A 558,969-nucleotide genomic window follows, 5' to 3' on the forward strand; every position below is an offset into this window, starting at 1 on the left:
CGTGTCTGTCTTTATGCCAATACCATGCTATATTGGTTTCTATAGTTCTATGATAAATTTTGAAATCAGGTGGTGTTAATTCTCCGACTTTGTTCTTTTACAAAGGTGCTTTGACTAATCCAAGTCCTTTTCATTTCCATGTGAATTTCATAATCAGCTTGTCAATTTCTTTAGAAAATGATTGCTAGGAATTTGATTGAGATTGCACTGGAACTATAGCTGTAGAAGAATTTGGAAAGAACTGCCATGTTAAAAACACTGAATCTTATCAACACAAGCATAATATAATTCCAAATTTATGTAGGTCCTTTTTAATTTCTCTAGCAAAGTTTTTTTAATTTTTGGTATGTAGATCCTGCTCATTATTGTCAGTTTTCTACCTATATATTTAAAATTTTGGATGCAATTGTAAGTTATATTTTTAACTTCAATTTCTGAATGTTCTTTGCTAGTATGTGGAATTAGTTTTGAAATTGTATCCTGCAACCTTATTAAATATTTACTTGTTCTAGTAGCTTTTTTGTGGATTCCACCAGATTTTCTACATATACCATCATGTCATCTACAAAATAAAGACAGTTTTACTTTTTCTTTGTGGGTCTGTATGCCTTTTATTTCTTTTTCTTGCGTTATTGCACTGGCAAAATGTCCAGTATATTGTTGATTAGATGAGGTCATGGAAGACTACTGTTTTGTTCCTGATCATGAGGATAAATTAAGCTATAAATTTTGTATAGATGCTCTTTATGAGGTTGAAGAAGTTCCCTTTTATTCCTAGTTTGGTGTTTTAATCAGAAATGCATGTTGGATATTGTCCCATGATTTTTCTGCATCTATTGAAATGATAATGTGGATTTTTTTTCTTCTTTAGTTTATTTGTGGTGAATTATTTTGATTTTCAAATGTTAAACTAACCTTGATTAAATCCCACTTGGCCATGACATACTGTATTTTATGCTGTAGATTTACTTTTTTAAAATTTTGTTTAGAATTTTTGCATCTGTGTTCATGATGGGTATTGCTCTATATTTCTCTTATCTTGTAATACCGTTGTCTGATTTTGTTATCTGAGAAATGCTGGCACCATAGAATGAGTTGTAAATTGTGCCCCCACCCCCTGTTAAATTTCCTGGAAGAATTTGTATATAATTGGTATTATTTCTTTCTTAAATGTTTGGTATGTTTCACCAGTTAATCCATCTGGACCTGGAATTTGTTTCATGGGAAGGTTCCTAACTATACTTTGAATTTCTTTAATAGATATAGGCTATCCAAGATATCTTTCTTGTTGAATGAACTTGGTAGTTTGTGTCTTTTGAGGAAACTTTTTCACTTCATCTAAGTTGTTGAATTTATTGACTAAAGTTGCCCATAATATTCCTGTATTAATTTTAATATGTGTATATTTTGTATTGATCTTCCCTCTCTCACTCCTGATACTGGTAATTAATTCTCTCTCTTTCTCTCTCTCACACACACGTACACATCTCTCTGTCTTTCTGTCTCTCTCTCTTTTATGATCAGCCTAATTAGAGATTTATCAATTTTATTGATCTTCTCAAAGAACAAATTTTTGGTTTATTGATTTTTCTCTACTTTTTTCTGTTTTCTATTTCATCGATTTCTGCTCTGATTTTTATAATTTCCTTTCTTCCAGTTACTTCGAGTTTAATCTGCTCTTCTTTTTCTAGTTACTTAAGGTGGAAACTGAAGTCATGATCTTTATTCTTCTCTGACATATGCTTTTGTTGCTATGAATTCCCCCTCCATACTGCTGTAGTAACAACCCTTAAATTTACGTGTTGTGGGGCTTGTTTTCATTTTCAAATTTAGTTCAAAATACATTTATTTACCTTTTTAGTTCTTCTTTGACTTTTCAGTTATTTAGAAGTGTTATTATTTTCCAAATATTTAGGGATTTTACAAAAAACTTTCTACTTTAATTCCACTGTGGTCAGAGAATATAATTCATATGACTTGAATCTTTTTAAATTTATTGAGACTTGTTTTATGCCCCAGAATCTTATCTATCTTGGTAAATATTCAGTGTGCATTTGGAAAGATTATATATTCTCCTGTTGTTGGATGGAGCGTTCTATAAATGCCAATTAGGTCTAGTTGGTTGATAGTGTTGTTCAAGTCTGTATCCTTACTGATTTTCTGTCTGCTTGTTCTACGAATTATTGAGAGAGGGGTGTTGGAATAATTGTGTATTTGTCTATTTCTCCTTGCAGTTCTTTCAGTTTTTGCTTCATGTATTTTCAAGCTCAGTTATTAGGTGCATAAATGTTTAAGATTGTTATCTCTTCTTTATTAATGTATCATTATAAAATGACCTTCTTTATCCCTGGTATATATTTTCATCCTTTTGCTTTAACCTATTTTTGTCTTTGTATATAAGATGTTTTTCTGTAGGCAGCGTCTAGTTAGGTCTTGCTTTTTTATCTAATTCAATAACTTCTGCCTTTTCATTGTGGTGTTTAGATTTACATTTAATGTGATTATTAATATAGTTAGATCTAAGTCTACCATCTTGCTATATGTTTTCTGTTTATCCCATCTGTTCTTTGTTCCCTTTGTCTTAATTTTTGCCTTGTTTTGGATTGATTTATTATGTATAGGTCTATTTATCCCCTTTGTTGGCTTATTAGTTATAACTCTTTTGTAGTAGCTATTGTTATTTTGGTTGTTGCTTTGGGTTTATACAATAAATCCTACTTTTTTTGCAGTTTACTGTCAAATGATATTATATGACTTCACATATAGTACAAGAATCTTACAATACTATCTATACTTGCATTTCTTCCCCCTTGACCTTGGTGTTAGTGTCATAAATTTTGCATATGTTTTACATATGTTATACACGACATGCCGCATTATTATTTTTGTTCAAACTGTTGTTTAATTTTAAAGAGATTTAAATAATGAGAAAAATCCGTATAGTTACCATTTCTGATGTTCTTTGTTACTTTGCAGAGATCCATATCTGTATTATATTCCTTCTGCTTGACAATTTCCTTTAACATTTCTTGCAGGACCAGTCTGCTGATGTATATTATTTCAGCTTTTATATACCTGAAAAAGTCTTTATTTTACCTTCACTTTCAAAAGGTATTTTTTCTGGGTAAAGGATTCTAGGTCAAGCAGATTTTTTTCCTTTGAGAACTTAGAGATGGTGCTCTATTGCCTTCTTGCTTGCATTTTTTCTGATAATAAATATTATATTGCTTATCTTTGTTTTTTTTTTATATATAACTTGACTTTTTTTTCCCTCTATCTACTTTAACATTTCCTGTTTATCACTGGTTTTGAGCAATTTGGTTATTGTCTGCTGTATGTAATTCACTTCTGTTTCTTGAGCTTGGGTTTTGTTGATTTACTTTGGATCTGTGGTTTTGAAGTTTTCATCAAATTTGGACAATTTTAAGCCACTATTTTCAATTTTTTGGGGGGGGGGAAGGGCCCTGTCCATCTCCTCTCCTTCAGTTAGTCTGATTACGTGTACATTAGTCCACTAGAAGCTGTCCCAACAATCACTGCTGTTTTGTTCATGTTTTTAAATAGTTTTTTCTCTGCGTGTTTCATTTCGGATAGTTGATATTGCTACATCTTCCAATTCACTAATCTTTAATTCTTCAAGGGCTTGTCTGTCATTTATTTCATCCAGTGTACTTTTCATCTCAGACATTACAGCTTTTATTTGTAGGAGTATGATTTAAGTTTTTTTTTAATCTTCTGTCTCCACTTAACTTTTTGAATATATAGAATACAATTATAATGATTGTATATTGTCCTTGTCTGATAATTCCAACATTTGTATTAGTTCTACAATAGTTTGAATTGAGTGATTTTTCTCCTCACTGTGAATTTTATTTTCCTCCTTCTTTCCATGCCTGGTAATTTTTAATGGAATCCTAGAGATTATGAGTTTTCCTTTTTGAGTACTGGATATATTTTCATTCCTAGAAATATTTTTGAGCTGTGCTCTTGGAAGCAGTTAAATTACTTGGACACAGTTTGATCAATTGTGGTCTAGCTTTTAAAATTTATCTGGCAGCATCTAAGTCATATTTAGTCTACAACTAATTATTCCTGGTTACTGAGTCAGGATCTTTATGAGTACTTGGCCCGGGGCCTGTGAGTCATGAGGCTCACACCCCAGCTATGGAACAGCCATTATTCTCTGCCCTGTGTGAGTACCTCATCTTCTTCTGCAGGTATTTTCAGGTGGTTCTTCCCCCAACCCCAGGTAGTTTCCTCAGACTTGTGCTGATAATTACTCTGCTAGGTACTCTTGCGGGACCCTCTGCAAACCTCCAGGGCTCTCTCTGTGCATCTCTGTTCTCTCCAGTGCTCTGTCCCAAGAACTCTGGCCTTTCTGGTCTCCCTGGATGCTTAGCTCTGTCTCCTCAACTCAGAAGTCCACTGGGCTCTACTTGGGTCCCTCCTCCTGCAACCCATCCTGGGAATTTTCTCACGGTAGACAGGCAGGACAATCACAGAGCCCATCTCTTGATGAATGGGTCTCAGAGATCACTCTCCTTCGTTGTCTGACATTTAGTGTCTTGAAAACCACTGTTTCACGTAATTTGTCTGTTTGTATTTTTGTTCAGTTGGTTGCTTCTGGTGAGAGGATAAGTTCAGCTGCTATTACTCCATCTTGGTGGGAAGCAAGAGTCCTACTTTTTCTTAATTCATCTGTTTCAGTTATTCTTTCCCAAAGTCTCCAGTTGATAAGAGTATGAACTCGACTACTCTCCCCTACTCTCCTTTGCCGTATATATTTCCCTTTATTCCCTTCACAAAAGATGAATGATCGACCTACTATGATCCTCAGAATGGATAGACAATAGACACCTGTCCACGGAGCTCTGCTTCCCCAGGCCGCCCAGTACCAGGGCCTTGGCACAGAGCATGGGATAACACCATCAAGTCTAGAGTGGAGGGGGGTGGAACTGAGAGCTTTAGGAGAAGAGAGGAATATCAGCTCTTTGGTGGCCAAATTCAAGACCTTTGTGTTTTAAAATTTGTTGACCTGTGTATGACAATGGCTACAACCACGAGAACACAGTACATAATACTATAGACATTTTAACCATTAAAACTAATTGTAGATGATAGGGAAGTTAAAAAGTAAGAAGGGAAAAGATAAATATCTGATTTAGCCGTGAAACAATATTACTAATTAATACTAATCTCATCTATGCAACTTAAATACCAGTTATACTTACCTTGCAACAGAGCACCTGTGGAAATTTAAAGTGTATGTGTGCGTACTAAATTGTGTATATATTAGACTAACAAAATATATGTATAGTATTGCTATATACATATTTTAATATAACATATTTTAATATGTTATATATATTTTATAATATGTTATATATCTGTATAATTTCTTAATTTGGTTATTCATCATGCTTCTTATTCATAACTTAATAAACACTGGCAGCCACATGTCATGTTTGGGTCTCAGCTAGGCACTAGCTAATCTTCCTGAATTATAAACTGATCCTTTGTTATGGAGCAACTGATTTGGGGGGAATTTGAACACTGATATGGGGATCTAGGATATTGGTGTTCAAAGTGGAATGCCCATATTTCAGAGGCTTCACAAGGTATTGGGGTGTAAAAATAAAATATTTGAACTTATTTGTATTAAACAACTACTTTGCTTTCCTAGTATAAAACGTATGAATGAGTATAGACACCTTCACCTTTTCCAGATGTCATGCATCATGACATCAGCAGATGTCAGCGTGTCGTGTGTGGCATTCTGCAGTGAATGAGCAGTCCACAATGCAGGGGCATAAAATTGGGAACCTCACGCTTCCACTGGCCTTTAGCATTTTGCTCTGTATTGCAGTTTATGAGGGCCTCAGTAAATGGATTTGTAAATTATATTGCAATATATGTTAATATTTTGTAATGAAATGGGACATTACTGTGAAAATTGTTTGTACCACAAAGATGTCTACTTGTTTTTATAGTAAGATTTTAAGAGTTGTCAGCTTTAACGGTAAACAAAATTATTATTTTACAAAACGAGACATGTTCGAAATTTGTTACCTATAGATGAGGATAGTGACTAAAGAAGTATGGTACCAGCAGATATTTTTGGAAAAATAAATACCTTTAATCTTGCTTGAAGGTAAGGATGATTTTCTAACAATTAGTGAGAATCTCTTTAAAAAGAAATTTGTACTATGGAGAGAGCATTTTGAAAATGGGTGTTTAGGAATGTTGTTGTTGTTATGTGATTTTTTTATTTTGTTATAAATGATATTTGAAACCTATTAAAAACTCTCAGATATACCCACTTTAAAAATTTGTAAACAAAAATGCCTAAGCAATTTTAAAGACTCTCAAAATAAATCGTTTCAGTGGGATTTGAATCCATTTGTTTATATATTTAAATATATATATATATTTAACAACTTCTAGTTGGTTTATAAGAGCAACTTATGGCGTTTGGGATCAACAGAAATTTATTAGTTGAATTTCAATAAAAATCTTGGCATAACCTGTAGAAATAATTGAAAAATAAGTATTACAATTTAGTTAACAATAGTTAATATAGAAGTTACTCTCCTTCAGTTTTAGATGAATGTTTCTTTGTGAGGTATCTTTTCAACCATGACAGGTCTTAAAAGCAAGTATCAATATAAATTGAACTAAGAAATAGAGCTTGAGATTGCTCTATCATAAAGTGTTAGGCAAGATTTTAAAAAATAAGTCATATTTGAAGATAATTCTCTCACTTAAAAAACATTTTTAATACATTTCAGAAGAAAAAATATTTGCACTGTTTATAAATATAATAAGCATTTTTCAATGGCAATCAGCAGATTTAATTGGTTAGTTGGTGGTGTACTTAAGATAGATGTGAAGACATTATTCTAAACAGTATATTATACTATACAAAATTAACAAAGAGCAAGCCTGGCCTAGCCTCAGCCTGCCAAACTAGTGTACTGTTTCAAGATGCCTTTCTCCTTGACAAAGATAAAGATGGGCAAAAAAGAAACATAGGAGGCAGCCCCGTGGCATAGTGGTTAAGTTTGGTGAGCTCTGCTTCAGCGACCTGAGTTCTTGGGTTTGGATCCTGGGCACAGACCTACACCACTCGTCAGCCATGCTGTAGCGGGGACCCACATATAAAATAGAGGAAAATTGACACAGATGTTAGCTTAGGGCAAATCTCTATCAGCAACAAAAAAAAAAACCCAAAACAAAATATAAACACTTCTCCTCATCAGTGAATTGGGTTTTAAGCAGGAAAGGACATCATTATATTTGTGTTATATATATATACATATACATATATATATAATGTATATGTATAATTATACACAATACAGTTAATTCTCATTATTCATAGTTGTCATTTTTATAGCATCACCATAAACACTCAGCAAATTCTGAACCACTGCTCCTAAGGGAAATACAGGTTGAGGTTCCTGCAAACCTATGGTCACCCCATTCTCATCAACCAGTCAATACATAACCTTGGTTTTGTGTGTGTTTCTGTTTAAAGGCACCTTATTTAATGTGTATTGTCAATTCACTAACACTGAGCTCACAGCCAACAGCACCGTAACTCATGCCTGAATGAAGCTTACCTAACACGTGTATTTTCTCCAAAAGGCATATCACAACCTTCTTGCCCTTGGGGACACCAGAAGCACTGCCGCACTGTGTTTGGAGGCCATTTTAAACAGAAATCACCAACAAAAAGCACAAAAATGTGGAAAATGTGGCACTAAATAGACTGTGGAAAGGACACGTATTTCAGCATGAAGCTGAACTAAGGAGGCAGAGGTTGCCTCATTCGACCTCAGCTGGGACCATGAACTGCAAGTGACTCAAAATTTTTTGCTGCTCTGTGCATGTCCACAAATGACAGAGGAAGCACAGCGAGCATTGAATGTGAGGTTACAAGTAAACTTTAGCAAGTAAGCAAATTTATAGATATGGAACCTGCAGATATTGAGCATCAACTGTATATTCATTCCAGCAGGTTTATGGAAGATAGATTTCAGAGAGGCAACAGTGCATTTTGTCTGTTTGAAGGATGAACTAAGTAATTTTCTACTCTTTCTCTTACTGTGCTACCATCTTTTAATTTGATTTCTGAGACCCTGAAAAACATTGAGACATTGTATTTGGTGATGAGGACAGGAAGATCTGTAAGATACAGGTCCTGACACCCAGCTGCTTATGGCCCAGAGAGAGACAGATGGGTAAATAAGTTCAGTGCACTGTGAAAATGTGGACGGAAGTGTCCACCAAATAACGCCCACATTTCCTCTTCAATATTACAGAAGGCTTATCAAAAGAACTTCCAGATGGGCTAGATTTTGAAGGATGACTAAGACTTCATCAGGTAAACAGCAAGAAAAGAACAAGGTAGATAGTAAAAATAGATGTTCACAGACATGAAGATATGACACGGTTTAGTATATTTGGGAAATTATAGGACTTTGATATTGCCATAATGTAAAATGTTAGGTGGCGATGGAGGAGTCCATACCAGAAGCCTTGGTGAGAACCAAATCAAAGGGCCTTGGTTGACCATCTAAGGATTTTGGACTTTGTCCTGTACGTTCAGAGAAGGGGGAATGGAGATACATCTTTAGAAATGTGCGTTAGAGAGAAAACCCAATGGCACTGGCTGGAGTGGATTACCGCATGCAAACAGTCCCAGGGGTCTGGACTCCAGAAAAACCGGTCTTGCTGGTGTCCGGTGAAGCATGATGAAGGTCTGAGCTAAGGGACTTCAGTGACAGCAGACAGGGGGAGAGGTATTTCTAACATGGATAATGCTTAAAGCAAATAATCTGGACACCTGAGAGGGAGTATCATTCAGTTTGGATTCTCCCTTCAGTGTGTCACATTATCAGGTGCATCATTCAGTCTTTTTTTCCCCTTTTTTAAAGAAAAACAGATGTGATGGAATTTAGGGAACATTAAAAACCTGTATCTTACTTGAATCAAAGAAGAGACAGGTTAAGATTTGCTCAAGTTTCACATAGTAAGAAATGAATAAAATACAAGTTAAAAACAAGAAAAACAGTTATGGAGTGCAATAATTGTTTTCTGTGCTTTGTTTATACAAATGTTTACTTTCAGCTGGTAGATTCCAATAAAAAGCTCTATTTCTTACTTCTGTAGTAATGACTAAATGCCATCAAAAACAGGGCTTCAAGGGGTGGTTTTGGAGGGTTTTAGAATTTTCGAAACCTAAAAGTTAATTTGTCATTAGTGGTAAACTACGGAATAAGGAGTTTAAAATACCACTAAAATGGGTCAACTTAAAAATGCTTAAATTTTCTTAAAAAGCTAACCATTAATGGCAAAAATAGAGGATTGTTAAACAATAGGTTATATCATATTTGAGTTGGAAAAATGAGCTGGACCATCAGGAGAGCAGGTTTGATCTGAACCCATCCTGGAGCAATTGACTGTGATCCCAGAAATGATTGATCCCAGTTGACTGTGTCGTATGCACTATTGTCAATATGGATCCGATGCAACCGTTTAATTCACACACACACTTTCTTTGTCTGTTTCAAAGCTAGGTGTTTTCAAAATTTTTATTTATTTTTCAGCTTCCATAGTTGGAATGACAATGTATCAGGTATTATATAAAACACTTACTTCAGGTCACTTGTAGAGGGCCAGGGTATTCATGCATGGTGTGCAACCTGTCAGATGTTACTGATGAAATATTAATGTGCTCTGTTGACTTTTCCAGAACTCATGGATTTTGAGTAGATCATGTGCTCGTGGGGATCTAATCTGCATGGCACAGGCAGGAACGGAACACTACGTTACACACAAAAACCTTTGATTCCTGCACTGGTGGACTTTCCTATAGGGCTCCAGAGCAAAAAAGCTCTAGTTTACTAACAACCAGATGTGTGCCAAGGACCACCTGACTTTTCCCAGTTGTTACTGGTATTTAAGGAATTCCCTCTTCAGAAGAGGCATTACTGTAGAGTAGAAAGATTCGACCTTAGAAGGCTCAGGCTTTCCTCTGCATTTACTATACATGAGCGTGGTAGGAAGAGTAATGGCCCCCAAAGATGCCCATGTCCTAATCCCTGGCATCTGTGACTACATCACCTCGAGTGACAAAAGGGACTTTGCAGATGTGATTAAGTTAAGGATCTTGAGGTAGGGACATTATCCTGCATTATTGGGTGGGTCCAGTGTAATCACAAGGGTTCTTGTAAGACGGAGGCAGAAGGAAACAGTCAGAAGAAGATGTGGTGATGGAAGCAGAAATGAAAGTGATGTGAGGAAGGGGCCAAGAGCCAAACATGGGGAGCCTACAGAAAATGGAAAAGGCAAGGAAGTGGATTCTCCCTTGGAGTCTTTACAAGGAATGCAGCCCTGATTTGGGGGCTTGATTTTTAAAACTCTTGACCTCCAGAACTGTAAGATAATAAATTTTCATAGTTTTTAGTCACTAAGTTTGTGCTAATTTGTTATAGCAGCAGTAGGAAATGAATACAGTGGCAAGTGACTGGCTTCCTTGAGCCAGTCTCTACCAGACCCATAAGCTGGTGATGTTATCTGCCTACCCTTCCTCATTGCACTGCTTGGGGAATCAAATGACGTGTTTTATGGAAATGCACTTTGTAAACCGTAGAGCCCAACGTAAATGTAAGGGAGTTGTCTAAGTGAAGGCATGCCCAGAGGAAGAGAACAGCGTCTCTGCTCTGTGACTTGCTTAAAGCAAAGTGCTGCATGCTGAGATTGTGGATGGAGAATGGGAACCACTCTGAGCTTCGTTATATTTTCAGAAGTCGCTCTTGAATGCCTCAGTGCTGCTTGCCCCCTGACAGGTAATTTCCACAGCAGAAAGCATGTGTGTGCCTTACCTGCTCCTCGTGCAGCTGAGGAAGGACTCAACATGCATATGACTTATTCTACTGGACAGTTCCCGGGAGAAAAAGGAAATGGTGCTTTAGAGAGAGGAGAGCAGAAGGGTCAGAGAATAGAGCTAAATAAATGGGACCAAGAGATGAGCGGAGGCCAACTCTAATAACAGAAGAGGCTAACTGCCACGCACTCAGCCCTCAACATCCGTAGCTTGACATACTGAAAGTATATTCTCACTTGGGTCATACGAGTCATTGGATGGGAGCAGGGAGTTCTGCCCTAACCAGCCATGCTGGGACCTACACTCTTTCTACCCTGTGGCTCCACCATCCTCCATCGACCTGCTGAATGGAACAAGTGACCACGGCTCATGGACTGGGATATTTATGAGCCTGCTTGACTGTGCTGCACCTCACGTCTGCTACAACCATCACTCAGACTCGGTTCACGACAACACCTCACTGCAAGGGAGGCCATAAATGTAGGTTGGCTGTGTGGCTGGGAGGAAGAGGAGGACGCAGATTGGCAGTCTCTACCCCATGATCTGCTTTTAGGCACAATTTTTTCTGTAAACTCTGTTACCTTAAGAAATAGACATTTCAAAATATCTCAAATCAAAAAGGGTATTTGCTTTGCAAAGCAAAGGATGAACATTTTATGAGAAGTAGATCCACACTTCACTTTGTTATTGAGGACACTATTTGCAAAGATCTCATTGTTATGTCCTTCTCAGCCTTTCCCGAGTCTACCCATTTCTTTATAATCCAAATAAAAACCTCTGATTCTGTGAAGACTAAATGTAATGCTCCTCCATAACCAATCTCTCATTCCCCTAATCCATACTTTTTATCTTGTCCCTTTCATAAGGTCTTTTCCTTTTCTGTCTGGTTTTGTAGTTATTTCTGTACATATACACAACTTTTTAAAAATTATGAATTAAAGAAATGTACCTTATTCATCATTTAGCTCATAGTAGTTGGGCCCTTAAATATTGCATAGCGATTGAAGGGATTATGATATGTTAATGTCTCTTCTGTCCTGAGTTTCCTCATCAGTAAGACAAATAATTCAGACTAGATCACTGTTTCTCAAGCATAACTGTTCATCAGAATCACCATACACAATTTGAATAATACAGTTACATATACCATAGCCAAGATTTAGAATAGCCAAAGTGATAGCCAAAGTTAGACCTAGGCATATTTTGAAAAATTCTATAGGGGATTGTTTTATTTGGCATTTACATTGTTTATATTTATTCCTTCTTTTACTTTCAACCACCTGGTGTCCTTATGTTTAAGGCACGACTCTTGAAAGTGGCCTGTCATTAGGTTTTGTTTTCGGTCCAGTCTGATAATCTTGAACTATTAATGGTACCATTTAGTACTTTACATCTCAATGTAATTATTAGTGGGTTGCATCATCTGATTTACTATTATTTTCTAATTTTTCCACCTCTTGTATGACTTTTCTCTTAAATTTATTTGGATTTAGTATTTTATGTTAATCCTTTTTACCTCAATTAACTTGTTAATTATACTTCTACTACTCAGTCTGAAATTACAGTATGCATTCTTGAGTTATTAAAATTTAATATCCTGTTTCACCACTTCCCAAAAATTCAATGACCTTATGAATGCTTTAACTCCATCATATCCCCACTTCATGTGTTATGTAGGGAAGTAATGCATATGTAGATAAATATTTATTAAACATAATTATTTCCTTATAAATGTATTAAATCCTACCAGATATTATTTTATACAGTCCATAATCATTTAGCTTTATCCACCTGTTACAGTTTGGGTTGATCTCATTTCTTCATGCATCTCGGAGCTACAATCAGATGATTTTCCTTCTGACTAACGAATCTTTTAGTATTTTCCTTAATGCGGTTCTACTGATGACAAATTCTTTCATATTTTATTTGTCTGGAAATATCCTTTCTTTACCTTCATTTTTGACGGGTTATTTCAGGAGATTGACAATTACTTTCTTTAAGTATTTTTAATATAGAATGCCATTGTCTTCTGAATTCAGTTGTTTCTGTTGATAAGTTAGCTGTCAGTAATTGCTAGCAGTTTTTAAGAAATTTTTTTTTTGTTTGGTTTCCAGCAGCTTTACAGTGATGTGCCCAGGTGTGATTTTCTTTGTATTTATCCCATTTGGGATTCTTAGTGTTTATTGAACTTGTAGGCTTATATCTTTCATCACCTTTCGAAAATTCTGAGCCTTAAGTTTTCAAATATTTCTTTTGTTCCCCTTCTCTTTCCTCTCTTTCTAGGATTACTATTGCACATGTGGTAGAGATTTTTGCTATGCCTCATGTAATTTTTATACCCTTTTATGTATTTTCTATCATTTTATCTCTCTGTATATTAATCTTGATGTTTTTTCCTGACCTGCTTTTCAGTTCACTAATTCTCTCTTCATATTATGTAAATCCCATTGATAGAGTTCCTTATTTCAATTATAATTTTTAAATCTAAAATTTCCATTTGATTTTTTAAATAATTTTTATTTATTTTCTAAAACTAAACATATTGTTAAATTCCTTAAGCATTTTCACCATAATTCATTTAAATTTCTGTCAGATAATTTCAATGTATCTGTTTTTATTGGCTGTTATTTTTTCCTGGGTTTTAGTCAAATCTACCTTGTTGTATGCCTTATTTTATTTTGTTTGAATTACAGACATTGTTGATGAAAAACTGTAGCTATTTGTTGACATTCTATGTTCTGTTATCTTCCTGAGAAAGTATTATTCTTTTGCTTCTTTCAGGCATCTAGATTAGGGGAAATCACTTCAATCAAATCAAGAATTGAGATAAATGAAAATTATTTTAAAAATCAAGTGAAAGTGTGTGAATTTGCCAGGGAACTTTCCTTTCAGCAGGCCGTGAACTCTAATCTTATGCTCCCTATCATGCAGTATTGCCGAACTCTCCACTCAGATACTCAGACCCTCATGGTACACTTTGGTATCAACAAATGTCTCAAGCAGAAAGTGGTACTAAATATAAGTCTCGCCTCTCTGGGTTTCCTTCTGCCTGGAATCTTGACTGTACAGATCATGATCACTCTCCAATGCCTTCAAACAGATTATATAAATAGAGCCTAATCTTTCCAATTGTTATCAGCAAGAGGATTATTCTGAAACAAGATTGTATGCCATTTCCAAAAGCAGAACCACTCACTCCATCTACCCTAAGTGATTGTGTTAGACAGTTAGGTTTGAAGACTATTCACTGGGGTAGATGATTTCCATAATCTTTCCAGCATTAATATTCTAGCATTCCATAACTAATAAATATTCCATAAGGAAGGTGATAATAATAACATTTCATGTTACAGTGTACATTTATCCCATTTTTAAACCAACAACATGGTTCTAAGATTTGTTAGTTCAGAGTTAACAAGAGGGTCTGTTGAGGTTGGAAGACCTCCTCACAGCCAACAAGGACACCTCTCACACAGTCAGACAGGTGTCAGTGTCCTAGAGTATAGACACCCTGATGCTTCTTCTTTTCCCTCCTGACAAGGTGGACAGGACAAGTAGCTATTGAAAGTAGCCATTATAGTCACATGCTGATGCTTTCAAACAACAGCAAACGTAGTTTCAACAGAAAAATCGCTGGTCGTGGGTTGTTTATTTTCCTCCGCACCCCATGTGTAATATTCCAAAGGAATGTAGCTATAAATTTCAATTTCAATGTGATGCAAAGCTCTTGACATCAAAAAGTTTCTGGAATGTCCTAAAGGAAGATAAAACATTATTAATAACTACAAAATGCCAATCATTATGTGGTTAATCTTGTAGATCATTGGGAAAACATTATTAATAAATTAAATAGCAAAACATACCTAACATCAGTATAATGGTTCAGAGAACCAAAATAAAATTTTTATTACAAATCATTTTATACATGGATGACGCCCAAATCTTTTACTTTAAGTCATAACTACAATGTAACTTTGGTCTGCTTCATATTCTGAGAAATTCCCCAGCTTACATGTAACCCAGAGGGAGCAGTGTCACCCACAAATCTCTTAACTTGCCTCCCACAGCCTGGGGTTCATTGTTTTCTGGTCCACATCTTGATCTATTCAACCCTACCTCACTTTCCATATCTGATATGATCACAGAATTGTGTGATGTGGCACCAGACTGCTGATTAGCTGTTTTTAATTCTTACTTTTTTGACATTTTTAAGAACTTACCAGATATGAGTAACATTCCAAAGACTATATTATAGATTGTATGGGTGATATTCTAAACCCCAAATGGATTGATACCATAGCCCAAAGCTTCACAGACAGAAGCATGGAGAACAAACCTTGTGCATTTGCCTGATTTCATGAGGTTGAAAAGCCAAAATATTTGAGCTTTGATGGACCATGTGCAGCGATATGAGGAGGGCAGCATTCTGACACAAGGGCACATTGTTTCACTGTGTTTTCGAACGTTTAAGCATGTTCATGATTCTTAACTAGCAAATCTTTTTGGCAAAGGTATTGCCTTCATTTTCAAAGTCCAGAGAGACAAAATGATCTTCCAAGCCAGACACTGACTTTAGGACCTGAAGATAGCGGGAGTATGTGTTTCTTAGTGTGGAACTGGCAGTTCTGACTTTAAAAATTCAGGATGCCCAACCACATTAGTGTTAACAGACCGATCTGGAAGCCTTGACTTGATTCCCAGGCCAACTGCTCTCAGCTCCCCAAGGAAGAGGCCCCACTGCAGACAAACCTCCAACTCTGCCCTGATCCTGGACTGCAGCAGACATCACCTTATCTCAGGTCTCACAGCTCCCACCACAAAGGGTAACTCCTCCTTCACAATGGAGAATGGTGGAGACTCCCTCGTGAGACTCTGTCCTCTGCTAGGATCAATTCAAACGTAAGTGAGACAGAATAGAGACAAACAATGAGACAGCTGAGAAGAAAGCCTGAAAGCAGAGCCAGCCTGCTGAATCCAAATTAAGTATATGACAATCACCACCCACTGCCAGTAGCAACAGGCGCCTCTCTGCACTGTGTGCGCCCAGGAGGTTTAAGACTAACAAGTAACACTGAGTAAAGAATAAGAAAAAAGAAGCAAAGGCCATACCTGGGGTTTTGAGTCATTTTCCTAGAAACCTTCCACACGGGACTCCACTGTTCCTTACAGCTGCTGTACAAAGTATCAAGTGCAGGGTTGAATTCTAGATTATATGTTCTCTTGATAGACCCACTCCAAGTGCAACTGCATGGATCCAGTTTCCTCTGACACATATTTATAGTAGAATATAATATAATTCAGTTCACCCCTATTTTTTAGAAATTCGAAAGCTATGGGAAAATCATGGCAGAGAGCATAGTGGAATGGTATCCAAGGATAAGCCTTCTAGCTCCTAGACCAGGATGCATCCCATCATATGGACATCTCTAGGAAGAGTAGAGTTTTGCTATATATGAGTGGGACTAACTGGCTGTGACTTCCCCCTGGGCAGGGACACTGTCTGTTTTTGTCTGTCATCTCATCCGTAGGAACAGGCACAGTATCTGGTATAAAGGACTTCAGTAAATATTTAGGAAATGGATTAGCAGACTATACTGGAGGTTGTGCTGCAACGCTCTGCCATCTTTGGTGGGTGTTGAATAATTGACTTTTTTAAACCTCAGCTAATCTATGTCCTGAAGACTCGTCCTCCATGCCATCTTCTGCTTGAAAGGATGAGAAATGGGAAATGGGATTCTGGGGAAAATAATAAGTGGATGCACAAGTAATGCTCTGTTCTTTTGTATCTACGTAATCAGAGGGTCTTGATTTTTCTGTTTATTTATATGTAGCTGGTTTTACCCAGGTTTACTGATGTGGGGCACCAACCCAATCCTCCTTGCACTGAAGTAAGTGGGCACTACTCACCCCAGCCCCAGGTTCACATCAGGAGCACTTTCTCTTTGCCCAGTGGTCTCTTCCTCCAGGGAAGTGAACGTCCTCTCCCTTCTGCAGAATGTCAAGGAACCTGCTGTATAACCATAAGTACGAGCAGCTTTGGGTTAAGACTCATTTGTTTACTTAGATTAAAAAGTATATCACAGAATGACCTCACATATTCTTCATCAGGGATATGGTTCTGACATTTTCCCGGGGTCTCTAATCCCCACGAAAAGCAGATGGTATTTACCTGAAAAACTCAGATCTGACCTGCTAGTTTTGTCCTGTCCAATGACCTGGTTCTTCACAATCTGACACCAAAAAGGGATCCTAGATGCGTGTGGTTCTTAGGCTCGCTCATCCTCATCTACCTTCCATCCTGAACCACCAAAGGGAACATTCCACCAACTCCCAGGGTTTCCAAGAGTATCCCACCACATAACACAGCCTCCAGATGCCAAGGAAGATCTCACTTAAAACGTATTAGACAAATAATAATCTGGTATATACTTGCACAAAGAAGCTTCAAAACATTTGCTGTAGTAATCTGCTCTGAGATATGACAACCCTTTATCTCATTCATTCACCTGTGCACTCAGATATCATGCCCACTGAGTGCCTCCATGTGTCAGGCCCTGTGCAGATGCTAGGGAACAAGGTGGACGAATCCTGGGCTTCAGTGAACTTTCTTCCCATAAGACAAGAGAAAGAATAAATAACCAATTAAGAAAATTAAAAATTGAGGTCCTGAATAAAGGGAAATTGTGGAGCTGATACAGAGAATGAGGCGTAAGCTCTTCCCATAGAGACGGGTAACATTTAGGCAATAGGTGTTCCTGGCAGAAGAAACAGCATGTGCAAAGGCTCCAAGGCAAAAAGAGTTTGATTTGTGCACATGTGCAACGAACTGCAAAATTAGTGCATTAGATCAGGGGTTCTCCAGGGTCTGGGTTCCAAGGCCCCTCTATACTCTGCATATTCTGAGGCCTTCATGGAGATTTCATTTATGAGGGTTATATTCACCATATTAAAATTAAAACTGAGAGGGGCCGGCCTGGAGGCGTACTGGTTAATTTTGCAGGCTCCGCTGTGGCAGCCCAGGGTTTGCAGGTTCAGATCCAGGGCACCGACCAAGGCACTGCTTGTCAAGCCATCCTGTGGCAGCATCCCATACAAAGTAGAGGAAGATGGGCACAGATGTTAGCCCAGGGCCAATCTTCCTCAGCAAAAAGAGGAGGATTGGCAACAGATGTTAGCTCAAGGCTGATCTTCCTCACAAAAAAAAAAAAAATTAAAACTGAGATTTTTCTTAAAATGTATTTATTTTTAAATTACAATTTAAAAATCCATTACATATTAATATAAGTAATATAATTTATGAAAAATAACTATTTCCATAACAAAGAAAAATTATCAAAAAAGAATCACTTCACATTTAGCAAATCTCTTTAATGCCTTTCTTAACAAAACAGCTGAATTCTCATCTGTGTCTGCAGTCAACATATTGCATTAAATTGTTGGACTGAAGCATATGAACATATTCCAACCTCACAGATTATGTAGCTGGATGAGGTAAGACCTCACTAACTCCTCGAAAGGGCCTAAGGGACCCCCAGGGTTCCTTCAGCCACGCTTTGAGAATTGCTTTTGCAGAACTTTGTAAGTAACATTAGGAGTTAAGAGAGGGAAGTCGGGTCAGTTCTTATGACGCCTGGTAGGCGTGATAAGGAGTTTAGGTTTGGGAAGCCCCGAAAGCAGTAGGAAGCCATTGAAGGATCCTGAGCAGGAGAGTAGCAGGGTCCAATTTAATTTTTAGAAAGACCGTCTTGCTGCTGCGTGGAGGACAGCTTGGAGGAGGAAGGAATGGACCTGGAGAAGCCAGTTAGGGGGCTGCTGTTCTTGACTGTGCTGGTCAGCATGGTGGTAGTAACTTAAATGTATCTTCTCTCATTGTAGTTCCAGGTAGTAAACGTGTCCACTTTCAGGCGTGTGTGAAAGAATCGGCGCAGGGCTTGCACTTCCTAGGTCTTCAGTAACCAAGTGTACCAGGGAAGTTCAACGCCTGTATGTGGCAGGACAAAGTTCCTGTCTTTTAATTTTGCTTGGAGATGGATTACAAAAATTGCATCACTCAAAACTCTGACCCACCTGCATTTGGCCAGCTCATTGGCAAGATGCCAGCTTCTTCTCTCTAGTGTTCTTGAACTCCTCCTGTGCCCCATAAGCAATAAGCTAAGAAAACATGAGCATCTGCCTGCCCCACATCCCAGGAGAACAAAAGCCTGGACAGAAAGGGATGGGGGGGATACAGCAAACTTCAATGTCCTCTCATGTCTGTACCTCATCCAGGTACATGGAGGGCTTATTTTCTAGGTCATGTAAAATACATTAGAAAATATGAGGTCCCCTAAATGAATAGTTGTGGCTGAGCACTGTAACGCTCGTGCATGCCTCCGATCTGCGTGAGGGTGTGCCTGCTGATAAATAAGTTCCTGCTCCATCCAAATGTCGGCTGGTGGGATCGGCAGTGTGGATTCCACCAGCTTCCCAGGACCACACCCTCTAATCCCAGGTCCAAGGGGACCGCACTACCCAGGAGCAGAATCTTTTTTTAGAACTTGAAACAAAACAGGTCTGAGTCACGTTCTGTCATGGGGTTGTCCATGTTACAATGAAATTTCAGCAATACTGAGGAAAATGCATTTATGTTTTGTCCATAATAAATATATGTGTTTTGATGCAGGAAGGATATGTGTGTGTGCGTGTGTGTGTGTGTGTGTGTGTGTAATTCTTAGCAGTAAATAGTACATTTATTTTTAATGCATAGGCTTTATTCAAAGATGGTTAAGATTTGCAATTGTGTCAATATTCCAGTCTCTAGAGGATATTTTGAACTGAACATTTGATATTTTAATGTAGACATAGCAAAATATATATAAATATATGTTTAATATAAATATAAAATATATACATATAATATGTAGGGTGATAATTTGGGAACTTGTTTTAGAATGCTTTTAAGTTGATTGTAAAAAATAAGGAATAAAAACAAAATCCACTCAGTATCTTCAAGTTTGGGGGGATCTTTGGCGAATGTTGTTTGAAAAAAAGAAGAGTTTCAGGAGGATGAACATTGAGTGCCACGGGACTGAACAACTCCAGCCAGAGCAACTGCATTCGCATTGAACTGAGCGACGGGCGCACCATTCGCACCATTTGCCTTATTTTTAGCTGGCTCTCAGGTAGCCGGCCCTCCCTCTCTCTCAAGCTATTTTTATTCCTGAGAGCATGTCCCCTCTGCTCCCCTCGCTTGTTGCCGCCTGGTCCTTTTCACTGGGGCCAAGCTGGCTTCCTCTCTTCGCAGCCCATCAATACCGAGCTGATTCGGAGCTGAGCTGTATAATAATCAGCCTTTCAGCAGCCAGCCCCACACTCGCCTTGTAATTAAGGCCTGATGGTTGTGTGACGGCAAATGAAAGAAAATGGCTTTGTTCTCCCGTCCCCAGGCTGGATTGCCGGCTCTCGCTCTCCCCTGAATTCGACCCATTCTGCATTGTGCCCATGATTGCTGCAGCACCAGTAACTGCAGCCCTGGCGAATGACATTTCCATGAAGCGCTCTGTGCGGCTCTGGAGGGAACTGACAGAACGCATAGCTGGGGAAGCTCATCACACGTGGATTTAGGGGATGCCCAGGAGGCAGTGGGAGCCCACGACGCAGTCTCAGAGCTTCTCCTGTGACATTTGCTTTCAGAAAGGACTGTGCTGCAACCCGTTCCACCTTCTGTCTGCAGTCCAGAAAAGACCGGGTTTCGGGTTATGAAGTGCTCTTTTGGTTCATTAAGTCCAGGTCTGGGTAATAGCTTTTTAAAAAAATTCTTTACTCTCTGTTTCTCAAAAGGGTCAGAAGCAGGTAGAAAACAAATAAAAGGGACTTCTCTTCAGTCGGGAGATGATGTAGCATATTCTGTCTGTAAAGTGCATTGCTTAAAATTTGTGTGTAGCTTTAAATTGTCTTAATCAGATCCCATTACGCATAAAGTAGTAGAACTCAGTATTTAAAGGAACGCTGTAATCGTGGCCCTCTGAATTCAGAGCAGGTCAGGGCCGTAGAGATCATCCGGATGGACTTGGTATTTATACGTGAAAAGAGTCGCCACAGAGGTGAAACGTTTGTGCAAGACCGTGAAGTTCCCAAGGAGCAGAGCCAGAACCGGGACTCACGTCCTCCAGACGCTTGAGCGAGCCGGCATCGCCTGCATCGTCGCACCGTGTGGGCGGTTGTCCCTGAGCATACACCGAGTTCTCCCACACATGCATCATATCTGCTCAATTTATTCTCTGTCCCCAGTGCTGTCATCACGCAGAGACAATCAGCCCTTCATCTCCTGATGGCCACGTTTCTGTTTACACGTCACCAGGGGTGTGCTGAAGGGGGTGGTGGAAGGGACCTTGAGTGCTGGGACCCAGGTCGGACCCACTTTGTGGCTTTGGATGGTGGGTCACTTACCTGTCCTCACTTTCCATTTTTCCACCATAGAAAGAAATTTTAAGTATGTGATAGTACAAACTGGTTGGTATTTATTTTTTTTCATTTTCATACAAATTTACCCAAAATGTCTACATTTTTCATCGAGTTTTAGTACACAAATGGACTTTAAAAATAATTACATGAAAGTACACAAGAATTTTCACAGACTTGTTTATCGAAAAAGGTAGACATACCAGGATGCAGTCTAATATTACAGTTGTGACTGCATACATCCATCCTCATTTACACACCAAGAACGCAGAGATATGCAGAACAGCTTGTGAGGCAGGCCCCCTGGATCCCCACTCAGACACACCTATTTTAGGAGAAACTAGAATGTTGTTAGGAGGCACCCGTGCCCGCTCCTCAAAGCCGCTTTCTCCCACCCCCGCCTCGGGTGCCCAGCGGGTCTCCCTGGCGCCAGAGCAGTGCGCAGTGCAGTGAGTCGTTCCAGCATCCTGATCTGCCTGGGGTCAGGTTAGCTCACCTTCCGTGAAGGATGGAGTCTCTTAGGCCTGGTTACGCCCTACACGCTTCCCTATCCATCCAACGAGCTTGGTCCTGGGGTGTTTCTCCCTGTTCCCTGTGGGAATTATCGAGCTTGGTGGCTTTGCACAGCTGGTTTTTCTTTTGTTCTTCTATTGGATTCACCTATGAGTGGGTAGAAGCAAATCACTTCTCTAGCACCTGCCTTTTTTTCCCTCTCAGAGTAGTTTGTAATTATTTTAACCAAACAATCTAACCATTCAAACACAGTAGTAAGATGTCCACAGGCAGAATGGCCATCTTCGCTAACTTGTTTTGGTGGAAAGACCATTGCCGTAGGTCGGCCTTGTTTGTTTGAGTTATAGATCTTTTTTGTGTGTGTGTGAGGAAGATTGGCCCTGGGCTAACATCCATGCCCATCCTCCTCTACGTTATATGTGGGATGCCTGCCACAGCATGGCTTGATAAGCAGTGCACAAGTCCAAGCCTGGGATCTGAACCCATGAACCCCGTGCTGCCAAAGCGGAGCACGTGAACTCAACCACTACGCCACTAGGCCGGCCCCAAGTTGTAGATCTTTTTATCAGCTAATAAAGAGCGAGGTGGAGATCAGTTACACTAGCCACTGATGCTAATTTATAAAGTGGATCTTACAATAACTCAGAATTGGAATGTAAGAGTTTAATTGTTCATTGTGGAATTTTATAGCAATCTGTTTATTGTCGATTTTGATTCTGTGATGTTTACACAAATATCATGTGAAATATTAACAAACCAGGAAAGACCTGAGGATTTTCACTTACTTGGATAAAGCATGGGCAGCAGGGCCAGTGATGGGTCAGTCCACTCACCAGAATGTTATTGCACAGAGGCTGTTTGTGGCGTGTGCCCCTGATGAGTGTGATGGGAAATGAGCTGTGAACTTAATTCCAAGTAGGTTGTTGGGATCGGCCCCATTACCTGTTCATCAAAATCCGTATTTCTTTGGTGTTGTGCACGCTGTCTTGGCTTCAAAGGAGGATGAAAAACACCTACCCAGTAAGGAATGTTGGATTCAGGAAGCCTGGGGTTCATCCCTCGCATGTGTAGGTACCAATCCGATGAATATATTTGTTTGCACACAATGCAATTTATTGTGACTCATTGATTTTGGTATAGGGCTTTTAAAATACAAGGAAGTAAAATTTAAAAAATGCATAAAGTACTGAGCAACGAGTACATTTTAATTAAATAATATATATATTATATAAACTCTGTTAAACATGTCTGGATCCCCACTTACCTTTAATCCCTTTACTATTATAATTTTTTGAAGTTTATACCTTTTATAAGGAAGCATATAGAATGTAAAAATGAAATGCTTATTAGACACTGCTATGGACTGAATGTGTCCCCCAAAATTCATCTGTTGAAACCCTAACCCCCAATGTGATCGTATTTGGAGATGGAGCCTTTGGGAAGTGAAGAGGTCACGAGGGTGGATTACAGCTAAAGCGAGAGGGGCTGTATCATCACAGAAGGAGAACCGAGCTTTTCTCCCTGCATGACCTGCTGGAAGGAGGGCGTGTCCACAGCCCTGGGCCACTTCTGCACTGCGATGTGCGGGGCACAGGCAGGAATCCGGGCGTCTCGCTCTTAGAAAAGGGCTAGGCCTGGGTCTAGACACAGGAGATTGGGCAATTTAGAGTACAGGATACTTTTGTCTGGAGATTTTTTTTATTGACAAAATCATCCTATTGAAACAATCTCAAATCTTTAAAAGTTTTAAAACGTACTACTTTGGGTGACAGTGGTGTGGTAGTTAAGTTTGTGCACTCCATTTTGGCGGCCTGGGGTTCACAGGTTCGGATCCGGGGGCGCGAACCTAGCACCACTCATCGTGCCATGTCGTGGTGCCATCCCACGCACAAAGTAGAGGAAGATTGGTACAGATGTTAGCTCAGGGCCAATCGTCCTCACAAAAAAAAAAAAAAAAAAAACAGTGAAAAAACCATACTACGTTGCCACTAAGATGCGCCATTTTAAAATTTATACATTTAAAACGTGTCTTTGCATGAAAATAAACATCGGGGGGGGCCCTGAGGGACTTCTTCCCATGTTCTCTCTGGCCCTCGCTGGCAGCACCGAGTGATCCATGGCAGCCTGTGTGAGCCGTCTCCGGTTTGTGCTGCTTCTCACTCCCTGTTTCTTTTGGATCCTTACGTACAGCAACCCTGAAAACAGATCTATCACTTTGTTTATTGTTGTTAGTAATTATTTGCATAATATCAAGACATTAGGATGTGTTAGTGATTCTCCTATAGGTAGGTATTAGCAATGTTTGCCAGATTTTCAAAATGTGAACAACTATGGCCTGAGCCACATTGTTCAGATTTTCTCCCTCCCACCATCCCTCTCTCTCTCCTTCCTTATTTCCTCTTCTCTTTCTCTCTTTTTTTTTTATGTTTGTTCTGAGAATGTTTTATTGACGGTGATCTGCTTTTTTTTTTTTTTTTTTGGTTTAGTGTGGTAACTGGTTTATAACGTTGTATAAATTTCAGGTGTACATCATTATACTTCTATTTCTGCATGGATTACATCATGGTCTCATGTTAACCACCCAAATACTAATTACAACCCATCACCACACACATGTGCCTAATTATACCTTTCACCCTCCTCCCTCCCTCCTTCCTCTCTGGTAACCACCAATCCAATCTCTGTCTCTATGTGTTTGTATGTTGTTATTATCTACTACTCAATGAGTGAGGTCATACAGTATTTGACCTTCTCCCTCTGACTTATTTCCCTTTGCATAATACCCTCAATGTCCATCCATGTTGTCACAAATGGCTGGATTTCATCGTTTCTTATGGCTGAGTAGTATTCCGTTGTGTATATATACCACATCTTCTTTATCCATTCGTCCCTTGATGGGCACTTAGGTTGCTTCCAAGTCTTGGCTATTGTGAATAATGCTGCAATGAACACAGGGGTGCATGTATCTTTATGCATTGGTGTTTTCAAGTTCTTTGGATAAATACCCAGCAGTGGAATAGCTGGATCATATGGTAGTTCTATGCTTGATTTTTTGAGGAATCTCCATACAGTTTTCCATAGTGGCTGCACCAGTTTGCACTCCCACCAGCAGTGTATGAGAATTCCCTTCTCTCCACATCCTCTCCAACACATGTTGTTTCCTGTCTTGTTAATTATAGCCATTCTGACGGGCGTGAGGTGATATGTCATTGTAGTTTTGATTTGCATTTCCCTGATAATTAATGATGCTGAACATCTTTTCACGTGCCTGTTGGCCATCTGTATATCTTCTTTGGAGAAATGTCTGTTCAGGACTTTTGCCCATTTTTTAATTGGGTTGTTAGTTTTTTTGTTGTTAAGATGCATGAGTTCTTTATGTATTTTGGAGATTAACCGCTTATCAGATATATGGTTTGCAAATATCTTCTCCCAATTGTTAGGTTGTCTTTTCATTTTCTTGATGGCTTCCTTTGCTGTACAGAAGATTTTTAGTTTGATGTAGTCCCATTTGTTTATTTTTTCTATCGTTTCTCTTGCCCGGTCAGACATGGTGCTTGAAAATATGTTGCTAAGACTGATGTCGAAGAGCATACTGCCTATGTTTATTCTAGAAGTTTCATAGTTTCAGGTCTTACATTCAAGTCTTTAATCCATTTTGAGTTAATTTTTGTGTATGGTGTAAGGTAATGGTCTATTTTCATTTTTTTACATGTGGCTGTCCAGTTTTCCCAACACCATTTGTTGAAGAGACTTTCTTTTCTCCATTGTATGTTCTTGGCTCCTTTGTCGAAGATTAGCTGTCCATAGATGTGTGGGTTTATTTCTGGGCTTTCAATTCTGTTCCATTGATCTGTGTGTCTGTTTTTGTGCCAGTACCATGCTGTTTTGGGTACTATAGCTTTGTAGTATATTTTGAAATCAGGGAGTGTGATACCTCCAGCTTTGTTCTTTTTTCTCAGGATTCCTTTAGTTGTTCGGGGTCTTTTGTTGTTCCATATAGATTTAAGGATTATTTGTTCTATTTCTGTGAAAAATGTTGTTGGAACTTTGATAGGGATTTCATTGAATCTATAGATTGCTTTAGGAAGTATGGCCATCTTAATTATGTTAATTCTTCCAATCCAAGAGCATGGAATATCTTTCCATTTCTTTGTGTCTTCTTCAATTTCTTTCAGCAATGTTTTATAGTTTTCTGTGTACAGATCTTTCACCTCTTTGGTTAAGTTTATTCCTAGGTATTTTGTTCTTTTTCTTGCAATTGTAATTGGGATTGTATTCTTAATTTCTCTTTCTGCTACTTTGTTGTTAGTGTATAGAAACACAACTGGATTTTGTATGTTGATTTTGTATCCTGCAACTTTACCGTATTCATTTATTACTTCTAAAAGTTTTTTTGTGGATTCTTTAGGGTTTTCTATATATAAAATCATGTCATCTGCAAATAGTGACAGTTTCACTTCTTCCTTTCCAATTTGGATCCCTTTTATTTCTTTTTCTTGCCTGATTGCTCTGGCTAGGACTTCCAATACTATGTTAAATGGGAGTGGTGACAGTGTGCATCCTTGTCTGTTCCTATCCTCTTAGAGGGATAGCTTTCAGTTTTTCACCATTTAGGATGATATTAGCTGTGGGTTTGTCATACATGGCCTTTATTATGTTGAGGTACTTTCCTTCTATACCCATTTTATTCAGAATTTTTATCATAAATGGATGCTGTATCTTGTCAAATGCTTTCTCTGCATCTGTTGAGATGATCACGTGATTTTTATTCTTCATTTTATTAATGTGGTGTATTATATTGATTGATTTGCGAATGTTGAACCATCCCTGCATCCCTGGAATAAATCCCACCTGATCATGGTGTATAATCTTTTTAACATATTGTTGTATGCGATTTGCTACTATTTTGTTGAGGATTTTTGCATCGATGTTCATCAGTGATATTGGCCTGTAATTTTCTTTTTTTTGTGTTGTCCTTGTCTGGTTTTGGTATCAGGGTAATGTTGGCTGCATCGAATGAGTTAGAGAGCTTCCCTACCCCCCTCAATTTTTTGGAAAAGTTTGAGAAGGAAAGGTATTAAGTCTTCTTTGAATGTTTTGTAGGATTCACCAGGGAAGCCGTCTGGTCCTGGACTTTTATTTTGGGGGAGGGTTTTGATTACAGTTTCAATCTCTTTACTGGTGATTGGTCTATTCAAATTCTCTATTTCTTCTTGGTCCAGTTTTGGAAGGTTGTATGATTCTAAGAATTTATCCCTTTCTTCCAGATTGTCGAATAGTTTGGCATATAGCTTTTCATAGTATTCTCTTATAATCTTTTGTATTTCTGAGGTGTCCATTGTAATTTCTCCTCTTTCATTTCTGATTTTACTTATTTGAGCCTTCTCTCTTTTTTTTTCTTTTTTTTGGGAGGAAGATCAGCCCTGTGCTAATATCTGCCAATCCTCCTCTTTTTTTGCTGAGGAAGACTGGCCCTGGGCTAACATCCGTGCCCATCTTCCTCCACTTTATATGGGATGCTGCCACAGCATGGCTTGCCAAGCGGTACATCAGTGCACGCCCGGGATCCGAACCAGCAAACCCCGGGCCGCCGCAGCAGAGCACCTGCAACTAACCACTTGCGCCACCGGGCCGGCCCCGAGCCTTCTCTCCTTTTTTCTTGGTGAGTCTAGCTAAAGGTTGGTCAATTTAGTTTATCTTTTCAAAGAACCAGCTCTTGTTTTTATTAATTTTTTCTATTGTTTTTTTAGTCTCTATTTCATTTATTTCTGCTCTGATTTTTATTATTTCCCTTCTTCTGCTGATCTTGGGCTTTGTTTGTTCTTCTTTTTCCAGTTCCTTTAGGTGTATTGTTAGATTGTTTATTTGAGATTTTTCTTGTTTGTCGAGATAGGCCTGTATTGCTATAAACTTCCCTCTTAGAACCGCTTTTGCTGTATCCCATAAATTCTGGTATGTCATATTTTTATTTTCATTTGTCTCCAAATGTTTTTTGATTTCTCCTTTGATTTCTTTATTGACCCAATCGTTGCTCAGTAGCATTTTGTTTAATCTCCACATATTTGTGGCTTTTTGATTTTCTTCCTATAGTTGATTTCTAGTTTCATACCGTTGTGGTCAGAAAAGATGCTTGGTATTATTTCAACCTTCTTAAATTTATGGAGCCTTGTTTTGTGGCCTAATATCTGATCAATCTTGGAGAATTTTCCATGTGCATTTGAAAAGAATGTGTATTTTTTAGTTTTTGGATGGATTGTTCTGTATATATCTACTAGGTCCAACTCTTCTAGTGTGTGATTTAAGGCCAATGTTTCCTTATTGATCTTCTGTTTGGATGATCTATCCACTGGTGTAAGTGAAGTGTTAAAGTCCCCTGTTATTGTGTTACTGTCTATTTCTCTTTTTATGTTAATAATTGCTTTATATATTTAGGTGCTCCTGCATTGGGTGCATAGATATTTACAAGTGTTAGGTCCTCTTGCTGGATTGTTCCGTTGATCAGTATGTAGTGTCTGTCTTTGTCTCTTTTTATAGTTGTTGTTTTAAAGTCTATTTTGTCTGATATGAGTACTGCTACCCTAGCTTTCTTTTCATTGCCATTAGCATGCAGTATCTTTTTCCATCCCTTTACTTTCAGTTTGTGAGAGTCTTTAGGTCTGAAGTGTGTCTCTTGGATGCAGCATATATATGGGTCTTGTTTTTTTATCCAATCAGCCACCCTGTGCCTTTTAATTGGAGCATTTAGTCCATTGACATTTAAAGTAACTATTGATAAGTATGTACTTACTGCCATTTTTTAACTTTTTTCTTGGTGTTTTAGTAGTTCTTCCCTGTTCCTTTCTTCTTCTCTTGTTCTCTTCCCTGGTGGTTTGATTACTTTCTTTAGTATTATGTTTGGGTTCCTTTCCCTTAGTTTTTTGTGATTTATTATAGGTTTCTGGTTTGTGATTACCATGGGGTTCATATATAGTAACCTACGTATATAGCAGTCTATATTAAGTTGATAGTCTCTTTAATTTGACCTCTGTCTGAAAGCTCTCCTCTTTAACTCCCCTCCTCCCACATTTTACTCCCATATCTAACCTCCCACATTTTACTCCCATATCTAACCTCTGTTTTGTGCATTTGTATCCATTACCCTCTTATCATGGAAATAGATACTTTTTCCTATTTGTGGTCTTCTCTTTTCCCCTTAAACAGTCCCCTTAGCATTTCTTCTAGTACTGGTTTCTTGGTGACAAACTCCTTTAATTTTTGCTTGTCTGGGAAACTTTTTATCTCTCCTTCCAATTTGAATGATAACCTTGCTGGGTAGAGTATTCTTGGTTGTAGGTTTTTTCCTTTTAGCACATGAAATATATCATGCCACTCTCTTCTAGCCTGTAAGGTTTCTGCTGAGAAGTCAGCTGATAGCCTTATGGGGTTTCCTTTGTATGTAACTTGTCTTTCTCTTGCGGCTTTTCGGATTCTCTCTTTATCTTTAATTCTGGACATTTTAATTATGATGTGTCTTGGTGTGGGCCTCTTTGGGTTTATCTTGTTTGGTGCTCTCTGTGTTTCCCGTACCTGGATGTCTGTTTCCATCTTTAGGTTAGGGAAGTTTTCAGCAATTATTTTTTCAAATAGATTCTCTGCCCCTTTGTCTCGCTCTTCTCCTTCTGGGACACCTATAACACGGATGTTAGTGCGCTTGATGTTGTCCCAGAGGTCCCTTAGACTGTCCTCACTCTTTTTAATTCTTTTCTCTTTTACCTGTTCAGCTTGGGTAATTTCTTCTAGTCTTTCATCCAGCTCACAGATCCGTTCTTCTGGATCCTCTACTCTGCTTTTGAGTCCCTCTCATTTTTCATTTTTCATTTCCAGTATTGTATTCTCCATTTCTGATTGGTTCTTTTTATATCTTCCATTTCTTTGTTGATGTTCTCACTGAGTTCATCCATTCTCTTCCCAAGATCGATGAGCATCCTTAACACTCTTTGTTTGAACTCTCTGTCGAGTAGGTTGCTCATTTCTGTTTCGCTTAGTTCCTTTTCTGGGGTTTTGTCCTGTTCTCTTACTTGGAACGTAATCCTTTGCCTCCTCATTTTGCCTCTTTCCCTGTGCTTGTGTCTATGTATTAGGTAGGTTGGCTATGTCTCCTGCTGTTGGAGAGGTGACCTTATATAAGTGATGCCTTAGGAGGCCTGGCGGTGTGCTTCCCTCTCCTCTCCAGTTGCAAATGTTCCAGGAGTGACCCCTGTGTGGGCTACGTGTGTCCTTCTGTTGTGGCAGGGTTGTTCTTCCTGTAGGTGCCCAGGGAGGCTGAGCTATGCTCCTGGCCAGCTGTTGTAATGCTCAGCTGCTTGTAGTTGTTGTTGGCCCTTCAGTCTCTTTATCAGGTGTGGGGTGTCCCAGCACATTTGGCTGTAAGGTCTAATAGCACATTCCTGTTGCTGTATTTCTATTAAGTGAGTAGGCCCCTAGTGTGGCAGGTTATTAGGCTCAGGAGCTTACAGTTTCTATAAGCCTCTAGTCTTTAGGTCCCTCATCAACTCTCTGAGGATTGCAGCTGTGTAGGGCCGGCCTCAGGCACGGGAGCACCCAGTTGTTTCAGGCTTTGGAAGGTGGGGCCAACCCCCTATATCACTCTTTGAGAAGCACAAGTCTTCTGCAGCTGACAAGCCCCACCACCCACAGGTCCACACACACAGTCAACACAGTCCTGCACTGTGCACGCACCCTGACCTCCTGATGTTGACCCAGTATCTCCAAGGCAGGAGCCCCACACTCTCCACCACCGCCCCACATTCTCCACCCACTCCTTGCACACACCCTGCCCTACAGAGGCAGACCAAGTCACCAGGCTGTGGAGAATCCAGGCAGCTCCCTTAGCAGGCCCACAAGTTGCCCGAGGGCTTGTTGTTGGTTGGGGCTGGTCCCTAGGGTGGGCTGTCTGCCCTGCCTGAGCTGGATTAAATGGGTGCTCTAGTGGGTGGGGCACCCCCTGGGCTAGCAGGCCCCAGGGAGAACTCCAATGGCGTTTACCAGCCTCTGTGTCAGCACGCCCACACCAGGCCACAACAATGGCCGCCGCCAATGTCCGAGTCCCTGGAGAGGTCTCACTTCTCACTGAGATGCACTCAGGGCCTATCAGGTGAGTCTCTTTTCCCCAAAGGGCTGTGCACCTTTCTTTCTGCTGATTTTAGGTTGCTTTCTGGAACGGGTGAGTTTGCGCACGGGCTCTTTAAGAGCTAGTTTTAATTTCTTTGTGCACCAGCTTTTCTGGGGGTACTCCCCAATGTTTTAGTAGCAGGCAAAGTCAGATATTATGCCACTCATCTCGATTGTGCTGGGTCCACACAATGCCTACAGTGGGAGCCCTCCCCGGCTCAGGGCCCCGCTCAGCTAGGGAGGCTGCAGAATTTTGGGTTGCTCCCGGGTGGCCGTGAGGCGCTGCGGCTTGCGAAGGCAGCGTTTTTTCTCTCCAGAAGGGAGCTTCTGCCTCTTCCACCTCAATTAGGATTGTCATTTGTTGCAGGGGGTCCTCGTATCCAGTTTTCAGTTCTCTCTCAGGGGTAATTTTTCCACGAGTAGTTGTAATTGGCTGTGTCCGTGGGAGGAGGTGAGTCCAGAGTCCACCTCCGCCACTGTTTTGACTTTCCAATCCCTCTTTCTCTTTCTTCCTGCCCCAAGAATTAAAATTATTAGGCAAAGATATAACATCCATAGAAATTTTAAATTAAAATTTATCAAAAAGGAATTTTACCTTTGCACATCTCTACAGATTTTAGCTATGTTTCTGAACTATTTTTTTCTAGTATGTGTTTTGCGAGAAACTAAATCTGGAATTTTGGACTGCCATATGTTGATAAGCTTTACAAACAGCTACAACTCTGAAGAGCCTCTGTGGAAATATTGATCTGCACCTTGTCACACCAAGACCCTTCTTACCTGGTCACAACCTTACAGGGCCATCAAGTAGAGTGCAATTTCAAAAATCCAAAATATTACTCTCCTTCAAGCTTTGTGGACAGAGAGATTTTTCTTTTATATTGCTTCTAGAGCCATGAAAACCAAGCAAGCCTTATGAAACACGAGATGCCTGGAAATCCAGGGTGCTTTCTGTCCTAGTGTGGCAGGCGGGACAGACACTGCCCACCTGGACACTCCAAGGCAGATGGGGGAGGCTCAGCTCCTGGCTCCGTCTCACACAGGACCCTGGCGTCCTGCACAGATGTGTGAGCTGCCTCTCCACTGCTCACGCTCCAACCCTGCTCCTCTCTCCGGATGTGCTTCGCTCGTCTCTCCCCCTCCACTCTGTTCCCGTGACTGCTTTTCTAAAACATGAGCCTGACCTTCTCATTCCCCCTCTGAAGACCTATGGTGTTCCCTGCATCCTACAGGAGGGGATGCAGACCCCTCAGGACCTACCATCCGATCACACCCTTCTCTTCCATTGCTGTGTGCTTTTGTATCTTTCCTCCCCAGAAATTTCCTCTGTCCCTCATCTCATGATGATACGAACCACTCAAAGCTCAGCCGTCCACCCTTCCGAGAACCTCCGCAGCTCCCACGGCAAAGCTAGCCCCCTCTGTGGTGACGCCGACGCTCTGTGCACATCTCCATTGTGGCGCTTCTGACGGAATCGTGGTGGTTTGTGTATGCGCTTCTCCTTGCCTACTCCACGCGAGTCTAGCTAGTCTCTCTTTCTTGTGCTTGTTGTCTGTCTCAGTGCTGGCTGCTGTGGGCTGAGCGGGCTCTGGGACACTCTTCCGCGGTTTTGTGGTTGATAGCCAGGGATACCCAAACCACTCCTTCCCCATGACCCAAGGGGAGATTTCCATTTCAGACTGCAGCCAAGTGGAGAACAGAGCACGCCTCTCTGGGTAGCTGTGAAGTAGTGAATGTGCCACAATGCCGTGCTTTGATACATCTGGACAACGACATGCTTTTAAGTCTCCAACTCTCCCCAAATCCTATAGCCAAGTCCTTGTAATTGCTACCCTCTGGCATCTTCCTTTGTGGAAAAGAGCGAGATTGCGAATGAGGGGGAGTGAGTGTGTGTGTGTGTGTGTGTATGTGTGTGGCAGAGAGAGAGAGGGAAGTTGAGAGAGAGAAGATGGATGCTGACCCACACTAACTCAACTATCCTCCTTGCTGCATGAAAAATAAATATTTTTTGAATCAGTAGTGACTTACAGTATTAACTATCTCAGGATCATTTACACTTTACAAAGTCTTAAAAATAAAAAAAATTGATACTCAAAGGAATGGATTCCCAACATAGGGTTGGGGGGTTGGCTGGTACTAGTTTCGCTCTCTGAAATTAGGTCTCCCCCAGGCTCCTCAAATCCCACCTCACAGGCAGGCGTGTCCGAGTGTGTCTGCTCCACCTCACACATGAGGCCCCTTATTCCCCTTCTCTTGGTCACAGTCCCCAAGGCACAGTAGAGCCAGACTCTGGGATGCAGGCAATTTCACTCCAGAAGTGTGCTGCATCTAGCTTTTGGATGCCACTGGAAGGGTGCAGTTCTCTTAGTGTCCAGTGAGGAACCAGAGTTCAAATCCCAGCTCTGTAACCTCGGGCAGGTTCCCATTCTGAAAATTAGTTTCTCTCTAAAAACAGGGCTAATAATACCACATTTGCCCTGTTCTCAGGGTTGTCTTGAGGATTGAATGAAAGAATTAGCATGAAGATCCTGTCGCTTGGGAGGGCCCTTGCTGTCACTGGGGGAGCAGTGGTGGAGGATGTGTTTACACAGAGGAACCTCGTTTCTCAGTCTGCACCTTCCTGTAAGTTCCCTGTACATGAAATGGCTGTGAGTTCTGGGAGCCAGTGAGCGCTCCCCAGCCCTTGGCATTTCATCTTGGGAAGACAAAGCATTTCCACTCAGCAGTGTCTGTCAAAAATGAAGGTCGCTAAATGTGCCCTTGCCCCTCAGCATTAGAAGTTTCTAGTTGGAACGTACAGCCTTGGTTTAAGTTGAACTGATAACATATTAAAGTCACACTCCACAACCACAGACCTTGACGGACAGCAATTTGTATATATTCTAAGAGAGGGGCTTACTCCTGCCGTTCTGGTGTTTTACCCAAGGATCCCCTGCAAATTCTGTGGAGTTCAGCCAGCAATGCTGGCTGGATTCAGTCCATGGAGTTGTTGCATCTCAGAAGCAACGGGAGTGAGGAACGCTCTCAGGAGTGTGCACAGACTCCCATCCACTTATCTCCCTGCCACACGCGCTCACTCCTAAAAGAGATCCGTGCTCCATCCCTGTCTTTCCTGAGACAGCTTGTTGGTACACAACCTGCTCATCTTTTGAAAGATGATGCTATGGTCTGAATATCTGAGTCCCCCCAAAATTCATAGGTTAGACTGTAATCCCCAGTGTGATGGTGTTAAGAGGTGGGGCCGTTCGGAGGTGCCTGGGTCCTGAGGATGGAGCCCTCGTGATTGGATTAGTGCCCTTATAAAAGAGAGTCCACAGAGCTCCCTTGCTCCTTCACCATGTGAGGACATAGTGAGAAAGCTGCAACCTGGAAGAGGTTCCTCACCCGACCGTGCTGACACCCTGATCTCAGACTTCCAAGCTCCAGAACTGAGAAGTAAATTTCTGTTGTTTATAAGCCACTCAGTCTGTGGTATTTTGTTACAGCAGCTGGAAGAGAGTAAGACAAATAGCCTGTATTTTTCCAGTTGATCAGTAAATATTAGGAGTGTATAATATATGCTAAGTACTGTGCTGGAACCATGAGGAATTCACAGAAGAGTAAACAACATCTGTATTGCCAAGGAACTCACAGCTACCTAATATTACTATTATTTTTAAAATTTATTCATTTAACAAATTCTCTCTTTTCTGTCCTCTAATGATACAAAGATGAACAGATACAATCCCTGCCTTCAAGAAATTTGTCATCTTCTGTAACAGTAGCAATAATAGCAGCAGAAAAGTGAGAAAGCAACAGAGTCAGCTGGCTGTCAGGTGAGATGTAAATGTGGCCGATGTTCACGCTCCACAATCCAAGACCACTGGCTGGAGGGTGGCTGTGTCCAGCATTCAGAGGAGAGTGAGTGCCTACGAAGGGCTGGAGTGATCTGGGCAGTCTCTGAATAGATACATGGTGGGATTTGATATGAGGGTTGAAAAATCTTTGATATTTAAATAGAGAGAGAGAAAGATATGAACCAAAGGGTGAAAGGATCCTCTGTATTTGAGGGACACTGAGAAAATAACATGTCTTGAGCTAAAGGTCACATCGCAGTAGTGAGACTTAAGACTTAAGAGGTAATTTGTAACCAAGCTTTTCAAGACCTTGGAAGCCAGGCTAAGAGAACATTTTTAGTTCAAGCTCTGCCTCTTACCAGCTCTTACTCACTAAAACAATGCTCTCTGAACCTCAGTTTTCCCACCTGTAAAATGGGTGTGATTTACAAGTTTGTGGGTGAAACACTTTAAACTTTGAATTGTGGTACATGTGTCAGATGTTATAATGATAATAATAACTATATTCTTGAGGTGATTTCTTATTGAGCAGTGGTATGACCTAATAGAAGCAATAGTTTAAAGATTCTTCTCCTGGGTGGGAGGAGGGACAGGATTAGGGAGGCAGGTGGGGAAGGTGAAGTGAACTCGGCTGAGGGGTAATTAGGATCTGGACCAAGGGGTTTTCGAGGAAAGAAAGGGCGGTGAGTTGTTGTCCTGAGTCCTCTGATTGGGTTTATTTGGGCATTGCCTTTTGGAAAGCTTTGATTTCAGTAAGAGCCGCTCGTTTCAGCCCTGGGCAGAGGGTACCAGCCTGAAAGCCTTCGTGGATGAGCGTCACCACTTCTGGGGCCAAATCCTAGAGCTGCCCCAGCGGTGTGTTCACGAGGATTCTTTCCCAATATCCTAAATTCACATACAGAGGGCTCCCAGGCCAGTAGGCCTGTACGATGTGAATTGTAGAACCCAAAATACTGCTCTGTGGCTGATGCTGATCCTCACTCTCCTTATGCCACACGAAAAGTTATTCATCCGCGTGCCCTGAAGACTAAAGCGTGAGCTTAGTAATAAGATTAATGGAAATTAATCCTTAGATTACTTTAAACTAGTTTTCACATGGATGAGGAAGGAGGCTGGGAACAATGCGCCGTGCACCTTGTCCTGGACCTGCTGTTTCCCGTCCACGTAACCGGGGGCAGGCTACCCAGCTTTTCCAGACTTCAGCGTCCACGTCTGAAAATAGAAGGCAGGTCAAAGGATTGTTAACTGTACGTTGAGTTCTAATATTCAATGATGCCGAAAGCCATTCTACTTTGCTAGGTTTGCTGCTGGGGTTGTGCGTCTGGTGGTAAATTCTCACTCTCCAGGAGTGGCCATCGGCACACTGCGACCCGATACGGGAGAGGGAGCCCCGCGTGCCAACACTGCTGGTGGGCCTGCTGCCGGCTCAGCCACTGGAGGACGGACGCCGGGTGTCAGGGCAGCCCTCTCCTTCCTGACACAGTGTGGACCGGCCTTTGTTTAGTTGCCTCCGTGTTTAATTGCTTTCTGTATCATTTTGCTTAATCGGGAAGAATTTTTTTAATGAGCTAGGATGATCTAATTGGGCCTAAATGTGATTTCCTTGTAGCATCATTTATTGGTGTGTAAACAGTCAGCGGATCCCAGAACCAGTTATAAACTAAGCTGTGAAGCCAAGAATGGTTTGGGTTTTTGGAGAATTCAAGTTGTTTATAATTATTATATGACTTTGGAAGTATAAGTCTTTAACCTGAATGTATTAATCATTCTTTACGGCAATTGGTACATAATTCTTGAAAATAGTAATAGATATATGAAATTATCATCATATTTTTTTCAGTTTCTTTGTTACATAAATGTTACATGAATTTGCTTTGGCAATAAAATATTAAACAATTAGGGGCCAGCCCTGTGGCATAGTGGTTAAAGTTTGTCATGCTCTGCTTTGGCAACCCAGGTTTTCGGGTTCAGATCCCAGGCACAGACCAACAGCACTCGTCAGACATGCTGTCGTAGTGACCCACATACAAAATAGAGGAAGACTGGCACAGATGTTAGCTCAGGGCCAATCTTCCTCAATCAAAAAAAGAGGAAGATTGGCAACAGATGTTAGCTCAGGGCCAGTCTTCCTCAGCAAAAAAAATAAAATTAAACAATTAGAAGTATTTAAGACAAAAAGTGAAAGTCCCTCTTAGTCCTCAAAATCTCACTCCTTTCTCCAAAGATAATCCCTGTTATCCACTGGGTCTGGAACCCTTCCAAACATTTTTCCATGCATTTATATATGTACATGTGTGAATATAAAGTATACCTTTGGGTCATTGATTTGGGTTGTCGTACAGGAATTGGGTGAACGGCATATGCTGCTCTGTACCTGTCTTGTATCACTTTGCTTTTTGGTGACCTGGTCCTCTCCAGACATGCAGACCAGTCCTAGACTGTTTATTTAAAGCCATAATCTAACCAGTCCACTGATGATTTTCAGTTTGACCATACGCAGTACTGCATTAAACAATTTTATACATGTGTCTGTGCGCACACATGACTAAACATATTTGATGGATACCAGGAGCCAGAATTGTTATGTTAGGGTGTACACATTTTAAATTGTCATCCACTCTGCCAAATTCTGTACAATAAGCTCGTTCTTTGCTGCACAAGCCTGTGTAGAGTCCTACTCACCACCCGTCACCGCACCTTCAGGCAGGCTGCTGCCTCCAATGCCCTTTCCTCTGCGCGGAATTCCTGCTTGCTCTCCCCAAAAGCCCACAGTGGGGAATGCAGACTTTCTTTCCAGTGTTAGTTTCAAGAACCAGTGAGATGGTGGCTTTAGATACGGGTGTAAGCTTAGAAATACCTAGTAATCAGAGGATAGCTGGAGAATAGCTCATTCATATGCAGTTTTTATCTATAAAAGCTCCAAATTACAAATTGCGTTTACTGGTGTCCTTTTATGTTGTTAGTTAGCATGCTGGAAGCACTGGTCCTTGCGGACAGGTTGTGATGAAGGTCATGTTCTGAGGAGCCTTGTAGCACAGGTGATCTGCGGGAAACACTGAGGTTGCAAAGTCTGTGTGAGAGGTAGAGCTGGAGCCTCCTAATGGTCAACAGCACGTTCCAACCCTCTAAATAGTGGAAGTCATGGGGTAAATATGTAAGGGATTTGATTCAAAACATTCAATGAGGAGGTACATAAGTATTTAAAAATGAAAAGAAGGGTGGTTTTAAAATCTGCGTACATTCTTCTTTTGATTTCCTATTATTTCTTCCTAAGATAGCTTCATTAATTTACTTCTTTTATTATATATTTTCTCTTATCTATCTTATTTCTATCTTCAGAAAATGATCATTTTTCTTTTCTCTGAAAAACTGGAAGTGAACATGTTGTAAATTTCGTAGCCAACTAGAAGCTGAATTTTCCTCTCATGAGCATATTCTAAAACAAAGAATGTAAGCAAAGGAGTGGGTTTACTAAAATATATTTCATTTGGCACAAAGGGAAACATAATCCCTCTATTGAAGCAGGAAAGACTGATGGAGAACCTACTACATATAAGCAATTTATTTATCTCAACCCAGTCTCTGGGCAATGGGATCTCACATTCTATTAATAGACAAGGCAGAAAAACAAGCAGAAAGGCAGCAGGTGCATGTGCAACCATGGTGAGGGCACACTGGGCCCAGGACTGCACCCAACGCTGGCTGCGGCGGCGCACTATTCTCTTCTCACCATTATGCATCCCAGTTTGACCACTGAAGTGCACAGGAGACCTTATAAAGAGTGGTTTTCCTGTTCAGACAGTATCAAGGCATGGGTCCAGGAAAGCCAACAAACTCAGGTCAGGGTCCTTTGGATCCATTCCTAGAGGCTCAGCTGAGACTCCCATCTCTGTTCACTGAGAAGGATTTACTTCTAACTGTGCCATATGAGGAGTTGTCTGGCTCTATTGTTCAGTGTTGTAAGTCTAAGGAAGACACACTGTCAAAACACGTCCCTCATTTTTTAACCAATCTCGTGTAGAACTTAGAGAGAAAAAAAAAAGCAAGAAATATATCCGCTGGTAGATAATCTCACAGCAGTGACTCAGATTGCCAAAAAGGCACATGTATGTGTCATTTAAGGACAATTTAGCTAATCAGAAGGTCCCTTTGACAATAAAGAACCTCAGGAAAGCAGTGACTGCAGGGATGCGAGTGTCCACAGCTCAGTGTGCTGACACCTGCTGGGAAAGTCACAGGGAGCCTCCTCCTTCTGCTAGGGGGGGCCAGTGGGGAGGGCGTGAGTGGGTGAATCACACGGCAAGAGGGATGGAGCACACTGGTCCTGTTTCCGTCATCAGTGGTGTCCTGCTGTAGAAGCACTTTGGGGCAGGAACGCATTTGTAGAGCAATTCCTAGTGTCTCTTAGTGTACCCACTATGTACACAAACACAGAGAGGAGATCTGAGCAAGTTCATAGAACAGGAGGAGTGCTCTTCTTGTACAAATGGTTCACCAACCAGGAATTCACATCAAGTGCCACCACAAGGCATTGGGGACGCTAGGTATTTTGGTATTTTGGAACTAAAGGAAATATCTTACCTTTTAAGCCTCACCCTATCATTGTCAGAGAGAGAGCCATTAGAGAGGTTCAAAGACCCAAAAAATATTAACGCTGATATTGGCTAAGATGCCTCTTGCTAATCCGGGAATAATCCATAAATATGATAGTCCGTGTATTTAATAATATTTCATGGAAAGAATAGTTATATTTTTTAATCATTATATTATGATTTAAAAATCAATAATATCAAGTGTATGTATCACTGCCTTAGTAGAACCTGATGGAGACAGCGAGGTTGGATTTCAGGAAGGTAAACTAATGGAGGCTGGATGGCAGTGAATGTCCACCAAGCTCACACTGGTTGTCATCAGCTCCTTGTGTCCAGATAGGGGATGGCTGTGTGTGTTCGCTCCTCTGTCTTGCAGGGACTGTGGGTCTGCACTCTGAGCTTTAATGACCAGAGCGCAAGACTGAGGATGGAGATGTTGTTCATCCCAGATGGACACTCACTTCTGAATCTAGATGATTCGCGGGCAGTGTGTCTGAGAAGACAATGTTTGGGGGCATTTGCCTTTGTCACGTAAAAGTTAAGTTTACAATTCATACTATAAATAAAAGAACAACTAGTGTTGAGAAGAATTTCCTACATTTATATTATGCGCATGCATGTGTGAATGTGTGTGCATGCATGTGGGCATGTATGTGTGTGTGTGCATGCATGCATGTTTGTTTGCATTTTGGGGGCATTGGTAGACAGGAAAAGGCGACAAAGTATAGTTTCCCTCAAATGTTTTCCAGTATGGATGTCTATACACTGCTATAAATAAAACTGCAAATAATAATTTGTATTAAAAGCTTAATATATTTAAAAATATTACAAAATAACCTCAAACTAATGATTCTAGACTTTGACACACACTAAAAATATACTAACTCTCATCCTATTTTTCAACCTTGATTTTCAGGGTAATTTTAAAACCTTTCTAGCTCCGCGTGCATATTTCCGAATTATTCTATTTTTTATGTGTTTGTTTAGGTAAATTCTTATTAGGGAAAATAATAAAACTTATTATGGTTATATTTATAGGCTGCCTGTGTATTTCATAGGAAATTGTGTGTTATCTTATTTCAAATCCCTCTTGCTAAGCACCCTGAATATTTTCTTTATCAGGAGGTAACACACAAGAAGTGGAATACAGTGTCTTTTAGAGGATTTATGGTAATGCTGCGGAATGTGGCTGCTCATAAGCAGCATGGAGAGCCCTGAGGGTCTCTTCATTTGCCTGACACACTTCACTGCTGCCCATTAACACTTCGTCTGTTATCGCCATAGACTCAATTTAATGAGCATCTCTGAATTGGGAGGTTTGCACCAGAAACAATAGCTTCAACAACTAAGGCACGTAGCTGTCCCCACTTTCTGATATTTTAGTTTATCTTTTTTAACAAAAATAAATTCTCTCTTTGACAGTATAGTTTGAAATAATCTGGGTATTTTCTTTTCCAATTAGAACGGTCAATAGTTCCTAATACTGAGACAATATTGCAAAAATCTTGATAGAAAGTCAATACATAACTTCTAAATTTACATTAAAAAAGATAATGATTTTTGTTGTTATTTTACTAAAATAAAGTTGATTTGACTTTTAGAAACACCTTTGTCATCAACAGACTATATTTTGTTATGAACAAAATCACATTATTTCCAAGAAATAGTTACACATCAAAAATATTTCTCACTAATTAAATTGTTTCTTAATTACATCAAAGTGTTAAAGAAGGCGATAATCTTTTTTTTATTGAGGTAACATTGGTTATAACATCATATAGGTTTCAAGCGTACCATGTTATAATTGGAATCTGTGTATACCACAGCAGGCATACCATCAAAAGTGTAGTTTCCATCTGTCACCATAGAATTGACCCTCTTTACCTTTTTTGCCCTCCCCCGACCTTCCTTGAGAAGGCAGTAATCTTACAAATTAGCTGATAATTGGTCAATCTAAATATTCAGAGAACTTAGTTTTACCTTCAAACCTAGACATGTATTTAAAACTGTTAAATATCTTGGATTTCAAGGTAAATTAAACATTTAAAAGCATTTTCTACTTGTGTACAATGGCCTTTCCTATCAGTGTTGCTGAGTAAAATCATCCACATGTTTCTAAATGTGTGGCTACCTATCTTTAAATGTAACTCTCTGTTGTAAGCATGCTAACACAAAGGAGAGGATCCTGTCCCTCTCTCCTCTCTTCTGTTAGTTATGTTGCTGTTGTTTTGTCCTTTAGAAAATGAACCCGAAGGAGAATTGGTGAAATCACGTCCAGTGGGCATCTCTGAACTCTGACTGACTGAGGGAGCCAAGTCGGATGCAAACAGCAGCGGCCAGACGACTGAGTTCAGGTACCTGCCTCAACCCCACTCTGGGGACTGTGGACAAGGGTCTTCTCCTTTGTGCCCCACCCCGCTTTATGCTCCGAGTCACTTCTCTCGTGTCAGCTTCCTGGTGCTTCTGGGAAGCAGTTAAAAGTCCCGTTGTGCATCGTCTCCAAACAGACAATTCATGCTAAAAAGAGCCATTTGCAGTCAAATTAGATGATGCATATATTGTTCTTGCTACTAAAGCTATATAGGGCTGGAAAGACACGTGTATCCTTCTGGGGGCTATGAGGTATCCTCGGGATCGTCAGTGGGGAGGAAATGATACCGGGACCCTCAAATGCAAATGTTTCATTTTGTATCATTGCAAACAAAATTCGGACTTGCTGGAGAAGTAACTGGTTAGTAAGGTTTAGTCATTATGATTTGGAGGCAGGGTGGGCTTGGCACACACCAAATGGTTGCTGCCCAGGCAGCTCATGTTTTTAGGGAATCTCATAGGCTGGAGGTCAACATGACTGGAATGTGACTAAAATCTCACCTCTGCAAAGTCTCAGCTTCTGAATGTGTGCATGCAACTGACTTCAGAGGCTCTGGTATTATGGTCTCAATACCCACATTCAGGAGTCCATTTTACACATGTTACTTTGCTGGAGAAAAATAAGAAGAGTCTGGTGAAATGGTAATTTCTTAGGATGCTCAATGAAGAAAACTCCGGCATCTCTTTTAAGGTTCACTGTGCGATAGTAATTTATTTGTCTGCCGACTACCGCATTTGCCTGTCTGCTAATAGAACTACTTACTGCTACATGGAAATGGGAGGCTGGGATTGTCTTCCATATGCTGTGACCTTGTGGGTGCTGCAATCTTTAAGAGCTTTATGAACTGGTATAATAGGTCACAGTTGTTTTAATTATTTTCTCGTCTCTACCCTATTCAATTTCCCTGAAGAAACCCACCACACTCATAGGTTCAGTTTTGGGGAAGGCGTAATGTTTAATCATCATTTCCCTAGAGTTGGAAAAAAACAATTCACATAGAGTGTTAAACTCATACTTGACTTTCAAGTCAGTTAAAGTTGCTGAATTGTAGTATGTATGTTTCATACATATAGGCTATCTTGCTTTGTCTAATCTCATTGAGTTTTAGTCATAAGTTAAAGAATGTTTCATGAAATATTACATATGGGTCTACTTTATAAATGTGGATTTATCGAACTGGCATTCCAGGCATGGAGTTAAATGTTCACATTGAATGATGATTATCAACGTAGTGTACTATAAAGCATTCGAATACAAATCTTGCCATAAATTAAACAAAACAAAAAAGAATAACCTAGTTTTCAAAGAGAAATCCATGTTTACACTCGACAAACGTGGCCCTGAATAGGCTTCTCAGTTGAGGAATACCATTTGATTTTGAGAGGTCTCCATGTTCAAGGTGGGTATAACAAGTTGGAATTGTTCAAAGAAGATACAAAGACGCCCGGGTTCCAGCAGGCCCTCATCTCCTATTTCGTGCTCTTCACCACCAGCCCGTTGGTGCTCCTGCTGTGTCTGTCACCATCGCCCTGAGCAGGACCGGGTGTCCGTAGACTCTTCTGGGTGGAAGATGAGCTTGACAGGCCCCTGACAATCCCTGTGGGCCTCCAGACCAGTCAGACAATAGTGATCACAGCAAGGGCACAACCAATATTATCATGATTCATCTGCAGAGCATTTCATGGGTGTAATTTCACTCTGTCTTCACTCTGTCACGGCGTCCCTCACTTGCAGAGCTTTGGTGAAGCGCATATAGGTCAACATGAGATGGCTGCACAAAGGGTAAATGGGGCTCCCCGTTATACTCCGTGACTTCTGGATGTCTTCTAACCATTCTCTCATCCTCTAAAGATGAGTGTCTGGCCCTCAGTGAATAATCAATATGTATTTACGGTATGTATGTCATAAATACTTTAGTCTCTGGGTGATGAAATAAAATAGTAGATTGAAATAAACAGATTAGCATTCCAAAATGGGAATACTAATGTATCATAACAATAGTTTCTGAGAACGAAGTATAAATCTTCACACGATCATCTATAAAGTTAATATGTGTAAATCATCATATTGCATAGATCAGGGTGGATACATTTTTCTGTATGCGGCCAGATGGTAAGGGGCCAGGTAGGCTTTTGGGCCATGTGATCTCAGAAGCAAGTACTCAAGGCTGCCATTGTTGTAGGAAAGCAGCCACAGACACAATGTAAACAAATGGCCATGCCCGTGTGCCAATAAAACTTTATTTACAAAATCAGCATCGAGTGGATTTGGCCTTCAGGCAGTAGTTTGCCAACGTGTGGTAAATATCTTAATTAGGAGTTCCTAAATAACTGCAGTCATTTTAGGAAAATAGAAGATAACTCTTAACTCTCTTTTCAAATTTTATTACCTGGAAACTCATAAAATAGAGTCTAAAATCATTGTCCACAGGCAGGTTGCTCCACATACAAGCACTCGGCTAGTGTGTGAGCTGAGTGGTCAGGATCCAGCTGAGACAGAAGCTGCACAAAGCCTGCAAGGAGCGGGAGAGAACAGGCTGGTTATATCTGTAGAAGTCAGGGCAGAACCCAAGACACCCGTAAGATTCAAAGAGGAGAAAAGTTTCTAGTGTTTTCATGCCTATATCAATCTCCCTGCCAAGAAATACCCAAAATCATCCTGAAAATTGTGTGGGATATAAAATCAAATTACAGCCAATACCCACGGGTATTGTCCCACCTGGACACACAGGGAGTTATGTGTCAAACTCCAGTGCCAGAAGAGAAATACCCCATAGGTAGTCAGTGATGCTGGTGTTAGTAACCAGGCCACAGTGCAGGCCTGGGCGACTGGGCAGGGAGACACCACACAGTCTGGTAAAATGTGATCCGTTCAGTCTGCTTTCCCAAAACTCTGCAATCCCAGAACAAAAATATAGGGGAATAAAACACCTAACACAAAAGAGAATTTTTTTCATATTGCAATAGATTATATATCAGAAGCTTGATAAAGGGATTAATCTTGGAAAAGACTTTAATGATATCATAGATTATTTTTTAAAAGCTATTTTATGCCTATCTCAAACTTTTTATCATATTTAGGATGTGAACTAGTAGCATAAATCATTTAGTTAAAATACAGAATATTAATTGATATTTTCCACTGAAGTGATTTGCTAGAATGCATGTATCTTTAAAGCAGAACTTTGGCAATTAATACATTATTTCAGAAGAGGAGAAAATGAGTGGTAGAAGAATGGTAGAAAATAACCTACAGACGTGTGCTTCTGCCACGTTGCCCTAAGCACTTCGGAGCAGAAAGGTCCGCTAGTCCCACAGGCAGTTTAGCATCTAGCAGAAATCTGAGTAAAGAGTTGGAGGCAGCCAGACCAGGGAACAAATCCTAACTCTACTACACTGTCTGTGTAACTTTAGAGAAACTCCTTGAATCTGAGCCTCAGTTTCCACGTCAGTTACATGAGCATAATAATTTCTTCTTAACAGGGCTGCTATAAGGATTAAATAAATTTAGTCCTTGAAACATGAAGATATTTCAGCATGTTGATCAGTTGTATTGTTTTTGAAGTGGGCAGTGAATTGCCTTTAAATATCGGACAGTGGTGCCCCGACTCCCTTCCAGATTGCAACTGCCTGAGTGTTATCGTGGCCAGCTGGGTCCCCTGAGTCTCGGGCCTGGGGGTCAGCATTAGAAAGGCTTAGGGTGGATCTGGCAGCTGATTTCTTGGAAGAAGAAGCTCCTGGAAAAGGGACAGTTGCTGGCAGGCAGCAGACCCATGAACAATCCAGAAACATCACTTCTGGATTTGAGGTAAAACATACCCAGGGCCTTCCCTCTCCAGCTAAGTATTTTTTCCAAAGCTTTTCAGTTTCAACTTGGCATTCAGAGAGCTTGGGCACTCCTGACGACAGCGGCGGTGTCTTATCTGTATTCCCACCTCTTAGCACAGCGCTGGCTGTGTTGTCGGGCAGTTGATGTCAGTCCCATCAATGAATGAATGAATGATTGTGCGGTGTGAAGTCCTGGCATTATGTGTTTGCAATTTATAAGGAGCTCATGTGGAATGGCCTCTAGTAAATGGTAAGTGTGAAAAGTAGGGTACAGAACTCTCCTGATGTTTATATAACAAAGATATGGGTTTTTTTTTTACTACCTTTTTCAAAGGTAGCAGGAAGATTTACTTTTCACTTTATGCCATCATTTTCCATTTAACTTCGGCATGTGCGTGTGTTTCTACTTTAAACGAAATTCAATGCATTCACTCATACACCATCTTCAGCCTTTTCCATCAGACACCCACATCCATGGAGTCTTCTTAAACATCCACCTTGACTTTTCTGCAAAGTACCACAGTCATAAATCTACAAACACTAATGCCACTGAGTTGAGGTCACCTATTTTTTGAATGTCTCTATGTTTCTTACAGGTACAAGCAAAGGAAGGGTAGTTAACCTATATCTAAAGGAAATAAATGCCTATTTTTTAAAAATAAAATGAATTGTTGAATAAATTATTGCAAATACCATCCATACACATAAATGTATAATTTGGTGCGTTTATGTAACACATTTTTGAGTCAACTACTACATGCCAGACAACAGAGATAGAAATACAGAATTGTAGCATTCTGCCACAAAGCTGTTCGTGTTTAACCATTTCATGGCGGGGAGCACATATACCAAAAAAAAAAATTACCCACACGCTGTGAAAAGAGCTATGAAAGTAGTATGTATAAAGTAATAAAGTATAATGCAGGCAACTCAGCCTCACAAGTGGGAGAATCCAAGTGTTCCTGGAGAAGGCACGTAGGGTCCTCGAGAATTAACCCCTGCGCGGCACTCCCAGGGTACCTCCTGCTGTTCAGACAGACATGGATGTTTCGGGCATCGCCCAGCATCTGCAAGGACCAGAGGTTTGAGAGTGGCAGCAGGAGAGGGTGTGGGGTGCTGGGAGCTCAGGCTAAGTTCTGTGGACAGTGAGGGACCGTGGGCAGGTTTAAGTGGAACAGACAAGGCTGCTCTTCCCTGACAAAGACGGAGTGGAGGATGGACTGGAGGAGCTGGGCCAGAGGGGCTGTTGAAGGAAGGCAGGCAGTCTCAGCCAGGGCAGGGCTACGTGGGAGGGAGAAGGGGACGGCGGCTGTGGAGGCCGTGAAGCACGGTGTGCAGATCAACGTGAGGTGCAGACTCTGTAACACGAGGACTTGGAGCACAACCAATTGTGACGAGTGACTTGTAAAGCATTTCACAGCACAGCCTTGAAAGCAGGAAGGAGTTATATGCTCAGCCTCTCAGAGCCTCAGTGTTCTCATTGGTGAAACAGGAGATGTTTTCTGCTTCGTAGGGTTGTTGAGGATGGTCTAAAATAACGCATATAAAACATAGAGCTCAGAGGCTAGTGCACAGCTCAAGCCCCTCAAATCATACCTATTGTCATTATTATTCGTAAAGAACCAAGACGTACCCACTTCACCATAAAAGATTAAGGCAGAAGGAATCTGATTTACATCTGTGTTATGCTTTCTGCTGTTCAAATCAAAGTGCCTTCACTCACCACGCAGCTGTGTAAAAAATGAAAAAGTGCTCTATGAATTGATATAGAAAGACTTCAAGGATATTTTGTTAAAGAAAAAAGCAAGATGCAGAAGAGAAGCAGAAATATGAACACACACACATATATTTGCTTGTGTTTGCATAAATGTGTCTGGAAGGACAGACAAGAAGCTAGTAGAAATGTTTACATGTGTAGTTACTATACAGAAACAGGCAGGATTGGGGGAGTTCATTGTTTTTATTCTTTTTTTATTTATTTTTGAACCATGCAAATGTAAAGGAAGGAAGGAAAGAAGGGGAGGGGGAGGGAGAAGGAGAGAAGTGGGAGATAGGAGGAGGGACGCCCAGGATCTAAGGAAGAGAGCAGGAAAGGAGGGAGGGATAAAAAAAAGAAGGGAGAGAAATTCTCCCACCAGGTTCCTGAGGTAACGACGACGCATACTAAACACAATTACCTTTAAATAACTTTAGTTTTTCCCATAGCTCTTATAATATTTCATGCATGCCCTTCTTTCTAATATCCTCTAATTTAAAATGCGTTTTACAAAATAGAAAGTAAGAAACCATATCATTGTTTATTCACTTATTCATTATTAGAGTTATAATTTAAAGGCCAAATTTTCAAAATTATTAAAAGAAACTGTTTTCTAAAATAACATTCAGGAAATAACTATGAGATGACAGAAAATGGAAACAACAGCACCAGTCATAGAAGCAAGTCTTTGGGATGATAAAGGGAAAGTGCTCTTACATCTTAGTTATGTTTTATACAGTAAAAGAGCCACAAAGAACATGTTATGGACAATCGGGAGATGTGTATATGGACTGCATATTTTATCATGTGATGGAAACAATATGAACTCTTTTTTTGTTAAAATTACACTTAGGTTATGTAAAAGAATTTTCTTTCTCTTGGGAAGTAAATGTTGAAGGATTTAGGTGTGAGTTGCCGTAGTCTGCAACCTACTTTCAAAAGATTCAGAAAAATGCCTGAGTGTGTGTGTGGGGTGTGTGCATGTGTGTGTACACATGTGTGTGTGAGCCTGGGTGTCTGTGTGTGGTGCGTATGTGCATGTGTATCTCTGGGTATGATGTGTGTGGGAGAGTGTGTGGTGTGTGTGTGTGCATTTGTGTACGCATGTATGTTTGTGTGTGAGTCTGGGTGTCTGTGTGGTGTGTATGTGCATGTGTATCTCAGTGTATGATGTGTGTGTGGATGTGTAGGGTATGTGCATGTGTGTGTGCATGTGTGTGTGTGTGAGTCTGGGTGTCAGCGTGTGGTGTGTGTGTGCATGTGTATCTCTGTGTGTGATGTGTGTATATGTGTGGGATGTGTGCATGTGTGTGTACGCATGTGTGTGTGAGTCTGGGTGTCTGTGTGTGGTGTATGTGTGTATGTGTATCTCTGTGTGTGATGTGTGTGTGAGAGTGTGTGGTGTGTGTGTGCATGTCTGTGTGGTGTCTGTGTCTGTATAATACAGCCCATGAAAGCACAAGGTAGCCTACAGCATCCATTTTTCTTAAACATTTATTTTTTAAACCTTCATTTAAAATGTTACACACAGAGAGTAGAACTCAGAAACTCCTTTACTATTTTTTCTTTTTTTCTGTGTGTGAGGAAGATCAGCCCTGAGCTAACATCCATGCTAATCCTCCTCTTTTTGCTGAGGAAGACTGGCTCTGAGCTAACATCTATTGCCAATCCTCCTCCTTTTTATTCCCCAAAGCCCCAGTAGATAGTTGTATGTCATAATTGCACATCCTGCTAGTTACTGTATGTGGGACGCGGCCTCAGTATGGCCGGACAAGCGGTGAGTCCCTGCACGCCCGGGATCTGAACCCAGGCCACCAGTAGCGGAGCACGCGCACTTAACCGCTAAGCCACGGGGCCAGCCCACTCCTTTACTATTGAAGTAAAGATAGGCCGTCTTTGGGGTGGAACTTTCTGAGCTGGCTCCTGCTTCCCCAGGAGATCCAATGGTGCCCCTTCCGTCAGGAGGCATCGTGGAGTCGCCTGACGGGTACTGGTCACCCTCTTATCCGCAGACGAGAAAACCACCCCTTCACTGGGAGAGACTTTCCACGGCCAAAGCACTTACTCATGATGGGGCTGCCAGTGGACTTTGAGTACGAAGTTCTTTCCGCTCTGTCACACTGCGTTTACCTTTGAGTGCCTGAGTAATTAAAACAAATTTTATTATAATAGGATACTCAGTGTGATCGTTTGTCTACATGGGAACGCCATTGTAAAGGCCTGCGATCCGGGACATCCCTCCTTCTGGAAACAGCGTGTACGCTCTTCTGAAAACTTCGTCCATCTTCTATCCATAGCTCCTCTCCTTCTCTCACATACTCTGAAATACTAAGCAAAATGTCAAAGTTTTATGAAAACCGTATTTCTTTTAGTTCATTCTCACATGGAAAGCAGAAGGAGGTATTAGTCGGTCAACCCTTCTCGAGCAGCTACTGCACGTGAGGCGCTGTGCTAGGTCTTGATTATAGGAAAGCAAACCAAACAGAAGAACCGATGCTGATGCCTTATGTACCCAAAAGTCAGGAGTGGGGGGCTCGGGGAGCTGCACCCCCACAGCAGACGGGTGAGCCACACGGAGATTGGGGATGCCATGTGCTCTGTCCCACGTCGTGCAAGCCACCGTCACCCAGACGGGTGCATAAACTACCTTAGATTAGAAAAGATGAAACTCGGTGCCAGGAAGTGACAGCCGAAAGAGGGGTTTATGCAAGGATCTAAAACAGCAAAACCACAGGAAGGAAGAGATGAAATAAGCGAAGAGGAAGGGAGAACAATAGAAGATAAAAAATATGGACCTAATTCTATGAAGAAACAGACAAAACCTGTTTACCCACCTGGCCCCGAACACTCCAACAGCGTTAGTGCCTGGTTACAGTAAAGTGAAGCCATAATCCTGATCAAGAAAGGAAAACTGTGTTCACTATTCTTTGTTCAGTATCCATAAGAAAATTATGCTTACATAAAATGTATGTGTATGTCTTTAAATTATTAAACTCTGTGTTGTGTAGGGATGGTCTTGAGGTTATGTTTACTACATTAAATATGATCTCATGTCTGACAATCCGGAGGGAAAAAAATTTATGTCTCTCAATGAACAAGATAAGCAACAAGTTTGCTTTTTTCTTCTCCACACTATAAAATTTACACCTGGTCCACTGTCTTCATTACGTGCTTCCCAAGATCTCTAGACAGGTTGAGCCAGAGGATGACAGCACAGGATGTCAGAGTCATTTTGTTTGTTTGCATTGTTTTGTTTTTTACTTTTCACTACTATAAGCAGAGGATATAAATTCTATTTCAGTTATAAATCTTTACAATGCTTTGTCAGAAATTTGCAACTAATGATTTGCTCCTACAGAAAATACAAACAAGTAGAACTTGAGGAGGTAGGATAACAGCTGCATTCTTGGCAAATGTGAGGGTGGTCACGAGGTCCCCAGCCCAAGAACTTGGAAAGGTGGCAAATCAACTACCCCAAGCACTGATCAAAGCAGAACTGGGCAAAGCCACTGCGAGTGGTAGAGTGTTAGCAGTGTCTGTGAAGCTTACTGCCACCGGAATTAGTCGGGATGGACGGGCTGTTTAACAGGTGAGCTCAGAAAGAAGCTCCGGAAGCGTGACGGTAAAGTGTGTCTCCTGCTCACGCCACAGCCCGATGCAGGGTGCAGCCCCTTCATTGTGGGTGTACTGTCTGGAGTTCGTGGCCTTCCAGAAAGTAGTGGGGCCTTGAGAATCGTACAGGGTGTTTGGGGCCAGGCTAAAATGTTGTTAGGCGGAAATCAAATGCCAGATTCCAATCCTGCCTCCAGGGAAGCTGGGAAGTAGAGACCCCTCGGATGGTGAACCCAGCGGTGTGCCCGCCGCCCTCCCACGGGCAAGTTGGCAAGGCCGTAGCTGCTGTGGACCACCTGGCAATGCCAACATCCTCGTCCCACCAGCGTCCCTTATACTGGCTCATTCTACTCGCATAAATGTCATTGATACGATGGGGCTTCCGCCGCAGGTGTGCCGGCCAGGAAGGGACGTGGAGCTTGCTGACGCTGGTCTTCAGGTCTGGATGTCATTTCTGTCTTCCTTAGACACATCTAGACTGATTTTACCCTTAAACGTTGGTCTGTGAACTTGGACCTTGGCAAATATGTGTCCGTCCTCAGAGTCAACCGCTCTGACTGTGCCTACCTCTGCGACAGCAGGCGGAGACACCTGGAAACACTCTTTTCAAAGAGTGGTTCCAGAACCATCTGCATTAGGATCTCTAGGGTGATTTTTTTATATAGATTTGTGATCTCCATTCAAGTCCTATTACATCATAATTTGTAAGAACAGGGCCTGGATACCAAAATTTTAAATAAATACCCCACAATTCTTATGTACATTAATGAAAAGCTACTGCTGTAAACCACAGCCAATTCACCGGGCTGGTGAGTCCCACTTCTTCGAGGGTCCCTGGAAGCTGGCTTCCCACCTCAATCCTGCTCATAACTTAGGCCCAGTGAGCCTGTGCGGCATAATGACGTTGTGATCAACGAGGGACCACATAGACGATGGTGCTCCCATAAGATTAGTCCCGTAGAGCCTAGGGGTGTAGCAGGCTATAGCATGTAGAGTTGTGGAAGTACACTCTGTGACGTTCGCACAATGATGAAATCACCTAACAACACCTTTCCCAGAAGGTATCCCCATCATTAAGTGATGCGTGACTGTATATATATGTTTTTAATTTTATCACCTGTGACCTGGCAAATATGATTACTCACCTTTCTCTTTTTTTAAATATTTTTTTACTGTTTTTTTTTTTTTTTTGCTTTTTGTCTTTTTATTATGGAAGATTCAGGACACGCACAAGTGACCGTGAACCCCGATTATGCATCTCCGGGCTTCACGAATGGCCAAGTATTTCATCTGTACCCCACGCAGTTTTGTTTCCCCAAACATGGATGACTCTGAAGCAAATCCAAGTTAGTGTATAATGTTATTTAGAAATACTTCAGTATAAATTTCTAAAAGATAAAGGTTCTTTTTGTAAAAGCGTAGCCACCAATCAAACCTTTAAAAAAATCTTAATTATCATCAAATATCCAGGCAGGGTTCAAAGTTCCCAGACTATCTCACAAATTTATTTTTATGGTTTGTTTGTTTGGGTCAGAATCCAAAGAAGGTCCACAGTGCACCTTGTTGATCTGTGACTCGACCCCTATGTAGGTTTCCTTCCCTCTCCCCTCCCACCCTGGGATCTCCTAACCTCCTTGCTGTAAAGCTGGGTCATTGTCCTGTAGAGGGTCCCACAAGCTGGACTTTGCTGCTTTCATCCCCCTGGTGTATTTAACAGGTTCCTCTGACCCCCGTATTTCCTACCAACTGGTGGTTAAAGACCTAATCTGATTCATATTTGATTCTGTGGGTCTCGTCCTACTTCATCACAATGAGAAGGAAGCGTGTAATGTCTGGTCGTCTCCCTTTCTGTCGTGTTACAGTTGATCCATAGGTACCCGTGTTTTACCTAACAGTTGGAAAAAATGCTCGGTCAGTGATGCTCGCTACCTAAATCCTGTATTTATTCAAGTCTACACAATGATATTCTATCATTCCTTCTTCATTTATTAGCTGGAATACTTTTATGAAGAAACATTCCTTCATCAACTATTTGGCTCCTTTTCTATAAGAAAGCAAAATAAATGCTTCTTTCCCAAATAATGACATCTCTGCTCTTTCAATGAGGACTATAAATGCTAAGAAGTGAAAAGGCATTTATTAGAGCAAAAATTTGATTATGTCATGAAATTTTGGTTTGTTTGCAAAGCTTACATAGTCTCTCTTATGTACACATTAATAATGATGATGGCAAAAATAAGAACACTATTTATTGAGTCCTACAGATCATTATGTGCAGTGTGGTTGGCACATGCATTATCTCATTTAAACTTCTCAACAACCCATGAGGTTGACACTCTGATTATTCTTATCTGCAGATGAGGAATCTGGGGCATGGAGCGGGGTGGGATGCCTCTTACCCATGGTCATCCAGCTGTTAAGGGGCAGCCCTGGTTCCATCCCAGGTGGTCCAGCCTGGAGCGCAAGCCCAGTATCTGAGCACTTCAGATGCTGAATTCACTAAAGCTTACTGCATGTTTCTGAGGATGAGGATAGAAAGAAGAAAGAGCAGCACACTCCAAAAGAGACCCCAGTTATCACCAAGTCCAGTTGAAGAGTCTAGGCAGTCAAGGGCAGAGCATCAGAGTTTTTAAAGGTCATCTGATTGGTTAACTGGGCTGAAGGTTCCCAGAGGCTTTGCCCAGAACTTGCGCATGGCTTCTTTATCCTTGCAAGAGAAGATGTTAGAGCCCGCAGTGATATGCAGGGGAATGAATGCCCACTTGCTAAAGTGTCCCACTCTGGCACTTGCTGCCAGCTTGGTTGGCGGTCTCCACAGGCGTGTGGATAACGGGTGGCAGCCTGAACGCAGGCACTTTTCCTCAGCAGCAACTTCTGCGATGCTCCCAGAGCATCGGCGATCTGGTAAGGGAAGCCAGGCTTAGATCTCACGCCACACCTGTTGTGCAGATAAGGAAAGGGAGTTTCCAAAGCCTCCAGTGGAACACCTTTCACCACCATTGAATGCACACCTGTGCACCTCATTAGAACACGCACTTGCAGTGTAGATGACAGTATATTCAGCATAGACGCCTAAGAACGTAGGAGGCCTGAAGAAACCAGAACCCTGACTCTGAACCTATTTAGAGTAAGCAATCCCCAGGAGGACTCCATACAGATTACCTTCCTCTCTGTATTTTTAGTCCAGGCTGAAAACAGGTCCCTTACCATGCTGACCACCCTCCTGCCTCCCTGAGCATTTCCCCGGGTGGAGGTCCAGGCTTTGCCGGGTTCTTGGGCAGAGCACAGGGAGCTCTCCACTGCGCCAGTTCACTAGGAGGTCTATCCTTGTTAATGTGAGATGTGAGCAGATGAACTCTTCCTTTCATGGTAAAAGAAGTTCTTTCAGATGTCGAGTTAGCCCTCTTCCACTTAAAGGCTGTTTATTTTCCCGAACTCCTGTCCCAGTAAACAATAGAATGCCCCACAGGTAACTGTACAAGTGACTGGTTATGCCCCACAGGACTTCCGCACCAAACGCCCTCTGCCCCACGGCCCTTCCACGTGGCAGAGGCCCGAGTGCCACCTGCTCCATCCGCCTGTCGGCGAGACACAGGCGGTCACAGGTGCTGCCACCTGCCATCCCTCCATGTCCGTCAGTGCCTGTATATCTGGTTTCAGGTGTGCCTGTGTGCACACGTGTGTTTGTGGATCCATGTGTGCCTGTGGGGGGGGGCACACATGTGTGCCTGTGTGTGCGTGTTGTGTATGGACAGTGGGACAGAGAGGAGACTGAATAAAAAGCCTGCATGTGCTTGTAGAAATTCCAGTGTGAATCAGGGCGGTGACCCCGCCTAGCTAGAGGCTTCCACTCTCAGGCGTGCGAGTGTGAAGGAGGACGGGTGCATCGGGCACGTTTCTGATAGGCCCCCGCAGGTTTTGTGAGGAGCGGCCCCGGGGATGACAGCCTGGAACATGCAAATTACTGCTGAGGTGACTTCATGCCAAGCATGCTGTTTCACAGCTCCCTGTGAATCTGCCAAACCCTTCCTTGTAGATTTTTTTCCAGGAAACAACCGCAGGGAATCAGAAGCTTTTTTTTTTTAAATCAGTCTGGCAAGAGCCAAGGCGTATTTAAGATTGTCTCACTGATGACGCTCCAAACCCCACTGGCCATGGACGCGCTGTGATCCGGGCACGTCGCTCACTGCCCTGGCTTGCAGGACAGATGTGATGTAGGAGAAAGGGAGCTTCGGACAAGTCCCCCAAACTAAATGCAGCCGTCAGAGCTGCCGGCCCACAGAACGTAAACCTAGTCTCTACGAGGAGATCATTCAGAGAGAACAGAGAGGAAAGGGCCAGGGACTCAGACACAGAATAAGGGCCCAGGTGCACAGTCCCCTTCAGGGTTAAGTGCGTGACTCGGATCTGAAGTCTCTATGATGTTAAGACCCTGGAGAGTGCACTGTGGCTCTGTTGTTTTCTGTAGTTAAAGGCTTAGGGAAATAAAACCCAATCCATTTGTAAGAAAGGTGCCAACAGCTGTGTACAGAATCCCAAAGACTGGCCACTGTGATGACAATCTCAGCATGGAAAAATATTTCTATAGCAACAGATATTTTCTCTTAAAATTAAATGAAAGCAAAGCATCCATATCCTATAAGAAAAACGGCTAAAGTGATAAGGAGTGAGAACGGCATTTTTGCTCTCCTGGAATATTCACAAAATGAGTGTGTGTTCCTCAGCTTTCATCGCTGTCTTTCCTCATACATCCACTGCATATGTCATCTGAATTTCTCATGGGCCTCTGACTTTGTCAACCAAAAAAAAACGACGTTAAAAAATAGTGTTCTTTGTGAAAATTGTAGTGAAATGGAACCGGTAACCACTAAACATTATTAATTACAGTCCCTGCCATTTCCTCCTAAAAGTGACAGGAAACTCTTCAGAATAATAAGATAATGTTATTAAATGGTTGCTTTGCAGAAGTCTAGTCCATGCCCATATTAAGTTTGCTTAATTGCTTGGTAAAATTATGAGCTACCTGATATATTCTTGTTTAACTAATAAAGCAAAGTTATGAATAATATCAATGCTTTGTATCTATATATCCCATTTTTTCCTTTTTAAAGTGCTTTCACATACACTATATAATTTCATTATATAGTTTTAAAAGCTGAGCTAAAACCTAAAAACAAAGCTAATAATTATTCCTACAATTTTAGACAGGGCATTCACTGCTCTGCTTTATTTTTTTATTTCATAAAAAGTCTCTAAATTTCGTGTTTCTAAATGAGTGAGAAGCCACAGTTGTGTAAATGAAGCTCTTACTTCACCAGCCTTTCAGCAGGACACATATTTGCCAAACCAATTGTAACATGATCAAAATTCTGATGTGCCTAGATGGGCTTGAATGAAATTGTGGGATTTCTCCCCAAATTGATAGAAACAAATGACAAAGAAAAACAGTTCTGTTTTCACTAGAAACGTTGACAAGGTCCAGTTAGAGCATGCTTGTTTTTTCCCATCTCCCTCAAGATCTTACTGCTGCTCTCGAGTCTCAGCAGGCATTTCCCAGTCTCTTAGAACAGGTCAGGATCACCCACTCTGCCCCAGACTGGAGGAGTTCCTCTTGTGACGCCAGGCTCTCCCAGCGGCCCAGAAACACCCTACCCCCCATATCACAGACTGTAGTTGCGCAGAACGAACGTGCCTCCTCCTCCCTTCCCCAGCTTACCTAAATGAAGGACACACATAAAAAGGAGAAAACCAGCATTGTGCTCCTTTGGGAAGGGTGGATCACTTTAATGGCTCCAATGAATTGAGCACAATAAACCTCTAATCTACATTTGATTTTTAAATTAGACTTTTTTTCATACTTACTCATGAGAATTGAATAGGCCAGGTTTTACTAAGAATATGTTACATAAAAATATGTAATTCTTCATTTATTTACATGAGCTTATGTAAACTTTTGAGAGTAGATTCATCTTTCTTTGGTCGAATTTGCACAGCACAGCTCCTGTCTCAACCAGGGTGTCACAGAGGGAGGAGGGCAGGAGGTGATGGTGTCAGGAAGCAGATTTCTGTCTGCAGAGTCTGTGCTTTGTGTTGTCTTGTCATTGGAGGATCTGGGTGGCAGCTCCAACAAATTTAAGATTAATAACTCATTTCTACCCCCACTGTGAGATGCTGAGAACCATCTTGTTCTCTGACACAGTCACAGCTCCGAGAGAGAGCACAGCTGCTAGCAGACTTCTCTTCAGACTGGAATTGAAAACACAGTCGGTCACTGAAATATAGACAGGTTCCAAACAACCAAATAGATGTCCCCAAATCCATGAGCTGAAATTCATAAATGTCCTCCTGGGAAAGCTTTATAGCCTAGTTAGTCTAATTTTATTTTCTTACCACATTAACGGGTTTTATTATGCAGTTTACAAATCCACTTTGTACTAAGGAGCAGCACATTTAAAGTAATAATAATAACGTTTTAAAATGTATTTATCTGTCTTTTCTGCACCAGACACCTCTAAGCGATTTGTTGTATACTCTCATGTGATCACTAGTAAGGGTCTAGAATTGGTATCATCTTCTTTTGATGTAGGAGGAAAAAAACGAGGCTTAGAAAGATGCGGTCTGTCTATTACATGGAGAGTAACGATGGAACGAGGATTTGAACTGCAGACACCTGAAACCAACACTCATTGACAGAAGTGAGAAATGATATTGACATAAAATACAACTGTAAAAAGTTGTTATCGGAATTCAAAAAGCGAGCAGTTTGGGGCCATTGAGAGAAGACACAAATGGCTCTAGACTGCTCCTTGATGATGTCACGACTTCACTCAGTAACATGATGGACAAAATACCTGTAAGTCACCAACAGAAGGTTATATTGTGTTCAGTGCACTCTATTTGGTGAGTGAGACAGTTTAGAAATTGAAGGCAACATATTGCAGTGGAGGATCAAGGACTTTCGGGTCAGACAGACCTGGGTTCAAATCCTGACTCCAGGACAGATTGGTTTGAGCAAGTTTGACTTCATATATAATGTAGGGTGATCTGAGAATAAATGAGATGACACATACTCATCCTGGTTTAGTGTCTGACACAGTGACCATCAGTAAATGGCAGGTATTTATAGATAGAAAAATATTTTCATCTTACATTGTTTATCTTAAAGAATAGGACCTCAAAAGGACATTCATGTTACCCCAAAAACTTCTGATATCCAACAGTGACATTAAGCCACTTCCAAGAGAGAAGTCACCTTCCTCAGATACTTTAGAATATTTGGTTACTACAATGCAGATGGATTTTTTCCAATTTACCAATTATAAAAATTCAGCCCTAGACTTTTTGGAGAAAAGAAGTCTTAAGGTAAGAGTTATGAATTTGACTGTAGTATTTACTTTATTCTTTAGGTAATCAATCAATGCCTCATTAATTTCAAGTGCCAACACAGGTTATTTTTAATTTTCCTAGCTATTGAGTTAATAAATCTTAATGGATCTCAGTATTATTTAGGCAGAGCAGCTTACCCAACAGGTGGTGAATACCCAGTTTAAAACCCCAGGGATAAGAAACCTACACGTCAGAAAGGGTTTCTTCTTCCTCTACAGACTGATTAAGCATCAGTGCTCCCCGTGCAAGCACATACGTAGAAGGTGGAACATAGTTGTCAGACTGGGGCACTTATCAATCATTGATGCCTCCACTAAGCCCCTTACAAAAGTAAAACACTCCAGTCAAACAGCACTCCAGACCCTTCCATGCCACATTCCACCTTCACGGCCGGTCCCAGACCCCTCTGTTGTCTCTTCTGCTCATATCTGCCTCTCCTTCCATCTTCTCTCACCAACATTGTCCCACCAACAACCCCCACATCTTGCCACACCCCATTTATCACCACTTTTTAATACACAACCCATTTGTTTCATCTCTGTATCCTTTCATGTTGTCCCCCTTCTTCCCCCCATTTGCCATCTGATCTGTCATCTTTCAAGCCCCCCGCCCAGGTGCCAGCTCTTAGTGAGTCCACCTTGCTTTCTCACCAAAATCTCTTCAAAAACTCATCTTCATGTCCTCACTTTACATTCAGCCTTCAACCAATTGGCTTACCCACCTCTCTAACTTAAGTGGAACTCACTAATGTCACCACTTGAGTTCCGATTTGCAAATTCAATTGACATTTTTTCTTTTATCTTGATGGGCCTCCAAACTGCATCTGACATTACTGATCACATTTTAAAGAGATTTTCCACTTCCTCCCTTTCCGATGCACCCTCTGCTTTTCCCTTCTTCCTCTCTCTGCTGCAGTCTCAACCTGCTGCAGCCCAGTTCTGTGCAGGATCTCGTTAACCTCTTCCACTATCAGGTCTGAAGTACCACCTACATGCTGAGGACTCTAAGTCTGCACCCCCAGCTCTGACAGCTCCATCTAAGCTCCAGATTGTATATCTGAGAACATCTTATTTCTTTTTTTTGTGAGGAAGATCAGCCCTGAGCTAACATCCATGCTAATCCTCCTCTTTTTGCTGAGGAAGAGCGGCTCTGAGCTAACATCTATTGCCAATCCTCCTCCTTTTTTTTTTTCCCCAAAGCCCCAGTAGATAGTTGTATGTCATAGTTGCACATCCTTCTAGTTGCTGTATGTGGGACGTGGCCTCAGCATGGCCGGACAAGCAGTGCATCAGTGTGTGCCCGGGATCCGAACCCAGGCTGCCAGTAGCGGAGCGCGCACACTTAACCGCTAAGCCACGGGGCCAGCCCATAAGAACATCTTGACTTGGCTGTTGCTTGGGCACCTCAAACCCAGTGCTTGAGCGTGGCTATCACCTCTCCTCTGGAGACTCCTCCTCCTGTATGCTTTTGATTCGGGGACGTCAGCATCTTCCAGTTACACAAACTGGAATCACGGGAGCATCTCCTCCTCCTTCAATAGATCACCGTGCCCTTCTGATGTCAATTCCAAACACTTCCTCTCTCCCACCCCTCTCTATCCCTGCCATTCATACCCGGATTAGAATTTTATCATCTCTCACCTGGACCACTCCAAGGCCTCCTAACCCAGGTTCACGCTTTGTGCCCTTCAAACCCATCCTCCACACAGCTTTTATAATAATCTACTTAAAATCTGAATTTATCCATTGCACTCCCCTGCTAAAAGTCTTTCAAAGCCTTCTCGTCATCTAAGGGATTAAATTATTTAATATGGTCTGAGGTTTATGATTATCTGGCCCCATCCCACCTCTCCAGCTGCCGCTTCACACCATATGCCTGAAATATCGCGGTTCAGCTACCGGGGGACACCTCCAAAGAGCCCTGACGATGCTCGTGCGTGCCTCTGCATTTGCTGACTGCTGCTTGGAATGACATTTTTCCATTTAATCTTCTATTCCTACTTGCCTCCTTTACCATCAGGCACCTCCTTTAGGCCCCTGCCATCTCCGTGTCTGCCCCCCACCCCCACAGACTGATTTTGGTAGTCAGTTTAACTTCCACTGCACTTATTTCAAATAATATACTGCATTTCCTACAGTGTGTTTTACTTGCTTCTTTTCAATACGAGATTAAAGGCTCGTATAGGGCAAAGAACAAACTCGATTTTCAGCTTTTGCCCCTGAAGTCCACAGGACATGCTGTATAGTCAGTACCTGGTACTGGGTACTGAGTCAGTACTCAACAGCGTTGAACATACTCAGAGTATTGGCTCTGCGAGGCAGTGACTCCTTCCCTGGCTGATTTCCCTGAGTAAGCATGGATGAACCACTTATGTCCTGGCTGGCCACAGATTTTGATTTCCTCCTTTTGTCCTACTTAGGAGAGAAGATCTTTTGATTCCAATGTTTGTAAAAGCAGTGGTCTGTTTTCGCTTTGGTTTATGGCTCTGCAGAAAAATCTTACATTTTTTTAAGCCACAAGTGGTCTAGGCACCGCATTCAATGAGAAACACTGAAGCTGGCCAAGTTATCATTTCTCCCTTTGAATGTCTTCAAAGAATGAATTCTACTAAGTTGTCTTGGACGGAGTAAAGGTTTTTATTTTCAATTTACTAACTTTATGAATGTAAATGAGTATTTAATATAGCATTTTCTTCCCTCATAAACATTTATCATCCTGCCTGACATTAGCCCTTAGAGCCAGCCCTTAAAATTTCTCAAATTGTCTCCTTTCCTTCCCTCCCTCCTGCCCTCCCTCCATCCCTTCCTTCCTTCCTTTCTTCTTTCTTTTGTTCTTTCCTTCCTTCCCTCCTTTCTTCCTTCCTTCACCCCTCCTTCCTTCCCTCTCTTCCTCTCCCTTCCTTCCTTCCCTCCCTTCTTCCTTCCTTCCTTCCTCCTTCCTTCATTCCCTCCCTTCTTCCTTTCTTCCTCCTATCCTTCAGTCCCTGAAGGCACTTCCTCCACATCAGAAGCCTAGTTGTATATTTTGCATCTTTGAAGAAAAATAAGATTGAAAGTGCTAAGCCATTAGGATGAAGTACGGAATTCAAGGTGTTAGAAGAAACAGATATTTTGATATTATTAGGTTAATGCTCAAAAGAAATTAACATCATCATTATCTATGATGTGATTTCTAAGAAAAATTTCAGTTATATCAAAACTAGTGGTAGGCTGGGCTCTGTTGGAAAGAGACCAACATAACCCAGAAAGAGAAGGAGACAGCACTCTGACTTGGGCCTCCAAACTACACTTTGCAAGTTAAACATTGGCTTCTTTCTTTCCAAATCACCTAACTTACTGCAGTAGATGGACAACTAAAATCTGAATTGAATTTTCTTACTAATATTAGGAATGACTGTCTTTACTTAGTTTTAAAATATGTCAGAAAGTTAAGATGAAACGTAAATTGTCAGCACATATGAAGAGTGGGTTCACCTGTTATCTGGATGTTTCTCTACTTCCTGGAGGTACCGAATATCTGGTCCTAGAGCATGTACCCCCTCAAAGAATCCTTGCAATGTCAGCCTTCTCTCAGTTGGTTTTTAAAGGCCTCTTCCTCAAGATGACTTAGTGCCTCGCACCACTGCTCCCTCTCCCTCTCCCTTCCCTCCTCCTTAGTCTCTCTGTTCCACCCAGTGTAAAGGGAAGTAGAAGATGGCAGAGTCAGAGCACAAGGTGAGGTGAGTCAGAGAGCAAGGTAAGGTGAGAGAAAAAGCACATTCTAGGCAGATATCTTTCGGGATGTGGACTCAGATTACTATCCCTACTTTGACAACACAGAGGTGGAGTTAATGGCAGTGGACAGTTGGGTGGGGATTGGGACACAATGGTCTAGATGGGAGATGGTAACACGATAAACCCAAGCAGTGAACTCAGAGATGGAAAAGTGCAGATCGAGATTCACCTTGGAGACGTGGGTCTGCAGCGCAGTTTGGGCTCAAATCTCAGCCCCTTTACAAACAGCTATGTGGTCTTGCCCATGTCTGTAATGCGCTCTCAGAGTCTTCTGTTTCTCCTTCTGCAAATGGGGGTAACACTACGTTCTCTGTGGAACCATTGAAAGCAGGTGTGCAGTAGCTCATGTGGAGAGCCCAGCAGAGCGCCCGACGCAGAGCAAGCTGTTGAACCAGGGGCAGTTTTAATCCTCTCCCCTTCAATTTCCCAGAATTCAGTGTAAGGGAGTAGAGAGTGGCTAGGTGACTGTGTACATAGCTCTGCAGAGGAGTGAACGTGGACTGAGAATTCAAACGACATCTGAGCCACTGGGCTGACGTGCCTTTGGGCAAGTTAACCCCCTCCACTTTCCTCACAGGTGCCTCGTTTAGTTGTTGATAATCTTTACAGAGCACTTAGCACAGTGCAAGTACGTAATCAGTGTCAGCTGTCTATTATTTCCTTCACATTTGGTGCTTATATCTTTTTATATTCATTACTCTTCTCTCCTATTTTGTAAAGACACTTTCCCCTTAAATTCCCTTAGACCTTACCAGCATCTCTAGGGGTAATTTTATGTGATTTTTATATGTTGCTAAATTTGCTCCTTTCAAGAATATAATTGGGAAAAAAGAGCAAGAGAGAGAAAGGGAGGTAGGAAGGGGGAGGGAGGAAGGAAAGGAAGGAGAGAGGGAGAGAGGAAGACAAGGAGAGAGGAAGGAAGGGAAGAAGGAGGAAGGGGGAAGAAAGGAAGGAAGGACAGAGAGAAAGAAGGAGGGAGGAAGGAAGGAGGGAAGGAAGAAAGAAAGGAAGGAAAAGGGAAGGAAGGAAGGAATAAGGAAGGAAGAAGAATAAGCCTGCAAGAATAAGGAGATATTTTGTGGGACTCTGTCCCCTCTTTGTTACAACAGCCACCAGCACATATCAAATCATTGAATGAGACTGAGGCTTGTACCAGCCAGATGGAACTAACCGGATCGAGGAGGAGATAGGTTTCCCAGGCCTAACAACAAGGACAGAGTATGCTGTTCCTTGAGCACCATAGATACCACACAAAAGCATTCCAGGATGCCACACTCTGGGCACACCACAGACAGTATTTGCCTTTTGGAGATTCACACTGCATTAACTCATTACAAGTCTGAAGAAACTGTGCAGTGGAAAGACCTGTTTCACGTGGTTTCCCCAGTGTTTTCAGCCCCATCTGACTCTAGGACATCCCTGTGGAGCCTCTAACATCCCAGGCTCTGCAGAACACAGACAGGGAAACACCCCCCACTCTCTAACTGGCTCCCCCTTGGCCCTCAACTCCTCTCTGTGGTTTCATGTGGGAACTAAGGGAAACACGTCTCGTACTCAGGCCTTTCCTTTGTGCCTTTCGTAAAGAAATCATCATTAGACACTTCTGCCACTATCCTCCATATTCCAGATAATTTATTCAGGCACCAGGCGACGTGGAATTGGTGAACCCCTGGAGGATGCAAGAGGCGTGATCCCGCGTCCTCTTAAATTAGAGTTGTGCTCTCCACTCAGGTGGCTCGCACTAATTGCTCCTAACAGAATTCTCTATCTGGCTCTTAAACCTACGGGTTCAGCTGGAGTTGAAAGTCTGCAGGGTCTGTGTTTCTTTATTGAGGGGGAAAGTGAAAAGCGAAGTGTGTTAAAATTCAAAATTGGACATCCTTCTGGTGGCCAGAAGACACGGCACCAGATGGACCTGTGTCTTTAAGTGACACACAGTCTGGTGCGTGCAGCCCCAGGTGGACAGAGCTACCTGCATGTGCCCCGGCTGTCCCCGTCTGGGACACAGGCATCCTGGCTGCTCGTGCCCGTGGCTGCCGTTTCTACTCTCATAAGAGGTTGGCAGCCAGTCGGCATGCTGTCAGCCTCTGAACCACATGCTGCCCTAGTCCTCTGGGGTGTAAAGAACTCAGACTCCTCTGGAGTCATTTTAAGGCCACAAGCTGAAATTTCGATGGCAGAATAAGGTGGCTTCTGCTGGAAAGGACTTGTGCCTGAGCAGAGTGAGCTATAGGTTCACGTGACTCATTCACCCTTCAAATTCCTCAAGGACAAACCCTGCCTGGGGCACAGCTGAAATGGCTCCTGATGGAGATTACATCCTCCCGCCCCATCCTCCTTAACTCCTTCAGACATACCTGCCCGGGGGCCTGGAGCCCCCATCATCAGCATGCAGGTGCCAGCGTGCACTATTCCAGAGCCCTTCCAGGGTTTTGTTTGACACCGACGCTGGTGCAGACTTGAAAGCATCTAGGCTGAAATGGCTGTCTGATTGTGTTATTCATTATCATCAGAAGGAGGGTTTACATCAGGAACATGATTTGGTCATGGAATGCTCGTCTCCAAAATGCCTCTGTCTGAGAGATTTGCAAGGCTCTGGATCTTTTCAAGCCTGCTAACAGCTGGGGTTCAGCTGCAGCTTTGGATGGTTTCTGAATGCTAATAACTGCAGGACCCAGTTGTCACTGAGTCTTGTTGCTGAGAAATGCCATCTTGAAGCCATCGCTAGGCTGAGATGGTTTCAGATGGGAAGTTAATAGTACTCCAGATCCTTTCCTTTCTGTTCTATATAACAAATTGACTAAGAGCCTTATATTTAGTGCCGGTGGCTGTAGAGGACGTTCAAGGTGACACTGGGCACTGCCCAGAGCTTTGTTGCAGAAGCACCAGAGGAAACCACTATAAAGCGATCCCGTGTCTACTCGGTGCATATGTAGGTGGGTGTCAGCTCATTGATTAATTCAGGGAGAAGGCAGCAGGGAAATTAGGAGAAAGCACAGAAACAATGGGAAATGTTTACTGTTCAGATGCCCTTGTTAATGCTGGCTTTATTTTCTTCTTCCTGAATCCCAAGAATAGCTCCTGGACAGGTAGGGCCTGACACGGGGACAGCCCACAGTATTCGCAGACGTGCCTTGTGGCTCCAGTGGTCGTGTGTGCCTCTAGAGGGTTGAGCAGCAGGTGCAACACTGGGTTGCAGACCAGGTGACCCTCCTCATCAGTGTGCTCACACTGAGAACTGCAGAGGTGCCATCCACTCCTGTTCTCCAGGACGTCACCCTGTCAGCACCACCCCAGCTGGTGTGTGGACGGCTGGTGCGAGGGGGCATTATGTTGTCCTGATGCTAACATATCCACCACATCTGTTTCCTTGATGTTTAAAGGAAAAAGCTGCACTAATTTCTAAGCCAAATTCATACTATTTCATGAAAATTATTTGAAAAACTATAAAACAATCTCAGAATGTGCTTACGTAGTAGTACAGATAGATGTATGTGCCCCCATGTAACTGGAGCGGTGGTCACTGGAACCAGCCGTGGGCATTGCCAAGTCCTGACACAGCAGTGCCAGTAACATCTTCTGTTAACACAGGAAAATACGCTCATAAATATTGCAGGTTGTCTCCACGTGCAGGGGGATTGTACATGCCAAACAAAGAGGACAGAAATCATCTGGAAAATGCTTCATTTTTTAAAATGACCATTTTATAAAATCCTTGCATGGCATTATTTGCCTTATTTAAATGCTCCTAAGTTGCTTTAGTTTTAAGCCAAATTTATGTAATTAATGCATATTTATCAAAATCATATATTAAATTCTATGCATTTATAATATATAAAGTATTCTATTTTATATATCATATATGTAGATATTATATGTATACTTTTATATATATACTTATAATATAAATATACTTATAATATCATAAATAATATCTGTATATTTACCTAAGTATTTTTTTTAAGTCTGCCCAAAACTACCATTTCAGATCTGCGTTTCTAGCAGTATATATGTATTTTTAACTGGGAGAGAAAGCTTTCTTTCTTTCTTTTCTATATCATCTTCTACCTTTCTCATTTTAAAATTGTGCTCTAGCCTCCCTAACTTTTTCTGTTTAAATCTGGCCCTGCAGAGCCCCTTTTTTCTCACTAGGATATCGCAGTGCAGCAAGTTCAGAAACAACAGGAAGGATGCCATGAGGACAGGACTATTTTTATAACACGCCTTTTATCTACAGTGCGATTTAGGTCTCTGTTTCGAACACAAAAGGACTGGAAAGGGCTGTTCAGAAACACTCGGAGGAAAACGTGTTGCTGACTCCACTGCCCATCTTCAGTGCTGCTTCCATGGCCCGCATGGTCATTTTGGTATGTCGTTTTATTTTTACACGATTATCTCCCCAAAGACCATTTACTCAGGTTGTATACTAGCTGTGAGGCCTGGGAGACCACACCTTCCGAGTTGAGCACACATATATACTTGTTTAAGAAAGCGAGTACAGGCGTACCTCATTTTATTGTGCACTTTGCAGATATTGCATTTTTCACAGATTGGAAGTTTGTAGCAACCCTGCATTGAGCAAGTCTATTGGTGCCATTTTTCCAATAGCATTAGCTCACTTCATGTCTTTGTATCACATTTTGGTAATTCTCGCCATATTTCAAACTTTTTCATTATTATTTTACTTGTTATGGTGATCTGTGATCAGTGATCTTTGATGTCATTATTGTAATTGGTTTGGGGCGCCATGAACTACACTCATATAAAATGGTGAATTTAATGGATAAATGTTGTGTGTGTTCTGGCTCCACCGACCAGCTGTTCCCCACTCTCGCCCCCCTCTCCTGGACCTCCGTATTCTCTGAGACACAACAATGTTGAAATTAGACCACTAATAACCCAACAATGGCCTCTAAGTGTTCAAGTGGTAGGAAGAGTCTCACATCTCTCACTTTAATCAAAAGCTGGAAATGATTAAGCTTAGTGAGGAAGGCGTGTCAGAAGCCAAGACAGGCCAAAAGGTGGGCCTCTTGTGCCAAACAATTAGCCAAGTTGTGAAGGCAAAGGAAAAGTTCTTGAAGGAAATTAAAGTGCTACTCCAGTGAACACACAAATGATAAGAAAGCAAAACAGCCTTATTGCTGATATGGAGAAAGTTTCAGTGGTCTGGATAGAAGATCAAACCAGCCGCAACCTTCTCTTAAGCCAAAGCCTAATCCAGAGCAAGGCCCTAACTCGCTTCAATTCTAGGAAGGCTGAGAGAGGTGGAGAAGCTGCAGAAGACAGTCTGAAGCTAGTAGAGGTTGGTTCATGAGGTTTACAGAAAGAAACTGCCTCCATAACATAAAAGTGCACAGTGAAGCAGCAAATTATCCAGATGATCTAGCTAAGATAATTAATGAAGGTGGCTGCACTAAACAGCAGATTTTCGGTGTAGACAAAATAGCCTTATACTGGAAGAAGATGCCATTTAGGACATTCATTGCTACAGAGGAGGAGTCAATGCCTGGCTTCAAAGCTTCAAAGGACAGGCTGACTCTCTTGTTAGGGGCTAATGCAGCTGGTGACCTTAAGTTGAAGCCAATGCTCGTTTAGCATTCTGAAAATCCTAGGGCCATTAAGAATTATGCTAAATCTCCTCTGCCTGTGCTCTATAAATGGAACAACAAAGCCTGGATGATAGCGCATCTGTTTATAACATGGTTGATCGAATATTTTAAGCCCACTGTTGAGACCTACCGCTCAGAAAAAGATTCTATTCAAAATATTGCTGCTTATTGATAATGCACCCGGTCGCCCAAGAGCTCTGATGGAGATGTGCAATGAGATTAACGTTGCTTTCGTGCCTGCTAACACAACATCCATTCTACAGCCCATGGAGCAAGGAATAATTTTGACTTTCAAGTCTTGTTACTTAGGAAATACATTTTGTAAGGCTATAGCTGCCATAGATAGTGATTCCTCTGATGGATCTGGGAGGAGTAAAGGGAAAACCTTCTGAAAAGCATTCATCATTCTAGATGCCATTAAGAACATTCGTGGTTCATGGGAAGAGGTCAAAATATCAACAGTAAGAGGAATTTGGAAGAAGTTGATTCCAACACTTATGGATGACTTTGAGGGGTTCAAGTCTTCAGTGGAGAAAGTAACTGCAAATGTGGTGGAAACAGCAAAAGAACTGGAATCAGAAGTAGAGCCTGAAGATGTGGCTGAATTGCTGCAATCTCATGATGAAACTTTACCGGATGAGGAGTTGCTTCTTATGGATGAGCAAAGAAAGTGGTTTCTTGGGATGGAATCTACTTCTGGTGAAGATGCTGTGAACATTGTTGAAATGACAACAAAGGATTTAGAATATTACATAAACTTACTTGATAAACCAGCAGCATGGTTTGAGAAGATTGGCTCCAATTTTGAAAGAAGTTCTGCTGTGGGCATCTCATGCTACAGAGAAATCATTAGTTAGAGGAAGAGTCAATCAATTCAGCAAACTTCATTGTTGTCTTATTTTAAGAAATTGCCAGAGCCACCCCAACCTTCAGCAACCCAACCACCACCCTGATGAGTCAGCAGCCATCAACATTGAAGCAAGACCCTCCACCAGCAAAAAGATTATGACTTGCTGAAGGCTCAGATGATGGTTAGCATTTTAGCAATATAGTTTTTAATTAAGATATGTACATAGTTTTTGTAGACATAATGCTATTGCACACTTAATAAACTACTGTATAGTATAAATATAACTTTTATATACCCTGGGGAACCAAAAAATTTGTGTGACTCGCTTTATTGCAATATCAGCTTTATTGTGGTGGTCTGGAACCGAACCTGCAGTGTCTCCGAGGTATGCTTGTATTAAGATAACTGGTCCTCATGATCAGAGATATTTTACAAGTATAATTAGTATATTTTCTATCCAATACATTTTCTTATTTTTTCTAGAGAACATTTATAGGAATAATTATTTAATTTAAATCATGATTCATTACACTGTTCTTCAGAGTTTGCAGGGCAAGGGATTGTGGTATATCACTGAAGTTGTGAATATTTATTCTACACCTAGTTAGCTGCAACAACAAGACACTGGCTAACCAATAAAAATCAATTAAAAATTAGAATTTTTAAAGCACATTATGAATTTCCTCACTCCTTTTGTCCTTGAGAAATTATCCCATTAAATGTAAGTATATGAACTTAGGGCATTTCCAACTTCCAAGCAGGTTGAGCTCTACAAGTTCATTGGAAAGGCAGGCATTTGAAGATCACAATGAGCTTCCTTTAGAGATAGTATATAAACTGTCTTCAGATCCCCGAACTAGCCCACAAAGCTTCATTTTCCACTTTACTCCCAATGTTAATAAACCATAGTATTAGAGCTTCAGCATGACTTTTTTATTCCCTAATCTTGCTGTTCACTCATACTTCTCCAAATAATTACTGACCACGGATTTGATTATACAAGGAACAAGAAACTGATGGTAAATTGATCAATCTTCATTGCTGCACAGTACACGGTGTCCCGTCTGATGCAAGGCAGTGAACCTGTCCAGCCAGACAGACTGGCAAGCTGGCCCTTGCCCGACAAGCAGAAACTCAAGACGATAGGGCTGACAGATAAATCGGATTTGCAACTTCTCCTCCCTTGAGATGGTCTGGTCCAGTGGTAGTCAGAGGGGTGATGCTGAAAGAGATGGATGATGATGCCCCTCCCCCTGTATGCAGAGCCGGGATAAGTCCCAGAGCACTGAGGGAGGGTAAACCCGCAGATCCCTGCCTCACCATGAGCCCTGTCGCGTCCTCACCCACACTAACGCCTTCCAGGCTGCAGGTCCAGATGATAAAAATTTCAAATTGGACCAAGTCTGTTTAGGAACCTCCTCTTGTGCACACATGCTGCCCCGTCATGCTCCTTCCTGCCCCAATGCCTCACCCTCCAAAATGACTGACCTCTGACCCCCACATCATTCTTAGCGACCCAACACAGATGTTGGAGAAAAGCAATCTCTCAACCAAAGGCGGACTGGCACATGAGTGAATGGGACGCCAGACCCGCCGAGAAGACCAGAGATTCTTTTTTTTTTTTATTTTTATAATTTTATTTATTTATTTTTTCCCCCAAAACCCCAGTAGATAGTTGTATGTCATAGCTGCACGTCCTTCTAGTTGCTGTATGTGGGATGCGGCCTCAGCATGGCCGGAGAAGCAGTGAGTCTGTGCGCGCCCGGGATCCGAACCCGGGCCGCCAGCAGCGGAGCGCGAGCACTTAACCGCTAAGCCACGGGGCCGGCCCCCAGAGATTCTTAAAGACAAACTTTCATTTCCAGGAGAATCGTTAGTGATAAAATTGCGGGAACTATAACACATAACATAGGAACTCTAACCTGCACTTCCTGTGTGGGAGTCTGCCCCAGAGACGGTCCTTCTCTGTCTCCCCAGAAACTTCTGGTTTCCTTACTTCAGAATCCACAGCTTTTCTAAACGTTACAAGATTTTTGGTTTGCTCGTTTGTGTGCATCAGCTGGCAAAGCAGTGGGAATGGGGTCTCCAGAACTTGAGCTCACTGAGACTGTTTTGAGAGACATTACCACACACAAACGTAGCGCTGGCATCGTGACATCCACGGGCACGGGGCTCCCTCCCCAACGCAGCGTGAGGTCCTAACTGACCTGCTCAATCCGTCTTCTTATTTGGCATGTTAGTCTTATACATGGACTGAGGTGGTGTTTACAATAAGTGACCTGTGGTGTTACAATTAGTGACAATTGTTCAAGCAAAAGTGTTCTATTAAATTATCTGCAAAATTAATGATATGCATAAGATATGTGGCATGTTAAAATTATGAGAAAAGAGTAGTGCTGAAGGATGGTTGGAGAAGGAGCATCATGTTAATGCGTGGCACAGAACCCCAAACACCCGCTGTATCTCGCACATATGAGACGGTCAGTGACCTGGCTCTTTAGAACAGATAATTACAAGTAACAACACAGGATGAAATGTTAAATCTACGAAGAGACGCACAACATTCTGAAATAAAACTTAAATAGGCAAGAAAGAGATACAGCAATCATATCATATATTGTGTTATGCAAAGAAAGCATAAATGATATTAATTCTGAACTTCAAGAAATAAATAAAAATAATCCTTTATTTAAAGGCAAGATGTTATTTTCCTACATTGATTGGAAAGAAAACAGTGGAAATATAAAAACAGAATTTCAAAATAACAAATGAAGACATGCTTAGATATTTTTTAAGTCCCCCAAAATCAGTCACTCAATCTCCCTATCTAGGAATTCTGCAACATTTTACAGACCTTACAAGAGCAAACTGAGGTTTCTGAACTAAAGTTTCACTCAGGTTCACAGTGTACTTTCCAGCACTTGACTGAAAATCATGTTACTTGGTTCTAGTTCTCAATTTATTCAACCATCGCGGCCCACGAGACTTATGTCTATTTATAAAAATCAAACGAGATGTAAAAATCCTCAAAGAATGAGGGTTCATGATATGCCAAAGGATGTTATTAGCCCTAGAGGGCTAATAATTCTAGGGAGCTATCTCTTCTCCTGATGTTAGTGGTTTAATTTGTGTGCCTCTTCTGGTGAGCAGTTTGACAATATCTATTGACATTAAGAAAAAGAATCTCCCAGAAGAACACAAAATTTGACTTCTGAAACGTATCTACAGAGATAATGGAATACATACATAAAGTTGAAAAGGGGGTACGGTCTCCATATTGGTTTAAAAAGGTGGGGAGGGGAGCATCCTCAACATCTTACGAAACATGTTGAACCACAGTGGCTACTAGGCAGACATTAAATGTTAAAATAAGTTTAAATTTATTGACATGAAAAAATCCACAACATGATTTTGAATGTAAAGGCCAGTTATAGAGAACATATATGCATGATCTCATTTACACATAAATATGTATTTCCACACGTGTACACCCCAGTGTGTGTGTGTATGTGTGTAGAAAAGGATGAATGTAAGGATGCCATGAAAATAAGAATAGAAGTTCTCTCTTTGTGGATGAGATTTCTACTGATTTCATACCCTTCCCTCCACTTCTCTACAGTGTTTTAATATCTCACAAGAACACACATCATGTTTATAGAAAAAACAAGTAGTATTGAAATCAACATAAAGTTTTTAAGATTTTTTAAAGAAACCAGAACTTCTATAAATATATAAATTTTGGTTAATTTTTTAAAATGTATTTGATAATCTATCCCAATATGCAGTTGCCTAATTCTGAACATTCAGAAATGATATCCACAGACGTTGGTTTAAAGACGTAAATGTGGCTTGAATTAAGCAAAAGCAAATGCCCACAAAGAGGAATGATGCACAGCAGCTCCACAGCTCTTTGCATCTGGATTAAATCATCTGTTAAAAATATCTTCTCACTTCCAGACTTTTAATCTGGATTAAATTAAAATGTCTTGAGGCACATTTTTCAAATATTTTATGTAATCCAAGTTAGAGATGATATCACATTTATCAGTGATGCTCGTGAGTGTACGTCAACACTCTCTGGTTTTGAAGGCCTTATAGGATTCTCTTAGATTAGGAATTTCAGTCTGAAGATAGGCATGTGTCATAGCATATGATTAAATACTAGGGAGAAACAAAGCAGGAAATCTTCTTTCTGCTGCGAGAGATCCCTTCCTGACGTAGTTTATATGATACTTTGCACTTTACAGTTTCTTTTCATGATACAAGTTTTGACTGATCCCAGCTCCTTGTTCTGAAATGCTACCCTTAAAAACAGACCAAGCAAAACCAAAAATAAACCAACAAATCTGAGGCAATCCAAACATACTTTTCTTTCTTGAGAATATGAGTGACTTTAATCAAGAAAACATTTTTTTCCACAAAATGATAATGTCATTTGCCATTATGATGAAAGGATGAACACTTCCGTTCTGCTCAGTCTTTAGCCATAACATTAAAAATAAAAATGTCTCTTTTGTGTTAAGTACGGATCCTCCCCAGGTGTGAAGGTCCCATACATGCACGTTGTGTTGTAACTCACCTGCATTCTTCTTGGCTAAGTAGGCTGCCATTTGAGCAATGAAAGTGAAATTTCAGGGTTAAACTTAAGATTCTAGAATTCACACCTCCCCTTCCAGGTAATGGCATTCTGATGGTCAGAACCATGTGTGAGAGGAGCAGACATCTGTATCCTACTCTGCCACAGGAAGTCTTCCCAGGTCCCCACGTCCTCCTGGAGTAGCCTAGATGCTCGACTCTGGGCCCACGTCCGGACTGGTGTACCTAACACATGCAACTATGATTGTCTCCCCCTGGAATGCAAGCTCCTTGATAAGAAGGAACGTCATTGTTTTGTGTGTGCTGTTCATAGCAAAGTTCCTAGTGGACAGAATTGAGTGAGCAAACGGCCTAACTAGTAAGAACAATGTAAATCCATTGTTGCCTTGGCTGAAAAACTGCAGAAGGCTTTAAGAGATGATCCTTATTTCTAACCAGCTTCATAAGTAATATGTGACATATCAGTGATTTCTTTGGATACTAAAGAAAACCTAAACAGGAAATATTACATAGATTTACTAAAATTGAAGGTTTCATGACCAAAAATGAATAGAGAAAGAGCACGTATTGATTTTAAACCAACAAAGAAATGGGTTATGCTGACAGAGAGGGCTCTTCTGTGATTGACTTGCAGGGACCTCTAGAGGGGGCGTAGGAGAGAAACAATCTCCCACATCTACATCTCTCAGCAACTGTTACTGAGAGCTGAGAAATGCATTTGCCTGTCAAGAAGATTCTCAGCCAGGCTTTGAAGAATTTAACAGTTTCCTGGATATCAGACCTGATCTTGCTGGTGAGAAGTGCAGGAGGTTAGATTCCTCACTCTTTGGTAACACATTAACTCTTTCAAACCACAGAGGGGTCTGAACACAGGAATATGCAGTTTCTGAAGTGATTGCTAAGAGACATGAAGCAGTGAATTTGCCTTCTGAAATGAACAGGTTACTCTTCTTTGCTCAGTAGTCTCATTTTTTCCAGTAGAATCAGAGATCGGAGAGCTACAAAAAGAGCTAGCAAGGAACCTAGAGAGAACCAGGCGTGACAGAGGAACTGCTGGTTGATCGTGGAATGAAAGAGGGCTCACTCCACTTTTTCTGCCTGCCTTACCATGTTCTTCTTCTGGTTCTTTGGTAATTTGTTGATGATTGCATGCTATTGCTGCTACATTATATAATTGAGGCTCTCTCCATAGAGTAAAGGACCCAACATCCTTATCTACACATCCGTCTGTTCATCCATCCTTCCTTCCATCCATCCTTCCATCCATCCATCCACCCTTCCTTCCTTCTATCCATCTATCTATCCTTCCTTCCTTCCTTTCCTTTGTGTGTCCATTCATTCATCTATTCATTTATTCATTCATTCCTGTATTCAATCAACAAACATATTTCAGGACTTATGTCATAGCCTGGGAAAGAATGGTAAACAAGACAGGAAAGTTTCTTGCCTCTGCAAGTTAACAAATTGTTAATAAAAACAAATAACAGTAGATTACATAGACACCTGAATAAATAATTAGAATAAACTCACAAATGCTGTATCAAGGACATACAGTGCACTATGACGGTGCAGGCAGAGGGAACCCAACTTTGTCTAGTGGATCAGAGACTTGATAGGAATTATCCAGGAGCAGAGGCAATCAAGAATGGAATGTGCAAAGACTTGAAAGCAAGAAAGCTGATGGCACTTTTAAAGAAGTGCCAGAGGTTCCTCCTGGCCAGTCGGCTGCTGTGAGGGGGAAATGGGGATGACTGAGGTGGGAGAGGCCGTCCTCTGAAGTCCACGGTAAGGTGTTTGGACTTTTAACCCAGGATGAGGGAAGCTATGGATGATTTTAAGTAAGGGACAGACACGTTCATGTTTGTTGTCTGGTAATAATGTCCCAGTGTCCATCTGGGAAAGTGGATTTGAGGGAGCAGATGGGAAATCGTAAGTTCTCTGGGAGCCCTGCGGCAGCTTGGACAAGGTTTGTAGGTGGTCTTGACGGAGGGGTAACAGCGAAGATGGAGACACGATCTGGTGGCAAAGATATTTAAGGAACAATAAACATCGTGACATGGAAGCAAGGAGAGATAGATGATTCCCAGGTCTGAGCGTGACCTCCTGAAGGGATGGTGATGCAATTTACTGAACGGGGAACACAGAGGGCAGAGTCTTGGAAAAAGGTGATAAACTTGGTTTTGGTAATATTGAGTTTGCATTTTATCATTACACAAGTAACAGGAGGCTTTCAGCCATTTGGACTGAATGTCTAGACAGGCGCAAAGGAGTAAGGAGGAGAAACTATAGTTTCCAAAGAAACTTGAAATTTTTATTTTACTGCAAATCAATGAATATCATGATGTAAAATTTAAAGAAATTTTTCTTTTTTTTTTTAACTCTTAAAGCATTTGTTTTGTGTTCGTACAACTGGGGCATTTGGGTGTGTCAGTTAGCACATGAGCATAAGGGAGAATCAGGAAAAGCAGTGGGAGAAAGGAGGACACTGACCTTACAGCAGGGGCGCCGTGTGGGAGTAGGGGCCTCTTGCAGACCGTGCTGCATTCGTCTGCTTCTCTCCCTGGGTCACATTAGCACCAAGGGGCCACACAGACAACTGGAGGTGTGCTGTGATTTGCAGGTTAACTGAAAACAGTAGTCAGCTAGTAACGCCCTTTCAAAATTAAACATCCTATGTACTGAGATGTGAATGAAAGGACTTTGCTCTCACATCAGCTTCCCAAGAAAAGGTGTTTGTGCTGTGGCATATCTGTGTTCTTTGAGTTACATTGGGTTGGTTCTGGGATATTAATTTCCTTGGGATTTAACCATTTAACCAAGAGAAATGACAGAATTAATAGCATACAGGATAAGCACATTTGAAAATTATGAGGGGAGTGACTTTAATTGTTTCCATTGAATTTTTTTCCTATTTTTGCTAAATTCTCTACATTATTATGTGCCTCATCCCACATTTTCCCCTTATTTTCAAATGTTGAGTGAAGCTGGCCGTGATGAACATGGACTGTCTTTAGGAGGATCATGCTACAAATGAGCCCATTTAGGACATCACCTTACATGATGTGCCTGATCTTCTGAAACTTACAGAAGTATCTCTAGAGATCAGCACAATTTGGGCATGCTAGCTGTCATCCTGAACAGTCAGAAAGCACCATCTCCTAAGGTGTTCATTCTGTCCCCAAAAGAGACAATAGTCACAGGAGGAACAGAGGAAAATTCTTCTCTTCCTTGTTGTGACATTTCTCATAAATTAGCAATTGTCAGCAGATATGAAGATGGAAAATGGTGGCTAAGAAGAGGGGCAGGATGTTTTTAAGCACAAGGCAGTGGTTGACTTTTAAGCTGAGTTACCAAGACCTCCACTGAGTACCCAGCAGGCCACAGTGAGCATCTGCTTGCAGTGGAAGCTTTGAAAGGACTTACTTTGTAGTCCATGTGGTGGACTGAGTCTCTCGATATCACAGAGATTGGCTCCTAACAGACTCTTGGGCTCTGCAAAAAATGACAAACTATCTTCAGAGTCGCATTCCAGAATCAGAGGTTCTGTGCTTCCTGCAGAGGATGCAGTGTCTACAATAACAGTCCTCATGCAGGAAACCAGGAAGTCGGAGTGCGGGGGGCGCGGGGGGAGGCTAGACATCTGGCTTGTTAGAAGTGCCATCATTTCACGGTTAATTCTGATAATCACTGCTATTGCAAGTCCTGCCCAGTGCCCCGTTCCAGAGGGACCAGCTTGTCATGAACATCATATTCTGTCCACTCCCCACCTCAACCCCCATCGCAGACTGAAGTCCACGTTAGCCAAGCAGCTAGCCTCTCCTTCAGTCACCTCTGTATCCATAGCCCAAAGGCAGCATCACATTTATAAATCTAATCAGTAAGTAAACTCTGTGTAGATCCCTCACCAATAAAATGTCATCTTCCATTAAAAAAAAAGCAATTTTAAAGAGATAAGGTGACATCTGCACTGAAAATTATGAACATGCCTGTGTTTGCTTTTTGTAAGCTGGTAGCTACGAGCCCTAACTATTATTATGTCACAGGCTGTCGATTTCTGTGCGTCTGTGCGCTGAGCAAGTCTGCTAAATGACGTGCATACTAACATTGGTGAACCGACCTCTTCACAGCGCGTCCCCTAGCTGCCTGTGAACTGCTGTGTTGGGGGTGGCTGTGGGTCATTCCCAGCGGTTTTGCTTCCTTCGGGTTACCAAAGCTTTTCGTAGTTAGGACGAGGAGAACCCGGAACAGCTCTGCCCCAGTAATAGATGGTTCTTATTACAGACATCTCCCCTCTGCTCAGATGAGGCTATTGCAACACAAACTGCACCTCTTTCGGGTTTAACTAAAAAAATATTTAGAGTTGATACATTTTTTCCTTTAAATTTTGACTGCTTTTTAGCATTTTTAATGTTGAGATTTCTGATTGGATTCATAAACATATTTATAAAAATTGTTTTAAAGATCGTTTTCTTACCTGGATTTCTTTTTGAATTTTCAAAAACAAGATTATCATAAACCAAGCAAACAAAAGCATATATAGACAAAGCTAATATTCTCCTCATTCTGTCCAAAGGTTCAAGTTTACTTGTATCCACCCACAAGTGCATCTCGGTCGATACAAAACAGTTTTTTCTTGTAAATGATGGGATTATACTATAATGCTGCTCCCTGCAACTTCCTTTTCTTACTTACTTGTGTAGCTACCTTTCTTAATTGTGTATCCTGAACATCACTCCTGACCAAAATATGGTGGTCTATCCCACTTTTTAAAATAGTGGCACAATGTTCCATGATATATTTTAGCCTTAATTTATTCTACCATTGCTCTGCCAATAGACATTTAGGTTGACCTCAGTGTTTTGCCCCTCCAAAAGCCACTCCATAGACGTCTTTGTGTGTCTATATCTAGACATCTGTGCTTTTATTTCTGTAGGAGTGATTTCTATATATTGGGCTGTTGGGTCAATGGGAATATCATTCAAAATTTTGGTCAATGCTGTCAGATTTCTGCAAACAGTATTATAACAATCTGTTCTTCACCAGCAGCTGTGGATGTTATCAATCTTTTGAACTTTTGCCAATTTCATTGATGAAAACGTTATATTATTTTAATATGCGTTTCTCTGACTGCCTATCAGCCTGAGCATCTTTCACATATTTTTGATCATTTGTGCTTCCACTTGTGGGTTGCTATCTGTATTCTTGACCCTTTTTCCACTAGGTTTCTTTTTCTTGTCAAATTTCAGAATCTCTTCATATTTTGGGGGATACCAATTCTTTTTCTGTCATATATTGTGAATATTTTCTCTCAGTCTATCATTTGACTGCTCACTACATTTATAGTGCCTTTTACCACATAGAAATTTTTAATTTTTATGTAGCCAAATCTATTAATTTTGTGGCCTATTTATTTATGTTATTTAAGAAATTCTCTCTCATTTTAAAATAATAGTCATACAAAGCTTTCCCAATGTATTTACAGCTCTTTCAAACTTGTATATCTTTATTCAGTATGAAATTTATATTTGTGTACACTGTACCATCAGTGTGTCTTTATTTCCCCATGTGGACCGCCAACTTGGCAGACATCCTTGTTGAATGAGGCTATCTTCACTCACTAAGAGGCAATGCCATATTTATCACATATTATTAGCCATATATACTTGGAGCTGTTTCTAATCTCCTTTTTTCTTTTAGATGATCTGTTTTTCTTTTGCTTTTCTGTGCCAAACCATATTGATTTGATAACATTAGCTTTACAGTGAGTTTTAAATATCAGTAGGGCATGACCTTTACTTAACTGTTTTACAATTATCACATATTTATTTTTCCAAATTAACTTTAAAATAAATTTATCAAACACTCCGCCTCCCCAAATTAACCTATTTGGAGACTGACTAGAGACACATTAAATTGTACTTATGAATTTAGATGTCTTTCTAATCACCTCCTCTCCTCCAGGCGTGTGCTACGTCTTCCCATTCATTCCAGTCATACTCTGTGTCTGTTGATTTATGTTTCTTGCAATTTCTATGTCGATGTGGTGGCTGCTAATAAAAGAAGAGCTGGCAATTTTGGTATATTTTCTTGAACCCAACCACCTCATTGAGTTCTCTACTAACTTTTCTATTAATTAGAAGAGTATCTCCTGTTTCCTTGGTATGAAATCATTTCATCCATGAATAAAGCATCCTCTCCTTTAATATTTATGCACATAATGTTGGGCAATTAACTCACTCTATTAACTGGAGCCTCCTAAATATGGTTGACTAAAAGTGGTGGTAATACCCCTCTCTTTTTCCTGATCCTAATGCAGTGCTATTAGTATTTTACCATTTAATTTGACCTGTGCTGCTGAATTTTGGTAGCTATTTATGTATACCCTATGTTGAAAACTGCTTTGAATTTTATTTGTTGCTTTTCCATCATCTATTAAGATTTTCTTTACTTTATTGGTATAACAACTGGTGTTGATACTTTTATTTAAATAAATAGAAAAGAAATGGACATATACAGTTGAGATATATCAGACTGTGTTTTTTACACAGAATAATCCCCATTGCCACCAACATTACCCTTAACAAGTGCTTCCATGAATCATACCTGTCCTGATTCTGCAGCAACCCATAAAGTTAGGCATCATGGAGAATACTATTCCCATTTAGAAGTTAAAGCTTCAGAAGCAAAGAGATTTTACTGAAATGTCACAACTAGCTAACTGGGATGAAATCCCAGATCTGGTGTTTTTTCGGGTTTCCGTCATTGCTTCTTAATATCCAGAAGGGATAGTTTTTTTTTTTTTTAATTAAATTACTTTTATGGTACTTTTCAATTAAAAAATAATTTCATATACATTATTTAATCCAATTATCACAGCAAATCTGTTAGGTAACATTATTAATACAATTATTTTGGAAAGACTAAGGCAGGATTAGTGATTTACTTAATTTCATGAAACTAGTAAATAGAAAACTGAATGTAAACCCTGTTCTGTGACTCAGAAGTAAAAATCTTCCCATTACAGTCATGTGCCACATAATGATGCTTCAGTCAAGGAAGGACCACGTATATGACAGGGGTCCCATAAGATTAGTACCATATAGCCTAGGTGTGTAGTAGGCTGTACCATCTAGATTTGTGTAAGTACACTCTACAATGTTTGCACAATGACAGAATCGCCTAACAACACACGTCTCAGGATGTGTCCCTGTCATTAAGCAATGCATGACAGTACACTACTAAGCAAATATGGATTGTCGTGTGGATGCAGGAAAATACAACTGTGGTCTTAACCTTCTGGTCAGAAGACATACCTGTGAGCTTCTCTTCATGCTTGTGTCCATCTTATTCTTTGCTCAGTAATATATTCATTCAATGGAATACTACATAAGAAGAAAAAAAAATGAACTACCAATATTTGAACAGCATAGCTCAATCTCACAGAGATTATGTTGAAAGAAAGAAACCAGACACAAAAATGTGCACACTGTATGTTTCCATTATATAAAGTTCAAGGACAGAAAAACTAATGGATGTCAATGGAAGTCAGTATAGTGGTCACTTACTGGGAGGAGTATGAAGGAACATTCTGGAATGCTGACAATGTTCTATTTGGTTGAATGTTCTCTGGTTTGAGCTGGTGATAATATGGGCACACACATGTAAAACATCACAGAGGTGTAAACTTAATATTAGATCCCTTTATGTACTTCACTACATGGGCGTTATATCAGGCAAAAGAGCTTTAAAAAATGCATTGCTTTGTATTTAATGAAAAGCATTGCCTTCTGTGAGGGGGTTCTTTGGCTAGTTGTGAAAGATTTTCATGTGGCGTTTATGTGCATGTGTGCACACATGTGCATACCGAAGTCTAGTGCTAAAACACATATAGAACTTAAAGCAGAATTTACTCATTTGGCTAATGTTGCGTGGCAACGTAGTTCTTTAGAAATGCATCAACTCAGAGAGTTATGTGGGGTAGAGAAGCACTAGAAGTTTTCATTATGAAGAGGTATTGCTGGTCCAGAATATAAGGAAACATTATTGATATACATGGTATGGAGACAAATACGTGTGTAGGTTATAAATTCTCTGCAAGTCACAGAAAGAAAATGTAGTAGTCATAAAGAAATGTAGGTGGTCCATGCTCTGAAAAACCTCAGTGCACAAACATGAGAATTTATAAAATGCAAAAAGTAAGATTAGTCACTCAGAACACTCACCTTGCATCTCAGATGACAATGTCCAGTAGAAGGGAAGGTTGTTTCTGGAAAGAAGCTCATTCGAGTGAGAAAGCCTGCAGCAAACCTCTCCATTTCTCACTGGCTCAGTTTAGGTTACAAACCCATTTCTGTATTAATCCCTCTAATGAGAGTAACACCTGTGCTGATTTCCTTACGCTCTCCCATTCCTGACCAATTCTGTACCAAGGTGATGAGGTTATCCTGATAAACATTGTCCAATCAGGGCCCACTACTTCCTCTGGGGCCCAGACCCCATGGCTGCTAAACAGTGGGAAAGGTATCCAACATATGGGGGGTATCCAACATCTACTCAAAGGGCAATTCTAGTTACAGAAGCACTCTTTACTGTTGGAACTACAGGATTCCTTTAATTCAGGACAAACCTAGTGCAAACATTAAAATTCATTTTTTATGATAATGAGCACCATTGTTTACTGAACACAAGCATGCTATCTCTAGATCTCAAAATAACGTGCTGAAGTAGATACTGTGACCTTAGAGCAGCTTGACTAGAAAGACAAAGAAGTGCCCTTCCTCTCAGGTGAACCTGAGGGGTATATCGAGGCTGGCGGAAGATGTGGGGGGCTGGAAATGAGAAGAGAGCTTGGTCCTGCTCTTCTGACTGAATCAGAGTCAGTGCCAACAATGGGGGATAGTAGGTTCCCCCAGGTCCCAGAGTCGCAACAAGAAGTAAACAGTACACGCCATGTGAAAATGTTTTTTGATTTGTGGCGTTGTTGCTGGGACAGCTACATGACTTTGTGTGTCTGGAAAGCCGATGGAAGTGCAATCAGATTTCTGCTTTGGACTCGCTTCATATTTGAGGTTATCTAGGTTGATTTGTCATATTAATGGTCTTGAGCACTTTAGTTCTCTGCTCTTTCCTTCTGATTTCCTCTTTTAATCAGCTACAACACAAAAGTGTATGAGAAAAAAATGTCATTTTACAACACATAATTATTTCTTTTGAAAAGTAAAATATTTCTAATTACTTCCTAATTCATCTTTTTTATTAAGCTTAGATGTTTGTATAATATGTCTTCATATATGCAATAAGTATATGTTCCCATGTCTCAATGTGCATGCATTCAAGAACTATTTCTTGAGTATATTTTTTGTGCTGGGCACAACACCTAACCCCCGGGGACACCCAGATGAGCACAGTGCACACATCGCCTGTTCTGTGGAGCTTACAGTTTTGTAGAGGATATAGATTTGAATCAAATAATCATATATGCATGCTTTTCTTAAATAAAAAGAATCACAAGAAATCCTTAGTTGATTTGCTTAGAGGAGAGAACTTGGGAGATGGCGAAAGCTTTCATTTTTCATTCTGCACGTCTAAGAACTATTTAAAATTCCTAATCTTTTACATGGATTGCTTTTATTTAAAAAAATCATAGTTACTTAGGCAGGGAGATTACAGATGATTTAAAATTTTTGTATTAAAGTGTATGTTATAAATGGTATATAATACAGCTGTTTTAGACTAAATGGAACTACCACACAATATATAATTAGAAACATACTGCGTTTGGGGATGTATAGGAGAGCACAGCATGCATTGGTGGTCTGGTCTGTGGTGTTGAAAGGATCTTAGCTGAGATCTAAAAGATGAGTCAAAGTTAACCAGTTAACCTTGGGGGAGGGGGAGGGGAGGGGGAGGGGGCAGAGGAGGGGAAAGGGAAGGGGAGAGGGGACTGGAGGGGGGAGGGGGAGGGTTGAAAAGGCAGGCAGGAGCCAGGTCATTCAATTCTTTCTAAACTTACTAAGGAATTTGGGTTTTTTTGTCTCAAGAACGGTGCGGCATCGTTAAAGGCCTTAAGTAGGGTCAGGAAAGGATTTTAAAGAGCTCACCTTGGCGGTGGAGAACAAGCTGGGACGCGGATGCAGAGACACAGGACAGGAGGCCACTGCTGAGGCCCCCAGGAGCCGAGGCCTGGGGTACCACAGGCGGAGAGGGAGGCCAGGCCGGCAGAATGAGAGGGGACGTTACGGACTGTCGCTGGCACGTATGGTGGAGGAAAGGTAACTAGGACAAGACGCTGCGAAATCTCAATGTGATATTTTAGACTTCCTTTTGTGTATCTCTGACTATTACAAGTTGATTATCCAGTTAAGAGAACCTCAGCTGACTATAGGTAAAGTTGGCCTTTTAAAATTTAAATTCTGTGGAAATTCAATCACAAGGAAGGTTAGCCAATTTCTCTATTTGTTGAGCAAATGGTGGAGGCGGAAACCGCCTGCGTAGCTGGGAGACTCTGGCAGCCTGCGTGGGTCGTGGGGCTTCCAAACAGCCCTGCCTGCCCGTCAGGTACACGGCGTGACCCAGGGCATGTCTGACCGAGCTTCAGAAGACCTCAGCTGCAGTCCTGGAACCTCCACTTGTTTTCCAGAAAAGCGAGCCTGTCTACTCCTGTACCTGCATTTACAAATGGAACTTCATGTCCTTATATTCCTACCTTGAACGGTTTTGATGAAGAATCAGAGTCAGCAGATCATAAAAGCTATGAAAATCCTAAAACATTATGTAAATATAAAAGAATTTAACTGTAGTTTATTGTAGTGCTCTCCTAACCCTGCTAATTGGCTTATGTATTTGTATTTCCAAGTTGTGTGGGAGACAAACATGGCATACACAGCGTACCCATTTAGGCCGGAAGAATCTTAAGAAGCAAATGAGAAATCAAAGAGCAGGCTAGGCACCTGTGAGCTCTCACAGGGCTCTTTACAGAATCTTATTAAAGCTGTCTATATAAGTTCCTGCTGCTGCTGTAACAAATTACCACTAATTTAGTGGCTTAAACATTGCACATTTGGTATCTTGCAGTTCTGAAGGTCAGACGTCTGAAACGGGTAGGCAGGGCTGCGTTCCCTCTGGAGGCTCCAGGGGAAAATCGGTCCTGGCCTCCTCCCCCTTCTAGAGGCGCCCACATTCCTTGGCTCGGTGGCCACATCACACCGACATCTGCTTCCATTGTCACTTCTCTGTCTGACCCTCCTGTCTCCCTCTTTTCCTGACACGGTCCTTTGTGATTACATTGGGCCACTCAGTAATCCGGAATCTTTCCACCTCAAGATCCTTAATTTAATTATATCTGCAAAGTCCCTTTGGCCATTTTTTCCCCACACACCTTATTCACAGTTTCCAGAGATTAGGGCTTGATTATCTTTGCGGGTGGGGGGGCATTAGCCTGCCTACCTGCCACAGGCTCCAAAATGCATGAAACAACTCCAAACAAGTAAAATCCATTCAATCCTATGATTAAATAAAAACAGTGTAGCCCAAGGTAAACCCGAACCTCCGTGGTCCCGTCTAAGGATGGTACTAGAGTCAAAGAAGGGGTCTAGCAGCCCTGTACTTTGCTGGAATGTCTGGGAGGGAAACCCAGGGTGGGGGGCATTTCACAGAACTCTGAAAACTCTTCAGGCTTTCCCTGGCCCCTCAGCTTAATTTCCATTCTTTGCCCCGCATGACTACATCCAGACCCTCACTGTCTTCTGTCACTCTCTGCTCCTCCCCCAAAGCTGCACCAAGTTCTGTCCATGTGGCTCTGGCCCTGTCTTCTACTCCAGGGTCTCTGTCTCTCTCTCACACCCCCCGCCACCCTCCCTCCCAGTCCCGCAGTTCCGCATGAAGTCCAGGAACTCATCTGGCAAAGACAGAATCCTCAGATGATAGGGAAGGACAAAAAGTTGTGTGCAAACCCAGAATTCTCTTGGACAGGGAAGAGAAGGGGACAATCTTGAACTCTCACACATTGATAAGTTTGCCCATGTCCCAGGATTATACAACGGCCAATGTGCAAGTAATTTGCCTTTTGCTTTAAATATTCTATTTTGTTTAGAGGATTCGAGTTCTGTAAGAACTTGGACCCTGCACATGAATTACTTTGTAAAGCATAGCGTTATACAAATGTTATATATTTACTCCAACCATTACAGAGAGGAACGCGGACTTATTTTTCTATCCCTTCATTTAGAATGATGCCGGCATATCCAGACATTCAGCGATGACGGCAGCTCCAGGGCACTGAGTGTTACTGTGTCCAGGCACTGTTCCGGGCGCCGCATGAGCAATAATGCATTGAACCTTCAGACCCCTGTATGAAGGAAGTAGTATTATTATTCTCATGTTACAGATGAGTAAACTGAGGCACAGAAAGGTCAACTAAATTGTCCAGGCTGACATGTGTGGGAAGGGGGAGCACTGTGACTCAAATCTAGACAGTCTGAGGCTGGCACCCACGCTCTTATTGCCCACAAGAAATGCTCAGTGATGTCATGACAACGCGTAGCTAACTTCAGATCGTGAGATAACGTAAGTGCTATGAGCAAATCCAGATGTAACTGGTCCCACATAAAGATGCCAAAACCTGATGAGAGGAGGAGGATTGAAAGAGTAGAGTAAGATCTGACTTTTTCCTGACTAGGGGCAGCACGGACGTAGCAATGCTTGTAGGACACAGAGTTGGCCCCGTGCTCAGGGCCTCTTTCTGTTTTCATTTAGTCCCATGAGGAGGAAAGAATCTGAAAAAGGACAGAGAGATAACAAACTGCCATTTCCCCTCTGTGTGGCTGCAGGAGCCCCGTGGGGGACGAGGAGCGTGTCGGTGGTGGCACAATGCAAACTATAACCAAATTAGAACTTTGTTCTTTCATCTCTAAGTAATTTACAGGGAGAGTTGATAAAAATGACTGTTAAGCACAATTATTTTGAATGTCAAATAATTTTTAAAGAGTTAAATGACAAAATGATAAAGACTTGACAGTTAAATCAGTCGGACTTGATCGGAGGCAACACCTTGACTCCAGGAGAAAACAACTCTCCGTGAGTCCCCACGTTATGGGGCCGCCTGGTTGGCTGTGGCCATCACCGCCACCTGGTGGCCGAGGGTCTAAAACTCAAGTTAGCTTGAGAACTGACTTCAGGTGGAATCTGCCAGCGGCGTTAATGAAAGGAAAGGGCCGCGCACAGTGAGCACCCAGTGAAGGTTAGCTGTTACGAGTGCTCAGTGTTTCCTGTGAGCTGGGGGAGAGGACAGTGCACACTCACATATGTTTGTGGATGTGTGTGTGGGTGGGTGTGAGAGGCACATTCTCTTCCACAAGCAGGGAATGACTGGCATGGTGTAATCCTTTATACTTTAAAATCGCTCTATCTGAACGAGTAATATGGTTCAAATTTCCCGGATACTAGATTTTCGGCTTCTTTTGTTAAGTTCCCCAGACTGCTCGGTGTTTGTAAGGACGCTACTTCCTAGCTTCACACCTACTCTTCACCGTGTAAGCAGCCTGCCTCCAGGGAGGGACCATTGAGGTTTAAGAGAATGAGATGGAGAACATGAGCCGTATTGACTTTACAATTATTTTTAAAAATAAAAATAAATAAAGCCCTTAATGGAAAGTTTAATGTGGTGGAAAAAGGAGAAAATCAGAGAGGTGAGTACTCTTTTTTGAAACAAGCTCAGTTCCAGTCATGCCGTTAGGCACTTACAGGCTGTGTGTGATTTCGTCCTCGGAATAACCATGTGACACACGAGAGGACTGGGCTCAGACAGGCTGAGCACATTCCTGGTTGTGAGAGGTTGACTGTGCTCCTCCCTAGGCTGGGTCTGCAGGTGCACAAGGCACTTACTGTCAGCGCCGTGGTGCAGAGAGTGGAAAGCATGAGGAACAGCATCCACTCCTCAGAGGAGAAAGGCTGACTGACCTGAACGTCACCATTAACAAAATCACGTTGTGTGAGGCACACAGGCTTTCTGGAGTAAAAGCCACTGGGCGCCGCTGTGCGAGGAGCTGCATCCCGATCCCGATCTGTAATGAGCTGGGGCCGCTCCTCAGCTTTACGTTCTTTTTCTTCATCTGTAAAGATGAGATATTTTTCATCATCTCAGTTTCCTTTATTCTCATTTACACACACACATGTGCGCTCACACACATAACTACTCCTTCTCTTGGTCTGCAGGCACTGCAGCAAAATGAATGTCCTCGTAAGTTTCTAAGGTAGTCGTGAGTAAAAAGAGACTTGCAATGTAGAGTCAATACATATAAATCTTAACATATTTTAGCTTGGACATTTGAAATAATAATTTACAATTAGATTACAGAAATTGCACATATAAAAATTTACATACTCAAGTATTACTTCCAACAAGATGAAATTGTCATTAGTGTTTCCTGTCTTAATGCTAACTGATTGTAATGTTAACTGTTGTCACTAGCAATGGACAGATAAATGATGAACTGATTATAAACCCAGACTGGCCTCGACTTGGGGCTGCACTGAGTGGTGTGCCGTGCTGCTTCTGCTGCAGTGCTGAAGATGATGGTTTTCTTACGGCGTGGAAAAATGATCATTTCATCCCTGAAACAAGTTTTAGAATCTAAAGGTGTAATCCAGTGTCCTGCACTGAGATAAGTTTTTAATATTTCCATTACCCAAAAACTGAACTTTTAGTTTCCTTTAGTTGTTTAGTGGTTAATGACTCCCAAATGAGATATTTATGAGTTTTTACCTCACACCATATCTTTCACAGATTACTATTTACTTATGGTAAACATCAATTCTTAAGTGCCTATTTATGTAGGTAAAAATACTGCAATTATTATTTGTTCCTAGAAAGTTGTTCACTATTGCTAATAATTTATCTTTGGCTGTGTCAAACATCCTTTCTCTACCGTTGCAAAACGTGCACAATAATTAGAATGAGGCTGTGAGTCCGGGTTGGCGTGAGGCATCAACATAGCTGCAAACCCAACCAGTATGTAGATTTGTTATGCTCATCCTCAAATTTTTATCTTAACCACGTGGTTGAATAGGTAACCTAATAGATGTAAAGGCAAGAAAACTGGGGGCCACTCAGCGCCCTGATCTCTGCTCCCAGTTACACTCAGAGCTCGTGTCGTCCTTCTCCCACAAGGTAGCTTGTTCTGTTTACCTTCTTTTGTTTTATTATGGAAATGCCAATGTTCCAAACTCATACGACTGCTGTAGAGTATGTGTTTGAAGTTTCCTTGAGTAGTTTATCTTCGGTGGAAAGGGAGTCATAATCGATTGATGATTGCTAAGTTTAGATCATTTTTTCCTTTTATCATAGCAATTCAAGTTTCATTTGGAAAAAAAACTCAAAGAAAATGGATGGAAATATTTTACATGGACTGGTAGCACCTAGGCAGTTGTACTTGACAGATTTTGTTGTTATTTCATTGTAGTATTTACAATCTGAGGAATTTTTAAGTATTTCAAACGGCAAACCCACCATAAAACCAGATTTCTAACAGTTCTGTATTTAAATTAGGGGCTTCTTACAATTTTATGGCTACCAGATATCTGAGTAGAGTTTCTTTGGGAATTTCTAAAATCATTGATCTTTTTTTTTTTTTTTTTTGAGGAAGATCAGCCCTGAGCTAACATCCATGCTAATCCTCCTCTTTTTCCTGAGGAAGACTGGCTCTGAGCCAACATCTATTGCCAATCCTCCTCCTTTTTTTTTCACCAAAGCCCCAGTAGATAGTTGTACATCATAGCTGCACATCCTTCTAGTTGATGTATGTGGGACACGGCCTCAGCATGGCCGGAGAAGCAGTGCGTGGGTGCGCACCCGGGATCCAAACTCGCGCCGCCAGTAGCAGAGCACGCACACTTAACAGCTAAGCCGCGGGGCCGGCCCAAGAATCATTGATCTTGATAACTTTACCCAGCCTTATTTATACCTTCACAATAATATTGAAGAAATAATTAATTTTAGGTTTTATGCATCGATTATTTTGTTACCTTCAATTAGTCCTTCAATTAGGGTGTGATTATCTCAGTTATTTTATTGATTAATATATTTGAACTTATGCTTGACAATTTTTAAGCGATTCTTCACATTAAGTATCTTGAAGAAAGTGGGGAGCGTGCTGCCTGTGGACCATGTCAGCTTTCCCATTATGAGTCACTCTCCCATCTTCTTTTGTTTCCATTCTATTGCAAGGGAATGCTTTTGCATCCCATAATTTTTATCATAACTCGCATATGGGCTTGGTTTGAGATAGGTACTCAAAAATGGTTATAACTGACTGTAGATACACAGCAAAAACCTGATAATAAACAATTATGATAATCATAGTGTATGTGTCTATATGGGTACATGTGTGTATGTTTGTGTACATATACATAATATTTTGTCATTGTGTCTAGTTCATATCCCAAGCACAAGCAAAATAATGATGAGAAGCATTTGTTGATTTTCAAACTTTCCATGTTCCAGCTGTTTCTGACTCTTCTTCCATCATTTGGGAATTGTCACCATTTTCTTCCTATCACAGCAGCCTCCTCATTGTCATTTAGCTCTTAATTCCAGTGTGTTTAATATTTTCCTGCTTTTTATCCTGATGATCCTCCTCCAATCGTGATTCTCTTGTTTGGTTCAGTTAATATAATTAACTAAGAATAATTAAGGATTAAGGAAGAGTTGTATCCGAAGGGAGCACCCATAAATTGTGTTTATGTATCTTGTGGCACTAATTATGTCCTGCCTAGCACTCGAGCGAGGGACGTGTCTCCTGATAGGCCCTCTGGATATCCTGCTTCCTTGGGGGCAGCCACTTGTTCTCCGTCCGCAACACCACTTTATGCTGTAGTCCGCTGTTGTTGCAGCAAGGTGTGCGGAGCAGCCCAGGTCCCTGAGGAAAGGGAAGCACTGGGCAACATGTATGTGGGCTTCAGGGCTCATTCCTCCTCTACTTCACCAACTTCATCTGCTTTATTTTTTCATGATTTTTCATCACTGCATTTTATCAAATGTTTTTTATTTTAAAGTAATGAGACAGTCACATCTGGTTTTGTGACGATAACTGCTCTATTTCACCTGGACTAAGGGTAGAAGATATGAGTGAAGCAGTTAGGGAATTGTGGCCTGGTTCAGAGGGGAGACTCTGAGAGCTAAAATGAAGGTCCAGGCAGAGGGAATGGAAAGGATGAATAGACGTGAGGGGCATTGCAGAGGGAGAGAGTTCCAGGGATCTGTTGCTAGGTGAAAATCCACCCAAAACTTAGTGGCTTCAAACAACCATTTCCTGTTCTCTCTCCTCTCTTTGCGGGTTGACTGCTGGGTGGGTCTCACTTGTGGCTGCTCATGCTGACAAATGGCAGAAGTGGCTGAGGTCTTCTGAAGATGCCTGGTTTGATATCCCAGGTGGATCCTTTACTCACATCAGGCCCCTGGGCTGGGGAGCTGAAACAGGTGAGGGGTGACTGCACCCCCTCTCCACGGGGCGTCTCCACATCGCTATCCTGGGCCTCCTCAAGGCTTGGTGGTCTTGGGGTTTCAGACGTTTTATATGGTTTGGCTTCCCCAGGGTCAAATATTCCATGTGGACCTATATAGAGGCCGCAAGGCATCTTGTAACCTGGTGCTGGAAGTCACACAGCATCAATTCCACTGTGTTGTGCTGATCAAAAGAGAATCCCAGGACTGGCAGAGATTCAGGAGAGAGGACTGCACAAAGGTGAGCACTCCAGGAGGCAAGGCTCCTTGGGGACCCGCCTTTCATGTCTAACCACATGATTTGCAGAGTTGAATATGGAAGGTGGAAAGAGAGGTGATTGCACATGACTCCAAGGATTGCCAGCCTGAAGAATTCAAGCCATTGTTGTGGCTGGGATCTCCCAGGGATCAAGGGTAGAGAATGGAGAGGGACAAGGACATGGTTTAAGGAACTCTTATATTTGAAAACTAAGCATGAATGTCAATGAAGGGAATAAATACAGACACGTTCTTCATGAAAGTAGATGGAATCAGGAGGGTTCCATGTCATGGAAGAGTCAAGACAGCTTCAAGAGATCAAAGCAGGACAAAACATCGCCTCCCTAGACTTCAAGTCCCTTGATGGTCCCCGTCTCCCTCATATTTTTTTCCCCAGCCCCTGGCACAATGCTTTGCAAAAACAGAAGGCTTTTGATAAACGTGGGGATTGAGCAGTCTTTATAGATGAGTCAGACCTGGGGCTCATCCTGTCTTCACTGACTAGACCTAATGCATTGTCTGCTCCGCGTGTCCCTCCCTCACCTGCACATGACTGCTCTCATGCAGCATGCACTTCTGTGGTTGCACAGGTCTCACCAAGGCTTGTCTTCCCATCACCATCCCACACAGGTCTGTGAGCAACAGAGGCAAGAATAGCCTCTCACTGCTGTTGATTGATTGTATCGCTCAGGCCCTGGCACTTGGAAGACACTTAGTAAATATTTGGAAAATTAAATTGAATTGGCCTTTTCAGTATAAGTTTAAACATTTGGCAGAGGTTGCAGTCTCTGCTTTGTCACCATTCTCTAAATGAGTCCTATAGACAGTCAATACAGAGGAATGAGCGCCTTCCTCTGCCCGTTGTTCTCTTAGGGATTTTTGGAGGTGCTCAGGGGCACAGTCCCTGCCCTTAAGTGGCTGAATGTCTTGCTGTGGAGATTCTGTAAATTCACTTGTTAAGGACGGATATATTTGACACCTACTATGTGCTGTCTCTATTAGGTGCTTGGGATATATCAGGAACAAACTGGTAAAAACACTGCCCTTGTGGAATTTACATCCTGGTGGCAGTCCTCAGATAATGGCACTATCAATAACCACATTACACTGTATTTTAGAAAGGTTTCAGTGCTATGGAGAAAAATAAAGCAGATTAAGAGTGACAAAGAGTGCTGACAGGAGGAGTAGTTAAAGTTTTAAACAGGGCGGTTGGTGTGGAGCCGAGGCGAAGTTAAGCAAGCCCTGAGGAAGAGGGAGGCTGTCAAGCGCAGGCTATCTGGAGGATGTGGGCCAGGCAGAGGGAACAGGGGATCAGACCGTGAAGCCCCCGGTGTGTGTGAAGAATCCTCACAAAGAATTCTGTGAGGAGCTGTGGGGATGGGACTCTTCTACCTGGAGGAGAATGTGGATATTCTGATTTAAAAATTAAAAAAAAAAAGCAAAACATAAAGAGGGTCGGTATTCCAGGCAGGACAAAGAGGGCAAACAGCCATGTAAGTGGAAATATCATGATTTATGAACGTGATAACAGAAATCTGGAAAATCTAGACTTGAAGCAATAGCTGAGCCACGTTTCCATGGTCTTTTCTACTACTTGCATTCTTCAAGGAGATCTTGGATCTGGGCACATGTATCATTCAGTAAATCATCATCATCCATTCATTCATTCAGCAATTACTTATTTCATGCTTATCACATTCCAGAAGGGGTATATAATACTGAACTAAATGCATGACTCCTGCTTTAAAAACATTTATAATCTCCTGAGATAAATATACATTAAAAACCTAAAAAGTCAATAAATATCTAATTACTAAATGTGACAAGTGCCATGAGGGAAAGAAAGGTGTGCTGTAACAGACTTGCAGGGAGCCTATTTTAAATTGGATGATCATCAAAGGACTCTCCAAGGAGACTGCTTTTCATCTGAAACCTGAAGAATGGGGAAGAGAAAGACATGCAAAGTCTTTATTTCCCAACATAAGGCAGACTTCCAGAAAAAATGGCAGCAGTCTTCACAGTGACCTTGGGACTTATTTTCCATGGTCGAGGGAGGATGCTATAAGGAAGAACACTTTCATTGAAAGTCAGAACGTGGGTTTTCTGTTCCTGGTCTACACCAAGAAACAGTGTTTGGATTTCAAGGGACAAATATTTTCCCACTTGTCTGAGTAGAGAGTTCCTGTGAGTTGCGCTTCCCCTCCTACACTTGGATATGCCTTGTGATAGCTCTGGGTTTATTTTCCTCATCTGTATAAATGAGGCAATAATATTTTTATAAATTTTATGAAGGTTAAATAAAACATCGTCTATGAAACTACCTGACCCAGTAGCTGGCAGTTAAAACAGAACTTTGAGCAAGTTTTCAACTGACAATGGGCCAATTCCTACCAGTACACACAGCATGGAATGGGGTGGAGTGTGCTAGGCAGCACTGGGGAAGCCTGATCCCCCCACTTCACGTTTCCATGAGGGCATTTCTGCCAAGACCCTCTTCCGGGTGAAGGGCCGACTGGTGAAGTCAGGAGGCATTTGTGTGTACGCATCAGCCGCTTTCTCTCTCTCTCTGTTTTGAAGAAGTCCTCCCTCCCCCTCACCTGGACCATGCAGTGGGCTTACTGGGCAGGTGTTGCCCTGCAAGGGGGAGGCTTGTAGCTTGGGGGGCAAGTTTTAATTCCTAGAGTATTAGGAAGCTTGTTTGACTGGAATCCCAAGGCATTCTCCAGTTCTGCTTTATCAGAAATATAAATGTTTGGTCTTCATCCATCTGTTTCACTCCTCTTTTTCATTCAGTTCTAAACTGAGGAGGAGAAGACAAGACCATTACTTAATTGGTTCCCTCAATCCCCAACAGGATACAATGTCAACAGCACCATCGCCATCATCGTTGTGATCTTACTAACAGGGACAGCAGTGCAACAGTAAACGCTCACTGAGCGTGCTATACTCCAGCACTGTGTTAGGCAGTCTCCACTGGTCATCTCAGTTGTTGTTACATCAACTCAAGTAGCAAACAATAAGGGTTTTTCAGGTGACAAGACTTGAGCTCAAGGTCGCATAATCTGGAGCCAGTATTTGAACCCAGGGTCTTAAGGCTCACAAGGAAATCTCTTGTCACAGCCAACCACAACTGAGAAAAGGTTTTATGGAAAGACAGGGCTGCCCAAATGGGTTTTGATGGTCATCAAGAGTAACCGAAACCTTTCTTAGTCACGAGCTCATGCCAGGTGACAGTTCATCTCATAAAGAGTGTCCCTAGTGTGGTCCAGGGGCCATCGGCATTGGCGTTGCCTGAGTGTCAGGAGAAATGCAGAAATCAAGCCATTCCCAGAATCTGCATTTTAACAAGACCCCGGGGGTTCAGAGAACTCGACTCTGATGACTGCAGCCTGGGAAGGCGTCACCACACGGCCCCAGTCTAACACCTTACAGTACTTCTTATTGTGTGTAGTGAGCTCTTTACAGAAGGAAGTCAGTAAGTCCTGTGTTGTTTTACAAAAAAAAAAAAAAATTGTGTTAACTCTCTTTATTTGGATTTCTATTTTAGGTGAACAATTGAAGAGAGTTTTAAAAGTGTTTTAAACATGTAATATTTTCCTTTGACCAGTAAATTTTGGGCAACAGATTTAAGCACTGGTTGGTTTTTAAACTCTTTTAGCTATTTCTTGGTTTTATAAATGAGTAAATGAACATACTTTTGTTTCACTTGGAATTGTGGACATGGAAGCTTGCTCTGGGCTTTGAGAGACAGGTCTTCTGTCTTAACATGGGTACATAATATTTTGGTTTTAGGAAAAGAGGACCAGACGAACACTGAGAATATCAAATGGACTAGGGAGCACAAGGTCACAGAGGGCATTGCATTGCTTCGTCTTTCTCACGTCGTGCAGAGCTAAGATTTTTTAATTCCTTGACTTATGCATACACTATGAGAATAGCAAACAGGGAATACCCCTCTGGGATTTCCAATTCCTGCGCATGAGCGGGCGGCAGGTTCAGAGTGGAAACTGTGGCTGCTTATTTTTTGTTTATTTTCTGGTAAATCTGTTTGTATAAAACAATCACAAAGCCCCCTCTTGCACAGATGCTGTGCTGAATGTGCTGGTAGGTTTGGCAAGATCTATTCAGATCTGGGCATACGGAGTTCACTGCCCATCCACAGACCAGCCAGAATTCCCAATCCTCTGTGGACATCCCATCTTCCATCTCTCTGGTTTATTTGTCAGATTCTCTTCGACTGTGACACTCCCGCTTCTCAGGAAGCTGGCAGAAAAGTGGTGGTCCCAAGTCCACCCTCTTCAGAGAACACCTCAGAACAGGCTTTTGTTGGATGTGGAGAGATTTTCCACTGTAGCGTTTCATATGAGTGATGACAAAAGCAGGCAAATTATACTCGACCCAAAGGGAAGAACACCCAGCACAGCAGCAACCTGGGGAGAATGCATACAGACGGGGATCCATATGCAGGGCTGTCAACACTCAGGCTGACTGGCTCACTGGTTTAGCTTTATCTTCCTATCTGAACATTCAGAGATATTTATACATAAATATATAATAAAAAGAAAATATTCACACATGATCCAACTACGCTTGTAAGTTTCTACTCAGGCCTCTACTTTGTTCTAGGTGGTTGCAAAAGTGTCACTTGGTCATTTGTTCTATATCTCCATGATCATAGTAAGACTTACCATATACATTCACTACAGGCATAATTTCTCTCTATTAGAAAGATCTTTAAATTTGCCTTTATTTAAGAATTCCCTTGTTATTCCATAAGTTCTCAAAACTAATACTTGGAAATGGATGTCCACGTGGATGTCACGTGGAGATGCCAAGGAAGCAGTTGTCCACGAAAATCTGGAGCTCCGTAAGAATGTCAGGCCTTGAGATACGTGTTTTAGAGTTATGTTCCTGTAAATGGTGCTCAACACCATGATCCTTAGTAAGGTCCCTTGTGAGACAATAGAGACTGTCCTGGACTCTGGGTACTTCCCCGGGCCCCCTCTTCAGTGTTGACACCCCCATTTCCCAGCTACGAGGAATGTGGGCTGCTCAGGGCTCACAGCTATGTCCCCCACAGGGACCAGCCCTTGGCCGGGGGAAGTACCCTCAGGGTTACACCCCCTCCCGGGAGGAACCCAGACAGGACTCCAGGTGAGGCTGCGTCAGCTGTCAGAATAACCTTCCAGCAGCTGGGTGGGGACTCCTGTGTGTGGACAAACCTGGGCCATCCTTCACAGACTCTGTGGCAAACATCCCACGGCGGGTGCTAGCAGGGCCGTGCCTAACAAGCACTCTCAGTGAGCGAAGACCAGTCTTCACAATTAGGACCTTGCAATCAAAGCCTTCCTACTTAGCCGTGATTATTGTAATTATCTCTGAGGGACAGTTTTGACATCAGTGAAGTGGAATCCACAGACTTTTAGCAATTAAGCATTGACAGATCAGAGCTGCACTCCTTGCCCTTGTTCTGATCACTCCAGTGCACAGGCAGGAGCCGTCCCAATGCTGACAGGACAAAGGGGAGGAGAAGCCAAGGCTGCCACACGCCATGGTCTGAAGGATGAGTGCATTTCATAACCCAAACTCAACCACAGCCATTTGTGATGTCGTGTCCAATATCACCAGAAGTCTAGTATGTGGAGCAAATGCATTCCACAAATCTAAATAACAAAACAGGTATTCAACATCCAAAAGAAACAACAATTACTGCAAAGATTATAAAGTCAGATGGCATATCTTTTGGGATAAAGCAAAATAAAAATAATGATGATACTATGAATAAGTGAGAAGTAGTAAGAAAAAGTATGCTGAATTTGTATAGCAATCTTCACCATTTAGATCATCAGATGCCCAGCTTTAGCCAGTTTTTAAGCAATCCTGCTCTCTAATGCCTTTGCCAAGGAATGGCTTCTACTGGCTTTGACATCATTTATGTGATAGGAGAAAGTGAGGACATCTGGAGGTCTCTGTGCTGTTCCAGTGAACTCTCTGGGCAACCACGTGTGGTCCGTGGAGGGGAGGACAGTCCTGCTGAGAGGGAACCCAAGTATACAAGTCAGCAGCAACAGGTGAGGATGGGGCTTGGAGGAGGAAAGCATGAGGAGAGTGGAGTGGTGTTTTTGTTAGATGTGACCCAACATGGGGGGCGTGTTGCTGAGGTAGGAACCTGGTTGCTGAGTCCATTCCTAAGAACCCATTTAATATCTGGCAACGCTGAACTAGCTCCAAACAGCACAGGCATCGTCCCTCTGTTCTTCCTCCATGCACCTCAAACTTTGGTAGTGTCAGTGTGCCCAGGGGGTGGGTTTCCAGAGACTCTAGTAGCGCGTTAGTTTAGGAGGCCACACACATGCAAGGCTGTTCATAACACGAGGATCCTCTAATATGGTGGCTTTGTGCTTCTGCCATGTCTCCTGTTGAAATATTGTAAAACTTCGCATTTATCCACACCCTGGGCACCCCAGAATGATAAGCCAATATGCCAGTCATGTTGGTAAGAATAGATCTCATTGCTATTAGCTAATGAAGCTTTCATTCAAACACACTATTAGACATAGACTCAAGTAAGTTTGTAGACTTACTGGACATTATTCCAGAAGGAACTCAATTTCAAAGTTCTGAGAACTGTGCTTCAGATCAGATGGCTAGTGTATGGTCAGTGGCTGACGCCTTTGGGCAGAGTGTAGGCCCCCGGTCGTTGTCAGCCCTGGCCTGATTTCCCCTGTAGAATCTCTCTTCCCTTCAAACTAGCAATAAATTAAATATAGCCTTTTATTACCTCTGAAATTTTGCTCACAATCCTGTTTGGTTTTAAAATATTTTGTTATTGTAGTTTCTGCCAGTTACAATGGGGGCAGAAAATTAAGAAATGTTGAGAAGAGACCACAGATTAAAGATGTCTTTGAAAGTCCTCTATCCCATTGCTTAGGCTCAGGTCCTGCCTGTCAAGATCAACGGCTCCCAGAAGCTGTGCTGTGTTCGGATGCTCAGCTCTTCACCAGAGGTGGGCAAACTTTTTCTATAATGGGTCAAATGGTAAATATCTTAGGCTTTGCCAGTCAGATGGTCTCTGATGTAACTACTTACCTCTGCTGTTAAGGCACAACAACGCGTGTAAATTGGCACACAATGGCTGTGTGCCAATAGCACTTTATTTACCAAAGTAGGCTGTGGGCTGGATTTGACCCATAGGCCACTGTTTGCAGGACCCTGCCTGACCACACACAAGGTGGATTATGTTTGACGTCACTGGCAGGGCTTCATGGCAATTAGAGCCCCTGCCAAAACTTGCATCGTCATCTTAGACTTCATAAATTTTATTTATAATTTGTTTCCTTCTTTGCCACCACTTACTCTTCCAGAACTATTATGCTGGTGCTTCATAAGGCTTGTTTGATATAATGTAGTTCTTACCATAGCTGTGTGAGGTAGACGGAATGATCTCTGCTTTATAGATGAGCCACCTCAGGCTCTGTGATGTCAGCTAACAAAGACCAGGGCTGATCCAAGCTGAGCGGCTCCACGCCTGCTCTGTATGGCCCCACAGCCGTGCTCTCAGCCACCACGGCTGACCTCTGGGCAGTGGAAGTGTCTTCCTACTGGCTGCAGGATGTGGGTGCAGGTTTGGGGGCACATAATACACCCAACCTTGGCCGTATTGAATTTGAAATGGCTGTAAGACATCTGACACATCAAATGCTTTTAATTTTTTGTTTCGTTTTTCAAGAAACTGAAAGGGCACATGCTGAACTCTTGAACGTAGCTGTTTAAGTCATGAAGTTATGAACATGATAGGTTTCACTCGTGGAGAGAGATTTTTGTTTTGATCAGGATCTTACTTATAGAAGCTAAACTGAATACACAGTCCAGCTTAAAGAGAGAAAATGCAACCAATTACAATAAACACTTTATCTCCCTCTCTCTCCAGCATATTCTCCTGTTAAAAAACAAAACCAAACTTGAAAGGTTTCCAAAGGAGCAGGTGCACACAGTGTCCTTGCTCAGGGCTTCACACCAGCACTTTAAGTGTTTGGACTATTCTCTCAATGAGCCAGCCGCATGGAACTCCACGCTGGCACACTGCATTCCTCTGGGCCGGTCAAATATGACACAAATCAAGGGGGTGGCTCTCAATTTGACGGTGTTGAGCTTTGGTTTCAACCAAGAATTGCTTTAAAGAAATGCACAGTCCCTAGTTATCTTAATGAATCATCCTGTCCTTGACATAAAAATTCATCATACATATTTAACTTGATCTTTTTATTGAAATTCATTAAGCTGTTTGTTTTCCCTGAAATGAACCACAGAAGGCACACACAAAATTCCGTCTTTATCTCATGTTACTTCACAAGGTGATTTGTTGGGCCCTCATATCTGGCAAGAGTCTCTGAACAACATATCCCTCCAAACATTTATTCATTTTGCAAATACATAAAAGTATAAAAGTGATCCATAAGAAATTCCTGAAAGTATATCATGTCTTCTTTTTAAAAAGATTTGAAAACTCTACATGAAAATGTTGTCTAATCACTGTTAACCCAGCCCCCACTGACACAGTTTTGCTAAAAAAAGTTAGCACCTTGTCATAAGAAAAAAAAATTCCAAAACAAGCGCATAGTGAACTCAAAAAGAAAGCCATTGCTTGTATGCTGTGGGCAGAAATGAAGAGGAGAAAAAGCACGGTATTATATCTCCAAAGTTCAGGACAACATAAGAGGGAGGAACAGACGGTGTCCATCCTGGTGCAGTTGAGATCTTATTTACTACACTGTTCTCAGGGCATCGTGCAGCAGCAGCACTTCCTGTGTGGAAAGTACATCCTCCTCCTAATGGCTCTGACACCCTGGTCTGGGTCTCATGTGAGCGGATCCTAAGTGTCTGCAGAGCACAGAAGCCAGTGCCAGACAAAGCTTCAGACCGGCCACATTCCACATCAAAAGACTTATTTACTTCTGATATTGCACAGAAGTTTCTGCAAAACTAAACTATTAAATTACATTTTCTGAAAATTAATTGAGTCATTCCTGTCTTAGGTATAAAATATAATCATCAATAAATAAAAGCAGATGACATTACAGAATGTGAGAAAATAAGTAGCTAATTTTCCAATAATAAAAAGTGTTACAGCTATAATCCAATGTATTATTTTCAATAATAATTGTGATGTCTTCAATTGAAGAATTTTATAGTGGGGTTGAATGACCTGAGATTCTCCTCTGGAGCAGTAAGTTTTCTCCTTTAAGGATAACGATGTTGCTAAGGATTGAGAACACTGGGTAGGAATAAGGAGCCATATTAACTTCTCCAGGCACGTTATGGACATCTTCTCCACTACCCACCCACCGGGCATGGAGGACCCTCAAAGTCCCCATCTAGGGTCTGCCTGTACTTGAGAGAATGATGCCGAATGGAAAGAGGCCTGGGCGGGGTGTTTCTTAAGGTGCACTTAGAGGCTTTTTCGATATGACTGCAGAAGGATGAACTGAAAACTGGGCCAACCATGAAAAGCAGTAGGTATCAAATACGTAACTGAGAGTAAAGACCTTAAACATCTGTGATGTCTGCTCGGGCCCTGACGAGCCAGCTCTAGTGCTAGTGCCGCTGTTGACATGGGATCAACTGCTCCTGCAACACTCGCTTCAACTGTGTGCAGTGTCCACTCGCTTATTAAAATGCCAGTGTTTGCATTTTCCCTTCTAGTTTTTTTCTCCCTTGAGAGTTTTACTTAATTCTCATTTGAAGTTTTAACATTCTGATTCCATCCCTAATATGGCAGTTGGGTCCAGTACCTTGATATTACTCAGAATAGAGTTCTTTCTATCTTCAAAGAGTTTTGTAATTGTTAATCGAGGATCTTACGCCTCTGTGAAATATGAACAGTGCTATTGGGTTAATTTTGTTGGTTGTTAACTGACTCCTTTTTCTCTTGTTATTTCATGCATTTTGAGCTTATCAATTATTGGTCCCAGCTGCCCAGTATCTATTTTGAGGATATAATGTGGTTTTAACATAACTTGAACAGCTTAATTTGTTTTCATTTTTATAATTTTATAAAAAGTCTTACACCACATTAATGACTTTCAGGTTGTATTAGTATCAAAAATTCTAAATTCTCTCAAAACAATTCTCACAAATGCGACTGAGAGCACCTAATCGAAAAAGATTGATCAGAGGGATCCCGGCATCTGAAGTTTTGGGTCAGCTCCCACGAGAACCGAGTGGAGCTCGCCTTTGACTGAGGTGTGGGGAGACCATTTCCCGTACTCACAGCGTCTGTTATGTTGAAACTGCATGTCAGTCTATCCCTCGACTGCCCCTCTAATTCACCCAAATCTAAAGAATCCAACAGGACACCTGCATGTCAAACCAGTGTGAGATTTGCTTTTGTTTCTTCCAGAGGAGGAGGCACAGTGTCTGCAGAGCATGTGCTCCATCTCAGGAGCAGGAGAGGGAGAGGAAGGTGTGGGAGGAAGCGGATGCCCAGGAGGCAGGGGCGCATCCTGGACTTGGCCTATCTCCTTGACGTAAATGTTGGGGAATGCTTGTGCACCCACCAAACCCCCCTCCACAGCAGGGGCCATCGAAGGCTATAGTAAGGACACTAGGTGACCTATTATAGTGGTCCATTTAATCTAATATTGCAGCATCCCGTGCATCAGATGACGCCCTTGTTGTCTTGCTGGCGGATGGCCAAGCCATCACTCAGAGGCCATCCCCACCTGCTGTGGCCACACCATGACTCGAGGCTCTCTGGGCTGACTTCCATATTTGGGGGAGAGGAGGATGTGCTGCCATGGGGTGCACACACGGCTGGTTTAGAATTTCACAGCAGCCTGCTGCATACTTTGAGGACAAGCAAGGATTCAGCACTGCAGAGGGCCCCTGGCACAGGCAAGGATAAGCTCGTCTGGGCTGGTGAGAGGTGATTGATTTTTCAAATTTGGGTCCGTGTGGAGGCCATTGTGAATATATTTGTCTCATGGCTGCATTGTTGCAGTGGTGGCTGAGTTTTTTCACCCCAAACATCTAAATCCTCACATGTAAGTCACCACACGCAGAGATTTCTTTGAGAATTAAAGGGGAAATATGCAGATTTTCTCTGGCACATGTGAACGTGTGGAGGAATTTTCTAAACCTCCTCATGGGGATGGTGTCCATAGCAACAGAAGGCTCTGCTGTGAAGGAATTCTCAATTAGCACTAAATACTCGGATGCTGGGTATCATATTTCCGTTCACAGAGTATTCATTTTTACAGAGATTTTAAGGTATTTTTTACTTTATGAGATTATATGGTATTAATGTAATTTATTTTTAAACTGCTTATACTTATCACGCACAGGACTTTCACCCTGACTGACATTCAACTGGCAAGCTATCTTAGATGTGATAACGCGGTGTGGACCGAGGTCAGATGTGGGTCAGGGACAAGATCTCCTGCTGAGATGCAAGAGTCCTGGCTCTATCGTGACCCCGGACAATCGGCTTCACCTGCTGGGGCTCAGTGCTGTCGGGTGGAATTAATCAGATTTCTCTAGTGTGTTGATATGAATACGTGTATATACATTCCCAGGCTATATTGAGCGAAGAGTGCCAACAGCAAAGCAGTGTGTAGCAGACTACCATTTCTGTAATAAAAAGGAAAGAATGAGAATCTTTTTTGTTTGAATGTGCCGAGAATCTCTGGAAAGATCTATAAGAAACCAGGAAGGTTTACATATGTAGGAGGACTGAGAATTAGGCAGGTGGGAGGTTAGAAAGGAAAGAAAACTTTTCATAATAGATCCCTGTATTGTCTGGTTTTAAGCCATATAAACAAGCTACCCAAAAAAATTTAATTTAAAAAGAAAATATAGATATGTTTCATCTGCAGCTCTCAAACTAATGAGTAAATTCTAATTCTCATAACAGTTCTGAGGTGTTATTCGAGCATTTATTGATCACCGTCTATGTGCACTGCACTTTGCCAGGATCTTGCAAAAACAAGTATGATTTCTTATAAGGAAGGTCTAGGAGGCTACAACAAACATAAAAATAGCTATAAAACAAGTTCACACATGGTGGTATAAGTACGGGTCTGTAGGGATTAGATGAAATAAAATGACAGCCACTGTGGGAGATGAGGGAATCTTCTTAGCTACGTGATCCAGGAAAGGGCACACCCGCAGGATGAGGAATGTGTGCTTAATTTGTCTCGCAATCAGAAACCACTGAAGTGTTTGGAATGGAGAAACCTAATCACAGAGCCTGCTTTTCGAGAAAGGTTATGACCAATGATCCTCTCACATAAGGTAATGCAGTAATAGCTGCCATTTTTCAATTTATAGGACAGATGCAGTTCCAAGCACATTATATGAAGTATTTTAAATGCATTATCTCTTTTAATCCTTAAACAACCCTATCAGTGAATGGATGGATGGATGGATGGGAGGGTGGATGGGTGGATGGAAGGATTTAATGCCTGGGAGAACACAATTATTTTATTATTAAAATTTAATTTTACATATATTAAAAGTGGGGTTCAGAGGGGTAAGCAAGCAGCATGTGGTCACATGATTGGCACACAGCAGAGGAGGCCTGGGCCCTTGTCACCAAAGCTTCCACACCTAGCAACTAGGAAATTGCATGCTCATCTCTCACCCTGCCAATGGATGGGAGAGAACATTGACTACATATAGGTGTTGTTTTAAATTTTTGATACGGAACTCACTTTTTCTCGAGGTCTCACCAGAGACATACACGAATGTATTAAAATATCAGTGAAATTTATTCAGGAATTATTTTAAGATTATAATGATTCCATATCCAACTTGATGGAAGGGTAATAGACAATGCTGCCAGGCCTCCAGTTTGAAGGTGTGGGATCCTTGCCCCATCTGATCTAGAGACATCTGCTTACTCGGGCAGGAAGGGCTCCATGCTCCAGGTGGCCTGGATTCTGAATATTGTTTTATATTAAGTTTATGTGCTGTTGTACTTAGGTTTCTTTTCTTTATTATCAAAAGTGTGGCAAATATGTTATTAAATTCGGTCAATATTTAGTCTAGTCTTAGATTTGATGTGGAGAAACGAGGCAATATTTTATTTGTACTTCGCTGGTATGAGTTTTGAGCTGGGACTTAACTAAAGAGATTAATGAGTATGGATTGGTTGAGAAGAAGCAAGAGAGAATGCAAGGATAGAAATGGTGCCAGTGGAGATGAGATAATCAGAAACAACCATATCTGGCAGCAGAGAACTAAATCAAAAATGTGAATTCAATTGTCTCTTTTGTTTATGTGCAAGTATCATAACATTTTTTTCTAAAATTTATCTTAATTTTTATGTCGAGCTCCCATCCTGCTGGGCCCTTTCTTATTCTCAAGATTTTTATCTCAGTTCTCAGGGGTTACCTATTACTGATGTGTATGCGGCTGGGGGCGAGGCTGGATGAGAGATCCCTCTGGTCCTTGCTGTCAGCGGCTGGAACACCTGGAAATCCCTGAGCTGCCCGTCATCCATGGTCAACATCCACTGTTATTGGCCCAGGCAGGCCACCGTAGAGAATCCTTGTTTGGGGTGATTTCTCCCAGACTGGTCTCTGCAGTGAGTGCTCTCTGTTCTCCTCAACTGTTTCAGTTCAGAGACTGGAGGAGACCTTCCCCTCGCCTTCTACTATTCCATCCCTTCCCTGAGACAAAAACACGGAGAAGCCTAGTCTTCTGGGCATCACCAGCCTCCAAGGTGATGGTGAGATCAGGTCCAGATCAGGATGGAGAAGGGCTTTGGATCCTGGACCCACTCAAAGATATTTGTTTCTTATTGATCTTACGTCTTTCCAGTTTCCTCAGGCTCCAAGATCCCATATCTATGCAAATAGGCAAACCTGCCCACTCAGTATTCCTGAAAGAAAAAATGGAATAATTTGAGTAAATGAATGAAGAGTCCTAGTCTTACTGAGATTCTGTGCCAATAATAAAATTCACCACTTCAGCTGTAGGTAAGTGACTTGCAGTGGAGGTGTCCTTTGACACTAGCAGGCTGTCTGGCCATCTTCGGTTAGTTGTAGACAACGGCTATTTTCACTCTTTGTTGGGATAATTTAATCAGTGCTTAAAATGAAACAAAATGGATTTTGGTGAGTAAATATCTGCACTCCACCTGCTCACCACACTAAATAATGAGCTCTTAAGCCTAGATGTAAATAAGGGCTGTAATAACCTTCCAGTGCAGAGAGTGGTCAGAGAGGAGCGGTGGACATTTTATACAAGAAGCCTGTTTTTCTATGTACTAATTCTCCAAAGGAGATTCCATCTGGAGATTTGTTTGCCATGAACCTTTCCAAGGTTTTTTTGTATTGGTCGATGGATTCCTAATTTCTCATCATCCCTACTATTTTTTTTCTCAAAATGAGAAAAAAAAAATGGGTCCAAAATTGAAGTGTAAAATCTTCCAGCAGGACTGAAAGCAAATGTTCAGTTTTATTTTGGTGTAAGCAGAGATAATTCCCTGAGAAACAGGTCGAGTCTTTGACACACAGGGAAGGTCGTGAGAATCTGAGAAAACTAGCAAGTGTGTCAGCCAGGTAGCAACAGTACCTTAAACATGGGTGTGATCATTTCAGCCAAAGAACCATGTTGTGGGAAAAAAAGTGAACAAAGCAAGTAAGTTTTAGACCTTCAGAAAAAGCCAGGAGGCTATTCTGCATCTGCCTTTGTTTCCAGATGGCTGATGCTTTCATCGGCCCCCTAGTGGTGCTTGTGCTGAGTCCAGTGGTCCCCAGTGGCTGTGTTTGCTTTCTGCGGATCCAGAGCCTGTCTCAGCCTCTACTCCACTCCTCTCTGGAGGTGCTGGGGTGAAGTTTCCAGCAGGCTGTCCGGCTCTTGGTGCCATCACTGTGGACTCTGCATCTTTCTTTAGAAGCTACTGGTGCCACTTAATTTCACCACAGTGTGGAGGCACCAACAGAGAACGTGTACAAACCGTTGTGCTCCTGTCATGACTGTGCATCCTAACCACAACAAAGCACACTGGCAAGTCAAGGCTTGGTGTGGGGCCTTTTTGTTTTGTTTGTTTTACAAAGACCATCGTCATATGTTCACTGAGGATGTGGACAGGTCAGCTAATTCTCTTTTGAGGGAGCTGTCCTGGCTTTGTGGTGTGTTTAGCAGAGTTCCTGGCCTCTACCCTCTAGATCTCAGAAGCAGTCCACCCTCCTCCCTGCTTGTGACACCATAAATGTCTCTGGGTGCTGCCAAGTGTTCCCTGGGAGGCACAATTGCCTACTGCTCCAGGATGTGGCAAAACTCTCGGCTCAAGATGGTCAACTACAATTATTTGAACTCTGCCTTGATGGTGGGACACACATGTTAAGTCCAACATTGTCTGACTGGAGACTGGTGAACATGGGTTTAATCTCCATACCACATTCTTTTACGTTCAAACTCTTTAAAAAGGGTAAAATACTGGTATTGTTAACAAGATAATGTCTGTCTCCTGAATGATGATAATTCGTAAGGCCATGACAAAAGAAGGCTCATGGGTATCCTTAATCAGTATGTTTACTTATTAGAATATTATCTGTACCCAGTAAGCATTAGGGAGACCATGCTATTGTGAAGTCAGGACACCTGCATTCACATCCTCTGAATCTGTGCCACCGCAGGTAGGTCACATGAGTACGCAAATGTGAATTCCACTGCGTACACTCTCCGCACTTCTTCTGAACACTGTGAGGATGAGTGTCAGTTGCACAAACCCTCTGTCAGCTCTAGGGCTGTGTGCAAATAGTCATTGTGCATTTGTATTATTCTTACTAATCCCGTGCATGGTCTTGATAAGAAGACACATGAGCATGGTACCTGTCCTCAAGAAGTCTGTGGTCTAGTCGAGAAGATGAAATGTTCAAGTGAAGAGTAAGCAATAGGAGTTGAAAGATCCAAGGTGACAACAGAAAAACTCCCTCTAAACACATGAATGAGGGCCGGCAAGGCGTGTGGGAAGGACACCGTGGGCTCCAGAGGATGCAGAAGGCTCTTTATAGCCAGAGACACAGGAGGCTTGGAGGATATGTTTAAATACGACTTTCACAAACAGTTGTCCAGCCATGTGTGAGTTACTGTGCACAAAAAAGCTACCCTCCCTGACCTTTGCTTCAGAGCCTTTGCTTCCAGGCCTTCTTCCTGGGGTGCCACAGACTGTGGGTGATGGCTGGCCTCATGCCTGGTCTCCTTGAAGGGGCCCCCATTCTCAGATGCAGGCTGCGTCCTACTCGCGGCCTCCTGTGTGAATCTCACTCTGCAGCCTCAAATTTACCATGGACGGTGAAGCGCTGGGAAGCTCTGCACAAGTGGAATCTTCCTTTGGTACTGCAAGAACAACACCCTGCAACTAGCTAGTCTGCAAAGAGGAAATGTCCAATGTCAGGAATGACACCAAAATGGAAAAAAGTGAGTAGGGGAGATGAGAGAAGACACTGGCAGGTGAGCAAGAATTCTTGAGTGAGCTATGACCCAGAAGTAGTTAGCAAAGACAGAGCCCAGGTAACCCAACCTCGCTTTGGTGCATCAAAGAAGCAACAAAGGGAGAAGGAGCAGGTTGGTGGCACCAGCTGCAGACCCTCGCCACAGTGAGAATACCTACGAAATAGAAGAGGAGCTGCAGAAGGGAGGACACGAGGCTGACAGTGATGGGAAGGAGGGGACGGGAGGACTGGTGCTCACCGTGGTGCACGGGGATGAGATACGCAGCAGGACACAGCATGAAGAGCCATAACTGTGGGGAGGTGCAGACAAGAGAGAACAAGCCAAGAGGAAAGAATGAATCTGCAGCCCTTTCCGCCAGCGGGGGTGGCCATCCCCCTCGCTCAGCCTGCAAAGACGGCCCTTCATCCTGGTGCTCCTGCTCCAGTCCTTCAGGGCCCCAGGTGGTGTGGGGCAGACAGCTCTAAAAGAAGAAAGTCCCCCAAGAAAATTGACAGTGCAGACTCGTGTTCAAGAAGCGAATCAGCACCTCTGCTGAGGCCAGTGATCTCTCACTGGAGATCCTTGCCCAGCATACAGTAGGTCCTCACAAGGAAGAAATTATTGCCAACTGCGTCCATATCTGCAGTTCAGACCCATCTGTAGAAGGGAATGAAAACTGAATAGAAACTACCTCCAGCTCACGGGCAGGGCACACTTCAGTGGTCACGACCAAGACCAGTCAGCGTGCATCCTTTCTTATTTAGGATCAAGCATTTATTTTACAAATTCTTAAAATATTTTTGAAAATCCAACCTTGCCTAAGTTGTGTGAGGTTTTTGCTTTAATTAAGGGAGACCTTCAGTTTGCTCAAAAGTGATGGCTGCACGCTCGGGCACCACCGATGAACCTGCAGGTGGAGATGCTAACCCTGGAGCCTCGCCCTCCCTGTCTACGCGTGGTCCCTAACCCTTCTCCAGCGATGAGAAAATTTCCCAAAGAAAGTAGAAGGGAAGAATAATGCCACAAGAGCTTTTAAAAATGTGTACTTTAATGCTTTTGGCTTCACTTGGCATTGCAAAAGCCTATCTTCAAAAGAAAAAGGAAAAAAAAGAAAAATCTGGTATGCTCAGCACTCTAACACCCGCAAATAGGATTAAACCAGTAACGCACAAGGAACAAGCGGAGAAATAGGAAGCAGTGTGATCGAGTGATAAACTGCGAGACTCCAACTCAAGGAGCCTCAGGAAGTTACTTACAGAGTCCAGGTCACACAGGACAGTGGGGGTCGTGGGGTGATATGATTCATCCATCCGCCAGGAGTGCACTGGGGCCTGTGGAGTCCAGGACAGTTTGTCCTAAAAAGTGCTGCTTGGCTTCTTTTGAAGCGTGATACACTGACTTTGTTTTGAGAATGTTGGCGCCTGGGTGAGGTAAACAGGGGCATCTGGGAACAAGACAACATCGGGGTGGGGGCCGGAGTAGACATACATATTCATGGGTATTTGCTGAATAAAAACATTGAGAGACAGAGGGGAAAACTCTGGCTCTATAACAAATAAGAAAAGGATCTTTACAAGCCAAAGGTCAAAGAAACTCCTTAAGCCCTTTGTCTGAGATTCTATCTGCAGAGCGTGAGAAGGCAAAGGACTGGGGTCTGCAGGCTTCCTTTGGAGCCCTGGACCGTGTGGAAGGCAGGGAGCTGCTCTGATTCAGAGAAGGAGATTCAGACACCTACTAGCAGGCTGTCATGATTGTTCAATGACTGTATGTACGAAATATACGTGTTTTACAAATTGTGAAATGCCACATGAATGTACATTGAATTGATAAGACAGAGGGCAGAGGGTTATATGCAGGTGAAATGGAGTGGAGTGACAATTCTTGGCTTCTTTCTCTTATTAGATTCACTTTGCATATTTTTTCAGCCATTTTCTTTACCCTCTCACCCGTTGCCATAAATAACTACCGTGTACAAGTATAAAATTTATGCTATTGAAAATAATACAGTAATGCATCGCTTAACAACAGGGACACATCCTGAAAAATGCATATTAGGAGATTTCGTCGTTGTGTGAACATCACAGAGTGTACTTACACAAACCTAGATGGTACAGCCTACTCCACACCTAGGCTATATGGTACTAATCTTATGGGACCCCCATCATATATGTGGTCCATCGTGGACGGAAACATCGTTGTGCAGCCCATGAGTGTAATGCTTAAAATAATAAAGTTATACATTTTAATTTCCAGTCTAAATGGATATACCTTACTATGCAGATTGCTTTAAAGTTTCAGTCATTTGACTGAGTGCTCTATTGACACATATAAATGATCCTTCATGCTATACTATCTATACATTTCTAGTGCATGTGTCACTATTGTAGCATTTTGCCTTCCTAAACAATATACAGTGATGCTGGCATCCCAGGTATTTCCATTTCTCTTAATTTGAATATTTCATTATCAAGACAGAGAAGTCTTATAAGCAACCAGGACCTTAAGAAGTAAGATTATGGTGACCTATTCCTTCATTTTACTAAGAAACCTGAATGACGGCCGAAGAGAAACAATAACAATTACTTATGTAATTTTTATTTACAGAAATACTAGGTGTCAGTTTGGATTCCACTCACTTCTTTCTGGGACAAGCCCACCTGTGCAAAAGCTCAGGAAAGAAGGAAAACCCAAATACATTATAAATGAAAAAGAAAGAAATTATGAATCAGGAGACTAAGAAGTTCCGAGAGAATGGGGCAGAGCATCCTCCTGGAGCGAAGGTCCGAGTGAGGCGCCTGTGGGGCTACCGCCAGATCTCTGGGCTGGATGTTGTGTGACGCCTTGCTGCCTGGGCTCCAGTTAGTACATTGCACAGTAGGACTTTGCGGATCAAATTCCATTCCACTACCACTGACTGAGGACTCATTATGTTCCAGACACTGACTGAGGCACTATGGATATGAGTATGAATAAGATTTATTCTGTTCGGGACTTTGAGAAATGTATGGGGCTAAAACAAAGAGCATAAATAACCATAGTAAAAGGTAGACCATGACGAGCAGTCTATAAGAAGCACAGAACAGAGCCACACGAATCTATAGCAAGGAGAAACGTCACAAGTTGGAGGAGGGGATCCACATGGACTTGACATAGCAGGTGGCAGATCATAAAGATGAATAGTTCAAGATTTATGTCCCCAGCGACCAGGGGGCATTTCAAGTCACTGGAAAAACATGAGCAAACCCACAAGACAGAAAAGTCAATACCAAACTGAGAAAGTTGAGCTCAGTTCCTTAGACAGAATGGGATTCGTTTTGAGCAGTAGAGTGACATAACCTGAGCGGTTTTAAGAGGCTGAATCTGATCATGGTGGGTAGGACAAAATGAACAGGAAGGATGGTTCTCTTCCAATCGTCTAGAACTGTGGGCCTGGAGAAGGTGGAGAGATGAGAAGCTGTAGAGATAGAGGCACTGCCCAAGGTGGCTGGGCTGGGGCCTGGGTGCAAGCAGAAGCCTGCTGACCACCAAGAGGCCTGGTGACCATGCTTTGGTGGAGCTCTTCAGAGAGGGGCAGGGCAAGGAGGAGTGGGTTTGAGTGCTGCTCCCAAGGGCACATGTTTGCCGGATGAGAAACAGTATCTGCTCCTCTAGCACTTGTCCTAGGTTAGAATGTAGATTATTATTTTACTAATTATTTCCTCTCACAATTAAATCTTTGTATTCATTGTCTATTGCTGTGTAACAAATTACACCAATATTTAGTGGCTTAAGGAACGCACTCATTTATTATCTCACAGTGTCTGTGGATTTGGAATCCAGGCACGGCTTCGCTGGACCTCTGCTTCAGGGTCTCTCCCAGGCAGGAAAAGGTGTCAGAGGTGTTAGACAGAGGCCTTGGCTCCTTGCTGGTTTTCGGCTGAAGGTCAGCCTCTGTTCCTTGCCCAATGGCCCCATCAGCGCAAGCACGCAAGAGGCAGGGAGATTACCAACAAGGTGGAGTTCGTAGGGTTTTGTAGCCTAATCTGAGAAGGGACATGCCATAGCTTTTTGCCATACTCTGTTCCTTATAAGCAAGCCATTAGGTCCGGTTACACCAAGAGAAGGGCATTCCACACGCATGAACACCTGAAGGAGGGGAGCATCGGAGCCATGGCAGGATGGATGAGTATCACCTTCTTTGAGGGCAGGACTTAAATTTTTCTGTTCCTTATTAGTCCTTTCAATCTCTAACACAACACCCTGTGTACAGTAGATAGCTACATGCTAGCTTCTTTGTTGAGTGATCTGCCTTCCCCTGGACACTCTTGTTCTCCATTTTCCCACCCACCCCCCTGGCACAAATGCTAACTTTTTTTTTCTGATCGATCCTGTCCTCCTCTACAGTGTCCAATTTTTCACTCCTTTTCCTTGCTGCTGAACTCTGCAAAATGTTAGGAGTCCAGCTTCTGGTTGCAACAATTTCCTAGGAAGGCTGATTGCCTGACGGGAAAGGTGGTGGGCAGTTGCAGGTGACGGATAGAATTAGAGCCAGTCTGACGTAGTTAATTCAACAGCTTCAGACTGTGTCACGGATGAGGCCCTCTGCCCAGGCTGCCCGTGTCTGTCCCACCCAGAAAGAGGTGATGACAGAGGTATCAGATCACCACCGATCTTTGCAGTTCCCTCACACAGGGATGGACATCCTGCTGCCAACCGTATTGCATATCAGGAAATCTGGTTGGCAACACTTATCAGTCAACTAATTGCTACTCAGGGCAAAGCTAAGTGAGGATTGGCATCCATGAGCGTCACAGCCTGAAAGGTTTGAGAAAGCAGCAGCAGTTGGTATGGCAGATATTTCTTCAGAGCAGAAGTATTCCAAATGGCTTAGAGTGCATTGTGTGAAAACTCAAGAAGAACCTTCTACATTATCCCTAAAGCAATAACAGGGTCATTCTAGGGAGCAAGCTCACAGTTCTTGTGTACCATCCAGAACTCTGAATTCTCGTGATGACTCACTTTTCATGGGCTGTGCTGAGCAATCACATTCTGTCTGAGATGACTCCGTATCAGACCACAGAGCTGCATCTTGATTGGGAGGAGGAGCCAGGGCTGGCTTACAAGGTGCCAGCTGCAGCTCCCTCCTGACGCTCTTCTGCCCCAGGCAGGGATAAGGTCTTGGGCAAAGAGAAAATGGGGAGGTGAGCTACAGAGTTTGTGCTGTACAGCGTGTCTGAAAGCCACTGATTTTATTCCTAATAATGAAATGGACTTTCCTTTCCATTAGAGGAACCTCAGACATGTTGCCTTGTTTTCTGAAAGGTTAAAAAAGTCTGACCCCAATGTAAACTTGTGCTGCGTGAACAGCATTATGGTAAAATTACAGTGCATTATTTCTGGAACTCTGGCCCTTCACAAATGTGACTATGGATTTTTAAGTTCCAATAAAGCATTTTCACATGATAATCCTATTGACATAAATGTTATGATGTTATACGCTACATTTGTGGGAAAATTGTTCTTCTTCTATGATTAATTATAAAATAATTTCTGAGCTATTTTCAAAAAGAAACAAGCATTCTTGACTAATGCAGTAGAGCACTGGTCAGAATTTCTGACTTGTGGTCGTGCTTTAACAAGAAATGTGACGACTGAAAGTTATCCAAAATGTCATTGTTTGCTGATGTGAAATTTGAGAAAATGATAATACTTGTTAAATGACTCTTTAAAAAATTAACAAATGAATTTGACTTCACTCTTACGTTATGGGAGCTCTTCATAGTGTCAGACAATGCTTGGTTCAATCCAGTATTGACGCTTCCTCTGAAAGCTGGAGCAACTGAGTCAAGTCCGTGGAGCTCAGCTTCTTCATTTGGAAAACAGTCCCAGGCAAACAGTGCTTAGCGTTTTATGTAATGCTGTATTAGTTATACGTGTGTGTGTGTGTGTGTGTGTGTGAGAGAGAGAGAGAGAGGGAGGGAGGAAGAGATGATGTTGACAGTATTAGATCCTTACAACTTGCCAATCAATAGATGCCATTATCCTTTTTGATCATCATCCCTATTTTACATATCCAAGCACATGGGATATGAGAAGCATATCCAAGCATCTGGGACTAGACTTTTGGTTTCCTGAATCTTTTCCAGAGATCTTTCCAATGAAGCAGTACAGAGCTCAATAAATGTTTATAGACAGTTGAATGCCTGAGTGAATGAATGAGTAAAGGTACAAATGGCTAGCAGGAAGGGATGGAACCGTATACGTTAATTTGTTTTAAAACACGAGCCACTTGGCCCTCAGGTGCCACCATGTTGAGTCCACTGGTAGTTGTATCAACACCATCGAGGAAGGAATTTGGTCAGGCCACACTGGGTCCTGCAGAGATTTCCCCGAGGGGCAGGCGGCAGAGCAGGAGTAGGAATCAAGAACACTTCTCCACTCCTGGAGCGCTTTAGGGCCACTGGCGCATTTTAGAAACTAAAGCTGCAGATGCCACTGACAGGAAAGAGAGTCCACTTTATGCCTTGCTCTCTCTGCGGTGGAAAACCATGTTTCTTATGCGTTTATTGAGAATTATTCCACATATTATAAAATTCACCCATTAAGAGTATAACTCAATGATTTTTAGTGTATCCACAGAGCTATGCAGCTATCACCGTAATCTAATGTTAGAACTTTTTCAACTCTCCAAAAAGAAACCTGCTCAGCAGTGGCTCCTCAACCTCCTTCCCCCAGCCCTTGGTAAAAACTAATCTACTTTCTGTCTCTACGGATTTGCCTATTTTGGATATTTCGTATAAATGGATAACACATGCATATGAGTGTTTTTGTGACTGGCTTGTCTCATTTGGTATAGTTTCCAAGGTTCATCCATTGTCTAACATATATCAGAACTTCATTCCTTTTTCTGGGTGAATAGTATTCCATTGTATGCATACACCATAATTCATTTATGCCTTCATCAGCAGATGGAAATTTAAATTTTCCCCACATTTTCGCTATTACAAATAATACTTCTATGAACATACGTGTACAAGTTCTTGTGTGGATGTTTTCCTTTCTCTTGGATAGAAGTGAAATTGCTGTGTGTATGGTAATTCTATGTTTAGTATTTTTAGGAACTGCCAAGCCTTAACCAAAGTAGCTGCAATATTTTCCGTCCCCACCTTCAGTGTGTGAGGGTTCTGATTTCGTCACATCCTTGCCGTCATTTAGCATCTTCTTCTTTTAACAGTAGCCATCCTAATGGGTATGAAGTGCTATCTCATTGTGGTTTTGATTTATATTTCTGTGATTACAAGTGATGTCCAGCATCTTTTAGTGTGATTATTGGCCATTTATCTATCTCATTTGGAGCATTGTCAATTCAAATGCTGCTCTCATTTTTAAATTGGATTGTCTATTTTTCATGAAAGTATTATTTTCATATTCTGAATACAAGTCCCTTGTCTGAGGTATGATTTGCAAATATTTTTTCCCACTCTTTGTGTTGCTTTTTCACTTTCTTGATGGTGTCTTTTGTCACACAAAGGTTTTTTAATTTTGATGAAGTTCAACTTATGTATTTTTTTTTTTGCTTGTGTTTTTGGTGTTGTATTTAAGATGCTATTGCCCTAACCCAAGGTCACAGAGATTTGTTTATATGGTTTCTTCTAGGAGTTTTATAGTTTAACTCCTACATTTAGATCTGTGATCCATTTTGAGTTCATTTTTGTATATGGTATGATGTAATAGTCCAACTTCATTCTTTGGCATATGGATATCCAGGTATTCCAGCACCATTTACTGAAAAGACTATTCTTTCCCCATTAAATAGTTCTGGAACCTTTGTCAAAAATGAACTGACCATAGATGTGATGGTTTATTTCTAGATTCTCAACACTATTTCATTGATCTACGTGGCCATCCTTAAGCCGGTACCATACTGTCTTGGTTACTGCTTTCATTTTTTTATAGTAGGTTTGGAAATGAGGGAATTTGATTCCTCCAACTCTGTTCTTCCTTTTCAAGATCATCTTGCTTATTCTGGATCCTTGCATTTCCATATGAATTTTAGGATCAACCTAATAATTTCTTTTAAAAAAATACAGTTGGGGGGGCCAGCCTGGTGGCGCAAGCCGTTAAGTGCACACACTCCGCTGCGGAAGCCCGGGGTTTGCTGGTTCAGATCCCGGGCGTGCACCGATGCACCGCATGTTAAGCCATGCTGTGGCAGCATCCCATATAAAAAGTAGAGGAAGATGGGCACGGATGTTAGCCCAGGGCCAGTCTTCCTCAGCAAAAAAAAAAAAAAAAAAAGAGGAGGATTGGCATCGGATGTTAGCTCAGGGCTGGTATTCCTCACACACACAAAAAAAATACAGTTGGGGGGCCGGCCCCATGGCATAGTGGTTAAGCGCGTGCGCTCCGCTGCTGGTGGCCTGGGCTCGGATCCCAGGTGCACACCAATGCACTGCTTGTCAGGCCGTGCTATGGTGGCGTCCCATATAAAGTGGAGGAAGATGGGCATGGATGTTAGCCCAGGGTCAATTTTCGTAGCAAAAAAAGGGGAGGATTAGCATGGATGTTATCTCAGGGCTGATCTTCCTCACCAAAAAAAAAAATACAGTTGAGCTTTGATAGAGTCTGCACTGAATCTGTAGATCAATTTTGGGAGTATTGCTATCTTAACAATATTAAATCTTCTGATCCATGAACACGGGATGTCTGTCCATTTACTTAGATCTTTAATTTCTTAAGAGAATATTTTGTAGTTTTTAGTGTATATATCTTGCCCTTCTTTTGTTAAATTCTGTACACTTTGTATACCCTGCATTATGTGGCCTCTGAGTTCTTTGCTATCTTTTCCTTTAAGTTCTTGGGGTTTTTCTGTTTGTTTATTCATATGTTTGTTTTTATGCGTGGCTTCCTAGATGTCACACCTGGTCAGTAGAAATCAGTGGTCAGACAAAGACGGCTCAGATTTTCCTAAATTCATTATGTGAACATCTTCCACCGCCATTTGCCAAGGGGATCTATGTGAGAAGGCATGCCTTCAAGCTTCAGGCCTTTACCAGAGAGCCTTAACTCTCACTGCCTGCTGGTGCAGGGCCTCGAGGTCACCCAGAGACAACACCTGCTGCCTTTCCTTTCTCCCATCTTTCCTGGACACGCACACAACCTTGTACCTGCAGGCAGCCTTTTAGATCCCAGGACTATGCCTGAGCTTTCCAAAGTTTACCATTATTGTCCAGTTCTCTAAGATTTCTCTAGGATTTCCTTTTCAACTCCCAGCCAGGCTTCTGTTTGCCCCATCTGAAATCACAGCCTTAGGCGACCAGCCGAGCTGGTGCCAGCATCTACTATTGTTGGGTAATGCCCCGAAGGTAGGCCTCCCCCACCACTGTGCTCTGAGAATAGATTTCCTAGGGAACTATGAGTTCAGAAAAAATATTGACTGTGCCCTGAGGATGGTGCTTTTAATGGAACTCCAAAACCCATCAAATCTCTGTGTCTTCAATGCTGCTGGCTTTTGGCTACTGTGCCACTAAGCTGGGAGGAGGAATGGTGGGAATAGCGCCAAGTTAAAATGTCATAGATATTCACTACTTTACCAAAATTCCATGATTTCTCTTGGTTGGACAATTTTCAGTTTATTCCCTGGCTTTGGTTTAATTGCCATAGTTCTGAAATGGTTGATTTTATTGTTTTGCCAACCCATAGGGTTTTTAGTTCTCCAGGTTTTCATTATTTTTGACAATGTAATTCATAATATAGTTCCAGCTGCCATATGAATCCTATGTGATTGAATAACATAATAAATGTACTCAGCAAAGCTTTGGGCCTTCTTCTCCTATAGTTCTTACAGTTTGAATCTCACACTTTAGTACCTGACATTCCACATGGCCTTATGTTTCTCTCAAGTTGTGATAGACTTCAGTCTTTGCTATCCCTACATGATAGAACATTCCTCAAGAACCTAGTTCCCATCTTAAGATCTTCTCTCCCTTCTATAGCCTTGGATAGAGATTCTTAACCTAAGAGAATAGTGGACCCCAGGGGCTGTGAATTCACTGAAACTGTATGCACATATTTGAGTGTATCGCATGTGTGTACTATACTTTCACTCATCAGGCGAGACCATAGGGGCCGGCCCCGTGGCACAGCAGTTAAGTGCCCGCGCTCCGCTTCAGCGGTGCAGGGTTTGCAGGTTCAGGTCCCGGGCGAGCACTGACACACTGCTTGTAAAGCCATGCTGTGGTGGCGTCCCATATAAAGTGGAGGAAGATGGGCACGGATGTTAGCCCAGGGCCAGTCTTCCTCAGCAAAAAAGAGGAGGATTGGCATCGGATCTTAGCTAATGACTAGTCTTCCTCACAAAATAAAAAAAGAAAAGAAAAGAAAGAACACAAACACAAATATTAAAAAAGAGAGAGAGAGACCATAGCTTCCTCAAATTTTCAGAAGGATGAGTGACTCACGAAAGGTTAAAATCCTCTGATATAACTTCTACCTAAGAAAAACATTTTTTTATTTCTTTATATTTCCTCTGCCCCAGAGTGGTCAATAACTTTATGATCTTAAAAATAGCCTCCCACCCCGGTCTCTACTTCCTCCCTTTCTTCCTGTACACTCCTATAGGTTCTGCCACAAAATACTCCCTACACAGGACGGTGGATAAGTGTGTGGACTCTAGGGCCTAACCGGCCAGGTTTGATCTAATGTGATCATGGGAATGTTTCTGAATCTCACAGCTCCTTAGTTTATTCCTCTGTAAGGTTGGAATAACAATCATAGCTACCTCAATGACATTGTTGTCAAGGTTAAATAAGATTGTGCCTTTCACAAAATAAACTCTCAGTAAATGTTATCTCTTATTATTATATCACTTCAGTCCTCAGATCTCCAAATCCCCCTCGTAGCCTCCTGCATGAGATCAAAACTTGTCAGACTGACTCCTCACACTCTTCTTTAACTCAATGTATCTTTTCTTTTTTTTTTTCAGCTTAATTAAAAATTTTTTAATCTCCAGAGAGTTTAATTCAACAACAATGGTTGCTATTTTCTAAACATAATGGTCATTGTTAAGTTTAGCCCAACACAGAATCCTGAACACAATGTCAATTTATCCTTAAGATTGGCTGCAAAAACACCATGGTCTCATAAAGTATTATATGCCCTTACCATTCAAATGTATGGAGGTTGCCCCATAAATTTTATTAATTTTATTTTTGCTGAGACGCCCCAATTTGTATTTCTTTGAAGATGGAGTTGAATTCATAAGTATAACACTATGCTGGCTCAGATTTCTAAAAAGTGAATTGTAACTGACCAGTGTTGCTTTCTCAGTGTTTTATTTGGCAATCTGTTACCTGGTACAGCTAAAAAGTCTCATTGTAATTAATTCTGCCACAAATCAAATGGCTTTTGTGGCCTTCACTTGCTAAAAATCATCCACACAAGAGTAATTTCTGCCCTCTCCCAATTTAACCCTCTCCCCGGTGGTGCTATATTACCTCACAAACTGGCTAAAGCCTTTAGCAGGGTTCTTTTGATGTTGTATACTGTCCTAGGCTCAGTGGCTCTGAGAATTCACTGCTTTAGAGAATGAGCTGTTAAAAGGCTCTTATTAGACCAAATAAATATAAAAAATGCAGATAACTTATATGTGAAGAAAGAAACTGGAATATCTGTTTCTGATGAGTACCATTATATTGCATTCTTCCTTAAACTACACTTTTTTCAATTACAGGAAAAGTTATGCTGCAGCTGTGACTATTACCTAAACAAAGTTAGGGGTAGGTGGAGAAGAAACAAATTGCTGATATTAGTGGTAGTAAATTTCAATCTAATGATTATACTAAAACTATGAACCCTATGCTTTAACTTAGGGAAGTTTTCATTATTGAGAATTCTGCTAACTCTGTTTTTTTTTTAATTTTTTGTTGCAGAAACATTGGTTTATAACATTGTGTAAATATCAGGTGTACATCATTATACTTCTATTTCTGCGTAGATTACATCATGTTCACCACTCAAATACTAACTACCACCCATCACAACACACATGTGCCGAATTATCCCTTTCACCCTCCTCCCTCCTCCGTTCCCCTCTGGTAACCACCAATCCAATCTCTGTCTCTATGTGTTTGTTTATTGTTGTTATTATCTACTACTTAATGAAGGAAATCATATGGTATTTGACATTCTCCCTCTGACGTATTTCCCTTTGCATAATACCCTCAATGTCCATCCATGTTGTCACAAATGGCTGGATTTCATCGTTTCTTAAGGCTGAGTAGTATTCCATTGTGTATATATACCACATCTTCTTTATCCATTCGTCCCTTGATGGGCACTTAGGTTGCTTCAAAGTCTTGGCTATTGTGAATAACGCTGCAATGAACACAGGGGTGCATGTATCTTTATGCATTGGTGTTTTCAAGTTCTTTGGATAAATACCCAGCAGTGGAATAGCTGGATCATATGGTAGTTCTATCCTTGATTTTTTGAGGAATCTCCATACTGTTTTCCATAGTGGCTGCACCAGTTTGCACTCCCACCAGCAGTGTATGAGAGTTCCCTTCTCTCCACATCCTCTCCACACATGTTGTTTCCTGTCTTGTTAATTATAGCCATTCTGACGGGCATGAGGTGATATGTCATTGTAGTTTTGATTTGCATTTCCCTGATAGTTAGTGATTTTGAACACCTTTTCATGTGTCTGTTGGCCATCTGTATATCTTCTTTGGAGAAATGTCTGTTCAGGTCCTTTGCCCATTTTTTAATTGGGTTGTTAGTTTTTTTGTTGTTGAGATGCATGAGTTCTTTATATAATTTGGAGATTAAGCCCTTATCAGATGTATGGTTTGCAAATACTTCTCCCAATTGTTAGGTTGTCTTTTCGTTTTGTTGATGGTTTCCTTTGCTGTGCAGAAGCTTTTTAGTTTGATGTAGTCCCATTTGTTTATTTTTTCTATTGTTTCTCTTGCCCAATCAGACATGGTGCTTGAAAATATGTTGCTAAGACCGATGTCGAAGAGCATACTGCCTATGTTTTCTTCTAGAAGTTTCGTAGTTTCAAGTCTTACATTCAAGTCTTTAATCCATTTGGAGTTAATTTTTGTGTATGGTGTAAGGTAAGGGTCTACTTTCATTTTTTTGCATGTGGCTATCCAGTTTTCCCAACCTCATTTGTTGAAGAGACTTTCTTTTCTCCATTGTATGTTCTTGGCTCCTTTGTCAAAGATTAGCTGTCCATAGATGTGTGGGTTTATTTCTGGGCTTTCGATTCTATTCCATTGATCTGTGTGTCTGTTTTTGTGCCAGTACCATGCTGTTTTGGTTACTATAGCTTTGTAGTATATTTTGAAATCAAGGAGTGTGATACCTCCAGCTTTGTTCTTTTTTCTCAGGATTCCTTTACCTATTCGGGGTCTTTTCTTGTTCCATATAAATTTTAGGATTCTTTGTTCTATTTCTGTGAAAAATGTTGTTGGAACTTTGATAGGCATTGCATTGAATCTATAGATGGCTTTAGGAAGTATGGACATCTTAACTATGTTAATTCTTCCAATCCAAGAACATGGAATATCTTTCCATTTCTTTGTGTCTTCTTCAACTTCTTTCAGCAATGTTTTATAGTTTTCCGTGTACAGCTCTTTCACCTCTTTGGTTAAGTTTATTCCTAGGTATTTTGTTCTTTTTGTTGCAATTGTAAATGGGATTGTATTCTTAATACTCTTTCTGTTACTTCGTTGTTAGTGTATAGAAATGCAACTGATTCTTGTATGTTGATTTTGTATCCTGCAACTTTGCCATATTCGTTTATTACTTCTAAAAGTTTTCTGGTGGATTCTTTAGGGTTTTCTATATATAAAATCATGTCATCTGCAAATAGTGACAGTTTCACTTCTTCCTTTCCAATTTGGATCCCTTTTATTTCTTTCTCTTGCCTGATTGCTCTGGCTAGGACTTCCAGTACTATGTTAAATAGGAGTGGTGACAGTGGGCATCCTTGTCTGGTTCCTGTTCTCAGAGGGATAGCTTTCAGTTTTTCACCATTGAGGATGATATTAGCTGTGGGTTTCTCATATATGGCCTTTATTATGTTGAGGTGCTTTCCTTCTATACTCATTTTATTCAGAGTTTTTATCATAAATGGATGCTGTATCTTGTCAAATGCTTTCTCTGCATCTATTGAGATGATCATGTGATTTTTATTCTTCATTTTATTAATGTGGTGTATTATGTTGATTGATTTGCGAATGTTGAACCATCCCTGCACATCTGGAATAAATCCCACTTCATCATGGTGTATAATCTTTTTAATGTACTGTTGTATGCGATATGCTAGTATTTTGTTGAGGATTTTTGCATCGATGTTCATCAGTGATATTGGCCTGTAATTTTCTTTTTTTATGTTGTCCTTGTCTGGTTTTGGTATCAGGGTAATGTTGGCTTCGTAGAATGGGTTAGGGAGCTCCCCCCCCTCCTCAATGTTTTGGAAGAGTTTGAGAAGGATAGGTATTAAGTCTTCTTTGAATGTTTGGTAGAATTCACGAGGGAAGCCATCTGGTCCTGGACTTTTATTCTTGGAGAGGTGTTTGATTACTGTTTCAATCTCCTTACTGGTGATTGGTCTGTTCAAATTCTCTACTTCTTCTTGATCCAGTTTTGGAAGGTTGTATGATTCTAAGAATTTATCCATTTCTTCCAGATTGTGGAATTGGTTGACATATAGCTTTGCATAGTATTCTCTTATAATCTTTTGTATTTCTGAGGTGTCTGCTGTAATTTCCCCTCTTTCATTTCTGATTTTACTTATTTGTGCCTTCTCTCTTTTTTTCTTGGTGAGTCTAGCTAAAGGTTTGTCAATTTTGTTGGTCTTTTCAAAGAACCAGCTCTTGGTTTTATTAATTTTTACTATTTTTTTTTTGGTCTCTATTTCATTTATTTCTGCTCTGATTTTTATTATTTCTCTTCTTCTACTGATTTGGGGCTTTGTTTGTTCTTCTTTTTCCAGTTCCTTTAGGTGCATTGTTAGATTATTTATTTGAGATTTTTCTTGTTTGTTGAGATAGGCCTGTATTGCTATAAACTTCCCTCTTAGAACCGCTTTTGCTGTATCCCATAAATTCTGGCATGTCGTATTTTCATTTTCATTTGTCTCCAGGTATTTTTTGATTTCTTCTTTGATTTCTTCATTGACCCAGTCATTGTTCAGTAGCATTTTGTTTAATGTCCACGTATTTGTGGCTTTTCTGATTTTCTTCCTATAGTTGATTTCTAGTTTCATACCGTTGTGGTCAGAAAAGATGCTTTGGTATTATTTCAATCTTCTTAAATTTATGGAGACTTGTTTTGTGGCCTAATATGTGATCAGTCCTGGAGAATGTTCCACGTGTATTTGAAAAGAACATGTATTCTTTGGTTTTTGGATGGAATGCTCTGTATATATCTACTAGGTCCATCTGTTCTAGTGTGTCGTTTAAGGCCAATGTTTCCTTATTGATCTATCCGTTGGTGTAAGTGGAGTGTTAAAGTCCCCTACTATTATTGTGTTACTGTCTATTTCTGTTTTTATGTCTGTTAATAATTGCTTTATATATTTAGGTGCACCTACATTGGGTGCATAGATATTTACAAGTGTTATATCCTCTTGTTGGATTGTTCCCTTGATCATTATGTAATGCCCTTCTTTGTCTCTTTTTACAGTTTTTGTTTTAAAGTCTATTTTTTCTGATATGGTACTGCTACCCCGGCTTTCTTTTCATTGCCATTTGCGTGGAGTATCTTTTTCCATCCCTTCACTTTCAGTTTGTGAGTGTCTTTAGATCTGAAGTGTGTCTCTTGTATGCAGAATATATATGGGTCTTGTTGTTTTATCCAATCAGCCCCCCTATGCCTTTTAATTGGAGCATTTAGTCCATTGACGTTTAAAGTAGCTATTGATAAGTATGTACTTACTGCCATTTTTTAACTTTTTTTTTTCTCAGTGTTTTAGTAGTCCTTCTCTGTTCCTTTCTCCTTCTATACAGAATTGATGGTCTCTTTAGTTCGACTTCTGTCTGAAAGCTCTACTCTTTAACTCCCCTCCTCCCTCCTTTTATATTTTTGATATCATATCTAACCTCTTTTTTGTGCATTTGTATCCATTACCCTCTTATAGAAATAGATAATTTTTCCTATTTGTGGTCTTCTCTTTTTCCCCTTAAATCAGTCCCTTTAACATTTCTTGTAGCACTGGTTTCCTGGTGACAAACTCCTTTAATTTTTGCTTGTCTGGGAAATTTTTGATCTCTCCTTCCATTTTGAATAACCTTGCTGGGTAGAGTATTCTTGGCTGTAAGTTTTTTCCTTTTAGCACTTTAAATATATCATGCCACTCTCTTCTAGCCTGTAAGGTTTCTGCTGAGAAGTCAGCTGATAGCCTTATGGGGTTTCCTTTGTATGTAGCTTGTCTTTCTCTTGCGGCTTTTAGGATTCTCTCTTTATCTTTAATTCTGGACATTTTGATTATGATGTGTCTTGGTGTGGGCCTCTTTGGGTTTATCTTGTTTGGGGCTCTCTGTGCTTCCTGTACCTGGATGTCTGTTTCCTTCCTTAGGTTAGGGAAGTTTTCACCTATTATTTCTTGAAATAGATTCTCTGCCCCTTTGTCTCGCTCTTCTCCTTCCGGGACACCTATAACATGGATGTTAGTGCGCTTGATGGTGTCCCAGAGGTCCCTTAGACTGTCCTCACTCTTTTTAATTCTTTTCTCTTTTACCTGTTCAGCTTGGGTAATTTCTTCTAGTCTTTCATCCAGTTAGCAGATCCGTTCTTCTGTATCCTCTACTCTGCTTTTGAGTCCCTCTAGTGAATTTTTCATTTCCAGTATTGTATTCTTCATTTCTGATTGGTTCTTTTTTATATCTTCCATTTCTTTGTTGACATTCTCACTGAGTTCATCTATTCTTCTCCCCAGATCAGTGAGCATCCTTAACACTTTTTGTTTGAACTCTCTGTCAGGTAGGTTGCTCATTCTGTTTCACTTAGTTCCTTTTCTGGGGTTTTGTCCTCTTCCCTTACTTGGAATGTATTCCTTTGCCTCCTCATTTTGCCTCTTTCCCTGTGCTTGTGTCTACGTATTAGGTAGCTCAGCTATGTCTCCTGCTCTTGGATAGGTGACCTTATGTAAGTGATGCCTTAGGAGGCCTACAGTGTGCTTCCCTCAGTTCTCAATGTTCCAGGGGTGACCCCTATGTGGGCTATGTGTGTCCTTCTGTTATGGCCTGTTTGCTCCCTGTATGCGCCCAGGGAGGCCGAGTTATGATCCTTGCCAGCTGTTGTAATTCTGGGCTGCTTGTAGTTGTTGTGGGCCCTTCAGTCTCCTTATCAGGTGTGGGGAGCCCAGCACAGTTGGCTCCAAGTTCTAATACCACATTTGTCTTGCAGTATTTCTTTTAAGTGAGTAGGCCCCAAGCGTGGCAGGTTGTTAGGCTCAGGGCCTTACAATTGCTATAAGCCTCCAGCCTTTAAGTCTCTTGTCAGCTCTCTGAGGATTGCAGTTGTGTGGGGCTGGCCTCAGGCACGGGAGCACCCAATTGTTTCAGGCTTTGGAAGGTGGGGCAAACCCCCTATGTGGGTCTTTGAGAAGCACAAGTCTTCTGCAGCTGACAAGCCCTGCCGCCCACAGGTCCACACACACAGTCAACACAGTCCTGCCCCGTGTGCACGCCCCGACCTCCCGAAGCGGACCCAGTCTCTCCACGGCGGGAGCCCCACACACTCCACCACCGCCCCACACACTCCACCCGCTCCTTGTGCATGCCCTGCCCCACTGAAGTTGGCTCAGTTGCCAGGCTGCAGAGAATCCAGTCACCAATCTATGAAGGCCCACAAGTTGCCTGAGGGCTTGTTGTTGGGTGGGGCCAGTCTCTAGGGTGGGCTGCCTGCCCTGGCTGAGCTGGATTAAATCGGTGCTCTAGCAGGTTGGGCAGACCCTGGCCTAGCAGGCCTCAGGGAGAACTCCAATGGCATCTGTGTCAGCACGCCTACACCAGGCCACAACAATGGCTGCCGCCAATGTCCCAGTCCCTGGAGAGGTCTCACCTCTCACTGAGATGCACTCAGGGCCTATTAGGTGAGTCTCTTTTCACCAAAGCACTGTGCACCTTTCTTTCTGGTGATTTTCGGTTGCTGTCTGAAACGGGTGAGGTTGCACATGGGCCCTTTAAGAGCCGGTTTTAATTTCTTTGTGAATCAGCTTTGCTGGGGGTACTCCCCAGTGTTTTAGTAGCAGGCAAAGTCAGATATTATGCCGCTGGTCTCGATTGTGCTGGGTCCACAAAATGCCCACAGCGGGGGCGCTCCCCGGCTCAGGGCCCTGCTCCTCCAGGGAGGGCTGTGTACCTTTGGGCTGCTCCCGGGCGGCCGTGAGGCGCTGCGGATTGTGAAGGTGGCATTTTTCCTCTCCAGAAGGGAGTTTCTGCCTCTTCTACCTCAGTTAGGATTGTCCGTTGTTGCAGGAGTTCCTCTTATCCAGTTTTCAGTTCTGTCTCAGGGGTAATTTTTCCACGAGTAGTTGTAAATTGGCTGTGTCCACGGGAGGAGGTGAGTTCAGAGTCTGCCTACGCTGCTGTCTTGACTTCCTCAACGTATCTTTTCAGTCTAAACTAATTTCTGTTTTTCATCTTGACTCCAGCTCTGCTGTTTAATCTCATGATCTTGTAGGCTCACGTCTACCTCTCTACGTTTGTTTAACGTATTCCTTCCAACTGGATTGACACCAGGTTTTTCTTTTACTTCTAACCATACTCCATGAGCCTTATGGGCTTCTCCAAGCCTTAACTGAAATTTTAGGTTGATATCCTTTCTCTGGACTTATCTATTACCTAGTCTTTGCCACTCACTTTGATGAAGACGTGAGCACATCCGATGTGTGTTGCAACAAGCTCAAGCTCACAGTGGCTGTGACTTAAGGCAGCTTATCAGGCTTGGCTGGAAAACTTCAGTAGAGTCTTTGTCATTCCTATTGATTAAAACTGAATAGCTGCACTTCCAAGCAAAGAATATTTGTGTGAAGCTAAAATTAAAACATCTGGCATGTTTTTAAAAAATTCGTTATTAGCAAGGATTATTAATTGACCCAGGTTATAGAAGGTAGGAGAGATTTCTATCATGGTTCTCAGAAAAGTTTTTCAGTCACCCACAGGCTAAGTAAAATTATTAAACAATTGGTGTGTTCTGTTTATATTGCTATTAAGATTTTTCAACAGAATTCAGTTCAATAAACATTCATGGAATGGTTTCTTTTCATTAAGCCTTGTGCTTTGCTTGGAAGATATGAAGCTTCCGTATTGTCAAGACTTTAAGAATCTTTTGGGTGAGATGAGTAGTTCCAATAGAAGGTATGCACATGGTAAGTCATGTGGACAGAGCTAGGGGAGTACAGAAAGGGGCCCTGCCCTCGGCCCACAAGGAATGGGGAGAGGGCGAAAAGAAGGCTTGCCTGGAAATAGAGGGAACATTAACTAAGCTAAGTGTTGAAGGATGAGTTAGAGAAAGGGAGAAAGAGGCACATTCCAGAAGGAAGAAAAATATCAGTTGGGAACAAAGACGTACAACAATATGGAGGGGGCAGGGGCTGCACCCAGGTCAGCATCACTTGCATATACTGTCCAGGACAGGTAGTGGCTGGAGGTAGAGGCTGGAGAAGTGGCCTATGGTCACATGTGGAAAAGTTTGGATGATGAGCCAAGGAGCATGCGTAGATTGACTCATTCATTCATTCATTCATTCATTCATTTTTATAGTCAGTGCGAAGCCAGTGAAGGAGTTTAAAAGAGGAGAAACTTGATTATCGTTCTGATGGTTTTGTGGAGGAGAGCATTGAGAAGGGTAATACAGAAGGCAGGGTGAGCAATTAGGCAGCCTTTACTCATCTAGTTGAGAGAAAATGAGAGCCTGGACCAAGGCAGGAGTGGTGGGAATGGAGACGATGGAATGATTTGGAGAAATATCGGTTAGAGCAAGAGTGAAAGAGACCTGTCTATAATGTCTCATGGATTTGTCCTTTGCAGAAATCAGGACAGGAAGAGACCCTCAGTGGAAAGGACAATAGGACAAGGATTAGCCCTGGTCTGAACCTGGAGAATTTGAGGAAGCTGGGAGACATCCCAGTAGATAACTTTAGATACTTGGATTCACAATATGAAATTCTTTGAAGTACTCAGGACACACTTGAGAATTGTCAGCACATAGGTGGTAGGCAAAACACTGAGAAGTGATGCTCTTGCCAAGGGAAAATGAGAAGAAGAGTTAATGAAGACAACAAAATCTCAGAAAAGAACAGTTTTTAAGAGGCAGGTAGAAGAAGCAGAGCCCCCCAAAGACACGTAAAAGGAGAAATCACCAAGTGCTATCATGGCAGCCAGCAGAGGGCAGAGTTCAAAGAATGTGTCGTTTGGATAATTGTGCTAATCTTCCAAGGGAAGCTTGATGCTAACTTTTTTTAAGGAACATAGCAACTGATGATACGACATGGAACCCAAATGTTAAAATCTGTATTTGCAATCCTATATATCCATATTCCTGCCACAAGTCTCCACCTGGAAGTCTTAGATTTATCTCAAAATCAAACAGTACAAAACTGAAATCATCTTCCTCTCCTAAACTGCAACTCTCTGGCGTTTCTGATCCTTGTAAATCTCTACCCTCACCGCCTGTGCCCAGTGTAAGGTCGCCATTACCTCATGCCTGGGTTGCTGCAGGGGCCTCCTAATTAGTCTGCCTTCCTCTAGACTTCCCTGTCCCTATCAAGTCTTCACGTTCCAGCCAAAGAGAATTTCAAACAATGCAAATTTATTATCTAGGATTCCATACCTGAAAATCTTACACAGTCTGACTTTCATCAGGATAAAATTGAAATACCTTCCTCCCTCGCTTTTTTGGCCTATTCCAACTTACCCCTTAGGTCTCAATGCAGGTGCTGCTTTTTATGGGAAGTCTCCCCTCACCCCGCAAAACTGAGAAATCTGTCCTTCCAGTGTGAGCCCATAGCCCCTGTGCTTCCCCATATTGTCACAGTGTTTGTGGTATGGTATGGCAATGACCCATTTAGCTGTCAGCATTAGCCACTGGACGATATACTTCCTGAAGACAGTGCCAACTCTTGTTTCTGTGTTTATCCCCATGCTTGTCCTGTAACAGAGCACCCCAATATCTGGTGGATATTTGACTGAATTAGTGAATCAATGATGATTAAAATTATCCTAATCTAATTATTAATGGAGATCTGCACAGCAGTTTTATTAACCAGTAGCTCCTATTACTATATGCATTTTAAAGTAAAAGAGCTACATTTCTTTTAAAACCTTTCAGAAATTCAAATTGGCTTTCCCCAATTAGTCAGGATTTGTGGGGTTTTACTACATATTAACATTTTTATTTCCCTGGAATAAATCAGAAAGCCACTGGAGGATCAGGATTTATCTGTGCATTGCATTCTAAAGGAACACTCTTTTTTATTTTTTTAAACTTTAGCCCATATCTTCTTTACTCACTCATATTATTATTAACATCACTACTAATATTAATCATTCCTACTTATATTAGTATCATTTCATACTTTCTAAAGTGTTTTCATCACTTTTTGTCTCATTTGATCTTCAAAATAATTCATTGGGAATGCAAATAAAGTATAATTATAGACACTTACCCCACATGGATATTCAAATAGGTGTTAAATGACTTTTCCAAGGACACCAAATAAATAATCATGTAGATGAATCAACATATCTAGTGCTCATTCCATTCATGTTGTTTTTGTCTTTTTCTTAAAATGAATATTTATATCAATGATTTCTTACTTTCCAGTTAATGAATTATTTTAACTGATGTATGGGTGTGTTAATATCTTAGATTTGAGAGAAGTATTTCAGAATTTGTGCAGTGTATGGCATAGTTGATACAATAGGTATCAAGTGAATAAGTGTCCAGCGCAAATACAGGTCACAGATCTTTATCTTGCTCTCCAGGGTAAAATGAATTGGGCCAACACCAAATCCCGAAAAGAGATTGTCCAAAAAGTAAAATATTTCAACATCTAGCCAGATTTCTCTTAGAATTTCTTCAGTGTCCTTTCAAACCTTCAGGCAGTTAATCCCCAATAAGACTGTGAGCTAACTGAGGAGCAGGACTGGACTGACTCAGTTCTGAGTATCCGTACTGGGCACAGTGCCTCTGCACATGGAGGGCATCAAAAATGTGAAACGGTTAGACAGAGACGTGGGTGGGTGGGAGGGGGGTGGACAGATAGATGGATAGGTGGATGGATGGAAAGATAGACGAGTAAGTGGATGGATGGGTGGGTGGATGGATGGACAGACTGATGGGTAAATAAAAAGATAGATGGATTACCTTGAAGGGGAATAGTAACTTCCCTTTTGGGAATAGTTAAGTAAATAAGAACGATGAATTTCCTGTTAACGCCAATCTCTTTTCCAAATTAGCTTTCCTCTACTTCTCTTGAAAGATAGTAGAGACGGAACAGCAGCAAGTATGAGTAAGATGGGTTTGAAATTCGTAGAGGGGGATCATGCTCTCCCAACCACCTAGGAGAAGTGGTAATAGTTAAGTGACTGTTAACTCTCTCTCTTTCTCTCTGTCTCTCTGTCTGTCTGTCTGTCTGTCTCTCTTTCACACACACACACACACACACACACACACACATAAAAATAGGCAAGAAAAGCATAGGTATCTGCCTCCAAAACAAAAACCAATTGTAGTGTTGGACCATGAAAGGCAAATCATAATCTCTAAAATGTGATACATTTGGCCAATTTAGTAACATTTTAGGAGCATCTTCTTCCCACGTGAAAATAACATCAGGAAAGAAGACGAGAAAACAAGAGCTTTCCCAGCTAGCACCAAAGTCAAACATTGCTTCCCAAAAATCACCCACCCAGTTTTCAACATTGGCTGAGACTGAAGCTTGGACGTGTCCCAGGGGGTTCCCAGAAGAGAGTAGTTCCCTCAGAATATATTGGTGTTTTTTCTTCTGTTCAAGTTGATTAATTCCCCAGAAGCCTAGAAAACTTACCCATCCAATATATACAGATATTTTTTAAAGGCTACATATTTATTTATTGAAGTTTTTCTTACAAACTACATTTTGTTTGGGAGATGAAATACTCAGAGCTCTGGCTTTGTCCAGCAACCTCATAGACACACTCTGTCTAGGGTTTCTAGGCCAGAGAACTGATTTGAAATCACTACCTGAAATGTGTCTCAGATTAGAAACATCCTCTGGCTGAGCCATTTTTCTTGATAAATGCAATTCTTTGTCCAAATTTCCATTGTTTTTATTCACACATTCTCCTCTTGTTGTCCAATCTGGATGCAGGTCTTCCTTCCACAGAGCCTGCAGACTTTTCAGGGGAGGAAAGGTCCAAGCAGCCAACAATAACAGAGTTCCGTTATGGAGTGGCAAAGTATCAAGAAGGGTGAAGACTGAAGTATCTCATTGACTTCCAAGTCTACTGTATTTCACTCAAGAATTTCTGTATTTTTTTTAATATGTCAAACAAGAAAATAATCTTGTCTGCTCTACATTATTGTTTAGTCAAATATCTTATTAGTTGGCATTCATGTTTTTTCCAAAAATCTGCGTTCATTTTACCCAAGTAATTTCAAAGATGAAAATATAATTTTCATCTTGAGATTACTTTTGTCTGATTTTGTGTCATTAGGTGTGAAAGGAAATACAATTATCTTTCAGATATTTACCTTAAGGTAAATTGTTTGAGAATATATTTATAAAGTGAGGAATACAAAAAATCTATATTTACTGAAGGTGCAAAATGCTCACACTTCAGAATTTTAGTGAATATGAAAATATGCAGGAAAGGTTGCTTGTTCCCTTTATGTGAACTCTTTCTGGAAGCCAAGGAGTAAACTGGATTGTGCACTGATGTGAGCCTCGGGAGAGTGGATGCCCAGGTTCCCTTCTTGCCTTGGCTAACTTGCTCTGTAACTTCGGCTCAGTTCCAAAGTCTTTGATTTGCTCATCTATGCAATGAGTGCACTTGCACGAGTATACTCGTGAGACGAGCTTTTAAATGTTTTAGCCATGGGACTCTCCTTCCTAATATGGGAAGCTCTCGGTATACAACAGACAGAAGTGGGGTTCTTTGGGTTGGGCATAGGAGTCCTCACAGGATCCCACCTCACCTCCCCATTCTCTCTCTGGTGGTTTCTAAAATATCCACTCTGCACCACTGGGACATCAGTGATCACAGTGTAAAATTCACTGGACCAGGTGATTTGTAAGATCCTCTCAAGGTTTAGCAACCTCTGGTGCTCTTCTGTTGATATAAAATTAAACCTCTAGAAAGCTGTCCATTGTTATCTCTCCACACCTGGCATTGTCAGACTTGTAAAAACTTACTGTCAAGTGGTACGAGAATAGTATCTCATTGTAGGCTTACTTTACATGTCTGATGAATAATTGCTAACGATCTCTTCATATATTTATGATGTATGTGTTTACTCTTTGATGAAATGCTTCTTAATGTTTTCTGCCCAATCTCTTATTGGATTGAATACTCTTTTCTTATTTATTTTTAGTTCTTTATATATTCTTTATGCAAATCAAGAACCCATCTTCCCCCAGTTTGTAATTTGACTTTCCACTTTCTTTAAGTCATCTTTTGGTAACAAGTTCTTAATTTAATATTGTCAAATTCATCCATCTTTTCTTTTATTGTCAATGCTTTTGGTGTCTTGTTTAAGTTTTTTCTTACTGCAAGATCTAAGAATATATTCATCTATATATGCTAGGAAGAGTCTTAGGGTTTCGTTTTCATATTTAACTCCTTAATCTATCTTGAATTTACTTTGTATAAGATATAAGAATCCAACTTCATCTTTTGCCAGTAGATAACCATTTTCCTAGTTCCATTTATTAGAGAGTGTCTGCTTTTTCCTCTTTCGCATACCTTCTCTATTCCAAAGTTCCATCGTGCACCATGCATTGCCTGTTTACAAGCTCTCTATCCTATTTTATAGGCTAATTCGCTATCCGTTGTCCATACCACAGGGGCTTCATTACTGTGGCTTCAGAATAAGTCCTCAAGTCTGGTTAGCAATCTTCTCCCTGATTTTCTTCTTCTCAAGTGTCTTAGATATTCTTGACCCATTACTATTTCATATAAATATCAGTTTTCTTACAAAACCCACTTGTATTTTGGTTGAAATTGCATTACCCATTAATTTGGGGAGAACTGATATCATCACAATATTAAGTCTTCCTAATCATGATGTGGTTTATCTCTTCATTGATTTAGATCTTCTTTAACACCTCTTAATAAAATTTTATAATTTTCCCTGTAAAGGTATTGCACCTCTTTTGTTATATTTATTATATACTTTATATTTTCTCATACCAATATAAATACTTTTCTGAATGATACTCCCATAAGTGACACAGTGCGTAGGCAGCCGTCTTACTAAACTCTCGTTTGTGTCTGTCAATTCTTCTGAGGCCGATGGTGGGGGAAGCAAGAGGAGAACTCCAGTGGTTCCTTTTCTACTTCATCCTCACGCAGTTGTGAGGGCTGTCCCTCCCCCCAGATCAAACCCCCCACCCAGCTGTCTTCATTTCCTGGTGTTGTGCCCTGTAGTTCTTCTTGGAATTGGTCTTGCTGTAGAGTGAGGTCTTTCTAGTCCAGCATTGTGGTAAGAATGAGAACCAAGCCTTATTTAAATTCACAGTAAATGTAGAGAATGTTTATGTACAGAATCTTTTTAACAATACAGAAACTGAGGTTTAGAGAGGTCAAGTAAAGTGTCTACGGTCATGATACTGAATCTCTTAATCTCAAATTCATGTGCCTGATGCCCAGCAAACCAAACACTGAGACATTGGTGCTTAGAAAAGGAGAAAAATTTATTCGAATTGGCCAAAATGATTTGCTAGAATCCACCTCCTCAAGAACAGAAAGCAAAGGGGGTCTATAGAGCTCAGGGGCTTGTCAGCAGGGGCTTGAGGGAAACAAAGGGGTCGGCTCCCTATAAGCCCCTGGGCAATCTGACTTCTGGGCTTCAACAGCTGCTGAGGGCCGGCCATCCAGCCATCCAGTGATTGTAAACTCCCCGAAGGCATTCTCTTCCTTCTGCAAAAGGAGCTCACAAGTCCTCTGGAAAACAAACTCACAGAGTCACCCCTCAAGTTAAACAGGAAAAGCCCTAAATTGGTTTAATACCTACAGTAACCCTCAGGTCCTCAGTGGCTTCAACCACACAGCTGGTCAGTAGCAGAGCTTTATCAGAGTCTGTCCTGTAAGACAGAGATTCCAACAGGCCTTGCCTCTGGGATTGTGAGGCTTCTATGAATTGGTGTTTATAAAGTACTTAGAATGTACCTGGGACAGAGTAAGTGCTACGTCAATTTTTCCATTATCATCGTTACTATTCTGTGTTAATTTTGGCCACAAATACTCAGTTTAATAAGAGAAATAGGATATGGATCTAACCCTAGTACAAGGTATAATTTCGGTGTTACATTAAAAGTTTAAAAAGTGTTGTGGTATTTGAGGACTGTAGATTACTTTTTTGGGAGTTGAAAGAAGCCCTTTTGAAGAAAGCGGCAGTTGAGCTGGGCTTAATTAAATGAGTAGAATTTAAACTGGTAAATTTAGTGGAAAGTAGATGATTTACGACTAGACCAAATAATTAAGATACAAAAGAAGAAGTACTTTTATAAGTTCATCAAAAAACAGCATCACCTGCTCCAATTAGGTAAATAAATACATGATCATATTGGAATAGAATGCACAGAGAGATGCTCTGCTGTGAAGGAGTGTAAGCTCATTTTAAGAAAGGAAGATGCTTGCTGATAAGCAAGCATAGACTTTTTCTCCCATTATGGAACAGTACAGGCGACATGCAAGGTTATTGAGCCGGGTGGTGATTCGAGTGGCTGCCCTGGATGAATTGTTTACAACGTCAAGACGGTGTGATGCCGGGGATCCATTTGATGAAACAGCAGTTGCTTTGGGAAGAGCTGCCTCCTAGAGAGGATTAATGCCCCCAGCAAAGTGAGGGAGGTGACTGTGCTGTCGAGGTTTTCTAGTGCTATACATTTTAACTTTGAATATATTTGTGACTTTGTATGTAGCCCTGAATTCTGAGTATCATAATTAAGAATTTTTCTTAATCTTTTATTTGAATATTATAGCTATTACTGTCACTCGATGAGGTCTTAGAAGTACATTTTTTCTTAATTTTGATTTTATTACCATCCAACAGCCAAATATTTTAATCTAGAACCATCTCATATTTTATAATGAAAGGGAATGGGGAAAAGTTATTCAATTGAAAAAATTACTTTTCAACAAGCTTTTATGAAATATATTTATTTTACTAAAAAGGAAGTATCTGTATCTCTGTCTACATGGATCCTATTAGGTATTTTGTGTTTCCATATCTCTGTCAATGGTTTCACCTAAAAAGTTTTCAAGTTATCAAAAACCAAGGTTACATCTATTATTCAGGATTTTATAGAGTATTGTGTTGAAAAAGAGACGAAAAACCACCTTAACGATATGTTAAAGCCTCCACTCTGAACACAGACACTTTCAGTCACCCCCAGGGATGTGATAATGATGATCCCCTTGACATCCCCATGCTTCTTTCTAATAATAATCTGTTTATTATTAAAATGCATAAAAGTATTTCATGTGCTTTAACTAAAAAACTGAAATTTGAGTTTACATGCAGTCGGTCCAACTAAAACCCATGGTCCAGAAATTGGCAACCTCTGTAACTGTGATTATGCAATAAATACATATGTGGAGATTTTTATCAAAAAATGAAATAAAACTCAATTGGAGTTGATGTGAGGAAGATTATTATTATGGTAATAAATACATATGTGGAATCTATGTCCTAAAATATAAACTAAATATGAGCCAGAGGGTACAAAGTGGCTGAGTGAAGCCAAACAGGTTTTGAAAATCACCAAAAACAGAAAAAGAACCAGCCTTAAATTGTATTCTTCAAGTGTGCCGGGGCCGAGGAAGGAACTCAAGCTGGGAGCTAAGAGGTCATTCGCTCCTTCTACCTTTTCATCCCCCTTTCTGCTGATAGCTCTCTCTTTCTCCTCATTCCTGAAGGAATTTAAAGATCTACCACTCCCCAACTTCTCCCTCCAACTCTACTTTATAACAGAGCTCTGTCAACAGTGATTTACAAAGTCCCAGTACACGAAGCAGGTGGGAGCAGCAGGGTCAGGGAGGGGGGACGGGAGCACCTGATTGTGGCCTCCACTGGGGCCTTGTCCACTCAAATCCCTGAGACAGCTCCCCAAAGAGCCCTTAATTTTCCTCAGTAAATTGTGAAACACACTGGTCCTTGTCCAAATTCCTCAGTTTACAAATGAGGAAACTATGGTCTAGAGAGTTAACTTAAGCAAGCTGCCTGAGAAGACCCCTGTTTCCTGGTAGCTCTGCTAAAATTAAAATGCTTTCTCTTCCTCATAAACTCAAATTCAAATTTCAGGGAAAATATTCATTTCTTAGATGTTATTCTGCAAGTCTGTGCCATCCCTCTATCCCAGATTCCTGTTCAAAATTCACGTAGGTCTGTGACAAGTGCCTCCTTGAGGCAGACACTGTGCTAGGGACATGCCATCTGCTCTCATTAACCATCACCCAACTCCAAGAGATCAGGAGACTGGGCTCCGAGGGGCGCTGTCACCTGCCCAGGTGGTAACGCTAGCAGAGTGCAATCCTGGTCCATCTGATTCCTAAAGCCAAGCCTCAGACTCTTGCCCAAACCTTTGCCTGTCTTTAATGGACTCCCAGAAATGCAGAACTGTGAATCTGTCACTTCACATAGACATGCTTTTCCATCCAGGCCCGCGGGGGAATGTCCCATGCGGTGGCCACACACAAAGGCAACAAGCCCACCTTCAACCTCAAAATTAAATATGAGCAAGGCCAAGACTGTGAAAGTCATTGAGTCTAAGCCTGTGGCTTTCTCCAACTCCCGACATTGAGCACCATCTCTGACACATGGTGATTACTTCTAAGTACACACTAAAATAGTGCAGACAGTAGGGAATATAGAATTGTGGTTAGGAGTTTGAGCACAGGTAAGCAATTATAATATAATCAGGCAAAGATACAAATGGTATTGAGTATTAATTTCTAAGGTACAACAAAAAAGAATGCAGAAGAAAGAAGGCCAAGAGGCTTGATGAGAGTAAGGTCAATGCTTTCACTTTATTTACTGGCTATTCATTTTGCAACTGCTTAATTTTTGCCAAACTATTTTTTGTTGCATTACGTTCTAAGAAAACAAATACAAATAAACATAGTCTCTGTCCATGAGGAAGCCTAATGTTTACTCATGTCAGAGTAATATTACCTCCAGGAGGAGGGTGTAGAAGAGAAAGAAGAGGATATAACACCAAATAGGCAGAATTTGTGTTGAGACTTGGGAACGTTAGACCTGAAAGATGTGGGAAGAGGATGCTAGAAGGGAAGAAAAGTAGAACTGGAAGCAGCTGGTATGTGATGAAAAAAAGAAGCAACAAAGTGGAAATTAATGGAGAATAATCATCCAGGAAACAGACAGTTGAGATAAAAACGAGAAGATTCATTTTGCTGATTGGTTTCAGGCATAAATGCTAGTTTTTAATACACAAATCTTATTTAGAGTCAAGTCAAAATGAAGATGGGATTTTAGATGACTGTTTTTTAGGAGGAAAGAGTAAAAAAAAAAAATCTCCTGTATGGTCTCTGTCCTCCTCTCAGAATGTGGTTCTTGCATAAGAGAGATTAATAGATGTTAAATCTTTGGGTATTCAGTTAAAGATAGCAGATTGAAGCACATTAGCTTCTGCCCCCTCCTGAAATCCCACTCAGATGACAGAAGAGTAATGTTTATTTTAAAAAAATAAAAACAAAAAACAGAAAAGAGACACGGGCGACACCACTTTGAAAGCTGGAAAAGAGACACAAGTAAGAAATGACTTAGCAGAGCCGAGGAAGGTGGATGCTGACCCAGCCCTGGGAGAGAGCCAGGCATGCATGTAGAATCCCTCTCAGAGAGCTTACAGGGTCCAGGACCAGCAGAAACAGGCTCCAGGAGAGATGAGGTAAAGTTGGACTAAAAACCGAGGATTGGTTGAAAGGTAAAAGCCAGTTAGACACCCAGATACCCCCTCTTTTCAGTGGAAAACTCAAGGTTTACTCTTGAGGGGATAAAGCAGAGGGTCTCTGTTGAGGGATGATAGAAACAGTCAAGGGCTAGATGCTATGCTGAAAGCAGGGGAATTAAAGGAAGTTATATTGAGATCCCCAAGATCCTTCCCCCACCTATGTCCCACACGGATTCCCTTCAGGTGAGAGACAAAACAGTCTTCTTCTCGGTTACTGTTTATCAACTGACTTTAAAAAAAACACTTCTATAGCACTTGCTGCAGGTCAGGCACACCCCAAGGACATTACACTTTTTAAAAAACTTTTTATAAACTGCTCAGTGGTCACCACTTTACAAATGAGGAAACTGATATAGAGAACAATTCAGTAACTTGCCGAGGACACAGCTGATAAGTGGAAGGGCTGGAATCCAAATGCATGCTGTCTGGCTACAGAGCCAATTCTTAACTACTATGCTTGGCTGATGTGGGCCCCCAGGGAAAAGCCCACTCAACACACCCTACACAGCAGCCCGAGGTCTAGAAGCATCGCCCACATGAACAGGGCTTCCAAGAGACCTTCTAATGCTGCCCCAGGAAGTCTGAGCAGACAGTCAAGGATCTCCAGCTGTCTGAGAAAATCCTCTAATATGACAGAGACCAAAACAAACAAAAAAAAAGGAAAAAAGAAATTCAAACTATACAAGAAGAAAAGGAGAAACTTCCATTAACTCCTCAGAGTTGTGGGAGAAAGCTATTGCATTTACCAACCAAGAACAGAGAGAGAAGATGATTCAAATAACCAAGAGATCACTTGGAAAGTAAAAATATAGGTGTTGAAATTTAAATTTAAAAAGTCTCACTAGAAGGGTGATTAGAACAAAAAGAAAGAGAGAATGGAAAACAGGAAAGAGAAAATCAGAGGACTTGTCCAGTAGGACCGTTGTCTGCATAATAGAAGTTCCAGAAAGAGTGAACAGAAAAAATGAGGCGAAAAGAACCGCTAAAGAAAGAAGTGAAGAGAATGTGCCTGGAAGATTTACAGAGGGCCCAACATGATGGATGAAAATAGATCCGCACACCCACCCATTTTTGGGGAATCTCAGAACACTGGGAACAGAGAAAGAGTGCTAATAATTGTGGCCATGGGCATCTTAGGGGAAGGATTCATACAAAGAATCCTCAAGAGATAGAAGACAATAGAGTAAAACCTTCAAACATCTGAGGAAGAATTATTCTGAACTAGATTTTTTACTCAAACAAATATTATGGAAATAGTGAAAAAAAAAAATCTCCCAAAAACTTTCCCTTAGGAGGCTGTGGGGTGATGTCTCCACCCCAGAAAGAGGAAGACATGTGCTGTGTGTTGGATTGATATAATTTCAAATCCACTTGTTTCTGACTGAAATGAGGTTGTTTTGATCTAAGAGTGAAGTTGTTTATTGAGGGAGCTGTGTCAGGATGTTGTCATTGACACCTGTTGTCATTGATAAGCCTTCAGTAGCTCAGCTGATGATGAGCACTTTTGGGGGCTTCTCGATAAGAACATGTGGAGAAGCAGCTATGGCTGGGGAACATTTAAACTTTAAACACCCAGAGCGTGTGATGACTTATGGAGAGTGTTCGGACTGGGCAAGGTGACTCTTTGCTGATCTGACTAGCTCTCTGAAGACCATGGGACACCAGCTCCTGTGGGGTTAGGCGACTCTGAACCCGCAGTGGTGAACTATCACTGCGGCCCATGAAGAGATCGTCTTGCCCGCCAGCACGTGTGCCGTCATTCCCTAGCAGTTGCTCTAGCCACACGGGATTCTCACTTCACCTGACAGAGGGGTGTCAGCTCCTGGTTGGCTAAGCCATCCCTCTCGAGTACCGACTGGTATAAAGGTGCACCTCAAACAATGTTGGACTTTATTTCTTTCATCTCCCCTTGACCTGGAACAATAGTGTGATTAATCTGTCATTGGTTTGGAGTATGTTATTTCTTTATTGGCTTATTAAGAGATATTATCCTGTATGCTATTGGCTTGTGAAATATTATTATAAATTATAATTCCCACAGTGAACCTGTGTTAAACGAGCTCCGTTTCTAAGCATAATTTTTGCCACCCAAACAAAACATGGGCTGCAGTAAACAGGCGATGGATGACCAGCTCCCCTGGGGTGGTGGGGATGGGGGTCGTTCTGAGCTCTTCAGGAGGCCCCAGCGTGAACCAGGACAGACCAGAGCACGCAAGGGCTCTCCTGAGACTTCATGTGCAGATAGGGGCGTGGTGGAACATAGAATCCATCTGTCAACAGTGTGTTCATATTTATGACAACAAAATATTAACTGATCACCTCAGGTAATGCCCCGTATAACTACAGTGGGGGCAGAAAGTGTGTGAGATGAGTGGCGAGGTGTGCGTGTTAGAAATCATCATCCTATTCTCCCTGGTGGGAAGGAAAAAAGAAATGCTTCTGATGGGAAATGGCGCACTGGCAGAGATGCATTCCTTTGTTTAGGGACGCGGAGGTACTTACCAGAAGAAACAGCTAAAGGAGTTGAAAATCTTTCAGTCTGGGGAGCTGAAAACAGAATGGGGTGATGTTTGGGGAACACTGTTTTTCATAACAAGCCGCATACAGCTATCTGACCTTTAAGCTATGTATAACTTTGATGGGAACACATATTAAATTTTTTAAAATCTCTGCTTCCTGTTGTTCATCATGGTGGCTTATAATTGCAGCCTGCCAGACCACACATGGTCTGGAGTCGTCTGCTGAAGGCTCTCGGGTTCTGGAACTCTTCAAGAAGTGCTTCCTGGAGCCAGACATCTCGCGCCCGCTGGGTGAGCGAGAAGAGGGAGTAGCAGGAGAGCCGCCGCCTGTTTTCTCTCTGGCGTCAGAGCGCAGGAGCCTTCTTCAGCTCCCTGCCTGCCCCTGCCCTCTGGGATCCAGCACCTTTGGTGCCTGATACTCACTCCTCCCTGCTGACCGAGTGCCCCCCAATAGGTGACGAATTCCAAGGGTTCTCAAGGTTGTTGCAGGGGGTCCATGTTAACAAAGGCCTAAACACCACTGTGTCAACGTCTATATTTAAAACCGGTAGAATACATAAATTTTTTGTTACCAACAGAAGTGTTTTGAGGGGCTCCGAATGGGATTCCAGATTGCTGGCGGTTCTGGCGGTTACTGGAGGTCAAGGGCGCCCGGGCCCCGCACTCAGCTATCCCCCTTCAGCCACGTGGCTCGCGTGGCCAGTCTGCAGCGCTGAGATTAACTTAACGCAGAGCCATATACCATTTAAGCTGTACACTCAGAATGAGCCATTACTAAAAACAAGAAGCATAAGGAACACTGATAATAAAATACAAATTAGCAAGGAGCAAATTTGCCTCAAAATTATCTATACCAGGTCTGTAAGTTACATTCATATGATCAAATTTCTTGTGTTGCAGATCAGTATTTCTCTGAATTTTTTTTTTTCCTAAGGAAGATTAGCCCTGAGCTAACATCTGTTGCCAATCTTCCTCCACTTTATATCTGGGTCACTGACAAGTGGCGTAGGTCTGTGACTGGGATCCAAACCCAGGAACCTGGGCTGCTGAAGCAGAATGTGCTGAACTTAACCACTACACCACAGGGCCAGCCCCTCTGTGGTATTTTTTAAATGTTAAAAGAAAAAACAATATAGAGTGAAAGTTATGTCAAACTAGCTTTTTAACATAATGAGAATAAAGATAACCCCAGTTATATTATATATGGAGAAGTACTTAACAAATGTCAGCCTGGGATGTGCTTCTCTACCTCATCATTTGGAAATAAATTTTTAAAAGAACAAAAGAAAAGAAGAGAGAGAGGGAGAAAATAAACAAGCCTGGTTTTGTTTAGCCCCAAATGCAAAAATTTCGAAAGAAGGTCATTTATGTCTATTTTTCATGATAAGATATATAACTAAATTTCAATCTATCTCTTAATATACAGTCAGTCTAAAAACCAAATGCAAAGAAATCAATCATTCTTGAATTTCGAGACAAATATTACTTTTTATTTACTACATAACTAATCTAAAGTAAATTAAGTGGGACACACCTTGTTAAATGGGGAAAATCAAAATTGATGTTTTCTTATGTCATGAATATTAATAAAGATAAAGTTAAAATGAATTTTATAATATAATAATAATGCACTGATCTAAAACTAAGTTTTTACTTAAAATCACTTCTTTACCATATACTTTGTTAAAATGAAGAAATGATTTGGGTTCCTGAGAAAGGGAACCAAGAGCCCCAAACTGAAGACCAGCCCAGGAGTTACCCCCAAAGTATCCGTCCTCACCACCATCCATGTGCCTGGGCACTGGCTGATGGCCCTGAGACAATGGGCAGAGCCTGGTTTGCTACTTTGGTTCATCTTTGGCTCAGTCATTCAGTTTAGCAAACTCTGCTCAGCCCATGTTGCATGTCTACATGTTCTGGAGTGAGAGCCCAGCAGACTCTGCCCCCTCCCCCTCACACAGATGGCACAGTGCAGTCAGGGTGCTCACGTGGAATTCTACAATACAGCTCATGTGAGATTCTGTGAGAGGATCAAGACAAGCCCTAGCCTGAGATGGACTGCAGCCTCCAAAACTTTTTGGAAAATCATGAAAAATTCACCATATTTTCAGTGAGAATCATCAGCTTCTAAACATTCACCTAAAGAACAATATTATTTTCTGTGCACTTCGGCTGTTTTCCTTTTTTTTTTTTTGTGAGGAAGATCAGCCCTGAGCTAACATCTATTGCCAATCCTCCTCCTTTTTTTCCCCAAAGCCCCAGTAGATAGTTGTATGTTGTAGTTGCACATCCTTCTAGGTGCTGTACGTGGGACGCTGCCTCAGCATGGCTGGACAAGCGGTGGGTCGGTGCACGTCTGGGATCCGAACCCGGGCTGCCAGTAGCCGAGTGCACGCACTTAACCACTAAGCCACGGGGCCGGCCCCTCCTTTTTTTTTTTTTTAACGGAAATGATTCTGAAGGGTGAAGAGCCTAAGAAGGAAGACATTAAAAATTTCAAGAAAGAGACTTTTCAATAGAAATGTCATCAACATTCTAAGTGCTCCTGATGAGCAGCAGACTTAGGTTTATTTCTTTGTTGGTGTGAGACATCTGGTTGAGAATGTGTGTGGCATCCACAGTACACGCTTTCCACCCTGAGCGGGATCAAATGCTTCCAGCATTAAGCAGTGAGCCAGTGGCTCTAGAAGGCTCTACCCATTTACACTAATTGGAAAGTAAGACCATTGAGGTGACTTACTATGGGTGCCAATGGCATGGACGTTCTGTGCTACGTGGGACAAGATATAGTGTGCTTTTATACAAAAGCCACTGGGATAACGAAACAACTACTCAAAAGGCAGCATCGTCCCCTTTTGGCGCCCTCACTCTCACTAGCAAGCCAGGGTCCTGTGCACACACAGTCCCCCATCCGCTAAGCCAGGAAGCCTTTGTTTCTGAGCAGGGGGGTTCACACTGGTATTTGGTGACAGCACAGATCTTGGAGGGAGAGCAAGATGGCTGTGTCAATAAGATCAGGTGAATTCTTACCGCCTTTAAACACCAGGTGTGGCTCAATTGTCCGTGAGTTTATATAACCTGTGATTAAGCTTAGTTATGGTTTCAATTCGTATTCCACTTGAAGGTTGTAAATTCTGTACTTGTGTTACTTCTATACGAATTAGTACCTCCATCTCTTCATCTTTAACCACCTTATATGTTGCGAGAGTCCTGGACAGCAACATACCACGGTGAAAACAAACCCAGGCTTTGCTGACTGTGCACCTTGGACCATCTCTGAGGCTCATCTAAAAAGCAGGAGAAGGGCATGGGTCCTGTCTCCTCCACTGGGGGTTATGAACATCACAAGCAGGATATAAATATGCTATTATTTACTATTGTTGGTATTATTCTTCAGTGTAAGAAAAAGAACTTATTTAAAATAATTTTTACCTGATCAGGTTTCATTTATTTATTTATTCATTCTACATATGTTCGATGAGAATCTACTGTGTTCCAGGCACAGTTCTAGACTTTTGGGATTCAGAAATAAGTTAGATGGCACCGTCTCTGCCATAATGAAGTGTCATTTTTCAGTGGAGGAAGACAGAAAATAAATGCATAAACAAATAAAAATATGATCCATAAAGGAAAAATTGATAAATTGGACTTCATCAAAATTAAGACTTTTGCTCTACAATATGGCCTAAGACAATGAAAAGACAAGCAACAAGTTGGGAAAAATATTTGCAAACAACATATTCAACAAAGGACTAGTATCTAGAATAGATAATGAATTCTTAAAATTCAACAGTTAAAAAAAAAATCCAGTTAGAAAATGGGCAAAAGACATGGGCAGAGATTTCACCAAAGAGGATACACAGACAGCAAATGAGCACATGGAAAGATGTTCCACAGCATTGGCCATTGGGGAAACGCAGATTAAAAACCACGATGAAATACCATCACACACCTATCAGAATGACTAAAATAAAAAATAGTGACAACAAATGTCTATAGCAGCTTTATTCGTAATAGCCCAAGCCTGCAAACGACCCTGATGTCCTACAACAGGTGAACTGTTAAAAACTGTGGTCCGTCCACACCCACACCCGGGAATCCTACTCAGCAATTAGAAGAAACCAACTATTGATACGCGTGACAACATGGATGGATCTTCAGATAATTAGGCTAAGTACAAAAAGCCAGTCCCCAAAGGTTACAGACTGTATGGTTCCATTTATAGAACATTCTTATTTTTTTATTGAGGTAAAATTGACATATAACATTACATTAGTTTCAGGTATACAACATAGAGATTTGATATTTGTATATATTGCAAAATGATCACCCCAGTAAGTCTAGTTCCCATCCATTACCACACGTAGTACCACACATATGATTTTGTTTCTTGTGATGAGAATTTTTAATATCTATTCTCTTTGTTGTTGTTATGTGCCATCAAGTCGACTCAGACTCCTGGCGACCCTATGAATGAGTGATGTCCACAGTGTTCTGTCCTCAACAGCCCTGCTCAGATCCTGTGGACTCATGCCTATGGCTTCCTTTATGGAGTCAGTCCATCTCATATTTGGTCTTCCTCTCTTCCTGCTGCCTTCTACTTTTCCCAGCATTGTTGTCTTTTCCAAAGAATCCTGCCTCCTCACGATGTGCCCACAGTTGGACAGCCTCGGTTTTATCATTTTTGCTTCCAGCTGTAGTTCAGGCTTAATTTTCTCTGGGACCCACTTGTTCGTCTTTCTGGCAGTCCAGGGTATCCATAGAGCGCTCCTCCAACACCATATCTCAAGTGAATCAATTTTTTTCCTGTCAGCCTTCTTCAGTCTCCAGCTTTTGCACCCATACGCAGTAATTGGGAATACAAGGGTGTGGATAATCTTGGCCTTGGTCTCTAATGACACTTCTTACACTTGATGATCACTCCTAACTCTTTCATTGCAATGAAAGGGCTGAGGCCCTTTTGGGTCTCAGCCTTCTCTTGTTTCCTTGGCTGCAGTCTCCATTTAAATTGATGACTGAACCAAGGTAAACAAAATTTTTAACATCAGTCTTCATTGTCTACAATCAAGTTGTGTAGTCATGATTTTTGTCTTTTTGATATTCGAATGCAGTCCTGCTTTGGCTCTTTCTTCTTTCCCTTTTGTCAGAGTTGTTTCAGGTCCTTGCTGCTTTCTGCCGGTAAGTGATGTCATCTGCGTATCTTAGATTGTTGATATTTCTTCCACTAATTTTCGCTCCTCCTTCATCTGAGTCTAGGCCAGTGTTTCATATGATATGTTCTCCATACAGATTAAACAGATAGGGAGATAAAATGCACCCTTGTCTGACACGTTTGCCTACAGGAAACCGTTCTGTCTCTCCATATTCTGTCCTGATGTGGCTTCTTGTCCACAATACAGGTCACACACCGGGACAGTCAAGTGCTGAGGTACTTCCCTTTCTTTCAGAGCAGCCCACAGCTTTTCATGATCCACTCAGTCAAAGGCTTTACTGTCATCTATAAAACATAGACTAACCTTCTTCTGAAATTCTTTGGAGCACTCCAGTAGCCAATGAATAATCACAATTAGGTCTCATGTGCCTCTCCCTTTTCAAAATCCAGCTGGGACATCAGGTATTTCTTGCTCCATACAAGGTCAAAGCCTTTGTTGCAGCGCTTTGAGCATCACTTGGCTTGCCTGGGAAGTTAGAGCAGTGGGCCTGTAGTTACTGCACTCCTGGACATCTCCTTTCTTGGGGGTTGGTATGTATATTGTTTCCAGTCTGTAGGCCATTGTTTGTTTTCCATATTTATTGGCATATTCTTATTAAGATTTTGACAGATTCAGTCTCTGTGGCTTGACATAATTCTATCCATATCCCATCTACCCCTGGTAAATTATTTCTTCCCAGTACTTTCAGGGCAGATTTCAGTTCACTTCCTAGAATTACAGGTTCCTCCTCACAGGAATCTTCTTTGAAGGAATCCGCCATCCTTTTGTCTCGTCTGTGTAGATTTTCTGTGTACTGTTTCCACCTTCCGTTTATCTTCTCCTGATCAGATAGTGTGCTTCCCTATTGGTCGTTCTGCATTCCTATTCCAGGTTTAAATTTCCCTTTCATTTCTTGAGTCTTCTGGAAGAGACCTTGTTCTTCCTTTGTTATTGTTCTCTTCTGTCTCTTTACATTGGCCATCGTAGTAGTTCTCTTTATCACTAGGTGACAGTTGCTGAAAACAGCATTCAGGATTCCAGCCCTGTTTTTGTCATCTTTTACTTTTGCTTGTCCTTGCTTGTTCTTACTACTCTCTTAGCCATTTTCAAATATACGATGCAGTGTTATTGACTGTAGTCTCCATGCTGCACATTATGTCCCTAGGGCTTATTTATTTCATAACTAGAAGTCTGTACCTTTTGACCCCTTCACCCATTTCACTCAGGAACATCTGGCGACCACCAATATGTTCTCTGTATTATAGAACATTCTTGAAATGACAAAATTATAGAAATGGAAAACAGATTAGTGGTTGCAAAAAGGGAAGTGGGTGTGGTTATAAAAGGGCAACATGAGGGACCCTTGTGGTGACGGATGTTCTGTGCCTTGGGTGCAGTGGTGGCACGTGGACCTTACAAGTGATAAAACCAAATGAAATCAAGTACACACATGCACACACAAACGAGTACAAGTGAAACTGGGAAATCTGAACAAGGTCAATGCAATGAATCGATGTCAGTATCCTGGTTGTGATAATGTCCTAGAGTTTTGCAAAACAGTATTAGAGGATACTGGGTTAAAGATACATGGGATTCCCATATTATTTCGTCAAGCTGCATGTGAATCTGCAATTATCTCACAACAAACAATTTAAAACAAAGAAAAATGTGTAATGTAATTTCCTATAATGCCAATGCCATAAACAAAGCCACATATATTCTCATCTGAGTGGCGGTGGATGAGGGGCAGGCCAGTACGGCATTAGTTGAGGATAGAGTGTGGCTGAATGTCTGAAGGGGCTCCTGCATGGCTTGTTGTTATCTGTGTTTTGCAACTAGGCTACCTGCCAAACACTCCATTTAAGAGCTTGTCCTGGGAATTCCATTGTAAATTATCACAAGTAGCCTATGTGACAAAAAACTGTAAGCAACCAGAACCATGGGTGCATAATCCTTCATACTGTACCTGAATAATTGGGAAAAGGTGACATCTTATAAGATCATGTCACTAAAGGAATTCACTCATTAGTAGATTGTTCTGTGAATTCTTATATAGTATTTTGTTAAAAGAATAGTTATCTCAGTTCATTTCATTGATTTTTTAAATTCTGCTTTTATGAAGAAATTTCTACTTTATATACCGATTGTCTTAAATCAGAATATATATGTACATTTAATAAGAAGCATCAAATACCCTTCAAGGGCGTTTAGCCTATATTCCATTTGCCAGTCACTTTTTAATCTACATCTCATAAATGACTCCCAGATGAAAATACAGCTTGGAGAAGAGGTCGTATTGTATGCTAACAGTGACCCTAACTTCATCTCTTCCAGAAGTGGGGCAGGGTGTCTCATGTTTGTGAGCGTGCCCTGGCTCCTTGTGAGCTCAAGGGAACCAGGAAAGGAGCCGAGTCACCCATCACCCGCAGATGGGAGGACAGAGACAGGGGTGTTTGGAGGAGCAACCTCCATGAAAGGCTAAGACAGGGCACAGTGTTTCATGTGGGAAATGAGAAGGGCATTTTCAACTCCCTGATTTGTGAACATGTGCGTGGAGAATAGAGCACACAGCAAATAAAACCTGTCGTTTTCTCCACAAAATTCTATTTCGTAAATGCTTATCACTTTAATGAAAAACCTGTCCGTTTCCTGACTATTTTCAGACATATCTGCTGTCAAGACACTCTAGCCTACCTTCTTAGGGGTGAGCATGGTGATCTCTAGGTCTTTCTCCCTGTTACCTTCCGTGAACCTCAAGGATCTCCTAAAATGATGACAGAGCATGTGATGAATCTATAGAACATTTTAAATGCTTAAGGTGACGGAGGTGAATTTCTAGGATTACAAGAAGAGTTAGACATTGTATCAATTGATTTAATACTATTTTACTAAAGTGTGATGTTTAACAAAGTGTTGGCAATACATCAGATGGAGCGGCTTTGATCATTCACGTCCGATCCTATTCATGTATTCTCAGTCAGTTAATGGTTTTGCTTTATGTTGGTTCATTCATAAGATTTATTTAAATTTGTCTATTTGATGTTCTTCATATGCTGAGAATTAACATGCATTTCCGAACACCATCCAAACCATCCTTAGCCGATTTAGTAAGTAATATCTCAGAACATATTCAAAATAACTGTGCCCGCTCTATAAATATTAATCATAGAGGATTATGCATAAAGCCCACTTTAAACACTATATTTAGATTTTGCTTTATAGTTATAACAATAAAAGTCTTAAATTATTACTTAAGAAGTTGTATTTTGTTTTATTTCTTAATTAGCATATAACATGCTCTTGTAAAATCTTGCAGATGGAAAGGACTGCCGCTTATTTACTGTCTTTTGAATATAAAAACACGTATGACCACCTAGTGATGCCAGCAGCTATGTATATACGTAGAAGTACATTACACACGCTTCTCTAACGAGCCTCTAAAGATTTCTTACTGTCTTAATACTTTTTAGATCTAATCACAAAAATAACTCTTACGCTGAGTTTTATAAGAATATGTTTACATTTTGTGTAATTTTTACTTCACGAACAGTAATTTCATTAGTTTTCTAAAGGAATTTTTCTATAAGGAATTATTTATTGAAAACTAATTGGTTGTGTTGTTAGCTGGTCACCTTGACGTCCCTCCCTGTGGCATCTCCGTGTGTCTGTGCACTCAGCCTGGTTGTTAGTACCCGACACTCTTCAAGTGCAAACTTCCCTGATGATCACATCCCTCATGTAGGATTGTTGTTTCATTATGAATATCAACTTCATTACTCTGCCTGTTTATTTTTCTCTAGGGTGACCACATCTGGTGGAAGAGGGAAAAAAATGTAGTTATTGAACCCAACCAAGTGTTTGTATCTCTGAAATTTTCAACAACATCGGTCAAGGAAAGTTCCAGTTGGTCCCACAGACATATGGCTATCCCAGGAGCCACATAAAGGTAATGATTCTGTGTCCGACTTCAGACTTTACATGCAGACAAATGTTTTGTATGTTTACCTTAAAATTTCTTACTTTGAAAAAGTATAAAGATGGTTTTGCGAATGGAGGGTTTTTTTTTTAATTTGATAAAGAGCACAACATCTCTTAATTTTAATAAACAAACTCAGTATAAAGTCAGGATTTATAATCTATAGCTAAACAGACTCAACTAGCCTTCTATTATCCAATTACAACATTACCCAAAAAATAATTTCCTAGCTATATTAATAGGTCTCTTCATCCTTTGGCAGTTGTACAAAAGCTCCTTTGTACAAAGCTCCTTTAAAATCAGATTTCTATTTCCACTATTAGTTCTATTTAAGGACATTTTATCCTTAAGGAAATTAGGCAGGTCTTTAATTAAGGCCTCATTTGCATAGCTCACGATCCTTCAAGAGCCTTCTATTACTGTTGATAAACCTCCCTCAGTGCCACTGTGGACCTTGACAGCCATGCTCCTTGAAAACATTCAGGTTATGGCTAAGTTTCATTTTTAAAAATTTTTTTAATTGTGGTAAAAAGACAAATGACACAAAATTTATCATTTTAACCACTTTTAAGGGTACAGTTCGGTGGCATTAAGTACATTTCAAAGCTGGGCAACCATCAGCACCATCTATCTCCAGAACTTTTCCCATCTCCAAAGCTAAAGCTCTGTACCTGCTAAGCAGTCACTCTCCATCCTCCTCTTTCCCCAGCTTCCGGCAACCACCATTCCACACTTTGTCTCTGTGAATTTGACTATTCTGGATACTTCGTATGAGTGGAATCATACAGTATTTTTCCTTTTGTGCCTGGCTTATTTCACTTAGCATAATGTCATCAAAGTTCATCCATGTTGTAGCGTGTGTCAGAATTCTGTCCTTTTTAAGGCTGAATAGTAGTCCATTGTAATATATACCACATTTTGTTTATCCATTCATCCACAGATGGACATTTGTGTTGCTTCCACCTTTTGGCTATTGTGAAAAATGCCTCTATGAACATGGGTGTACAGATATCTGTTTGAGTCCCTGCTTTCAATTCTACTAGTGTATACCCAGAAGTGGAATTGCTGGGTCATATGGTATTTCTCTTTTTAATTGTTTAAGGAACCGCCATACTGTTTTCCATAGTGGCTGTACCATTCTACGTTCCCACCAACAGTGCATAAGTGTTCCAATTTCTCCCCTTCCTCCCCAACACTTGATATTTTCTGGGTTTTTTTTGTTTTATGATAGCCATCCTGATGGATGTGAGGTGGTATCTCATTGTGGTTTTGATTTGCATTTCTGTAATGATCAGTGATGTTGAACATCTTTTCACATGCTTATTGGCCATTTGTATATCCTCTTTGGTTGCCTATGCTTTTGGTATCATATTCAAGAAACTGACAAATCCAATTTCATGAAGCTTTTTCTTTATATATTCTTCTAAGAGTTTTGTAATTTTAGCTCTTATGTTTAGGTCTTTGTTTCATTTTTAGTTAATTTTTGTATATGATGTAAGCTAAGGGTCCAACTTCATTCTTTTGCATGCAGATATTCAGTTTTCCCAACATCATTTGTTGAAAAGACTGTCCTTTCCCCATTGAAAGGTCTTGGCACCCTTGTCAAATCATTTGACCATTTATGCAATGGTTTATTTCTGGGCTCTCTATTCTATTCCATTCATCTATATCTCTGTATTTATTCCGGTACCACACTGTTTTGATTATTGTACCTTTGTAGTAATTTTTGAAATCGAGAAGTATGAAACCTCCAATTTGTTCTTCTTTTTCAAGATTGTTTTGGCTATTTGGACGTCCCTTGAGATTCCATATGAATTTTAGGATGGGTCTATCTATTTATGCAAAAAACAACATTGGGATTTTGAAAGGGATTGCATTGAATCTATAGATCAAATGGCTAAGTTTCTTAATCAGACAGAAATTGAGGTTTTCATAATTTATAGTAGTAAATTTCCATATCCAATTTGAGCGTGTACCATTAACTTAGAAAATTCTTTTTTTCAGTTTGAAAAAATATTCAGATTTTATTGTTCGTTTTTTTCTGAGCCTGGTCTGGTGAACAATAAGCAATTGTATAAGAATGTTAAACATAAAGTTTTACAAAGTCTGCACTGAGGATGAAGATACAGTTTCTGTTTAATTTCTTATAACTCAGCATTTTGAAGGCTTTTATTCTCTAGCAGTAATTCCATAGTGGTAGAAAGCCACCAATGTCATGGAATGTTCCACATAATCTCTGCCATCAAAGGTATGTGTATCTGGCATTCAGGAATTCTTTGTTCATGATAAGAGACTATAAGATACAAAAACTTAGATATTGTGGGGCATCTTCCAAGATCACAGTCAATATTAACAATGTGGAGGGCACAATATATTTGAGAGTGTGATTAATCGCCTTTCTGTGTCATTTTTGATATAATGAAACCTATCAATGATTGAGCCCTACCATGTACACCAGCACAGGGCAGGCACTGACTTCCTCCCAAACTCTGTGAGTCTGAGTAATTATTCTTCCCACTTTAAAGGTCACTAAAGGAAAGATTAGAGAACTTAAGTGACTATCCTAAAATGACATCATTAATAAGTAGCCAAGACAGTACCTGACCCAGGCATAGGTGGTCTACAATGGAATAGAAGGAAATTCTGTTTAGGGATCTGGATTTAACACAAATCACTAATTCCAAGTAGCCCTCAAATTCCAATCATTAATCCAAGTCTATTTCCAAGTTGAATAAAAATATTCAGAGGTTAGCATTATAATAGAGATGTGACAAAAATTACTCAAAGAATAGGCTTTGTTCACAACTGCCCTTTTCTGTCACAAGTACCAAGGAATAAATGTGTGTTAATCATTTTTTCATCAGTTTCTCATTTTCTCAACACTGTTGAGCACTTATTTTGTGCTGGGAACTCTTCTAGCCTCTGGAGGTATCAATATGAATTAGACATGGCCATTGTCCTCAAAGAGTTCAGAAGTTGAACAAACATGAGACGTAGTAAGGACCATGAGAAGACTAGACTGCAAGGTTCTTCCTTCCGTGCAAAATCTGCACTTCGTTTCTTTCTATATTCCAGAGACAAGCATATTTCCTTGTCCCTATGAGGTGCTCAGACACCTCTCATTGAGTCAACAGAGGTCTGGGTAAGATGATTTAGGAGGACACAGAAGAGGTCTTAACTCTGATTAGAGAGGTCAGAGATGACTTTACAGGGGAGGTAACCCCAGAACTGGGTCTTGAAAGATGAGTTGGATAAATCTGGGAATGACTTACTATGTAGGAGAACAATACAAAACCCAGAGATGGGTCAAGGCACAGACATGGATGCCAGTCACTTGGCATGTACACCTCCATATTAGGACAAAGGACTTAACTCCTCATGGCTTGGGGTTGGTGTTCGTACAAAAAGTATGGTTCTGTATGATTTCTGTGGTCCCCAGGAGAGAGAATGTTATATGGTTCTATCTCATTACGCTTTCAGATGCATTGTATAGAGTGGTCCACTGTAAGGATTTGTCTACCTGCTCTCAATTCTAGAAATTGATTACAAACTGCTTTCACTCATCTGCCCACCACCCTTTCCACCTTCAGTGCACAACGTCATCGTATTCAACTGTCCGGATTCTAGTTTAGCCTCTGTGGTGCAGTTGTTTGAACGATAGATTCCCAGGATTGTTCTTTTGTTGGTCCTACTCTTTAGATTACAATTCAAAATCAGAAATGCTCCGGTGGAAGGGCCCATAGTACCAGCCACCATCGCTAAGCAGCAGCTGTTGAGTGCAGCCCAGTCCCGTGGCCTTCAACTCCCAGTCTTCCTCACCCTTTGACTCCCCACTGCCCCATGTGTCATATTTCCTGCCCACAGCAGCAGCTGCCTTTAGCTTCCCCAGTTCAGAAGGACTTTGGGGCTTGCTCATATGGGAGAAATAAAAGTGCCACAGAACAAGATTTAGATTGAGGGCATTTTTTGTCCTAGCGTGTCCCAATTAGCCGCTGTGATTGCTGAGCCATGAGCACCTGTGGCGTCTCTGCAGCTGGCACTCTAGGAAATCCAATTTCCTCTGAACTAGAGCCCAAAGAGAAAATCACACTCTGCATCCAATTTCAATGCTAAAGACTTTACTTAAAATAAAATCAATATCTGTCTCCCAAAAAACTTTATGAATTGTGTTCTGAATGGCGACTATTTTAAAGAAAATTGCATTGTGGGTCCAGAAGGAGGAATCTGCTGAAATAGCTCCAACTTTATAAATCTGTGTCCTTTGACTCTTTTAAATGAATTTATTTAAAACAGCTAACAAATACCATTAGGTTTCATCCTACCACTTCCAGTAATCATTTGTACACCTTTGGGCAAATCTCTTCAAAGTCTTACTTTCTTTTTCTGTAGAATAGGGATGGGGGCTAGATCAAATGAGGTGAATACAGGAAAATAAGGTAAACCACCAACGATGGTAATAGTGGCTATTTATTAAGTATCCACTATACCAAGCTTGTTTCTAAAAGTGCTGCTCCACATATCCCATTTAGTCCTCAAAACTATGAAGTTGGCACTGTTCTTATCCCTGTTCATTTATATTAGAGGGAACTAATGTACAGAGAAGTTAAATAATTCATCCAACATTGTACAGTTAGTAAATGGCACAGATGGGATTCAAACCTAGGTAGGTGTTTTAACTTCCCAGCCCATGTTCTTAACTCCTGGGAACTGCCTCTGCTATGTCCCCAAAACTCTATGCAGGTATCACACATCATTACTCTTGTGTCTGTTCCACATATATTTACAATGTATATTATTTGCGTGTATATGTAATGTATTGTGTACGTGTCTCTATCTGTATACACACCAAGAATTTGTAAAACTGCCAGGTTGCCACTAAATCACACTGTTTTGCCTAATGGTGCGATGCTGTTAATTCAACTTCGTAGTTCACCACTCTCATACACCCTTTTCCAGAAAACAGCCAAGTAATTGAAGCATGTTTGTCAAGATCATCCCTAACTCATGACATAATGCTTTTCAATTGTCTTCACAATGATTCACTCATGTTGCTTAAATAATTTTTATGATTTTGTTACTCTCCATTTTAACAATATTTATTAAATGTGATGTTATAAAATATTATGGATAGTAAAAAATAAATAATAGTGTTTAAGCTTTGATTTTTCTGGAATTTAGTTTAGGAAATAATAGAAATTGGCATTTTTCATGACTTGTATCAAAGTCACGGACCACCACTCTCTTGGAAAGTAAGATACAAGTTGCAAATCCCTGATTTCCTACCCTGAAACTGAAAATCACAAAATTTCTTTCCTCCCAACAGAGAACAATCACCTTCAGTCAGTGGGCGTTTTGATTGAGGCAAAGTTGGGAAGTAGGCGAGGGCACATGGGGCTGTAGATCACTTGGAGGCACTCGGATCTAGGGGCAGCCTTATGTTATAAAGGGCTTCAGACAACAGGGTCCACCTGGGGGGACAGGAGTCAGGGGGTCCCCAGAGGGGAGCTTCTCTTTGCTCTGTAGAGGGTCCTGCTGCCATGAATGGAAGTCGACCTCAAAAGCCACGTCCCATGTGCGCAGGCTTCTTGCTCAACACTGGTGACTTGGAGCTTGAGAGGTCCAGCAATGCCTTCTCACCCCACACATCCACGAAAGCTACAGGGTGACTTGGATTTTCCGCACGTGAATTTCAGAGCTCGATGCCCTTTCCTCCTATTTCCTCGTGGCGTAGGACTAGGGAACCTTCCAAATCCAAGATGGCAAGAGAGCACAGCATTTGCTGAAGCTCCGCTTTCAAATTCATGATGCCTCAGGCAGCTGTATCAGTTGCTGACCTCATCAGAGCTGTTTGCAGGCTTTGGGGGGTGGAGGGAACCAGGAGTGGAGTCTGCTGAGGTTGTCCCTGAGACCACTGGTACCAGTTGTTTGGAACATCAGACTGTGTGTCTTCAGTTTCTCAAAAAACAAAAAGCAGAACCATTTATCAAACAAGTGCTGTGTGTACAGTATTTGGTTTAGTGCTGTGGTCTGTGCCTTCCAGAAGCTTACGATCTAAGGTCTGACACGGTCCACAGTTAACTCTGGATAACCCCCCACCGCACAGCAGGCACCTTTGCAAAGTACCTGTGGAGACTAAAAACACAATTATCTGCTAAAACGCTTTGGTAAGAAATATGTGTCCTGAAGCCTTGCTGAGAGGAAATTTTGTTGTGGTGGTTTAAGCTAAATGCTGACTTTGTTTACCGTTTTCATATTCTCCCTAATAACAGTCTACATCCTTTCCTTGGTCTTCATTTTTGTTTGAAAAAAGGTTGTGCATTATCTTATTTTTATAAATCCATAATTTTTTATAGATCTACTGTTATTAGTATGTTTGGAGAAGCATATTCTGCTTAAATAACTAGTAACATCTTCCATGTAAGCTTTTTATGGTCAAACTTCTTTGTCTGCTAATGTCAACAGTTCTTTCCATGTGTAGTTAGCCAAATTTTTTTTATCATAAAAAAGTAGTGTGTTGAACTTTTAAATTTCCTTCCAAACAATGGAAATTTGTAACTTGATTCAATATCCTAAGCCTTGTACAATATATCTGCTAAAAAATACTAATATTTGGGGTGTATAATCTTTCTTCTCATTTCTAGCAGAGAATTTTCGTGTAGATACATTCCCTAGAAGGTTCAAGAACTGCCATTGGAGGCACATTTTTTCTTTCTTTTTGGGAGTAAACACAGTTACCCTCAGGTGTATCATTTCATTAGCCTTGCTGACATATTCTAATTTGACAAGGATAAAAATCATGTTAGCCCTTATCACATAGGTAGTTTTCATGAACAATTTAAATCCAGTGTAAAATTCATGGGTGGAAGTTAAGAGACATTTGCCAAAAAGTAATGAATAACATATTACAGTCTGGAAAGGGGTGTTAAATTTAAACATAGATAATATAGAAGGTAAATGAATAAATCTGCTCTAACCAAAATCACTTTCAAAAGATGGAAATTTTAGTGCACGTGTTGTTTTAGTGCTGCAAATGTACAAAACAAACAAACAAAAAACAACCCCACTAGAATATAGCAGAAACAGCTAACAGTGACTTATTAGCATATTAAATTTAACAAAAAATATTAAGCAAAAATGGACAGAGGGTATGGGAAGATATTTCAGAGAAGATACAAACAGCTTTTACATTAGAAAAGACATGCAACCTCATTAAATTCAGGTTAGAGTGACAATGTCACAGCTTTGTTTGCCTATCAGCCAGCAATAATCAAACAGGTTGAGCGTGGCAGCATTGGGGAGTGTGCGTTATAGACAATTATTAGCAATATTGGTGAAGCTTGGAAAGGATCTTCTCTTCACATTAGCGATTCCACTTCCAGATGTGTAGGAATAGTGACACACGTCAGCAACGCTGTATTTAGGAAGCAGCAGCAGGGCAGTCGTAGTGAGTGTGGCCTCTGCAGGGGCACAGCGTGACCCAAATGCTGGCTTCACCCTGACCAGCCCCACAGCCTGGGAAAAGCTATTTGATGTCTGTTTGCCTCAGTTTCCTTTCTATGTGGCAGGAACACTCACAGAATATTTACCTTAGAGTGTTGTGGTAAGGACTGGATGAATTAAATGGCATTTGTCACATAGTGAGCATTTTGGAGGAGTTAGCTATTTTTATTCCGTGCATTATAGACTTATTTGTAAGAGCAAGGATTTTGGGAACAACTTAACTATTTACCCACAGGATACTGGTTAAATAAATTATGTTGTATTCATGCAATAGAACACTGTGAATTAAGTTTTTTACAATGAGGGAGCTTATATGAACCTAGCCCCACATATATTGTGAAATGAAAAATAGCAGGGTGTCAAACCATGTGGGTAGTGCTCTCATTCGAATATTTTGAAAGCATGTTTATACACAGATGCCTGTGAGTGTATGGAACGTTTGGGGAAGGATATACCAGGTCGTCTCGGATGGAAAGAATGAGATGACGGGGGAGGAAGAGTTTCTTTTCATGGTATAACTTCTGATTCCTTAAGAATGTTGTCCTGAGTGTACAAGTATTCCTCTTTACAACTATTTGTCTTTATATTCACCAAATAGTCACGGAGAGATTCTGGCCTGCACAGCCTGTGGAGCCTACAGAGGGTCTCAAAGAGACACAAGAGGCCGTGGCCCTGGGGCAGCTGACACCCCACAGCAGGTTAGGTGTGCTCCTGAGGTTGACAAGTGGACCTGGCCGATTCGTGGGAAAGGAGTGGGTAGAGCCACATCAGCACCCCACTCCGGGAGAGGCCAGGCTCTTCAGAGAAGAAAGGTGTCCTGGAGATGCAAACAATTCAATAAATCTAAGAGAGCAGCGGAGACAGAATGTCCACAGCATGAGCAAGGGCATTGAGGCAAGGAAGCGCAGGTGCCGTCTGGAAAAGAGGCAATTTGTCTAATTTCTGGTGCATGCATGGTGCAACTGTATGAGCAGGGAACGGGAAAATGGGGACAGTTAGTTGCTGGAAACTTATTTAAAATGCTTTGTGGTGATGGATTGTAATTAGTCTTTGGGTGGTGAACATGATGTGATCTATGCAGAAATAGAGGTATAATGATGTACACCTGAAATTTATACAATGTTATAAACCAATGCTACCACAATAAAAAAGATAGACAAAAAAATATATATATATATAATGACAACAAAAGATAAATAAATAAATAAAATAAAATGCTTTGCCTGCTCTCCTATGAAAAAGCTTAAAACTACGAGGGGAGGAGCATTCCGTCCCCAAGATACTGGGTTGTTTGTTTTGTTCCTCTAACACTGTGTCCCGAGCAGGAGGGTGGCCTTGCCGCGGATCTCTGAATTATTCAGAGCACTAGCAGATCTGTGTTTTGCCCCCTGTGCTGCTCTGCGGAGCCTCCTCCCAGGGCCTCTCCCAAGGCCTGCTGCTTCAGCACTCTGAGAAGGGCCAGGCAAAATCAGTCGCAGCCAAGCAGGCTGCCTGCTAGAAGCCTGCCCCAGAAACTGTGCTGTCTGCACAGTGATGGATGAGGCTAATCTTCCCATCATTTCATGGGAGATTTACATGCATAACTCTCATTAGTGCTAATGGGAGTTTCTTGCATAAATCTTACATGCAGGAAGGTAAGAAAAAAACAGTTTTCTTTTATTCTTTATTGGTTTTCTTGCTCAAGGCTTCATTCCTCCAGTCGGGGGGCTGGCTTTGGGGTGTTACTACGCGCCTTGTGCTTAAGCTGCTGGCACTCTTCATTTACATGGAAATGGACCATAAACAGGGTTCTGAACTCACATGTTTAAACACCTCCTACTTGTGCCATCATCCTTGCAAGTACAGAGAGCCAATTAGTGCAACCGATCCAACAAATTTCCATGTGTCAGTTGTACCTGCTGTGAATGTCATTCTGTTCAGTGACAACAGGGCTTGCATCCCAAAATAGAGGCAGGGGGCAGAGGGAAGGAACACTGAGTCCTTGTTGTGAACTGAATTATTTTTAAAGTGACTGCAGATACCGATGGTTTCTAAAGTACTCGCCTGTATGTGAAGCTAGGATTGCGGTGGGGGGAGAAGGCTAGACTGGTCCCTGTCACTCAGTTGCCATGCCTTCCTTCATGTCTATTAAATGTGGGTCCATTTATAATATCCATGCGAATATTCAGAGAAGAGCTAGAGTCATTACTAAGAGGGCATCTGAAATGCCAAACATACGCTTAATTTCGCCCTACATCTACATGGGAGACTCCGGCATTTTTCAAAGCCTGTTGAACACTTTTTTGTTGTTATTTTGAATATATGCCATTTTCCCATCATATTACACCACACTCACAGCTTTGGAGTGTCTGTTGTTGGGAGTTAGGAGATGGTTGGTGGCAGGATTTGACATGATATAGACACACTATACTTGTATCTAAACATGTGCATTTATAGCTGCTGATAAAAGTTTACCACGCTAACTTCACGTCGATCTAATTCTGACGGAGAGCCATGAATGGGTGTATTGTGATGTAAAGACCTTTTCATTGTAACTTAAATTGCATAATGATTTATAGACAGATATTAACTGTAAGCGTTGTCTTACCATTGTATATGTCCATGTGTATATGAATAGCACGATAATGCATAAGAAGAACCCGTATCTGAGTGAGACATAGAATAATAGAAGAGGGCCGGCCCCGCGGCTTAGCGGTTAAGTGCGCGCGCTCTGCTACTGGCGGCCGGGGTTCGGATCCCGGGTGCGCACCTACGCACCGCTTCTCCGGCCCTGCTGAGGCCACATCCCACATACAGCAACTAGAAGGATGTGCAGCTATGACATACAACTATCTACTGGGGCTTTGGGGGGAAAAAAAAAAGAATAACAGAAGAAACATATATGAATAGAAAAAAGAGATAAAAACAATAACTTTAAAAATTTCATCTAGGAAATCAGTACTTCAGTTAATTAAGTTAACAATGGAAGAAAGGTACCTTTCTGAGCTTTTTGCTCTATTAATTCTTTTTCTAGAAAAAAATCTATTTGTTGGAATCAGTCTCTATTAATCAAAATGATAAAAATTGTATCTTTCTCTCTAATCAATCAAATTCTCCTTCGGTCAAATTTTGGCCTTGTCTGTAATAGAGATTATCTGTAAGTCGATATTCATTTCAGTCACTGTATAGATAGTTGGATATATTTGTGTGTGTCCACATTCATGCATTCATTTATTGAACATGTGTGACTGAGCAAAATGACAGGCATTGTCCTAGATGCTGGTGACCTGACAGAGAGCGGACCCTGCCCTCACTGAACTTCCCTTCCAGGAAGATGGGTGAAGAACGATGGAGAATGATGCAGGAGAGCAAGAGGAGACTCGCTGGAGAGATCTCCCTGTGTAGGGAGAGGAGCAGGGATCTGCTGCCGAGGGGAGGGACCGACTTCTAATAGGAGCAGGAACGGTCCTCTCACAGTTATTCGATGGAAGGTGACAAAACAGGGGGGGATGTCCTGGGAGCTCAGGTAGCTGTCTGCTAATTGCTTCTGTCTTCTTGATGAAATAGGAAGCAAGGTCATCCACGGAGAATGAGGAGAGGAAGAAACCGGAGTGTGGATGAGAGAGAAGGTGTGATAGTGAGGGGAGGCGGGGACAGGGGATGTCGCATTTCCAGGAGGCGTTAAAGACCCTTTTGAGGCTCACAGTCATGCCTTGAAGTCAGACCAGACTGTGTGCTTCCCCAGCCACTCTCAGCTGAGGGTTCAGTGCAAAGCAGACTGAGGATTCGGCTTTTCTCAAGAGAGTGAATTTAAATGAAAGACAGTCAAGGCAGTTTATGGAACATGCAAAGCAGTGAGCGTCATCATGATCCACCCAGTGTAAGTGTGGAGGGAGGAAGTGAGGACAGGAGGGTGCTGAGAGTCAGCGAGGAAATGGTAGGATCGATGGATTATGTGCTGGATGGGGCAGTTGTTCACAGGATTGTTGGAGTCAGGGAACCAGAGGGAGAAGCTGGAAAGATAAGAGGTGAAAGCCAGAGAGTGGGGCATTGGAGTCTGAGATAATGAGAGGTGTGGCCATGGGAGTAGACGGTGGAAACAGGAAAATGTGGTCAAGGAATCAAGAGGCCAGGGTTTTGGAAGGATGGGTGATGTGGGTATAGAAATCATCAGGGATGTTGTGGGCTGGTTTGGAGATCACAGCCACAAGCCAGGAGTGAAAATCTTCAAGGAGTGAGGAGGTGCCTGGGTTTTGCAACATCAGGAGGTCTCCCTGAGTCTTGGATGAGCTGAAATTCACGGCTGCAGGGTTTTATGGAAATGGAGGGATGGTGGTGGAGCAGCAGGGGGACGTGTGTCCCATCAGGCTGCCACATGAGGGGGCTGCCAGGGGTGCAGTGCAAGGGAGAACCTGCTTCCAGGGAAGTGGAGATGAAATGGGAAGAAAACCCTCAGAGAACACTCTGGGGGACACAGGATTTTGCAGCTGACTGGCCTTGAGGTCCAGAGGCCTCTACTGGGATGATTTCAAGAATGAAGGTGAGAAGTAGGGTCAGAATGGGGACAAATGCCAAGCGAGTGAAGCTTCCAGACCAAGCTGAGGGATGGATGACTCGAGAGCCTGGGCTCAAAATGGTCACAGACGCTTAGGGAAAAGATCACTAGCAGGTGCCGACCCCAGGTGCTGGGGGTGAGCGGCGAGTGTCGGGAGCAGAGCGGAACACTTTGCGAAGTTCCGAGGCCCTTTTTTATTTCTGCCAATGGTGATAAACAGTAAGAAAATAATAAGCAATTCCATGGGCTCCCCATTGTAATTTAGCATTAATTCTAGATCATATATTAGAACGGGCTTCCTAAGAAAATAGATGGATCAGTGTGACTAAATGAAATATATACAACATTGTGACTCTGGGCACAGAAATCATTTAATTGCTTAATAAAATGTAACTATGTCACACAGGTTATTTTAAATTTTTTGCCTTATATGTTGTTCTTCAGAGTAGATACAAAGATGCAGTGCTATCGTCTTAAAAACAAAATTTACATATAGGATTGATGTAATCGAAGATTATTTAATAAGAGAACTAGAAGGACAGAGAAGCTGCATAAAACCATTTGCTTATGAGAACTTAAATACGTTTTTCATGCAATCTCACTAGAAAGGAAGGACTTTCCTACAGTCAGAGAATCTTTGATTTCTAAGGTACCACATATGATGGTTAAAGTGAGAAGACGGTTGTTATGAAAAATTTTGGCTAGACACAGCTGCTGATGTCTCACTGTAAAACCATCTGCTTAAGCTGCAAGCTGCAGGTACTAGAAGCCCTTGCCTCCTTCCCAGAGAATCCCCAGGAACGACACCAGGGACGTCTCAGTGCACCCGTGGTGAGGGTGGAAAGGCCACAGCGGCAGTGGGTGGAAGGGGCGGTCAGCCGCTGCCCTGGCGGCTGCACTACAGGCTCCTGCTGCAGGCCGCGTGACACCCCCAGCACTCTGTCCCAGAGTCTGAGGAGCTGTGATGGTTCCTCATGTTTGGTCAAGGAAACATTTGATAAAAGACAAAGACTATCTTCGTCAAACTGAAAGTCAGTATAGCAGAATCCAATTCACAACTAATTCCGATTCAACTTGCAATGGGCTGAGCGGCAGTTCTGGAGACAGCTCTGAGCAGACCAGGGCAGAGCAGACACTGGAGTCCTCTCTGAGAGCCTGAGGGCTGGCAGGTGCGCCTGCCCTGAGGAAGGCATTTGTGTTGGATTTGCAGGTGGCCCCAGCAAAACCCAGAACTGGCACTTTCATAGTCTTCATCAACTTCCACTAATAGTAAATTTATGCCGTATAACAACTTAATTCCTACCTTTCTACAAAGCTTTAATTTAATTAAAGAGATCAAGTTACCAGCAACAAAATTATTAATGCAACAGTAATATATTTTTATATTCACCTACTATGTGAAATTTTTGGTGGATAAAATCTCAGGTAGTTGGCATTTTTAGATAAGGCTGTTTTTACAAGCAAACCTATCTTTCCAGTGCAATCAAAATTATGTTATTCTTCACCATGACTTATCCTGTTTCTCTTCCTGCCTTATTTGACTGTTCCCATTTTTTTCTCTTTCTGAGCACATCAGTTACTGTGGACATGCTGCCGTCATTAGTGATTTCATACATGCCGTAGAAATCAGCTAATCATTGAGAGGTTTGTGACCTGAAATTGATATAATGGTAGATGAAATAAAAGATATCCATACCTAATAAAAATACTTTTACTTCAAAATTACAAATAACTGCCCACAAATTACCAGCACCCCAAAATGATTCACTCTTTAGGAATTGACAAAAAATAAAATGATAAAGCATTTTTTCCCAAAAAACGATCACACGTTTCTAATTCTCTCCAAAAAAAAGGGCAAGTGACTAAAAGGATGTGTTTCAAGTCTCTTCCAGAACTTGAAAATGTGAACAACAAATTCATTTGTAAGTAATTTTCCTGCCTGAGCGCACACAGCTGCTTATCATAAATACAAAGATCACTTCTGGGGCAGGAGGACAGCCCAGAGTGTACGAAGGCAGCGCCTGCAGCAGACGGGGCTGTGCTCTGACTCATGGGAAGACAAACTGCTCACAGAACCCATGGTGTTGAAGAGGCCTCTGGACGGCTTCATTTCTGGTCCTTGCTCGTTCTAATCTGCCCATCTCATAGACCCGGGGAACATTCCAGGGAAACATTTTGTCCATGAGGACATATGGGATGGACAAGTTGCATGTACATGAATGCATTGGGCACACGTGGAAATTCCCTCTCTTTCCAGGAATCCAGAGTACATGGTCTTAAGTCCTAAGGACAGACAGGTAGCAGTGATGGATCCCTGAGCCCTGAACATAGAGCCCAGTGAGGCTGATTAAACCAGGAAACCAGGAGAAATGAAATGAGACTGAAATAGTAACACCGGCACGCGTCATCAGATGTAACCAGCTTACACTGCAGGCAGGTTCCTAAATGCAGAGGGGACGCTGCACAGAAGCTCATCTATAGCTTTGTTTCATTGACCCACACACTCACAGGCACGCATGTGCACACACGCACTCGCACACCCCTTGTGTTGTTCTTTCAGTGTGTTCTCATTGCCTGTTTCCATGTCTTGTGTCCTCATATCCATTTGTCTTTTCAGCAGCCAGGCACTGGTGATGGCCTGGGTTAGTCCTTCTCGTGCTCCTACACCTGTAGCCATCCCACAGGGATCAGCCTTCCCACCGGGATCAGCCTTCCCACCGGGATCAGCCTTCCCGGTTCTTCCTCAAACCTCATGACACTAGTCGTCCACTGCTGAGTAATTTTCACATTCACCAAGAGTAAGCAGATCGACCCAGGCATGCTGCAGGACTCAGCTCTGAGCCCAAGTGCATCTTATTCCCCAACACAGCACATCAGTTTCCTGTGGAGAGTCTTCTAAGTCTTTGATATTTCCATGGGTGGAGAACCTCAAGTTCTCTAGGTTCAAGTCATATCTATTCTCTAGTATTTTTTTGTGTTCATTCTTAATAATTCACATTTTCCCCCATTCATAAATTCAATTGTGAACTTTCCTTCAGATGGTAAGCTCTCCATTTTGTAGCAGGAAATGGAGATTCTGACTAATTGACTAATGTATTTGAGAGTTTTTCCATAGAACATATACAGGTCATATAGAGAATTTTCATAGAATAGTTATTGTGATATCTTGAGGGTCAAATGCCACAATATATGTGAGAGAGACAGTGGTGAACTATAACGTGCTCCACAATTATTACTTGTTAACATTAGGAAAGATACACTCAGTGAAACATTGTTCATTCAACAAGTATTTATTTGCTGCCCTCTATGTGCCCATTGCTGCTCTAGGTTCTGGGACTATAAGGGCGAATAAGACGCATAAAGCAAGGAGCTTGCATATTTCAGTACGGTACTGGCAGTGGTGGTGGGCAGATGACTCACCATTACACTCCTGTGTGATGGGGCCAGCGTGAAAGGTGCATCTGACACACATGGGAATGGATCTGTGTGAAGGTGGGAATAGTGATACCTGAGCATCATGCGCCAAATAAGAAGGGGTTAGTTAAGAGAAGGGGAGGAGAAAGTGCCAAGGGCCAGAGAGAGCATGTGTCTAGCAGAACCCAGGGGAGCTAGGACTGAGCATGGTTGGTGTGTCGTGGGGAAAGGGGTCTGTATGAGAGAGTGCTGGGCCTCATCTGGAATGACTAGCAGAACCCAGGGGAGCTAGGACTGAGCGTGTTCAGTGTGTCGTGGGGAAAGGGGTCTGTATGAGAGAGTGCTGGGCCTCATCTGGAACGACCCTGCAGGATGTGTCAGGGAGTTTGGATTTTGTCCTAAAGGCTCCAGGGGCCCAGTGGAAAACATTTAAGCAGATAAGTAAAGTGCTCATACTTGTGATTGATGAACACAGCATGAAAAATTGACTTGAAAAAGATGTATTTGGTGGCAGAAACAACAACTAGGATATACCACAGGAATACAGACAAATAAATATGGCGTGCTGACAAAGAGTGGCAGGCAGGATGGACAGAAATGGGCAGATGGAGAGACACGAGCGTCGGCAGTGACAGGCGATTATGGACCTGCAGGAGCGGCTGTGATGGAGAGAAGGACGAGTGGGAGGATCCAGTGCCTGGCTGGGGCCTCACATCGCATGGTGGTTCCCTTCACTGGAGTGGGAAGAGGAATAACGGGTCACTCTCGAACATGGGAGATTCCACTCAACCAAAGACACACTTACAGGTTATAGAGGTTAATCCTAGGTTAAAAAGACATCTCAAAATTCTACACATGGAGTTCAGTTGTAATAAAGCAATGAGGGACAAAAAAGGACATGCTTTCTAATAAAGTGTATGTTCCACCATTCCTGTAAGAGATGGACGTATCGTGAAATAATGCCATTTAATTCAGCAAACACTTGTTGTACTCCTGTTGTTCAGTAAGTGTTGAATGTCTGAAGGGTTTCACTAAATCTGCATGGAGTTCAGAGTTCACTAAGGTATAACCCCTACTCGAGGAGTTTATAATCTATAAGGAAAACAAGACAAACACACAGAATAATTGTTATTCAAGACAGTGTAGACTCAGTGCTGAAGGTGGGAGGAGGTGCAGAGTAATTCAGGAGTCAACCAAATCCGTATCTTTTCATCACCTGAACCCCATTGTTGCTTGTTCTGGACAAGGAAACCATCACTGTAACTGGAGGAAGAAGTACTTTCAAGTCTCATAGCAACATGGACGGTCATGGAGGCCTGGTGGCCACGCGCTGTGCTAGGTGATAGGGAGCCACAGGGGACAAGATGGTGCAGTCCCAATTACCATGGGACATATAGTCTAGTGAGGAGGCTGACAGAAAACAAACAATGGACACATGCAACCACTGCGTGTCCATTGCGTGTTCCAGTGAGCATATTGTGCAGCCAGCAGAGAGTGGGTTGAGAAGGATAAAGAGACGGCAGATCTGTTCTAAGTACGGTGATTTGGAAATGCCTCTGCAGGGAAAACAACAGTTAGGCTGAGGCGTAAAGTAAACGAGCTGGTTCTGAGAAAAGTGGAGGAGGAGAATTTCAGGCAGAGGAAGCAGCAAAGGCCCGTTTGGAGAGCCGAAAGGAGAAGCCGTTGCTGGCGCTTGGTGGACGCAGGGGCAACACAGAACAAAATGAGATCAGAGAGAGGGAGGGGCCATTTCATGTCGCTTGTAGCAGTCGTAAGGGGTTTGAGGTTTAAGTACAACGGAAAACCACAAACATATTTGTATCTTAAATTTCGTGCTTAACCAGAGTGGAGATGTGATTGTTAAGGGCTAGAAGGGCAGTTGAGAAGCCAATTAAGGTGGCTTCATTTGTCAGGTGAGAGATGATGTAGCTTGGACTAAGATAAGTGTGTTGATCAAACAAAAATGATCTAAGATATATTTTGGAGATAAAATCATAAAGATTTGTTGCTATGGGGGACCAAGAGGAAGGGAGGATTAATGGTGACTCTCCAGTGTGAGCAACTGTGGGGAGGGATTCCATTGTCTGGATAAAGAAGGCAGAGTGTGGAGAGAGGGTCGAGTGAGGAGTCCCGTCCTAGATAAAAAAGGCAGAGAAGGGAGAGAGGGTAAAGGGAGGAGTCCCGTCCTGGATAAAGAAGGCAGAGGGGGGAGAGAGACAGTAAAGTTAGGAGTCCCATCCTGGGCCTGTTCAGTGTGGGGCTGGACGTAATGTTCAGAATATGTCTAAATATCTGGATTGTGTTGATACTAGCATTGACTTCTGAGATAATTTCCCTCGGTTTTTATAGGACTTTCAGAAATCTCAGTAAGAGAACTTAATAACCATTTAATCCTTCTGTCGCACTTTTAAAATGAGAGAAATTAAATGACTCGTCCACAGTTACGAAGCCAGTTTACGAAGCGCAGGCCAGACCCAGGGCTCCTGACTCCCACCCTGTGTGTGTTCACTGCTCAGGTTCTAAAAGTGCAAGTGCGTTTATCTTTCAGAATTAAACCTACATTCTGTGGAAGCCCCTCCTTCTTATCACGATGTGGCTCTAAACCAAAATGCAAATGGGACATTCTGTGGAATGGAGGCTTCCTCAGTAGAAACTCCTGACGAGGAAACGTCCAGGCACAGTCTCAGCCACGGGTGCAGGAGCTGTTCAAACCACCGCATCCTTCAAAGCATTCTGAATCGGGGACAAAACAGCCAGCACACTGAATCATCCTCCCGGGAGGGGTTCTCTAATAGATTCCCCTATCTCTATGTCATCTCTAGTAGAATATAATGACTTAAAATCAAATTTCTTTAGCAGGGTGAAACCTAGAATTTAAAAAAATGCTAATTCCTGATGTCACCTTCAAATATCGAGAAATGAGGCTATTTTTCTCTTGATGTCAAAGTGCTTTTCAATCAGGAGCACTGTAAACAGACTGACCCAGAGGCCCCCAAGTCCAGCCCAAAGTCCTGTCTCACCGCCAAGGGATTGGAGGTCCTGCGGAGGAGAGATGTAGAGGGTCTTCCTTCTAGGACCTCCGCTGGCTACTGCACCATGTGACCGTGGAAAATCCACTTCATCTCCTGAATCCCTGCCCTTTCCGAGCAGTGTAGAAAGCGGGGATTAACTGGATCCGAGTGGACTCTTGGTCCTGCGTGCCTCCCCGGCCCTGGCTCCATGTTGTTTGCTCCTTGTTCCGTTTCAGAGGGGCCCTGAAGCTCAATGGTGTTGACCTGCCAAGTCTCTAAAATTTATGGAAAAATAAACCTTAATTTGTAAAGCAAAAGGGTTGTTTTGTTGGAAACTAGTAGACATGCTGTTTATTGGAGCTGGTGAGGAAAGGTATCCAATTTTAAAAATATTAAGTCATGCAAATATTTAAAACAAATACAAAACAGTCAAGAAATACTATGTCCTCACAATGTGAGACTCTAGAAACTAATGCTTTTATCAGAATGTAATATAAATTTTATAACTGATTTAATTTTGAAAAGTAAAAATTACTGGACCAAGCACACATAAGCACCAAATTGTACAGTCACTCTGGTTAGAAGTCAAACTAGAGACTGTCTTAAGGTCCACCAAACATAACCACATCAGTGCAGTCTGTCGTAGCTTCCATTCAAGTTATACTGTACTTTCAGGGACATTTTTTCAAATTAACTAGTTTTTATCTCAATATGCTCTAGAAGAAATTTACATCTGTCACTCCTGCATAATTTCTAAGGATATACATTCAGCTTACAAATGCATTTCTAATAATGCTAAAAGTAAAATATCTTAAATTGACTTATATTTGTTTAAAATATAGTTAGATCAATTGCTTTCTCTTATTCATTTCCATAAATCTTTAGCACCCAGAACAACAGCTGGCAAATACTAGGCATTCAATTTGTATTTATAGGATAAAAGAATACATGAATGAATGAGTGAGTGAATGAATGATAGGTAAGAATCAGATGCATTAGAGACAAAATATGAATCTGTATACTTGAAGACACGCTAAATTGTACATTAGCTAATTGTTGCTGTAACTGGCACTCTGCCAAATAGTTTGTTCTTGGAAATCCTTGTCCCACAAGGGAAGAAGTGAGTAACAAATTATGAAATATGCAAATAAACGTGGTTAAATGTTAGCTAAAACAATTAAGTCATCATGAGATTGCATGTTTATTTTTGTATAGTCTAAGGCATAAAAATACGTATTCGATCAATATATATTGACACAAACAATGTCAAATGTTGATAGTTGTCTAAATTATATGCAAACTCATTTAGCAGTTTTGAAGAAATTTGTTAGATTTCTGCACATAAGAGTAATTCCAACTCCAAATCATACCACGCATGGTATGCATACCATTTGCTATTTTAGTCAAGCTATAACACATGTGTAACACACAGTCATTAATGTGGTTTACTAGTCACTTTCATCCAGAGTAGAAATGGTTGGGGTGTATAATCACAGTTCAGTACAATAGTCAACTTTCTCTTTTCGGTACATTTAGAACAGGGTCCATTACTCTGAGTTATTGAATACCTAGAAGCATTTTTAAAAATTCTAGAATATAAGAGTTAGAGAGAAACTTAAAAAGCATCCATTCTAGTATTCCATTTAATAGATAAGAAAACTGAGGCTCAAAGAGTTGTTTAGAAAGATGCCAGTTAATCACCCTCCTCTCAGAAGGCTTCCCTGACACACACACCTCCGTTTTTCTGGTTCGGGGTCCCCTCTTCTGTGCCCCTTAAACACCAGTTAATAATGTTTGTTTTCAGTCTCTCCCATTGGACTGTAGGATCCCTGACGATTTACATGGTTTGTCCTGTGTCTCGAGTAGCTGGCCCGGGCCTGCCACACATGGGGGCTCCCAGTAAAGGCTGTGGTGTGAAAGGAAAAGGGTTTCATTAACAAACTCGAGGTTGGTAGCCATGTCTCCAAACAGTCTAATCTTTATGTTACACCATATGCCTTACAAGAGCACATTTTGTGGCCATGATACTAACTTTTTTTACCATACACAAAAATGTTTCTTCAATTAAAAGAAATTCTCTAAAGTGTAGAACTTGGATAATATCTTCCATTTCAGTGGTCCTGCCTGACCTTCCTTTTCTTTTCCTGCTCTTTGTGACCGCACAGATCTATAGCCTCCCTTTATATTTATCAGTTTCTGACCTTCAAAATGATTTGACCTGCTGGATCTATCATTTAGTCGTTTTGATTCTGCTCCATAAGTTTTAATCCCATCGCTGCTTCAGCATAGCTGCCGGTGGTCACTGCGGCATGAAGCCTATGTTCCTTCCAGGGCACCCTGTTCCTCTCAACCCAGCCCCCTCTGCAGAGTCTCGGGCTCCCTCTCCCGATGGAGCCAGTCAAGGCACCAGGCTCACCGCGGCCCAGACATACGCTCATTCATCTTCCTCTTTAAGAGCATGCTCTGTATTAACCGAGTGAGTATGGTGACACATATATAAATCAGAAGTTTGTTGGCTGAGCATTGCAATATATTGTTGAGTATATTGCATATATAGATAACCTGTTATTATGACCCAAATATGACAGAAACTCAGTTCTACAAGACAATGAGATTGGCCATGAGGAATCACCCAAGCAAAACCAACAGTGCCACTATTCTGTTCTTCAGTTCTCATGTACCATCGTCTTAGCTGCGGAGTATCGAGAGTCTTCCCTGAAGGAGCCTTCTGGGCATTGACACCATTTCTAGTCCTGACCATGTCGTGCAAGGTTGATCTCACCACCCCTGTTTCATAGCTCCGGGAGGAAGACTCAGAGGTGTCCCTTTGGTGGCCACCATCACACAGCTAACAGCGGCTCTGGGGTGGCAAGTTTGACCCCTCTGTTGGTTTTGCCACATTCAGCCAGCCTCTAGAGGTAGTTGGTGGGTCATTATAGCATATCTTTCCTATATGTTACATTATTTCTTAATTCGTAATTCTAATATATTAATATAATCAACTCAGATTTCACAGCTACCTTTGGTTATATCATCTCAACAACACTAGTTTACAGGTCAACTTATTTCATCGAAGCCACATTAGTATGTCCTCTGTGTAAATGTAAGAAGGTTGTGCTGGTTGTCATTCACCTGTACTTTTCACGGACACAATTTCTCATCTTAAATGAGTTTTTGGTAATTTTTTCACAACAATATCGAACCACCCCAACCGATACATGAGGCCAGGGTATGTGTAAACCTCTTCTAGGCTACAACAGACATCGTGTTACCTATCCACAGCATTGCTAAGCTGAACCGAGCAACCTTGCAGGTTTTAACTCTAATGGGGAGGGTCTTCTCCTCCCAGGGGCTAACAACCCACTTGGCAAAGCTCCACGTGTCCAGCCTCCCAACTTTCCCTGATTCTAAATCTCCAGGCGGAGGTGGACATCAGTTTGCCCCTCTCAGGGACCATGCCTGGTACCGGGAAGGGTGGGCTTCATTCTGAGGTGGACATCCTTGAAAGGTTTTGGGCAGGTTGGAGAGTCAGCTCCCGTGCACTCTCCTTCCACTCCCCCCCTGCAGCTCGGGCCCCTTTCCTGGAGACGCAGAGGGCAAGTTCACACGCATAACGGTGGAGATCTGCTGCTCCCCTCTCTCCCTCCCGGCTCCTTCTTCTCTTTGCTCTGCTGGTCACGACTTGACCATTCACGTTCGGTGAAACCACTTCACTGTCCCAGAGTAACCTCACAGAGTCTGATTCTGTCACTCCCGAGGTGACAGAACCACCACTGCTGGCATTGAGGGGTCGGCTAGCAGCAGCACTAGGGTGGCATTCGAGAACATTCCATCAGAGAGCACCGTGAGGGGAAGCTGTGAGCAGGGGGCAGTCAACACCACACCCTCCCCAGAGCAACAGTGGCAGCGCACTGTGTGGTGGGGGGCGGGGAGAGGTGGAGAGGTCCCTGGCACCCCCCACCCCAGCCTCAGGAGTCAAGCAAAGGCTGACATAGCCTGTTAGTGGTGGCCCAACCATGGCACCTGACCCTGGGAGAGAAGACTGACCTCCAGAACCAGCCCCAGGAAGCCAGTGGTGGCTGAGGAGCTGCTTTGTCATTAAGGCACTGAGCTCTTAGGGGTGGTGAGAAATTAACGTGTCAGGATCCTTCGGGATGGGCTCACATTATGGACAGGGCTCTCAACCCCCCTTCCAATCTGCTTCACGCTCCGTGAGCACGGGGGACTCAGGTTGGCGCTGCAGCTTTAAAGCTTTGTTAGGAGAGGACCTCGCGCTTGCTGCCTGCTTTCCTATTTTTTGCTGAAGCTCTGCCTGTCTTTATCCTAATCAGGCATGTAATCGATCGGTTTAGATTTTTGTTTTGCTTCATGTATCTTGTTCTGAGTATTGGGTTTGAATATAATTGCCATAGGTCACAGTACCTTTTTAAAAAATTTATCCAGTCTGCAGGTGTGGGAGCTGGGGTGACAGGAATGTTATATGTAAATTTATGTAAATATATGCTAATGTCCCCTTGCTGCCTGAAGGTGAGTGTGGTGGCTGTCACATTTCACAGGTTGGTCCACCAGGGAGCCCCACACTCTGCCACACGCTCAGGACGACTGGAGCATACTTATTTCCCTATTGAAAATAATCTGATAGCTTTTCTCAAAAGATCTCAAAATTCCCCTAGACTATTCCAGTCGATAAAAAAAAAAAATCACAGGGCCCGCCTGGTGGCGCAAGCGGTTAAGTGCTCACACTCCGCTGCGGCGGCCTGGGGTTCGCGGGTTCGGATCCCTGGTGCAGACTGACGCACCACTTGTCAGGCCATACTGTGGCAGGCATCCCATATAAAGTGGAGGAAGATGGGCATGGACATTAGGCCAGGCCAGTCTTCCTCAGCAAAAAGAGGAGAATTGGCATCAGATGTTAGCTCAGGGCCAATCTTCCTCCCAAAAAAAAAAAAATCACACTGGTGATCTTCCAAATTATCTATGTCTTTTTTTATAGAAATCAGTCTAGATGTTTCTTACATGTGCTGGTTTTTAGGTTGATTTCAACTCAGCAAATAGCACTAGGCACTTTTCTGTGTAAAACTCTGTGCTGGGTAAACAAAATGCAGCCCTCGCGTCCCAGGACTTTGCAGTTTGGTAAGCAGAACAGCAACATGGAATGTGGATCCCCAAACGGAGAATGTGATGCTAACTCTGTCGGTGTGGGGGAACCACCCCACGATTTTGAGCAGAAGTGAACTGTGTTCAGCTGTGCTCTGCTAAGCCCAGAGTTATTGGAAGTGCAACAGCCGACGCAGGCAACAAGTAAAAACCAAGCTGTCAGGACCCCGTGCCCCTCACTCCACTTCATCCCGGGTGTCTGAGCTTCCATCCATCTTATATGTTGGATTTTTGTGTAAGACTTAAAAAATTCCATAGTGAACAAAACCATAGTGCGCAGGATGGCGTAGACTATAGTGGAGACCGTAAAGACAGACCCAGCCTGGAGCTGCCGAGGCAGCCCAGCGCTGAGAAGGTCCTGCCCAGACTCAGGTCCTTGTAGTGGGAACAGCCAGAAGGCATAGGAAGATTTCAGAGCGAAGACGAAAAGGCTCCAAACCTTGCAACTGATTGAAACTGTGAAGGGACAAGGGAAGAGTAAAAGGTGGTTTTCTGGTCAAGGGAAGGTGACTGAGAAAGTGTTGATGGATTTGACGGAGAGTCGGAATTGGTTGGTTGGCAGGGAAAGACTCTAAGTAAGAGGCATCACTGGATGTCTGGGTGGGAAATGAGGCAGATGCTTGAAATTCGGCAGAAGATTTGATGGAAAAACAGGCTTGGAGGTAAAGCTTTATGAGTTGTTTCATTAGAGGTAAAAGTTAAATTCATGCAGTGAATGAAATTGCCAAGTGCAGAGTGGAGGCTCCTGAATAGAATCTTGGGAACTTCTTAATTTGGGGGGAGAAAGAGCATCTTGAAAATGAGGAAGTGAATCGGATCAGCCACAGGAGGAAGGAGTTTCAAGAGCAATGAAAGGACCAAGCAGGCAGATGCTGCGATGAGAAGCGCTCCTGGATTTGGTGGGTTTGGCGCCTTCTGAGAAAACAATTTTAATTAGAGCAGTGGCAGAAGGTAGAAACAATATGCTAATTTTTAGATCATAGTCAAGGTGGAAATCTCAGAATTATTTGAAATTGGCATTTTTTTGATGGAAGTATTTTAAAATCAATGTAAAATATCTTCTCCAAAGAGAGTCCAAGTTCTCCAGATATAAAGAAAGTAAGCTGGCAAAAAGTTTTATCCCAAATTTTTTATGTAATTGAGGGACTTTAAGGTTAGGCAGTTTCCAAGCAGACTGATGTAGCAAGTCATGTTTGCTCTTGTATCACTGCCTCATGTTTCTCTTCGGGGGAAGATCTCACTCAGGAAACACATTCCATGTTGACTCTAACTTTGGTGGTTGAGAGAGTGAGTTACTATGAGTCTGGACACTTCTCTCACTCAAAGACCAGATTGTCCAGGACCGGAACCTCTGAGGAGGAGGAGCTCACTTGGCTGGAGAGGAAGACTCACGAGGCAGCCTTTGCAGGTTCTTTCTCATCCAACTACTTGGTTTGAAAAAAACGAAGCACAGCCTGTGGTCAGGGCAGGAGGCCATGCCCCAGGTCTTCACCAGGCCATGGAGGAGTCAGGGGCAGGTTTCACCTCTGCCACGCCCCTCTGAGCTAGGTGCTGGGGATTTCCCTTCCACACCCTGAGGGTGCTAAGCAACCCACCCCATTGTTGGAGAGGGCTTTATACAAGTGCCAGAATTGGTGAAATACAGGAAAGATTGTCCACACGGTTTTTGAATGGAGTTCAGCCAAGCCTTGGAGCGCACACAGACCCTCGGGAATGGACAGTCCACAGGCAACACCCAGGCAGGCCTTGGTGAAATGTCCCCTCCTCTTAATGGCAGATCTGTGCACAACCGAGGTGAAGAGCTAACGGGCCTCCTTGGACACGGGCTTCACTGTCCAGCTCTCCCTGAGGGAGGCAGCTGGCGTCCAGGGGTTTGGAGCCTCCATAGAGTGCCCAGCCTCGCCCATAGGAACACCTCATCTCTGGCCTCAGCCCTGGCAGCCCTGAACTTTCCTGCAAGGGCTCTCCCTCTTCCCCTCCTCTCTCTCCCAGTGGGGTGACCCCTCGGGCAAGGTGAGAAAGAATGGTCTCACTTTCTGTTCTCTCCCTGATCCCGACCGGACCGGCTATCCCTCCTTGCCTGCTTCCTCTGTCCTTCACTCTGACCCTCAGGGGAGTGTTACAGAGGTCAGAACACCTGAATACTGACTGATGCATCTTAATTTGAGATCCCAACCATAGCAATCCCAATTTTCCTTTGGGTCATGGGGAAGGCTCAGATTGGCACACAAGAAGATGTGGAAAAGGAAAATATAAATAATGATATTCCGAGATGTTTACTATTCACACATCACTCTCCATTTTCCACACAGACAGCTGGACAGTTACTGGGGTCCCATCAGAAGGGAAAGGGGCAGTTTGAAATTTGCCTAAAATGCCTCTTAGCCTGGAAGGCTGACCTAGGGTGACAAGCCTCACGGTCAGCACATGACCGTGACCCTTGACCTTCAACTCCATCCAAATGAATGGCCCCAAAAAGAGGTTGTTGTCAGTGGCTTTGAAATAAGAGCCAAGAGTGGAGTCAGGAGGATCTCAGATGGTGGCAAGAACCTTCTTCCCAGAGCCCCAAAGAAACACTTCACCCCGCAGGCTCGATTAGGGCAGAGCCTCTGAGAGGGTAGAGGGACGAGATTCATGCATTTGCTGCGCTGCTGTGACAAAGCACTGCAGGCTGGGGGCTGAACCCACAGAGATTCATTGTCTCACGGTCTGCAGGGTGGAAGTCCACATCAGAGGTCAGGGTGTCGGCAGAGCAGTTCCTTCTGAGGCTGTGAGGGAGAATCTGCTCCAGACCTTTCTCCCAGCTTCTGGTGGTTTGCCGGCAATCTTTGGCATTCTTTGGCTTGTAGAATCATCACCCTGATCTCTGCATAATGGTCACAACGTGTCTCCCTGCCTGTGTATCTGTGTCCAAACTTCCCCTTTTTATAAGAACACTGGCAATATTGGGTTAGGGTCCACCCTATTTCATATGACCTCATCGTAACTTATTTTATCAGCAATGACCCTATTTCCAGAAAAGGTCACATTCTGAGGTCATGGGGGTTACGATTTCAACATATGAATTTCTGAGATACAATTCAATCCATAACAATTAGGTTTAGTGAAACACAACATTTACAGAAATGTTGATAGCACTCCTTTCATAGTACAGGAGGCTAATCCAACAATGATCATGAAAGCTGTTTTCTGTTCTAGATGGCGGAGAAAATTACCCAGTCCTGAGTCATGTCAGTGAACCCTAAATGTGAATGACATCGCATGCCCAACCCCTGAGTACTTGTTGTCAATTCTCAGTGGTAGTAATACTTCAAGATGAAATGTCCCTGTCACCATTTGGTCACACATGGGTGGATGATCCATCTTCTGTCACATTTGGCCAATTTGACCATGTCAGCTTGTGGGCTGAAAAATGATATTTTTGGATGGATAAATAAGGATGAATGTTGACCTTATGAATCAACGTATTGTATATTGCTCTGACCTCAGAGAAGTTCTGATTAAAAAGGGGAAAAGGAAAGATTGGAACATCTCTCAATACATGTTCTATCATCTTTTACTTAGTTGAATTTGTGTTTCTTTTTATTTAAAAACTGTTTAAAATTAATGCTATGGAACTCTGATTCTGACAAAGGAAAACTACTATCCCATAAAATAAAGGGCATTTAAATTTATATGAGAAGATATTAACCAACCGAGAGCTTAAACTAGAGTTTATCAGACGACTTGGAGGTGGGTGTCAGAGCTCACTTAGTGGGACAGGTGCTCTTAACTATTTGGAGGGTGGACAATCCCAGCTTGTACCCTGCAAAAAGCCTCCCCAACCTGGAAGGAATCCTACATGTTATCAGCAGATGTAGCTGAGAGGTTTCCATGGCGAAGTCAGGCCCTATTTAACCAATATTCTGAGGTTGTTCCATCTACAAGCCACACACTGTGCGAAAGTGCATAAGTGAAGTTGAGACATCTGCCCAGGATGTCTTCCTTGCAAACACTCAGCCCTGAAGTTTCGACCCAGTTGGTGCCTGCTTAGCCTCAGAACATTTCTGGAACTACGACTGATTTGGTGACACCTCCACTGCACAAACATGCAGTCTTGGTCATGGTAGGATCTCCGTATACTTACACTCTAATAAATGCAAAGAAGAGCCTTGTTCCTTGTCCCTCCAATGTCTGAGTATCAGCAGGGCCTCGGGGAAGTGAGGGAATACCCTGTGTCCTAAGAAGAGAGTCCCTGTCTGCTCTCACCCCCACTCTGACTTCCAGACAGAACATAGAAGACCAGGCACCGTGGGCCTGTTTAAAAACTAACTGGATCACTTGCCCCTACTTCAAACCCTTTGATACCTCCTGCCACACTCAGAATAAAATCGAGGCCCTGTTCTGTGGCACCAGAAGCCTGTGATGATCTGGCCCTGCCTATGTTCTGTCCCTCACCTGAACCTCTGTCTCTCCCTGGGCCTGTGCACTTACTGCTTCCTCGGTCTGCAGATGTCTTCTCTGCTTCTCACTCAGCCATCTGATCTTCCTTCTGGTCAGAACCCAAACATCCCCTCCTGAGAAACGCCGGCGTTCCCGGTCGTCTGAGGAAGCCCCTCCTGCGCTGTCCAAGTCCCACCGCCGCTTGCGGCTCAGGTGCTCGCGCTGAGCCCCTGCTTGTCCGTGTCCACCTGGACTTCACCTGTCCCGATCAGTGTGAGTCAGCACGAGGTGGGTGCTCACGGGGCTCGTGGAAGGAGGAATCCTCGTCTGTAAGGGCGGCTGCTCGGGGGCAGCATGCTCCCTGGAACTACGCTACCTGGGTGAGGTTCGCAGCGTGCACCCACCACAAGTGAACGGGAGCTGTCTGTGACAGGAGGATTTAGGAGAAAATCCTGGAGTGTCTTTTACCTGAGAATAGGAAAAGCCTTCTTAGATGAGGCATAAAAAGTGAAGTTATACAAGAAAAGACTGATGAGTATAACCTTATCAAAGTTTAAAACTTAGGTACAAGACAAGTTTGTAAATAAAACTAAAAGACCAGTGATAAGCTGGGAAGAAGTATTGGCTGCGTGAGTAACATGAAAAGGATGAATATCCAGAATATATATAACAATGTAATCAAAAAGATAAAAGATGCAATCAGCTGCTTCACAGAAGAGGAGACAGAAAACGGCTAAAAAAGCGATAAGTTCAGACTCAAGTAATCGGTGAGACATAAATGTGCCATCAAATAAAGTGTGATAGGACCAAGTACTGGCAGAGTGTCGGGAAGACATGGGCGCTCGTATGCGAACTGATTGTGAACTGATGAGGCCGCTTTGAAGGGCAACTTGTTGGTATCTGTTAAAATTTTAAATGTTGAGAAATAGAGGTACATGTGCATGAGGAGGAGACCCATCCAAGAATGTTGATTAAAGCGTCATTTGTTTAGTGAAAAACAGGAAACAATCTGAATTTGTATCAAGACACTTGATAGTTTCGTAAACTATATGTGGCTGTATTATGGAATAATGACCACCAATTAAAAATTTTAAAGTATAGCTCATTGCACCCACATGGAAATATTTCCAACTCTAATTGAAAAAAAAAAAGTTTGGATAAGGATATGTAAAATATAATGGCATTATGTTTAAAAATGAAGTAATTTTGTGTATTTACATATGTAATAAGGCTAACAGTATTTAGGTAAGTTGTGTGTGTGTGTGTGTGTGTGTGTGTATGCGTGTGTTTAGGTAAGCATGAAAGTCATAGCAGATGCAAGCAAAACTAATAAAAGTGTTTGCCTCCATAGAAAGAGATGGGAGGTCCAGTCAACAGGAACTCAAATGTCCTCTGTGCTGTCTGATTCTTTACACTGAGATGTACTCATGTATGATTTTAGACCAGTGGACTTGGGGTCAGAACCCCTGGGCTTGGGTACCAAGTCTGTTCTCTTGTCTGAGTGACTTTGGGCATGTTACTTGACCTTGCCTAAGTCCCCAAAATTAATTTCTTTGTGTGAGAGATGGAGATAATAAAGCTTACCTCACACAAATCAGCATGTAATATTGGATTAAATTAACTGATATTTCTAACCCAAGTCACAACCCATCCTCTCCACCAGTCTAACCAAAAAGTCAGCTGCTCCTGCCAGCACTAGTTACCACACCTGAGCCAGTGTAGACGTGTTGAAAGCAGCACCCACCCCAGGAGGTGTCCTCTCTTTGGGACTCAGACTCCTCCTATGCAAAACAAAATGCAGATTGCCTTGGGAAGCCGCATGCCTCCTTCCAGCCTCCTGTACAAACCTCAGGCTCGTCACCTGGGGAGGAGGGCGTGTTCTCTGAGTCCAACAGCAGGTGGACAGGAGAGCCCATCCACCAAGACCATGCAGTGATGCAGTCCAGGCTCTGGAAAGATCTCGTGCTCAGGCCTCGTTCCCACTGTGTGAGGGCTCGAAGGACAAATAATCATTCATTGAGTTTGCGTTGTTTTACAACATGCACGTTGAAATAAAAGGCATAAGGCAGAAAAGCGTTGGTCGGATAAGCTGCTCTGCTGGACCTAATCTGATCCGAGGTGTTCAAGTTTTCTCGTACATAAAATTAAAACTGCAGTGTATAACCCTACTTGAGTCTCTGCCCCAAAGACCTCCCATGTTGAAGTGTGACTTTCCCCTGTCCCCGCCCAGTGGTCACCACATGACTGAGACTAGTTCAGGTCTCATTTCTGTCTCCTGCCAAAATTAAGTCCTCATTAATGGGAAATTGAATAGAACAAAACAAAAATCCGCAATATTGTCATTGAATCAGCATTATTAAAGACAGTCGGTCTAGTTGATGAAGTTGGGAAGCTAGAAAGCACACATTCCAAAATCCCACCCCCATATCACAGGCACTATCAACATTTGTATTTATTTCTTGCCAATACTTGTTCATGTCCATGGTGTTTTTTGGTTATAATCATATTATACTTAAAATTTTCCAACCTAATATTTGTTTCAAAACCACATCATAAGAACTTAAAACATTGCTACAAAGTCTTCATAATCACTTGTTCCGCCTGGGGAAGAAAGGCTCACATGAACTGGGCATGGTTATGTGCTGAGTATTTTATATTCTACCTCATTTAATACATCCAACAACCCAACAGGCAGGAATTCCCACATTATAAAGGGAACCTGGGACTCAGAGCCATTGCACAACAGACCAAGGACCTGGCTGGCAGCTGATCAAGTCAGAACTCAAGTCTGTTTGGCAAAAATCAATGGTCTTCCCGTTCATGCTGGGAAGTGGGCACATTATAAATCACATAGTTTTCCATGTTGTTGGGTGTTTAGGTTGTTTTCCATTTTCCACTCTCTTGAATAACTTTTGCCAAGCTCAGAAGGTGGAGAGTGAGTGGAAGAAAGAGGACCTTCTGTGTCAGGTGCACTCGGGGTGCCCGATGGCTCTCACCTGTGCAATGAGAAGGTTCGAGTGAGTGCTCCCGAAGGGGACTCAGTGCTGAGTCCTGGGATCCTGGGAATAAAACAACAACTCACATCATTCTCACTCCTGTGATGCTGGCTCGACACCAAACCCCAGGTGACCACAGCCTCCGCTCCCGGCTGCTTGAAGGGGAAGGCAGCACAGCTGTTGGTGGGCTTTTGGACTCAATTAATAGCAAGGTTTTAATATCACCTCCTTTAAATTGTAATTTAAGTAGCTAGATGCTTTTTAATTGCCATCTGTGTAGTGAAATCCATACCAAGAAAATTAGGGTCTGCATTAATTAGAGGTAACCTGGCTTGTGTATGTCAGAATGCCACAGCTGAGCCTGACAAGACAGGGAGTCAGATGCTTTGGATGCATGTAAGGGTTGTCCTACTTGGCTTCATGTTTTCATACCATGTAAATAAATATAGATGTATATGTGTTTATATGTATGCTATATTATTATTTTGCTTTTCAAATCCAGCAGGCCAGCTTCTGTCTCTTGATTCTAAATATTATTTTTTCTTTTATTGTATTTTAAATTCTACCTTCATGTATGTTCCTCAATTCCCCGGAAAGCTGCCTCATCCATCAGCAGCTGCAGAGAGCCACATGAGAGTAGGCCTCGGATTCCCATTTATTTCTACAGAATCCTGTGTCTCTAAGGAATTGCCCCATTTGGTACCATTTAGAAAGCAAACAGTGCTACGGCGTCTGTAAGAACTGGAGAAGTAGACTGCCGTGTGCCTCCTCGTTCTAAATTCCCAACAGGCTCTGTGTTGGGGGCTTGAAAGGCAGGAGGAGGGTTTCTCTGCCATGTGTCCAGGTTCCCAGGCGAAACTTCCCTGCCAAGCCACCTGGGACGGCCACTCCCGCCCCTCTCTAGCCCCTTACTCCACCTCCATAGTTTCTTCTTAGCACCTCTCCCCCCGACACAACACACACCTGTGTATTTGTCTGTCTTCCCTGCCATGGCTGTGGGTCCCTGAGAGCAGTCATTCTCTCTGGTTAGGTCCCTGCCACGTCCCCAACACAACACCTGACACGGACACAGGTCTCAACACCTACTTGCTGAATGGATCAAGTCGCTTAATCCTTACAAGGCCTCAGCTGAACCAAAATAAATGTGAATGTTTCTTCTACGTTGACATTTCCTTAGAGGATGTGGTGCGTATCTTCCACGTTATCAGGCTCCCGTCCACTTGTTGTAAGGCTTTCTTTCATTCTGCTGTCGTCCGATTGCACTGACCCTCGCAACTACAGAGGCATGACCATAAATACACTGGGATCCCAACCGGGCTGCTTGCTGGTGTCTAACCTCATCTGGGTTACGTGTCATCTGCAGATAGGCTAAGGATGCTCCTCCTCAAGGTTGCTGAAAGGAGTGAACAGTTACAACGTAAGGAAGACCTGGCTAGGACCCAGTGCCCAGGAGATGCCACGCCTCTTAGTTGGGAAGTTCCCTCCTACCCTCCTCATTCCCTCGCTCTTTCCTCCTCTGTTTCACTGTGTGGTTTTTCCTTTCTCTAAAATGATGTTGAAGCGAGGGCAGCTATGAGCCTCCCGAGTGTGCAGAGAACACAGTTGTCATTCCATGTTTTGAGTGCTTGATACTATGTTAGCTGCTCCAATGGGAGCTTTACAGAACGGCACGGAGGTAGGTCCTGCTATGGTCCCATTTTGCAGTTGAGAAGGTGTGGGCACAGAGAGGTCAGAAGTTTCCCAGGTCACCCACCTGGCTGCCGGGAGGGTTGCTCAACTTGTCCCAGGCACGGCTCCCCGATGTTTAAAACATGGTGACAACAGCCATCCTCCAAGTGCGTGGGTTTCTCGTAGGGCCAAATGAGCAAAAGTGAAAGCTCTCCGCAAACCTCCCAGGTGCTGCACACCTTTTAGTTTTGTGTCATTGTGACCAAACCCTGAATTACGTCCCAGAGGCAGAGAGATTCTTCAGAGGCTATGTGGTGATGAGACCTTTACATCCACCCCTTTAGCAGTGCAGTGTTTTTAGGACCCTGGCGCCCTTGGTAAAATGTTTGTGGGTGTGTTCATTCCCCATCGTTCACTAGTAGTCCATGTCCTCTCCTGATTGCTAGGTGTGCAAGTGCCAGCCCACAAGATAACTTGTGTCTTAAGTTAGAATCAACAGTATCATCCAAAACGTGACTTTGATTAAAGGCTGCCCTGCTCCAAAGCATTCAACAAGCCCTTGTACATGAGGCAAAAGTCCAAATTCCCTAATTCAATGTTCAAAGCCCTTGCACCCTGACTCCCCAACGCCTCTCTCTGTGGCACATTCTCTGCTTGCTGCTTCTCCCTTGGGCTGACTACTCCTGTCACCCCTCCTCTTACACAAGATATGGTGAATCTTCTTCTTTCCCTCCATCTCCCTCTCCCGCAGCATCGCTCCCTCCCCTGAGCTCCTCCGGTTCCACTTCTCTCTCACTCGTGATGGCATTTACTGCCGTGCTCTGCTGGTTTCCCTTTGACCTAGATACATCCTATCCACATCCGTGTCTCAGCTTTGTTGAGCTCCGGGCTCTGTGTCAGCACCCACGTTACAAACAAGAATAAGAGACGGTGCCTCTCCTGGACGACTGGGGACAGATGTCCCTTCTGTGATGCTGCCAACAATGAGAGGCCTGCTCTCCCTGATATGAGAATGGGCCGAGAAGAAGGAAGGACAGGACCTCTTCATGTCGAGAGACAGCCTTCCACCCTTCCTTCAGCTCCGAGTCCAAGGTTTATCAAGCTTTGTGGTGCACTCGTCCCTTCCAAGACGATTCGCCTTCCTGGAGTTCCATCAGCTGTGAAAGTGGATTATCAGGCTTGCCCAGTGCACAGGGCTGCCGTGAGGATTAATTAAGTCACTGTTTGTAAAGAACGGACTTGGAGATCTCCCACCAAAGGTGGCTCAGAAGGACACGGGCTGATTATTAAAGTGTTAAATCCCCACTTTGTTGCTAGATAGAAGGCAGCTCAACTCTCCCCAACTGCTCGGGAGAAAAACAGGATTTCTACACATCCCGCCTCCGGGTGAAAAATGAAATAAAACCAGTTAAGATGCACTGTACTTGCTCCCAAATATGTTTACTCTTATTTAAAAAGTGCGTGAGTCTCTCTATTATTGATCTGGGCCTTCAGCAGTTAGCTGTTGTTTATTAGGCAAATTTGGTGCATAGAAGAAGGGTGCAGCATCCAACATCTCGGTCAGGTGGAGTGAGTCCCTGCGAGATCAGATACTGTGACAGTGATGCGCTTAGCAACTGCTTGTCAACAGACCGTTTACGTGGGAACAACTCCAGCTGCATGCACCTAAAACACAGAGCACCAGGGGCAGGAAAGGCCTTTGTGCAGCGGCACATGAAGAACACATTGCAGAAACCACAGCATTTCATGTGACACAATTCAATTACCCTCCTGGAGCCCACCTGGCCAGCTGGGCTCTCGCCTGTCTTGTGAGTAATGTCACTTATTTTTGAGAACTTCAGTCGCGCTAGAATGGGAGGGCAGCCTGCCTCCAAAGTGTCACAGGGTACTCCCGTGAGCTGAGATGGAGCCGTCTGGAAGCACCCTGATGGACAGCCGAAGTCACAGACAGAGCAGGACTCTGCAGAGGCAGCATGCCCTGAGTGCCCTTTGCCCCATCACACTCAGCACCCAGTGGCAGCCATGACCCCGAGGTGCCTGCCCGGCTCTGCCACAGCAAGCTGTGGGCTTGGGCACAGCATGACACTTCTCTGGGCCTCAGGGTGTCAGATCTGCTTGCCCACCGAGCAGGGCTGGCAGAGGCAGAATCCTATCTGCTGGTTGGTGCCAATCAGGTGTGCTCGCCGATGCTGGTGCTGAGAAACAGTCATCTCAGACAGGAGCAGAGGGGTTGCTAATGGGGATTCCCAAGAATCATGCGAGGGAAGTCTCACCCGAAACGCTGGACCCCAAGGGAATCTGGTCCCAGCATCAAAGCAAGAACGGGGTTTGCTCCCTGGAGGCTCAGCAGGTCTGGGCGGTTCATTGACACCTCCTGAGTGTCCCCTAAGGTGTCTTATGAATATTCTTTAACAGCTTTATTGGGATATGATTCACACGGCATGGAATTCACCCGTCTAAAGTGCACAGTTCAGCGGGTTTTAATATATTCACAGATACGTGCAATTATCACCACAGTCGATTTTAGAACATTCATCATCTCAGAAAGTAACCCCATACCTTTAGCTATCACAGCCCACCCCTACCCTACCCCTCTGGCCCCAGGCAACCACTAATCTGCCTTCTGCCTCTATAAATTTCCCCATTCTGGACATTTCATATAAATGGAATCATATAGCATCTGGTCTCTTGTGACTGGCTTCTTTCACTTCGCATAATGTTTCCAGGTTCATCCACGTTGTAGTGTGTGTCAGCGCTTCATTCCTGTTTATGGCAGAATAATATTCCATTATACAGATAGACCACATTTTATTTTTCCATTCTTCAGTTGGTGGAAATTTAAGTTGATTCTAAATTTTGGATATTATGAAGAATGTTGCTCTGAACATACTTGCTCAAGTTTTTGTGTGGACATGTTTCCATTTCTTACCTAGGAATGGGATTGCAGGTCAGACAATAACTCTTTGTTTGATCATTGAGGAACTGCCAGACTGTTTTCCGCAGTGGCTGCACCGTTTACGTCCCCCAGCAGTGCACAGGCCTCTGAGTTCTCCACATCCTCACCTATTAGCTGACTTTCTGATTCTTGCCATCCTCGTGGGTAAGAAATGGTCTCTCATTGTGGTTTTGATTTGCATTTCTCTGATGACTGATGATGTCGATTATCTTTTCATGTGCTTATTGGCCATCTTCTCTGGAGACCTGTCTATTCAGATTCTTTGCCCATTTTTAATCAGATTTTCTTTTTTATTATTGAGTTATAAGAGCTCTTTATATATTCTGGATACAAGTCCCTTATCAGATATATGATTTGTAAATATGTTCTCCCAGTCTGTGGGTTGTCTTTTTCACTTTCTTGATAGTGTATTTTTTAACACAAAAGGTTTTTTTTTTCTAATTTTGGCTAAGTCCAATTAACCATTTTTTTCTCTTGTTGCACATAATTTTTGTGCTATATCTGAGAATTCTTTGCCAAATCCAAGATGATGAAAATTTACTCTTAAGTTTTCTTCTAAGATTTTTATAGTTTTGTCTCTTACATTTCGGTCTTTGATTCAACTTGAGTTTGTTTTTGTATATGGTACAGATTCAAATTTGTTCTTTTGCATGAGGATATCCAGTTGTCTCACCACCATTTGTTGAAAAGACTATCCTCTCCCTTTTAAATGGTCTTGGCCCCCTTGTAGAAGATCATTTGACAATAGATGTACGAGTTTATTTCTGGACTCTCAATTCTGTTACGTTGATCTATATGTCTTTCCTTATGCCATGCCGTACTGTGTTGATTACTGTTGCTTTGTAGTAAGTTTTGAAATTGGGAAGTGTGATTTCTACTATGTTTTGTATGATGTTAGCTGAGGGTATATCTTCTGAATCTTAAAGGTTACAAAGCTCATAAGTAGCAGCACTAGAATTCAGTCCCTGTTTTCTATGGTGCAACATTCTTAGAAGGGGTGACTGGCCATTTTTAAGTAGTTCCAGTGATGGGGAATGTATTACTGCAGGAGCAGTCGTTAAAACATTGGGTCAGCTGCATCTTGACCTTCCCACAGGACTCCAGCAGATACGAAGCTTTGACCCAGAGTAATGCAGTTATGTGTAGAATGGGAAGACATGCCAGTGGCACATGTCAAGTATGCTTTTCATCCTAAAACACTGCCTTGAGCAGCATCAGGCCCTGGTCTAGCAACCACGTAACATTTAACCACCCACATTGCACAACTTTCTTATAACCAAGCAGAACTTCCCCCTAGAAAGCCAGCCTGTGGCCTTCCTGACTTGTAACTTCTTGGATCCCCCTAAGGAGCCCATTCTATTCTGAATGTTTTCACTTAGACTGAAGAGTCATACAGGAAAATGGTGTTTCTTGATTTCCTGCTGCCTGCACTTCTCACCTGCTGGCATCTTCCATACAGAGAAACAGCTATGGCAGTAGGACAAATAGGAGAAGTCACTCAGGAGACCTGCCAGAATGGGCACAACCTTGGCACATTCTCCATTTTATCCTATAAATACCCACCATATGAAAGGAGAGTTTTTGCACTACTTTATATAGACAAGTAAGCAGACTGTTACAATACCATGTAATAATGCACTGTCTGTCTGAAATAAGAAAGGGGACAGAAAAGAAGACATGAATGGAACTAGTGATGAAATGATGTGATAAGATTTATGATTAAAAAGACACACACGCGAGGTGCCTTAGGAGCACAGAGGAGGGGCATCTGAGCCAGCCTGGGGGTTTGGGGTACCACTTTGGCTTCTTGCAGAAGATGACAAGGGACTGAATCAAAGTGAGAGCGATGGTCCATGCAAAGGGATGTGTGTAGACAGACACAAGGTGTGCGAAGGAGAAGGAAACTGAGGTAGTTCAGCATCATGTGATGGCTCGGTAGGGGCATTGCATCAAATGCTTCAGCAGGTAGGCTGGAGCCCAGGTATGAAGGTTAGGGCATCACTCTAGGGCACTGATTTCTCTTGAAGGTGATGGAGAAACACTAAAGAATTGTCAGCAGGAAGATTTGACTGGCATTCATTTCACAAAGTTGTATCTTAGAGAGCTGTAGAGAATGGACAAATGGGAGCTGGGGCAGGGCCCAGGCAAGAAGCTCCGCGGGCATTCAGAGAAGAGACAATAAGGCCATGGGCCATGGTCACGGGCTGTGAATTAAAGCAAAAGGGGCCAGCCTGATGGTGTAGTGGCTAAGTTCACACACTCTGCTTTGGCAGCCCGGGTTCGCAGTTTCGAATCCCGGGTGCAGACCTACACTGCTCATCAAGCCATGCTGTGGCGGCATCCCACATACAAAATAGAGGAGGGTGGGCACAGATGTTAGCTCAGGGCCAATCTTCCTCACCAGAAAAAAAAAAGGAAGAAAGAAAAGAAATAGAAAGGAGAGGAAAAATGCTTGGAAAGACATTTGAGAGGTGGACTTGAATGACCCCAAAACAGCTGGATATGGGGGTAGGGGGAGTAGTGGATGTTTCTGGGCTGAGTGACGTGAATAACATTACTCCTCACAAAAAGAGGGAACATAGAAGGAGAAGGTTTTAGTGGCTATTTAGTAAGTTGCCCTTCAACCTGGTGATTTTCTAATGGTTTATCTGAAATATCTAAGTAGAAAAGTCCAAAAGGCAACTGGAACTAAGTGTGAGTCTGAGTTGATGCAGACAAGCTGGAGGCAGAGACATGAGCATTGCCATCATGCAGATGGTGCTGTGAAAGTAAATCAGACCTCATTGGAGGGCAGGGGATGAGGCACTAAGAAAGAGTACGTTCACATTTGGGGCAGTTGTAGGCTTGATTTGGGGGTGACGTGGAGGCCTAGGTAGGTTCTCAGTAATTCCCATGGCTAGCGTGGTCATGTTCAATATTTCTACTGAAAACCATTTTTATAAATATATCCTCATAGACAACATGGAACTCCAAGTTTACTCAAGAATAAATGTCTTTTTATGAAATGTTTGTTTCTGTTGTGGTTTCAATTTTCTCTATAATATTCATAATTTGTACGTGCACGCTGGATCAAGATGTCAAATGTTTCAAGTTTTTCAAAAACTTGAAAGCTACCAGACTAGTTCCATATATAAGAGATGAACCAGGCTCCCGAGCAGGGGGAACTGAAGGTTCCGGGACCCCCATTCAGGAAAGAAGAAGTGCACACCAAGAGTCTTGGGAGCACCAAGCTGGCCCCACACCACGTTCTTAGCTGACTCACTGGGTCCAAGTGGCAGTGCCCAAGAAAGGGAGCGCATGGCATCCCACATTGTTCACCAAGCTATTCTGGACTGTTTTACTGCAGGGCACCCTGTGCTTTATTTCCCGACTTACTCATCAACTGAGCAAATATGAGCACATCGTTGAATGTCTTTCCAGGTTCTGTTTGAATCTGCAAAATGAGGTTAGTAACACCCACTTCATGTAGTTGTTGTGAAGATTAGAGACACTGGGACAGTGCCTGGTAGTGATCCCACACAGATACGCCTGCCTCCCCCCTCTTCCTTCCTTCATCCATTTCTTTATCAATCAACTATTACTTTAGTGCTTGTTATGCCACACGGTGTGAGATGTTAGTGACATAGTGGTGAGACATGGTCTCTAACTTCTGGTAAAGGCAAATAATCAACAAAATAAGTGCAAATGTATCACTGTGACAAAAACTAATTTTGGTGTATAAAATAGGATTCTTAAAATTTTAAAATGCAATTGAAGAACTCAAAGATAAATTTGAGAAAATCTACCAGAAGATAGAGAAGAAAGAAAAAGAGGTGAAAAAAATATGAAAGCTAAGATCAATGGAAGATAAATTTAGAGAATCCAAATCCATTTAATAGAATTTTTTTAAAAAAAAAGCAGTAAAGAATATAAATAGGGGAAATTATCAAAGAAGGGAGAAAAAATTTCTCACCGATCAGTGGGCTTCAGGTTGTGTAGATGCACTGAGTGCTAAGCAGTAAGAATGAAGAAAAGATTCCTGCACCCAAACCCAGAAAACTCCAGAAAACCAGGAGGAACAGAAGGTGGTGAGAGCTATCTACAGAGGAAGGCTGTGCTTCTGACAGAACGGGAATCAGTCTGGCCTCAATGGTGGGTGCTACGGTGGAAGCAGTGCTTCCTCATCTTAGAGAAATGATTTACGCTTAGCATGTCATGCTGGAGACTGAAATAAGGACACTCTCGATATGCAAGATGGCCTCAGACGGAACCCTCTCTTGTAGGTCCTTATTCCGAAAAAATGCCTGCAGCTGAGTGTCAACAAAATGGAGAAGAAATCCAGGAGGGAGACTGTTACAGGATGCTAAAAATAAGCAGTTCCCCTGCCCTCAAGTCTCTTAGGGTCTAGAGGGATGAAACAGGCAGGTGGCACTCCGTGATGCCTGCTGTGGTGCCCAGGTCAGGCTATCTCTTTTCCTTTCAAGCTCTCCATGTGGACATTTGTGAAGGCAGGTTTTTCAAAAGAAAATAAACAGAAAGAAATTAGGTCTGAGACCTTGATTTCCTAAAATAAATTTCCCAGAGGGAATTTCTGCCACTGACTTTTAATGTTAAGGAAAAAAAATGCACTAGTTTCCAGGAAGAGGAATTCTGGTAGGTTCTGAATCCTGGCTGCCCCGGGGGGCTCCTAGGCCCCCGGGAAGCCTGCAGAGGAGCAGGGTGGGACCTCAGCCTGTGCCTTCCTGCCCAGTGAGGGGACATTTGGCTTTGTGCAATAAATATTCTGTTCTGAGGCACTCGAAGCCATCTTCTGATTAAATAATGGGGACACGCCGCTTTCAGACAGAGAATGTGCTCTATCGCATTATCCCTATTCTTCCATTTGTTCTTTTAAGGAGCATTGTCTAACATGGTTTCATTGTTAACAGAACACAAAACCCACGGACGAATATGCTTCAGGTTTATGTGACAACTGTGGTAAATAAGAATCTCGAATCCAATTTATGCTGAGAACGTGAGTTGAGCCATAATTAACAGTTAGCTTCTCACTTATTAATATATAATTTAATTAATTTTTAAATATTGTGAGAAATTTTGTATATGTATTTCTTGATAATACTGCTAACATTCAGTTAAATATTAGCTGCTCACAAAATGCTTCTTTTTATAACTATAGTTTTATAAAAGAATTTATTTTAAAAAGGCAAACATCTGCACGTGACACGGTATTAAAACTGAACATGATGTCACCATGTTAACATGTTTTAGTTTTAGTTTTAGTAGGTTATGTTGTATTTTTCTCAATTATTGGGGGTTTTTTTGGCAAATTTAATGCTGGCTCTGAAATATCTATTTTACACAAACATACGGTTTTATGTTTTTTTCTTTCTGTTCCTTCTTTCTATTTTTCTTTATATCCAAAATAAATTACTTTTTCCACATATTTAAGATTGCAACTGAGTTGATCCTAACTTCTCTCTGTTCTTCCTTTTATTCTTCCTTTGAATTAATGTAGCCATATCTCATTATCGTGTTTTATACCGAGTCACTCAAGTGTAGCAGAGTGCCGAAGAGTTAAGTCCTCAATAAATATTGGTTGAATTAATTAAAGGCATTCCTATCTAGAGAGCCAGAAATCTCTGCATATAGCTTTTGCTGCTGCTTACATCATCACAGTTATAAATGAGAAACTGAAACTCAGCGGTGTTATGTAGTTATGTTAATAAATTGGTACATAGTGATAATAATCTATACATGTACAACCATTTATTGAGCATTTACAGTTAGATAGATCCCTTTTGTATATTATCTAATTTAGGGATTGAAAGATTCTAGGAAATCAATGCTTATAAAAAAAGCTCAGGTCATGAGGTAATAAGCAATAGTGCTTTAACAACACAATTCTGCCTGATTTCAAATCTTGTAACCATTAAACATTTTACTTGTTGGTCAACCATTAAACATTTTACTTGTTGGTCAAGTCACTTGTATAATGTAATCCAATCAATTAGAATTAGATTTGCTCCTGCACAGGTCACTGGGGTGCTGTCTTTTCCTTCCTTCCTTCCTTCCTTCCTTCCTTCCTGCCTGCCTGCCTTCCTTCCTGCCTTCCTCCCTTCATCCCTCCCTCCCTCCCTCCCTCCTTCCTGCTCTCTTTCTTTCTTTCTTCCTTTATTTTTCCTTTTCTTTTTTTTGTCATCCAATCAACAAACCCATACTGACCAGCCAGTAGGTGCAGGCACCTAAGACACAAAGGCGAGTGAAATTGTCCCAGATCCTGAGGTGTGCACAGCACAGAGGGTTATGCCATAAGACAGATGAAGAGCTCAGAGTAAAGTTTAAGGGAAATCATTAAATCCTAAGGAGGAGGTGGGGAGACGTTCTTTCACTTTAAATGGCAAAGTTGAAAAGAAAAAAGACAAATCTGGTCTAATTCCTTTCTCTTTCTGGTAATTTATGATTTTAAATCTTCCGTGGTCTATATCCTTGTGTTCTTGGCAAGGCACACATGTTCAAACACTTGGTCACTGTCTGTGGATGAAGTCATCCCTTGGGAAAATTGGGTGTACAAGGAAAGGGTTTACAGCTCAGTTTCCAAGGGTAAACTGAAGCAGACAAAGAAAAAAGTTCTGAGGAAAATGACCCTAGTGACTCCCTTTGTTTCTTATTGAATTCAACCACCGAGTTGCCTGTTGCTCAAATGAAGAATTATGAAGAAAGATGATATAATAGTTTCTTGCTGTAAGTGTCGTGCTGGTTGTCCAGGTTAAACAGGTTAACTGAAATGTCCATTCCTGACGCATCACCTCAAAGCATCGCCAGGCTCTTAGTTCACTTGACCTGTGGAGGTGTAAAACAGCCTCGAGATTTCTAGTTCCAGTAAACCACACAAGCAAGATGCACTGAATCCTTTTGAATGAAAGAACCCCTTTGAATGAATATCCATGGAGCTTTTTAGGGGGAACTCACCCAAAGCCACAACCCGAGGGCTCATCCAGGACCACTGGGACTCAAATTCCTTGTCCCAGGTCTTAGCCCTTTAGGTTCTTCCTGGGAGTATATTTGCACAGGCCTTATTACACTGGGAGGAGTCCTAGACTTGCACACGAGAGAGTTCAGTTTCAATTATGGCTCTCCTTCAGGCTTTCTGGGTAGCTTTGAGGAAATATTTCACCTTCTCTGAGTGTCCATTTCTTTACTCATAAAATTAGCATAAAGTTTGGTTGAAGACTAACTGACATAATAGATAAGAAAATAATGTTTCATAAACTCTTCTAGCTCCACAAACTTTAAGAAGACCAGCCTAGTCCTATAGCCCCTGAAGTCCCTGGAGAAATCAAAGACTCAATGAGGGTCACATGTGAACTCTGGTTGGTAACTGCCATGCTGCCATGTAGGCTGATTCCAGCCCATATCTAGGAAGGAGAGTCTCTGTAAGGATGCCTGGAGGGATATTGGGCCATGGGAACCAGGAGTTCTAGAACCTTCTCAGATAGCACAGAATATCTCACAGGCTGCAAAGCTGACTTAGCTGGCAGGGAACAAAACTTCCCAGACAGAGCTTGTCCCAGACTGGACCACCTGAGCAAGTCCCAGGAGATACCCTTTCTCAGAGCCAAAACAGCAAGCCCCATGTCTAGGAGAATAATTCTCAAGGGGAACCATTGTCCCTGGATAGGACAGAAGACACTTGGTCCCTGGAGGAAGCTGAAGGGTCCATGCTGCCAGCTGCAAAGGGGATGCCCTCTTTTTACATTTCTTCCTAATCGGGTCATGAAATCATTAGGTGCTTTATATTGTGGTTTATATTTTGCAGATGGAGAAATCGAGGCACAGAGAAATTAAGTGACTTCGCCACAATCCCAAGCTGGGGAGGACCAGGATTAGAGCTTAGAGAGAACCCCTGACGCTGGGCGTGTGTCCTGACCACGGAGTCACGCTGCCTCCGTTCCTAGGAGAGAAGACTTCCTGCAAGGTAAAGTGTGGCCTCCCTGCCCCTGGGTTGTGTGCAGTCCACACTGAGGTGGGACAGCCCTGTCTACACAGCAAGGTTGTGTACTCTGTGCATGTGTAAAGGACTGACCAGCATGCACGTTTCCTGACGTGGGTTAGGCGTCCGGTCTGGACCACCGTTGTCGGCAAACTGCTCCCTTATACTCCCCTCCTCAGACCTTTCTGCAGCCACATCTCTTCCATCTTCCTTACGTCCTGCTCGAGGGACCTACTCCATCTTTGCCTTCTCCTCTTTTCAAATCTATCACCTCTCCCTCTCTGATCGGTGGATCGACCCTATCCTGGGATTTAAAAAAAGAAAGAGAGAGAGGTTTCCTTCAGCCCTGCTCAGGCTCTTCTCTTATCTCTGTCCTTTTGGGGCCAGTCCTGGGCAGTGCCTTCCTCGTTGCCAGTCCACTGCAGAGTCTATGGAAGTCTGGCTATTGTCCTGCCTTCCTCCTGAAACTTCTCTCTAGAAATCCACCATCAGTCTCCTGAGCACCAAGTCCAGACATTGTCAGAGGTGGAAGGGGTGTTAAGCATCATCCAGTCCCGCATCTCATCATCCAATGGATGAAACTTCCATACATTGATCCCAGCAAGACAATTTCACCTACGCTTGACCATTTCCCAGTAGGGATCAATCTAAGACCAACAAGCTGCATTCATTTCTCCCCTTTCTTTTTTTTTTTTTTTTTGTGAGGAAGATCAGCCCTGTGCTAACATCCATACCAATCCTCCTCTTTTTGCTGAGGAAGACTGTCCCTGGGCTAAGATCGTGTTCATCTTCCATCACTTTATACAGGACTCTGCCACAGCATGGCCTGACAAACGGTGCGTCAGTGAGCGCCCGGGTCCGAACCCTGGGCCACCGAAGTGGAGCACGTGCACTTAACCACTACGCCACGGCGCCGGCCCCCATTTCTCCCCTTTCAAAGCCCTGTGGTCACAATACTCCTTCCTTCCCTGCACCCCTTCTAGAATTTTCTCCTCTCTTGCCTTCCTGTTACATGCTCTTTCTTTAGGTTGTCTCCCTATCCTTTGGAGAACTCTTCTTCTATGGGTGTGTTTTATTTCAGTTCCTGCCCTCTGAAAGCTCCTTCCAATGAGGGTGTGTCTCATTTGGTGGTGTGTTTCTCCTATTGAGAAGGACATGCCAACATACAAACAGATGTGCAATAGTGACAGCCTAGTGAGGACAGCCCGGTGAAATGACAGTCTCGGGACTACTCGGGGCTGACGGAGTCACTCCGTACACTGAGGGCACTTGACCGTTTACAGAGTTCTTGCAGACGTGGTGAGCGTTCCCATCCCTCCGACCTCCACATTAAGCGTAGGGAGAACATTGTCTTTACTGTAGAGTTTGTGCAGATGCTGGAACCAGGCTCAAAAGGGAAGAGACCCAGTAAGTGGAAAATACTAAATTCCATCTTTAAAATTCCAAGCCCAGCCCTCTCGCTCTGAAATTCATATATATTTCCCACTTAATAATTTCTGAACCATTTTAATTTCTGGAAATTTTCTGTGGAATAGTGTATTTCATCTCCCCTGAACACAAATGTCATTGACAGATGACACACTCTATCTCTTGTAGACAGAAGCTTCTCTAATTTTCTGTTCTTGATTCTTTTACTATTGTCCTCACCTTAAAAAATAAGTCAAACAATTTTTTTAAAAAGCTGGATTAAGAAAATTTATAAATGGACAGTTCTATTATATTTTTCTTTGTCAAAACATATTTGAATCTTTGAATTTTATTTTATTTTATTTTATTTATTTTTGAAAAAGACTGGCCCTGAGCTAACATCTATTGCCAATCTTCCTCTTTTTTTCTCCCCAAAGCCCCAGTGCATCGTTGTATATCCTAGTTGTAGGTCCTTCTAGTTCTTCTATGTGGGACCCCACCTCCGTATGGCTTGATGAGCGGTGAGTAGGTCCACACCCAACATCCAAACTGGCGAACCCCGGGCCATGGAAGCAGAACGCGTGAACTTAACTGCTGTGCCACCAGGCCAGCCCCTGAATATTATTTTCTGTACTACTTCACCAACATTTAAATTAGGGAGAAGTTGGGGACCGGCCGCGTGGCTTAGCGGTTAAATGCGCACGCTCCGCTACTGGCGGCCCAGGTTCGGATCCCGGGCGCACACCGATGCACCGCTTCTCCGGCCATGCTGAGGCTGCGTCCCACATACAGCAACTAGAAGGATGTGCAACTATGACATACAACTACCTACTGGTGCTTTAGGGGGAAAAAAGGAGGAGGATTGGCAATAAATGTTAGCTCAGAGCCGGTCTTCCTCAGCAAAAAGAGAAGGATTAGCATGGATGTTAGCTCAGGGCCGATTTTCCTCACAAAAAAAAAAAATTAAAAAATAAAAATAAATTAGGGAGAAGTTAAGGTGGAAAATGTTGAATAGAGAACAGATGTAGTCTCAGAAGTAGACTTATAGATCTGCTCATGAATGCAGAACATTATTTACTACTCATCAAAAGCAGTCCTTTCCTCACTTTTGTGGTTTTTATAGCTATCAAAAAGATGTTTCATCTCTCTGTTTTTTTCACTTCCACCTAAGGGACAGGTCTAGCTGGGGCAGGCGTTAATTGGAGAAGGGAGCCCTCCTGGCTCATGAATACACATGACCAGGGTGCAGAACAGGCCACAGAAGTGAGGCTGGACACGTCCTCTTAGGCCGGGAGGGGCTGAGCCCAGTGAGGGCCCAGGAGGAACCAGCTCCACTGACAGGAGAGCTCAGAGCGACCAGGATGTGAGGCTCCATGAGGAATCACAACCAGGCCATGGGGCACTGGAACTCTTTCCAAATAACTGGTGGGATTACCCACAATTTTTACTTATATGTGGGAAAAATACCACCAGCAAAGTAAAAATAAGCTAAAAGAAAATACTTGCAACAGATAAGAGGGGTAAAGGGGTTAATAACTTAAGTATACAAAAAGCGATTACAAATCAATGTGAAAATTTTAAAAATAAGAAAAATAGGTAAAGGGTGTGAATAAGAATTTACAGAAGAGGAAATGCAAGAGGCTAACATATGGAAAAATGCTTACCCTCATTCTTGGTCAGGGAAAGAGAAATGTAAGCAATGATGAGGTATATTATTTCACTCAGTAAAAATAAAAGACTTGTGAGATCCATTGGTGACAAGCACTTAGAGAAATGGGCATCATCATGCCTTACTAAAAGTGCATGGATTTTTATATTTTCCAACTGTAAACTGACAATGTCTTCTGAGAAGACTGTATGATGGAAATATGTACCAAGATGTGCATGATATTTATTGCACCTTTTTAAAATAATGGACTAAAACAAATAAATGAAATAAAACAACCCACTTATCCATTAGTAGGAGAACTTACAAGGATGGCTGGATAAATTATAGGCTATGCATTCTGAGGAATGTTATGCATCCATTCAAAAAATGAGTTTAATCCATAAGCACTGACCTGGAGAGAGAGCTGTGATTTTTGGTAAGTGCAAAGTAGTAACTTACAGAAAAGTTCGTGTATAATGGAGCCTGCTTTTGTAAATAATAAACATACAAAGGGAAACTGCTCTGTTGATTCATGTTTCAGGAGTAGAGAGAACATTGGTTACCTCTGGATGAGGAAATTGGCTGGAGGAAGAGAGATTAGAGCTGCTGCTTTCTTCCCCACTGCATAGCTGATATGTACTTCATTTGATTTTTTCAACCCAGTAATGTAGAAGAAGTAAAGAAAAGAAAGGCGGGCATTGTTGCTTAGATCTGAGGTAGTCAATAGGGGCCCACTCTGGATTCTCAAGCCAGAGAGCTCCATGATGGAAATGGAATGATAACATCACAGCTGTAAATGTAGTGGATTGACAAGGAGGCAAAATAGAGAGAGGCTGGGCATGGAGAAGACTGTTGAATGACTCAGTCTTGATAGGTGAGGGTCTGAGCTGGAGCGTGCCCAGGGGGGTGGAAAGAAATGGCAACGAAAACCAGAATGTGCTAAGTAATTTGACAGAGGAGGGGAGAAACGAAGAAAGTCAAATACGATTTTAAGGTTTCAGACTGAAAGAATGATCACTTCATTTATTCAGTAAATAACCGTGAAGAAATACTGGCCTGACACTGGGGTATTACAGGATGTCTCCTCAAGATCTTATGAAACAGTGGAGGGAAACTTTCTTACCGTAATACAGAGAAACAAATGTCAAATGGAGAAATTTACAAAATGCTGAGGCAGGACAGGGGCAAGAGCAGTAAATAACGGTGAGACAGGAAGAAACAATGTGTTCCGGGGCAGGCCCTGTGCTGGGAAGAAACGCTGTGACTGTGGTGTTAACGTGAATTTGATGTGAGCTGTGATACTCTGGAAGCAGCTACAAACGAGGAATCAAGGTTTGAGGGAGAGGTGAGGGTTGTAGACACTGTCTGAGCCATCCCTGTAGAGCAGTAGAGACGCTTCCTCTGAGTGTGTGTGGACCTGGGACACAGCTCCGATGGAGCTGGGGCCTCAGGCAGACGATGGTTTCAGGGACAGGGAGCAACAGCATCAAGTGCTTTACTGAGGGTGAGAGTTGATAAGGCCTTGGGAACTTAGGAAATGGGTCACGGGTGACCTCTGAAACAGGGATTTTAGAAGTGACATCCGGCAGGGTGCAAGCTGCCTAGGAGAAGGATCACTGGTGGAGGTTGCTGTTGGAGAAGTTTCCCAGCAGAAGAAGAAGAGAGATGTGACAATTGCTGAAGGTCAGAGGGTCCAAGAGTGGAGGAGACCAGAGCCTAATGGAGAGTAGTAGAAGGCCAGGCAAGAGGAGCAGATTGAACATGCTAGAAAGAAGGGTGAGATAGGGAGCCCCCCTCTCAGGGAAGTTACCTCACAAGACTGTCAGTGCAGAGGCAGGCAGCATATGGTGATGGTTAAGCATAGGGACTTGGAACCTGGGCATGAATTCTGGCTCCAGTGTCTTTTTTAACTGGCTGACCTTGCCCAAGTCACAGGCCCTCTGTACTTCCTGGACTTTGTCCATAGGCAGAGACAGTAATCGACCAACCGTGTAGAGTGCTTCAAGGAAGAAGCCAGAGAATGCAGGGAATGCACTTGGCACAGCGCTCAGCAACAGCGAGAACCCAATCCATGGTCGTGATTTGGGGATCTGGATTCCGGACAAGGAGAAGGATGTTGAAGGGAAACTTCTTGCTGAGAGACTGGCTAGAAGGGAATATCAAATCAGAGGCATGCATCACGTAAGTGTGAGCGATTCTGTTGGCTGGCTCCACTACCCTTGTATAGGGAAGAGTGCAGGCATTTACTCAGAGGGGAGAAGAGTGGAAACGTGAGACTCCCGATGGGAAAGCCCCTAAGGAGACTATCTAGACTCTATAATAGCCTGAGGTTCATCCAGGCACCCTGATGGTTGTCCATCAGAGCTGTGTTCTCTATTCCAACATACACCTATGCAGTATGTGCAAAGGAACGCGTTGATCTTACTTCTTTGCATGACTTTATCATAGCCTGAGATGTAGCACTGGAAGCCTAGAGCTCTGGACTTGTGGGTTTATACTGAGGCATGCTTGGAAAATAGGACCAGACCCGACACTACAAACTGACTTTCCTCAGGTATGAAGAATTATCTTTTCCCAGAACTCTTTCAAAGCCATTGTCTTCTTTGATCTCCTAACACCCCTGGGATACACATGGGTACTCTTAACCACATATTTATAATTAAGAGAACTGAGACACAGAGAGGTTACATGGCTTGCCTAAGACTCTATAGCAAAGAAGACACAAAGGAAGAGTTTGACCACGGGAAGTTTAGCTCGAGGGCCCGTGTGGGTAGCCTATGCTCTACACTGCCTTCCCTAACACCCCATCGTAGTTCAGATTTTGGCACCTGGACTTGTATTACAATTTTCTGTTTGAGTGTCTGTCTTCCCTGTGATTTACCACCTGTTTAAGGGTCTCTTATTTATAAGAAACAGTGCACTACTTAGAGGATCCAGGAAACACAATAATGAATTTAAAAAGATCTTACTCTAGAAAACATTGCGTATTCTGTAAGTAGTGTATTCTGTATTCTGTAAGTAGTGTAAGTTTGTAAATAGCTGTGGTGCAGGAGAGAGGGTGAGGGTACACCACAGTGGTGCCAAGGAGTGGGCTGTGAGCTCCCCGGAGAGACTAAGTCTTCTCTAGGCGTCTCAGGGAAGGGACAGGGCAGAGGAGGAAGGGGCTGTACCAGTTTCCCTTGACCATGACATCATGCCCTCTACCTGCAAGGATCTGATTTTAGAGCCGCCCAACAGGCTGAGAATAATGATTTTTATTTCAGACCGTTACTGTCTGAAAAAGCACCAACTACAAGTCACTACGATGATTGTAGCCTATCTTTTTTGAACATTCATTCTTTACTTAGTATTTTGGAAGTGTCCCCTTCCTATGAAGGAATATTCAGTTCTAGGAAGTATTTCATTTTTTTTTCACTCCTTTTCTTTACTCTGTAGAACATCTTTCCACATTGCCAAGATGTTCCAACATGCCTTACATGTTCTGTAAGGGAACTGTGGTATTTTTATGTAGTACAACTTGGCAAATATTTATCGTGCAGCTGCCCTGTGCCAGGCACCATGCTGCAGGCTGAAGAATGCAAAGACAAACAATGCACATTCCTGTCTCGACGGCCCCACACTGGTGCTTGGGGCTGAGTCTATCCTGGTGCACTGAGAGCTCCATGCAGGGGCTCTTCTATGAGACAACCCATTTCCCCAGGCTTCCAGGACGACAGCTTCTGAGAGATGCTGAGAGAGAAGTCTAAAACCTGTTAAAAATAGTTAGTTGGATTAAGGGAGATTGTCAAGAGTCCAAGAGAAATACTCTCCACTAGAAAAGAAAGTTATGTTCCCCATTTCTCTTTCTCTCTCTCTCTCTCTCACACACACACACACACACACACGCACACACTTTAGGTTTGTAAATATAACTGAACTTTTAGCTCTAGGAGTCATTATGGAGACTACACTCTGAAGCAATGCACCATTATACTGGTTCAGATCCTCAAAAGCCAGTAAAACATTTGGTGTCATAAAAGGTAATTAAAAATACAGAGAGGACAACATCTCCCCTCATCACAGGTGATATGTTCGTCCACAACTTGGATATGACGAGTATTTCTGCTTTCCATCCCTTTAAAAGAACATCTACACCTAGAAAATTGAGATGAGAAGAAGGAACACACATCTTTTAAGCGTCTCTCACGTACCAGGCACCCTGCTAGGTTCTCCCGTAAAATCATTTCATTCCATTCTCTCCAACACCCGGTGAGAATGAATGTGGGGACTTTAACGTGAGAGAACTGAGATCCATACACATCACATTTACACCTCACACAGTTAGTAAGTGTGGAGCTGGCAGTCGCCCCGCGGGCCACCTGCCTCTGTGGTGTGCTCCTTCGCCGCCGTGCACAGGGAGACGCGCGTCCACAGAGATCAGGGGAAGGATGGCTGCTGACACAGAGGACTCGGAGAACATCAAGCCCTTCCCTCTGGAGCTGCAGGTGAGACAGATTACACTGCCTGCAAGGCCCTGAGACGTTCCGAGCCGCACGGTACCATGCCTCCACACTCCATCCACTCACCTGGGCTTGTCCCTGCCCTGCGCCCAGCACCCCAGAGATGCCGGAGATGCAGGTGGTCTGGAGGGGAGGATGGAGCCTAAACAAGCACTGTAAGACAAGATTATAATTACTTTAAAGCAAGTACAAAGTCTCTGCAAACCTATGTGGAGTAACTTTCAGGGAAATTAAAGCACAGATTACTCCAAGAAGAAGGATGGAGAGGAAATTGAAAGAAATTATTGAACATGGAGCAAAAGCACCTACGCTGGAGACACAACTTCTGCAGAAGTTGGCAGGTGCTGAACTTCTCACCTCCGCGGTCAGCGTCCCAGTCCAGCCCTCTGAATCCCACACCTTGGGAGTCCACTGTCCTCAAAGGTCCTGACTGACTGGATCCTGGGTCTTGAGAGCCAGGATGGGACTACTATTCCTATAAAATTACATAAAATCCTACAGCGTTCCTGCATTTTAGGTCTGGCTTCACCATGACTCTTCAGAGGCCCTGCAACTGAGATGTTCTGTTTTGTTTTCTTCAGACTCGAATATCCTCAAGGGTAGTGAGTTCTGGCCGGGAGCGGGCGTACCCAGGGAGACCCAGGGAGCGTATTCATGCTCCAGCCCCGTGCAGCCTTGGACAGGGCAGTCGGTGTCGTACACGAGGGACGGGACCCACGCAGGACTTCAGGCGGTAGGGCTCCACGCAGGAACACTGCCACTCTAGTCAGCTGTGGCAGAGAGAAACTGAGCACAGTGTTTCCAGATCCTCCTGCTTTTCCAGAAAAATCAGAAATTCAGATTTGGTTATAAAGCCTCCAGATTTTTGGGTGTTAGTGTGTGAAGCATGGAGAGCCTCACAGAACAGCTGGATACTGGCTCTAGGGCCATGAGACTCATGGGTGCCTCCTCCCCCGCTGGCCCTAAATTCTGATTCTTTGCATTTTCTGCCAAAACTAGCTGTCAGGATAGAGCAATGAGAAGTCATTAGAAACACACTCATATTCAGAAAATTGGATTTTTAATGCACATACAGGTTTATTTTCTTACTTTTTCACTTGGAGCCCAAAGAACAAAAACTATTTTACCAAAAAGCAGTTTAGTATTTGAAAGGCACCTGATGTGTTATTTCATCTAAAGTTTGGGAAACGGGTGCCTTCCCTGCTCAGCCGTCTTCTGCGCTTGGAAGTAAACATCATGCTGTGACTGTGAACACAACAGGTAAATATGACATAAGTTCAGCTATTGGTCTCTAACTCTGAGTGTGAACTAACACAGCTGGACAGTGGCTCCACGCTTCCCCTGGGTCCCCTGCGCCCCATCAGCTGCTGCTGGGCCCCGCCTGGCCTGGGACGTGCGCTCCACGAAGCAGACCCCACGGTAAAATGCAGCTCCCTCCTCCTGTCCCGTGCCACCTCTCCCAGAACTACTTGTCATGGGGTTTAAGTGCCTCTCCACTTACGATAGACCACACAAATTGAGAAGCAGATTTTTAGTGGGTGTAAAATTGCCAGATCACCCCTTATTTGAATAAAATCAAACCAATTATTTTGTTAAAATACCGCTGCCTGGATGGCCCTGGAGTCATCTCTGAAGCCTGTGAAATTTTGGTTTTGTTTGAAATGTTCTGTTAGGTCCCCAGCTCCAGCCTGGTTAAGAGGACCCTTCCTTGGGCAAAGGAAACCCAGGATTTCCTGAGAAGCAAATTCCCCATGGCTCCTTTTGAAGTTACAAAAGACTTCTCAGAGTTGTTAGTTCCCCTCCGGACAGGAGGTCCAATGATTGTGTGCAGCCGGAGGGCGTGCACCTTTGACACCCCATTGATAAAGCCATCCCGACCTTCCCATCACACTTGTAGAAGAGAGGCACCTTCTGGCTGCATGTGGGGTGGATATCTCTTTACAGCTCTGTATTTATATCATAAAAGTTTTTAAAATTATTAATAAATTGTAATTAATGACTAGCTGACCAAGAGAAGCATTAGTTCACTGTAATTCTTTCATTCATTCATTCACTCAGTCATTTAACCAGAATTTACAGATGCCCACTGGTGCCGGCACCTTTCTATCACAGGTCTACCTGCCTCAAAGATGGGATCCTGTTCTTTTGACAATTTTCTTTTCCTGTATTCAGAATAGTAGGGATTGAGTGAACTTCGTCATGGTTGTTCTCCTGACTCTGTAGGTCCAACGCCTGTGTCCCCCAACATACACACACACAGTCTTGGGGTGGAGAGGGGAGGCTCATCCATGGAGTGAGGGGTCAGCATGGCGCCCTCCTGTGCAGGTGTTTTAATTAGTAGCATCCCCAGGTAGCTCGCTCTCAGAGTGTAGTGTGTCAAGATGACAGACTTCCTCCCTAGGGCTCCCACTACAGGACTTTTTATTGCAAACTGTCATTGTCTCTATTGCTCTTTTCTTAGGATTTCTTGCATTATTTTTAAAGTGATAACTTCCAAACTAGGCCCAGAAGTTTATTAAGAGTTGACCGCGGCTACTTAGACGATTTACTTTGAGGGTTTCATGACAATACTTGGACAGCCACATCCCTTCAGTTCCACAATCTTGAGCCACAGGAGCAAGCGTGTGTCCTCAATTTTCTGAGACTGTTCTGATTTCAACTATCCTGTCTAGGTATGCCAAAAACTTGCCAAATGTCCTAGAAGTTCCAGTAATTTGGCTTTAAAACTCTATCTTGCAGACTATTTCTTGACCAAAGAAACAGCATAAGTATTGTTTGTCAGACCATATGTCTATAATGTTTCTTTTGAAAACACGGCCACTCTGCCCACAGCACTTAAACCACTTCCCACCTCTGTGGACAGAGCATTGTAGTGATGAGAAGGCATCTTCCAGAGTTTTCTCAAGACCAAAGCAAAATACAGGCAAACAGATTTAAATACTTGCTCTGTTTTCCTGACTCATAGCTGAACATCAGTGCTGAACCGCTGCCCTTCATAACTTCCATCTGGGAGAAACCAGCGGAGGCCCGTCGTCCACAACGGGAGTCCAAGAAGAGAATGACATTCTGAGGTCAAAATTCAACTTGCTTTCACACATAAACTCTTTTACCTTTTCAGTGCCTGATGATAAGGAGTCCATAACCAAAGAAAGGGGGGTTGCTTCCCCTCTCCAGTTCAGCTTATGGTCAGCTCTTAAAATGCCGTGTTTTTGTAATGACTTTCTAAACGTTTTGTATGCCACCTACTTAAAGTTGAATGAATACTTATTAACCAGTTCCTAAAATAATTAGCCTTCAAGGCTCCACATTCGAATGAACTTCAAATACACTAATTTCCATATTATTCTACATTTTTAAAAAAATGCTACCCGGAAAATCATCCATGAGAGAGAATTGTGCGACATTTTCCCTCTTTATTCCTGAGTCCAGAGGGAGTCAGTTCACTTCTGGGTCAGCTTGGCGAACACCTCGCTCTGTTCCGCAGCCACAGGGAGGACGTGGACAGACTTCAGCTGCATCTTCATTTTCTTTTTGCGAAGAAAATGTTGATTTTCTCATTTCTATCCCTCTTGCCTCTGTTGGCAGCAAGCGCCCTCACGGAACATGCACATATAACTCAGTTTGGGGTGAGGGCCAGGGGCAGGGTCTCTTTCCTTTGAGGATAGTTTCACTGATCACCATCCTTGCTGATAAAGAAATGCAGAGGAGGAGGCAAAGGAAAAATGAGGAGTTTTATTTGCCTAACTTTTCCTCATTTCAATCCTATGAGATTGGAGTACTAAAATTGAAAAATTATAAACCAGGATGCCATGAATTATAAACCCATTGCTCTCTTCCAACTTTGCAACCTCTTAATAATAATGTTATTCTTTCTCTTAATATAATTATTGGACAGAAATCCTAAATTTTAACGTATTTGCACTACATTAAATTCACTGAAAACAGAAAATTTTGCCATATTTTTGAAAACAATTTTTAACTGTTACAGTCCTTTTTCTAAGCTCTATTCAAGAAGGACTACAATGTGTACTTTCTGGTTCCTGCTGCTCCTTACAAGTGGATTATTTTGAGCCAAACTTCCCTGAGTCTGAATTGAGACATGGAAGCAGTTTCTCTTGTGTGAGGTTGTGCATGTAGGGCCGGGTCTTGGTTACCTAGGAGACAGTAATTCCAGGGAATAAAATCGCCCGGGAAAACATCAGCATGCAGTTTGATCTGCACACTTCATTTTGCCAGAAGCTTCTAGCTTCTCTTCATTATACCTTTCCCAGACTTTCTTACCAGTCACAACTTAGTAAATTGAACTCAGCTTCTGCCCTTGCTGCAGTCTTCTCTTCTTGATGGTGCTAATGAGCAGTGAAATGACCCAAAGTTGAGCAGCAGGAGGTGAAACATAGGGTCTGGCTAATTGACAAATGGGTACTTGCCTCCTGAATAATTGAGGAGTGACTTGTGGCGGGGAGAAGCAGTGGAGCTCGGGTGCTGTGTCAGGTCAGAGCTGTCCACCACGGAGACTGTGGTCCAAGTGTCCCTCCTGCCAGAAGGAGAGCAGGCTACCGGTGTGCAGAGACACAGGTCAGAACTCAAGGGAGGATGTCGTGGGCTTTCACAGACCTAGGACCCAAGTCAGCTCCTCCCTGGGCCTCACACTTGTGGCCTGAAGAGCTGTTCAGTATCACAAAGCAGCCTCCACTTGACTGAATTTGTGAGTTTTTGATGTAGTTGCTATTCTGTTATCTTCACTGAGGCTCAACCTCAGGAAAGTGTACACGTTATTGGGAGGAGGAAGACAGAGGGAAAATCAAAGTAATAAAATAAATCCTGATTCCAAATATAGAGTGTACATATTATAAAATAATGCACTTGCTCTCTCTTCAGTAAGTCATTCTGATAGCGTTTGTTGGTTCAAAGTAAATTTCTTAAATTCAAGACTTTTCTTTAAGTATAAACCCATTTAAAGTTCCTAAGGTAACCTATGCTTATTTTAAAAATAAACACTGGACTTAAAAATAAAATTACTGTTCACATAGTGCTCTAAGGATGATCTTTCTAAATGTAAATTACTAGAGAGGGAATCAGAGACCCGGGCAGTGACAACAGGGGTGAACTTTCTCCAGTTCCAGGGAAGATCAGAACTGAGATGTTAGAAAAACGCTACTGAACCATTCATGGCATCACCAGATGGCGTTTCAGACCCACCTGAAGAGGGAATTCAAAACACGGCTCACCCGATGCCTCTAATCACAGTCGCCAGTTGTCGGGGGAGCTGCTGGTGAAAATAAGAGCTGCTGCCTTCTGTTCAAAATGGCAGCGGGAAGGAGGAGGGGACTCCTGAAGAAGTGGAATGTGTGAAGGAGCCCGCAGGTGTTAGGTGGCCTTTGACCATGCACTTTTAGGTGTAAACATTAGAAAATGAAAACGCTCCTCAAATTTTGGACCATAGATTTCATACTTTCTGCTTTATGTGAACCTCGCTGGCTGTTTGCATATATTGAAACGTCCATGTAAAAGTAAAATTTAAATCAGTTTTGAGCTCTCCAGTTTTTGGTTTCATTAGCTGAAGGAGAAAGAAAAGGGAACCACCATCGACTCCGGGTCGACTGTTGGCTGCATGCTGTGCTGGACATTTTTTACAAATTATCCCACAGAATCCTCACGGTAAAAGTGGCTTACTTACCAGAGAGCAAAACATATCACAGAGCCCTGAAACTCAGACAGGATTCACACTGGAATAAACAGGTAGAGGACTGGCACAGAGCGGTTCAAAAACAGACCCACTTATGGTGAGAATTTAACATATAGCAAGAGGGATATTTTAGTGTGATGGGGAAAGTATTATTTATTTAATGAGTGATTAGTGGCAGAATTAACTATCCATCTGAAAGGAAATAAGGTTGTCTCCTTCTATATGCAAAAAAAATTGATCAAAAATTTAAATGTAAAAAATAAAACAATTCTTAGGATGAGCGATCAGTTAATGAGGCCATGTTTTTCAATTTAATACCCACAGAGAAAAGCTGGCCTCACTACTCTTTTGGGGACAAGTTCTCTCCTAAGCTACAGCCAGGGGTATCATGAAGGCAGGTTTACCCCTCAGATGCTGTAGGAACCTAAGTGAGCAGGGGCACCGGCTGCGAGAGTGACCACAATGCTCCTCCTAAAAGGTTTGAGAAGCCTGTGCCCTGTTGTAGGAAGCCCCCAGCAAAGCCCCGAACACAATCCCTCCTTGGGTCCCCAGAGCATACCACAGTGCCTGCAAGCCTCAGGGTCTTTGCACATCCTGTTCTCTCTGTCTGGAACATCTGCCCCTCTCTTTTTTAAAACCTGAAACCTGCAACTAACCTTTAAAACTCAGCTCAAATTTCGACTCCTCCAGGAAGCCTCTCTTTCCACTTCCCTGGGATGGGTTAGATGCAGCTCATCCATGTTCCTTTATGCTACATAGAGAACATGTCTCAACTTATTCCCCTAACACAAAGTTTTCACTCAGTTTTGAATTCCTTAAAGAATAGGATTTCATCCCATTATCCCTGTATCCTCAGTCCTATGGCAGGTGCACAGTGTGTCAGGAAATACGCTCTTGCCACAGAACATGACACAGTATTTTCTCCATCACCTTCTTGAATGTCAGTGCACACTTTTGCCTTATGTCGTATTGGCTCAATATGCTTTGCTAAAGTTTTACAGTGTTTGGAAAGCGTTTCCAGGCGGAACAGCAGTTTCAGAGCATTGATGTGTTACCCAGGGGTGCTATTGACTTTTATACTGCAAATCCACAAAATGTGCCTGCATTCAGGGATTTCATACCCTGTTTGTGTTTAAATAATAGAAAAAGAGCGGATACTCAGAAGAGGCCCAACAAGCCACTGCATCACGTTGATTCTTAAAATGTTTCTTGAGTTCATTTCTTTCTTCTCGCTTGATTCTTCCCTGGACAGTTGCGTTCCTGGAGTTGCGCCCAGACTTGCGGGGGGCTACTCTCTCGGCGCTCCCTTCTTAAATGACTACCCCTCTCCTCTTAGCTCTCCTGACCCACTTCTGCTCCCCTCCACGCTGTCACAAACTGCCGCTAAATTCATTTTTTTCCAAAATATATCTGTGAGGTATCTTCCCTCCCCGCTGCACCCCGCCATGCTCAAAATCGACACCAGCTGTACATCCACTGGGTCAATTGTGACCCTTCCCGGGTCTGTTCCGGCCTCCAGAGTGCCCTCTCCACTCTCCCAGTGACCTCACCCAGGCCCTCTCTCTGCTCCATTGGTCCCATCTTCTCAATACTCGACCGTGCTCAGGCCACCTCCTTGACCTGCCATCTTCCCCACAGATTCCCCAACTCATTCATTCACTCCTTCACTCAACAACTGCATTTCAAGTATCTATATGTGAGCTAAAATACAGGCTCTTTCTCTTCCCTCTACACCTAAACAAATAATTCTTAAGTATCACAACTTTCTCTGATAAGTCTTCCTTCAATGATCCGCCTTACAATGGCTCCTCCTTTTCTGAAATTCTTCTCATTTTACTAAATCTGGTGCAGTCTTATATCTCCAGAGATACATCTTCCTTTAAGAGACATTAAGCCCATGAAATGGCTATGCTTTTCATTATAGACATTTTTTCAACTCCTGATACCGTACTCAGAGCACAGTATTAATAAATAAATATTTGGTGGTCAATTGACATGAATGTTAAATCAGGAGCTGCCAGTGGGACGTCACGAGGCCTCAGTGTTACATCTGCTGAGCTTCGTTCCTTGCCAGTAGTTTATTTTAATGGCAGATCTGCCCTGCTCTCTTCTATAGCGAGATCCGACACAGCATCTAACTGGAGTCCACTTTACCCCATTCTGACCTTTCCTGTCATAGACTGTGGAGACAGTGAACTGTGCATAGACAGCATTTTATGGTGTCCCTGTCTTCTGCCTGGAATGCAGCTCTGGCCACATTGGACAGAGCAAAGAAATCACAGATGGGGGTTGCAAAGTTATGTGCCTATACTCGGAGGAGCTGTCATCTTTACCGCTCCTCTCTTATCAGCCCCTCTGTTGAGTTGAGTAGAATTCTCCTGCTGTGCAGTTTCCCATGTATAAATTATTCATACCTTGTGGAAATATTTGGTGCACAAATGCACTGGCACATATTCACCCATCCGGCAATGTGTTCTTTGACTTAAAGATGACATGTAGACAGGTGGCTTGGTTTCAGGGCCCTGCACCAAAACTTCTACTTGGATGATCTTGGCCAAGTCACATCTATCAAAGAGATATACAAAGATTCCTTCCCTACAAAATTGCGGTGAGGATCATACAAGGTAACATAAAAACGCTTTGTGGTCTCCAAGTGTAAGACGTGTCAGTTACATGAGTGAAGGCTCTGTGTCCCTGAAAAACACCCTAAAAGTTTAGATCAACATGGACAGCAACTGCACCCCAGGACTGGACAACCGTGAGGGCAGCCCCCTAGGTATCACGCTGTCCTCCTGCGATACCAACTCCTCTCCTCTTACTGCTTGATCAGATTAAATCTTGCAGTTACAAGGAGAACCCAGACTATTTATAGGTATTTACCTTCTTGCAAACTTAACAGCAATCTGTTATATTCTTGGTACAAAGTGCAACTCTGCGTCAACCCAGATGTGTCCTAATCAACCCTTTAAAAGAGAGTATATAGGTTGCACTCAAGCTTCACCCAAGTCTGTCCGGTTGCAGACAGCAGGGGTCCCCTGATGAAGCGTTCTCTGCAAGGTCAAGGTCTGGTTTATTATTTTTAATCACACATTTGGAGTGCCTGACGCTTCCCTCCCACGCCCCCTTGTAGAGGGCTTGCCTTCACAGAGGGAAACCAGATTAAAACACTGTCACTAAAATGCCGGCACACTGCTGGCCTTTGCACGCAGGAGAAGCACACTGACCACCTGCTAATCTATCCCCAGATGGAGGTGGACGCCGAGGAGAAGCGTCATCGCACACGGTCCAAAGGGGTTCGAGGTACGTCCGCGCCCCCCTGAGTCCCTGGAGGCCCCGCTCAGGGTCACCTTCGTCCTGCAAAAGCTGTTTGCATGGTTCATTCCGACCCCGCCTTGACACCGTCCTCTAGGGAAGGTTCTGTGGAAAAGGGGTAATTGTGATAGATGATAAATTTTTATCTATTTCCCATCTCTCTGCAGTTCCCGTGGAACCAGCCATACAAGAGCTGTTCAGGTTAGTGCTCTGCGGGTAAAACGTATCCCCATTAGCAATTTAGAAAATTCATGCCTCTTAATGAGTAGACTGTACTTTCGAGTTCATCGGCAGCTGCTCATGCCCTGCTGCACTGATGAAATTAATTCCCCTGAGACTTGCTAATAAAAAGCATCCCCTAAGTTTCCCCTCCTTTCGGTGTTTTGGTTTCTCCCTTCTGCTGTGTTGCCCTGCTCCCTCTGACGCCACAGAAGCTTTGGTCTGACCCGCCTGCAGCCTGCAGCACCTGTGTAACTGACTCTTTCCTGTTGCAGCTGTCCCACTCCTGGCTGTGACGGCAGTGGTCACGTTAGTGGCAAATATGCAAGACACAGAAGGTAATGTCTGCGTTTTTTCACAATGTGCTAACACGACTCATATAGGGACCCAAAACCAAACGATGGAAATGAGTGGGTGGTGCTCTTGAGGACAGTGAGTGTGGTACTTTCCTTTTCTCCTCTGACCTGAACTCTGCCTTTGGTCTCTTGCACGGGTTCTCAAAGCATAAGCCTTTCTAACCATCTCATGGGGCAGAATTTAAGATAATACGTAAGATGACATAAATTAGGAGCAGCCTGAAACTCATTTTCCCATGTGCATGCGGCGGCTCACTAAGAACCTCCCACTGTCCCGTTGAGAAGGCTCGTTTCTCCTTCCCCGTTTTCTCATTCTGGTGGCTGCAGGACGGTAAATCACGGAGGCTAAATTAAAGTGTGACCTTCCTGATCTTTCTGTAGGAACTGGGCTTCCAGAATTTAACAGTTTGTCCTGGGAAACAAAGTCCAAGCCTGGCACCTGGGCAGCTGCAGGGGGAGGTTACAGTGGGAGGTGAACGTCCAGGACAGATCACGCTAATGAGACTTTGGGGCTTAAATGATCATATTATTCTCGTAAATACTGGGATTTAGGTCCGTCAGAGAGACGAGTATGGAGACCATCTAGAAGATAAGGTAGCCAGGTAATTATTGCTAAAAATGGATCACAGCAGAGTGATATCACACACACCCAAGGCTGGGAGTCACGCAGAAACCAGCCCTGAGATTTACTTTTCCATAAGGATTCTCTCTTCTGTGACATTATTTCAGCTTTGCTTTCCAATGGAAGGTTTCAGTTATGATGAGTTAGAAATGCTTACAGGCTATAATAAATTTCTAGCTAATTTTTCACAAATTGGATTGCTAGGACTAAGGTCATTCAGCCTAACAAACCGTCAGGAGACGGGCCCACGCAATCAACGCTCAGAGGCTTGCAGCACCTCAGGGTGACCTTCCCGCACCGCCTTTCATTTTATTTCCTTTTCAGCTGAACGTTAATTTATGGGTGAAATCAAGCAATTATTTTGATTGTCCTTTAGTAAAATCAAGGGAAAAATTACAAATTACTCCCCAAATCCCTATGCCAGCATTTAAGGAGGCCGGGAATTTTTAATAAGCATCCGTGATGAGACGGTTATCAGACTTCTGTTCTATACCAAAGGAATGACGGGTCGTTTTTTAAGGGAATTTTGTGATTTAGACTATTAAATTTAATTAATGATATTATTATTGTTATTGTATGAGAGAGTAAATTGTTGAATATGTAATTTAAATAAGTAGTTCATTTAAAGTATTTATGTTATTTTATGAAGGAGTATATATGTAAATTCTTGATCTAAAAGTTTTCAAAAACTGCATTGTTCATATTTTCAATGGAAAACAAGTTAGTAAACCGTGAGTGAAATCTGATTTTTTTCCCTATCTGTCTCATGATTAGTCAATAGTTAAACTTCATCATTCTGTTACTAAAAGAAATGATTAAATTTGGCTAAAAAGTTTTAATTAGGTGTCAGCTGAATGCAATTTCATAACCACAGTTTTACAGTAAAAATCATGAAGTTTCCAAAGAATTATTTTAAACATTTATATTCTTACCCAAGGTGCATTCCCTCACGCTGTGGACCGAGGTGTCCAAGGTGGTGTGTGTGCACGCCTGTCTGTGAGGTCTCCTTCCCTGCTTAAAAAATGGTACTCAGACTCAGGCTGGGAAAGATTGAAGACCAGGCTCCATCCTCCTCTGAGACATGATGCTGTTGTAAGCACAGAACACCCTGAATCTTACAGGAGCCAAGTAGATGGAATTTTAGAGAGGATTCACAGAAACATCCAAATCGAAAAGTTTTTCAACAAATTTTTAAATTTAACTTAAAATGTCATGATTTTTACCAGGAGTCATGTTGTGTGTAATTATTAGAATTCCTAACATTTAAGTAGAATAGCCAATGTGACAGAGTGGAAGGAGAACTACTGCCCGCACAGAGCTTCAGGGTCTAGTTTCCCCTTCACCACGAACAGGCCAAGGGGCTTTGGACAAATTATTTCGCATTTGTGCGCTTCTGTTTCCTCAGTTTAAAAAAGAGTGAGTTTCGGACTTTGTTATGTAAAGCGATTACCATTCAAAACTTATGTCACCGGATGAGCCTCCTCTCAGTGATCTCACTGAGGAAATAAGTGAGGCTTTCTGAGTTTTGTGTTTTGATGTCCATATGTTATCAGAATTTTTAACCAAGGGATCACATTCGAACTTCTTACACTGACAAAGTGCTCTTTGTAGTAGACAAGACTCATGTAGACATTAACATCTTTTGACTGTTGTTATTTCAAATCTGTAAGATTTCAACTATATCTGGCTTTGTTTCTTTTTCTGGTTTTAAAAGATTTACTGGGGCCGGCCCAGTGGTGCAGTGGTTAAGTGCGCACACTCCGATGCTGCGGCCCGGGGTTCCCCAGTTCGGATCCCGGGCGCGCGCCGACACACCGCTTGTCAAGCCGTGCTGTGGTGGCGTCCCGTATAAAGTGGAGAAAGATGGGCATGGATGTTAGCCCAGGGCCAGTCTTCCTCGGCAAAAAAAGAGGAGGATTGGCAGATGTTAGCACAGGGCTGGTCTTCCTCACAAAAAAAAAAAAAAAAGATTTACTGCTGTAAAGGTTTCTCCCCTCCAACAGCTATTCCTGCGCATAAATACCTGTGCGCGCCCCACCGACGGGACCGTGGCCTTGACCTCTGCTGTCCATCCTGCTGGGCCCCAGGGTCCATCCCGCCTCTCCAAACACGACCAGAGTGGCAGCCTCGGTGTGGGTTTTGATGAAATTGCCCGTCCTTTTGTTCTTTTAACAATAATTTTTCCAATGAATGTATTCCTGTTAGGGCTACAATTGCATTTTATTCATATATGGCATCAGTTCATAGCCGAGTAAAAAGACATTATTTTAGTGTGTTGAAGTATCTATTTATTTGAACATGCAAAAAATAATTTGAGGCAGGTGTGGGGAATCGACAATGTAAAAAGTCCTGGGAAATTTGATACCAAGTGATAAGATGGTGCCTCCCAGTTAATCTTTATTTTTAACATAAGAACATTTCTCGAGAAATCGAATGTTAATGACAATTTCAGAGTGGTGGCCCTTGATGGCTGCACGCTGCTTCAGTGCCTTTGGCTTTCCATGGCAGCTGCTGACACCATGGCTTCTTTGTTTATTATTTTCAGTACGATAGAGGTAGGGGTGTGGGTTTGTGAGAAATCAGGAAGAGCAGACAGAAGAGAATCAACCACCAGTCATAGCTGAGAAAGGAGACAGTAATTTGAAAAGGAATTCACAACTTCAGATCTTGATTAAAACAGGGGGGTTATCATACTTATTTTATTGGATGGTCTGCCTTACTGCAAAAATTGTGTCCTTGAACCAGAGATAATCAATTCATGGGCATTTATGTGTGCTGATAGTTCATAAACAATTTGAGGAGCTGATAAACACATGTACAACTGCACAGTTAAAAGTTAAAGAGATAAATTAGGAAAAACATAAAAGAAATAGAAACAATTTTACCAGAAACCCGGGATATATCAGGGTTGCTATAGTTTTACATTTAGTTCTGAGTCTCCTGGCAGCCAAGGCAAAAACAAGAAAGATAAATGAGGGAATTCCCATTATCTGATACAAGTGTGACACCAACTCCTCAGAGAAACTTACTCTCTTGGTGCCAAAAATAAACGTGTTTGAGTTCCCATACACTGACTAGCAGGGATCCGAGCTCAGTCAACATTTCTGTGCCCCAATCCATACACCAGGGCCAGACCTCTCATGCCGCTAACCAATATAACAGACATTTATCTTTAGACATCATTAGTATCTGGACACGTGAATCTGACTTTTATTTTTCCCACCTGAGGCTTTATATTATTAGCATATAAGTGCGACAAAAACACCATGGAATTTGCAGTCAGTGCCAGAAGTAATTCTCCTATTAGAAAACAAAATACTAACTCAGTCTTTTCTGCACATAGCAAATCTGACCTCTTCCTTTTGACTCTCATTATTATATAGCTGTGCACATGGCTCAGCTACTCTGAGTGCACACGACTTTTCTTAGTGATACTTAGAGTGGCTAGAGACATGGATGTATCTCCAACATAGGGTCCAATCACAGACCTTCCTTTGCAGATGCAAAATCTAACTTCAATCATCGTAAGTGAGTTTTCCAAAGTTTAGTTTTCAGATGGCCAAGTTCAGGGAGGGGAGCTCCCTGGATCACCTCCTCCCCAGTGTGTGAACAGACTTGTGATCTGTAAGCATTTAAAACTCCATGGGTGAAAAACAAGTGCTTTCCCACCTGCCTGCAGCCATTTTTATGGTGAATGGGTGGTAAAAAAAAAAAGGAATTTTTGGAAGCCACAAACACAAAAATGTAGGAAGTTCCTGACCTGCCGGTTTATTGGCAGGAAGGCTCCCGGCAAGGCGTGAAGTACAGAGATGCAGCCCAAAGCCTGCGGCTAGTGTGAGCGACACCACATCAAGGGCGGGCGTCTGCGGCTGCCAAGCTCCTGGAACACAGACCCCGGAGCTGCAGGGACCGTCAGGGGCTGGGACTTGGGCCCTCAGCACTTTCCGGTGGCTCCCAAACCGAACACTGACATCTTAGGAAGGGTGGAAACATGGTGAAAAGAAGCCACGCCTGGCACTCTTTCTGTGTAATTGTTTTGGTATGATTCAACTACGGGACGAAGAGATGTCATTATTAATCCAGAATATTCCACGAACTGATAGTAAGATAGGAGCTAAAACGCTGAATGTCAAAGCATTTCTTCAAAAATTTGCTTTTGAACATTTGACTAAGATTGGAAATTCTAGTGCCTTATATTCACAGTTTGTTTTTTTCTCCCCATGTTGATATAAAATATTGTTTGTGTTGAAGACAAGGTGCAAATTCATGTTTCAAAAGGGGTATATCTATAGAGACTAAATTTATGGCCAATTTATTGTTGTTAAAGTTTTTTTAATTTTCCCAATACAAATTAGAAATAGGAATAATAAGAATTGATTAACATCTATTACAGATTAATATTTAACTAAGCAGAGGAGCTTGAATTTTAGCCTTCCCTGTAATAGTTATACACATACTGGAACATTGGAAATTAATTGGACTTACTTCTTTCTGAATAGTGATTTTTGTATAAGCCTGTAATGGGGGAGCGGAAAGACAGGGAGAGAGAGAAAGCCCCTAACATGAATTCATTCTTTGCCTATCTGTTTTGCGAACCCTCTTAATTTATTTCAGAAATTTAATGGATTTCGTTTACATTTACCCTTCACTGCAATTTTTTGTTTGTTGAGCATAAGGTTCTGATGAAATATTTGACCGGAAATTTAGCTTTAGATTCTTGCGCCCTCAACAAGCACCCAAAAGCTAGGTGATGGGTATTGGTATTATATTTAAATCCTCCCCAATTTAGAAAATTCAGTCAAATCAATTGATCTGGAAACTTCCAAATTAAAATCTCCAAATGGCAGTTTTTGTTTTTTATTAGAGAATTATTGGATTCTCTCTGGCCTGTTGTGCATATTCCTTATTCAGACATTTTTCCATTTCATGTACCTCTGCACCCACCGGTGTGATTGCCATGGCGGCAGCCGCGGGTGAATAATTGCCTGTCTTCGCAGGAGCTTGTCCTGGAGCTGAAGTCGAGGGCTTGCTTCCTGATGTATGCATGCCTCATTTGGATTCTGCCAACAGCCTAGGGGCTGTATTATTCATGCCTTGACAGAGAGCACTCACTAAAAGCCTTGGCACAGAGCCAGGTACTGGGAGCAAGATAGTGGAGCATGGCAACGTGCAACTGAGAGGAGCATCTATAATCCACAACAAAAAAAGGAGAAACAGAGACGAAGATGGAGAGAGGAATGGGGATCCCACACCTCCCTTTTACCCATGTCACATTGATAGAAATTTCATTTGCATTAAAATAAAATACTCTAAAATAATTGCATTTTTTTCTAACCATGCTTGAAAGTTTAACACAATTTTCCACATTTAATTGCAAAGCTGATTTTAATTAGTAAGGCCCTGCATGTGAAAAATGAAGATTCACTTGGGTGCGTGGAACACATTGCAGTGTCTGCTGAATGCTCTAATTAATGTATGGCTGCTGTACAACAGGGCACTCCGTGGGATGTTTATGAAAAATTCTGTGCACGCAACCACCCAGCCAGTCTATCTGTGCTTTACTTCATGAATCCACACAATAAATAACTCCCCCCTCATTCTTTATGAGACATCATTGTGCATGCCATCACCCCATCCATAAACTTTATGGCATGCCTGTCCTTTTTACTATTTGTCACTGATATTATAAATCAGAAGTTAGGGCACACATATTTTAACATTAATTTGATGGCTTGCACCATTGTACATGGACCAAAAATTTTGAGATCTGGGGACTTATTTATACGAAGTGGAGAATCAAAACAAGTGGGTTCCCAGACTCGTCATTGCTCTGATACCTTATTATTAATCACATGTGTGCAAACACACCACATTCAGGCAGTCTTCTTGGACTGTGGTGGCAGTTAACCTTTATTGTCACAGTAAATCCTCTATTAAAAAAAAAAGATTCCTGGCCATTATCCTAAGAAAACAATTTGCCTGCCACTTGTCTATAGTGTGTCTGCCCAACAGACAGATCTCTGGCTGTTGCCTATTTTGTTCCATATTTTACAATACAGTGTGACTGACTCAGTGCATTTAAAACAAGAAACAAAGAGCATAATACATTTCAGGGCATATTTTTGACATTTGGTAAAATTAAATATACTTTTAAATAATTCCACATTCAAATAGAAGGAATATAGGTATTTTCAGATAGGGAAATAAAAACAATCCATATGCTTAGGGAGAATCTCTGACGTCCACGGTCTGTATTGGTCAAGTCTAGATTTAGTGATGACAATCTCCATCTGATTTCTTGACTAATGATTAAAGACGTATAAACGTGGCTTTGAAACGTCAACAGAACGTGCACCAGAAATCAGTGTGTAGTACCGCTGTTGTTTGAAGTGTACCCACCGAAAGCCCGTGGTTCAGTTCTGACCACCACCGTCTGCGTTGGAATTACGGCAAATACACAGCAGCCACTTTTCAGATCTGATGTGCAGAGGGTGGGGTCCTGATGCGGCGATGAAGGATGTCAGGGGGAGTCGGCCCCGCTGTGTGATGATGAACCACACCAGCCGTGACACACCTGCAGATGGCTGGCCTTGTAACCTGAGCTGGTCCTCCACCTCGTGTGTGTGGAGTCTCTGCTGATTCTTCCTCTCAGGTCCAAAAGACGGCTGACACCCTGAGTCAGCTGGCTGTTAGATGGATCTCCAGGCTCCATCTACTGAGGGTGTGTGCTCCCCACTTATTAGAGAAGTGAGGGTGCTGGGAGAGGTGGCCAGGGACTGAGAACCCATCACACCAATTTAAGTGAGTTTAGGTGACGATGCCAGGCAGCAGCTCTAAGTGCCTGGAATCTTCACTCATGACTAACGACTCCGGAGAAACCAGCATGTTGAGCAGCATTGTGATCTAGTTCCTTAAATCTGTATTTGAGGACATTCATGCTGTTATTGTTATTATTTTTACTCACACTTTGAGAAGGTGACACTTGCTAATTCTGACTTGGGAAGTGGTTATTTCTCCTCCTTTTCCGACCTTCTGTCCTGAAGAGAAAATCATGCTTCAAATATTAGACCCCAAAATATGAGTGAAACCCCAAACTTCAGTATACTCTTCCTGCCAAAATTAGTAAAAGAGTCAGAGGAAAGAAACACTACCTTAGCTATAACGTTGCTTTAATACGATGAGATTTAGTGTTTTCACCTGAAACAGTTTCTGTGTAACTTAGCATGTTTCTAGCTGCAGTAAGTGGAAAACCCACCTCAAATGGGCTTAAACAATACGGAATTAATTGTCTCATGGAAATTGGAAGTGGAGAGGTGCGTGTTGGACTCAAGGGGCTCCTGCTCCATCGTCTAGGCACCTCCCTTGCAATCTTCTCAGCTCCCGTGTTCTTACCTTATCTTGGGAAAAGACTATAGCCATGCCTGGCTGCACAGCTGCCCCTAAACATCCAGAGGAGGCTGGAGGGGGTCATTTCTAGAAGCTCTCAGAAGAGCGAGGAGGAACTTTCTGAGAAGCCACCAACACCATCCTCAGAGCTCGAGTGCTCCAGCTGGTCGTTCCTGAGCCATCCCTGAGAAGCAAATATCATTGCCCTCATGACTGTCAGGCCATCCCTGGAGCTGGAGGCTGGGTCAGCTTCCCCTAAGTCTGGGGTTCTCAAAGTGAGGTGCCCTGACCTGGAACATCAGCATCATCTGGAACTTTCTAGAAAGGCAAATTCTTGCTGCCTCCCCCAAACCTGCTGAATCAGAAGTTGTGGGGTGGGGCCAAGCAGTCTGTGTTTTTGCTTCCCCTCAGAGGATTCTGACGCTCTACCCAAAGGAACAGACCAGTGTGCACAAAGGGCGGATACCTGATTTGACTTACGGAGTTTTCTGGAAATGGGGAAGAGGAGAATTTATTCTGGGTGGGCACTAACAAACAAAGCCAACAACGCACAGCACGTATGAATTTGAAAAACAAACATACAAGCCTAGAATGACAACCAAACCCGGCCCCAAAGACCGTTAGTGCTGGAAGCTACCTTGCAAATCTGTGCTGGTCCCTGCTCCCTCTTTCAGACCTAAGTGCGGCCCAGGAACTTCTCAGTCACTGACACACAGACTTCGGCTGACTCTGAGCCTGACCCAGTGCTCCAGCTCACAGACTGCAGCCTGCATGTGACACACAGCGGCCGCCAGCCTTGACACCACTGTTGCTGCCACCCAGCTTCACTCCAGAGGCCTTCCAGTGGCTGTGGAGGATGACTTCTAATTGGGGACAGCGTTATCTTCCACGTCACTCTGTTCACACCGTGGATTTATGAATCCGATAATCAAGGAAGTATTTAAGAGTGCCGAGGCAGCTGTCTGTCTGGGGAAGGCCTGGGCAGCCTGGTTTGGACAAGATCAGGGCTATGGACCAGGCACCTTCTCCAGGCTCAGCCCTGTTCCACGTTAGGATCCCCCAGACCCATCACGGGGCTTCAGGTCACACATGCAGGTGGGGTCCATAGGTTCTGGGCTGCTCAGAGCCGCCGGTCAGCCCCCTGCCTGTGCATGTCCCCTAGGCCAGGGCGCTGTGGTCACCTTGCCCTTTCTGCCCTGCAGCCTTGGCCTGAACAGAACCCGTGGCCAGGAGCAGACAGTCTTAACGGACCATAGCAGCTCGGCTGAAGGACACTCTGGACGTGTCCTGGAGATTGTGTGAAACCTTGTGGAGGTGTGTGTCTCCCCCACTTAGAGCGAATGGTCTGGACCCCACAAGCCTCTGTGAGACCCTATGATCCTCAGAACGGAGCGTTTCGATAAACGCACCTTCCTTTTCCTGTGAGGGGAAGGCTCAGAGCTCCACCCATTTAATTCAACAGCTTTTACAAGAGCCACTCACTGTAATTGAGCAGCCACTCTCTGGCTGTGAATACTATCTAATGCTGTATTTGACATCGCCAGAGATATGCTTCATATGCAAGTGGACGCATTTCCTAAAACTCTAGGGAGGAGAGAGTAGGGAGGAAGCCAGCATCTTGGAAGCAATTCTATTCATAAATAATGCATCATGATTCAGTGATGCTCTCAGATCACTTCGTTAGCCCCTCAGCCAATCCGATGGCTTGTTGTGCTTCTGAGTGAACGGCCTGTTCTCTCCTGAGAGCTCAGGGCAGGGAGGGAGAGTGGGCAGACAGGATAGGGGAGAGGAGTGGGCAACTGCGGGTCCATTTATCCTTTGGGAGCTGTCTGGCTATCTCCTGTGGGCAGGAGCTGAGAGCTAAGAGGGCAGGGAGGCAGAGGCAGCAACCTAGAGCTAGGGTCTCAAACCTGTGCACACTCATCACCATTCTCCTGTAGGTCGAGTGGAGTTAATTATAGAGCAGCCACTCGGCCCTGTGTCTAGGAAAGAGACTCCACCCTACAGAGGGGGGCAGAGAGGTGTGGAATGCAGACATGGGGCCACTCAGGGGAGGCAGCACCATGTTACAGTCCAGATGACCTGTCTTTCATCCTAACTCGGGTCTGGGGTGGCTGTGTTGGGCCTGCCGTATGCAGGCCCACAGTGATGGTATGGGGGCTGCCAGAAAGGGGTCTTGGCAAACTGATGTGTAAGAATGTTGCTGCCGAGGGCTCCTTCCTCCTTCCTTTTGGGAGCCCCTTCTGTGGCCCTCATAATCCCGTGTAATAACAACAGCAACAATCACAGCAGCAGTGACTCCGAGAAGCACTTTGCATTGACAAATCGTGGCCCCCTGGACTGCATCGTCAGTCTCCGTAGCCCCCCAGCTGGAGTAACGCACTTCCTAGGCCCGCAGCTGCTGTTCCACTCCACAGTGACTTCTCCTGCCAGCTCCCTACTTCCCTGCCCCAGCGAGTCCCAGAGAGTGCCAATCAGGTTAGTGCAAGGGGGCGCACAACGCTTTGAGTGACTAATGGATTGAACTTTCCCTGAGGCGAGCATGGTTTTTGTCAGAGAAGCTTCTTAAATTAACCCAAACTGAGTTCTAAGAAGTGATGGTGGAGGCAGAGGAGAGGAGATTTTGGGGGCTGGGGCTTCCCCTGGAGCGCCCTCCGCCCTGGTGTGTCCCTGCCCTGGGTCACCCGCGGGTGCCATCACAGCACTCAGTGGGGGCCACACAGCACAGGCACTGGCCTCCAGCTCAAGCGGGAAAGGGGAAAAGAAAGGCTTTTCCATGTTTGAAACGCTTCAGAACCTGAAAAGATGAAAAGGACTTTGCTTTTCAGATTCTCTTAGCTGCTTCTCCCAGGGAATTGTATTGGCAAGAGAAGCCGAGAGTAACACTGTGTGGGCCGAAGGTGACCCACGATAAAAGGCGGGGAGATGCTCGTTTCCTGAAATAAGACTAAAAACAAAGCTGTCAAAGAAATGATAATGGAAAGAGGACAGCTTCTTATAAATATCTGTCATGTTATGGTCACTGTGCTCAGCCCAGAGCAATGTGACATTTGCCCAGAACATCGGTAACCATTGCTACATTTTTTTCTTTGATTTTTAATGCATTTTTGCTACTTAAGTTACTCTCATATTATAGGTGTAAATTTGTATTTCTCTTTTTATTTTTACTTAACGTTATAAGGTGGGCCTTTCTGATATCATTAAATATTTTGATTTTAGTTTTCATGGCTAACTTCCATCCTGTGGTTGTATTGTAATTTATGCAACTCTTCTCTTATTGTTGGAAATTATTTAGGCTTTCTTTTTTTTTTTTTAATTTTCCATGTTATCAATAATGTGTGATAAGTATCTTTCCAGACAATTTTTATGACCTTTTGATACTTTCCTTGGGGTAGATTGTCATAAGGAGGAGCATTGGGTTGAAGGATATGAGGACACGTACTGTTTTAAGAGTTTCTTTCCGGGACGATCAGACCTGTTGACTTTTTCACCAGCAGAATGGAAGGTGGTTATCCTACTGCAGATAATATAAAATACAATTCTTTTTGAAATATTCCCTTCTTATTCCAAAGAGAATTTTCTTATTTGTAAAAGAATCAATTTTTAAAGGGTCGATTGGTAATATTTTTCAACAGTGCCTTTGCCGGAAAATTCTTTGTTTCTTCCCACTTTCCTCTAGCGAGGCGCCTCTGCACGTTTATTTAGAGTCTCTTTAACTCTTGGCTGCTGCTGTCAAGAACTCAACTTGACAGTGCTGGTAGAGCGAGCCAAGCGGTAGGTCAGCAAGCCCTTCTGAGGCACTGCCGAGTGACTGAGAGCTGTGCCGGGCACAGCCCTACCCTCAGTGACAGCCCTACCCTCAGTGACAGCCCTACCCTCAGTGACAGCCCTACCCTCAGTCACCGCCCTACCCTCAGTGACAGCCCTACCCTCAGTGACAGCCCTACCCTCAGTGACCGCCCTACCCTCAGTGACAGCCCTACCCTCAGTGACAGCCCTACCCTCAGTGACAGCCCTACCCTCAGTGACCGCCCTAGATGCACGTGCCGAGGAACCAAAAGGCAAATGGACGGTTCCAGCACGGCACAGGGAATGTCATCCTGGAAGCGTGGAGATGGTGCAGTGAGACCAGGAAGGAGCAAGCAGATGGAGGGGCTAGATGTCCAACCCAATGCCGAAACTCACCCAATTGTTTTATTTCAGAAATTATAATACTTGTTAGAGAGTTACATCAAGGCAAGTGTGAAATGGTCACCTGTCTCCTGGCCAAGTAGAAGATGATATGACTCTACAGATTGCTGAAAAGATGTTCTGTTGTACTAATTATTGAGTGCTCACTGCACACACAGCTCTCTGGTAGAAAGGGTGTTTAGGGACAAGGAGATATCCCTGCCCTGGAAGTACTTACGATGTAAGGTGTGCAACATGTGACAGAGATGCACACGTGCATCTAGAAGTACAGGATTGTAAGGGAGGGTAGTGTGCAGTGAGGCAGGAGGAAGGATGGTGGGAGGAGCACTGGAGACATGAGCACCCACAAGGAGTCTTCTTGAGCTGCAAAGAGGGTTTCACATGAGACCTCTGCCACATGCTCCAAAAACTAAGCCAAGGAGACCCAGGCTTGAGATGGGCAAAGATTGCTGGCAATATCATTTTTAATTTCTTTCATGCCATTATAAATGCAATGGGCACTATGCTTGTTGGCTTTAATCTGAGAAATAGCTTGGACACAAAAATTCCAAATTTGACAACATTTTGGAAAATGGAAGTTAGAAGACTTTTATTTAGTCCTCGGCTTTGGCTCTAACTAGTGGTAGGACCCAGGACCCTTACCTCACCTCCCTGTGGATGTGAAATACAGATGGACGCCAGACTCCTTCCAGGTTTGGTCTACATTCTGCATTATTCACTTGCCATATGATTCTTCACTTTCCACAAGGATCCATCATGACTTTCCTTTAAAGAGTAGCTTCTTTTTCTGCGTTTAAAACATTATGTTATCTATACAAACTTTTGTGAAGCACTTGTTTCTAAGTTGCCTTTCCATCGCTGCACTGTTTCTGCCCGTGTATAAAATTTCCTTCCCAAATAGATTGTCATCAACTCCTCAGAAGATAGAGAAACCCTCTCTCTGTGTCTCACCGTGGCATCCTTTACAGTGCTGGCTCACTGTGGCCACGCATTAAATGCTTGCCGGAAAACGTTGTCACCTATGAATAAAAGGATGATAAAAAGGGAAAATGATAGAAAAAATAGAAGAACAATTTCTCCATGCGAACAGATTGGGTTAGGTTTAGTTCTGTGTAAATTTACAATCCGTAGTAAGATAATATGTCTTTTCCTCGGAGGAAGGCTTCTTGATTCCCATCCTAATATTCACTGCCTCCACACCACACACGTGTCAGGACCTCTGCTCTACACAGAGGGGTGTGTCCTGGGAAGGAAACCTTTTCTCCTCTAGGGAACTGCAGCCTCCCTGCATCGTCACAAGTGAGATATGCTGTCCCAAGTGCCGCAGAGGATTTACGTGGAGGGGCAGGGAATCGAGAAGGAAAGGGATGGCACCTTCCTGGGCTGCTCAGTCCTCCCAGGAGGAGACTCTCCACTGGCTGCTGAGGGGTGTGCATGTGGGGAGAGCTTCGCATATGCAGTCACTCGTTCATCAGGCAGTCAAGCTATTTGCTGAGCCCCTGCAATGTGACAGTGCTGTGCTCAGGTTGCCATAGTAACAGAGGAGTCTCTGGCCCCCAGATACTTTCAGGGCCTGAGGGCAGAGGACGCACAAGAACTCTGGAGCAGCTGAGGCTGAGGAGAGACTTGACCTGTAAGTAGGCGTCAGCCCATCGGGGCAGGGTGAGGACAGTGAGGAGAGAAAGGAAAGCAGGTCCTTAGTGGACCCGTGGCAGTCCCCACAGCTGTGAGTGCAGGGGGGTGAAACACAGCGAGGAAGGGGGCCGTGGTCATAAGAGGGGTCCCCATCATGAAAGGTCCCCCCATGTTGAGAGGAGGAGATGTGGAAGCCCAAGCCTTGGGGTGGCAGCGCAGGGGGTAAGGATGTCAGCAGGACCAGTGGTCATAGAAGGCAGAGAGAGAGGAAGGAGGACACGAAAGAGGAGGAGAATGGAAGGAAGGAAGGAGGGAGGGAGGAAAGGAAAAAGGAAGGAGGGAAGGGAGGAAGGAAGGAAGAAAGGAGGGAATGAAGGAAGGGAGGAAGGGGGAGGGAAGGAGGGAGGGAAGGAAGGAAGGAGGGAGGGAGGGAGGAAGGAAGGAGGGAGGGAGGAAGGAAGGAAGAAAGGAGGGAATAAAGGAAGGGAGGAAGGGGGAGGGAGGGAGGGAGGGAAGGAAGGAAGGGGGAGGGAGGGAGGGAAGGAAGGAAGGAGGGAGGGAGGGAAGGAGGGAGGGAGGAAGGAAGGAGGAGGGAAGGAGGGAGGGAGGAAGGAAGGAGGGAGGGAGGCAGGAAGGAGGGAGGGAGGGAAGGAAGGAAGAGAGGAAGGAAGGAAGGAGGGAGGGAGGGAAGGAGGGAGGGGAGGAAGGAAGGAGGAGGGAGGGAGGGAAGGAAGGAAGAGAGGAAGGAAGGAAGGAGGGAGGGAGGGAAGGAGGGAGGGGAGGAAGGAAGGAGGAGGGAAGGAGGGAGGGAGGAAGGAAGGAGGGAGGGAGGAAGGAAGGAGGGAGGGAGGAAGGAAGGAGGGAGGGAGGAAGGAAGGAGGGAGGGAGGCAGGAAGGAGGGAGGGAAGGAAGGAAGAGAGGAAGGAAGGAAGGAGGGAGGGAGGAAAGGAGAAAGGAGGGAGGGAAGGAAGGAAGGGAGGAAATGAGGGAGAAAAGGAGGAAGGAGGGAGGGAGGGAAGGTAATGATGATGCTTTACAAAGATGACCTGTCAGCACTGTAGTCAGTGAATCAGAGGAGAGGAGAGCAATGAAAAGCTCCCCTGACCCAGGAGAATAATAGCCAGCCTGACTGAGGCGGGCGGATGCAGACAGAGGAGGAGCGACAGCAGCAGGCCTCAAAAGCTGATTGGGCGAGCATGCCAGAGAGGAGGAGTTGCTTAGATCCAGGTACTCCTGTTTTGATACCGAATTCAGTGCAAAGCCCAGGAATTGAGGGGAGTAGAGCACACTTAATGCAATTGTATGTGCCACAGCTGACATTTTCACATTCATCTCAAATCCTTTGTGGAACGAGGCGGACTCTTGATATATTTGCAGCTTGCGTGTACTCTTACACACACAGGAACATTCTATCATTCTATCATCCTCATTTTATGCGGCGACAACTGAAGCTCAGTGGGCTTGAATGCCTTGCTCAGGTCCCAGGGACAGGAATTCGTAAGCTGGCTCACAATCAGTCCTTTCCATTCCAAATCCTGTCTACTTTTCATGACACCTGCATCCCTTTTGGCCCTGTTCCCAGTTTGACATCAATCCTATTGCCTTGTAGTTCTTTCTTTCAGCAGTGGGACGTGGCACTCAGATGCAGTCCCAGGAATCTGAGATATTATGAGGGTCCTTCTTGAGTAAACTGAAGCTAAGATGCCACTGTGGCTATGGGCCTACTCCCACCACTGAGAGCAGCCCTGGGGACACACAGGTGAAGGAGTGTCAGGCGCAGCCACCTGCTTGCAGAACTACTGTTTTAAGGTTTGCAGTCTCTCCACGTATCCTGAGGTCAAATGCCCTTTTTATGGCGGATCTTTTCAATTTCTAGAAATGTAATAACCTCCGCAGCACACGGGCATTTTTCAGGAGAAGGGTGGGCAAGCGTGTCCAGGTAGACGTTTTCCAACTGGGCTGGGGCCACTTCTGCCTGCAGAACACTGCAGCTCTGCCACCATCCTCACAGCTGGCCAGAAAACTAACTGGCTAACGCTACCCAGTGCCACCTGTGCAGACCCAGCTCCGGTACCAGCAAGAGAATCCCAGCCCGTCTGCACAGTGCAGAGCTCACTGGTTTATCGCTGGTGGCTTATGTTTTCATATTCAGAGACTTCCACATCGCCACGGCAGGATGGGAAATATTGGGCTGGTGTATAGTTCTTAGCCCTGTGGTGAGAAATTGTTTCTATACGAGCATCACTTTAGGAGAAACAAAACTTCTGTGGGCTACAGGTCTTCACCCAAGGGGTGACCTCCATGGAGGTGGGGTGCCAGTGGGTCCTGGAGACTGAACCAGAGCCTGCAGACGGCACCCACCCCTCAGTGAGGCCTGGGCTTGGTCTCTGCAGTGACTGTTCTGCTCCTGAGACAAGGGAAGGGACACCAGGACTGTCGGCTGGCCCATTCTTCTCCCTGAAGACCAACAGAGAGTGGAAAGGGACAGGGGCAGGGAGTCTGAGTCCAGCTTTCTCCCAGGGGCACCGAGGTCGATTCTGGGCCTCATGGTAAGACATGTGGCCCCAGGAAGCCCGAGTGCACATCATTTTGAAGGAACATCTGTGAATGGCTCATAGGCATGCTTACTTCATTATGGGATCTAGCCTTGTAGTTTCAGACTCTGTCTTTTGGGGGGTTTTCCAGCAATAAGGTGATACGACACCTATTGACTTTTCTTGTTGTCAGTTCCCGTGTTAGCCTCTCTCAGATACCGAGAAGCGGACAGCCCCAAACAGGTCCACACTCTGTACACGGGTCCTTACTTATTTCTTTTTAATTGATAGTTTCTAATTGATGAGACTGGTCTATTTCAAAAAACATGTGAGGAACCCCATTGCAATAGGAACTGTGAAAGGAAACACCAGAGAATCCTAGAAGGAAGGGGCCTTAGCGATTAGGCAAGTTGACTGAGCCTCCCACATCCTCCCCAGTAAAAGCCTTCCATGGAAGCAGGAGGACCCCGACGTAACAGGGACCCCCGAGACACCTGGTCTTTAGTCCTGGTTCCAGAAAACACCCTTGAAGACCACTCTCATTAGCTCTTTCCTTTTGTAGATGAGGAGGCTGACACCCACAGTGATGGTGACCCACTTGAGGTCACACAGTAAGTGAAGAGTCTCCAAATCCAGCTCTTCTGGTCCCAGACCAGTGTTCTTTTCCTGAGTAAGAAGTCGGAGAATCTCTGCACTTGTGGGACTAAGGTATATCTTTCTCCTCACAGGGAGGAGGGGTAGGCAGTTCGTAAGAAAACTGATAGAAAACAAGAAAACTTCTTGGCTGTTTAGTATTATTAAACGTGGAGACAGATAACATGGTGTTAGGCTCCACACAGCAGCGTCATTTATATTCAACCAGGTACTGATTTGGAGTCTACTGACTTTATTCTGAAGCTGAGAGAGCACCCATACAATGGCTGCCTTCTCCTCCTGAGGAACCTCGGCAGGTGTCTGCACGACACGAAAGAAGCAATACTGCATTTCTTTAAAAAGAGGAAAAGTTCTGCAACTTTTACCCCTGGATCTTATCCCCAGGGCAGTGGACTAAGTCGGTTTGGCTGCATTTGCAGATGTCCCTTCGGAAGCCTGTCCTCTTTCCATGGGCGACAATGGGGAAGTGTGGGAGCTATGAGGAAGGCTCCGTGGCCTCGTTAGACAACACTATGTGGGGACCCTGCTAGAAACGGTTAGAGCCTTTTCACCAAAACATCTCATCTCATCGCTCACTGTAAATGAGCCATCTGCTCATTAAAACAAGAATAAATAAATAAAAGCCACACTGAGGACCTACTATGTGCCGGGTCTGCATTCTAAGAGTCTTTCTCCTTGTTGCCTTTCTCTTTGACCTGTGCAGGTTCAAAGGAATTCAGAGATCAGAGAAGTAAAGACCTACATCTCAGAAGTTAGTGTGAGGGAGAAAGAGCTGGCTCACACACACGCATACACACACACTGTGACCTCACACCCAACCAAGACCCCCCGTGACGTCAGATCTAAATAAATCAGTTGATTGCTGTAGTCTGCAGCACCCCGCCCCATGCCAACCACTTCTGCCATATCCCTTCTCACTGGATATTCTGGAAGGCCAGAAGCACCGTCACAACCACACTGGGTGTGTCCCCTGAGGGCATCTCCCTGCTCACAGAGACAAACCAGCTGGAGACAGACGGGACAGAGACACCATATTCAGAGAATCCGAGAGAGACCTCGAAAGGAGCACGGTGGATATTTTGAACTTGTCTTCAAAGCACCTTTCCTGTGAAATTCTACCCCACCTCCCCTGAAGCAAACAGGGAGCTTTCCATTGCTTTCTCTTAGTTATGTGTGCAAGTAGAATGGCCTGTTCAACACTAGCGTTGTCTGTCACGACAATCTAACACCTGAGTTTAGAAAAAAGAGCCAGTAGTTCTAGGGATGGTGGAGATCATAGCCTCGAATGCAGTCTGTGACGAAGCACAGCCCACACGGTGACAGGGAGCTCTGTTGAAGGCACGACCTGAGTGGTGTTGGCACAGGCAGTGGATCTTAGAGCAGGGCAGTAAACACACTAAGAAGTCTGTCATGTGCTCTCTTTGGGCAAGTATTTCTAATGGTTATTAGGAAAGTAAATAACTCAAATAAGCATAGCTGTGTCCAGCTGAGGTTTTAGCCAAACACTGGGTGGGAAGCCCTAAGGCGGATGGGTTTGCTCATAAGGTTCCACCCCAACAGGAAAGTGCAGGCACAACAGCTTGTAGCTAACCAGTGCCACCGAATTAAAACCAAGGTGACGTCATGGGGAAAACATGTTTAATCCTCTTTATAATGACCAGATTTCAAGGCTCATTATTGTAGCCTGGTGCCCATTAAACTACAGAGCAGCTTTGAAAATCTATGTGGAGTAAGAGCTTGTGTTTTGCAAGCAATAACTTACCAGAAAATGCATATTTAAGAACCTCCACAGTTTCTCTGAGAGACATATTTTGCCTGGAGTGTGTATGTGTGTGTTTGTGTGTGTGTGTATGCACATGGGTGCATCTATATATGTATATAAAATGTATTTCTATCATACATTTATATATGATCATAAAAATGATCATATTTCTTTGAATGAGGAATGTTCAAGTGGGTCTCCTCTATCCCCACGCTAAACATGTAAACATCTCAATCCTTCAACTATCAGAATTTTAAATATTTCACACTTGAAGAATTTCTTACCAACCATATAAAGACAAAGTACTGTGTCTTAGAGCATCTGAAGAAGAGGAATCTAGCATGTGTTTGAGGAAGAGTAGGAAATCTTTGGTGTTTTGTTTTTATGTATTTTCTTACATATTTGCCCCTGAGGCAAAGATGTAATTGGTAGAATCGTAAATTCTTGTATAACTTGCTTCTCAGTTCTTCCTCTCAATCTTAATTACTGGAATTCAAGGTAATAGTCCTGGTGTGACTTCGGGAGCTTGGTAGTATTACTGCGGTCTTAAGTGCCTACGGTCATACAAAGTGGGACCGTCACTTGGTAATGATGTTGTCACAGTTGCTGCCTCAAGCATTGAGTTTCTTCATCCGGACTAAATACAGACCGGATAGTCTGTGCTGCTATTATTGTTAAGTGTCACGTAGCACCTTTCTGACCAAGAGTGTTGGTGTCAACTTGTAAATATTCAGAAATATAAAGCTGAAACAGATATGCAGTTGACAGTCTAACCATGCGTGGTGCTCCTTTCCAGCAATTTCCTCTCTGGACGTGTTCCTTGAAGCTAATATAAGTAGGCTGCCCAAGAGGCCGTGAGTCCTGAGAATGCAGAGCATAGACAAGTCCCCAGTAGAAGCATTTTTTCTGGCCAATGTTCATTTCAGCTTTTATTGTGGCCTGGCAGAAGAGGTGCTCGCTTAGCAGGCAGCAAGTCCAGTCACGTCCTGGCCTCATGCATCACTTAATCTATCTGGCCTTAGTTTCTTCGTTTTCTAAGTGAACAGGTGGATGGAGTGATTTCTAAGGTTCCTCTCTCCTCGAGACTCTACTGCTCTGAGGATACTGTCTTAGTCAATAGTGTCTCCCAGCACGAGTCGCTAGCTCGTAATGAGCTAGCCGCTTTAGGAACTCCTGTTAACCATCTGAGATTTTTAGCTAAAATAGAAACAGTCTAAGCGTGTTTATACAGCGGTTTAATTACCGATCATACTGCCGAGAGGTAGAGTGGCTGTTGGGATGATTTTATCCCACACTCTCAACGTCCTAGTCCAGTAAATGGCACAGATAGTAAAGTTGTTTTGTAGAGGGAGAGGAGATAGCACACTTTTCACTGAAAGCCAGATGCTGGCAGAACCCAAGTCCCGACAGGCCCGTACCAGAAGTGTCCATAATATCAATCAATAGAAATAAATGTTGAATACCCACTCCTGGGCACAGTGGGGACTTAGAATAGTTAATTATATCGCACAGTCCCTAAAGCCAAGGAGAAACAGTTCAATTGAGTTGATGAGATGAGCACACATCAAAAATTCAAGAAAAATACAAGGTAGTTTACAAGATTGATGCTAAAGATCTAATGGCACAGAGTTCTTAAATGTAGAAGGTCCTGCATTCTAGACTGATCAGGAATGACTTTATGGAGAAGATAGAACTTGAGATGGTCTTGCAGGGTCAGTATCAGAGGGCATTTTAGGCCAGAAGAGTCATGAATGAACATAGAAGTATAGGTTGAGAATGATGGAAAATGGGTAACCACAATGAGGGATGAATGCAGGCATGGAGTAGAATCTAAAATTATATAGAAAGGATATAGCCACATTTTTAAAGTTCTTAAAAATTAAGTAGACAATGTCCAAGTTCAAGATAGGTTTGAACACACTTGTTAGCTAGTACTTCCTTGCAGACCTCATTAAAATGACAGCAAAGAGTTTGGTTCTTAAAGGCAAAAAGACAGTGGGAAAAATAATGGGAGAGGAGGGAACAGCGTCAGCATTTTGGAAGTTAGAAAACAGAGAATTGTGTATTGTCTGATCTAGCAGACTCCCTGCCCCTCAACAAAAGCTGAATTCTAGGCACCTGAAGAAAGCTGAGAGGCAGCCTGATGTTACTGTGGAACCCCCTAAAGCCCGAGAAGTGGTGGTCCCAGGTACTTCTGAAAGTGTTGGTGACCATGGATCTGAAAGCTGGAAAACTGGCTTTACATTTGCGTAGGAAGCAGAGACCCCAGTCTACCGCTCTGCTCCGTGAGCCAAAGGAACTAACCCTCTTTCTCCCTAGAGGTGTAATAAGCTTAGAGAATTGTTCCCTAGATAAAATAAAGCATAGAGCTTATCACTGGGGTCACCAGACAGTTGAGGGCAAACAGGAGGGCTTAGTGGGCATCTGTGCACTGAATGTTGAGACGCTGGATGTCTCCTACAGTGGATTTAAAGCATATTGTCTGCCAGGACTGTATCCTCAGCCGAGAGCTTGAAAGAGCCTTCTCTGGGGAATCTGACCAATACAAGAGGGAAAAAAATACTTCGTGTTGTGTTACTTGGCAAAGCAGCCTCGTCAGATCACTGTACCTGAAGCTCACAATCAACACATAGTCCTCTCCTAAATATGAGCGGACAGTCAAAGTTAAACAAGAAAAAGCCTCTAAGATGAAGACAGTAAAACAGAAGAAACAACTTGAAGAAAACAGAGATTATGCAGAGAGAAGACTTTCAAAAAAAATGCAATATTCTCAAAGAAATGGGAAGATAATTTATTTAGAAAACAATTTGGAGCTCTATGAAATTTAGAAAAAATTGAAAGTAAGAAATAAAAATTCAAGAGAATGCTTGAAAATAAAGTTGAAGAAATCTCCCAGTTAGAAGGACAACACCATGGGAAAAAATAGGAGAGAAAAGATAAGACAATGAAAAAACCAGCCCAGGAAACACAACATCCAAATAACAGTAATTCAGAACAAGAGACCAGAGAAAACAGTAAGGATAAAATAGTGTAAGAAGCAATTCAAAAAACTTCCCTGAACTGACTTTCCAGATCGACACAGCCCACTAAGTACCCAGCACTAGAGAGGAAATATCCCCCTCCAAGAGATGTCATCAAGGAACCTCAGAATCCTGAGACAAAGAGAAGATCTGAAAAGCCCCCAATGAGAAGGGACAAAAAGTTAAGTTTTCATACAAAGGATCAAAAATCATAACAGTACTGGACTTTTTGACATGATCACAGGAAACTAGAACATAAGGAGGAAAACTGTTTTAGTTCTAAGGGAAAATGCTTTGTGATTTAAAATTATACACCCATACAAACCATCAATTCAGTGCCAGTGTAGAGCAAAGACATTTCAGACATGCAAGGTAGCAGAAAATGTCCCCTTCATGCGCCCTTCCTCAGTAAGCTCCTAGAGGATGAAATCCACTCAAATGAGAGATGACAGAGGAAGAGAAACCTTGGGTCCAGAAAATGAGAAATCCAACACAGGGAGGAGGGAAGTGCTTTCCCATGAAGATGATGATGGGGATTCCACGATGGACAGGGGCCTGGGGTAGACAGTTAGAGTAGGTGAGACAACTCAGATAGAGACTCCTTTAAGGCAAGATTCATGGAAGGCCTGATGGATCTGATCTTAAGCAGAGTTTTATACACCTGGGGGAAAGTTTGGGAATCAAATAATGAAAATTACATAGAAAATTAAAAATGTATTGATACAGGGAAAATTAAAGTTATGCAGGAAAGAAAAAGTACTCCTAGTACAGTACCTGGCTCTGCCGCTCTGTAATGTTCGAATAATATCAAAAGTGAATATCGATCTAACCAAAATCACACAATAGTCAGATTGGGTATTTGGGGATACTAAAAATGCACTTGTTTACTGGGGGATGTGGGGGGTGGGGAGTGTGATGTCAAAGGTGACCCTCATCTTTCAGAGTAGGAAGTCAACAGAGAATGCCTAAAAGTAGGAAATCAAGAAGTAGTAATATATATAAGCATTTATTTAGAAAAGTAGTAGTGAAAACCAAAAGAATCAGCTTGAATTTTGACAACGATTACTTGGGGGAATGGAAATTCATGAGGGTGAGATTTGGAAGGCTTTTCAAACTGGTTGTCTCTTCAAACTATGTGCAAATAAAAACTAATTTAAAAACCAAGCAGAGGAGTGTAAATATGATTCAGTGTAGAAAATCTATTGATGAAATCTGAATAGAGGACGGACCTGATAAAAGTTGTAATTCAAGAAAACGTGTTTGACCTCAAGCAGGATGATAGCAATGGGAAGAGACTAGATTTAGAAATGTCTGCTAGGAGGAAACCAGGTGTGGGAGGTTGAGAACCTTATGAGGGTCAACAGAAGTTGGGAGTGGAAGGAACACCTGGTCAGATCTATATCCTGTAGTGCAGGCTCACAGCCTTCCTGAGATGCATGCTCACCTTCCCCATGCCTCACCACGCTTCCCCACTCCTCAACATGCCTCCCCACACCTTCCCCATGCCTCCCCACACCTCACCATGCCTTCCCCACACCTCACCACGCCTCACCACACCTTCCCCACGCCTCCCCACACCTCACCATGCCTTCCCCACACCTCACCACGCCTCACCACACCTTCCCCACGCCCCACCACACCTCACCAATCGCTTCCTTCCCTTCAGAAGGAAGTGTCAATCAGACAAACTAAATATAAAGGACGATTCCTGGTATTCTTTGTGACCAGACCCATGTCCTCGTGTTTCTGGATCTGCTGCACCTGTGGCATTTCAAGAAATGACCTGACTCAGAATAAATGGTCTTAGTGCAACAGATACTTCTGAAAGGGATTGTAATTGTGAAAGTCCTGAATATCTCCCATTTAGGGTGTGCTTTTGAGGCAAATTCAAGATTAGTGATATGTGGTTGGAATAGAGAAGTCCAACAGAATCGAAAGAAAGAAGGAAGGGAGGAAGGGAGGAAGGGAGGGAGGAAGGGAGGAAGGGAGGAAGGGAGGAAGGAAGGCAGGAAGGGAGGAAGGAAGGAAGGGAGGAAGGGAGGAAGGAAGGAAGGGAGGGAGGGAGGAAGGGAGGAAGGGAGGAAGGAAGGGAGGAAGGGAGGAGGGAGGGAGGAAGGAAGGAAGGGAGGGAGGAAGGAGGAAGGGAGGAGGGAGGAAGGAAGGAAGGAGGGAGGAAGGGAGGAAGGGAGGAAGGAAGGGAGGAAGGGAGGAAGGGAGGAAGGGAGGAAGGAGGAAGGAGGAAGGAAGGAGGGAGGAAGGAGGGAGGAAGGAGGAGGAGGAAGGCAGGAAGGAGGAGGAAGGCAGGAAGGGAGGAAGGGAGGAAGGGAGGAAGGAAGGCAGGAAGGGAGGAAGGAAGGAAGGGAGGGAGGGAGGAAGGGAGGAAGGGAGGAAGGGAGGAAGGAAGGCAGGAAGGGAGGAAGGGAGGAAGGCAGGAAGGGAGGAAGGGAGGAAGGAAGGGAAGGAGAGAGGAAGGGAGGAAGGGAGGAAGGGAGGGAGGGAGGAAGGAAGGGAAGGAGAGAGGAAGGGAGGAAGGGAGGAAGGCAGGAAGGGAGGAAGGCACGAAGGGAGGAAGGAAGGCAGGAAGGAAGGAAGGGAGGAAGGGAGGAAGGAAGGGAGGGAGGGAGGGAGGACAGGGGAGGGCAGGGAGAGAGGAAGGAAGGGAGGGAGGAAGGGAGGAAGGAAGGGAGGAAGGGAGGAAGGCAGGAAGGGAGGAAGGCAGGAAGGGAGGAAGGGAGGCAGGAAGGGAGGAAGGGAGGAAGGGAGGAAGGAAGGGAGGGAGGGAGGGAGGGAGGAAGGCAGGAAGGGAGGAAGGCAGGAAGGGAGGAAGGGAGGAAGGAAGGGAGGGAGGGAGGGAGGGAGGACAGGGGAGGGCAGGGAGAGAGGAAGGAAGGAAGGGAGGGAGGGAGGGAGAGAGAGGAAGGCAGGAAGGGAGGAAGGCAGGAAGGGAGGAAGGCAGGAAGGGAGGAAGGGAGGAAGGGAGGAAGGAAGGGAGGGAGGGAGGGAGGGAGGACGGGGGAGGGCAGGGAGAGAGGAAGGAAGGGAGCAATAGGAGAGGGGCAGGGAGGCACTGCGCTGGTGCTGGTTGCTGCTGCTGGTGGCACCCACACTCAAGGGCTGCATGAGTTGAGCCCTTTCAGCTTTAAAGGAATGGAGACACACGGGTTATTTCAGGTGAAAAGAGAAAGAGGAAGAGGATATTGTAAGGATTTCAGGAATTTTAAAAGCACACAAGAAATAATCTCAGCAGCCAAATAACCAAACCTCCTGGAAAGTGGGTTTGGGAAAACGGTGGCAGCTTACTGCATGCGCCGTGCCCAGCCTCACAGGGACCATCAGCGGGCGTGGGGGCACGGACCCGCAGCCTTCACTTGGGGAAGTATTTTCTTTGAGTGGAAATAGATTAAAGTTAGTGATTATTTTATGTTTTATTTGAATCTTTGAATTACTATTCAAGGCAATAAATATTTAATAACAGACTACACCATGTAAAGTGACTTAAAAAAAGATGATAAAGCAAGTCTCTGCCTTCCAGAAACAGATTTTTTTTAATTCTCTGAGCAGAAGGGTCAAGTAAATATTTTGAAAAATTATTCCTTGAATGTCTTAGAATGCTTAGAACATTTATGTCACATATAACTTAGAAATGTATACTTTTCAAATCAGCTAGACTCTTATTTACAGCACTCTACAGAGGATAAAAGAACAAAATTATGAAAATACGTCAATATCTAGTTAAAACTGTGAAGTGGTTTTATTAATATATATGTTGAAAGGCTCTATCGGGAAGACATTTGAAATGCTGGCTATTTAATTGAATAATTCAATGAAATAAATTACTTCTGAAGTATTTTTAAATGCTTTTATATATTCTAGAAACATATAAAAATAATCATTTAAAAATTTAGAGGTAAGAAGAGATGTCAATTGTACTTAAAATAAGAAGATGGAGAAAATAAGAAAAAGAGAACTCAGTTCTTGAAGCACCTCCCACATGCTAACCAATAGGTATTTTACATATATTGTGTTTTTTATTTGCTGCCAAAAGTCTATGAAATAGATATTACTGTGTCCATCTTACAGATGGAGAAATTGAGGCTAATGGGAATTATAGAAGTTGCCCAAAGTTAAATAGTTGTGTAACCTTGAGCAAAGTTACTTACACATACACAGTTGGTGGAGTTATTGTTTATATTGATATAGTTCTGGTGCTGTTCACAGACCTCTCCAGGCCTCTGGTGACCTGAACCTTCCTGCATCTTTGTAGACGGCTCACCCTTCCAGGGAGGTTCAGAGCCCGCCCACGGTGCGCTGTCCCAACTGGCCCTGGTCGCTCTTCTCACACCTGCTGTGGGCCCCCGAGCGCTCTGTGAGCTGTCTGGTGGCTGCATGTTTCTATGATCCCACCTTCCTCCCAGCCAGACCGGCATGGCAGGATGGGGGGCATGAACCCCCATGCCTTATGCCTCCTGCGAGCCCTCCCAGCACTCAGCCAGGCCTCAGGCCTCTGCGTCTCCTTCCCCTCTCTCCTCCCTTTCCTAAAGTCCCTCTGGTGCTAGGGGTTCTGTCCTGAGCTGCCTTCTCCTCTCACTCACTCTTTCCCTGGAAGCCAAGTCCATGTCCAACCAGAGACTGCAGTGCTGACTGCCCCAAAGCAACATTTCCAGCCCAGACCTCCCTCCTGATTCTAGCCCCTCTAGCTGTCCTCTAAACTGGGACGCCTCAAATATAGCACACCAAGTCAGCCTGATCTCTGCCCCTTCCCACCAAAAAAACCAACAAAATCTTTGAGTCCTGTGAAGTCTCCACATCATGGATATGACCTTGCTTTCCTCCAGCCCGTCCCCACATTGCAGCCACAGTATGGATCTGATCATGCTAGTAAACATTCCAGGGTTTCCCACTGCTCCTAGGATAAACACTAACCACCTTATCACTGCCATCTCCATCTCCAGGTCCACATCTTGCCATCCCACTGATGCAGTCACACTGCTCCCTCTCTCTGTCTCTCTCTCTGTCTGTCTCTCTCTCTGTCTCTCTCTCTCTGTCTCTCTCTCTGTCTCTCTCTCTGTCTGTCTCTCTCTCTCTGTCTCTCTCTCTGTCTCTCTCTCTATCTGTCTTCTGTCTCTCCTTGTCTGTCTCTCTCTCTCTGTCTGTCTGTCTCTCTCTCTATCCCTCTCTCTCTGTCTCTCTCTCTCTCCCTCTTGCTCTCCCACCCCACCCCTGCCCTATTGGTCCCTCTGTGAAACTTTCCCATCCTCTCCATTAGGGTAACTGTCTCTGGTTGTGTCCCGTGAGGTTAGGAATATGTCTCCACTACTCAGCGAAACATTTCCTGAACAAATGAATCGCTCAATCTAATCATTCAACAAATATTTTTTGAGCACCCACTTACTATATGATAGACATTAGAGAAACAAATATGTTATTATTTTAGTGGCTCCTTACAATAGCCCAATGAGAAAGCATGGTGTTTTGGGCCCTCTCCAGACCTCAGAAAGCTAAGACACGGAGAAAAGAGAGGTTTCAAGGACCTTGTTCAGTGTTTCTCAGCCGTGTGACTTTAAACAGTTACTCAAAATGGGAATAATAACTTCTATCTCATAGGGTCATCATGAGGGATTAATAATGGATTAATAATGTAAAGATTTTAGAAAACACCAGGTACATATTAAGTGCTCTGTGAGTAGTGTTGGTATCAGCCGAGCTGAGATTAGAACTCAGGACTCCAGAATCATATTCAAATATTATTTCTATTATTCCAAAACAATTATTTTAACCTTAAAAAACTGAGGCTATTCAAGCAATACAAGAAAAATATCATCCGTGAAAAAAAAGATTATAAAGAACCACTTGTAAGTCTCTGAATTGACTTTGTGAGGCCATTCTGTGCTTCATGAGCATCACCGTTGGTGGATGACGGGCCAGGAGGCAAGACCATTCTTATTCCCACCGCTTTGTCTCTTATAAGCGGCTGTAACAAGAGATTGGGGAGCAGGGCATGCTCTAACAATTGGGTTTCTCGGTTACTGAGACCCTACCCCCTGTTCGTATTAAAATTGGATAAATGAAACCTCAAGTAAAAGACCATTAAAAATAACATGGAAACCAGCCCCGAGACCATGTAATACACCATATTGCAAATATATGTGTTCACTGTGGGAACTCCATAGCAAATAATCAATTTTCTAGAGTAACCTGATGCAAAAGACTGAAGATTGTTGGGGCCAGCCCTGTGGCTTAGCAGTTAAGCGTGTGCTTTCCGCTGCTGGCGGCCCGGGATTGGATCCCAGACGCGCACTGACGCACCGCTTGTCAGGCCATGCTGTGGCGGCGTCCCATATCAAGTGGAAAAGGCGGGCACAGATATTAGCCCAGGGCCAGTCTTCCTCAGTAAAAAAGAGGAGGATCGGCATGGATGTTAGCTCAGGGCTGATCTTCCTCACCAAAAAAAAAAAACAAAAAAAAAAACTGAAGATTGTTTAAATCAAGTTAACGTCAAAAAGATTGTAAAAGCTGCAACAACTAAAAGGCATTTTGAGGAGTCCAGACGAGCATGGTGGGCCCGTAGGGTAGCGAGGCTTGGAGGAACTTGGAGCTAACCAAATGCAGTTCTTCCACCTGTCACTTTAAGTAACTTAAGCGGGGTTAAAACATATGAACTACTATGATCTTATGAGTAACCATATTTACTAATGCTTTGAAGTTTCTCTGTGTGAAAAACGTATAAAATGCGTTTGTTGTAATCTTCACGTGTCTGCTGCTAGAGGAAGGGGCGTGAGTTAGGGTGGGGTGTAAGAGAGAAAGGGTCTGTCAGTGCATTGCGGACGTTGACTTCGCATCCAGCCTCGAGGGTGTGAAGAAGCATCTGCACATGCTGCAGCGCGCCGGAAGCATCCTTCTTCATTCGGCAGATCCTTATTGAGCGCTTACTGTGTCCCGTATGGCAGCCGCTGGCCACCTGTGGCTATTGGACACTTGAAATGTGACCAGTGCAGCTGAGAAATTAATTTTTAAATTTTCTTTCATTTTAATTAAATCGCTACATATGACTGGTGGCTACTGTATTGGATACTGCAGCTCTAAAATTTAACAGTCAATTAAACAGAGGCCATTTTCTCAATCTTGTGAAGGAGAAAGACAGTAGGTCAACCCATAATCACACGAGAATGTGATAATGCTTTCATTTTTAATAAATAGAAAAACTATAGTTTGTCCATTCAATAAATATTCATTGAGCAAGCATCATACTCGAGGTTCCTTCAACCACCGTGGGAAATACTAGTGGAGGCTTGACAAGAGTACTGAAAGCAGGAAGGAGGAATGAGACAGTGACATGAATTCCAACCATAAGCTGAGCTTGGACCCTCCCTGCATGTGGGAGATGTGAGTGAAGAGCCAGACATGGCACCTGCCAACTTCATTTACCTGGGTTTCACCTTAGTGCCAGCTTCCCAGTTATTCCTAAGAATCTACCGTTTATTCCACATGGTTTCTGTCACTCTGGGGACATTCCAGAATTGTGGAATGTCACATAGAAAGACTCATATGTGTTGGTAGACACGAGCGCAAATGAATGTGGAAGTGATGGCGGCAGTGAGGCAGGCTGGCTTTCCCAGCAGGTGGATGGAGAACACCTGCCAGGTAGAGGAGCCGCACCCACTCTCGTGCAGGTGTGCAGATTCTCTACTTCCAGCTCACGGGACACCTCATCAGCAGATGTGGTGTTCACAGAATGTGGGTTGAGGAGGACCCACACTCCCCAAGTGTTCCAGAATTGCTTTCTATGCTTCGCTTTGAAATATTCCAAACTATTGGGTCTCGTAGACCAGGAGACATCTGTCGATTTGAGCAGATTTTTGAGCCATGTGCTGTTTGACACAGAGAGAATGAAATCTGTCTTGTGGGCTTGAATTCTGCTGTCACATTTAAAGTGAATAGCAGACCTGGCAGTCAATTAGAATGGCTCAAATAGAGAAGGGACAAACGGGATCTGTTTGTAGTTGGAGTGCAATTTTATTTACTGTTTACATTAACGGCCAGAAGGAAAAGCTTGAGCATCAAACCCTGTGAAGTGGCAGAAGACACTGGAAGTTTGATGCCAGCTAGTTCCAAACAGTTTTAAAAATGAAGCCAAATTGTTTACAAAATGTAGGATAGGGAAGTAAAACCAATCCAGGTGAAAATAAGACAATTTCCGTTCTCTTGCTCTAAACTCTGCAGCTTCACCATCTCAAGGTCTAAGCAAAACATGAGCCACTTTGAGATTTTGGGCAACGAAGTGTGTGAGAGAATAAAACAGGAAATCCCATCTGAGTGCTGAGTGCATCTGAAGACGCTTCCCGTTGCCATGTTGAGGTGGGGGTATTTTGAATAACATTACTGAGGAGCTTGGAGTCAACTGGTTTTACATCATTTCCTAGCAATCTGGATGAAGCTGATGGTTAAAAGTGGGCCTCCTTATCTGTTTTAGTGAATGCCCGTCGTGGAGTTTTGATGGCAGAACAGTCGCATCAAAGAATTTCTTAGTGAGCTGAGACGAGAGAGAAGAGGTAGGGGAAGGTAGCAATAGTCATTGTGACCTGCAAAATCACGGCAGACCCTGCAAGAGCAAGCATGCTTACTGTCACATCTACTAACTTATTATGTGGACAAACACAGAGTGAATGCATCAAACAAGGCCACTCAGATCCAGGACCACCTTGTGAGAAGACTGGTTGGTATGGACCTTAGATTTGACTAGTTGTCAGGTAGAAATTCAGCACAATGGGGGTGGAGAGCAAGGTGGAGTGGAACCAATCCATCAACACTATGGAATGTTTGTCTGAGATGACTGACTCAGATTCTTCCCAAAACATGTAAAAGTTCACATAAAAGAAATCTCGGATATCTGTTTATTTCACATTAGAAATACTATATAGACCAATATTTGTTTTTTCTGGTTATAATAAGTATTATTCTTGTTTTGATTCTTATATTTTTAAGCGATGATAACTTGTAAAAGGCAAATGACTGATCATCCTAGTATTTCGTAGGATAGTGGCACTGCCTGTGTGCAGCTCCTCATCTCCTGTCTCACGCGCCCTCCAGTCTGCTCTCCTCACTGCACCTTGCTGTCACCTTCCTAACGTACACATTTGATTGCATCATTGAGCACATGAAAGAACTCAAATAACTCCCTATTTCCTGCAAAAAATCTAGAAGCCCATAATTAGTCCATAGGTTGGTCTGATCCTGCCAACTCTCAACCCTTACCTCCCGCTCTCATGCACACTCCCCCCTTCACACTCTAGACTGCAGTGTTTTGTTTTTATTTTAGTTTCCTGAACCTATCATGCTCTTTCATACATTCACATCTTTGAAACCTCTCTGTTTTGCTTGGAGTGTATTGAAATAGTCTCTTTCTCTCACAGACGACATGTATCTTTCCTTCAAGGCCTGGCACCAGTGTTGCCTCTTCCTGGGGAACTCTCAGCTCCCTTCACTGGCTGCCCCTCTTTTCATGGCCTAGTGTCCTCTGTGTATTTTCATCATAGCGCTTGTCACACTCCACCCATTCATTCAACAGCCTTTTATTGAGTGCCTGTGACCCGCCAGGTCTTTGTGTACTGTGGTAAATTGTGATCATGGTTCAAACACATTCTTACTCACTTGTCTAAGTCCCCAGTTGGATCCTTGAGGTGAGGATCTGTGCGTTTCACCTCTGAATCTCCTGCACAGCACAGGGTCCAGCACAAAGGAGCCTTCCAAGATAAATATGCACTGGATGGGTGCATGACTGAATAAATATCTCACCATTCCCAGATCTAAACATAAGCTAATTAAAGTCTACAGGAACCCCTACCAAAGTAGTCGGTTAGTAATGGAGATTGTACATAGCATTTTAGACAAATGGGATATTTGCCCACCCTGTTTTTGCCTCTGTCTTTTTTCCCCTTTTTCCTTGTAGTATATACATAGAGTGTTCAGGAAGAAAAGAACTGTAATTAGCAACATAGCTTTGGAAAATTTCCCTTCCTCCAGGAATGAGTGTGAGCTCCTGCTGTAAGGGGCTTACCCACATTTGGGCTGATTTCAACATGATTTGGTAATGACTGCCAATATCGCTGAGTGTTTCTGTAATGCTGGGGGTGGGACTGATGCAAGCGAAGACAGACAACATTCTTATAAGTTTAATTGTAGAGTTTCTCTCACCAACAGGTGTTTATGGCTCGTCTTCTTTGAGTAGGTTATGGTGTCTAAAGATAGAATTTTATCCATGGAACGTGTAAATCCAAATATATCCAAAGCTTTTTCACAACGTGTATTTTTATATATCACATAAATGTATATATGTTAATAGAGCGTGCATGAACTAATTCTTCTTTTAAAAATGTGCATTACACACAGTATATATTTGGTAAGATGTTTACTAAATTTGTGTTGTCAACTGCATGATATGATGCAAGTGCTTCATAAGCCATCCTGATGAATTTTATTAAGATCTCCATGTTATTACGAGGAATGATAGTAATGAGGAACTGGAAGATCAGGCAAAATGTTAATGGTAACTAGACAAATGCAAGCTGAATTTCTTTGTACTATCATTTCGTTAAGAGATTTTGGCACGTGTGTGAGAACGGGTGTATGCTTAGATCCTGCCGGCATTTGTGCTGACGGCACGCATGCTAAACCTTAGCTCTCTTGGTCAGAACTCTCATTGCTCAGATCTTCAAAGATAGTAACACATCTTCTCTCTCTCTCTTTTTTAACAGTGTGTATGGCTGCCCCTTGGCTAAAAAAAGAAAAACACAAGATAAACAGCCCCAAGAACCTGCTCCTAAACGGAAACCGTTTGCAGTGAAAGCAGACAGCTCCTCAGTAGACGAGTGCTATGAGAGCGACGGGACTGAGGAGGACATGGACGAGAAGGAGGAGGACGACGAGGGGGAGTACTCTGAAGATGACGACGAGCAGAGGGACGAAGATGACGAGGAGGAGGAGGTGGACCGCGAGGAAGAGGAGGAGATTGAGGAGGAAGATGACGACGACGACGAAGATGGAGAGGATGTGGACGAGGAGGAGGAAGAGGAGGAGGAGGAGGAGGACGAGGAGGAAGAAGAAGAAAATGGTAATCTTTAAAATATTAGCAAAGTATCCAGTGGTGATTTGGGCCAGTGTTTCCACAAGAGTTGCCTGGTGTTAACATTCATGACACATTGACGACTACCGTATAAATAAGTCGTCCTGGTCAATGCTGAAAAGAACCACCATTTATGTGTCTTTAACTTTCATTTTAAAGAATTCCTTTAAATTATCTATTAGACACTAGATTTTATTTCAGTCGTCATTGTTCAGATTGGTCATCACAAATACTTGCTGAAATATTTATTGTGTACATGTGATTAGCTTAGCAATTTTTTTCCAGAAAGTTAAGTTAGCACATCTAGTCTTTAATTTTGCATTTTCTTGGATGCTCTACCCAAGAGATACTGCTATGAGCCAAAATAGTGGTGTTGGGATGGCTTAGCCCACATGCCTCCCCGGGAGTTGGGAGCTTTGTTGTGACCACGGCTGCATCAACTGGTGAAGTAGGTTTTGTCTGTCCATAGCCAAAGCTTTACTTTGGTGACTGTCACGTATTGGGATGAGAAGGAATACTGCTGAAATGAATTGATTAGTCGAGCCGCATCTGCTTCCATAGTCGAGAACCGTGTTTCTGCTCTGAGGCATCCAGCATTGTGCGTGAGACATAGAAGTGAAAAGCATGTTGCACAGGGTAGTGGGCGTGTTTTAGGCAATACACATAAGATGATTTTGCTTTTATATCCAGTTTTATTTTAGTGTCAGACTCAAAAATATGACTTCAAAGCTAATCTTTTCGAAAAAGTCATTTCTTCCCTAAAAAGAAGTGGCAGTTGTCTGAAGAGTCTAGTTAGATCTTCATTGGCTTCAAGTTTGCCTCAGAGAAATGCCAAAACATGTTTAAGACTGAAGGGAATGTTTTTTTTCTTATGCTTCTTCCTGGGATTCAAAGCTCCTCAAGAATCTGAATTCTGGGAGACCTAATTTCTCAGTACAAAGGAGAGTTGTTCCAGCCAGTGGAGAGAGCTCTTTTAGATCAGGCAGGTGTGAGTCGGTTGTTGCTAATCCTGTGTGGCGAGCATAAGTTAACATTCCTCTTTCAGAAGTCGTAATAGTTTGTTCCAGTAAACCTGAATTTTTTGAAATAATCCTGGACTGTTACAGTGCTTTAATGTCCTTATGAAAACAATTCACCACTTACATTCATGTAGATATACAAGCGTATCTATATATACGTGTATACACACACACACATATACATTTTATGGATTAAAATTTGGCCTCTCAAGATTATTTTTCCTGCTTTGATATTCTAGAGCATGGTGTGGAGAAAGCGTAATTAGGAATATCAGACACACACATATAAGCACCACCAGTTCTACTAAGTGGACCACGGACATAATGCCCCAGTGCCTTTAACGAGGTGATGCGGAGTTTCATGCTGAGAATGAACAGTAGCTCTGTGTAATAAAATCTGTGGAAAGTTGGGGAGTAGACAAATTTTGCAAATTATTTCTAGACACTGTATTAAATGTGTGTAGTTTTGGGTGAAATCGTTAATTGTTGAGGCTGATTAATGATTTGTAACTTAACCACGACTTATTATAAAGATGGCATAAAATATTGCTTTTCCATGTTCTCATTCTATGTTTGAAAGCAGTAGAATTAATAAGTTATGTATATTTGTATGTGTGATAGATTAGGGTAGGATTTGTAAATATGCACCATTTAACCAAGGGTCTTAACCGAATTTTAGGTTCTGCTCTCTGTTTGCTAGAGACTTTCAATTTTAGTTTACTTAGGGTCATATTTTTTTTTTTTTTGTGAGGAAGTCCATGCCAATCCTCCTCTTTTTGCTGAGGAAGACTGGCCCTGAGCTAACATCTGTGCTCATCTTCCTCCACTTTATGTGGGACGCCGCCACAGTGTGGCCTGACAAGCAGTGCATTGGTGCATGCCAGGGATTGGAACCCAGGCCACCAGCAGTGGAGCATGTGCTACACCACGGGGCTGGCCCCCTTTAGGGTCATATTTTAAATAATCTATTTTTAAAAATAAATGGGACATATTTTGTAAAAGTAGTCGGCATAATTACTTGTGGGCATAATGATAGTACCGTGAAACAAACAATTGCATAGTTATAATGTAGGCCCCAGCATTTCTAATTACCAATGACATGACCCACCTAGCAAGGTGACCAGCACTCAAGTGCTCAGCAAATTTTGTGTCTGAATCTGAGGCACACAAGGAAGCAGGTTCCGGAAAGAAAATACCCATTAAGAGGCTAAATAATCGATTGTTGGATTCCTGGTTTCAGAATTTATATTCAGCATCTGGATCCCCAGCTAAGCACCTGCTAGAATCATCTATTACATGAACTTTAAAGGAATCAACTGGAACTACTAAAGAAGGGTTCAGCCATGGGGAAATCTTATGTGATCATTAGGCTATCTCCCTCCATTATAAGACAAATATATCCGATTTACTGAATATATTTGGCTGTAAAATGTAAGCATTTACTCCCTTTCAGGTAGCCTCTGTCAACCTACAAAAACAGAAACCAGTTTAAGAGGCAAATTGTTTATTTGAGATCTGAGAATTACAATTCAGGGAGCACAGATTCAGGTAGAAACCCAAATAGTGTCCTGATTATAGGAAAGGGGCTCAGGGTGTTTATGGAAAAAGGGAGGATGAGATGAGTCATGTTAAGGAAGAGTTCACTGGTGCTAGAGGAGGTAAGGCTGGGTCTGTACTTCATAGATTGGCTTGAGATTCGGTCATCAGGCAAAAGGCTAGACTGGTACTTCATTGACTGGTTGAGATTTGGTCATCAGCTAAGTCCATTTCACCAGTGCTTACAGACAGGATATTCTTGTCCTTACTGACTTCTTGGAACATTGGTGGTTTGGTCCAGTTTGGAAGATAAAGAAAACAAGACATGCAAGGCAATTCCTCTGAAATGGCTGCTCTGGCTCTATTTTAATATGGCTCTACTCATGGCATCTTTCACACGTCTCATGCGAATTCTTAGTCTCAAGGAGTAATTTAGATAAACAATAATGGCCTGTGTGGAGCACCCTCCACCATGGTTCTGATTGCTGCAAGTTCTCTGCAGAGAGACACCAAAGCTTTCTAAGATTTCTAAGTCAAACGAAAGTACCTCTCTTAGGAAGAAATCGCTTCACAGGCCTGGTTCCTGGAGACTGTTTCACTAAGCTTCTCCGTTATAGAGAGAAGTCTCCATTGGAGGAGCCCGATGAACAGGTGTTCCAAGACTCCAAATAGCCAGTATCACATGAAGATATTCTGGTGGACTGTACTCCAGGTATTTCATAACCCCACAGGGTCAGGAATCTTCAGGTAGATTCTAGATCCAAGGAACTGCATAGCTTTGTTGATTGAGCACTCATTTTACGTGATCAAACTCCTAGCTGTGTTTAATTTAGTGAGAAAAAGCTTCGAAAGGCATATGTCTGTCAATCTCCTTCTTCTCTTCTCCCTTCTTTCCCTTTACCAAATACACTCTATTTTACCTAACTGCTAAATTTAGTGCCAACATCACTATTGACAAATGTGAGTTTCTGCCACAATAGCAATGTCTTTAACGCAAGAAACGCAGTGTGAGTGCTACAGGACATTCCACATAGTGCATGAGAGAGATGTGTGTCTGCCCCCTCCTTGAGTGGATTTAGCAGACATTGTGCATGCCTGAGAAACTGGGGGGTGTGCCTTTCTGTGTCTGGTGACCAGAGTTCTGGGTCACCATCTTGAAGTTGGCCTTGCATGTCCCTTGGTTGATACTCATGGTGACCATTATATCCCTGGGCCGTCAGCAGATTCTCTCCAAGATGGATTGTGCCTTTTTCTTAGCAAATAGAAGCACAGAAAGGGACCTAACAGAGAAGCAAAGCAGTCATAACACAGTGAGAGGAGAACATCCCGGACAGAGCCAAGAGTCTGGCTCACACATGCACGTCTGCAAGTAGTAGACGATCACCTAACATGAAGAAACCAGGGCATCATGATGGAGCCGGAAGGACAAAACTTAAGCTGACGTCAGCCTTATGAGTAGAAGTAAAGTCTCAGACTATTTCTACTAATAGGATGCCATTATTTGCTTTTCCAGTGTAGTATTTTCCACTTCCATTATAAATTGAAATATGTAGTTTATTGAGAGATTTTGTTTTAGATAAAACAGATGTATACAAACCACCAGATTAGAACAATAGGAGCCCACGGATTATGGAAAGACTCTTATTTAGAACTTGGGAATTAGATATTAATTTTAATTCCAAGGATCCTCCAGCATCGTGGTTACATATGAACCAAAACGTTACTGGTGATGTGTATTTCCAGTGGTTATATTAATGGACAGTATTGTTTGATTTTCACAGTGATTGTGTAAGGCAGGTAGAGAAGAAACTACTTCACTCTCATTAGAAACTGAGGCTCAAAAAGAGTTGATTATTCTCAATAAGTGGTGGATATATGGTCAGACTCTGTTGATGGTTTTTCTCACTATGGAGCTCATGTTCTTTTTACGACTTTCTGCTTATTTGAACAACAGGGAAGAATATCTGAGTAATTCATTTCAGATTACATTAAGTTCATGTTTAATTAATCAAAATGATATTTCTTGTCCAGTTAATCTATCATAGGCTGGTCTTTTGCATGAAGAATTTTATTTTCAAAATACATTGTAATAGTCTAAGTCTGCATTTATTAAATAAAAGTTCCCTTGTTATCCTAAAGTTAAAAAAGTTATTATTCAGGGGTCATAGATTTTTCTATTCGCAGATTTTGTACATGTTATGGTAAATATCCTTTTGGATTCTTGTGATTTGAGAAATATAGATTAAATGGTTATTTAATGCCTAGTAAGTTATGGTGTATTTTCATACTTCAGCCCACAAAAAAGAATAAATATTTAAATATTGTATGTATATATACTCACATGTGCGTGTATACAATAAGTATATATGTCCTTATGAGTACATATTGTAACTGCCCACTGACAGGAAAGAAAATTCCATGAGGAGGAACATAGCAATTTGCTTTCCAGACTAAAGAAAACTTTCATATTCACTACCACCTTTAATGCATAACTGTTTCTTAATATATTCTGTTTCTGAAATGCTTTTTATGGAATCTCAGGACTGTCTTAGATAATTCAACTTTGAAGGACAATTCACTTGACCATTAGGTTAGATTAGATAAAATGCAAAAACCTACCTTTTCTGAAGGTTTTCTGGCTTTCTTTAGCACGTTGTTCTACATATGAACAGCCAAAGAGGTGTGGTGGCATTCGTGGAAGTTCACATCTAAGGAGAATTGGGTGATTTGAGGGAAATGTGAATAATCATGTTAAGAACCTTTCGAATATAGATATGATTGCTTTAGGCAAGGCAAAGCAAACTGACTAGAGACAGGAAAAAAACACGTGCTGTAGAAGCAACAGGCACCTGTGTTAGACGGCGTAGTGCGCCTCGTCTCCATCATCTACAGAAATAGTCTGAGCTGCTGGTGGTCAGTGACTGTGACGTGCTGATCCTGTACTGTTGCCTACGCCCTCACCATGAGACGTCTGTTAGATAAGTCGAACTTCTCACAGGATGTTTTCCTTCTGCGCTAACTCAACTTTCTTGGAAGGGAATTCAAGACAAAACCCGCCCTGTATGAATTCCTCCTCAATGAAACAAAAATTTTTTAAAGATTGCAAAGTTTCCAGGACATTTTTTCTTCCCAACAGGATGATGCCCTGGTCCCCCAGTTATTAAAACATCATGAGAATTTGCAGTAGATAAGCTTGACTTTCCTAAGACGACAACAGAAGGAAGGTGAAGAGGGTCTGTGCTGTGGCCTCTGAGTTCCCCAAACTGCCTTTAGGATGTTGTTCTCATATTGATTAGCCAATTATCCTCTTACATCGTTCTCAGGGAAATGTCCCTAATGAGGGAAGCAAGTTGAAATGCAGACAGACTGTGAAAATCAGAATTAGCCGACCAGTTTTCTACTGCAGTCAGCAGAAAAAGCAATGAGTTCTGAGACCAACATAGAAACAAAAATGATGTGTTTAGTATGCAAGGTTTCAACTTGAGAGTGGCTGTGGACACAGTTGGGAGAAAGAATATGATGATTTTTTATCATCTTAAAAATTAATCTTTCCCTACATCCATGAAGGCGTTATTTTAGGAAGTTTGGTATGCAGATATATTGAAGTGTATGGCTCTATCACTTGGAAATGAGTAAACGCAGAACTAGACATTTCTAGGTATCAGTCTGTGATAAAAATTAAACTTTCTTGGGGGCCAGCCCGGTGGCACACGCTGGGTGCGCGCGCTCCTCTGCGCCGACCCGGGGTTCTCAGGTTCGGATCCTGGGAGTGCACCAACGCACTGCTTGGCAAGCCATGCTGTGGCAGCATCCCATATAAAGTGGAGGAAGATGGGCACGGATGTTGGCCCAGGGCCGGTCTTCCTCCTCAGCCAAAAAAAAAAAAAAGAGGAGGACTGGCAGATGTTAGCACAGGGCTGATCTCCTCACACAGACACACACACAGAAAAAAAAATTAAACTTTCTTCATGCGAACTATTTTGCATAATTATAAAATATAATTATATCTTATATTTCATGAATTTTCAGACACTTCAATACAAACCAGAAAACTTGCTGATTACATAATGTCACGTACATTTAAGATGCGAGCAACATGTTTAAAGTACTGGGAAAAAACTTTTTTATGTAGTAATGAGAAATAAAAGGTGTAAGAGAATAGATCTAATATGTTTTTATTCGATTTGTTTTAAGGTCCGATTGAAGGAATTACCAGCTTATTTGCTTTGTCTTGTGAATTTAATTTTTATTCCAAATGCTAGTTTATCAAAGTTGAGAATAAAGCCTGGGGACAAGTTGTGTCTTCTCACTCTGGTTGGACCACATATCTTGAGCAAGTCGCTTACTCTCACTGGACCTTAGTTGGACTTCCAACAATTAGGATGATAATACTCGCCCTTCATTCACCCTACTGTCGTGTTTCAAAGCTTCAAGAAGTGGCAGTATTTAGAAATGCTTAAGAGAGGCAAGCGATTCAGAACTATAATGCAGCAAGTGTAATTAAGAATGACTTCTGCATGGTACCACCCTCCCATGCATTTACTTAAGCTTTTCTGTAGTTGTGAACCTTAGGTCCGTGTTTATATGTAGCAAATATATTATGTGTATAAGAGCTGCATTAATTTAAGACTCAGACCATGGCGACAGCTCATTTCAAAAAATGATATGTATTTTCCATGGGCCAGTAAAAGCAGCCTGGTCCAGTAGACAGGTTTGGACTCAGACCAACGTTGAGTGGGAATCCTGGATTTGTTTCCTAGCCCTATGACCTTGAACAAAACACTAGACCTCCCTGGCTCGCATTCCTTCATCTACAAGGTAAAGGTGATAACATGTAGCCTGCAGGTGGTTATGACAACTAGAAATCACGAAGGCACCGGGCTCCAGGAGTGCGTAATACGGTGGAACTTACGGCAAGGCTGCTAGTGCTGTGTTTTCCTCAGCAGTGCTCATGTGATACGGCCACCCCTGTCTGGACATCGCAGGGTGGCCTCTGGGCTTGCGTCCTCACATGCTCTGGCACTGGCTGCGTGTCAGCCTCACTGCCCACCACTCGGCCCTTTCTGTTTTCTGTTCATCCATGTTTGTTTCTCTCTTTCACCAATGACAATGTGACTTCCGTGACTGCCGAGATGTTGTCTCTTTGGTTCATTGTTCTCCTCTGAATGGGGCTCAGTAAATAGCTGTTTCACGAATAAATAAGCAATATTCTCTTAGTGTTCCCCCAGGCCCATCGGAATCGGCCTCCATGAAACTGTGGACAAGCATGAATTTGTCTGTGATCTGATAAAGGGTTGTCGTATGCTGCCCTCTGTAAGGATTTTGCATCTTGCAGTTTGAAGAAGCTATCTGGAAATGCAGATATGCAACCCACGCAGAGAAAGGCTGAGGGAATGTTACAGCCTCGTATCTTAGGTAGACGTTTTTCTCCCTGCCTCAGCTTCCTACGTGAGATCATTCTTGTGAGATTTGTCGTTGCCGTTGAAGCAGCTGTGGCGGGTCCTCCCCGTCCTGAGCTGAGGTTTGCATCTCCAAGGCTACTCTGAGCTTAGACAACGGGTGTCTGTGGCAAGGCGGGAAAAGCCTTTGCCTGCGGCCTCATTTCAGTCGTAACAAAGCCTCTAAGACAGCGACAGGCGCCAGAGTCAGTAAACATTGTAGAAACAGATGACGTGGCGGGGAGCCTTCACGTGTTCATAAAGGGGAGACTGTGACAACACAGAGACAACACGTACGACCTGACTGGGTGTGGGGAAGCATTTGCTCCTGCTCTGCAGAGTAGATTGATTTGCAAAGACAGAAGGCAAAAGACAGCAGGAAATACAAAGGTACAGAGCAGATTCAAATCCATTAAACCAGTTCCTTGGCGGATAAGTAGGTTGAGATGTGCAATGTGCAGACATTTATGGTAATGAGATTGAAGCCCAGAAATAACCACAGAGGAAACAACACACAGTTCAGAAAAGAGGGCTGGAAATGTATTTTGGGTGATTGCATATAATACACCAAAATCGACTCCCCACTGACGAGCACCAATGATAACAAAGAAACTAGCATCTGAAGGAACACGGAAATTGAAGGCCCCGCAGGGCATGGGCGTTATTGAAGGTGAGAGAAATTCCCTAGGAGACTGTCTGTCATTCTACATCTGAGTGGTAGAGTCGTCCCGCCTGGCGTTAGTAATCTCTCGCAGTGTCAGTCTTGGTTTTCCACCCACGAATAGCTCCTCTGTCCTTGCCACTTCACAACAGCACACAGGTAAGGAAGACGAGGAGGCCGGCATGGGAGGAGGCCGTCATCACGGGCTCACCTCCACCTCTGTGAGAAAGGTGAGCATCTCTCCACTGGGAGGCTCCAGGAGAGTAAGACTGCACGGGCCGTGACAAGTCTCTCTCCTCATGTCAGCACATGCAGAGGGTGTACTGGACTGTGCCATCTGCATGCAACAGAAATAACTGTGCCCAACATAGTGTGTCAACTACGGATTCTCACATTGGTGTGCGAGTCACTCTAGTTAATTTATACATTGCAGGGGATTATTACTGCCATGGAGTATTTCTACTTTCCTTAATTTAAAAAAATTCCAGCTAATTCTAAATATTTTTTCACAATCAATAGAGAAATCATATGCCAGATATCAGTAATTCATTTTTAAACAACATTTCAGAGAGACTTCAAGTATTTTATTAGTCTGTGAAAACAAAATTCAGACCCTCTTCATCCAGACTGGTGGCAGTCAGCGCAGTCTGTGGGTGTGTGTCTGTGCCCCAGCACCTCGTGCCCCATCTACCAGCATCAGCCGTGTAGGGGATTGTGCTATTGTGGATGATGCTGCTTAAATGTGTAACTAGCACTTGAAGTTTTGGGATTGTGAAGGAATGGATATGGTAGAGAAATGCCCTGTAGTTGGGAAGAGAAAGGAAAAAGCAAGTCCAAGTAGAATCAGACCATATCTGCATCTATTGAGCAAAACGAGAAACAAATGAATTATCAGAGAGTAGATGGTCCTTGTGGGGGCCACCAGGGTGGCTTGTAGAGGCAGACTTGCTCCTCTGCCCTGAGATAGCCCTGTGCTCTTGCCATTTAAGCTAAAGAATCAGGGATGGGCTAAAGAACCCAGGCATAGGCTCTTCCGTTAGGAGACAGGTATTTAGAAAAAACTCTGAAATTTGTCCTTTAGAACTCACTGCCTCCTCAACTGAAGTTCTGTGCTCTTCCCAGGCACTCATTCGAATCAGAAGCGGGGGAGGGTTTGCTGTGAGTTGAGCCTCTCTTCCCGTTAAGACAGCCTCAACATGCTCCCCACAGCCTCCTCATCTCTCCAGCATAGGGTGTGAGGGGCAAGAGTTACCTCCCCTTGAAGCAGAGAAATGCCTTCTCAACTGGAGTCTTTGTGTTTCTTGGATAACTTGTCTTTGAGAATATACCATTTTATAATCCCCAGAATATTTACAGGTTTTGGGAAGTAGGGGAAGCATTGTGTGATGGAAAAAGACTTGGGGTGGCGTAAGATGCCCAGGGTGACAATGCAGGACCCACCACTCCCCAGGGCATGTTGATGGTGTAGGGGAGGAAGAGAATTCCTCTACCCATTCTAGGTCCTTCTGGGTGGGCTATGAATTAAATTGACATGAGACAGAATAACAGAAGAAAATCAGACAAAGCTTTATAACATGTATACATGGGAGAAACCCAGGAAAACTGGGTAACTCGCCAAAATGGCTGAGGTTGCCACCTCAAATACTATTTTTAGCTAAAGACAAAGGAGCGTGTTGGGAGTGGGGGGAGTCAGTTATGGGAGATTACCGGAAAAACAAGTAAACAAAAGTAAGTTTATTGTGCAGATTTAAGTCCTTGCCTTCCGCACTGATAAGAGTTTCTAGAGATAAGGTCATCCCCCTCTTCCTGGTACAGAAAGTGAGATTCCTTTACAACTGGAGATTTTCCTTACAGATGTAAATGTCTCTTACAAAGGGTAACTTCTACTTGGTTTTCAGAGCTTTTGCCATGTCTGCTGTTTTTAAAAAAATAACTAGCTAAAAATAATCCTTATGCCAAAGAGACACATCTTGAGGTGGCCAATTCTGATCCCCTACAACGGCAAATAGCTTGCTTAAACTCCCTGGACCTCAGTTTCTTCAGATGTGATATAAGAATTTTGACTGAATTATCTCTATAATTCTTTCCAGCACTAATATTTCTATGATCCTAAGAAAATAACAATGGCTGACTCAGGAAAATGTGGCCATCTTCCTCGTTCTCATGCTTGTAAGGGCCGTGAGCACAAATCTTTACTAGGATCATTTTAACCTCTAATAACCAGAAACCACTTTTAAACTGTGAATAGGGGTAGACACAGTCTGAAAGTTCCCCACAAAACTCAAAATAAGACAAACAACAACACTGTGAAGTAAGACGGAAATAGAAAAGGTGATAGGCCTAGAGAGGTGAGGAATCTAGAATCTTCCGGCCATATATGACAGGCACATCCCACCTCTGTTCCACTCTTACCCTCAAGATATTCCCCTTCATTCTTGTTGAACTGAGGGGGGCTTTTGATTGTGAAGGGGTCTTAGAGATTTTCTAGTTAGGCACCTCACTGTTCAGATGGTGAAAGTAAGACTTCAGGAGGGAGGGAGGGGTGCCGGGGTCCCAGGGCTAATCTCTGGAGAAGAGCCATGACTAGAACTAGCCTCTCCCTATCCCCCTCCCCACCTCCCCCTCCTCACCAGATCCTCCCCATCAGCTGGCTCCTCTCCCAGCAGAAGCTGTTGAACTGAACGCCTGGGCAGGTAGGAAACGTTTCTCCTGCCACAGAGGGAAAGATATTGCATTTGTCTCGAAGTGGGTCTGGGGTGTTTGAAGGAGGACTGAAGAGAGGGAAATGAATTCACAGGGCTCTGTCTGGTCTAGGGAGTGGGCTGCATGTGTTACAGGCAATGACAGGATCATTGTCAATGGAACAATGAGGTGGTCACAGCCTGTCCTGTGGTCCCTCTCACTCCCCTCTGGATAACCTCATCCCTGGTCATCACCTACCTTCACACCTTCCCACATACTCAATTCCCTCACACTTTCCAGGAATCTGCTGTTATGAACCCACCCTCTCTTAAATATCAGTCCAAGATTTTCCAATTTCCTAATCTCCTTTCCACAGAATGGACCTAAACTCTGTTAGTTAGGAACCTAGTAGATGAGGGGCTAACTAAGCTGACAATCCCAGCTTGACAAGTTTCAATGGCTGGTATTATAACCAAATCCTCAAATCATACAAACAATGTGCAAGATGAATGCAAAAAACAACCGCCACCTTCTGCATGGTAGACAGGTGGGACTCATATATCAACAAGGAGCTAGAGGTCCAGCTGGAACCAGTCTGGAAGGAGCCTCTGGGCTCCTTGTTGGTGAGAGCCGTGGAGGTCTTGTTGCTGTTGGATTAGAGGCGGTGCTGTGCCCAGAATCCCAGAAGGGCATTCCTGCTCTGTCACTTACCAGCAGTGTGACATGGAGAAATCATTCACGTCTCTGGGGATCTGTACTGCCATCTCTAAGAGGGAATAGTAGGTGCCCCGCACCTCTCTCATAGGGTCATTGTGGGCATGAAGTGAGGACAGACAGCCATGTGCCGGGAGACTATGTTGGCTGTTATTCTGTGCTCACTAATTTCACATACTCAACATGGGAGCATCTGTGCTGCACTATTCATGTGATATGGTATATGCAATAATTGCCACTTTTTCATCTTTCCTATAGTTACAATGGCTGTTAAAACACCATTATCTTTTTGTTAGAATCTAATATGTTATCACATTTCTGTATTTACAAGTCAAAAATGAATTTTGATATTCATTTATTTCTATAATCAAAAAAGATATACCCATCTAATGCCATGTGAAATGGTGGCCTTTCATTACTTGGAAACCCTTGGACTCTTAGACCATGTCTCCTACAACCTAGTAAAGTCTAGAGTAATTTCCAAGTAGTAGTATCTCTTCTGTTTGTTTTCCTATGTTTTTTTAAAAATCAGTTGTATATTTGCTTGCCCGTGGCCTATTTTAATGGCTAGAAAGAACAACAGGAACACAATCAGGACTAGACATTGAAGGAAACAAAAGTTGAGTCTCAGACATATTTTTTAAAGACAGAACAGTAAAAAGCCGGTGCTTGTATTTATAAAGTTATAATCCACAGAGTTCTAACCACATCAAATTCTAGCCCTGAAGATAGAGAAAAAACAACCTCCCTGACTACATTTTTTTGTTTAAGAAATTCTTCTGGTTTTCTAATTGTAACTGTTGAGCATAAATTGTCTATAACAATATGACTCAAAGGAAATAAAATTGAGACCTACAACTTTTCATACAGCTCACATAAGATTCAAAACTATGCATATAATAGCAACAAAAATTAGGTTTGTAATTGGCTGATGGAAATGTCAAAAGGGCACATGGACTTAGCCACCAAGCTGCCTCTGCTTTCTGGGCTCAATTTCCTGACCTGGAAGTAGCTGGACCAGGTCATCTCTCATTTCCCCCTTGGCGTGAAAGTTCTGTGAATTCGCCCCGACAGTGAAACCCTGGCTGGCGCCCACCAGCCAGTGACTCCTCCTCGTGTCTGTCACCGTGCAGCTCTGCTGGAGGACAGGCTTAGAGCAGAAAACTACAAAAAGAAGGCTCAGGTCCTTTGGTCTCTTTAAACCTCTATCTAAATTGCTGTGCTCTTTTATTTAAAATGTGAGCTTGTATTTTAAAATAATTTTCTGGTAAAATGCTTTATTTCATCACAAGTACATTCTCCCTATTTGATAGAACATTGATCACATGAAGAGCTAATCCGATCGACTCCTTTATTTCCTGTTGTTGGAATATTCAGTCTGTGGACAGTCGGTACCACATTGTTAATCCCTGACTGGCCGGAAAATTCTGGTCCTTTTCCCATGGCCCACTTCCACATGTGGTCCGTTTTATTATTAGCCTCAGCAAAAACATAACTAGATGGGCAAATTTCCTGAAAACACAAAACCAGAGATGGACTTCTAAAAGCTCACTGTAGGTGACTTTGAACTCTGGAGGAAGCCAACGCGTAGTAGCTATTTAGAACCTGCTTGTTGACAGGCTGACTGACTGTTCCCCTCCGTTAGCCCACAGGACTGAGAGTTGACTTTATTTCACATGTGTGTTGAAATAGTCAAATACCGGTAACTTGAGACATTCCATCAACCTACCAGGGTTTTCAGCCACTCGTGCCATTTCACCAGCCGTTTCTACATTTACTGCGAAGGTCACACAGCCTCAGACGACGCTGAACATTGGTAACCTGGAAGGAGAGCCAAGCCTTGCAGGAGGCTGTGTAGTCAAAGGCTAATACATTTCCCTTGCCTGTTCCAGATTTCTTCTACAAATAGGCTGATTTCCTCAGCATCCACTCTGTAGGCCGATGACCACGTGATGGGACTAGCCCCCACCTGCTCAGAGTGCTTTCGCTGTGTCTTTACACAGCACATCCTGGTCACACAATTCCTGTAGGAGGTCTCTGAAGGAGGCCAGGCCTAGGTCACCAGCATCATGCAACTAGTAAGCAGCAAAGGAGTGACCAGACCGGGTTATCTGACTTCTACTTTCACTTTCATTCTGAGATGAATGCAAAGCCGTGTGCAAGTCTGCTTTTGCTGTACTCACCACTACAATCCAAAGCCAGAAGGTATGTTGGAGGCGGCCCTGCTCTCCCACTTTTCAGATGGTAAAGGGACCCCTTCTCAGCTTTTTCTCAGCCTCCCTCCCCTGAGGCTGTGAGGCTGTGTGAAGAAGTGTGTCCATCTTTGTTTTAATCTCTTTTGGGGAAAGTAACTTATGAATCGAGTCGGGAGATGAATAGGTTTCTGATGATCAATAGGCAAGACATATTCCTTAACTGTGTGATGCAGAGGGGAATGTGGGGAGCTCAGAAATAACAGCAAAAGCCATTTCCTATCTGGGACAAATGAACTGAAGAGAATCCTGAGATTTAGAATGTGGAGAGTTAACTAGATCATGTTCATAACAACTCTGGTAGGAAGGAGAAGAGCTTCATAAAACGTGGAGCCTTGTCAAATTCCACATGCAGCCTTGTTGTGGTTTTACAAGGCGCAAGGACATGAAACAGGTGTTTTCTTTTCTTGTTCACCACTGTCATTAATCTCCCCCTTTTCCAAGTTCTTCAGGATGCCATGGATGCATTTCACAAGAGAAAGTTAAGAGAAAAATCATGAAAATAATAAATCTTACCCGACTGTGGTTTCTTCTTTGACTCAACTTTCAAAATGCTTCAAGATGTAGCATGTGCTTTCCTGTTTTCAAACCATAACTTATAAATTCATCTCGTGGTTGGTTCTTTGTAGGTAGAGTGGTGCTGGCTATCAAAAATCACCAGATGTTGTGTGGAGGTAATGTTCCTGGTTATCCAGAGGCTGCTTCTCTATTCACAGCCCATGAATGTAAACATCAAAGTGCATAAATTGAGAGGAGAATATTACTTTTATATTTTCAAAAATTCATTAAAACAGGATTGCCTTCAATTCTTAAAGGCTTAAGCCCTAGGCCAGTGGCATAGTGTGCATTTTAGATGAATACTTGCACAGAGTTTCTGATGGCATTCACTGGTTTGATTTTATCTCTCTTGATGCTCTTTGGAGATATGTGTGTCCTTGCGCTAAGGAAATTGCTTGATAGGAATTATCCCGAAGACTGACAACCTTTGTTTCATACAATCAGTGATGCTCTATGACTAATATATGGCAAATTTGATTTGCTGATGTTTATTAAAAGATGTGTTCAATTTTAAAAATTTGTTGGTTCTTTGTATGGGCTAGCAAGGATATTCTTTCCTGCTGTTGATATGTTGATGTCCAAACCTTTTTCACCAACAAAAGCCTTTTCTGAAGGGACAACACAAAATCCATAAAGAAAACACTGGGGGCATCCTGACTCAGCTCTTAGTCAACAGGTATTTTCTGCTAATCAATATATCTCATTTCTTCAGCTCATTAATAAACTTTAAAAACTCTTACTCTGGTTCACAGATGTGAAAATGGCATGCAGTTAACCAAATTCAATCTGAGGGCCAGGGGTGGGGCGGAATACCTTTGAGAATCCATTTATAACTATCTATATTTGCAATTTATGTGATAGCAATTATGTAGCATTATGAAGAGAAATGGCATAGCCCAAATATTCCTTTAGTGTTAAAAAGGATACATTTCAGATGAAACCTAGGGGTTTTATATAATTTTTAATGTGGTCTTTTTTTCAACAAGTTTTCCTAAATACTTTTTTGAGATTGGATGTGATGTTTATTCACGCATTATTTCTACCAGCTCACCAAAATTTCCCTAGGCTATGAGGTGGATGAATGTTAAGACGCTGTGTCAAATTACAGCTGCATTGTATGTGTTACAATCCATACTGGTTTTTATAGGCATTTGGTCACTGCATACTTTTTCCCTCCCACTCTCTCAAACCTGCTGAGATACATATATAGGAATTAAGTTCATCAGATTTAGTTCTAAACTTTTACTATGGCATTCCTGTTGCTTCACTGTGAATCACAATAAATTGTCTCTGAGGTAGAAAATTCAAAACAACTCTTAATTCAGCCCAAATACGTGCTTCTGATATTGAAGGCCCAATGTAGGCGGCGTCCCTGCGTGATTCCTCAACAACCTGAGGCTTTCTTCTGTCTTGCCTGAGCATCTCTGTGAAAACAAACAATTTAAAAGCAATTGCTAGGAGCATCTGTGTAAGAGTTGGCAACAAGTAAAGGGCATGAACTCTTAGAAAGCCTATTGATATGATGCATGTAATTATTATCCATCTGGTTGGGCTGTAAATAAAGCCAATGAAGAAAATAAGACATTCTTAAAATTTAGAAGTAATAAAAAATTAATATTTTAAAATTATATTTACAATATATACCGGTTTATTTTAAGGTTAGTTAAGGAAATTAAGAGTTTATAGCAACTATTTTAAATGGCCTCCTGTGTTTTTAGCACAATCCATTTTCCTTATGTCAACGTTGTCAGCGGAGCTGCAAGTGGGACTTGAGGTTCTATTAGGTGATGAACAGGGTTTGACTTACAGTTAACGTGCTATCCATACTGTTGCAACTAAACTTCAAGTTCTAGCCATTTTTTTTTCTTTTCTTTTCTTTTTTTGTCCTTGTTTTATTTTCTTTGCAGAAGACCATCAAATGAATTGTCACAATACTCGAATAATGCAGGATGCAGAAAAGGATGATAACAATAACGATGAGTATGACAATTACGACGAGCTGGTGGCCAAGTCCTTGTTGAATCTTGGCAAGATTGCCGAGGATGCAGCATACCGGGCCAGGACTGAGTCAGAAATGAACAGCAATACCTCCAATAGTCTGGAAGACGATAGCGACAAAAATGAAAACCTGGGTCGGAAAAGCGAGTTAAGTCTAGACTTAGACAGTGATGTCGTTAGAGAAACGGTGGACTCCCTTAAATTATTAGCACAAGGACATGGTGTGGTGCTCGCTGAAAACATGAATGACAGAAATTATGTAGACACTATGTCACAGCAAGATAATAGAAACATGAATTATGTAATGTTGGGGAAGCCCATGAACAATGGACTCATGGAAAAAATGGTGGAGGAGAGCGATGAGGAGGTGTGTCTGAGCAGTTTGGAGTGCTTGAGGAATCAGTGCTTTGACCTGGCCAGGAAACTGAGTGAGACGAACCCACAGGAGAGGAACCAACAGCAAAATATGAACATCCGCCAGCATGTCCGGCAAGAGGATGACTTCCCGGGAAGAACGCCCGACAGGAACTACTCTGACATGATGAACCTGATGAGGCTAGAGGAGCAGTTGAGTCCCAGATCGAGAACTTTCTCCAGCTGTGCAAAGGAGGATGGGTATCATGAAAGAGATGACGATACCACCTCCGTGAACTCGGACAGGTCCGAGGAAGTGTTTGACATGACCAAGGGAAACTTGACCCTTCTTGAGAAAGCCATTGCTTTGGAAACTGAAAGAGCAAAGGCCATGAGGGAGAAGATGGCAATGGAAGCTGGGAGGCGTGACAACATGAGGTCATACGAGGAGCAGTCGCCAAGACAACTCCCCGGGGAGGAGAGAAAACCTAAATCCAGTGACAGCCATGTCAAAAAGCCATACTATGGTAAAGGTAATATTTCTACCTAACGTAAGTTGCCTTGTGAAACGTGAGCTAGACTAAAAGATGTCAATTATAGTCTACAACTAAAGTATGCATCACACTAAATTATATCCCTAACGCATATTTCTTAGAGTGGATTCCAGAATTATATTTTGTGATTATGTTTCTGAAGAGCAAATAAAATATTTGTCTGAGAAATACACAAAGCAGTTCAATGTCATATTATCAGAGCAGATAACTAATATGATATTTCAATGGAAAATGCATGCCTTGGAAAGAGAAGCTTAGAGCGCAAACACGTCATGTGACAGATAATATTAGGATGAACTTGTATTCTTGTAAATGAATCACAATCTTTGTGGAGGGCAAGGGGGTATGTAACAATTAGTCAATCAGGGATGAAACACGTATTTTATAAATTGGAATGTGTAGGTGGCATCATGATTTTATACAATTATCATCAAATGACAGTTATTGATGAAACCTCCCCAACAGAAAACATCCCTGATAGAAATTGAAAAGTAATGGAATGACCAATAACATAAGACAAGGGCAGTGACTGTGCATTAATTATCTTAAGACAGGAAGTGATGGGAGCCATTTGATATGCAAGGCACGCTATGTCCGAGGCAGAGATCAATAGTAATTTCTTTAGTATATTCATTCCCCCTCGCTGATTCCATTCCATTGTGGAGCAGTTATGGTGCTTACTTTATTATAAAATACTCAAAACCATCCAATATGATAGTTTTAACCAGATTTTCATTTATGAAATATGTGGGCACACATTTGCATATATCTATATATTCAATCACATACATATGTAGTCAATGTATCTAATATGTGTATATATATTTCCAACCTGAATGATAGGCTTCATGTTTGCAGTAAAAACCATGTCCACTTTCCCTATGAGGCTGGTTATAACTTAACCTCATGTAGAACCTTGCCATTGCGGATATCTCAATTACAAGACTCTTAAAACTAAGTAAGAAGCAATTTCAAGAATGAAATTGATGATTTCTTAAATCCCTCCATATTAGTATCGAAAAAGATTTTCTGTTTTGCATGTTAATCTATTCCTTATGAATACTGAGTTTCCTCACTGCGGATCTGGTAATGAGGTCCAGGAATTTGGTTTGAAAATCAGTTGCTGTATAAACTTCAAAAGATCAGAAGAACTATTTTTTCTGTTGTGACATAGGTGTGTATTCTCCTCTCAATGTGTGCACATAACTCTCACGGTGAGTTGGGCACCACAATGACCAAATCTCAATTGGAGACGAGCCTTAGCCAGAAGCCCTTTGTCCTTGATTTGGCAAGTGTTGAGCGCTGACCGTCGTTTCGGTGATACAGGTGCAGGCTAGACTCTCGTGAGGTGCGCGTGTGAGGAAGGGGCTGCTTCTTCAAGGCAGAGGACTCCAGCTCAAGGGAGCATCGGGCGTGCTGTGAAGACTATGAAATGTGGCATACGTGTTTATAACTATAGTGCAATCTGTCAGGGATTTTTAGTTGGATATTTGAGAATCATGTAGGAACTAAATATTTTTAGGAAGCAACAGTGTCGTTTCTCATAGGATTGCTCAGTTGGACAAATACACGTTAGGCGTATTTTTCAGAATTCTGTAGAGTGGATTTCGTGCTGGAGTCTTGGCATTGAGAAATGCAGCGATCTACTGCGGAAACCTTCGGCTCATTCTGCATTGCAGATTCTTTGTTGCCTTCTTTGGTTTCTGTGGTTCCTTTACACCCAGCGGCTTTCTGTAAATTTTGACTCATTTTGTTTTGTTATTGTTGTTTTGTTTTATTTTGTTTTTTGCAAGAAATGGAATTCAAACCACTTGTTTCCCCTAAATAAATGGGGCCAAGGTTGGGAATGAACAGTAAAAACTGAGATGTGCTTTTTCCCTGAAATAGGGAAAGGGTTGGGGATTTGGACTTTCCAAATGAGTTGGAAAGCATTCATTTCTACCTCTTCCCAGTTTTTCCACATCTTCTTCCTCTGATCAAAGCTCATTTCTGTTTCTTATCAACGTGTTCCACATCGTTCCCAAGTTTCTTTTGAAGAACCAAATAAATAAAGCCAAGCAGGGACACCAAAGTAGGGTAAAGAGATTAATGCCCTCCTTATTAAAAAAAATTATGTGGTATCTTACCAATGTGGCCAATGGACAGTTCCTACAATCACATAGTGGATCAACAGTCTCTATTTTCAGCTTCTCTGTTATTTTATTAAAGATGGAGAGAACACTCTTAACAATTCTCAGTTGTACACAATCTTCTCAAAATGATTCAAATTATTAATGAGTAACCTTTCCAAAATCATAAGCTAAAGCAAAATTTATCGCGAATCTCCTCTATCTTTCTTCTTCTCAAGAATCTACTCCAAAGGGAGTAAACAAGCAGGCTAAACCTAGGGCACAATTATTTTTATAGACATTGTTGCAAGGTTTTCTGTTGACTTGTTGGTCTGTTTGCTTGGTTGTTTTGTGTTTTCTTGAATGTTTGCTTTCAGGATGAGTTGGGATTTCCAGAACTAGGAAAGCAAGGGAGGTAATGGTGAAGGCAAACAGCGTCCCACCTCCACCAGGATTCATGCATCGAGAGGAGACTATGCCCTTGTTGTCTTCCAAAAACTGAGAGTTTGAGCCACTTTGTTTTCATGTAAATCTATACTTAACTTCAGAACATTTTCAAAATCTGTGAAATAATATAATTTGTTAGGGAATTGTAAGTGTCCTGATGAAAAAGAGTCATTTAATGATTAATAATAATTTACTTTTTTGTCCTTTAAAATTCATTTATATCTAGCTTATGATTTTAAACTATATCTCTAGTTTTGATTTTAAATAATATTTTCCTTTAAAACTGTTACGGTGCACTTACTATTTTATATTTATGTTAATTAAATTGTACCAATATTATTATGAAATTACTCAAAAGGGAATAAAATGCTAGTCTTTTAGTTTGCATGTGTAAGAGAAGCTCCAATAAGATATTTAGAAATTGAAATCACAACAATACAGTTTTAGAGTTGTTTTCAGACATTAGTGTCTATAAATAATGGTAGGAAGTAGCTGACAGTTGTATCTAGATATTTCCCTCAACACCAGCACTGGTTTAGGAGATTACAGGTCCTGAAAGACATTATGTAGAATAAAATGCTAACTAAAAAAAAGAAGAAGGGGCTTTTTCTATAAACATAAAAGTGTTTCTATATTCCTGTGTGTCCCTTGTCTATTTCAAGTTCACATGAATGACTTAAGAAGAAAGTCCATAAGAGTTAAAAAAAAATTTTAAACCAAGCTTTTTCTTGATATAAAATAAATTCTTAACCAAAAGTAAAATTTATATTTTCTAGCAACCATGATTGGCCTGATTAATGAGATATCAATATAAAAATATTAAACCCCTGCAGAAATTTTAACGATAGCATTCCCTGGACCAAATCAGAGTAGTCACTATCTATTGATAATCTGTGCAACTGGTTTTCAAAAACTGGCTCAAAAATAGTGTTTCGCACACTTGTATTACTAATTGGTCTGAGCTTTATCTTAGAAATATTTTCTGGAGTTATTTTCTGCACGTGTATGAACTGTGGTCAATTCTGGACATAGAAATAATTTTATTAGCAATATCATTCATTTCTGGCATCTGACATTCAAGTTTTGACCGAATGTCTGCTCTGTTGCTCCCTTGACTGGTATTGCAGAGAGCGGGCAGGGCTGTATGAAACCATCTCCTCTTAATTTTGTGTATGCATGCACAGCATTAACGAGCCTTCCTCTGGTTCCAAGTACAGATGAAGAAATCAAAACAAATGGTTGCTTCAGCAGCTTCTGACACATTTTTGATTGCACATCACCTCTGTCAGGTGGGATCTCCCCCACTTTGGTCATCTGCTTACAGTGCCTTCTGAGAGTTCAGCTGATTTTCAGAGAAGTACTGAATTGGAATGCTAAGGAACAGTGTTGCAAGAGAATAACTTTCAACACCAGTAAAATTTTGCAGCTTATACTGTATACGATCAGAGCACTCAATACAAAAGAAATTCCGTTAAAGAGTATTTGAATGGCATTATGTTCCCTGGTTGAATTTCACACAGCGATTGCTGAAGGATCATGGTAAAGTTTTGTTCTCTGAGAAGGTCACTGTCTCATCATTATTTATGTTGATTTCTTTGAGCAACACAGCTTATCATGTAACACACGGGAAAACAATCAAGAGTTAAGGTTGGGATAGGCCTTTTTTTCTTTAGTATAGAAAGTAAAATATTTTACAGTTCATGATTATACTGTTTAAGGTCAAAAATTCACCCAAAATCAGAGTACTACCTATGTAAAAGTCTGATGCCACAGCCTGTCCCCCTGACACCTGCTTTATTTCTTTATTTATCAAGGTCTCTTCAGATTGTTAAATAATCACGTTTGTCTTCAATGGGTAAAAAATTCATTCTCTTGACACCTGTTGTCGCTTTTAGATCCCTCGAGAGCAGAAAAGAAAGAGAGCAAGTGTCCAACCCCGGGGTGCGATGGAACTGGCCACGTAACGGGGCTTTATCCGCATCACCGCAGTCTGTCCGGATGCCCGCACAAAGATAGGGTCCCTCCAGAAAGTAAGTCTGTGTTTCTCCAATCCCCTTGGGAGCACACACGCCTGTGACTCTGTTTACTTCATCCCTCTTGCCTTTGTCATTTCCATCTATGGCTCAAGTGAAACCTTATTTAACCAGCCCCTTCTTGTCCTGATGGGTAACTCACTCAGCATTCACGGGCCCATCAAGGCCTCTCCTCCAGCGTGCAGTGTTTTCTTGATATCATTCCTGCTAGATCCGCCCTAGAACAGTAGCACACCGTGCAGTATTTCTTCTCGCAGCATGGCCCCGAGCGGGCAGGCCTGGGCTCTAGCCCTTGTTTCATCTCTGACTTGCTCTGTGACCTCAGGCACATCACTCCTCTCCTTCTGTCCTCACAAAGTATAGAATGGAATTTAGATAGCCTCTAAAATTTCCTTTCAAGCACTAAACTGCTAGGAATCCCTGAGAAAAAGGACCTTGAGCTGTTTTTTCCCAATTATCTGAACTGCAATATATTTGTGAATCAATATTATATTTATATTTTATTACATTTTACTTGTAAAGTCTGTTTTATATCATAGTTGTCCCAACATTTCTACGCAATAAAATCTTAAATAAAGAGATTTAAGTCAGTGGGTTTTGATCTTATACACTCTTTTAAACTAGTTATGTTCTGAGACTATGCAATGAATCTATGAAAACAACTAAATTTCTTTAAGAACTGAAATGATGTACACCTTTTTTTGTTTATCTTTCTCTCAGCACATCAAGTGTGCCAGCTATTTAAATACCATTAGAATTGATTGCTCAGGAAAAAGGCATATTTTCAGAAATGACTCTGTGAGGTTAAGATCCTGACTTTGAGTCTGAGATGTGTTAAGGATCGCCCTCATTATCTAAGACACGGTTTCTAGTGGGGAAGAGGTCACAGTTTGGCTTGAGATACGACAAGATGACCAGTGGATTGTTTAGAGGAACTTTTAAGGATAGTTCCATTAAAACGGCTAACTTTGGAATACCTGGGAAGCAAATCTGTCAAAACAAGGAAAAGTTCATAATAGTAGTTGAAGCTTAGAAAACAGGTTTAGCTGAACATTTTCAGGTGAAATATTTTCAGGAGCTATTGTGGTTCCAGGTTTTCAAGTGGCTACTGAAAAATAGTAAACCCACGTTTCTTGTAACTGTCCGGTGAACAGACTTGGAGAGTTGTGAAAATAGACAGATTCGAGTGAGTGGCTCTTCCCCCGTGTGTTACATGAGCAGGGAGACAGCATGGTTTAACTGCCACAGCTTTCATTTCTGAACACACTCGCCATGTTGGGTGCTCAGTGTACACTCAGAAAACACTGACTCCTTTAATCCCCAGTAAGCCCTGCAGGGTGGTATCGCCCTGTTATTTACATGAGGAAAATGAGAAGCAGATGCCATCATCCTTCTCTTTCCAGGGATTGGCACAGTGCCTGGCATATTGAAGACACTCAATATTTTTTAAACTAATCTGAGCAGGTACTAACTTGTCTAGACAGATAGCTGAGCTAAGATCTAAATCCACATCTGTTGGAATCCCAAACCTGTTTCTGCTGAGACCTGGGTTTGGTATTCCAGTCTTGGCCCTAACAAGTTGTGTGACAAGGGGCATGTCACACACTCTGTACTGCATTTTCCTCATCTACAAAATGAGGCATTAGCACCGAGCACTAATGTCTTAGGAAAAAAGAGCTGCTTTATGCAATTTTTCTTTAAGGCATATGTTTTCACCTTCAAAGTAGAGTATCAGATCCTTTTCATGGCTGAGAAATCCTCCTGACTGCATATTTTCACAGAAAAAGTCTAAATGTAGCAAAAATAAGACCGTGTTCTGACAAGCTATGTGTTGTCAGTGCTTATACAAACCACAGGTCAGATCACACCTGTTCTCACCTTCACCCGTGAGGAAGTGGGAGCTCGGCTCTGACAACACTCTTACAAAGGCCTTCCAGAGCATCTGTAGAAAATCCTTTCTAAATATTTACTCATGTATAATTCTTTATAATACCATAAAAATGTAAAAAAAAATTAGACTCCACAGAGGGCATGTCTTTTTTTTTTTTTTTTTTTTTAGTTTTTTCTGGGCTAGCTCTCCTAATCATCATTTCTGTTCAGTTGAAATTAATAAAGTAGTCTGCACCCCCAGTTTGCAATACAGTGTTGAAACACAGGACACACACTGAATGAGACACAGTGCTGGGCCTCCAAGTGCTCCCAACCTAGCTGAGAAGGGGGCATGCACACAGGACAGAAAGCAACCCTCACGTGATGGTGTTTCAACAGCATGCTGTGAACACATTTCTGAGACAACAGGGATGGTGACTTCCCTGGGGACCTATAGGCTTCACTTAGGTCACATTTTAGCTGGTCCCATGTGAGAGAGAAGCTGCCATACTAGTCCACGTGAGAAATCACGGCGTGAAGGAGGCAGTGGTGGTGGGAAGGGAAAACCTGGGCCAGATTCAAGAAACATTCCAAACACAGGCTGGCAGGAGTTGAAGACCATTATAGATGATACAGAGAAGAAAGGGAGGGAGATTGAGATGACGCCAAGGACTTTTGCCCTGGTCAGTGGTAAGGAGGATGATGCCAATAATAGATGTAGTGGATTGAGAAATAGGGCCACATCTAATCAGGGAACCATGACTTGGATTTTTCCAATTTAATTGGAAGTGCTGTATGATAGTCCCAGCAGGCTGTTGGGAGGAGGGATCTGAAGAGCTGGAGAAGGTCAGATGCACAGGTGGCTATCTGGATCTGTCCTCTGAGCAGTGTTAGTAGAATCTGAGAATGAAATTGGCCAGAGAGGAGGCATAAAGCAAGAATGAACAGGAGCCAAAAATGGGAGGTTTGGAGGTCAGTGTGTAGAAAGATGAAGAGAGGCAGGTGGAGAGAAGTCAGAGGGACCAAGGAGAGGATGGTATTTCTGCAAAGGTCCCACATATGAAGGGGATGCCTGAGAAAGAAGTCCAAGGTAATCTTGGACAAAGAAGTCTAAGAGAAGGGAGAAAAGAGGTCATTGAGTCTATTGAACAAAAGCCTGCTGTTGACAACTAGGAGAAAGACGTGAGAACTAAGAATAGGAGCCATACATGCTGCAGAAGTTTAAGAAATATGCATGGGGTTGAGGAAATAGAGTGTAGACAAAGGATGTCCAAAAGATTCCATCTCAAGTGTGGGTCCCAGCTGACGATGGTTAGGAAGGATTCCTTGTCTCCACTTAGCAAGAGAGAGAGGAAAGCCCAATTTGAGATCTATACCATAGACAAGCATGGAAAGTGTTTGCTTTCTCCAGGGAAGATTTTATATTTGAAAAGTTTAGCATAAAAGGAGAGGAAAGATGTATATTAATTTGAGAGGGAAGCTGTATCACGGGAAGGGTTTGTGTGATGTTATAAAAGGATGATAGGAAAATAGTAAAGAATAAAGAATGAATGACGTAGGTAACTCAAGACCCTGATAGAAAGGGAAGATGACAGGTGAGAGAGCAGCCTGAAGAGCTCACTTGGCCGAGATAGTGGGGGGCACTCCCTCCTCTGAGACAGGAGAGCAAAGATGCAGGGAGCTGTGCCTAGACTCCCCAGAGAGGGGAAGGGAAGACCTCCTGAAAGCCCACTCCAGCCAGTTGTCAACACAGAATGAGGCGAAAGTCGACTCTCCGTTGTTTGACTGCCATTTATGGAGCATCGACCGTGTGTAAGGACGAGACAGGAGCTGTGAGAGCTGTCAAGATGAAACCAAACTGGACTTGGTTTCTAAGGAACCGACCAGGAGTGAGGAACTGAGATGTGGACTCAAGTAATAGTGACACCATGTGGAGGTAGCATGTGGATTGTAGGGAAAAGAGAGATTGTTCCAGAGAAGGAGCAGAATTATAGAAAATACAGTTTTCATGGTCTTCCGTGTTCATCTGGCATTAGGGAAACCTCACTGGCAGGGAAAGCTCCAACAGTCCCCGGGTCTCAGGTGTATGGTCAGTTGTGCTGGGGTCAGTGTTGGGGTCAATTCTCTTGACTTTCCACCAGCACTTCTCATCCCCACTAGCCTTCCCCCACAGTCCAGAGCAGTGGCGTGTTCACTGAGGACCAGGAAAGAGAGGGTATGCCGACGGTCCATCACCACCACGGGGTAAATTTAATGGCTGTCTCCTGACAGCAGCAGGGAGCTTCCTTCACCTTGAAGACCATGTCGTGATGTCTCCCACTTGTTACTTTCACAGGTGAACTGCGTAGCACTTACCATTCTAGCTCATTCCATTTGAAGAATAATAAAGTACTTAATTCCTAGATGAAAAGTCATTATTCAATTCATTTTATTTAAAAATAAGGTTTGGGGTTCTCTCTTCACCCATGACCACTACACCTTCATAATACTGTGTGTTTCCAAAGCATAGGCATGTTTTAAGAATTACTCCTCTACGTGCTGTTACATGGCTAATCAACCCTCAGTGCTTATGTATGGGAGACCTACCGGGGGCCTTTGCTTTCCTATCCCATCCGGAACAGTTCAGTTATCATGTGCTCCAACCTCCACGGCTCCCCGTCCACGCACCCTGCTTTGCATGCCAATTAGAGTAAGGTTGAGACAACCTCCTTTTTCTTCCTACCTGTGTTTCCCTGACCATGCCCATCACAAATGTTTGTAGGACTGTCTGTTGTAAACTAACACAGCCTCTGTTAAAATGATTGCATATTCTTGTATTCAGACCATTTCTATGTTTTAATGCTGGGCTGTTTTCTCTGCCTCTCCTTGTCAAGTTCTTGCCATGCATGAAAATGTTCTCAAGTGTCCTACTCCAGGCTGCACAGGGCGAGGGCATGTAAATAGCAACAGGAACTCGCACAGAAGGTAAGCAAAGTGCTCCTGCGTTCTGCGCTGCAGGGAAGGCAGTTCCCTGACAGCCATGTTCCTACAACCTCAAGAGGGAGTGCACGCCCCTGCACACACCTCCATCCTGCCCCAGGAGACAGAGGCCCTCAGGCCATGGCTTTCAGAGAATGGAGAGTGCTGTCGCATAGAGCATGGGAAAGTCAGATGCTTAAACCCCTTTTTCGCAGGTTGAATTTTTTTAGCTGTCTCACCCACTTGTCATGATGGGGTAACAGTCCCATGGAAGGTGCCGTCCTTGGGGTAATCTCTAAAGATGGAACCATGATCATTTGCAATGACTAGAAGGAATGCAGTAAAGGCTCCATTATCCCTGAGGGGTGAAGAGGAGCTGTCCTGTGAGCCTCGTACAGGACGGAATTAGAATATAGTGAGACTGTATAGTGTATGACTTAACTCTGCTGCCCCCTTGACACTCTGCTGAAAGCCCCCGTCACCAGTGTGGGCATCATCAGAATACTAGCGGATGTCCAAGAGCGCTGCTTGGGGAAGATTTGGCATGACAATGTGCCAGGCAAATAGACTTCTCCTGGAATATTGCTGTAAATAAGCATGCTCAGAATCACACTTTCAAATTCCAATTCTCTTTTTCTGTCATATTCTGACTTTTACTAAGTTTCTTATATCAGATATTTTTTTTCAGTAGTGGCAAACTGATTCTGTTAAGAATTGTCTTATAGCCTATAGTTTGAGCTTCATAAGCTCATGTAAAATTATATCTAAATGGAGGAAACTGTTATGAGTCTCACTTTAATTTTTGCTTGTCTGACTGGTAAATTTGGTTACTTGTGTCAAATTTATAATGAAACAAATCACAACCCAGTGCCTGTCAGAGATCTTGCTGGGCTTCATCTGCAGAAGGAGGAAACGATCAATTGATCGGGAAAGCTCATGCTGAGGACTCTTCGATACAGCGTTTACAGGCTCAGCTCCTTCCCCAAGTCTTGACACAATCGTATATTTTTGAGACGTTACACTACATGGAGTAAGCATCTGCACTTATGTGCAGATATACATACTGATAGACAAAGAGCAGACACCGGGATTTCATGAAAAATAAGCTCAAACAAAAGAACCAATCTGTTGTCTCTTCCATAAATATGTAGTTGCAAAAAACATTGTAGGGGACCCCCAGAGGTTCTTTTGCTTTCTCTTCCACTTCCCTTTCTCTTCCTGGGGAGGAGGCAAACAAGCTGCCCAGACACAAGCCAAAGCACCACCGTCAGCAGTGCTCGGGGGATCAGCTTAGAGCTCCATCTTCTGGTGCCAACCAGAGAGCTCTCTTTTCTTGGGCTTTTTAGAAACTCGCCCTGCCCAAGTAGTTAATTCCTCATCTCCAGAAACAGTGAACCTCCCAGAATGGAATCTGTGTCTAAAATTTTAACTAGCTCACGATCTCTTGAATGTCACAGAATTTGTCTTGCTCTCGTGGGAAAGGATCAAGTGTACTTTATACATGGCATGGCCATCAGCCATGTCTACTGGAGACCAAGAGGAAAACATGCAAGCTGCAAACATGGTTATTTCTCCCTCTCCCCATTCATCCCACCAGGAAAGCCCACGACAGGTTTGGGAACCTGTTTCACAGTCTCTTTGTGCTGACAAAGGGAAAGGAGGGGAGAGGAGGATTGGGTCAGTGTTCTGTGAAGCCAGTTGAGGAGACAATTAAATTCCCTTTCTGTAATTCTAGCCTCTCTGGATGCCCTATTGCTGCAGCAGAGAAATTGGCAAAGGCCCAAGAGAAACACCAGAGCTGTGATGTGTCCAAGTCCAACCAGGCCTCAGACCGAGTGCTAAGGTACAGAACATGGAGTGTGTCATTTCATGAGATCCATGTAGAGCCAGGCCCAGCACACCCAGGCGCTCAAGACTCTGGGTGTGGTGGATGGTCATGCTTAGTGACAGCAATGAAGGTAATGCTGGTACAGTTCAAAGATGATCCCCGTCCTGGGAGCCAAGACCTGAGCCCACCCCTCACTCCGTCCTGGGGGCTGTGTGAGGGCAGGAGGTCCCTTCGCCTCCCCGGGTTTTCATTGACCCATTGTAAGTTTTTAATGAGAGAAGTGGATGAAATTGTTTCTGGTTCTCTTTCTGGCTCTGATATTTCGTGATTCTATGAATGCCAGATGAAAAGTAAGCTTTAAAAATTAATGAGTTGCCCAAAGTAATTTTATCTTCATTTGGAAGAGAGAGCATAACACCACCCCACAGGATGGTGTTAATGTTTCTGAAAGTGTCAGGGTGGTGGGAGCACCACCGTGCATGGACAGGGAGGCTCCCGTGTGAAAGCACCAAAGCTGCTGTCCTTTGATCCTCAGCCGCCCTGAGAGGCAGGCGGGAGGAGGTGCAATTACCCCCACTTGACAAGCGAGAAGACCAGAGTGCAGAGAGGTTAAAGGATTTACCTGAAACCACTTAATCACTGAATGTTAGAATGGGAAAGACCTCAAATATCGTCTGTCTGGTTCAGCCCACTGTTTTTTTAAGTATAGCCAAGAATGATTATTGGGAGAGGCAGTGGAGGAAGAAACCCACATTTCCACAGCCCTCACATCAACTTTCATTTCTGCACGTCCCCTTCCAACCCTCCTCCATGTGACAACAGTGACGATCATCTATCTTCTGCCTTTCTGTCAACATCATACGGAAACATGCTTCCATGTCTACATAGGAATCATAATTGTCATCTTAATTGCAACATATGTTCTACTGGGAACTAGGTTGATTCCAACTTCTACTATTGAAGAGAGAGGAATAAGAACACACATACAATTTTGCTTCTGTTAAATTATTTCTTTGGGATAAATCACTTGGAAAAAATCACTAGGCAGACAATATGAATACCTCTTTGGTTTTGTTGTATATTATTTCACAGGTTTCCGAAAGGATTTTACCACAGTCATTAAACTCCCTTTTATCCCTCAATAGAAAAATTGAAATCTTTATAGAAAATGAGAAATATTTAAATAGACAAAAATAAGAAAATAAAAACCATCTATGATCCTACCATTCAGAGATAAACCCTCACTAAAGTTTGGTGTGCATTCTTCTAGATTTTTCTGTGAATGGCTGTTAACAGTCTAACACGCCCCCAATGGGCCTGTAACTCATTCATCTCACAGAAGACAGGACTGACACCAAGTAATGACAGGACTTCCCTGAGGGTCCTCCCGCAGCCCTCTGTTAGTTATTGACAGCATGAGAACTCTCCCTAAAAACCCCTCGGGCTATGTACATTTGTGAAAGGATGATTATTAACCAAAGGAGATTTTGAGGAAAGTTAGAGAGGAATTGAGGCTGAAGCCTTCTGTTAATTTCCCTTGCCTACTTTGGCCAGACCCCCAGAGAGCTAGAAAGATCCCAGGGCCTGCCCACTCCTTGAAAAGCCACCAGGGTAACGGTGCTCCATTTCCTCCGGTCAGTACAGAGCGTGCATTCCAGGGAAAAGCCCCATTGGAGCTGAGATGGACAAGATAACATCCATAATTGCAAACATCACCCTGTTCAGACACAAGCCTCCATTCTGATATGGAGCCTAAAACAAAAGCCTTTTACGTTGCTCCTGTGGCTTCATAGCCTAGGATCCCTTTCTCTGGGTGGATACAATGGAAAACCACATCAAATGACAACAAAACAGAAGACTATGGGCCAATAATTGTGCATCTACAAACAATTTTCTTTACCTATGTCTGGGTGGGTGTGTGGAGGTAGGGTGGGACAGGGCCAGCCCAGGTCGTGTGGACTTCTGGCTCTCTAAGGAGGAGCTTGAACTCCAGCTGGTGCATTGGCCTCTCCTGCAGGGCTCTTCGTGCTGTCCAGATCCCAACCACACACCTCGGGCACTGAAGTCCCAGTTATGAGCAAGGTCTGAAGGCCCTGGTCTCCGCTGGGGCACCTTTGTAATCCCCATGGTGTCTCCATGCAGAGGATGCTCATTCAGCAGGGAAAGGAAAGAGAGAGGAAAGAAGGAAAGAGAAAAATAGTTTAAACCTACAATCATTTAGCTAATTAAGATTTTAAGTCTTTAAGTAGATTGTCCAACAGGAACCTAAGACTTAAGTAAGTGCTTCCAGTCCTGTCCAAAGTTTTCATCTCCTTTGCCGCGCCCTGGCTCGCAGACCTCATCACGACATCCATCTTGTCATCAGGCCTTGCCTTCTTCCTGATGCCTCTGCTCCAGTCCTCCCTCCTTCTGAGCTGGTCCTAGTCTTTTGAAGGCTCAGGGAATATGCCTGCCCCGGCCCAAACTCTTTGGCCTTGCCTACTAGGCAAACGAACAGATTCCCAATCTGGTCCCAAGCCCCCAGATCTCCTGCTGTTCCCCAAGGATGCTCCTCACTTCCCTGCTCCTCAGCTTTCGACTTTGTAGTTTCTTTTCCTGGAATGCTTTCCCACCCCACTCTGGATCTTAACCTTAACAATTTTACCCACTCTACAAAGCCTACTTAGAACTCTACCCTCTCCATTAAAACTGAACTGAATCTCATAGCCAGAAGTGATCTCTCTTCCCCAGAATTCTCATCGCACTTGGACTCTTAAAATATTATCACATTTGACATGATCTTTGAAGGCAAGGCCAAGGGTGTTATTTATTCATTCACCCTCCCTATGGTAAAATGCCTCAAATAATAGACATTTAACTAATTGTTACATTACTTTGTCCATCTGACAAGAAGTAAATAGGCTAAATTAATGAAATCAAAAGAAATGTGTGAGAGATTTGGTCAATAAAGATGTTCACAAGAAGGAAGTCGGTGAAGGTTTAAGGAAACCCTCTGCACAGCTTTTCTGTAAGTCTAAAATTATTTCCAAAAAAAGTTTAAAAATTCTACCGATGAGATAGATAAATAGATGGACACACACATACACACACAAAACAAGATAAAATATTAATGAATGAATAATAATTGTGTGCCTCCATTTAAATATTTTATTCCAAAGTCTAGAAAAATGAATGCCTACTAGGTATAAATATTAAAAGTATATGCTAATATTTGTCAAAATACGTTATTCCATGTTCCATTTTATTGTCCAGATAGATAAATTTTTATCTAGTTTCATCTCAGTCTATGTCCCCAGGAGGATTTGTTTCATTTCCTCTTATATTTTTAAGGGAAATATTTTATTAGCTCACTTCATTGTATGTAATTCTTACTCTTTGAAACCACTGCAAAAGAAAGTGCATGGGAGTGAGAGTCTTTCCCATCCTCATATCTCATTCTTCATCAAGCTTACCAAAACTCTGAAAAAGAAAAGAAAAAAGGGAAAAAAGTTAAATATTTTTGTCCTTTTTATTGCCAAAGTTGACATTTAGGTAGATAGCTTATTTGATGCTATATAATTACAGAACACTTGGTCTTTTCTCGGGAAAATAGAATTGTGATTTTAGTGCAATGTTCAGACTCCATAATGCAGTTAAGGAACAAAATGCTCTAATATTAACATGAACCATATGTTATCCACAGCTACAAGACAGCAAGCTGTCAACTGTTTCTTGTTTGCTTCCAGGCCAATGTGCTTTGTAAAGCAGCTCGAGATCCCTCACTACGGCTACAGAAACAACGTCCCTACGACCACACCTCGCTCCAACCTGGCCAAAGAGCTGGAGAAATATTCCAAGACTTCCTTTGAATACAACAGTTACGACAGCCATACTTATGGCAAGCGGGCCATAGCTCCCAAGGTGCAAACCAGGGATATATCCCCCAAAGGATATGATGGTAGGAGGTGCACACTCTTATACATGAGAGTCACGCTTGCCGTTAATGATGTTGTTGTTGTGTATATCCGTTTCCTACAAACTGGTCGAGCATGTGGTCACTTGATGGGCACCAAAGAAAAGCAGCCCATAGCACGGGCTTGCTTGCCTAAAGCCCCAGGTTCACACAGGTATGGGTGAATAGGAGCCTGTAGGAGGGAGGGAGATGCTCTTCCCTCAGTACTTCCAAAGCAACACACTCTGGCCGCTTGCAGAATGTGGGGACAGACAACCATTGGCTCATCTACTTCATGCTGTTGCTAAGACACTGTCCTTACCTTTATAAACTTCCTTTAACAGATGGCCCCAACACAGATAAAACCGGGAGAACCAGTGGTAGCACACTGAAGTTTTTGTCTTTTTTGAGAAGCTCTGCATTTCCACAGTGTTATTCAACTTGGATGCACATTAGATTCGTCTGGGGAGATTTTAAAAATTCTGATGCCCAGGCTGTACCCAGACCAATTAAATCAGAATCCCTGGGGGTATTCCCTGTGCGGTGGCATTTTTTAAAAGTTACCAATGATTCTAATGTGCAGCCAAGGGCAGACAACTTCTGCTGATGTCACCCAGCTCTTTCCAGTGGGCTTGGACCCTGGTCTGTTCTCCGGCTGGGGAGTGGAGCCTGGGAACGCCACCCGTTGTGACATAACTTTGTTACGGGCTGTACTCATGGCTACCACGGCATCCACAATAAAGCGGAACTTATGAAACAAAACACTCCGTGCTCCACAGGAAAATGAGTTTATTTTCCCTCATGTGAATTTGAACCCACTGCCAGGGGTGTAAACTAGTCCCCATTTCATCACAGAGCTGACTTGGTAAGTAGTTGAACAATCGAGGGGAAGACTACATGTCTTTGATTTTACTTATTTATCTAACCACGTGTTCACTTTAAATTCTAGGAGATATGACTTAGTTGGCAAATTTTACCAGTTGGGATGTGAGTTGTATAAGTTTTGATGACTTAAAAGTCTTATCTTGGTGTTCTCTAGCACAGGCAAGGAGATAGGTTTTTAAAAATCTTCAAGCTCCTCTCTGAAAAAGGTATTTAGTTAAAATCACAGCACACAAAAAAATCCATTTGAATTGAATGCTTGGGGAGTTCTGAAACCTTTTTACAACTCAATATGAGTTGCTACACATCTTTCTAAGTTATGTTAGTCATTCTTTGCCTTAATAACAATTAATTTATGTAGTGAGTGAAATTTAATATTTCTTTGGTGTATCACGTATAGATTATCCTTGCGTGAATCAATTCTTAATGTATAGGAAAAAAGATGTAAATGGAAAAAAGGAAGTGGCTTAGGATATAACAGAAAATAATTATTTTCATTTCATTTATTTTGTAATAATAATTTGCCAATTTCAGATTTTGTTATAATTTCATTTATCTGATTGCAAATGAGGGAGCAAAAGAAATGGAATTTGTGTAATTAAGGATTCTGCTTATATGATGTCCAATTCATGGACATGTCACAGTGATCTGACGAGGACTTGCACTGATGTTCATTTTCACACACCTCTTCATTGCTGTTGTTCCGTGTGGTCCGATTTCCTCAGCCTCGTTGTTGTGGTCAGCCTCTGGGTAAAGTCGTGACCAGTAGAGCACGTCTTCATGGTTACAGTTGCCATTTAGCAGATTAGAAGTCAAACCAAGTTGGGTCTCTTCTCAGCTCTTCTGTTTAGGAGCTGTATAATATTGGACAAATTAATCTTGCTGTGCGTTAGTTTCCTCAAGAGCAGAGTGGTAGTAGTAGTGTGTATCCTGCTGCCTCAGAGGGCTGTTGTGAAGGTCAGTTGACAACTCTAAAGAGGTGAACAAACATATGGTAATAATTGGCATTCACTCTCACCCACCCAGAAAAAAATACCAGTTGTGAGAACCTTAGGCAGAGCCATGCTCTTCAGCTGACCCACAAGAAAACAAGAATACGTAACAAAAACTTCAATGGTAGGTCTTCAAGAAACTAAGAAAAAAGGAAAAGCAGCCTTTTACCACAGTATACTGAAAAGAAAATCGTTGACTCCATTTCTCTTCCACCGGACTCATCTGACAGATTTTTAAAACATCATGGAAAGTGCCCACTAAGGATGAGATTGGCTGGGTCAGGTTTCTCGATGGGGTGTGAGCTGAGAGGAGCCATTTCTGTGCCTGAGTATCAGGTGGTAGACACCATGGAGTGACTGCATTCTGCTTCAGGTGCACAAAGAATCAGTCATTGCTCCTAAAAAAAGACAGTGAAATGAGTCTGTTGTGGGGAAGAAGCATAATGCTTGGGAGCAAGGAGCAGCACCCTGGAGACGCTGAACAGGATAGAGAAGTGGAATCCTTCTCCCCAGGCTCTGGATATCATCCCTACATCCCACCGACTGTTATCAAGTCGATCACGATTGAGATCAAACATTGATTTAACCACCTGCATCCTTCCAGGCACTCACTGGTTGCTATTTATCTGTCTGTCTGTCTGTCTATCGATGTATCCATGCTGTCTATCCATCCATCCACCTATCCATCCATCCACCCATCTACCTATCCATTCATCTATCTATCATCTATCTATTATCTATTTATCTATCTGTCTATCTATCTATTTATCCATCCATCCATCTATGTATCCATGCTATCCATTCATCCATCCATCCATCCATACATCTATCTATTATCTATCTATCTACACTTTCCCTCTTGATAACAAGTTTCAAGGAAGAGATTGCAAATAAATAGAAGATAGTGAAACACATACTCTGCATGGTGAAGCAAGGAATCCATTCTGCCTGGAGGAAATAGCATAAGATTTACCAAAGTGGCCAATTTTAAATTTGATCATGAAGCTTGAGTAGAAATTACATGGTGGCAGGAAACCCATGGGTTAGTGGGAACTGCCAGTGGGCTGGTGTGGCTGGACTTGAGACACATGAGAGGAGGGACAGGGGATAGCTATGGAGATGGTGAGGAAATGGCTCTGCGTCATCTGCCACGCAGAGGAGTTTGGACACTCTCCTGTCACGTGCAGGAAATGATGAAGGATGGGAAGGTGGGAAAGAACAGAGGATTACCAAACGTGTGTCTTGGCCCTGCCCTCTCTCAGGTGTGCCAGGTCTGCATCTCCTCCCTCATCCCCCCAACCACTTATTTTTTATGGTGAGATGAGAATGGCCCTTACATTTTTAAATAGTTTGAAAAAACAAAAGAAGAAAAAATGTTATGTGAAATTAAAATTTCAGTGTCCATAGGTAAAGTTTTATTGGCACACAGCCACCCTCAGTCGCATGGTCCATGGCTGCTTTCAATTAACAACAGCAGAGCTGAGCAGTGTGGCAGAGACCACATGGCCCGCAGTTGCTAAGCTACTGGCAGGTCCTTTACAGAGGAAATTGCTGACCTCTGGTCTAAGACATCCCCGCCCTGTCTCTGAGCAACTTGTCACCCCCCCAGGTTTGTTTAAAACCGGTGGGTTCCCAGCCTCCAAATGGGCTCCCTCTCAGGAGCTCCCTTTTGTTACTCCCAACCCCGTATTCTCCGGAGCTTAAATCTGAGGGCCTTTGAACTCCCTCCTTTTCACTCCTCAAACACAGTGCCACTCAGATGAGCCCAACCTCCCCATCTTCTGCCCCCACCCTTGTCCAGGCCCCCTCGCCAGGTGGGTCCCACAGAACTGCCTCCTGCAGCCTGTCCCGGGCTGGCCCTCCTGCCACCTTCCAGGATTAATCCCCTGGAGCAGGGCCTCCCAGCCATCCATATCCCTGCCCTCATGCCAGTCTCTCCCCACGAGACCCGCCCTCCTCCTCTCCACCTGACCATGTGCTCTCCCGCATTCGACACCTGCTTCTAGAAGCATCTCTGAAAAATCCCCAGCCTGCATTCAGCGGCCCTCCTCGTAACTGACTTCACAATATTGCTTGTGTAGATCATGATGCCTCTGTCCTGCCCCACATGCAGCAGTGAGTCTCATCCTTGGTAATTTCACATGTCCGCTATTCCCCTGAACTGTAAGCTTCTGGTGGGTAAGAGGCCCTATCTTCAGATCCAGACCCCACAGCGTCAGTGCCAGCCAGGCAGACAGCAGCCACGCAAAAAGTACTGAGTTAGTGGGTGAGTGAGTGAGAGGGGAAAACCAGGATCTTTACTTGGATTTGATGTGTTAAATCATGTGAGTAAGCTACTGGCATTGCAGGTGGTATTTAACAGGATATTCTTACAAGAAAGCTCTTTTTTTCCATTTAGGATTCCGAGTCCATATTTCACTTTGTGTATGATAAAGTACAAACATGAGCCTACGTAAAGACTATGAGAGGCAATGCTATGAATTACGGTGTTCGGAGGTCTGAATCAAGTCAGATAGGCCTAAATTAGGGTGCCCGGTTCCACCCAGTGGGATAAATCCTCATGAGGCTTATCTTTGGACTGTATTCCTTTTTGTCCGGTTTTCAAGGACGTTTGGATTGCAAGGACACATTCATCTATTCCTGATAGGAAAATATGAATATGCAAGAAAGTAGACATTTCTATGGGAAGGAGACACACACGTTTAGTGAGACTCTCACAGGCAGAGAAGGTTAATAAAAGGTCCTGGTCAGAGGAGTTTTGTTTTGTTTTCGTTTTATTGGTCATATTTAAACACTACAAATCCCATAGGGTTTTTCTTTTTCCTGCAAGAGGAGGTGGAATACTTGAAGAGGCATTTCTCAACATGGTATAAGGTCTGGTGGGCTGATGTTGTCAAATGCATGGTGGGCTCCAGAGTCACAGCAGTTGTGTCTCATAACTTCCGATGGTACACTAGTACCAGATAGAATGCACAAATTCTTGTCTGCTGATTGACTGGAAAATGATGTGATTGAAAATAGCTTTTTTTGCCAAAAGAAAAAGAATGTGCATTTGTTGTGGTTAAAGTGCTCCCACCTGACAAAGTGGGGGCTCCGTTAGTACTGGGGAGGAGAGGGGACACCTGAGTGAGGGGCATCCGCCTTCCCAATGCCCTGCTGCTCTGCGGCATCCCTGGTGTCAGCGCAATAAGCCTGAGAAACCCTGAGAGTGGTCACAGACTGCTGACACTGATGGTTTTGCAAGCATTTTACAAACAGGCAGTGATTATGAGGATCAAAGACCTTCATTACCTGGAGAATCTGAAGTATAGAGACTCTTCATTTTGAATAAAATAAAAAATGATTAATCGCATTTAGTAAAAGGATGCATCTGAAATGAATATTGTCCTAGTTGCTTCTCCTGGATCATGTGAGCTGACAGGCCCACCAGCAAATCGTCCACAGTGCAGTCACCTGCTGATATTTTTTATGGGTCCTGGCGACAAGGCAGAATGCAGGAGAAATCTTAGGATTTAAACATTTGGCAAAGTCTATGTACTTTACCAAGTTTGCTGCAATTTGTTGCACAGACACATGTCATTCTGCTTACTTTCTGTTAGAAATTGAAATTTACTCATTTCAAAACCAAACTGTCATTTTTCTTATTTATGTGGACCACAGTTTTTTTTCCTGAACCAGTAGCTAGCCCTTACTAGGGGAAAAAAATAAACCTCATAAGTATTATTTCATTTCCCCACAATTTTTATATTCCTATTTTTATGACAAAATTGTACACGATGTAAAACCACACACTTTGGTCCTTATGGGGAGTGTCACGAGCCGTGGCTTGTGTTCCTGCCTCGGCATGGCTTACGCACCCGCTGGGCAGGTCCTAGGGCTGCCTCTCAAGGGAGGGTCTCTGTCGGGCCCCTCTGGACTGCTCCCTTAGCCCCCTGGCTCCGTGCTCAGATCTGAGACCACTGCCGTCCACGCCATGCTGTCTGCTGCTTGGATGAGGCACATTCACCGAGGAGACGGGAGGGAGGGGCACGTCACCAGACGCACCAACATGAGGTGTGGTGACTGCTCCTCATGGTCGAGCTCACTCAGATTAGCAGAATAGAAGTAACTTACCTGCAGGTCACTCCTCTGGCTCAGCGGCTTGAGTGTGTGGAATTGACCCTCTGGTCCGTGCAAGGGAACCTGGCTCCAAACGGTTACCAGCTTGTGCGCTGGCTTTGTAGCTTTTGGCAGGGACTGTGACGAGGCTGGGCCATCGACTGCTCCCCCAAGGCTGCCTGTGCTCTCAGAGCGTCGCCGCTCAGCCCGGTGGCAACAATGAACCTCGTCCTCAATGTCAGCAAAGTGCAGTCTTCAGTCCAGAGTTGAAAGTTACTGACCATGAAAGCTTGGTTCTTTTTTTCATTTGTGTCTGAATAAGGTGCTTTGGGCTGATTTCTTGGTGTTGCTCATGATGACCAACCGTATTGGCCATGAGGTTTGGTATTTAGTTCAATGTGGTTTGCTTCTTCCCATTGGGAGGAAGGCATCATAAGTCCTCCTAAGAGGGGGATGCTCAGGTCACAGACGGCTGATGACAATGTTGGAGACCACTGAGAGAGCAGCGGCAGCCTGCAGGATCCCTCCCTTCCCACGTTCAGCAAGGGAAAACTATGGTTCCCACTAGAATTATCTAGATGAGTTTCGTTCATGAGGACCAGGTGGCCTTAAGCACAGCTGGAACCCCATCCAGGCACCCCACCCAACATCAGATCCTCCCACTGTGCCTCATGCTCACGCAGGGAAGCCAGCTGACCTTTCCTTGGAAAGGAGGTTGGAGAGATGTGTGTGCTTCCTAAAAGGGGTGGCTCGCTGATGGAGGGCTTTAGGACACTGCGGAGGGAAACGTTTTGTGGAGGGATCTTCTGGCACCCTCTAGGTTGACCTTTGAGTAATTCCTCACTCCACAGGATCGTAGTGAGAAATCTGACCCCTGAGCGAATGGACATCTTGTGAATTTAATGACCCTGACAGTGATAATTGGGCCCATCCTAATAAACTATCTTTCAAACATCTTCTCATCCATGTGCTAAAGGAGATTTTTAAATAGCCCCAGAAGACAACACTTGCTCCTAAGTGCCTGTTTGGCTGTTAGTGATACTGGTTGTTCAGAAAGGAATCCCGTGAGTGAAGCTGCATGCAGGGGACATCGAGGCTATTCCTCTAAGACGGGTGGGACGGTGTGCAGCACGCACGCGGCTGTCGGCACGTCGCTGAGCAGCGCTCTGCCACGTTTGTGCTTATCTTGGGCTTGACCACGTCCACAGGGCTGTGCTGTTCTCTCCCCTCAGCCGGCACCCTTCACTACGTGGTTCTTTATTAGAATCACTTGAGGATGAGACTTTTCTTGAGGAAAAGAGTGTTTCAGTCACGTTGTCTGGTCTGCACACCCAACAGTGAGGCCCCAGTGGCCACTGAGGCCCCTCCTGGCTGGAAGGAGCAGCCAGTCTCCTGAGGGGTGGGTGGTCTGTGGGCTCCCCATCACCCAGGGAGCTGATCAGCAGTCATGACAGGGAGCCTGTCTCCTCGGGCCTTGGCCAGGCTGGTGCCTGTTCACTTCCCGACATCCTGGTGGCCGAGTCCTAACCAGGTGTGTGCCTTTAAACAGATGACGTAATGTGTCCCATGTGCAGCATGTGCCAGAGACGTAGGCATTTTCTCTTCCTGCTCATCCCCAACACTGCTTATTCAAATACGTGCAATGTTAAATGGGAAAAAAGTGCAGCCAGCCTGGTGGCGCAAGCCGTTAAGTGCATGCGCTCCACTTTGGCAGCCGGGGTTCGCAGGCCCGGATCCCGGGAGTGCACCAACGCACCACCTGTGAAGCCATGCTGTGGCGGTGTCCCACATAAAGGAGAGGAAGATGGGCACAGATGTTAGCCCAGGGCCAGTCTTCCTCAGCAAAAAGAGGATTGGCATCAGATGTAAGCTCAGGGCTGGTCTTCCTCACACACAAAAAAACAAAGATAAAGGGGAAAAAAGCCAGATGGTTTTTTTCTTTCTCTTATGAATCAGCCCGTTGGCCCCATGCCCTCTTGATGCTGTGTTACGGACAAGGGCTGGTGGGAGCGGGGCGGGGGGCAGGGTGCCGGGCTCTGCCCTTCTGCCTGCTGTTGCGCTGGGCGGCGGGGACCCGAGTCATCCCCGTCCCCCTGTCTCCCCAGCGAAGCGGTACTGCAAGAATGCCAGCCCCAGCCCCAGCAGCACCAGCAGCTACGCGCCCAGCAGCAGCAGCAACCTTAGCTGCGGCGGCGGCAGCAGCGCCAGCAGCACGTGCAGCAAGAGCAGCTTCGACTACACGCACGACATGGAGGCAGCCCACATGGCGGCCACAGCCATCCTCAACCTGTCCACGCGCTGCCGAGAGATGCCGCAGAACCTGTCCACCAAGCCGCAGGACCTCTGTGCTGCGCGGGTACGCCCACCTGGCAGGTGGCCCCACCTGGCGGGGCCGGGGGCAGCAGGGCTCAGGTGCATCCCTCCTGAGGTCACGCAGGCCGCTTAAAGACACGGCTCAGAGCAGCAGCCTGTGCCTGAGGCTGCTTCACTGTGCACAGGCCCTCTGCAAAGCCTTCATCTCACAAGGCGTCTTTCTAGTTGAAGGATTAAGGCAGCTTTTCTTAGAGCAGCCTTATTGGCAGTGGTCCGAGGAGGACTCGTGTTCTAAATCAGGAGACATCTTCAGGTCTTTCAGATTTATGTGTATAAATGGACCCTCCTCTTTAGGATCCAGAATCATTTCTGTAAACAAACAACACCACACGACCCTCATGTAGGTTCAAATGGCTGCACAGAGTATAGACAACTAAAGAAGCGATGTGCCTTGGACTGTAAACACGAGGAGGGTTGGGTAGTGCTGTTGTCAGGTAAAATGCAGGACTGTCCCTCCACAAGTGCTCCCAGTAGGTCACCCAGAATACTAGGGAACAAAGAAAGTAAAAATCCAATTTGCACATGGTCTGCTCAGTCATGCAGTTTCAGCCAGCTTTCATTAGCTCAGAAACATCATAGATGCTAAAACGTATGCAATATTTATGGCGGTTTTATCGTTATGATTTTCTTGTCAATGGCCTCATTGCTTGTGCTGAGAGCAGGAAAGCGAGCCCTTTAGGCTGCAGCGGGGAACTCAGAGAGAGAGCTGCCTCTCGAAGCCACTAGGTGGCCGGGAGACGCAGGCGGTGCCCGTGTGGCGTATTGTGCTCTCAGAGGACATGTGAGCAGGCAGACGTGGTCGGTCACCTCCTCTCCAGAAAACAAAGGGTCCGTCTCCATTACCTAAAGCTGCTCGGCCATGCACCATGAGCTCACCACCCTGACAGTAGTTGTTATAAATAATTGTAATTTGTATGAATGGAGAAAGGTCAGTAATTTTATGTTTTGCAAATGCTTTCTTTTCTATTAATATTTTTATTCCTAGATTTTGGAGAAGCGTCAGGGGCATGCAATTTCCATGGTGAGCAGGGCTGCTAAATGCAAGGCTAGCAGGGAAGAGATTCTGTGGCAAGAAAAAAAAGACAGTAACCTCTTCCAATGTTTTTCACATTATTAAAATTAAACTAACACTGAGAGAATTAAATCCAACATGATTAAGGCTAAATTAGTATGAAAGCCTGCAATCAGGAGTGCACTTTGACAAAAGGAGTTCAGGCAGAATAATACTCTGTGATTTATCAAGGTAACAGCCGAAGGATGGGATTTTCATTCCAGGCATCCTCCCTCTGCTGTTACATCCAGAGGCAGGAGCTAGGAGACATCTGAGTAGGCAGCAGCTTTCACGCCAGCTCAGAAACCAGATTTTTGCTCAAGAGAGTATAACTCTCTGGGAAAAAATGGAGGCTTGTTGGGGGTGTTTTGATTTTTCTTCTTCTGTCCTCCACATGTCCCTCCTTCTGTCCCTCCTCCTGAGAGGCAATCTCCAAAGAATTCTTGATCTGTTTCAAAGCATCATTTAAAACAAAAGCTTGCCCTGTACGTCTTTGTTTTTTCTAAGCCAGTTGACTAAATTGCAGGTTTGCTAAACGTGGAGTGGTGAGACCATGAGCCTGCATGGAGGCATTCTGAACTGTGACGGCACGTCTCCCACTCTTGAAATGGAAATTCTCTTCCTCATAAGATTTTGTATTAGAAAATAAATTCTAGTTCCTTCTCTCTCCTCCCTCCATCCCTCTAATTCTTTTATTTTCCTCCTCTCCAAGCCTTGAAGTGTTAGCATCAATGAAACTGAATGAAAATTTTTAAGTATGTATACATTTTTAAGTATATATATATATATTCTGTACACATACACACACGTGTATTTCTGATCTCTTAAGAAGTATTTGAACTGAAATAGAATTCAAATTCGGCACTTCTTTGATTTTCTTCTGGCCAAGCTTATTTCTAAAAGCATAGATGTATTGGGGAAAAAAAGAAGATAAAGATAATGATAGACAAAGGATGGATAGATGATAGAGAAGTGATAGATAAGTAAATAGAAAAGAGATGATAGATGATCGACAGATGATACAAGATTAGTAGATAGAGAGATGGAGGCACGCGTGCATCTGCCAACCAATTTCACAGCTAAGCATGGGATAGCAGAAATGGATGGAGAGACCACTTCTGCTCACCTTGGGAGCTTATGTAAATGAGATTGCAGCAAGAATTTCGTGTTTGAATTCTGTACTGCCTGAAGGCAGAGCTGCCATCTGGGGGAAGGAATCGCAGCGTCACCCTGTGTTTCTGTCCCACAGAACCCTGACATGGAAGTGGATGAGAACGGGACTCTGGACCTCAGCATGAACAAGCAGAGGCCGAGAGAGGGCTGCTGCCCCATTCTGACCCCCCTGGAGCCCATGTCCCCCCAGCAGCAGGCGGTGATGAACAGTCGGTGTTTCCAGCTGAGCGAGGGGGACTGCTGGGACTTGCCCGTAGACTACACCAAAATGAAGCCCCGGAGGATAGAGGAGGATGACCCCAAAGAGATTACTGTATGTCCTTTTCATTGATCTGCCTCTGTCGACTCAAGAGTTTAAAGTTGGGCCTCAGCTGAGAGAGAATTCCATTGGCACACACCTTAAGAGAAAAGATGTTTTCTCTTTAAATATGACCTTTAGATGACTAAGGCTTAGAATACATTTTTTGTTGACCCAGGAGAGATTTGTGACTAACATGGATTTGGCGAAACAAGCCATTGACTCTTTTAAATGATGAGTTTTGGTTTCTAACAAGTGTGTTTTGTTACAATGCTTTCTCTGAGAAAATGTGTAAACAACACACCAGTTTGTTTTTCTGGGTGACATAGTGATACAATGCAGGATTTTCCTTGCAGGTAGAGCATTATAATGAGAACTGTTAATTAGCTAGCACCTTGAAGCTCAGGACAGCACCTGCTTAGAAACTTGAAATGTTCAGACAAGTATCCTCGAGCCTGGAATAAACCATCTGAGTATAGTCACCTAACTCTATGTTGACTACAAAGTTACCAAAACACCCACATCAGGAACGTATTTTTAAAGTAGTTACAATTTTCAAATTCAGGTTATTAAAATAATTATAATATCCTTTAGGCTAAGAAAAGAAGAATAATTTGTTCTTTGTTAGACTGACTTTTTCTCCAGTGTTCAATTCTGAAAATTATGACATCTTCTTTATTCACTGAAAAAAGAAAATTCTTTTTGAATAGAATGGGGAGACCACCATCAAAGCAATAGCATCTCAGGGAAACAAGGAGAAAAAGGAAACATTAGCTGTTCGTAGGCACTGATGGGGAAGGTGTCTGTTTATAAGGCCATTGCCTCTTAAAGCCTATCATCTCTATTCTTCAAGCTGATTTAAGGATCCAGGCATTGTGAAAGAGAATAGAATCTGAGTGGCAAGCTAAATTCCAAAGCGTTTTTTCTCTCCTACAGTGTTAAATAGTTATTGCCAAATAAGGCATGGCAGTTGAATCTCCAAATTTATTTTAATTAAAATTAAGCCCTCATAAATCGCTAGAAGTATTTTCATCATATAGACTGTGACAGAAGTAAAAACCACTGTCTCATGTACTGGTGAAACACATTTGCTGAACATTGCCATCTGCAGGAATTTCTAGGTTACTGCAATTGGACCCCCTTGAAAAAGGAAATACTTGCTATTAAAAAAGAAAATGCTACAAAGGAATAATTTAAAATTACAACATTAATCTAAGCTGGTCTTCCCTTGCCTTAGGACTTAAAGTACATATGTAGAATTCTTACCAATGATTGGTAAAAACCTCACTCTAAAGTATCTTTAGGTATAGGCTTCAAGCTTTGCAGATCAGTGTTGGATAAAAGTGTCGTATTGGCAGCAGTACACCCACAGGTGTTTATTGAACGAGAAAGACCAACTTAGAAGTAGTCTTTGGTTGCCAGACCTTTATCTGTGAGTACAGCCAATGGAATATTGAATACAGCCCTGCCCACTGACAGGTTACTACAAGTTTGAAGTTTAGAGCAGTTGATGAGAAATTAAGATCCCCCATAGAAGAGAGAGAATCTTTGAACAAAGTTCAGTTTGCATTTTCAGAAGGGGCCATAAGGACCAAGATATATCATGATTTTAAGGGTGTACTTGGGAGAGGCGAGGTGGCAAGCGTAGAGGCGGCCACTTCCCCGCCGGGGGACATGTCTGTGTATTGTATCATCCTCTGTGTGGCCCTGAAGCTGTGTTTTGCCTGCAGCCAGAAGACCTGGATCCCTTCCAAGAAGCTCTGGAAGAAAGAAGGTATCCAGGGGAGGTGACCATCCCGAGCCCCAAACCCAAGTACCCCCAGTGCAAGGAGAGCAAAAAGGACTTAATAACGTAAGCATAATGGGAGGTGAAACTGTTACTCTTCTTAACTTTGCCTTTCTCTGCCTTATTCTTAAAAACCGGATCTGCATATGCCTTGCCGTTTGAGCATGCGACATTCGCAGCATATAAATGTCTCAAACTGCCAGTTCAGTAGAGTGGGAAGCCAGCCATGGACTCGCTTGTTCTTAACGATGCTCTGTGCTCTGGAGGCGTCATTTTCATTTAATCCTGTGCATTTTGCAGCTTTTCTTTAGGGTGCTTAAGTCCCCTTGCAGACATTGCAGCTAAACTGGAAACAATGAAACTTTTTTAAAAGTCTTTTTTTTAAACATACTTACTATTTTGGCTGTTTTTGTTTTTGTTTGGTGGCAGATGTCCAACACCAAGGTGTGATGGGAGTGGTCATGTGACTGGTAATTACGCCTCACATAGAAGGTGTGACTTCATTTTTCTCATGGTGGATTCTGTCTTTTCAATTTATTGTTTTCAGCTTACCTCAACAATGCTGTCAAAGTAAAAACGTTGAATTATGTGTCTACCCTTTAAGTGCTATATGTTGACCTTTAAAAGCATGCTAATTTATGTGTTGTATAATGTCTTTTATTTTGAAATAACCTACCTGAATTTGGAAAATTCTTTACAAATATTTAAACCAAAAAGCGCAAATATTCTCATCTTATGTTTTAAAAATTGTTTATTAACAGACCTCTTTTCTTAAATTTATATATAAACATATACTGAGTTAATTATACAAAAAAATTCAACATACAGCACTTGCCCCATCGCTTTTCTGCATTAAACTTTTTAATTTCAATTGTATGTTGTGTCTGTCCGGGAGGCTGCGCTGGTTAGAGGGACTACTCACCTGACTCTTCGGGCCTGTCTTACAGTCTGTCGGGCTGCCCACTGGCTGACAAAAGCATTCGGAGTATGCTGGCCACCAGCTCACAAGAACTCAAGTAAGATTTAATGAAAATCATTCTCTTTTAAAAATCTATTCACTTGGGGGTAACTAAAAGGATGTGTCATTTGAGAAGAAAAAGTGTCTTTAAGGAACCGCTTGTGCACGTCAGCGCCTCAATTTAGCACGCATGATTGGGTCCGCAGGACTCTCGTCACTTTTCCGGACAATCCGTTCTGCCTTTTCCCTCTCATTTATCTCTGGCTCTTTCGTATCATATCCTTCTGTCTTGAATTTTCTAAAGCATACGTACTTTCTCTCCAGATATGCATGCACATAGAAGGGAAGTTTTAAGAGTTACTCAAACTTTTAGGAAATGATTATAACTTAAAAAGTCAAAAATTGATTTTTTAAAAGCCAGTAGTTAATATGATTACCTAAAATATGGATATTTAAATAACACTAATGACAAAAACCCACCACCATAATAGCTAATTCCTTAAGTACACTGTGGTCATAGTTATCAATGCTCTTTAGGACAGAGACAACACAGTTCACTGGTGTGCATAGTCAGGCATTCACCAGTGCTCGGGCACCACATCTCCCTCTCCTCTATGCCTGTCATTTTTTCTATATTTTAAACATAAATCTGGTCACCTATATTATGCCACCAGTCTAAGGTTTTTCTTCTTTGTATGTGTATATATATCTAATGAACATGTTCAATTCCTAGAGAAGTTTTAGAAGAAGTTGGTGGTACTAGTCAGAGTAGACATTCAGTTGTATCTGAGGAAAGAAGGGCAGGACTTGAAAGAGAGTTCCACAGCATAATGAGAACCAAGAGACCAAAAGAGTTGTTTTTAATTGAATTACCTGGCGTGTTATAAATATCATCATGTCAAATTGCATGGCTTCCAATTTTGTTTGGAAACAACTTCATTGCCCATGTAGAGAAAATGCTGTTTCCAGACCCATTTGATTCCTTTCCAAAGACCCTGCCCCCACACCCCAATCCCATTGCCATAGACCAGGGCTATCACAGAGTGCAGGGTTCTGTTTCACACCATGTCGTTTTTTACAGGATCCCTGTCCAAGGCCCTAGTGCGATAGATCACCTGCTTATGTTCAGTGACCTCCTGAACTAGCCCTTTCATCACAAGACCCTTGGAGTTTTCTTCATGGCGTGTAAACACCTGGAGGGCATCCTCTCATTTAACAGCTTTAAAGTCTGTAGCATCATCCACTCAGTGCCTCATGGACAAATAGCTTTTAGAACCTTAAACCGGACAGAATTAGCAAGAACAACTCAACCCACTTTGTTAAGGCATCTTTCTTCATGGCTTGAAACCATATTTCCCTCCTGGTCAAAGCGTGATTAACTGCACTTGGAACTTGGCCAACACAGCAGAACATGGCAACTTTCCTTTGAATTTCTTGATGAGGAATACTTTGCAAAGTTTGGCATATCTCCAGTTCCACCAGGCCAGCTGTAAACAAGAAAACAGCCTTTGCACATCTTTTATCTAATATTGCTTCTAACTGGTTAGTGTGTCAAGAGCCCCAGAGACCAGAGTACTTTTCTGAGAGGTCTAGTTTTCATTGGTTTGCATCCCTTGACTCTGGGCTTAGAAGTTTATGTTGATCTGAAGTTCCAAGTAGACCTGCCACTTCTCCAGTTTCAGCACTTTCTTCTTCTCTTATTTCATCTTGGAAGATGGTGTGCTGGTCCTCACCATCAGCATCTTCAGGGAGAGGCAGTTTGCCCTTCCCTTCCTCCAGGACAGTGCCGGGGTGGTCTGTTCCCTCCATCCCGCCTCTTCCTGGAGGGGAGACCTTATCCTCCAGAGGGCAATGGCCTTTTCCGAATTTTGCCTGATCTAAAAGCCACACTAATTCCTAAACTTGTCTTTGCAACACGTAAATCCCATTTTGATTGACCCTTTCTGGGAAATCTAAACTTGACCAATTTTCTGAAATGGTCCATTTTTATTAATGGATCTTCAAAACTAGGAGTTTCAATTAAATGTCTACTATAAAAAGTCTAATATTTAAAAGACCAATTTTCAGTTGATGATATGTCTTTCTAAACTGAGGAAACCATAGATTATAATATTTTTTCCTTTAACCTTTTAATTGATGGTACCCCTCTATCCATTTCTTTTTTATCTGAGTCACAAAGATCTCTTAGGTGGCTTTCCCCTGCATGGGAGCATGGATTAATCCATTTAATGTTTACAACAGCTTTCTCTAGAATAATTCATGCATGTGCTCTTTCCAATAGGTTTTTCTTTACACATATTTTTAAAAGCTTTGGTCAATTCCTGTTGCAGCAGCCTTTTACCTGATTAAAGGTGAAATCACATTATTCATTGTATGATGCAGCAATCTCTACTTGTCCATAAAGACGTGTTAGAAAGTGGGTCCTAAATACTTCAAAAAATGTTCTCTATTATGCATCAGCTAAGAAGTGGAATTTTCTGGAAATGTCCCTCTTGTCACTTCTAACACTGAGTATTGACAGTTGGCCATTAACAGGACATTCTTTTTGTGTGTGTGAGGAAGATCAGCCCTGCGCTAACATCTGCCAATCCTCCTCTTTTTTTACTGGGGAAGACTGGCCCTGGGCTAACATCCGTGCCCATCTCCCTCCACTTTATGTGGGATGCTGCCACAGCATGGCTTGCCAAGCGGTGTGTCGGTGCGCACTCGGGATCCAAACCGGCAAACCCCCGGCCGCCGCAGCGAAGCGCGCACACTTAACTGCTTGCGCCACCAGGTCAGCCCCAACAGGACATTCTTGATCGTGGACAGACAACGAGTTTTGCCAGATAGACTCTGGGTCTTGGATCCTCAAACCTCTTAAACTTCCCGAGATGACAGTTTGCCCGGTTCTTATCCAGAGCAACACATGTGGGACATTCTTAAAAAGAAGTCGACAATTTTATGTCTAATTATGTACAATATGTAAACTGAAAATGTATTAAAATTTAATGTGTACATGAACATCATTCAAACTCTGCAACTGTTGCTTTCTCTCGTCTCTAGTCCATCTAATGTAGAAAACACAGTTCAGGGGCTCAGAAGTGGGGTGGGAAACAGCACCGGTAAAAAGGAAGCTTCCAGGAGGCAGACATGGGTAATGGCAGTTCAGAAAGCCCCAGGACCTGCAGACCCTTATGAGCTAGCGCTCAGTGTGTTGCGTAAATGTTGCAGGAAGCTGCCTCACTGTGCTGTGAGGACCCCCGACTGTGGCATTCACTGAGACTCAGGCCAGAAGTAAAAAAAGAGTAAAAATGTTCAAAGTAAAGTGATTTTTTGGTGAGAACTCTGCCTACCGTGAGCTGTGATTCTGAAGGGAGGTCTCTTCTTCTTAAAACGATTACCTGAAAGCAGCAACTTGAAAGCACTTGCAGATCGCATCACATCATCATCAGCCCTTTTTCTTTCTTTTCTTGTTTGTTTGAGAAACCACATCCTCCCGGCCAGGAGTTCTTTTTCCTGCTTCCAGATGTGCGATCAGTTGCAGACACAGGCATGATGTAGGTGTTTCAGCCATCTCAGTAACCAATTTAAGCCAAATCAAACTGATTTCAATCAGAGGCAATTAACTCTACAAACAGGCCCCCAGATTGGCTTCCATTTATACTTTGGTTGGCCAAATTTAGATACCTCCTTATTATTCATATCGTTATCTTATAATACCCCATTCCTGTCGTCAGTGTAACTCCTTGCAGGAAAACGAGGCGTAGAGCCCAAGTTTGTCTTTAATTCTTGATGTTCGAAGTTTGATTTAATCCTCATGGGGCTGGGGTGGGGTCCTACTTTTGGGTTCTCTGACCTTTAGAATATTCTCTTGTTTATCCGGTAGTCTCTAAGCACCTATCTGCCTTAGATGTAGAGGAATTTTAACCACATATACCATAAACCTTTTTTTTAACCTGGTTACATTTATTTTAAAATAAGCTTAAATCGAAGAATTAAAATTCTGAACTTATGCCAAGATATTACTTTTCTCTAAAGGCTACTTATTCCTAGAATTTGCTAGGGCTTATTTTCTCAGCTACAACCATAATGCAGGCGGCGGGCAGATTATCTACCAGGATCTAACAGAGCCTCACTCATCCTGCAGCTTCTATTGTCTAGGGTGCAGGAAGTTTGCCCACTTTTACTGCACACCAGGTTCTTAGAAATAATCCTCATTTCTATAATCTTTTGCTTCACGGTTTACAATAGGAAATCCACAGAACTTTGTGAATGGCAGCTGCCCTCACCTTCGGTCTGGTTTCTTTAACAAACAGCGTATTTCCTTATCAAAAGGACGCGTTAACCCCTGTGTAAATTTACCTCCTTTATGACAGGAGTTGTTGTGAGGTTCTGGCCTCTGTGTTGGAGAAGGCGGATAACACACGATCTTCCCTTCACAGACTACTCCCTCAGGCACCCTCCTTTCCGCTAGAAAACTCACTTTGTTGTGCAAGTGCTGCAGCTGCCTGGGGACGCCTGGGTGCCTGTGAGACCCTCCACACACATGAGTGTGACTCTCGTGGGTGAGAAGCAAGTGCCAGACGCCGGTTCCTCACGCCCCTACACTTGGTCTCCTGAGACTCAGTGAGCGCCACTCAGACAGCTGAGAGTTAGCCAGCGCTCAGGAGCCTTTCCCAAATCCATCATGGCACTGCTGGCGATGAAATACGTCACACTCAGAAGGCGCGTGACAGTTTACAAAGTGCCCGTGCACAGATTGTCTTCTCTGTGAGAAGAGCCTAACCCTAACCCACGTTACGGATGTGGAGACTGAGGCCGGGGTGGTGAGGTGGCTCAGTCAAGACCCGCAGACAATAGGTGGCAGTGACAAAGCCTGGAGCGAGTGTCTTTCCACACATCATGTGACCTCTTCGCAATCGGTGCACGTTAGTGTGTTGTTTGGGATGGAGACTTAGAAGTTTGTATTTAACGCTGGCTCTAACCCCAAGAACGCACGCACAAACTCCAGCGTCCTCTTTTGGAAGCTCTCCACGTTCGTTTAACCCACACGAACAGCTGCTGCTGAGTCCAGTGATGGCTGAACTCCCAGGTAGTGCTCACAATCAAGAGTAGAAAACTATTCACCGGCATTTCTCACAATCAGCTAAATGCGTTTTATCCTTGCCCTGGGAAGAACCTAGTTCCACCATCTATATTTCGACATCTGTAAAAGGTTTATCAAGTGTGCACTATGGCATTTTTTTAAAATACCCTAAGAAATACAGCTTGTTACAGATGGATTTTTATTTTATCATAATGAGTAGGGCCAATTTAAAATAAGTTCAATATAGGAAGTTAGTTGAACACAATATAGTAAAACTTCTAAAATAAGGATGTTTGAGGATGACTCCAATTACACACACACTCGTGTGCATGCACACACAGGAGTGAACATACGAACAGATAGAAATAAAGCAGAGCTACAGCACTCAGATCTTGCTTCCCCAAGTTTCTTCTTCAGGGAGGGTTGATGAGAATCACCTGTTTCTGTCTGTTTCTGGAGCTCACCGACCCTGCAGCTAGGTGTGCGCCCCCCCGCGTCCCCGGGAGGGGCCCCAAGGTGGGGAATAGAGACTGGACCCTGGATGCTGACGCAGATCCTTGCTGGCTTGTTGTAAGGCCTGTGCCTTACAACTGTGCCTCTCCCTCCTATTTCCTTCTGCTGATTGCCGGCGTTAGACTCAGACTGTTATTAAGGGAGAGTTCCAGGTGTTTGGGGTTGGGGTTATATTTTAACCACCTTTAACTAACTGTATTCACACACAAACCAACCAGAAACAGACAAAGCAGAAACCTTGAGTGTTTGATTCACTTTGTGTGGGCTCTGTGCTTTACAGAAGCACTCTGGAGTTCTCCAGCAGTATTTGAAATGCATTTAGGAGTGATTGTTTTTCATTTGGTCATGCCCCACGAGCTTCCAGGTTCTGAGGTGGATTATGGTAAAATTCACAGAGTGAGAACTCAGAGCTAGGTCATCAAAGGCAGACAGAGGTGTAGGGTATACGCAGTTTTTCATGACTAGACTCTTTGTGCAAGATAAAATGCAGAGTGTGGTCCCCAGTCAGAGGGGATATTGTGAACCCCCTGTGCCTCGGTTTCCTGTCTGTGAAATGGAGTTGCCTGGTACTGGCACAGAGCAGACGTGCCGTAAATGTTATTACTAACAATGTCAACACATGAAAGTCCCACAGCTCTTTTTAAATTGTTGGGTTCTGTGAAAACATTAAGCAAACTTCAAAGAAGGATAATATAACAGTTAATCTAACTTTTATAATAATCTGACTCTTGTAACCTAATGACTCTGTCTCCACCACCTGTTAGGACGTCCCAGAAACAAGGAGAACTTTAATTCTCTCTAAAATCTTTTGAGCCTTTAGCTTTGGAGGACTTTACTTCAAGTCCTTTCATTAAAAAAGGAAAACACCCTAGAAGAAAAGACAGTGCTGCAGTCAGACCTGTTAGAGCGTCTGGGAGATTGTTCTAGAACATGGGGTGGAGCTGTGCCCTGGTCTTTTCCTGATGTGTTCGCACAGTGTGCATGCTGTGTGTGTCCTGCCAAGCATTTTCATTACTTCATTTGTTTAGTTTTAAAACATGTAATCTGCACCCAGAGGTAAGACACAGTTTCTGCCCGCAAGGAGCTCGTGGTCGATTTTTTAAGGCAGACTAAAAAGAAAAAAGCAAAAGTCGTGTCCAGAGCACCCTGGGGCAGCACGGGAGCAGAGAGGAGACACACACGTTAAGCGGTCAGGTCAGGGAAGGTGTCTGGTCATCAGGCAGGCGTGGGCTCAGTCTGGAAGGGGGTTGGAGCTGGCCTGGCGATGGATGAGCAGGGAAAGAGTTCACACGGAGGGGAAGCAGGCCCACGGGTGTGTGGGGCAGCGTGAGCCCCTGCTTCCTGCACCTGGCAAAGGGTCAGCTGGCGAGAGCAGCAGGGCCTGGACTGGGACACATCCTGTGGGACTTGGTCCTGAGGCTGAAGCTTAGCTGTGGCCTGGATGACCCGAGCCTGGATAGCAGACCGCAGGGAGAGGAGGCTGGGAAAGCGTGTCGTTGCAAGAAAACACTTGGAGCATGAAGTACGCAATTGCGGGGTGGGGCGCAGAGCTGAGGGGCCGGGGTGAAGGGAGATTTGGAGAGTGGAGCTGGCAAGCTCGCTTTCTGCTCGGCCATTGGAGGTGAGATGCCCAGGCTCCCTTCCTGGACACCAGGGTGGACTCCCTGCAGTCACTTCAGACAAGGTAGCCCCTGGCTGGAGCCGATGGTCACAGGTTCCGTCTGAGGGGCTGACGTGTCAACAATGGCTCATCACAGGACATCGGAACAGGCGCCGCCCGCCGGGAATGTGGTTTTCAAATGGGATGTTGAGGTGGCCCGCGTGTGCTCTTGAGAACACGCCTCGGCGCCTTCTCCTGTCAAAATGAGGGATTTGCAAGACCGCTGAGAGGCCTGCCGTGAAAATCTGGTCTTCATCTTGTTCATGGAAAATGAAATTTTTAAGTTGTTCATTGATATTTCATCATCCATTTCCATCAAAACTAATTGAAACATGATGAATGTGGACAAGATTCCCAAGCCACAATCAGCTCAGTCACAAAATAACTGAAGTCTCATTTAAAGCGTGTAGATCTAGACCTTCCTCATTAGTTACTGTGGTCAAGGAACTTTCCCTCACCAAACTCCCCACCGGGGACGTCAGCAGGCTTTTTACTAAACGGAGGGTGGATTCAATTGACATTCACGTTTTATTTTACCTTCAATCTGCCGTATTTGCTGTCTTTCTGGCTAGACTACTTTGCTTTGCCCCTTCAACAATTCACACGTTAAACCTTTTAAGAAGCAGTTTGCAGTGACCGTGGTGGGCTTGAATTTAGGGAGCCCAGAGTCCTCCTTGGGAACGGAGGTTAATTTCCACCTTAATCCAACTGGCTTTGGGATTTTTATGTTTTTTATTGTGGCAAATTTAGGGAACACTTTAAATCTAGAACAACGCCATGAGAGAGATTTTTCTTCTGAAATATTTCTTAGCATTCCATTTCCCCATTTTCAAACGACGACACATTTAATACAGACATCAGAAAGTACCGAATGATCTTGCCTATTTCTAAACAAAAAATAATTTGTCGTCTAATCAAATGTAAAGTAATACATCCTCTACAAACTATTTTAAAATTATTCTTTGAATAATATTGTTTTTTAACTTCTGGATTAGTCACTTTTCTTTGTAAAACATACAGCATATTTGATGCATGTGAACAAACGGAAAAATTATTTTCCAAACAATTTTAAGTACTGTAGTTTTAAAAATATTTTAAATATATATACACATATATATTTAAGTATAATATATATTATTAATATATACACACGCACACGTGTGTATGCATGTATTTTGTTGTTGTCTGTGTCATTAGGCCAGGAATCAAAGCCAGACACGTTTCCGTTCATAAAACATGTTAAATTGTCTTTGAGTCTTCTTCATATATTACATCTAGTTAAATTTGACCTCTCCTAATTATTGGGAATTCTGGTCCCATTTTCATCTCATTCTTGGCTCCTCTGGGGTGATTCTGAGAAATGACCACCCTTCAGCTTCACGGGCAGTCCACGTTGGTGCCAGACCCACGGACCCAGAGCTGAAGGAGAAGTCAGCTTCGGTGATGGACATGTCTGGCCAGTAAGGACTAGGGTACATTGGCCTTTAATTGTAAATTCGAGGTTTTATTCCAGTAAACACTTCACTAATTTATAGTTCCCTGGAGCAAAATGAACGAAATTGGAAATAAAGTAGAAGTTCCCTTTGGGAAATTATTGACAAGGATTTTGGAGGGTATTTTTCCTAGTAGTTTCAGGAGAGAATCATTCCTTCATTGGAAAGACTCTGAAGGGGTAAAAGGGCTATTTGGTGGGCAAGGGAGGGCCAGGGAGCGGAGAAGCTCATCAGGAGCGATTCAACCTATCTCTATCTTTAACCTATCTGTATATTTTTTCCAAAACAAGCTGTGATCTTCCAATTCAAGGAAATCACAGCTCATATATTCTATTCTTTTGTTGCATTTTTACAGAAAGACGTGTGCCAGCACTAGTGAATTCTACTCAGTTGTCTATATTTTAGAAGTCTCTAGGTTCTGTAGGTGCTTAATAGTTTTCTCTATGCATAATTAAGAGATGGAGACATCCTGTCTACCTTCAAAGAGAATTCGAGAGTATTATAATAGTATAAAGAGGTAAGAAGTCCCACTCTTACCTGATTTTTTTTTAAGAAAAAACATCCAGTTCAAGTACTTTCTAATAATCAAAATGAAAATGTGATCTGGCCTCGTGAAATGAGCACCTACAGGGCTATCCAGCAGAACTTTCTGGGATCGTGGAAGTGCTCTAGACCTGCACTGTCCAGTACGGCAGCCACAAGCCACATGTGGCTACTAAGCACTTGCACGAGGCCGCTGTGGCTGAGGAACTGAGGTTTTAATTGTCTTTAATTTTATTAATTCAAATTAAATAGCCACAAGTGTCAAGTGGATACCATATTGGACAGTGCTGCACAGAACCTTAGACTTCATTTATATTGTTCTTTATATGTTTTTACCACATTCTAATAAACATTCAGAAATATTTTATTCCCAGAACTGAAAAGTTTATGATATTTTTTTAGCATCTGTCCTCAACATTTTTGTTATATTGTTAAGCCATCGACAAATAGGTTAATATTTTTATATTTACCTACTGTCCTCTTTTTTAATTTAATGCCATTTGTAGACAGATTAAAACTAAAGATGACATAAATTTCACAGTGTAACTGTTTTGAGAATAGAATGCATGCATGTTGTATGGAAACCTCGCTGTTTTGGACCACTAGGGTGGCATTCAATATAAGTGATTGGAAAGTCTCAGTTATGTTATTTTTGAAATATGTTCATCTTTATTTCTTTCAAACTTGTACAGAAATTCAAATCTGGTTAAGAAGATGTTATCAAAGAGAGATCCTCAGGCCACTTTCTTTAGTGACTAAATAAACCTGGCTTATAATTAGCATATCCATTATTAATACTTGGGGCTTTAAAGTTGTTCTCCATTAGTATCTTAAATATTTCTCTTTCAAGCTTGCTTATGCCATCAATTAGCCTACCTGTAGAGAAAAGCTTGCTACGTGGAGGTGAACTTCAGCACTTCCCTTGTCCCAATTATCGTTAGAGTCCGTATTCTGAAGATGTCATTATAATGCCCTTTTCACAATCTAGGCTTGAAATAGGTGACTTGTGTTAGCTAGTTTTCAGTCTCAGCTTTCACGCTCATTGACCTGTGACTGCGTGTCTTTGGTGCATCCCCACCCCTGCTCCATGTCCCCAGCACAGATGTATGAATGACAAATGTTTCTATAGCTTCCATTTTAACATACAAAGCAACAACAAAAATTCCCCAGCACCAGGCATCAGACGATTGAAGCAGGCACCGTCCACCAGGGCCCTCTGCCTCTGTGAGCTGGGACAAGGGCAGACTCTTCATAGAGCTAAGATCATAAGTGGACCACAGATGTGAAATGCTTTGTAAAGTGTGATGATATAATCTACATGCATATATTTATTTTATAGAACTAATAACTCACATATTCTTACCTAAGCTTTAAAAAATGACAGCAGGCAAAAGTCTTGCATAGATCACTGCGATTTGCATGTAAACCCCTGCTGTCTGGGGCCGCTGCTCTAGGCTCCAGCATACCGTGAACAGACCAAGTCCCCGTCCTCTGCTGCTTCCCGATACCCAGGGAAACAGCAGGAGCACAACCCTGTTCACCCACAGGGACATCAAGGAGGTCAGCGGAGGAGCGGCTAGGGAAAGTTCTAGAACGTGAAGCACAGGGGCAGGAGTCAAATCCCGTAAGGGCTCATAGGACCTGGCAGGACTTTGAGTTCTGTTCCAAGCAAGATGAGTTTTCAGCACAACGGTGACATCATCTGACATATTTGTACAAATCATTCCACTTGTAGACGACAGCTTGTGGGATGGCGAAAGTAGAGAGAAGGCCAGTTGGGAGGTCTTGGCGACTGTCCAGGTTGGAGATGATGCAGCAATTCAGGTCAGGAGCAATGCAGGGGAGGAGGAGTGGTCAGATTCCGGGTGTTTTGTCCGTGGAACTAACAGGATTTGCCAGAGGCATGTGATGTGGGGTGAGCGTGAGAGGGTGGGCATGAGAACCACCGGAAGGTGCCCCCAGTGCACCGGCTGCAGCGGGAGAGGTTTGAGGGAGAGACTCCGAGTGCCTGGTTGGACATGTGCCCAACGGGGTGCCCGTTAGATGCTCACGTGGGGGTGTCAAAGGTGGTGTATACATGTGGGAGTTCAGGAGAGGACTGTGTGAGCAAGTGTGGAGTTGGAGGGAGAACGGGGCTGGAAACCTAGACGTGTGGGTCGTCAGCACACAGATGGCAGTTAAAGCTGCGAGATGAGGTGACTGAGTCACCAGGAGTGAGTGTGGATGAAGGAGGACCGCCCGTTCTTGTTCACCTGAAATCTGGACCTCGGCTCAGCCTTGGGTCTCCCTCCGTTTAGCACTCAGTGGGAGGGGCCGAGGATAATCTGATTACTTTCAGGAAATGAAAATCATTACAAATTTTTGAAGTCCTGTCATAAATATTTTCCCTCAAAATGTCCAGCTCACCCTAGAGTACAGCATTTCTCCTTCAGACCGTCACAAAATCCCTATAAGAGTGAGGTAGCATAAAAGTTGTCAATTTATTAACCTTGGCAGCCAACCCAAAACCTCACCATGGGTGTGTATTTAGACAGAATGATATTTCAAAAACCAAATTGTACATCTGACTTGGGAAGGTAGTATAAATATTTGGGGACTGTTTATATATGATTCTGATGCTGTGTTTTTCTTTAACACATTATCAAAGGGGCAGGACCCAGCCGTCAAGGGTGGGCGTCTCCTTTGCACAGTTACACCCCTGGACACTCCCTGGAGCAGCTGGAGCTGGAGCTCGCTATTCCTCGGGGCTCCTGGGACAAAGCAGTTTCAGGCTCGGGCGACCCTTGGTAGAAGGCCAGGAAAGGGTTAAATGAATGTCTTTCATTGTCGCCTGTTACTGGCGATGATCTGACTATCAAACAGTGACCTGCATCCAGATTTAGGTGTGCTAGGGCAGGAAGAGGCGGTGAGGCTGGATGTAGGTTGGGGAGGATTTTCATGGGAGAAATGTCTTGGTTTTCCCTTTAACAGGAAGGATATCCACACTAGAACTACTTCACCTCGAGACTTAAAGACAGCTTAAGAGATCCTAAAATGTATATTTCTTATTTCTTAAAATAACCATTTAAAAATGTATGCGTCTTTTATGCTACAAGAGTTACGTGATGCTCTTCCCCTCGAACCCCTTGCAACGCAGGCGCCTTCCCTTGCAATGACCTTCTTGGACTCCTCTCTTTATCAAAATCCAACCTGTCTACTGAAGCCTGACCACAGAACAAGGTCAGCCCTCAACTGAGTTTCTTAATCCCCTCAAAAGGACATAACATCTCACACCCACAAACCCATGGTGCACTGGCTTTTTCTACAGCGAGCGTGTTCCGTCTGACTCTGTGGTTACTGGGTCACCTGTGCTGTGCTCTAGAACGTGGGCTCCCTGAGGGTGTGGCTCAGGGTTTCAACACTGACCTCTCCTCACAGTACCCATCAGAATGTTTTGCATATTCCTGGGAATCCAAGCCATTGAGTAAATGAGTTAATGAATGAATCAGAATAAATTTATTTGCATGACACAACCTTGTAAGGAACCCATGAATTCTGAAGGGAGAACTGTTGAAGGAAATCAGTGGGGTCGGCAGACAGGCCAGCCTTGGGCAAACGAAGCCGCTTCTCTGAGTTCCAGTCTCTCCCTTGTGAAGTGAGGGGATTGGGCGAGACTATCTGGAAAGTTTAGGTGAGTTTGAAAATTCTGTTGTTCGAGGTGGACATGAGGCTGGGATGGTGGCTGAGCTCGATGACATCACCTGTTTTCAGGGGAGAGAGTGGGACCTGCTGCAGTAATTGTGTGTGAGCGGTATCTGGCTGCAGTCCAGTCCATTGCACGTGAAGTCTGTCCTCTGACGTCCCACGGAGGTGAAAACATGGTGGCACACGCAGAATGACACGGCTCTAACCTGGTTCTGCTGCCCGGCACACGCCTCATCTCCTGAACCAGGACCGTCTGATTACTGAGCAAATAACAGAGGAAAGGCATACATTCTCAGCTAGTGGACGGAAAGTGGGGGTGGAAGCAACATCACTGTCCGACAAGAAAGCCTCACTGCCCTTCAGCTGTGCCCTGAACCCATGTGCCAGATTCACAGCCCTGTCTTCATGGCATGATGGGAGAAGCACTGATTACAACAGAGAGCCAGCGCCGAGCCAGTGTTAGCTAAGAGTCAGCAGAGTTTGAGAATCTTAACCAATTTGAACACAATTGTTAATTTTCCATACATTAGCCCATTTAGGCTTCACTAAGTAGGTAATCATATGACCCCACTTGACAGCTGAGGATCCTAAAACTTATTGGAAGGAATAACTTGGATTTTTCCATTTATATCAGCTTCCCCACATTTAAAACTCATCTCAGAAAAAAATGTACTTTACCTATTTTCAAGACTGGGCTGTTTGTGAAAAGAAGTGAGATTCAGAGCCAGTTATTCTGCGCGTGGACCTCTCAGGGAATCCAGGGGACATCCCATGGCTCCTGTCCGGCAGGCTCTACTCCCTTCCTCTCTCTCCCTTTCTTTCCCTCCACTTTACAGCTCCTGTCACTTCTTCTCTTCCCGGGAGCCCATCGAATAGATTCTAATGTCATCTTCCATCGCTTGCCTTCCCTCCCCAGCACCTGTGATATTTATCAGACTGAAGATATTAGACACTGCCGAGCCTTTCAGTTAATACCTTTCAGGCCAAATAGGTTTGAGTATATGCTCTTCTCAAAAGTTTATTGACTGCCAAGGGAGTATTGGATTTTCCATTTTGTTTGTTTGTTTTAAATTAAATGTATGATGTTTTCAGCTTAGTTCTCCTGACTTTAGCTAGGCTCATCCGTGTGCTCAGGCCTCCCTCAGAACCCACTGGAAGGCAGTGTCAGTGAGGCTGGGATGTGGGTGTGTGTGTTCTCTGCTCTTTGCCCAGCACCCAGGACTGTGCCTGGTTTCCACTCGGTGCTGAACACATCCTTAGTGAATTGAATTGAACCGTAACCTTCAGTCATTTTGATGAATTCTGGCCTTCCAAAGGGAGATCTGTTTTGGTTCAGTTGCACTTTTTTTGGTTCAGTCGCACCTTACTGTCAGAATAATCCTGCAGTGACTTGATCACGTTCTCTTTCTATATATATGTTAGAAGCTTTGGCTTCTCCCTAAGGTATTTCTGCTTTTTTTTTTTTTTTCCTTTCATATTATGACAAGAATTTTTGCCACTGAAAATGCCTGGCTCTGGCTTTTAATTCCCCAGAGATATCAAATGGAGCAAGTTTTTAGGCTAAGTAGAAATAATTTAAATTTTTGTTTATGGTTTCATTGCGAGTATTTGGAATCTACTGTTTGTTTTCTTTGAAAAGTTATTTCAAAAATCTAGTCAGAATATTTTAATTGCGTTAATAAAGACTCCTCAAAGACCTAGAAGCATTTAAAAAATCTTTGGGTTTTTAAAAATATGATGTAAGAAAGACAGTAGGCAAGCATCAAGAGTTGACCTCTTCTAACCTCTCGATGGTACCAGGCGATATCCAGAGTCCACTCTTCCAAAGGTTGAGGGAAGAGTCAGGAGCAGAGAGCCGTGCAAGTGGGCTTCCTGGCTCCAGACCCTGGCCCAGCCAACAAAGCTGGGTGATCTTAGCAGGCTTAACCTCTTCAATTCCCATCTACAAAATGGGGTGCTGCTGATACCCGCTTGATAGTTCATTATAAAAACTAAATGAGTTCGTGTCTATAAAGTGCTCAGAATAGCACCACACCCAGAATAAAGGATATAAGCATTTTTTAATGAAAGAATGAGGTCTGAGAAAGACAGAGAGACAATAACCAGCCCATGACAGCCTGGCGGGCCGGGCCAAAGGGGATTCAGCAGATACGGAGCTGATTGGATTGGGGGGCAGGAGGTCAGAAAAAAAAGACAAAGATAATCAACACCCAAAGTTTGACCCAATTCCAACAACAAATGAATGAAATAAAACTTCTTGTATTTGAAACTCCAACAACCAAGATCAAAATATTTCAAAGATAAAAGGATTCCATTTTCCTAATATGTCTTTTTCTTTCTCTTGTCTAACATGGTGCAATTTTAAAATACTTATATCAGACTTGCAAATCAGGTTTAAAATTATCAAATAAAAATGTCCATCAGCTCATCAAATTCACATCACATCTAATCCCCACTTACTGATTGCAGCCTCCTCTCCCCACTTTCTGAGTTCTGAAATGTCTTCCCAACTGGCATATTTTGATCATCCTATTCTCTGTCATTTCTTTATTTTTCAAACTACCTAGAATTCTTGCTTCAGTTCTCTTGCCTTTTTTGGATGACATGTGTTTTAAGGTGAGAACATAATAGAAATAGAGGCATTTTTTATTCCCTGTACACTGTTGTGGGTCAGAACAGTGCTGGAGATGTTGAAAAATCCTCTCTTCCTTCTCTCTCCCTTTCGTAGATCCAAGACAGAGCAGACCCCTGACTTCTGTCTGTTACACAGCAGATTAGATCCCAACTTTCCTAGTAAACTGCTATTTACACCTGCATGAGGCTGTACCAATGTCGCCTTGACTAGTTACCCGTCACACTGTATAATGTGTGGTGCTGTATTGCTTCTACAAACACCGTATCTTGTGCAAAACCCATTTTGATTCTTCTTGATTTTATGTCTCAGGCATGATCTTCAGGTCAGCTTCAGGGAGCCTTTGATGCTAACTTCCTACTCTCAGTACTGACAGTCTTGGCTTAAATCTAGAGCCCTCTTACACATAATAGTAGCATCTTGTACTTGCTGGCCCTTCAGTTCTTTCAAAACATTCTGCTCTCTTGTCACCACACAATCAATTCCCTCAATGAGCTCTAATTTACAAATTTACTTTGTACCAGGCCCAGAGATGCTGAAGGTAGACTTGACTGAGACAGGCAGCTGCCGTCAGGGCACAGGACCCGGTGGTGTGGTTGGGCCAAGTATGATGGAGGATGAGGGATGCAGGGTTTGAGGTCAGAGAACCTCAATTCAGATCCTTTACACTTTCTAGGTAAATGGTCTTTAGCAAGTCATTTAAACTTCTAAATTTCAGTTTTATTGTCTAGAAAAAGTGACGAAATGTCTGCCCCCCACCTCACAGGCCTTGTGTGGGGGTCACACGGGAACATGCTGTATCTAGTGCTCAGTTGAGACTGGTGGTGGTGGAGCAGAGGCAGTGCATCCTGATGGCAGCTCGACAGAGGAGGGCTGCTCACAGCCCTCATTCTACAGGCCAGGAAACGAAGGGGCAGAGATGCTGAGTGACTTCCCAGGAATCACAAAGCAGCTTAGCTGTCAAACCGGGCCTAGAAGCAAATCTCCTGTCTGGCTGGCCAGTGTCCCTTCCATCAGCTCTCATGCAGATGCACGATCTTAGCACACCTAGATTTGCAAATCGCTTTCAGTGGTTGGCCTTTTGGTTTAAGGAAGTTGCCTATGAATAGAGGAGGATTCAGTTTAGACACTTAAGTTGTTTGATTTTGAGTTCATCAAAATAATGTCTTTTTGGTGAGGTTTGATTACTCACTTTGGGAAACATGTTAACAGATTCCAGAAACCAAGAAGTGCTGTGGTGTTAACAAATAGACCGTCTTGTACTCAGAACTCCTCATCTGTTACTTCTATCTAATATCCATTTCCTCCCCTTTTCTTGTCCTTTTGTGAAGACTCTGATGCATTCCAAATACTGACTGTGTCCCTTTCACCAGCAAGTAGCTATAGCAGAGGGCAGGAGGGATAAAGCACTGAGGCTAGTGGAGTAGAATGACAATCTGAAAACCAGGTAATGGGCTTGAGGGACAGGTTTCCACAAACAGGAAACTAGTCCAAAATGATCCTTGTGTGCTCAGAGGGCTGTGACTCTAAAAATGAGTATTGCACTTCAATTAAAATTTCAAAGCTGCTTTTCACAAAGACAAGATTTCAACCCAATCTTCCATAACTAGAGGAGAAGATGATATTGATTAATATTTCTAGTGTTCAGTAGGCTCTGATAAATTGCATACACAAAAACACGTAAATCACATAAAATGCCCCTTTCAGAATTCCACCTAGAACAGAATGAGTCAGAGTTCACTGTGGGCTTGACCCAGCCTGGTCTTGTCTGGCGTGTGAGGCAATGTAGTACCCCAGCCCAGGGGACAAAGACTGGCTTTCATTTTCTTCCACAATGTGGGCTTTGGTCCGAAGACAACTGAAGAGACACTCAGTTACTGAGGCAGGTTTGGGATACTTCCACAAGGTTCCGCATGGGTAGAACTCCACCCCCACCCAGAGCAGAACAGCCAGGCTTCTGGTGAGGTCCTGGGGGGCGTCCCCGAGGAGCAGAGCAGCTGTCACTCTCTGCCAGAGGCAGAGGTGTCATGACCCATCCACAGCCAGGGAAGAACAGAGTTGTGGAGGGAAGAGCATGCCAGAGAAAGACCAGTCCCCACGGGGCAAGCCGACCAGAGGGCCTGGCCTGCTTCTGCTATGAGCAAGAAGGACAAAGAGCATGATGACTTCTGGGCACTCACGGCATCTTTCTGGCCAAGGAGCCAGTCTTCTCTGGACCATAAAATAATTTCAGGGAAAGACCTCAATGAAGAAAGTCATCTTATTGGAATTCCGTATTTCCATGAGCCACGGTAAGAGGTAACATCACACAATAACTGGGAAATAAAACGTGCTCCACATTTGACTTCTCACCCTGAAAGAATGTGACTCCAGAGCACATTGACCCTCCAAATGGTCAGTTTTACAAGCAAAGGATAAGTTTATTTCTTCTTAATGTATCTTACATTTAAAGAGTTTATTACGTCAACAGCTCTTTTCGTGATATCAGAAGTGAAAAAATCTTTGCAGTGTGATGAGGCAAACACAGGCTCCAAAGTCACACCAATTAGCTCCCACCTTGGTTTGGCCACTTACTAGCTGGGCAGCCTGGACTAGTTACTTGGCTTTTTTTGAACCTTGATCTTTTTATTTCTAAAACTGGGAAAATAATAGCCATCTTCCAAGTTTTAGGAGAAGACTAACGTAGAGGAGCCAGCGTTTAAATGCCTGATGCTATGCCTGGTGAGTTGCAGGTAAGCACTGTGCAGACAGACCAGAGACAGAGAGAAGTGATGGTGCTCAATGCTCACAGCCGCATCACTGTCCTGCACATCTGAGGGGCAGATGCTTTTCCCTTGTCAGTGAGGGTTTTCCTCTTTGAGCCTGTGAATGTGCGGCACATAGTTGTGTTTCTGTTACACAGGCCACACACACACACCCCTACTGTGGAGCATGTCCTAAAGTAGCACAGCCAGCTAATGAGAGGGCTGGCCACAGAGTGCCAGGTGTCATGAAGCCCAGCGCGGTGCCCTTTCCAACATGTGCCATCTTCCCTGGACCCTGTTTTTAGGATGTCATGGGCAGGGCAGTCCACACACAAGACTCCCAGGGTTCATGCTTTGTGTTTGGTAGCACATAGGAAAAGGATTATAGCAGCACACAATGCTGATCTGTCTGGGGACACAGAAATGCTGACTGAGCTTTGAATCGGTGTGACTCCAACTCTCCAGGGTGCAGCCAGGTGGATCCTGGCCGCAGGGTGGCCTCTCGGCTCTCGTGGTTCACAGAAGCCCTGAAGGCCGTGTGCATACCAGGGTTCCTGGTTCTGGTTGTGCGTTGTCATCCCAGGTGAGAGACAGGTTGAGTTGAGCCCCACACCTGCTGAAAGCCCTTCCCTGTCCTCCCCAGTTGCCTGACCCCATCCCACTCTCAGGGCAGCGCTTCCGCTCAGCTCCCTGCTGCTCAGAAGTAGGCTTTTTCAATTTTCCTGCACATTATAGAACCAGCTGCACCGTGGGGATGACTGAGGGAGGAGGTTGCCATAGCAACTCCTTCTCTCCTCCCGCATTCCCTCCTAGTGGCAGGGCCGGCCCTGTGGTGCTGCAGGGGGATGCTGTGCTGCAGGGGGTGCAGAACATCCTCGCTGCCCTGCATAAACCTCCAGAGAGCCTTCCTCCCAGGTTGGTGACACCAGCCCTGCCTTCTGGGCAGAAGGATGAGCCCCCTAGAGACCTTCCAACGCAGTTGCTAGTGAGACATGAAAATTAAACATTACTGCAAGCCTCATCCTCTAAGAGATTTCCCAATTATAAGGATTTCTTCTTTCCCTCCTTTCTGTTTCTCCTTCCTTCTTTTTTCCAGAAAATCATTCTTAGTCTGCTCTTATAGCTTACATACCAAAAATCATTTTTAAACATGATTCTTTTCCTAAGAAACACGTTTTTGGTGTTAGACAAGTGAAATTTCCATTAAAATACACTCTGGAACAGCCACATTTTAAAACGATTTGCCTAAAAATCAGATTCAAAGTTGCTTTCCATCAAATAAAGACAGATGTTAATATTTACATTTTCCACAATCAGCAACCTCCATAGCACATTTTTATTTGGAACAGTTTTCTGTACACATGTTAATGGAGACTAGCTAATGTAATGAAGGTAGTGTGTTGACAACGACCTGACTCTATACATTTCTGTAACGAGCACATCCACTTCCAATCACCAAACTGCTGCTGCAGCCAGACTCCTGCGGCGCCCTGGGCCCTGGGAGTGAGCAGGCTCACAGACAGCGCAGTGTGCAACCCAAGACCTGCTCACCGGGACAGCCGGTGACTCACCCCAGGGCCCCAGTCCCTGGTGCTCAGGGTCATTCTTTCAGCACCTGTCATTCACTGACTTCAACTTCCTACCAGTCTTCCTTTTGACAGTGCTGCCTCCTCCCGGGGAAATTGCAGTACCCTGAGGACGAGGACGCTTGTCTCAACTTGCTTCAGGAAGACCTGACATGTCCACACCAAACCTCCAGCGATGTGTGAAACAAGGGAGTATGCATTTCAGGAGCTGAGACCATTGTGACCAAGGCAGAGGGGCCTCGGGACAGTGCGCATACGCTGCGTGGCTGTCTGTGTGGCCTCTCCAAGGGCGCCGCAGTTTCTCTCCCCTCAACGCCAGCACCCCATGATCAGTTTGCCCCAGATCTGAAAGAGATGGACCTATACCTGCGCCTCCCTTTCTCTCCCTCCAGTGGCTTGTCCGTGGGACGAGGGCACCGTCCTTTCACTGCTCTTGCTCTGCCTACTGTGAACAGCCCTTCTTCTCCCACTCTTTGGACCGCCTTGTCATCTGCCGGATGTGTCTGCAGTGCCCTCTCATTCCTTACCTCTTCACAAGGTCCCTGTCCCACCACTGCCGTTCTCCCTCCTCATTTTGAGTGATCTTTCTTATATAAAAATAAACAAAGATCTCCCCATTCTGCTTCACATCTCGCTTCACTCCAGTGCCTTCCACTTGTCCCCATCTGTCTTTCTCCCCCAATCTGGGGACCCCAATCTGCCGCTCCTGGATGCTTACCCCCACTGCTCCTTCCCACAGATATTTCCTCTTACTCTTCACTCTGCGTCCGATACGATGATCCCGTGAGCCATCCTACCTGATGCACTATGGCACGCTGCCAGTTAAACCCGTTGACTCTTGAGTGACCACCGGGATTCAAGCCCAGCTTTGCCACTCCCTGGCTTGGGCACTTTGCTGAGCATCTCTGTGCCTGTTTCCTCTGTGAGATGGGATGATGGTAGCAGCATCCAGTGCACGCGGTTGTTGTGAAGAGTAGCTGAGCAGTTGGAATGTTGAGTGCTACATTAGAGGCATGCGACAATCATTGGCTCTTCCTCTGTGATTGTCTAGACCACCGAGTGCCTTGGACGGTGAGCATTCAGTAAGAGTTGCTCTGCTTATCAACCATCCGTGCAGAACTCTCGGGCATGCTCTGCCCCAGTGAAATTTAACGGGGCTCTATGCAATCACACTGCTCTGCATAATGGGGGAAAGAAGGTCAACACTCTCAGGAAATGTAGGCTCTCTGCAAGCTAGTCTATCTTTAAAAAAAGAGAGAGCTGGAATTGTGTTACTCTAGTTCTTTACTCCTAACAAGGATCCCCGGTGCTTGTGGGCATATTTGTCCTATTTTATGGATTTCAAGGCTGAGATCAGCTAAGGACGGTGTTCCACACGTGCTGAGCGGATGGTAGGGCTCCAGTTCAAGCCCAGGCCCAGCGCACCAGGAGCCTATGCTCCTTCACTGCCCGCTTTGCTCCTCTGCCTCCAAATGGGACCCTGGCAGGGTAGGAAGGGCAGCTCCCAGCGAGGGCACGGTCCACCTTGGCCTGCCTGCAGCTTCTCGAAGCAGAGCAAGTCCCTACACAAAGACACTCGTAACCTAAATTGCATGCAGCAGCCTAGCTGGTCAGCATGCTGATGCCCACACAGAAAGTATCCTCAGCCCTGCCTCCCCCATGATAGAGGCTGGTGGGGGCAGTGCCCTGGGGCCCACACAGAAAGGACAGGAAAACGTAGCTTGCCAACTCAGGCTGGAAAGAAAGCTGAGCTTAAACGGAGGGAAAGCTCACTCTCTGGGACACAGCCAAACAGCAACCCTGGCTACCGAAATCCAGCTGAGAACAAGGACGGCCATTTAAGACAGACCACAATCAAGGCCACGTGCCCACGCACTAGGGCATCTACACCAGCTCTGGGACTCTTGGCCCCTGGTTTGCTAACAGAAAACTGAAAAGCTCAACAACCACTCAGTGAACCGGCTGCCAATGTCCCAGCTGTGAGGAAGAAACCATCCACCTTCTGCATCCGTCTGGGCCACAAGACCTTGAGCCTGGGTGAGGAGTGGCACCAGTGCTGGCTCCATCGCTGCTCAGGCCTGTCCTCCAGAAGCCTGCATTTAGCGAACAAGACACACACACATACACGTACATGCACGCACGCGCGCACACGGAAGGCAGCGTCGTGCTCCATGTGCTAAGCTGGAGGTCAGGCTGCGACAGAAAGAGAAAGGGCTGGTTCTCGAGAGGGGCATGGCTGGGAAGACTCACTGGGACGTGGGAGGAGATCTGACGGACAGGTGCAGAGAGACAGCACAGCCTGGCACAGGGATACACGTGAAGTTCAGGAAGGCTGGAGTGTGCCAGGGAAAGCGAGATGACAGAGGCATGTTTGAGAGTGGAGACTCCTGTGTGGGTGAGATTGTCGCTCCAGGAAATAGAGGAGGTGGTGTGGAGGCTCGGGTCAGAATGGGCAGCCCCGAAGCAGGCCCAGGCCTGCCTCTCCTCCTGTGAGCTTTTCTCTCCACACTTTGGAGAAAGGCCCCGCCCATGAGTGTCCAATCACCTGGAGGGAGGGAGGAGCCTCCTGGAATCCCCTGAAGTAGCATCCTGGTTTCCCAGAGGGATGGACACTTGCTGCCCCTCTGGGCTACCCAGGCTGTGGACAAACCCTGAGACTTCGGCCCTGGGGCCTTCAGGTAGTCACTAGCAGGCGCCAGTCCAGCGCACCATTGTGATTCCCATGCTTCTTAGTGGTTAACCCAGCTTGTTCTCGGTCGCCCCCAGTGTCGGAGGGCTCAGCACTCCCAGGACACTTGTTCTTTCCTCTGTCAGTGCTACCATGAGAAAGCTCTTGCTGAAAGTAGGCCCCTGGGCCCTGACCAATGCTCGGAGCCAGGTGTCCCTCCTCCTCCTGGAAGCCTTCCACACGTTTTAGGGCCGTGGCTGTTCCCTGGAATCCTCTCTTCTCCAAGCTAAAATCTCAAATGCTTGATTTATTATTTCTCAAGTGACGTGGTTCAGGTCCTTTTAGCCTTGGTCACCCTTGGCATATAACTGGAATGTACAGGTTCTCTCCCTCCGAAGTTGGGCGCAGACAGGATGTTCAGGAAGCAGTCCTCTGTTCTGCTGCTGGAGTTCTACACCCGGGCCATGTGAGAGAAGCCTGAGAGTGAGCCTCAGGACCGCGGGACGGTTGTATCTTACTTCAGTCTTTCATATCCCTTTGGTTTACCACATTTTGCTTTTTGTCTTCTTTTTCGAAGCATCTCTTTCTTTTTCCATTTAGTCAATTTCTCCTAACTTGCTCTTTAAAGCGAGTCCAGGTAGAGAGGACCTGCACTTCTCCAGCAGGCGCCCAGGGGAGACTGAGCGGCATCCTTCGCTCATCTCAATGGCCAAGGAAAAAAGTGGACGTCGCCACCACGGTGTTCCCACAGCAAAACGAGCTGGCAAACAGCACATCCCACACTTAGTTCTCCAGAGCTACTGATCTTCAGTTAAGGCTTCTGATAGGGTTGTGAGCCGTTGGAGGAAAGGTCACTGTCTTTCTCTCCAAGAGGTTGGAGAGGGATGGGGCCCGAGGCCAGGCACAAGCATCATTGGGTCTCCACCACAGGACACATCTGGATGTGCTGCTGTGCACAGAGGAATAGCGTGTCGGTCCACCCTCCCGGGCTCCCACCCCCAGATCATCCCGTCATGTGAGCATCCTATGGACACAGGAGTCTCTGAGAATTACTGGGTCATTTGTAAGGCGCCCATAGCAGCTGCTCCTACACTCCACCTCTCCTATCCCTTCCTCTCATCTTCCTCCTCTCCCACCTGCCTCGCTCAGCTCTCTCCTTCCTGACTTTCCCCTGGAACACTCCAGCTGATTCTAGTCTTTTCCTCAGTGGAATATACTCTGCTGGTTCCAGAACCGGTGCATGGGGTCAACACATCCAAGCTGTGTTTGTTGTCGATGCTCTGATGCCCCCTCTGCTCTCTTGTCAGCCCTCCTCATAATCGGAGGGAAATCATGACAACCAGTGATTATTAGAAACCGCTTATGACTGTGTCCTTGGTACAGAAGTCTAAAGAAATTTTATTTCGCTTTCCTACTATCTCCTTCACTCTCCTCGTTTTATGAGACACTGAGAAGTCCTTATCAATAAATAAAAATTGCAAACAGAGGAACAAATGAACTCTTGTGTCTTTAAAAACAAATGAATCTACCTGACGTGAGGGATAGACCATACGATAGGTTCATAGGTTCATAGGTGAATATACTTCACCTATTTGGATCTGTCTCCTTGCCTGTAAGACAAGGATAGTTGATTAATTTATTTCTAAAATCTTTTGCAACACTAAGTTTCTATGGAATCGTTTATAAATTTGACAAAATAACAAGATGTGAAACAAGGGAAAAGGCAGATTCCATAGGAGGAATTCCATAGGAAGGGAGAATATGCTAGAACACCATCTTTTTTAAATGAAAGACTTAAAGAGGAGAAAATGAACTGAAAAAATATTTTAAAACCAGATGGTTATAAACAAGAGGATAGGGCAGGAGGCAGAATTAGGGACAGGAAGAGAGAAGGTTAAAAGTGTGGGAATTTCAGAGAATTCCGGGGTCACACAGGCAGCAGGGGGAGCACAGAATCTTTTTAAATTTCTCCTGTTTAGAATAAAAAACAGAGGAAAGGTCTCCATGAGACAAGACAGAGGCTTCAAAAAATAAAAGATCCACAAACATGACAAACACAGAGAAAACAGACAGGAGAACAAAAATAAAAAGAACATTAAAAGTAGGAACAAAATTTAGCCAAAAAGGAGAAATGTGTGGCTGCCCTCCCCTCTGTGGCCCTAGAATCTTCCCTTTCTTCTGTCCTGGAAGACCTGCTTCTCTTTATGCTCACTGCAGTCTACAAGCTTTAGGAAACTAAACTGCCTTTAAGTCACATAAACCTCCTTCTTCATTTAAATTAAAAGTAGTTTGAAACCATCTGTGGACAGAGAAATGGAGCTGATGTCCCTCAGTCACTGTGGCTTTTACAGCCTCAAAGTCACCAGCCATGTGGACCCACGACGGTCTGTGTCTGACCCAACAGGCAACTCTGGGCCTCAGCGTCCTCAGACTTGAAAAAGCAATGTACGAGCTGTATTGACTGCGTAGCGGCTCACTTTTCCCTGTCTGCCCTTCGGAGCTGGGGTGCGGGCTGTGCATGCATGCCTGTGAGGAGCGGTAGCCTAGCCACCGGAGTAGCCATCGTGGTTGTGGTAGATCACCCGTGTCTGTCTCAAGCGCAATCCAATTGGTTCCTGGTGTTGAGAAAACTGGCATTTCCAGCCAGCACCTCTGCAAAGAATCCCCTCCCCAACCCCACCCCACCCTAATCAGTAAACTTCAGCAATGACCCACTCATCATTCCATGTGTGCTGCTTACCACTAAAGACCAATTGGATATGGTCACAAGTGCTTTCTCGTTCTTAGAGGCAAGGCACGTCTGTGAAAACATTGCTAGTAAAGTAGAGGTGCTCACTCTTGCACGTCTCAATCCTGTTCCCATGGCCAGAAAGACATTCCCTGCAACAACATGCATATGAGCCTTAAAAACCTGTTCTCACTACATATAAACGATGGTAACTGCCTAAGAGCTCAGTTAATCAGCTGAAGGTGAGTACTTCCTTTCTGGCCCCCGTCCCCAGCATCCGAGCCCCATGAGAGGTCTCTGCATGCCAAAGTTGAAGCCCCACCTGCACCATGCGAGTCTCGGTGAATGCGGACAGGCCCCTGAGTGTGTGCGTCACCCTCGTAAGGACAGGAGGTTAGAATGGGGGTTTCTGTTGCCTTGAGTCAGCTGCACCAGTCAACTTTTGTATTTTTTTTTTTGCATGGGTCCTCCGAGTCCAATTCCAATTCTGACTCCGGCTGCCCCAGCCTCTTGTCTAGCCGCTCCACTGCTGCTGGACGTGCATGTGCTCTGGCAGCAGTTTCCCATGGACACATCCCGTTAAATGAATGGGACGTCAGGATGTGCTAGGTACGTTCGGCCGCACTGGACAGGAGCCTATTCCTGGATGTACCTGGGACGCCATTCAGCAGGCAGCGGTTCAGTGTGGCAACGAGGGGTCCGAATTAGGCTCCCACTCCCGGACGACGAGGCGGCATGATCTACACTGATGACTTACACGTTAAGATTTATAGGCTGCATGTTTGAAAAAATTAAAAATTGCATGCAGCATGAACAGTAGAGCTGCTGTGGCAGCCCCCCTCCCCCAGGTGCTCCCCAAACAGCCAAACTTGCAACTTGAGTCTCCCGTGGAAAAGGGACCCAGGAGCAAGGCCAGACCCAGCCTCAGCTCTGTTTGGGCCCAGTAATCCAGAGCCCTTATCATCCAGCATTGACAGCCAAAACCAGGGCAGCATATACCGTTCAAGGCCATCCTGGGGACCTGGGGCGGGGCGGGAGTGGGGGGAGGCGGTTCACATGGCACATGTTAGAGTCAGAGGGGATCCAAGGCTGATGGCAGGTGTGCAAGCCTCTAAACCAAAAGTTAAGCCTCTGGTAAGCACCCTGTTTATCAGTGGTTGAGGCTAAGTGCACTGCCCAGTGGACTTCACAGGATGCAGTGTGCTCGGAGAGCACAGGCGCTAACCTCACGGAACTGACCAAGCTCTTCAACCCACCCAGTCGCTGCCAAGCGTCCACCTGCTGCTCCACAACCACACAGTTCCTTGGGCATCCGTCAGCCCAGGGTTCCCAATGACCGGAACTTCAAGTCTTATCTGCATTGTGACACCCACTTTCTTAGTGACCTGAGGCCCAACCTATTCCAAAATGTTAACCTGAATCATCAGAACCAAATTTGTTTACAAACCACATTAAGGGTACTTTTAAAATTCTTTTTCATTTATTTGTTTAGTTTTTGAGGGTAATTTAAAAAGAAAAGTGCTTGGAACCAAAGAAAAAGTGTTTTTGTTTACACGTTACATGCATCAGAAAGCAAGCCTTCCACCTAAATTCTACTATCATTAACAGGTTGACCTCACATTTTGAAATGTGTAGGTTTTCATAGTACTGGAATATCCTAAACATCACATGTAAAAGCCCCTCACTCGGCTCGAAAGAGGTGAAGGAGAATGGGAGAAACTCTTCCAGGAGAGGTGGGAGTTCAGGGGCTTGGGTAGGGGGAGGCCCCCAGCCAGCCCCCTCTGCAGGCCACGGTGCAGTGTAGGTGGGATAACAAGGGTGCCAGGACTCCTGCCCCATCTCCAAGCCCCCACCACACAAAATCTGCAGTGGCGTCACAGGGCTTTAATCCCATGACATGTAGCGTGAATGTGGAATTCCTGGGCGATCTGCTGTCAGGGGAGGCGGGAAGAGGGAAGAGGTACAGCAGAGGGCCTGGCAGTGAGGGCCGAGGTTCTGGGGGCTTCCGGGAGGCTCCGCAAGTGAGAAGACAGTAAAAGGGAGCCTGGAAAGGGCCACATCCCAGAGTGGGACCCTCTGAGGTGGTGTCAGAGAGGGAGAAGCTCAGAATACGTATACTTAATATTGAACTTCAAACAAAGAGAAAATCATTCAATGTCTTACAGATTAAGAAACAATTTACAAGATTTTGTCTTTCTTTGAGTTTCAGGTAATATATTTAAGAAATTGGGCAGAAGCGATGTATGTTGCTTTTAAGTGACCTGGTTTCTTTCTGTTTTGGGAGAAAATTGCAGAAGTGTAGCATAAGAATCAATATATATCATTTTTCCATTTAAAAATATCTTTATTTTCACTCCTCTGCATTTATTTATTGTTTTCCCTGTATATGACAAAAAATCAAAATAAAGAAACGTATTTTTATAACCATATATCTTTAGGCAAAAAAAAATGTTTTTGAATTGAACTGTTTATATAAATAGGGCAAAGGCTTTTATATATGTGGCCTGAATCATTCCAATTTACAAATTCATTTTGCTGCTATAGACAAGACCTAATTTTACATTTTCATGATTTCTTTTAAAATTGAAGACATTAAGAAAAAAGAATTATATTTTTTCATATTTTGTGTTTTACTTATTAAGTTCCCTTGATAGAGTTGCCATGAAGGAAAGGAACAAAAAAGACTACTAAAGGTCTCCATGAAATTCTTCAAAGAACTCCCAGTATCAGTCTGACATTTACATTATTATTCCAAATGCTCAGTGAGTATTTTTCTGTACATTTTAGCTTCTATGCTCAGAATCAGGTGTGTTTGAAAGTCAACTGGGCTAGGTCAGCCACATGGACAATTCCAGATATAGTTCAAACAGGCCAACAGTACTTTCAGCCTTCATTTATACAATTTTTAAAAATTAGTAATTGACTCTATCGAGGTGAGAGGTCATGAGTCTCCTCACAATCTTTTTCCTATACGTGGACCTGGGGGGAGAGGGACCACATGCTTCCCTAGCTCAGCCTCGCCCCTCGGGGGTGCCCAGGTCAGACCAGCGAGGCGCGGAGAAGAACAGCTCCTGGGCCTGTGCGCTCCGAGGGCAGACCGCCCCTCAGCCTTCAGTGCAGACAGACAGTAAGAGACGCTGACCAGACTGCCTCAGGCATTGACCCACAGCATATCCAGCAAGGGAAGGTAGGCAGCACGTTCTGGTCCCTGAGAGCAAATGTCTGTGTTTGTCAAATCTGTCTTGGACTCCTCCTCAAGGAGTTTACTGACCTCCTGCTGATGGGGTTGAGGCAACATGAGTTCACCTATTTCAGCCCCTGACGTGTAGTGAAATGTAATTCAATGTGTCCATTCGTTTTACTAGAGGGCACTCCAATCATGAAGAAAATCATATTTTAAATGTCTTAGTTAATGTAACTATTTATCAAATTCTCATATTTATTTTCGAAAGAGAGAGAGGGGATGATAGAATATGGAGGAAGCACTTTAAAGATATTCTTATAAATAATTAAGCAACAATACAGCTCTAGTCAGTAGATTTAACTGTTTGCATTTCTGCTACCCTGTTTCAGGACTGTGGTTTTGTAAATGGGAGAAAACGCAGTAATAGATGACATGCTTTGCTGGAGGACAAATCGGAGGCAAACTTGAGAAGCAGGTTGGCGTGTCGTCACGTTTTTGTGACGTGTGTCAGTGCAAAATCACAGGATGTTCATGATTATGTCATTTCAGGCATAGCTGTTAAGTGCTTTTTTGATGGTGTATCTTATGACCTCTATGGAGGTGTGATCAGTGACGATTCCTCATAGGTCCAAACAGAACGTTTCTTTTGGTGGTGTATAGTTAAGAGAAAGCCAGGAGCACAGAAGGCGTTCTGGGAGGTTCAGGCTCAGAGACCTCTTTGTTGTCTTAGATCTGCAAAAGCAACAGACGCCTAGCTTGTTCCCACTTGAGAAGGGCTAGTTCCATGAAATCAGAAATCCAAAAATTCGTGAGTGGTCATGAATTTTTTTATTTAGATTTTGCCTGGATTCTGCAAATCTTAAACACTGTTTAAGACGTTTTATTATGATTTTTCCATCACCATTCTTAAATGTCTATACAAGACCAATTTTTCCAGCCAGATAACAACATGTACTACCCAAAATTAGTTTCTCTTGATGTTACTTGAATCCCAAGGCAAACGCAAGATCGCAGATAAGGAAGGGAATCAAATATTTTTGTCTCGAATACATCCGTGAGGCAGCGAGTATAGAGCCAAGATGATTTGCTCATCATTTGCTTTCTCAGAGTGTTTTCACTAACAGCACCTTCGGTGTGGAAGAGAGAAAAAACACCTAAAGCAAAGGTTTTGTTTAATGCCACTTTGCCTCCCTAAAATAGACTTGGTGCTATTGTCCATGGAAAGTGCCAGGAAGCAGGAGGACGTCCGGCTGGGTTCTTCCCCGTGGCCACTCGAGGACCTAGTGCTTAGAACCTGTGCCTCAGAGAGGGTTTCCTTGGAAACCCAGTCAATCGCTTCTGCCATTTCAACACCCAAGCTGTGTAGCACGTGCTACTGTCTGATTTTATCCACAGGGGATTTTGATTATCCCACATGGGCCTGCCTTCATGGAAAAGATGTGCTCTTAGATGGGTAAATCGATTTTACATGCCCCATTATCAAGGGTCCTGGAGCTGGCTCCATCTGAGAAGCAAAGACCCCTTTCGTTAGATAAATAATCACTTTTCATTCACCAACTTCAGAAAATTGTGTTTTTGAATGTTGAGATTTCTTTCTTAAGGCTAGGAAATTTGTGTGTAAATCTAAGAGTTTAAAAAAGCCTTCAAGTCTTAAACAGTAACATAAAAATGAATCCTAGAGCTGTTGGAAGAAAGAATAGTTGAGAAACCATCCTGGGCTGCCTTCGGTGGGCCAGAAGCACCACCTAAAGATAAATAAGCCGATTACCACCCTCGAAAAGACCAGGAGCTGCTGATTTCAGGGGGAAGCGAACAAGGAAATGCAGTGGGTACCTCCGCGCACACATTCTCCCCCTGTGCGGAGCAGGAGAACTGAGGATTCGAACTGCAGTTGGGCCTGGGCACTTCCTTCAGCATCAACTGAGTGCAAGGAGGAGAGAAGGGAAGTAAACCTCCCCAAAACAAGCACAGGGCAAGCCCTTTGAGGATCTCACCTTGTTTTCATCCTCATCACGTAGATGAGCAGGGGGCCTTAGCCCCAGAGGAAGGGGATGAATCTCAGCAGGATTAACCGCGTCCCCAGATTCACGCAGCCAGCAAGGGGCAGACCTGGGATTCGACCCCATCTGCCTGACGTGAAACCCTGAAAATAAAAACACACCTTGTAAGAAAGAAAGATCTCTTTCTGGGAATGTTTTCTTCTTTCCCAACACAGTGAAATCTCCGAAAATGAGCCAAGTCAGTGTTTTGTTTGTTTGTTTTCATGGTGATAAAGGACATTTTAAACACCTTTTTTTTTTATCATATGATACATTTGTAAACGGCTTAAACATACAAAAACTACTCCTAAAATCTTTCTCTCTCTCTTTTTTTTATAATTAGTAAGATCTGATTTTCATTTGCTTTACTGTGGTTATAATGCCTCACTTGAAATTTGAACAGAATATGCCAACCTCCTCCTGCCCCCACCAAAAAAAGACATATGAAAAAATTTCTACTCATGTTAAAATGAATAAATTTTAAATAAATTTGCACTAAGTGCTTAAATTAGGAAAAGTTTAAGGATTTTTTTTTTGAGTAAAAAGCAAGGCCAACTATATCTTATTGGCTGGTAGGGAACATTCCTGTATCTTGATACATTTTCAAACAGAAACTTGCATGAAGATTAGCTTCTTACATAGAATGATTTGTATCACTTTCAAGTTTTCTCCCTCTGGGAACATTCTGGGATTGGGGTCTATCCACATAAGGTGTCGTTTGGGAAGTCAGCTATTTACGTTCAGTCATTTAAGTCATTATTTGGAAAATAATTACTTAGCAATCGACAGAATAGTCTTGTGATCAAACTTTAAGTGTACATAACTGCTGTTACCTTAACAAAAATCAACTTAATAATCCAATTCGGGCTTGTTATTCTTGATAGATAGATGATAGATAGATAGACAGATAGATAGATGATAGGTAGGTAGGTAGGTAGGTAGATAGATAGATGATAGATAGATTGGTAGATAGATAGATAGATAGATAGATAGATAGACAGATAGATAGATGATAGGTAGGTAGGTAGGTAGATAGATAGATGATAGACAGATAGATGATAGGTAGGTAGGTAGATAGATGATAGATAGGTAGGTAGACAGATAGATAGATGATAGGTAGGTAGGTAGGTAGATAGATGATAGATTGGTAGATAGATAGATAGGTAGATAGATGATAGAAAATTGATAGATATTGTTTTAAACATCCCATTGCTCTGCCTCAAACTCCTATTTTAAAAACCCTTATTCTCTTAGGCACAGGAAGGATTTCTCTTCTCCCTTCTCATGCACTGTCTAATTCTCCCACAGCACAGGCTATAAATTAAAGTTTACCCTTTAAGATGATAAGACAAATATCAATTTTTATACCCTGAGAGCTAGAATTATGTTCCCTTTCTCAAAAGTAAAGGAGAATTAGACAATTTCTAAATACCGAAAATTGTTTACACATCCAAGTGTCCAAATACGGCATTCACACACTTGAACTTCCTCTAGAGTCATGTCTTTCCATTTCACTCCCTGGCTCTCGTCTGACCTTGAGCCAGTCCATCTCTAAGCAAGTCATTTGCTGGCCTGGTCTCAGCATCTGACATCCAGGGTGACTTTCTAAGTGGAAAACAAATTGAAATCTCTTAGAAGCAGTATCCATTTATTACATGTTTAAAATTTGTGACTTTTGTCCTTACCAGGAACACAGGTGCTCATTGAGCAGAGTGGGCACAGGCGTGATCTGTGCATTGCTCCTAGGCGGTGATATCACTTACTGCATCGATTGATCCTTGTCATTGTTTGAGAGTTGCAAATTTAATGGAAAGAAAGAAGAATTTTTCCTAACTTTTGTTCTTAATATTGACATTCCTGCTAGTACAACTGCAACTGAAGTAACTAAGTGAAGCTGTCTTTGCAGGACACCTGATTATTCTTGAGATGGCATATTTAAGAAGTCATGTGGAGGGCAATAATTACAAAACTCTTTTTTAAAAACGTTGTCTCCATTGGAGCAATGGCAGTGTGGTGGTTAAGCACCTAGATGAAGCTGCCTGGACAGGTTTAAGCAGAGGCAGCGCAGGTGCCGTGAACTAACCTGAGCATCTCAGCTGACTGGACCTGGTGGGTCAGGAGAGCTGTGCTCTACTCAAGTCAGTTAGTCACCAGGATTTTAAGGGACATCAGAGCCACCTGAGAGCTCAGCGGTGGTCTGGAGGATTGTTGCCCAGCTTCCCGCAGTTCAGGAGCAGGTGGCGGCTGCATCGGGATCGGGGGTTGACCGGTTGCCAGGCTGTGAGGAGTGAGTTGCACGGGAGCCCATTGTAGTGCTGGTGTTTGGAGTTTAGACGAAGGCTCCTCTCTCAGACCGCTGTGTGTATCTCTCCATGTGAAAATCTCGCGTCCTCTATGGACAGTGTAGCCACAAGCCTTGCTGTACCTGGGCTCCACGCGACTAGAGGGAACAAAAAGGGAAAGACACAGGAGACATTTGGGGGCAACAGAGACTCTGGAGTAAACACCTAGGGACCAAGGAAGCTCCAGAGACTGTTGAATCCTAGGCAGTTCCTCAAGTTCACAATCCTTCTGGAAAGTGTCCTTGTGCTTGGAAGGAAGAAGGCAGTCAAGGTGGTGTCTGGTGGTGGTGATTCACGGGCGCTCCCACGCACTCCGCTAGGGAGCTTCCCGCTCCATGTCGCCTCTTTCACGTGGGAGGTTAAGCATTAAAGAGAGTTTGCTTTCTGGATAAATAAGAAAGTTAATTGTTTAGGGAATTTTGTTTCTTTCAAGTGAATCACCCAGTTTGCATTTCTGATTGTAGGTGCCCCACCCCTGGCTGCGATGGCTCTGGGCACATTACTGGCAACTACGCTTCTCATCGAAGGTACGTGAAGGTGCTTGCTCTTCTCTTCATTCTTTCTTGTTTACCGTCCGTCCTCCACGGGAATATTGCAAAGGGCACGCTTCGACTCCAATGGTAAATTAAGGTCTAGAGACTCATAGACCACAAAGCGCACTGTCCTCATGGGATGTTACTTAGAAAGCTCCAGAACCACAGGCTCCTCTTTGCTACCTCATTTGTCATGCAACTGGCTCCATCTGCAAGAAACACTGGTAAAGTCACCCGGTAGCACGTCTTTCTAAATTGAAAGAGTACAGGGAAAAGAACCCTCACTGGTATACGACAGGACCCCTGAGAACAGTCATGGGGAGGCAAGCATTCCAACACCACTGAGAGTTGACCTGTTACTTCTTGAGAGTTGAGCCACAGAGCTGTGCGGTTATTATAAGCAGAGGTCAGCAGAGCTGAACACACAGACATGCTTCCCTTACAAACTCGAGGCACTGTCACTCCCAAAGAGAAGGAAGTGTCTAAAATACAGCATGGAGATTCAGTCATGTGAGATAACAAAAATTCAGTAAATATTCTACGAACGCCTATTTTATGCCAGGCCCTCCCTGTGTCAGAAGTGGATTGAAAGAACCTTATGGTGTGATGTCTACAGAAAGGTGGATCCAGACCCAGTGGACAGGAGCAAGACTTTCTTGCCATGTTCAGTTAGGATCAACAAGCCAGTGCCAAGGCGAGGACCAGAGCGTGTCTGTGTGAAGATCCACTGGAGGCGGCGTCTCCAACGACGGAAAGCAGTGCTGCATCTGGCAACTAAGCTGCGTTCTCACAAAGTGGGCAGTCCGAAAGTAGAGGAGCCCTTCTGCTTAGATGCATCCCCCACAAAAAAAGAGAGAGAGAGAGAATTGGGGCAGTTAGAGCGAGTGTCAGTATCAACAGCCAGCCCACCGCCCCCAGAGGAAGGGGGTCTGCACAGATCCAGCAGAGTGGATCGTTCGGATCTACATCACATGGCCAGCCAAGTGACAGACCCCAGTGGTCAGAGCAGGGGACGCTCACAGCTGGCGGGCATGGTTTGGGTTGGGGACAGAGCTCACACGGGGGTCGTTTCCTCACTAAGATCCCACTCCAAGTCACGTGTTTCTGCGTTCACTTTCTGACCGTTTGGGGGCACCGTTCAAACAGCACGTGTCTGAAAAGCACCAATTATGAATGCCACAAGGACAACCAAATGAAGTGATTTGTGGGAGGATTCTTCATACTCGCTTGATGAAAAGGTTTCATCCTTTAGACCAGGGCTGTCTCCTGGGCACTGTGGACATTCGGGGCTGGATCGTCCTTTGCTGTGGGGCTACCCTGTGCACTGCAGGGTGTGGAGCAGCATCCCTGGCTGCACCCATTGGTGCCAGTAACACCACCGCCCCATTTACGACAACCACAGAGGTCTCCAGACTTCACCAAACGTTCACGGGGCCACTGCCCCAGACCACAAGGTCAGGAGAAGACTTGTGATGGTCATCTGGTTTTACCAGGCATTCCAGAGCCAGCCAGGATACTCTGAACGTAGAACAAGGGCAACCACCTCCAGAAAGAATTGTCAGAGTAGGACCACTGCGTTAGAGTAAATAAAATAAAATAAAAAACTCCAGGGGCTGGCCCTATGGCCTAGTGGTTGGCACATTCCACTTTGGCGGCCTGGGTTCGGTTCCCAGGCACAGATCTACCCTACTCATCAGTGGCCATGCTGTGGCAGTGACCCACATACAAAATAGAGGAAGATTGGCACAGATGTTAGCTCAGGGTGAATCTCGCTCAGCAAAAAAAAATAAAAACTCTAGTTAAATATAAAAGGTCAAGCACATCCTACTCTACTCTTCATTTTCATTTATCTTGGAAAATAAATGTCTTAGTCCTACATGACCAGAACTTCCAGCATTTAATAATGTCTGCACAATTAAAGGGAATATTTACTAGTCATTTCATGTGCAAATGGCTATTTTTCTACAGATGTTTTTTTGGTTTGGCATCATGTAAATTTATTCGTGATTAGTTTAAACGTTTTTATTTAACTTGTATCTTAGAATGGTGGATATTAATATAGCATAAACCTGTGAGTGAAATATAATTTAAGTTTAGATTTAAGCTATGATCTATGCCTGGAGTAAATAATACAGGGTTAATGTATAGAGTTGGAAAGTGAATTTGATTTTGTTTTCAGCAAATTTGAGTACTACATACAGCTCTATGGGGGCTTAGCATATTAAAAGTAGAGTACATTGTAATATTACTTATCCTAGTAATAACTTCCCTTATGTAAAAGCGTTAATGAGGTTGAACACTTTGTTAAGCAAAAGTCTTACACTCAGTTAACAGTTCTTGTGTAAATTGGCCACTAGCAAAAGACAGAAGCAAACTTCCCCAGTCTGTTGATTCTTGATGGTCATATGTACAGGTAGGGAAACTTCTTTCAGACTTAATCTTCTGTTGTCCATTTCCCAGGAACATGAGACGATGTTACTTATATGGAAACTCTAGAGAAAACTTTACTTAGAGGGTGTTTCTTCAGACTTCTTTTTAAATTGTACCACAATTCAAGTCAGTTATATGAGTTTGTGGTGTCTTCATGCCCCTCCGTGGGCTCCAGTGAGAAGAGAAGTCAGAACAAGGACCCTCAACGCGTTAAGGGCCACAGACCTGCCTTGAGCAGCTGTGACCATCTGTGAATCTTACCCTCCCTCTCAGGCCACATGTGCACATCCATATTTTGTCTCGGTTACAGGATGTTCACTGCTCCCTAATTTAGCTGCCGCTCCCAGAACCGGCTTTCTCCTGGCACAACCCTGGGAACTTAAGAAAGTGTGCTTTCCTCTGCCGTCTGCAGAGCCACACTGAGTGTTAGGCAGTTTCCTTTCTTTATGCACCAGAGGAAACTGAGACTCTGAGAGGTTACATAGCGAGATGAAACTCAAGTTCATGCTGTCTGCCTCCAATGTCACCCTTTCTTGTGGACTCCATGCCCAAAATGGCCCTTGAAGTTCATGCAGTCAGCTCCTTGTGGGAAAGTAGGAGCCACCCAACCCACCCGAGGTGGGATCTGGGTTGTGCTGGCTTTTGTTTTGGTTTTAACGGTGGTGTGGTCTTTCAGTTTCTACATCATCTCTGAAACTTTCCTAAATTCACTTTAGTCAATAATTTTTGACTGAATATGATTCTATCAAAAAAACTCATCATCAAATGTCTTGCTCTCCCCTCTGTCCTCAGTGAAGACAGAGACCTTGTTTACCAGCCCATATAAAGGTGTTCATAAAGTTCACAGTCCTTGCCAGACTGTATCTGGGTCTCCTGGTCTTCAAAGAGCGAAAATCCATGTCTGTAGCTTTCCCTCAAAGATCCTATTTCCAGGCACCTTTATACTTTTCCCTGACCCTTCTCCAGGCTGGCTTTTTCCTGCAATTGTCAGACGTGCTGCTACAGTGACCTCTCGGCGTGGTCTGACCACACAGGATTGCCAGGAGCCCCTGGTTTTCTCTGATTAGATCATCCCACCTATAAACAGCCAGAGACACACAGGCCTGGAGTTGTTGCTCTAGCGTAGAAGTAACATCTGCAGTTTTCACAAATGATTATGCTACATGAATCTGACTCCCACTGGACACCCTCCCAGTGTTACAGAGCAGCTACAGCCCTAGGGTTCCGGAGCGTTCTCTAATAACAAAGAACAGTATCTATTGAGCACTTACTGTGGACCCAGAGCGTTACTGAACATTTTACATATACAATCTCAATATCCTATGAGAATATGACTTTTCTCCTAATTGCATGTGAAGAAACAGGGCACGAGATCCTACGTGATCCACACTTCAAGTCCTGTTTCTCCTGGGGCGTCTTCTCTTGCTCTTTTATAATAATGGGCAAAATGTGAGCCTCCAGGACGACAGGCAAAGGGTCTGACAGTATCTCTATCTGCTCCTCAGTTCCAATGTGCTTTGAGAAGTCAAAACAAGGACCTCAAAGGCCTTCCTGCTGAGAAGCGGACAAGTCCCCAGGTACTAAGGGAGGCAATGAAAAATAGGCCTGAGGAAGCTCAGACACCAACAAGGAGTGAGAAAGTCCCCCTTCCAGGGTCTTGGGTCCTAGTCACAAAATCAGGACAGGTGACTGCTCACCAGGTGACTCCTAGGACCTACTCGGCATGGCTCTGGCTTATCCCCAGGCACCAGCTCTCACACCCACTGCAGATCTCTTCAGCCAGAGGGTCAGTGCCGGGCAGTTTCTCCTTCGACTTTAAGCTTCAGCTGCGGTGACCATCCCAGCACCATTTCAGGTCTGGAGGCCACAAGGCACACTTCCCTCGACCACAGCCCATGCTAAGAGCCCAACATCTCAACTTTCTGTGAATGCTCAGCTGTCTGAGAGCTGTCCACGTTTTCCACCCCCGGGCCTTTTCCCCCACCCAGAGAAGGCAAGAATTCTAAAAGCCTTAATGATGTCTCCAAAATTTTTAAATTTTCATATAAAGATGCAGATACATAATGAGCCCCTGCATCAATGATACCCAATTGTGGAAAGTACAATTTCTGTCTAGGAAACTGTTAATCATTTAGAACATAATCGCAAATGTCAGCCCAGAATTCTAGAAACCTAGTAAATGCAGTTAATATTTATTGACCACATAATATGTGCTAGGAGCTAAAGATACAGATAGAGATACAGATGCAGATATAGTTATTAAAGCATAAAGATGATAAAGAAGGTAGGTCTTAATTCTGACCAGGGAGCGTGGGTCAGAGAAAGCCAGAGAGAGGCTGTGACCTCTGAGCTGCGTGTGGGTGGCTGGGTAAGAGTCGCTAGGAGGTCATGAGGAAGAAGGGTTTTCTAAGTGGAGGAACAGCATTAGAACAAGCCTTGTAGCAGCAGCAGCAACAACTAAAATCAATAGTTCAGTTTGGTTGGAGTTTCGGGTGTAAGCATATGGGAGTGGCTATAGATGAAACTTGTGTTGGGAGTCCTGTTATATCCATATGGGGAATTAAGAGAAACTTAATTCTCTAGGATCCAGGAAGTCACCCAAATAACAGAGAGGCAGGGCTGGCTTTCAGCACAGAGAACGCACTGTTGAGAGATGAAAGGCTTCTGAGAGTGCACTTTCAGGTTAACAGCAACATCCCCAGAAGATTGGGAGCAGCTGGATGGAAGCAGCCCTCACGCAGGGCCCATGTGAGGACAGGCTCGTCGGCAACGAAGCGGGAGGGAAGGACGGGCTGAATGTGAGGACAGAAAGGCCAAGGGCGTGCCCGAGATTCCGGTGGACAGATGGGTGACTGGTGATACCCTTATCTGAGATCAAGAAGCCCCCAGACAGCATGCGTTAATTTCCGTTTAAACGCATTAACTTTGAGATTCAGGTCAGCAGAGGAGGCAGGGCTAGAGGAGAGATGAGGGTGTGGAGTGTCCGGTGCTATTCGACTCACTGGAAGTTCAGTGGAGTGGAAAGAGAATCACACTTTTAGCAACGACAGGAGGGTCCAAACACTAAGATACTCACTCCCACCGGGAGCCCTGAGCAGACGCCCCGGGGAGGAATCGCTCCCCCCACCTCTGAGCACACGTCACCGTCTGAGGTTCTGCAGAGTGAATTTCTATGTCACTCAAACCAGAAGGAGAACACAGGCTGAGTGACTTTGCTGGATTCACATTTGGACCCTAAAGAAGGAATCACAAATAGAGACGAATGTTGGAAGGAGAGGATCTAAAATTACTGACTACTGTCCCTGCGGGCACCTTGTAGATCAAGCCAACGCCGTGGCTTCATAAAGACCGTGCATTACAGTCTCCACCCTGTCACACAGATGAGGCATCTGAGGCTCTCCACAGCTGACAAGGGGCAGAAGGGACGTTTCAATGTGCTGTTGATACCACATCTCGTGAGCTTCTCTCACCCAGGGCCACCCTGGGGAAAGGCCGCCAGATCACAGTTCTGTAGAGAAGCTCCATGCTGGCATCGGTAGTGGACAGCGGGTTTTCTTGCCCATGGTTTAAGCAGGAAACAAGAGTTTTAAGATGTTGATCAATGCTTAGTTCCATTTTTCCTGGGGTCCCCATGCTCAGCTGGTGGTGGGGACAGTTCTCTTGTTTCCATCAAGCGTGGAGATCACAAGAAGTAAGTGGGATGAAGCCACAGGCCCAAGCACTCAAATGCTGCCAGTGAGAACAGACCCCATGGTCCTGGGCTGCGGAGACATCAGTGCTGACAGGAAAGCCGGGCCACCACTGCACATGGGCTGGGATAGTGCCGCGTGCTGGCAACAGGGGCCCCAGGTAGAAGAGCAGGGCGAGGACCCAGGACGTGGGGGGGCCTTGTCAAGAGCAGCACGCCTGCTGGATGTACACGGGCTTCTCACGGGGCGGTGGGAACAGCACCCCACACGCACACACAGAGAGGACGGTGCCTCTTCTAACCCACACACCAGCTTTCCAGAACACTGGCAAAGCCGCCTGTGGAATTCCTAGCCCTACAGGAGGCATTCCAGGATTCTAGCCCAGCCCCTGTGTCAAGGTCAAGGTCTCCAGGTCAGTTACTGTCAGAGTCAGGTCTAGACCTAGGTTTGCTGTTGTTATTTGTTTTGTTTTGGTTTGTTCTCACTTATTTTCATCCCAGCCCAGGTCTCATGAGGCCCCAGAGCTGCCCCTCACTCCCAAGTCCAGGGGGCGATGAGAGGGAGAAGGTGGAGAGCAGAGCAGAGGCGAGCCGGGCTTCCCGGATGGAGTCCTGGACTTTGGCTTCTCTCCCCGACAACTGAGTTCTTTGTCCCGGGAGAGGGAGGAACAGACAGGGTCCTGGGGCAGGATGTGTAATTCCCACCATTCCTCCTTCGTCCATTCACTTACTAATTCACTCAGCACATATTTAGCTGTCACCTACTCTGTGCGAGGCCCTGGACTGGGAACTAGGGAAAGAAAGGTAGACACACACACGGCGTACACACTCCTGGAACCAACAACTTAGAGGATCGTGTGGATCGGTGAAGGGACGATCACCAGCACACCAGGGCACCGGAGAACTCGCAGAACTGGTCATCAGAACGGCCTGCAGGGCAAAGAAGCTTCTGGAAGGATGCCCACCTGAGCTGAGGTCAAGCCCATGGGAACAGGCGAGCAGACAGAGCACGATGTCAGCAGCGCTAGGGTCCCAGGGCGGGACTGGGAGCAGGCAGAAGCTGCGGAGGCCAGTGTGCCGGACACAGGGAGCAGGTCATGGACGGACACTGGAGGCAGGCCTGGCAGCGGGCAGCCTTGTATGCAGACGAAGGACAGGGCCTGACAGAGCACCCGGGTAAACAGTAGAAGTGTCAGCTCAGGCAGAGCAGGCGGCCGGTGAAAGTAAGGAATTTCCAGACCCGGGAATCACAGAAGCCAAGACGAGACACTGGCTCTGGAAGGAACCGTCTCAGGGGCTGCAGATGGTCATGCTATACAGGCTAAGAGTGTCCGCTGGCTTCGATGTCCCGGGCACCCTGGCAAGAGCAGTGTTCATGGAAGAGGGACCAGGAGCCAGACAGCAGGGGGTGCGGCGGGCTGAGGAGTCGGGGGAAAGTGCAGACTCTGCTTTCCAATTTTTACCATAAAAGGGAGGAGAGACGTGAAGGTGGCCAGAGGGAGCGGATCGAGACTGCTGTGTCTTCTCTGTTTTCAAAGGGAGACAGGCCACAAGAGCAGGGCTGGGACATGTGACAGTGCAGAGGGAGGGCCCGCGGGGCTGGGGGGCCGGCTGGGGGCCCACACTCGTCAGCCCCTCGCTGAGGCCCTGGGACGCCTCGAGACCCCTGCACCCACCCTCTGCCTGTGGGGTGCTGCTTCCCCCCAGAGGGGCCAGGCCGCTGCACCAACTTGGGAAAACGCTAAGGAAAGAGGGCAGTGATAGGGTGACGGGGAACAGCCCTCCCTCCAGGAGTCAGGCCCTCCGCCTGAGAATCAGCGTGCTTAGAAAGAAGCCAGAACTGAGAGAAAGACATACCCACGAGCTCAGGAAGACGAGGGACAGCCGCCACATCCCGCCTGGGACACAGCTGGGCATCCCGTCGGGCTCCACTTCCACGCATCCCGGGGCATCCCGGGAAATGGTCTGGCACCTGGTTCTCACCTAATTTCTGGTTCTTCAATTCTTAGCAAAGAATCCCATTTATTCTACATATCCTCATATATATATATTCAATAGCCTAACAGCCTGTGGTTAGCCTATTGTTGAATCGAAAAATACACATATATATGTTCTGGCTGGAAAATTTCCTTTAGATAAATGCGAGCCTCTATTTCCAAAAATTTCAAAGTTAAATAAAATAGGCAAGTTCAACTTCTGCTGTACCTTCTGCAGATACCCCCAAAGCCTGTGCTTCAGGTAAACAGGAACAGATCACCAGCGTATCGCTGCCTCCCATCGTGGAAGGGCTTGGGAGCTGGCTGTCGGGAAGCAGCCCCAGGAAGGAGGTCCAGGGAGGTGCATGTTCTCCCTCTCAGTGCCCCCTTTTCTGTGTGCTCGTCCATCCTCCCTCTCTCTCAACAAGACATTCCCCAGTTCGTTCCTGGCAACTCCTGCCTGCCTCCATTTCTACGGGCTGACTAGTTCCCCTGGCCCGCCCAGCCTTGGTGTCCTTGCAGGGGCTGAGGGTGCCTATGGGCTGAGAGCACACAATGGGGGACCCTCCTCTGGATGTTGTTTTCATGCCGAGAAGCACCAGCTTCTGGAAAGAATGGAGTCCAGCCCCATCCCTGGTGAAGGAAGTTTGCAGAACCAACAGTGCAGGCGTTTCTGAAATCCAGTTCTTCTTCAGCCTTTCAGGGTGCCCGAGAGCAAAGAAAAGTGGCATCCGAATAGCACAGAGCAAAGAGGACAAGGAAGACCAGGAGCCCATCAGGTACGTGGGGCACAGGAAGCAGGGCAGGGCAGCAGGTGGGGTGGGGCACACGCTCAGGGGACTCCAGGGAGCCGCCGTGCGGAGGAGCCACAGGTCTGTGTGGGCTTTAGGTGTCAGTCAACTGCAAGGTCAGACCCTTTAAACCAAAAGCCAGAGCACACCTGCTAGTGGGCCAGAAGCATCCTCTAGACTACAGGTGATGGAATGAGCGAATGTCCATCCATCTGACGTTCTGAGTAACCAAACACAGGACATTTCCCTCGACCCCAGGGTGGAAAAAGCAGTTAATTTACTGGGAAAGGCAGATACATGAGAGTATATGAAGGTATTAACCGTAACACCGAAAGTGAACATTTTGCTGACATTCTGGCTTGTGAAAATCCTTTAACTATACTCTGCCTTCCTCCAAGGCAGGACTGAGACCGATGGGTACCCAGGCGAGAACACCCCCCCCAGTTCACTCAGGTGTTTGCCCAAACCGATGCCCAGTGAGCCTGGGCCTCAGAAATCCATCACATAAACCTGGTGCTATCCTCCTGAAATTTTAATCTCACTCGATGTCTTTGGAGAAAAATTTTGATTAAAACACAACAAAATTCATTAAAATGAAAATTTGCGGTTCTGGTTGTGTCCTCGGCCCTTTGCTGTAACCCGTGGTAGGGACGTTTCAGAAGCACGTGCTGAACTTCAGCTCCAGCCAATGAGTCTTCCATTTATTCAAGAAAGTGCAGCGATGGCGCAGCGTGCGTGCGCCAACACTACCCCAGGAGCTTTGACTGAATACCATCTCTCTGGCTTAAAATCCTCTCTGGAGAGGTGTTGTATGGCCTCCAGAAAACACAGCCAAACAAATAAATGTTTTCTAGCTCCACCTCTTGAGAAGAACACAGGTTTCTAAAATAATCTTTTAAAAATAATTCTGCAATTTCCCATTGACTTTGCATTTTTCCACCATAAAAGCTGTGATTCTGTCCAAAAGTGTTGTCTTTTAAGCAGACACCTGTATCTCACTTGCTACAACAAATTAGATCTTCTTTTCCTTGTCCATCATTCCTCACAAAGTGTAGACGTTCTCTTCCAGAACAGCCTCGTCTTATCAGCGGTGGATCAAGTACTTCTGCGAGGCTGAAATGTTCCACGGCCCCCCTAGGTGGTGTCTTTAGTGAACTTTTTCTTTCTTTTCCTTCTGTTTGAGTAGAGCGATGGTTTTGTCCTTCATGTCGGGTTATTTTGACTTTGTTGTAGAGGCCCCCAGGTATACGACGGCCAGACAATAATGATGTGTGTCCCATCTGTCTGCTACCCAGATGTCCCGTTCCCGGGTGTGACGGCCAGGGCCACATAACCGGGAAGTACGCCTCCCACCGCAGCGCATCCGGGTGCCCCCTGGCCGCCAAGAGGCAGAAGGACGGGTACCTCAATGGCTCCCAGTTCTCCTGGAAGTCGGTCAAGACGGAGGGCATGTCGTGCCCCACGCCGGGCTGCGACGGGTCGGGGCATGTCAGCGGCAGTTTCCTCACGCACCGCAGGTGAGTGGCCCCTGTCTGCCTCCTGGCCCGGGCACTTCTGCTGGGAGCGGTCTGTCTCGCTGGTGTGACGTGAGCGCTCACAGCTCCTAATTCATCACCCATGGCGAGAAAGAAAAGACGGGAAACTGTGATATCAAACTAACGGCATGCTGAGGCGTGGGAAAAGAAGAAAAAACCTTAAATTTATTCTGAAAAGCACTAACTCGTTCCATCACATCTACACATCAGGACAGCGGTTTCTCAATGGATTTGATCAGGATCCACAATAAGAAACAGGTTTTCATTTTGCACACGCATATCTGTAGCTTTAGTTATTCGTTTTGACTGAATATTGCGGGCGGCCACCCTTGAGGAAAGAGGGTGGTATTTGACACAGGGGCCTCATGTTGAATGCCTGGGCCAAAGATAGATCAGGAAATTTCCAAAAGAGCCAGTCAACCCATTTATTTTTATTTGCCTAATTTAAAAAGAGATGCATGCGACTAGATTGTCTTAGAAGAAGAGGCCTGTTCTGTCTACTCACATGGCATGCGGCGGGCTCATCATAGAAGTGTTGGGATGGGTGGTGTAGACAAGTCACAGAGGTCAGTCGAGCCCTTTGGGCTTGGTGCCCCAGCTCTGTGGACACCAAGCTGGGGAGGACGCGAGGAGGAAGCTCACTGTCGCAGGTGCAGGGAAGATGCCATGCGCCTGGAGGGTTTACAGCTCCCCCTTTCCGCTTCTCTGCCGAGGTACTTGCTGCACAAACCACACACCGCATAACCTGCCTCCATCTGTAAAGCCATCCCCAACACAGAATGAACAAAAGTTGATACACGAACCACAGGAATGACGGTGTGTTCAGGAATATGTGACAATGAGCCTTAATGTTTTTTAAGAAATATATTTTTTTAATTATATGTAAAAGGAATTCCTGCTCAGGTAGGAAATCCAAAGGGAATAAACAGGCCTAAGGAAAAAAAGGATGTCCTTTCCCGGCCCTGGCCTCCCAGCTCACTTCCCGAGGCAGGCGGTCCCTGGGGCTCTGCTCAGAGAGAGCCCTTGAATAGAGACGCACACGGCCCTGCAGACGTGTCTGCGCCCAGGCACATGACTACCGCCAACCCCACCCGCACACCGTGGTTTTTTGTTCTTTATACAAATAGATCGCGATGTTTCTTAGGTATCTGCCCAGGACAAGGGCCTTTTCCCTGCACCTGTAAGTCCCCAGGCCTGGCCTGCGGTGGGCGTTGTCCTCACATGGGCAGATCTCCCAGCGCGGCTCCGAGCTGCCGTCTCCTGCCCCGCTAGTGTGTTCGCTAGCGCGCCGCCACGCGTCTCCGTTCTAGACGTGTGTGCCACCAGGAACTCTGCGACAGGCTCCCCGCCGCAGACGTCTGTGTGTTCCTGGGCAAGAGTGTCTTCAGGATTCAGGCCTAGAAGCAAAAACGCTAGTTTTTAAATTTTGACAGGCAGTGCCAAAATGCCCTCCAAAAGTTCCTGCTGTCTTAAATCTTTGGCTATCAGTACAATTTTTAAAACCCTGTCCATATGACGTGGGAATAAGGGTGTACATGCTTTGCAAATCTGACACAGAAACAAGTTCCATTTGTCTGATCAGACATAAGCACTTTAGCTTCCATAACTCTCGATCTCAGGAGACAGGCGTTTGCTGGGGAATCACTGGGTGTCCTGGGCTATGGAGCATCTGTGGAGCCCTGGGTCCCAGCCTTGGGCAGCGGGGCAGGAGGTCTCCCCTGGGACCATGCCCTGTTCCCTCCCCAAATGCCACTGGGCCCTCACCCAAGACCCCTGTCTGACACCGAGCTACAAATATCAAGGCGATCTTGTAAAGGCTACTCACAGCCTCTCTGGGTTTCTGGCCTCTTCCCTGTTTCTTTTCTCCAAAGGGCACATCACCGGGGTCTCAGGCAAGAAGAGGGCAGTTGGTCCAAATGGTTCCCTCGTCCTGACAGGCTGGACAGAATGCCAGCATGCAGGCCACATTCAGTGAGGACAGTCACAGCTGACAGACCAAGAGTCTCTCCCTCCCAGAATCCCCATCGACTCGCTCTACGGTCTGCAGACCAGTCACTCAGAGCGCTGTGGGCTTGCCCTCCCTCCTGTGGCGCCCCAGGGCTAGGCAGGCTCCCTTCCGGGGTCCCGGGCCCCTAGAGGAGCCACAGAGGTCCAGGGCGTGAGGGAATGACCGCACCCGCCCCAGGACCGCCCCACCAGCCATGCTGGGAAGGGCCTGAGGCCTTGGTCTCCGTGATTTCAACGTGACCTGGAGCTGGGAGGGCCACCACTCCAGTCTCGCGATGGAATCCCAGGTAGGGCCTACTTTCGGTTGGCAGAGCTCTGCAGAGGCTTTGATACTTTATTTCACTGGGAAAGCTAAGTCAGGACAGTCTGGCTTCTACTTTTAGTCCTCTCTGAGGAAGGAGAGGGGAATCGATGCTGTGTAGGCGAGTGTTCTGAACCCACTGGTGTCAGGTGACTAAGCCCATCTTCCGTAGGGTCTGAATATGTCTGTGCGTGAGGAAAAACAGGGCTGGGGCGCAGGGGTGAACGGAATGAGCAGGGCCATGAGCAGAGTGGACCTGCATTTTTCTCATTGTAGTCAAAAACATATACCATAAAATTTACCATCTTAACCATTCTTAAGTGTGCAGTCCAGTGGCATCAGCTACATTCACACTGTTGTGCAGCCATCACCACCATCCATCCAGAGAACTCTTCTCATCTTCCCAAACTCAAACTCTGTCCCCACTAAACACTGACTCCCCGCCCTCCCCCGCCCCCGGGAACCTCATCCGCCTTCTGTCTGCAGAAGGGATGACTTTCAGGGCCTCATGTGAGGGGAATCACACAGCATTCGTCGTCTGTGACGGCTCATTTCCCTCAGCACAGTGTCCTCAAGTCTCGTCCATGCTGTAGCCTCCGACAGGACTCCCTTCCTTTTTAAGGCTGAATAGTATCCCGTTGCATGTTGACCTGCAGTTTCTACCCGTGGAACAGGTTTTCACTTGTTTCATTGGGCAGACACGACATTGTTCCCTGAGGGTGTAAGAGCAGTGATCTGGGGCAGGAACAGCTCGGCGGGGTCTATACGGTCTCCCTTTCCTCGGCCCACCGCCCTGCCCTGCCATCCAGGGCTGACCAGCGGTTCTCCCAAACCTTCAGGCCCCGGTCAGGCACCTCAGGAAAGACATCACTGGTGCTGAGATGCAGGTTCCTGGAACGCCACGTGCTAGAAAACAAAGCGGCTTCAGAGTCAGAAGGAAGGACGAGACTGACACAGAAATTTCCTGTTTTATTTCTCTTTTTCCCCAAGTTGTGACAACCTAGTGAGATGATGAAGGATTGCCTTCTAACGGTGTCAATAAAAACAGTAGATGAAGCAGGAACTCACATCCGTGGCTCTCGGGTCCCACTGAACACGCTCACCCCACATCCTCTTCAAGGACGTCCAGAGCCCCCGTGAGCTCTGGGCCCCCACAGTCCCCGTCCGCTGTGAAGTCGCTTCCACCATTTCACAGTGAATCCTTCATACACGTGAGGTGGGGGGACTTCCTCCCAGCCTGTTTCCTCAGCAGAGCTGATGGAAAGCACATAGAAAATGTCCTATTTTATCTTTAGGATAGGCCAGGTCGTTCTAGAAAAGCAGTGTTTAAAATGAAGACTAAGTCTTTCAAAACCAGATGTTTTCTCATATAAATCAGAAAATGTTTCTATTGAGACATGCTACTGACACTCACATAATAAAAAATAATAAATTTCTTTTTTTTCTAATTATAGGCAGCACATTTTAAAAATACATGCCCTTCAGGATAAATCCATTTCTGCTATTTCTCGAATGTCTGAGGGTGACAGATTCTTCCCGCAGGGCTCGTCCCCATCACTAAGTGAAGGCCAGCTGTGAGCAGCACGCAGAGGCGGGGAGGCCCCAGCAGGGCTGAGCAGCCCGGACAGGGGGCCCTTCCAGGTGCCAAGGACCACGTCAGGCTCCCAGATGCACAGTCACATTGTTCTCGTCGCCATGAGGACGGAGCAATATTAATCATAGGAGCAGCTAAGTTGAGATTCTCAGGTCAGACACAAAAGGCCAGCCCTTCCCAAACGAGGCCAATGAGCAGAGGTGGATCAAGACGCCCAGGAGAGAGGAGCCAGGGAATTCCGCAACGACAGTTAGAAGTCGTTATAGAAAACACCGATTGTATCCCTGAGGAAGCTGCAGGACAGACGGCACAGCTCGGGGGCACACTCCTCAGGCCCTGTCCCAGCTCACACAAACCTAGGACAGGGCTCGGTACAGCTGGGGAAGCCAGCACAGCCACTGTGTGGTGCATGCAGCGCCTTCCCTTCCATTCCACAAGCATCCACGACGCACAACACCCGCCGTGGGAGGGCGAGTGAGACGCAGCCCTCAGCTTCCCCAGGCCCAGGACCTCACAGTAAAGACACATGCTTACAGGAGGACCCCGCACACAAGGCAGGTCAAATGGGATGAATGCTCAAATCAGGGACAGGATGTATGGGAAAGACAGATTTTAGACTCAGATAAATCAGACAGGGCATCTTAGGAAACTGAGACCCGTTAGGTATATTCCCAAAGAAATCTCAACCCATACCAACCCTCTGTCCCGAGTCCCTGACTGGTGGGTCAGCCCTCATTCCATGCAGCTCACAGTGATGGAGCCGCCTCCAACAGCATCCCCAATCCCCGTGTTAGGTTCTGGTTGACAGAGTTGGGTACCACAGCCTCTGCCCTTAAGAGAAGAGGGAGACTGTGGTCTAGAGGAGACTGTGGATAGAGAGGAACCAGCACGCGGCTCTAGGATGGAGCTCAGGAAGAGAGGAGGAACGTCCAGGGCAGACCCGGTTAAGCAGACAGGCTCTACCAGGAGGAAAACTTGGGCTGCGTTTTGGAGAAAGAATGCCCTTCACCACAGGGAGGAAAGTTGCACGAGGGTGCTTTGAATAAAGCACCGAGTCCATGTTTCACATGCACCATCCTGGTGGCCGTGCAGGGTTTGACGGGGCAGGGAGGCGGGGGACAGTTCTCGTGATCCACACACAGGAAGATGGTGCTGGATCTTTGACGTGGTAGAAAAGACAGAAGATTAGAGAAATGCTTAGGAGTAAAACCAGCAGGGCCTAGTGAGTGAAGGCTGGAGGAAAGAGGGTGCCAAGCCCTTGAGCAACTGCATGGGTGGTGATGCTACCAGTGAAGAATATGGGAAAAGAGGTAAATTTAGACAAAAATGGGCACATTAGCCTGTTTGGACTGCCATAACAAAATACCACAAACTGGGCGGCCCAAACAACACAAATTCATTTTCTCACAGTTTTGGAGAATGGAAGTCCAAGATCAAGGTTCCAGCAAATCTAGTAACTGGTAAGATCTGTCTTCCTGGCTCGTGGACGGCCACCTTCTCCTGTGTCCTCAAGTGGCAGAGAGAGAGAGCTCTCTGGTGTCTCTTCTCATAAGGCACCAACTCTATTGGATCAGGGTCCCACCCTCATGACCTGACTTAACCTTAATGATTTCCTTGGAGGCCCCATCTCCAAAGATAGCCACACTGGGGGTTAGGGCTTCAACGTATGAATTTGTGGGACACATTCAGTCCATAACAGTGGGAAAAGATAATTATTTCATTTTAAATATGTAGGTTTGAGGTTTTTTGAGACTTTGAAGTAGAAACGTCCATCAGGCAGCTGGAAGTCTCGAGAGAGCAATGTAAGAGTCAGCAACATCTGGGTCAAAACTGGCCCCATGGCCACCCAGGGACCAGGAACAGAGTGAGAAGAGCCGCAGGAAGGACACCTGGGCAAACACTAACGTTTAACGGACAGGTGGACCAGGGTGAGGCCGTGAGAGAGACAGATATGCGACAGGCAGTGTTTGGCTGGTGACGGGGCAGAGGCGTCTCCAAGAGGAGAAGGTGACTGCAGGACAGAATGGCAGAGAGGGCCCGGGAGAGAGAGAGTTTCAGTGATTACTGGACTCCAGATTTACGAGGGCGCAGACATCGGGAACACCACAGTCACTTCGGGGAGTGGTTAGAGGGGGCCAGGTGCCAAAAGCAGACAGAGATGGGTCAGAGGACTGCAGGAAGGTGTCCCGGAGGAGGATGTGACACCATGGAACCTTAGATGAGACGAGAGAACAGCACTCAGGGGTAACCGCAAGGGGTTGGGAGCAAGGAGGTTTTCACAGGAGGAGAGAAATTGGATACGTTACTTATCTGAAGGAAGAAACCAGGAGATAGAAGGAAACTAATGACACAGAGCGGGCACAGGACTTGATGGGGCCAGATCTTGGAGGAGGCGAGAAAACCAAGGACGAGAAGGTCCAAAAGGATGAGTGAGGATGTAAGTGAGGAAATGCTGCTCTAGAAGGCCTTCCCCCCAGGAAGCGCAGACGTCAGGTCACGGCTAAGAGTGAGCGGGCACCTCAGGCAGACGCCTCAGGGAGGGTGGCGGATGCCCATCCTCAGGAGTATGTGAAAGGAAGCCATGAGCTGAGTGATGAATAATGGGGATGTGAAGGCATTGGTGGTTGAGAGGATGAAAAGAGCAGGGTCCAGGATGGGTAGGGAAGGACAGAGAAGCTGGGACCACATCCAAATTCCTAACGTGCACCCACAGGTCTCCTCGACCCTGCCCTGCGTCTCTCCGGACCACCCCCCTTCACCCTCTCAGCTAGCCTCTCTGAGCTGCCAGGATTCCATACGCATCCTAGTATTTCATGCCTCCACCTTCGCATTACCCAGAGTTCCCTTTTCTCCAGCTGCCCATCTGCCCCGTAAATGCCCCCACATCCTTTGGAATAATGTTGCTCGATGCTACTTAGGGCTTATTGTGCACCAAGCACCTCTGCATATTAACCCTCCTAATCTTCATAACAACCCAATGAAACAGGTGCCATGATTATCCCTGCTTTAAAGATTAGAAATTGAGGCAAAGAGAAGTTAAGTAACTGCTCAAGGTCATGCAGTTTGTAAGTGACAAGGGTTCAACCCCAGGCAGCCTGATGCTCCAGCCCAGGGCCCCCCTCCCCTGTGCCTCTTCTCGACTCTGATCCTCTCTATCAACTTGATGAAACTGCCCTGACTGCTCTCTCCAGGTGGTGTGGTCCCTTCCCTTCGTGCCCATCACTGAATAACGGCAGACTCTGTCATGCTCTGTTGTAACCACCTGTTTGATGCATGGGGACCTCCTCTGAGTCCCCGCATCTCCACAGCACCTCACTCATGCCTGCAGGTGTCAGCATTTAAGAAATGCTTTTATGCATCAGTGACAACACATTTTTAAAAGGTTGATCAGAGTTGTGGTTAAAATAGGGAGAAGCTGTTTTCACTAGATGCAGATCGAAGGACCTGGGGTGTCACCAAAGACACAAATGTTTCACCAGGTGTGTGAAGGGTCCAGAGATGCGAGATTCCAGGACCACGGTCAGAGGCGTTAGGTGCACGGGCAGGGAGAGAGGAAGTCGGGGGATGCCCGGCCTGGGTCTGAACTGACTCAGGGGGCTGCAGGCTCAACTCCACCTCAATGGAAAGACCCTCAGCAGGCATGGGTCAGGGCGGGAGGACTCAGGCACATCGTGGAGCCAGCAGATACAGGAGAGCGATGCAGGCTGAGGGGAGGGAATGGGGTAGAGGGATGTCTTTAACTATTGAACCTGTTTCTTTGTTATGTAAGGATGCTGAACATACTTCTTTGCCATCACTTCAATCTTACTCCACTTCAAGTAAGATTAGGAAGATTCTCCAAAATTAAAGTCACGATTCTAACACTGAAAAATAAATAAATAATCTTAGAAGTCATATCTTCTCTCATAGGGCTTGACCAAAATAAATTTTTTTTAAAAATCACCTCCTAGACCCTCTTAAACCTTTTCCACCTGGACCATTTCCACCTGTTCTCTCCTGAGAACAGGAGAGAAAGGCTCTGCCAGCTTCAGTGTATTTTCCAAGGGTTTGTCTCCCTTCCACAGCCAGAGAGAAGACAAGAATGTGGAGGATCCACCGGGGAGATGGAGGAGAACATACCACTTCTTTCACATCCCCTGGGCAGAACCCAGTCCACAGCATCACCTAATGCAAGGGCCACTGGGAAGTGTAGTCTACCCGTGGGATGTTGGGAAATGTAGTGGGCTGTGGGCTGTGGGTTGCTGGGAAATGATGTCCACCTGTGGGATGCTGGGAAGTGTAGTCTACCTGTGGTGTGCTGGGAAATGTAGTCTGCCTGTGGAATGCTGGGAAATGAAGTCGGCCTGTGGAATGCTGGGAAATGAAGTCGGCTCACGGGATGCTGGGAAATATAGTCCACCCATGGGGTGCTGGGAAATGTAGTCTTTGTGAGTCAAAGAAGAGGAGGAAACCTTTATTCATCCTGCCTATCTGATGTTGAGCTGACATAGTTTTTACAAAAACGTGTGAAGTCAACCACAGCACCCTGAGATCTGTATGGTTCCCATTTTAGAGATGAGAAAACTAACTCAAGGAAGCCCAGTCACTTTCCTTCCCATGCCAGTAAGGAGAAAGCTGGGATTTAACCAGGGACTGTGCAGTGGGCTCCATCCATGGGCCACCTTCACCTCACTCACTCTGTATACCTGCAAGACCTAGGACAGGCTTTCACAGTGCAAGTACCCAAGAAACCGTAATTAATGAGGGCACACAACTAACTTTCTCCTAAGTTTCATTTTGGTCTCATAGGCTAGATCACTAGCTGCTCTCCAGGGTTAGATCAGGAAGCAAGGTGAGGCAGACCCCGCTCCACCCCAGCGGTCCTTGCCCCGTGGAATGCCCACTGCTCTGGCCCCACCACCACCATATCCATGCCTGCCAGTGAGTGTGGACGGTGGGGCCTTTGGCTCCCTCCCATGGCTGAGCTCCTGGCCACTCTCACCAAGACCACACACAGGTACAGACAGAGGACACTAAAGGAGCTTCAAGTTGTTCTTCACTCAAGACCTTCTCTGATGATAAATCCAAGTTCCACAACATCAAGGAATGAAAAATCGCCAGTCTGGTGACTGTGATCCAAGCTGTAGACGAGTCCTGGGCCCTTGCTGCCTCAGGAATGCTGAGGACACTCGCCTTTCCCAAGCAGACCACCTCTGCCACCTTCCTGCTCTCTCTGAGTCCCTCCTCCTGCGTCCGCTGAGGGCAGGGCAAGAGCGGGAGGGAGCTGGGAGGGCACGGCCTGGACTCCTCCAGTCTGGTGGTGATTTTCTGTTAAAGGCTGGCATATTGAAAATATCCTACTTTACATTAACACAAAAAGAATGGTCTCCTAAATTCCAGGTTTCTCTGTGATGTGCCAGAAATGAGGGAGGAGAGGGGGTCGAGGTGGCCTCACTCCAGAAGGAGTAGGTGCGCTATGAGGGGATGGAGAACATTTTCACTCACGGCCAGACCGCCCCGGGAGCTCAGGCCCCGCGTCCGCCCCGCCTCACTCCGCGAACCCCGGAGGCCCCGAGGGAGCTGCCAGCGGAGGCCGCGTCCGTCCGCCTGTCCGTCCGCCCGCCCCCTCCCTCCCACCGGCCGCCCCCCAGCCCCACCTCGCGGCGCGGGGACGCGGGCCGCCTCCCGGGCTGAAGCCCGCCAGCTGCCCCCTCGGCCTCTGCGGCCGGGAGCCCCCGCCGCCCCCACCCCGGGCTCCCGGCCCGCGGAGCTCACTCGGGGGCTCGGCAGGATTCATTCCCGGATTCTGGGACTGGGGTCCCCTGGTCTGGCTGGCTGGGTGGCTCTCGGGGGCCAGAGGCGCCTCAGCCCCTCGCTGCGTGGCAGCGATGCTCCAGGCAGCCGCGGGGTCTCCTCCGCGTGTCCAGGGCTGAGTTTCACGAGGTGTCGCCTGGTCACGAGCGGGACCGTCCGTCACAGGCACCCCTCACTCAAGGAGGGGAGCGGGGCGGGGGCGCCGGGGCCGAACCTGAGCCTCCCCCAGGCGCACCGTGGTGGCCACCGTGCTGGGGTCTTGGGAGAGGTGAAAACCTTCACACCGTCTCTGCCCGGGAAACTCAGCCTGTTAGAATTTCATAGGGAGGACCACTGCGCAAGACAAGAGTTAACCAGACGAACAAGATCATCTTATCTCCAATAAACAGGTGGAGAAACTGATCTCTTCAAACATTTCAGGTCACTCTGTGGTTTCATCTCCGTTACACACGCACGCGCACACACACAGAAAGGCTTCCAAGCTTCGTGATCAGCGTGCGGGGCTCAGACTAGACCCAAGATCTTCTCACTCCTCCAGTCGTTTCTGATCAGCACAGCCTCACCTGGATTCTACACAAATAGGAGGTTCTCAGGAGTATGGCAATTTTAAAATGTGATCCCATTGTATACACATTTTGCAAGTCTATCTATTTTCTGAGCCTGAGCTGGTTTCTGTCCTGTGCTCCTGTGTGACAAGAGCTTGGTCTGGAGGAAGCCAGCGCCTCTGCTGTCTGTTTTCACGGTGGGCGGCCCTGGAGGCTCCTAGTTCCTGTCTTGTCTGATCTGATCTCAGCCCGCAGGGCCGGCCCTTTGTTTCCCTGTGTCCAGGCCGGTGGGGGTGCCCTCTGGGTCTCCTCCAGCCCCGTGTGTTCCCAGGTGGGAGGGAGCCCGGCGACTGCTGGCACCCACAGCCCTTCCTCTTCTGCAGCTCTGGCCTCTTGCAGGATCACAATCGGATCCCTGGGTTGCGGGCCTCTCGGCTCTCTGCTCCTCCTTCTCCCTTCCCCTGTCCCTTCTCCCCCTCTCCCAGAATCTTGATCTAGTCGTGACCCTTCCTCCAAATCCACAGCGGGGGCCCCGACTTCTGTCCAACTCAGGCGGGGACTCGGCGTCCACGACACTAAACCATGAAACTCAGCCCTTTTCTCTGGTTTCAGCTCCGGCAACAGTCTCCGAAGGCAGCACATGCTTCTTGTTCAGCACAAATGGTGGTAAGATAAGTAGGAAGACCAAAAACACGTCAGCTAAGATCCTCTGACGCCCCCATGGTCCACTTCTCCCACCTCTCCCTGGGCAGCCCAGCCCCGGTACCAACCTGAGCCCCGGGGCACCTCCTGCAGCCTCTCTGTGGGAGGACTGGCCCTTCCAGGCCCTCACGAGTCGCCCAGGCCCCGTGCTGTCCGGCCCCAGAGCAGTCACACCAGGCTGACCAGCGGTGAGGTTCCGTCGGCAGGGGGCCAACTTCCTAATGTCGCCTGATTCGGTTGGTACAAGTTTACACGTGAGCAGCCGCGGAAGGCAAAGCTCCCACGCTGGACGGCGCGGGTCTGAGCTCCGAGCTGGCCGTGGGCATCCTGCAGTCCCCGCACCGGGAGCTGGGGGTCAGCGGCTGCTGGGAGCTGCCACAGGGTCGTCGCGTACACTCGGGCCGCACGTTCCCACCAGGCCCTCCTCTGGGAGCTGGACCCTGGGCGAGGTCAAGTGCAGAGCCCAGGCTGGAACCCGTCAGGGCCGAGCTGGGTGAAGTCAGGACCGGCGACCTTCCTGCCACTGCAGCTCCCCCCGCCAGGAGGCCGGGCTCCCCAGACCCCCCCTCTCCTGTGTCTTCAGGGCCACAGCGTCTCCTCGTTCGTGGTCTTTCCTCCCACGTGTCAGTGCCACTTGCGCGAACTCACGGTGAAAGCTCGTCTTCACAGAACAGTCATGTGCACGTAGTAAAAAGTGAACAGAGATCTTACAAGAAAATGGGGGAACACCTGCGCGAGGAACCACCGTGAGCACATTAGTTTCCTGAGCTGCCCTGACACTTTACCACAAACTGAGTGACTGAAACCAGCACAGATTTCTTCTCTCGCAGTTCTGGAGGCCGGGATTGGGAATCAAGACTCAGACAGGGCCGCACTCCCGCTGAAGGCTCAAGGGAGGCCCTCCCCGCCTCTTCCCACTCTGGTGGCTGGCACCCTTGGTGTCCCTTGGCTGGTGGACGCATCCCTCCGTCTCTGCCTCCATCGTCACGTGGCTTCTTCTCCTGTATTTGTACCCACATTTCCCTCTTCTAACGCAACACCACTCATTGGCTTAGGGCCACCCTGATCCAGGGAAATGGCATCTTGACCTGATTATTTCCAGACAAGCTCCTGTTCACAGGCTCTGTAAGTGAGGATGCCAACTCATCTTTTTGGGGGACACAATCAGCCCACACCAGTGATTCACACTAAATTTGGCCCTGAGCTTCCCGAGAGTCAAGCAAGAGGGGAGAGAGAAAGAGAAGCAGTTTCCTTACTGTCTGTTAGGACGAGGCTCCATTGTCAGCAGCAGGAAACCCACATTGGGGCTGCGAAGGCAGCTGTTCTTCATCACAGAAACGCTCGTGACCGTCAGGACCCGACTCCACAGCTGACACTGGCACTTCGGCCTCAGCGCCTCCTCTCGTCCTGGACTGAGAGCGGCTCTCCCTGAAGGACACCCCGCCCGGAAGCTGTGGCGTTGGTTCTGCTTCCAGCCCTGGACCAGGTGTGTTCCTGTGGCCACGCCTCGCCCAGCGGCTCCTGGGCCTCCCTCACTTGGGGTTTATCACTGAGGAAGAGGAGACGGATGTTGGGCACAGCCTGAGCCCCCTGCCGTATGGACCGACAGAAAAGAAGAGAAAAGAGCATACTTTATACAAGGTACAACATGCACTCGTCCCCTCATCCTCGGGGGACACATCCCAAGACCGCCAGTGGATGTCTGAAACCGCGGATGGTACCGACCCTGCATACACTGTGTTTTTCCTACACACATACCTGTGATAAAGTTTAATTTGTGAATTAGGCGCAGTGAGAGATGAACAACAATAGCTTCTCTTTGGTGTATCTGAGTTGGCAGCATCACTACTCTTGTGCTTTGGGGCTGCTGTTGAGTAAAATAAGGGTTCCTTGAGCACAAGCACTGCCGTGCCCAACAGCCACTCTCTACAGCGACAAGTCTGAACACACCCCGACTGGCTCTCAAATCTCAAATTACTTATTTTCCTTCCCAGTGAACAGTCCTCCCCCACCGTCTCTATAACCACGTGTCCCCGGACGTTTTTACTGGTTTAGCTATTTTCAGCTCTGATGTTCTCCTGAAGGAAGTCCCTTTTGGACGGATGTCCTGATAAACACGTCAGGCCTCCCATCTCCTTCTACAGCGTTTGCCTGGAACCCTCCCTGGAATTCCTGGTGGGCCAGTGCCAGACGTCTGGGCCGGAGGCCGAGCTGGTGCAGAGCCGGGTTAACTATTTGCTGCCCCAGCGTCCCAGAACCAAGATTCTATGGCTTTCTGAGTCCATGCTCGGGGCGATCTAGTCTTAATTCAAGAAGTTTCCACGGTGGCCCGCTGTGTCTCCATCTCAGGACTCCACTCTCACCACACTGAGACCCCCCGCCGGAGTCACTTTTCCCCAAGATCCCCAGACAGCTCAGGCCCCAGGACCCCGGTGCCCCTGCCAAGTGAGGCTGGCGAGAGCCGCCACTAGATGGCACTGCGTGCACGGGGACGCCAGCCACCCACCCGCGGGCTGGCTGGGCCTGCTGCAGGGCACTTCCAAAGCTGACCCACACTGGCGACAGGATCACGGGATCGGAATGGGGGGCCGAGCGTGGGCGTGTTTGCACAAGGCGTGTCATTCCATGGGCTGTCTTTGTCTCCTAATTTAGCCCCGGCTCTGGCTGAAGCCTCACGCTCCTGAAATGATGCTGTCGTGGCCTCTCCTAGCTGGCCGTCTCATTAACTGAAAACTAAGAAGCAGCCTAAGACCAAGTTCAGGTCTGAACCTCAGTCTGGGTCTAGGAATCTGTGTTGTACGCAGGTTTCCGGGTTGTTCTGCTGCCCAACCCGTGTGGGGACCAGCAGTCTGGTGACTCTGAGAGACACTGGCCCCTTCACTTCTTCCGGCTCTGCATTCCTGAGCCTTCCTCTTCATCCTCCTCCATGCACCGTTCCCTAGCTGAACTCTGACCCCCTTATTTTCAGGGTAGGAATTCAGGGTGGGGAGACACCCACTGTTTACGACACTCAGTCTACAAGTGTTCTTGGAACTCCTGGCCACGCCTCTGAGAACAGGCCTTGGCGATGAGGGGAAACCCGGAAAGATAACTGAGGATGGAAACTAACCCACGTCAAGGGTCGAGGCCTCAAGGGATCCTGGGACCCGAGTGGAAGGGACTCCTGACTGGCTGGGGTTGGGGGCCAGGACTCCCAAGAGTACGGGCCCTGACGGGCCCTGTTTTGTAACAAAGGAGTGAAGCAGAGTTGGGAGGACTGATGGGGGCAGAGCAGGAGAGCAAAGAGACACAGACACGGGCTGCACTGGGGCATCGGCCGGGCTGCGGGCGGGAGTCGTCCGCTGGTGCGGAGACCCGTGAGAAGACAGAGGGACCCGCCAGCACTCGGAGGCCACTAGGAAACTGGTCATGCCTTTGCACACTGCTCTGGAGCAGCTGCATTCCCCAGGAAGGGCAGGTGGCATGGCAGAGATGAGCTTTCCAGGGTTCCTTCAGGGTGGGGTGCAGGTGAGCTGGGTGGGAGCCGGGCTGAGGCCCCCAAGACCAGCTAGGGAACAATCACCGGGCACTTTGGTGATAGTGAGAAGAGGAAGGGACAGGTCTGAGGGACAAATTGGCTCAAGAAACACCCATTAGGCTGGTCACCAGGTGCACAGCGATGAGGGGGAGGCTGGCCTTGGGGCGCCAGCATCAAACCCCCTTAGGAGAACAACTCTGCTCATGGGGAGCCCCTTGGTGCCTTCCAGTCACCCACCTGCTGCACCATCGGGTCCCAAAGCCTCTGTTTCCTGGGGTTTTCTGGGGGGCTGACCTCAGGGAAGGGAGAGGACAGCGCCTGGGGCTGGTGATGCCCCTCTGGGTTGAAGTCCCCGCTGCCCCTTCCCCTGTAAATCTAGAAACACTGTTAGCACACAGTTCACCCCGGCGAAGTCCTGGGAAGAGCAACAGACGTGGTGGTCACTGAGCATCGCAGGGTGCTCCAGAACAGAACCAGACACAAACATCCCACCAAGGTCACATCAAAGACCACTTCAGTGGGAACGTGAAGAACAGTAACAATATTTGTTGTACAAGATATGTTTTCCCCAAATGACTGCTGACATCCCCATGTATTAGAAAAATCTGTCTGAAGTGTTCAGAAAGCCTCCTTATATTAATGTCACATTGAGTAGCTGTTCCTAATAACTGTTGATGCAGATAATCCATAACCAATCTATAAATCAGAATTGGGTTGAGTTGATTATGAGCCAGATCTGAGGACCATATAGCCCAAGGCCTTCCTTCCCCAAGGAAAGAAGGGCACCAAAGAAGTGGGGTGTACAGAGCGGTTATATGCCATCAAAGAGCATGTATCACACATGATTGGAATGTCCCTTTTACAATAGTCATGAGATTGCCCTGTCAGATTGGCCTGCCAGGATAGAGATTGACGGATACTGCAGGTAGCAGGTCTGCTGTCTCGAGTTGGGTGGTCACAGGATGAGTGCAGCAATCAAATCCCAGCCTAGGGAGAAATGCTTATCCTTACAGAAATGCTAAGTGGATGAAGTTGCATCCTCATCTTAAGGGCATTTGTTCTTGTCTTTGGGACATGTTAGTTGCTTAAAGCAGATATACAGTGCATGTTCAAAGGCCACGGTCAGGCCCTTTTGGAAAAACAAGGTCAGGCCGAAATAGTTTACACTGAATGGCTTCCTCATATACTCCAATATGTCCTGTTGCTTGCCATTTATTTTTCCTTTTCCCACTTTTGATCTATAATCTTTCAATAGAAAGCATTGATGATCAAAATATTGTCCCTCGGTGCCAGGGTGGCTGCTGCCTGCCCTGGGTCCATCATGTCCCTTGCTGCCAGGCTTTTATCTCATTTATTTGCCCAGTTATCCACGTTGGGGGGAATTAATCGGATATAGCGGACAAGCATAGAGGTATATATATTATCAGAGGAAGGATTTCATACATTTTAGATTAATTTTAGGTTGTTGCACACACATTGTATATGTGCTTTTCTATGACTCCTTATGTTTCAAGTACAGTAACAATGATAATAATTCAATATATGTTGAAAAGATTAGTTTTAAATGGGTTCTTAGGCATAGTACTTATCAGAGAAGGAAATTTTTCCAGAGTTATAAGATCAGTGGACCAGCTCAAGTTTCATTACTCCAGCTTACATGTCAGTCTTACAACACTGAGTAAAGAAAACTGCAATTAGTTTGAATATTATGACTAGTACAAGAATTCCAAGAAGTAATAGAAATAGGAATTGCTCTCTGGATCAAAAAAGGGAACGGGTACTGTAAGGGAGCCAACGAAACAACTCAAGACCGGGTGCAGGATCGCTTAAGGCATTCATCTGCTTTTTCATGTGCTTTAGCAGAGATGACACATGGGAAGGCTCGTCAGGTATAAACCCAGCATTTAGTTTGAATGATATATATATATGTACCACCTTGGGATGCAGTTAAAATATCTAAGGCCATAGTATTTTGAAGAACAGTCTTTTTCATTAAAGATATTTTAGTATTTAATAAGGCAATTCTTGCTTGACTGTCCTTAAGGGCTTGTGTATGTGGTATGACATCCTTTAGCCCCAAAAAGGAACAAATATAGCTAGCTGCTCAGTGGTCATACCAGTGGAACACTGAACGAACCCATCTGGCCTCAAAGGGAGGGAGATTGGCAACAGGTGTTAGTTCAGTGTGAATCCTTCCCTGCATACATGAGAAACTCAGGGTGCAGTGTTTTAGTCACCCAGGCTGTAGCCAAGGCCAGAGATTTGTTGCACATAACCATTGAGTTCCACTAGAAGCCATCCAATAAATGCCTGACCTTCGAGACAAGTCTGTTCCAAATCTATCGCTTTCGTTAAGTATGAGAGTATTTTGAAAACCTTAAATGGAACAATTATAAAATCGGTATACAGATTAAGCATAACAAAAGTTTAAATGAGGAGATATAAGGTTAGGAATACAGGCCTGCTCTGGAGTCTTGGGACAGCTGTCTACAACAGGTGCTGTCTTCTTCTCTCCTGGTTTGGAGAGATTTGTATTGGCCAGTTGAAGTCGGGTATCAGAAATAGGAAATGACACACGCTCAAGTGGAGAAACCTCTTTTTAAAACGAGAAATGTGAATCCATGAGTCTATGCCTTTTGCTTCTGTAGTGCATGAATTAGTTAAAAATACCTCGTATGGTCCTTTCCAACAGGGCTGCAAAGAGTTTTTTATTTGATGCCTCTTCTGATAAATAAATTCTCCTTAAGAAAGATCCTTAAGGTCTGGGAGCTCTCTGTCAAAAGAATCAACTACCAACCTCTTCTTCTTCTTTTTTTTAAGTGTCTCAATGAGACCTTGACAATAATTAAGATATTTTCTTTAGGCAAAGTTGGTTCATACATTTTTTTGTCTAATTGCATAGGCCATCCAGTTATTATCTCGAAAGGAGACAGCTGATGTTCACCAAAGGGTGTAGATCTAAGATTGAGGAGCACTAGCGGGAGACCTTTTGGCCATGAGAGATTAAATGCTTCTGAAAGCTTTGCCAATCAAGTTTTGATTGTGCCCTATAGTTCTTTCCATCAATCCTGAGCACTGGGGATGGTAAGCACAGTGGAAATGCTGTATTTTTGGCCAAATATTACAAACGGATTTCATTGTTTGTCAGGTGAAATGAGCTCCCTGGTCACTATGTAACTCAGTAGAAATTCCCCAAACAGGAATTATTCTCTCTAATAGTACTTTACCTACTGTTAGAGCCCTTGCTCTTCTGAAAGGAAAGGCCTCGATCCAATGTGAGAACACACAGATCATTACAAGATATATTTATATTCTTGAGATGGTGGCATTTGGACAAAGTCCAATTGCCATACCTCAAATGGTCCCTTAGGAAAGGGAAAGTGGCCTTGTGATTCATGAAGTAGTTTCCCTAGATTATGTTTCGGGCATATAACACAACGAGTATAGCTTTATGAGCCACTGTGGGAGAAAGTTTTCAAAAGTATTGCTTTCCCCACAAAATTATTTTTTCAGGTGCCCAATGGGTTAATTAGTGTATATCCTGGAGCAGTGGCAATTGTGCTCCAAGAGGTACTATGGGCTTTTCCCTTTATTGGATCTAACCATATCTGTGAGGGGGTATCAAAAATTCCCCCTTTTGACTGCCATATCTGTTTCTTTTCTTCCATGGCAATTTCTTGAGCCTGTAGAAGGAAGTCTTTTACTGGGTTAGCAGAGTTAATAGGAAGTAGCAGGCATTCTCAAGGCTGAACAGAAAATCCAGCTTGATAATGTCTTGCTTAACATTTAAGCAAGACCCATCTGTAAACCAAATTAGATAATAGAATGCAGTCGTGGTCTTTTCCTCTTGTGATGTTTGTAGCAGGGTAGCAGGGTTAAAATAGTGAATAATATTTACCTATGCAATATAACCTAAGAAGGTTTATCATTTACTTGACAATGCTTCCCATGCAATTTAGCATGCCAAACAAGCCAAATTAGTTTAGTATTTCCCTCTTAATGGAAGAGAAAATAAATTTCTTTGAGAAGTCCCAGGGCCCTTTGAAAAGTCTCAAAGAAAAAAGTCAAAAGAAAGACTTTACTTAGGATATGAATTTTGTGGAGCTTGTCAAAAATATCAAAAGCTTTTAAAACACTTGGTCAGACAAGATCAAGGGGCTGCTGATCTTGTCACAGTGAAACAATGCTTAGTTATCCGTTCAAACAAAGTGACAACAGCAACAGTCAAGGTCAAACAGCATTTAAACAGTCAAAAAAAAAAACCTTAATAGAGAGACCTCAGTCTTTTGAACATAGGAAATTACATTAACAAAACATAGATCTCTGTCTTTTAATTAACTTACTCCAAGGTAAAGAAAACCTTTTTATATAATAACCTCTATCAAGAGCAGACTAAGAGTCTAAGAAAATTATCCTTTTAAAAGAAAGAGAGATGGGCCGGCCCCATGGCTTGGCAGTTGAGTGCGTGCGCTCCACTGCTGGCGGCCTGGGTTCGGATCCCGGGTTCGCACCGACACACCACTTCTCCAGCCATGCTGAGACCGCGTTCCACATACAGCAACTAGAAGAATGTGCAACTATGACACACAACTATCTACTGGGGCTTTGGGGGAAAACAATAAATAAATAAATAAATAAATAAATAAATAAATAAATAATTATAAAAGAAAGAAAACTAAATTTTAATTTTTTGCACCAGATTACTTCTGATATTAAAACTTATTCCCTTAATTAAATTTATTTTAATCTTAGCCAATTTGACCATGTATAAAACTCGGGGTTCCTCTTCAGCAAACTTTCTATAAGTTTCTTTTACATTAGCATTTCATGGCTTGGCAAATTTATAAATACTTTTTTTTTTTTAATTTATAATTTTTATTATTTTTTTTTAATTTATTTATTTTTCCCCCAAAGCCCCAGCAGATAGTTGTATGTCATAGCTGCACATCCTTCTAGTTGCTGTATTTGGGACGCGGCCTCAGGATGGCCGGAGAAGCAGTGCGTCGGTGCGCGCCCGGGATCCGAACCTGGGCCACCAGTAGCGGAGCGCGCGCACTTAACCGCTAAGCCACAGGGCCAGCCCTATAAATACTTTTGATAATTTTTAAAAATACATTACTTCATAATACAATCTTTTAATAAAACTCAAGACATGTTTACCAATAGACCCAAAACACCTTTTAGTTTCTCTGTAATAAGCCAAAAGTAGATAAACCTATATTTAGCGATCAATGTCTAATATCTTATCTTATTTGGAAATGATCTAGATACTCAATGAATTTTTATCATTTCATTTAACCTAGCAAAACCTCAAGGTTTCATGCTGCCAAAGAGATTTTGGAAGCTATTTTAAGTACGTACACCATAACACATAATTATTGTTAAAAGTTCACCCAACATTCATCTTTTTCACGTCTATTTAGTTGCTTGTTCCCAATAATTATTTAGATTGCCTACAAGACTTCATGAGACATTAGATAAAATTAGCTGTCATTTAAGTTATTATTTTTGTTAACCAGTTTTGTAATAGAAGTAACATCACCTTATTTGACCAATAAATGTAGCAAAAAGGCTGCATGTCTGCATCATAGCCAATGCCAAAAACCAACAGACTTAAATAAGATTTTATTTACCAAAGATTATTTCATACCACGTTGTCTTGAAAAGCATTTGGGTTAGTTGCATTTAGAAATTTTTTTTTTTTTTTTTTTTGCTGAGGAAGACTGGCCCTGAGCTAACATCTGTGCCCATCTTCCTCTACTTTATATGGGACGCCGCCACAGCATGGCGTGACAAGCAATGCATTGGTCCACATCCAGGATCCGAATCCGCGAACCCTGGGCCGCCAAAGCGGAGAGCGCGCGCTTAACCGCTGCGCCACCAGGCTGGCCCCCAGAAATCATTTTTGTAAGGACTTACTTTAAGCCAATTAAACAGAGCTCTTAATTTTAGCCATACCATCCAGAGATAAAATATTACACACATATAACATACATATAGACACACATAAACAACAGACAAATGCAACAAAGATTTTATAACCTCTGTTTTAAAAATATTAGTGGTTTGTGTCTGCAAAAGCTTCTTTTCCCATTTTTTTTCTTTCAGTCTTAGGCCCCCTTTTTTTTAAGCACATGTGCAAGTCTCCAGAGCTCGGAGGGGGAGGCTAGCCATTCGGGAATTGGTCAGGCTTTTTAGAAGCTCGATTTCCCACTTTTTTTTAGTTTTACTTTGCTATAAAGTCTGAACAATTTCTAGGGACTGTGTAGTGGGTCAGAAGTGTGCTGCTTGTGAGTGTTACTCGCTAAAGAAAGGTCGTAATCACTCTCTTACGTGCCTCGGTTTTTCCCGCCCACAGCCTAATACCACCGTGGGGGCTTGGAGCACAGGTGACCAGCCCTTAGGCACTTCCCCAGATGAGCCTTTAATTAATTAATGTGAATGATAGTGGAGTTCCCTATGGGACCGCTGCACATCGTTAGGATTGCCTCTGAGGCTCCCGCTGAGGTTCTCAGTCACCTGAGAACACCTTTTGGTCGGGAGGAGCAATGTCCCTTTTCTTCAGAGCTGAACACAATCAGTCTCTCATTTCTCTATCAAGCAGTTTGTTCAGAGCTTGTAAACACAGTTCTTCCCAATTTAAAGCCAAATTTGAAAAGGTCAGCCTGCCCCATTCACTCCAACAGTTCCTCCAGTCTCCCCTGGCCTAGGACATTCCCCCTAGGCTTCTCTTTCCTAGCAATTCCCCCTAGGTTCCTCTGACGTAGGGTATGTACCAGTCCCCTCTTAAGACACCTAGTCTTAAGGCTTGAAACAGCTCAAATAAACTCTGGACCGTCGACTTAAAATAAGGAGGTCCGGGTTTCAGGAGAACTCACCAGGGTCACCTGAAGAATGCAGTTACCCAGGGGTGCTCAATGGGCCCAAATGCCGGTTCAGTGTAGATTCCAGGTTGTCTCTGGTGGGTTTCTGTGAAATCCTGCAGTGACTATACCAAGATAATCATGTAATGTATGCTACTGCTGGGTGTTGGGTGGGTGTAGATGTGGATGAAGCCCTAACGCAGCATCACTGTGCTACAGACAGGGCCCACCCAGCACTGAATATACGGGTGAAATACAGAATTATACATACGTGACATAAACATATAAATTATACACATATACAGTTTTTCATTATATCCGTATATGAAGTGCCAGGGGGACCCTGACACGAGTACAGAGGGATCCTTTGGATGGCAACTGGGGTGAGGGGTGAGGGATGAAAGGTGAGGGATGAAAGGTGAGGGGCAAGGGGTGAGGGGTGAGGCAAGTGAGACAGGGCCCAGGTTTGGACTCCATAGAAGGTGCTCAGGACGAGAACATCGTCCTCAACATGTCCACAGCAAGAAAGAAAGGAGGGGGATAGCGGTCCTGTGAACGTTGTCAGACCCCTCGGTCCATTTCCATAAGTGGGGTGCACGTGGGCCGGAAGGGACTACTGTCAGCAAAGTCAGGAGATGACGGGGGCTTGAAGCCATACGTTTAGTGACACTGGCACTAGCTTTAGAACGTTTAGGTGAGATGTTGACATTGAGGCTCTGTTTTTACGCCTGAGTTTCCTCCAGAATAACTCCGGGGAGCGGGAGGTACAAAGGAATCTGGATGCGCCGAGAGACAGTGATTGAATTTGGGTGTGAGCTCGTTATTCTGTTCCTTTTACTTTTGTTTGTTTGACTTAAGTTTTGAATTCAACCCTTGTATAAGTTTGACACTTTCCATAATAAGAAGTCTTTTTAAAGCAAGGTTGTCACTCCATAAAAATCCCAAGAAGCCCTGAAAGGCAGACAGCAAGAGGCACATCTCCCTCCCACCCCAGAACCCCAGTGGCGGGATCCCACCCCGAGGTCACCCTGCAACCTGTGTGCTCAGGTGCCGTCCACAAATGCGCGAGAATCCACAGACAGACACATCAGCCTGGTGCACGTAGCTGGCCAGGCTGTGTTCCCTGGTCGGGCGGGTTTTCCCGTTTGCAGATGGCAAGCGGCCTACTGAAGGATGCGGTGACACGCCTTGCTCCTGACCCCTTTCTCCTCAGGGCCTGGGGCTCTCTCGAGACCGTGACTAATGCTGTCCTGTCTTGTCCTCAGCTTGTCGGGGTGCCCGAGAGCCACGTCAGCCATGAAGAAGGCGAAGCTGTCGGGAGAGCAGATGCTGACCATCAGACAGCGGGCCAGCAACGGTAACCGCCCAGCCGCCCCGCCGCTCAGTCCCCGGCCTGACCGGAGCCAGGCACGGTCACAGCCGGCCTCGCAGACAGCGGAAGCAGAAACAGTTCTCGCCCTGTCTCTGATGCCAGTCCAGTGGGGGGAGCAGTCTCTCCAAAAGCTGTCCCCCGACTTCACCTCTCACCAGAACACAAGCCGAATTCAGAGGGTGCCCCCAGAATCCACGGCAGCTCCCCAGGCCCTCCTCCCGGGGCCTCCCCACAGAGGAGCAGAATGCGGGCTCCCTTGGGCCACACGCAGCAAAGACACAGCACCCCATCCCCTCTCCTCGCTCCCCTGCACTCTGGGCTCTCAGGGGCCTGATGTTCTTGAATCCTCCCACTTGCCTCCGTGCTACCCACCCACAGGGCGTCTTGTGTAGAAAGTTCTAGGGGGAGGATGAGAGGCCGCGGGACAGGCCTGCAGAGTGAGGAGAGCACACAGTCCTAAGAGACATTTCAGTCCATCACCTTGATTGGTGGATTCCATACTTGTGAATTCGCCCACTCACTAAAATCTATCTGTAACCCCAAAATCAACACTCCTGGCAGGTTCTTGGCCACTCAGGGACAGGCAGAGAGCGGAGAGAAGTTTGAGTCTCACCTGATGCACGTCCCAGCTGAGGGGAGCAAGGTCGCTCTGTCTTCTTGTTCCAGGTCCTCCTGTGAACAAGGGTCCTTTTCACCATCTGTTTAGTGCTTTTGTGTTTACAAGGTCCCCAGGCCTGGTGCTGGGTGCTGTCTAGGTTCCTTAGCAGAGGCTGTGAGTTGCCTGACGGAGAAAATATGCCATAGAGAAGCTTCATTGGGGCCTGAGTTAGGTGCTGCTGGCTGTGAGTTCATGCCAGTGGATCAACAATACACATTAAATAAGGTGTCTTTAAACGAACACACACAAAACACGCTTATGTGTTGATAGGTTGATGAAGACTTTGTGGCCAGAGGCTCACAAGGACCCATCCCTGTATTTCCCCCTGAAGCAATGGCTCCGTGTTCACTGACTCTGTCTCTGTGGTGACTTTATAGAACATACTCCCCGAGTGAGGAGGGCCAGGTGTAATCTGTAACCACTCAGCAAATGTTGCCTTTGACCAGGAGCTGGCCTCCCTGCTCAGCCCCTCGGGAGGGTTTTGTGAGCACTGGGCTTGAGCAGAGCAGGATTCACCCTGAAACAGGAGAAGCAGAGGCTCTGGGCAAGGTGCTTCCCTAACTCTGTGTTCCTCAAAGGAACTGAGCACGCCAAAACGTGAGTCACTCCTGGGCTGATGTCCCTTTGGCCATCACAGAGAGTCCCAACCTGTAAAACTGGCCCTCGGGTGGAGCCAGGCCTCCTGTCCTGGGGCTTCATCAAAGCCGGCCTCCTCCCCAGGGATCCACTGACAAGGAGACAGACCCAGAGGAGCTCCCTGCGGAGAAGTGCACGGGCCTGGGCCACAGGCCTGAGGCTTCCGCACGACATTCGGCCATTCATCTGAGGTCCTGAGGGCAGCACAAGAGACTCAGCGTGCACCTGCCTGACAAAATAATCCTTAATGTGCGGCCGTCGTTTCCTGGGAAGACAGTCAGGGTCACACTATTTCTATCTTGAAGGATTGGATACCACGGGCCCCGTGTTCTGCCTCCGCACTTCTGTCCACACAGTCAGGAGCCAGAGAAATGGAGACTAGCTAGACAGAGTTCTGCCTTCCAGAAGTTCTCAGGCCCACCCTGCAGTCCCGGTGGCCAGCATGGGGAAAGCTGTTTTGAGACAACATGATGACCAACATCACTTCTCCCTCAGTCATCGAGGGGCAGTGCTCATTGCCAGGAAGAAAACAACATTTACTGAGCTCTTGCCAAAATATTCAGCATGACATTTCAAAACAACCTTGGTGCTAAAGCAAAAATCCTTAAACACATTTTTCTGAGTTTGTATCCGTTTACGATTCACTAACGAAGGCAGTGGTAGTTAGACGGAGGGCTAGTGCAAAAAAAAAAAAAAAAAAAAAGTAAGAAAGCACATTGAGAGAGCAGATCTGCAAACCCGGGCGAGGAGCTTCTCACACACGGCTGGGCTGCCGGGGCCGAGAGCAGGAAGTTGGCCGAGCTGGCATCTCTCAGTCAAATCACCATCACCTTATCAGGGGGCGTCCGAAATTCAGAATCCTCTTTCTGTAACTACCAGACACAGCTGTTATTCAGAAAGACTAGCACCGTGTTGAAGAGGTGAAAATAAGGGTGGTCTGTGACTATTCACTGGAGGAGTCAATGCCCGGGCTGCATCCTGAGTGGGCACCCGGCACAGGGCACTGCCCCAGTCAGCCAGGGTCGCCAGGCTGGGGTCGCCATCTGCCTGTTTCTCTGCATCCGAACACAGTTTGCACGATTGTAGGCTTTAGGGCAGTAACATTTCTTCCTGCTGTAGGTTCTATTACACGCACGTCCACAGAAGAGGACCATGGGAAACCCCAGGTCACCTGGATAGTAAGCAGCAGAAGTTATCCCCAGGTCTGAGTCCCTGCTGGATCCTGGGGCCCTCGGTCCTCTTGTTTCTCACCTGTTGGGGCAGCCTCTGTGCCAGGATCAGACATTTCTTGCTAAACCCCAGAGCACACTTCTCTCAGTGCAAAGGCTGTGCTGCAGGATACAGATAACTAGCCGTCGTCTCTGTGTCTGTGTGGCTAACTCAAGGGCAAGACTATGGGAAATTTACCACTGCTCTTCAGGGGACAGAAGCGTGAATATTCCATTTCCCACTGCAGTTGTGCCGTCCTTCAAAATCAAAAGACTTGGTTTTGATATTGCCTTAGCTGTACATGTGGAAGAGACAATCTCTCTTCCTCTCTTTTCTTGAATATCGTGAGTGTGAAACCTTATCTGAGGTCACTGTTATGCCTTCATGTGTGACACATGTGTCCGGAAGCTTCCCTCCCTCGGTGCCCTTGTCTAGAGTGACAGGATCTCCGAAACCTCAAGGAGACCACCGTTAGTTTCCGTAGCTGACCCTGGTAAGGCGGTTGCTGTCTTGGGATTCCAACTTTTTCTCTCAAGCACTTATCTGAATAGGAAGGAGCTATTCTAAATGGCCTTGAAGCTCCCTTCCAGCTCTGAAATCCTTTTTGTTAAGTTTAGAGAAGAGTCTGCTCTCATCTCTTCCCCCACAAGATTATCGTTATTTTATTTATCCCACTGAATGACCTCATGTAATTAATCAGTACTCAACCCGCTCGGAGCAGCCGTGTAACGGGAACTTAAAGTTCACTGCTGGCCTGTCGGCATCTTTGCCTGGTGGTGTCTCTGTCTCTGCTTTTTTTTTTTGTTTTTGGCCAAGCCTTTAGGAGAGAAGGAAATGAGATAATTTTCTTCATCATCATAGAAGATTGGAAGCTGAGGGAAGGAGCTCTGACTTTTATGGAGCAAGGAGATGCTGCGACTTGTTCAGACCAATCCTTATCTAGGCCATGCCCTGCCTGAGAGCAAGCAGGCCCATCTGTGGAACTTAGATATGTTAGTTCTAGCTCAGCCAAGCAGTGGGGCGAGGTGCTGCTGGTGCCGCCCTAAGACACAGGCACCAACAAGCACAAGGCAGCTGGCTTTCTGGGCCCCAGTCACTGCCCTGCTGCACCCCAGCGTGAACCAAGGGGACTGGGGGTCTTTGCACCTGGGTCTGGCATGCTGTCCTCTCCAGAAGTGGGCTTCACACAGAGGCACACATGTGCTGGGCCTCTCAGGGATGTCTTGGGGGCGAGTAGACACGGATGGCTTTAAGGAAATTCGTTTCCAGACCCTCCAATTCCACATGACTCCAGAATCCAATGGACTGAGATTCTGTCTGTCATCTACCAGCTCTCTCCCCGCCCCTTGTGTCACTACCCACCTTCTCCACCTTCACAGAAGAAAGGCTGCTCCCGAGTCCTGGAGCAAGACATTTGCAGGCACCTAACAAGGGAGGGCTCACCAATGCTGGGCTCCTGAGTGTGTGCCCCAGGAGGGCAGGAGGGCAGGAGGACAGGAAGGTAGGGCTGGAGAGCTCCAGGGAGAAATATGCAGGTGCTGTGCTCTTTATTTCATCCAGGCAAAAACTCACATGTTCATCTACCCATCCATCCACCCATCTATCCATCCATCCATCCATCCATCCATCCACCCACTAATCCATCCATCTATCCATCCATCCACCCATCCACCCACTGATTCAACCATCCATCCATCCATCCATCCACCCATCCACCCATCCATCCATACACCCATCCACCCATCCACCCATCCATCCACCCATCCACCCATCCATCCATCCGTCCACCCACTGTCCATCCGTCCATCCACCCACCCATCCATCCATCCACCCATCCACCCACTGATCCATCCATCCACCCACTGTCCATCCATCCATCCATCCATCTGTCCACCCACTGTCCATCCATCCATCCATCCACCCACCCATCCACCCACCCACACATCCACCCACCCATCCATCCATCCATCCATCCATCCATCCACCCATCCATCCCTCCATCCATCCACCCACTGATCCACTCACCCATCCATCCACCCACCCATCCATCCATCACCCACCCATCCATCCACCCATCGCTCCTATAATAAAAACTAGATAGAGAAAAGTTGTCATGGGACCCTTGCTAATACTTTTATTGGGTTTAAAATGATACTGACGTCTGTCAGAAAGTTGATTTGCTCTGCATATTGGTTTGATAATGACGCCAGTAGGTTTATATAGTGGACTTTTCTCATAAATTTTATAAACTAAACATTCCAGTCCAAAGTTTTGATGGAAAGACATTGAAAGCACTCTATAGCATACAATTTTGTAGAAATATATATATTTTGGGCAACTGTTTAAACTCATAATAAAAACTTTTAGATAACGACTTTAAGACTTGGGAGGAGGAAATTGTTTTTAATTTTTTAGTTCAACAAAAATGTAAGCCCACTGCACTAGACCACATACAATATATTTCCTTTTTCTTTTTCTTTTAATTATTTGTCAACTCACATTACTGTGTCAGCTACTTTTCAGTCAAAACACAGATAAGTTTGTAGACATGAATTCTCTGCCTGTCTTTGCCGTCTCGAGCAACACTCAACATCTAACCTTTCTCTTGAGCCACCATTTAGTGAGTCTCACTGTGGGTCAGGTATCTTACATGGTTCATTTATTTCTTACAGCCGCTCTGTCGGATGGGGACCATTTTTGCAACAGAGGAATTTGAGGATTAGAGGGATTCAGAAAATTACTCATCACAAAACTCTTAAGTAGCAGGAGATGGATTTAGATTCCAGGTCTGTCCTGTTTCAAACCCCAGGGTCTAAACCCCTGACTTCTAAAACCTCTCATCAGGCGGTTCAGAAATGCCTCTAGACCTCAGGAAATCTGCCTGGTAATGTGATCTCTATCCCCTGCTTACATGTAGTTTTCCATGAAAGTCAAATAGAAAATGATCACTGTTGGACACTCTTTCATAAAAATTCAAGCCGGTAAAATGGCCCTCCCAGATTTAACACATACTCCAGAAATGCCACGTTCCTTCTCATAACTTTATCAGAATTCCTCTGAGCTTTCATCACCAGAGTCTAGCCCCAAGACAAAGTTGTTGACCTTTTGAGCTGTTTGATATGCTGCACTCTGCACTAGCTGCCATTGATGGAGCGGCTCTGACGAGCCAATTAAGCTGATCTAATTGGAGTTTTGGGGAAAGCTATTCTTTCCCACAGTTCTCTACGTTTTGCAAAGGCACAGTGTTCTTCACGTTGCTCATCTTTAAATGGGCTGTTTGCTTATAATTCCGCTTGTGCACCCTAACGGAAACGTGCCATCTTGATGTTGGGAGCAGGCAGGTGGTTAGAGCATTTTCACCTTGCTATCAAGAATTACCCAACGTTAAATATCTGGATCAAACAGCTCTGGGGTCTTCAGCGGATGGCTCCCCAAGAAGAGCTGCACGGCAGCTTCACGTGCAGATTCCAGCTCTCAGAAAATCGACCCACTGCAGCCCGGGGAATCGAGGTGTTATGAGTATTCAGGTCACTGCGGGCCTCAGCTTACACAAGAGATGTTCTCAGTGAATTTGGACTGCTTGCAATTTAAAAGAATTCAGTGACAAAGCCTTGTTAAATGATAAATTGATTCATGATTCAGTTGCTTCTCAATCCAGATTGTTAGACATTGAGTTTTCCTATCCTGAGGTATATCTGAACTTCTACTACAGAAAAAGAGCGACATTGCCACCTCCTTGATCCACACTCCTGCTTGCCAAGCATTATGTACATCATCTCAATTGATCTTAATTCCTAATTTTGAAAGATTGCCATAAAAGGCTGATCACATATAAAAAAGGGGAAAAAAATAACAGCCCATACCTGAGAAAGGGTAAACCTCATTACTGGCATCTTTCTATGATATCTTTGAATTGCTTTGGGGTGCACTTGATAAACAGGGGAACTTTGTTGTCGATGTTCTGGATCCTATGAGACACTGGCAAGGAATCCTCTCTGAGGGCTTAAGTGGCCGGTCACAGGTCATGGTCTCAAGACCACCACTTCTGGTCAGTGGTCCACACCAGGTCCCTCTGGGTGAGGCAGGAGCACACCCGAGGGAGGAGGAAAATCTCTGAAGGCACTCAGATCAGCATGTCTGTGAAGCTCCTTTAATACCTAAGGCTGATTCGTTGGAGAAATGATCCAGAAGGAAGGTACATGGGAAAAGCAATTGAACGAGTCACATGCTCTTCCTCATTGCTTTTATGAGAACAGTGTTGTGGGAGAAATGTGACTCTTTCCAGGAAGATTGCTTACTCTTTTGAATCTTTTTTTTTTTTCGTTTCACTAAAAATAGCAACTAAGACCCCACCCCGAGCACTTTCTCTTTTCTTTGTCTTTTCAATGTCTCGGTGGGGAGGAACCCATCATTGGGTCTCTGCAGTGTTTTGGGGTCGTCTCCGGTCGACTGCACCCCTCTGTCTATAGAGCCGGAGAAGGGTGTATGTACCCCACCCCAGCTCCCTTCGGAGGCCTGGGCTGCATGTGTTTTCCCTTGGGTTTGAGGAAGGCTCCCTTGTTGTGCCGTTAACCGATGGGAATGGCAACCCCATACCCTGGATTGTCAAGATAGCTGCATTTGCAAGATTTCCACTCTTCTTCCCCATAAGGACACACAGTCGTGTGAGACCAAATGGCCCAAACTAGAAAGGATCCCGATCTTTCTGATCCTGGCAGTGTAATGTTGCCAGCAACCGAACACATCAGCCAAGCCAGCCAGCTTTGACAATGCCCCTGTAAATACAGTCATTCTGCCCCTGTGCCAGAGAGGCCAGTGCTGACCCCTGCAGCCCACTCAGGCTCAGGCTGGTGGGCGGTCACCTGCCTGGCCCTTCCTCTCCCTGCACAGGACCACGGCTCAGGCCAGGACGCAGGGACTCTATCCAGCCGAGCTTCTCTATGTGGCGATTCTGTCAGCTGATATGTACTTTCTATCATTCAAAATGAGGAGTTTTTTATCAGTTAAAAGTCAGACATTCAGAGAGCCCTTTTGTGACGACTGACCTTTTGTCTATCACTGCCCCCGTCATTCTCTTCCACATCAGACGGCTTCTTTTTAGTCAACAAAGTAGACAGTCCTCAGCACTCACTGAATCAGGTTTTTGGTTACACATCTGTCAAGGTTTCCTCCCCAAAATCTAGCCTTGGTGAGGGCAGGGACTACATAGGCCTCGTCTGGGGATGTGTCCACCTGAGAGATAGAGAGAGAAAAAGAGAGGGATAGAAAGGGAGTTGGGAGGGCGAAGAAAGAGATTAAGAGAATAAGTGAAGGAGACAATTAGTACGCTAAACCAGGTAAATCCACATCCAGGACAAAGGCTCCTGTCAGAAGGTCACCCCCTGAGGCTGATTATTTATCCAGAGGAGATTCAACCTTTCAGTGCTTGGGGGCCAGCGCGAGGGTCTATGTACCCTGAGTCATTTCTTCTGGTGTAGGTGCCTCTGTTGTGGGGAAGGTGGTGGTAGGAGAGAGAAGGACACACAAATTGTGACTGTTTTTTTTAATTCAAGAGTATATTGTCAGGAAGGACGCTGGTGTCGAGCAGAATAACTACCGTGGCCTCCCGCGCTTCGTGGGAACCCCAGATGTGCGGCCTTCTGGCCAGTGTCTCCTTCCTTGTATCTCTGGGATTGCAGCTTTCTGTCAGTTTGCTGTGGCTGAACCAAGAAAGAAGGCAGATTTCTGCAAAAATTGTGATTCCATGACAGATTTTGAGGAGAGAAGGAAGGCTGGTATCTTTCAGAGTGCAAAGTGACTTTGGAATGTAAAGAATTTCTTTGGGTTGAATTCTGTGGAAGTGTGTCACTCATTGACTTGTGTTCCTGAACTATGAAATGTGAATGTTTGGGCTAAGGAATAGTTTCTCTTGATAAATAAACAATTAAGAAATGCTGTGACGAGAAAAAAGAGTATATATTTCCCAGCAAATTCAATTTGAACTATAAAAAGAACAGAGAAATCTTACCACCGCTAATGTTTTCACGCTCTTGCGGCCGTCACCACAGGTATAGAGAACGATGAAGAGATCAAACAGCTGGACGAGGAGATCAAGGAGCTGAGCGAGTCCAACTCGCAGATGGAGGCTGACATGATCAAACTCAGAACTCAGGTAACAGCCCTGAAGCCTCAGCCATAGCCGGCGCGCGTGCTGTGACCCCGGAGGAACACGCAGAGGCGTCGTTTCCTTTTCTTTGCTCTTTTTGTCCCTTTATGTTGTCACCTTTTATCTTAATTTTCTGCTGAGATCATTTCAGTGGCAAACTTTGCTGTAAGAGGTGGGCCTGGCTCACCTAGTTTTCTGTCTTGTGTTTGCTTTTTAATGACATGCCCTTTGTGGGTAGTCCCAGCAGACCCCCGTCCCTGCAGTAGACAAGCTGTTTCCTCCGGGACACTGCAGGCCCCGTGTCACTGAATCCCCACATTAAACAGAGAGCAGCCGATATCCCCAGGACTCCCGTAAGGGGTGCTGTTCCTCGGGGCTGTGAGGGCGGCCTCTGTCTGTGCAGATTCCCAGGCCCCGAGAGGTCAGCACAGACGCCCAGTGACGTGCAGCCAGCTAGCTGGAGTGGGAGGGCGGGACGGGCTTTTATTGAGCACCTGCTGGACGCCCGATCACAGGGCTGTGGTCATCTAACCCCACTCTGTGCTCACAGTGGCCCACTAGGTAAGCATCCTCATGGTTGTTTCACACACGTGGCATCTAAGCTTCAGCGAGGGCACTTCCTCAGCTAAGCCAAGACCACAGAGCCAGCCCATGGCCGGGCTGACGGTGCCCAGGGCTCCCCATGTGCCCTGCCGCCCCTCTAAGAGCTGCCCAGGTCCCAGTGCACAGCGTAGGTTCTGGGAGTGGAAGCTTGTTGCTCAGAGCAGCTCCTTTGCATTGCTGTCACAGGTAAGGCGAGGCATTTCTGTCCTGTTAGGAACGAGGCTACAGCTCCCACCATCCCTGTGGACCTGGACCGGCCCCTCCCCAGTGGGCCCCTCGACAGTGTTACTGGGATTCTCGGGAGAGGCTGAGAGGGACTTGCCCTCGTCTTGTGGGGCCAGGTAGAGGTCACAGCTCCACTCTGCCACCTGCTGACCCTCATCCATGGTGGGCACAGCCTCTCGGGGTGGGGGGCACTCAGGCTGGGTTCCCACCAGAATAACCAAAAGGGATCCCGTGGGTGCCTCCCTGTGAGGACGAAGGACGAGTGGAGGGTAGACGGTCTCTACCTGCCCACACCTGTCCTGTCCCGCTGTTTTGACACCAGCCTACTCGCAGACCGCAGCCTCGCCCTTGGTCACCAGGGTCAGCTCTTTTACCTGGCCAAAGGCTCACCCAGAACAGGCTGAAGTTTTCCTTAACATTTATCCAAACCTGTGGCTTTTCTCAGCCACTGACCTGGCCAAGGTCTGGCGGAGGCATTGGCTGTGTGGAGGACCCTCCCACGAGCCCCCTTTGCTGCAGGGAATACAGAGAACCAAGCCAGCCGCGAGGCCTTAGACTGGCAGACGAGAATACCCACCCTCCGGTTTTACCTGCTCATAAGGGTGAAAAGCCTGAAAATCCTGATTAATTCCCCTCTGAATGGCACATTTCTCTTTTTTTTTTTTTTTTGTGAGGAAGATCAGCCCTGAGCTAACATCCATGCCAATCGTCCTCTTTTTGCTGAGGAAGACCAGCTCTGAGCTAACATCTATTGAATGGCACATTTCTAACAGTGGTGAGGATTCAGAATTTCCTCATCTGCCCGGCGTGTTAAGTCCACAGCCCGCCGGGCACCCCGTTCCGCAGGACACGTCTCAAACACCAGGAAGACCCCTCCCCTCCCCCCAGCCCCTCCTCTGCGGGGAAACCCTGCCCCCAGTGTGTCCATTTACCCGTGGACGGAGAGCACTCACCCGCTGTGAATACAGCCTGGACGCGGGCGCCCAGCTCAGGGCCGAGGCGGATGAACGCCGCGCTCCCTAGACCTGAGCTCACTGGGGACCTGAGACATTCAGACCAGAAGGGCGCAGCGAGGCCTTGCCGCACTCCTCCCTGCTCAGCGATCACTTGTTCTCTGTGTCGGTCCTCACTGCCCTTTCTGGGCTTTTTTGGTGTCCCTGGTGGATGTTTGCTCCCCGCAGCATATATTTGCATCTGATGTCAAAAACGATTTTTTTTTTTTTTTGAGGAAGATCAGCCCTGAGCTAACATCCATGCTAATCCTCCTCTTTTTGCTGAGGAAGACCGGCTCTGAGCTAACATCTATTGCCAATCCTCCTCCTTTTTTTCCCTTTTTCTCTCCAAAGCCCCAGTGGATAGTTGTATGTCACAGCTGCACATCCTTCTAGGTGCTGTACATGGAGACACTGCCTCAGCGTGGCCAGACAAGCGGTGCGTTGGTGAGCGCCCGGGATCCAAATCCGGGCCGCCAGTAGCGGAGCGCGCGCACTTAACAGCTAAGCCATGGAGCCGGCCCCCAAAAACGAATTTTAAGGGTTAAAGTGTATTCTCACTGGCCTGGCTGATGAACAGCGACCTCCCAGAGGTGCTCGGGGTGGCTCCTCTACTCTGGAAAGCCAGCCCAGCGCCTTGAAAGTGACGGGGACCCACTGAGCCAGGTCCCGAGCTCTGCAGTTTTCGGGGCCAAGGGGTGGGCTGCAGGTTGAGTGACCAGCAGCCCTGAATATGGAGACGGGCAGTGGCCACACAGGCCACAAAATGCGGTAGTCAGCAGGTTAGACCTCAGGCAAAACTCGTGAGGAAACCATCTGAGCCCACAGCTGGAGGAGCGCCCTTCCTCCCTCGCCACCTGCACAGCCTAGTTAGTGTCTGGGGACAAGCGGTAGCCCTGGGAGGGCCTCTGACTTCTTATCTTTGGCCAGGGCGCAGTTAGCCTCCTGATTGTCTCAGAAAATGCCAGAGGTTGGAGGTTCTGCCTAGGCTTTCTGGTGCGTCTCACGCCCTCACTCCGCGTCCGTGCCACCAGGAAGGGGAGAGGCCCACACCGCTGTGAGTTTTGTCCCTCTGACTGGAGGAGAAGGCAAGCTCTCCTGGGGCCACTCAGCCGCCCGTGACAGCTGGGGAATGCAGCCTCGTCTGCAGAGCCCAGACCTCCGGCCAGAACAGCCGGCCAGATGGTGAAGGGGCAAAGGTCAACTGGCCTGCTCCCCAAGACAAGGTGCTGAGGATGTCAGAGCCAGGTCCCGGGCCGCGGCCCGCCCAGGCGCCTGGGGCCCCACTCTCAGAGGCCCACTCTCACCTGTCTGGTACACTAGGGGTCCACATGAGCCTTCAGGGTAAAAATAGATTCCACTGCTCCAGAAAGATCTTATGAGTGGCCAGTCTGACCCGGACCTCGTTCCACAACTTCGGGAACTGAGGAGGACGAGGTGCCGTCCCTGTGTTCCAGGTCCAGAACCTGCAAACGCAAAGTGGCAGAGTTCAATGGTCTCTCCATTCAAAACGGTCAGAACAGTGTGAAGAATTACACATATTTTTGATATCATCAAATCAGTGATTTCTTAGCTATATGTATTTCTCTTACAAATCTTATTTTTAACTTCGGCCCCAGCTAGATTTTATACACACACACCTTCCTGAAGGGGCTCCTCCCGCTGCCACAGGAACCAGATGCCCTCAGACTTTTAGACAGAGGGCGTGCTGCCCATGATGGGGCACCTTTCTCCCTCTCCCCAAGGCTGAGGACAGTGAGCAGACCGCCCAGGAGCGTGTGGCTCATGGCCGACAGGACCAGGCTGCTGGCCGCTCCCCTCTCCCCCAGTCCTGTGCTCCTGACACACAGCAGGCCTTTTCCTGGTGTGGACACCCTCCATCAGAGCCACCTGGCCTTTCAAAAGCCAGGTGTCGCTGGAACATCTGGGACCCCTGATTGCTCCAGGATGGGTTTGAAAGGGGGGTATCTGCCTCCATCCTCCTGTTGGCAGCCCCTCCCAGAGCCTGGATCAGGCCACCCTCAGAGGGGCTGGGGTGGGAGGGGGAGGTCCTCCTTCCCCGTCACCTTTCTCCCGTTTCTGTCACCTCCATGTTGTGTATCCAACTCCAGCAAGTTCCCAGGGTGTTTCCCTTTAGCTTGAACCCCTTGCCTGGGACAGAAGCCCAGGAAAAACGTGTCTTCTTACTGAAAACACTGCATGTCTCTAGATGAGATGCACTTGGGCAAGTCTTGTTACTCCTGTTTCCAGGAAAAGAACCTAAGTTACCTGACTGGTCTAGTAAAGCTGAAGCCAGTAGCTCCCCCTAGACTCCCAGTTTCTTGGCATCGTTGAGAAAGGCACCAGGCAAGGGAATCTGAGCAGGGAAACCCTGTATGAGAAACTCGGAGTTCAGTTTATGAGCTGGAGATTCAGGTAATTCAGGAGCAAAAGGTGGAGACGACTGAAGGAACTGAGGCTGAGACTTGGCGTGTATCTGGCAGTTCTCTCCACGTGTGCACACGTCCCCCCTGACACTGCCATGGGCCTGCATGCTGCTCTTGCCTGAGATTCGTGGCTCACATCTCTGTGGCCTCCAGGGAGCACAAGGCCCTTTGTCATCAGCGCTTTGACGACATTCGTCCGCACTGCATGTCTGGGTCCACTGTTGTTGTTCCTACAACCCACGCAGGTCGATCAGGACAGCTCTCCTCCCTACCTGTGTGTGAAACTGGTTGTATGAGTAAGTGCTGGTTGTCTGGTTGTAGGTGGAGGCCAGCAAGGCACCACCTAAAGCCCTTTGACCAGGGCAACAGTTAAGTTCTCCCTGGAACATTAGGGGAAGCAAGAGCAGGCCAGGAAGCCACAGCAGGCCTTCGTCTGACATAGGAGTGTAGGAATACCGTCAGGGGTGGATAAAGAGGCATCTGGCTGCCGCTGTCTGAGAAGACAGTGATGTGCCTCACAAGCGAGTTAGTATCTTAGGACTTCTGCATGGCAGAATTAGATTCAAGTCAAAAAAGAAGTGTTAGCAGCAAGTCAGTAAAACTCAAATAACTGATGTAGTCCCATCGAGCCAGTGGCGAGGACAGGACAGGAGAAGGAAACAGTCGTCATGTGACAATCTGTGCACAATGACAAGCAGAACTTTAAAGAAACTGAATAGAAGCGGACACAGCCCAGAAGGCTACCTTCCACTAGCCCATTAATCCCGCCTCAGAAAGATGAGCCGTTATAGTCCAGTTACCAAACTTTCAAGGGTGATGAATCAGAGCACAAATACCGAACACTTAAATTGACAAATTCCTAACGCTGAAGCCTTTTTACTTAAGCAAAAAGGTTCTTTCTTTGCACCGATAGACTTGTCACTCAGGGCAAGAGAGTGTGCTTCCCAAGGCTGGCCTTGTGTTACATGTTACACAAATTTGTGCATTTTAGATTACCACAATGGAGAGCAACCTGAAGACGATAGAAGAGGAGAACAAAGTAATTGAACAGCAAAATGAGTCTCTTCTTCATGAACTGGCCAACTTAAGCCAGTCTTTAATTCATAGTCTAGCTAATATCCAGCTGCCACATATGGTAAGTGACTGAGGGTGCAAGATGAGGCGTTTGGTGATCTCCACAGGGCACAGCATAAAGTAGATGTCTGTTTCTATTACTATTTTCATGTTCTTCAAACTTTGGATGTTTGTGGGTACCATCCCAAACCATAATGTTAACTGCTAGAAGCTTTGGTGGGGCTGACCCAGTGTACCCATAAGATTAAGTATGCTCTGAATAGGCCTTTTAAATATCATAAGGACAGTGGCACTATGCTGTGATACTATTTTATGCTGATGTGAATATCCTATTAAGAAAATAAAAGTTGTATATGAACTACTATTTAATATCTCGTAGGATCCAATCAATGAACAAAATTTTGATGCATACGTGACTACTTTGACGGACATGTATACAAATCAAGATCGTTATCAGAGCCCAGAAAATAAAGCCCTTCTGGAAAATATAAAGCAGGCTGTGAGAGGAATTCAGGTCTGAACAGCTGCTGTAGTGATGGAATCTTGCTTATAAAAGGATGCCTCTTGTTTTTTGCTGCTGTAATTTACCAGAAAGTGTTATATATTTATTTCTGTTTGAAACAGTGTTATGCTTACAAGACTTCATAATGATTTTATGTCTTGCTTTAAAGATAGTACCTGCAGAATAGTTTTTGAATACATTCACATTTTGTACGTTTTCATATAAGCTGACATAGTGTGATATGCCATGTAATGTTTATAGCTGCTAATGTATGCACATTTGGGGGTATATATATTTCTGAAGAGGTAAGCCGATCAAAATAAATAGAGTGTAAATTCTTTTTAATGCTTTAGTGATTAAATGTTTTAGTATTTTGGACTGAAATGGACAAAAAAAACAGCTTTGAATGATCATGCGGTGGCCCTGCAGCCACTTTTTAGACATTATCATTTTGCCTCATGTTGGAGGATTTTATGGAATTTAAGAAATACATTTTGTGTGCATATTGTTTCATAGCAAGAATTGGTTGCAAAAAATGCTTTATTTTTGAACAATGCTTGGAAATATTATGTGATTTTTTTGTTTGTTTGTTTTAGGAGGATGGTGTATGGTGGGGGCAATAAATGAGGTTTTTTGCATTCCAAGGAAATGGCATATGGATTAACTGTAAGAAATGAGATAAGTAATTTATTGTAAGACCACATCAAGCCATGGAAACTTGGCAGAAGATTCAAAGCAGCTTAAACAGCACTTTTAAATTAACTCCTGAGCATTACATGGTGTGACTGTGGGAACTTCAGCTAAGACAGGGGCTTTACAGAGGTGGACGGCGAGAAGATTTCCTTTTCCATTTTCAGTAAACTTTGGGACAACCTTCTCTTATCTTCCTGAGTTTTGTGCCCCCCTGAACTGTTATTGCAATGTGGTTTACCCAACAGAATCTGTGTGTTTTAATTTAAGCTCAAAGATAATTTAAGAGTATTTATTTCTCCTTTCCACTTTTAAAAATTATTATTGTTGTGGTTATTATTATTATTTTATATTTGGGGGATGAAAGCAAATGATTTGTACGTCTTCAAGTTACTGGACTGGATTTTCTGCAAGACTGTGGGAAAGCAGCTCAGTAAAGTGTCTCCCTCCCCCGCCACCATCTGTGGCTTGGAGTAAGCGTTGGGTTCTGTTCAGAGAACGCCTAAAATGACCTTCATGTTCTACCTTTCGTTGGAGATCGCTAACCACACAGCACTCGCATAGCCTTGTTTGGTTTGTCGTGACCTATCCTAAGAATGAATGCAATCAGATCTTAAGAGTAATGAAATCTACTTCAGCACTTTCTTGCTTTACACTAGATCGTCTTAGCCTCGTTGTACCTGGAGATTTGGTTGTTTTCTTCCAATGACTGCACTACATGTATGCATAAGACCACTTTCGATTGCCGCGTGCTCCCCGCCTGAGTAGTCCCTAGGACGACGTGTTGTGTTTTCTGATGTCAACTTGATTTACATGGAATAGCATCTCTTCCTTCCATGTCTTGATGTTATGCAGGAAGTACAAAAGTACTTTAAAATTTTGTTATGAAAAAAAAAAGATGGGTTTTGTAAAAATTAAAAAAAAATATTTTTAGCAGAACAGGACTTACAGGGTCATTGTCCCCACAGCGTGCCAGTCGATTATTTGCACTTACCTTGTCCTATATATCCGTACGGAGGTGTGCAATTCCTGGTGTCAGTAGCCTTGCGACACTGACCCTGGAAGAATTGGAGGAGGCCCTCACGGCTGACCCGATGATGTTGCTAAGGGAGATTACAGGGATCTCACAGCAAATATTCTGATACAATACTCAACCTCGGTATATATATATGTATAAATATATGTATATCCCAGCGGCACTTTATACTGCTCACTGTACAAAAGCTTACAGTTTTCCACGAGGACTTTAATAACGAGCTGGGAAAAGATTATGTAATTACCCTGGGGCTCTGCAGAGCCTTCTCTGCAGGGTGCCCTCTTTCTGTTGTGCGACTAGTTGTAGCTGCCATGCTCAGAATTGCCTTTTTGAGAGCTGAAGCAAGGTGCTTCTTGTCACCTGATGCCATGTCTGTTGTCCGTGGCCCCAGCCTCCCCGCGGGGCCCGCCGTTCGTATGGGCATATGCATTTCCCGGCCGCGTCGTGTCTGCAGCTTCCTTGCCAATATAGTAATGCTTTTAGTAGAGTAGTAGGTAGCATCAGTTTTGGATTCTTCTTGTCATCACCTATGTACAATGGAGAGGGGTTTTAAGCACAAATCTGCTGCTCATCTAACGTTGGTACATACCATCAAATCAGAAGTTGCCTGTGACTACTATATAGGGTCACAAGGTGTCACATGTAGAATGCTGACCTTTCATATGGAATTATTGTGAGTCATCAGAGTTTATTTATTATAACTTATTGTTCATATTCATTTCTAAGTTAATTTAAGTAATCATTTATGAAGACAGAATTTTGTATAAATATTTATCGTGCTCTCTGTGGAACTGAAGTTTGATTTATTTTTGTACTACACGGCATGGGTTTGTTGAGACTTTAATTTTGCTATAAATGTGTGGAATCACAAGTTACAGTGATACTTCATTTTTAAATTGTGAACTTTGTACAAATTTTGTCATGCTGGATGTTAACACATCTTACTCTCAATAAAAAAGGTGTTGCCACATCTGTCGTGCTGGGTCTCTGACAAGTCTGCGTCTTCCCTGGAGTCTGCACACGCTGTCCAGGGCCGCAGTGTCCACCAGGAGCCTTTCCCCCCAAGCCTGTCACTTTTGTTTTAAGGTTTTTAGAGGTTTAGTTCTCTACTCCAGGGCAGGTAAGAGTAAACGACTTTTTTTATTTTTATTTATTCTTTTGTGTGTGTGAGGAATATCGGCCCTGAGCTAACATCTGCCAATCCTCCCCCCCTTTTTTTTTTTCTGAGGAAGACTGGCCCTGGGCTAACATCCATGCCCATCTTCCTCCACTTTATATGGGATGCCGCCACAGCATGGCTTGACAAGCGGTGCGTCGGTGTGGCGCCCGGGATCCAAACCGGCCAACCCCAGGCTGCCGCAGCAGAGCATGCACACTTAACCGCTTGCGCCACCGGGCCGGCCCCTAAACAACTGTTTTTAAATGACGTGAGTACTTTAGTAGGCTCACTTCGTCTTCTCGTCACGTCCAAGTGCAGGTCCCTCCCCAGGACAGGGCATCCTCCTACTCGACCACAGTGCAGTCATCACACCTGATATGACGTCATCGTTATTTAATATGCCTCCATACCCAAAAGTTCCCAGTGGAACCTATAATGTCCTTCACAGGTTTCTCCCTTATCTGGCTTTGTCAAGGATCACACACTGCGTTCAGCTGTCATGTCCCTTGTCCCTTGTCCCCTTATTCCTGAGCAGGTCCTCAGCCTTCCTCTGTCTCCCAGGGCCGGATGTCTGTAAGTGTCCAGGGCGGTTGGTTTGCAGAACCTCCCTGAGTTGGCTCAGTCTGATGGCCACCGCCTGGAGCCTCTGTTTCAATGGGAGATGTCGTGTCCTTCTCAGAGTCTCACATCCGGGGCACACAAGGTCACTCACCCAGTGATTGGTGCCCTGGGTGCTTCATCATCCATGGTTACTTCCACACTGTCAGCAAGGACCACCTGTGAAACTTAAATTACCCTTCAAAGATGATTTAATGATGAATTACTCACCTTCCCATCATCTATGTTAGTGAAAGTAACCCTTTAAAATTCCAAAAATACCCTCCTATAATAGATACAATCCCTCGAAATGTAAACTTTGAGGAAGAGAACCTCATAATCTTTATTAAAGCCAAAATGTATTCCCAGTGGAGTCTTGAACTGCTCTGAGATTCACGGCCACCTGAGCCGCTCTTGCCAGTTACTGTGGTCTGGCGTTTTAAAGATTTTGTTTATTTATTTTTCCCCCCAAAGCCCCAGTAGATAGTTGTGTGTCACAGCTGCACATCCTTCTAGTTGCTGTATGTGGGACGCGGCCTCAGCATGGCCGGAGAAGCAGCGCGTCGGTGCAAGCCTGGGATCTGAACCCGGGTCGCCAGCAGTGGAGTGCGCTCACTTAACCACCAAGCCACGGGGCCGGCCCCTGGTCTGGCGTTTTATACGTGACAGCACGGTCAGCTTTATCAGCGCTGACGGAGGGGAGGGGGGACGCGTTCTGAGGATCCCATCGTGTCAGGGTCTCCAGACAGACCAGGCTCTGTCAGAGGCCTGGTCTTTAGGAACAGATAAAGGTAAGTCCGATGGTGGTGTGCCAAGAAGCTGTTGTCAGTGACTAAGTCTGTCACCTTGATTATTAAGAGCCATTTTTTCCCTTAGGAGCAATGTGGCTGAGAATTGGTATAAACATTTTGGAAAGCAGTTTAGCAATAATGTCAAAAATCTTATAAAATTCAAATTTTTGACCCAACAACTCCGGAAGTCTATTTTAGGATAGACGTGTGCTGATTGCTAAGAGCCACTCTTCACTCTGCCCAGCTATGCCTTCGGGGTCAGTGAAGGTGACCCTGGGTGGGGAGCAAACCAAGGCGGTGAGGGGTGGGTGACTGGCCTCAAGGAAGTTGATTTAATCAACAAAAAAAAGAGAAGAGAGGAGTGGGGGAAGCTGGAAAAGCAGATTAGAAAGCACATATCTCCAGGTTTAGGGCAGGAATGGGAAACGACGAGGAGCAAAGAGAAATAGTACAGGAAGCTGTGCCCTGGATCGGCTGCCCAGGGCCCTCTGTCTAAAGCGGGCCTACTGTGCACATTTTGCCCTACAAGTAACAAAATGGAAGGCTGGGATCACATTTTTCTCATCACGGACAAAGAAATGAATTTTAAAAAAATAGAAAAGCTCAGGTCTGGTGAGGATTCTAGAGGGTTTATGGGAAGAGGGCTCATGGAATACTCTGCAGTCTGTACTACCTAGCCCTCTGGGCACTGGAAGCAGAGAGGATGCAAGAACCTGGAGCAGAGAGGGCAGGAGACTAGTGCTGTGCCGGGGGAGCTGCTGCGGTGGGCCGGCCACTGATTCCATCAGGTGAGTTCACTTGGAGCCCCACCACCCCCCACCCATTACCAGGAAAGTGAGACCCTGTCCATTTCCCACTCCCTCCTCCTTAGGACATAGTTTCTCTGGGAACATTAGAAGCCCTTAGCCCCTAACATGGCTGATGTATGGTTTCTCTGAATTCCCACCAAATGCCCGCTTCCCTGCACACAGTTAGGTTGAGGCTATTTCTGCTGGAGGAAGACTCATGAGTAGTTAGGGTCCCTGTCAGCAAAACCTCTCCCTCCACTTCCTCCACTCCAGTCAATGTGGACAGAGATTGACGTGGCACCTCAACACAGCAGAGTAATGCAAGAGAGCCCAGGGTCTTAAGCAATTTAAAATATAGATTAAGGAAAAAAATCAAACTTTTATACTTTGTCTTTGTATTTCAATTGCAATAACACCCAAAAAAGCTATTGGTCACTGTACAGACTGTGAATGAAATGGAGAAACACCATAAAGATCAAATCCCACCTCATACATGCAGATAGAACAAGCTTATCTTACAACAACAAGACGGGCACAGCCAGCTCTGTGTTCTGTATATAACACAGTGGCCTATACCGAGGCCTCCAAGTTGATCCCAAGAAGACCTGACTGACTTACGGGAAAACACCAGAATATCCTCTGCTTCGGCAGATTAGAGTCATCTCTGGTCTCTACTCTCATCCCTAATTCCAAATTTTCTTCTCTTTCTTTTTTTTGTCTACATATTTTTTCTTCCTATAGTACTGTCTATATCCTTTAAGTTGTCTCAAATCATTTTTTGAGCAGGGCAAGATAAAATAAACAAGGATAGGCCTTGTAGGGAAGGAGAAAAAGCTTTTTCCTTCTACCCTCCTAGGTTCCCAACTGGGTCTCTGTAACAAAAGATCAAAAAGGGAAAAGCATGCAAATTTATTTAATATTATATGACATGGGAGCCTTCATAAGGAAATGAAGATCCAAAGAAGTGCTTAGGCCTGAACATTTTTATGCTGGGTTTGTTGAAGAGTCGACAGTCATGGAGAAATGTGATAGGACAGAGGGGGTTGATCTCAGCGTGGTCAACTGCGGAGATGTAGGAAGGCTGCTCGTTAGGTTCCCCTCAGTGCCCTGCCATCTGGGGATCAGGATGCGCCTTTCCTCTGGGCAGAGGGAGGGCACCTCTCACATGAGGTCTGTGATCTGCTTCAGGGGGAAGCCAGAGAGCCCTTCCCACACCTGCCCTTCCCCAAATCCCTCCAGCCTAAGACGTTCAATATGCCAAAGTGCTGTGTTTTGGGATAGCATGCTCTGAACCCCATGATTAAGTACAAACAAGCATAGGTGTGTGCATGTGTGTGTGAATGGCATGTAAAGAAGGGAGATCAATCAAACAGAAAAGGGAAGAGAGAAGAAGGCAGATGAGAGACTCATAAAATAAGAATTACATCTTAGAGCTTGAAAAGGGAAATAGCATTGGGTAAATCGCAGCAATCTGTAGTTTAGTAAGTATCCAAGAACTGTTGTTCTCAGGGCTCATGCTGCAACTGTGTTCTATGGCTAATCAGGCAGAATGTCACGCCAAGCTCAGCTTCTTTTCCCAAGGAAGGCGGTCAGCCTTGCCCAGCACCGCCCTGTCCTGAGCCAGACTGACCTGCACTTGCTCGTCCCGCATCTACCCTCTTCATTTCTGAGAAGAAAAAAGCTGTGTTCCTCACTGCTGCTCTCAAATATCCTGAATGGAGCAGATGCTCTAAGGTTGGAAGTCAAATAACTCAATGAAGGGATTATGCATTCGTTTTTCAAAACACTACCTGACTGCAAGCAAACTTCTCAAAAAATTGATCCTAAGTGTGTGTCAGGGTGTTATTGGCTCATTAACAAGGGACCCGGGAAAGAGACCAGAGCGCGAGCTATAACGGTTCATTCCCAGGGCTGTAAAGCATCGCGTCTTTATCAGGGGCCAGGATAAAATCTGGGAGTGCTGACCTGGCCCCTAAATCAGAAATAAGGGGCAATGGCTCCGTGGTCCCTGGGCAATGACACCCCAACCCCCCACTCCAGACCAGCCAGCTGGTCAAGAATGCAAGCAACAGTGCTCTTAGCACAGGAAGCTAACAAAAACAATGAAGCCTCTAATAAAAACTACTAGTATTATGGTTTTACTTTTTCTCATGTTTGAAACAATTTTTTCTTTCTCATGTGTGAGGCATAAACGGGAGGTATTAAACTTATTCTCTTCGTTTGATATGTGGGGACAAAAACGGTGCCCAAGACCACTTGGGGGAGCAGGTGAGAGAAGTGACACTAGCATCTGATGCATATTGGCCCCTGAGCCAGGTTGTTTACATGCTTATCTCCTTGTAGGGTCCCCCCCCCCCAGAGCAATCTCCACCCAGAAATCAGTTTCATTGAGGCTTATCTGTGGCGAGAACACGTCCTGGACAGCAGCTCATCCTAACTAGGAGAGTCGTGGAGCATCTAGGGTAGGGGAGGCCCCTCTTCCTCTCCTCGTGCTCCCAGATGGGGGAGGACTTCTGCTCCCCACCTGGAGGGGACGGCAGTGGATCTGACATGATGCTCTCTCTCTCCTCTCCTAGGAATGACCTCATTAAAGAGAGGCGCAGCTCTAGGACATTAGAATTCAAGTATAGTCACGCACCACATCATGACATTTTGGTCAACAAGGGACCGCATAGATGACGGTGGTCCCATAGATTAGTCCCAAAGAGCCTAGGTGTGTAGGAGGCTGTACTTTCTAGGTTTGTGTAAGTACACTCTATGATGTTCACACTACGATGAAATTTCCTAACGACACGTTTCTCAGAACATATCCCCATGGTTAAGTGACGCATGACTGTAGATGCATCTTACATCTCCACTTAAGACATGGCCCATCAAGAAAGGAAGATTAAGAAAAGAATGCAGCACTCCTCAAGTTTAAAGTCCTTTATAACGTAAGAGCTAGTCAGAGGTCTTTAGGAGGAATCTAAATTTCCTTAGAAGGAATTTAGTGCAGAGGTTAATGGGGGGACGAAGCAGTCTGGGTGGGGGTGCTGATGTAGGATAGGAAAAGATAGTTTCCCTCTATCCTTCTAAGTTCCTGACTAGGGCCCCTGAAACAAAAGATAGGTTAACAAGAGAAAAAGAAACAGAAGTCTATCAACATGTGTATTCATGTACACATGGAAGACACCCAGGGAAATGAGGAACTCAAACAGGGGGTTTAGAATTCAGGTTGAATACCATCTTCAGTGAAATCAAAGAGAGATGGGTGTGGGGGAGGCCAGTAATGGGAGGGGTCCAGGTTAGGTGTAACCCACAATCATTTTATGCTCAGAAGCGCTGTGCTTTGTCCCCAAGGCAGGACCAAATGGATTGGTCTCTGGAAGCAGAAGGGATGGCCTTGGGAAGAGATGTTATCAACAGAAGACATGTGAGAAGACAGATCACGTTTCCAAGGCAAGGTAGTCAGAGAAAGCCTGGCTGTTCCTGTTACAATGCAAGTGAACTAGGTTTAGCTTAGGGCTCCACGAACATAATTACACCACTGGAAGGCAGTTACTCATTCACACCTTTTAGCAGGTATCTGTCTAAAATTAGCAGTTGGTGTGATTCTTAACCGTTTTTGTTAAATTGTCTAAAAAGCAGAAGGTGGAGTGATTTTCTTAGTAAACCAAGAGAGTTATTGAGTACCAGAGACCTAGTTCAAGCCGTAGTTGCTAAAAAATAAATCCATTACCCTGATAATGGCTATTAAAATGAAACTCAATAAAAACTAATACTGGCCAGAACATGTAGCTTTACATCTTTTAAAATAGATTTACTCCTAAAAAAAATTGTAACTCATATTATAACTACTTTCAGCACAAAATTCGAGATTCATTCTTATGGAAGGAATTTGGCTGAGAGATGATAAAAATATATGAATTCAGGAAATTTGTTTAGATCATATTTAAAGGAATATGTATCATTTCCAAATTTTGATATAGCAGTCCTACATTGTACCCTCTATTAAATTCTAATGCATACAAGTTTACTTTTCTGGAAATATCTATTTCTGGAAAATGTGAGTCTCCCTTTTTAGGGATAATTGAAAACAAGGGAATAGGAAGAAAGATTACAGGTCAAGAGTTATCAAATATCAAATGAAGGCAGATGTATATTTTTGAAATTCAGCATTGGAGGTACATTTGTCTCTGGAGGAGACTGGACCTCAGTCCTCAAAGAGGGTCACTGGGTCCATGGTGGGACCTGGGCAGTAGGAATTGATCACTTGACTGGAATGCCACACACAAAAAAGGATGTCTTCATGCTGAAGCTATTAGCAAAATATTCGTAAAATGCCGTTGGTACCCTCTGTTTCTCATCATGTTATATCTATTTCATTTTAGTGACTGTTGAAAATATAAGGTCTTCCAGTCTTTCTATCTTATTTTTTCATACAATATTCTTCAAATTCATTTATTTATTTTATTTTTATGAGGAAGATCAGCCCTGAGATGACATCCGTGCTAATCCTCCGCTTTTTGCTGAGGAAGACCGGCCCTGAGCTAACATCTATTGCCAATCCTCCTCCTTTTTTTTTCTTTTTTCCCTTTTTCTCCCCAAAGCCCCAGTAGATAGTTGTATGTGAAAGTTGCACATCCTTCTAGTTGCTGTATGTGGGACGTGGCCTCAGCGTGGCCGGACAAGCGGTGCGTCGGTGCGCGCCCAGGATCCGAACCCCGGGCCGCCAGTAGCGCAGCGTAACCGCTAAGCCAGGGGGCCGGCCCCTCATATTCATTAAGTTATATTAAGGTGGTTCAGAAACACGGCCCTTGGAATAGGGCAAATCCATAAAAGGATCCATGTGATAATGCCACCATCACAACATAGAAGCTTGAGAGATGTGAAGGGTTGGAAAATCTGGCAAGTTCGCTCTTGGGCGATGGACTTGGGCATTTGGAAGACTGCCTCCATTTCCTACACTTATTTTGACTAGGGTATTACGTTTCCCATTGGAAATTATTATGGAATAAATGGTAGTGTCCCCCAAAAGTCATATGTTGTAACCCTAACCCCCAATGTGATGGTGTTAGGAGGTGGGGCCTTTGGAATTGATTAGGTCACGAGGGTGGAGCCCTCATGATGGGATCAGTGCCTGTATAATCCTCTCCCTCTCTCTCTCTCCAACATGTGAGCATACAGATGGCCAGCTGCAAACCAGGAGGCAGGTTCTCTCTAGACACTGGATCAGCCAGCGCCTCGATCTTGGACTCCCAGCTTTCAGGTCTGTGAGAAATAAATTTCTATTATTTAAGCCACCCTGTCTATGGTATTCTGTCATTGCAGCCCAAACTGACTAAGACAGAAATTTTAATGTCAAAATAAAAAATGTGAACTTTCTCCTTCTCTGCACAGTGACCATTTATCTTAGAATTTGAGGGTTGATAGTGATTTCACATACAGAATGTCTGTGAGGAAAGTACCCAAAGTTCTCGGAAGACTAGTCTTAAAACAACCACAAGTTTTTTGCAATAATAAACAATTTTCCCTTTTAATTTGACTGTAGACAGCACACAAGCTCCTTACACACAAAAATGCTCAGGTGACAAAATTTCATAACTGATTTTTAGGTTGATTTGGGGGATGGGAAGAGATTTGGCATAAGTAATAAACCAGTTGGATTTTTTTTTTCCATTGAACAGAAGTATGTTCCTGGTCACAGACACATCAAAGGCACTAAAGAGAGAGATAGATCAGCAACAAAAAGATCCAGAAAACCAGAGACTAATTTTCATAGGTGTTACCTGCTCTCTTGGAGCTACACTTGCTTGCGCCAGCTGTCAGAGTTGTCTTGATTTTCTTCCCTGAGCATCTCCATGTAAAGCTTGCTTTCCACTCTCATTTGTTTCCCTCTTTTTCTGGCACTGATGTGACCAGATTTGCCAATTACAATATAACAACCGGGTCTCCTGCTTCTCCTCTCCTGTCTTCAGTGTTGGAGCGTCTCTGCAGTTCTGTCGAGATGTTCAACTTGCCACTGCTTGGTGAGTTACATGCCACCATTTGCTAAGTTGCCAAAAATGTTTACTGGAATCCAGTGAAGTGTTGACTCAAAAATATTCTTAAACTCTTTAGGCTTATCTGATGCAAAGTATGAGAGATTCGCCCATGGTCACATTTTTAAAATTCTTTTATTCCTGCAGAACAAAGGGAGAATCCTCTTTCACTTTCCAGTCTAGAAAGTCTTCCATAAGTCTGGATTTGAAGCCTGATCTGTCTCATTTTCCGATAAACGAAATGGTTAGGTTTCTTAGCCCCCGCAAGGCTGCCTCACCTCTAATCTTTGGTCCTCCTCGAGACAGGCGTCCTCAATTCGTTATCCTTAATGCACCCCACCTTCCTGATACAAAACTATGTTCATTAGCTCTGGCAAGCTTTTCCCAAGACCTGGCTGCTTGTAGAATGAGCTTGCGAATTAGATTTAAGCTAGGATAGGCTTGGGGCCGTCCCTGTGCCGTAATGGTTAAGTGCGCACACCCCGCTGCTGGAGGCCAGGCTTCCGATCCCGGGCGCAAACCAATGCACCGCTTGTCAGGCCATGCTGTGGCGGCGTCTCTTATAAAGTAGAGGAAGATGGGCACGGATGTTAGCCCAGGGCCAGTCTTCCTCAGCAAAAAGAGGAGGATTGGCATGGATGTTAGCTCAGGGCTGATCTTCCTCACCAAAAAAAAAAAATTAGTATATGCTTGTAAGAATTTAAGAGCAGAGTGGTGAGGACCAATGGATAAGTAGGCTGAATTCTTGGCTTGAAGTGGCTAGGGTGATAAGTAGTATTGCTTTTGAGGAAAAACACTGTGAGTGAAGACCACAGGCCTATGTTCACTCATCGCTTGGCTTGGCACAATCTAAGAGAAATCTCAATTTAAGGGACTGCAGGCCAAGCCCCCAGCTGTGTTTCATTAACCCATGAACCCATCACTGGGTGCCATGCATTCATTCTGGGTGGTGTGGGAGATCAGAGCATGCCATCCCAAACATGCCTCTTTGGAATCAGGATTATTTTGACACTGGAGAAGCTCTAAAGACAGAGCATAAGTTTCCCTTTTGTAAGGGCACTTTACTGCTGAGAGAAACTTCCATACCGAGGGGGTCTCCCTCTCTGAGCAGGAAGAGGAGGATGAATCATCAGAGACTCTCACGGTTGGAGAAGGCTAGACCTAAATCTGCACCAAACCTGACCCTGTTTACATATCTGGTCACCCTGCCACCACAGCCTGCTTTCTCCGATTTCCCTGAAGGTAGTATTTAAGCCTGAATTCTAAGCCACTTCTTTGAGACTTACTCATTTCCCTGGGTGTCTCCCACATATACGTGACATATTTTGTTGTTAGTGCCCTGAGTCAATCCCAGTGGCAGATCTCTCAGCATCACAGCAACAGGCAGCCCTCACAGTATGACAACCGACAGATGGTGGTGGGGTTCCCTGACCGGAAAATGAACCCGGCCCGGGACGGTGAGAGCATTGGATCTTAACCACTAGACCACCAACGCTGGCTGTACGGAAGTACACTTGTTGATAAACTTCTGTTTTTCTCTTGTTCATCTGTCTTTTGTTACAGGGGCCCAGGCGAGAACATGGAAGGGCAGAGGGAAAATCATCTGTCCTCCCCTACAAGGGGAACAGGCTGTGTCTTGGAATCCTGAAATAATCAGGTTCAATACACACTCTGAAGGTGAGCCTAAGAACACAGTATTTATGGAGAAGCCAAAGAAATTCTTTTTTTTTTTTTTTGTGAGGAAGATCGGCCCTAAGCTAACATCTGCCAATCCTCCTCTTTTTGCTGAGGAAGACTGGCCCTGGGCTAACATCTGTGCCCATCTTCCTCCACTTTATATGGGACGTCGCCACAGCATGGCCTGACAAGCGGTGTATCGGTGTGCGCCCAGGATCCGAACCGGCGAACCCCGGGCCACTGCAGCAGACCGCGTGCACTTAACTGCTTGCGCCACCGGGCCGGCCTGCCAAAGAAATTCTACTCTATCCCTGGTTCTTTGCAGCAGACGGTGGCCCTGGAACAAGGATCCTTTGGCTCATCTACTGAGAGCTTGTTAGGATTTTTCTCAAGCAATAAGGCATGAAAGCCCACAGACGCTGGGCACCCTCTTTACATACACAAGCCTTGGTTCCACTTTCAGGCCTTTGGGGTCACCGTCAATACCTGTCCTCTATCAGGTGCTCCCCATCCACAGCTCATAAGTGCTTCCTACACTTATTCCTTCCAGAACATTCTTAAGGTGATGGAGCAGGGAGGGGTACAGTGCATTCCACCCAAAGACCAGAGTTCTACCAAGGTGCAGGTGAGAGGGAGATCAAGGCTGGATCTGCCTGGTTGGAAGTGTAAATGACCCAGCAGAGTCTCTCTGGAGTGTCTGGGGGTGCACCCCGTCTGTGCACCTTAACAGCTCTCAGCGTGAGGACAAATGCAAGTTAAAAACTAGAGGCTTAATTCCCCCTGTGGAAGATGAGGGAAGCAACTTCCCATTCCCCTTTTCTTTCAGAAAGTCTTTCTCTGTCCTTTTCAAATGTATGTAAATGTTTTTAATGGCTAAAATAAGCCTCTGCCCCTCACCAGTCAGCAGTTTCCTCAAGGCCCTGAGGGCATCTCTTTGAAAGGTGATCATCAGGGACAGGGCGTCCACCTTCTGGTTTCCTGGGAGGAGCCAGCCTTCCTGGTCACCTGACTCTAAACTACAATGGGTTGTATCCACTTGGCTCTGTAAATGCCCAGATTTCCCAACTTTGCCATCTATTAGCAGGTTTCCTGTGATGCCATCACGTCCTGGCTTAATGGTGTGGGGTAGGAAATACTGTCGCTCTATCCTCCCAGGTTCGATGGCTGGGTCTGTGAGATAAACGGACAGCAGGAAGGTTAACAGGAGAAAAGGTACACACGTTTGTTAATTTTTAACATTACCTGCACAGGGACTTCACAGGGAAAAAATGAGCGACCCAAAGTTAGTGACATTTGAGAACTTAAACACCCTCTTCCTAGGGAGGAGAGAGGATGAGGGCCTGTAGGGGAGAGTCAACAGTTTCTAAGAAGATGACAGGGCCCTTAGAACAGATGATGGATGTGACAGTTTGTGACACTTGTCAGGGGGTGGGGTCGACTTTCAGTCTCCTCTCCAGTGGACAGAGTCAATCTTCCTGGTGGGTGAAACTCCCGGGAGAGACTGATGACAACGGAGTTCCTTTTGGAGGACCTGTCCTTAGGCAAATGAAGGGGAGCAGAATATGCCGCCTGGAAATGTGCCGCTTTGGCAGATAGACGATTTTGAGCTGAAGGCAACCAACACCCAGCCCACTCAGACTTCCCAGATGACTTTTACCAGGTACTGAGTGCCAGGCGTCCGTCACCGGGTTCCGAGTGCGCGCACCCCAGGGGTCCTTCACCCGGTTGCGAGTGCGCGCACCCCAGGCGTCCTTCAGCCGGTTTCGAGTGCGCGCACCCCAGGCGTCCTTCAGCCGGTTCCGAGTGCGCGCACCCCAGGCGTCCTGCAGCCGGTTCCGAGTGCGCGCACCCCAGGCGTCCTGCAGCCGGTTCCGAGTGCGCGCACCCCAGGCGTCCTGCAGCCGGTTCCGAGTGCGCTCACCCCAGGCGTCCTGCAGCCGGTTCCGAGTGCGCGCACAGCAGGCGTCCTTCACCGGGTTCCAAGTGCGCGCACCCCAGGCGTCCTCCACCGGGTTCCGAGTGCGCGCACCCCAGGCGTCCTCCACCGGGTTCCGAGTGCGCGCACCCCAGGCGTCCTGCAGCCGGTTCCGAGTGCGCGCACCCCAGGCGTCCTGCAGCCGGTTCCGAGTGCGCGCACCCCAGGCGTCCTGCAGCGGGTTCCGAGTGCGCGCACAGCAGGCGTCCTTCACCGGGTTCCGAGTGCGCGCACCCCAGGCGTCCTCCACCGGGTACAGAGTGCCAGGCATCTTTCCCTGGCCCTGGAAGGCGGTGATGGGCTGTTGGAGTAAAGCCTCGCCTGTGCCCAGACGGCCAGCAGGTTGCGTGTGGACAAGGAACCTTATGAGGACTGAGGAGCCTGCTGAGGCCGTGGGCCCGAGTGGAACCTTGGCCCTGCAGAGGCCACGTGAGGAACTGCTTAGGGCCAAGCCCCAGACGTATTCGAACAGAATTAGGACGCTAACTCAAGTAAACAGGTGATCAAAGCCTTGAAAGGCTAAGCCATACTCACAGGTATATTAATTTTAGTCTAAAACAGCTGTAAGTGCTATACTTAGTCATCTGAATTTTTGAATTTTAAATTTAGAAAAGAGTCTTAGATAATCTAATGTGCTGCACTGTGACTTACTGACCTCAGCTTCAAGATAAGTGGGTCGCAGGAAACGGTGCTGGATGGGGTTACAACTAAACACTGGCGGATATTTATCAAAGTGAACAGCTTTAATTTTGGAAGAACTGATTCTTACCCCCTTTATCTATGAAGTTACCTTCCAGTTGGTGACAATAAAATGACACCATGAGCTTATGGCTGTGCCTTTATTCTGGAGTGGAGGGTTTCTGACAGTCCTTACAAGAGGAAGAGGACCAAACACGTACCTGTGTGCTTATCTGGAGATAGAGACGAACACCAGTGTGTGAGTCTGTGTGTCTGCATGTGCCGCTTTACATGATGACTGTCCAATGGCTTCGTCCATGACCAAATCCTGGTCACAGAGCCGAAGGCCAACACAAAGCACAGAGAAGCCTCGTATAATCGTATGTTCCTAAACACTTTCTCCAACAGAGCACGGAGTTCTGATCAGTGGAATATCGGTGTCCCAAAGAGCAAAGCACCACAAACTGGGCAGCTTAAAACAACAGAAATTTTTTCTCTCACAGTTCTGGAGGCAGACATCTGGAATCCAGGTGTGGGCAGGGCTGCGCTCCCTCTAACACTTCTAGGGGAGGACCCTTCCTGCCTCTCCCAGCTTCTGGTGCCCCAGATGTCCCTTGGCTGGTGGCTGCATCACTCTAGTCTCTGTCATTTTCACATGGCTGCCTCCCTCCGTGTGTGTCCTCACATGGTGTTCTCATCTATCTGTGTCTCCTCTTCTCATAAGGACCCCAGTCACAGTTGATCAGGGCTCCTCCCAAAGACCTCATCTTAACTTGATCACATCTGCAAAGACCCTATTTCCAAAAACGGTCACATTCATAGGTTCCAAGGTTAGGACTTCAACCTGTCTTTTCGGGAAACAGTTCAACGCAACGCAAGTGGAATGGCCATCCCTAATGTGTGTGTGGTCATCCTTTAGACTGGGGCCATAAGAGCCTGAATTTATCAATCCTGCAGCTTATCAAGCTGGAAATGGCTTGAAGTTTTGAAGGAACGCCTAATGAATGACAAGATCTAGAGTCAGGGTGAATAAAGAATTGACCCTTAAAAAAAGAATGGGCTGGACCCTGGCTGAGCCCCACATGCCCAGGCCCACTGGGGGTTGTTGGAGCAAGTAACTAGCGGCCTGCACTTGTGAAGCCACATGAAGTCAGGCTCTGGGCGTCCACGTGGTAGGTGCCCTCAGGCCCTATTAAGAACATTTATGCCTCCAGTCAGCCTTGCCCTGGCCTGGGCCCCCAAGACTCCTGCCCTCTGCAGGGCACTGCCCTGGCTCTGCTCAGGCTGTATCCTCTTCCAGGGGGAGGGTGCTGCAGGTCAAGGAACATGCCCACCTGGAGCCGATGCCTCACCATGTTCTAAGAACCCTGCAGTCTCCTTCCCAAAGCATGCCAAGCCCACCTCCAGGGCCTGTGCATGCACCCTAGGCCCAAGGGGGGCTGTTACATGTTGAGGGCAGTGTGATGAAGCCTGGTTGATGGGCTGGGAGGGAACATCCCACCATAAGCCGGGTGGAAAGAGAAGGCCCCAGCTGGAGTCTCCATTTGTGCTCTGGGCCTGACAAAAGCCAGGGGTTCCTACCCCAATAATATTGTCCCAGATCCTGCCATTGCAGCTCAGGGGCCTCAAGACCACTTTTAGGTTCAACGATTCGCTGTACTCAACAAAGCTGTTGTATTCACAGTTAAGGTTTCTTACAGTGAAAGGGCACAGATTGCATTGATAAATTGTCAACGGAAAAAGGTGCAAAGGCTGAGTCGAGGAGAGACCCCACAGGAGCTTCCAGCTCATCTCCCAGGGGAGCCTGACGTCCCCAGACTTGGGGACACCACCCGGCCTGCCCTCCTGAGAAGGCCTGTGAGACTCTGCTCACGCTTAATTTTCTGCCAAACACACCTCTAGGCCCTGCAGTGTCTCCAGACTTTGAACAGCCCTACGGGCTATGTATGAGTTCCTGTGGCTGCCGTGACAAAGTACCCCAAACTGGGTGACTCCACACAACAGAAATTTATTCTCTCTCAGTTCTGGAGGACGGAAGTTCAAGATCAAGGTGTCAATAGGGTCGTGCTCCCTCTGAAGACTCAAGAAGAGGCTACTTCCTGCCTCTTCCAGCTTCAGTGCTGCCAGCAATCTTTGGGGTTCCTTGGTTTGTAGGTGCATCACTCCACTCTCTGTCTCCGTCATCACATGGCCATTCTGTGTGCGTCTTTGTTCACATCATCTTCCCTCTTTTTATAAGGACACTAGTAGCATTGGATCAAGGTGCTGCCTGACTCCAGTACAACCTCACCCTAACTAATTACATCGCAACAATCCTATTTCCAGATAAGGTCACGTTCTCAGGTACTGGGGGGTAGGACTTCAACATGTCTTTTTGGGGGATGTGACTCAACCCATAGCAGGCTGCCAGGACCCTAATCCCACAAGAGCACCTATCCAGGGAAACTCCACCAGTTAGTGAAGATGCCAGGGTAGCCACAGCATTCGTTTAAGCTGCAGTCACCAACTAGAAATCGTTAATACTCTGGTTGCAGAAATATTTATTTAAACAAGCCATTGTTGAGATCCACAATAATTGAGTTGGGAAATTAAAATAAAATCAACCGGTACTCTGAGTCCGTGGCTCTCTAAACAGAATAACAACAGAAACAACAGAAAAGCTTGAACTTGTGACTTGTGCTGTGAGTATCAAAGTCGGAGATTTAGGCCGAGGAGGAAAGCTGGATCTTGGCAAAGATTGCTTTTTAGTTAATGTCTTTGTTTCCACCATTTTCAGTACAGTATTTCACATGGTATGTTCTCAAAATATAGCCATCAATCCACGTGGCTCCAAAGACAAAATTATCAGCAAGAAAAACAAGAAAAATTGGTTAACACACAGACCCCTTGCAGGGTCTCCACAAGGCCCTGGCCACTTTGTTTCCTAACATGGGAGTGACGGCGTGGCCCGCTGGTCTTCCTCGCCCTGCATGAGCTCGAGTCCTCGTCTCAGGGTAGTCGGGAGCTCCTGTGGGGAAGGAAGGCCAGGCTGATGGTAACGTCCTGCTAGTTGTGACCCCGCCAAAGGGAAGGACATGATTAAGTCCTAGAATAGTATTTATGTCTCTCCTACCACGGTTTTATTGCCTTGTGGTGTGGAGTGTGGTTTGGGTATGAAATCACAAAGTTTCCATATTATGAAAATTACTGTGGACCAAAGAAGGTAATGCCACTGAAGATCCTGACGGCTGCCTTTACTAGTAAGCGAGACGATTAAGTGACTCCCAGGCCGAGAGTTCAGAAATGTGGAGGTGAAGTCATTTGGCACACGAGGGCTTAGCTGAGAAGGAACATTTGATTTTCTAGAAAAGCACAGGCTGGCAGAGTGGAACACTTGTACTAATGACCCTTGTCTGCAGCGCCAACCCAATGAGACCCCTAATCATTTTTAGCCCTTGTGGCAGTCCTGGGGGATAGGATTCCCGCTTCACGAAGGAGGATTCTGAGGTTCTGAGTGCTCAGTTTGTCCGAAGTCAGGCAGTTGATAACTGTCGGAGCTGAACTGGAACCATCTCTGGTTCCAGACTCTGTGCCCCTCCAACCCAAGCACAGCTTCCCACACGGAAACCCTTCTGACAGCTGGGCAGGCCAAGTGCGCCTCCACAGCCGCAGAGCAGCGAGTGCCAGGCTCCCAGCTGGCTGGCTCCGCAGGCCTGTGCCGTGGGGCAGCCCCTGAGGTGGTGTCAGACCAGGAGGGAGGGGTCCCCCATCTCTCCCCCACCACCCTGGGCCCCTTCTGGCAGTCACCAGGCGAGAACCGTGGAGTCCTGCCTCCAGGCCGGGGCGGAGCCTTGGACGCCAGAGCTCAGACACACTGTGCTACGTGGTCAGACTCTTCTGAAGTTGCACTGAGTTTACAAAGGAGGGTCCTGGAATTTTCTCTTAAAACAAGCTCATTAGTTCTACAGCCGGGATGGCAAGCACACCCACGGCTGAGTTTCAGGCTCTGTGTTGCTGTTCTTTGGCCGCCGCGTAAATGCTGCCGGGTAACGTGTGCTGTCTGCAGTCGCTGCACAAAGGCTTGGACTTACCGCACAGGATTACAGGGCATTTTTGGCGGGACCCAACAACGATTTTGCCTGTTAGCCGAGCATGCTTCGCATGTGCGGTACACTCCTGGCTGGGAGCAAGTGTGTTTGCCAGAACAGAAGGTGGGCACTTGTTAAGTGCTGACCCACCCCTGCCTGGAGAGCTCGAGGGGGCCCTGGCAGTCCGTCCACGCTGTTTGCGGAGACTTCTGCATTTTATGGCAATAATGCGCTCTTGAGGAGAAGGGGACTTTTCCATGTTCTTCATGGCCTCGGTTTGCCTACGCTGTCCACCTTCCGCACGAAGGCAGAAGACCTCCTCCCGGGAAGAGGTCCCATGTCGTCTCGACAACCACCCCCACGACGTAGTCCCAGGAGGCCAGGAAAGCTCAGGAGTGCCAGCCTCAGTGACTTGTTATGTATGTGTTGAGGGATGATATCAGATATCTTGGATGGAGTCCGAATAAGTGTTTATTAAATCCAGAAAACACAAAATTAGTAAGAATAAAAATATCTGCTTACAGGATTCCTCAGCGAGAAGCTTTGCTCTCCCCCTGGGAGGCGCCTTTGGTATACACTCAACTCGACAAGTGTTTGTCAGAGGCCTACTCCTACTGGGGCGCCCCCCCACCCCCGTCTTACTGTGAAAGCCTCCCCAGCTGTCCCATTCTGGCGAGGATGCCGTCCTTTATTTAGTCGGGGCCTGTGGTCTCCCCTAGCTTGGGAATTGTCCCCAGGAATTCCCTTTAGCTGAGGGGTATTTTGCGTTGTGTGTATGCAGAGTACACACACATGCACACACACTTACTCTTTCCATTGGTGTCCACAAGGCAGAGACGCATCACGCCCAATTAGCCTTCAGCTCAGCATGGAATAGCTAGCCCCTCAATACATCCCCGTGACCAATAAACCAACAGTGTCTGTTTTCGCCTGAGTGGTTGGGGAGACAGTGGCTTCAGGTGCCCAAAGAGGGCAGAGGGCTCCAGGATGGAGGGGCAGGGAGAAATTCCCTGCAGTGGGGGGGACTCAGGATGTTTATAGAGAGAAGTAATCCACCGTGGTTTTGAGTTATTTGCTGTTCCCTGGTGGCTGTGGACCCATCGATTATGATCACCTGCTATCCAGGTGGCTTCTTTACAAGCCTGTTTTCCCCAGACTACGGGTTTCTCAGGGTGGGGGCCCTGCTCACTGGTGTAGTCAATGCTGAGTGAACGCAGTGCTCACTGTTCTTCTCCAGATCCGCCTCTGCCCCTCGCTGCCACCGTCCAGGGGACTGACTTCCGAATGGAGAGTCTCCAAGACCCTCCAGTGTGCTCCAGTTGCCTGGAGTTACAGGACTTGTCCCTCCCTTGCCTTCCAAGGCCTTGGAGGGGTGCGGATGCGCAGAGGGGAGTCCTCGATCCCCTGGTCCTTTCAGGTTTCCTGAGCTCACTCACCTCTGAGTGCTGCTCAGTTAACCTCTCCTCTGCTCAACCCTACGCGTGTGCACCTGAGTCCTGCTGGGACCCGACTGACACAAGGGCCATGTGCAGGAGTGAGACATGACACCCTGTCTCCTGGATTTGGGCTTCAGGCTTCCTGCAGTCACCATGAAGGCCCCAGGGCTCCAGACACTAGCGTCAGTGGGGGGACTGGGGGATGCTCAGTCTGTGCCCAGGGCCCATGGCTGGGAAGAGCATTCTCAGCTGGACGGCTCTCTTGGACATGCCTTCTGCTGCCTGACTTTGTCATCCGGGCACAGGGAAACCTTGAGATCTGAGAAATCCACTGAATGCAAGTGTGCCGTGTAACTTACGGAATTTACGTAAATACCCCAGAGGCAGAGGAGCAGGTGGTCCATCATTCTCTGACTGAGAGGGGCTTTTTAGGATTTCTCTCTTCTTCACCACATTGGAACGACTGGAAGGATGGAGAGATGATGGATGGAGAAGGGCTGATCCTCCACAGTTAGCATTAAATTCTAGAATTCCAAGTTCATGTGGCTTAACTGAGGACAGCAAGCCATTTTCAGGCCCATGGACATCTTCCCTTGCCTCCCAGGATGGAGCCCAACACCATCCTGCTATTCACCGCCGCACCCCCGCCCCGCCCTCACAACCACATCTCTTTATCATGAAGCCAGTACTAACCTGAAGCCAGTCCTAACCGAGAACTTGCTGTGAACCAGGCTCCGTTCCAGGCACCTTCCTCACTGAAGCCCTGCAACAGCCTACGAGGTAGGCAGGCCCTTTAATAGGACTCCAGGCCACAATTTCAGAGCTTAATACCCCCCGCCATGTTGTCTCTGTCCCCAGAATCTATGTCATTCCTGGGAGCTCAGAATGTGAGCTTCTCTGGAAATAGGGTTGTTGCAGATGTAATTAGTCAGGTCAGGATGAGGTCATTAGGATGGGCTCTAAGCCAATATGGTCCTTATAAGAGGAAAACACCACATGAGGACAGATACAGGGGAACGCCATGTAAGGACAGAGGCAGAGGTCACAGTGATGCGTCTACAAGCCAAGGAATGCCAGGGATTGCTGGCTGTCACCAGAAGTTGGAGATGCCTAGGACAGATGCTCCCTGTGAGGCTCAGAGGGAACCGTTCCTGCTGGCACCTTGGTCTTGGACTTCTGGCCTCCAGGCCTGGGAGAATGGGTTTCTGCTGCTCCTCGTGCCCAGTCTGTGGTGCTCTGTTGCAGCAGACCAGGAAACTGGCTCATGGAGTCACTCACCCTCTCAGCCATCTGCCCTGACCAGGCTGGCCCTCCCTTCCCGTGGACTGCACAGTGCCGAGTGGGGCGAGGGGCTGAGCAGGCAGAGGCATGCAGCAGGCACTCAGAAGGATCTGCTGGATGAGGGTGAAGGGTGCAGAGCGAGGCCTTAGCCTCAGGCACAGCCAGGTTCTGCGAGGGGCTGACTCATCGTCTGGGAATGGCCCCACGGCCTTCCAGACTCCGGGGCCCACCCAGACCCCAGGAAGCTTCCCGGGCAAGAAGGTCGTTCATTCCACCCAAATTTAGTGAAGATTACTATGCAGGCGCCTCACGCACTTTCTCGTTTAATCCTCACAATAGCCTGTGGGGAGGAGCAGCTCTCCTCATTTTACAGGTGGGGAAACTGAGGCCCAGAGAGAGACAAAGAAAGTTGCCCAGAGTTAAGGAATTGGTGAGGTTGCCTCCTAGTTCTGTCTTGTTCCAAAACCCATGTTCTTTTCTGTGTAAATCCTTGAAGAGTGTTCAGTCTAGAGGGGGAGACAGACAGGGAGACAGAGGACATCATTACACTGCAGAAAATACAGACTGTGGGCTTCGAGGGACCCTGGGGGCACTAATGACATAGACACATTCTTAGGTTAGGCCCTCAAAGCAGAGTCTGATGATTCAGGGGGGCTCTCGGGAGTGAGGGCAACTGACTGAGCAGGGGGAGAAGCTGGCCATAGGCCTGATGCCCCAGGAAGCTCTGCAGCCTGGCAGCCAGAACTGCTCACTCTCCAAGCATGGAGAGTCAGTCCAGCCCTAAGTCAGTCTGCCGTGGCTGTGGGCTGCGTCAGGGGGGCAGAGCTCCCAACGTTTCCGGGGCAAGGCTCCTGCTAGCCCTAGGCAACTCTCCAGAGAATGTCAGCAGCAACTGGGATGGGGTGCAGCAGCCCAGTACGGTCTGGGAGGGTGCCCGCCAGTGTCCACTGCACTAGGTGAAGCACAGAACTCAGAGCCTGGCACACTGTGAATGCGGAGTCAGTATTGTTTTCCTTTCTCCTCCCACGGTCCCTCCTTCCATCCTTCCCTTGATTAGCTACAAGTGCTTGGGCAAATCACTCAAATTCTCTAAGCATTGGTTTTTTCATCTGCAAAATGGGGATAATAATACCTGCTGTGTGGGATGTTGTGAGGCTCAGATCCCAAGACATCTGTGCACAGACAGTTGTGGGAGTCCTTGCTGCAGAGGCCAGTATCAACCAGGGGTGGAGATTGTTTTCTTGTGGCTCCAGGGCCACTCCTGTGCACTGCAGACCTCAGTGACAGCAATCACAGAACACTCTTCACCGAGGATCGAGGTTGAGAGAACATCTTTCACTCATTCATCTTTGCTTCTTTGTATGGAAACCTAAACAACTAAAGATTGTCAATTAGCACAATCTCACCTGAAAGGAATGTTTGCTGTAGGACAGATAACAGGATTTGGGGCAGATAACAAGATTTGGAAATTGGTCATCAGAGGGAAATGGGAATATTTCACCTGGGTCCATGGCAATAGAAAACTTCAGTGGCTTTGATCGTCCTCAAACAATTCACCCCCTGGGAGGTCAAGATCCTGGAGGTGTGAGGGTCTGTGGTCCTCTGAGATCAGAAGCAGGAAATAACGAACAAAAGATATGGGAAGCACTTTTAGCTCAAAATAAGGAAGAGCTTCATTACTCAAATGTAAATTCTTTCAGGCTAAATCACTGTCCTGGCCTCCCACTCCCACCACACTTCCTCCTCCAGTGCCTTGCAAATGGGTGTGTCAGTCAGGGGTTTTCAGAGAAACAGCACAGTAGGATGGATGGATGATGGATGGATGCATGGATGGATGGATGGATGGAAAGAAAGACAGATTGATGGAAGGAAGGAAGCATGGATGGATGGGTGGGTGGAAAGATGGGTGGGTGGAAAGACGGATGGATGGAAGGATGGATGCATGCATGCAAGGGGGGATGGATACACAGATGGATAGATGGATGTATGAATGATGAATGGATGGATAGATGGATGGATACGTAGATTTTAAGGAATTGGCTTGTGTGACCGTGGGGGCTGGCAAGCTTGAAATCTGTAGGGCAGGCCAGCAGACTGGAAACTCAAGAGAAAGTTGATGTTGTGGGTTTTTTTTTTTTTTTCTTAACAGCTCTTTTCTTTTTTTGCAGGGGAAGATTCACCCTAAGCTAACATCTGTTGCCCATCTTCCTCCTATTTCTTCCCTTTTTTCCCCCCACAAAGTCCCAGTACACAGTTGTGTACAGTTATAAATTCTTCTAGTTCTTCTATGTGAGCCACTACAACAGCAGGGCTAGTGACAAACGAGTGATGTAGTTCCACCCCGGGAACTGAACTCCGGCTGCAGAAGTGGAGCATGCCAAGAACTTAACCACTAGGCCATCAGGGCTGGCTCTTGATGCTGCAGTCTTGAGGCAGAATTTCTTCTCTGAGAAACCTTGGCATTAGCTCTTAAGGCCTTAAACTGATCGTATGAGACCCACTCATATTATGGAGGGTAATCTTAAAGTCAACTGATAGTAGATGTTAAAGAATGTTAATCTCATCTACAAGATACCTTCAGCCAACACCTAGACTAGTGTTTGATCAAATCACTGGGTGTGACGGTCGAGCCAGACGGACACATAAAATTAACATCACAGCTGGTTTAGGAGATAACTGTTGAACTCAAAAGAGGAGCTGGCAATTTGTGCTGCTCAGAGATGCCCCTGCCTCCTGGGAGTGGCAGTCGGCTGAGTGTGCAGTGAAATACAGCCATTGCCCAGTTAAACTGGAGGGGCCCAGAGATGTCTGGATAGAGACATGGCAGGGGGTCAAAGTTGTGACATATTCTCTGTCGGCTGCAGGGAGGGTGGACTGGGTGGACGCAGGAGGTAGGGTACCAAGGCAAGAGTCTCAGTGGTGGTCTAGGGGTGATGGAGGAGGGCCGGGACTCTCAGTTGTTATGAGGCAGGAGGATAGAAACAATGGAAGTTGATTGAACAACAACGAGCCACTGGAATTAACAGGATCTCATAACTCCTTAAATGAGTGAGGACTGAGGTGGGGACAACTTCCAGGTTGGAAGTTATGAGAAAGTGGTTTGGAGGATCAAGGTAGCGATTCAGAAGAAAAAATACATTTTTAGGGAGAGTAATGTTTTGGGTTTCTGACGTGATAAGTTTTAAATTTTTGTGAGACACTCAGGTGGAGACGTCTAGAAGGCACTTGGAAATGAGGGGCCAGGCCAGGAGTGTGCTGTGGGGGAGATTTGTGACGGGTTAGAATGTAGGACCCCCGGACGGCTTGTTTTGGGTCCATAGAAAGCTGTTCCATGTGGTAATAGAGATAGCAGCTTCAACAACAGACATGCAGCCTCCAGGGGGGCCAGAACCCCAGCTCAGCTGCGCCGGATGTGGACCCTCTGAAACTGTGTGAGACACAGGTGAGTGCTGACAGCACAAAGAGTTCAGTACCCGGTCACCCCACCGGGCCCATTCCAGCATGCCCTCAAGCACACCTCTGACAGAGAGCTCCTAACAGTGCCCTGAGGTCAGCTGGGCAGAAAATGGGTGGTTAACAGGCCTAGGGTCTCAGGCAGGGAGCCTCACTGCCTGGCTCAAATCCTGCTGCAGTGTGTGTGTCCATAAAGAGAGAGAGAGAGAGACACGGGGGGGAAGGGGGGTTGGAGAGAGAGAGAGAAAGAGAAGGGGGGGAGGGGGGAGAGAGAGAGAGAGGTGGAGACACAAAGACAGAGACGGACAGAGAGAGAGAGCGAGAGAGCGAGAGAGAGCGAAAGAGCGCCCGCTTGGACCCGCGCCTGGGACATAATAAGCACTCTAAAAGCGTTTTATAAAACAACAAAAAACCCATCTCACACACGTGGAAACGGCGGCTAGGCGAGGCGAAGCAACTTGGCCGAAGCCCCAGCGCCTGAGTGCAGACCTGGGGTTGAAACCCGGATCCCCATCCTTTTCTCTGCCCTCCGGGAGCCCAGCCGCGAGGATGGGGGCGCAGTGACCGGACGCCGCGGCCGGAGGTCCTCGCCCCGCCCCGGCCCCTGGGGAGGTGGGGGCGGGAAGGGAGGAGCCGCGCGCATGTGCACAGCTGGCGCCCCCCGCCCCCCGCACACAGCTGGGACCTGGGCTGCGGCTGGGCGGGCGGGTGGAGTCCGGAGCCGGCCCGGGACGCGCCGGGCCCTCCGCGGTCTGTCGGTGCGCCCGAGCGTCTGTGCGCGCCGTCGGCCATGGCCGTGCGCCCCGCGGGCCCCGCGCTCCCCTGCCTGCTGGCGCTCGTGCTGTGCTGCGGCTGGGGGGCGCTGGCCTCGGTCGTCCCGAAGCCGGGAGCCGGCTGTCCGAGCCGCTGCCTGTGCTTCCGCACCACGGTGCGCTGCATGCATCTGCTGCTGGAGGCCGTGCCTGCCGTGGCGCCGCAGACCTCCATCCTGTGAGTGCGGCGGGGGCGCGGGGGGCTGTGGCTCAGGGGTCCAGGCGGGATCTGGGGCGCAGGGGGATCAGGGACGCGGGGATCCAGGGGCATCCGGGAGCGCGACGAGGGGTCCGGGGCCGCAGGAGGGTGATGGACTAGGGGACGTAGGGGAGGATCGCGGCGTCGGGGGCGGCCAGGGGCCCGCGGGCCTTTGTCCGCCGTGGTCCGGGCGCAGAAGGCGCCTTTGTTCGGAGCTCGGAATACCCCGCTGGACCGGGAAGTGGTCGGGAGCAGCCAGGGAAAGCCCCGCTCTCCTCCGGACGGCCCTCCCCGGGCCCCCGCGAGGCCCCGATCCCTCTTGTTCGCTCCCCTTTTCTCTCCCTCCGGCCGGTTTCCTCGCCGAGCGCGGGACTCCCCCTCCTCCGCTGAGCCCGGATCTCCCTCCTCCTCCTCCCCCGCCCCCTCCTCCCTTCCTCCTCCCGCTTCCAGTCTGCCCCTCCTCCCGAAGAGCGGTACTCTCTGTCCCCGCTCTGGGGGAACCTCTGTCGCGGACCTCCACTGACCCGCGGCAGCGCCCCCCGAAGTTCCCGCACCCGCCTGGGGCGCGGAGAGCCTCCTGCCCCGGGTGTCCCCGCCCCGCGGGGCGCACGGTTCTCTCGGGTTTTCCCCGCGCCGGGAGCAAGCCTGGAGGCGAGTTTCCGGGAGGGGCCCGGTGCGGGTCTCCGAGTTCTGGGGCAGCTCGTGGTGGCCCGGGTCAGGACGGAGCCGGGGTCCCAGCGGTTTCTGCCCAGGGCTCGTCCCTCCTTTGGTCTCTAACCTGGGCGCGCCGCGATCCGGGTATGCCAAACTTCGCAGATACTTCGCGCTCAAGTTGTTACAAAGTGTCGCGCACTCGCGCCGTCCCGCAGGCCCGGAAACCCGCACCCGCCTCCGCCCAGGTCCGTCTCCAAAGGCCGAATCCCGACCCTACAGGGCCCGAAACGCCGCCAGAGTTCGCTGCAGGCCTCGAGGTGTTCCGATGCAACTTTGATTAGAAATTTTCAAAATCTGTAAAGGCAGGCATGCATTTTAGGCGCCGCCTGTAATTCAGCGTCCTACAGCTGCCCTTCTGAATGCCAAAAATAGTTTCCACTTTTCTTGGCTGAGCCAAGTTCTTTTGGCACCGCCGAAAAGCCTGCAAAAACTGTAAAATTTTGAGTGAACTATTCAGGAAGTGGGCGGTCAGTATTCTTACTTTTAAAACAAAATATATGAACAGAGACCTCTCCTAGTGGTCGCTGAGTTTTCAGAAAGCTTCCTTCAGGGTCTTTGGCGGGAGTTAGTCTCAGCTGCAAAATTGTTCCTGGGAGAGAGATAAATAGGGCTTTCCTTCCAGAGTGTCTGAGCGGCCAGCCGAGGCGGGATCCAAGAGGGCATCACTCTAAAGAAGCGGACTTGAGGCGGGCAGAGGGAGGCTTTTCTGGATACGGATAATTTAATTCTTTAGTGAGTCAGTGGATAAAACTTGGACCATAAAGCGATTTTTCACATCTGTCCAGTGTCTAATTTTGTACTATGCTTTGCCCTCAAGTCTTAATTGCTTTTTAAAAAGAACAATATTTTAAAATATGAGTGTCGTGGAGCAAAGTGGGATCCTCCAGCCTGCTGCGCATGGTTAGAGTCTCCACAAAACCCAACGGAGCATTTGTAAAATTGGGGGGGGGGAGGCGGCACAGGAAGGGAAAGTGACGTCATCCTTAAAGGATTTCCTGGAGCGTTCATCTGCATACACTTATATCTCATGCTTTCGTGGGTTTCTGTAGTTTTCAAAAAGCTTTGAAGTGACCCCGCGTGGTCTCATCCACTCTGAGGCAGGCGGAACAGATGCTGAGCTGACCACATCCCTCAGAGAAGTAAGCCGATGATGGGCGAAGTGAACACACCCGTTTTACAGCTGTGCAGACACCCGCTGTGGGAGAGGAAGGTTCCCATCCCAGCGGCTGCACACACTGGGAGGAGGGCAGAACTGAGTCCCCGTGTGACCGGTTCCAGCTGGGGGACCATTCGACGGTCACCCCTGGAGGATCAGGACTGAGGGCACAAGTGGAGGCACAGTAATGATGAGGGAGTAGGTTTTTGGAAACAAAGAAGAGACAGTGTGATGGAGTCATCCTGGGGGGAGCGGGAAATGATGGAAGAACACCTGGTGTGGGGACACCCTGTTGATGTGGTCTCTGGGGTCCAGTCTGGTGGGGTCTTGGGCAGGGTTGCATGGTAGGATGCAGTCACAAATTGCCTGAGTTACAAATTCCACTCAGGCAGAAATATTTAATTTTCCCTTTCAGCTTTTCTCCCAGGTATATGATATTTTTTCCATTTTTAAAAAATTATTTGGCAGAAATTGAGGCCATAGGAGAAATGAAGATAAATAAAGAACAGGTCCCCAAAGTTAATTGGGCCATCCAGCCACCACATCATCCCTTTGCTTTCAAGCCCTCCCAGACTGAATCAGAATCACTGGAAACTGTCTGACTTTTCTCCTGCTTGCAGTGCCCAGCAGTGTGGTCGAGCCGGGCCTGGTACTGCATTGTTTTGATCGTGGTTGGGGCTTCAGAAAGTAACGTCTGAGACCACCTTGTGATTCAGGTTTGGTTTGACCCTTGAGCTCACGCCGGCTGGGAAGTGCAAAGTGGTGTTCTCGAGCAGCCAGTGCCCTGTGTCTGGAGTCCTCGGCTCTGTCTGGTCTGGCAGGTCTGCTGCTCTGCAGCCTTTGGAAAAACCCCCTCACCAGCCAGTATAGTATTCAGTTCAGCTCATAAGTTTTTGTAGAAATGCTTGTTTAAGTTTTGAACATTATACTCTTTTCAGTGCAACAATGGAAATCTGTCACCATGATAATTAAAAGGCTAGTATTAAAAGATGAAGTGTGACATGTTTACTTTGCCCCCTTCCTGTCCTCCTCTCAGCCCCAGCGTTTTGGCCACAGGCCAGGGCAGGGGACGGGGGTGAGGGGGGCTCTGGCCTGTGGGCCCTTCCCCTCCACACCCCCTCCTCTCTGACACCTTCTCCCTGTAGCCTCCAGTGTGAGGTCCTGGGAATCAGCTCTTCATAACTGACATGTGTCTTGCAGTACAGGCCACTCCGAAGCCCCGGAGTTAACCCTGGAGTGCCGTCCATGTGACAGGAAACCCCGGCTCCGGAGGGAGTCTGGGCATGTGGCCTGGGGGGACCCGGGAAGGCAATGCTGCAGAGAGACCGTGGGCTGGCCCCAGAGCAGGCAGGGGGCTAGTGAGAGTGTCCTCCTCCAGGGCACGCTTGGTCGAGTCCTCCGCTGTAGACATTGTCCTCCTGCCAGACGGCTGTTCCCCCACTCCTCGACTTTGTGATAGCCACTCTGTGTCTGGGTCTGTGCCATGTTTCGGTTCCTGCCTCAGGGAGTACCCGGTCCAGTGGGGGTGTTGGAGAGTGAGGGCTGCGATGCAGTGATGAGAATGAGCATCCCGTGCACCCGGCTGCTTTAGGCACTGTGCACCTCTGGTGGTCTAGGTGAGTGGACGCCTGTCGTCCGGCCCATGTCCACATGGGGAGAAGGCCCCAGAGTTGCCACTTCGTGGGTCGGGTCGCCACCTTCCTGCAGGCCCCCCACGGGCCTCTCTGGGATCGTGACGCATAGGTGGAGAGTCTTCAGGCCATTTCACTGTTTCCCTTGGTCCCCTGGAGACTAGCCCCCTGAATCACAGCTTCTCTGTTCACCAGCCTCCATTGGAGCTCTCCAGCCTTGGCTGTCAGGAAAATCTAATTTCCCATTGCACAGAGATGAGGTCTCCTTGTTAAAGGTGGCTTGAGGTAGAACCGTGTTCCCCAGGCTGGATGGGGTGGGCAGCGGAGGGCAGCTGTGTGCTGGGAGGCTGGCTCTCTCTTGGCACTTTTCCCACTCTCCATCTGGCTCACAGGAAGCCCCCTCCCTCCTGACTGTGCCCTCTGGGGACACCCTCAGCTCCTGCAGAGGCCGGCCTCTCCTGGGGCAGGAGATTTACGAGGTTAGTGGATGTGAAGGCAGCATCCTGGCACCTCCGGGCTCTGCAGGGCACTCGTGCATGCCGTGCCAGGGACAGCAGGCTTTAAGTTGGAGCCTTTGGCTTACGTAAAACAGACTACTACTTTATTTTTAAATTCCCTGTTAGGGTGAAATCTTTATTGTTGTAGCTCAAATGCGTTTGAAAAGTACCATAGGAATATTTTTTAAATATTTAGGTATTGGTAATTTATCTTTCCAAAATGGTGATGGACCAAATATTTCCTCCCGCTATCAACGGCTCCTTGGGGTCCCAGGCCTATGGGGAGGCTGTCACTGAGCTCTGAGAGCACCCCGTGTGCTGTGTCCGGAGGAGGAAACTCGTCAGTGTCCTGGACAAGCTCCGAGAGAGCCTGTCTCGTGGATAGTGGATACCCCTTGGGGTGACGTGCTTGGTTATAACCACAACGTCACCATTTGAAAGCGTGAACCTGTGCTTGACAGCTGGGCCTGGAAAGCGCTCCTCCTGTTAGAAACTTCAGGTGTGGCGAAACCCCTCCCCTCCTTTGTGTTTTGGTGAGTCGAGGAAATAGTTGTAACAAGCAAGCACAGAGTCCCAGTGTCTCTACATCCAGAGGCGTCTCCAACTTCGAACGTGGCTTCACCCAGGGTCCAGATGCTGCCATCAGGGCCTGGTTTTGATGCCTCTCTTGGCTCCTTCCTCTGCTCAGTCTGTGACTCAGTTTCTCCACACAATGATGACTGACAGCCGTTGGCGTCCCTTCTGAGGGTGCTCAGTGCGGCGGAAAGAGAGGGAGTACCTCTTTCTTGGTGCACAAGCACAGGTTCTGGGAACTGTCTGAAGGGAGCGATTGCCTGTTCTCAATCACATCCCCGAGGGATGGGAGGTCTTGCCCCCAGGCCTGGGCCCGGCCTGCTCCTGGAGCGCAGGATGGAACCTGCTGTGCCCTGCCCGGCTTGGGGGCTGGAGGCAGGCGCCCTCACTGCCCAGAGGAAGAAACAGGGCGTTTTTGTTAGAAGAAGTGGATGTTGGGCAGACTAGCCAAGAACTGTCTACTGCACTGATGAAAGGTTTCACGTTAAAAATGTCAACAAAAACAATGACAGAATTCCAGTCTCCAGAGCTGATCTCTTCATCAGTTCGAAAAGTAGGTAAAAGTTGGAAGTCCACACGCACTATGCTGATTCCCACTGGCTAAGTATGGGTTTTTATCTTTTTTTTGTTTGTTTTTTGTGAGGGAGATCAGCCCTGAGCTAACATCTATGCCAATCCTCCTCTTTTTTCTCAGGAAGCTTGGCCCTGGGCTAACATCCGTGCCCATCCTCCTCCACTTTATATGGGACGCCGCCACAGCATGGCTCGGCAAGCAGTGCGTCAGTGCGTGCCCGGGATCTGAACCTGCGAACCCCGGGCCGCCACAGCAGAGCTCAAGCACTTAACCGCTTGCGCCACCGGGCCTGCCCCGTGGGTTTTTATCTTCTTGGTTGGAGATTCCAGGCTTCCTGTGCACCCCAACAAGAAGAGATGAAATAGATGCCAGTGGTGACCAGCCGGGGGCCGGCGGGGCCCCCATCAGAGCTCCGCAGTCAGAACCCAGGGCTGGGAGTCAATGCACTGCGTGGACTTGGAGAGGTCGCTGTGGGCCTCTGGTCTTCAGCACCCAGCATGTGAGGTCTCCAGTGTCCAGGTTCACTGAGCGTTATAATCCTGACAGTTTCATACGCTTTGGGGGTACACAGAAAATGTGATTTATTTAAAAATGCATTTTTTGGTGAATTCGATTTTAAAAGCGTTAAAGTTTACTGAATCTGATGCTTCAATAGTCAGTCAGGACATTTTGCATTACTGATGTCTCTCTTTTTGGGCCAGTAGCTCCCTGGGATCCGAACTGGACTGGACAGTTGTTAAGCTCTGCGTGCTGCGTATTCCATCTGACAAAACTCAGCATAGTTATGTCAGTGGGTGAGCGAAAGCTTTTCTGGTGTTTAAAGTAATATCATTGATAGCTTAAAATCTTTCTAAATTGGTAATTCCAATGATTTATAGTTTCTTTGTCTTGAAGTTAATTTTGGAAAATAGAAATCGTACTTTTCCTTCCCTGGACACGTGGTTTCTCTTCAGATGCCACAAGTCCACAAACAACATAGACAATCCTGAGAGATATCTTGGGCAATGATTACTCACATGACATAAATCGAAACTGGCAGGAAAGTTAAGTGAGAATGTGCTAGTTGTTTCATGGGTTAATTCTCTGGGTCTGCTTTCCCCAGCTTGGCTGTGAGGTCGGTTATCCTTGTCAATTTGTTGTGACAGTTTCTCTTTTCTGAACGCTGTTGCCTCTATCCCCTGTTTCTCTGCATTCTAGGGGGTAGAGACTTGGGAGACCCTGACCCCCCAAGAACTTCACCCAAAGATCTTGCCTGAAGAACAATCAGACCCTCCTCTCTGTCCCCAGGGCACTCCTTGTCCCTCTCTGGTAGGGTTTACTTCAGACTTCTTTTTTTATAGGAAAAAAGGCTTTGTTCTAGATCTGACTGCCCCCTGGATCATCAGTTCATTGAAGACAGGGGTCACGCCTGTCCGGGCTGGAGAGCTCAGGGCGGGAGGGGGAGTGTTCACAGCGGCGGCCCGCTGGCTGGTCATTCGTTCAGCGCCAGCTCAGTGGGAACGGAGCCTGTGGGATTGTCTCATCTTTTGTTCTATATCAGGTCTGAAGTAGAAGCTTAACCAGAGACTATTCCCTTATTTGACCTTTGTCCAGATGAATTTTCACTTTAAAAAAAGTCTTATTGAGACATAATTGACTTTAAGAAAAGTGCACATATTTAAAGTGTACGCTCTGGTGAATTTTGACATGTGTCTGTTCCTGTGAAACCATCACCACAATCGAGATAATGAATCTCCCTTGCCCGAGGTCCCCTCGGTCCCTGGCAGTCCTTCCCTTCGCCCTTCTGCCTCAGTGGAGAGGCCTGCCTCTGTGCTCCGGAGGGATTTCGGTCTTTGTTTTCCTTCCTGGAATGTCTTTGTCTGGCTTTGGCATTATCAGGGTAAATCTTGCCTCCCAGAATGAGTTGAGGAGCATGCTCTCCTTTTCAGTTTTTGAGAGTGTGAATAGACTTGGTTTTAGTTCTTCCCTGAACGTCTGGTAGAACTTCCCAGGGAGGCCTTCTGGGCTTGGAGTTGTCTTTGTGGGAAGGTTTTAAGCTACAATTTCAATTTCTTCCATAAATAAAGGGCTATTCGGGCTCTTTCTTTCTGAGTGCTTTGGTAGGCTGTGTCTCCCCAGGAGCCTGTCCGTGTCACATAAGTTGTTGGATTTGTCAACATCAAGCTGTTCCTCATTATCCTCTTAATATCTAGGAATCTGGAGTGAGAGTCTCTTGTTCCTGAAATTAGAAACGCCTGTCTTCTCTCTCTCTTTTTTTTCTTGATCAGTCTGCCTAGAGGTTTATCAGTTTTATTAATCTTTGCAGAAACTCCACTTAGATCCATTGATTTTTCTCTTCTGTGGTTCTGTTGATTTCTGCTTTGATCGTTGTTATTCCCTTTCTTCTACTTTGGGTTTGCTTTGCTCTCCTGGTTTGCCCACACACGTGCACTGGTCGGGCTCTGCAGATCCCTGGAGTTCTCTCCCTCTGGCTGAAGCATCCTGGCGTCCTGTCTCTCTCTGTCCTGTGAGTCCGTTGCCTCAGTCTCCCCAGATGCACAGCGTCATCTCTCCTAGGCAGCAGTGGGGCAGTTGTGTGGTCACCTCATTTGTTTTTATCTCTCAGGGGTCCTGTCCATTGTTGACCAATATACAACATCTTGAAAACAGTTGTTTTGTGTATTTTGTCAGCTTTTTGGTTGTTTCAGACAGATCAGTAAGTCTGGCACTATTATTCTATCTTGTTCAAAAGTGGAAGTCCCCACTCACTTTTTAAAAAAAACCTTTATATTCTTCTGCAAAAAGGTGTGTTAAAAAGTAAGTAGCAATTAGAGTAAAATGATGATTGAGTTCACATGCCCAAGTCAAACAGTTAAAAAAAAGTTAAAAACTATCCAACTCTGCTGTTTCCACTTGCCTTTGGAATGCCTTTGTATTAGTCAGGGTAATTGCACTTGAGCTGCTGTGATGAACTGTTGCAGGATCTTGGTGGATTAAATGGAACAGTGTGTCCGCCTGGCTCACAGGATCCAGTGCAGACGTCCTCTGTGGGGCAGCTGTTGTCGGAGGCCCTGCTTGTAGCCGGGGGTCAGCAGACCACGGCCAGTAGGCTAGCTGCCTATTTGTGGACTGAGCTGCGTGGGGACATGCCAGCCCTTCATCGGCTTTTCGCTGTGGCCGCCTTCTAACCACAAAGGCAGAGTTGGGTACTTGCGACAAGTCAAAATATTTACTACCCAAGAAAATGTTTGCTCTCTCAGTGACTCAGGGACTCAGGCTCTGTCCATCCGAGAGCTCCGCTGTCTCAGTCCCTGGCCCTCTGCTGTCACAGAAGGGGAGCAACGGAGCATGAACGTGACCAGAGGTGAGCCATCACCGCTGCTCACATTGCGTGGCTGGTGTTGGTTACATGTCCTGGTCTGGGTGCGTGTCCTTCCGTGTGTGCCCGGGAAGAAGATGTGAATTGGGAGCATCTCCTCGGTTTCTGCCCCGGCCGTGCTGCACTCCCTCTTCAGACGCCCTTCACAGGTCGTTTCCGTGTCTGTGCCTCCTCCACAGGGTGCTGCAGGTCACCCACAGGGAGCAGCTCTGCTCGCATCGCTTTCTCCATGGAGAGGTCGGCTAGATGTCCACCATGTGGTGTTCCCCATGTTTCTGTGCCTTATGGGGGATTTCACCGCCCCACCCTGCTTAGTTTTATTTAGCTCTTGCTGTTGTCTGTAGCAAAAACCATCACAGATAAACGCAGGTTAAAAACTTCTTCTCTCTCTCTTTTTTTTTTTTTTTTGTGAGGAAGACCAGCCCTGAGCTAACATCCGATGCCAGTCCTCCCCTTTTTGCCGAGGAAGATTGGCCCTGGGCTAACATCCATGCCCATCTTCCTCCACTTTATATGGGACGCCGGCACAGCATGGGTTGACAAGCAGTGCGTAGGTCCACTCCCGGAATCCGAACCAGCGAACCCTCGGGCCGCCAAAGCGGAGCGCACGCACTTAACCACTATACCACCTGGCCAGCCCCCTTCTTTTCTCTTCTAACATGAAGAATTTTGTTGTTTATTATTTGGGGATTAAAGGCAGATTGTTTATCCTCCACAGAGAGCTGCTGGATGTGATTTTTCTGGGGTAAGTGTCCAATGGTCTCACTGACTGTAACCCACAGATTGCAGCCACATTTCTTGTAAGCAAGGTACTTAAATAAAGACTTTTCTCCAAGGAATGCGACCGATTTGGGTTTGACATGATGTCAGCCGTGAATAATTACAGAAATAAAGGGTGCAGTGGTGAGGGGCTGGAAGGAGAAAAACCACGAGGAGTCCTTAATCCTCAGCTTGGATCGTTAGCTTCTGGGAACCAGGAGTCAGCTGTATTTCTGAGGTTCTTACTTAGGAGGGAAACCATACGCTCCTGCCACCTGTGTGCCAGGATGGGCTCGTCCCTCAAGCGTGCATGCGTGCCTGCCTGCCCGCCAGCCGGAGGATCACGGTCCTTCCTGTTTACTTCCTGTAATTCCAGGGGAAGTGTATGAATTTGTGAGATCTTTGGAAGTTTGCCCCTCTGCCTCCTATCTTGGGCCCCCTCAGCTGTTCATCGTCATTCACTTCCCGTAGGCTTGGAGTTTTGCTGGGTGCAGGCTGTATGAAATCAGCCGTGCCTGCTGGAGGGGCTGAGCAGCGCCCCAGAGCTGCCCTCGGAGGAGGTTGTGCAATCTGCCCTCTTACCCACGTAACTGCACCGTCCTGTTTATTTTTCTTTTACAACATATTTTAAAGATGTTTTTATGCAAGTCGTGCATGGTCATGGTAGAAAAATGTGAAAATACACATAAACACAACAAAACAAATTACACTCATTAGAGGAAACTGTTACGATGTTGGACTTGACTCTGAGATACACACGTACACAAACATTTATAGGAATGCTTATGTACACAGAAATACTGCATGTCTGTGTGTCTGTCTGTATCTTCAGCTCTATCTCCATATCTATCTGTCTACATTTATCTACCTTCTACTGATCATCTGTCATCTATTTGTGTATTTATATACCAAACTATCTATATTATCTATACATGTATTATCTGTCTGTCTATCTATCTATCTATGGATCTATCTGTCCGTCTATGGAACTATCTACATATTAGCTATCTATCTTATCTATCTATGGATCTGTCTATCTATCTATGGATCTGTCTGTCTATCTGTGGATCTATCTATCTGTCTATGGATCTATCTATCATCTATTTCCAAAAATTGGTTATGCTTTGTGTCCTGTTCTGTAGTGCATGTGGCACATTTTTAACTCTGGTGACACATTGTGACCATATGTCTGTGCAATAGAAGTCTGCACCATCATTGTTTTTTTTTTTAATAATTTTATTTATTTTTTTTTTCCCCCAAAGCCCCAGTAGATAGTTGTATGTCATAGTTGCACATCCTTCTAGTTGCTGTATGTGGGACACGGCCTCAGCATGGCCAGAGAAGCGGTACGTCGGTGCACGGCCAGGATCTGAACCCGGGCTGCCAGCAGCGGAACGCGCACACTTAACCGCTAAGCCACGGGGCCGGCCCTGCACCATCATTGTTAATAGCCACATAGTATTTAATTTGTTTGGAATTGCCAAATTTATTTAACCGAATTCTTACTATGGGTCATTTCTTTGTTTCCACTTTTCGGCTACTGTAAACAATACCTCCAAAATGCCATTGTGTGTATGTTTTTGAATATGTTAGGGCTCCTGCCTCTGCTTTTTTTTTTAATTTTTATTTATTTATTTATTTATTTATTTATTTTTGTGAGGAAGATCAGTCCTGAGCTAATATCCGTGCCAATCCTCCTCTTTTTGCTGAAGAAGACTGGCTCTGAGCTAACATCTATTGCCAATGCTCCTCCTTTTTTTTCCCCCCGAAGCCCCAGCAGATAGTTGTATGTCATAGTTGCACAGCCTTCTAGTTGCTGTATGTGGGACGCGGCCTCAGCATGGCCGGAGAAGGGGTGCGTCGGTGCGCGCCCAGGATCCGAACCCGGGCCGCCAGTAGCGGAGCGCGTGCACTCAACCGCTAAGCCACAGGGCCGGCCCTCCTGGCTCTGCTTTGCCCTCGTACACCATTGGGTAATGTTTTTTCATCCCTCGAAGGCTCGGTTTCCCCATCTGTAGGGGCATTCTGAGGAATAACAAATATATGTGAGTCTCCTGACCCAGAGCCTGGCACAGTAGATACTTTTACAATGGAAGCTATTGTTTTATTATCTCATTCTGGATTTATTGAACCATGCAAATTTAAATGTGGGGCTGTGCCAGGAGTCCAGAGGAGGGAGCACTCTCCCTCACTAAGCCCAGGAAAGTTGAGTGGGGGGAATTGGGACAGGTGTGATGGGCAACGTGTTCCTCCTGGTGGAGTGCAGGACGTGAGCCCCAGGGCGTGACTTTGGTTATTTTGTGTGCTGACTTGAATTGAAGCAGATACTAGTGATGCAGACAGGAAATACCACTGAGCAAGTTTTCAGTGCATTTTACTTAAGCAGTTTTCTCTGACAGCCCAAACTCGAATGTTTAAGAAGCATCTAATTTTCCCTTGTGAGGACAGCTCCTGCGTTGCGCCTTCTGCAGTTCTGGGACCCAGGAAATGTCCTGTAATGTGAGTTCTCTTCCCTTCTCAACCTCCTAAGAGGCATAGACCTAATGTTAATTATTTGCTAAGAATTAAGGACAGTAAAACCGGAAATTCAGAGTTACTCTAAATAAATGTAAGGCCGACATTGGTAGAGATGGGAAGATTTTGCCTTTCCAATGACTGGAACTCTTAGATTAATATTTTCTCCTTTTGTGGGGAAAAATAAGACTATTACAGCTCTCAGGCAGGAATTTCTTTACTCGGAAATGTTGTGGAAGGAGGCATGCTAGTAGACAGATGTGAGAGTGTGTTTCATCAGTGGAACGGGGCTGTGGCTTATCTGAAGTTCCTACTAAATTTATGCTTCTCTTCCTCCGCACAGCTTCCTTTAGGGAAAGAGAACTTAGACTAGGCTTGTCGCTTCCTGGAGTCACACAATATTTCTAAAAATCTATAACCAGCTGAGCAGGACTTTAACTTTTAAAAATAGCAATTAAAAGTGGATACAGTTAGTCATCATTGTTACTTATTCAGACATGTGCGATGTTTGTATCGGCATGGCAACAGGTGGCTAAATATTAATCCTGAGCATTTGTTTTCTTATGCGTGTTTTTTTTGTGTGTAATTTTCTTAGGTCAGTGTCTGTGTCACCCCTTCCATCACACGTTCACCCTTCGATCCGTAACCATCCAGCCATCCACCCGTCCATCTTTTCTTCCATCCACCCACCCGTGCATCTATTCACCCACCCAGCCTTCTACCCATCCACCCTTCAGTCCATAACCACCTATGCATCTGTCTATCCATCCACCTACTCATCCACCTGTCCATCCATCCACCCACCTATTCAGCCATACACCTTTCTTCCATCCACCCACCCATGTTTCTTTCCATCCATCCATCCATCCATCCACCCACCCACTCACCTACCCCTCCATCTAGTCATTCATTCATCCATCTGTCTGCCCACCTGTATGTCCCTCCCTTCTTCTCTCTCTCCCTCCTTCCCTCTCTCCCTCCCTCATTTCTGCCATCCTTGTTACATGTCAAGCACTGGTGGTAAGACACACAGACCCTGCTGCCGTGCGCTCACTGTCCAGGAGGGGCCAGGCTGTGATGTAGGCAGTGCACTGCTATCCTGACAGCCCTGCCCCTGCCCCTCTTTCCCTCCGATGGGTTAGGAGTGGGATTGGAAGCCTAGCTAGGGAGTTATAGAAGAGGAGATAGCTGTGGAAGGAATTCTTTCTGTAGACCCAAGCCTCTTTTTCCCTAAGATCAGAATGCATTGGCTTTAAATTCAACTTGCTTGTTGTTTTCTTTAGTCTCAGAGAAGCTTCTTCTTATTCCTGTGAGGTTTCTTAGAGTTCTGTGTCTACCAGCCTTTTTCAAGCAGTTCCTGAGAGAATGAAGCCCAATAGAAAATGACCTGAGTGGTTATTTTTCTCCATTCTTGCAAGGATCCTGCCTCGCCAACGTCTGCATGCTGGAGACGAACCAGCTCTTTCCATACAGTGGGGGCTGCGTTAGGGCTGCTCCTTTTCTCCCTGGAGTAGGCCTGTGAGACCACAACTCAGTGCAAAGGAAGAAGACTGCTCCAGCATCCCAACCATGGAGTTGTGGAGAAGGCAGGTTAGGCTGGTAACGTGGAATAACCTTAATTAAAAGGAAGAGATTCACATAGAGATTGCCAGGAGGGACTACCTTGGCTAAGGTTTGTTTTTATTCTTTTTACAGGATTCCTTTTTGTTCCCTCAGAAGCCTGTCTGATGATTCACTCAAACCATCGTTGTCGGCTTCTTTTGGGGTTTGTCTGTCCCACACCTCCTGACCTGTGATGTTTTCTGATTCATGAAATTATCTCGTTTGGAACTCTAAAAATGTTTTCTGATTCAATAATTAGCTTGAGTTGCATTTCTTGTCTTCATAAAAACTGCTTGAGTTCTGTGTGTGTAGGAAGCCCCCTACGTTAGGCGCTCTCAGAGTATGTGTAGGAAACCCTCTAGGTTAGACGCTCTCAGAGTATCTTGGGTAGAGAGTAACCATTTGTTATCAGTATTTGTTCATTCCATTTTATGATCTGTTTCCTCAGAGGAGGCAATTAAAACACAGTTAGCCTGATTTGAGGCTTTTAGAAAAGCAACAAGCAAAAATCAGCCTGTCTTGGTAGAGCCTGAAATCTGTTACTTCTTGGGCTTGGTTTGTGCTGAGGGCATGTGACCTTCTGGCTGCCGGTGGGCCACGTCGTGGATGAGTGCCCAGTGGGATAACATGATTTATCCGTTTATGTTGCTGAACTCAGAGAGCGAGCTCTGTCTCTCTGTAGGAACAACCTCCATTAGCCTGTTGAATTGTTTAAATTATAATATTTGTTGAAACAAGTAGGTTACAGCCTGGGTGTTCGCAGTGGTAAATTTTCTATGTCAACTTAGCTGGGCCACAGTACCCAGATATTTGGTCAAATGTTATTCTAGAGGTTTCTGTGAAGGTGTATTTTAGATGAGACTAACATTTAAGTCAATGGCTTTTGAGGAAAGCAGATTACTCTCCACAACCTGGGTGGGCCTCATCCAGTCAGTTGAAGGGCTTCAGAGAAAAAGACTGGGGTCTTCCAACCTGGAAGGAATTCTGTCAACAGACGCCCTTTGGACTCAGATAGCTGTTCTTTTCTGGGTCTCTAGCCGGCCAGCAGATTTTGGACCTGCCAATCCTCCACAATAAATCTCTCCTTGAAATAAATCTCTCTCTCTGTATATATATACGCACACATATGTCCTGTCAGTTCTGTTTCTGGGGAGAACGCTGACCCATGAAGTGTCAATGCTGAGTGTCAGGTGACCCTGGTCCTCCTAGTCACAGCTGCTTGGATCTGGGTGGGCACCTGACCAAGGGCAGCCAGTCCATGTGCTGGCCAGTTGCTTGTGGTCAGGCTTAGCCCAGACAGATCTCTTTGGGGAACTGGAACTAGAAAATTTTTTTTTTCTTTTTTTTTGTGAGGAAGATCAGCCCTGAGCTAACATCCATGCCAATTCTCCTCTTTTTGCTGAGGAAGACTGGCCCTGAGCTAACATCTGTGTTGATCTTCCTCCACTTTATGTGGGACGCCACCACAGCATGGCCTAACAAGCAGTTCGTCAGCGCGCAACCGGGATCCGAACTGGGGCCGCCAGCAGCGGAGCACGCGCATTTAGCTGCTACGCCACCGGCAGGCCCCTGGAACTAGAAAATATTAAGGGAATAAATATCTGGTAGTGGACGCTGAAACCAGCAGCCGTGGTGTAGAGAGGGTCCAGAGTAGCCGTAAAAGCCCCGTCAGAGGCACAGGGCTCCAAGGAAGCAGAGAGAGCAGACAGCAGGGCAGGAGGGCAGCCGGCATGTCGACACCGGGACACCTGGCGAGAGCACGGCTGGCCCAGGAGAGACTCCCGGAGAGGAGACCGTGTCCACAGCTGCCTCTGCTCCCATTCAGGACTGCAAGTTGTTGAATGGTTTATTCCTTGCCTGGAAATCATCTAGGAAATCGTCTAGAAATTGTCTAGAAACAACTTGATTACTTTACTTTAAAACATAAAAAAAGGAAAGGAAAAAACCCTATCTTTTAGTTATTTAATATGACATAATTAAGACCATTCAAGAAGATTTTAAAGCATGTTAAGGAAAAAGGAAACTAAGCCTAATTTTGCACCAATAATCCTCGGGGCGTAGAAACTTTGCCTTTCTCCTGTGCATCTGTGTACCCATGTCTGTATCACTGACTGACTTATTTTCCACAGGAGACGTTCTGTGTATACGCCTCCCCGTCCTTCCCCCACACTCGCACCGTCTGTTTAGTTTCTGTGCCTTTTCCTCCTTATGAGATCAGATTGGTGGCCGAGGAGACCTTGTTAGTGCTGTCAGCTGGTCCCTGGGTACCTCTCCCCTGCTCACCCCCAAGGGGGTGGTTTTCTGTGAACAGGATCATCAGCCTGACTCACGGAGCACCCGCTGTTAGCCCCACTTTCCAGATGAGGAACCGAGCCCCTGCTGCAAGGTTAGGAACGTGGCCCTCCAGGTGGCCAGTCGGGGTAGAGCGGGGAGCCCAGGGCCCGTTGGAGCACCGTGCCCCTCCCGGCTGCCCTTCCTTCTGGAGTGTGCATGCCTGCGTGTACCTGGTTCGCTGACCCCCTCGGACGGAGGCCCACCAGTCTGGAGGGGTGAAGGGTCTGTGTGAGGTTGCGGGCGGAGGAGTGGTTTTGGGCACGTGTAATGTGGGGAGAGAACCTCCACTGGCACAGAACCTGCCTGAATGGATCCTCCCGTGGGCACTGTCACCGAGGCAGGGACCTGTGTGGGCCAGGGTGGCCCTGTGGTCCTGCATCCTTAGGCCCGCAGCTGAGCCTTTGGAGTGAACCCGCTCCTGCCCAGGGTGACCCCTCACGTGCCCTGTGTGCTCGCCCTGCTCCTGAGGGGGTCCCCCATGGGTTTGGGGCTCCAGGGGATAGAGAGAAGGTCGCTGACTTCTGCGGGCTCAGCTTGTGTCTTGGGGCCAGAGGAGATGGGAAGGGAGGCCCAGGCTGCTCTGCTGTGGAGGAGTGGAGACCACGCCAGCTGCCCTTTGAGTTTTGGTCCTGATTCCCCCGGGCTGTAGAGCTCAGGCTGCGTACCAGGCCTGTGCTTTTGTGCAGACCGTGTGTCGTTGTGTTTTGTGGATGCACCCCTGACAAGCCACTTCATCGAGGGGCTCTGTCAGCGCTCACAGACGTTCCTGTGGGCGGTGGCGGTGCTGCGGAAAGTCAGCTGGTGGGTGCTTGGGTTAGCCAACCCCGTCACAAGGGCGAGAAGATGCCGGAGGGAGAGGGCTCGAGAGCTTACAGCCAGCCCCCGTGCTCCCCTGCCTGCACCGTTCACCATCGGTGCTGGTGTCACTTGCCCCTGCCACGAGACGATGGCCCTCATCCTCATAGGTGTGGCACGTGGTGTGCTCACCACTGTTCCCACCTGCTCTGGGCGTCGCCTCCTGGGTCCTCTCGGCCCTCTCACTCCGTCTGTTGCTGTCTCCAGTGTTGGCGGATGTCCACCCCACTTAGTTGCCCCCTGGGTGACCTGCCCCCTCTCCTCACCCTCCCCAAATCCCAGCTTTAACTTCCCTTGGGTTTGTTAGAATTAGGGACAGAAAGAGAGTGCCTTGGAAGGAGAGCCAGGGAGCTGGCCCCGGGCTCCTGTGAGGGGGTGGGGTGGGGGAGTGGGGAAGAGTAGTGGATAGGCTCTTATCTCATTGGCCCCATGAAATTCTGCGCTTGATGTTTAGTATATACTCTACCTTTATTACTTTTAAAAATATTAGGACTCAGTTTCTTTCCTGTTCATTATGCTTTAAGTCTGAGGACCATATTCTGAGGATAGAATATATTAAAAGTTACAAAAATTTGTATAGGCAAACCATTTCCTTATTTTATATATTTTTTTTGTGAGGAAGATCAGCCCTGAGCTAACATCCATGCCAATCCTCCTCTTTTTGCTGAGGAAGACTGGCCCTGGGCTAACATCTGTGCCCATCTTCCTCCGCTTCTTATAGGACACGGCCACAGCATGGCCGGACAAGCGGTGCATCGGTGCGCGCCCAGGGTCTGAACCCGGGCTGCCAGCAGTGGAGCGCCCGCACTTAACAGCTACGCCACGGAGCCGGCCCCCCATTTCCTTATGTTGATGGCCAAATGTTAAAATGTTGTTTCTCATGTCATTTATAATCTTGTCACAGTCCACTGAATGAAATTTGGTTCCATTTCAGTGAAAATTATCCTCCAGAGTAGTTTTTTTCCTCTGGGATGACGGCGTAATTTTACCACAATTAGTATGTATGGTGCAGAGTTTCATGCAAGTGAAGTGTGCCAGCAGTGTGGTCATTTAGACGTATTTAAACAAACAAACACGAAAAGATGAAGCACAGACTTGCTGCTGCTCAGATCACTGCAGCGTGTAGGACCAGCTGCTTCTCGTGATTTAAAAACAAAACAGCAGTAAATGAAAAAGTAAGATAGAGGCCCAGTGTAATGGACCAGTGTGATAGGTTAGAACAGCAGATTATACAGTGGCTTGGGCTCTGTAGTAGACTGGTAGCAGGTTAGTGTGGTAGACTAGTGGAGTAGGTTGGTGGGGGAAGAGTTTGTAGAGCAGTGTGCTGGAGGAGTACATCCCTCCGTGGGTGGATCCATACCCTAGACCAGTCTAGTAGACCATGGGCCTCGGGGCCCCAGGTCAGCCGTTCCAGACGTGTCCCAGCAGGTTTTCACTCTCTCCCATGTGACTGGGGTTGATGGTGCTTGAGGTGCGTTCCCCTCTGTGCTGTGGTTAACTTGTTCTAGCGCCCTGCTGAGAGGTGTAATGGACAGAAAATATTCTGCTCTGGTTTAGAGTGTTCATTTGATCAGTTCTGACATGTGGATACCCCATGAGATCACCCCCAAGGGAGGTGGGCCGCGAGAGCTGAGAGGACACATCAGGAGACTGGTCCTGGCCTGTTCTCGAGGCGCTCGTCGTACGACGTAATTGCTGTGGGCGTGTACAGCACTCACTCTCAGGTGGTTAAACGTTCCTGTGGCATCTGTGCCCCCACCTCCTGCTTGTTCTCAAGCTGACTTACGTGATACAGCGTTGCATTTCTCCATACTTGGTGGTTTGGTTATCACTCTGACCCTTCACAGAAAGTAGAAAGGTGTCTTAGTTAGTGTATCTGCAATGGAGAAAGTCTACGGCTTCAGACTTCTCTTAAGTTTGAAAAAATCAGAAATCAGAAATCTCATCTCAGGCAGTTTCCAATAATTCAGATTCCTAGATCAAGAAAGATCATGTTGGGGCCGACCCGGTGGCCTAGTGCTTAGGTTCATGCACTCCGCTTCAGCGGCCTGGAGTTCGTGGGTTTGGATCCCGGGGTCGGACCTATGCACTGCTCATCAAGCCATGCTGTGGTGGCGTCCCACATATAAAGTAGAGGAAGATGGGCACAGATGTTAGCTCAGGGCCAATCTTCCTCAGCTAAAAAAGAAAAGAAAGAAAGAAAGAAAGGAAGAAAGAAAGATCGTGTTGAGGTCTAATCTTTATAATCAGTTGTGTATTAAGAGTCTTGCTGGTTGGGAGACTGAAGAAAGAGTTGTGGAATTCTGGGGCTCACAAAGGACCTGAGGAGAATGGCCGGGACATCATGGAGGTGGCATCCCTGATGATGGAGCAGAGGAGTCTGTTTGCCATGTGGATGTCAGGAAAACACTGCCTTAGACTGTTGCCTCCTCGGAGGGTGTGTTCTCTCCTACAGCAAACAAAAGATAGAATTGACTTATAACATTGGGTAAGTTTGAGGTGTCAATTTTTTTTTACCAAGTTATGTTTTGTTTTAGGGAGAAGGGTTTGGACCATTTTAGGGTAGAGAACAGCTGTTCATCATACCATTGCTTAATTCAACAAATAGTAGTTGGGTTGTCATTGATTGGTGGCAAGCCTGGCTCTGGGTATCACAGGTGTGTCAGGAGGTGGTCCAGTCTTCGGAGAACATGGTGTCTAATGGAGGAGATGGGTGTTTTCACCCATAACTGGACTGTTAGAATACTCCTCAGAAGTGAGACTTCATATGGGAGGATACAGGAGAAAGGGATTTTTTTCTGTTCAGGGCAATTTGACAGGTGTTTATGGATGGGAATGTGGCTGTTTAATTTGGACTTTGAAGGATGAGTTAATTTTGATTTGTCAAGTGTGCGAGAACCATCTACTAGCTGTGGGGACTACATAATCAAAATCAGAGACATTGGAAAGCCAGGGATGCATTTGAGGTATGTCGCTGGCCATGGGGTGTTCTGGAAAGATCCTGGAAGTTAGCACGAGGAGGGCTGTTAAATTCAGTTGGAAGAGCAGAGGCTCTGCGGGAGGAAGCCTTTGAACGCTGTGAGGAAAGAAATGGTGGGTTAGCTTCAGATTGGAGGATTTACTTGCAAATAGCAAGGTGGATTGCCTGGGTGTGGGTGATAACCACTTGCTGGTGACAGTGTCAACAGCAGAAGGAATGAATGTGAGAGGCAGCTCAAGACATGGTGTTTAATTAGAGCCTGCAAGCTGTGTGTGCACACGCGTGTGTGCAGGGAAGGGACTGAGGAAGAAAGGGGTCTACTAGCCTGGAGAGTGAGAGATAAAAGTTGGTTTTATAAAAGGGCGTCTGATTTTCATCCTCAGCATTTAAAATAAAGTAACGGATGAACACATGGATAAACAGACAAACGGTATTAACCTTGAACGTTGATATTGCTGCAAAGCTGGTAATCTAGTTTTTTTCACTTAAACAAGAGAAATATATTACTTTTAACTGAATATTTGTTTTTCAATTTTAGTTTTATTTTTTATTTTATCCATAAATACTTTATCTCTAACAGATAAGAACACCTTCAAAAAATAACCACAATATTGCATCTAAAAATTAACATGTTGGGGCCGGCCCTGTGGCGTAGCAGTTAAGTGCACGCGCTCCGCTGCTGGTGACCCAGGTTCGGATCCCGGGCGTGCACCGATGGACCACTTGTCAGGCCATGCTGTGGCGGCGTCCCATATAAAGTAGAGGAAGATGGGCACAGATGTTAGCCCAGGGCCAGTCTTCTTCAGCAAAAAGAGGGGGATTGGCATGGATATTAGCTCAGGGCTGATCTTCCTCACACACACAAAAAAAAGATTAACATCTTAACATTATGGTGTGATATCCCTTCCCCAGTTCTCGTGTGTGTGCGCGCGCAGGTGTGCACATACGTGCATGTGTGGGGCCTGCAAACAGTTGGTTTTTTGTGTCAGCATTCAAAGACCATCTGCACGCGGCGTTAGGTGACTCATTACTTGGTTTTTAAAATCTGCTGTTCTCCGTATTTTATTTTATTTACTAAAAAAGGCAACAACAGGACATGTGCGTTGTAGGATTTCCCACGCTCTGGATGTGGGAGACTTCCGTGTGGAACATGAATCTCTCTGTCCCTGTATTCCTGTAGCGGGTCACGACCTCTGGAGGAGGGTCAGTTCCAGCTTCTCTTCCGGCCAGTCCGCTTTATAGGTGGTGCCCCACGCTCCAGCGCTGTGTCAGCACGCACGCGGCCTCCCGTCGTCGTCTTCTGTCATGTTCAGACTGAGGGGTCTTCGATTTCCAGCGTTGTCAGCCTGACCCCTCCCTGAGACTCCCCAGCAGGCTTCAGCAATGCTTCCGCACCCCGCTGTCATCACTGATGCCCTCGCCCGGCTCTAATTCTGTGACTCCCTCTGCAGAGAGTCTGCTATGAATAAGAACTTTCCCGCATCAACAATCTGGCTACCTGATTCTTAGCTTTTCACCCATTGAGTAAATTAGGTGAGGCTATTGTAGTAAGTTCACTTCCAGTGGGAACTGACAACCATCCAGAGGCGTCCCAGTGAAGTCTTTCTTGTTCGTGTGTAGAATCCATTGTTTCCTGGTAATATGGTTACCAGTCGGGAAAAGCCGCTGAGCCCATTGAATCAGATTGCCCGGGGCTAGAAGTGTTTGAGCTCCTCCCCTGGCGTCTGCCCGAGAACAAAGGGGCCTGGAATAGGAGCTGACAGTCTGCGCCTGTCAGAAGCCCCGCTGGCCGGCTGGGTATTAACCTGCTGTTGGGGGACGGGACTTCACAGCCACGCACCATTCTCTTTCCTGTTGCCGCCTCGGCTGGAGTGACGCATCAGGGAGCTCTCACAGGCCGTGTTCTCAGGTCATGGAATCTGGCATGGTGTGAGCGTTGTAAGGGAAGTGGCTATATTAGGATCACGTTAGTCTTCCCACCAATACATGCATCTGAGCCAAGTGACAACCGGGAATGCTGAGCGCTGCTCTGACTGTTTTCAGATCTTGCTGGGTGAGGGTCTGCCAAGAGTGTGCCCACGGAAGAAAAGGGTCTTAGGGACTCAGTGGATGGCGGAAGAGGACAGAGGCCCGGCCTGGGGACCAGGCCTATGTCCCCTCCTTGGCTGCCCCTGTTGGGCCGTGTCATTTCAGGCCCATCAGCTCACTTCTCTGCACCTTTCGACTGAGTGTGAGATGAAGGAGCACTACGTGGCGCCAGCGGGAGGGAGCCTGTCTCTTTCAGAGGGTGGGCCGCAGGCCGACCCTGCCTCCTTGGAAAGGGATGCCTCCAGACAGAGGGTGCGCCCTGCCTGCCCGTTGCCTCCGCGCTCTGATCCCTCTGTCACTAGTCAATTCCCTGCTCAGCTCATCTCATTCATGTAGTCCTCAGTGATGCTGTGAGACAGGTGACATCATCACTGTATTCTGTAGATGAGCAAACGGAGGCTCAGAGAGGTCAAGGCATTGTCCAGGGTCACACAGCCTGGAAAGTGTAGAGGAAGGATTTGAACCCCAGCCTGTCTGCTGCTTCCTCTGGGCAACATTCCCCCCACCTGCTGTAACTAGAAAGTTGACAAACCTACTCAGAGCTGTTGGAAAAAGACCCCACTTTGCCTGGAGTAAACGTGTCTGTGTGTCTACACATACATAGGTTCTTTTTGTCTCCCGTGGACAAGTCCTGAGACGTCAGGCTTTCAGCCAGCGTGAGTTGGCTCGGCAGAGAGGCGGCCCTCTGAACAGGCATGAGGCTCGCTGTGGCCTGCTCGGGTCTGAGGCCAGCGCCCAGGTGTCTGCTCTCCCGCAGCGTCTCAGCACCTGGCCAGGTCCTGTCTCCTCATCCCGGCTGCTTACACCTCAGCCTGTTGGCTTCCACAGGCCGGAGCTGGAAACCAGGCTCAGCCGGAGACCTGGTGGACCCATCGCTGAGTCCCGTGTCACAGAAAACACCCACGTCCACCATGGTGTGTGCTTCCCGTTGAAGGTGCACTCACTCAGCTGCACCTGTGTCCTGTTTTCATAACAGGAAGACGACGCGTGCAGGTCTCAGCAGACAGAAGAGCGCCTCCTTCCAGGCCCGGGATGGCGTTGGCATGGTCCTGGGGGAACGTCCGTTTGCTGTTTTCTTCGCTGTTTCTAATGAGAACAGTGTTTTCACTGACACACGTGGTTGGAGAGCGTGGACGTCGTGCTCATTCGTGCAGGCATCTTGTGTGACTCCTCGTTGGCTTAGAAGGCGAGAGACGGGCCTTTCCCTCTAATGACACCGCTGTCCTCGGTTTAACCCCTACATGGTAGGCTTTCTAGGACAGAATAAAATGGCCTTGGGAAAAGTCTGTAGTACACAGTTCTGGCCACTTTTGTGTCTGGGAACAGGAAAGATACTGATTTTGTTTTTTAAACACCCATGGAAGAAGTTTGGGCTATTTTCCCAGAGGAAACAATATGCATGGACTAATAGATTGTATTGTTCCTTTGTAAGGCAGAAGGGAAGGCTTTGCATTAATTGGTTGTGTTTGCATGTGGCCTGAAAAACAATACTCCTGAAACATCAAGCCTAGAAATAGGTTAATCTCCTAGGACAGAGTGGGCAAGACACCATGCTGGGCCAGTGCCTGGGGGCTCCCTCACTGCACCCTAGTCCGGACCCTGGGCTGAGGCCAAATGTGGCCCATGAACTATGGATTTTACATTTTTAAATGGTTGAAAAAAATCAGAAGAGGAGTAATATTTCCTGATGTCGTAATTTTCTGAATCTCGTACTTCGGTGCCGTGAGCACAGTTTCCTGGAGCAGCATGCCATGGTTCCAGCACCGTCTCTAGCTGCTCAGTACAACGACAGACTCCAGTCGATGCCACAGAGACCATGTGGGTGCAGAGCCAGGAGTCTTCCTGCCTGGCCTTGTGGGGAACGTGCTGGCTGCACCTGCTCTAGGGGGGCATGTCCCTGGAGAGGGCCCGGCAGGGCACTGTTTGGTGGTGCTGGGGAAGGAGCAGACATTCCAGAAGGTGTAGCAGACGGTCCCGCTCTGCTTGGAGGATGCAGATGCGTTCTCTGCTCTCATAGGAGCTGCTCAGCACAAGTGGCAGGGTGCTGGGTGCCCACAAGGTGATTGTTCCTACGAGGGGCTTCCCCGGGGGTCCCGGGAGGGCAGGAACGTGCTCTGGGCTGGGGTCTGGGGTTGGCCCCTCACGGGCCTCCTGGAGGGCCCCCTGAACGCAACACAGAGATTCTCAGTGAATGACTGAGGACCCAAGTGCGGACACGGGGATGAGCAGTGGGTCGTTCAAACGTGAACAGTGCCCTTGATGCTCCAGAGAAGTTTGTGAACAGAGATACAGCCACCTTCCTGGATGTTTTTTGTCTGAGGGCTGTTTCCAAAGCCACTAACTCCAGAATTACCCCAGGTTATCAGGAATGGGTGGCATTTTCCGGGTGACGGGCAGGTTTGCTCTGCTTCCGTCCCCCATCCCCCTGGGGAGCCTGCACCTTCTCTGCGGGTTTGAGCTCAGATCTGAACGCTCTAAGCTCTTTCTTCTCTTTCTAAGCTATATGAGAACTGTGGTGAAGGACTGTGTCTGGAGACTGGGCTGAGAACAGCAGCTCATCTAAGAGCCGAGGGCCCTGAACGTGGGGATACCTGGAGCCAGTAGGGTGGGGCTGGCTCATCCGTATGACCTCCGTGCTGCAGGACTCGGGGCTCTGTCTGTCAAGACAGACAGTATTTAAGTATCAATATTAAATATCGTCACTGCTCTTTTATACTTGCTAATGAAGAAAACCCGAAGACCTAAAACCAAAATAAAAACATTTATGTATCTTCTGCCTTTGAATGTGTCAACACCCTGATTTATTTCCAAAACTCAGTTTTCCTTTGAAGGAAAGTTTTCTGTCCTGTGATTTGTATGATTCTCTCAGGTTTTTTTTTTTGCTGAGGAAGATTGGCCCTGGGCTAACATCCATGCCCATCCTCCTCTACTTTACATGGGACGCCACCACAGCATAGCTTGACAAGCGGTGCGTTGGTGCTTGCCCAGGATCCGAGCCCGTGAACCCCTGGCTGCCTAAGCGGAATGCGTGCGCTTAACCGCTGTGCCACTGGGACAGCCCCTCTCAGTTTTTTTTAAAGTGTATATTGGAGAAAATAAATGGCTTTTTTTTTGCCTTCCTCTTTATTTATATACATTATTCACTATTTTCATCAACCAGAATTTTAAAGACTTCATTAGAAGATGAATTAATTCAACACCCCACCTTCGGGCGCCAAGATGGGCACAGCTGGTTGGGTGCTCAGCAGGTTTTTGGAGGAGGCGGTCGTGGGGGAGGCGATGGAGCTGGGCCCCGTAAGGCCGCGCCCTTCTTCAAGCACCGAGCTCAGAGAAACGGTTACAAGACAGAGCCCCGTGTAAAGGACCTTCAGAGCCGATTTTCAGTTCTTGGCTGCTCCGTGGTGGGAGCCGGCCGGGCAGGAAGACTCAGCCTCGAGACAGCGCCCTCGCGAGGCCCTGCCCAGGTTCTTTTAGGCGACCGTCTTTCCGTTCAGCCGGACTGGAGGAACCCCGCTTTGTGCAGATTCCAGGCCTGTGAGCCCAGAGCGGGCCCTGGTTTCATGGTGCTTAAATTCCAGAAGGGCAGAAGACAAAAAATGAAACATTTGGCAAGTTGTGTCCCAAGCACCCTTGTGCCTCTTGAGTCCCTTTGGCCTCTCTTTGGAGTCTGAGATGCTGGAGGAATGGTGGCCCCAGCGGAGAACTCGGAGCCGTGCAGTGGGAAGTGAGGTTCTCAGGGGGTCTGGAACTGCCTCATGTTAGCCTTGGTGGGCACGGGCCCAGTTTCAGTCCTCGCTCCTCCCTTGCTCATCTAGGGATCCTGTCAATTCCCCGTCTCCTCAGAGCGTTCGTGAAAGAAGTCAACTCGGTGATGCTCAGCAAAAAGCTTGTCCCCGCCTCTCCCCATCTCTCCCTGGGTGGGGAGCGCGGTTCCCACTGGGTGTTCTTTCTCCTTTTGTACCTCGAGGCTCCTTGCCCCGGAAGTGGCCCACCTGTTCAGTGGTTCCTGTGGACGTCACCTGAAGAAGCGATGCTCAAGGTTGGGTCTGCGCTCTGGTGCCTGTGTGCGGGCCACTTTGTCACTGGTCAGTAGCAAGATAAACAAAGGAGCTTTCACAGCAACGTGACCTTGCTGTGACATCCGAGAGCATTTTTACTGTATTTTACAAAAGTGCCGGTCCGTGAAGGAGTCGGGGAAAAAGCAAACCCAGCAAACAGGTCCTTTGCTGGTGGCTGGAGAAGCACTGACCTCCAGTATTCGGGCTGCTGGCCCTGCGTGTGCTCATCTACTTCGTGGTTGGCGTGGGCCCCCTCATGCAACGGTGAGAAGGGCCAGAACCGTGCTGCTCAGGTCTGATGGCTCCATTCTTGAAAGTGAAGGCAATCATTTTTGTTTTTTGCTGTGGGGAAGATCAGCCCTGAGCTAACATCCACGCCAATCCTGCTCTTTTTGCTGAGGAAGACTGGCCCTGAGCTAACATCCGTGCCCATCTTCCTCCACTTTATGTGGGACGCCACCACAGCATGGCCTGACAAGCAGTGTGTCGGTGTGAGCCCGGGATCTGAACCCGGGCCGCCAGCAGCGGAGCGCGAGCACTTAACCGCTACGCCACAGGGCCGGCCCCGGCAATCATTAATAATATTGTGCTAAGGGGTATCTCCTGGGGTCCCATGGGCAGCCGGTGTGCAGTCACCCTGGGCATTCTCGTCTTACTGCAGCCTGCCCTGTCCAGGGTCCGTGAGCCCTTTAGAGACGTCGTGTGGAGGACCCAGTGCAGCAGTCGAGCAGGGCTGCTGGCCCTGTCTGATTGGTGCAAGGGGAGGTTCCAGAGTTGTCCCTGGTCCCCTGGGGTGCCAGTGCTCACAGCCGTGCCTGGGACCCAGACTCTTGTGCTTTTCATTGTCGTATGCTGCTGTTTGTTTTGCTGACCTGCATTTTTGTTTCTACTGTTTTAAACTTCAGTAACTTGGATAAAGAGGGAGTGCGTGCCTATTACAAGGGTAGGCAACACACGGGGGAGGATTAGTGAATCCTTGTATGCAAATCAGGGTCCAGAAAGGCCTCGGGATGCTGGAAGGATGAGCCAAGATAAACAGGATGAAGTTTGTGTAACTGCTTCTATTGAGTCATGCATTAAAATTGTGCCCATGGCTTCCAGGGAGGGGCAAAGAACATCCATACAAGATCAGTCACTGAACCTCTTTTCGGGATGCCGTTTACTACACCTGTGCGCCTGATATTTATGAGGGTCTTGTGAGGAATTTTTCGTGTGTCTTAGTACCAGTAAAAGTCCCTTACTCCCCGAGGGCTGGCTAAGGACTGTTTGGGGGCTAATGAACTTTGTGGCTGCTCACATTGTTCTTGGCGTTGGCTGCTGGGCGCTTGGGGCCAGACTTGCCTCCTGCCTCTGGCATCCTCTCGCTAATCTTGTTCTTTTTCTGACCTTGTTTTCCTTTTCTCTTTTTCCCTAATTCCTTAAATGATTTCATCCATTGTTTTTTATGTATTTTTTTGGATGCTGTCTCTTAACTACTTGTGAGAGAAAGAAGATAGGGATGAAAACAAATAAAAATAAACCTGTCCTTGTGTATAAAAATCCTGTAATTTCTAGCCATAGCCCCTGTTTCTTCAAATCTGCTCAGTAAAGATTGAATTTAGTTACATTATATTTTTAAAATCAGCTGCATAAGTACCAGGTTTTGGGGGGAGATGTTGATTAAAAGCGATTCTTTTGGTCAAGTTTCACGGGCATAGGTTGAACTGGACTCCATACAGTGAAGCACGGGGTGATTGCCAGAAAGGCCTGATCAGTCACTCTGCTGTTTCCTAAGAGAACAGAGCTCAGATCAAGGGAGGTGATGCCCAGGTCTGTTTCTCTTTCCTGAAGGCTGGTGGAAGGATACGCGAGTCCTGCTCAGAGACCAAGGGTGTTATTACTCCCAGCACGGCAGCCAGCATGAGCTTCCTGTTCACATTGGTTCCCCGGGTCTCCGCGTCCTCATGAGTGTTCTAGAGGCCCGGCTGCACGGAGGAGACGAGCACTGAGCCTGGGGGAGCACCACTTTTAGGGGGAGCTGTGGGCAGACCTGCTCCTGGACTGGAGGAGACATTACCTCATCCTTCAAGGCTGCTCACTGCAAACTCCACTCTGAGGAATGGCCTGGACAGAGGGGTCAGGGCCTTGCATTCTGAGCATTGCTGGCAGGAACAGGCAGGGTGAGGGCTGACTGCCGGTCTCTCTCGATAGGCGGGGTCTGGTCCGCCTGATCTCTGTGCTGGTCAGACGTGCCTGGGAGACCACTGCCACGTGGGCACCGTATTTCATGGTGGACAAAGTGAAGTCAGCCTGTCGGGAGGGGATTGGAATGGGCTCCATATGGTTAGTCAGGTAAAGAAAAGCGTGGAAAGCATGATGTGTACACCTGCGTCAGGCTCAGATCCCCCTGGGCCACAGGACTGTCTCTTGTGCTGTCTGACTTCCCCCGGACCCCGAGCACCACTTTCTTTCTCTGAACTCCAGGCTCGGCCTCCAGGTTCCTTCCCCTTGTTGACGGCACCACCACTCAGCTCCCCGAGCCAGGAGCCTGGGCCACCCCGGTGGCTCTGTCCCTGGCTGTCATTGCTCACGGTGCCTGTCCTTAACTTTCTCTCTGCTCGTGTGCCCCCCCCGCCCCCCCACTCTGGGGTGTTCGCTCTTGTCTGGACCCTGCAATCGCTGTTTTGTCTCCAGGCTTGTGTTTTTCACCTCTTCCTCCACATCACCCCAGAGTAGTTTCTCAGACAAACACCTGCTCATGCCATCGGTCTGCTCAAAGCCGTCGTCACGTCTCCACTGTAGGAAGAAGTCGGAGCCCCTTCCGCTGGCCACCTGAGACCTAACTAGTGGCGGGGTAGAGTGCTGTGTTGGGAGCAGAGAAGAAAGAGCTAGTGGAGGGTCCGATTCTCTGCAGCGTGGCACTGGGCAGGTTTCTGTAGGTCGGGCTTGCGATGCGTCTGGGGTGTGAGGGTAACGTTTTTACAGAAGTGACCGGCATTTATTAAGCGCCAGATGTCAACTGTTGTCACCTGCGTTTATCCTTCGACCCAGCAATGCCACCTCTGCGTTCCATAACACATTAGCAAGAACATACAGAAAGCTAGTCATTGCGTACAACTTAACAACAGCACAGACTGGGGGAAACTGAGTCCCCCAGTGAGGGGCCAGTGGTGAGTGCTCATAGGGGTCCTTCGGCAGCCCTCTGGGGGAGGCAGGCACGTGCACATACCGCCTTGGGTGCGCTTTAGAATTCGCTCACGAAAACAAGCAAATTATGGGAGCATGTGCATAGCACACTGTCTTTTGTGTAAGGAAGGGAAGGAAACAAACGCACAGACATACTTGCTTGTATTTTCAGAAAGAAACCATGGAAGGATGGGTCAGAACAATCACAGGGGGCCGGAGTCTCTGAATGCATCTTGTTCAGTAGTTTTGCCTTTGGAACAATTTAAATGTTGGAGAAAATGGAAACAAAAGTTAAGGCTGGTTAGTGAGGCACCGTGCTTGGCCAAGTGGAAGCACGTGTAGCTTCCCTGAAGAGGCCCCTCTCACCCCTGTGCCTGCACTGGGCCGGGCAGGGGCCTCTCTGAATCAACTTCTTTGCCTGTGTAGCTCATGACGAGCTGCACCCTCCCTGCAGGCTGCATCCCGGGTCATGGGGAGCTGAGCCCTCCCTGCACGCTGCATCCTGACTAATGGGGGGCTGCACCCTCCCTGCAGGCTGCATCCCGAGTCATGGGGGGCCGCGCGTTCCCTGCAAGCAGCAGCTTGGTCATGGGGGGCTGTGCAGTTTGCCTCCTGCACTCAGCCCACTCACCCCCAGCTCTCCTAGAGGGACTGTCTCTGGCAGGCAGATCTAGTTTGGAGTAAACTGGAACATTCTGATTCAGAAGCAGGAGGAGTCCCCAGCCCTGGGACGTGTGTGGATGTAGTAAGTGTGGCCTGGTGGGCAGTGCCCGGGTGACATCTGGGTTATGTTATGGTGCTTGCTGTTGCATTTCCCGTAACTTTTGCTGATTTTTATTTGGTCCTTTCTAGTCCCTGTGTGTGTTATCTCATTAAATCCTCAGAACGCAGCAATGAGTAATCAAATGATGGTTGATTTTCCAAGAAATGTCATTATGGAGGCAGAGTGGGCCTCAGTGTCCCCTTCTCTCTTGAGTATCTCCTGCCCAGTCGTAGCCTGTGAGAAGACGAAGGGTCTGCAGTGAAGCAGAGGGGAGTGGTCTGCGGTGAGGGGAGGAGGGTCTGCGCTGAGGGGAGGAGGGTCTGCGGTGAGTGGAGGAGGGTCTGCGCTGAGGGGAGGAGGGTCTGCGCTGAGGGGAGGAGGGTCTGCGGTGAGTGGAGGAGGGTCTGCGCTGAGGGGAGGAGGGTCTGCGCTGAGGGGAGGAGGGTCTGCGCTGAGGGGAGGAGCGGTCTGTGGTGAGAGGGGAGGGGTCTGCCCCTTGTGCTTGGAGTAGAGGAACCACCATGGGGGAGGGAGAGAGAAGGAAGGACCCACAAGTGTCCAAGTTTCAGATAAACCTCCACTGCTGGCCTGTATCCTGGCTCTGCCTTCAAATGTGTGCGAGATTCCAGGACCCTCCAATGCTGACCCCTTAGGCCTAAATGGACTTCAGCCAGGTTTCTGTAACCGACCACCAGGCGTGTCCTGGGTGATAATTTTTTGAGATCACTAAAATCCTGGCTGTCGTGGGGTTCAGGGAGCCTTAGGAGCTGGAGCCGGGTGACACCGGGAGGCCAGAGGGACAGGAGTGGGCTGGCGTAAGGACAATCAGGGTGCGGGACAGGGACCCCCCTTCCTCAAGGGACAGCTGACGTCAGGCAAATGTGCCTTTTGGCAGTGCAGGGCCCCAACACTGTGAATCAGCTTTTCTGTGGCCGAATTCAGCCCCGAGGTGCTTTGCTGATTGTGTGGTCAAGATTTTAAACCTGTTCCAACAAGTTTGTTAAGAAATTCATTGAGGGACCGGCCCATGGCTTGGCGGTTAAGTGCGTGCGCTCCACTACTCGCAGCCCTGGTTCGGATCCCGGGCGCAGACCAACGCACCGCTTGCCTGGCCATGCTGAGGCGGCATCCCACAAACAGCAACTAGAAGGATGTGCAACTATGACATACAACTATCTACTGGGGCTTTGGGGAGAAAAAGGGAAAAAAAAAAAGGGAGGAGGATTGTCAATAGATGTTAGCTTAGGGCTTGTCTTCCTTACCAAAAAAAAAAAAAAAAAGAACCAAAAAAAGAAACTCATTAATAAAGGTGCATTTCAGAGTTCTCCTTTGCAGTTACAGAGTAAACATCCCTGAACAGATGATCTCAGTTTTGCCCAGACCGTAGGCACTGCCATTGGTGCAAAGCCTGCTGCACATTCTTCCTTTCCTGCAAGTCTGCGTGCAGTTTATAGCCAAGGCTCACTGCCCCTGTGATCATAGTCACAGGAACAAGTGGAAAAGGGTATGTGCTCCTGACACGACTTCTGGGCCTGGTCCTGGAGGGCAGGTCCAGTTACCTGAGCTAGTGTGGTGCCTGGGCGGGAGTTAACTGGGTGAGGAGTACAGAAGGGAGCCTTCTAGTGGGGGGGCAGCATGTGCCAAGGGCCCCTGCAGCAGGGACGGAGGTGGGAGTGTCGACCTGAAGCGTCGGGAGGAGAGATGGGCCCCGTGGGAAGTGTCTGTGCCCCTAATCAGGAGTCTTGTCTTTGTGTAGGAGCAGGGGGCAGTCCTGGGCTGCTGTTAGACCCAAGGGTGACGTCAGGTTTGCGGACATGGCCAGGCCTCTCGAGGGTCAGAGTGGAGGAGGCAGGCCTGGCCGAGTGTCGGTGGTGGTGGGATGGAGGAAGTGGGGGAGATGCAGGAGACAGAGGAGCCACGGTGTGACAGGTGTTTTTGGAAGAGAGAGAGGCCTGGTGATGCATTGGATTCGAGAGATGAAGGGGGCATGACGGACAATGAGGTTAAGCTCTTGGCTCTCATGACGGGATGGTTGATGGTGCCTGCATTAGCCTAGTTAAAGTCAGAAGAAAATGTGGTTTGTGGGGGAAATTGTGTATTGAAGTGTGCAGGCCATGTGTGTGCCCCGGGCGTCTCCTCTGATGTCTTCAGTTCTCTGTGCTCAGCAAACAGGGAAATTCACACCGGAGACTTGCCAGGTCATTTAAAGACGTTTTGTTTTTAAAGCAGTCGTAGTAAGATGGAGCAGAATGTGAGATGCATGGACATTTTTAACGTAAAATGCTGGGTTTCAGGAAACAATAGCCCCTGATAGGTTATTAGAGGCACTGCACTGGGTGATGAGGTGACCCCCCCACCCCCCATCAAGCAGAGCTGGGTAAGTCAGGATTCCGGCCCCCCCACTCCCCGTCCTCTGGACAGAGGAGGAAGCAGTGGGCTGGGTCACACAGCTCCTTCCATCTGCTGGGCCCCTCCATAGGGTGGTGCTCTCTGTCCCAGAGCAGAATTTAGCATTTTTAATTTTGAGTGGAAAGAAGGATGTAGCTAGATAAACTGCTAATCACCTGAGTTTAACTTTTACACGTTAGAATAGGAATAGGCTGTAGTTTCCTCTCCTCTAAGAATCCGCTAGATGAGATTTAAGTTTAAGAATTGTAACATCCACCTAAGAGTTGGGTTATTTTTATACTTTTGGGCAATTTCTTATCATTGTTGTGCTTTGAAATTATGGAATCTTCTAGTGTGAAAAAAACCAATTTAACTTTTTCTGTCGGATTTTCTGCACCATAGAACAAATGACTTTCCTTTTTCTTATAGCAAACGTGAAAAACCAGTAATTTCAGTGAGAAAAACGCACTGCATCGTCCTCCAGCACTCCAGTGAACGGGCCCACAGGAGAGGTGCTGGGCTTCCCTGTTTAGGCCTCAAGGAGACGAGGGCGCTTGGGGTTTTATTGTCTCTTCAAAGCTTCCTTGACAGCCTTCCTCACGTGGGAGGTTTTGAACTTGCTGAGTGGACAGTTAAGTGCGTCCCGCAGGTGCCGACAAGGCAGCGTACAGCAGGCATCTGCGGGGTTGTTTGGTGAGGTCCCGCTGAACCTCAGGGCTGAGCGCTCACTCTGGAAGCCTTCTCCTCTCTCCGCTCTAGGAACTCAGCTTCCCTCCACACTCCAGCCCCTCCTCTGGGTCTGCTTCCTCAGCTCTCCCCCTCTTCCTCTCTGCCCTGAAGGTTGACCTTCTTCAGAAGCTCCCTGGGGCTGCCCTGCCCTCTCCTGTCCCCTCCTCTGCACAGTCTCTGTAGAGAGCTTCCCAGGTCTGAGGCTGTAAGTGTCAGCTCTGTGCCAACAACCTGTACCTTCATCCTGAAATGCTGGGCTTTTCCTCTGAGCATCAGACCTACCTGCCTACTTGGCACCTTCCCCTGGAGGTCTCACTCGTGTCTCAGGTTGGGTGCCCTGAACTGAACTGGTGACCCTCCAGCAGCCTCCAGCCCTCCTGTCTGGGTGAATGGCTCACGCATTGGCCAGTAGTCGAAGGACGTCGCCCCTGAGTCCTTCTTTCCGTCACGGCACACAGCCAGTCCACCAGCGACCCTGGTGCCTCTTCCCCAAAACACATCGCCAGCCCCGCCATCTTCTCCAGCCACTGCCCTGGTGCAGGCCTGAGGGTCGTCTGTGTGTTTCCGTTTCACAGGTACTGGCTTAGTGCTGCTCAGTTAGCATTTGCTAAATACATAAGTGAATGAAATTATTGTCTTAATCATTGGCTGTAAAGAATTAAATGTGGCACATAAGACTGTGCATCAAAAGACATCTTAGTAGATATTAAAAGTAAATTGATGGGTTTATGTGTGCATTCCTCCTGCGTTAGAACAGCACTATCGTTAACATGAAAAACACAAGCTTTCAGTATTCTTTTAGTGTCTGAAAGGCGTGCATTGGTACAGAAAATGGAAGTCATTTAATTACAGCCAAATATTAATGAAAAACCCTAAGGTCGGGTTTTTAGAATGCTGTTTTTCAAAATCTACAACAACCATAAACCTCTGATATTCTGCACTTTCAGTAGGAATTGACGGGGGAGGTATGCTGGAGATTCAGCACTCCCAGTGGCTGGAGAGCTGGCGAAGACATTCTAGGGTGCATGCCTTTTTTTTTGTTTGTTTTTTTGTGAGGAGGACCAGCCCTGAGCTAACATCCAATGCCAATCCTCCTCTTTTTTTTTTGCTGAGGAAGACTGGCCCTGGGCTTACATCCATGCCCATCTTTCTCCACTTTATATGGGATGCCGCCACAGCATGGCTTAACAAGCCGTGCGTCCTTGCACGCTCGGGATCTGAACCGGCAAACCCCGGGCTGCTTGTGCCACCGGGCCAGCCCCTAGAGTACATGCCTTTTGAGGGGGTGTTGCATCTGTTATAATGCTAATTTTTAAAATCAATAAAGTAAACATTCTTTGCATGTTTTCTCTCTGAAGTAGAACACTTTCAGAGCCTTTAGGTTTGTATTGTGGTTGCTCTCGCCGCGGCACAGAACGCTTATCAAAGAACGACAAAATCAGTGTTCATCAGTATGTGACTTATGTAAGGAATATTCATGCTGAAATTATACAAATTAATGAGGAACATAAAAAGGAGGATAGCTCTGCAGTTAGCCTGAAGATAACTTTTTTTTAATTAATTAATTAATTAATTAATTTCCCCCAAAGCCCCAGTAGATAGTTGTATGTCATAGCTGCACATCCTTCTAGTTGCTGCATGTGGGATGCGGCCTCAGCATGGCTGGAGAAGCAGTGCGTCGGGGTGCGCCCGGGGTTCTGAACCCAGGCTGCCAGCAGCGGAGCGCGCACACTTAACCACTAAGCCACTTAACCACTAAGCCACGGGGCCGACCCCTGAAGATAACTTTTAACATTGTGATCCAAATGTGATCAGAATTCTTATGTAACATGTAAAGATGCCCAAATACTTCTAAAAAATCCAGACTAGTAATAAAAATGCATAGAGAATAATGACAATTCACCTCTGAAATGTGTTATTTGTAGAGAAATATTTGCAAGTAGAATCCTGGCTCTTGATAGTTAGAAACATAGCCCCAAAATACAAAACAGACTCGAGAAAGAAGAAAATCATAATATCACAAAGTAACTTTTGTTGAGTTTTGATGCTCTGATATGGTCAGACTTTTCAGTCTATAATCGAAATACTTTTGGTTCTCACACCAAACAGGATATACTGTGTAAGTTTGAATTGGTTGACAAATCATTCTTACATTTTTTTTATTTATTTAAAGATGAATTGAAACGTGTATCACTTTGGTAAATAGGAAAAAGTCAAGATACTCTTGTTTTAGAAGTTAGCATTATTGAAGATTATGGTTAAGATGAACTTTATAATACAGTCTAATGATTGCACCTTTTCTTCTCATAGTAACTCTTTATTTATTTTATTTTTTCCCCCCAAAGCCCCAGTGGATAGTTGTGTGTCGCAGCTGCACATCCTTCTAGTTGCTGTATGTGGGACTCGGCCTCAGGATGAACGGAGAAGTGGTGCCTCGATGCGCACCCGGGATCCGAACCCGGGCCGCCAGCATCGCAGCGCGCGCACTTAACCACCAAGCCACAGGGCCGGCCCGTCGTAGTAACTCTTGATGATTAAATTAAACGTCATGGAGCGGTCTGGACTTCGTCTGTCACTGTGAAAGGGGATCCAAAGGCACAGAGCCCTCGAGGGGATAAGATTAGCACTTGAATCTCCAATTGTTTTGTAGTTTTTTTGTTTGTTTGTTTTTTAAGATTTTATTTATTTATTTTTCCCCCAACGCCCCAGTAGATAGTTGTATGTCATAGCTGCACATCCTTCTAGTTGCTGTATGTGGGACGCGGCCTCAGCATGGCCAGAGAAGCGGTGCGTCGGTGTGCGCCTGGGATCCGAACCCCGGGCCGCCAGCAGCGGAGCGCTCGCCCTTAACCGCTAAGCCACCGGGCTGGCCCTGTTTTGTAGTTCTGAACTGGGGTTGTTCTATGGTCTGTGATGAATTGTGAGTCTGGTATTGGATATAAACCTGTACTTTGATGCTTCATCCCCAACACCTCAGTTCTTCCCAGGTTTTTGTTCTTGTTTTCTTCTGGTAGGTTTTTGGGTTCCATCAAGATTTTGCAATTATGGAAACATTAAAACGAAACGAAACGAAACAAAATCACCCTGAAACTTCTTGCCGTATAAGCTTAGAGTCTGCTAGCCTTTTTAATATAAAGTATAAATGGACCCGAGATCTGTTTTTGAGAATCTGACGTGAAAGATTCCTGTTTCCTTTGTGGCGGTTACTCCGGTCTGTCCTCTGCACTGAGAGGGCTTGTCCTGGCTTCGTGCTTCCTTGAGGAGGTCGGAAGAAGTAGCATTTTGAAGAACTCTTGAATGTGTGTGCTGTAGGGAGGGAGGCATCTGCTGAATTCCTCCAGCAGGGGTGGAAATACCTTCTTGAAGGCCTCCACTGGGAGCAGTTTGGTGCCAAGAGAAGAGCTCTGGGCTGCTTATGAGTTCATTTCTAGTTCTGCTACTTATGGAGCGGGTGACTTTAGGCAAATTAACTGATTTTTCTTAGTTTTTGAATTCTTGTTTGCCACATTTAGGGATTTCTTCCAACCTGATTCCAGTTCTCCCTCCCAAAACCAGCCATCTTTACCACGCCGTAACTTGTCCCCGCCAGCACCCCCACCATGTGTCACTTCTGTAGCCAGATAAAGTTGAAGTTGCCTGAGAAGTTCACCACAGTCTTGCCTAAAATCGTAATTTTTAGGAGCCCTTGAGTGACTTCCTGTCCTACGCTGAGATTCTCCAAGTATAGAAACTGCTGAATTCAGAGATTGTCACCTAATGCGTACTTAATATGCTCAGTGAATGAATCAGTGAGATCCTTTGGGACTCTGTAGATGACGGTCCCCATAGATGTTCACAGAGAGCTTTTTTTTTTTTTTTAAAGATTTTTATTTATTTATTTTTCCCCCGAAGCCCCAGTAGACAGCTGCATGTCGTAGTTGCACATCCATTCCAGTTGCTGTATGTGGGACACGGCCTCAGCATGGCCGGAGAAGCGGTGCGTCGGTGCTCGCCTGGGATCCGAACCCGGGCCGCCAGCAGCGGAGCGCGAGCACTTAACCGCTAAGCCACGGGGCCGGCCCCACAGAGAGCTTTTACGGTGTGTGGAGCACTTTTCACACATGTGAGCTCTTATCCCTCGGTCACTGTGTACACGGGGTATTATTACTACCACGGATTTGACGGTTCAAGCACCTGCACTTTAGGAAGGATGGGCACTGCTCCAGCTCACGCAGGAAGGGGTGCAGAGCTGTACTGGGCGTCTTCTGGGGGCTTCGCTCTTGGCTTCAGCGGAAAGTTTACAGTGGCCCTTTTGATGTCAGCTCTCACTGTTCGTGTGTGTTCAGCTTCCTGGAGTGATTACTCCACTTGTGGTTTCCCAGAGCTTTCTAGAATCTATCTCCATTCCCTTGTTATGCCGATTTCATGGAGGAATTTCCAAAAATTCATTGTTTGTTGGGAGAAGTGGTCCTGAAGGGCAGCTGGCAGATGACCAGAGGGCCTGGTCACGAGCAAGCAGGTGTAGGTAAGGGCCGCCTGGCCATGTTGCCCACCGTACCGAGTCCTGGAGCCCCCTGGCCCAGTGCAGAGGGGGCTCCACTGTGGGGGTGGGGGCAGCAGGGACAAGCTGAGGGAGTGTTTCTGAAATGCTCGTTAATTTTAAAGTTTAGGACAGTTTTTTTCCTTTTAGGATTGTTTGTGGAAGTAGTTATTGTGATTGTCAAAAGAACAATTCTCCTAGTAAAATAACTGAGCCACCTAGGTGTGTAATGTAGGTAATGAATGACCCCATGGTCGTGTTCTGTAGGGTTACATACATTGTCTGCCCAGGCATGTGTAGACAGTCATTTAAAAGTTAAAAAAGAGGGGAAGTTCAACCACACACTTGGTTTTAACTGCTTTTTAGTTGGAGAGCTCAGTTTGTTGCATTTAACATAAGCTTTATGTCAGCAGTGACACACAGGCTCAGAGTCAGAAGTGGAGGAAGCAGAGAGGGGACGAGCAGACGCCTGCTGAGTGTGTGTGCGTGTGCATGCATGCACGCATATCCACACACAGAGACAGAAGCACACACATAAATATGCGTGCAGTCACACGCGCACACATTACTGGAGAGCAGTGGTTTCAAGCTTCACCTTGCTTCTCTGGAAGGATTATTAAAATGCACATCACCAGACCCCGCCCCAGAGTCTCTCATTCTGTAGATTTGGGGCAGGACCCAGAATTTGCTTTTCTAACAAGTTCCTGGTGATGCTGCTGATGAGAGGACTTCACTGAGAAGCCAACCCTGCTTAGGAGAATCGTCACCATTACTAAATTAATAAAGCCCTCCTGATTCTCCCTACAGAGCGGGAATTAATTCAAGGAGAAAAGCAGCCCCTGCGATTTGTGGGTAGGACCTAGAATGTGGGGCTCATATTTGACATGACTGTTGGTTTCCTGACCATCTGTTGGGGTCGCACAGCCCCTTACTTTCTGCTCTTCTGTTGCCCCGGAGGATGACGGTCCCTGAGGAGCCCGCAGTTGCATGTAAACAGTGTGTGTAAACGTCTTCCCTCTTCCGATTGGATCATTTCTAATATTTGTTTTCAAGCTCACTCCCTTTTTTGTCTGGAGTATTCAATATGTTGTTAATTCCATGCAATGAGTTTTTCATTTCAGTTATTGTGTTTTTAGTTCTAGAATTTCAGTTTGGCTCTTTTTTAACTTTTTAATTTCTCTGCCAAGATTCACCTTTGTTGGAAAGGGGACCTTCTCTTTTACCCTCTCTTAGCTGGGTAAGCGTGCCATCTTTTTCTGGTTGTGTGGCTAAGAAATCGGGGAATTGATCTGACTGCTTGAATATGGATTGTGAAATATTCCCCCTTAACCTAGACCAGCGTTGTGCAGTAGAAGTCTAATATGACCACATAGGTAATTTTAAATTTTCTAGCAGTTTCATTAAAAATTAGAAAGATATAGATGAATTTTATTAAGACTTTATTTAACTCTATATACCAAATATACTCATATTTCAACATGTAATCAACATACAAGCTTATTACGTAATGATATATTTAAATTCCATTTTTCATACGAGGTCGTTGAGATCTGTTGTGCATCTTCCACCGGCCCCACATCTTGATTAGGACTGGCGACCCTGCAGGCGCTCGGAGCCAGGTGTGCGGGGCTGCTGTGTCTGGGGCACCTCCCTCTCCATCACTCCCAGAGTTTGGCAGCACCGATTTCAGACCTGGGGATAGGTTTTGCCACATCACGGAGGTTGGTTTGTAGCGCTGTCTGCAGCCTGCTCAGGTCGAATTCTAAGTTGCCAAATCCTTGGTCGTTGGTTTGCTTTCCAGTTTCCAAATTGGTTTTGCCATCGTCTCCCCTCTGTCACTTGAGTATGGATTTGTAGAGAACAGGAGCCAGAAGCCGTGTGTGTTCAAGCCACGGTCTTTACTCTGGATTCGAAACTTGATTTCTTGACTAGATAATGTCCCGATTGGTATCTGCTGTGTGTAGTGTGTGTCACGGCATTCCAGAAGGTTTTCTCTGGTGTTTGCTCCGGGCTCATCTGTTCAGATTCTCTGAAACCCCACGCTGCACGTGAGGTCAGAGAGCTTCTTCCAGTCATTTGGGTTCACGGTGCAGCCTAGCTGGCCAGAATTCTTTCCTCGTTAACTGATCCACATTTCACACGTTAGAAATCTGCATCCACTGCCCCTCCTTCAATGACCCTGATTTTCCACACCTCTCCAAGTGGAACCACTTGCAATATTCTGAATATGAATATAAATTAAATTCTCATTTGCTTAAAAACAGACGTGTCAGTGCAGGGGGAGGAGTGTTCTGGGGAGAGCATGGAGGGCACAGAAATCATCAAAGAGAGTGAACCCAGGTGAGGGCTCATGGGGGCAAGCTCTGGGCAGATAGTGACTGGCTGCCTGGGTGGGCAGAAGGGAAAATGACCTCCCCTACCCGAAAACTTAACCCAAAGCAAGGAAGCAAATGACAGAATGTACCACATTTCACTTGCTGACTCTACGCCAAACACAACTAATTTTAGTGACTCAAACAAATACTTTTTCAGAAACCTCTGATTGTACCATAAACTAGAACCAATTCTATAAATTATTTACAATTACTAAATTGTCTCAAAATAATCAGATCCCTGAAAAGATTATGAACAGTTTTAAAAGAGCTCAATAGGGGCCGGCCGGTGGCGCAGCGGTTAAGTGCACGCTGTCCGCTGCGGCGGCCTCGGGATCACAGATTTGGATCCCGGGCATGCACCGACGCACGGCTTGTCAAGCCATGCTGTGGCGGGGTCCCATATAAAGTAGAGGAAGGTGGGCCCAGATGTTAGCCCAGGGCCAATCTTCCTCAGCAAAAAGAGGAGGATTGACATCAGATGTTAGCTCAGGGCTAATTTTCCTCACAAAAAAAAAAAAAACAAGCTCAATAAATGTCATAAGAGAAACATCCATTCATGATTTGGACCAAATGTTGCCCAGGATCCCTGTATTAGTTTCCACAACAAAGCATCACACACTGGGGGCTTAAACAGAAATGTATTGTCTCTCAGTTCTAGAAGCTGGAAGTCCGAGATCAAGGGGTCAGCAGGGTTGGCCCCTTCTGAGGCTGCGAGGGAAAGTCTGTTCCAGGCGTCTCCCACAGTCTCTGGTGGTTTTCGGCAATCCTTGGCATTTCTTGGTTTTTGGCAGAATAACTCCAGACTTCACAAGGTTTCTTCTCCCTGTGTGCCTGTCCACAAATTTCTCCTTTTTCTACGCACACCAATCCTGTTGGATTAGGACCCACCCTGATGACCTCATTTAACTTGAGCACCTCTATAAAGACTTATCTCCCAATAAGGTCACATTGGGAGGCGCTGGGAGTAGGACTTCACCATGTGAATTTGGGGGACACAGTTCTACCCGTAATAATCCCTACTGGACTAGTTTAGAAGGAGTTGGACCTGTGAGTAAGGAATTTTCGTTTTTATAAGACTTTTAAAAAGAAAGTGGTCTTTCTGTTTATTTTTTCATTCACTTTCATGCTTGTTAAATTAATAGATTTTAATTCAAGTTGTGAGAGAATAAAAACAGACATCTTTGCACACCTCTGTCCCTGAACTCATGGCCCCCAGGGTCAGAGCACCACCCTCCTCTGGCCCGTGTGGCTACACCACAAGCATCCATGTGCTTCTCCTGCACTGGGCCAGCTGGCGGCTCTGTCTCTGGGTCGATTCTGTCCTGCTCCCTGGTCTCTACTGGGCTGGCTGTTCAGGTCCTCCCTCTGTCCCTGAAAAAATAAATAACTGGTCTACCAGTGCACCATTTAACTCTATTTTAAACACCTGTTTAGAAACGTTAGGTTACAATCCATACATTAGTTATCCTTATTTTCCCAATTCGCATGCTGAGGAAGCTTAGTGGTTTTGAGACATTCAGTCTAAACTTCCTCATTGAGAAAACGTGATAGGTAGGTAGCTGATGAACAACCGAATTCCAGGGCCTGAAGTTACGGGCAGGAGCTCTGATGTGTCTACACAATTGCTCGGCAGGTGGGATTCACCTCCTGAATAGATGCAGGTCGATCCTGTGTTTATTATCTGTTATGACTTACTGACATTTTCTAGTGGGTTGGCAGAAGACGGATGGATAAGTCGTTAAAGTAATTATTGTTTAAACAAATTTCTATAATGTGATATCATTGATCTGTCTTTCAGATAAATATTCATGTAATGCTAGCCTCAGCAAAGAGATTATTCATCCAGGAATAAACTTTGAGATTTAATTTCTTAAATACCTTATCACTGTTTTGAAACTGGATATTTAAAAATGACGCAGAACTAGTGACGACTGCAGATCTCTCTATAAATGCATTTCTTGTTTCTTCACAGGGACCTTCGCTTTAATAGAATCAGAGAGATCCAGCCTGGAGCGTTCAGGAGGCTGAGAAACTTGAATACGTTGTAAGTCCAAACGTTCTATTGGGAACCAGAAGAAAAAAAATAGAGAAGTCATTGCACCGTTACCTGTGGGTGCCTCTCAAATACTGTGGTCAATCCCGATTATCCACAGTCGGTGGCATGAACGAGCAAAGTAAAGGTGGAACCTGAGAAAAGCGGGTGCAGATTAGAACGGATCCCTATGGATCCTGTGCTTGGTGGCCATTCTGGTGTTGTCCCCATCTGTCTGTCTGACATGCATGAACCCCCGTCGTATGTGTGTGTGATCCAGACCATCGGCCGTGTGCTCCCCTTCTCTTCATGTGAGTGACTCAGCCCCTTGTTGGGCTGAGTTCGGTCAGCTGTGCTGGTCTCCCATGGGAGGCTTGAGGGGACGGTACTTCTCCTGAACTGGCGTGGACTCAGGAGGGGTTGGAGGGCCACCCAGTTGTGACCCAGTGTTTAGACCTCAAGACTGGACGAAGGGAACAGGCCTGACCGACTGAGTGGTTCTGCAGTAGACCCCAGCTGCTTTAGAATATACTGAGCACAGTGGGAGGCTGGTTTCTCTGGCTCTTCTACACCAGGACAAAGACTCTTGTATGCAGGGGACTATGCAGGGCAATGGGATCAGGGGCCTGGAGGGCTAGACCACCTGTGGCTCTGCACACCGGTTCCTTCCCTTTGGCTAGAGGACTTACCTTCAGTGACACATCTGGCTAGACACCCTGTGCTTCCTTGATGGCCTTCCAGTGGGGCACAGTCCTGGCTAAAGTAGAAAATCTGACAGCAGAATGAAGGCAGATATTCCTGTCTCCTATACAGATATTGTATAGGAGAGAGGAAACTATTTCTCTCTTGTATACAAAGGTGAAACAGTGTGGGGTGACATGGACATTCATTTCTTGAGAAAACTTATAATCACGAGATTAAACTCTGAAGATGCTATTTGTGTTAATTTAGCATTTAGTGAATGGCGATATTAAGGTCTGTAGCTTAATCATTTTATGACTTTCTCCAAGGCTATAGGAATGTCTTTTCATCACACAATTCAGAAGTGTTGTTGTTGCTGTTTTAATTCTTATTGAAACTTACTTTTGTAGGCTTCTCAACAATAATCAGATCAAGAGCATACCTGGGGGATCGTTTGAAGACTTGGAGAATTTAAAATATCTGTAAGTCAGTGATCATCTCTTTACCCCAAAAGCTTATGTTATCTGTATTTGGACTATTTAATCATTGAGCTAAATTTTGTACTGTTGATGAAGTATTATAAATACATCCATTTAAAGAGGTTTTTTTCAGAAGGTGAGTGAAATTTTGGCTGGGGTTTTTGAAATGAGTTATCGTCAGTATGAAGAGCTACATAAGTGATTTTTAGTGTTTAGCTACTAAGCCTTAAGTAAATCAGGTTGAATAAAATTAAAAGCCATAGCCTCTGAAAAATCGTTCTAGGACTAATAATGACACTTCTTGATATGGAAACTGCCATTATGTTCAGTTGCCAGTGTGAACAGCTGACAGATGTTTCCTGAGAGAGAAGCTTTCAGAACAGTTTTGAGTTGCCTTTGCAGCTGTGGGCAAAATGTAAGGTGTAAATTACAAATCCCTTTGGAATGTCACCAATTCCTGCTAATTTTCTCTGTTTTCCTCCAAGTGATTTCACCTCTTCGTATGTTTATGCAGTTAAGTTTTATTTTACTTTTAAAATTGATTTAATTAATGTATTGGCATTTAAAAGATCTGCTTGTTGAAGTCAGGTTTGCAGTTTAGAAGACGCCCTTCAGGAAAGTGCTGGTTTGATATCTTCACGGCACTTATTTTAAAATTGGGAAGCGTTAAGAAAAACGCTCCGATTACATTCCTGGTTCTAGACAGATTAGAAGTCTGTGTCATGTGCTTTCAGCAAATTATTCTTACTTTTGGAACTTAGATAACTTTTTAACTAGAACCATTTTAATGAGGGATTTATATCAGTGATTTTTATTGAAAATTTATGTTATATATGAACCTGAACATCTTTAAGTTATATTGATTTTTAAAACAAAGTCATATTGTCAGTATTGGTGTGTGTTTTGAAATCTAACTACAGAATTAACTTTAATTCTGTGTATTGAAATGTGTTTTCCTCAATGAAGATATATATTTGAAAGTGTTATGTATAAACATTTTTTCCATCGCTTTTGGCATAGTATGTTGATTTTTAATTCTATAAGAACATTACTAAGCTTTGTTATGCATTTTTAAAATGAGGGACAGGCCTTATATTTAGTCTTTGAGTTTTTATTTTTTTGTTTGCTTTATTATTTTTTTTAATTTTAAGTGCTGTGCAAGTTCCAGAAGAAAGCTTTTGATTTCTTGGACAGCAGATCCCGTTAACTGCCAGCCAGCAGCCATAGTGTGTGTGTGTGTGTATGTGTGTGTTTACTTTGCTTTTTATTTTATATTTTGCTTTTGGTATGAATCACCTAAGAGCAACTTAGTACTCTGCGAATATATTTAATGTGAGGGAATTTGGGATACCTTGTTTTCCACTTGAGACAATCATCTCTTTTAACTATTGTTTGTAAACCTTGTCTGCTGACCAGCTTGCTCTCAAGGCATCCGTGCTCCAGCCTTTTTCCTCTCTCCCACCCAAACATATCCCTGATGCCCACTGGCAGCGGGTACCACAGGCCCCTGGAACCGGCCGAGCAGTGGTCAGCAGTAAAGAAAGGGATGGACTGTGATGAGAAAAGTGCCGAGAAGTAGCGGGGGGGGCTGTGACGGGAAAGACCCCGGGACACCTCACCCAGCCGTTCAGGCTCCCCAGACCCCTCCTCCGATTCCCTCACACCTCAGTGGGAGAGGACATTCTGACAAGCACTGATTTAGGAGACTGTGCAATAGTATAATTTAAGTGTTTAAGAGCTCTTCTGTAGTTTATTGATTTTATCAGTCTTATATATTTGGTCAGTGCCAAAAGTATATCCTTAGAAATTGAATATTCCTTATCTGCTGGAACCTCAATTACTTCTGGTAAGGCATAAACCTTCCTCTTAGTTAATATTTCCTAATGATGAAATTAACATGAGATAGAACTCATATTCAAAGGGTCATTTCTGTGATGAGGTAGAGAATTATTTGCAATTTATTATTAGAAGATGACCAGTACCCAGTTATTCTTATGAAAACAAATTAAGTCCCAATGTCTTTATTGGCATGCATTCAGACATATTAGTTTGGCTCAGTTGCTTTGCATATTCTTTACAAGGATTCCTTTACTTTCATTTTTTTTGAATGCCTGCATAGTCATGTTCCTAGCGATGTTTGGTTTTTGTTTTGTTTTGTTTTTAAGAAATGGACACAGAAACCTCCATTCAGACTTACCTTCTATAGGAATAATAATATCAGTAATAACTCACACCTGAACAGTAGTTACCATGTGCTGGGCTATATTCTGAAGCTTTATGTATATTTATTTAGCTTCAGTCAGCCAGTCCTGGTGGTCTAGTGGTTAAGATTCGGCACTCTCACCACCGTGGCCCCGGTTCGCTTCTCAGTCAGGGAACCACACGACCTGTCTGTCGGTTGTCATACTGTGGCAGCCGTATGCTGCTGTGATGCTGAAAGCTATGCCACTGGTATTTCAAATACCAGCAGGGTGACCCATGGTGGACGGGTTTCAGCGGAGCTGACAGACTAGGAAGAAGCACCTGGCCACCCACTTCCGAAAAAATTGGCCATGAAAACCCTATGAATAGCAGCAGAGCATCGTCTGATACAGTGCTGGAAGGCGAGAGGATGGCAGAAAAGACCAGGCACGGTTCCCTCTGCTGTGCACAGTGTCACTAGGAGTCAGAATCCACTCAATGCCACTAACAACAACAGATTTAATTCCAGTGATCCTATAAGGTACTGCTGTTCTCTCCATTTCACATGGGAAGAAACGGAGGCAGAGGAAGGTTAATGTCTTATTCGAGACCACACCGTGAGTGGCAGTTCAAGGATCCCAGCCCACACACCCTGGCGAAGTAACTACTGTGCCAGGCCTCCGTTGTGGGCACTGGGCTGTGGGTTCTGGGGAAATTCTGGCTGGTCTGTGTCACAGCTCTTTGTGAGGCCATCTCAGCGAACTTGCACAGGGGAGAAGTGAGAACCACTCGGATGGATTGCAGTAATTAGAGACAGCAGAGCAGTCCTGCTAAACTGGGCCCTGAGCCCTGCGCCAAACATTGTTAGTTAAAGTGCAATAAAACGCTTCGTCCTTCTGTAAACGAAGCCTGCAGTATTACAAGCGTTGAGACAAAAAATGTTGTTTAGTTGTTGGAATACAGCTAGGTGAAAACCCTGCTGCTGAGTAACTAACGTGAAGAGAAGCTTCAGCTTAAACAAAATGTAGGAGGGGTGAGGATTTCGATTTGTCCCTTTGCCTGTATCAGTGATGGAGAAACGCCGGGGCTCATGTCTCTGCGTCTGAGTGTGGAAATCATGTGTTTACCACCACGTTCCTGAGGTTCACCAGGATCTGCTGCTGTAGAGATGTGTTAGGAGAGGCATGGTGCTGAGGACAAGTCTTGTTCCAGATAGACGGGTAGATCCAACATGCATGGTTTGTGGTTCTTGTTGGAATTTTCAAATTTTTGTGTGAAAGTCTTCATCCTTGATAAATTCGTTCAGGAGTTGGCTGACTTTTCTGTAAAGGATGGAGCTGTACATATTTGAGGTTTCACAGGCCATACAGTCTTTGTCATGACTACTCAACTCTGCCACGGAGCACAAAATGGGCTGTAGACGATACTAAAAGAGTGGATGTGGCCGCGTGCCAACAAAACTTTACTTATGGACACTGAAATTTGAATTTCGTATAATTTTTATGTCACCAAATATTATTTTTCTTTTGAAATTTTCAAACATTTTTAAAAAATGTAAAAACCATTCTTAGCTCGCAGATCATACAAAAACAGGCAGCAGGCCGGTTGTATGATTCTTCTGACATGCCCTTGTTGCTTCCGCTTTATAAGAGTGGGGTTCTGGGCAGGTGAGAGTCATTCAGGACACATGTAGTCTTTGTATTGTCTGCTTTTCAAATTGCTTCTGGATATTTTAAAACTGTATCAGTTATAGAATCTTATAATCAATGCATATCACATGTTTGCGGGGAAGGATGAGCTGTCAACAACTCGTGAGCCACACTCCAAGAATCTGTGTGTCACACAGCCGAGGTGTGACCACTCCCAGTTTGGGGATTTTCCTTTGAGAGAGGGAAGGGGAGCCCCGGTGGGAGGGACTGTACTTACGGTGTAAATGTTTCTTTTGTATTCTCATGCAATCATTAATTTTAAAACTGTCTCCATGTGTCCACATAGTTCTCCTTCTCTGAACATAGTTCTCTTCGTCTGAAGTTGTGCCTCTCGTGTGCACTAATCCCCCCATGTTTCTTGTTTCAGCTATTTGTACAAGAATGAGATCCAGTCAATTGACAGGCAAGCCTTTAAGGGACTCTCCTCCCTAGAACAACTGTAAGTGTCCCTCTCCCCACCTTTAGGGTCTCGGGTATCACCAGCCCTGTGCCTCCCGTAGGAAAAGTGGCTGTTTGCACGATGCATGTTTGCACTAAGGGGGCGTAGGGAGCATGTGCATGCGAATGGAAGAGCCGTAACTGACTGGTTATTCATCTGTCTTTGGACTCCCGTCCATCCGGTAGGAGATGTTTACTGGTTTCCACTGTGCACCGTACCCTGCGCCCCGCATTCCTGATGCAGAGAACAGTGAGGCTGAGGACTCTTGTCTCTAGGGTGCTCGCAGTTTAAAGGGGAGACAGGCTTGCAAACATATTTGAGCACGTAAAGATCTTTTGGGGAGAAGAACCCAGGGCAGTGTGGGACAAGGAGGTGGTCTTCATCATACACTGTTTCCTGTTTGTGAATCTGCACACATCCAGGTTACTTTCTTCATTTGTGATGTCATTATTTTGGAGAAAATCAACTGTTTTCCATGTGTTTCTAGTTGGTGTATGTGAGATGTTTCTTTGGCCGCATATAAAGTCCTACTTTGCTATGAAGTCAGCGTGTCCACTTTTAAGTAGAATTTTTGGTAAAAACAGTGTTTTTCTGGTTTCTTTGCTTGGCCAGCCACCTTTCAGTCAGTGAACTGAAGCAGTTCCCGAGGGGCTTCAAGTTGGCACACGATTTTACTCACATGGATAGAAAACAGCTGTTTGCTGTAACACAGAGTGACATCCTTCTGCTGCAGCTGTTGGTGTGTTTTCATGTTTTGTTGGTTGTCTGGGCACAGAAATATCTCCAGAGACCTTAAGGCAGAGCTGGAGAGAGGGCTTACCCTGAAACCAAGTGCTTTAGAAGCACACACAATGCTCATGTTTCTAAATAAGTGTTTGTTTATTCAAGCGAGAACTACTTTCCTGAGCTGATTGTGCATGGCAGGGAGTGTATTGGGAAAAAGTTGTGTCTAAGACATTGTATAATCTCTGCTTTAGAGGGAAGGAAACAGAAAGAGTTCAGATCATCACAGAAACACATGGAAAATCTGGAAAACATCCAGATGGAGAGAGAGTTTACAAGGGAACAAGTCCTTGCGTCCAACACGCTTCTAATGGAACTGGGGTGATAAGATAATCGTTGCAGACAGCTGTAAAATGCTGGCTGTGGTTTACATGCGTTGAGAAGATGAGAACCAGGTGATGCTCATCGAGCTGTATGAGGGGTGAGTCGAGTGATTTTTAGGGAAGAAAGAGGCACAGTCCAGGGAGTAACGAGGACAAGAGAGGAATGGCGCCATGGAGCACTGAGTAGGATTTTCTGACTAAACGTTTTGACGGTTGTGGGAGGGCAGCCTGAGTCAGGCTGCCTCCAGACTGCAGGGTTAGAAGGTTAGGTGTCCTGCTGCTGAGACTTCTCCTTCACTCAGGTAGCATCGCTGAAGGGCCAAAGAGACAATTAGGACTAGGTCCTACCCTCAGGGAGGGCACTGGTGGGGAGGAGATGAGCATGTCCACCACGAACTCAGGCAGATGCTGTCCCTGGCGTGTGTGCAGAGTCTACGGGTCTCTGCTAACTCCGTTCCCATCCCGTGGAGGCTCCTCCAGACCCAACCCCTGCAGACACGGGCTCTCCCAGCCAGAGGGGAGACTGGAAGGCATGACCCTTCTGGAGCCCCGTCGGGGGTTGGGGAGACAGGGAGGCCTCCGCTGTCTGCTGAGCCCCTCTGCTCTGGCGGGCATCAAAAGGTAAACTGAGGCATATAAAAATTTTAAGAGTTTATTTGAGCAAAAAGCGATTTGAATGGGGCGGCGCCAACCCACAAGTGGTTAGGAGCCTCCCTGACTGGATGGGAGAGACTTCTAGAGAGAAGTTGCGGAGACACAGAAAGGGGATCCCTGATTGTCCATGGCATACGCTGGGTTGGCTGTGTGATGGGTCGTCCTTGGGTCTGAATTTCATTACCTTGAGGCATTTCCGGGTTCAGATTTGGGCTTGTTGATGTGGGCGCCAGGGTGTTGGAGCCCCTCAGTTTAGTGGTCTCCACGTTTGATTAATTCAACTTGGGCCCCGTGGGAGGCTGTGGTCCTGTGTCAGCGCACGTGCGTGGCCAGAGTCAGGGAATGTGGCTTAGAACTGGGGCCTCACTTCCTTCCTGTCTTTGGTCCATGGTTTTCTCCACTGTTGGGTGGGTGGCTGGCACCCCCAGCTGCTGGGGGCTGCAGGTGCTCTAGGAGTCTGTGAACCCCTGACGGTCAGTTTTCCTGGCACCATATAAGGCAAGGCGCCTGCATCCCACCTGGAGGGCCTTCTTCCTGGCCAGCCTGCCCTGTGGCTGCTGTGTGTGGATTGTTAAACAGCCTCTACATGGGGACTGGCACATCTCGCTCTTCTTCCTCATTGGCTTCTCCCAGGACTCCCACCCTCCCCGCCCTGCTGAGCAAGTCCGTTCCGTGCGCCTGTGTCCCCAGTGGGCCGAGTCCCCAGGGTTGCTCCTCAGTGGCTATTGGAGCTTCTTGTTCGCTTCTTTCTCCTTTGGGCACCGTCCTGTGTCACCATCGATTGGGGATTTCCTTCTTTTCCTGCTCCCGTTCATGCCGCTCTCACAGTTTCCACTCATGGATGGAGGGCGATAGGCACAGACCTGTCCCCTTGAGGCGGCAGGAGGGCAGGTAGCAGAGAGTGACACAGCTCTGAGCTCGGCAGGGAGGCCTGAGCTCTGCAGCCTTGCAGCCCATCCGTTCCCCCACCTTCTCAGAGACTCGGGATCACTCTGTGGTCCTGGTGAGCTGGCCCAGGGCCAGATCCGCATATGGACGGGACAGGGATGCAGGCAGTTGAAGTTTGGTGACCTTGAAGTTACAGTAATTTCAAACGTTAGTGAAAGTCTCTGACTGATGGAGGGTGAGTTTTGAGAAAGCTCTCTTTGGTGTGGGTTCACAATGAGACCTGTAACCTTGGTGCTGTGACTGTCACTCCTGTGGGTCCTGCGTCTTGTGAAGAAGCTGATGTTTGAAATGTGTCGGGGTGGGTGCCTGTGTGGAGACCTCGCCTCCGATGTGTGGGCCGAGGGCTCACTCACCCTCTCAGCTAGGAGGTGACATAGAGCATTGTAGGCAACGGAAAAACCCACCAATTTTCAAAGTGAGAAAAGCAGTATTCAGGAAAATTAGAAGAAATTGGTCATGCCAAAAATGTGTAAATTATGGGAAGTAGGGAGACATCTTAAATGGAGAGAAGCGTAAGCTCCGGATGGTCTGTATAACTGAAGGACGTTGGAGGAAGTGCGCTACCCACTTAGTCCAGGGCCGTTTTTCTTTCGTGGTGTCTGTAATTGTTGCTGTAGCTGACAGTACGCTCAACGTCAAGTTAAGGTGCAAGTCGATCCCCCTCCTAAATTCCTATGTAAGTTAAAAGATTTGAATGGAGGTATTCATGTACCTGTATATGTGCCATAATTAAGATTATGTTGGTTTTTCTTCTAGAAAGGTCCATATATTTTGAAAGTGAATCAACGAGGTGGAGCAGTCGTGGTTTTTCCCTCCGGGTGTGAAGGAAAGGCCTGCATGCGTCTGACCCACAGTTATCGTCATCCAGCCAATTATTTGGAAGTCTGGGCCCAAGATAGAGTTGTGTTTAATCTTCCTATTTGATTGTTTCATTCGTTTTCCACACAATGTAGGAAATCTGGAGAGTTATCTGTTGACACTGAATTTGGAATGACTTAGAAAAGAAACTTTCAAGCAGAAAATCTAGACCTGTAAAAAGTAATTAAAGTTGTTTTTTTCTTTTTTCTTTTTTTTTTACTTCTTTAGATACCTGCACTTTAATCAGATAGAAACGTTGGACCCAGAGTCATTTCAGCATTTGCCAAAACTCGAAAGGCTGTAAGTCGACCTTCCGCCTTCACCTGCAGGGTGGAGCTCTGGGCTCTGCCCATTTGCTGTAACCGCATTCAGGCCGCTCTCTGTTCACACACCTGGAAACTGTCTCGGTGAAGAATCTCTGCTCCTTGTCTAACGAGTCAGAAGCAGGACTTCTAATTTTCTCTTTTTTGGGAATAGTGATAAAATAGAAAAAAAATTCTAGTTCTTTTCTGGACTAATAATCTTGTTCTTAGATTCATTTGTATGAAGTAAATGCAATCACTGAGAAATTTTCTTAAAAGCTGATTTATTCGACAGCATACACTCTTTTCTATGCATCTAAGAAGTATTTTAAAAAGTTGTTTTGTTGTGTTATCTCTTTCAACAGATTTTTGCATAACAACCGAATTACACATTTGGTTCCAGGAACGTTTAATCACTTAGAGTCCATGAAGAGATTGTAAGTATGGGACTTTCTGTGCTGTCTTTCCAGCAAAGCCTAATTTCTGCCTTCCTGACCCTTTCTCTTGGGTGCTGTCAAGTGTTTATCATGATCAGAATGCACATTAGCAGAGTTCCTATAGATGGGGGGGTGACGGACCCCATCAGAATGTAAACCGAGAGCCAAGGTGACTCAGGGAACGTGGCAGTAGAGTTGTCCTGTAATAGGCGGGGAAGATGTTCTTAAAAGTCAACTGTAAATTCTTCAAATTAGTTTTTAATTCTGCGGTGCTTTTTTCTAGTGGAAATAAAATCAGTCTAGAAAGAATCTGTATGCTGTATTCCATTCCTTTTATTTAGGCACACACATAGCTAAACATATTAAGTAGACTGATGTCTACACATTTTTAGGTCTCTCAAAGTAATGTTTCTTTATACTGGGTAATTTCTTATAATGGAATTAAAGCACTTTAGTAGTGATGGAGGCAGTTGTTTGACATCCTTTTTGTGTTTTCCTTCATGGTCTTGAAGCCCATTGTTTTTTAGTTTTGATCACTGAGTGTATACAATGAACTAGAAGAGAAGGAAGCAGAAAACTCAAATCAACAAGCCTAGACGCAGAGTAGTCTTTTGTTTGTTTCATCTCTTCAGTGAAATAAGACATAGACTTGCATCACTATTCGTGATTTTTTTCTTTGGGGTAAGGAAATCACCAGCCAAACTAAAAACCACATTCCAGGGGGAAGATACGATCAGTACCTCCATATTTGATTTATAAGAGAGACTAGCAAAGAAATTGCCGGAATAACCATGACCAGCTCCAGGCAGGCAGGCAGGGCTGCTGAGTCTGGAACATGCTGAGGATGGGTTTTCTCTGTTTCTGGCCCCTTTTTAGACCAAGGCCAATCCTTCAACCTCGACACCTCATTTCTGCCAATTTGCTCCCTTGACTTTGCTCAGTCTATGAACCTCTACATTTCAAGGCCCCACTGACTTGCCCTTTTCCCACCCAGATGCCACAGCAGGAATGTGGAGATGGTGGGCTTCCTTCCTTTGGCCTGCTCGGCCTTGGGAGGGCTGGCCAGGGTCACATAGCTAATCTCTCCCACCTGGTTCCCCCCCTGAGCCCCGTGGCCCGTCTTGAACTTCAGGGAGTGTCGGCGCTGCATCCCCTTCCCCTCCGAGCGGCCTCCTGGAGAGACGCGGGTGGGAGGTGTGACGTCACAGGCCCCAGTCTCCTCCGGGAGAGCTCTGGGCCTACAGGTGTGGGCACCTTCACTCGGGGATCCCGGTGAGTTCCTCCTCTGTAGGTGGAGGCCGCACCTGCCTCTGCAGGTCTCATGGTGCCATCATCACACATTTCTGTGCTCCTCCTTCCATTACAATTGCTTCCTACCTTTGTGCTTTGCTGCAGAGGCAGCCACCTTCCCTGGGGGGAGGAAACCTTGCCTGTTATGCCTGTTGAGACGTGGTGCCCGGCTCCACGGGACACCTTCCTCGGAAACTTTCAGGATGACTTCACCCTCCAAGATTTGTGCCCTGTGGGCTGGCTTTAGAATTAACCTGGCCACGAGGTGCAGCTCCACCGTCATGCTCTCCCTTGTGGCATACTTCAGGATTCAGTGAGAGGAGTGTCATCTTTTATTCGTGTTATTTGGGTTTTTTCCCGCTCTTGGGTGCTTCTTTCTATTGACGTGTGGATCTCTGCTTGGTTCCCCCTGTTGGGCAGGACTGGGCCAATGCTGTTGTCTGAAGCATCATCTCACCCATTGCCCTGAGCCCAGCTGGCCCACCACCTGTGTGCCCGTTCAGGTCTGTCTGGGCTGGATTCCCACCTGCTGATCCCGAGTCTCACTGGCTGCTGCTGCTTCTCACAGGCGACTGGACTCAAATGCGCTTCACTGCGACTGTGAAATCCTGTGGCTGGCGGATCTGCTGAAAACCTACGCCAAGTCGGGGAATGCACAGGCAGCAGCCACCTGTGAATATCCTAGACGCATCCAGGGACGGTCAGTGGCCACGATCACCCCAGAGGAGCTGGACTGTGGTGAGCGAGCCCCGGGGCCCCCAGATGGGGGGCAAGGACCCCACCAGGCACCTGGGCCTGGACCCCCGTGTTGGTGTTCCAGAAGGTGTGGGACGTGCTCTAGCCGAGTCCCAAAAATCAAGTCTTGGTGGGACCTGACAAGGACCTGCCTTTGCAAAGCCCTGCTCTGTAGTGTCTATAAGAAACTATTTGGTAATAAACTTGGGTTTTATTTTCAGGTTCCCCTGCAAAAACTAACAAAATGAAACACACTGCCACTCGCTCTCCCTCGCTCCTTTCCAAACCTCTTCATGTAAAGGCTGTTGCTGCCTGACCGCAGGACTCTTTGGTAGAGCTGGACGTCAGGGTGGGCGACTTCTGGGGCTGGGCTCAGGTGGCTGATTGGTGGTGGCAGCATTCTGCATGTTGATCTGGGTGGTGGCCACACAAAGGTCCATAGCTCAAGTTCATCCAGCTGAGTGCGTCCGTGCATTGACTGTATGTATGGATACCTTACTGAAACATCACAAGAAAAGGACAAAACACATCAGATTGTAGGGTAGAATCTTCCTTGTAAATGCCCAAAGTGTTACTCAGCTTTTTCTTTTCTTTTAATTTTAGCACTATTTTGGGGTGCTACAATTAGTTTCTCAAAAGCATTATTATTCTTTTTTAAATATTAAAAAAAAGCTCAATGAAAACTAAAGATCAATACGTTTCATAAACAGCTCCAGCAATAAGGGCACTGGCCTCGTTGACATTTGTGTCCCTTTATAAACTCCCCTTGGGAACTTGTCTTCCTGTCTTGTGTAGAGGTGACTTGTTTCAATAGTGCTGAGTGTCCGGAGGCGCCCTGGCCGCACGCCCCCATCCGGCTCACTCTGTGCCAGGACCGCTGTTGGGAGTCCTCCCCGTTCGCGGTGGGGCCGGCTGGGCTGTGTGCACCTCTTTGACAAGATGCTTTCCTTAGCATTCACTTCCTGGGACAAAGCTGGAGGCCGTGGATGATTGTGCTCCCCGCTGACCTCCGATGGCTGACCCTGCCGGGCACGCCGGGGTCATTTTCCCTGGGCCAATCTTGGGTCTCCTTCTCTTTCTGATAACGGCCTTTGGGATTCCTCATAATTCTCTTCCCGGGAGGTGAGCCATCCAGGCTGCCCTTCCTTCCTCAGCCCAGCTCTGACTTTGTCAATGGGGACCCGGCTCGGGAGGCGAAGGGCAGGAGCGCCTTGAGTGTTCCGTCCAGCACCACAGTGGCCTGGTCAGTGGCGCTGCCTCGAGGACGTGTCCCCCTGCCCCGACTGTCTCTGGAGACCCTCCGTTGCTGCCCTGCCACGCGAGGTCTCCTGGGGCCGGTGGCTTCCTTCTCCGGCTGCTTCACCACCCGGTTGGCTCTGTGTGGGGAGAGCATGTGGAGAAGCAGAGGTTTCCCGAAGTCCCTCAAATTCAACACGCAAAAGAAGAGATGGAAAGTGGGTGAAAGGGTCATTAAAGTGTGGCCAAGGATGCGCAGTGAGAGCCGGAGTTTCTAGAGCCATGGGCAGGGAGAACCGAGGAGCGGCACTGTGGGGGTCGAGGGGGCCTCCTGTCGTGGGCTGCAGGGCACACGGCACCATGAAGACGGGGGGCAACGATTCAGGATCAGGGCGAGTTTGGGCCGGCCCCGTGGCTTAGCGGTTAAGTGCGTGCGCTCCACTGCTGGTGGCCCGGGTTCAGATCCCGGGTGCACACCGACGCACCGCTTCTCCGGCCATGCTGAGGCCGTGTCCCACATACAGCAACTAGAAGAATGTGCAACCAAGACATACAACTATCTACTGGGGCTTTGGGGGGAAAAAAATAAATAATAAAAAAAAAAAGGATCAGGGCGAGTTAACCTGGGTGCACGGTGAGTTTGAGGCATCTCCTTTTGAGGACTGAGCAGTGATAATGATGCGGACCACGTTTTGTACCTGAGACGTCAGATACTGTGACGGCATGTACACACACACATACGTTTGTGTGTGGGAGTTCGCTTTTTTCTTTCTGTAATTCTCTCAGCAAATGTACCTGGTAGATAGATGAATACCTGAGGCTTTGAGAGGTCAAGTCGCTTCCTGAAGAGTTCCATAGTTAGTAAGTGAGGAGGCAGAGAATAGAATGTCACCTGCCCAGTTGTCAAGCCCAGCATCTCTCGGTTGCCGGGGGGCTTCAGAGAGGACAGTTACACGGAAGGCCTGGTGTGCAGGAGGGACACACGTCAGTCCTCGGGAGCCATCAGCACTTGGGTGGAGAGGAGAACCAGAGTGTGGAACAGCTTGCACGAGGAGGCAGGAGGAGGCAGCTCCTTTGGCCCCAGGGTTGTGGGTGAGGGGCTGTGTACACAGGAGGATGAAGGACGAGGATGAAGGGCAGCTCTACTGCCCTGCCCTGCTTGGGACAGCTTTCTGTTCTCAGCATTGCTTTAGCTAAGAAGTATTATTTTCTGTTCTTTTATTCACTAAAAACCATTATTCATGGAGTGTCCAGTCACACGGGTGTCATGCTTTCTTGAAAGGTGAGTAGCCCACTGGGGTCATTTTCTGATGCTTGTCTGAGACCACCTCAGTGCCAGCGTCCTCAGTTCTTAGAGGGCGGATCCCTGAGTATTAGACAATGCTATGTAATTCGCACTATAAGATGGTCTCAGTAGAGAAGCCTGTCTGTCATTCTTGAGGGGATGTTTGTGGTTGAGGTATGTGTTTGGACACTTGTGATGGTCTCTTGAACCTGAGGGATTTGGTTTGGTTTGGTTTACTCCATGGTTTAACCAAGAAGGTCTCTGTTTCCTTATTGGAACAGAAAGGCCCCGGATCACGTCTGAGCCCCAGGACGCAGATGTCACCTCAGGGAACACGGTGTTCTTCACCTGTAAAGCCGAAGGCAACCCCAAACCCGAGATCATCTGGCTCCGAAACAAGTAAGTTGGGTGTTGGACGGATGCCATCGGGCATCTGGTGTTGTGATTCTCACAGTCTGTCCGGTGCTTTGTCTGCTGGACGGCACCACCCCACCACCCTTCAGACCCCGCCTCGACTCTTTCTTCCTCTTCTATGGAGGAAAGAATATAAAGGAGGAAACATTGTTTCTGCATCTTCCCTGCTTTGAAATAGCAGGTGCGCCTGGGAGACAGACGTCTCTGCCGTCTCAGGCCTCCATGACCCGAGTCCCTGGGTCTCGTCACGTGAAGGGCCAGCACGCTCTCCTTGTTACCTGCAGTGGTTGGCAATAAAGGGGCAGCAGGTCGCTCCCTCCTCCTGGGTTGGGAACGGGAGGGAAACTTAGTTCTTCTCTACCCGTCCACTTTCTTTGGCCAGAGGCTGTGGGGACTGGTCAGTGGACACCTCACACCTGGAGCCTTGGGACCAGTCCTCACTGGACGGGGGTCCTCCCTGCTGGGGACAGCGTCCACAGGGAGACTCTGTCAAGTGAATACAGTGTACTTGGCTCCCGTGTGAGTTGGTTTGTCCCCTGGAACAAAGGTCCCTTCCTTCCACAAGCATTTTGGTGTGGGGAGCAGAGCATAGGTCAGACCTGTGGTCAGTCGGCTCGGTGGGGTCCTGGGGTCAGACCATGGAGGGTCATGTGCTAAGTGCGGCGCGTTGAAGCTTGCATTTTGAACTGAATCCTTGGAAAGAAATCTTCAACCTGAGACCACCTTATCATCTCTTCCTGTGTTTATTGCACGAGGACTCCGACACGCACTCATGTATGAGCAGAATGCTCGCCGTGGGTCTTGGCACTCAGCATTTCCTCCCAGAGCTTGCTGGCCATGTTTAGTCGTGATGGATCAAGGAGGACATCTCCAGAGATCGGAGCCCAGACACTGACTGAGTCATCGTCCCTTCCAGCCCTGGGCCAGACTCCCAGCGGAAACATGGCTGGCTCTTGAATCAAGCAGTGTTTGCAGAAAATCAAACGGGAGCAGTGAGCGGGGCGTTAGAGGGTTTTTAGATGCAGAAGCAGAAGACGTCTTCCTGCTTATGAAGACGAGGAGGCTGGTGCTAGGCCTGGATTTGTCGTTGTCTTGGCTGAGCTGACACTGGACTTGGTCCCAGCACTGTGCAGGGAATGTAAGATGCTGTCGCAGTCTTCAGACCTCTCGTTACCTTGAATAGCTCTGAAGGCGATGAGATTTAAGATCCAGAGTATAACCCTGGAGGAATTCTGAAATATTATGAAGTGTGCATTGAAAGGGCAGAGAAGCATAAATTTGGCTCAAGCTCATAACTACATTTTCTAAATGAACAAATTGATATTAAAAGTTAAATCGCACAGCCAGTCATGACAGAGTGAGAGCCAAAACTCCAGGCCTGATGTCTAATGTGGGGCTGTGCCCTCCACCTGCCAGAGTCTGTGGGCCAGCCCCACCTGAGAGCCAGCCCCACCTGGGAGCCAACCCCACCTGCAGGCTTGTCCCACCTGAGAGCCTGCCCCACCTGAGAACCTGCCCCAGTGTAGGCCAGGCCCACCTGGGAGCCAACCCCACCTGCAGGCCTGTCCCACCTGAGAGCCTGCCCCACCTGAGAGCCTGCCTCAGCTGCTGGCGGACACTGTTTATGGAGGGAACTGGGCTACATCAGTAAGAGTCACTTGTGGGGCCTGAGGTGACTTGCTTCCATCCAGAAAACCTTGCTAATGAGGACAAGTTTCACTTTTGGTGGTTTGGTGTAGGTAGAGGAAGGTGGGTGGGGACCAGGTTGGGGTCGCTCCCACACGACAGGGTCTGTAGTCTGGGCACTGCCTTAGGTTTCTGAGCAATGTCTGACGGGAAATGCCTTCAAACTAGGACGGTTTTGTTCTGTGGGCTTATGTAATCTTTTGCATTTAGTCACGTAAATGTTTTTACCCTGTTATCTTGAATTAATTTGTCAGAAACAAAGGAAATTTTTCCTTTGAATTTTTTCCCTCTGTGTTTATTTTTTCCCCTTTGGAATGGAGACCACTTTAAAACATTTATAGATTGAACGTGTAGATAATAAAAGTAAAGATTTAAATTAATTAGAGATGCAAATGCATAGGCACATTTCCCAGAAATGCCAATTAGGTCAGAGGCTGTTAGGAAGGAAGTGTTTCTTGGGAAGGCAAGATGGCACCATCTGCATCTCTGTGTGTGGGGTGCACTTGGATGCGGGGTCCTGGTGCCGGGACCCAGACCTTCCGCTGGGATTGGGTGTTTCTTTGTGCCTTAAGAATTTGAGCACCCAGATTTCTGTCTTTACAGTAATGAGCTGAGCATGAAGACGGATTCCCGCTTAAACTTGTTGGACGATGGAACTCTAATGATCCAGAACACACAGGAGACAGACCAGGGCATTTACCAGTGCATGGCGAAAAACGTGGCCGGAGAGGTGAAAACACAGGAAGTGACCCTCAGGTACTTCGGGTCTCCAGGTACGTGGACAGCGTCTCACACAAGGGGTCCTTCCAGAACAGTCCTTCCTCGCAGTTTGCTTCCTCTGTTTCTTGCACGGTAAATACTCTGTAAATACGAACAAATGCTGATGTCTCCAGGTGAAGCTCCAGTGGCGGGGTCAGCCCACGAGAAAATCGGGTGATTTCCGACCAGTGCCCCAGTCCATGGTCACCCCCTAATACAGGACGGGCACTCAGAGTGGACAGTTGAGGCCGGTGGTGCTGTGAGCACAGCTGTCAGAGGGAAGGCCTAGAGAGTCGTGTGCCCCTCCACCCACCCACTCCTTCCACTCACCCTCATCTGAAGGGGCTTCTGCCAGCTCTTGCTGTTTGGCAATGGGGTCTCTATTGTGCTGAGGGCTCTGGTTATTGAAAAAGAAGCCAAAAATCTGGATTTTTATGCAAAATTCCTATGTCTAAAATATTGGCACCTGGTCTAAAGAGACTGTCTGAGCCAAAGGAAGCACAGCCATGGCCTGGAAGCGGTTTGAGTCCCACCCAGTTGCAAACCCTGCTCTTGCTGACGTGTTGAATCTGCAAGCTTTGGTCAGAAGAGGGACTGGCCCGTGGAGAAGAGTTGAGTGGAGTGATCTCTCGCCCTGCTGTTGGAAATAGCACGGGCCGCTGTGGCGCCTCCCTGGGTCCATGTTCCCTCTCCGTGGGTGGGCCAGCAGAGTCCTGTTTCTTACCCAGGACACGTTGCACCTGTACCTGCCTCTGTGAAGCCTTCCCACCCACCCTCAGCGTCACACGTTAGTCATTCTGGGTCTGTGTGCCCTGGGGGTTTATATTTCAGGCCATTTTGATACCTGTTGGATGGCAGTGTAAATGGCTTGTGTGTCTTTCTTTGTTTAGATTCTTAGCTCCTTAGAAACTAGTCTGGTCTTTGTATTTCATAAGGCCAGATTTAACATGACAGGTTCTACAGATGCCCTCAAGGCAGGCTTTGACTTGCGTGTTCTTATCCCTGTGAACAGCTTCACGATCTCTCCTCCGCCATTCTGCTAGAAACGCTAATGTTAAATGTCATTTCTGTGTTTTCTATAATTGGATGTTACTTAGATATTTGATTAATAGGGCTTAAACATTAACAGACATTAGAAGATGTAAAAAAGTCTCTCCTGTCTCTTTCCTTCAGTGAATTCCTGTCTCCACTCCCATTTCCCCAAATTACTAACAGCAGTTTCTCCTTCATCCTTCTAGAAAAGTTGTCAGCATATGCAAGGCCAGTGGTTTTTCTTACCACATCTTAGAGGTCTTTCATTTCAGTACACAAGGGTCTTCTTACTCTTTCCTTTTTACAGCTGCAAAGAATTCCATCATCTAGATGTAACATAATGTATTTAACTAGTTCCTTTTTGGAGCACATTTAGATTTTTTCCAAATTTTTTGCTGTCGCAGGTCCACATCCCTATATCCAAAACCCCTTGTGCCAGATATTGTTTGAAATTCAGAAATTTGGGGAATTTTTTCAGAAGGGCCACATGGTGCATAATCCATTCACTGACTTATACATCCTATAGTCAATACATTATCATCCTCTAGCAAGTGTGTGGCTATTCACAGTAAGTGGAATCAATGAGGACTCTAAGTAGCCTCATGCCAGACAGATCAAGGTTTGTAAACAAATAAGTTACAAAAAATATTTTGTTTTTGTAGCTTTTTGGATTCCAGAATTGTAGATAAGGATGTTGGCCCAAAGAATCAACACAGCAGTAAAAAAGCCTCTTCTTTGTACATGTGTCATTCTACGTGCTTGTAAAACTATTACCTTCCTAGCCGAGTAATTTCTGGGCAAAAGGGTGGATGAATTTTAGTTTTGTTGAATGTGGCCACGTTACTCTCCAGGTGAACAGCTTACACCCCACCCAACCTGTGAGAGTTCTGTTTCCTTACAAACTCACCCACAAAACACATTAATAAGTGTCTGGATTTTTTTTTCCTACATTTAGAGTGGAAAAATAATAGTGTACTTTTAATTTGAATTTTTCCTTTTGTGAGGGAAATTGGTTATTTTTGTAAGTTCTAAATACACTTCAAAAACAATGTCTTATACCAGTAAGAACTAATAGCAAGGTTTAATATGATCGACATAGTGTATTTAGAATAAACAAAAGCAAGAATTCTCCATGGATTTCTGTCCGTGTCTAAAGAAGAAATAGGTTTTACCATCAGTCAGAGTTGCTGACTACTCTCTCGACCCTCGAGTGACCACTTTTACTGTCTGCGCATTCCTTTAAACAAGGAAAAAGACAAGAAAGTATGCAGTTAAATTGTTGTTTTACTTATTTTAGAGGTCAACAGATAGAATGAGTAGGTGAAAACAGAAAAATTCAAGCAAACAGCTCTTGCTAAACTGAAGGAGATTAATTCAGAATTTGTGTTTCGTTGTGACAGCGAGACCTGCTTTTGTAATCCAGCCACAGAACACGGAGGTGCTGGTGGGGGAGAGCGTCACCCTGGAGTGCAGCGCCACTGGCCACCCCCCCCCGAGGATCACCTGGACCAAAGGGGACCGGACGCCCGTGCCTGTGGACCCTCGAGTGAGTATCACTCCTTCTGGCGGACTTTATATACAGAACGTCGTGCAGGAGGACGGCGGGGAGTACGCCTGCTTCGCCTCCAACAGCCTCGGGAGCATCCACGCCACGGCCTTGATCATCGTCCAGGGTGAGAACCCCGTACTCGGGCGGCAGACCCCGTCTCCCCGCGCGGTGCTCCCCGCGTGCCCACGCTCGGGCCGGTCTCTGTGTGCCCAGGCTCAGGCCGGCTTTCTTCCGCCCCGGCTCCCGTTCCCACCCTGGTCCTCCTGGCCCCTCAACCGGCTTTATTGTTACCCGTCGTACTTACTACCATCTGTCATGTTTCCTGAGGCTTGGTGACAGGTTTATTTTCTGAATGGAAGCTTCAGGAGGACAGGGGCTTCATTTTTCGGCTGTGTTATCCATAGCACCCGGAGCACCTGGCGTGTCCGACATTTGTTGAGTGCATGAGTGTGTGCATGCGGGTGTGCATGTGTGTTAATCAGTAAGTCTTGCACACATCTTGGAATTTCCCTAGGAAATTCTTAGCATAGGATGCTAAGAGTATGTTATAGTTTTAAGACTTATGCTGTGCATTACCAAATTCCTTAATTGACTCTATAATGAGTTTCTTAGTTTTTAAATAAATTAAAGTGGGACAGTTGTGGGGAAGCTCTAAGACAGTACAGAAGTGCAGCATGCAGAGAAATTCATTCTTTCCCCAATCTTCTCTCTTCACCAACTCTTCCTGCCTCCAGCAGAGGCCACTTCACTCCCAGTCTGCATCCAGCCCCAGCCTTCTGCACACGGAGCAGCAGGTCACCTCGTGTTCACGTTGTTGTTGTGGTTGTTACTCTTATAAAAGCAGAATCATACTCGATATACTATCCTGTAACTTATTTTTTTCACCCAATAATAATATTAAAATAAGTCTTACTGTGCACAGTTGCACTAGATGACATTTTTTAACTCTTGGCAGTGCTAATTTGGGTTGAGGAGTGAGATGAATCTCTAAGTCAGCCCTGCTTCCACAAGTGAAATAGGACGTTGTCTGTAGCCTGTATGTTGTAGCTACAGTGTTAGTAAATGAACAGACTCTGTGCACGCTTCCTCAGCGTGGTGCCGAGCTGCCCATCATCGGGTGTTCTGCTGCTGCACATCCTCTCACTGGGAAGTGTCTCGTAGATACATCTCCTAGACGACCTGCTCACGGATCCTGCCCCAGCAGGAGGGTGTCCGGCAGAACCCTGTCGTTCTCACCTTACTATGGGTGCACCTCCCTCTGGGGAAGGAAGACAGCAGTGTTGTTTGTGCCACATCGTTACCCAAAGCTGTCTTTTAAATGTCATGTTCCCAATGTTTTTTCTTCCGGAAGCTCTTCCTCAGTTCACTGTGACCCCTCAGGACAGAACAGTTATTGAGGGTCAGACGGTTGATTTCCAGTGCGAGGCAAAGGGCTACCCGCAGCCGGTCATCGCCTGGACAAAAGGAGGTAAGACACGACCCTGTGTCCTGGCCCCGTCACCCTGCTCCCTCCCTCGGGACACAGACTCAGGAGACCAGTCTGTCTTCCCCTCATCCAGGCGAACCTCAAATTCTCTGGACGGGCCGAGCGATGGCAGAACCCAGCACGACCCAGGCGCTGGGGAGGGACAAAGGTGTCTGCGTGTCCCGGCCATGGCCATCATGGCGGGACACTCGGAGATCCGTCCTTATTGAAGGGGCTTGGGTGTGGCCTTCTGCTTTCTCAGGCCCAGCTCCTCCCAGATGGTCTCTGTGTCTTGTCCTTAATGTACACTTAATTGGCATCTTGAGTGAAATGTAACAACGTGTAGGCTAGAACTTCCTGGAAACCGGCAATGGGACATATTTTTTAAACTTCGCTGTCCCTAAATTCCCTGATTTCTTGTGTCATTTCTCCATCTGCTGTTGTTGACTGTTGGTCACTGTAATCCTCTGGGTCTGATCCCAGCCCTCTTCTCCAGCTGGTAAACCACTGGCCACATGACTGATGAAGGCACAGCCCATTCCCCTGGGGTGACAGCAACCTGGCCGGGCAGGTTGGGGTGAGGGCAGGTGGCCAGGCTGGTGGACCTCAGATTCTGTCCTGGGATAGAGACGGGTGGCCTTGAGAACCTTGAGTGATCCCCACCTTGAACCAAAAGGCAGCCCCCCCCTTCGTCCCCTGAGGGGCACTTTCCAGGATCCTGGGTGGAGACCTGCGTGGGCACCTAAGCCCTGGACCTCCCTCCTCGGCAGGAGGGCTCCGCCCCAAGAGGAACGGTTAGGACCTTCCTGGGGTCCTTTGCCTTTGGATAACTCTGGCCCCCCGTCCTCTTCCCAGCCCTGTCCTCCAACACCCAGCCTGGGACTAGCCTCTCCAGGACCCGGGTGTGAGCCGCCCGCACGCCCTGCCGTCCTGGCTCCTGTCTACCTTGCTCTTGTCTCTCTGCCCCTCACCCCCTCCCGGGGAGTTTCTTGGGGGCAGGGACCGTGCTGCTTATCCGTGAACTGGCACATCGCACAGGCGTGTAACGGCGTCTGCGGTGAAGGACCGTTTGCTGACTGGAGTCCAGGACGGGTTATTCTGGGCCCTAACTCGGGCAGAGACAAGTTTGTGCGATCCTGTCCCTTTCTCAGATGGAGTTCTGCCTGACCTCGGGTTTTCCCTCTCCTGCCTGTAGTAACGCCCCCGTGTGTCCACGCCTTTCAGGGAGCCAGCTGTCGGTGGACAGGCGGCACCTGGTCCTGTCGTCGGGAACGCTCCGGATCTCGGGCGTGGCCCTCCACGACCAGGGTCAGTATGAATGCCAGGCCGTCAACATCATCGGCTCCCAGAGGGTCCTGGCGCACCTGACGGTACAGCCCAGAGGTACGCGGCGGCGGGTCCTTCCCGGTGGGCCTCGCTGCTCTGTGCGGACGGTCGAGGGGAGGACAGGCTCTCCACCCCCACACAGTGCTGTTACTTCGCAGGGCTCGCTCCTCCTCTTTGAGTGACTGTCCCTCGTCGTCGTCTCCCCAAGGGGTTCACGTCGTAGCTCCTTAAGTCTCTCTCACGTTCCCAGCAAGAACACTTATTTATTTCTTAATGATGCTTGGACTGAACTCTGATAAGGCCGACTTCTCAAAGAAAAATCGATTGGTTTTTCCTTGGCTAGTTGCTGTCACTTTGAGGAGGGCTGTTCTTCACCGCCTTGTCTGGGAGGTTATTGAAGCAACGCTGGGTCTGATGACGTCGGCAGACCCGTGAGCAGACCCGTGACGGTGTCTCGCAGGCGTGATTCTTCTCCTGTTTGCCCTCCCAGAGTTCGCCCCCCTCTGCCTTCTGTGCTTCTCCGATGCCCCCAGACTGTTCCCTCCACCCAGAAGGACCTGGGGCAGCGCCCAGCTGAGGGCTGAGGCCTGCGGAGGGTCCCTCCTGTGAGAGCTGGGGCCAGGAAGAGGCTCCCCTCCCACGTCTGTTCTCACCGGCTTGCCTGGCTCTGGGTTTATGGGTTTGCCCTTCTGGATCCTGCCTGGGCAGGACTCTGGGTGGCCTGCTGGGTGATGGTGTGTGGAGGGTCCCTGAAAGGCTGCCCGCTGTTGGCCAGGTCCCTCACTCTCTCAAGCGTGTGTTTCTGTCCCCAACCATCAAGCAGTCTTGGGGTCCTGTACATCCCCACCCCTCTCCTGGGGTCATGGGGCCATTGGACTCGGCAGCTCTGTCCCTTTCGCTCCTTCACTCTGGGCAGACACAGCTGGGAGGGAGGCAGAGAGACGCCCAGCTGTGGCCGAGAGTTCTCAGTGCTCTGGGTCTGCCCTGACGGAGGGGAAGGGGGCCTTTGCCCTTTTGAAGCTTTTTAGTGTAAATTACGAGTTTTCCTGGGTTTTCTACGTTTGTCAGCTGGGTATCCCTTGCCTTCCAGTCACCCCGGTGTTTGCCAGCACCCCGAGCGACATGACGGTGGAGGTGGGCAGCAACGTGCAGCTCCCATGCAGCTCCCAGGGGGAGCCGGAGCCCGCCATCACCTGGAACAAGGTAAGAGCCCTGCTGCGGGAAGGTGGCAGGGCGACTGCCACCCACTCGCCTCATCTGCAGACTTTCTATAGCAGAGGAAAACATCCAGACTGTAAGCCTTGAGTGAAAACATGCTGAGGGCATCCTTTCTCATAAAAACGGAGTGAGACCAACAAACTCCAGTCTCCTTTTCACGTCCTTCTCTGTGACAAAGCCGAAGGAAACCCTCTTGTTAGATCCTCGGTCCCATAATCAGTAGAGAAGGTTGTTTTGTTGTTATTTCATTTTTCTGTATTGTTTTTATTAAGCACAATATAAAAATGTGAAACTGTGTTAAAACATTATTAAGGATTGTTTTAATATGAAAAGTGACCCCCGTGGAGACGGCTGGCCATGTGCTGTGCTCCCCTTGGAAGGAGGTATGGGCTCTGGGCCTGGGGAAGCATCGGCCTCCCCACGTTCCTCACTGCTGCCGTCTTCTCCTGCGCTCTGCCAGAACCACACGGGGCTGCCCCTGCGTGCGCCCGAGCGCTTGTTCTCGCCCCCGATGTGGCTCAGGCATCTCTGGATGCCTCTGTGCCTCAGCATAGAGCCTGTCCTATGGGGGTCCCTGTGTGCCCACCGTCCACACACACACCATGGGAAATCCCACTAGCACCGTCTGTGTCTAGATCTTCTCTGGATCTTTTGCAAGCATGTAAGAAAAGTTTACCCTGCTGAGTTGGTATTGGGCCAATCGAATGAAATGTCCTTCTCTTTCCACTTTTGGGTGGGTCTGAGCAGAGTCTCCATGGCGTTTCCATGATGAGGCCCTAACAAATGGAACCCCCCTCCCCCCTAGGAAGACAACTTCTTCATCTTGTTCCTACTGTTATTTCTATTCTGTTTTGCTGCAGGACGGGGTTCAGGTGACAGAAAGTGGGAAGTTTCACATCAGCCCCGAGGGGTTCTTGACCATCCACGATGTTGGGACCGCGGACGCAGGCCGCTATGAGTGCGTGGCCCGGAATACCATTGGGCAGGCCTCGGTCAGCATGGTGCTCAGCGTCAACGGTAAGACTTCTCACGTGAGCCTCTCCTGCACGCTCATCCCATTGCCTCTGCTCAGAGGCCCCAGAAGGAAAGCACACAGGCCCCCACTGCAAGTCCAGCCTGATTAGTTCAGGAGTTTTAGGATTATTAGAAGACAGCGCACCCCTAATTTGCAGGGGAGGACACCGGGGCCCAGAGGAGCAGAGCCGCCTGCTCAGCATTACACACCCAGTGGTGGCCGGGCCAGGCTGGCTCTCTGAGCCACTCCTTCCTGCTGCTCTGAGACCACAAGCCACTGTGGTCGGTTCGCTCAGAGGAGCTTTCCTGGCTGTTGATTTGGTGGTTGGTTTAATGGTCGTCCAAACCCATCCACACCCATTGCAATCTGGCAACGTGTAATTACAGTCACCATTTGGCAAAAGTACGGCTGCAATTATTGCTTTAAGAGAGTCTGTGCTCCTTCCTCTGCTTTCTCTCTCTTGGATGTGGCCGTGTGTATCCTGGGCTGTGTTAGGTCCTGAGAGTCTTCACTATAAATCTCCAGATAATCACGGACAATTCCCTTCCCAGGTCCAGCTGCCAGCCCTTCAGCCGTACTGACCCCGCCTCTGTGTCTGCCCTGGCACATCTCATGCAGTGTCACAGGGGAAAAACAACATTACTGTAACATGAGTTAGTTATATATGAAATTTAAGAAGTGTCTCCCACCCGGAATCCCACCCCTAAGAAATAACCACTCTTAACATTTTAGTGAATTTCCTCTAATTTTTTTTTAAGATACAGAGATAAATGTTTACGGATTATTTTTCTATGATCACTGCTTACAAAAAAACAAATTCAATATAAATCATGGGTAACGAAACATTAGAGTCCTAAAATTATGTAAAATTGTCTGCTTCGTTTGTCTAACACTTGGCATAAAATTATTAAGTTCCAAAAATAGTAAATTTGGGCTCTGTTTAAGGTACATAAAAATAGGGCTCTGCCTAGGGAAAATGCTTTCCAGCTCTTTGAACCACAAATGTGTAAATATCTCAGATACGCAGAGTGGCTGGTCAGCTCACAAACTGTGTGCCTCTGTGTGTCGGACAGTGACTTGGATTAGCAGAGTGTGGGAAGATGGCCTGCCCGGGGCTCTCTGCTCAGGGCAGACTGTCCTTCCCTCCCACAGACGCCTGAGGGTACGTGTCAGGCTCTGCCCTGGGCCCTAGGGATACTGGAGTGAGCAAGACCAACTAGACCCTCGGACTCAGTGCTGAGATGCTGGTGTGGGGAAGTGAATAAGAAACAGTAAAATGAGTAGTAAGGCTTGAATGGCGAGCGCTCTACAGAAGCAGGGGCAGGGGGAGGTAGAGGGTCCTTAGATGGGGTGTTAGGGGGAGACCGCCCTGCGTGTGTCAGTTTTGAGAGGCAGAGATTGGGATGGGAGCCACCGACCCAGGAGATGAGCAGGTGATGCCCGAGGTCAGGACCAGCCGCATGCCCCAGGGTGAGAGAGGACTGGGGGGGGAGACGGGCTGTCCCAGGGACCTTGTTAGCCGTGCTGTGGAGTTGGTTTTTATTCCAAATATGATGAGAAGCCACTGGAACGTTCTGAGCAGGGGAGTGCCATAAGCAGTCTGCTTTTCTAAAAGGTGACTTTGTTGTGGTGAAGGACTGCATGGGGTGAGGTGTGAGGGCAAGGAGAGAGGACGTGCTGGTTCTCCCCCATTCGGCTTGGGTAATTTGGGCGTCATTTACTGAGGCTTCAGAGAGCATCAAGGTAGAAGCCAGACTGGGGAAGAGACACATCAGTTGCTCTGTTGGCACACAATAAGGTTGAATGCTAGAGATGTGAGTCTGGAGCTCAGAGGAGAGTTCAGATAGACAGCCGGCTGGTTACTATGCCCTGGCTGCTCCAGCAGGCAGAGATCTGGCAGGGAAAAGACACTCTAAAATGGACCAAAACGGATGAGACAGCATCAGGAATCAAGAATGATGAATAGTCAAATTCTGTGCGCCTGTCAGTCAAAGGAAGAGAGAGAATGAGCCTGAGACTGGAAAGGAGTCCTTGTGAGGCAGGAAGGAGTAGATCCCAGTCAGTCAGGAGAGGGTGTATCCAGGCAGGAGGGAGTGTATTCAGTCAGGAGGGAGTATTCTTGGACCAAGTGAAGGAAACATTTCAATAAGGGCATTTTCAACCGTGTCAACTTCTGTAGAAAGGTTTAGTGTGAAGAAAGAAAGCACCGGTGGTCTTGTTAAGATGTATGTTGGTGACGTGGCAGGAGCCACTTCAGAAGATAAAGATAAAAGATTGGTTTGATTATTTTATTATTTTACTTAGCAAACTCTTAAGTGCTGGAAAGTATTAAGTGAAAGAGAAATGAGGGACCTAGAGACAGAGCAGTAGCTTCAGAGATTACAGGTGGAGTCTTGTGTGCATGTGTGTGTGTGTGTGTGTGCGCGCGTCTCTGTGTGTGTGTGCGTGTGTACATGTGTGTGTGCCCGCGTGCATGTTTGTGCCTGTGTGCATACGTACGCGTGTGCCGGTGTGCACAAGCACGTGTGTGTGCATGTGTGCCAGTGCCTGTGTGTGTATATGTGTAGTGTGTGTATGCATTGTGTGCACTCGTGCCTGTGTGCATGTATGTGCACGCATGTGTGTGCATGCGTTGTGTGTGCACACAGATGAAGTATAATGATAGCAGTGGAATGGCACTGACGGCAGTGACACAGATCCGTCCATGAGGGGATGGGATGATGGAGGGAACAAAGTCTTTGAAAGGGTGAGCGGGTTGAGATCCAGCCATCCATGGAGAGTTTGACCCTTGATGAGAAGACCAGCAAAACCCACCTGGGTTTAAAACGTCTTGCTCTGTGCCCAGCAGACCGGCCACTCAGGTTGGCCTGAGTTAACACCTCCCTTGTGTGTGATGCTTTGGTAAAAGAAGTTCAGTGTTTTACGTTATAACTACTTTTTCCCTCTGCTTTCATGGGATGTCACACGATTTCAAATATTAAAAGTCTGTAATTTCCATTCTGTTTGAAAACAGCTTCTAGCAGAATTTGTGTTAAGTAATTTAAGATTTGGTGTGAAAAATAGAAATAGCATTTGGAGAAAAGTATGCCTCAGGTCTGCATGATGGAGTGTCTAGACGTTACTTTATGAGTAACTTGTGTAGTATCTTTCCGGTAATGTGCGACTTCATGTTTTTCTAGTTCCTGATGTCAGTCGAAATGGAGATCCATTTGTAGCCACATCAATTGTTGAAGCAATTGCGACTGTTGACAGAGCTATAAACTCAACCCGGACACACTTGTTTGACAGGTATTGTGGAGAAGTCAGCAGAGTTCTGGCCCTCATCTCACTTAGCTTCTGGGGGGTTTGGAGAATGCGCGCAGCTCCGGTGCACAGAGTTTTGACTGTGTCATCTGATTTAAAAATAGTAAACAACGTTGGCATCCGCTTTTCTGGGGCTGAAGATGACAGAAAGTCCTTTCCCAGGAGAAGCTGAACTATGATTCACAAATAAAACATTTTTTTAAGATTTCAACATGTTCTTTTGGCTAATTCCTAAATGATTTGGCAAAAACAAAATATTTCACAAGCCATAGTGTATTTGCTCATGCTGGTAATTCCAAAGTGTTTTTTCTGCATCTTAATTGAAAAAGAATATCTGTGCTTTCTCTATTGACTTAATTAACTGTTTGTTTTTAGTGTCTTTTGGTTGTGTGTTTGTCTTGTTGCCTTCCACTGGGGATGAGTAAGGTACAGTACCTCCTGTCTGTAGAAAAGTAGCGACAGAAATAGCAAATGCAATAATTATATTTTTGGATGCGAGTGATTTTTGTCCTCAGTAACTTGTTCCTTTTTTCCGTTTTTCCTCCTGAACTCCCGTTAGCCGTCCACGTTCCCCCAACGACCTGCTGGCCTTGTTCCGGTACCCGCGGGACCCCTACACGGTAGAGCAGGCCCGCGCCGGGGAGATCTTCGAGCGGACCTTGCAGCTGATTCAGGAGCACGTGCAGCACGGCCTGATGGTCGACCTGAACGGAACAAGTCAGTACCCGTCTTTTCCTGCCTCCTCCCTCCCTCGCCCTGGGTACTGACCTCGCCTCAGCTGCTCCGCCTTCCCAGGAGAGCCTGGAACATCCCTGTCCCATGGCATCTGTGATGATGCGATCTTGCTAAGTGAGGCTGCGTAGAGCCGGGACGGTCCTGGAGTTCTCTCCTTGGGTCTAATGGGAAGCCCATAGTGATGGGAGGTGTGCTCACAGAAAACCGCACACTGGGCTGTAGGCCGTCCTTGCCCAGGGGCTGTGACCATCCAGTCCTCTGGGACGAAGAAGATTTGAGGGAAGACTTGGCATGACAGCAGCTAAATAAATGACACTATATCCACGGGATGTGACGTCATGTGGCTGTTGGAAAGGATGTCTATGGAGCGCCAGCTTCTGTAAAGCAGTTGATGAGATGAGTGGTGGCGTGGGGTGACTGACACCCTCTCCTTCTGCCCCTGGCACGTGGCACTGCCCGAAAGTGAAGGTGCCCGCCATGTCAGGAGGACAGTAGTGCTGTTAGAGATGTAGGCGACCTCCATTGCTGTGGAAAAGTGTCATTTTCAACGACGGTTGTTTATTCAGAGTTGTGGGCACACACACACACAGCCCTGGGAATGATGCCAACTGTAGCTGTCTCTGAAAAGGGGTGACTGGGTGATTAAAAATTCTCTGCTTGATGGTTTTCTGGTGATTTCTAACTTGTCTTTGATGAGCACATCTTTTCTCTTCAGCACACAAGCGTTTAAGAATTGAGCGTTAAGCAGGAATGTGAGTTGAAGGAGACACGGAGATTAGAACTATAGGGTCGTTTCTCCCCATCTTGGACTGGAGTAATTGTTCTGAGCCAGTCCTCAATCTTGCCGCGTGTGGGTCCAGTTTGTGGCTGAGCTTTGGCACCAGCGAGCCCACAGCCGTGGGTAGACCCCTCTCCTGCTTCCCCATTCTGGAGGGACGCTGGCCTCAGTGGGGCGTTGGAGGGCCCCCTCAGGACGTTTCCACTCCTCTTTATGGACAGACTTCCAGCCTCACCTGTGGGCATGCCCTGGGGAGAAATTCAGAACCGTTTCATTTTGCCCACGTGTTTGTGTTGGGTACTTTCTGCCCGTCGGGAACAGGGCTGGTGCTGGGGACACATCGGATGCCTTGGTTGTCCCTGTGGTGCCTCCCAGCCCTCCCTGGCCCTGATCTGGCATGAAGGAACGCTTTCTCTCCCATGAAAAGGACCCTCGGGGTGGCCCAGTTATTTCTCGCCACTGCTTCCTTTCTTCATTTGGCTCGTAGTTCAAATGTTTCGACACTGCTGTGGCGGCCTCAGCAGGCGGGTCGGTCGTCAACCTTCTGCAGCCACTTACAGAAGTCAAGCCCAAGTGCAACCACTCCTTGGGGGTCTGCATGCCGACTTCCTACCACACACCCTGTCAGAACCCTGGGGAGACCAGAAGGAGGAAGTAAAATCACTCACCTTCTCAGCAGAAGGGGGGACAGACTCCGGGCCGTGTTCGGGATATCTGAGGTCAAGCAGGCAGGCTGGTGTGGCTGGAGCAGGTGGAGGCAGGGGGAGGAGACGAGGTGGGGAGGTTTTGGGGTGCCAGCCAGAGGGGCCCAGGAGACGAGATGAGGACTTTGTTCTGCATGAGATGGGAGCCACAGGGGTTCTTGCAGAGAAATGACGTGAGTCAGCATGGATCAGGTTGCTGGGTGACCACACCGTGAGGGGTGAGGGCAGACGCTGGAAACCAGGCAGGCATCTGGAACGATCCGGGAGGAAGGTGACAGCACTGGGGCTGAGGAGCGTGGTGAGACGAGTAGATCCTAGGTGTGTTCTGAAGACACAGGTGGCAGAGTGGCTCGTGGCCTGGATGCAGGTGGTGAGCACCAAGTCTGGGGCTCAGGTTTTGTCCCAGCGGCCAGAAGGAAGGAGCTGACACTTAGTGGACATCGGCGTGGGAGCGGGGCTGTCTCACCGGCCAACGCACAACCAGGTGTGCACGTGAGACCACCATCTCCAGGCCTCCCCGTGTCCTTGTCACGGGTGTAACCGCTCACTGTGGAAGAAAACCACGTAAAGCTCCGACAGGACCTGCCGGGCGTTTTCCTGTCGAGAAACAGTCCTGTGGTTCATCCCTTTCTTCTTGGATACGTGCTTTTTCTCACATTCCAGTATTTTTACCTGTAGTTAGTTGTCTACATTCTGAGGTGGTTTCTATTTCTAAAGCAAACTAGAGTGAGTTAACGAGTCTGAAATGGTCAGGGCAGTTTGCAAAATTCCTGGTGAACGGCTCATGTTTGAAAAGTTATTTAGGCACTGCGTTGATCAACCCACTGGTTGTGTAGATAGGCTTGGTTTTGCAGCATTTTTTCAGGAAAATCTTAGGAGGTTCTGTTTCCTCAAAGCACAGCACATGCTTCTCATCCCTGGGCTGTTGGCTGGTGCCTGCCTCTGCCTGGACTTCGCCTGGTCCCTCTGACGGGGCCCAGCCTGGAAAACCATCCGGAGGAACCACGATGCTGCCCGCTGTGGCCGAGAGTCACTGCTACACCCATGGCCAGCGCTGTGGAGGCAGTGACGGTGCCGGCAGAGGCTGGTCTGGGAGCCCGGCAACATCTGGGAGGAGGCGTTTTCCTTCCTGGCTCTTTTGATGCTCAAGACTGAGAGTTTTCTGAGGTCTCCTAAGAGTAGCTGAGCACAGAGCCGGCCATTCCAGTCTCGCTGTTGTAGTCCTTCGGGGGCACACAGCTTTCAGGTCTCATGAGCCCGAACACTCTGGGTGGCTGGGGGAGCCCAGTGTCACGTCCCCGGCAAAGCTGTTTCCTTGTGCCGTCTGCCAGCGCTTGTATTTCTGGTTGTTTCTCCCCCAGCCTGTGACATGCTTCACCTCCAGTTCCCTGTCACATCCTTTTTTGGGTATTGTGGACACTGCCCCCTTCAAAAGGGGGCCGTCTCTTGTTTCCTTTAAGTGTAGGCAGGGTCGGTCCTGATCAGCTCTGAGATGCTTTGGAAAGAAGATGCTGGTGTGGGGGAGGGTGAGCGAGCACGTGTTGAGTGTGTGCCCCTGCATGAGTGCTCATGAGTGTGGAGCTATTTCCTGGGCCCTGGAGCACCCGGTCTAGGAGGAGCTTGGAGCAAGGAGCAACCCTGGTGTGTGAATGTTTAGGAAGAGCCTCGGGAAGACAGAGGCCTGAACGTGGCCCGTCCTGGACGTGGCGTTGTCGGCTGGACTGGAACAGGTGTCTGGAAGAGGAAGAGTGGGAGCTTCAGGGAGGAAGGTCTGTTTGGAGTGATCTGCCAGGCTGACAAGGTTGGAATGTCTTCTGTAGCTAGTGGGCAGAGACTGAGGTCTTGGGCCCGAAGGTGAGGTCATCAGACCCGTGTGGGAACAGTGGGAGGGCGAGTTCCTGGCTAGGGTTGTGGAATAGGAGTGGCGAGGAGGGCACAGTCCTTAGGAGCAGCTTAGAGGCACAGTAAACGGACGGGAAATTGGTCGGGTGTTGGGGCAACTGAACATGGACCCTCCATGGCGACCGCAGGGTTGAGTGAGATCCTGGGAGTGATCTCTGGTGAGAGGGGCTGTGTATGTAGGTCACCTTGAGTTTTACTATGTATTGCACAGCATTGTTTAAAGTGAAGCGGAAAACGTGTCGGCCTGATTCCTGGACATGGTTAGGACTTGGTACAGTGGGGAATTACCTGTATCAGAGTTGGAGCTGGTTAGTTGTGAAGGTGGCGGGCTCGGGTTGGGGGCGAGGAGAGAGCATGTTTGCTTGGCGCTGGAAGGAGGAAGGAGGTCGGCTAAGCAGTGGTGGGGGGGGTTCTAGCAGCCACAGCTGGGAGGGCCTGAGGGCCCAGCGTGGGGTCTGTGCCGTGCGTCCAGTGGAGTAAGCGCGTCTCCCGGCTCTGTTCTAGGTTACCACTACAATGACCTAGTGTCTCCGCAGTACCTGAGTCTCATCGCCAACCTCTCGGGCTGCACGGCCCACCGACGCGTGAACAACTGCTCAGACATGTGCTTCCACCAGAAGTACCGCACACACGACGGCACCTGCAACAACCTGCAGCACCCCATGTGGGGTGCCTCGCTGACCGCCTTCGAGCGCCTGCTGAAGTCCGTGTACGAGAACGGGTTCAACACCCCTCGAGGCATTAACCCCGGCCGGCTGTACCATGGGCACCCGCTCCCCATGCCCCGGCTGGTGTCCACGTCCCTCATTGGCACGGAGGCCATCACGCCCGATGAGCAGTTCACCCACATGCTCATGCAGTGGGGCCAGTTTCTGGACCACGACCTGGACTCCACAGTGGTGGCCTTGAGCCAGGCCCGCTTCTCCGACGGGCAGCACTGCAGCTCCGTGTGCAGCAATGACCCCCCTTGCTTCTCGGTGGCCATTCCCCCCAACGACCCCCGCGTGCGGAGCGGGGCGCGATGCATGTTCTTTGTGCGCTCCAGCCCCGTGTGCGGCAGCGGCATGACCTCGCTCCTCATGAACTCCGTGTACCCCCGGGAGCAGATCAACCAGCTCACCTCCTACATCGACGCATCCAACGTCTACGGGAGCACGGACCACGAGGCCCGTGCCATCAGGGACCTGGCCAGCCACCGGGGGCTCCTGCGGCAGGGCATCGTGCAGCGCTCTGGGAAGCCGCTGCTCCCCTTTGCTGCTGGGCCGCCCACAGAGTGCATGCGGGACGAGAACGAGAGCCCCATCCCATGCTTCCTGGCCGGGGACCACCGTGCCAACGAGCAGCTGGGCCTGACCAGCATGCACACGCTCTGGTTCCGGGAGCACAACCGCGTGGCCGCCGAGCTGCTCTCGCTGAACCCACACTGGGACGGCGACACCATCTACCACGAGGCCAGGAAGATCGTGGGGGCGCAGGTCCAGCACATCACCTACCAGCACTGGCTCCCCAAGGTGCTGGGCGAGGTGGGCATGAAGATGCTGGGCGAGTACCGGGGCTACGAGCCGGGCGTCAATGCCGGCATCTTCAATGCCTTCGCCACGGCCGCCTTCAGGTTCGGCCACACGCTGGTCAACCCCGTGCTCTACCGGCTGGACGAGAACTTCGAGCCCATTGTGCAGGGCCACATCCCCCTACACAAAGCCTTCTTCTCTCCCTTCCGGATCGTGAACGAGGGCGGCATCGACCCGCTCCTCCGAGGCCTGTTCGGCGTGGCAGGGAAGATGCGTGTGCCCTCCCAGCTGTTGAACACAGAGCTCACGGAGCGGCTCTTCTCCATGGCGCACACGGTGGCCCTGGACCTGGCCGCCATCAACATCCAGCGGGGCCGGGACCACGGCATCCCGCCCTACCACGACTACCGTGTGTACTGCAACCTGTCCTCCGCCCACACCTTTGAGGACCTGAAGAATGAAATCAAAAACCCCGAGATCCGGGAGAAACTGAGACGGTGAGTTGGAAGAACTCACCGTGATTTGATGTCTTATGTTTGTATGCGTCAGGTGAGCGAAGAAAGGTGGCCCGCGCGTGGGAGCTGGTGGTGGTTATTTGTCTCATTTGAGTTTTTGTTGGTGCAGCCAGGAGGTCAAATAAGAGAAGCTGATGTAGGTGGAGTCTGAGCCAGGACGGCCTGCAGCCAGGAGACCCCTTTGGTGGCTGTTTTGGTTCAAGGGGGAGGGACAGGGCCAGGGGTGCAGGTGATCACAGGCACGTGTGCAATGAGTTTCGAGCTGAGATGAGAGTCCTGGCGGGGGCCTCACGGGAGGGAGAGGGGCAGGATCTGCACGGGAAATCCTCAGGCCTGAGATTGGGTCTGTGGGGCCTCGAGGAAGAGACCCAGCTCTGTGTCAGGAGCAGGGAGCAGCAGAGCCTGGCGCCAGCAGAATGGGGCCGTGAGCCACCAGCGCCTGAGACTTTGGCTCACAGCCCACCCCGAACTCACTCAGACGCCCAGCCCAGGCCGGCGGCCACGTCCCAGACACCACGGCTGACAAGTTCGGGGCTTCTGTGCAGGCTTCTGAGCAGCAGCTTCAGTCCGTCCTGGGAGCAGATCTCACTGGCCTGCGGGGATGGAGCTGTGAGGAGGCCAGGCGACAGGCCGTCAGCCCAGAGGACAGGACTCGCACTGGGCGGGTCAGGGCCCCCAGGGGACCACTGGGGCAGCCCCTTCCCTTCACAGAGAGACAGAGACCGCAGCACTGCCCCCTCAGTCATTATGGGCCTCCATCCGATAGGGATCAGGGTCTGGTTAGGATCGGGGCTTCTCAGCCGACACCAGTCTCCTTCTTGGACCTCTGTGTTCGGATGGCTAATTAGATGTAAAGTTCTCCAAAGTGGAGAGTCTCAGCCCCTCTTGTCTCTTCTAGTGTGTCATCTGCGTGTTTCTCATTAACTTCTTTCTTCCTGTCATTTATTCCAATTTCTTTGATCCAGTCTTTCATGGAAATAATCGATCACTCATTAAGAGTTTTTCCTTAATGAACCTTCTTAGTCCTTGCACTCAAGAATTAAGTCCACAGCTCACTGTGTATTTAAGATCTATTCATTCGCATTTGAAAGAGTTGTTTTAAAAAGAAAAAAAGGCTTTCTTCTTAAGACTCACTTTGCATATTTTCTAGACTCCAGTTCACTGAAGAGTAAACTACTTACTAAGTTACTCACTTAGCACTGAAGTTAAGACCTCCTCTAATTAGGATCCAACCTCTGCCTTCCAGAGAAAAACGACTTCTACTTGTCACTTATTGCTTTATGAGTGAATGAACGCCATGTCTTCCTGAGTTTAGCGTGTTCCACTGTTTGTTTAGATAATGGTATTTGGTTGCTGGTGTGTGTAAGTGTGCTCCTCCACTGGTACAATGACTTTCTTGTCACCGTTTGCCGAATTAGGATTTATGTGAACTGTCTATGTTTTTGTGCTTGAACATCCTCCTTTCTTCTTGTCCAGACCAACATGGATCACTTTCCCAGCATTTCTCTCTTTTGCCAAACTTATTTCAAAGCAATTCAGAGGAGCCAGCACTCCGACCTGGTGCTGCTGGCGGGTTGAGGGGCCACACCTGGTGTGCTAGAGACCCCGGAAGAGGAATCCAGCATTATCCGTCACATACCGGGTCACTCGTTTCCCACGCCAGCCGTTACCGAGCACGTGGGGAAATGAGACACAGACGCAAGACTCATCCCTGTGCCAGTGCCCAGGGGAAGAGGGTCTCCTGCTCAGACTAATGAAGCACGTAGTCACATCCATTTTATTGGCACCTAACACAATCTGCTTTTTATTTCAAGGAGCACAGTGAGGGGAAGGGAATAGGACCTGGCCTGGGTGGGAGGCGCTGCAGCTGGCTGTCCCCTTCTGGGAAGAAGCTCCTTGCTTCAATCCTGTATCTCCGTCCCCAAGTGCCTGAGCAGTGTGGTCACTGAGCCAGTGCTGGTGGATCACTCCGGAGGGGAGTGGGGCAGAAAGAGAGGAGGACTCACCCCAGGACGGGCGTTTCCTTCAGGGAAAGCCCAAGGGCGCTTCTGAGAGGCCTGCCCCGGGCCCCGCTCGTCAGGGAACCACCCGCACTTGTGGGGTTCTTTCTGACTGTATTTCCATCCAAGCAGAAATTCAGTGTGAAGGTCATTGAACTTGGAGAAGATGAGCACAATTTATCCTTCTCTGAAGGCCTAAACGCTAGTTTCAACAGCATTGCACTCCTGCTTGTAGGACGTGCTGTCTTGGTCAGTGAGCGTCTCTAATCCCAGCTTCTTGCGGAGGGCGGTCTCAATGACAGAACACATTTGGAAAATCTAGTTGAACTTCGAATCGCAATTGAAATTAAGCCGTTGTGTTGTCTAGTAGACTTCTTGGGAGAATATAAGAGATTAGATAGGAGTGATTTGTAGTAGAAGTTGTCAGCTCTTTGTTTGTAAGCTTACTCTTCTAAGGAACTGGAAGGATTTGACAAAAATACTCATTCTTGAACATTTAAACATTGCTACATCTTAGTCTTTTGTACTCATTCTGCTTAGTAAATATTTTCTTTAGAGCAAATACATTTTCAATCCCAGTAGAATCCCGGTATTATTCTTTTAAAAATGTGTCTTAAGCTATATATAGTTTATTGTTCATATATATTTATGGAAAAAGTATACACTATGCTGTCAAGTGTGGTTATCTCTGAATAGTGAGAAACGGAATGGTTTTAGTTTCCTGGCTTCTCTAAACTTCTTATAGTAAGTGTGTGTGTGCGCGTGCACGCGCGCATGTGTTTATACATGTATATATGGACAGAAAGTAGGGAAAATTCTTGGAAACACAACGGATAGATGTTTTAAAGAAGGTTAGATGAATTTTCTTCGTATTTTTTTCATGTTTGCTGTGTTCTTTACCAGATTCAGCTTCGTTGAGTAAATTTAAGATTTCGCCTTGGCTTTCTGTAGGTTATATGGCTCCCCACTCAACATCGACTTGTTCCCAGCCCTCATGGTGGAGGACTTGGTCCCTGGCAGCCGCCTGGGGCCCACCCTGATGTGTCTGCTGAGCACTCAGTTCAAGCGCTTACGGGATGGGGACAGGTAAGCACAGACGCCCCGGGGAAGAGAGTCTGTTTGGGGACTCAGAGAAGAGGGGAGCCATTGGTGGTGGCTCTGTGTCCATGCTGAGAATGAGGAAAGTGTCTTCACGCCCGTGGTGTTTGTGAGCAACTCCCTGCCTGCTGAGTTTGCCTGTGACAGCAGCATTAGCGTGACCCATAACCCAGTTCAAAGAGACTGTTATGTCCCTTCACTTAAGAGTGTCTCTGTTCCTAGAAACGGACAATCCATACACTAACCCGCAGTGGGGTTTAGAGGAGTGTGAACTTCTGGCAGGATTTTAAAGTTCAGGTTTAGGGTAATGTTATGAGTTTAGTTAACATATTGGAAGGCGGTCACCATCTATTACTAAGTAATTCAGCAGGTGGCCACGGGCCATGCCAGTGTTTCTAAAAATCAGCCTGTGCTGGTCCGTCAGAGGAGCTAATTGTCTGCGATTTTTCATCCAGATTGTTTTGGTTTTGTTTTTTGAGTAGGAAATATAAGAAACGTTTGAGTCTGTTTTTAACGTGATACGTAATTGAAGCCAGTGATGTCTGTGCTGTTGGTGAAACTGAGTAGAGCAATATTTTAATCCAATTCCCTGTGGCCTTTGAATCTCTGTGTTTTCTCTGATCTTGTTCTCATTCTGGGGAACACAGGTTGTGGTATGAAAACCCGGGGGTGTTCTCCCCCGCCCAGCTGACACAGATCAAGCAGACGTCCCTGGCCAGGATACTGTGTGACAATTCAGATAACATCACGCGTGTGCAGAGGGATGTGTTCAGAGTGGCGGAGTTCCCCCACGGGTACGGCAGCTGTGACGAGATCCCCAGAGTGGACCTCCGCGTGTGGCAGGACTGCTGTGAAGGTGTGCATGTCAGGTGACCCCCTACTTCTCACGTAATGTGTTTTCCTCGTTCACTGCTAGTTTTGGTGAAAGCCTAATGCACACTAAAGCACTTACAGGTGCCATCGTAATAGTGAAAACAGGCAAAATATGCGTGTGTGAAGGATTTGTTAAATTATGGTGTATCCACACGGAGGAACACTCTGGAACCTAAAAAATACAAGTCACGATGTTGAGGAATTTGTAATGACTGGGTGTAGTATTTAGTATGATAACTAAAATACTAAGTATAAGAAGTAGAAGCCAGAACTTTAATGAGGTGTGCTCCTAGTTTTTCTTGAAAACTTAATATATGTCTAAATATGAGTACCTGAGTGGTAGCCTATATCTCTACTCACAGACAAAGGGTGGAAAAGAAACATGTTGAAGAAGCACATCAAACATCAAATTTGATTTTTAAAAATGTATGCTGTTGGGTCCCAGCCGAGTGGCATAGTGGTTAAGTTTGCATGCTCCACTTTGGCAGCCCAGGGTTCACAGGTTTGGATCCCAGGCACAGACCTGTGCACTGCTTACCAAGCCGTGCTGTGGCAGGTGTGTCCCACATATAAAGTAGAGGAAGATGGGCACAGATGTTAGCCCAGGGCCAATCTTCCTCAGCAAAAAGAGGAGGATTGGCAACAGATGTTAGGTCAGGGCTAATCTTCCTCACCAAAAAAAAAAAAAAAAAAAGTATGTTGTGTTCTAAAAGTCCACAATCTGACATACCCAGAGAAAGCTGTAGTGAAATACCCTCTGAAGAGGTGAGAAATGTCCCCAGGTGTGGGGGGGGCCTCAGCAAGGATTTGGAAGCCCCATAAAAGTGGGGAGGGGCTGCTCATCCTGTCAGCAAGGGGGAGGGTGCGGGGGCGGTTTGGGGTTTGCCCCTGCCCTCACACTGCAGCCCCTCCTCTGCATTCCAGAATCCCGCTCGTGGTCAACCTCAGTTTTCCTTTTGTGGTTGGAATGTAATTTTGGCTTTATTCACACTGTGATCAGAGACCCATGGAATATTAAAGCTGGAGGAACGTTTAGGACCCATGCTGTGTGATCTTGCTTTTCTGTGGTGAGGAAGATGGGGCCACGAGCATGCAGGGAGCCGCACAGGCCACACGGAGCCCTGGTCCCACGTCCCTCGTGCAGTGCTCTCCATGCCCTGTGTGCATGTGGACACTTGCAGTGAAGAAACTAGAGTTGTCTTTTCTTCCACCTCTGTCTTCCTGCAGAAATAGTTCTGGTCGGGCTGCTGCTCTTGTTTGTAGTTAATTTCGATTAGCTGTTATTTTCAATAGTGAGTATTGAAATCTGGGTTGATATGCTAGAGCTGTTTTTAACAGCTTCTGTGTGTGTGTGTGTGTGTGGTCTGATTTTGTGACTGCCTCCATCTGTCTGCGTGCTCTCTCCTTTCCCTCTCTGTGTGTGTATATTTATATTATATATATAGTGTGTAATATGATGTAAATATATGTATAACAAAACGTGATTTGTAATATTGTGAGAGAATCCACGTAAAAATTAAAACTGTGCTCGCCATGTACCCAATTTCTCAAAGTATTTACATTCTCATTCTTATGTCTATTAAAAACTTGTGTTGTTTTGTTTTAGCTTTTTTAAATATATGTTTTGACTGGTTTATCCAGCTCAAAGTGCTTTTCCACAAGTATGGCAGAGAATTTGATTCTTGTGTTTGCAGAAAATTGTTCTCCTTGAAAACCATTGGGAAAAGCCAATTCTTCTCAGATGAGAAAACCTCACTTTCTGACAACTTTACCAGGTTTCCTGTAGCTGCAGAGGAAGGAGCAGGGCCAAGTTTTCTGTTCTTTTGCTCAGAAAATCCAGGGTCCTTGGAGAGGCTGCCTCTTGGAGCCAGCTCTGTCCTCCGTCCTGTCGCGAGCCCGTTGCTACTGTCATCTGGACCTTGGAGAAATTTGACTCCTTGGAGCGACTGCTGACACCCTTTCTTCCAGATGCTTCTCCTCTTAAAATAGCAGGCATGGCCCCAAGCTGACAAAACCTAAAGAATGCTTTGTAAGATTTACCGGTTTTTATTTTAGCCCAAAAGCCATATCTAAAAAATAGCAGGAAAAAAAAAAAAGAATTAAGTTTTGGCAGGACCAAATGTCGATTGCTATTTACTTTTCAATTCAACTTTCATAAAAGACTCGTGAAGCACCTTCCACGAGCCGTGCCTCCTGATCGCGTCAGTGTCTCTTTCATCCAGCTATGAACCTATGCATAGGAGAAGCCGGAGGAGCGGCTGCTGGGGATCAGCCTCTGTTTCGTCTGATCAAAGTTAGGGATTTCAGCTTCTCTGTGGACGCTGCTGAGTCACGGGGAAGAAGACACGCAGACACAATTGTGAAATAATTGCAGAAATTATTGAAATATTACAAAAAACATTTCTGCACTTCACTCAGATTCATGAATTCTTAGCATTTTGCCATATATGACTCACCATTCTCTCTCTTTAAAATTTATCTATATATTTATTTTTTATAAATATATTTTTATAAATATATAAATATAGGTGTAATTGACCTATATGATACTAGTTTCAGGTGTACAACATTATGATTCGATATTGCGACATGATCACCACAAGTCTGGTTAATATCCGGATTCTCTCTCTTCTTTATATATGTGCGTGTATATATGCATATGTGTATGTGTGTATGTATAAGCAGGTGTGTATGTGTGTATGTATAAGCGTGTGCAGAAGTGTGTGTATAAGCGCGTGTATACGTGGGTATACATAAGCGTGTGTATACGTGTGTGTATATAAAATACATTTTCTCTCTAAACTAGTCGAGGAAGTTGCCGACACCATGCCACTTACCCTAAGTAATTTGCTTGAGGGTATACCTGATCAACGTTGGGTAATTTAGCATTGATGAAATATTATTGTCTAATTTCTAGGCCCTATTCAAATCTTGTCATCGGTTCCACAATGTCCTTGTATATTTCTGTGCGTCCTATTGGGGGCTTTGCCCAGGGTTCTGGATTGCTCTGGGTCTGCCTTTGTTTCGCTCCCTCGTGTAGAACCTCTCCCGTCGTGGGTTGTCAGATGTTCTCAGATTAGATCCTGGTCCTGCCTTTGAGGGGTTCTGACGCTCTATACAGCAGAGTTGTGTTCTTCTCAGGGCGTCCTTAGAAGGAGGTGATGTCACTTGTCCCATTCTTGGTGACGTTGACTAGGGTTACGTGGCTAGAATGTGATGTTCGTGTTTACCCAAAGAGGGGGGCTGTGAAGATGAGAATGTTCTCCGAGTTGGGAAGTGAAACATTTTTCCTCTCTCAAAATGAAAGGAAAGGGTTACTGCAACCCTAAAAGGCACCTGGGCTGCAAGGTTGTCAGGCTTGCTGGGACCGGTGCTGTTTCTTGAGCACAACTGGGCACCCGCCCGTGATGGGATCTCAGCTACAGTCGCTGTGTGTCCTCTGCTGGCACGGGATTATCCCAAGGTGCGCTGTGAGCCCGGTGCGTTCACACGCAAATGTGTCACCGTGGGTAGAGCATTGTGAGATGGATCCAGGTTTGAATCGGAAGCTGATTGGTTAGCTGCTGAAGGAAATCACAGAACATGCAGAGGAATTGTCCCTGGGTTTTGTCGCCTGGGCAGGGGGGCTGTAGGTCGCCATCCGGAAGACAGTAGTCATGGAAAAGCTGGACCAGACAGTGGCCGCAGCCCCTCACGGGGAGGAGAGTGAGCACAGCTATTGGCTTTAGGTTATTCTTCCTGTGTTTTTCTCTTGTGGGATTTCCAGTCCAGTGGCTGCAAGAGATTCAGAATTTGAAAAGGGCCGTATGTGGCCTCTGCTCCATCCCCGGCCAGGCCTGTCCTGGGCTCCGGCCTGGGCAGACGAGGCAGGGGCAGAAGGAGACCCCTTTGCTTTGTGGGGTGGTGTGCTGCGTCCCAGGGGCACCTCACTGCCCAGGGCACTGAGAGGAGCAGGACCGGGGCCCGGGATGCAGGGAGCGAGGGTGCGTGGTAAGGTGCTCCAGAGCGTAGCGTGACCTGGCTGGGGAAGGAGGTGACACCCCAGGCGTGAACATGCAGGGCCCGGGCCGAGCGCTCGGCCTCTGTGTGGCAGCGGGAAACCTGTGCAGGTTGAGAGAACGGGTGGTGCCATGTGTCACCTGGAGGAGGGTGTCCCGAGGGGCTGGCGGTTGTCAGAGAGGCCGGGCGAGGTCAGGAGGGCTCCAGGCACGGGGAGGACAAGGCCTGGCTCTTGGGAACAGGAGGGCAAAGCCCGAGATGGGCTCACACGTGGGGGGACGAGGTCCGTGCGGGTGGCACCACCACTGTCCCACCGTCCTCCGTGAAGCCTCACGATTTGTGTCATAGACATGCGGGAAAGACTGTTGATATTTGCCAAGAGGTGCTTCATTTCTCCTAGAGTTAGAGTCCTCAACAGCTGACAGGCCCTTTTACGCTTTCACTTAGACTGCAGGACCAGGGGACAGTTCAACGCCTTCTCCTACCATTTCCGAGGCAAGCGGTCCCTGGAATTCAGCTACGAGGAGGATGAGCCTGCCAAGAAAGCCCGACCTGGGAAGACTCTGAGGTACGGCCGTCCGTCTCCGCAGGTAGACTGTGTCCCCTGCGGGCTGGGCCACTCGGTGCGTACTGTCCTGGACGGGACACACGCACTGGGCGGATGTGGTTGACCTTGTGTGAGTGACGGGGCCGTTACTTGCTGAGGTCGTGTTTGTTTCTGCCCCTTCCTCCCCTCGTGCAGCATTGAGAAACACAGCCAGCGTCCCAGCAACACCACGTCCGCCTCCTCTGAGCACCCACAAGTTCCAGGGACGAACGACTTCAAGGACTTTGTTCTGGAAATGCAGAAGACCATCACAGACCTCAGAAAACAGGTACGGGCGGCTCCGAGCCCCGTCCTCACTGTCAGCAGCCTTTGTCTCTCCACGTGTCACACAGCCTGCATTTCTCGCTTGACTGTGAAGGTGTGCATTTCCCCTGACACCCAGGGTCCTGAGTCCTGGAGCCTGAGAAGGTCACTTTTTCTGCTTGGTTCTTTTATTTGGCTTCTCTCTGGCCGGGCCACATTGAGCTGTCCTTGGGTTTCCCATCAATCGGGGACCCTCAGCCGGGGACTGTGGGTGTGGAGAGTCTCCCAGCTGTCCCCGGGGGACCTTGGCTGGAGCTGCCGCCAAGATCACAGGCCGTGAGCAATGAAGGAGAATTCAAGCCTCAGGTCCTGTTCCGAAGCCACTTGTTTCAGGGATGAGGGTTATTAGATCACTGTTCCCAGGGAGGGGCAGGTGATGTTGAGGCAAGTCCCTCTGGATGTGGGGAAGGGCGGTAGATGCTGGAGGCTGACCTGCAGGACATCGGGTGGCTCCTGTGCTGGGCTCTTCAGGGGTGGCTGCCAGGTTTGCAAGAAATGAGTGTGCTCCCCTCCTCGCCCAAGGAACTTATTTCTGCCTTTCCCTGACTCTGTACTGGGGTCCTCGCTGTGATTTATGTACGGGAGTGCAGACTGAGATCTTAGGTTAATAAGGAGTGTTAGCAGTAGCGACAGGGATTCCTGCTGCTGTGGAAGTTTCCAGAGAAGAGCTTGTGAGTGGTGATCTTGTGACGCAGTCCCACACCTACTCACGGGATCCTTAGTCCTCAGTCCTCAGGCTCGGAAGACTTGGGTATCTTCTGGCCCAGCCACATGGAGAGGTGTTCCCACTCCGTCTACCTCTGCCCTCGGGGATAGACGTGGGGGTCCTTCTCCTGCCTCTGCGGTCAGGCGTGATTTCACAGGCTGCGGGTGTCAACAGCGGAGAAGATTCAGTCCCCCAGCAGACGGAAGGGGCAGGAGGGGGCACCGGGCAGCGTCCGGGCACCAGGAAAGGAACCCTTGCCACCTGGAGCAGGAGAGACAAACCCAGCAGATCTTAGGGGGCTGTGATTGGCACAGGGTGTCCAGGGGGCCCAGCCCGGGGTGCGTGGGTGCTGTGAGTCCCGAGGTTCAGCTGAATGGGACAGAAAACCCACATGAGGAAGGTTTAGATAAGGTGAAGTTTCCTTTTCTCTCACGGAATCTGGAGGGAGATGGCCAGGCTGCTGGACCCTCCACGGTGAGAGACCCAGGGATTTCTGGCCACCGCCACCCAGTCAGCCCCACAGCGAGAGGGAGGAGGAAGGGCTCCCCCACGCGGGGAAGACCTGGTGTCGGGGATGGTTCGCCCACCACTGTCCGTCGTCCCTTTGAAAATCTCAGTACGGAGTGTTCCCTCCTCTGGGTGGTTCCCGCTCACAGGCCGTGAGGACATCTCCTCTGATTGTTTCCAAGGTGTCCCTTCTTCTGTTTGAACAACCACGATGGACGGTACGTGCACGTCTGAGGTGAGGTCAGGCGGTTGTCAGTGTTGTGGAGCTTTTGGACAGACAGCCGTCAGCTGTCCGATGAGTGAACCTGAGATCCCATGGAAGTTCTTCAGAGACGTCCGTCTCCATCCCTGTTTATCTCGCGGCGGGATTTCACCCGCAGGAACAGGTGTAGCTCCAGAGCTAAACTCTTCCTCTGGCATGACCAGTGCCCATGTTTGCTTTGCTGCAGATAAAGAGACTGGAGTCTCGGCTCAGTCCCTCGGAGTGCACGGACACAGACGGCGAGCCTCACGCTGACGGTGCAGGGTGGAGACAGGATGCGTGCACCGTCTGTGCATGCCGTGTGAGTGTGGGCTCTCCTCGGGGACCCCGGGGCAGGGGCTCAGCCTTCTGTGCGTGCCGTGTGAGTGTGGGCTCTGCTCGGGGACCCCAGGGCAGGGGCTCAGCCGTCTGTGCATGCCGTGTGAGCGTGGGCTCTGCTCGGGGACCCCAGGGCAGGGGCTCAGCCTTCTGTGTGTGCCGTGTGAGCGTGGGCTCTCCTCGGGGACCCCGGGGCAGGGGCTCAGCCGTCTGTGCATGCCGTGTGAGCATGGGCTCTGCTCGGGGACCCCAGGGCAGGGGCTCAGCCGTCTGTGTGTGCCGTGTGAGTGTGGGCTCTGCTCAGGGACCCTGGGGCACAGGGGCTCAGCTGCCTGGCAGCCGGAGCGGGGCCTCCGCCCACCTGTGGGGTCTCCTCCCTCTTCACTCGGAAGCTCACAGCTCTTCCCCTAGAGCCGTGGATCCCACTGCCCCTAACCAGCCACGGGTGTTTAACTGGCGAGGAAGGGGTGGTCCCACCAGGCAGCCCTCAGTCTCTAGGGAAAGTGGACAGTGCTGAGGTGTCCACAGCAGGTGGGGCTGGATGCAGCCAAGCCTGGGCGGGGGGACAGGACAGGAGGAAGGCTGGGGGACGGGAGAGGGGACAAGAGAGGGCTGAGAACTGGGGAGACAGGACAGGAGGGCGGTGGGCCGGTCTGGGGTGCCTTGGTGCAGACTGAGAAGGGTGCTTTGTCCCCCCGATCTGGAATCGGGAGCGGGGTGCAGTGTCCCTGGTGGCTCTCTGGTTTGGGGATGACCAAGCAGTGCAGGGAGAGCTGTGTCCCCTTCAGCTCCTCTCTGGTCCGTGCTCCTTCCGCTTGTGTCCTGGATTCGATCCCTGGGGTCCAAGGTATGGGGCAAGGAGGGTGGGCGAAGCCTGTGTCCTGGGGTCTCCTCAGTGGGGAGGACGGTGGGAAAAGGACAGTGGAGGGAGCTTCTGGAAGCAGTGGGGGTGTCTGTAGCTGTGTATCAGCCAAGAGCGTCACTCCTTTATCACGAAATCCTCCCAAGAGGTCAGACCCGAGGAGGGCCAAAACCAGAGCCAGCCGGCGGTGTGAGGCAGGCCGGCCGTCCCAGGAGCTGATGGGTTCTGGCGCCTCTCTGTCTCCAGGACGGGCAGATCACCTGCTTTGTGGAGGCCTGCCAGCCCGCCGAGTGTCCGGCGCCCGTGAGGATCCATGGAGCCTGTTGTCCAGTCTGCCCAAGAGATGCCCCGGGAAGGAAGCCGTAGGTTCTTCAAGGCTCCTCGGAGCGCCTCTGCTCGTCCTCTTGAGATCACGGCCTGCACGGGGAAGGCAGACGGAAGGAACCACGAAGGACTCGGGCGTTTCGCGGCCGCCGGAGCTGTGTCAGAAGTAGCACAGGTGCTTAGACCGGAGCGCTCATGAAGGAGAGACCACGGAGCAGACACGCTGCGGGGACAGACACGTGTCCTAACTTCACGTTAGAGTTCTCAGGTTTTTATTTAATTTTTTTAATGAAAAATTGGTGCTACTATTAAATTGCACAGTTAAATCATTTAGGCTCCTAAATTGATTTCCCCTAATATCACTGTTTCTTCTCAAGTAAAAGTCGGTCCCACTTGGTTCTGATGCCAGGAGCTTGCAGATGCGTTACTGGGGGTGGGGGTGCGTAACGGAGCCGCCCAGCAGAGACGCCACGTTTAAAAAGAAGATCAGCATTTGGCAGACGGAACAGAGTCTCCTATGAGAGTGTATGGGGTGACAGTCTGGGTGGTAAGCGCAGGCTCCTGTCACCCCAGCGTGACGTGTGACATCGCCTCCTCAGGGTTCTCTGCGACAGTCCACGGCGCATCAGTGCTTAGCCACAGAACAGATGCTCCTGCTGCTCACAGCTTGTGCACGTCCTGCAGCTCTCAACTCCGTGCAGACGGGAGTGTGGGGTCATTAAGCCACGTTTAGAAACAGATTTGTTTTCAGTTGTAACCGGGCACGCAGAAGCCTGGTTGTGGACCGAATGTGGAAGTCTCCACCCTGTGCTGGACGGCACCACTGAACCACATGTGTGTTGCCAGAGGCGGTCCACAGCGGCTCTTGCCCAGTCCACGTTCACAGGGCTCCGTCTCGGCCAGAGCGCACAGGAGAATTACAGCGCTCCAGATCCTTCTTCTGATGGAGAAATTTGAATGCTGGGAACTTTCTAAGTTCAGGTTGTGTGAGTGTGTTAAAGAAAAAAAGAAATCAGTCCCTGTACCTCATTTGTATTTTTAAGTGCATGATGTTTCCTGAAATTTTGCCCATGTTTAGGTGTTAGATACTGAAGAAAGATAATTTCCACTATGCAAAAGTTCTTTTACAATTCAGTGAAAAGCAACCATCATACCTCATGGTCTCTCTCTTTTAATTGACCAAAAACCTCCTGTTTGTTCTAAATACGGTGATCTATGTTCTGAGAAGCGTGTCCCTGAGCGCACACGTTCCATTCTACAGACCTTTACTGGAGCGCCACTGCAGGCCGGGCGCCATGCTGCACCCAGATGCAGGGACCTGCCCTTCCTGTGGAAAGACCGTGGGGACACGGTGTCAGCACGTTTGGTCCAAGCCCACGGTTGGTGGCACTGTGTTGAGACCGTCCCTGGTGGTGAGCGGGAGGCAGGGCTCCCGGCCGTGTCGGGCACGCAGTGGGCAATCTCAAAGCCTGGCGTTAGTGCCGGTGGGTGCCCTTCCCGCAGCAGGAGAGCCAGTGCCCTGTGCACCAGGCTCCCTTCTGCAGGGACGGAGTTAACGTTCCAGTCGTGGGAATATTTCCAGTTCTTTCCAGGTCAGCTTGACTTCTTATTCTTAGCCTCTTATCACTAAGTGATGAATAAAAGCTGGCAGTGTTTCATGGGGCCTGGGACTTCGTTTGAAATAGAAAGTCAAATGTAGTAATCAAATCTTGGGACTGATTTCAGTAAACTAGAAAATGGATAACTTTGTCCAAAATTTTGATGGTTGTACAAGTGGCTCAGGTGTGAAAGGACAGCAGATGCCACATTCTGAGAGTTTTGGTGTCTCATAGGTGCCCTGACACTTTAGGTGTGGTTTTGTTGCAGAGGCGGTGTGCATGTGGGTTGAAACGTGTGGGTTGGGTGAGAGTTGAGGGATCAAATTCTCTGCACCAAAGGGGGAGGCTGTCTGATTCACAGTAAAACTCTGTGATTGCAACTGAGGTGTCTGCAGAAGCACCATTCCATCCTAGACGTGGTGTCAAAGCCGTGGGCAGTGTTGACGAACCTTCTGGCAGCCGCTTCGAGGGGCTGCTGTGACGCGAAGCCAAGTGTACATATTTATTTCCTTTTCTGACTGTTGCCAACAGCCAAATGCCTTTTCTCTGTTTATTGTAATCAGTACATTACCAAAGAAACGTTTGCACTATGTAACGATGCTTCAGTTCAATAAACGGGCCACGTTTTCACGTGGAAAATGGTGTCCTTCTCCCTTTACCCCTCCTCCAGGCTGCACCCTGCTCGCATATGAGGTCAGAAGCATGATACAGAAGGAGGCAGGTCCTGGAGAGAGCCCGGGGGCTGCCCTGGCCACTGATTATTTTATGTGAAAAAGGGAAACAGAGAGGATTAGTTAAAATGGACTCAGTTCTCTAAGGTGGCTGGGACGCTTTAGTGGGGCTGAGGGGCTGGCTTACTTTAAAACTCAGCAGGGGGGGCTTGAACTCTTAGGAAGAACGCCGGCCAACCGCCCCTGCCTCCTGACGTCTGTGGTGTGGACAGAGACGCTGATTTGTCGGCGAGAAATTGTGTAGTGCCAGTTGAGCACACCGTGGTAGAAATGGGTGGACTGCTCTCCCAAAACAGAGGCATAGAAAACAAGCTTTTCCTCCACAAAAACCGTGCTGAGTGTGGCTCCCTGGCCAGAAATTCGTGACGTGTGTGACAGCTTTTCATTCCCTGCTCTGGGTCCCGGCAGGAGAGAGGATGCTGTTCTGAAGGGAACTGGAAAGGGTGGGAGGGTTTCTTTACAGGGCCTGGGGGGAAATCATTACTGTTTTTACAATTATCATAAGAAGAAAACTGAAATATTATGGAAAGTTAATACTGAGCTTTTTAAATTGCCAAATTGTTTCCAAGTTTGTAATGAGATACTTGAACATACCTGGTTATAGGAGGCGACAAGCCTAAATTCTCTGGTGCTTTTCATGGTGAGCTGTCCCAATCCTTGACAGACAATGGCCGGGATGAACTTCGCTCACAGGAGGTGAGAAACTTAAAATCCTCTTTCCAACCATCCAAGAACTCTACTTAAGGAGTCCAACAGCTGTCTTTTCTTAGAGTGACAAATGTCATATTACGTTTTTTGCGTAACGTGAATAGAATTCCATTCCACTAGATCTTGAGTGTTTCAAGACTGCCATGGGCTGGAGCCGGGGAGGCGAGTGCCCAGATAGAACAGGTCCAGAAGGCGTGTTGGCCGAAAGCTGATAGAGGTACCGGATGGAGGAGAGGAAGAAACACTCTGGCCCTGGAGCTGGGCCTTCCTCCTTGGCCTTCCTCCTCCCCCAGGAGCAAAACTCGTGCCATGTGCTCTGAGATGGCAGGCCCATGGGGGCACCGGCAGTGGGTCTGCTGTGGGGGGAGAGAGGAGCCCTCTTCGGCCAGGCTGTGGGCACACACAGCAATGGGGTGTTGCCCTCTCCCCTCCTCTGGGGGACCAGGGATCCACAGTACACGCCACTGGGCTAGAGGCAGCCTCAGGCTGGGAACTGTGGCCCTCGGTGTAGCGTTCAGTCCACCCTGGCCCACCCGCAGCTCACTGCCTTCCACCCCTGCGTCAATGAAACACAAATGAGGCCACTTCTTAGTCAGCACTTTACGCAGGGTGACACAGGGACAAGTGCCATTTACCAACTTTAATTTACATGAAATGGATAATGTTAAACTGGCAAAATGATCGCTTGTGTCTTGCTTTAAAAAATGGGAGACTGTATGGAAACATTCCTGTTGCCTTTTTAAGCACTCACACCCGTTTCTTGTGTGGACCGCTTTGTCCCAAAGGACGCAGTAGTTGTGTTTGTTTTGCCAAATGATTCACCAGAAGAGTCTCACGTGTTTGGTGAACTCCCCCAGTGCATTTTAAAGATATTTGATATTTAGAAAAAAATGTTTTCTGACAAAGTTTCAGGAAGTCGTCTGATTGGCACAAGCTGAGTTTTATGTAACATTTTTTTCTGGTTTTACATTTCATCACTACCCACAGCTGTAGAGAACCGTGGGGATGGAGAGGTGGGCAAGCAGAACCACGCGCATCGTGATGGGGGTCCTCTGGCCCCAAAGCCACTGGAGGCTTGAATTTCATTGGAATCCGATTCCCCACCAAGTGGCCGACTGGGGACACTCGGCTTGAGTAGGTTTAAGGCTTATCTTGTAACTAGAGATGAGAAAGTGGTCCCAGAGGCTGGGGGACGTTGCACAGGCCACCCGCAAGTGAGGAGCGGGTCTGGGGGAGAGTCCAGGTGGACACCCCCCCAACCCTTGGGGCGGCCAGCAGCCATCCTGTCCCGGGGTCCCATGTCTGCTCCTGCTTACCCCTCTGAAAAGGCTCGCCCGCCCCTTGGGCTGCCTCCTGTTTCTCTAGCACCCCAGGGACTGTGACCGAGGCCCTGGACACGCCACGTTCTTGCTCCTTCAGGTTCTGCGCATTCAGACTTTATGTTTGAAATCTTCAAATCATGGATTCACTCTCATTTGTGTTTGTGGTAACAAATATTCCCAAACCCCAAACCTTGAGGCGTTGCCAGTGGGTAGCATGTTTGAATCTGGAAGGTTCCAGAGACACCAGTGGCGCCTGTTTTTGTTTGTGGGATTTGTTAAAAGTAACTCAGTCTCTCTGCTGTTTCAGCATCTGCGTTTCTTTGTTCGGAGACGGGGTCCCCAGAGGAAGGACACACAGGCCAGGAGGAGATCTCACCCCCTCCGTCATCTTTCCCAAAACAGCCTTACCTGATGTTATCAACGTTTCTGTAACTTCACGGAGTGATCTTAGGGTTTCCACTATAATTCTGAACGTCAACCTAACAGCTAGTCCAGTACAACACTGCCAGGAGTCCCTGTTTTTCAAAACAGCTTCATTATTGCCAGTTTGGAGTTACTGAGGAGGGAAGGGGATGTCCTACAGCCCTTTGCCAGTTGCAGGTGTTACCGAACCAAGTGGGCTCGCCTCCTGGTGAGTTAAATAAGACTCTGCACCAGTGGAAGTTGTCTCACAAAGTAAAGTGTATTTGCAGCAAATAGGAGGCCATGAGGAATCATTTCCAAAATCATGGCATCCCCAAACAAACGGGGGCAGGAACTTTTATTTCGGATGGGAAATGAATATTCAAAAGGGAGAGGCAGGTATTTGCCTGCACAGGCTCAGTTGGAGAACATGCTTCCACATAATGAGGCCTAAACTCCTCCTGGAGAGATCTTTGCATTAAAAATAAGGCAAAGGTCATGGGCATAGCTCTTGTGGTGAGGCTTGGTCAGTTTCAGGATGGCTGGTGGTTTCTCCTTAACACACAAAAGGAAAAGAAACAACTTGGAAAAACAATTAATTGCTTCCAAACCCACCTTTGAATTTCTCAAGGCACTGTTCAAATATGTAACAGTAAATTGCTGTGGCTTTTCTGTTACAAAGGTTTGGGGAAGGAAGGGAACAGGCATCTTCTGATTTCATTATACTTTCTTTCCTTTTACAACATTGAGCATAATCTTAAGTATCATGGAAAATGTTATTTTCCTTTTTGTGTGTGTGTGTTCCCGTTGCTGTTATTTTTTTTTTATTGTGAAATTTTTGTTGTACATTATTATTTGTCAGTCACCATATAAATGCATCCCTCCACCCCTTGTGCCCACCCCCCACCCCCTAGAAGCTGGTAACCACCAAACAGTTCTATCTGTCCGTGTGTTGGTTTATCTTCCACGTATGAGTGAAATCATGCAGTGTTTGTCTTTCTCTTTCTGGCTTATTTCGGTTAACATAATACCCTCCAGGTCCATCCACGTTGTTGCAAATGGGATGATTTTGTCTTATTTTATGGCTGAGTACTAGTCCGTGGTATATATATACCACATCTTTTTGATCCAGTCATCAGTCAAGGGACACTTGTGTTGCTTCCATGTCTTGGCTATAGTGAATAATGCTGCAATGAACATAGGGGTGCATAAGCCTCTTTGGATTGTTGATTTCAGGTTCGTTGGGTAGATACCCAGTAGTGGGATAGCTGGATCATAAGGTAGTTCTATCTTTAATTTTTTGAGGAATCTCCATACTGTTTTCCATAGAGGCTGTACCAGTTTGCATTCCCACCTTCAGTGGATTAGGGTTCCCATTTCTCCACAGCCTCTCCAGCATTTGTTGCTTTTTGTCTTGGTGATTATAGCCATTCTAATGGGTGTAAGAGGATATCTTAGTGTGGTTTTGATTTGCATTTCCCTGATGATTAGTGATGTTGAGCATCTTTTCATGTGCCTATTGGCCATCTGTGTATCTTCTTTGGAGAAGTGTCTGTTCATTTCCTCTGCCCATTTTTGGATTGGGTGGTTTTTTTTTTTTTTTTTTTTTTTTGTTATTCACTTGTGTGAGTTCTTTATATATTATGGAGATTAATCCCTTGTTGGATATGTTTTGCAAATATTTTTTCCCAGCTGGTGGGTTCCCTATTCATTTTGATCCTGGTTTCATTTGCCTTGTAGAAGCTCTTTAATCTGATGAAGTCCCACTTGTTTATTTTTTCTTTTGTTTCCCTTATCTGAGTAGACATGGAATTCGAAAAGATCCTTTATGGCCAATGAAAAATAGTGTACTACCTATATTTTCCTCCAGGAGTTTTATAGTTTCAGGTCTCACCTTCAGGTGTTTGATCCATTTTGAGTTAATTTTTGTGAGTGGCAAAAGAAGGTGGTCTACTTTCATTCTTTTGCATGTAGCTGTCCAGTTTTCCCAACACCATTTGTTGAAGAGACTTTCCTTTCTCCCATTGTATGTTTTTAGCTCCTTTTTCAAAGATTAGCTGCCCGTAGATGTGAGGTTTTATTTCTGGACTTTCAATTCTGTCCCATTGATCTCTGTGTCTGTTTTTGTACCAGTGCCATGCTGTTTTAATTACTATCACTTTGTAGTATGTTTTGAAGTCAGGGATTGTGATGCCTCCAGATTTGTTCTTTTTTCTCAGGATTGCTTTAGCTATTCAGGGTCTTTTGTTGCCCCATATGAATTTTAGTTTTCTCTGTTCTATTTCTGTGAAGAATGTCCTTTGGATTCTGATTGGGATTGTGAAAATGTTATTTTCAATTTGTTTTACCAAAATCAAATCTCTCTTTAAGGGTGATTAACTCTCGATTAAAAGCCCTAAATTACACAGCTGCATGACCTCATTGTTATATGCTTTTTAAATTATCTGCATCCTTCCCAGCATACAACTGATTTTCTTGTTCCTGTGTCCTCATGAAGCAAACAAATCAGGATCTACACACGGCACCTCTGCTGCGTGACTCGGTGTGCAGCTGCCCTTAGAGGAAGTTCTGGGAGAGGAACGTGCTTGTGTTCTTTAAAAATTACTGCACCGGAAGTTCTCTCAGAGAATGGCCACTGCCCTCATTTCTGGTGATTATGATTCAGAGCGAGCAGAGGACAAGAGGGGAAGAGGATGCTGGGTTTGCCGTGTGTCTGTGGAACATCCTGCGGGGGCTGTGGGTCTCGCCTCCACCCCTCGTAACTCTCCGTGCTCCCCAAAGCCAGGAAATGTTGGACCCGGACTCAAGTCCCCTTTTGACACTGAGGCCAGTGCTTTCTTCATTTCACCAAACTTAGAGAAAGTGAACAGCTACACTCAATTAAAACTGTGATTCATTCCACGCTACACCCAGGGTACTCATAGAATTGCATAGTGCAGTGACTGTTCCTCGTATGGGAAGGACAAAATTCAGAAGGTTTGGGAGTTTTAATTCTTGAAATAGAGTTTCTTATTTGTGCTGAACTGCAGCCCTGATTGCAATTTATTAGCCATGTGGTCTTTGCAGGCCACCGACCCCAGCCCATATCTATCTATCTATCATCTATCTGTCTATAATCTATCTATCATCTATCTATATTTTCATTTGTAAAGCGGAGATAGTTGCACCACCTGCCCAGTGAGTTTGCTGCACAGATAACCTGAGACGTTCATGTTGAGTGCCTGGCACAGATCCAGGCTCAAACAAGCGTGCCATGTGAGTTTAATTCTCTTTTTCTGGCTGCTTGTGCACAGCCTTGCTCCTGGAGAGGTCTGGCTTAGAGACTGCTCCTCCAGGTTCCATAATTAGTTCTTAAAAGACAGTGCATGGTGACGTATCTTTCATAAAGACGAGAGGGAGAAGATGCTGAACTCCATCCTTATTTTGTATGCTGCCTGAATTTAAAGGCAACAAAGTTTTGATGAGAAACTCCCCCACTGGACCCAGAACATCTTGAAATTAGAGGCCAACAGCTGATAGCCCCGATCTCGCAGAGGCCCGGAATGCGTTTTTAAGAGACTGAGCTCCTGGACTCAGAACCGGCCTCCAGATTCCTGCTGGCTCAGCCCGCTCAGCCTCCGCCCACACACACCTGTCCTGCTGTGTGCGCGCCTCCCCTCATCCTTGCTGCTTGATATAGTCCTGTGTCCTCCATGCTCACCACCCCAGTCCATGGTGACAGCCTCCGGGAGTGTCCAGAGCCCAGGGCCATGTCTGCCTGTGCCCTGCTGCCCACCCATGGTCACCGGTCACCTCTTCCTGTGAAGCTCTTCCCTCTCCAGCGAGATTACAGACTCCTAAGGGACACTCACCTTATCTGTATTGCCGTGAACTCTTAGGTGTTTACAGATCATGACTGATCCCGCCTCTCACTGTTGGCAACGGGTCCTTTACTTTCCAAGGTGGAGACCTTTACTTCTAGGCGGATCATAACAGAATCTTTTTATTTTTGCAAATAACGTATCTGAAGACGTGAGAGTTGGGGCAGCTCCACCCCTGTAATTACTTGCTGTTTGCTCTCAGACAGATTGTGTAACCCCTGTGAGCCTGTAAAATGATCTACTGGGTAAGAATATTTTTAAGTAAACAAGGTAATGTCCATGGAAATGATAGAAATGTGTGAGCGGCCAGGGAACTGGCGGTGGAGCAGAGCTGTGGTGGTCTGCACCCAACGCAGCCCCCAGGCACTGAGGGCACCTCTCCTGCAAAGAAAGAACGTGGCCAAGCCCCCTCGGTGGTCGATATAGCTCTGTTATCTGTGAGGTTAACTGGGGAGACCAGCATTTTGAGAGAACAGCCTGGAATTCTTTTGTTCTGTGGCCCTTGTAGATAAATACCCCTTTGCCCTTGTGCAGAGGTAAACCAGGTTGGGGTCAGCCACTCGCTCACCGTCAGCATGAGTGGACGCAGTGGTGACCTCAGTTTGGTGACTGTACTGTAAGCCTGGCCCAAGTTGAGAATCATTACTCATCTGGCACCTCTTCCCTCACCTGTTTATGCAGCTGATGTTTGTGAGCACCTGCCTTACCAGGTTCCATGCTGGGCTTGGAGATGTGACAACAAGATAGAGGCCAGATGGAGACAGATGGAGACGAGATGTAGACTGGATGTGGAGCATTAGTCAAGGAATGATGGTGCTGAGTGGAACAAGGATTCAGAGTTCTCTTGGCTCAGCATGGTCTAGAGTTCAGCGATGTGGGCATCTTCAAGGAGAGCCACACTGACTCATGGTCCATCCAATCGTTCATTAAATCACACATGCTTACTCTGTGTCAACTCTGTGACGGACAGTGAGGTCCTCTGAACCAGTCCAGCTAACGGTTCTGTGACAGCTTACGTGAGAGCGCTTCATCTCACAGAGTACCTTTGCTGAGTCCTGCCTGAGACGGGAAGATGGGGTGCATTGTCCGCATTTTACAGATAGGGAAACTGAGTTCAAAGGGATGAGGCAGCCCATCTCGTGAGAGACAGAAGAGGTGCCATAGCCGGATCCAGAATTCATTTCTCTTTTTTACACATGTAGCTGCTAGAGGAAGAGGTGCATTTCAGTCCACTTTACATGGGAAGTTCCTCCTACGGTGCTGCCTCCGGGTACCTGATCCTGAAAGACCGAAAGACAGAGCACGTGGTCCAGTGACTGTGTTTCGGTCATCTGACACGGGCAGTGCTCCCGTATCTAGATGTAGGACCAAGAGACTGCGGCCGAGATGCCGCTGCTCCCGGGACCCAGCGTGGTGCCTAGCAGGTGGCAGGCCCTAAAATGTACTTGCGCCTCGTAAACGAATGAATACACAAATATTTCCCTGTGTCTGGCATCACCTTAAACAAGATGATATTTTCAAGTATATTTTCCACATAGCCTAGATGTTGCCTTTTTCTTCTGTTGTTAAGAATTGCATTGCTCCCCCTCACTTTCTTAAAGAGACAGACCCTGCTAAAGGAATGTAGTAATTTTCAGCGAAGACCACTGAACTCTGGGCTGCATGTCTGTGATGCCTGAGGCTCTCAAGCTTCAAGAGTATTTGTCCCAAATAATTTGTCATTCCCCCTCTGCCTACTTGCTGCCACCCCTTCTGTCATGAGTGTGTCAGACACTAGTGGCCAGTCCTGCTTTGATTTGCTGCTGCTTCTGAGATGAAATGTGTTAAAATTTGAGTGACTCCATCGTATCCTTCAGAGTAAAGTTTCCAAACGAGGCTCGAGGGAGCTGGGCACAGGACTTAAAAACAAGTGTGAAAAAAAAAACAAAACAAAAAAAACAAGTGTGTGTATCTGTGTGTATATGTCTATGCCTGTGTGTGTGTGTGTGTGTGTATTTCTGTGTGTGTGTGTGTGTGTGTGTATTTCTGTGTGTGTGTATGTATATGTATATGTCTATGTGTGTGTGTGTGTGTGTGTCTGTTTAGGTTCCTGATTGGGGTCCCACAGGATGAATGTGGAACAAGGGACCCCAGGTTGATCACTCATCCAATGTTCCTTGGATTTTTACACATTTTATTGCATCGTCTGTGGTCCCCCACAGCCCACAAGGGCCCCAGAGGAGTTGCTTGTCTTTGGTTTGTGGTCAGCGGAGGAGGGCTGTGAAGGGGCATTCCTCTGGGCCCTTTGCTCGTTCGGGACATCGGTGCCTTTGTCAGACGCTCTCTCTTGCCACGGATTCTGTTTCACTAGCTGAGATCTTGGACACAGTGAAAGCACCATCTGGAGACAATCTGAATGTATTAGACTACTCTGTTGTCCAATCTGGTTGTAATTTACTTTCCTGAGAGTGAAAATACAAAGAATGAGCACATAGTCCTCATGAGGGGATCTAGGTCAGTGGATGTGGTGGCTTGTTTAGACTATGGAGAAATAAATTCACGTTTAAAAATGCCGTGATTCTCTTAAATGACCCTTGAATGGACAGGCAGAGCATCTCGTGGTGCATGCACCTGCGGGTGCCAGATTGATGGGCGCCATCAAGGTAGTCTGGACCTCTTTGGGACCCGCGCTGGCTGCCTGCACTCCCGTGTTCCACCCGCTACTCCTGCTGGAATATCCAGTGGTCACCAGAGACTTGTACCACGGCCGAGGTGGCTTTCCAGGTGTGCTGCTGATTCATATCCACGTTTGTAAGTGGTGAGACAGTGTGATGTGAAGTCTCGGGAGAAATGCAGCACGTCTGCCTCCAGGAAGGTCTGTGATTCTCTCTGGGCAGAACCATTTGTCAGACAGAGAACGTGAAGGATAGACCAGAGCCCCATTTGGGCTTAGCGAGGAACGACTCTTAAGACCAAAGCAGATTAGTGATGTTGGTGATTTGGGTGCCGGAGAATACTCTTCCTTCCTCCAGATCTTGTTCTATTGTTGAACGCGTTCCTTGTGTTTGCGTTTCTTGTACTGGTATCAGCAGTGCTGTTGCCCTTGGATAGACCCTCAGGTGGCCGTGAGGTCACTGTGAGGACACTTGGAGGTACCAGCACAGCAGGCACTGGGGGGAGAAGAGTGGTCCCCCCCGTGGCTCCTGCTGCAGGATCTCCCAGAGCCAGAGCAGCCTGGTGGTCAAGGGCGCCAGTCCCGGCCTGGATGGACAGGTCCAGTGCAGATCCCAGGCCAGCCTCTCACAGCTGATGCGTTTTAACCTCTCAACTTGGGTTATGTCTTCTGTGGAACAAGGGACGAGGAGTTACAGGTCTGGGGCTGTTGTCAGCGTTAAAGGAAAGGGCCGTGGAACACCCAGCACCGTGCCTGTAAATCAAACCATCCTGCTGATCATCGTCATCTCATTGGCTGGGTTCTGTTTTATGACACCGACACATCTTCCTGCCCCACCTTTTTCTTCTTTTATTTGTGTAAGCAGGGGGCTGACTCTGAACTTCATTACCACCGGGGAGAAAGTAGCAGGGGCCCAAGCAGAAGAAGCCTGCTATTTTTTCTTTGATTTTCCAAACGCCCAGGTCTTCATGAGGACCAGAGGCAGCCTTGGGCTTGCTGCACTGGACACACGGCCCGGCACTGGGGCTGGCATCTCCAGGCGGGGTGGACCCCGTCCTGTGAGCCTCGTCCCCCTGCCCCTCCCACTGGATGAGAGCTTGGGCACCCAGTGGGACCCTGTGATGATGGAATGTGGGGCGTCATCTCCAAGAAGTGGGGTGGGGCTTCCGGCTCATGCAGAGGGTGTTATTGATAGAAAATAAAGACAAACAATAGTCTTGTACTGTCAGTCTTGGGGATTGAAATCCACGTCTTCCATATATTTAATTATATTCTATTCTTGATATTAGTTCTCATAACTCCAGTCTGTTTCACTGAATCACATTTTTCTCGTCCAGTGGGGCCATTGTGGGATGCGGCCATGGCCTTGTCATCTGCCACAGACACTCCCCAGTCATGGACACCCTCTGGCCTCATCTCCTTCCACCCTTACTCTGCTCTCTCTGCCTCCCGAGTCAGCGATGCAAGAGAAAAACAGATGATGCCCTTTTCCTTCTTCAAGCCCTCCAGGTCCAAAGATTGAGTCCACGATGCGTCACTGTCACGGCTTGGCCTCCGCCCATCTCCAGCTGGCTACGTTCTCTGTCTTGGCACCTTTCTCATTTTGCTCTCTCTGCCTGGGACGCCTCCCCCACACCCGGACCTGACCGATGAAACCTTGCTCATTGTGCAAGACCCACTGGGAGAGCCCCTCCTCTGTGATACCTTCCCCACCCCCACGCTAGGCACGAACCCCCGTTCTGCAAAGGCACTAGGCTGCCCCTGTTGTCCCGGGACGGCGCTCAGGAAAGGCAGGGTGCGTGCCAGCACTGAGGACCTTGGCCTGCCGTGCTTTGGGCTGGAGGCTATCCAGCCATACTCATGTTATATTTAAGTGTATATGTACACATTAACGTGTACGCACATATATCTGTATGTACTGTCTGTCTATAGACACGTGTCCACCCCCACGGCAGAAATTTAGGTGTGTGTGTATTTCTGTGGATAGAGGAGTCCCAGGGCCCTTCCAAGAAGAGGTGACACCATGAGCAAAGGGAGGTTTGGGTGTAACGAGGGAGATGGGAGGGCATCTTGTTGCATTTCTGGCCCGTTGCCCTGCGCCACGCTGAGATCCCATAAACAGCGACCAGGTCCTGTGCTTCACACCTTTAGGTCTCATGTGAGGTCACCAGCTTCTTCCTGAGGACAGCGGAGGAGGGTCAGGGCCAGTCAGCTGTGGTTTGAGCTTTGGACCTAACATGCCTGACGTCACCAGTTCTGGAAACAAGCAGGGTGACATCACCCACAGATGCGGGTCCCTGCGGGTCAGCACATTGTGGTCTGCAGGCTGATAAGCTAGTTTTCTCTGGGAAGGCGATCTGACATAGCCGGGAAGATCTAATCGGGACCGGCACCTGGACGTTCTGCCTGCTCGTCTGGGCAACAGAGGCTGCTAATCATCTTTATTAGAAAGGGTCGTTAGACGATGGAGACGCAGGCCTCAGTTTATACCAGTGGTTCTCAAAGTGTGGTTGCCAGAAACTTGCTAGAAATGCAGGTTTTCAGGCCACCTAACCCTACAGGCTCATAAAGGCTGTTGTGGGGCTGTCATTGCGTTTTCTGATGAACGCTGGCGTTTCAGAAGCAATGATTCATGTATATTGACATTTATTTGTATTGCCTCCACTTAAACAGAAATGCTTAACAAAGGGAAAACTACAAATCCTACAGTCGCATTTAGAGATAAAATGTCATGTTTGCATAGAAGGTAATCTCTTCACACACCCCGACTTACTGAACCACCGATAATCCACGAGCATCATAGCTACAGGCCTGACTATAGGGGAAAATGCTCTACCGGGTGATGCTTTCAGCCGGAAGCTGTGACCTGCGGGAACCCCAGTGGGATTCTCCTAGCACAGCTGTTCTGTTTGGCACACAGACTGTCATAAAATTGGAAAAGTCCGTATAAACATTCCGATATCGGGCTTCTCTGGGAGATCTCAGAGCACAGGGCTGCAGCAGACGGGCCTGTGTGGGGGCGCCAGTCATGAGAATGCACGGCCACGGGCTGTCTGCAGCCTCCAGACCAGCAGCCGCCTGACCCTGGAGCCATCAGAGTCTTGAGCTCTGTTTCAGGAAAACTAATCAATGACCTTGAGGACCAGTAAAAACGCTGATGCTGGTTGGTTATTTGCTCTGAAAAGGAATCTGTAGTCCTTCTGAATTCTCGGGGTCCCAGGACCACTAGTGATGTTTGTTCGGATCCTCAAAACCATGTGATCCAGGGTCGTGGCCGTCCACCGCAGGCCCCTCTTGCTGTGGGACCTCCGGCCTGGAGGCTCATGTGATGGCTCCTCTTCCTCCAGACCCTCCCTGCCCCATGAGGAGAGGTGCCTGGATGCACAGAGTCCTGTGTCTCAAGTGTGGCGGGCCCGACACGCCCAGGTGGCCCTACCCAGCAGGGCCGCAAGCCCGCATCACTTGCGTCAACTGCGGGCTTTGTCCTGGTTGGCAGAGTGGGGCCAGGCGCGCACACTGGGATTCTGAGCGCTCGAGGCTGTTCAAAACCAGCCACGTTTCACGCACTTGTTGAGCCGGCCGGACCCTCCCAGGGGCCTGGGGCAGGAGGTTGGCTGAGATTTTGACCAGACTTTCCCGGCTCTGAGGGACTGCTGGAGGCATCTGTCTGTGGGGACGCTGGCCTGCTCCTCTGTGCGGTTCTGCGACAGACGTCTGTGGAGACCTTCCACTGAAACCAAGATGAACGACAGGGGCCTGGTCCTTGGGGAGTCTGTCACCTGGTGGCACAGACATCGAAGGCCAGGCCAACAGGAATCTTACCCCAGGACATCAACGAGGGATGCCCCAAGGGAAAGTGGGGAGCTGGGGCCCCAGGAAGGGGGGTGGCAGCACCATGAGTGGGCAGCTGGCAGGGCGATGGCGCTGGACAGTGAGGGATGGCCAGCTGCCACCGCACCCTTCCCCGCTGGCTGCCCTCTTCTGCCAGCCACTGCCTGTCCCCACCTCTGCACAGGACCCACCCCAGCCCCCTGGGGCCTCCTCACGTGTTGGCCAGCCCTGGCCCCCCTTCCATCTCCCTGTCTATACACCATCTTCTCTCTTCTCTCGCTTCTCCTCTCTCCTCAAATCTCAACAGCAATCGCTGACCCTGCTCACAGCTGACCAGCACCGAAGCGTTATCCTCTGCATGCACCTCGGTCCTGGCGCTCCCAGGGCGAGGTGGGTGAGGCAGATGTGTCTCTTCTGAATGTCAGGGAACTGGGGCCTGTGTCCCCAGAAAACCCTAGGCTTGTTGGTGTCAAATTCTGGGGACAGGCTAGGAACTAACTGTCAACAGTTGCGATTCCAGAAGGGATCAGCTAAGAGCCTTCCTGGAGAGGGAAGAGCCAGTGCAAAGGCCCTGAGGCAGCAACTGATGGGCCTGGAGCCAGGTGAGCAAAAGAAGGAAGAGAAGGGACACAGCCAGGACACAGCTCATCAGGCCCCATGGACTCTGGCAGGCTGCTGTGGAAACTGCTTTTACTCGAAGTGAGGGAGGTGCCTTTGCAACCTTAAGCCTAAGAGCGAAACGCTCTAGTTTATGATGGTGCCGCGCAGGCAGTGGAGACTGGGCAAGGGCGGCGGCAGTGAGCAGAGCTGTCCTAAAGTGACTTCTGAACACTCTGGAAATAAGCCAGCTGCAGTCAGGAAGCCCCTCCTCCCTGGAAGGGGCTGCAACCAACCTCATTTTGACGCAGGAACCGGACTGTTGTTCCCAATTCTTGCTCTGTCCACAGGTCACCTGCCATCTGCAGGTGACTGGAGAAGGCAGAGGGGCTTCCTGGCTGCATGATTGACCACGGCCACCTGGATGACGAGAAGGCCAGGGTTACCAGGCCTCTCCTCTCTTACTGCCTCTGGTCAGTTTCCCTTCTATAGTGAATCCTGTTGCTTGACCTCATGCTGAAATGTTGTGGAATTTGGTCCCAAACAACAGGGCACGGCAGGTGACTAGTTAGGGAGCGACTGCAGTCACTCAGGTGAGAGACGAGGGTGCTGGGACCGGCTGGTGGGGGGCAGGTGACAAGCGAGGTCCCCGCGTGCTTGAAGGTAGAGTCAGCACGATGTGTGAGAGAGAAAGCCGTGGTGAGCGGCTCCAGAGCTGTGCGCCGCAAGGACGGACTCCCCACCCTGGGTAGAGACTGCCGTGAGCGTGAGCAGGAGTGAGGTCCTGCGGATCGTGGTGCCCTGTGTTGGGTCCTGTCAAACGTGAGGTGTCGTTAAACAGCTCAGTGAGGCCTCCACGCAGGACGCAGGAGCGCGGTGTTTGGGGAGAGGTCTGGGCCTGAGATCTGCGTTTGGGAGGAGCCGGCATTCCATGTGTGTACGTGGGCGTGAGACATGGGGAAACCTCCCCGGAGGAGGGCTCGGGGCCTGAGCCTTGAGCGAGCCAACACTGAGACGTCTTGGAGAAGATGGAGATGAGAACCATCCAAAGGAATGGAGAAGAAGGAACTTAGGTGGTGGAGAAACACTGGGGTAGGTGGTGCCCAGGACGCCCAGTGAAGGGGGTGAGGGACCAAGCTCGTGGGTGCCCTTTTAGGTTACGTCGGAGGAGGCCTTAGCGTTGGTCTTTGGACGGAGCGGTGGAGGCCATTGGTGAGCTGGTCAAGAGGGTCTGTGGGCTGTTGGTGGTGAAACCTGATTGCGTGGATTTCCAGAGAGGCAGTGGTGACTTTCCACCGCTGTGGGGCCCAGAGAACCAGCTGGACCCTGGGCAGCAGGTGGGAGTAACTGCAAGCTGAGCTGGTCGCGTCTCCGCCTGGGGCTCGCTCCTTCCCTCTCAGCACCACCTTCAGGAGGCCTCGGGACCCTGCTGGGCCCCATGGAGCACAGGGTCTGTCGGCCTCGCAGCATCCTTATCTCCCTGTTTAACTTACCCGTCACGCCAGTGGGGCAACACCACTCGTAGGTTCAAAGAACAATGAGTCAGAGGGGCCTTAGACGTCTTCCAGTTACTTCTTTTTACTCAAAAATAAGGAAACTGGCATTCCACAATCCACATACCCTACTGCTCCCCCACAGTCCATACTGCCTAAGGCAGCACCTTAGCCAAGAGGAAGACTTTGGCATGTAAGCTGTCTGTGGTCTTTTCTCTCCCCATCCCTTCCCCCAGTGCAGTTGATGGAATATTCTTGGATGAAATTATTGTTAATTTTGTAAGATGCTAAAAATTCTCCTTTTCAGTTATACCTCCAGTTTCTCTAGATACAGTGATTCAGATGATATGAGAATCTGCTCTGACGTTGAATCTGATGTTAAGTAATGGAGGAACTGAGAAGTCATGAATAAGATGTTCTTATGACAAAGGTATTGATGGATCATCTCTGTGCAGTGTGACTGTCTTTGTGGACTCAGATCAGATGCTCATTCATAGGCTTTAACCTCTGTAAAATGGGTGTGCTAGCATCTGATCATTTCTCCTCGAATTTTCAGGATCAAATAAAATAGATAAAAGTAACTGAAAAGTTCATATTACCGTGTAGAGGTCAGTTACTTTCTTCACAATGATGGTAAAAGTTGGCGTCTAGTTTGTGGTGACAAAGATGGAGGGCAAAGCCCAGCCAGCATCCTGAAGTTGGATGTGGGAGAGGCATGCTCGTCTCTGGCTTAGCCGCGCGAGTTGGGGTTGGTATAAATTCCTTTCGTCAGATAGATTTGTAGAGAGAGTTTTTCTTTTTACTTACCTATCCTGCTAATCTGAAAGACCATAGACTTTTACACGTGGAAGAGATAAAGACTCTCTGCAGACGGAGACTAAGATCTGGAGCAGCATCATGGGGGCTCGTCGAAAGTCCCCTCATGGTTTCTGTTCCCTAACAAGCAGTTAGCACCCAGAACAGCATCGTGTACCAGCAGTGCTCTCTCCTTGGGTGTGAAGTAATCAAGCCACAGTCATCATTCGCTGGGGTTCCACTGCACCCCCTCCCGTCCCCCAAATCTAGGGAAACCGTGAAACCCTCCAGTCGGACCATCTCCTCTACAGCTAGGGAGAAGGTGCCTGCAGAACCCCCGCAGGTTCTGATCTCAGGTGTGACCCTGACACCACCAGCCTGCTGGGCGCTTTCAGACTTCTCCCGACTGTCGAGCACGTGCAATTAGATCGAAGGCTTTGATGCATCTGATGCATTAGGACATCTGATTTTATGCAACAACTTTGAATTATCCTCGTTTTCCATTTGGCTCAGTGACTTTCTAGGGTCACAGAGCTGGGTCCGGCAGCCTGGGCTCTGCCTGCAGGTCCATTCTCATTTCTCGTTAGCGTGACAGCCTGGAGAAGTGGCCAGACGATGCCTCCTGTGACCCTGTGACCACACGGGGACCAGGCCAGGGAGAGCCTCGCAGGTGAAGCAGCGATACCAGTCACACTGAGGAGAAGGGCACATGGGACCCACAGGGCTCGATTTCCACTGGTGGGCTCCATCCCTCCCTGACCCCTGGATCCTGTTCTGCGGGCTTGGAGTGTCCATAGCCTGTTCTGTGCTCGTCACCAGCTGTTCCAGTGTCTCCTTTCCCTGGGCTGTAAATTAGGAAGGGCCTGCTTTTCTCATCGCATATTTTCTGCTTTCCTGGGAACGGCTGGTTTCTGTGGCATCAGCAGGGGGGTGGACGATGCCCCGCTCCTTCATGCAGCCCGTCCTCGTCCGCAGAGCTCCTTGCTGCAGCAGGAGCCTCGGCCTGTCTGTCCCGGGCTTCAGAGCAGCCTGCTTTCTGGCTTCTACAGTGCCCTGGAACCCTGAGTGGAAGCCTCTTACCTCCACCTCTCTCACACCTGAGTCTCTGCCCCTGCAGGGTAGGAGGCAAGAAGCTTGAGGGCTGAAGGCCGGCCATCTCGGAATCTCTTCTGGGGTATGTGTGTGCATCCGTGTGTGCATGTGTGTGTGTGTGAAAGTAGAGTGACTTTAGCGTTGAGGCTGCTCTTTTGTGCTTGTGTGCTGTTTGTCTGTGTGAGTCCTAAGCAAAGCGTTGTAATATGGCCTTTACTTCCCTGTCCGTTCATTCACCGTGGATGTGTGTTGAATCTCTCCTGAGCTTCAGGCAGTGTGGATGTAGAGGCGAAAGACACTGTCCCTCCCCTCCAGAGCAGCACAGGGTCAGTGGGCAGACGAACCTGTTAGTAATCACAGTGCCATGTGACCAGGGCTGCCATGTGACCAGGGCACAGTAAAGGCTGCCCAGGTGCTGAGGGGCCCAGGGGACAGGGACTCCCAGCCGGGGAGGGGGCTCTGCAAGCTTCCTGGAGGGAGGGAGGCTGAGCTGAGCATTGGGACAGGAGCAGCGTCTAGCCTGGGTGTGGGTGAGTGGGGAAGGGAGGCCCAGCGAGGCACAGGCAGAGGCAGGGAGGCTGCAGGCCACGGGGACTGCAGGGCTGGGGGGAGAGGGGGCGCTCGGCAGGGGAAGCTTGAGAAGGAGCAGGGTTGAGAGCTCAGGCCTGGGGACCTTACCCTGAAGGCAAAGCACAGCTGATGCAGAATCATAAGCCCCTGTGTGCTGGGAGCAGGTCCTCAATTTAGAAGGATGAGATGCAGAGTGGCTGGGTGGGGAAGGGGAGAGGCAGGCCCAGAAGAACCTCCTTTGGGGATGAGGAAGAGAGTGGTGGGGAGGAGGCTTGTTACGCTGCATCAGGGACCCGCGCCCGCCCTGCCACCATCTATGGGGCTCCTTGTCCCGAGGTCCCTTCCTGGTTGGTGTCAGCCTCCCTCCTGAGGGTCTGTGAGCCCTGTCGACAGGGTCACCCTCGGTTCAAGAGGAGCCGGTCTCCCCAACAGACATGTGGTTGGAGACGGGCTTGGACCCGGGAGAAGCTCTGGGGATGCAGGAGTGAACACCATCACCCTGGAATTAACGGCACCCTCAATAGAACTGAGTTTTTAATCAAGCCCCTCGTTTATTGAGGAAAGATAAAGCACATAAAGTCAAGATGGCAGCAGGGGTTCAGGTAAGAAAAAGCTTTAGGGAATAAGCCAGCATCACTGAAGACAATGTCCCTCTTCCACCCTAGACTATAAGGCTCTGAGAGATGGCCCAAGGCTCTGTGCCAAATATCCCGTTATGAAGGCAGTGAGGGAAGTTAATTCAGTTGTTCAAGAATTTCCGGGCTGCCAAGAGCACAACATAAAGCTTTTCTGGTTCCCATTGGTTGAAGAGGGCGTACATCTACTCAGAGGTTGCTGGAATCCGAAGATCTTTCAGAACATCTGGTCTGCCCCCTGATTGTGGAGGGCAGGCCTGTGGCACGTGAAGGGACTTCGTCCATGTGTGAGTGGACAGCACCGTGAGCTCTCGCTCTGTGCCTGGGGACCAAAGGTGAGCACACAGGTGGGCTTCTCATCTTCATGGACTTGCAAGCTCAGGAAGACAGTCACTGATGATATAGTAACGTGAATGCGCGGATCAGAGCATAGTAGTTACGAGACCAGTGGGGCAGCATGAACGGTCTCTGTGAGAGTCCTGCAGTGGGGACAAGATGGCTTGTTGAAGGAATGGCCACGAGGCCAGCGCAGCTGACTCGAGACAGGGCAAGGGATGGGGCTGCAGAGCAGAGCACGCTCGGATGCCGTGCCAAGGATTTCAGACCATCTTCAGAGCAAATGAAACTATTAAAAGGAGGTGCAGTGGGTTGAATAGTGTCCCCCAAATTCAAGTCCTCCCAGACCTCAGGTAGTGACTTACACTGTATTGGGGTGGCACTAAATCCAATGAGAGTGTCCTTATAAGATGCAGAAAATGAGCACAGAGTCACAGAGAGAAGGAGCCCACCTGAAGACAGAGGCAGAGACTGGAGTGATGCAGCCACAGGACCAGGGAGGCCTGGAGCCACCAGGAGCTGGGAGATGCAGGAAGGACCCTCCTCTAGAGCCTCTGGAGTGAGCCCAGCTCTGCCCGCACCTTGATTTTGGACCTCTGGCTTCCAGAACTGAGAAAGAAGAAATTCCTGTTGCTGCTAGCCACCCTGTTTGCGATTATTTGTTAGAGAAGCTACAGGAAACAACAACAGGAGGAAGCAAAGTGGTTTCGTGCGTGGAAGCCAAGGAGATGCAGACCCGGAGCCCGGCTGCACATTCTGTGTCTGCACCGTGTGCTCGGCCATGGGGCGCTCCCCTCACCCTCGACGGCTCCGCCGGCCCACATCTGCTCTGGTCCCACTGAGAAAACACACGTCTCCCCAGGAAATAGCTGGGGTCCCAACAGTTGCTTGTGCAGGTCTCTGAGTGGCTCTACTGATCTAGAAAGTTGAGGCAAAAGCGTCTCTGGGACCACAGTGAATTTAGATTTTCACTATTTAAATCAGTCTGTGGTCCTGGGCACATCCTGACTCCTCTCTGTAGGCTGGATCGGCTTTCAGAGAATGTCACGTGGGGTCAAGGGCATTTCCCTCCTAAGATCCAAGACTAGTCACAATTAATAAGTTCTGATTAGGTTTTAAAGGTTTTCTCTCTGTTAAAATAATTTTAATATGATTGTCCTTGAGTTAATTAGTTTACTTATAAATAGTTTACTATTTCTAAATAAAATGGTGAAAACTCAAAGATAATCACTTGGAGCAAAGTAAGTATATTCAGATTGACTGTCAACTCACTCTCTTCTGCCTGAGACTGCCTCCTTGGTGCAGCCCAGGCCCCTCCTTGTTCCCATGGCCACTGGGCTCTTAGGCACATCTTCCCAATTTGCCTGCTCCTCAGGTATTTCCAGCTCCGCCATTTCTAGGAGCCTCTTTTCATCTGGGCGTTTCTGAGGCACCAAGCTCACAGAGATGTCTTTTTTTCCTTCTTCTTGTTCATGATAAGAGTCAATGTGCTATAGTGGAAAGCCAATATTTGCTTTGAGTTTTTCTTCTCAGATCAACTTACTAACTGCATGACTTTTGGCAAGTTACTTTATTTATTTGAGCTCACTTTCTCTTCATGTGAAAGGGGGAAAATAATACCTTCCTCATGAAGTAGATCAAGTGTTATGTGTTGATTTCCTCCTTTCCCTTCATCTTTGCAGACGGACAACTAGTACTTGTAGATTCTTAAGAGACTTTTTGAGATTCCAAGCTGATACCTTCTGGCTGAAATTTAAAAGATGAAATGATAAGTCCCAGGACCACAAAGTATATATTAGTCAGAACTCTGTTGCCATCACAAGCGCGTAGCTCAAACCAGCAGAGACCAGTGAACTTGGCTCACCAGCCACATGGTAGGGATTCGGGGTTGCGCCTGGGCCTCAAAGATGACTGGAAGGAGACCCTCCAGCGACCTCAGAGCTCTACTCTCTGCTTGTCTCTCACCATTGGCTTAAACTCTCCAGGCTTCTCCTGCTCAGCTGAAAACATGAATCTTGGTAGCATCCATTTGCTTCATCTCCAAAGAGACTAGAAACCCCTGTTGCCAGACCTGTTCACGGCCCCCGGGGAAAAGTGGTAGTTGTGCGGCCAGGGTCAGTGCCCACAGCTGGGTCAGTCACTTTTGGGTGAATATGACAGCTTTATGCCAATCACTGCTTAGAGCCAGAGGGGGAGCTTTTCTCAAAGCAGGAGGGGGCTCTTCACAAAGGCGATGGGGGTGCCGGTCACACTCAACAAGAAATGTGGACCAGCAGAAGTGCAGAGGAACGCAGCTTACCCCATCACAAGTGTGTTGTGAGATCCATTGCATTTATAACTCACATGCATTTTAACTACAACAGAGAACAGCTCCTTCACAGGGATGCTATCGTGACAACATACCACGTCTGTCTATTACTGGAGTGACTGACCATCACTTAGGCTTTACTTGTTTATTAAATTATTTTATCCTCCATCTTTTTTATTTTTCCATATTTTACCATCTTTATGATGACATCTGTTTCTTGGGCAGCAGTCAGTGAATCTTACAAAACTTAAAGGTGGTTCCTCCAGATTTGCCCGAAGTGTCTTCCGTGGAAATCTGGTTTCCTGAAATTATTACCAAGTGTTACTTTTGTTCAGCAAAACCTCAGTGATCTGAGTTGTCCAAACACCAGGAGTGGATGTCTTTGCTCCCATCAAGGTCTTCTAGAATCTTCCAGCCAGGGCGGGCTAGACCTGTCTGTGGCGCTGTTTCTGTCTGGAGGACTTGCACTCGAGTCCTTGGAAGTGTTTCCTGCGCTTGGCGGCAGTGGGAGCAGTTCGTGTCTGAGATCAATCCTGGAGCCGCTGGTGCTGTTGGGTGGGTGTCTCTCTATGTGTTTCTACATCTTATCAGAGGGAGTCTCTTTCCCCTGATAAGTTTCTGGTCAGTATTGCTTTCCCAGCCCTGAGGCCTCGTCCGTCACGAGACAGCAGGGATTTTTCCTCCTGGGTTCCTGAGAACCAAACGAGACGCTGCTTCCCAGCAGAGCAGCCTGTTTTCCCAGAGGCTGAGTGTGGGCACAGTCCCGGCTGGTTCGTATCCACCGTGTGCAGTGTCCGCACGTCCTGAAGTCCACTGCAAGCGCGGTGGAAGCACTGATAAGCCAGATGGGAGCTTTGGCTCTGTGTGCTGCTGGCCAGGACCAAGCTTTCCTTATCTGAAGGCGAGGATGGCTGGAGATGGAGTCTGTGACCTTCCAGCAGCACAGCCAAGCGGACGCCCCTGGCAGCACTTCTCCAGCTCAGACCAGCCCCTGAGCTTCAGATCTACTGCCCCTTCAAGGTCTCCACCTGGAATCTGTGAAGCCTGTCCAGGGAGAATGTCTTGATTCTCCTCCTGAGTCCAGCAGCCGCCCCATCTCAGCCAGCAGCACCGCCTTCCGTGGCCCGCCGCCCACCACGGGTTCAGAGGTCAGGCTGCCATGTTCGATGCCCTAGCAGCAAATGAGCGACCAAGTAGCACAGAGGTTACTCCCCAGTCATGGCATTGTCTGGCTCACGTCTCCGCTCTCACAGAAAACTCTCCCCAGGGGTCTCGGGGCCTGGCTCCTTCCTGGTGTGGGGCCACAGTCCCGCCATGTTCTCTTCCTCCTGCAAAGGCTGGAGAGAGTGCTCGAGGGGGCCACGCTGCCTGGAACGCAGACCTTATTCCGGCCCCCCTCCCACTGGCCAGACCCCCCTCCCGTGGCCCCAGTGTAAGAAAACGGCAGCCCCCTGGAAAGGGCTTTCGTGTGCCTGGGGAATGCACGTGGTGTGTGGAACACGTGGCTTGGCCTCTGCTAATACACCATCAAGTTCTGCCTTGGTTTTCTCCAAATTGCATCTCGAATTGGTCCCCTTCTCCCTGTTTTCTACAGCCTGGCCCCATGGCATCTTATGGAGACCCTCACACCGCCTCCTCTGTCCATCTTGCTCTCTACCCCTCCTTACAGGACACTGGTGATGCCTGGACACATTCGTGGTTGTTACAACAAGGGGTGCAGCTGGCATCCAGTGGTTAGTCAGGGGTGTGCTCGACCTCCCGCACTGCACAGGACGGCCCCACAGTGTCCCGTCAGAACGCCAGCGGGCTGGCCGGAAGGTCCCAGGGTTGGATGGTCCTGTTTCCCCTGAAGCCCTCCAGAGACTTCTCATGGCCTGAAGACTCAACTCTGAGACCTTTCCCGTGATCCAGAAGCCGCTGCCCTCTGGGCGCCTGGCTTGCTGCTCCAAGTGCGTGTGACACCACCCCCCACGCCCACTAAGTGCGTCCACACAGCTCCTCTCACTCTCTCGGGCCGGACAAGCTACTCGCTGGGACTCACAGTCGGGGTTTGCTGTGGCCTCGGCCTCTGCCTGGAAAGCTGGTCTGGGCATCTGACTCCTGCACACCCGGCTCGGCCTCCCCGGCCTTCGGACCCAAAGTGCCTCTTCCCCACTGTGCCTCGTCTCCCAGTCAACGTCCTCACAGCTCTCCCTTCAGCCTGAACCAGCCCCCCGATTTACAGGCTCACTTGTGTTGCGTTGGTGACTGCGTTCAGCTGCTGAGTTCCCAGTAAGAGTGGATTGTTACAACAGAAAACCCACATGAGAGTCACTGAAAAATGTGGGAGTTTATTTTTCCCTCGTGAATCGGGACACGCGAGGCGGCGGCGCAGGCCCCACCTCCTGCTGCACCACCTTGTCCTCGTGCTCTGAGGGTGGCGATCGCGGCTGCTGCCGCGTTATTTGTTCCAAGCAGCAGGAAGAAACAAGGGCCAAGAGCCAGTGGCTGCCTGCCCGTTGGGTGTGGCCTCTTTTTTTTTTTTTGTGAGGAAGACCAGCCCGGAGCTGACATCTGACGCCAATCCTCCTCTTTTTGTTCCTGAGGAAGACTGGCCCTGGGCTAACATCCATGCCCATCTTCCTCTACTTTATATGGGACGCCACCACAGCATGGCTTGACAAGCGGTGCGTCTGTGCCTGCCCGGGATCCAAAATTGCGAACCTGCGAACCCTGGGCCACCGAAGCAGAGCATGTGCACTTAAGCGCTGTGCCACCGGGCCAGCCCCCGGTTTGTCCTCTTTTTAAGACATTCCATGGAAATCCCCCCCAAGGACTCCATGTCCACCTCTCTGGCCAGCACTGTGGCACCATTGAGCCCAGAACAGCACGCGTAGCAGTACTTGAGAGTATTTGGGAAGGAGACTGTTTGTCCTGTGCCTGGTGTGTGTTAAGAGGAGCCCTTCACGGGGACCAGAGCGCTGTGCCCTTGTCTGGCTGCCCCATCAACTTGCTGGTGGCTCTTACCTGGGACTTGCAGCCTCCCCCTCGACCCCTGTCATGCACAAGATGCTGGGAGAGGCCCAGGGGCGGGGAGGGAGGGAAATGCAGCTGACTCCACTTTTGCGGCAGTGATTTCCCTGAGGTAACCAGGGAGTGGGGCAAGGTGTCCTGGGGCACCTGGACGGGTGTGGCCGAGCTCTCATGTTCTCCGGAGCCCAGCTGGAACCTGGGTCCCTTCAGTGACTTCCGGGCACCGAGGACACAGGGGAGAAGAGGGGGCTATTTCCAGGACCTTCTCTGGGGGCTGCAGAGAAAAATGTTGGCCCAGATTCCGGGCGGGACCTGCTGGCCACTGAGGTCTTGGGAAAAAACTGAGGTGCCGTTTTGGGAGATGGGGTCCTGCCCTGACCTGGAGTTGGACTCACCCCATCTATTGTGTGGAAATGAAAGTTCCTGTGAGAAAAATCCATGTGCACAAGGATACTCCCTTGCTGCTGGGGGCACATAGGCACCCACGTTCCTAGGGAGCTGACCTGCCTGTAGGGGGAGGCGTCCCCCCAACCCCCAGGAGGAGGCAGGTGCACTGGTGGGCGTGCTGACCCCCACGCACATGCCAGCTGCTGAGAGAAAATGCCAGCACCTTCAGAATAACTCTGCAATTCTCCCAGGGTAAGACTTCTGTGTCCAGCTCGTCTCCCACCACTTCTGCACCGTGCAGTGTCCACAGAGGCCCGGAGCTCTCAGGGTCCAGGCCGCACTGGGCCTGCCCGTGCTCGGGACGCGTGGGAAGCCAGGGCCGGGGCGCGGCCTTCTCTCTTTGCCACCTCCTCCTTCACAAAAGCCCCTTGTGTTCATTCTGAACCCTGCGGGCTGTTTTATAGTTGGCTGGCGAGGGTCTCACCTCTGTGTTGTCTTTCCAGGGAGAAGGGGCAGCCAGAGGAACTGGGGCGCCCGTGGGGACACAGCCGTGGCACAGCCAGACGAAGTGAAGCGTCTTCGGAGAAGGATGGGTGGGGGTGGGGGAGAAGTGGGTGCTTCCGAGGCCCCGGGAGAAGACGGCACTGCCCCCGTCAGCGGGGCGCTGGTCTCCCTCTGCCGGAACTTGAACTTGCCGGTGAGGACAACCACGTGTGCACTGAGTGGATCAGCCGTCTCAGTGCAGGCTGGAAGGCAGATGGGTCTCTCATAAGTATCTGCAGTGGGGTAGGGGCTCCGTCACCTCCAGGAGCATCGAGGCCTTCCCAGCGGTGCCTGATGCTGTGCCCGCCCGGGCCTGGGACCAGACCAGGATGGCCTCCCCATCTCTGCAGCTGCTGGGTGGGAGATGATCAATTCCTAGGAAATGCTCTGACCCACTGGACAGGTCACGGAGATGCAGCAGTAAGGCCAGGGTGAGACCCGGCCCCACATTTGCATGGAAACTGTGGGGACTTGCACTGCGTTCGGAAGGTGACAGCCTCTCTACATCTGAAAAGCTGTCCAGGCACAGTTGCATCTCACGGTCATCACGGCTCTGCCATGTGTCCAGGGATCTTTTTGACTCCAAGCCCAGTGGGCAGAGCTGTAATACAGATGAATTTGGGCATATGAGAGGGTGTGACACCATTCCCCCAAGAGGTCATTTGGCTGCTGCTTGAATGCCTCCAGTGACAGGGAGCTCATCTGTTTAGGGTCGTTCTATTCCTTCTGAGATCAGCTGTAACTACTTGAAAGTTCTTTTTTCATACTGATCCAAAATATGTTTCTCCATAACTTCATCCCTGGGGTTGTGTGAGCTTTCATCCGTAGAATACATACAAACACTTTAGGATCTGGACTCTGCTCTAGATCATGGGTTCTCAGCTAACACACACATTTCCTGAGAAGAGGTCCCATTGGTATAACTGGATTCTAAGGGACTCCCTCATCACACAGAATTGGGGGTGAGGGAGTAGCTTTGGGGACACTGGCCCCATGTCCCTCCACAGCAGTGGCCGTCTGTCTTCTTGTTCGAATGGCAGGCACTCCAGAAGCTGCCATCTCCTTTTGGGCCAGGGAACTCTTTGCAGACCAAGTGGCCTTTTATAAAATGTTGGCCTTCCTTATGAAAATGTAGGGCAGATGATCTCAGGGAAATATGGTTGGGCCTGGGAAAGGGGTGTGTTGTTGTGTTTCATGGCCAACACAGAAGACAGAAGAGTGAAGGGGGGCGCGGGGAGGGAAGGATGGGGGGGAGGGAGAGAGAGCTGGAGTGAGGAAGAGGGGGAGAGAGGGAGAGAGAAAAGGAGGAGGAGAGAGGGAGAGCGAGAGAGAGAGAGAGAGAGAGAGAGAGAGAGCAAGAGGGGGAAAAGGAGGAGGAGAGAGGGAGAGAGAGAGAGAGAGCGAGAGAGAGAGAGGAAGAGGGGGAGAGAGGGGGAGAGATGGAGGGAGAGGAGGGAGAAAGGACAAGGGCAGAGGGCCTATGCCCCCTGCAAGCTGCGGAGCTCTCAGGAGCTGCAGCCTGGGGTTGCCAGAGCCCCTGTGGGTTCTGTCGATGCCCCTGTGGGTTCTGCTGATGCCCCTGCTGTTACTCTGGATTAAGTATCAGAGTCTGGGTGATGAATCCTTGTTGTGGGGGCAGCTTCTAGAGTGAGATCAGCCCTCTGCGCAGAGGTGGGGGGTGTCCTGGAGGCAGGGAAGTTTGGCCCTGGAGGGTGATGAGAAGGATTACGTGTTGGAGGGAAAGGAGGCATGGTCCCTGGGTGTCTGGAGCAGCCCTCTGCGAGGGGATCCATGCTGTGTGCTTCCTCTTGGACTGCGAGAACGGGTTTTGGGTTCTGTGCTCACATCAAGGCTCTTGTGCCCTGGCTCCCAGCAGCTGTCCCTGGGTCTTCAAGAGGGTCAGTTCCATCCAAGTTCGACCTTTGTTCAGGGTCCTGGGGGTCAAGGGAGCAGGCAGTGGAGGGACCATGGCCAGTGCCAGTCACATTGCGAGACCAGTGGGCAGGACGAGGGTGAGGGCAGACGGAGACAGCCGAGGGGCTCCAGAACAGCGGCTGCTCTGTGCCTGGACGCACAGCAGGCTGCAGCCTGGCAGAGTAGGGAGCGAGGCTGGAGGGAGGAAACCTGTCTGCGGTAGACCCAGCTCCTCCCACTGCACCATGCACACAGCCACTGGGGGTCTTGTGAAGAGGGAGGTCCAATTCACCAGGTCTGTTATGGGCTCAGAAGCTGCATTTGTAGTTCTCAGTTCTCAGCGAGGCAGGAGCTGCTGTCAGTGGGGCGGAATGCAAACTGTGAGCTGCTGGAAGTGAGGCACCCGGAGAGGATGGGGGTGCATTAGATACCTGAGATGGTGTGCAGGCTCGGAAGGGGAAGTGGGACCCTCCTTGTCATCGTCAGTGTAACTCTGATGCTTAGTCAGGAGGTAACAGTCCACTCTCCTGGGCCACCTTCAAAAGTAACCAGTGCAGCTGAGGGTGTGTTTGGAGAGAAGTGGATCACGTCCCTCTGATCCAGGACCAGGTGCACTGAGGGTGTGTTTGGAGTGAAGTGGATCATGTCCCTCTGATCCAGGCCCGGGGTACTTCTCCTCTGGGTGTTTATCTTTTCCTGAGTTGGCATACACCCCTTTTCCTCCCGTCGTGGATTCCACTTGTTCGTTGATGAATATGGTTTCAGTGGCTCCAGTCTTCTTTGGAACAAGGCTGAGATAAACACAAGTGTTAAAGCTGTGTATACACGACATAAACCACACTTCAAAGTGGAACGAGTTGGTTGAATTTGTGATTAGTATCATGTAACAGAAAATCAGACAGCTATTGCGGAACTGAGCCACTGTATTTGTGATGAATTGCAATGAGTCAAACGTAATGAGTCAAACGGGTTTGTCTGTACAAACAGTCCAAGATCATGGAAACCTCAAATTGGTAAACACAGAGACGCTTCTCAAAATAGCTCCGTGAGCCCCTGCCTGCAGGAGACCTGGATCAGGTTTATCTTCATGAATAAGAGACTCATACGTGTAGTATTTCTCCTGCCATGTTGGGGTTTTTTCTCTTGTTTCTCTCTCTGCCTTCTCTCTTTAATGGAGAACATTCTGCCAGGCTCTGTACACTTCATTCTAGCCAACGATGTTTGCCCAACTCAGATGGCAGGGTGACCGCTGGCCCAGGGCAGTGGGCGTTTCACACGGTGGTGCCGCGTCTGAGGTTTCCTGGGTTCAACAGTTCAGCTGTGTTCTGCTCTGTCCACACGCGAGGAGGGCATTGGCCCTCTGGGTTCTGACAGAGCAGGGAGACCTGAGTCCTCACTGAGAGATGCCACTGGGAGATGGCACCATGTTTTATAGCTACGTTCCAACTGCCAGACCCAGGAAGGACAATTTTATAACAAAAAATACATAGTAAAATGATGTTTCCTGGGCTTTTTGGGTTAACTCACAGAGAGTCCTCCTGGGTATGAAATTTCTAACCTTCATGTCCGTATTCTCTTGGGAGTGAGAGAAAGGCCACAGAAATAAGCTATGTTATTTGTTAGGAGGTCATCACTGTTCTCTAGCATTTTGTAAACAGGGGAAAAAACCATAAATACCAACTGCAAGAGGAGACCAGATCCTACAAGATGGAGCAGCCAAGAGTGTTGTTAGTACTTTTCTCAGGGAGAGTTAGGGGTCAGTGCCTGGGCCTCTCCTGGTAATGACTTGGATTTGGGGCTATGGCATCTTCCCAGCTTAGAGGGTTTGGAGGAGGAGATAGCTGAGGGCTGTTCCCTTTAAAATTGGGGAGCTACCCTAACCCCCAGCCAAGAGTCCAATCACAGGGGACTTGGTGGGGCAGCTTTTTTAAGAAGGAGAAGGAAGGAGGGAGACAGGGAAGACAGTTGGGTGTGGGAAGTATGATTTGTGGTCTGTTGAGTTCATGGAGAAGCAGCTGTGTGTGTAAACACGGATTTGAGACGACTTTACGTTAACCGCGAGTTGTTTATTGGCTCGCTGTAGACGGCCACCTCAATCAGCGCGCTGCACTTGGAAACAGGATCCACAGCCGAGGTAATAAGTCCTCCCAGGGGGCACGTAGGACCCCGAGGAAATGCCCAAGGACCCCGAGACTGAAGTATGCAGAAACACCATGGACATCGCTGAAGATTCTGGGGGCAAACGGTCGTCACGAGTGACAGGAGAGAACAGTGGACCTCAGCCCCATCTGTGTATTCTCTTCTCACTGCAGCGATTTGACTCCTGGTAGAGAGAGAGCTCTTAGGCTTCTTTTATCAGAAAAGTTTCTCCTCTCTAAAAGAAGAGAATCTTTTCAGGGCTGAAACTCCAACGCAAAAGGGCTTTGGCTAAACTTTCTACTGAAGTATAACCCCGAGCAGGGCACAAACCTCAGCTGCAGCTCGCTGGCTTTGGACAGCGCTAACACACAGAGTCAGTGTTAGCACGCCAACACACCGCCACTCCAGTCGGGACAGAGCGCTGACTGCCTCCGGGAGCCTCCCACACCCCACCTGCTCTCGGCAAGCCATGGCTACTTTGACATTTGTTACCACAGTTAGCTTTGCCTAGTTTTGAACTTTATACAAATAAAACCATACACTATGTGCTCTGTTGGCCTGTCGTCTGTCACTTAACATCACGTCTGTGGTTCCTCCACACAGCTCTTATCAGCGGTTTGTTCCTCTATGCTGTTTCATAGCATTTTATAGTGACTGTGCCACGGTTTATCTAGCTACTCCAGGCCTGCTGGGTTCTCTTCAGTTTGGGGCTCTTGTGAACGATGTGGACGTGGACAAGGCTTTGATGCAGATGCAAGTGCATTTCAGTTTGGGGTACACTGAGCTGCAGTCTTGCTGGGTCTCCTAGAGGATGTGCATATTCATCTCCATCAGAAAGGGCCAGAAGGTTTTCCAAGCTGGTTTCACCAATTTACATCCCACCAACAATGGATGAGCGTTCCAGTTGCTCCAGGCCATCTCCATCACTGGATGCTGACAGCTTTAGACAGCAGCCATTCTGGGGTGTGCGGAGGCCTTCCGCAGTGGGTGTAACTGCACCTGCTTGGTCCTAGTGAGGTTGAGTGGCTTCGGGCCTGTATAGTGGTCGTTTGAATGGCCTCTTGTAAAGACTTGCCAAGCCTCTCCTCATTCAAGGTCATAGGTTTCTGTCAATTCTTTGTTGTTTTGTTTGTTTGCTTATTTGTTTTAAAATATTCTGGATATGAGTCCTTTTTCAGGTCTATGTATCACAAATACTTTCTCTCACTTTGTGCCTTTTCTTCTCTTAACGGTATCTTTTTTCCTTAATTTTAATCAAGTCCTACTTACAATTTTTCCTTTTATAGGCTCCTTGCATCTTGTTTAAGAAATCTTAAGAAACATTAAGATGTTGTCCTTCATAATCTTCTAGAAACTTCATAATTTTCCCTTTCATATTTAGTCCTAGGGTATATTTGGAAATGATTTTTAAGTAGAACGCATTGTAGGAATCAAGGTTGATGCTTTTTCTCGTACGTGTTTAGCTGACCTGATGGCGTACACTGAGAAGACCACCCTCCCCACTGCGGAGTTGCCTTTGTCTAACTGGACGACTGTCTGTTTCTGGATCTGTGCTGTGTTCCAGGTGTCCTGCACCGATACCGCCCTGGTCTCATCGCTCTGGGTGTGTAAGGATCTTCCTAAGACCTGGGAGGTAAGCGCTTCAGCCGTGTTCCTCTTCTTCAAGACTGTCCTCGCTGCTCTGTGTCTTTCCACACGTATTTTACTGTCAGCTCGTCACTTTCCACAGGCGTTTTGATTGGTATTGCATTGAATCTGTAATTCAACTTGGATTCATTTGACATTTTAAACGACATTTAATCCTCCCATTCACAAACATGAAATATCCCTACATTTATTTATGACTTCTTTAATAGGTTTCAGTAATATTTTGTAGCCTGTTCTAAAGGTTTTGCACATTTTTATTAGATTTATTTCTTGTTATTGCTGTTTTATGCTATTGTAAGTGCTATTTAGACAAATATACTCTCTAGTTGTGTATTGTTTGTATACAGAAATGCAATTGAATTTTGAATATTGACCTTGTGTCCAGCTATCCTGATAAATTCAGTTATTATTCCTAATAGCTTTTAAGAAATATTCTTTTAAATTTTCTAAATACACAATCACATCTTTTTTGTAAATAATGACAGTTTTGTTTGTTTCTTTCCGACCCTCTCTGGCGTTAGGCACCCGGCTCGGGGGCAGCCTGGCAGGTCTCACCTGGATGGCGATTTGCAGGTGGTGATTCCCCCGTCCTCACTTGCATATAGTTAGTGCTCAATAATAGTTTGTTTTTTGATTATTTTTGAATCTAAATATTAAATTAACCTTGGGATTATTTTTCTGACGTCTTATTAGCCTTTCAAAAATATTATCTTTGCCGTGTATAATTGCACCAAATTATCCACTTAAGCAATTGCATAGTTCTAAGTGTCACGAGTGTACAAACAACTCATCATTTCTACTGCTGAGCTTATAAATCTGGACCATACACATGGTTTCCATTGTGTTAATCATACTGCCTTTGTACTTCCAGTGTTTAGTTTGAGGGCCCTGCTTCCCTTCACAGCGGGCGATGTTCTTATATGGTGAAGTGTCCTGTGCTTATTAATCACACCTTTGTGTGGGAAGGGCCTAACCTACTTTATTTAACCCCTTCCGAGCACGCAGGCTGAGAAAAGGGGGTGAAGCTGGGAGAATGAGTCGTGAAGTAGCATCCTGAGCAAAGGCTCTGCCCAGCTCGTGCCGGGAGACTGGACACCTGGTCTCCTTTAATCTTGTCTGGCGGTCCACCCTACTCACTTCGGTGGTCGCCTCCATCCTCCAATGCCCAGTATTTCACTTTCCTGATCTCAGAGCTCGCGTGGCGACGTGGAAAGGCGGTAGTCTTGGGTCTACCTGGGAGAGAGGGTGGCACTGGCGTTCACCTGGGCCCTTGGCAGGGGCCCTCACCAGATGTTTGTGGTTTTGTTGTTTGGTTTGGGTTTTACTTCTTGGCCTTGCTAAGGCCGAGCAGCAGTCTGAGTCACTGTGGGAGCCCACACAAGGACACCTAGCTGTGTACAAAGCATGTACTGTCCTCAATAGATCTTAAGAATGTGGGGAATAATTTACCAAGTGGTCTATTTTCCCAGCAGGGGGATCAGCTGGGGCTGGGCGTGGACCCGGGTGGGGTGGGTGGAAGAGCGACTTCTCTCCTGGGGGTGACATTCTTTGGGCCTGAATTGCCTGACGTGTTGTTTCCTTCTCCTCCTCGTCCCTGCAAACGCAGTTATGAAATAACCGACAGGAAAGCAGGAGCAGCATACTCTGCAGCAACTCGGGACAGGACCTTAATCATCTGCAGCACTCGAGTCTATGAAGGGACACTGGCAGCGGGAGGGCTGAAGGCGAAGACCCCTCTGAGCTGCTGGGAGCAGACCACAGTCACGATGCCAGCTAGATCTCTCCAGACCGTCGGCAGAGTGAGCTGAACTTATCAATTCAGGCCAAGTGTTGGAGAAACACTGACCACGTCTCCTCAAGATAATGAGCATAACGATTGGCATTCCTGCCCCAGCCGACCCCAGGACTGGAAGAAGTGGGCGTGACGAGTGATGGGGTGGGGGCACGGCTTTTCTAACTGTGCGCCTTCTAGTTTTTCCAACTTGTTCTCTGCTGTGCTCTGTTGAGGTGGGTTGATACCGTCTGTGATGTTGTCTGTCACTGCGAGATTGTGTGCACAGAGACCACCTCACTCTTAGTGACGTCACCACCCTCTTTGGTCACACACGCTTGCTGAATGCCATGGGTGCCAGGCCTCGGCTGGAGGAGCAGACACTGTGCCATCCGGGGCTTGCGGAAAGCCCTCCTTTCTGCTCTTACAGCGGAGCCCAGCACGATTGCAAGTGGCGATGCTCTAGGTTGGCACAGTAAGGTTTGCGTCCCGTTGGGGCGGGGTTCCAGCAGGCTGTGCCGGCGCCTCGGCTGCAGTTTCCAGGTTTCCTCCATGGTCTGTTCTCACGGGCGGCTTCCCTCAGGGTGGGGCGTCGGGGCAGGAAGAGGTTTCCCCCTTGTTGTGGGCTCCCAGCAGCCTTAGCCCCCACCCCCACCCGCCCATACACTTGGCAGTGCCCTCCCTCGCCTCCTCCTCTGGGCCATTTTATGCCCAAGTCTCACTGATCCTGCAGTCCTGGGTAACCAAAGCTCCTCTAAAACTGCTCCTAAGGGCCCCCTGTTGTCTTAAGAAGGCCAAACCCTCCCAGCCTTCCCCAGTTTGCTGCCACCGCCCCTTCCAACCTGTTTCACCCCCTCCTCTCGGGCACCCCGAAAGCCAGCCATAGGGAACCGGTTTTCCTTCCTTTGCGGTCCTGAATTCTCCTGTTGTTTTCACCTCTGCTCGCACAACTTCTCTCGCCTAGATCACCCTTCTGTACAAACACATGCACTTAGCCCTTGGACGCCCCTCCTCTGTGGGCTGGGCCCTGCACGCTTGATTCTTGAGCCCGGCCCCTCCCTGCACCGTGTGCAGCGCTGTCAGTCTTCTTGCCTCGAGGAGGAAGTCATCCCTTTGAACTCAAGTTTTCTCCCCTCTCTTCTTTGTGGTCCACCTTTCATTCAATGCTTATTTTGTGTCTCATCTTTCTTGTTAGAACTTTCCAGGGCACATCTATTCTGAGTCCTACTGGTGTCCCCTGAGTCTTCACACCTAACGGAAAATGTCATGGCTAAAAATCACAACTTACTTCTTTCAATTCAAATTTATGTTGAGTTAGTGTTTTTATTTCCAGTGCATAGCTGAGTGAGCAAATACCAATAATGAAATAACTTTCCCAAGGCCTCAAAAAATAAAGAGAATTGTGCTGGAATTCTGCTGACTAGATAACACAAATACATCAGATTGTTGACTCTGCCCTTGGTTGCCACTCTGGGCAGCGAGGCTCAGCCGTTCTCCTTTTCTCACGGCCTGGAGACCTCAGCCTGTGCCTGCCTGGTGCCCGCAGTCGCATCTCAGGGCTTGCCGCCCGACACTGACCCAACACTGTGGAAAACCCACGCCAAGCACCCCCCGCGTGCCACTGTGCTGTTTCCACTCTGAAACCCCACAACGGGAAAGGGACAGGAGATGGTTAGGTAGGGCTGGAAGACAACCATTCAAACTGACAAAACTTAGTCACAGTCACCAATGCATCTGCTCTCTGGGAAAAGAAATGTGTAAAGCACAGATTTTTCATTCTGTTGCAGTGGTGGGACTCCTCAGGTTGCTAAGTCACCTCCATAACTGTGGGCGAAACACTCCTACTGTGCCCTTCCCTCCTGGGCACCCCTCAGTGACTCCATATCACTGTGGCAGGAGGGACTTGGGCTTCATGACCTCTGCGTCCTGCGAGATTGCAGATGCCTCCCTGAGGGCTGGTCACGAGGGTTCTGAGGGGCCTCCTGGACCAGCACGGGCAGTTCTTGATGCCCGATTCTGCAGCCAGCCTGGGGCCTGGACACAGGGGCGCGACACTGTCCTCTCTGGCTTCTAGGGTGATGCCTACTCTTCACTATAGTGGTCAGTGCACTGGTATTATGGTTGGTTTACTGGTGTAGAGATTGTTTTCCTGGTGTTTTGGTTGGTTTATTGGTATAGTGGTCGGTTTACTGGTGCAGTGGTTGGTTTACTGGTATAGATGTTGGTTTACTGATATAGTGGTTGGATTACTGGCATAGTGAGGAACCCACACGCCCCTTTCTGGCTGTCACTGCTAATGCCCATTTCTATGGTGTTTGTTGTCTGTATACTTGGTTCATCCAGTCTGACCACCACAACTTGGTGATGATAGTGCATAAATTTTCATGGCAAAATTTTCCACTTCTTCCTTCCCACTTCTTGTCTCAAAAAAGAAAACCCAAAACGTATTAAGCATCTCTAAGGCACCAATCACTGTTCATGAAATCCCATTTATTTAAATTTTATTACAAAATTATCCTATTCTTTGGGAGGCAAAATATAATCCCACAACCCAGAGTTAACCTTGGAATGGGTTAGTGTCTCTCCTTCCGGAGAGATCCCAGAAATATCTCTGGGTCGTGTGTCTCCATTGGTGACTTTCTGTTTCCGTGTACTGATGGCTGCCTTATGTTCAAACAGGCACCCCAAACCTGTTTCCCCCATAAGCGTGGAGTAAAAAGTAATACGAACATCACTGCTCTGCATTTGTGCTTCTCTCCCTTCCCACCTCTCTCCCTTCCCACCCGAGCTGGGCTGGGATTTTCTGGAGGTTTAGATTTACTCACTTTAAAAATTTCTTAGACATTATGTATCTCTATTTTGAGAATCATTTACAACATTTGCATTATTTTAATCATGTTTGTCACATTTTAAATTATATTTATTAGAAAATTGAGCCTTGATTTTGGGAAAAAGTGGTTTACCACTAATTCTCAGCCCTTTTATGTCTTGGCTTCTCTAATCTTGAATTTGGTATTTTGGTTCACTTAAAACACATTTTGGTATTTTATTTTCCTGGAAGTATGTGTTGGTTATGCACATTTTGAGGATGTCACTTAAATTATCTTCACACCAAACAATGGAAAGTCTAGTGTAGATTTTCGCGTCACAGCGTTTTTCCTCTAAAACTCTACAGACATCGTAAGTTGCTTCTGGCATTTAGGGAGCAGGAGGCGAAGGGGACGGATTGCTTTCTCACTTTAGGTAACCTGTGCTGTGTCATTTGCCTATCACAGGCTTTTTCATGATTCTGGAAGCTTACAATTAAAAATGTCACCTGGGGCTGGCCTCGTGGCATAGCGGTTGGGTTCGTGCGTTCTGCTTCTGCAGCCTGGGGTTCGCCAGTTCAGATCCTGGGCGCAGACCTACTCACCGCTCATCAGGCCATGCCGAGGTGGTGTCCCACGTAGAAGAACTACAGCTCTACAACTGTGACACACAACTATGTACTGGGGCTTTGGGGAGAAAAAAGAAAAAAAAGAGGAAGATTGGCAACAGATGTTAGCGCAGGGCCAATCTTCCTCAAAAAAACAAAAAGTCACCTGGGACATGTCTAATTTTTGTTTCATTGGCTCTGCTGGTCCACAGTGAGCATCTCGACCTGGAGAATCGTGGCTCTCTTGGTTCAGTTCGTTTTAGTGGGAGCCTCAGTCTTGGGTCTTCAGCAGCTCTGACCGCGTCTCGTTGATTCACGGCTGGCCTGGCCTGGGCCGTGGGTCTGCTTCAGCGGACAGGACACTACACACAGGGTGTGGCACGTGCTCCCTGCCGTCTCTGGGGAACAGATGGAACCAGAGCAGCCCTGAGGTTAACGCTGGTCCAAAAGGCTTTTTCTGAAATCCGAGAGCTGACTTCCCAGTGGAAGTGACCCAACGTTTTCCATTTTCCTCCAGAGATGCCAGACGTGCTGCTGAGGCCTTGCTGTGCGCCGGCTTCCTAAACACACTGAGATGAACACCCCACCTCCCAACTCCTCATACTCACAGGGTCCCAGAAAGAAACGCACACACTTTGGCTGGAAGAGATGAAAACCAGTTACAGCTCAAGGCACATATGGAAGTACTCCCCTCAGGAAACCACGACTGTGAGAGAGATCGCTCTCACTACCCACGTCGTCCAAAGCATTTTCCAGCGAAAATTGTTTTTCCAGTTTAGGGGTTGGGGAAAGTGGATTTAAATGCTGCCAACAAAAAATATTTCACATGGCAGTTTTAGACGACTCTGTTTTCTCAAGAAGTATTTTTACAGCACTAGCCCGTTTTTAAAGAGGATTTGAATGAGTTTGTTTTCAGTATCAGAGGCTTTGTGATACTAAGAAATGAGAAAATGTCACAAGCTGCCCAGCGTATTGGATCCACGTGCAGCCAGCAAAGCCGCGTGAGAACACGCCGGCGTTGTTGCTACTGTTCTTGCAGTCTCGTGGTGGAGCTCAGGGTACCTGGGCAGTTGGAGGGGGCGCAGTCTGCAGCCCCACACAGGACTCTCAGACCTCAGCTAGAAGCGGCCCATAGTCAGATGGTGCTCGGGGCACACCTGCTCCCAAGTGTCCCTCAATAAGGCACAGGGGAGTGACTTCGCTCTTTCCCTCCAGCTTCCAGATATATATATAACTGTGGCTCCACGTCCACCAGACCGTCCGGCTCCAGACACCAGCAGCCCCCACCTCCTAACAGCAGCCAGAAAGCTCCTGTAAAGACATCAGTGGGATTTCTCTGCTTTCCTTCTCGGAACCTGCCAGAGGTTTCTGAACTGTTTGGGAAGAAATGCCAGGTTGTCCCTGTTGAAATAACTTTTTAGGCCCAACTTGGAGCTGTTGCTGCCTGGGTGCCACGTCAGCAAACCGAAACCTTAGGTGCCATTCGTGTCCTGGTAAATGCAGGGTGTCCCGTCAGCCAACCCCAAACGCCAGCTCCAGGCCTTCTCCCCCAGGCAAGGCAGGTTTCTGCCGCAGCCCATCAGATATTTCCTGCTCGTCTCTTCCTCCTTCTTGATTCTTTATCCCATGAAAGCTCCCTGCCTTCCGCCCCACTTTGCATTTCTCTGAAAAGAGACTGGCCGCTTCACGAAGTGTTAAATAAAGCTTGTTTGTGTCATTTAAATTGTCATCTTTGATCATTTTTTAACATCCCCAAAGCTGGCCGTCCACCTTGGGCTTGGGGGTTCCTGGTTCCAGTCACCAGTGCTCTTCCCCAGCTGCTGGTGATCAGGGTCCACCAGTGCCAGTTGACGCCTGGACGGAAGCAGCTCCCGAGGTCCCTGGGGCTTGTGGAGGGTCATTACCAACCAGCAACCGTGTGCTGGGCTCCTGGCTGTACCCTGCCCTCCATCACCCACCTCTGCCCGGAGGCGCCCTGCACAGCCAGGACAACTGGGCCATAGGCCTGGGGCCCTGCGGGTGACTCGAGGACACTGGACTACCGACCGGCTTGAGGGAGATGTTCTGAGCCTTCTGCCAACCGCTGCATACTCGGATCCACAAAGCATATAATTTCCTCATAAAATTCAGTAACACACAACTGAAAATTTTAAGTGACCCATTCAAACCCATGACAGTTCTGTAAAATGAGATTAAAGTCATTTATAAAGCTTTAGAAACTAATTCCAGCCAGAGCACATGATAAAACCTCACAAATTGCTTCTCCTTTCTCTCGCCGATATGAGCTGCCGCCAAACTCAACATTCCACCCGCATACTTATCCAAAACCTTTGTTTTCTGGCTACAAATCATCACTGACTTACACCCTTCACTTTCTCTTAACTTCTATGGTCAGCACTAGCAATTGATGTTTTTTTAAGGAACATTTTTTCACAAATAATAACTTTGTTTTCCCTAATGATCAACTACCCAAAGGCATATCGATTTAAATTTGTGCCTCAGTGACAGGACGAGCTGGAGGTTCCGATCCAGTACTAGAAATGGCTAATGTTTGGTTGGTGAAGGCCCCACGGTCAGAGAAAGCTTCACTGTAGACGGGGTCCTGCACTCCACACAGGGTGGGTGGGGCTGGAGCGGGGGGAGAGAAGGGCATTCAGGCTGGAGGGTGGGGTCCCGCCATGGCACACGCTTGAGACGGGGTCACTGTTTGGGATGTGAGTGCCGGGAAAGGCAGTCCATGTGAGGTCTGGGTGGAGAAAGACTTGAGGAAAAGTGCTCGCACACAAGGACCAGGACTGCTGAGAGGCTGCACACCGCGGAGCCTCCTGCTTGTGGTGAGAAGGACACACTTGTCCTTCTCAGTGGAACTTGAACAGCCTGTCTCGTTTTGGAGAGGCTTGACTTTCTCTCTGACCACGTTGACAGACACTGGGAACGTGCAGTGGACTCCAGTCCTGTGGCTCGGACCCAGCATTCGACGTTCACCTCTGGGCTGGGCCAGGTGGAGAAGCTTCAGCTGGACCGGAGCTGTCCTCTGCAGAGCACCGACGCCCCAGCCGTGAGTCCGGCACCCTGGGACCCACCTCACTGTCCGGGCCGGCAGTGCACAGAGGGCCAGTCCAGCTGCATCCCGAGAGCGAGAGGCAGCTCAGGATCAAAGCATGTTGGCTTCCTGGCATGCCCCAAAATGAGTTCCAGAAACTGGAAGGAACCGATTTCCCTAGGTCTATGGAAAAATCTCGTGGAGCATTCTCCACCCTCTAAGAAAATAGGTTTCCATTTATATTTTCGTTTGATGAGCAGGGCCAATGTTTTAGGAAGGTTTCTGGTTACCCACTACATGAGCGTACGGTGCCTCTAAGGTGATGGCAACCACACCACTAGTTAATACTCTCTAGTTAATACTCGCTGGATACTCGCTAATCCATCACACTGGGTTAGATTCTCCACGCACATCGTCTAACCTCACAACCCTGCAGCCCAGGATTGTTATCTGAGTTTGGCAGGTGACTGAGTCACACTCAGGACAGCGAAGCACCCTGCCCAAGGTGAGGCAACCAGGAGGTGGCAGCCCCAGAGAAGTGGTGTGCTGGTGAAGGTCAACAACTGGTTCTCTGGGGGTGGGCGTGGGGGTGGCTCCCAACCTGTGCCATTTGATGATTTCAACCTGGCATCAACCAGCTCCCAAATTTCCTGGAAATTGAGGAGTCGTAGGAACCAGCTCCGAAGCACTGTGGGATCAAACCCCGAAAGTGAGAACATGGCCTTCCCCGGTCCCAGGTCCAGCCCTCAGGGCTCCCAGCTGAGGCCCTGACAATTCTAACCCAAGGAACTCACAGACACATAGTGGATATTTTGTACCCCAAGGTTTTGGAGTAATTTGTGCCACAACCATAGAACCTGGAGTTGACGTGGTCTCCCCGGGATAAGTGGCCTGGGTGGTTGGGAGAGGACGGGAGTAGGGGGCCGAGGGGAGAAGTGATTGGGAAGAGATGGGCCTCCAGCCAGAACACCAGCTTCCTACTAGAGCTCGAGCGAGGGCCCAGCAGACTATCTGCAGGAGCAACAGCGCTAATGTGAACACACATGGTGCTCTCTCAGACCCGGGTGATTTCTGCTGTATTCCAACAGCAAATCTGAGCATGGCCCACAGCTACACCTGAGATACAGGACTCGGGGGGCGCGTCAGGGCACCGCCTGTCCTGGAGGGCACACATCCGGGGCCATCGTCCTGGAGAGCCGACTGTCTGGAGAAGGAGGACAGGCCTGAGAACACCCAACATGTGAGGCCTGATCAGTGCTTTGAGAGACACAAAGAAAGCACTTTTAGGAAACAGAGAAGAAACAGCTGTGGGGGAGACTCAGGGAAGAAAAGGGGACACTTGACCTGATTCTTAAAGGATGGACAGGAGTCCTCCAGGGAAGGGAGGGGAGGAGGCCACTCCAGACAGAGGGGATCGTAAGAGACGCGCATCACGCGGTGTCCTGGGCGCGACAGTGCTCGTCCGGTGGCTGCCGCAGGGCCGCGCGGTAGGTACCTTGGTGTACCTGTTTCTGCCCTCAACCTAATGAGGATGCTGTTTTTCCCCCTGAAGCCGTGCAGCCAGGAGCCTTCCCAGGGTTCAGGTGGGGCATGACAGTGAAGCCGGGGGTTGAGGGAATGTGCTCAGGAGCCACGGCCATGGGCCCAGCACCAGGGAGAGTGGCGCTGCAGCAGGAGCAGCAGCAGCATTTTTGTTTGGCCTGTTAGAAAAGCCGTCCAGTTATTAACCGGAATCTCGGATGAGCTAAGAGCAAAGGCGAGCAGCGCCCAGGGGTCTTTGTGCAGGGGAGCAGTCTCCTCAGCAGAGACCAGCCTCAGGGAGGACGTCAGCCCACTCAGAAGATTAGCCAAGCCTGGATGGCTCGTCATCCTGCCCTGGCAAGGAGAACTCCCAGCGACAAGGGTGCCTGGCTGATGGCTAAGGAGGACTGGACTCTCGGGGCCGACGTCACCGACCCTGCGTGAGATCAGCGGTGTGCGGTGTCTCAGTGGGTTGACTGAACCATGTGCTGAGTGGAGCCCTCATTTCGAGGTGTCACGTGGGCGATCCCCAGTGCACATTTCTGGTCTCGATAAACCTACACGAAAGGCCGCTCTATATCGGCCCATTTACTCCCCAGAGGGGGCAGGCCTCTGCAGTTCATTGCAGAACCTTCCAGAGTGGGGGCAAACTTAAGAGCAGAGGCCTGACTGGGCTCTGTATTCCGTCTTCACCACCTTCAGCTGTATGGTTTTGGGAAAATTACTAAATCTCCCTCTGTAAAGTGGGGATGAAATAGCTCCGGCCTATTTTTATACTTATTTATTGTCCTAAGAATGAAATGACTTAACACATGCAAACCACCAAGACAGTGCCCGGGACACACACATCCATCCACGCTTGCCACTGCTGTGTTATTATCACTACCGTTGCTTTCTCAGAGGCGGTGTGTGAGGAGACGGAGCGTCAGGGAGGGAGGGAGGGAGGTGGCGGGTTGCTGTAGGAGGCTGGCACCTCTGGGATCAGATGTCTCCCCTCGGCATGCTGTGGGCGCCTGGGTTGGAGGGTCAGTGAGAAGAAGGGCCAGCCCCCATTGGCACTCCCAAGGGAGGCTGAGCGGACCGCCTGACGACCCCTCGGGTTAAAGGCTCCTCTGGGCACAGGAGCCCCAACGTCAACTCGCTCACAGCAAGCACAGAGGACCTCAGGCCGAGCACTCCATCCCAGTGGGTCCAAGTGCACTGTCCACGGACAGCCCTCCTTGAGCAGCCTGTCCTTCCTCCTTCTCTCCCACATGTGACACACAGCAAAGCGCCCCCTTATTCTGGAGCACGGCCCCAGCCTCGGAGCAGACGGGAAAAGTGTCTTCAGCCGCTTTGCCAGGTCTGTCCTGAGAAGAGTCGGCAAAACCCACTGGCTCACCCTCCCCGCCTCCCTCCCCTCCCGGGTCTGGCCCGCCATGGTCAGGACAGGTGACCGTGCTGACTTGGGCCCAGGCCACAGGGACGAAGCACGTCGGCACCTCCCCTGACCCCACCCAACATCTGTCGTTCCCGGATCACGACATCAGATTCTCATCAGGTCCTCTGAGAAGGGAGCACGGCAGACGAGGTTATTACAGCGGACGATCCCGATTTCCGATACAACACCCGCAGGAAACTGTGCTGAACTGCGGAAGTCGCAGCAAACAGATGGCGTAGCCTCGCCGCCCTTCATCCGGAGTCCTCACCATTTTCAAGAAATCGTAAGAGGCAGGAGGGGGCTGTCCAGTCTCTCACGGGGACGTTGGTGAGTGCGCCAGGCTTTTGGAGGGAGCGCAGAGGCCCAGACCCTCTGGGAAACGGAATCGAGGCTCGGGACAGGAGAGGGAGCAGCTCCTCCCTTCCTTGTCGCTTCCTTTCTTTTTGTTATAAAAACTGTGGAAAGGTACGACTGGAAAGGACCCTTGAGTGACCCTGATCCCACCTCCGTGTCACGGGCAGGATGAGGCCGGCCCCCAGAGAGCCTGTGACTGGCCCTTCACTTGTTCTCTCCTTCATCTGTTCATTGGTTCAGCAGCTTCTGCTGACCCCGGGTGTGCTGGCCACGTGCCCAGAACACGGGAAGACACCGGCCACGTCTACACGGACGCAGAGCTTAGTGCCCACAACACTTCAGGAAAACTGGTGCGAGAGAGTGTCCAGGCACGAGGACAGAGACTGTTCAGGGACGGGGACGTGCGGGGAAGAGGCTGAGCTGCCAGCCTCTCGTGAACGGTGAAAACGTGGCCATGCGGCCGGGCTCGCTGCCGCTTACCGAGCGCTGGAGAAACACGAGCCTCAGCTGGGTGCTCAGATGTGACAAGGGTTGAGGTTGTTATCTCGAGCCAGACTGGGCCCAACATCAGGAAGGAAACACGAAATTTGAGGTCATGCTTGCTTCCCACCTCCTCCTGTGCCCCCGTGTGCGGCCCTGAGGAAGCCGCCATGGCCGCGGAGCCGGTGGGCGTGCGTGATGCTGGTTTGAGCCTGGCCCCCGGCCATCTCCCTGCTTGGAAACACTGCGCAGACCCGTTCTTCAAGCGGGCAGAGGCCAGGCTGGGTCCTGTGAGCTGCCTGCTGGACGTCTCACCCGGACACGAGGGCCATCCCTGACCAGCGACCTGGTGAGGCCCTCAGTTGTCCGGAGGGATCCTGGGAGGCGGGACACAGCATAGCGCCCACAGGGAGCTGAGGGCATCGTGCACGTGGGAGCAGAATAGGCCGTCCAAATGTGCCTTTCACGTAAGGATGGTTTTAAAAACAGCAGACCCAGGAGGAGCTCTGCAAACGGAGTAGCAGTGAAACCTCCGCTGGTGAGGGTGTCTGTCTTCACCTCCCCAGACGCTCCTCAACAAATGTCGGCAGAATTAAATGTTTCAAGTTCCACCATCCTCCAGGCCCGGGAGGGCTCCGTGGCTGTGTGACCTGCGTCCCTCCCGGTGGCCTGCGGGGTTCCCAGACTGGCCTCCTGCAGGAGGCCTCATTTTGCCCGCCAGAGGAGACCTGAGTCCTCTGCAGGCTCCCGGAACCCTCAGGACCCGTGCCCCCACCACCTGTCCACCTGCCTTCTCCGGGGCTCCTCGCCCAGCCCACCGTCCCTTCACTGCGCTCAGCAAATCGGGCGTGTGTGGTGGACCAGAGGCTGCCTCTGAGTATTGTGTGTGTGCTTTCAACTTCTGTTCCGGGATTGCGCATGCGTGGGGCACACGGCCCGCTGTGGATCACAGGCACCTCCACCATGTAAAGATTCATTCTGTGCATTTCCACAGCCATCAGCACAGCAATAACAGACTTTTTAAAAAGCAGTGCTGTACAGCACATGCCTTATTTTGAAGACAATACAAATTCCTATGCTAACAGGGTGTTGAGTTTTCCTACATTTGTGATGGATCTGTGGACTACGGGTGAGTCTGACCCTTGTCCCCTGGAGTAAAAGGTGCTGAATGCCCCAAATATGGAGGAAACCCCCCAGGACAAGGTCTGGGGGAGCAGCGTGACCTTCACACTTTGGTGTTGCCACGGGCTTGTTACCTGCTCTCCGATTCTGTTGTATACCTGCCATGTTTTCCTTTTTAAACACAATCTTATGAGCTTATTGTGTCCAACCAGGATGAGAGCACTGGCTCTTCAGAGTGGCTCCCAGGAATTACGAGCCTCTGTCCCCTCGGCCTGTGAAGGGAGATTTTAAGGAGGCAGGTGTAGGGGGCGAGGGAGGCGGAGGTGTGGGTCAGAAAGGCTTCCTGGAGACGGTGACATTTAGGATACGTCAGTGCTTCATTTTCTCTTCAGACCTGCGAGTAAAATGGCTTCTGAAATTTATCCTGATTAAAAAGAATTCTGAAAATGTTTAATAGTAAAGTAAATCCTCAGACTTCCGTGAGAATGTTCTATGGGAATACGTTCATTCCATGGTGAAACGGGTGACTTTTCTGACGTTTGGGGAAGTCAGTTCCTCGTGGAACACGATGTCGTGCAGTGACAGCGCCCCCTCGTGGTGGACACGGCTCAGCAGGCTTCCAGCAGGTTCTGGGTGGGGAGGGGGGGAATGAGTCCTTTTCACACAGGGTTTCAGGGCTGCTCAGGGGCCTCCCTCCCAGGGTTTCCTGTCCTTGTGGAGGGACGGACTGAATGGAGGGGAGAGAAGGGTGGACGAGCGCCCTGAGCATCGGGCCCGGGGAGGCGCCGCCTCTGGGCGGTGAGCAGAGGAGGACGAGGGCCGTCTTCAGGAGGAAGCGTCCAGTTTGTTCATTTCTGTGGGCCCTCAGCCAGAGGATCAGGTAACCGTGAGACGCCCAGGGAAGTCTGAGCAGGAACTTCGGGGCTGAGAGCTGGCGGGCCTCACAGCAGTGAGGGTCTGCAGGGCTGGGAGGGGCGTGCGCTCCGCCTGTTCCTTGTCCTGGCCTAGTGGAGCCTCTCTGGAACCCGGGAAGGGACAATCACAGAGCAGCCTGGGAAGCTCCTGGCAGGCTGACCCCGTCCCCACGTGTCCCTCTCGGGACCCTCTGGCAGAGAGAGAGAGAGCGCCTGGGAGTCCTCGGCTCCTGCAGGCTGACCCCGTCCCCACGTGTCCCTCTCGGGACCCTCTGGCAGACAGAGAGCGCCTGGGAGTCCTCGGCTCCTGCAGGCGGCCGCGGCGGGAGCTGTACCGTCCTGTCGCTCCTCCGTTCTCCCGTGGGCAGGGGCCATCACCCACAAAGGAGGGCCATGCCAGTGGCTGTGGAGACGGGTGAGGAGGTGCTGGTGAGGGCCAAGCTGGGTCCGGGAGGACGGCCGGGGCCTGGAGACGGGCTTCTCCTTGCTCTTCCGGGCAGCGCCCTTCCCTTGGGCCCCGTGTCAAACCAGGCGGTCCTGACCCAAGAGCACCAGCCAGGGCTCTGGGGCTGGGATCCTCCAAGTGAGCCTCACTCGCTCTCCTGAAACTTTTCTGGAAACCCCCAAATCTGCCAGGATTCAGCCCAGGGAGCAGACACTCGCATTCAGAGATGCCTCTTCCTTCTCCGTCCTCCAGAGGGGTCTGAGCGTGAGCCCTGAGTGTTTTCATTGATTCGCTCTGCTGCCGGTCACCATCGGTTAGTAAGAAAAACAGCCAGGGATGTTCTGTGAAGTCCGGATTCCCGCAGCATTCTTGGGGCCAGTGTCCCTCACTATAGATTGTGACTCTTCACAACAGTTTGTGGACACTGGGTGCTCCCTGAGTGGATCACCAAAGGGTGGTGTGAGTTCCCCTCCTGTTGGTGTAGGGCCTGCTGGGCAGCAGGGCAGCTGGAAGCACGTCCAACCCATCGGGCAATGAAGGGGACGCTCAGAGCCTGCTTGCCTCGAGAATAATACAGCAGGGCCAGCAGCCGTGTCCCCCGACAAACCCACCTGCTGCCGGTTTTGTAAGTGAAGCTTTGTTGGTACACGCCCGTTTGTCCATGGCTGTCTCCAGAGACAGAGACCACATCCCCCAAAAAGCCAAAAACATTTGCCGTCTGGCCCTTTATGGAGGCAGCCTGAAGAGGCCTGCTGACAGCGATAAGGACGTGAATGATTAAAGCACGTCCCCGCCAGGCTAGACCAACACAGGAGGCCTGGGACTCAGTCTCCCTGACAAGGGCCCCTGTCCACACAGGGGGGCGGTCGTCAGCCCTGACCCCGGACACTGAACCGGAGGTTCTCCACGTCTGTACCGAGAAATTAGCGCGTCTCCTTAATGTTCAGTCCTGAGGAGAACAAATAGTTACCTTTTGTCTCATTTGTACATCTTAAAGTTTATCTAAACATATTTCACTGAATGACTGCTGAATTTCCATGAGGAAAAGAGGGGGTGTCTTTGTCCAGGCTGTTTTTATAATCTGTCTACGTCAAGGAAATCAATTTTTAATGTAATGCAAGAAAATAGATTCAAAGTTTGTTTTTTAATTTACATATTATTTTGAGGGTGGGGGGAATCAGAGCTTTTATAAAATTCTCCAAAAGATTTTTCACTCCAAAAAAGATGTTTTTTAAAGAAATCACTGGATTAAATGCAAGGCTGTCCATTTCCACTGCCCTATGTGGAGGCTTGCCGGAACCCTATTCTGCAGTGGGGTCTCAGAGGCTGAGGGGGCTCTGGCGAGGGGCCTTGGGAGACAGCAGGCCCACGCTGGCCCCCTCGGGCCCAGGAAAGGTGGTCCACGGAGCACCAGGTCACCCTCTCTGCAGAGAGGCACCAACCACGACATCCCGCCTCCTCAGAGGCCGCCATTCAGTCCCTCCTCTTCAAGGGACCAGCTGCAAGTCCATCAACAAATCCACCTCCCTCGCTCTCGTCCCCATGGTTTTCAAGTTGAGACGTGAGAAGTCGTTCCAAAGCCAACTTAAAACCGAGCCTCATTAGTTCTTATTTTACGTTAGATGTTAATGTCACCAGGGATATTCTGTTCTTTAGAAGTGTATCTGTGGGAGGGCTGTGGTTAGGCTCTACCCAGGAGGCACACGGCCCCCTCTCACCCCTCACATGCTGAGCTCGAGGGGGCGGTCCTGGAGAGTACCCCAGACCTGGGTTAGAGCCTCCCGGATTGGACAGACGGGCCGAGCACGTGAGAACAAGGGACCTGGCGCGTCCACGGCACACTCCACTGACTCTTTCATCGGAGGCTGGTCAGGGCTGAGGCCAGAGAGGCAGGCAGCATCCCTTTTCTCCCACCGCGGGTGTAAAACCCGTGAGGGGGATGGGGCAGGAAGGAGGTGGGAGAGGAGGGCGCCAGGTCCACGATGCACTGAGGACACCCACACATGCTAAGGTGGAGGGCTCGGTCCTCCAGGCCGAGGAGGACGTGGACTGCACACCGCAGCTGTCTCCGCCGTGCATGGGTTCCCGTTCATCACGCCTGCAGGTGACATTTTGTGACACCAGCCGCTCATTGGCTTGGACGCAGGAAAAGAGGTGGCTGTTCCTCTTAACTCTGCCACGGTGGTGTGCCGTCGGCTGACCCAGTCCTCCGCAGGGGGAGCAGCAGGGCGACGTTTGAACCCTGCTTACCCTCCTAAATTGGCTGATGTCCTCAGAAGCTTGTGGAGTCAGCGTGGGCTTCCCATGAATATCCTTTTGAGAACTTGTCCTCCTTCTGCACACTGTTATTTCCACCAACGTTGGAGAAGCCTGCTCCGGCCAGGCTGTGCCGGACTCCCGGGCCACAGAGCCTGCTGGCGTCTCTGCCCCCACCTCCAGGACCACGCCCAGCACTGCTGGGAGAGGCAGTCGAGGTCAGTCCTCCTTTAGAGAACAAGCCACGGAAAACACAAGGAGGCATTGCATGGCTGCCCTGGGCCGTGGGGACGCCTGGAGGGAAGCAGGGCTTCCTTGGCCTACCGCTCCTGGAGGTTCACTTTGGACACATCGCAGGAATCCTGAGTCTCAAGTCCTTCGACTGAGTGACGTGGAGGCTGGGGTCTACCAGTGGTTATGGAGTTCAGTTGAACAATAGAGCCGTCCCCCTTAAAAACCAAGCCGAAGCTTGTGAGAAATAGTGTCTTGTAAATGAAAAACTCAGAACTGATCTAGTGAAATGGAGAGTAAAGCCCATTGGCCTAAATCTCACCTTCCCTCCTTCCTTTCCTTCTTCTCTCCTTCCTTCCCTCCTTCCTTCCCTTCTTCTTTCCTTCTCTTCTTCTTTCCCGCCTTTCTTCCTTCCTCCCCTCTTCCTTCCTCCCTCCCCTCTTCCTTCCTCCCTCCCTCTCTCCTTCCGTCCTACCTTCCCTCCTTCCTTCCTTCCCAGCACCCATCTTTCATCTATTAACTGGAGTCCTGAGCACAGGGTCCCCGTTCTCACACTGTGGGTCCCCACCCCGCAGCAACACGGTGAGAAAACAGAACTTGCTCACGATCTCCCGGCCGGTGGGTCTCAGCCTGAACGTGAGGCCCGACTCAGCGCAGTGTGAGTCCGGCTCCGCCCTGTCTGCAGAGCTCTCCTGATGGAGGAGGGCGACCCCTCTGCATGGCAGTGGGCTGTGAGATAGGGTGAGACAGTGCCCTACGATGGGGCCGATAAAGGGGCACGGGGAGCCCAAGGCGGAGCCACTGTGTCAGCTGTGGAAGGTGAGATCCGGGCCCTGGAACTGGACAAGATGATGGGGAGGGGCTGGGGTGCTGGGCAGGCAGCGTCCCCTCAGCAAACATTTACTCCGTGCCTGGCCGGGTGGGTGGGAGCATAATACAAAATGGTGCCGTGAAGAAACAGGGCCCCACGTGTAGCTGTCTTCCGCCTGCCCCGGGCCCACAACTCCTCTGTGTCTCCTCCATCTCTGGCCTCAGGGATGTCGGCTTGGTCCCTGCCGGGGGACCTGGTGTTTGTTGAGCGTTGCTGTGTATCAGGTGGTGATTCTTCTGCCGATACGGCCGCATGAAGCTTCTCCACTCTGATGTGACCGCGGGAGGAAGCTCGGCTGCAGGAAGGGGACATGCATCCCTCCGCGTCACCAAGGGGCTCCAGGTCAGGCCTCTCTTCCTGACAGACCAGGTGGACCGACCAGCGAGCCGAGGAGAGACCTGGAAGGCTGGGGAGGGTCCCCAGAGGAGGGGGTCGTGCCTGGGGCTCCAGGGAGGAGATGGAGGGAGGAGGAGGAAGGAGGGAGGAGGAAGGACTGAAGAAAATGGGAAGAAATAAGTTAACAAGGTTAAGGTGGAGAGATTCGATCAGAATGACGTTCTCCTTGAATAATGAGACTGAAGGAATAATTATTCCCTCTAGCACTAAAGACTTTTGAGGACAAATCCTGCCTCTAAGTCCTAGCTAATACTGCAAGTTTAGAAAAAACCTAATTTACAAGTAAAACTTTCCCCTGGAACCACCCACAGTCAGGCCAGACCATGTCCGTCCATCTAGGTTGATCTCTGTGCTCTTCTCTCTTCGCTGGTCACTGTGAGAGGCTCTCGGGAGCTCCTATGACGTCTGAGCATTCTCAGAGGTCACCTCGACCCAGGCTCTGCTCCGGGAGAGCAGACGCATGTCTGTGGACTCCGACTGCTTCGGGATTCTGTTATTTACCGAGACTGGTGGTCAGGGTCGTCCACCTGACGACGTCTTGGCTCGAGTGCTTAAAGCTCCAACTCCCCATGCGCTGGGCAGTCTCAGATGCGTCCCCGGGGTCCAGGGAACAGTGACGGTGGGAGGAGCCGCACTCTCCCTTCCACGTGGCCACTTCTTGGGGTGCTGACCACCTTGAAGGCACTTCTTGGAGGGGAGCTGGTTTATCAGAATGTACACCTCACCGAGTGCTCTGAAAACCCAGGCTCGCTACCCAATCACAGACGCTGCCTCTGAACCTGAAGGGGACCCGGTCAGACTCCAGCTTGACCAGTGGACGGACAGCCTACGAGGCCCAAGTGCGCAGTTGCCCGCCAAGCTCGACTTGGTTGTTATTGGAGGGAATGACTCGGATCCGGGAGGGGCCTGCTTGGGCCAGCGCAGCTGCTGGTCCCGGTTCCACGGTCTTTCAGGTTCTCGGAGAGCGGAAGCTTCCACAGCTCTTGATGGTTCAGCACGTAGATCCCCCGCCTCCCAGCTCTGGGGGGCCCCGGGGGGCTGCCGTGTAAGTTAAATCTCCTCATGCGTCAGAACTGCAGCCACAGAAACCCCAGCACGTCGCCACTGGGAGCACGCACTTCATTTTGGCTGGACTTTGAGAAACAGGCCTATAATATTATGGCAATTTTTCTCTTTAATTTTTTTGAAAATCCACATTAAAATAAAAACAGAAGGATAAAGCAAAATTTTCCCACAATCACATTTTGTGAAAAAAATCAATGTTTTCGCTGGTCCATCTTATCTTGTAACCTTTTTCAGTGTCAAAGCTTAATTTTACACTTTTGCACCAAATGCAGAGATAAAATTGTATTCTGATTTTCACTTAATGTCACATGATACACATTCTTCCATTTTATTAGTTCCTGGCTTTTCTTTATTACTTTTGCTCGATTGCACTCTCTTGTTCCCTGCAGATAACCAGTGTCCCTGTCACTGAACCAACTTACTAGAAGGCTCCTCCTCGTCCCCCCCGCCCCCCACCAACCAGGAAGAGACGTGGTGCTTCTCTACCACGTTCTGGTCTCTTAACAACATATTTTTACACTTTTCTCCTAGGTAATAGATAAAAATGACCAACTCATTCTTTTTTCCCACTTTTAAAAATTTGAAGTGTGACATACACACTAAAAGTGCAAAACACCATCTGTGTGCATGTGATGAGGAGTTCAGAGCAGCTCCTGCACAGCAGCCTGCGTCCCAGGTGGAGACGGGGCAGGTTCACAGTGTGCTGTGGGGGAGTGGATCTGTGTCTGTGTAAGTCTTCCCTTCTCCAGTGACCTGCTGAGGAAGAGACCATCCTCTGAGTCTGTTTCTCCAGGCCCCTGAGGAAGCAGCCAGCTGGGAGAGAACTTCCTTCCTGCTGATAGACTAAACAAAGGTTTGTGTTATTGTTTCACCAGAGACCCACGTGAAAACAACTGGACCAGCCTAAGATGGATAATCAGACCACAAACACATCTCCCTGCAGGGCCAGGCTGTCTCTGAATGTTCTGGATGTTTTCTGGATTTTTATCCCAGAAGACACAAGGATGTGTGGGCATCGGTGACAACTGATGAGGGCTCTCAGACCCATGTCTCTTTTTGTCCAATTCTGTACTATTGTATGGTAGTGACATCACTGCTTTTAAGTGTGAGCTGAAGTTAAAATGATTCCATTTTCCATTAAAAAATGCCTTTGTTAAAATTTCACCAAGTTCAGACAATTGTATGCATTTTATTCAGCTCTGCTGATGGACTACGAGCAGACTCTGATATTCTGCAGTAATTTGAGACCAATCAAAGACTGTGTCGTCCATTATTTTTTCACTCTGCTGTTTGTATAGGAATGACCTTGGAAGACAAGGTTTGAGTAAATGACTTTTCGTGACTTTTTGTATTGCTCTAAGCAAATTAATTGAAATAGAAAAAAAGTCGTTTGTGGAAATAGAGAACGTGCAAAAGAATTTTCATTCTTCTGAAATGAACTTGTTTCAGTGTACTTTTCCTCTATCAAAAGTCATGACAAAGTGAAATTTAACAGAAATGAAAACCGTCGGGTGTACTTTGTGGTGAAAAAATTACTTGATACAATTTTTTGGATAGGACCTTTATTTTTATTTTTGACAATTTTTGTCACTGCATTGACAGATACAGAACGTTCTTTCTCCAAATTAAAAACTATTTAAAGAATACTCTGTGAAGACAGCATTTAGCAGTTAGGCCCTAAGAGGCATCTAAAAAAACAGCAGATGTAAAATCTGTCAACAATTTCACTAAAGCTGAGTCGCAACAAAGACCTTTCTGTTTGCCTGGTAGTTGAGATGTTTTATTGATCTGTTATTGTTTTGCTTTAAATTTACAAGTGTAGCCCTGCCTATACAGTAACAATATTCTAACATCAGAAGCAGCCCCCCGTGGCTATTGGCGGGCCGTGAGCTTACACACGACAGCCCTGGACTCCTGGTGTCCCACTGACGGGGTCTCATCCCTGACGGCATCCTGCTTCTGCCTGGTGTCTCTGATGTGCTCTCGAGAGCTGCCAGGGAGCTGTGCTCTGCAGGCTGAGCCGATACAAACTCACCTCCCCGAGGGGACGCGCTGCTGCCCGCGCGCAGTCCACGAAACGCTCCGGGTCAGTGAGGCTTTGCCTGTTGGGGCCACACGCCCGTGATTCCCAGCTCAGTGAGCCCACAGCAAACCAGGTTCTTCAACTTCACGGAGGAGAGAGAAGGTGGCGACATTTACTCCAAGCCAAAAACAGGTGAAATAAGAGGTTTCCAGGGTACAAGGCACAAATCTGGGGCACGGAACCCACAGACAGAAGTTCTCTCTGCAGAACAATGAAGGAGCCCGGCAGAGAAACAGCGATTTCCTGTACTGCCTGAGTTAGCCAGAAGAGGGAGCTGTCTGCCAGGGGAAACGGTGGCTTTTGCTGGAAAAAGTCCTCCCTTTGCCTTGTGACAAGAAAATGCCAAAGTGAGAGCATCCTGACCAATGCGTCCACAGTCCTGGTTCTGCCAGGTCACTGTGCTCACAGGTGACGTCCTGTCCCGGGGCTCATCTATGTCACTGTGCACAGGTGACGTCCTGTCCCGGGGCTCGTCTATGTCACTGTGTGCACAGGTGACGTCCTGTCCCGGAGCTCGTCTATGTCACTGTGCGCACAGGTGACGTCCTGTCCCGTGGCTCGTCTATGTCACTGTGCGCACAGGTGACGTCCTGTCCCGGGGCTCGTCTATGTCACTGTGTGTACAGGTGACGTCCTGTCCCCGGGCTCGTCTATGTCACTGTGCACACAGGTGACGTCCTGTCCCGGGGATCGTCTATGTCACTGTGCGTACAGGTGACGTCCTGTCCCCGGGCTCGTCTATGTCACTGTGCACACAGGTGACGTCCTGTCCCGGGGATCGTCTATGTCACTGTGCGTACAGGTGACGTCCTGTCCCGGGGCTCGTCTATGTCACTGTGCACACAGGTGACGTCTTGTCCTGGGCCTCTGCCCTGTCCCAGGGCTCTGCCAGGTCACTGTGTCCACAGGTGTCATTCACAAGTTGTGGATACTCCAAGGCCAGGCGGTGGTGCGGTTCTCATCGGTGTGACCAGCCTTCGTTGTGAATAGCAGGAGTTTAATGAGGAAGAACTTGCCATCCACACAGCGCAGGCAGCTGTGGAACATCTCGGTTTTGCGGAGATGATGGGGCAGGTGCCCCTACAGTAGCGGCAGGGTAGTATGTTAAGAGTTGAACTGTTTTCATCTCTCCTCGAACTGTGATTTGCTTTGTGATGCTAAGCAATCCCCTTCTCCCCTCTGACATGCAGCTATTTCCTCTGTGAAGTCTCGGGGCTGCACAAAGTGGTCTCTGGGGTAAGGTCCAGGGCTAACAGCACCTGATGCTAATTATCCCAAAGACCAACCAAAGCCACTGCCAGTTTTCACGGTCATTGTCCTGTGAATAGCCCACAGAAATAACAAAAACAAACCCAAGGAGCATCAGACCCAGAAAGGCCTGGGACAGAACCTGATCGACTCCCCAGATACTTAGCCCATGTGCAAACAGTCCTCCAATTTAGACTACTACTACTTTTAGACTTTTAGAACACAACTTGGAAAAATTACTGCAAATCCTGACAGCAGATCAATCGGAATTATTATACTATCAAAGTAACTAACACCCCAAAACAATCTGACTTCACAGAGAGTAAGGTTTTTGTACAAATGAAAAGATGGTGTGTGCACGTGAAGGCTGAGCATTGGCCCAGTTAGGGACGGTCGGGTTGGGGAGCCACCGAGACTTAACTGTGCTGGGACCCCCACGGTATGGGCCTGCTCATTCTGGCTGATCAATTGTTCACGAGCCCTGCCTGTGAGGTGCACATCAGGTGCACGGAATCGCGTAGACAGGTAGGACCAGAGCAGGACCCTCGAGGACAAAGAGGGTCCAGGAGCCGGACTGACGATCACTCGCTGGTGGTCGACGCTGGCGAGCGCCTCCGAGGCGGCAGCAGGAGGCGGTTTGTCTGTCAGTGTTACTCCAGCCCCTCTGTTTCTCAGCAGACGTCATTCGGGATCCCCGTCCACTCCACTTCCCAGAGCTGGCAGTAACACGTTGTAATGTTGGTTATTTCACTGTCTTCCCTCGCCGTCTGACAGCAAATCTTAGCTCCTCTCCAGCAGCCAACTTATGTCTTGTGGGGCCGTGATAATAAGCAGGTCAGGGAGCTTCTGCCAGGGATCTTCAAGAGAGGTCTAATCATCATTAGTGGATTTTATGTGAACAATAATAAGAATCTGGGAGCACAGAGCAGGATGACCCAGCACCTGTGGGAAACAATACAGTATTTTTAGGTTAAAGATGTAAAACCTCTTTCTCTACATAACACCACAGTGATGTAGAAAGTCCCGGGCAAACGTTCGCGGGTTTCCTCGGCCGTCATCCTCATGTTGGTACAGGTCGTTCGGAGCTGCCCAGACGGTGAGTTTCTGTCTATAAATCACCAACTGCTCTGCTGTCGTGCTGTGTGACAGGTTGCAGGGCGGATGCGTCTCTCGACGCATGGTGCTGATGCAGCGGGAGGGTTTACTGTTTCCTCGGGAAGGAGCAATTCGTTGCACAGTGGTTGAGGGCTGCCCGTTTTCAAGCCCAGCTCCGCCCATGTGGCTGTGTCACCTCGGCAGGTTCCTGAGCTTCTCTGTGACTCAGTCACACAGTGTAGACAAGAGTGATGGTAACGGCTGCTTTATGAGCTGATGTGTCTAGCAGGTCCCTCCTGCCTGTCCCTGAGTCCGGGGAGGGGTCCCCTCAAAGGGTAATCAGGCTGCGTTACCCGAGTGAGGGAGGGATGAGGAGGGGAGAGAACAGCGTGTGCCCAGAAGTGGTGGGGTGGGGTGGGAGCTGGGAAGTGGAGGCCTCGGTTCCAAGTCTGATCTTGTCAGCAGATCCCTGGACCATGAGGCCAGTCACTTCCCTTTTGGTCCTAAGAATCGCAGTCCTCTAGGGGTGTCCTGGAAATCCTGAGTTCTGCTCCCAGGAGGAGGGGAGGAAGGAGAAATGCGGGCTCCAGGCATCCACGCCTGACGAGGCGGCCACGGGACCCCAAGCGCTGTCCGCACAAGTCAGCAGGGAAACTGGCTGGCAGGTAGAAACTCTGGGGGAGAAGGAATTACAAGAAAAGGGGCAAAACTGAGAAAAAGTAAGACCAAGGTATGAGTATGGTGAGAGTAACGTCCTGCATTTGTTTGGTTGGAAGAAAAGGTTTATAAGTATGTATAATACGTAAATACCTTTCTATGCCCCCCCCCCCCCGCAGGAACAAATCAGACAGTTCACAAGAAAGAGCTGGACGGACGGCTGTAGGGTGGGAGGATTTATTCACCCTTCGGGATCGGAACCAAACAAAGCGAGAGATTTGCCTTATTTGGAAAACAGTCTCAGTGGTGATTTCTGAAAGTCCAACAGTTGAAGTGTTTAATGTCCACGTCAGTCCGTGCTAATCATCACGAGACAAGGTGCAGGTGTCCTGTGGCTCGTCCGGTCGCTGCCCCGTGAGAATCAGGCGACTGTGAGGACTGTCTGAGCGGCGCACACTTGGTACAGGAGGGAGATGCCTGAAGCAGGCGCTGTTCTAGGAAACACGGGAGCATGTCTGAGATACAGCATCTTCCCTCTTCTCATGCTGGGAGGAGGTGCCTGCCTCCAAGATGGACCCTCTGCTCCTCTCACTCAGCTCGGGTCCGCACTTGCTGGTGCCGGGTCCCCAGGAGCGAGTCGGGTTCCTACTTGCAGAGGAGGACTTGGGATCCCCAGGCCGGGTCCTACGAGACAGAAGTCGCGTTGAGCACACAGACAGGAATCCACACCTTGGCCCTGGGACTCGGTCAGGCTAATTAGAGGCCCTGTGGGGACGCTGGGAACGGCAGGGTTTGTGCGTGTAAATGGCACCGGGCCTCCCTCGGGGGAGTGTTTTCTGTCCTGTGCCTGGGAGGCGCGTGCAAACACTGACTCTGCTCGGCACCCGAGCACCTCCCAGGACAGGACCACTCAGTTGGCACTCAGTGTCAGAAGGGCCGCCATCACTCACAGGTCGGACTGGCCCCGGGGGGGACAAGAACTGACTTTTTAATGTAACATCACTTGGGTCACGCTTATAAGGTAAAAACAGTAAAAAGCAAGTTGAAACTGATTTTTTCACACTGACTATAGTTATTCCATTTGTTTAAAAAGCACATTTTAAAAGTCAGCATTTTCGTTCAGCTCCTAGTTAATCTCCTGTCCGTCTTCAGCCAGCACTTGAGATAATCGAGACAATGATGAAGCAAACACTGATGCCAGCCCTCGGTCTGGAGACCCGTTCGCACAAACGAGAGGCATTTTCATCTGGCTTACTGATTCTAATCTGTCCACACTTTTCTAAAAGTAGGTTAAAGTGTCGACAATTATCCTTCTCTTATAAACAGTTTGCATGAGAAGGACACACGGCAGGAAGGGGCAGAGGGAGAGGGGACGGTGTATTAAGGAGAAACACAGGAATCCGCCCGGTCGTGGCTGCACCAGCCGCTATGGCCTTCCTCAGAGACTTCCTGGGTCCTAACGGAAATGTCCCGCCTGCTGTAAGCCCAGGAGAGACCCCCGTGAACCCACCTGCTCCTCCAGCTGCGCTGGAACGCTGCGCTGGAACGCTGCGCTGAGACGGGCTCATTTCCTGGCATTTCCCACATGCCGATGGGGAAGTGACCTTCCCATCTCTCTCCACGACAGGCAGTGAGGATTCAGCGTCAGAATGCATCCTGTGGATGAACACACACCCAGTCGTTCCTGTCGTTACGTACAGGAACCACACGTGCCATCGCACGTGCTTGTTTTACCACAGCAATTGAGGGTTAACACTGAAGCACCAGTGAGGCCTCCCCCCACTGTGTCCGGGAGAGCAGCCCTGGGGACCTCGAGACGCTCTTCCTCCGGTGTCTTCATCCAGAACGTTCCCTCGAAAGGTTGTGATTTAGCAAGTTAATTTATAGTGTGGCATGTGATTTTCACCGTTATCAGATGACAATAATGTCGGAGGGAGGCTGTGGGGGCTGGTTTAATGATTAGAAGCCCCCATCGCAGCACAGAGACAGGCTGCACCAACCACCACACTCAGCCCTCACGTCGCCTCACTGGCTTACTCATGCTTTTAATTAGTAAACAAAAGCATTCATAAAGTCACCGTAACTAAGAGGAAATTAAATTATGAACAGAGCCCACTACTCAAGTTTACTTTACGCCAGACATGTTTGCGTTTGGGTGTGGTTTTACTGAACTGCAGCTGTCTCAGAAACGCGGTGTCTGCTCCTCTTGTCATTGACCCCGTCCCAGGTGTGGCTCTCTCTTCCTAAGTGTTTGGGCATCAGCATGGCACCCCACTGAGTAGATTACCCTAAAACTGGAGGATCCACAGTGCATTAAACATACACTTGTGAACAAGCAACAGGTCAGAGAAGACATCAGGAGGGAAACTGAGAAGTACCTTGAGGCAAATGACCTGTGGACGCAGCAAAGGCAGTGCCGGAGGGGGGTTACGGCAACAAACATGCACGTTAAAAAGGAAGAAAGATCTCAGACAACCTGACACTACAGCTCAAGGAACAAGAAAAGAAGAAGCTAAGCCCAGAGTTAGCAGAAGGAAGGAAATAGCAAGGATCAGAGTAGAGAAAAATGAAGCAGAGACTAGAAAATGCTTTAAGCTCACTCTCAGCTTCCCCCTGGGTGGAGGCGGCTCCCCGGGGCCCGCTCTCCTGCCCCGCTGGTTCCACTCTCCTGCCCGCCCCACAGTCCCCTTCAGGGCCTCGTAAGATCTACCATGCAACCCGGGCATCGTCGGGAGTGGAAGTACGCGCCATCCATCGTCGTTCCAAGACAGCCCATGTCGGCCACCATCCCTCCTCAGAGGGGCCGTGCTCCCGGGAAACCAGGGCTTCGGGTCTGCTGTCCCCTCTGTCCGGGACACGTGGTAGCCCCTTTCCAAACCTCAGGGCCCACCTAAGAAGGGCTCCTCAGAGAGGCCCTCTCTGGATATGCCACCTGGAGACGCCCCCTCATGCCAATGTCTGCCACCGAGAGCTCCTTTAGAGCACGACTGATGATGCGTCATCCTTCCGTTTACTTAGTTGCTTATTCTCTGTGGCTTCCACTAGAATGAGAGTGAGCTGAGCCCCACGACCCGTCACTGCCTAATGCGGTAGTTGGCTCGCAGCGAGCTGTCAATATAGAAACGGCGTTAAATGAGGACACAAATGGTGTTTTTCACATGGGATCGGAACGTGCAAAACTGCTTTAATTCACATGTTCATTTCCGTTAGAAGTTGATGGCAGTCATCTCTAAACAGGAATGTGAGTGTGTGCGTGTGCGTGCACGTGCGTGTGTGTACAAAATACTCAAGTCTCCTGACTGTAATGACACAACACCACATCCGACTCCAGATTTCGATGCCCATTTGGGGAACAAAGATGCTGGACGCTGGCTGCAGAGACGTGCTTTCCTCGGATCAGAGTGAAGACAAGAACAGGCTGACTCCGAGTCAGACTTCCGCACGGACTTGCTCCCACTCACGTCCGTGTTCCTTCCTTGGACCTTCGTCCACGTTCGGGGAGTTTAAAATCGCGTTTACGGCCCTCGAGCCCCTCTCTCCCTTTCACGTGACTTTGCGTTTCTCTATTCTGATCCATGGCGCTGATCAGAGCCTTCAACTCTCTGAGGAAAAATCTCTTTTCTCGTATTGGAAATAAGATTTGGGGGTATATGTGTTTTGTGGCCACCAAGTACTGACCACGAACTGCTTCACTGAATGTTTTAAGATCTCCAACCTAGTCTGTCCCAAAGCCGGCGGGAGACAAAGTCCACCCCGAACGCTCAAGCTTCCTCGGCCTCAGGCCACGGCATTTATTCCCCATAGACGAAGTGTGGGCGGCTTACGAGGAGGAGCACTGGACCCTCTCGCACTGGGAGGACTAGCTGCCCTGCTGTGTCTGGGGTCTTCTGAGGGGCCTGGGTGGTTTCTCCTGGGACGCAGCCGTGAGCTGTGGAGACTGGGGGCCATCACGGCTGGGCGGAGGCCTCTGACCCTCCCTTTTGTGGCAAACACCGCTCCTAGAGACAGGCCAGCCTCTGCGTGTCCACGGTGCTCAGCGAGCCTGGGCAGAGGTGCAGACTCCAGAGGGGACCCCGCTGGCTTCTGCAGCGTGAGGCCTTCAGCCCAGGCCCTCTGCCCACGGACAAGGGCGTGGGGAGCAGGAGCTGTAGGATGACGTGGTTTCGCAGGTAAAAGACCTCCTTCCTGTGGGCGGGACTGTGAGCAGGGTCAGACCAAAGCACCTGAAGGTGATACTGAAACAACGTTTTTAGAAGGACTCACTCTAATTGGCTGGAAAAGAGAAACTCAGACACCTTAATACTATATTCCTTGTAGAACCATGAATTTCTCCCTCCACATTTGGTCTGACTAAATGAATAAGCACCATTTATTCCTGTGTCCACATATCACAGAATGGAGCACAGTTTTAACCTGAGTTTGACTTGGCAAGCTCCCTGTGCCTCAGTTTCCCCATTCGTAAAGTGGGATAAAAAGATACCTTCTTCAGAGGGTTGTAGTGAGAATGATCTGAAACAGTGTGTGTGCTGCGTGAGTGTGAGTTTACTTATTCACTCTCTGCTCAGGCTGTAAATGGGCTGGATCAATTTGATAATTAGCACAAAATGTATGACATGACTTTTACCCTCAGGGACACTGTTCTCTATTTAGGGAGCCAAAGTTTACACATATGAAACAAAAAACATTATAAGAAGAGTTATCACAAAGAACTACATTAAATGTGGCAAAATACTAAAATGTAAGCAGCATTATTCACAAGAGCCAAAGGCGGAAGCAACTCAAGTGTCCACCGAGGACAAATGGATAAACAAAACGTGGTGTATACAATACAGGGGGATATTAGTCAGTGTGACATATACAATACAGGGGGATCTTAGTCAGTGTGGCATATACAATCCGGGGGGATCTTAGCCAGCGTGGCATATACAATCTGGGGGGAGCTTAGCCAGCGTGGCATATACAATCCGGGGGGATCTTAGCCAGCGTGGCATATACAATCCGGGGGAATCTTAGCCAGAGTGGCATATACAATCCGGGGGGATCTTAGCCAGCGTGGTAAATACAATACAGGGGGATATTAGTCAGTCTTAAAAGGAAGGAAGTTTTGACACATGCTACGACGTGGATGAATTGAAGACATTATGCTGAGTGAAATAAGCCAGTTACAAAAAGACAATACTGTACGGTTCCACCCACACGAGGTACGTGGAGTGGTCAGTCATGGAGACAGGAAGTCGAGTGAGGTCACCAGGGACCAGGGATGGGGAACGGGGAGTTAGCGTACCATGAGGACAGAAGTTCAGGTTTACAAGATGAAAAGAGTTCTGAGGATGGATGGTGGTGATGGTCGCACAGCAATGTGAGCTTGACATCACTGAACTGTACACTTAAAAGTGGTCAGGGCGGTAAATTCTATGTTGTGTGTATTTTACCACAACTCAGAAAACATACTAACACACCAGTGTGGAATTTCTGTTCTCTTTCACAATTAGATGAGATGGTTCTCCCAGGGCCAAGTCTACTAGCAGCCGCACACGTGAGTCCGGGGCGTCCAGGCCCATTGGTGGTCCCTTCTGTACGGTCAGACTTACAGGGAGCAGAGTGGTAAAAAACGGGCCATCACTGCGTCATCAATAACATCCCCAAAGGCGTCTGGTCAGCTGTAAGCCGGAGTGGGGCGAATGTGGCGGCTGCTTCCTCCTCAGCAGAGCCCCCAAGTCCTGCCGGGAGGTTGAACAAGCCTGGCCTCCTGCCAGCCATGACTGGTTTCACATTATAAAGACACTAAGAGCCAGTGTTCACTGAGCACCTACTGTGTGCTGGGCATACACTAACTGCTTTATTACATTATCTGCCATCTTCACGGCAACGAGAGGTGGATATGACCATCCTTATTTACTAACGGAACCCCGGTGCTCAGAGAGGTTAAAGACTTGCTCAGGGCCATCTGCCTCGCAGGTGGGAGAATCGAGAGGGAACCCCATTGGTTTGACCTCAAAGGGTCATTCCTGTGGGCACCAGCTCTGTCTCTGCAAAGATAAAGAAATTCTCAGAGATTCAAGTAAGCATCTTAGTTTAGGAAACAAACCTAAAAATTCTGCATAGCACAGTGGGAGGTAGAAGTTTACCCCCTGTTGGGGTATTTAATGAGATTCTACGTCGTAGAATTCAATGTCTCATTTTTTATCACCTCCCCATGTGTGGATGATAAAAATAGCAGCTAAGGTCATGTTATTAAAGTGGGTTTGATTTGACTATTTCTAAGACACAATCCAATACTGAGATTTCGGGTACTTTCAAAAACATGTCCCGAGATGTAACAACAACCACACTTAACATAACACAGCATCGTTGACCTTGATCTTTGTAGGACATGTTCTCAGAAAAAGTAATTTGACAAAAAGGGAAATATAAACTTTCTTTTCAGAAAAAACACACAGAACTTTCCGTCAATGCAGTGTTAGAGTGGTGAGCTTCTTCCTTTGGCATTTTTCTTTTTTTTGTCCTGTAATTTTGTTGTTGTTGTTGTTGTTTTGTGAGGAAGATCAGCCCTGAGCTAACATCCATGCTCATCCTCCTCTTTTTGCTGAGGAAGACCGGCTCTGAGCTAACATCTATTGCCAATCCTCCTCCTTTTTCTTTCCCCCCAAAGCCCCAGTAGATAGTTGTAGGTCATAGTTGCACATCCTTCTAGTTGCTGTATGCGCGAGGCGGCCTCAGCATGGCCGGACAAGCGGTGCGTGGGTGCATGCCCGGGACCCGAACCTGGGCCGCCAGTAGCGGAGCGCGCGCACTTAACCGCTAAGCCATGGGGTCGGCCCTTGTCGTGTAATTTTGATACAAATACGTTCTGTAAGGAATAATAAGGGTATTTTTAGTGGTCTTCCACAAATTTAAAATACAACACTCCTTTCCCTACAAGTTTACCTATTTCCCCAGGCGGGAGGCACATGCGATGAGGTGTTTGGGTTGTGGTGTTTTACATGAGGGAGCAAACAGGAGAGTTGGATTCTGCGTCCTGAGATGTGGCGACAGAGATGTGGCGGTGGGCTCTAGGCGGCCAGGGAGGAGGGAGGAGAGGAATTGGGTGAGAGCAGGCTGTGCAGAAACAAAGGAAATCAGGTGGTGAACTTGGAATTTTGGAGCTCAGCCTTCTCACGTGGTTGATGGGTTGACGGGACCGAGTGTGCAGAGTTGGGCTTTCGTGCACTTCCCAGGAGGCGGGAAGCATCGCGGGACGAGACACAGATGCAGTAGGACACTCGGATGTTCCCTCTTGCATCCAGCCGTATGCACCATGACACACTTCATTTCCAGTCGTTCCTGAAGGTCTAAGGACACAGGACACAGCACAGCCGAGATCGAGGTGTAGACCAGCAAGGGTGCTCCCATCACTGCGCAGCTGTCAGGAGGCAGGAGAGCTCCAGGGAGCGGAGGACTCGCACTTCTTCCTCTGGGTCCCAGCGCCTGGACCAGTGCCCCGCAGGAGGGCCAAGAGGGCCTTGCAGAAAAGGAGCCGCTGGACTTCAGAGCCCGGAGCCCAGCCTGCATGGGAGGCAGGGACGTGACACGCGGATTCCCTCTGGGGAGTCTGTGCATTTGCCTCCGTGAAGAGAAGCAGCGAGGACTGGAAAGAAAGGTGACTGCCTGGGGCTGCAGCGAGCATGAAACTCACCTGAAAACTGGGCAGCAGGGAGGAGAGAGCACTGGGCAAGGCCACCAGCTTCCCGGGGAAAGGGCTGGGCCGGAAAAGGTGCCCAAATTCCAGGGCTTGTGTAAACTGTGGACCACAGAGTCGTCAGTGTGGCTCCGGCTAAGACAGACAGACACCTTCGCAAGCACGCGCCTTCAATACACCCTGGGTCACGGGGGCTCCTCGCAGCCCTGTGCCTCGGAGCTGCCTGGAGGTGAGAGGTGCACAGGGTTTGACAGTGTCCCTCACAGTTCACGTCCACCCAGAACTTCAGAATGTGACGTTATTTGGAAATAGGGTCATTGTAGATGTAATTAGTTAAGATGAGCTCACACCAGATTAGGGTGGCCCTAACCCAGTGCCTGGTGTCCTTATAAGAGGAAGCGGAGAGGACTCAGAACAGAGAAGACACACAGAGAAGAGGCCATGTGAGCACGGAGGTAGAGATGGAGTGGTGCGGCCACGAGCCGGGGACCCCAGGCTGCTGGTAACACCAGAAGCTGGTGAGGCAGGAAGGAGCCTTCCCTGGAGCCTTCAGAGGGCTGTGAGCCTGCCACATCTTGATTTCAGACTTGTGGCCTGCAGAACCGTGAGAGAACACATTCCTTTCGTGTTATGCAGCCCAGTCTGTGGTGCTTTGCTACGGCCGCCCCAGGGACCTCCCGCAGGTGGAGACCAAGGGGCAAGGCTGCAGGCCCCCACCCAACCTCAGCCGGAGCACCCTGAATTCCGTCTTCTCACCCACCCACACCCCAAGTGAAAATCTTCTCGCAGAAAGACCACATGACTTGAAAATGTTGGAAAGAGAAGACTGGTGTACACAGAAGCAGGCAGGACTTTCCACATTAAAGAGTTTCTCACACGACAGAAATTTACACTGAGCAGTGTTACGCACTGCTCAACACTCCTGTTTTAGGCATGTCACTCTCACTGCAATCTAGAATGGTCGTATGCTTTTTTTTCCTGTATCCAACATGTTTCTGATATGCTGCCAAAATTCAAAGCAATGCTTGGCAAATATTCCTGACTCTTCTGTACACGTCTATTTATGGTCATTTCACTATGTGAGTTCACTTTTCTCCTTAAGCACTTTACAAACAGCAGTGGGGGCACCAATGCCTCTGAATCCAACTCTCCCTACTTTGTATAATGCGGGAGCCGTTTATTAATTTGACAAATATTATTGCTCGCTTACTAGTTGCAGGTGGTTCCGATGCAAAGGGGAAAGGAGACTCACAGGAGAGAGAAACTATTTCCTGCAGGTGGGGGTCCACAGAAGTGGTGGCACTTGAGTAGAGCTCGGAGGTTAAGATTTGGACATATGAGGGTTGGGTTGAGATGATAAGGGCAGGGTATTCTGCGGAAAGACCAGGGCATGAACCAGAGGCTGGAGCCGGGAAACCCTGAGCATCTACAGAGAAGAGTTAAGAAAGACGATGAGAGGCCCTGCAGCAGCATGGATGGCGTGGAGCGGAGACGAGGACGTGGCCGGGAAGGTGGCCTCACAGAGCACTTGAGACCTGGGCCCTGTTCTCAAGGAGAGGAGGTAAGGCACATTCCCGCTCGCATTCATTGGAATAAAGTGACCAGAGGTGTAGGCATGAGAATGCAGACCAACCCTCGTGTGAGCTGTAGGCTTGCTGCTCTGGCTGGAAGCTGAATGATGTGTCCATCATAATCGCAGGGGGATGTGAGAGCTGAGTGGCCGTAGTTACCCGTCCTGGAATGTGGCCAGCATGAGGGCATCTCCTACCATTCGCAGGACAGACTTGGGCTTCTGGGACGCCCACAGTCACTTCCCGTTCCTCCGGACCCCACGCTCTGGACTCAGAGCAGGACTACTGCCTGTAGTCTTCACCAACAGCTGAGAAGTCACCAGGCTAAACGCCAGGCTAACGAGTGCGGTTCTGTGAGACCACACAGCCAAGGGGCAATTTACTCAGAAACTGCCTGTAAATGGGGCAGAGCTCATCTTGACTGGAGTCCTGCGTCGATTTAAATCCAAGAGTCCAAACTCTCTTCTTCCAAAGTGTCTACTGCTCTCATTGTGGTTGACTTAAATCTACCTAGTTTCAAACTTTCAAACAAAGCAGTTTCAAGTAAAAGGTGAAAAGTCTTTTTTGGGGGTGGGGAGGGGAATGGATCCTGGTTAGTCAAAGCGACATCGAAGGGTTCCGTTATCTCGGCAGGAATAGTGTTCTCTCCATGGCACGACCAAACCCTCTTAATCTGCCACATTGCTGCTGGCCTTCCCCACAGCCTCCTGCCTCCTCCCCTCACATCTCTGGTCACAGAGGTTTCCTGGGACGAGACGGAGCCGGGCTGGAAAGCTGCACCGGCAGAACCAGAACTGAGGTCGTAACGTGCTCCCGAGAGTTTGCAGAAGGCTCACCCGACAACGTGAGGCAGAGGGGGCTTTCAGGGGAAGTGGTGAGTGGACCCAGCAGCTGCAGGTCAGCAAGGGCAGCAGTGGACGTGATCAGAGACAAGGCCAGAGGAATCAACGGTGGCGATCCTCAGTCCAACTGAAGACAAGGGGGGTCCCCAGGACAGCAGTCAGGACCTGGTGCTCCGCCCGGGTCTGCCAAGAGGAAGCCTGTTTGGCTTCAGGCAAGTGGCCTCGTCCGCCTGGAGCTTGGTTGCTCTTCTGCAGAAGCAGAGTCAGGACTATAAACGCCCTTTCAGGTCCTCAGGGCCCTGACTAGTGGACTTTCTTGCTGGTCTCTGCCCTGTGAGCTGGGGTACTCACGGGGACTGTGGGCCGGAGCTGGGGGTGCCCTGAGATTGTCAATGTGTGGAACATGGTCTCTGTACGTTTTCCCAGGTGCAGAGAGGGAGGGAGGGAGGGAGAGAGAGAGGTCGGTGGCGTCGTGACTTCTCCATTAGGCTGCGTGTGTGTGTGTGTGTGTGTGTGTGTATGTGTGAGAATGAGAGAGACAGAGACACAGCGAGACAGAGAGAGAGGGCGCTAAGGGCCGGGGTCAAATGGAAGTGAGTGTTGAAAGAACAAAGGCGCGGTCGGCATGACCAGCGACTGGAATCAGAATTCTGACGAGGACACAGCAGAGCAGGGGGCACAGGTGCTGGAGACGAGATCCCCGAGGGAGCACGGCGCCTGGTGCCGGCTGTGGCTGTGTGGCTGGCACAGGAGACTGGGCATTCACTTGGAACCACTTTGTCAGGCAAGAAAATATAATTACTCTGAAACTCTTCCACTCAGCCCCTCAGTGTAGTGAACATAATGCTAAGTTTTACTTAAAAAGAAATTGATAAATAGAGAAAACCTGACAGCAACAACAATAATATGGATTACTGATTCAGCTGCCCGGTCTGCAGCCACCATTACAATGTCAGTGGAAATAAATTTTTTTTTTTTAATATTCAAAATGGCAATTCTGGGGCCTTCATGATCCCAAAGCACGAGGAAGCTTCACTTGTGGCCAATGTTCTGATCAGATGGGCGTAGGAAGGAGGAACAGATTCCACAGTTTTCTCTGCCCCTCTGCAGGCTTCGGAAAATCTGACTCTCATGTCCTTTTTCTTACCTCAGATTCCGAACGCTTGGAGTAGACGTGGGGACAGCAGTGGCCACTGCCGCGGGCTCAGGGTCAGGCCCCTGGACCAGGCATCTCTGAGGACACAGACTCCTGAAGAGGCATCCTCACTCTGCGTCTGCGGGAGGAGCCCCGCGGGTGACGCTCAGGGGTCCTCTAAGAGGCTGTCCGTGGAGCTTCAGGCTGGAGGGGCCGCATATCCGCGCTCAGCTGTGTTGACCTCACAAAGGTGATGGGCTTTTCAGCTTGTAAAGATAACCAGCTCTGTCAATTCCAACAAAGGAAAGGGGAGACTTTGGTGTCTGCAAATTGGAGGACGGGGCCTGCCACAGCGACTGGCTGGATAGAGCCCTCGGAGAAACTTATCCAAAGTGACCTGGGAGGAAGGGCACGGGGCAGCGCAGGCTGTGTGAGCCGGGATTCTAACTGGGAACGGGGACACGCCATTCCACCTCCCGCCTCTGCCCCAAGGTTCCGTCACTGATTGGAGGCGACAGGGTGACACCTGACAGCTGACAGTGACCTAGTTTTTGGCCAAGAGCTGCCGGAGGCAAACAGATCTGTCCTCACCACAGAGCTGCCTGGGGTCCTGGGCTTCAGCTGGGCGAAGAGGTGACTGAACACGGGGACCTTACAGCAGGTGCAGGGTCCCCGGACGTTCGCTCCTGAGCAGGGGCGTCTGCAGGGAACTTCCTGCAGGATTTCTTTTGTTCTTGAGGATTGGACTGTCAGGATTAGTTCCCATAAAACTTTGAGGAGCGGCAGTACGGGTTCTGCAGGGTGAAGAGCGAAGTGAAACCACTCTTCGGCGCACTGTGGGGACCCTGCATGGCCAGGCTCAGCCCGCCGTCAGCTCACTACTTGGAGGGCAGTGTCGGAAAACCAGGTGTAGATGTGGGCTGGTAACGGGATCAGCCTCAACGTCGGCCACAGGCCTGTGATTGATGACTTTCCAAAAAGGCAGTCTTCACATCTTGTTCAAGACAATCACAGAATGATTCAACAACCACACTAACACTCACTAAGGCTGTTCCGTTCACAAAGTGCTCGCACGGGCGTCGGCCATCTGATTTCACATGGGGGGTGGGGGGCTGGGAGAGGATGACAACGACTCTCGAGCAAGCGCTCCGTGCACCCCACTGTAAGGAGCTCCAGGCCATGTCTGCTCATTCCAGCCGTGCGCATTCAGTGCTCACCCTGAGTCTTGTCGTCCCCAGGTGTTCAGATGTTCTGGTCATCCTTTTATTCCTGTTCCTCGCTGCTAATCAAGAACGTAGCTTATAAGATAAACCAATGCCTGAAGTTGAGCAAAGGCCTGTCACTTTAAAGCCTTTAGCAATTTGCAATAATTACTCTTTTCCTAAAACCACAAACCCACCTGCCACATCACGACTGTGACGGTGAGGGCGCCCACAGTTCCATTTCTGCACCCTTACTTCCTGGCCGTGGCTGTGTGCACAGCCATGGCCTACGTCCTGGGAGCACGGGGTGCAGGGCGGCCCCCACAGCACGATCCGAGGACAAGACTTGCCCTGCTTGGGCAGGTTTGGGTCCTGCAGCTCACCTCTGCTCAGGTGACCTTCTTCCCCGTCTGTGCTTGAGAAGAACTGGGGACAGCGAGCACCTCGTCCTGGTTGGCGGCAGTGGGAGACGAGGAGGGCAGGGCTCGGGGAGCAGCCACGCCTGCTGAGCCACATGCCCGCACAGCAGCGCTCATGTGGATTAGCCTGATTGGATCCATGTGGAAAAACAACCAAAATTCCACAGCCAAGACCTGGCAGAGGAGGGCTGGTCTCCGTCCAGCCGAGGAGCATGATTCTACGGAAAGAGGGGGAAGGGCAGAGGGCGCCCCTCCTTCTGCGGTTTTGCACTCAGGCGCAGGGTGACACTCATTTTAAGAAAGAAAACAATATCTTGTCCATAAGCAAAATTTGCTGTGACCTCTCAGTAAAATGTGTCTAAGCTAAGAAAAGCCACAGGGGGCTTCACGTGGGGGCTCACTTCTTGTCCTGCATTAGCCTAGAATGCATCAGTCCTAAAACCTCTCCCCTCCAAGAAGCCAGGGAGCCCTGCAGTGTCACTTAGCTTCTCTCAAAAAACCTGGGCGTACTGAGCACATCTTAGTTGACCAAATCTGCCAACAAGAGCCCCTGACTTCCACGCTGGGCGGTGTCCCCCGTGGGCGTCTGGATCCTCGACCGCCAGCCAATCAGGTCTCGGCCGGGGGCGCGGGAGGTCTGCGTGTCAGCCATGGGACCCACAAGGGAAGCGACACTTGATGGGGTCCTAGGATTGCTGAGGGGTCTCGACACCCGAGGGCCGGGAAGTTCAGGGATAGATTTCTCCAATCGCTGCCTTGAGTGTGGATAGGACAAATGCCCCTGACAACTTCAGGGATAACACTCAGCACAGAGGGGCTGGCTACCCCGCCTCTGCTCGGGTTCAGGGCTGGCTCTCGCCTGGGGCAGGCTGACACTGAGGGAGGGGGTGGGGGGGTCAGGGGTTGGAAGGGCGCTCGGGCACCCATGGCTCACACCCCAGGCCCGGCTCTGGGCGGCAGGACCAGTGAGGTCCCGCCTCTCCCGCGCTTACCCACTGGCCACCGTCCCCAAACACGTATGGCATCTGACAGTAAAGAGGAGGAGAGCGAGAGAAAGCTCCTGAGCTGTGGCTGGAGGGGAGCATCAACGGACAGTGTGCAGTCACATGAGGGGAGGGGAGAGAAGGTTAACCGTCTGGGGCCAGGAGAAACCTGGTGCCATCTGAGGGAAACGGATCCACAGTCTCCTGGATTCGTTGACGATAAATGCAAATTGTCATCTTTCCTCTGTTAGAACGCACACTACTAGTAGAAATCACAGCAAAAATGCAACTGCGGACAGAGAAAGGCACAGGGCAAAGTTCACCACAGACCAAGAGAAAATGAAAATCACACTTGGGACACCCGGACCTGAAAACGAGGGTGAAAAATTGGAGCTGAGACGAATAATGAAAATGAGAGCAAATCAGAAGAAACCGACACTGTGCATTCAACAGTTTCCTTTGACTAACAATCAACAGGTACCCAAAGTCTTGATGAACTTTAGACTGAAGATGTGGACCCAGGAAGTTTAGACTTGCAGAAATACAGCCCAAAGAAAGGCTCTCCTTGGCTGAAAATTAATCAGCAAAATAGATATGGACCAAAGAACCGATCAATGAACTCATTTGTTTTAGTGTAAAAGTTGCACAGAAAAGAATTAATCTTGGTGAATATAAATTCAATGAAGTAAATAGTGTAAAAAAATGAGTGTTTTAATAGTGTAAAAAATGTTGGTTTAATGGATTTAACTCTGGATCAGTTTTCCAGTGAAAATACATCAATGTTGCTATATTTCTGGTTGAAATGTTTATATTAATAGTCATTGCCCCCAAATATACAGCCTTAGATCCAAAATAGCACAAAATAGTAAGATAGGCAAAAATGGGAGAAGGAGAGAGAATCAAAACATCTCTGTTTTATTGGGAATGGAAATTAATGTGCCAGAAACCACTCTAGGTTCTCTCTCTATCTCCCTCTGTCTCCTTATCTCTGTCTCTCTGCGTCTCTTTCTCTGTGCCTCTCTCTCTGTATCTCTTTGTCTCTCTGTCTCTCTGTGTCTTTCTTTCTGTCTCTCTATCTCCCTCTGTCTCCTTATCTCTGTCTCTCTGTGTCTGTCTCTCTCTCTGTGTCTCTCTGCCTCTCTCTCTCTATGTCTCTCTGTCTCTCTGTGTCTCTGCCTCTGTGTCTCTCTGTCTCTCTGTCTACATCTCTCTGTCTCTGTGTCTCTGTGTCTGTTTGTCTTTCTCTCTGTCTCTCTGTCTCTCTCTCTCTCTGTGTCTCTCTCTGTCTCTCTTTGTCTCTCTCTCTGTGTCTCTCTGTCTTTTCATGTCTTTCTCTCTCTGTCTGTCTCCCTCTGTCTCCTTATCTCTGTCTTTCTGCATCTCTCTGTCTCTCTGTGTCTCTGTATCTCTGTGTCTGTCTGTTTCTCTCTGTCTCACTGTGTCTCTCTGTCTCTCTCTCTACATCTCTCTGTGTCTCTGTGTCTCTGTCTCTCTCTCGTCAGTCCTCCCCTCACATCCCGAGGGTGGAAACATCAGGCTGTTGAAGCTGGGGAGGATGAGACGCAGAGAGGGGTACAAGTCAAATCACTGGACCGCGCAGTGAGTCGGCGCAGGTGCTGAGTGGATGCTTCTGGAGTGAGTGACCTGCAGGTGGAGGCTCACTCCATTGGGGATCTGAGGACGCGGTGGCTTTAGGACATCGTCCCTCTTGTCCCCACAGTGGCCACTGGGGTGAGTTAGGTGGGTGGGGCTGAGTGACTCCCCAGGTTGGTCTCCCCTAAAGGACCTCTGCCCCTCACCAGCCGCTGACCCCCCTTCGGCGGGTTTTCACACGTCAACATCCGACTTCCCGTGTCGTTCAGGTAAGTGATACTTCACAAGCCAATGTGGAGCTTGGTGGCATATTTTTAGGGCTCCAGAGTCTAAAATCAAGTGTGGTGCATACTTCCCTCCCAAATTTCCTCAGAAAGATCTTCACTCAACCTGTGGCTACCAATCTTAAAGAAACAGCGATATTTCCTGTGTATGTGGGTCAGAGGCACAGCATTTTCCATAATGATAAGGTGATAGATGTTTGAGATGTGTGCAAATACAAAATTGCATATGAATTACGGTAATAGTTTTTCACAATGTGAATATTTAGTAGATATGATTACAGAACCCAGCTAATTTGAGGTTGTTTGCCTATAGGCTATCTCATTTTTATTGCTTAGTCGATTTCACGGTTAGCTAAGGGGTTTAATTACTGGCAATGTGTACATTTTTAAGACCAAGTGATTCTTAAAACATGGAGAATATTTCCTGCTTCCACCCCCACCTAAAACTAGAGACACTGTTTAAACGTTAAAGTCGTCTTCTCCCCAAAACAGGTAAGCAGCAGTGCCTTGAAGAGAATGTGGGTGTCAACAGTCAACGATTAGTCCAAGTCACAGCCCTGAAGGTGTCGCCACGCTCTGTGGCCGAGTCAGCCTTGCAGAGGGGCAGGCGGCCAAGAGCATGGCCTTCTGACCCAGACCGACCTCGGGCTTAAGAAACTACTCCACTGCTTACCAGGCTCGGGCAAGTGACAGCATCTGAAAATGGATGAAATAATAGCATTGCGTTAGTTTCTCAGGGCTGCAGTTACAAAGTACCACAAACTGGTTATCTCGGACAATAGAAATCTATCGTCTCCCAGTTCTGGGGTCCAGATGTCCGAGGTCAGTGTGCCTGTAGGGCTGGTTCCTTCTGAGGCTACAAGGGAGAATCTGTTCCAGGCCTCTTTCCTGGCTTCTGCTGCTGGCGATCCTCGGCATTCCTTGTCTTGTAGACGCATCACTCCGATCTCTGCCTTCATGTTCACATGGCATCTTCCTGTGTGTCTGTGTCCAAATGTCCGCTTTTGTAAGGACACCGGTCATATCAGGTTAGGGCCCACCCACTCCAGCAGGACCTCATCCTAACAGATTACATCTACAGCAACCCTGTTTTCAAATACGGTCCCATTCCAAGATACTAGAGGTTAGGACTTCAACATCTGAATTTTGGAGACACTGTTCAGCCCATAACAAGTGCCTACCTCACAGCATCAAAAGGAGGATTAAACGACACAGTGGCGTAAACTGACTGAGCGTGTCTGACACATCCATTCTGGCTATTCCTGTTAGTTCTTTATTTGAAGGGATTCCTCACAGTATTGTCTGAACTACGGCATATGTTAGTGCTGCTAGAAGTTACGAATGTGTTGGAAAGTCTATCATTTAAATACCATTTACCCGATA

The 558,969-nt window shown here is 46.2% G+C and overlaps 2 protein-coding genes and 1 long non-coding RNA gene across 12 annotated transcripts; 2 read left to right on the top strand and 1 right to left on the bottom strand.

Moving 5' to 3' along the window:
• The first annotated feature begins 209,368 nt into the window (after positions 1 to 209,368).
• On the top strand, positions 209,369 to 371,108 carry MYT1L (myelin transcription factor 1 like). Of its 6 annotated transcripts, XM_087436432.1 has the most exons (22): positions 209,369 to 209,423; positions 209,603 to 209,636; positions 209,930 to 209,992; positions 242,566 to 242,921; positions 259,701 to 260,678; positions 265,150 to 265,284; positions 270,030 to 270,120; positions 271,850 to 271,957; positions 275,668 to 275,879; positions 283,951 to 284,201; positions 286,519 to 286,755; positions 288,471 to 288,592; positions 288,956 to 289,018; positions 289,474 to 289,542; positions 322,833 to 322,895; positions 331,691 to 331,774; positions 333,082 to 333,303; positions 355,909 to 356,000; positions 364,566 to 364,675; positions 369,901 to 370,044; positions 370,363 to 370,497; positions 371,082 to 371,108. In XM_087436432.1, exons 1-22 carry the CDS (start codon positions 209,369 to 209,371, stop codon positions 371,106 to 371,108), a joined length of 3,651 nt encoding a protein of 1,216 aa, XP_087292558.1. The 6 variants fall into 6 exon arrangements, with proteins under 6 accessions (XP_087292558.1, XP_087292562.1, XP_087292563.1 ...); XM_087436436.1 differs by lacking the exons at positions 288,956 to 289,018; positions 370,363 to 370,497 and adding an exon at positions 278,867 to 278,869 and having other exon boundaries at positions 259,701 to 260,672; XM_087436437.1 differs by lacking the exons at positions 288,956 to 289,018; positions 370,363 to 370,497 and adding an exon at positions 278,867 to 278,869 and having other exon boundaries at positions 259,701 to 260,672; positions 364,566 to 364,669.
• A 19,308-nt stretch (positions 371,109 to 390,416) lies between these two features.
• On the bottom strand, positions 390,417 to 398,041 carry LOC147916040 (uncharacterized). Of its 4 annotated transcripts, none has more exons than XR_015553697.1 (5): positions 397,923 to 398,041; positions 394,182 to 394,282; positions 393,813 to 394,057; positions 392,093 to 393,186; positions 390,417 to 391,862 (listed from the first exon to the last, which is right to left on the bottom strand). It is a non-coding gene; the product is annotated as an uncharacterized LOC147916040 (long non-coding RNA). The 4 variants fall into 4 exon arrangements; XR_015553696.1 differs by lacking the exon at positions 397,923 to 398,041 and adding an exon at positions 396,560 to 396,767 and having other exon boundaries at positions 393,813 to 394,049; XR_015553695.1 differs by lacking the exon at positions 397,923 to 398,041 and adding an exon at positions 396,556 to 396,767.
• Positions 396,837 to 487,156, top strand: PXDN (peroxidasin). 2 transcript variants are annotated; one of them, XM_087437199.1, is made up of 23 exons: positions 396,837 to 397,123; positions 438,749 to 438,820; positions 439,900 to 439,971; positions 444,226 to 444,297; positions 448,092 to 448,163; positions 448,531 to 448,602; positions 450,461 to 450,630; positions 453,430 to 453,547; positions 455,852 to 456,021; positions 458,440 to 458,712; positions 459,940 to 460,056; positions 461,278 to 461,436; positions 462,470 to 462,582; positions 463,458 to 463,614; positions 466,792 to 466,900; positions 467,475 to 467,632; positions 471,539 to 473,042; positions 476,012 to 476,146; positions 476,806 to 477,014; positions 481,478 to 481,598; positions 481,773 to 481,905; positions 483,603 to 483,716; positions 484,842 to 487,156. In XM_087437199.1, exons 1-23 carry the CDS (start codon positions 396,924 to 396,926, stop codon positions 484,959 to 484,961), a joined length of 4,440 nt encoding a protein of 1,479 aa, XP_087293325.1. In that variant the 5' UTR covers positions 396,837 to 396,923; the 3' UTR covers positions 484,962 to 487,156. The 2 variants fall into 2 exon arrangements, with proteins under 2 accessions (XP_087293325.1, XP_087293324.1); XM_087437198.1 differs by lacking the exon at positions 444,226 to 444,297 and having other exon boundaries at positions 396,838 to 397,123.
• Positions 487,157 to 558,969: the final 71,813 nt, after the last annotated feature.

Source organism: Ceratotherium simum, chromosome 11 (assembly GCF_057802395.1).
Source record: "Ceratotherium simum simum isolate JZ-2026a chromosome 11, ASM5780239v1, whole genome shotgun sequence".
NCBI lineage: Eukaryota > Metazoa > Chordata > Mammalia > Perissodactyla > Rhinocerotidae > Ceratotherium > Ceratotherium simum.

What these genes read in the sequence shown, in the direction of transcription:
- MYT1L (XM_087436432.1), top strand. Translation starts at nt 209,369, where the DNA reads ATGGAGGTGGACGCCGAGGAGAAGCGTCATCGCACACGGTCCAAAGGG. An exon ending in AGGACCTCTGTGCTGCGCGG is followed by an intron (nt 284,202 to 286,518) that starts GTACGCCCACCT and finishes TCTGTCCCACAG; the next exon opens with AACCCTGACATGGAAGTGGA. An exon ending in ATATCCAGCTGCCACATATG is followed by an intron (nt 370,045 to 370,362) that starts GTAAGTGACTGA and finishes AATATCTCGTAG; the next exon opens with GATCCAATCAATGAACAAAA.
- PXDN (XM_087437199.1), top strand. Translation starts at nt 396,924, where the DNA reads ATGGCCGTGCGCCCCGCGGGCCCCGCGCTCCCCTGCCTGCTGGCGCTC. An exon ending in CCCAGAGGAGCTGGACTGTG is followed by an intron (nt 450,631 to 453,429) that starts GTGAGCGAGCCC and finishes TTATTGGAACAG; the next exon opens with AAAGGCCCCGGATCACGTCT. An exon ending in CCTGACGGTACAGCCCAGAG is followed by an intron (nt 461,437 to 462,469) that starts GTACGCGGCGGC and finishes CTTGCCTTCCAG; the next exon opens with TCACCCCGGTGTTTGCCAGC.